General features: G+C 46.0%; 114 protein-coding genes across 114 annotated transcripts; 61 read left to right on the top strand and 53 right to left on the bottom strand.

The window, feature by feature from the left end:
* Positions 1-18,714: 18,714 nt before the first annotated feature.
* N7539_003341 (uncharacterized protein) lies at positions 18,715-19,938 on the top strand (the record flags this gene model as incomplete). Its single annotated transcript, XM_056932943.1, has 2 exons — positions 18,715-18,826; positions 18,905-19,938. The coding sequence occupies 2 exons, from the start codon at positions 18,715-18,717 to the stop codon at positions 19,936-19,938; spliced, it is 1,146 nt and encodes a 381-aa protein (XP_056792902.1).
* Positions 19,939-20,949: 1,011 nt separating this feature from the next.
* Positions 20,950-22,206, bottom strand: N7539_003340 (RTA1 domain-containing protein; the record flags this gene model as incomplete). The annotated part of the gene is made up of 4 exons (XM_056932942.1): positions 20,950-21,312; positions 21,412-21,652; positions 21,724-22,102; positions 22,185-22,206. 4 exons carry the CDS (start codon positions 22,204-22,206, stop codon positions 20,950-20,952), a joined length of 1,005 nt encoding a protein of 334 aa, XP_056792901.1.
* A 719-nt stretch (positions 22,207-22,925) lies between these two features.
* N7539_003339 (uncharacterized protein) lies at positions 22,926-23,345 on the top strand (the record flags this gene model as incomplete). Its single annotated transcript, XM_056932941.1, has 2 exons — positions 22,926-22,950; positions 23,023-23,345. The coding sequence occupies 2 exons, from the start codon at positions 22,926-22,928 to the stop codon at positions 23,343-23,345; spliced, it is 348 nt and encodes a 115-aa protein (XP_056792900.1).
* Positions 23,346-23,444: 99 nt separating this feature from the next.
* Positions 23,445-30,509, top strand: N7539_003338 (Fatty acid synthase subunit beta; the record flags this gene model as incomplete). The annotated part of the gene is made up of 5 exons (XM_056932940.1): positions 23,445-23,566; positions 23,680-29,714; positions 29,788-29,903; positions 29,971-30,363; positions 30,429-30,509. 5 exons carry the CDS (start codon positions 23,445-23,447, stop codon positions 30,507-30,509), a joined length of 6,747 nt encoding a protein of 2,248 aa, XP_056792899.1.
* Positions 30,510-30,991: 482 nt separating this feature from the next.
* N7539_003337 (thioesterase family protein) lies at positions 30,992-31,940 on the top strand (the record flags this gene model as incomplete). The annotated part of the gene is made up of 2 exons (XM_056932939.1): positions 30,992-31,081; positions 31,161-31,940. The coding sequence occupies 2 exons, from the start codon at positions 30,992-30,994 to the stop codon at positions 31,938-31,940; spliced, it is 870 nt and encodes a 289-aa protein (XP_056792898.1).
* Positions 31,941-32,922: 982 nt separating this feature from the next.
* On the top strand, positions 32,923-38,276 carry N7539_003336 (ABC transporter atnG; the record flags this gene model as incomplete). The annotated part of the gene is made up of 14 exons (XM_056932938.1): positions 32,923-33,162; positions 33,215-34,045; positions 34,099-34,378; positions 34,435-34,668; positions 34,728-35,539; positions 35,603-35,765; positions 35,833-36,192; positions 36,242-36,365; positions 36,429-36,500; positions 36,555-36,605; positions 36,676-37,359; positions 37,437-37,520; positions 37,588-37,968; positions 38,033-38,276. The coding sequence occupies 14 exons, from the start codon at positions 32,923-32,925 to the stop codon at positions 38,274-38,276; spliced, it is 4,560 nt and encodes a 1,519-aa protein (XP_056792897.1).
* A 1,709-nt stretch (positions 38,277-39,985) lies between these two features.
* Positions 39,986-41,085, bottom strand: N7539_003335 (NAD(P)-binding protein; the record flags this gene model as incomplete). Its single annotated transcript, XM_056932937.1, has 3 exons — positions 39,986-40,441; positions 40,509-40,868; positions 41,047-41,085. 3 exons carry the CDS (start codon positions 41,083-41,085, stop codon positions 39,986-39,988), a joined length of 855 nt encoding a protein of 284 aa, XP_056792896.1.
* A 701-nt stretch (positions 41,086-41,786) lies between these two features.
* Positions 41,787-46,972, bottom strand: N7539_003334 (Fatty acid synthase subunit alpha; the record flags this gene model as incomplete). Its single annotated transcript, XM_056932936.1, has 5 exons — positions 41,787-42,397; positions 42,492-46,202; positions 46,260-46,744; positions 46,806-46,832; positions 46,917-46,972. The coding sequence occupies 5 exons, from the start codon at positions 46,970-46,972 to the stop codon at positions 41,787-41,789; spliced, it is 4,890 nt and encodes a 1,629-aa protein (XP_056792895.1).
* Positions 46,973-47,247: 275 nt separating this feature from the next.
* Positions 47,248-47,581, bottom strand: N7539_003333 (uncharacterized protein; the record flags this gene model as incomplete). The annotated part of the gene is given in 3 exon segments (XM_056932935.1): positions 47,248-47,409; positions 47,426-47,536; positions 47,573-47,581. The coding sequence occupies 3 exon segments, from the start codon at positions 47,579-47,581 to the stop codon at positions 47,248-47,250; spliced, it is 282 nt and encodes a 93-aa protein (XP_056792894.1).
* A 127-nt stretch (positions 47,582-47,708) lies between these two features.
* N7539_003332 (cytochrome P450) lies at positions 47,709-49,606 on the top strand (the record flags this gene model as incomplete). Its single annotated transcript, XM_056932934.1, has 6 exons — positions 47,709-47,786; positions 47,849-47,999; positions 48,061-48,120; positions 48,186-48,443; positions 48,537-48,902; positions 48,972-49,606. 6 exons carry the CDS (start codon positions 47,709-47,711, stop codon positions 49,604-49,606), a joined length of 1,548 nt encoding a protein of 515 aa, XP_056792893.1.
* Positions 49,607-50,254: 648 nt separating this feature from the next.
* N7539_003331 (branched-chain amino acid aminotransferase) lies at positions 50,255-51,776 on the bottom strand (the record flags this gene model as incomplete). Its single annotated transcript, XM_056932933.1, has 5 exons — positions 50,255-50,491; positions 50,573-51,207; positions 51,385-51,525; positions 51,630-51,665; positions 51,743-51,776. 5 exons carry the CDS (start codon positions 51,774-51,776, stop codon positions 50,255-50,257), a joined length of 1,083 nt encoding a protein of 360 aa, XP_056792892.1.
* Positions 51,777-52,929: 1,153 nt separating this feature from the next.
* N7539_003330 (ankyrin repeat domain-containing protein) lies at positions 52,930-53,742 on the top strand (the record flags this gene model as incomplete). The annotated part of the gene is made up of 2 exons (XM_056932932.1): positions 52,930-53,056; positions 53,321-53,742. The coding sequence occupies 2 exons, from the start codon at positions 52,930-52,932 to the stop codon at positions 53,740-53,742; spliced, it is 549 nt and encodes a 182-aa protein (XP_056792891.1).
* Positions 53,743-55,670: 1,928 nt separating this feature from the next.
* Positions 55,671-57,089, bottom strand: N7539_003329 (uncharacterized protein; the record flags this gene model as incomplete). The annotated part of the gene is made up of 1 exon (XM_056932931.1): positions 55,671-57,089. The coding sequence occupies one exon, from the start codon at positions 57,087-57,089 to the stop codon at positions 55,671-55,673; it is 1,419 nt and encodes a 472-aa protein (XP_056792890.1).
* A 903-nt stretch (positions 57,090-57,992) lies between these two features.
* On the top strand, positions 57,993-80,097 carry N7539_003328 (uncharacterized protein; the record flags this gene model as incomplete). The annotated part of the gene is made up of 6 exons (XM_056932930.1): positions 57,993-58,062; positions 58,105-58,538; positions 58,607-59,687; positions 59,755-61,967; positions 62,026-69,852; positions 69,931-80,097. The coding sequence occupies 6 exons, from the start codon at positions 57,993-57,995 to the stop codon at positions 80,095-80,097; spliced, it is 21,792 nt and encodes a 7,263-aa protein (XP_056792889.1).
* An 887-nt stretch (positions 80,098-80,984) lies between these two features.
* N7539_003327 (General amino acid permease AGP2) lies at positions 80,985-83,255 on the bottom strand (the record flags this gene model as incomplete). The annotated part of the gene is made up of 5 exons (XM_056932929.1): positions 80,985-81,463; positions 81,522-81,760; positions 81,824-82,339; positions 82,587-82,715; positions 82,861-83,255. The coding sequence occupies 5 exons, from the start codon at positions 83,253-83,255 to the stop codon at positions 80,985-80,987; spliced, it is 1,758 nt and encodes a 585-aa protein (XP_056792888.1).
* Positions 83,256-90,234: 6,979 nt separating this feature from the next.
* Positions 90,235-92,583, bottom strand: N7539_003326 (putative alpha-amylase; the record flags this gene model as incomplete). The annotated part of the gene is made up of 9 exons (XM_056932928.1): positions 90,235-90,912; positions 90,975-91,215; positions 91,277-91,423; positions 91,475-91,637; positions 91,700-91,928; positions 91,994-92,102; positions 92,154-92,269; positions 92,330-92,368; positions 92,428-92,583. 9 exons carry the CDS (start codon positions 92,581-92,583, stop codon positions 90,235-90,237), a joined length of 1,878 nt encoding a protein of 625 aa, XP_056792887.1.
* An 837-nt stretch (positions 92,584-93,420) lies between these two features.
* Positions 93,421-93,829, bottom strand: N7539_003325 (uncharacterized protein; the record flags this gene model as incomplete). The annotated part of the gene is made up of 2 exons (XM_056932927.1): positions 93,421-93,459; positions 93,515-93,829. The coding sequence occupies 2 exons, from the start codon at positions 93,827-93,829 to the stop codon at positions 93,421-93,423; spliced, it is 354 nt and encodes a 117-aa protein (XP_056792886.1).
* A 1,260-nt stretch (positions 93,830-95,089) lies between these two features.
* On the bottom strand, positions 95,090-96,644 carry N7539_003324 (NAD(P)/FAD-dependent oxidoreductase; the record flags this gene model as incomplete). Its single annotated transcript, XM_056932926.1, has 6 exons — positions 95,090-95,171; positions 95,248-95,321; positions 95,395-96,288; positions 96,353-96,400; positions 96,475-96,519; positions 96,588-96,644. 6 exons carry the CDS (start codon positions 96,642-96,644, stop codon positions 95,090-95,092), a joined length of 1,200 nt encoding a protein of 399 aa, XP_056792885.1.
* An 828-nt stretch (positions 96,645-97,472) lies between these two features.
* Positions 97,473-98,750, bottom strand: N7539_003323 (CaiB/BaiF CoA transferase family protein; the record flags this gene model as incomplete). Its single annotated transcript, XM_056932925.1, has 1 exon — positions 97,473-98,750. One exon carries the CDS (start codon positions 98,748-98,750, stop codon positions 97,473-97,475), a length of 1,278 nt encoding a protein of 425 aa, XP_056792884.1.
* A 387-nt stretch (positions 98,751-99,137) lies between these two features.
* Positions 99,138-100,502, top strand: N7539_003322 (acyl-CoA dehydrogenase family protein; the record flags this gene model as incomplete). The annotated part of the gene is made up of 3 exons (XM_056932924.1): positions 99,138-99,221; positions 99,263-99,437; positions 99,505-100,502. 3 exons carry the CDS (start codon positions 99,138-99,140, stop codon positions 100,500-100,502), a joined length of 1,257 nt encoding a protein of 418 aa, XP_056792883.1.
* A 2,629-nt stretch (positions 100,503-103,131) lies between these two features.
* N7539_003321 (DUF2406 domain-containing protein) lies at positions 103,132-103,638 on the top strand (the record flags this gene model as incomplete). The annotated part of the gene is made up of 3 exons (XM_056932923.1): positions 103,132-103,249; positions 103,370-103,453; positions 103,529-103,638. 3 exons carry the CDS (start codon positions 103,132-103,134, stop codon positions 103,636-103,638), a joined length of 312 nt encoding a protein of 103 aa, XP_056792882.1.
* Positions 103,639-104,796: 1,158 nt separating this feature from the next.
* N7539_003320 (uncharacterized protein) lies at positions 104,797-105,516 on the bottom strand (the record flags this gene model as incomplete). Its single annotated transcript, XM_056932922.1, has 3 exons — positions 104,797-105,046; positions 105,128-105,253; positions 105,338-105,516. The coding sequence occupies 3 exons, from the start codon at positions 105,514-105,516 to the stop codon at positions 104,797-104,799; spliced, it is 555 nt and encodes a 184-aa protein (XP_056792881.1).
* A 554-nt stretch (positions 105,517-106,070) lies between these two features.
* On the bottom strand, positions 106,071-106,543 carry N7539_003319 (uncharacterized protein; the record flags this gene model as incomplete). The annotated part of the gene is made up of 4 exons (XM_056932921.1): positions 106,071-106,131; positions 106,193-106,279; positions 106,359-106,420; positions 106,484-106,543. The coding sequence occupies 4 exons, from the start codon at positions 106,541-106,543 to the stop codon at positions 106,071-106,073; spliced, it is 270 nt and encodes an 89-aa protein (XP_056792880.1).
* A 1,338-nt stretch (positions 106,544-107,881) lies between these two features.
* On the bottom strand, positions 107,882-109,039 carry N7539_003318 (NAD(P)-dependent alcohol dehydrogenase; the record flags this gene model as incomplete). The annotated part of the gene is made up of 2 exons (XM_056932920.1): positions 107,882-108,787; positions 108,863-109,039. The coding sequence occupies 2 exons, from the start codon at positions 109,037-109,039 to the stop codon at positions 107,882-107,884; spliced, it is 1,083 nt and encodes a 360-aa protein (XP_056792879.1).
* A 2,870-nt stretch (positions 109,040-111,909) lies between these two features.
* Positions 111,910-112,574, bottom strand: N7539_003317 (uncharacterized protein; the record flags this gene model as incomplete). The annotated part of the gene is made up of 2 exons (XM_056932919.1): positions 111,910-112,045; positions 112,102-112,574. The coding sequence occupies 2 exons, from the start codon at positions 112,572-112,574 to the stop codon at positions 111,910-111,912; spliced, it is 609 nt and encodes a 202-aa protein (XP_056792878.1).
* Positions 112,575-113,743: 1,169 nt separating this feature from the next.
* N7539_003316 (putative extracellular lipase) lies at positions 113,744-115,444 on the top strand (the record flags this gene model as incomplete). The annotated part of the gene is made up of 1 exon (XM_056932918.1): positions 113,744-115,444. One exon carries the CDS (start codon positions 113,744-113,746, stop codon positions 115,442-115,444), a length of 1,701 nt encoding a protein of 566 aa, XP_056792877.1.
* A 724-nt stretch (positions 115,445-116,168) lies between these two features.
* On the bottom strand, positions 116,169-117,429 carry N7539_003315 (uncharacterized protein; the record flags this gene model as incomplete). The annotated part of the gene is made up of 4 exons (XM_056932917.1): positions 116,169-116,556; positions 116,625-116,633; positions 116,708-117,189; positions 117,250-117,429. The coding sequence occupies 4 exons, from the start codon at positions 117,427-117,429 to the stop codon at positions 116,169-116,171; spliced, it is 1,059 nt and encodes a 352-aa protein (XP_056792876.1).
* A 1,277-nt stretch (positions 117,430-118,706) lies between these two features.
* N7539_003314 (cytochrome P450) lies at positions 118,707-120,506 on the top strand (the record flags this gene model as incomplete). Its single annotated transcript, XM_056932916.1, has 6 exons — positions 118,707-118,929; positions 118,983-119,071; positions 119,140-119,901; positions 119,963-120,064; positions 120,125-120,253; positions 120,309-120,506. The coding sequence occupies 6 exons, from the start codon at positions 118,707-118,709 to the stop codon at positions 120,504-120,506; spliced, it is 1,503 nt and encodes a 500-aa protein (XP_056792875.1).
* A 661-nt stretch (positions 120,507-121,167) lies between these two features.
* Positions 121,168-122,721, bottom strand: N7539_003313 (FPP/GGPP synthase family protein; the record flags this gene model as incomplete). The annotated part of the gene is made up of 1 exon (XM_056932915.1): positions 121,168-122,721. One exon carries the CDS (start codon positions 122,719-122,721, stop codon positions 121,168-121,170), a length of 1,554 nt encoding a protein of 517 aa, XP_056792874.1.
* A 3,449-nt stretch (positions 122,722-126,170) lies between these two features.
* Positions 126,171-127,206, top strand: N7539_003312 (uncharacterized protein; the record flags this gene model as incomplete). Its single annotated transcript, XM_056932914.1, has 2 exons — positions 126,171-126,285; positions 126,356-127,206. 2 exons carry the CDS (start codon positions 126,171-126,173, stop codon positions 127,204-127,206), a joined length of 966 nt encoding a protein of 321 aa, XP_056792873.1.
* Positions 127,207-148,817: 21,611 nt separating this feature from the next.
* N7539_003311 (uncharacterized protein) lies at positions 148,818-149,708 on the top strand (the record flags this gene model as incomplete). Its single annotated transcript, XM_056932913.1, has 1 exon — positions 148,818-149,708. The coding sequence occupies one exon, from the start codon at positions 148,818-148,820 to the stop codon at positions 149,706-149,708; it is 891 nt and encodes a 296-aa protein (XP_056792872.1).
* A 6,393-nt stretch (positions 149,709-156,101) lies between these two features.
* On the bottom strand, positions 156,102-156,338 carry N7539_003310 (uncharacterized protein; the record flags this gene model as incomplete). The annotated part of the gene is made up of 1 exon (XM_056932912.1): positions 156,102-156,338. The coding sequence occupies one exon, from the start codon at positions 156,336-156,338 to the stop codon at positions 156,102-156,104; it is 237 nt and encodes a 78-aa protein (XP_056792871.1).
* A 3,033-nt stretch (positions 156,339-159,371) lies between these two features.
* N7539_003309 (uncharacterized protein) lies at positions 159,372-159,962 on the top strand (the record flags this gene model as incomplete). Its single annotated transcript, XM_056932911.1, has 1 exon — positions 159,372-159,962. One exon carries the CDS (start codon positions 159,372-159,374, stop codon positions 159,960-159,962), a length of 591 nt encoding a protein of 196 aa, XP_056792870.1.
* Positions 159,963-162,635: 2,673 nt separating this feature from the next.
* N7539_003308 (uncharacterized protein) lies at positions 162,636-163,053 on the bottom strand (the record flags this gene model as incomplete). Its single annotated transcript, XM_056932910.1, has 2 exons — positions 162,636-162,888; positions 163,031-163,053. The coding sequence occupies 2 exons, from the start codon at positions 163,051-163,053 to the stop codon at positions 162,636-162,638; spliced, it is 276 nt and encodes a 91-aa protein (XP_056792869.1).
* Positions 163,054-163,202: 149 nt separating this feature from the next.
* mirC (siderochrome-iron transporter MirC) lies at positions 163,203-165,392 on the top strand (the record flags this gene model as incomplete). The annotated part of the gene is made up of 5 exons (XM_056932909.1): positions 163,203-163,429; positions 163,519-163,649; positions 163,762-164,499; positions 164,557-165,218; positions 165,297-165,392. The coding sequence occupies 5 exons, from the start codon at positions 163,203-163,205 to the stop codon at positions 165,390-165,392; spliced, it is 1,854 nt and encodes a 617-aa protein (XP_056792868.1).
* Positions 165,393-167,051: 1,659 nt separating this feature from the next.
* On the bottom strand, positions 167,052-167,339 carry N7539_003306 (uncharacterized protein; the record flags this gene model as incomplete). The annotated part of the gene is made up of 1 exon (XM_056932908.1): positions 167,052-167,339. One exon carries the CDS (start codon positions 167,337-167,339, stop codon positions 167,052-167,054), a length of 288 nt encoding a protein of 95 aa, XP_056792867.1.
* Positions 167,340-168,791: 1,452 nt separating this feature from the next.
* On the top strand, positions 168,792-169,950 carry cdc42 (Rho family GTPase CDC42; the record flags this gene model as incomplete). Its single annotated transcript, XM_056932907.1, has 4 exons — positions 168,792-168,811; positions 169,034-169,153; positions 169,325-169,703; positions 169,888-169,950. The coding sequence occupies 4 exons, from the start codon at positions 168,792-168,794 to the stop codon at positions 169,948-169,950; spliced, it is 582 nt and encodes a 193-aa protein (XP_056792866.1).
* A 1,976-nt stretch (positions 169,951-171,926) lies between these two features.
* Positions 171,927-173,284, bottom strand: N7539_003304 (agmatinase; the record flags this gene model as incomplete). Its single annotated transcript, XM_056932906.1, has 2 exons — positions 171,927-173,069; positions 173,153-173,284. The coding sequence occupies 2 exons, from the start codon at positions 173,282-173,284 to the stop codon at positions 171,927-171,929; spliced, it is 1,275 nt and encodes a 424-aa protein (XP_056792865.1).
* A 744-nt stretch (positions 173,285-174,028) lies between these two features.
* N7539_003303 (putative beta-ketoacyl synthase (Cem1)) lies at positions 174,029-176,257 on the top strand (the record flags this gene model as incomplete). The annotated part of the gene is made up of 8 exons (XM_056932905.1): positions 174,029-174,080; positions 174,516-174,682; positions 174,833-174,940; positions 174,994-175,065; positions 175,128-175,214; positions 175,302-175,568; positions 175,659-176,027; positions 176,093-176,257. 8 exons carry the CDS (start codon positions 174,029-174,031, stop codon positions 176,255-176,257), a joined length of 1,287 nt encoding a protein of 428 aa, XP_056792864.1.
* Positions 176,258-176,895: 638 nt separating this feature from the next.
* N7539_003302 (deubiquitination module subunit SGF73) lies at positions 176,896-178,388 on the top strand (the record flags this gene model as incomplete). Its single annotated transcript, XM_056932904.1, has 4 exons — positions 176,896-176,923; positions 177,079-177,192; positions 177,269-177,898; positions 177,979-178,388. 4 exons carry the CDS (start codon positions 176,896-176,898, stop codon positions 178,386-178,388), a joined length of 1,182 nt encoding a protein of 393 aa, XP_056792863.1.
* A 2,814-nt stretch (positions 178,389-181,202) lies between these two features.
* N7539_003301 (mRNA guanylyltransferase) lies at positions 181,203-182,417 on the top strand (the record flags this gene model as incomplete). The annotated part of the gene is made up of 1 exon (XM_056932903.1): positions 181,203-182,417. One exon carries the CDS (start codon positions 181,203-181,205, stop codon positions 182,415-182,417), a length of 1,215 nt encoding a protein of 404 aa, XP_056792862.1.
* A 420-nt stretch (positions 182,418-182,837) lies between these two features.
* Positions 182,838-184,883, bottom strand: N7539_003300 (uncharacterized protein; the record flags this gene model as incomplete). Its single annotated transcript, XM_056932902.1, has 7 exons — positions 182,838-183,169; positions 183,244-183,462; positions 183,540-183,837; positions 183,923-184,038; positions 184,108-184,422; positions 184,493-184,577; positions 184,662-184,883. The coding sequence occupies 7 exons, from the start codon at positions 184,881-184,883 to the stop codon at positions 182,838-182,840; spliced, it is 1,587 nt and encodes a 528-aa protein (XP_056792861.1).
* A 1,792-nt stretch (positions 184,884-186,675) lies between these two features.
* N7539_003299 (uncharacterized protein) lies at positions 186,676-188,148 on the bottom strand (the record flags this gene model as incomplete). Its single annotated transcript, XM_056932901.1, has 1 exon — positions 186,676-188,148. The coding sequence occupies one exon, from the start codon at positions 188,146-188,148 to the stop codon at positions 186,676-186,678; it is 1,473 nt and encodes a 490-aa protein (XP_056792860.1).
* Positions 188,149-189,282: 1,134 nt separating this feature from the next.
* N7539_003298 (NADP-dependent oxidoreductase) lies at positions 189,283-190,302 on the bottom strand (the record flags this gene model as incomplete). The annotated part of the gene is made up of 1 exon (XM_056932900.1): positions 189,283-190,302. The coding sequence occupies one exon, from the start codon at positions 190,300-190,302 to the stop codon at positions 189,283-189,285; it is 1,020 nt and encodes a 339-aa protein (XP_056792859.1).
* A 349-nt stretch (positions 190,303-190,651) lies between these two features.
* N7539_003297 (cupin domain-containing protein) lies at positions 190,652-191,161 on the bottom strand (the record flags this gene model as incomplete). Its single annotated transcript, XM_056932899.1, has 2 exons — positions 190,652-191,051; positions 191,133-191,161. The coding sequence occupies 2 exons, from the start codon at positions 191,159-191,161 to the stop codon at positions 190,652-190,654; spliced, it is 429 nt and encodes a 142-aa protein (XP_056792858.1).
* A 531-nt stretch (positions 191,162-191,692) lies between these two features.
* N7539_003296 (uncharacterized protein) lies at positions 191,693-192,204 on the bottom strand (the record flags this gene model as incomplete). The annotated part of the gene is made up of 2 exons (XM_056932898.1): positions 191,693-191,935; positions 192,010-192,204. 2 exons carry the CDS (start codon positions 192,202-192,204, stop codon positions 191,693-191,695), a joined length of 438 nt encoding a protein of 145 aa, XP_056792857.1.
* A 355-nt stretch (positions 192,205-192,559) lies between these two features.
* On the top strand, positions 192,560-194,045 carry N7539_003295 (putative Snf1 kinase complex beta-subunit Gal83; the record flags this gene model as incomplete). Its single annotated transcript, XM_056932897.1, has 3 exons — positions 192,560-193,296; positions 193,370-193,937; positions 193,998-194,045. 3 exons carry the CDS (start codon positions 192,560-192,562, stop codon positions 194,043-194,045), a joined length of 1,353 nt encoding a protein of 450 aa, XP_056792856.1.
* Positions 194,046-194,712: 667 nt separating this feature from the next.
* On the bottom strand, positions 194,713-195,925 carry kae1 (O-sialoglycoprotein endopeptidase; the record flags this gene model as incomplete). The annotated part of the gene is made up of 2 exons (XM_056932896.1): positions 194,713-195,461; positions 195,574-195,925. The coding sequence occupies 2 exons, from the start codon at positions 195,923-195,925 to the stop codon at positions 194,713-194,715; spliced, it is 1,101 nt and encodes a 366-aa protein (XP_056792855.1).
* A 496-nt stretch (positions 195,926-196,421) lies between these two features.
* On the top strand, positions 196,422-198,120 carry N7539_003293 (ribosomal lysine N-methyltransferase; the record flags this gene model as incomplete). Its single annotated transcript, XM_056932895.1, has 4 exons — positions 196,422-196,572; positions 196,701-197,299; positions 197,360-197,587; positions 197,650-198,120. The coding sequence occupies 4 exons, from the start codon at positions 196,422-196,424 to the stop codon at positions 198,118-198,120; spliced, it is 1,449 nt and encodes a 482-aa protein (XP_056792854.1).
* Positions 198,121-198,890: 770 nt separating this feature from the next.
* On the bottom strand, positions 198,891-200,858 carry N7539_003292 (uncharacterized protein; the record flags this gene model as incomplete). Its single annotated transcript, XM_056932894.1, has 5 exons — positions 198,891-199,553; positions 199,636-199,650; positions 199,711-200,007; positions 200,101-200,583; positions 200,700-200,858. The coding sequence occupies 5 exons, from the start codon at positions 200,856-200,858 to the stop codon at positions 198,891-198,893; spliced, it is 1,617 nt and encodes a 538-aa protein (XP_056792853.1).
* A 147-nt stretch (positions 200,859-201,005) lies between these two features.
* On the bottom strand, positions 201,006-201,279 carry N7539_003291 (uncharacterized protein; the record flags this gene model as incomplete). Its single annotated transcript, XM_056932893.1, has 2 exons — positions 201,006-201,153; positions 201,194-201,279. The coding sequence occupies 2 exons, from the start codon at positions 201,277-201,279 to the stop codon at positions 201,006-201,008; spliced, it is 234 nt and encodes a 77-aa protein (XP_056792852.1).
* Positions 201,280-201,597: 318 nt separating this feature from the next.
* On the top strand, positions 201,598-202,546 carry cnaB (calcineurin regulatory subunit B; the record flags this gene model as incomplete). Its single annotated transcript, XM_056932892.1, has 5 exons — positions 201,598-201,706; positions 201,783-201,835; positions 201,933-202,006; positions 202,112-202,446; positions 202,536-202,546. The coding sequence occupies 5 exons, from the start codon at positions 201,598-201,600 to the stop codon at positions 202,544-202,546; spliced, it is 582 nt and encodes a 193-aa protein (XP_056792851.1).
* Positions 202,547-205,524: 2,978 nt separating this feature from the next.
* Positions 205,525-205,839, bottom strand: N7539_003289 (uncharacterized protein; the record flags this gene model as incomplete). The annotated part of the gene is made up of 2 exons (XM_056932891.1): positions 205,525-205,758; positions 205,810-205,839. The coding sequence occupies 2 exons, from the start codon at positions 205,837-205,839 to the stop codon at positions 205,525-205,527; spliced, it is 264 nt and encodes an 87-aa protein (XP_056792850.1).
* A 3,960-nt stretch (positions 205,840-209,799) lies between these two features.
* On the top strand, positions 209,800-211,544 carry N7539_003288 (uncharacterized protein; the record flags this gene model as incomplete). Its single annotated transcript, XM_056932890.1, has 3 exons — positions 209,800-210,838; positions 211,037-211,307; positions 211,358-211,544. The coding sequence occupies 3 exons, from the start codon at positions 209,800-209,802 to the stop codon at positions 211,542-211,544; spliced, it is 1,497 nt and encodes a 498-aa protein (XP_056792849.1).
* Positions 211,545-213,816: 2,272 nt separating this feature from the next.
* Positions 213,817-214,855, bottom strand: N7539_003287 (mitochondrial 37S ribosomal protein uS9m; the record flags this gene model as incomplete). The annotated part of the gene is made up of 2 exons (XM_056932889.1): positions 213,817-213,908; positions 213,988-214,855. 2 exons carry the CDS (start codon positions 214,853-214,855, stop codon positions 213,817-213,819), a joined length of 960 nt encoding a protein of 319 aa, XP_056792848.1.
* A 239-nt stretch (positions 214,856-215,094) lies between these two features.
* Positions 215,095-216,836, top strand: N7539_003286 (putative translation elongation factor eEF-1 subunit gamma; the record flags this gene model as incomplete). The annotated part of the gene is made up of 3 exons (XM_056932888.1): positions 215,095-215,124; positions 215,189-215,384; positions 215,830-216,836. 3 exons carry the CDS (start codon positions 215,095-215,097, stop codon positions 216,834-216,836), a joined length of 1,233 nt encoding a protein of 410 aa, XP_056792847.1.
* Positions 216,837-217,955: 1,119 nt separating this feature from the next.
* On the bottom strand, positions 217,956-220,845 carry N7539_003285 (NIF domain protein; the record flags this gene model as incomplete). Its single annotated transcript, XM_056932887.1, has 2 exons — positions 217,956-220,387; positions 220,812-220,845. 2 exons carry the CDS (start codon positions 220,843-220,845, stop codon positions 217,956-217,958), a joined length of 2,466 nt encoding a protein of 821 aa, XP_056792846.1.
* rrp36 (putative pre-rRNA processing protein) lies at positions 220,838-222,064 on the top strand (the record flags this gene model as incomplete). Its single annotated transcript, XM_056932886.1, is given in 3 exon segments — positions 220,838-220,993; positions 221,076-221,426; positions 221,444-222,064. 3 exon segments carry the CDS (start codon positions 220,838-220,840, stop codon positions 222,062-222,064), a joined length of 1,128 nt encoding a protein of 375 aa, XP_056792845.1.
* A 957-nt stretch (positions 222,065-223,021) lies between these two features.
* Positions 223,022-224,539, bottom strand: N7539_003283 (uncharacterized protein; the record flags this gene model as incomplete). The annotated part of the gene is made up of 2 exons (XM_056932885.1): positions 223,022-224,243; positions 224,340-224,539. 2 exons carry the CDS (start codon positions 224,537-224,539, stop codon positions 223,022-223,024), a joined length of 1,422 nt encoding a protein of 473 aa, XP_056792844.1.
* A 5,313-nt stretch (positions 224,540-229,852) lies between these two features.
* On the top strand, positions 229,853-230,539 carry N7539_003282 (DNA-directed RNA polymerase core subunit RPC19; the record flags this gene model as incomplete). The annotated part of the gene is made up of 4 exons (XM_056932884.1): positions 229,853-229,966; positions 230,050-230,141; positions 230,235-230,311; positions 230,406-230,539. 4 exons carry the CDS (start codon positions 229,853-229,855, stop codon positions 230,537-230,539), a joined length of 417 nt encoding a protein of 138 aa, XP_056792843.1.
* A 2,738-nt stretch (positions 230,540-233,277) lies between these two features.
* N7539_003281 (uncharacterized protein) lies at positions 233,278-233,623 on the top strand (the record flags this gene model as incomplete). Its single annotated transcript, XM_056932883.1, has 2 exons — positions 233,278-233,493; positions 233,567-233,623. 2 exons carry the CDS (start codon positions 233,278-233,280, stop codon positions 233,621-233,623), a joined length of 273 nt encoding a protein of 90 aa, XP_056792842.1.
* Positions 233,624-234,147: 524 nt separating this feature from the next.
* Positions 234,148-234,547, bottom strand: N7539_003280 (uncharacterized protein; the record flags this gene model as incomplete). The annotated part of the gene is made up of 2 exons (XM_056932882.1): positions 234,148-234,233; positions 234,325-234,547. 2 exons carry the CDS (start codon positions 234,545-234,547, stop codon positions 234,148-234,150), a joined length of 309 nt encoding a protein of 102 aa, XP_056792841.1.
* Positions 234,548-235,088: 541 nt separating this feature from the next.
* N7539_003279 (uncharacterized protein) lies at positions 235,089-235,459 on the top strand (the record flags this gene model as incomplete). The annotated part of the gene is made up of 2 exons (XM_056932881.1): positions 235,089-235,340; positions 235,403-235,459. 2 exons carry the CDS (start codon positions 235,089-235,091, stop codon positions 235,457-235,459), a joined length of 309 nt encoding a protein of 102 aa, XP_056792840.1.
* A 1,819-nt stretch (positions 235,460-237,278) lies between these two features.
* On the top strand, positions 237,279-238,139 carry N7539_003278 (uncharacterized protein; the record flags this gene model as incomplete). The annotated part of the gene is made up of 1 exon (XM_056932880.1): positions 237,279-238,139. One exon carries the CDS (start codon positions 237,279-237,281, stop codon positions 238,137-238,139), a length of 861 nt encoding a protein of 286 aa, XP_056792839.1.
* A 1,034-nt stretch (positions 238,140-239,173) lies between these two features.
* Positions 239,174-240,872, top strand: N7539_003277 (succinate--CoA ligase subunit beta; the record flags this gene model as incomplete). Its single annotated transcript, XM_056932879.1, has 6 exons — positions 239,174-239,215; positions 239,280-239,354; positions 239,417-239,489; positions 239,567-239,663; positions 239,724-240,478; positions 240,562-240,872. 6 exons carry the CDS (start codon positions 239,174-239,176, stop codon positions 240,870-240,872), a joined length of 1,353 nt encoding a protein of 450 aa, XP_056792838.1.
* A 1,153-nt stretch (positions 240,873-242,025) lies between these two features.
* N7539_003276 (uncharacterized protein) lies at positions 242,026-243,303 on the top strand (the record flags this gene model as incomplete). Its single annotated transcript, XM_056932878.1, has 4 exons — positions 242,026-242,108; positions 242,196-242,658; positions 242,716-242,910; positions 242,986-243,303. The coding sequence occupies 4 exons, from the start codon at positions 242,026-242,028 to the stop codon at positions 243,301-243,303; spliced, it is 1,059 nt and encodes a 352-aa protein (XP_056792837.1).
* A 435-nt stretch (positions 243,304-243,738) lies between these two features.
* N7539_003275 (NADH dehydrogenase [ubiquinone] 1 alpha subcomplex subunit 6) lies at positions 243,739-244,412 on the bottom strand (the record flags this gene model as incomplete). The annotated part of the gene is made up of 3 exons (XM_056932877.1): positions 243,739-244,005; positions 244,183-244,244; positions 244,370-244,412. The coding sequence occupies 3 exons, from the start codon at positions 244,410-244,412 to the stop codon at positions 243,739-243,741; spliced, it is 372 nt and encodes a 123-aa protein (XP_056792836.1).
* A 379-nt stretch (positions 244,413-244,791) lies between these two features.
* loc1 lies at positions 244,792-245,496 on the top strand (the record flags this gene model as incomplete). The annotated part of the gene is made up of 2 exons (XM_056932876.1): positions 244,792-245,112; positions 245,206-245,496. 2 exons carry the CDS (start codon positions 244,792-244,794, stop codon positions 245,494-245,496), a joined length of 612 nt encoding a protein of 203 aa, XP_056792835.1.
* Positions 245,497-245,984: 488 nt separating this feature from the next.
* Positions 245,985-247,688, bottom strand: N7539_003273 (putative hydrolase, alpha/beta fold family; the record flags this gene model as incomplete). Its single annotated transcript, XM_056932875.1, has 6 exons — positions 245,985-246,170; positions 246,239-246,367; positions 246,429-246,552; positions 246,621-246,701; positions 246,757-246,917; positions 246,981-247,688. 6 exons carry the CDS (start codon positions 247,686-247,688, stop codon positions 245,985-245,987), a joined length of 1,389 nt encoding a protein of 462 aa, XP_056792834.1.
* A 2,387-nt stretch (positions 247,689-250,075) lies between these two features.
* N7539_003272 (uncharacterized protein) lies at positions 250,076-251,206 on the top strand (the record flags this gene model as incomplete). Its single annotated transcript, XM_056932874.1, has 1 exon — positions 250,076-251,206. One exon carries the CDS (start codon positions 250,076-250,078, stop codon positions 251,204-251,206), a length of 1,131 nt encoding a protein of 376 aa, XP_056792833.1.
* An 850-nt stretch (positions 251,207-252,056) lies between these two features.
* Positions 252,057-256,302, top strand: N7539_003271 (uncharacterized protein; the record flags this gene model as incomplete). Its single annotated transcript, XM_056932873.1, has 6 exons — positions 252,057-254,264; positions 254,326-254,436; positions 254,496-254,513; positions 254,568-254,683; positions 254,739-255,391; positions 255,458-256,302. The coding sequence occupies 6 exons, from the start codon at positions 252,057-252,059 to the stop codon at positions 256,300-256,302; spliced, it is 3,951 nt and encodes a 1,316-aa protein (XP_056792832.1).
* A 955-nt stretch (positions 256,303-257,257) lies between these two features.
* Positions 257,258-257,841, bottom strand: N7539_003270 (histone H3 family protein; the record flags this gene model as incomplete). The annotated part of the gene is made up of 2 exons (XM_056932872.1): positions 257,258-257,604; positions 257,700-257,841. The coding sequence occupies 2 exons, from the start codon at positions 257,839-257,841 to the stop codon at positions 257,258-257,260; spliced, it is 489 nt and encodes a 162-aa protein (XP_056792831.1).
* A 778-nt stretch (positions 257,842-258,619) lies between these two features.
* On the top strand, positions 258,620-259,369 carry derA (putative ER-associated proteolytic system protein Der1; the record flags this gene model as incomplete). The annotated part of the gene is made up of 1 exon (XM_056932871.1): positions 258,620-259,369. The coding sequence occupies one exon, from the start codon at positions 258,620-258,622 to the stop codon at positions 259,367-259,369; it is 750 nt and encodes a 249-aa protein (XP_056792830.1).
* A 7,785-nt stretch (positions 259,370-267,154) lies between these two features.
* On the top strand, positions 267,155-268,479 carry N7539_003268 (glycosyltransferase family 32 protein; the record flags this gene model as incomplete). Its single annotated transcript, XM_056932870.1, has 4 exons — positions 267,155-267,433; positions 267,546-267,701; positions 267,760-268,119; positions 268,195-268,479. The coding sequence occupies 4 exons, from the start codon at positions 267,155-267,157 to the stop codon at positions 268,477-268,479; spliced, it is 1,080 nt and encodes a 359-aa protein (XP_056792829.1).
* Positions 268,480-270,307: 1,828 nt separating this feature from the next.
* Positions 270,308-271,037, top strand: N7539_003267 (uncharacterized protein; the record flags this gene model as incomplete). The annotated part of the gene is made up of 2 exons (XM_056932869.1): positions 270,308-270,668; positions 270,730-271,037. 2 exons carry the CDS (start codon positions 270,308-270,310, stop codon positions 271,035-271,037), a joined length of 669 nt encoding a protein of 222 aa, XP_056792828.1.
* A 460-nt stretch (positions 271,038-271,497) lies between these two features.
* Positions 271,498-271,758, bottom strand: N7539_003266 (uncharacterized protein; the record flags this gene model as incomplete). Its single annotated transcript, XM_056932868.1, has 2 exons — positions 271,498-271,667; positions 271,734-271,758. The coding sequence occupies 2 exons, from the start codon at positions 271,756-271,758 to the stop codon at positions 271,498-271,500; spliced, it is 195 nt and encodes a 64-aa protein (XP_056792827.1).
* Positions 271,759-272,698: 940 nt separating this feature from the next.
* On the bottom strand, positions 272,699-273,558 carry his3 (imidazoleglycerol-phosphate dehydratase HIS3; the record flags this gene model as incomplete). Its single annotated transcript, XM_056932867.1, has 2 exons — positions 272,699-273,114; positions 273,240-273,558. 2 exons carry the CDS (start codon positions 273,556-273,558, stop codon positions 272,699-272,701), a joined length of 735 nt encoding a protein of 244 aa, XP_056792826.1.
* A 495-nt stretch (positions 273,559-274,053) lies between these two features.
* On the top strand, positions 274,054-274,575 carry N7539_003264 (uncharacterized protein; the record flags this gene model as incomplete). Its single annotated transcript, XM_056932866.1, has 2 exons — positions 274,054-274,146; positions 274,207-274,575. 2 exons carry the CDS (start codon positions 274,054-274,056, stop codon positions 274,573-274,575), a joined length of 462 nt encoding a protein of 153 aa, XP_056792825.1.
* A 4,307-nt stretch (positions 274,576-278,882) lies between these two features.
* On the top strand, positions 278,883-282,821 carry N7539_003263 (uncharacterized protein; the record flags this gene model as incomplete). Its single annotated transcript, XM_056932865.1, has 1 exon — positions 278,883-282,821. One exon carries the CDS (start codon positions 278,883-278,885, stop codon positions 282,819-282,821), a length of 3,939 nt encoding a protein of 1,312 aa, XP_056792824.1.
* Positions 282,822-284,558: 1,737 nt separating this feature from the next.
* Positions 284,559-285,518, top strand: fmaE (monooxygenase fmaE; the record flags this gene model as incomplete). Its single annotated transcript, XM_056932864.1, has 1 exon — positions 284,559-285,518. One exon carries the CDS (start codon positions 284,559-284,561, stop codon positions 285,516-285,518), a length of 960 nt encoding a protein of 319 aa, XP_056792823.1.
* A 783-nt stretch (positions 285,519-286,301) lies between these two features.
* N7539_003261 (MDR family MFS transporter) lies at positions 286,302-288,013 on the top strand (the record flags this gene model as incomplete). Its single annotated transcript, XM_056932863.1, has 2 exons — positions 286,302-286,475; positions 286,559-288,013. The coding sequence occupies 2 exons, from the start codon at positions 286,302-286,304 to the stop codon at positions 288,011-288,013; spliced, it is 1,629 nt and encodes a 542-aa protein (XP_056792822.1).
* A 2,963-nt stretch (positions 288,014-290,976) lies between these two features.
* On the bottom strand, positions 290,977-293,380 carry N7539_003260 (Pet127 family protein; the record flags this gene model as incomplete). The annotated part of the gene is made up of 4 exons (XM_056932862.1): positions 290,977-292,531; positions 292,592-292,655; positions 292,714-293,083; positions 293,159-293,380. The coding sequence occupies 4 exons, from the start codon at positions 293,378-293,380 to the stop codon at positions 290,977-290,979; spliced, it is 2,211 nt and encodes a 736-aa protein (XP_056792821.1).
* Positions 293,381-294,468: 1,088 nt separating this feature from the next.
* On the top strand, positions 294,469-297,023 carry ade1 (bifunctional aminoimidazole ribotide synthase/glycinamide ribotide synthase; the record flags this gene model as incomplete). Its single annotated transcript, XM_056932861.1, has 3 exons — positions 294,469-294,748; positions 294,832-295,359; positions 295,420-297,023. The coding sequence occupies 3 exons, from the start codon at positions 294,469-294,471 to the stop codon at positions 297,021-297,023; spliced, it is 2,412 nt and encodes an 803-aa protein (XP_056792820.1).
* Positions 297,024-298,688: 1,665 nt separating this feature from the next.
* On the bottom strand, positions 298,689-301,033 carry act1 (actin ACT1; the record flags this gene model as incomplete). The annotated part of the gene is made up of 6 exons (XM_056932860.1): positions 298,689-298,919; positions 299,050-299,821; positions 300,092-300,122; positions 300,434-300,489; positions 300,758-300,788; positions 301,027-301,033. 6 exons carry the CDS (start codon positions 301,031-301,033, stop codon positions 298,689-298,691), a joined length of 1,128 nt encoding a protein of 375 aa, XP_056792819.1.
* Positions 301,034-303,302: 2,269 nt separating this feature from the next.
* Positions 303,303-304,035, top strand: fes1 (Hsp70 nucleotide exchange factor FES1; the record flags this gene model as incomplete). Its single annotated transcript, XM_056932859.1, has 2 exons — positions 303,303-303,704; positions 303,793-304,035. 2 exons carry the CDS (start codon positions 303,303-303,305, stop codon positions 304,033-304,035), a joined length of 645 nt encoding a protein of 214 aa, XP_056792818.1.
* A 1,544-nt stretch (positions 304,036-305,579) lies between these two features.
* Positions 305,580-306,578, top strand: N7539_003256 (UPF0220 family protein; the record flags this gene model as incomplete). Its single annotated transcript, XM_056932858.1, has 4 exons — positions 305,580-305,678; positions 305,965-306,225; positions 306,314-306,411; positions 306,515-306,578. 4 exons carry the CDS (start codon positions 305,580-305,582, stop codon positions 306,576-306,578), a joined length of 522 nt encoding a protein of 173 aa, XP_056792817.1.
* Positions 306,579-307,321: 743 nt separating this feature from the next.
* Positions 307,322-308,860, bottom strand: N7539_003255 (uncharacterized protein; the record flags this gene model as incomplete). Its single annotated transcript, XM_056932857.1, has 2 exons — positions 307,322-308,742; positions 308,809-308,860. The coding sequence occupies 2 exons, from the start codon at positions 308,858-308,860 to the stop codon at positions 307,322-307,324; spliced, it is 1,473 nt and encodes a 490-aa protein (XP_056792816.1).
* A 703-nt stretch (positions 308,861-309,563) lies between these two features.
* On the bottom strand, positions 309,564-310,181 carry N7539_003254 (Vps55 family protein; the record flags this gene model as incomplete). Its single annotated transcript, XM_056932856.1, has 3 exons — positions 309,564-309,697; positions 309,862-310,075; positions 310,143-310,181. The coding sequence occupies 3 exons, from the start codon at positions 310,179-310,181 to the stop codon at positions 309,564-309,566; spliced, it is 387 nt and encodes a 128-aa protein (XP_056792815.1).
* A 405-nt stretch (positions 310,182-310,586) lies between these two features.
* On the top strand, positions 310,587-311,538 carry pre5 (proteasome core particle subunit alpha 6; the record flags this gene model as incomplete). The annotated part of the gene is made up of 3 exons (XM_056932855.1): positions 310,587-310,624; positions 310,705-310,816; positions 310,900-311,538. The coding sequence occupies 3 exons, from the start codon at positions 310,587-310,589 to the stop codon at positions 311,536-311,538; spliced, it is 789 nt and encodes a 262-aa protein (XP_056792814.1).
* A 294-nt stretch (positions 311,539-311,832) lies between these two features.
* On the bottom strand, positions 311,833-312,722 carry N7539_003252 (LOG family protein; the record flags this gene model as incomplete). Its single annotated transcript, XM_056932854.1, has 2 exons — positions 311,833-312,532; positions 312,688-312,722. The coding sequence occupies 2 exons, from the start codon at positions 312,720-312,722 to the stop codon at positions 311,833-311,835; spliced, it is 735 nt and encodes a 244-aa protein (XP_056792813.1).
* A 1,173-nt stretch (positions 312,723-313,895) lies between these two features.
* Positions 313,896-315,073, bottom strand: med6 (mediator complex subunit MED6; the record flags this gene model as incomplete). Its single annotated transcript, XM_056932853.1, has 3 exons — positions 313,896-314,462; positions 314,556-314,920; positions 314,983-315,073. The coding sequence occupies 3 exons, from the start codon at positions 315,071-315,073 to the stop codon at positions 313,896-313,898; spliced, it is 1,023 nt and encodes a 340-aa protein (XP_056792812.1).
* A 1,297-nt stretch (positions 315,074-316,370) lies between these two features.
* On the top strand, positions 316,371-318,791 carry N7539_003250 (phosphoenolpyruvate synthase; the record flags this gene model as incomplete). The annotated part of the gene is made up of 1 exon (XM_056932852.1): positions 316,371-318,791. One exon carries the CDS (start codon positions 316,371-316,373, stop codon positions 318,789-318,791), a length of 2,421 nt encoding a protein of 806 aa, XP_056792811.1.
* Positions 318,792-319,419: 628 nt separating this feature from the next.
* N7539_003249 (GNAT family N-acetyltransferase) lies at positions 319,420-321,317 on the bottom strand (the record flags this gene model as incomplete). Its single annotated transcript, XM_056932851.1, has 6 exons — positions 319,420-319,722; positions 320,038-320,198; positions 320,248-320,449; positions 320,492-320,621; positions 320,673-321,245; positions 321,310-321,317. 6 exons carry the CDS (start codon positions 321,315-321,317, stop codon positions 319,420-319,422), a joined length of 1,377 nt encoding a protein of 458 aa, XP_056792810.1.
* Positions 321,318-321,896: 579 nt separating this feature from the next.
* Positions 321,897-322,721, top strand: N7539_003248 (uncharacterized protein; the record flags this gene model as incomplete). Its single annotated transcript, XM_056932850.1, has 1 exon — positions 321,897-322,721. The coding sequence occupies one exon, from the start codon at positions 321,897-321,899 to the stop codon at positions 322,719-322,721; it is 825 nt and encodes a 274-aa protein (XP_056792809.1).
* A 1,185-nt stretch (positions 322,722-323,906) lies between these two features.
* On the top strand, positions 323,907-325,159 carry N7539_003247 (phosphotransferase family protein; the record flags this gene model as incomplete). The annotated part of the gene is made up of 2 exons (XM_056932849.1): positions 323,907-324,410; positions 324,476-325,159. 2 exons carry the CDS (start codon positions 323,907-323,909, stop codon positions 325,157-325,159), a joined length of 1,188 nt encoding a protein of 395 aa, XP_056792808.1.
* Positions 325,160-328,388: 3,229 nt separating this feature from the next.
* N7539_003246 (uncharacterized protein) lies at positions 328,389-329,101 on the top strand (the record flags this gene model as incomplete). Its single annotated transcript, XM_056932848.1, has 2 exons — positions 328,389-328,415; positions 328,523-329,101. The coding sequence occupies 2 exons, from the start codon at positions 328,389-328,391 to the stop codon at positions 329,099-329,101; spliced, it is 606 nt and encodes a 201-aa protein (XP_056792807.1).
* A 1,088-nt stretch (positions 329,102-330,189) lies between these two features.
* fdh (formate dehydrogenase (NAD+) FDH1) lies at positions 330,190-331,650 on the bottom strand (the record flags this gene model as incomplete). Its single annotated transcript, XM_056932847.1, has 3 exons — positions 330,190-331,075; positions 331,203-331,378; positions 331,486-331,650. The coding sequence occupies 3 exons, from the start codon at positions 331,648-331,650 to the stop codon at positions 330,190-330,192; spliced, it is 1,227 nt and encodes a 408-aa protein (XP_056792806.1).
* A 5,051-nt stretch (positions 331,651-336,701) lies between these two features.
* Positions 336,702-337,944, top strand: N7539_003244 (uncharacterized protein; the record flags this gene model as incomplete). The annotated part of the gene is made up of 3 exons (XM_056932846.1): positions 336,702-337,023; positions 337,113-337,360; positions 337,435-337,944. The coding sequence occupies 3 exons, from the start codon at positions 336,702-336,704 to the stop codon at positions 337,942-337,944; spliced, it is 1,080 nt and encodes a 359-aa protein (XP_056792805.1).
* A 774-nt stretch (positions 337,945-338,718) lies between these two features.
* On the bottom strand, positions 338,719-339,082 carry N7539_003243 (uncharacterized protein; the record flags this gene model as incomplete). Its single annotated transcript, XM_056932845.1, has 2 exons — positions 338,719-338,927; positions 339,031-339,082. The coding sequence occupies 2 exons, from the start codon at positions 339,080-339,082 to the stop codon at positions 338,719-338,721; spliced, it is 261 nt and encodes an 86-aa protein (XP_056792804.1).
* A 460-nt stretch (positions 339,083-339,542) lies between these two features.
* N7539_003242 (uncharacterized protein) lies at positions 339,543-340,778 on the top strand (the record flags this gene model as incomplete). The annotated part of the gene is made up of 1 exon (XM_056932844.1): positions 339,543-340,778. One exon carries the CDS (start codon positions 339,543-339,545, stop codon positions 340,776-340,778), a length of 1,236 nt encoding a protein of 411 aa, XP_056792803.1.
* Positions 340,779-341,449: 671 nt separating this feature from the next.
* Positions 341,450-342,781, top strand: N7539_003241 (HNH endonuclease signature motif containing protein; the record flags this gene model as incomplete). Its single annotated transcript, XM_056932843.1, has 1 exon — positions 341,450-342,781. The coding sequence occupies one exon, from the start codon at positions 341,450-341,452 to the stop codon at positions 342,779-342,781; it is 1,332 nt and encodes a 443-aa protein (XP_056792802.1).
* A 689-nt stretch (positions 342,782-343,470) lies between these two features.
* N7539_003240 (formin sepA) lies at positions 343,471-349,146 on the top strand (the record flags this gene model as incomplete). The annotated part of the gene is made up of 3 exons (XM_056932842.1): positions 343,471-344,657; positions 344,746-348,280; positions 348,343-349,146. 3 exons carry the CDS (start codon positions 343,471-343,473, stop codon positions 349,144-349,146), a joined length of 5,526 nt encoding a protein of 1,841 aa, XP_056792801.1.
* Positions 349,147-350,892: 1,746 nt separating this feature from the next.
* On the top strand, positions 350,893-351,957 carry N7539_003239 (uncharacterized protein; the record flags this gene model as incomplete). Its single annotated transcript, XM_056932841.1, has 2 exons — positions 350,893-350,971; positions 351,815-351,957. 2 exons carry the CDS (start codon positions 350,893-350,895, stop codon positions 351,955-351,957), a joined length of 222 nt encoding a protein of 73 aa, XP_056792800.1.
* Positions 351,958-352,528: 571 nt separating this feature from the next.
* N7539_003238 (uncharacterized protein) lies at positions 352,529-353,301 on the top strand (the record flags this gene model as incomplete). Its single annotated transcript, XM_056932840.1, has 3 exons — positions 352,529-352,552; positions 352,918-352,992; positions 353,047-353,301. The coding sequence occupies 3 exons, from the start codon at positions 352,529-352,531 to the stop codon at positions 353,299-353,301; spliced, it is 354 nt and encodes a 117-aa protein (XP_056792799.1).
* A 2,816-nt stretch (positions 353,302-356,117) lies between these two features.
* On the top strand, positions 356,118-356,536 carry N7539_003237 (uncharacterized protein; the record flags this gene model as incomplete). The annotated part of the gene is made up of 2 exons (XM_056932839.1): positions 356,118-356,371; positions 356,422-356,536. The coding sequence occupies 2 exons, from the start codon at positions 356,118-356,120 to the stop codon at positions 356,534-356,536; spliced, it is 369 nt and encodes a 122-aa protein (XP_056792798.1).
* A 916-nt stretch (positions 356,537-357,452) lies between these two features.
* On the bottom strand, positions 357,453-358,133 carry N7539_003236 (uncharacterized protein; the record flags this gene model as incomplete). Its single annotated transcript, XM_056932838.1, has 1 exon — positions 357,453-358,133. The coding sequence occupies one exon, from the start codon at positions 358,131-358,133 to the stop codon at positions 357,453-357,455; it is 681 nt and encodes a 226-aa protein (XP_056792797.1).
* Positions 358,134-360,488: 2,355 nt separating this feature from the next.
* On the bottom strand, positions 360,489-361,943 carry N7539_003235 (uncharacterized protein; the record flags this gene model as incomplete). The annotated part of the gene is made up of 5 exons (XM_056932837.1): positions 360,489-360,644; positions 360,759-361,256; positions 361,296-361,488; positions 361,543-361,653; positions 361,774-361,943. Coding segments are annotated over 5 exons (1,128 nt in total), but the record flags the coding sequence as incomplete, so codon positions are not given.
* Positions 361,944-364,800: 2,857 nt separating this feature from the next.
* Positions 364,801-365,106, top strand: N7539_003234 (uncharacterized protein; the record flags this gene model as incomplete). Its single annotated transcript, XM_056932836.1, has 2 exons — positions 364,801-364,938; positions 364,987-365,106. 2 exons carry the CDS (start codon positions 364,801-364,803, stop codon positions 365,104-365,106), a joined length of 258 nt encoding a protein of 85 aa, XP_056792795.1.
* Positions 365,107-369,519: 4,413 nt separating this feature from the next.
* On the bottom strand, positions 369,520-371,489 carry N7539_003233 (uncharacterized protein; the record flags this gene model as incomplete). The annotated part of the gene is made up of 5 exons (XM_056932835.1): positions 369,520-369,741; positions 370,237-370,335; positions 370,426-370,633; positions 370,680-370,776; positions 371,417-371,489. The coding sequence occupies 5 exons, from the start codon at positions 371,487-371,489 to the stop codon at positions 369,520-369,522; spliced, it is 699 nt and encodes a 232-aa protein (XP_056792794.1).
* A 1,648-nt stretch (positions 371,490-373,137) lies between these two features.
* On the top strand, positions 373,138-376,013 carry N7539_003232 (uncharacterized protein; the record flags this gene model as incomplete). Its single annotated transcript, XM_056932834.1, has 13 exons — positions 373,138-373,302; positions 373,366-373,542; positions 373,595-373,836; positions 373,888-373,984; positions 374,044-374,248; positions 374,300-374,521; positions 374,574-374,770; positions 374,826-375,003; positions 375,051-375,227; positions 375,289-375,366; positions 375,575-375,649; positions 375,704-375,738; positions 375,969-376,013. 13 exons carry the CDS (start codon positions 373,138-373,140, stop codon positions 376,011-376,013), a joined length of 1,893 nt encoding a protein of 630 aa, XP_056792793.1.
* A 43,691-nt stretch (positions 376,014-419,704) lies between these two features.
* On the top strand, positions 419,705-420,186 carry N7539_003231 (uncharacterized protein; the record flags this gene model as incomplete). The annotated part of the gene is made up of 2 exons (XM_056932833.1): positions 419,705-419,726; positions 419,948-420,186. The coding sequence occupies 2 exons, from the start codon at positions 419,705-419,707 to the stop codon at positions 420,184-420,186; spliced, it is 261 nt and encodes an 86-aa protein (XP_056792792.1).
* A 12,650-nt stretch (positions 420,187-432,836) lies between these two features.
* Positions 432,837-434,419, top strand: N7539_003230 (uncharacterized protein; the record flags this gene model as incomplete). The annotated part of the gene is made up of 9 exons (XM_056932832.1): positions 432,837-432,934; positions 432,993-433,040; positions 433,116-433,245; positions 433,297-433,340; positions 433,393-433,492; positions 433,544-433,900; positions 433,960-434,038; positions 434,088-434,271; positions 434,335-434,419. 9 exons carry the CDS (start codon positions 432,837-432,839, stop codon positions 434,417-434,419), a joined length of 1,125 nt encoding a protein of 374 aa, XP_056792791.1.
* Positions 434,420-450,007: 15,588 nt separating this feature from the next.
* Positions 450,008-453,020, bottom strand: N7539_003229 (uncharacterized protein; the record flags this gene model as incomplete). The annotated part of the gene is made up of 2 exons (XM_056932831.1): positions 450,008-450,013; positions 452,805-453,020. 2 exons carry the CDS (start codon positions 453,018-453,020, stop codon positions 450,008-450,010), a joined length of 222 nt encoding a protein of 73 aa, XP_056792790.1.
* Positions 453,021-464,894: 11,874 nt separating this feature from the next.
* Positions 464,895-466,731, bottom strand: N7539_003228 (aminoglycoside phosphotransferase family protein; the record flags this gene model as incomplete). Its single annotated transcript, XM_056932830.1, has 3 exons — positions 464,895-465,817; positions 465,904-466,502; positions 466,553-466,731. 3 exons carry the CDS (start codon positions 466,729-466,731, stop codon positions 464,895-464,897), a joined length of 1,701 nt encoding a protein of 566 aa, XP_056792789.1.
* Positions 466,732-482,907: the final 16,176 nt, after the last annotated feature.

Genomic DNA, 482,907 nt, shown 5'->3' with positions numbered 1-482,907 from the left:
ACCCTAAAACCCTAAACCCTAAAAACCCTAAACCCTAAAACCCTAAACCCTAAACCCTAAACCCCCTAAACCCTAACCCTAACCCTAAATAACCCTAAAAGACCCTAAACCCTAAAGAAATAAGGAAGGTAAAGTACTACCTTAAATACCTATCGTAGGCGGGGCTATAATAAGGTAGTAGAATCCTTATAGAAAGTCCCGGATAGAAGGTTCCTCTACAGAAGTAAACCGAAAGGTAAATAATCCTTAGGCTCTAGTATATATATATATATAAGGCTTCTATTATTAATACGTAGGTAAATATCTAATCTTATAAATATAAATATCGATTATATAATCTCCTCCTTAACTCCCTAAGTCTATATCTATTAACTAGCTAACTAATCTACTAGTTAATACTAACTCGCTAGTCGGCTAACTAACTAGTTAGTAAACTTACTAGTTTATAGTAACTAACTAACTCTATACTCTAAGTCTATTCACAAACTAGTTAACCGACTAGCTAGTTAACTATTAACTTATTACCTATACGTTATACTTATACTCTATTACGATCTTCTAGTTTTCCTAAGTTATTTCCTTTCTATCAGTAAGTAGAGATAGATCGGGGATCTTAAATTTATATATAGCATATATAGAATCGGAACAGCCTATTATAGTAGTATCTATAGTAGCTTTACGCTACTTACGTTAGTTAGTAGGAGATATAGGATAGCTTATTTCGATTCGATCAGCGGAGGTATAGATCTACTAGAGGATTATCTATAAAAGCTTAATAGTAGTAGCGTTAAGATTAGTACTATAACGCATAGATAACAAGTTAATAGTTAACTAGCTAGTCGGTTAACTAGTTCGTGAATAAGACTTAGAGTATAGAGTTAGTTAGATAAGTTAACTAGTTAGTTACCGTAAACTAGTAAGTTTACTAACTAGTTAGTTAGCCGACTAGCGAGTTAGTATTCACTAGTAGGTTAGTTAGCTAGTTAATAGATATAGACTTAGGAAGTTAAGAAGGAGATTATATAATCGATATTTACGTTTATAAGATTAGATATTTACCTATATATTATTAATAGAAACCTCACGCGTATATATACACTAGAGCCTAAGGATTATTTACCTTTCGGTTTACTTCTATAGAGGAATCTTCTATCTAGGACTTTCTATAAGGATTCTACTATCTTACTATAGTCCCGCCTACGATAGATATTTAAGATAGTACTTTATCTTCCTTATTTCTTCCTTTCCTTTTTTCCCTTCGTCTTAGTTTTCTTCGTTATATAGGATATAGTTACTTTACCTTCTTCCTTCTATATATAGGTTCTTATAGCTATACTATCTAGGAGTTATATAAAAACTAAGATCTTTAATATTCTTTTTACCTTTATATAATAGACCGGTACTTACCACGAGTTATTAAGTCTTTATATATTACCTTCCCTTATTTTTCTCTTTTCCCTTTAAACGATCGATATAGTAGTACCTATTAATATAGTACGCCTAGGTATTAATAAAGAACCCGGTTAGGAAGAGTCGTATAGTATATATCGATAGAGCTCCTTAGCTAGATCTAACGATCTTCCCCGTAAAGACTACGATATATATTTTATTTAGGTTACGCCTTAGCCAGATAATTTACTCGAGTATTTACGCGATAGAAAACTTAGCCGTAAGAATTTCATCGACTTAGTATATAATAAACCTAGGTTTATATTTAACTTAATATAGGATATATAGCGAGCGACGGTCGACTACTTATATTATCTCGATAACGAAGTAGAGGAATAGCGCGGATAGCTCGCTATAGCTATCGCTAAGGTAGTTAAACTAATAAACTAGAAGATAATAAATAATAAGCTCCTCCGTAAGTCTAAGGAACGTACCGATCTTAACACTACTACTATTAAGCTTTTATAGATAATCCTCTAGTAGATCTATACCTCCGCCGATCGAATTAAAACGAGCTACCCTATACCTCCTACTAACTAACGTAAGTAGCGTAAAGCTACTATAGATACTACTATAATAGGCCGTTCCGATTCTATATACGCTATATATAAATTTAAGATCCCCGATCTACTCCTACTTACCGATAGAAAGGAAATAACTTAGGAAAACTAGAAGATCGCGATAGAGCGTAAGCTATATAGTATAGGACTAGACCTTACCGATCCCTTAGCTTTAGACTATATTTACTCTCGATATAGAGATATAGCTAAATAGAATATTAATTAATATATAATAGATATAGCCTCCGAGCGATACTAGAACTATAATAACCTTTTTAAGTATCTTAGATCTATCTTTAGCGACTATAATAAAGCTATATACTCTAAATAGGATTTCTAGAACTTAGAGATATAGGGTAGCTAGTTATTTAGCGACTTCCTATCTTAGTTCTTTTATCTCTTCGATACCGGCGAACTTATTATAGGCGAGCGCTAGAAGAAGTACGCTCTCTAGAACCGCTTAACTCCCCGACTTCGGGAGATTATCGATATCGACTTAATCGATAAGCCTCTTATATCCTTTACTAAGTTTAGCTATAAGATTAGAAAGAAGTATAACGCTCTTTACCTAAGTAGCTAGATCTCCGCTTAGTAATACGGCTAGACTACTAATAATAAAAGTACCGATCCGTCTAGAGCGTCGAAGGCGTATTTCTCTAAGAAGTCTAATAATAAGACTACTACTATAACTCCGGTATTATCTAGTACTACGCCTCGCGAGATAAAGATAATCCTAGTATCTAATACTAAGAGTCTAGATAGGGAGACCTATACCCGCTATATAAAGGAAGAACGATACTTTAGATATAGATAGACCGGATATATATCTTCTAAGTATCCTAGTAAGGAACGCGCTACTTTAGTAGCTAAGATATTAGTACCTAATCCTAGTTATATAGAAGAGATCTCTAAACCCTCCGAGATAGGAAAAGCCTAAGCCTAGAATAAGTCTCCCTTCTAGATATAAGTATTACGAAAGTAGTTATACCTTTAGATTTATATACGGTATTAGGAAATAATAAATAATTTACTTTTCTAATTATACTTATATCTAATAGTTAGTTAACCTATATAACTACTTTACTCGATACTAGAGTAATACCCTATATAGCTATCGATAAAGGATTAGCCTATACTATCCGAGATATTTAGAATATTCTATAGATATCTTTATCCTAGTTAGTAAAGATAGAGGGATATAATAGGAAAGGTAGAAACGCTATTATCTATATAATCGTTCTAACTCTCTAGATTAACGGACGATAGTTTTATTAGATATTATTCCTTATTACCGGTTTAGGTTATTACTATATAATTATCGGATAAGCCTAGTTCGTATATTATTAAGTATTATTAGATTATATAAATTACCGAATCTAGTAGCCTACTAAAGTTACCCTAGTAGATAAGATAGCTAGGAAACTAACTCTAGAGATTCCCCTACTAGTATTAATATATCTACGGGTTATAAATTAGAAATATTAGGTATATACCGAAGCCTATAACCGGGAAATAGAGCGACTAATCGAGTAGGAGCGGATCGATAGATCTCGGGTTATTTTAACTACGTATAACGCCGAATATCGATTTCCTAAAGAGTTCTTAAGTAATTATATATAAGCCTACGAGGTATTTAGCTATATAATAGCTAGGGATAGAGAACCGGTAGTCCTAGCTTCTTAACCGTCTCGCGTAGAATTAAATACTATATTTCTAAGTCCTACTCGAGCTTTTATTAGTCGAGTAGGATTTAAATACTATATATAGGCTAAGGATACCGAAGTATTTATTACTACTCTTAATAAGATCGACGTAGTAATTACGGAACTAGCTCCTAGAAATAAAGTAGTTACAGAGAAGGAGTCTATTTAATAGTAAATTCCTAAGGTATACTATAATCTATAGGAGTTCTTCTTATAATATAAGTCCGACGTTCTACTACTATATCGGGGCCTATTCGACTATAAGATCCTCCTTAACGGAGAGTAGAGACTAGGCTATTACCCCCTCTATAAGATAAACTAGGAGGAGCTTAAAGTAGTTCGAAAGTACCTTTTTAAGAACTTATAAAAGGACTTTATTATTCCGTCGAGATATCCCTTCGCTTCTCTAATCCTAATAGTAAAGAAGATAGATAGTAGACTACGCTTCTATATAGACTACTAATAACTAAACGTAGTTATAGAAAAAGATATCTATCTATTACTACTTATTAATAAGATAATAGACCGGTTAGTCCGCGTAAGATACTTTACTAAACTCGATATACGGTAGGGATTCTATTAACTTAGAATAGTAGCGGACTTAGAGGATCTAACGACGTTTATAACTCGATATAGGACCTTTAAGTATAAGGTTATACCGTTTAGGTTATATAGTAGACCTATCTTCTTCTAACGGTATATTAACTAGGTACTTAGGGATCTCTTAGATATAGTTACTATTATATTCGTAGATAATATCCTAATCTTTAGTAAGGATCCTAAGAAATATATTAAATATATTCGGGCCGTAATCTAACGATTATAAGCTATAGGACTTTAGGTAGTAATCTATAAGTATAAGTTCGACTAAACCGAGACTAAGTTCTTAGGTTTTATTATAGGAGTAGATAGAGTAAGGACTAACCCTAAGAAGATTAAGGCTATTTATAAGTAGTAAACTCCTATAATAGTTAAAGGAGTTTAGTTCTTTCTTAGGTTCTATAACTTCTATCGTCGTTTTATTACCGCCTATAGTCGTATCGTAAAGCTACTCTACTAACTTATAAAAAAGGACTATATATTTATATAGAGCGAGGACTATATAAATACCTTCTAGTAACTAAAAACTACTCTTTCTTCGGCGCCTATCTTAGTATACTACTATCCGGAGAGGAAGATAAGACTAGAAACGGATATCTTAAAGGATATTATCGCGGGAGTACTATCCTAGAAGTAGAACGGGTTATAGTACCCTATTAGGTTCTTCTCTAAGACTATATTACCTAGGAAGCGGAAGTAGGATATCTATAACTAGGAGATACTAGCGATTATAGAGAGTATAGATAATTAGCGGACTAAGCTATTAGGACTATAATATAAAGAAAGATTCGAGATCCTAATAGATTACTAGGTATTAGAGTACTTTATATTATTAAAACTTCTAAACGCTCGTTAAGCTTACTAGGGTTTAAAACTTTCCTAGTATTATTTCGTTATCCGCTACCGACTAGGATAATAAAATACTCTTACGGATATATTATCCTACTTCTAGGTTAAATAATAAGGGGAACCGGAGAGCTAGACGTTACTACTAGAATCCTATTTAGACCCCTAGATCGTAAATAAGTATAAGACCGTTCGAATTAACCGACTCTATATTAGTAGTAACTTAATTAAATAGTTACTCTAAGTAAACCGGGATAACCTAGAGCTAGAAGTATAGTATTAGGAAGCCGAATAGGAGAATTCCTTAAGTAGATTCGACTTACAAGAAGGAGTACTAATCTATAATAAGAAGCTCGTAGTCCTAGTATATAGATAGCTACGAACCCGGTTAATCTCCGAAGCCTATAATTAACTATCTTTAGTCTACCTAAGTACTAAGAAGCTTTAGAAGTTCCTAGTAAGCCGTTTTTAGTAGGAGACTCTCCGCTAGGATATTATTCGGTTTTCGGATAACTATATAATATATAAGTATACTAAAACCTAGCGAATAAAGACTCCGGGACTCCTAAACCTATTACCGGTACCGGATAGACCCTAATAATATATCTCTATAGACTTTATATATCTACTAAAAGACCGATACAGATATAATAACGCCTTAATAGTAGTCTATAGATTAATAAAGCGGATAGTTTATATATCCTTATTTAAGGATACTATAGCTAGAGATCTAGTAAAGTTATAGTTAATATACTATTATAGGTAGATAGGACTTCCGGACTTAATTATATCGGATAGAGGACTATAGTTTATTATATTATTCTAGAAGACCCTATATAAGTTAATAGGAATTAAGCGGAAGTTATCTACTCTATATTACCCTTAAATAGATAGATAGTCGGAAAATACGATCTAGTTACTATCTTAGCGACTATATACCTTTGTAGATAAGTTCGCCGAAAACTAGTCTAGCCTACTACTAATAATAGACTTTACTTAGGCGATTTTGTCTTATAAGTCGACTAGGATCTTACTATACTATACTAAATATAGATATAAGCTAAGAATAATAGTTAATTAGTAACTTAGTAGTAGCGGACAGGATCTCTATAGACTAGACCGAGAGGTAGCTCGAGACTAGATAGATAAAATTCGCTAAGTTTATAAGTTCGTACGGGATAATATAGCTAAAGCGTAGGAACGTTAGCGTATCTAGGCGAATCGATATCGTAGGGAGCTAAACTTCGACGTTAGGGATCTTATTATAATTATAATAAAGGATAATCGGCAGATCGTAGAAGAGCCGTTAGGTAAACTCTGTCCGAAAGTAGAGGGGCCTTTCCGGATTATCGAGAAGATAGAGTACGCTTTTCGACTATAACTACTAGAAGGGTCGTTACGATATAATATCTTTAATCTAGAGAAGTTACGCTATATAATAAGTATAGATCTACTTCTAGGATAGTCTATCCCTAAACCGGCGATATAGGTTATACTAGAGCCGGAGTACGATATAAAGATAATCCTTACTTCGCGAATTAACCGGTTAAAGCTTTAGTATCGAGTAAAGTAGGTAGGATTCGAGAATAATATAATATAGTATAATACTAGTAATTTCCGGACTACGGCTTCGAAACTCCGGGAATATTATAAAACCTACCTATCCTACCCTAGATCTCCGGTAAATCTTAACCGTTAGTTAGAGTACGAGGCTCTTAATAAGGAGCTACTAGTATATCTAGACGATAATATACCGTAACGTTACTACGCCTAAGGATAGTCGCGAGTCTGAACGGGGAGTAATATAACGTATAGGTAATAAGTTAATAGTTAACTAGCTAGTTAGTTAACTAGTTCGTGAATAAGACTTAGAGTATAGAGTTAGTTAGATAAGTTAACTAGTTAGTTACCGTAAACTAGTAAGTTTACTAACTAGTTAGTTAGCCGATTAGCGAGTTAGTATTAACTAGTAGATTAGTTAGCTAGTTAATAGATATAGACTTAGGGAGTTAAGGAGGAGATTATATAATCGATATTTACGTTTATAAGATCAGATATTTACCTACGCGTTATTAATAGAAACCTTACGCGTATATATATACTAGAGCCTAAGGATTATTTACCTTTCGGTTTACTTCTATAGAGGAACCTTCTATCTAGGACTTTCTATAAGGATTCTACCGCCTTACTATAGCCCCGTCTACGATAGATATTTAAGGTAGTACTTTACCTTCCTTATTTCTTCCTTTCCTTTTTCCCCTTTATCTTAGTTTTCTTTATTATATAGGATATAGTTACTTCACCTTCTTCCTTCTATATATAGGTTCTCGTAGCTATACTACCTAGGAGTTATAAGTACGTTCCTCGGACTTATAGAGGAGCTCGTCGTTTATTATCTTCTAGTTTATTAGTTTAACTATCTTAGTAGTAGCTATAGTAAGCTATCCGCGTTATTCCTCTACTTTATTATCGAGATAATATAAGTAGTCGACTATCGCTCGCTATATATCCTATATTAAGTCGAATATAAACCTAGGTTCGTCGCGTACTAAGTCGATAAAATTCTTACGGCTAAGTTTTCTATCGCGTAAATACTCGAGTAGATTATCTAGCTAAGACGTAATCTAAATAAAACGTATATTATAGTCTTTATAGGGAAGATTATTAGGTCTAGCTAAGGAGCTCTATCGACGTATACTACGCGACTCTCTCTAACTAGGTTCTTTATTAATATCTAGGTATACTATATTAATAGATACTACTATATTAATTATTTAAAGGGAAAAGAGAAAAATAAGGGAAGGTAATATATAAAGACTTAATAACTTATAGTAAGCGCCGGTCTATTATATAAAGATAAAAAGAATATTAAAAGTCTTAGTTTTTATATAACTCCTAGATAGTATAGCTATAATAATCTATATATAGAAGAAGGAAGATAAAGTAACTATATCCTATATAATAAAGAAAACTAAGACGAAGGGGAAAAAGGAAAGAAAGAAATAAGGAAGATAAAGTACTACCTTAAATATCTATTATAGGCGGGGCTATAGTAAGGTAGCAGAATCCTTATAGAAAGTCCTAGATAGAAGGTTCCTCTACAGAAGTAAACCGAAAGATAAATAATCCTTAGGCTCTAGCGTATATATATATATAAGGCTTCTATTAATAACGCGTAGATAAATATCTAATCTTATAAATATAAATATCGATTATATAATCTCCTCCTTAACTCCCTAAGTCTATATCTATTAACTAGCTAACTAATCTACTAGTTAATACTAACTCGGTAGTCGGCTAACTAACTAGTCAGTAAACTCACTAGTTCACGGTAACTAACTAGTTAACTTATCTAACTAACTCTATACTCTAAGTCTGTTCACGAACTAGTTAACCGACTAGCTAGTTAACTATTAACTTATTACCTATATATTACAAAATACTTACTATCGCGTATTCCTACTTACTAGACCCCCTCTTTAGATTCGTTAATATAGATTAGGCTAGTAAATATACGGATAGTAGTATATTAACCTCCGGCTTCCTTTTTAAGCTTACGAATAGTATAATTACTTAGGCTTATAAAAAGTAAATATACGTTACTCTTTCCTCTATAGAAAGTAAGTATATAGCTATATCTTTAGCTATATAAGAGGTATTATAGCTATAGCTTTTCCTTAAGGAACTTAATATAGAGTCCCTTTTATAACTTCCTACTATAATCTACGAGGATAACTAAGGCGCTATTTACCTTACTAAAAGCTATGATTTATACTAACGAACGAAGTATATTAACGTTAAATACTATTATATTAGAGACTAAGTCTCTAGGGGGATATATAAATTCGTTAAAATCTCTACTACAGAGTAGGCCGTAGATAGCTTTACTAAGCCGCTATAGCGAGTCTAATTCGAGAGGTTTCTATACCTTTTAGGTATAAAAAAGCTCTGATTTAATAGCCTTTCTAGCGAGCTTAATTCTAAGGGTTTAAATATCTTTTTAAGCTCAAAAAGCTATATTAAGGCGTTATTAATATATTTATATAATCACTTTTTATATTTTTCGTATTTTGAGTAAGATTAGTAGATCGAGGTCTAGGGGGGTATTAAGATAGCTTAGTAGTTTAGCGCGTCTTACTAACGTGATACGCGCCTACGTATACTACCTTCGTAGCTTAGATAGATACCTCTTACTAGATATAATCTTATTATTCCTTTCTCCCCTCTTTTAGGTCTACTACGTTCTCCTAGTAGCCTCTAATAGTCTTATTATAGTTAGCGCGAAGACTAGTATAAGCTTCTTCTATATACTAGATTTCCGGAGTCTATTCTATAGTATTTAGAGACTTTAATATCTCGTTTTCCTCGGTTAACTATTCGATCTACTTAGTAAAATATTCGTTCTTTTCCGCCTCCTACTTTAAGGCTTAAAAGGCTACTCGAGTATTACTAGAAATCTACTTAAGTAGCTATTCCGGGGTTTCGAGTTTATATTTGGCGTCTTCGTAGCTAAAATTTAAAGAGGTTCTATAAGGAGTTCGTTCTATAGAGGAGGTTTACTCGCGTAATTATACTATCGTAGCTTCGGTACTAGTTATATCGGTTTAGTATTAGTAAAGTTATTAGGATAGCTAGAAGATATAGTACCTCGCTATCCGACTAATACTTTAAAAAGAAAAAAGATTATAAAAGAAGAGGAGAGCCTTTAAGATAATATTATACGCGAGAATAGAAAAGCTTTAGAAGGACTTAGAAACTTTTATTTAACTTAGCTACGTGGTATTAAGAATCTCAAAGGCTAAAGAGGAGAAAAAGAAAAGGGAAGAGGCTATAGTCTATCCTAAGTTTTAAGATAGTACGCGTGGCATACGTGGTAGGCGTGGCTTACGCCCTCTATCCTCCTATATCCTATCCTTATCCTAAGTTAGTCCTACTATACTTACAATATTATAGATACTAGGGAAGCTAGAGTACTAGTATACTTCTTTATAGTAGTTCTTAGATATAGAATATACTAGGAGAGCTAAATCGATAATAGTATCTATATAGCTAATAGTCTTAGCTATACTATAGGAGTAGTCTTCCGAACTCTAATAGTAGCTATCTTTCTTACTATCTTTTTTACGCTACTAATAGTAATCTTCCTTAGTACTATCTTCTTTATAGCTACTTTTCTTAGTACTATCTTTCGCGCTATACTATCTATTAGAGAAGAAATAGCTATCTATATAGTTATATACTTAGATTAAGTTATAATAGTAGTCCTAGCTAGTACTCTCGGAGCTATAGGGGATAGTAATAAGGAGAAGTAAGAAAGAAGAGGAAAGAGAAATCGAGGGAGTATATAGGAGAAAAATCTCTATCTCTCCTATAGTAGTCTCTATAGGCTATCTATTAGATAAGAATAAAGAAAATCTAGTCTTTATAGATCCGGTCTATCTACTAGGATCTAGTATCCCTAGAGAAGAGAATAGTTATAAGAAGACTTCCTTTATTAAAGTATCTTATTAGATAATCTATAGTCTAGTAATTATTAGATAACCCGTAACCTACAATCCTAGCCTAGCTATATAATAATTAGGTATTAGGCTCTTCTATAGCTTCTAGAAAGCTAGGCTCCTAGGCCTCCTCTACCTAATCTCGGACCCCTATTATCCTATATATTCTAACCTAAAGGATCGTAATCTCTATAGTAGCTCTATCCTATCTCTTTAGGTAGCTAATTAATCGATTGATCGATAGAAGAGGGAGTTAAGAGTAATCCCCTCGAGAGTATAGAGAGAGAGGACTATAAGATAGATACTAGAGAAGGGACTAGTAGGGATTTCTAAGAATTAGTCTTTATACTAATCTAACTACTATAAGCTATCTCTTCGGCTGTTTATACTTCCCAGACAATAAGAAGTTGTTTAGCCCGGTCGCAGCCCGAAGAACTTCGAGGCCGCATGATGTTTAAGCTGGTCCAAACCTCATTGCGGATCTAGCGAGACCGCCGTCGGTCTGCAAGGTTGCGGTCTTTTCCCCGTGTAATGACCTCTTTGAGCTTACTTCTATGACTCCAAGGTTTTCAAAAGTCTGCCTACTCAATTTACATGATTCGTTCCACACAGCAGAACATGTAACCTCCACTGGGCAGGTGTGCAAAAGGGTCGGTTTCCATGTTGTCCGACTCTCAACGATGACTGGAGCTACGCGAACCAATTGAGGTGACAGAAAGTAGCAGTGCCTAGACTAGGTACACGGAAAATCCCGAACTTACTGCATTGTATGGTTTGTTTTTAAGCCACGTGCAAGTTTAGTATTACTCGTCTAATGATGAAACAGCCTTGCGATTAGGCAGCAACTTTAATTCCCACGATATGTAAGGTAAGCTTATCAAAATATGTAGTCAGACCGTAAGCTCTCTTACTCGGTCCGCAAGTAGTAGAGCACATCGATCTCTTGGCGTATCCTTCAGCGGCTCAGGTACGAGGTATGTGCTCGGTTGTCAACTTGGTTTGATTCTGATGGCATGCCACCGTAACATGAAGCCTATACCCGTGCCTTTGGTACTATGGATAATTGGCGCAGCCCACGGTGAGCCAAGAGGTAGTAGGGGAAACCCATAGTGATAACATGTGGAAGTATCAGACTTGCACAGTAAGAGAATAGATGTCCACGACCTCCATTTGTTGAAGTTGAGTTGTTTCTTATGTCATCGACCAATAACCAAATTCGGATTAGTGCCCAGTGCACATTAACCTAACCGTGAACCCACAGTGCACAGCCCACAGTGCCAAGCCTTCCGGTTTCTTTTGCAGGTCCCATCACAATTCTTACTGGTAGCCGCACAGTTCGGAGGTCTGAGTCCGAGCGCATGTCCGGACACGAAGTGGTTCTGATACTTGTCCGAGTCGAAGACTTGACAAAATGTGGTCAAGATAAGACACCAGGGGAATCATCACTGCGAAAGTCTTCAGAGCGATTTTTAACAGCTGGTAGGTCCGCCATTTGCAAAGACGGGGGTTGGAAGTATCATTCCAGACAAGGATCTCTAATCAAGGTCATAAACCTCGGGTAGTTATTTACTCACAGGTCGAGATCAGCAAGTATATTTTATCAGAAGGGTAGGCCGACACCTACTTTAGGTAGTCTCCTGGTCTTGCCTCGAGGGACAAAAATGCGCCCAAAAAACTCGTCTTCCGTGAATACAGAGCTGGGTGAATACAGAGTTGGGGCGCGGAGTCCGGCGTCATGGTCAAACTGATAGCCCTTGTGCTGAATCCAAGTTTGAAAAGTCGCGGTACGCAAGTAAGAGAAAAGCGTTCCAGCTGTACTGGGCGAAGGCGATACATGCTGATGTCTGGTTGGGACGACTTTAGGAATCGGGTGGGCGAGTGTACTTAACGAGGAGATTTTGATCTAACAGGAAGGAGCTTTGATATAAGGGTTGGATTTGGGGTTTCCTTCAGGACAGGGACCCAAATTCTCTAGAATAATATCGACATGGCCCACCAGGTTGTGCCCTTCTGACATTCGGTGAATTCACATCTGTTATTTTCCACTGCAAGGTCTGCATTCGCCTCCGGACAAGAGTGGATGCAAAGACCAGAGACAAGGCTATCCGACAGGACTGGAAGCTTTAGAACAATCCGATCAACCACCCGCCGCTTGACTGCAGTTCCCTGAGGCACGCGGCATCGTTGAGTATGCAGCAACACTCTTCGGTGGGGCGATAAATTGTCGGAAGGCGGCGTTCCCTACCGAGTCCGTTGCGAAGTACTACTGATCTGGCCATGCAATCAAATGCTTAGTTCGTGGTCCGTTTGTCGTTTGGTCCTAGCGCTGATAAATTCCTTCAAGCTTCAATATTGACTGCCACCAGAAGCCCAGATCTAGCGAATAAGGACAGGACGTGAGACAGGCAGACTGCCATGACCAATGCAGGCTCGGCAGTGAGTTGGAAAGCAACAGGAAGTTTGGGATAATCCTACAACAAGGATCCAAATCTACTCCGGAAAAAGCAGGGCTGGAAATCTCCACTCTGCAGTCCAAGCCCGTCCCACCACGTGTGACATGGGCCGATCACACCAGTACACTGGTCCGGTCAGCCCATGTGGTAACAATTGGGAGGTAGGTGTTAGCTCGAGATTGCCTTCAGACCAGCAGGGGAATGGCCTCATTTGCAGCATTAGTGGAGGTAGCTCGCCGGCATCAACAGGCAGGCAGCCCATGCGTGGAGAGAGAGGCAGGGTCTCATTTCGAGATGCAGACACGGACACTGCAACCTCTCAGAATTGTACATACGCAATAGTGGTGCGTGAGGCCGGGACTCCGGGAGATCAAGTTCCACCAGTCCAGAGTACCACCTTTCTTCGCTGACTTCATTCGGGGTTTCAATAGATCCCGATGGAGATGTTGCCCCTCATCTTGGCAGGTTTCGTCAAGGGTTTTTAGATAGCCCCATATCTCAAGCTATCTCACAGAAAGTCGTCATACAACAAGTCCTCATATATCTCGAAGATTGCCTTCACCCATGTACAGTACCAAGGTACCTTACCTACTTTGGGAGGTGGCTAAGTCAACGCGACTCCTTCACCGCGTGACAGGTAATAGCTGCAGAACTCGGTCACCTGATTCGGAGAAAGCATCCCTTGGTGGACACCTCCGCTTCAGCTTAAGCACGACCATCCAATCAACAAACCAACCAAGTTATGTCTCACGGCGATCTTCTTGCAACCCACTCTGTGAAGTACAGTAAAGTAGTACACTAACCACCTGCATAATTTCGAATGTTTTACCTTCGGGATCAGGGAGGCTCTGTCACACCATCTTGTAATTCAAATTGCGTTTGATCATCGAGGTTTCAAATATCCATCAGTAAGTGACCCAATCACGCCCGGTCAAGCCGTGATCACGCTCCGGCTTTGGGAGCAGGTAGTCATAAGGCCTCTCATGCGCGTAATCGGTGGCTTTATTCTTTTTTTGTTTCTTGTCGCGACTGGTCGGTCATAGTTGTGCCGAAGAGGAACCTAGATGGTGGCCTGCCCTGCCTTTGAAGAGCTGGCTGCGGGTAATCCCTCCAGCCATACACACAGACTTTGCGCCTCGCTGCTCCCTCGGCGTCACGACGTGGGAGTTGTGAAAGTTAAAACGGTATGTAAAAATTTACCATACGCTAAGAAGCAATAATAAAAGTGAGACCCAGGCAACCAGCCCATTCAAGGCATACGGACGGGAAGGCCACTTCGGTGGGGTCTTCAAATACCGCCTGGTGGGGGTTTGCTCTAAGCTGAATAGATTAGTACGCATATCTCTCACCTTCGACTCGATAAATAAAACGTGAACAATTTTATACAAGATCCATTAATGTGGAATTAGGAACCCTCATTGTAGCAAGACAACACCTCATGATTCGAGAGCCTCAATCTCAGCTGCCAAGATGCCCACTCGTCCGTACCTCGATTTGGCGAGGCGGAACAACGATGTCTTGTGGTAGCCATAATCCAAGAATAAGTGATGTTCCACCTGCATCTACAATTCGTGTTTACCCACAAACACTGGGGTGCACTGCACCTCAGCACTTCGCGCTGTGGCCAGTCCAATTTCACGAGTCTCACGAGACCGCCTACGACGTTCAGGTGTTTATTTGACACCCCTATCTATTGAACACACACTCATGCTTGGGCGTTGGTGCACAGTCATAATACCCCAGAAATCAGCTTGAATCTTTGAGTAATTCGCGCAACGCCCTACTAGTACCAAGTGGCCATTCCATTTAGCCCCCCACATGGACTAAATATCGCCCTCTGCCATTCCCCGATCGGAATTGTAGATCCCGACCGGATCGTAGCCCTAGATTGCGATTGACGTTCTCATTCAGATCCTGCTGGATGCGCAGGATCTCTTCAAGCCCCCCCCCCCCCCCCGCCTCAACGGCGACATGGGCCAGTACTCGACACCACGGGGCGGATTGAGTTAGAAAAGCCTTCACGATCCTGCGGTCGCCAGAAGGAGCGAAGCCAAGACACTAGGTCTCACGCATTCTATTCGGCTACCGTAGGTGTGAAACCTTGTTTGTGGGTGCCAGATTCCTTCAGAGGTATGGAATGACGAACAAAGTCGCCATGAGATGCTAGTACTAGTAATAGACCAGTGTATTCAATTTCTTGTCCCAGTGTACAATGTACTTACCTACCTCTCTTCGGCCGTTTCTCAAGTCCGGGGCTGGACGAAGGGAGTCAACCTATGAACCTGGATCTCTGTAGCCAGCTGGAAACGCTCTGAAAAAAGGGCTGCTCCGCCAAGGTGTCTGATTTACAGCCTCCCGCCTAGTAGCTGTTGTGGGTGTGAGTAACTCCACTCCTGGTCTCTTGCGTTAGAGAGCCTACTGGTACCCTGTCGTCCCCCGCAATACTGGACTTTTTCCGCAGCAGTGCTATCAATCAGTGGTACCGAGTACCGAGCCTACCGAGTAAACATGGGGAGTACGGATTCAGCCTCGACCCCTTCCACGCCCCACAAGCCGGACGCCAAGCCCGGCTAAGGCGGAGGTTACTCAGCTTACCCGTGGAGATCCGTCCAGCGTTGTCGACGACTCGACATGAGCGGCTGCAGTATTAGTGCAGGAATTGCAGGAGGTGCAGGACAGGGTCTCGCGGCCATTGGACCCGTTCTCCTTCTCGTTCAGGACGCCAGTGGAAGTTTGTTGGCAGAGACGGGGGGCCAAATGGTCGGAGATGCTTCTGAATTGGCTTCTGGTTGGTCGAATTGACGGATGCCTACACTGGCAGGGATGCTGGTCCATCTGGTCACTTTGGTGCATGGCGACTCGGGACCGCAAGAAGGGACGATGGGTTTTAGGCTGCTATCCTTACCGGCTCTTTTGGCGCCTTATTCCATCGCTCGGAATGGTGTCCTGCGGTGTGATGTTAGAGGTCCCGCCAGAATTTGAAGGAGTTGGAATATTTGAATCGTATTCGTCTGACATCGATCTTTCGCTGACTCTGGCCGGTGATCAGCCGCAGGATATCGAATTGATCCGCTATCTTTGAGCAGCTCGAACTTTGATGAATTTTCATTTCCGTTTTTCCTTGTTATTTCTTTTGATTCTCCTTTTGAGGGTGATTACTCATCCTCGTGCTGCCCGCCCTGGATTCTCAGCCACCAGAATACGAGGTATGCCGGTTTTCCGCAGCGGGACGCGAACAGACAGCATTTTATCTTGCCGGTGGGGTCCCATGAGACCAGAAACCCCGACCCTTGAGCGGGCGCTTCCGCAACCTCGTTGATGGTCGAATCGGGTAATATCGGTGGACACGCTGAGACAGAAGTCCAGCAGCACTAGTCAAGAACGCAAGACCGATGGTCGCGGTGGCAGATGGGAGATGTTTGCCGACGAATTTGTGGTTGGGCTCCAAGAGTTCAAGTTCAATCAACCACCGCCATGGAGGGACCAAGTGCATTAGCGCGATCGCATCGCTTCGGTGGCAACCCTGCGGCCAAGCATTATTACGTGAAGATCCTGGAAAGCACTGGTCTGAGGTCTCGAGCCGGGTAGCGAGGACTGTTTGTGTTGGAACTTCGAAGTAAGTTACTGCCGTTCTCCTCCATGAGTGGGACTTGGAAACCGGTCGCGCGTGGCATTCTGACCGTCCGGGCCTGGCAGGAACCCCCAACCTGGAAGAGGAGAGGCCGGATGGCCAGACCGGTCAGTCGGCTCCACCCACCAAAGGCCCACTGCAGCTCGATTGGCCTCCTCCAGAGAGATCGTTGAGGCAGATCCCACCGTCGTTGAAGATTCCTTTTCCACCTTCCGGGGAGCTCAGTGGACCAGGAAATCCACGTAGATGAGATGAGAGTCTCAGGCTCCCGTCCACCGCCAGCGATCGAGGCCGACCATTTCTTCATCAAAGGGCTCGTCAGACCCCAATCAAAAGACGAAACTTCTTCCGTGGAATGATCGGCGGGGACGCCGTCAGAAGTGGCTGCCAAAATCAGAATTGTGAGGCGCTAGAGGACTAGGGCTGACTGAAAGCGACTGCCACCTCCTCACGGGAGCAGCCAAGGACTCGGCAACGGCGGCGATGGCGAGCGCGACGAGGCTTGCAGAAGTGACCAAGTGAGACAGACGGCATCGCGTCAGCCAAGGGTCTCTCGTCATGGAGTCGATAGCAATTCATCCTATATTGGTAGGCGGACTTTCGGTCTCGACCACGAATGTAGTCAACACTCAACAGAGATGCACGAGAGCCAATGGCGGCGGACGGTCGTAGGAGCAATAAGCGATGAAGATGTTGCAATGATCGTCGGGTTCTGTTCCGTCCCAAGTAGAATGTTCGAAAGTGCGAGGGATGATGTCAAGCCATTCAACGATCCAGCCTCCGAGGGTTCTTTTGGCTGCGAAATGGTAACGCACCTGGTCTGGTTTCCCCGAGGGTGCCATCACTATCGCCAAGATCGATCTCGCTAGGTCGGTCCCTCCATAGCCCATACTATGGCCTGCGGTCCAATTCCTTTCTAAACGGGGTGCCGGGGTGCCTCGAGCAGCAATTGGGAATCAACCGGTTCATCAAACACAACTCTTGGCTAACAGTCCAGGATTTGAACGAGAGCTAGAACCAGCCGGAGAACACTGGTACTCGACGCATGGATGCAACCATGCAGAGCGCTTCTCGTCGCTGATTGTCCACTCCCCCAAGGAGTCTTTCTGCTTTTGAATTTAGGTGGAATGAAACACTAAATCCTCCCCCGGCTCGACTGACTGGGGACCACTTTCCCCTTCGGCCATTGGGGCTGTTCCTTTTCTCGAGGGGATTTTTCCAGCTCCATTTTTCTCTTTGGCCGGACGTCGACACCAAATCGTGTCGACGGAGAAGAAAAGAAACCCCCCCCCCCCCCCCCCCCAAAAAACCTCTCACTCGAGCCCCATTGGGATTTGACACACTCATCCACCTCACTCTAGCCTTCATTTGAGATATCCGGCGAAGGATTCATGCATCCAACTACTCGGTACATTACTAGTCGGGACAGAGTCACAACAGCGCCTCCATCGGTACCGCAGTACCCGACTTCAGAAAAGGAAATCTCCATATTCAGCAATACTTGGCCAGATGCGGATGAAGCAGCCCCTCTCTCACACTTCTTCCTCCATCCCCACCCGGCGTCGAGACAGCTGGATCGGGCTGGTCCTGCAAAGTCGGTTGCTCGTCAGCCGGGCCTTTTATAAAAGAGGTCGGACAAGCCTGCCACATGGACAATGCAGATTGTGAGAATATCGCGCATCATCTTCCATCGCAACCAGCCCGTAACCGAACGCTTCCAGAAAAGCATCTTGCAAAAGTTTATCCAGGAGAGGGATCTTCAAAAAGGACACACAGAGTCGAGCTTCTTTCTCCGTGGCCCTGCATGGCGATGCTTGGTGAGCCCGGATGCATTGTGATCACGTCGGTCTTGCCCCTCCCCCGTGCTTCTGTGATCCTCGTTGAGCCTCTTCTTCCACTTTGCCCTCTTGCCGCTCCAATCGATACCCATACCCGCTCCACTCAGAATGAAGTTGCCTAAAGGCTAATGTGGACATGTTTGACACGAACAGAGCCCCTGTCCTTGGCGAGAATTGGGCCAATATCAGCGATCCAGTGGAGCGACGACGAGCTCAGAATCGGATCGCTCAACGGGGTTACCGAAAACGTGAGTAGCCACCCGGATAATCAAGCAGTCGAGTGACTGAGACCTTACGTGGACGTGGACTGCTCAAGTGACTGACAGAGAAGCAAGGTCTTCGACAAGGAGCCAAGGCGAGCGCAGAAGAAAAAACCGAGAAAGGTGGACGAGCAAAGGAATCGGCTGCATCCACAACAGCCACCAAGGCTCCTTCTGCTACCAGCAAGATTGGGAAAACAAGGACCAAAAGGTCGTCCTCCCCGCCTGACCACAAGGCAGACCCATCTCAAACACTTTCACCGCAGGTCTCCATCGTGGGACCACCAACGCCGCCGGGGTCCGCCTGGAGCTTGTCCCAAGGAACCCACTATCCCTTTCATCAACACCAGCAACAGCGAACTCCCCCACCGTTACCGACGGACTTCAATCCCTTCCACGCTCAATTGGAACACCCATCCTTTCTTGGGCGATCCTGGACTGCTCCACCCCCGGAGGAAACCCGGAATCAGGGTCGCTTCCCCCTGTCGACTCCCATCGACGAGCAGCCACTCTGTCTGACCCCGGACGAGTTGCATCCCCCGCCGTTTGTTTCCTCTTCGGCGGATGCAGCCGCGTTCCTGGGATTCCTAGGCCGAGATGGTGGGAGTCTGGTCCCATCAAAGAACGAAGGCTCGATTCCCCGTGGCCACACGGCCTTACATCGTGCCGCGTTGCATGGCCACGGGCAGGTCTTATCCGTGCTGCTTCGCGCCGGTGCCGATCCCACCATCCCTGACAACACCGGACTGACCCCTCTGCATTTCGCCGCTCAAAACGGCCATGTCGGTCTGGCGCAGCAGCTCCTCGCCAGCACACCCTCGAATCGGGATCTCGTGCGCCAGGCCACTCGCATGGGGGAGACCGCCCTCCATCTGGCCGTGCAAGCGCGGCAAACGACCATGGTCCAGGTTCTGCTGGAGCATGCTCCCCATGTGGTCAACGATCAAGATCTGCAGGGCCGCACGGCGCTCCACTTGGCCTGTGAATCGAATCAACAGGAACTGGTCGATCTGCTGGTCCGCGCGGGAGCTCAGCTCGATATTCGAGACTTTACGGGTCAGACGCTACTCCACAGTGCTTGCATGGGTGCCAATCTATGAGCGTGTTGGCTCTCTGAGCACTTGAAATTCTCCCATCGTGCACTGATTTAAATCGAGGATCATGTCGTTTCGCCCGTAAGCATGCCAGCCGGGCAATGCCACTGGTTGGATGGTTCTTCCGCCGCGGCCAGTTGGCGCCTACCATGCTTAAGGGCAGACCGTGAATCCCCCATTGGCTGTGGGAATCCTTCTGCCTAAATTTTGATGACCAGCCTTCTCGTGGCCAGGCACAAGGTTCGGTGTTCACTCGTCAATGATTGACCATTCCCCATTTTTCATTTTTGTCTTTCTTCTGCTTCTTTTTTGATGCACTCAAAAGAACTTGATATCGGAGCATTCAATGCCAATCGCATTTTATCAATGTGGGATTGTTTTAGCACCGGCGTTGGGACGTGGATGTTGAGAATGGCGCGGGTTTCGCCGTTCGCGCAACCCTACGGAGTTCTTGGCGTTGTTTTCTCTTTGCACATTTTGTTCTTCATTTTCGACGGCATACATATGTGAGATTCGTCTTCGTCACTCCACCTGATCATAGGATTTATTCCTAAAGATATGAGGGCATTCTCATGGAATTCACTTGCGTTTTGAAGAGTAGGCCTTGGAAACCTTCAGTATGCCTCAAAGTCTAGTAGAGTATTTGATCAAATGACTACATCCACTATAGTAGCACAGGATTCATTAGGTCGACGGTGAGACGGCCAAACCTGGGGTTATATAAGGCAGTAGCCCGTAGCACCACCACGAGGTCGCTATGCATGGGTACTGGTCTGTATTAACCATAAGAATTGATCCACTTACTCCGTCCCCTCTCCGTGCACAGCTTTTGGTGTATGAATCTTTCCATTGGCCAACATGCACATTTTCCAACTTCAAGTAGCTCAGGGGGATTCTCAATATGATAAGCTGCCAAACCCAACGCAGATGCAATATGACTGGCGGTCAAAGATCGAATACAAATAGAAAATAAATGAAAAAGATGTATCAGCATGACAATGACAATCTGCTATCAATCTATCGTTGGCGACCATGCATGGGATAGGCGTCCTCGTACGTCCCTTCATCGGCAGATGTCAGGTGGTACTCAGAGTCCCGCTTGCCCCTCCGACTCGACGAGCGCTTCCGGCCCTGGCGCTTCAGGTCTTTCGCCTCTTGCTTTTGACGCTTCTTATCCTTGCGTGAGACCTTGATCTTTTTGGGGAACTCGCTCTCCTCGCCCTGGAGGTAGCGGCCGGGATGCCAGATGTTCCAAATAATCATTGCCGCGAACATCGGGACGCACTCCAGGCAGTAGAAGGGGGCCTCGTGCACCGTCAGGGGACTCTTACCAGCGGTGTCGGTGTTGGCAAATTCAATGAGACGGTAAACGATTCGAATCTGTGTCGGGATTTAGACTCATACTTCAAAAATTTCACGTTGTGGCTCAATTTGTTTGTGGAGAGTATGAGAAACAGAGCTCTAGAGCGAGATTCTTACTGTAATGCAGGCCAACGTCCCATACATCGCAATCACCAAAGTGTGCCAGTGCGGACCACGCGAGTAGTCTCCGGCTCCCTCGCGCATTCGCCGATGAAAAGCGTAGATCAGCGCACAAAATATCACGATGAAGAGCTGCTGCACCGCGATTCCTGCCGTATAGATATGAAGACCGATCTTGTTCATCTCGGGACTGAAGTCGGAGTCCATAATACCGCCCGTCGCTTGAACGATGAAGGAGCTACAAGGATGTTCAGAAGTCAGTCATCGGAATCGTTCAAATCGCTGAGCGAGATATTCTCAATTTCTCACCTCACATCAAGCCAGATAAAGACTTTCGCCAGTGACTCCGCGCGAATGCCAAACACTCGTTTCTCCGGCAGGTAATAGTACACCATGCGACCGAAGATCATATACACAAAGGCATTCACCCACAGCGGAGCCAACAGGACCAACAATTGGCCCGCCGAAGCCGTGTTGGCTTGGGTCTGGTCGATTGTGGAATAGGTTCGCATCACCAACCCGATGCATTCCCATAATGTGCCCACGACCATGACCCAGCAGAACTTTTTCCGGTACATCACGGCCTGGACCAGATGTGCGATCCAGGTCAATCCAAACAGGACAGAGAAGAAGACAGCCACTGGCCCATTAGCGCAGTAGGCATACTGGGCATCCGCGCTGGATAAATCTAGAAATAATGGGTCAGTACGCCATCGGCGGAAGAACACTGCTATAGTGGTGAGGATTCGACAGGGTGTAAGTGTACGTACCGCAACGCGTGGGCCAACCCATGATGGCGATGTGTATGGAATTCTTAGAACGACCTGGATAGAGGTAGACTCAGGGGCGCTACCGTCGTGAAAATGATGATAAGTGGCCACGCAATCGTGATGAATCGACGCAAGCTCAATGAAGTAAACACAAAGTTTTGATGCGCGCAATGGAGCCCACAAGCGACCAGCCTGACCCAGGGTATCACCAACTTGAAGAGAGCAGCAGCGATGTCTGGCTCGTTTTGCGTGACTGGAAGAATAAGAACTGATGCGAGGGCTGAAATTAAGGTACGAGATCAGATCGGGTAAGCAAGGTGGAAAGAGAAAATAGAGTGAGTTGGGACGACTACAGTGGTACTTGCCGACTGGCGTTCAAACTGTTTAATATTCTAGTCCGTCCGCCGGCCTAGGGGCGACCAAAATCATCAGTACTTTCCCGATACTGTGGCCATACTGGGAGTACTTTCCAGCGTGTTAGTTCCGGTTTTTTGGAGTGACTGCCTAACGGAGGGAGTGCAGTGCATCGCCTCCAACGTCCTTCTTGGACCAGTCCACCCCGAGCGGGTGATCGACAGCCTACCCACGGCCCAGCGCCAAGAACCTTCTTTAAAAAAAGAAACAGTCAGAAATGATGACACAGTCTTTTTTCTTCGGGGGTTTTTTTTTCTTTTCTTTCAAACGAGCAACGAACACTCAGGGTGAGATTTGGGTTATAATGGTATCTGCCTGATCGGTTCCATGGGCGCCTGCCAGTTCTCAGGAGGTATGTGCACCTTCATTAAGTTACAGCCCTGCTACATTGGTAGTAATAAGTCACAAAGTGGTAACTTAATAGGAAACGGTGTCATGGACTTGGTGCTTCCGGCGGTGATGGACAAGCTTGACGGCCAGCCCCGTCCAGCGTCAGTCCCGTCCCGATTTCCGCGTGGGGAGACACGACCACCTGACTTGACACCTGACTTGACACCGGAATTCGACGCCAAGGTGCGCTGCGTCGATGAAACTACGGCAGGAATCACCTGCAACGAGAGAGAGACACTCTCCGACATTCTTACACTCCTTTTGATCTCCCACCAGATCACACAAATACGACCAATTGACTCACGCCCTGAATTTGAGCCTTTTGCGCCAACCAGCCTTGCCAGAGAGTTCCCCTGAGGACTTCCACTTGGGTAGTCTACGGTCTGCACCTCATGTCCAATGCAGACCAAAGTGAATCACCCTTTTTCTCTCGGTCAGGATTCAGGCCGAGACCAAATGCCAAACAAAGAAGTACGGGACCCACCGGGAATGCGGGCTCAGCTAGCGTGGCTGCACGGTGAGATTCAAGTTCAAGGGCTGGGCGAGATTCGCTCGGGGTCTCTGCCCGCAAAGTTCAGGTCCGCCATAATGTACAGTCAGTTCAGCATGGCGAGATCCATCTCATCAGGCAGTTGAGAGTAAGATCAAGTCATCCATCGGTGATGGTGACAATGGTGCCTCAAATATATAGGACCGTGAGCGATGACGGATGCCGCCCATACTTGACCACGAGATATACCCGTCGAGCTCAGGGCAAGAAGTGTGTCAAAACACGGTCACTCATTGCGCGATATATTGATCTCGAAATCGAAGAGCGACCGACCAAAAGAGGCAGAACTTCCCCAAAAGGCAAAAGCCCCCCCCCCCCCCCTGCGAGACAGGAATGTCGTAGCCTAAACGAGGCGCCTGCATTACTCATCATGATTGTTATGACCGACCATGCGGATCGTCAATTGTTGATGTCCCGTCCAGCAGATGCGAGTACTCTCGCAGCCGAAGTTTCATCCTCCAGCTCCTCGACATGGTCGTTGCCTGATCACCCGTCAACATCATCCTCCTCAGCCAATCTCTCCGCGAGTCAGATCCTGACCATCTCGGATGGTACATTCGCGCATACTCTCTGCGTAACAACCACCTCCTTCCCCGTCGCGCTCCAATTGCGAGATGACTTTCTCCAACATCTGAAATCGGCGGTCGGTGGGGCCGTCGAGGTCACCTCTTTGGTGGAGCTTTGGGCCCGTTTCCTCGGCTTCACCGTCGATCGCCTGGAACATTCCCCGGCCGCCTTGGCAGATGATCTACGTCACTTGCTCACCATCGCGTTGGTCACCTTTGACCAAGACATTCTTCAGCAACGCGAAATTCATGGCGTGGTGTACGCTCTGGAGATCACTGCCGAGGTGCAGTCGGTGATCTTGGCGGCCTACGTGCGTGCACGGCAAACGCTGCGCAGGGTCGGTTCCAAGCACACCGCGTCCTCTGTCCTCTTGACAGCCGCGCAAGAGCGAAAAGCGAAGCTCTACGCGGTCTTTGGCGGACAGGGAAATGACGAAGATTATTTCGAGGAGCTTCGATCACTATGGCAGACCTATCGCCCGTTGGTCGAGGATTTGATCCTCTCCGCCTCGACCACTCTGCAACGGGAAATACTGGAAGATGGCATCAGCCGTTTCTATCATAGTGGTCTCGACATTGTCACTTGGCTCGAGAATCCAGACCGCACTCCATCCTCTGCCTACCTGATCGGAGCTCCCATCAGTATGCCCCTGATTGGGCTTCTGCAACTGGCATGGTATCGCGTCGTCGGGCGACTGGTGGGTGCCACGCCCGCTCAGCTGCAATCGGCGTTTATGGGAGCAACTGGTCACTCACAGGGCATTGTGGTGGCTACAGTGATCGCAGTCGCTCAGTCCTGGAGACAGTTCGATGCTCTGGCACTCAGTGCGCTGCGACTACTCTTGACAATCGGTACCTGCAGCCAGGACCAATTCGCCGTCGCCCAGTTGCCCCCCGCGATTGTGAACGATGCTGAAGCCCATGGAGAAGGCTTCCCCGGCCCCATGCTCAGTGTAGCAGACTGCCCAATCGACCAATTGCGTGGCTACATGGCGGCAGTCAACGAGTACTTGCCATCTGACGCCCGCATTGAGATCGCGTTGATCAACGGACCAAGGCACGTAGTGTTAGCGGGTCCGCCCTTGTCGCTGCATGGCTTCAACGTCTGGATTCGAAACGTGAAAGCCCCTGCAAAGGGAGTTCAAAATCGAATTCCATTCAGCCAGCGGAAGCCTGAAATCCACAACCGCTTCTTGCCCATTACCACCGCGTTTCACAGCAGCTACCTCGCTGATGTGGCCCCCGTTGTCCTTGAACGGATCAGCGATTTCACCATCACGGGCGAGCAGCTAAGGATTCCTGTCTATTGCACCCATACCGGATCAGATCTACGAAAATATGGGTCAGCGAATCTCCTTCCGAAGCTGGTATCAATGATTACCACGCAAGAAGTCGCTTGGCCCCGCGCTGTAAAGTTCTCCGGCGCGACGCACATTCTGGCATTCGGTCCTGATGGTGCATCGGGAATTGGAACGCTTACGAACAGATTGAAGGAAGGCACTGGGGTCCGTACAATTCTCGCCACCGGCAATTACAATCCTCGCTCAGAGCTCGGTAATCGGAGCGACTTCCTTGATTGGAATTCAGCCGTCGTGTTTGGTCCCGTGTGGCGAGATGAGCATCGACCTCGGCTGGTGCACATCGCCGGTGGGGGTGTGCTCGTCGACACGAAGCTCAGTCGCCTGTTAGGTCTACCGCCGGTCATAGTGGCTGGAATGACACCTACCACTGCCGCTTGGGACTTCTGCGCCGCGATCATGCGCGCTGGCTATCACGTCGAGCTTGCCCTGGGAGGCTTCTACAACGCCGCTCAGCTGGAAACGGCGATCTACAAGCTTCTCGATTCCGTTCCTGCGGGTCGCGGAGTGACTTGCAACATGATCTACGCTGCCCCTCATGCAGTGAAATGGCAAGTTCCACTGCTGGCCAAGCTGAGAGCCGCCGGTGTTCCAATCGAAGGTCTTACTATTGGAGCCGGTGTGCCGTCGCTGGACGTTGCCACACGATACATCAAAGATCTTGGCCTCAGGCATATAGGTCTAAAGCCCGGTACGTTGCCTGCAATCCACCAGGTCCTCGAGATTGCTCGGGCGCATCCCACTTTTCCCATCATTCTGCAGTGGACCGGCGGTCGTGGTGGAGGACATCACTCCTTCGAAGACTTCCACCAACCAATATTGCAAGCGTACGATGCCATCCGTCGTTGTCCAAATGTTATTCTTGTTGCTGGGAGTGGCTTTGGCGGTGCCGCTGACACGTTCCCGTACCTGACTGGTGAATGGGCGTCTTGGTATAGCCGGCCCCTTATGCCATTCGACGGAATTCTCCTGGGAAGTCGCATGATGACAGCTAAGGAAGCGCACACTAGTCCGGCTGCGAAACAAGCGATTGTCGCCGCCCCTGGTCTCGAGGAGGAGGCTCAATGGGAACAAAGTTATACACGATCAGCGGGTGGTATCATCACCGTCACCTCGGAAATGGGTGAACCGATTCATAAACTTGCTACCCGTGGTGTGAAACTCTGGGCCGAATTTGACCGCACGATCTTCAAGCTTGATTGTGCCAAGCGTCTTGAGTACTTGCAGAAGCACCGCGATTCCATCATCAGTCGACTGAATGCTGATGCCGCCAAGGTGTGGTTTGGCCGCGACGGTCAGGGCAATGTCGTGGACTTAGAGGAAATGACATACGAGGAGGTTCTGCGTCGCTTCCTTGCCTTGACTTACGTGGCCAGTGAGAAGCGCTGGATTGATCAGTCTTATCGTGATTTTCTCTCGGCCTTCCTTCTTCGTGTTGAGGCTCGTCTTGGTCGTCACAATGCAGCGACGGGCGAACAGTATGTCATCAGCAAGCATACTTTTTCTGAAGCCGAGAGCGATCTCCAGTCTTTCATCGAGAGACTCCCTGCGACTCAAGACCAGCTTATCGGCACTCAGGATGCGCATTATTTCATTCACTTGTGCCAGCGACGTGGTACCAAGCCAGTTCCCTTCATTCCTGCTCTGGACGAAAATTTCGAGACCTACTTCAAGAAAGACTCTCTTTGGCAATCTGAGGATTTGGCTGCTGTGGTCGATGGTGACGTTGAACGCGTTTGTATCCTGCAAGGACCAGTCGCAGCACGGTACTCAACCGAAGTTGACACTCCCGCCGGCGACATTCTTGAGGCTATTCACCGGGGCCATGTGGAACGTTTGCAAAAGACTGACCCTGACTATGAGCAAGATGGTATCCCGATCGTTGACTGCCTCAGCCCGAATCTTGCACTCAAAGTAACTCAGCTGAGTGAGATCGGTATCAACTCGATGTCAATGGGTAGCACTGGGTCTGTGCTATTTGAGGTGATGCACTCAAATGGTGCGACTGGACCTGTTCCAACCCCATCTCTGACCGAGTGGCTCTCTGTTCTTGGAGGTACCGAGGGCGGTTGGCGTCAGGCTTTCTTCCGTGCCGAGACTATCGTACAGGGTCGCCACATCTGCGAGAATCCGCTCCGGCGTCTTTTCCAGCCTACCGGAAACTCGTATGTGATGGTCCAGCAGGCCAACTCAAACCACAAGGCCGAACCGATAATCACTCTGTTCGAACATCAAGCTCACTCTGAGCCGCTAAGAGTGGTCGAGGTGCGGATGGACGCTCCTGGTATCATCACTTTGGAAATCATCAACCATCGCAATGCCGGCGGCGATGCGGTGGGCCTTGAGCTGAAATTCCAGTTCCGACGTGAAGCTGTCTACGCCCCCATCCACGAGATAATGGAAGGTCGCAACGAGCGTGTCAAGTCCTTCTACTATCGTGTCTGGTTCACCGGTGATGTCCCTGAAACATGGCCCTCGGTGCATGATACTTTCACAGAGACAATGTTCGATGTCACGGCCGATGATATTGCTGAGTTTGCCCACTGTGTTCAAAATGCCAGTGATGCAGCGAGCAAACGCCGAGGTAAGCAAATGCTGGCCCCACTGGACTTTGGTGTGGTCATCGGCTGGGAGGCTTTGATGAAACCGCTGTTCTCGAGAGAGCTGGATGTCGACCTTCTGACCCTTGTTCACCTGACCAACGGGTTCCGAATCCCGGCGGATGCGGAACCGATCCAAGCTGGCTATGCACTGGAGACCAAGTCACGGATCAAGGCAATCACCATCGAGGATGCGGGTAAGATGGTGGAAGTTCGCGCTGATGTTTACCATGGCAACAAGGTTGTCTTGGAACTCAGCAGTCAATTCTTATACCGTGGCTCTCACAATGATTGGGAGAAAATGTTCCGCAAAGTTGACGAGGAAGAGATGGAGTTGTGTCCTCTGAATCCAATGGAAGTGGCAATGTTGAAATCGAAGTCATGGTTCCATCCAATCGACGGATGCCTTGATTTGCAAGGGCAAACATTGGTCTTTGTGCTTCGATCCACTTACCGGTACGCTAGCAAGGAAACGTTCAAAACGGTCACAACAGTGGGTGAAGTGCGGTTAAATTCTTCTCTCCCTGGTGGTTCACGCCCTATTGCGACCGTGGACTACCGAGCAGTCAACTGTCGCGGTAACCCGGTCATGGACTATCTGCAGAGACATGGCAGTCCTGTGCAGAAGCGTGCCATGTTTGAACAGCCCAGTGCAATGACCAGCGAGGGATCGTCATTGATTCTCAAGATGCCCCCATCGAACGAAGCATACGCACACGTATCTTGGGACTTTAACCCGATTCACTGCTCAGCATCACTTTCACAGTATGCTGACCTCCCAGGTTTGATCACCCATGGCATGTATACTTCGGCTCGAGTTCGTGGTCTCGTTGAACACTATACCTGCGCTTCCGATATTGGCGCTTTCCGCAGTTTCCAATGCTCCTTCACAAGCATGGTTCTTCCCGGGGACGAGATTGAAGTCATTTTCCAACACGTTGGTATGCTCGCTGGGCGGAAGATTGTTTCCGTTGAGGCTCGGCATGTCGGTCGCGGTGAGACTGTTTTGCGTGGTGAGGCTGAGATTGAGCCGGAGGAGACAGCATTTGTCTTCACAGGCCAGGGTAGTCAGCAGAAAGGAATGGGTATGCAGCTTTACGAGCAAAGCAAAGCCGCACAGCAAGTCTGGGACTACGCTGATACCTACTTCTCTGACAACTACGGGTTCCGCATTACAGATATTGTCCGAAACGATCCCAAAGAACTTACCATCTACTTTGGTGGGCCTCAAGGTCGCTTCATTCGTGACAAGTATCGCAGTATGACCCGCGAAAGCATCGCAGAGGACGGCAGCGTCCAATTACTGCCTCTGTTCCCACACATTGACGAGGATACCGAGTTTCACTCGTACTCCTCACCTGAGGGACTGCTCTCGGCTACCCAGTTCACACAGCCTGCTCTCACCCTCATGGAGCTGGCTATATTTGCCGATCTGCAATCTCGTGGACTGATCTCAGAGCGCAGCTCCTACGCCGGTCACTCGCTGGGCGAGTATTCCGCTTTGGGGGCTGTGGGCAAGATCTTCAATGTAGAATCACTTGTGCAGATTGTGTTCTATCGTGGTCTCTTGATGCACTTTGCCGTCCCTCGCGATGAGCGTGGAAACTCAGACTACCGCATGTGCGCAGTTGATCCTAGTCGTGTGGCTCGTGGTACGACTTGGTTCCTACGCTCCACATGTTCTTTTCTCGTTGCGCGTGCATACTAATGTTTCTTCTTTGATAGGATTCGGCCAGGAAGCTCTTGAGCTGGTTGTCAAACAGATTGCTCACAAAACACAACTTCTGCTCGAAATTGTCAACTTCAATGTGTTGGGCGTGCAGTATGTGTGCGCTGGCCAGGTAAGATATCATAGTCTATGTCATTTTTCAGTCGCATCGGCTAATATTGATGTGGTCAAAATAACAGCTTCATGCCCTGCATTGTCTTACGTTGGTTCTGGATCATCTGCACGGTCTTTCAGAGATCCCTAAGGTACTGGCGGACCTCGATGCATTAGTTGACAGCAAACTCGCGGACTTCATGCGAACGAAGACCCCCACCGTTCTGACCCGCGGCTGTGCGACGATTCCGCTCCGAGGCATTGACGTTCCTTTCCACTCGTCGTCTCTACTTCCCGGTGTTGCCGGGTTCAGACGCTGTCTGATGGATTTGATTGACAGTCATGCTCTGGATCTCAAGTGTCTCGTCGGTCGGTACATTCCGAATTTGACAGCGCGACCGTTCGAATTGAGTAAAGAATACTTTGAGCTTGTGCACGGGTTGACGGGCTCGAAGGCCCTTGAGAGCGTTCTTATTGGGGTGAGTTTTCTGCATTTTCTCCCCATCGTGGCTTCTTCCCAATCTTGACTAACACTCTCCATCAGTGGGATGACTACCATGGTTCCGAAAACTCTACAGGCCTACAGAAGATCGAGAAGGCGATTCAGGCTATGAAGGCGTATTGATAAATCTTACTGAAATTTGAATTCCTTGAATGACGGTCTTTAGAAATGAACTAGCTTCTGCATGTATTGAAAATGTCGCAGTCTCCTCTTTAGTATCATTTTCACTCGAAGTAAGGTGTTATATAGACTACTGCACCTCTTCCACGCATACTGGCGATGTTGTAATTGTTTCAATTTCGTCCTGGTTCACTGAATTCTGACTCTCAACTCGAATGGATACCAAACTTAACTCTTCGGGGAAAGTCTAATCACAGGCCTGATGATCTCTCAATAGATACGAGCACAAATGGTTCCTTCCAATTGATTGGGGTAATGAAATTTCCCGTCCATCTCCAACGGATCAGACACTATAAAGTCTAGCCGTCAGCTCCGGCTTGCTGCCACTCACAGGGATTCTCACTTCTTTCCGCGCCCTCTCAGTCCATATACTCCAGTCACTTAGGTAACGGCTCGCTGTTTTCAGTTTTCGCGTTCAATCAACCATGTTTGGGCTATCTGCCATCGTGGGATTGTTGGGTGTCGCCGTCGCCTTCTCATTCTTTGACCCAAAAGCGATACCTGGAATCTGGCATGTTCGTCTTCCCTTATCAATTTCCTTCGATGAATCCATCTACCATCAGATTGTCCCACTGACACTCCACCGCTGTTCAGATGCGAATGGTGAACATACTCTTTCGACATTTACTCTGGCATAAAGAGCGCACCCTCACGGCGTTCCCATCTCGCGCTCCTGCGGCCCCATCCACCATTTTTCGGAGCCACCACACTCGTACCTACTGCTCAACCGTAGAGATTGATGTGAACATTCACAAATCCAACAGCACTTTCTACGCTGATCTTGATCTCAGCCGACTTGAACTCCTGATGACCCTTTTCAAGGACGCTCTGACACCGCTGAGCCCGCGCGCTACGCTGGCGGCTGAGCATGCCTACAGCCGTCGCAACCGACTGCGCCCGCTGATCGCCGCTCTTGGGGGCGTTGCATGTCTTTTTCGACGAGAGATTAAACCTTACCAACGCTACGATGTCATTACACGGGTGTTGACCTGGGATGACAAGTGGTTGTACATGGTGAGCTATTTTGTCAAGCCGGGCAGCGCAAAGGGATCGCAAATTGCCGAGGACCATATCTTTGCATCTGCCATCTCGCGATACGTCTTCAAGAAGGGACGACAGACTGTCACTCCCGCAGAGGTGATGCGCCACTCCGGACTTCTGAGCGATGAAACGTGGCCCAGCGATGTGGACATCGCCGCTCGTCAGCGCGATCGCCCTGCTCTTCCCTACCGAGATCTCACCCGCGACATAGCTGTTGTCGACGGAAAAGAGGATTCATGGACCTGGCTCGATGTGGAAATGGAGCGCCAGGGTGGCTTGTCCTTCGCTCACAACTTTAGCGGGCTGAATGACCTACAGAGTATGAGCGTCTAGAATGACCCCTCATGTTTAGGCAGGAACTGAGGATGAGAGACGGTGATGAAGGTCATCGATCAGATCTCGTGTGAGACTTCATCACTGAATCCTACTAGACGCAGGATGAGGTGCGATCGCGTCGAATTGGACTGGGCTCTATGGGGTCTGAGAGCAATTCATGCAGAATCAGATATACTTTATTGTGTCGAGATATGTTCTCAGACAGAGAGGGGTTTACATCCTCGTTGGGGATCATGCATGCCTGTTCATTTTAGGTGGCGAAATTTCCTTGCATTGGATTCAATCGTGGAATCTGTCAAGCGGCTCTATTGCCTGCAGCACGTGGCGGAAGTAATCGCTTGTAATGTTGAGTGCATCCCATTTCGTGCTTTAATTGACATTGGATTCTACCATCGATGGCACTGACATAAAAATTGCACTCTTTCAGTCGACTGACCCTCTTGACTGGTCAGTCTACCCCATTTCTTGCCCTAATGCTCACCCTGCAGCGGCCAACTGCACGCTAAGCGGAGGGGCGTAGCGCCTCCACCTCCGCCCCTGATCGGCCACCACCCACTCGAAGTAGAGTCATCCAATTCAATAGACTTGCCATCTCACATCATCGCTTACCCCCAATCTGATAGAGCACCAAAGGAACACCCAATTTAATTTCGGCGCTTTCTTCGTGGAGCCTGGGAGCCCATGTTCTAGAAGGTAGCTGACGGAGTCTGTTGATGGATTACTTGGAGACTACATGCACTGCCTTCATCTCATACCACGTTGTGTCAGCCCCACGCATCTGGTTCACTTTACCTTACATCTCCCAGCTGATGCCATTTCTTCATCAAGCGAAACATCTACTCAGGACACAAAAAAACATCGAAGGCAAAAAGAGAACAGAAGCAAAAGAAAGGCGATGTGCGAGGAAGAGATCTGCAGTCTCAACACAATTTCACTCACGCAATCTTGGCATCCTTCCCGGTGTGCGCAGTTTTGAGTGATGGCAGCATCATGGATGCGACCTCGGACGATCGTCTGCTCAACCGACGTGGAAGATCACTTTGGACCCATCGTCAGTGAAGTATGCGCTTCTGGGTTCGACTTCACATGGTATTTTGAATCGGTGATCCTGTCCCTTCCGGTCACAGCCGTCTTTCTCGTATGGGCTCTCCCGAGATTGTTCAATTTGCGAAAGCAATCTATCAAAACTCAAGGGGGATATTGGGCGACGGTCAAGCTGGTGAGCATTCAAGTAGTTTATGATGAAAGTTTCTGGTTGACATTCGGGATAGGTTCTGTATGTCTTTCTTGCAATTATCCAGGTCGCGCTACTCGGTCTTTGGGCCTCCTCACTGGCACAGAGAACCCGTGCAACGATCGGAACCGCCGTGGTTACACTGGCTGCCTACGTTGTGCTGGGAGTGCTGTCACAATATGAACATTCACGGTCGATTCGACCATCGACTGTTAACGCCGGGTATCTTTTCCTCTCGGTCGTGTTGTCGCTGCCAGAAGCCCGCACATTGTACTTCATCAACACAACACGGGCCATCCCCATTCTGTACACAGTGAATCTGTGTCTGAGAGTGATCACCCTGATTGTTGAGTCGATTCCGAAAACCTCGATTCTCAAGCGCGCCTACCAGAACCCGCCACCAGAGTCGGCTACCGGTGTGCTCGGCCTGAGCTTCTTCACATGGATCAACCCACTGCTACTGCTGGGCAACAAGACAGATTTAACTGTGGAGCTTCTACCTGCCCTTGATGACTCGTTCTGTGCAAAGGGGGTCACCCCAAATGGACTCGAGAGGCTCTGGCGAAAGAGTAGGTTTTCCATTTCCATCTCTTGGAAGAAAGCCGCGAGTGTTTCTGACATCGTCATTTGTTGGACAGGCGGCAACATTAATTCACCCCACAGCTTGCTGTGGGCATCGACCAGATACTTTGCAGGAACATTCCTTGTCGGAATCTTGCCACGGCTTCTGCAAATTGGCTTCGTTTTTGCGCAACCATTCTTGGTCGACACAACCGTGAGCTGGGTCGATGAAACGACCACAGAGAACACGATGAATCGAGGCTATTCGTTGGTTGGCGCGTTCGCCATCACGTATACGGGTATTGCGGTGCGTACTAAGCTCGGAGCTTTCTACTGCAAGATCCGGCCTGACAGTATTAGATCTCGACGGCACTTGCTCAGCACCAAGCTTATCGGTTGGTGTCCATGATGCGAGCAAGTTTGGTTGACATGATCTTCCGACACATGACCGTTATGCGGGAGAGCGACATCGATTCCAATGCGCCTGTAACCCTCATGAACGCAGACATTGAGCGCATCGCCAGTGGCTTGCGATATGTTCACGACGTCTGGGCATGTATTGTCGAGATCCCAATTGCATTATACCTGCTATGGAGGCAACTCGGAATCGCAAGCATTGCTCCCATCGTCGTCGTCATTGGTATAATACTTTTCCCATTGAAGGCTTTCTCAATCTCATACTGATCTATTCTGCAGTCTGCATGCTGATGTGTGTGCTGATCTCTGCTCTGGCTGGTCCGCGTCAAAAGCTTTGGCTGGAGGCAATTGAGCACCGTGTGGACATCACCTCCCAGGTACTCGGATCTGTCAAGGGTGTCCGCATGGCTGGACTGACTGATAATCTGTACAACATCATTCAAACTATGCGGGCCCACGAAGTTCGCATGTCCGAGCGATTCCGTCGTCTTTTGATCTTGGTGGTCGCCGTTGGTAAGAGTGAGCAACTTTCTTGATATTTTCCACGAACTGATGAGTTCCTTGTATTACAGCATACAGTAATCAATCTGTATCCCCTTTAGCAGCTTTCTTGATCTATTCTCTCAATGCCCGGTCCTCCGGCGACGGCACGCTGACACCAGCCCGGGCTTTCACCTCCTTGACACTGTTCACTCTTCTCTCAACTCCACTCTCCAATCTTGTCGAGGCAGTAACAGGTATTGCGACAGCCGTTGGGTCAATCAAGCGCATTAACTTGTTCTTGCAGAGCTCTCCCCGTGATGACGGTATGTCAATCGAACCCGAGGACGACGCATCAACCTCTCACAGCACTCTCACCGTTAATTCTGAAGTCCAGCTTCAGACTCTGGCACCAGATATGAAGGAGAAGCAAGGCGTCGACTATCCCCGAGTCTCAGTTGGCGAAACTTTCCCTGGTTCCGATTCATATCCACAATTGGACTTTGTAGCAGAGAACCGCAGCACTGGCTGGGATGAAGAGAAGCCAAATGTTATCAAAGATGCTTCCTTCAATATCCAACGGGGAACTCTCAATATCATAGTGGGTCCTGTGGGCTGCGGCAAATCAACCTTTGTCCGCATGTTACTGCGAGAAACACCTATAGTGACAGGAACACTTCATGTCAAGGCTGGCGCAATCGCTTATTGTGCGCAAGTCCCATGGTTGACGAACCACAGTATGCAAGACAACATTCTTGGAGAGTCTCTTTTTGATCTTGCTTGGTACAACACGGTTATCCAAGCTTGTGTGTTAGAGAAGGACATTCTTGATCTTCCAAATCGGGACCAGGGTCTTCTGGGATCTGGGGGTGCAACACTCAGTGGTGGGCAAAAGCAGCGTGTGGTACGTCCCGCTACTGTGACTTTCTGCCATGGATTAACTCGAGACTAAAGATTTGGACACTAGGCCATTGCGCGTGCAGTTTACTCGCGAGCGGAGACAATCATCCTCGACGATGCGCTTAGCGGCCTTGATCGTACGACGGAGGAGACCATCTTCAATAATCTCTTTGCTCCCGGAGGCCTGCTTCGCAGAATGGGAACAACAATTATCATGACTAGTAACAGTGGTAGGTCTCTGCAAATTGGTAGTCCACGAAACCCTTCAAACTGTCTCGACTGATTCTTGGTTTCCAGTTTCTCGTCTTCCCGTCGCAGATCACGTTATTGCACTGTCCAAGACAGGCAGCATTGCTGAGCAAGGCTCTTACAAAGAGTTGATGGACCGACCAGAGAGCTACATTCAGACGCTTTCGGTTCCTGAAGGCAGCAAGCAGGTGGCAGATGATGATATGGAAATCACAGCCGCTCCAGAGACTAAGATGCACCGTCCACTGAGTCTTGCCAGTCTGAATCTCGAAGCTCCACCGCTCACAGATGGACGACGAACAGGTGATATGTCCATCTACTGGTATTATATGAATATTCTGGGAATCTGGCGATCTCTTATTTTCGTCTTGCTAATCTGCTGCTACGTGGTGGGCATTGCTTTCCCAAGTACGTTTCTTCCACGTCAATCTCATCTTAATCATACTGACTCGTGCAGCGATCTGGGTGCAATGGTGGACGGCCGACAACTTGAAATATCCCAATGATAACCTTGGCTACTGGCTTGGAATCTATGGCTGGATTGCAGTTATGGCTGTTTCCACGCTCGTCTTGGCCTGTTGGTGGGTTTGATCCCTACAATCAGTACCCTCTCGATTTTTCTCTTCTAATACGGCAGTCTATAGGCATCTGATGTCCAATCTGGTTGCTCGTGCCGCCCGTTCTATGCATGGCCTGCTCCTGAAAAAGGTCTTGGAGTAAGTCCTTGCGCGCGGGGATCTTCTGGCCTTCAGCTAAGCTATTTCTCGCAGTTCTCCCATGTCGTTCTTCCACACAACGGACGTCGGTCAGACAACCAATCGGTAAGGTTCCACGAAATCGAGCTTGTATGATATTGGAAAATCTAAAAGAAGATGAGCTAACCTTCTACAGATTCAGTCAAGACCTTCAGCTGATCGACATGGAGCTTCCACTCGCCGTCCTCAACACCATCCTAACTTTCTTCACATGCGTCGCCCAGATGGTGGTGGTCTGTATCTCTACTAGCTACATTGCTGCCACTATTCCGGCCTGCTTGTTTGCATTCTGGTGTGTGCAGAGATTTTACCTGCGAACATCTCGACAGATTCGATACCTCGACATCGAGGCCAAGGCCCCGTTGATTTCACACTTCCTTGACACGCTCAATGGCCTGACCACCGTTCGCAGCTTCAAGTGGGAATCGCAGTACCGTAAGAAAAACGCAGAACTGATCAACTCTAGCCAAAAACCATTCTACTTGCTGTTTGCCATCCAACGCTGGTTGGAATTGGTGATTGCTTTGTGTGTTGCCGGGTTCGCAGTTGTGCTTGTAGGCATTGCTGTTGCCACACGCGGCAGCTTGAGTGCTGGTTTCCTGGGCGTTGCTCTCCTAAACATCGTCACGTTCACTGAAAATTTGCAAGGGCTCATCATGCAATGGACAGTGCTGGAGACATCTATTGGTGCTGTTGCCCGTATCCGGCACTTCCATCGCACGGTCGACTCGGAGCATCAAGAAGCCGAGACGGTGGACCCGCCGGCCTCTTGGCCTGAACATGGCGAGATTCAGATCACTGATCTCGTGGCTTCTTACAAGTAGGATGAGCCCTTTGAGGATTTTGATCGCTTTCATGAAAGAGGTATGTGTGCTCATGATGATTGTCTGCCACTAGGGATAGTGCCAATCGTGCCATCGACAACGTCTCGTTATCGATCCGACCGGGTAGCAAGGTGGGTATTTGCGGCCGAAGTGGAAGGTGAGTCAAGAATTTGCCGTTCATGGTGTCAATCTATCAAAGCTAAAACTCATTGATACTCGTTTAGTGGGAAATCAACTTTTGTCTCCTCGCTGTTCCGGCTCATTGAACCCTCAAGCGGTTTCATCATCATCGATGGGCTTGATATATTTACCGTGCAACGACACCCGCTCCGCGCCCGATTGAACTGTATTCCTCAAGAACCTTTCCTCCTTCCTTCGTGCTCGATTCGTGTCAACATGAATCCAGGCGGCGGTGTGGATGACGAGCTCCTGATTGACGCACTGAAAAAAGTGCAACTGTGGGAAGTTGTTGAGAGCCTTGGCGGTCTCGATGCTGACATTAATCCGGAAACATTCTCGCCTGGTCAGAAACAGCTTTTGTGTTTCGCACGCGCCATGGTGAGAGTCGAAGGCAAGATTCTGATTCTAGATGAGGCAACAAGCAGGTACGTGATCAGGCTTCAGGAGATCTACTCAAAGCCAGCAATTCTGACGTTTTGTAACCTACAGTATCGATATGAAAACCGACGAACTCATGCAATCCTTGATTCGTACCGAGTTTGCCTCGCATACCGTCATCGCAATTGCCCACCGTCTGGAAACAATCGTCGATTTTGACGAGGTCATTGTCATGGAGAACGGCCGGGTCAAGGAGCAGGGCCCACCCAGAGAACTGTTGGAACAGAAGGGCGCATTCTCGGAACTCTATTGGGATTTGGGTCGTGGATCTACTCGTACACCTATGGCCATCTAGTATAGCTGTAGTGGTAGATTTATGGTGTTGTGGTTATGTTTTTGCAAATGACTTTAATGTGTTCGAATCATCCAGGGTTCGCACTTTTTTGCGTACGAAGACCTCCAGCTGCGAACACTACACATTACAAGTGTTCGTGGACAATCACACGGGGGATATGGATGTCTCCGATCGATTGCTCCAACGATATGTTCCAACTTCCTCCCGAGTGAAAGCAAACTGCCGGTCTCTACCTATTGTGACGTAGACCTGACAACACGAATTTGTTCTTAGGTTGATTTGAAAAAGATAGGCAGTCATAGTTCCAGACCTTGTAGAATAGCCGAGGGCTGCCTCCACAGCGGTGATCTTGCGCTACTAGGCAGATTACTCATTACATGTACGTTTGTACCAGGAGAGTCACATTTGACATCCATCTTCTATTCCAGGAGGAGACCTTCTCGGCAGTCTTCAGAACTTACCAAAGCTAAGGTTGGTATATCGCAAATGTGTTTGAAATGGCAGTCACTCACCACGCGTCGTGTGTACAATCGTACATACATTGCATCAAATGAACATAATCTTAAAACCCAAAGTATCCAAGACGCAGGCGGCCTCAGACTCCGTGAACTTCCAGAAATTTGACGCCGCGAAGTTCTTCTACTTGTGTCGGGTCCTCAGAAAAGGTAGCGCCAAACTCTTTCACAATCTCAATCATTCCATCCATCGCAAAACTCAATCCGCCGAAATCTCTGGGCCGATATAAAGCGCTCTCATATCTCAAGGCCCACACACCTACTCCATCTACCAGCCAGCCATAATAAATAGTTTTCTTTTCTTCCAGTGTCGACTGCCGCAGTGGCGTAATAGCTGAACTATACCTCGTGGCTCGGCCAAAGCTCCGCCCCAACGTGTTACATGAAATTGCAGAATTCATCATCTTCTTCTTCGGCACTGGGCGAGCGCTCTGATGGGAAGAAGAGTGGAGCCGATAGGAAACGCAACTCGACAAGACTCCGATCGTCTTTAATCAGAATTCCGCTAGTAGATTGGTAGCCGTAAACCATGCATCCTCTGCGGTTGAAGATAACTCATTCAGTAACCGTCGATTAGATAAGGTTCATTGAATTTGCATTCGTCAAGCGCACCGCGCAAAACGCTTGATCTTCCGAGGGGCGAGAGGGGGTCTTGGTGGGAAGAAACCAGGCCATAACTGGCTGATAGGGAGCGGATGGAAAGCTGGAGATGATGGCGACGACCATGATGCCTGACCTTATGACGTTTTAAAAATCTTTCAAATAGGATACGAATGATTTCTTTTTTCAATCACGTGAGTCTGTTTATTTGAAAATCAGAACGCAGGAAATTATTGTCAAAGATACTTGATATCCTCGTACTGAAGGAGCATGAAAATTTATGGGCTCGAAATTCAGGTCAGGAGGGGACCTACCAGGTAGGAGATGCTCCAGCGGTCACCTACGGTAATTCGAAGCATGTAGACCGAATGCTTGCCTACCTTTACTAGCTTGATAAAGTACCTCAGATATAGAATTGTAGAATTTGATCTCGAGTAATCATTGCATAGACAGCTGCCCAGTTGGGCAACGCCGCCATGGTCAAGCCCCAAGCTTTCATCTTCATCTTTGATTCAGTCAAATGATCCATAACGATCCTCAAGCGTTTGTATGGCCAGATTATAAGCCATCCCAGAGCAGCCGACTGCACATAATTCAACTCTGTAGCACTTTGGCCACCACCCCTTCGGCAGTCTCATTTTCGACTCCCAGAAGTGGTGCATCGGACTCCTCCCACGAAGGCGCCACAACACATCGGGCTTGTCCTTCATCATACATCTGCGCAACGACCATTTCAAGTGCCCAACCACCCAGTCCAGCCTGAAACTTCTGTCGACCCTTCTGAGCAACATCTTGGACGGAGGCGTGCCGCACCGACCATTCTTGACCTGTGCTGCGTTGGAAAGCCTCTAGAAGTTCGTTCTGGTTGGTTTTGATCGACAGGACTTTGACGAATCGGTTTGACGTTTCACTGGGGTGCTGCAGGACACCCACAACCGACTGCCCGATACCTGCGAGGGTTGTGCCAGTGAAATTCTCGGTTCCTGTATCGTAGATTGTGGCGGAGGATTGGGCAATGTCGAAGCCCATCAGGGGAAATTTCTTGATAGCCTGTTGAACATGAGTAAATGTTGGAATGCGCCCGAGAACAAAGTTTAGAATCAAATCAAAAACTCACCCAGTCGATAGGGTTCCCAGAAGTGATACCAGTAAAAGTAAAGTTAGGATTGGTCTCGGCCTTGGCTCGCGCACAGTCCCAGCCCGCACGGCGACGGAGATGAGGCGCTCGAAACTCGGGCAGACTGCGGTAATCTGGACCCCAGCCAAAGTCATTCACGATGAATCGTTTCACACCGGCCGCCTCAGCAGCCTCAATCATCGTGACTTGCGAGTCAACCCCGCCAGGGCCGACCGCGCAGATAGCGGCATCCTGGCCGGCAAGCGCGGTGGTGAGATCCTCAAGCGTATAGCGGATGCGAATGACGGGAAGTCCCCGGGGGAAAGTAGAAGTGGACTCGGCGCGAGTAATTATGGTGACCTGAAATCCGGCGTGGCGGAGGGCGGCGGTGATGGGAGCGCCAAAATTTCCGGATGCCAGTGAGTAGGTTAGTCGCGAGAACAGAGGATGTTGAGCATGTCTAGGTGCACGATATGTCGATACTTGGTAGTTTAAACAGTCAAGTCATCGGCCTCCCGGTCATGATTACGAAACGTACTCCGAAAATGGCGACTTTGTTGATTGTTGGATTAGACATGATCGTTGAGTCTCCAGTGAGATAGTGACGGGATGGAGAAATTGCAGAATAGGTATGGATTGGATACTTGGGGTCGGGGTTGAGATGGAGGTCGATGAGGGCGCGGTGCTGCGGTCCAGAGGAAGCCTTACCACCAAGTATGATTTCACACTCGGGCCTTGTGCCGCTTAAATAGTCATCCTGGTGAAGGTACCGTGATAAAACCTAATATACTGTCGTACCTAGTACCTTACCACACTCATCAAATCATTTGTCATCATAGGTTGTTTTGAGTGATGGAAGAACATGGATGAAAACCTGGCGAGAGGGCTAATTGAAATGAATGGCTTTGCGGCTCTTACATGTCCTAATCGAGTTGTCGGAGGAAGGAAAAATGGACCGCACGTAAGCACTAAGGTATCTTCCCATTTACGGGCCCCCTAACAAGCAGATGAGAACGGCAAATTCAGCCCCGCCTCGACTGGGAATGTTTGATCACCACTGCTGGCCGGTGAATAAACGGTGGACATTACGTGCGATAATGCGATCAGTCAATAGTTAATATATTCGCTAGCCTTCCAGTCACATATACGCCAATGCCGAAAATAAAAAATCAAAAGAACTTCTCTCTCATATTTCAGTTTGCGGGTGAGGAAGAGCAATGCGGGAAACAAAGTACAATATAATTGAATATATGCAACCAAACCTCAGCACCAGATTGTTTACGAACCAAACGCATACTGAATCGCGGAGCCCGTCGAGGCGGCTGCGCGGGCGGTGGGATTCAGCAGAACCGCATTCTGCTGGGCGGGCGAATACGGCGCCTCCGTCTTGGGCACAAACATTGCGTTGGTCATGAGCCCGCGGTGGAAGAAGCGGAACGCTTTCCGGTACCGCGTCAGCCGCCGAGCGCGGTACCTTTCATACTCCTGCGCCTCCACCATGGCATACAGATATCGCGGGTGCACCACAATTGCCTGGGCTCCCTTCTGGCCAAACCCAAAGGATGTCAGAGAGAACGCTTTGAGACCCCCGGTCTGAATGCTGTGGTTGGGATAAACAATGTACTCATTCTTCTCGAGTTGATCGTCCACACTGTCGAGGTTACGGTTCCCAGGGATCAGGCCACTGTCCAGCACCTGCAGACCCCCGTTGAGCATCCACGCACCGGCAGCACCCTTGGGATGGCCTGTTAGGTACTTTTGCGAGATAGCAAACAGGGGATTGCCCGGTGTCCGACCGAGATGTCTCATCTGCGATTCGAGAACCGCAGGTTCATTCTTGTCGTTCATGACGGTGCTGGTGCCATGCAAGGTGACAAAGTCCAGATCATCTGCCAAAATCATAATCAAAGTTAGCGACAGGCTCCACTCGGAGAGACATTGCTCGTCTCTAACAGGGGGAAAGAAAAGAACAAGGCGACTAACCCACGTTGAGGCCAAAGACCGCGAGAGCGCCTCGAATAGGCGAGATTGAGTCCTGATTCTTCCAGAAGTCATTGCCAAACAGATTTAAGGCCTCTTTGCGTTGGCGTTCAGCTTCTTGACGAACGAAGCTCAGATGATGCTCGTATTCCTCTCGGTGAGTATCGGGGATGGCGCCAGCCTCATCGCTGAGCTCTGTGCTCATACTCTGAACCTCCAGGTCAATCGACTCTTGGATCTGAGCAAAGCGAGCCGCCAGACGACGTTTGCGGTATCGCACGTCGAGAAGGGGTGAGGGGAATCGACCGCCCGGCTGCTCGCGAGCATTGGTCAAAATGCCCTGACCAGGGGCCGGCACCGACCGGCCGATCTTGTCACTGGCGGTACCTACCCAAGCGACAATGCCCTGAATCGGCAATCCAAGGTCTAGCGCCAACTGCGCCGACGCGATCACTTGAATGCCGCTTCCTTGCGCTTCGACAAACCCACTGCGGCTCTCCGCCGAAGGGCGGGACATCTCGTGGGGGAGTCGGCCTTTCTTGGCTTCCCCAGCGGCATCAGTGGTGGCTTTCATGTTTGCAAATTCTTCGGCAATAGTCTGCGTCATATCATCATACCCTCCCACGAGACAGATCTTAGCGCGGCCGGTGGCAATGGTCTCGTATCCTGTTTCCAAGGATTCGACTGAGGTCGCGCAGGCACCAACTGCCGTGCGAATGGGGCCAGATGAGGAGAGCAGCAGCATGTTGACCCAAGCGGCGGTCGTATTGATGAATGTTTCCTGAAGGATATCCTTCTGAACTTCTTTGTCCAGGTATCGATCTTGGAACATCATCTTCAACGACTGCATACCGCCGACGCCAGATCCAATACAGTTTCCGAATTCGGAGACATGGATATACTGATATAGTTCGTACGGGTCGGTGATACCAGAGGCAATCAAGGCTTCAATCGTGCTCACTAGAGTGAACAAAGTTCCTCGGTCGACTTGGCTGACAATGTCGTCAGGAATGCCGTATGTGCGTGCATCCCATCCTGTTGGGACCAACCCTGCCACTGCATGTCCATAGTTCAAAGCCTTAGGGACCATCAAAACAGCACCCCTTTTAAGGCTCACCACGCATCGATCGCCTTGCGGCAAGAAGTCAACGCGAGTTTCTCCATGCTCGTGAAGAAGTTGCTGCGCCACTTCATGCGAGACTTCGAAGCGCGGCAAGTCCTCCTCTAGCACAATCTCTTGCAAAAGAGGTCGCTTGCTGGGCTCGTGGGAATCGAGGCTTGTGTCGATCAAGCGGATACCGGTATGCGCGAGGATATGTTCCTCATAACGAGCCTTGACATCGAGGTCTTGCACAGGTTTCTGGGTCTTGGTGTCGATCCAGCCAGTGTAGTGCTTACCGTCCAACAGGCCGTTGTGGTGCTTGATAAGACCCATCATCCAAGCCATCTCCACGCATCCTTCCAAGGAGAGACGGCCGGTAGCCTCCATTTGCCATCGAGTCCGGGCGTTACCAAATGGTCCAACCTCAGAGAAGCCAGTCACGACAACAACACGGTCCAGGTTCGCCATCCCAAGCAGTGTCTCTCTCAACGGCTTAATCTCGGCGTCTTCATTCGGGAGCTTGGGGAAAGTGAAGTGGATATTTGCGAGGGGTGGTCCAGCTGTCTCATCCTTCTTGGCAGACTGTCCCAAAACCCCCAGCTTCTCCTCGGCCTCTCTCTCCTTGGCGAGGTTCCGACGCAGGGTGCTCTGATCTAGTATATCCCGTCGGATTTGATCCAAAGTGGCTTTGAGATGGTCCATAGTATTGAGTCCTCCAGTCAAATCAGCATACAAAGGTCGAATGTTGCATTGACTGGCGAACTTCCGCGTGAGCAATACGAGGATGTACGCTGCCATCTCGGTTGTTGAAAATGTCTGCACCCCATGACATTCGATGCCCGCAGCGACGATATTATTATCCGCCATGAGACCAGTGCCGCGAGTCCAGCCAATGACCGCACCGCAGATCGAAAGATATGCAGACCAACTTTCGGAATGCCACTTGTCGAACAGAGTCTCAAGAGCAACCTTTGACTCGCCGTATAAGCCGTCATTACCGAATGCGCCATGATTGGGAGAAAGAGGAAGAATGACTTGAGTAGGACGAGTGCGGTATCCACGAGCCTGCTTCTTCTTTTTGATTGCACCCAGCAGACGCAAGGTGTTAGTGAGCATGATGCGATGAGCAAGCTCTGACCGGGAGTCGATGCCATCGATCTCACGGCCTACTTCCGAGATCGCGGCGAAAGGGATGACGTGGTCTAGATCCCATCCAAGTCCAGCGTCAGAGAATACGAATTCCACAAGACCATCCAAATCTTGTTGGCTGCCTTGGTTGAACGGTGCAACGATCAATTCAGACCCCCGCGCTCCGCACTCGACATAAAGATTCTGATAGAAGCGTGAAGTGGCCGAGGAGTAGCTACTGGTCGTGACGACAACCTTTGCGCCACCACTCAGCAGACCCTTCAGGACGTCGGCATTGATCGATCCGGGGCTGACGCCTGTCATCAAGACATACTTGTTCCGGAAGGTAACGCCCTCCGTCCACGACGACTGAACCTGATCTTTGTACATTGTGGTCAGCGGTTGATCGATCTTCCAGGAGGCCTGGGCGCGAGTTGCAATTTTGATCGGTGCAATGGTAGGTGTATCTCCGCGAGGAACCTCGGAGTATTTGATGTTTCCATCGTCGTCCACCTCTGTACTGGGCCCGTTGATGAAGGCATCGAAGTTGGCAGCCAAGGGCTCGAAGATGGGCTCGCGGGCTGTCTCGCACCGGACCAAGAGGCGGTGCATGGCGGCCTTGGCTTCGGACACGCGGGGTCCCCAGATCAGGGATTCACTGTTCGCCAGATATTTCATCATGCTGAGAAGACGAGGACTGGATCTGTTTGCGACGGCGTTGCCATACTTTGCGAGGTTGGCGTCGGGGAGGTCATTGCGCAATACGCGATGGAAGAGGTCAAGGGCATCTTGCAAAACCCAATTCCAGCTTGAATGGAAACGTCGAACTTTCGCTGCTGACCAGAGGGGGCGGATTCCTGCTAGGAAGAAGTCGCCCACCTCGGCGGTGATGTCGTCGAGTTGGCTTTGAAGTTCAGCAGTTGCCAGGTGCGCTTTCAATGCTTCCTGGGCATCTTGACGTAGATTCTTGCCCAATAGCCGTGCGTAAAGTTCCATCAAGGATCTCTTCAAATCATCCTGATCTTTGACGACTGCTCCCAATGCCGCGCTATCGAACGGTGACGCAACGGCGACTGCGGTTGTCGCACCTTGAGAAGCAGCCGAAAGATCGATTCCGTTATCTTTCGTGTACTGCTGGACAACTTCATCGAAGAACGCCTCCGCCTCCTTTGTTCCCCCGAGTCGCGACGAGCTTTGCGTGGTGCTTGCTCTAAGAAGAACAGCATTCTGACGGCCTTCGCCAAGACCCCATCGAGTCTGAATATAGTTGCGAACCTCTCCACTCGCGAATCCTGCTGGCAGCTTTTGGGCAAAGAATTTTGAGATCAAGCCATTCGATACTTTTCGCAGCTGGCCAGAGAATGACGGTGCCGATTCCAGCATGCCCCCCAGTTGCTCGAGAGCAATATCCTCAGGCTTCTCTGGGAGACTACCGAATTCCGCATCAAGGTCACCAACGATCTCATTCTCCATCGTTGATCGACCTGGAAGATGAGGTTAGTATCACAACACCCGTGTGTGTGAACAGGAAAGGAACATACCACTCGCCAAAGCCTTGATACTCTGCTGTGCTGGGACTTCGCTGTGATGCTTTCGTAACTTGCTGCCGACAATGGCTAGAAGAATTTCGCCAGCGGGGGTCGGTGCATCTGAGATTGGGGCGACATTGGTCACTTGCGCTGAGACCCTCACTGTCGCTGCGGCTTCTGGTGCAACCACGCTTGCAGTTGCCTGTGTGATTGAAGCCGGTCCAGCCGCGGGCTTCGTTGATACCACAGGGCTTGTGCTTTTTTGACTTCTGTGGGTCTCACTGGGAGTCGTTGGTGCCGATGAAAGCAGATAGTGGATTTCTTGTGCATTTTGCGCGTACGATAGGAATCGCCGCGTCATATGACGAGCCGCATCATGAGACTTGAAGTGAAGAGACACTGTCTTCTTCAGCATTCCTGTGAGGGTGTCGGCTGGGCCAATCTCAATGAATCTCTCGACATTGAAGTCTTTGAGAAGGATGTCTTGTGTTTTGATCCTATGACGACCTATAAGTTACCTGGTACTTGTGCCATATTCTGAAGCCAAAGAGAACTCACCATTGGACCGGCGATGCGAATTGATGTCTACATTTGGACCACGAAAATTAGCACACGTACGAAATTCGATTGATGAACTTGGGGTAGATTTTGCGGTCACATAGAACTTACGCCAACAACTCGACCAGGAGCAGATATGCTAGCTGCTGCTCGATCTGGGGCTGCATTGTGACCGATACCATATTGGAGAGAAAAGTCAAACCTCCGTGGGCATTACCGGATTCAATAAATTAAAGCAATGACCGATACTTCCATCATCTATATCCCTCTCCCACTCTCTGATCCTAAATGCCATATTACGTGAGTATGCTCGCGACCGATGAGTTCCTGCAGCGACCCACCATAATCCGCTGCAGCTGAGAGCGACCATGTGGTAATTCGCCGAGGCCTAGCCCCCACGTGGATTGAAGAAATAACCGAAATATTATCATACGTTGTTGGCTTAAGCATCTGTTTGGAATGAAAAAGCGAGGAATTGGATTAGCGGCTGACCCTGCATGATGATGCGACATACATCGGCGGGTGCGAGGCTGACGGTGACGGGCACACGGTCGGAGCCACGATCGGGGTGTGTGCTGACGAGTTCGATGGACTCATCTTTTCTCTCGATCGGGACATACCTGTAGAATCAGCCAGCCTAGAGTAGCGACATGGCTTGAAATACGAATGTCGGCAGATGATGATGGAAGTTGTAGCAACATGCTGCGCTGCACCTTGAGATTTCGTGGGTTCTGGAACGATGAAGCTCACTTAGTGATCGAACGTACCACTCCCATTATTGTGTCTTTTGTGGTTCTTCTTCCGGGGCATCCTTGTTCTGTCGAACAATAAAATCAGGAAGTTCTTTAGCAAATCGGGATTGAGGCCTCTAGTTTCTCGAGACCCTGCCTCAGTTCCTCTGCGATGGACGCAATTCAGCGGATTCGCGGACAATGGGTCCTAACGCTCGTCGAGAGTGTTGGACTGGCAGCCTTCATCTATGTGAGCCAATGTACACACAGATGCTTGCTTTGGGATGGAATCATTGACTCGTGGTGGTACAGGTTCTGAGTATCGTGGTGTACCGTGTATGGTTTCATCCTCTTGCAGGATTACCTGGGCCCGTTCTGGCAAAGGTTACGAATCTTTATGGTGGTTACCATGCTTGGACGGGTGATCTGCATTTGAACATGCTGCAATGCCACGAGAAATATGGTTCGCGAATTCCGGTCTTTGATCCATCCCCCCAGCACATTTATTGACTATGTTCTCACAGGAAATTTTGTGCGTTACGCACCAAATCGTGTCTTGGTTAACACGAACACTGGTTTGAAAGGTTTGTGACAGGTTCAACTGAAGAGAGTCCTGGCATCTGATCTAACCTTATTTCCTCTCTCACAGACGTCTATGCTTTCACTAAGCAATTTCAGAAATCCACCGTCTACCAGGCGATGGTACACCGGGCCCCAAATACTCTCACTTTGATCGATAAGAAGCAACATGGACGCAAACGTCGCACCATTGGTCAAGGGTTTGGAGACAATGCTTTGCGGGGATTTCAAGATGCCATCATGGAGCTTGTCAAGATTTTCTGTGACGCGCTGATCCAAGACACTCCTGCGGGCAACTGGTCCCAGCCGCAGAACATGGGCAAATGGTGTATGTCAAGTATTCCACGGCTTTTGAGCCTCGTCAATGGCTTCGGCAACAATGCCTGGCCGACTTGATTGACGCTGACAATTTTTTCTTTAGCGAACTATTTGACATTTGATATCATGTCGAAGCTCGTCTTTGGGGAGAGCTTCGACTTGCTCGGTAGCCCCGATAATAGAGATATTGTCCAGTGTATCGAAGATTCAAATGTCAGGACCGGGGTTCTGATACAAGCTAGCGAGCTTTCTACGCGTCGCTTGGACAGGAAGCTGTTCCCTCAAGCTATCAAGGGGCGCAACAAGTTCATTCGTTTTGTCACGGATCTTCTGAAGCAGAGAATGGCCGCAAAACCTTTGAAAAGAAAGGATGTTTTCTCTTTCCTTCTCGACGCTAAGGATACGGAGACCAATCAAGGCTTCACCCCGGCCGAGATTGGAGCCGAGAGTACAACTTTGATCGTTGCGGGTATGGACATTTCGAAGCTGGGGCGCCTCACTCATGAGTTCTTTTCTTACGGCTGACGGGATATAACAGGATCCGATACAACATCGACTGCAATCGCCTCCATGTTCTTCTACCTTGGTCACTATCCCGACGTCTACGAGCGATTGAAGAACGAGATTCGAGCTGCATTTGCCAGCGCTGACGAAGTCACCCTTGGATCAAAACTGACAGACTGTGTTTACCTACGAGCCTGCATCGACGAAAGCCTGCGCATGTCACCTCCGGCCGGCGGCTCATTATGGCGAGAGGTTGCCCAGGATGGAGTTGTCGTTGATGGCCATGTTATTCCTCGAGGCTACGATATCGGTACGTGCATCTACGCCATCCACCATAATCCCGAATATTACCCTGAGCCATTTGAATACCGCCCGGATCGCTGGCTCGGGAAGCCTGAAGAGATTCAGGCTGCTCGATCGGCGTTCACGCCATTCTCAATCGGGCCCAGAAGCTGCCTCGGAAAGGGCCTGGCCTTGACTGAGCTTAGTCTGACTATGGCTTACCTCCTCACCAAGTATGACTTCCGTCTTGCTCCGGGCTCGGGGAAATTAGGCGGTGGCTCAGCTTCGGATGGACCTGGGCGCGATCGTGAACTGGAATATCAACTCAGAGATCATGTCACGGCTGCGAAGAATGGACCGCTTGTTCAGCTTCGTCTGCGGCAGTGAGGTGGTTGTGGTGGTTGGTAAGGTCCGTCTCTACGGCTGCCAACTCAAACAGCACGTGGCGGGATTGGGGAGAAGTGCGGTTAGAAGCTCTCGGGGATTTTCTAATTGAATACACCAATCTGAGTTAAATTTACTGCACTGATCAGGTTCAAGTCCGCGGCATACGCTGCTTTGAAATCTCGTTTCATCCAAACTAGAAATATCCATCGGGTCTAACGATCGTGGGGTTTTGGGGGACTGAATTCAGTACTGTGCAGCCTTGAGATACTAAGGAAGGACTAGGAAGAACTTACCACAGGTTACACCTGCTCATTGGGTGTTTTGAAGAACTATCGTCGAAAAAAGACGTGTTAGGTAGGAGTGTCCAATGAATTTTGGATTATGTGTTATATTCTTCACGTGCGGATGGCCCGAAGGCTCCGCAGAAAAGGGAGGTATGTACGTAGTACATACATTTATGGTGCCTGAACAGGGAATTCTCGAGTCCATAAAAGAGTCCCAGGGCTGCTTCCGCATGGGTAGTACGCCGAATTTAATTCAAGAGCAAAAAACTACGGGCTAACCATCTTCATTGGGAGGACATGTAGAGTTTGCGAATTATAATTGCGCTGAGAGCCATGTACGTTCTGCAGTCATCTGAATATCAGCCTAGACATAAGCTTGCTGCACCTCGAAACTCCATTCCGGAAATTCCTCGCTATCACCGCGCTGAACGCTTGTCAACTCTGCATACAACTTTTGGCAGATTGGACCTGCAGTCTTTTCTTTCGTATACTGGAAGTAATCATCGTGCGAACGATGTGTGATGGACGAGATCGGCACCAAACAGGCAGCCGTCCCTACCGCCATGACCTCGCTAAAGGTTGACAGTTCCCAGTATTTCACCTAGGCAGATGACGATTTTGTGTTAGCTTTATCCGAAGCTTTAAGAAGAGATGGACGTGGAGGGTGTATGGGGTGGCATACTGATCGGTTTTCCACCTGATATCCCAAGGCTCTACCAATCTCCATCAGACTGTTGGACGTGACACTGTTGATGATGTTGTCACTCTTGGGCACGACGAGGACGACTCGTTCAAGCTGGTCGGCCGTTTCCTCCGATCGCACTCCGATGAAGCCCGAAGTGGAGAACTCGTCGATCTCTTCGCCCGTTTTGCTGTCCAAGTGCAAGGTCATGGGGAATCCAGCCTTGGAGGCTTCTTGCGACCACTTCATCACGGGCGCATAGTTGCCACCGATCTTGGCATGACCAGCGCCCTTGGGAGCAGCACGATCAAACTCCTCCATCACCACCGCCGGCAATGGTGCGACTCCATGGTAACTACTGAAAGGGTGGACATACACGCAGAGTGTGTACTCATTTGGTGGCGTCAAGGCTAGATGTCCACTGGAGCCAAACAAAACCGGGCGGATATACAGTGCCGCACCACTCTCGTACGGGGGCACCCATTCTGCGTTGCGTGCCACCGCCGCATTGATCACTGTCATAAAGTGATCGATGGGTACCGAAGGGATCGACACCACTGCGGCCGAATGCTGCATACGTGCAGCATGATATTCGGGCCGAAAGATCTGGATCTTACCGTTTCGAGTGCGGTAAGCTTCAGAGTTTGTTAGTGCGACAGGGTCTATTTTTTCGACCTTTCAATTGCTGATTCCTCCGAGTGCGAACGATTTCGGTCTCCACTATTGTTGCAAGTGCTGCTGGTGCCAGAGGGATTCCCCAACGGCGCCCAGATCTTTGAAAGGGAACGACCTGAGATGCATCTTTGACGTACCTTTGAGACCTTCATACACCTGCTGACCGTAATTCAGCCCCGGCGCCAAGCCATGCACGCGAATGAATGGGTCAACCACGAGTCGGGGAGCTGACCATTCGCCTGTTTCAACCGAATACGTCGATTGCACATGGCCATTGACTAAGGATGATCGGCGCCACCGTCAGCCTCTCTATTCTGAAACATCATGAAGACTGCGTGAGTCTGATAAATTGAATTAGGATCTTGCAGGATTCTTTCCCTACCCATGTCCGTGACGGCGAGGCCGAGCTTGGTCCAATCTGCTCTGTCAGGTCAAAATCGTGCTTCAACGTTGAATCTCCAAGGGAATCAATGTCTAGTGTGGGTGTTTACTGACCAACATCGGGCGCGGGCGCTGGAGGGAAAGTCATGCTGCAGACGATGGAGGGTGTGGTATGAATGCACGAAGCGTTCGTAGCTGAACCTTGTGTTGATAAAGGGCTCAGTGCGAGGTGTGTTGTTCTTATCCTAAGTTATACGACTCTTCGACTCCTTTTTCCCAGGAACTCTCCTAGCATGACATCGAATCGGATGGGGAAAATGATCGCTTTGTCGGACTTGGTCTGATCTTCCCGACTGAGGATTGTCCAGGATGATTGTTTAGCTTTCTGTCGGGTACTAAGCTGATCCTCAACCTGGTGGGTCAGCAATCTTCATTCTCCAGCTCAGAAGGTCCTTCGCACACATGAACTGCATGGACTCAGTCATCCTGCAGGAACAGAACAATTTATGGTCCGCTGACGATGCATCCTCGCTTCTGCACGTCAAGGCGGAGTCGAAACGGGGGTTACTTCAAAATGCATGGCTAGACTGGCTTCGACCCCGTTGTAACCTTATGCAGCATCAGCACCCGCCCTATTATGGAATATAATTCCAAAGAAGAGAGACCCCCATGGAGAAGACACGTAGGGAGACAGGGAGTATTTTTGATTGTCCTGGGGAAAAAATTGAACGATGTGCTTTTCTCCCCCATGATCTCCATTATGCATGTAAATGAAGGATGATGATCTGAAGGTCTTCGTATGCACGCCGCATGCGCATGCATGACTTGGGAGGTCATCACGAAATCCCCTCGAGGCACTCTAATGCATGCTTAGGCAAACATGCCATTTGTCGGACACATTTCCGCTGTGCGACTAATGTAGTAAGATTCTAGATTTTTGAGAAATCATTACGAGAACCTTGTGCTGGGCTACTGGCAATCAGGGTCTTCGTTCCACGTTGTCAGTTGTCGTAGCTTCTCACTTGAGGATCGACGCTAGTTGAATCATCTTTCACTCGTACCAGACAACCATATCAATTGATTTTATCCGTACATGTACCGAACAAACGAACACTCTCCGACCGGACCTTTTTGAACAAGAAACAATAAGACTGGGAAGCTAGACAACTCATCGCGCTCAAATTCCTCTCGTTCGCCGGCGTTTTGGAATCTATCTCGGTGTTCGATCACATCAATCTCCAGTCTCCCTTCGAAGTGTGGTGGTAAATTTAGCCGATCGACTTCACGGTAGTGATTTCACAATGCATCCTACTGAGGGAGATCCGATGCTGGTGTTCACCCAGTGGCACGACGATGATCTGGGCATGACCGACAGCTGGACAGGCAGCAACGATCACTCTCTCCCCCGAGCTCGATCTACTCATGACCGTTTCGGGTCAACTCCAAGATGACTCTCTCTCACATCCGGGCACTTTCTTCATGGTATGTTCGGAGTTGCTTTCGAGAGTCGCATATACAGTTGCCCATGCGCACTCACTATCTCTTTGATCTGTCCTCTCATTGCCCGATCTTGACGACGTTGTGTCCGTCCTCTCCTCTGTTCCTAATCGGACGCAGCAGCGTTGGCCACAGTGATCACTTCGCGACAAACAAGATCTAACGATGTCGATTAGGATGAATTTGCAATGACAGTGCCAGCCGATACGGCTCTTCCTACGGTCCTCGCGGGCAATGCATCCAACCAAGTCAACTCTCCTCCATCATCACTACCGCCTCAAACACGACCAAATTCCATCCCCGACCAACCTAGCCAGCCGGGCCCCAATTCCTCATGCTGTTCGGCTCATGAGCGCATCGTCCATCTCTTGCTCTCCAATGGAGCCAATGTCAATGTACAGAATGCAAACGGACAGACGCCTCTTCATATTGCGGCTCAACATGGTCACCTCGGCATCGTTCGACTTTTATTGGCTTCCAAATTTATCGATGTGAATATTCAAGACCATCGTGGAGCGACGCCCTTGCACCTTGCAAGCGAGAATGGACACGCGATGGTGGTGACTCTCCTGGTGGAGCACGACGCGAGGTTGGATGTGAGGACGACAAGTGTATGAGATGATATAATGCTTTTGGGTCTTTATTTCCAGTTTCCCTTCCCTTCTTCTTTTCATTTTTCATCAAGCGAACATTTTCCTGCACGTCCCCAAGATCGCATGGAGACTCGGTGATGAGACTCCCTTGGAAAAAGCTGTCGAGTTCCCACATCTCGTCTCTGATTTATATAGAAGCCTCATATTCAGGACTCCATTAATAGCGCCATCATCCACATCGAATGATATGTCACGGCTCTGATATTTAAGTTCCCCCTTCGCTGATCTTGGTTCTCAACTCAAGCCCAAACTTTCGGGAATTTATGTGGCACTACGGCCCATTCCGTCAAGGGATCGCGGGCGGGCCCGCCAAGCAAGCTTTGGTGTTGACCCAAACTTCGGACTAGCCCGTTCCAGACTCTGGTTGATGACGCCGTCGATTACGCTCAGGTCCAACCCTACTACCCTCAGGATTCTCTTCGACAGCAAAACATTAGAGCCTCGTCGTCCTTCATCCTAAATTCAAGTTAGTATCTGTCCCAAAAATGGCCAACTGAGTCTCAGGCGGTGTGATGTGACTGATCACCGGAAGAACTTGACTTCATTGCAGTGGAATTGGAGGTGAATTCGGTTTCCACCTCGTCACGCTCACGTGGCCTTCCAGTCCCAAAGAGAAAAGTACTTCAAGCACGGTAGTAGGTGCCTGGCGACACCCATTACCTCAGACCTACCGTATATCTTCAGGTTGGGTAGGTACCTACGTCCTACTGGAGGTACAGGGAATCAAAACAAAACAGCTTCATGGAATGTAAAGTAATACCTGGTATTCATAAGGTGGGGTGGTGTAATCCAGGGTTCCAGAGGTAGGCGGGGGCCATGGATGGATGTAGCTTGTAGGTATGGACTACGGTGTAGACGTAGACCCGGATCGAACATTGTGGAAATATATTTTGTGTCGAGTACCTAGGTAACCTTGGTATGCTCACTCAGCGTGTTCGATCACCTGACAGGGCATACGTATCGGGCTGAAAGCACTTCAACCTTAATGGAAGCTCTTCATTGCTTCGGTAGTTTCTTGTCAAATGCTGTAAATAACCCTACCATGGACCGGAATTAAAGTACAGACATGGATCCCTCAATTCATGAAGCCACCAATGCGCAGACCTTCCTATACATCCGGCGGATTGGAGATCGTTGGGCAATCGCAACATCCGCCCGGATCTTATCGTGCCTCAGGGAACGTGCCCAGATAAAGATAAGTAAATGCCCCACCAATCACATGATGTTCCTCCATCCTAGGTAGGTCTGGACCAAATACGCGCGAAAAAGGCGCGTAGGGGCAGTACTGACATCCGTGTCTTGAGTCTCTTGACTGTCTTCATCTGATTAATTAGCAACGATGCCGATTAACAAGGGACAGATCCCTTACTCCTCGACCGAACTGATCTTCTGAAACATTTGTAGCCACCCACCTGACTACTGTTAAACTCAAACTATTTATCTACAGCGCATCACACATCATCTTCGAAGTTGGCTTGTAATTTCCTCCATTTGAGCCATCCATGTTTGACTGATACATCAACGGGCTGACATTACAATAGATAACCACACAGCAATATATCCAACAGATTCGACTTTCTTCATATCTGGCTTCGGTGCGCACACACGTGTGTTTCCTGGTGCGCCTGAGACCTTGGTAACTTCCCCTAGGTGGTGTGGCCAAACAAGGATCTGGGCAAGTGTGCATCATCACCTGCCCCCCACGAAAGGGTCGCACATTTCAAACTGAACACAATACCCTACTGCCCAGTTTCTCAAACACCAGTCACCCACTGCATACTTTAGCTGGACAGTTGTTACTGCGCAGCGGGGGTGCTCATCTCTATAGACGACAGTCACGGCAGTACCTAAAATCCCGAGCTGAGAATCCCACGAGACAAAGTCGCGCGATCTCATGCGATCTTCCCATGCCACAGGAATACCTTATCATCTGGCCGTCGCCTGAAAGAGCCAGTTGATCGAGCACGCCACCAAGAAAGACTGGGATCTGTCTCTTCCAGGGAGCCCCAAAGTGCGCCGTAGTCTGCTCGAATTCGTTGCCAGAATTTGTCGGCTACGCCCTGACGCCAGTCAGCCCGAGACACTGCGAACACGGCGAGTTCTGGAGTGACCTCAATCCCACTATGGTGGCTCCGCTTGCCATGGAGTTCATTGGAATTGGAGTCCGGTAGGATGAGACTGGGTGTCTGCCAAGGAAAGGCATTCTGCGGAAACACAAAGGCCAGATTTCGAATTGTCTCCTCAGGAAAGGACGCCGTGAAGTCGTAATCATAATAGGCTGTGAAGTCTTCCCTTTCGAGTCGGGACAAGAAATGGTCCAGGTTGTTGCCCACTGTAGGGTCGGGATGGCGCTCGAGCGCCCTTCGAAGGGCGTCCTCTGACGGAAAATCCTTGAAGGAGGATACAGACTCTACAGAGTGCGACCCTTGTCTTGATCTGTGTGATGACGCAGTGTTGAATACGGCTTGACCCAGCTCTGCAGCGGTTTTGATCACGATGTTCGAGCCGGTGGAAACCTCTTTCGTAAGGACGCTCGATGCCGCGAGCCTACCAGTGCTTGTCACAGGTGGGCTATCCGGGTGCACAAGAATACTGCGCGATGGCTGAAGCTCACGTGTTAAGCTGATCGCGGTATCCATCAGATTCAGTGCGTGCAGTCGAGAGTCCGCGAAAGAAATGCCAAGCGTGGCTATGATCGGCACGCAATCAGCACGGATGGCTGATCTAATGCTCTTTATTTCAAGGTCGGCAATTGCCATGGACGGATCAGACATCTGACAGTTACGCTCTCTCGAATCAGGTTCTGCGACTGCAGCGAAGACACTACACGGAAGAGGGCGAGTCTCAACATCGCGTTGCTCGAGGAGTGTGCTGATCTGGAGGTTGGTCGTGCGAATGCGACGTATGAGCCTTGAGGGTTCTGATTGTCTGTCATATTCCAGCTCTGGCGTGTCAGGCGCCCTGACAATCAATTCTCCATGTACGACGACAGGAAATAGTCCGACACGGCGTAAGAAAACCAGAGAATCGATGAGTCGCTCGAGCTGAAGACCAGTGCTGGAAAAACGACTTGGTGGCAGGAGTGCATTCGGATCGATTGCAATTACAGCCAGTGGAGGGCCTGCTGTTGATTGAATTTCGTCGAGGTACTCTCGGATCTGGTGTTCCGAATCAACGAGACGAAGCAGTCGGGTAATCACTTCGCGATTTGTCTGGGTGTGTGAGGATTGTACTGTCGCGAAAGTTGCAGTACGAAAACCGACATACGCGGGCCGCTCACGCAATCTGGACCAGCGGCGTAAAGCCTGCATGATGAATCGGCCATTGGCTTTACCCCAAGCTGTACTACCTCTACCTCATCCGTGAAGACCGTTTCATCGTACCGGGAAAGTCGCGATGTTATGGGCTGAGTAACTCGCCGTGGGCACTCTTCAGTTCTCCATTGGTAACCGTCAACTACTCGGTCGCTCATAGTTTCTGTTCTCATGTTTTCGCCAAAACGAGAGGATCATCGCTGCATGGTGAGCTCAGCATGATCTGTGGGGCGACTTGTTATTGGCGTCACGCTAATGCACGATCATCCGTCGTGTACCTCCTGCAGCATCGCCCCCACGTCAGATCATCATGCAATTCAGTGGTCCACAACCGCGGACGCACACCTGTCTACATGCTGCCTGTACTCACAACGTGGCGTCCATGCGATTCTGGCCGGCCCGCTGAACAATCTTCTCGATCGTTGCGGGTCGATGCGCCCTTGAGACTATTGGTCACTCGACAGACTGCCATACTAACAATTGAAGAAACGTCTCAATCAGGTAATTGAATTGCTCCATGTCAGCCGCGAGCCATCTTGCGCCAACCGGTGGCAGCTGTGAGCAACACTTTCAATGATCAATGGTCATTGGTCGAGATGCATACTGTTGCTCATGGGAGATGATGGTCGCATCATGCAGTCGTTACGAGAGTCAATATGAAATGAACTATATGGATTCCGCAGCACCATTCTTTTCCCTCTCTTCTTCTTCAACGAGTTAAAGGCGCAGAACACTATTAGATTCTCCCTCAGGGTGTCTCGTGCTTTGGCCATCTTGACGCAACCGTACATCGCCGTTCGTGAACTCTGATCGAACCCTTCCTGCTTGTCGAGGCAGCATTGTCCAATCTTTCTGTATACTCCTGATTCCAACCAAATCAAAAAACTAATTTTCTTCATTATGGGTGACTACGGCGAGAACACGCCCGCCGGTCCTGACGCTGTTCAGTCGACCTTTGCGCAAAAAGCAGGTGCGTCCTTATTTCCGTTTTTGACTGACGGTGTTCTTTTAGATGAGACCAAACACGCCGACCAGCGATCGGCGAGCAATTTCGAGCAGACCAAAATTATTCTCAATCTGCGACCCGAGACCTCGATGGCGAATCTCACAGCCTTTTGTGCGCGCCACCAGTGCACATTACTCGGCTTATTGAACGTGGCGTGGGCCCTGGTACTCTCCGCTTACACGGACAGCGAGCTCGCGCAGGTTTTGTTTCTACGCTACAAGAATGGGATACCTTACACTGGCCTGTCAGAGATCGCGATCGATGACGGAGTGACGGTCGAGCAAGCACTGGCACTGGTCGAGCAGCACTTAGCTAAGGGCATGCCTGTTCCTTCAGAGACCAGTGTCACTGACCTGCAAAACTGGACCGCGGCCGATGGGCACCAAATATTCAACAGCGTGGTCGTCTTTTCAGACAGCACCACGCTTGAGAGAACAGAGGTGCGAGAAACAATATGGTTGGAAAGTGAGACTTTGATGGAGTGGCTATTAATGTGATTGAGAACCAGGCTGGCGATTACATCTCTATACACGCCAGAGCGACGGGTGATCGACTTGTCATTAGCGTCCAAGCCCCGAATCATTTACTTCCCATGCGACAGGCTCAGAACTGCGCTGCCACATTGAGCCACGTTCTTGGCGAGATCGTGCAAAATTCCGATCTCTCCATGACCGAGATCAACCTCATGAGCCCTCAAGGGCTGGACCAGATTTCGAAATGGAATCACATTCCGCCGGCCGTGGTCTCTCGTTGCGTCCATGAACTAGTTGACGAGGTCGCGAAAACTCAGTCTCATACGATTGCCATCGATGGAGCCGATGGCGCTATGTCGTACGGCGAGCTTCAGTCGTATTCCAACCGCCTCGCACACTACCTCAAGGAGCGGGGCGTTGGCCCCGAGTTCACAGTCCCTCTCTTTTTTGAGAAGTCCAAATGGGCGATTGTGGCTATGCTGGGAGTGGTGAAGGCCGGCGGAACCATTGTCAATTTGGATTCCAAACAGCCAAAGGAGCGTCTACGGGGATTGCTTGCTCAGCTCCAAGCCACTCTCGTGTTGACCTCTGTACAGAATGGCGGTCTCTGGACCGATGAGCTCTCTGTTCTGGTCATTTCAGAAGGATTTCTGAATAAGCTCCCAGCGATGACACAGGAACCATCTGTCGCGGTCACGCCACGTAATTCCCTATACATCATTTTCACATCAGGAAGCACAGGCACGCCCAAGGGCTGTGTGGTGGAGCATGAATCGTTCCTGACAGCGGCTGCGGAACACGTCAAGGCTGGAAAAATTCTTCCATCAAGCAGAGTTCTGCAGATGACTCCGTATACGTTCGACGTCAGCATGCTGGAGATTTTCACCACCCTTACAACTGGAGCCTGCATTTGCTTCTGCAACGATAGTGAGGCTGCTCGTGGTGTTGCTCATATCATTAACCATCTCCAAATCTCTTGGACTTTCATGACCCCTTCTCTTGTGCGCTTGGTCGATCCGTCTTCCGTTCCAACTTTGAAGACTCTTGCCCTCGGTGGTGAGGGCCTTGCCCGAATTGATGTGACCACCTGGGCTGAAAGGTTACACTTGATCAACGGTATGTTCAATTATCCTACCTTTTGTGTGCTCTTCATTCGCTGATTATTGATGCTTCCGAACTCAAGGCTACGGACCCAGCGAGTGTTCAGTGGCAGCCACAATTCATGGACCTTTGTCTCTTAACTCGGATCCTGCCAACATTGGTCTTGGAACCGGCGCTGTATGCTGGGTGGTTGATCGCAACGACCACGATCGACTTGTTCCTATCGGAGCCGTTGGTGAGCTTGTCATCCAAGGTCCAATTGTCGCCCGTGGCTACCTCAATGAGCCTGGGAAAACTGCGGCCGTGTTTCTTGAAAATTTACCTGCCTTCGCAGCCTCGATGCCGCGACCACCACCGGCCTTCCGCCTCTACAAGACCGGGGATCTTGTTCGCCAGAACAGCGATGGTACACTTACATTCATCGGGCGCAAGGATCGTCAGGTCAAGCTGAATGGACAGCGGCTGGAACTGGGCGAAATCGAGCAGAGGTTGTCGGAGAACTCATTGATCCGACATGCTTTGGTTCTATTACCCAAGCAAGGTCCTTGCAAGGGGCGGCTCGTGGCAGTTTTGTCGTTGCAGGACTACTTGTACACCGGTGAGCCTGACGCCAACATTCACGAACTCCCCGCGGAGGAATACCAACCTGCACGAGCTCTTCTTCCTGCTATCGGTGCTCAATTGGCCACACAGGTTCCTGGGTACATGGTCCCAACTTTTTGGGTCATCCTAGCAGCGCTCCCTTTTACTACATCTGGGAAAGTGCACGGTGTTGCTATGACACAGTGGCTTCATGCGATGTCTGAAGAAACTTACAACGAGATTGCAGACGTCAGCGACGAAGCGCCTGCGGTCACGTTGTCAAGTAAAGCTGAGTTGCAGCTGCAACAGATTCTAGCACAGGAGATGGGGATCGCAGTCGAGGATTTGAAAATGAATCGCTCCTTCATCGCTCTTGGAGGAGATTCACTGAAAGCAATGAAAATTGTCGCTCGCTACAGGCAGCAGGAACTGAAGATCTCTGTTGCAGACGTTCTTCGCGCTCCCAGTCTCATTGGACTTGCCGAGCGCGTTGAGCAAGCTTCTTTCGAATCTAACCGCCCTGAGGGTGAAAAAGACCAAAAGAAGAAACGCGCATCGCCGGAGGAACGTGTCGCGGCGCTTGATGAGGCTCTTATCACAACAACCGGCCTTGCGAGAGATCAGGTCGAGGACGCCTACAGGTGCACGCCTATGCAAGACGGCATCCTGCTCAGTCAAGTCAAGTTCCCGGGAACCTACGAGATTCGTCGTGTATTGCACGTGCAATCAACTCGCGATGCAGAGACCACGACATCCCGCTTGAAGGCCGGGTGGCAGACAGTTGTCAACCGGCATCAAGCACTGCGGACTGTCTTCGTTGAAGTGGCTGGCCAATTCCAACAACTGGTCCTCAAGAATGTCTCCGCATACGTTCAAATCTGCGAGTGCTTGGAGTTAAAGGATCACTCTGCCATTGCAGCCCACCTCCAATCTTTGCCGCCACCCACTTTCGAGTCTTCCCAGCCACAGCACCGCCTGACCATCTGCCGCGCAGGAAACGACGAAATCTTTTTGAAATTTGAGATCAGTCATGCACTGATCGATGGCGGTTCCACCGAAGTGATCTTGCGTGAACTTTCCACTGCCTTTGAAGAACAAACCTTCGCAGGGGAACCTGCCCGCTTCAGCGACTACATGCAATTCATTTCCGCATCACAAGCCGCTGAGACCTCCATGAACTACTGGGCTGAGTATCTCAATGGCATGCAACCAACAATTGTGCCAATGTATCCCATGGAGAATCGGGAAAAGCGAAGTCGCTCTGTCCCGGTACCTTTTACGGACACAGCAGCGCTGATTGAATTCTCGGAGACACATGGTGTCACGCTTGCCAACGTTCTTCAGACTGCTTGGGCACTGGTCCTTCGCACTTACACAGATACTAATGATGTTTGTTTCGGCTACGTCGCGGCTGGCCGTGATGTACCTGTTGAAGGAATTGACCAGGCCGTTGGTGCTTTCATCAATATGCTTGTATGCCGCGTGCGTTTCGAAGAAAGCCCTACTGGCCTTGATGCCGTTCTCGGTATGCAGAACCAGTACTTTGATGCTCTGCCACATCAGCACACTTCCCTCGCTCAGATCCAGCATCGATTGGATTTGTCAGGAATGCCGCTGTTCAACAGTATTATCTCTGTGCAGAAGGACGTGTCGGACCAACCATACGGCGACTCACTTGCTTTCAAGCCCGTCGAGGAAGACGACCCCACAGACGTGAGTGATTGACTTTTCCACTGCCTTGTATTTACTCATGTCTAACAACCGGCTGCAGTTTGATCTTGGTGTTGCAATTCACGTCGGCAAAGACAGCGTCAGAATTGACATTGGATACTGGTCATCGCTTCTCACGGAAGGAGATGCATCGAATCTTGCGAACACATACAGCAGTGCGATCTCTCGTATCATCAAAGAGTTTTCTGCCCCTGTTGTTTCGCTTGATCTATTCAGCGAGCACGACCGAACTCAGATTCTGGCATGGAATCAGGACGAGCCGAAAGCCAAGCCTGGAGTTGTCCACGACTACATCTATGCCAAGGCACGCCAGCAACCCGAAGCCCAGGCTGTCTGTGCGTGGGACGGACAGTACACTTACAAAGAGCTCGATCACTTGTCAGAGAAATTGGCACATCACTTGGCCGAGCTTGGTGCTGGACCTGAGGTCCTTATTCCCCATTGCTTCCCAAAATCAAAACTGGCAGCCGTTGTCATGCTTGCCATAATGAAGTCTGGCAGTGCGGGAGTCGGCCTGAGCTCCAGTCATCCACGCACGCGAGTTCAAGATATCGTCGAGAACTGTGCGGCAAAAATCTCAGTTGTGTCAGCGCAAAATGTATCTTTTGTGGATGGTCTTGTCGACCGGGTTGTTGTTGTGGATGAGGAGTTCCTTGAGAATCTACCCGCGCCAACCTCGGACACTCCACTGCCCCGTGCTGAGCCCCATAATCCTGCCTTTGTTTCATTCACATCAGGAAGTACTGGCAAGCCCAAGGGTATTGTGCTTGAACACCGATCCTTGATCACCAGTATCCTTGCCCACGGGCCAGAGTGGGGAGTGGATAACACAGCCCGAGTGCTCCAATTCTCAGCTTATGCTTTCGATGCAAGTGTGTCGGACACATTCACTACGCTTGTTGGGGGTGGAACAGTCTGCATACCTCACGAGAAAGACCGCGTTGACGACCTTGTCGGTGCCATTCACCGATTGAATGTCAATTGGGCATTCTTGACCCCGCGTGTGCTAAGTCTTCTTACTCCTGAGCTTGTACCAACCTTGAAGACAGTCGTCCTCGGAGGTGAAGCCATCTCCAAAGAAGATATTGCCCGCTGGACGGACACCACCTGCATTCGAGTCGTCTACGGTCCGACCGAGTGTACCATCTACAGCATGGGTACAATGCCACTTGATGCTCGAAGCGATCCTTTGTGTCTCGGTCACGCTGTTGGCACTCGTCTATGGGTCACACATCCCGATGACGTTAATAAGCTCATGCCTGTGGGGTGTGCCGGTGAGCTGATAATCGAAGGTCCATTAGTCACTCGAGGTTATCTTAATGAGCCAGTCAAGACAGCGGCAGCTTACTTTGAAGATCCTGTGTGGCTTCCCAGAGAGGAGAACGGCGAACCTAGACGCTTCTACAAGACCAGTGACTTGGTGCGATACTATCCTGACGGCCAACTGAGATTCATCGGACGCAAGGATACTCAAATCAAGATTCGCGGTCAGCGAGTTGAACTTGGTGAAATCGAGCACGCAATTCTTGAGAGCCTGCCAAGTGCTTCGCACATCACCGTTGATTCGGTTGTGCTGCCACCTCAAACTCTCGTCGCTTTCTTATATGTCGAAGGCTTGCCGAACGATGAAGGCTCGCTCTTTTTGACGCTCGATTCTGAAATGACCGAGAAGCTGCGCACATTGGAGAGAAGCTTAGTGGAAAAACTCCCTAGCTATATGGTTCCAAGTTTATTCATTCCCATTTCTCATATTCCCATGACCATTTCCGGCAAGGTTGACCGAATCACGTTGCGCAGGGTTGTTCTGTCTTTGACCGAGCGCCAGCTCAAGATGTACGCATTGGCAGAGGAGGTGAAAGAAGCCCCACAGGGAGAACAAGAGCATCGCCTTCGGGACCTCTGGGCTTCGGTGCTCAGGAAGGAGGCCAGTGCCATTGGACGCCAGGATAGCTTCTTCCGCCTCGGAGGAGATTCCATTGGGGCAATGAAGCTGGTAGCAGCTGCACGACGGGCGGGCTACTCTCTAAGTGTCGCTGACATCTTCCGCCGTCCCGAGCTGACAGAGATGGCTCAGCGCCTTGATATCACTGATGGAGCCAAGGCTGCTGCCTATGCGCCCTTCTCGTTACTTCCCGCAGAACAAACTCAGCGCAAAGCTATTCTCAGCGAAACCGCGAAGCAGTGCATTGTCTCCGAAGATGCGATCCAGGATGTCTATTATGCAACCCCCCTCCAAGAAGGTGTCTTCCTGATGTCGACGACACATGACGGTGCATATGTTGCACCCACCGCATTTAATCTGCCCTCTACATTCAACGTTGAGCGATTCCAGCACAGCTGGCAGGAGCTGGTCAACGCACACCCAATCCTGCGCACACGAATTGTCACCTTCGATGCCGTCTCTTACCAAGTTGTTCTGACAGCCAACGCCTCCTCTATTTACTGGGAAACTGCAGACTCACTCAGCGAGTACGTCGATCGTACTCGGGCTGCCCCGGTAGCTGCCGGCAGGCCTCTCTCAAGATTTGCATTGATCCCAAACGAACAATCCACTGTATTTGTTTGGACAGCCCATCATGCCCTGTTTGACGGATGGTCCATGGGCCTTCTTTTCGATCAGCTTGCGCAACTCTACAAAAATGGTACCAGTCCCACAAAGGCAACGTCTTTTGCTGAATTTGTGCAATTCACGAGACAAATTGATCAAAAGGCATCTCAGAGTTTCTGGGCAGCGCATTGCCCGCAAGAGCCACCAGCAGTTTTCCCCCGTCTACCCTCGGCAGCATATCATCCAACCGCCAACACCTCTTGCTACCGCACTATTTCTGTCAGTATTCCAAAAGAATCCGACTTCACTATGGCAATTGTTCTTCGAGCTGCTTGGGCAATCGTACTTGCTCGCTACACAGATGCCGAGGATATCTTATACGGATTGACCCTCTCTGGGCGCGACTTGCCAGTCTTGGGAATCGACAAAGTGATGGGACCGACGATCACAACGGTACCCATGAACGTCCATCTCGATGGAGGGATGTCCATACGAGAATTCCTACAACGACAGAATGATGAGAATGTTGAGATGATGCGTCACCAACATATGGGACTGCAAGCTATTCGGCGTATCAGTCAGAAGGCCGCAGCTGCGACAGAGTTTACCAACTTGTTTGTGGTGCAGCCTCAATCGACTCAGCTCGGCGGTCTCACGGAGCTGGCTCAGATCCCCACCGACATGACGCGCTTTGACCCGTACGCGCTTATAGTTGAGTGCAATCTCGGCGAAGGTGAGATTGTTTTGGAAGCTCGCTTTGACAATGCGATTCTGAGCATGGACCAAACAATGCACCTGCTCGGCCACTTCGAGCATGTTCTGAAACAACTTGCAAATCCTCAACTTGGGCGCCGAATTGAAGATATTGATGCGTTCAGTCCGGAGGATGAGCGGCAGATATGGGAATGGAACGCCTTGGAGGCAGAGTCGGAAAACCAATGCGTTCATGAGTTAATTGCTACCCAGGCCCGTCAAAATCCGCACGATTTGGCCATTGATGCATGGGATGGATCCTTCACGTATGAGGAGCTTGATGATCTATCCACCAGACTAGCCCATCACCTGATTGCCAATATTGGTCTCACCCCAGAGTCTCTGGTTCCCCTGTGCTTTGACAAGTCGCGCTGGACAATCGTTGCCATGCTCGCTGTTGTGAAAAGTGGCGGTGGCTGTGTGATGCTCAATCCCGACCACCCCATCACTCGCCTAGCAGGTGTGATAGCCGACACAGGCTCGTCTGTGGTGCTCGCCTCTCCAGAAAGAGTTGAGCTGTTCAATTCTGTTGCAGCCAATAAAGTTGTGATCAGCGAGGCCCTAGTCAACAGTCTTGAACAGCCGGCTCAATCCTGCATCACCTTGCCAACAATTCATCATACGAATCCGGTATTCGTGATCTTTACCTCGGGTAGCAGTGGTAAGCCAAAGGGTATCGTCGTGCAGCATAATAGCGTCTGCACGGTCGCTATCCAGCACGGGTCCGGACTCGGATTCGAGGGACCGGGACTTCGCGTGTTACAATTTGCTTCATTCAGTTTCGATGTCAGCATGGGAGAGGTTTTCATCACACTGGCCAAAGGTGGTACTTTGTGCATTCCTACTGAGCATGATCGTCTGAATAATCTGGCAACAACTATCAATCGGATGCAGATCACATGGACCTTCATGGCTCCCACTGTCGCAGCTCTACTCGATCCGCGCGATGTTCCGAACCTGAAGACTCTCGTCTTGGGTGGTGAGGCTGTCTCGCAGAGTCTTGTTGATCAATGGTCTAACAGTGTCAACCTCATTGACTCTTATGGTCCGGCAGAGTGCACTATCTGGGCTTCTCACGCTATCGCCAGCTCAACAGTATCTCCAGCAAACATTGGGCATGGAGTGGGCTGCCGGTATTGGATCGTTGATCCTCAGGATTACAACCGACTCACTCCCATCGGCTGTGTGGGTGAGCTCCTCATCGAAGGCCCGAATGTCTCTCGTGGCTACTTGAATGAGCCAGAGAAGACGAAAGCCGTCTTTGTGGAGAATCCCAGATGGTGTCAAGGAAAGAGAAAGTCGCCCTACAGATTCTACTGTACTGGTGATTTGGTCAAATATAACTCCGATGGGTCTCTCAACATCGCTGGTCGCAAGGACAGTCAAGTCAAGTTCAACGGCCAGCGAATTGAACTCAGCGAAATCGAGTTCCACTTGCGTGCTCACTCAGAAATCGAGGCAGGTATGGTTGTTCTGCCAAAAGAGGGGCCATGCAAAGGCAAGCTCGTCGCTGTAGTCGCTCTCACAGGCCTGCAGCCCGCTGCGCTTGAAGGAGACCACATTGAACTCGTTCCCAGTGCACAGAAGAATGACGCGCAGCATCGGGTCCGACAGGTACAGGGCAGGCTTGGTGAGATTCTTCCGCTTTACATGGTTCCTTCAATATGGGTTACTCTGCACTCCATTCCTCTGACTGCGTCTCGCAAAATCAATCGACTGCCAATTTCCCGCTGGGTGCAGAGGATGTCCGACGAAGTCTACCGTGACGTGGTTGATGTCACCGTCGCAACTACACATCAACCCACTACTCAGCTTGAGAAACAACTTGCCCATGTTTGGAGCCACGTTCTCAATTTGTCGGTGGACGCCATCGGCTTAGATAGGTCTTTTTTGAGCCTGGGTGGGGATTCAATCACCGCCATGCAGGTCGTCTCACGTTGTCGATCCTTGGATATACAAGTCAGTGTCCAGGACATCCTCCAACCTAAATCATTGGCTGGAGTTGTCGCTCGCGCTTTGGCCACAAAACCTAACGCTGTTCACCGGGAAGAACAGTACGACGTTCCTTTTGAACTGTCACCAATTCAGCAGCTCTATTTCGACGATGTGGTACGCGGCAATGGTGAAGACATGCACCACTACAACCAAAGCGTCTTACTGCGCATTCTGCGTCCAGTCACGTCAGTCCAACTGTCTGAAGCAATTGAGCGTGTGGTAGCAAACAACGCCATGCTGCGTGCTCGCTTCCACAAAGAAGTTGACGGTTCCTGGACCCAAGTGGTAAAGCAGTCTCTTCAAGGGCTGGCTTCCGTCGCTTCACACATCGTCCAGAACCGCGCCGAGGTCTTTGACATTGTGAATGCTGCCCAGCGAAGTCTCGACATTGAGAGTGGTCCGGTATTTGCTGCTCAGTATTTTGAAGTTCTGGATGATGATCTTCGCCTGCTTTCATTGATTGCTCATCACTTGGTCATTGATGCTGTGTCGTGGCATATCATCATCACCCAATTGGAGCAGGTCCTGGAGTCGCCGAAAATCCAGCTCAGTCAAAGCCGCATGCCCTTCCAAAGTTGGATCAAAGAGCAGCGAGGGTTTGCCAAGAATCTCCTTGAGACTCAGATTCAACATGGCTATTTTCCGGCTGCGAATCTTGAGTACTGGGGGCTTACGGAGCTTCCTCTCTGGGGTGATGGCGAAGAGATCGCATTCACACTCAATCAGCAAAGTACTGCTCTTCTGCTCAAAGACGCAAACGATCCATTGCGCACGGAGCCAGTGGACATTTTGCTTGCGGCTCTTCAATTGTCATTTGCAGAATCTTTCTCCGATCGTGAGATGCCCGCATTCTTTGTTGAGGGACACGGTCGCGAACCCTGGGAGTCTTCGATTGACCTTTCCGAAACAATTGGATGGTTTACCACATTCCATCCGGTTCACTGCCGAGTGAGAAAGAATGAGTCTGTGAAAACAACCATCAAGCGTACCAAGGATGCTCGCCAGTCATGGAGCGACAATGGTTTTGCGTACTTTGCTCAACGGCATTTCAATGCTGAGACACGGGAAAAGGTCAAACATCATCGCAACATGGAAATTTGCTTCAACTACTTGGGTCAGTCTCAGCATGCCGAGCGCGAGGATGCTATTCTTCAAGAAGAGGCACTTCATTCAGGAGAGGTCCTGGATAACCTCGGCGATTCTATGGGCCGCCTCGCTGTGTTTGATATCGTCGCTGCGGTCTCTCACGGACGGCTTGAAGTTTCTTTCTTCTTCCAACGAGAAATTCATCGACAAGACAAGATTCGCCAATGGGTTCAGCGCTGCCAGGAGACTCTTCAATTGGCAGTCAATGAGCTTTATGTCAGCGGAACAGAGTTCTGCCTTAGTGACTTCCCGCTGCTTGAGATCACCTACCAGGACCTGGCCACCCTTACCACTGCGGTTTTGCCTAGCATCGGTGTCTCACCTGATGTTATCGAAGATCTCTATCCTTGCTCGCCCATTCAGGAAGGTATCCTGATTAGCCAGGCCCGACAGCCAGGCACTTATGAAGTTCGGCAACTCTTTAAGGTTGTTCCGCGTCAAGATCAACCCATCGTGGACGTGTCTCGCTTGGTGGCCGCGTGGCAGCGAACAGTGGACCGTCATGCTTTGCTTCGCACAGTCTTCATCGAGGCAATCAACGGATCTGGTGTCTATAATCAATTGGTCTTGCGCTCACATCAAGCAAATGTCAGACGATTAAATTTGAAGGATGACAGTGGAGACGACAGTGTCGCTACATTTGTCACCAGCCAAGGGGGCCCTGACTATCGTCAGCCGGTTCCTGCACACCGGATGACTGTGTGCGAAGCGTCAAACTCGATTTATTGCCAGTTGGAAGTCAGCCATGCACTCATTGACGGCACGTCGATGGCACTTCTTGTCCGCGATCTCGTAGCTGCTTACGAGGGTTTGCTTCCGACGACTCCAGGTCCACTCTATAGCACTTACATGAACTACCTATCGCAACAGTCCGATGCAGACGCCCTTTCATATTGGTGTTCCCAGCTAATAGGCGTCGAGGCTTGCCGTTTCCCCTCTCTGAATTTGAAGTCTTTGTCTGCTACGGGTTTCCAGTCAAAGACTATCGAAATCGACTCAGCTGGAGAGCTCAAGAGGTTCTGTGAAGCCAATAATTTAACCATGAGTAACCTTTTCCAGGTCGGGTGGGGTCTAGTTCTACGTGCTTACACGGGGAGTTCAGACGTCTGCTTTGGATACATGGCCGCAGGGCGTGAAATCCCTGTCGAGGACATTTACGATGCCATCGGACCATTCATTAACCTTTTGGTCTGTCGGATGCGACTTGACGATGCACAGTCAGCTCTTCAAGTTCTACAGGCAGTACAGTCGGACTATCTCAACAGTCTTCCGCATCAACACGTGTCCCTTGCCGCAATTCAGCATTCGCTCGGACAAAGTGATGCGGCGCTCTTCAACACCATCATGTCTCTTCAGCGCAAGCCCTCGCCAGGTGTCCCTCCGAAGATCGACCTTGAAATTGTCACCGAGAACGATCCCACAGAAGTAAAACCCCTATTTTTCCCCTTCTGTTGCGCTCCCCTGTTGTGCCATTTGAAGATGCGTTGCTGACTTGTACAATAGTACGATGTCGACCTCAATATCACGACTGGAGATGACTCAGGCGTTGAAATTCACATCACTTACAAAACCTCCGTCCTGGCTGATGACCAAGCGGATAGCTTGTTGCGAAACTTTACTAGCATTCTTTTCGCACTTGCCACTCGCGCTGATAAGCCTCTTGCGCAGCTGGACTTGGCCGAAGCGGCCATGGGACTTAATGCTCAGACTGTATCTCGCGATGACCCTGTAATGACCGAAGCTTCTATCCCTGCCCTGATTGATGAAAAGACACACTCGATTCCAACAGCAGTGGCTATACAGTCCATGGGTGATGATACTCTACTCACGTACCATGAACTTGATAGCTTGACTCACTCGCTCGCGAGCTATCTGTTGCATTTGGGGGTTCACCCAGGTGACAAGGTGCTCCTCAAATTTTCTCGTTCAAAATGGGCTCTGATCGGTATGCTGTCTGTGCTGAAGATTGGCGCCATCTCGTTAGCATTCACTTCTCTTCATGATCTGGAGCGACTGCAAGAGATTCTTTCACCACAAGCACCCATGCTTGTTCTCTCCAACGAGGAGCTTCCTGCAGAATTTGGCAACGCTTGCCTCACCAATGTGATTCTGGATGCGGCTTCGATGTCTAAGATTGATAGCCTTGCTCTGCCGCAGAAGTTCCCGCTCAGTCCTTCTCCAACTGAAGTGTCCCTGGCAGTGAAGGATGGCAATGATTGGGCTCTCCTGGCTCACCAAACCATCACCACCACGGCGAAGCACCTTGGATCAAAAGCCGGGTTATGTTCTGGGACCCGAGTCTTGCAGCTCAGCGCCGTCGATTCACCCCTCTACTTGGTGGAAACGCTGTTCACTCTCATTTGTGGTGGCACAATCATTGTGCCTCCTCCTGGTTCGGACGTTGAACAATCTATCTGTCAATCTCGGGCCAACTGGGCTATGTTAAGTCAAGACGAGGCCACGCTAGTTAGCGTCTCTCAGGCCCCAGATTTGCGAACACTGGTGCTTACCGGCAGCGACATCCCCACCTCCCTACTGAAGAAGTGGCAGGATGTCAATTTGGTGCACCCTCACCAACTTCAACGGATTCCCGTTTGGATTTCCTTGATGGCTGCGCCTGCTGGCCAGAACACCCTGCAGACTTGCTCTTCGCCGGCAATTTCTCGAGCCTGGGTGCGATCTCCTTTCAGTCAGAATTCACTCGCGCCTTCAGAATGCAAGGGCGAGGTTCTGATCGACGGCCCAGTCGTTCCACGATCCTATATGCAAGGCGGCTCAGTACATCTTCTGGAGAACCCTTCATGGCTGCCGAGCGCTGTGCTAGTTCGGACAGGTGTCTGGGGTCGCTGGAACGGCGACGGAATCGAACTCGATGACAGTTCGCTCTCGTCTGACAATGGCGGAGACGCAAACTTGAGGAGGCTGCAAGAGTTGATGCAAAGTACTCTGCGGCCCACTGAGCAAGCGATAATCAGTTCGATTACCGTTGATTCCCAGAGTCATCGAGCCATTTACTTCGCCAGCTCGCATCGTCCGGATCAGACTGTGGAACTGCTGCCCTTGACTGATGCCTTGCGACAACGCTTCTCTCAAATTCGACTCTCATTGCACTCACAAATGCCGGAAGACTTGACGCCGAGTTTCTTCATCCCGGTCACTGCGATGCCTCTTTCTGAGGGGCGTCAATTCAACAGGTCTCTGCTTAACCGAATGGTGTCGCAATTAGGCAGTGAGAACTTGACCTCCTACCAAGTGCAGTCGCAAAATGCGACCGTGCGCCTCACATCAAATGAAAGTCTCGTTGCTGATCTTTGGTCGAGCGTCCTGCATCTCCCTGACAGAACGAAGCTTGATCCAAGCGAGAGTTTCTTCCGCCTTGGGGGAGACTCGATTGGCGCAATGCGAATTATTGCAGAGGCGCGCAGTCAGGGTCTGGTTCTGACCATGAACGGCATTTTCCAACAACCGACGCTTGCCGGTATGGCAAAGGAGATCAGACTTCTTGCTCCGCATGAGGATAGGCCAGTTGAGTCATTTTCGCTACTACCGCCCGTCGTAGACTCCGAGATCTTGCTGTCCGAGGCTGCTGACAAGTGCTGCGTTGATCCCTCGGTCATTGAGGATCTCTACCCCTGTACTCCACTCCAAGAAGGCTTCATGGTCCTCAACAGTCAGGACTCTGCGGCATATCATGTGCAAGAGATTTTCAACATGCCTGACTCGGTGGATATCGCGCGGTTCCGTGCAGCATGGGTCGCTGTTTTGTCTCGGAGTACCATTCTGCGCACTCGAATCATCTCTACTGTCGACGGGTTCTTCCAGGTTCTGCTCAGGGAATCCGTGCGTTGGGAGTCTGGTTCCGATCTCGAAACGTACCTGCGAGAAGACATGATGAAGCCCATGACCTATGGCCAGCCACTGTCCCGTTTTGCGATTTTGGATACTCCGGGCCAACGCTACTTTGTTTGGACCGCGCATCACGCCGTTTATGATGGCCTCACCTTGGCCACCTTGGCAAAGCAAGTTTCCGCAGAATACAACCGAGAGATGGCACTCCCTGAGATTCCGTATAACCGATTCATTGACTACATTCAGGGTGTCAGTCCCGCAGCTGCTACTGAATTCTGGACTGCACAGTGTGCTGTTCATGCGACATCCTTCCCTACACTACCTGCCCGTCATCACCAGCCTTTCCCTGACCATTTCATGTCCTACTCCATCCCGGTCAAAGCGAAGCCGTCCACCATCACACTCTCAACAGTACTGCGGGCCGCGTGGGCCATGGTTCTTGCCCAGCTGACAGACTCCGAGCATGTCAACTTTGGAGTCACTCTGTCCGGACGAAACGCCTCGATGGTTGGTATCAATCAGGTACTTGGCCCTACCATTGCTACCGTTCCGATTCAGGTCAATGTTCCGCACTCCGTCTCTCCTCAGCAATTCCTGCATGCCGTTCACAAGCAAGCCATTGAGATGATACCCTTCGAGCACACTGGTCTGCAAAATATTCGAAGAATGGGAGAGCAGTGCCGCGAAGCGGTCAGCTTCCAGAATCTGCTAATCATTCAGCCGGGCACCTCGCCTGTTGATGATAGCGACTTTTTGGGCTTGACTCCAGTGCCACAGAAGGGTGACCAACGTGACCCATACCCTTTGACCATGGAGTGTAACCTGCTGGCAGATCGTGTCGAGGTCAAAGCTCAATTTGACCGTCGTTCAATTCCTTCAAACGAGATGTCGCGCATTTTGAAACAATACGCACGCACTGTTGAACGCCTCCAGAATGTCGAGGAGACTGCGTCTCAGGACGGTGACGAAGAAATTCTTCATGCGTCAAGCGGCCTCAGTGATGAGGATGTTGAGCAAATTCTGGAATGGAACTCCGATCGCCCTGTGTTGATTGAGAAATGCATTCATGAAATGTTTGAGGAGCAGGCGCGCCTGCATCCTGGCACTCCAGCCGTCTCGTCTTACGACGTGGAGTTGACCTACGGGGAGCTGAGTGACCTCATTACTCGTTTGGCCGCCCAACTCCAGGATCTCGGCATCAAACCGGAAATGAAGATCCCCCTCTGCTTCAGAAAATCCTCATGGACTATCGTGGCTATGTTCGCGGTCTTCAAAGTCGGAGGTGTCTCATGCATGTTGAATCCCGAACATCCCAGCAGCCGTATTCAGCTTCTTCTTCAAGACTTGGAAGCCGAATTTGCATTGTGCGACGAGGACTCTCTTCCAATGATCTCCTCATTGCTTCCACCATCAAGTGTTCTCTCTGTTGATGGGACGTATCTCGATTCACTTCCCTCGGCGCCGGCGCTTTCTTCCCAAGTTCGCCCTGAGAACGCGGCGCTTGTGGTGTACACATCTGGAAGTACAGGCAAGCCCAAGGGAAGTATTCTTGAACATCGTTCCCTGGTCACCGGTCTCATGGCTCATTGCACTGCCATGGGCATGGGTCCAGATTCTCGTGTCTTCCAGTTTGCTGCCTATACGTTCGATGTCTGCTTCGAGGAGATTTTCGGTGCTTTGATGCTTGGTGGATGCATCTGTGTGCCAAGCGACGATGAGCGAATGAACAGCCTTGCCGATTCGATGGCAAGATACAAAGTCACATGGACAGAACTCACTCCCACTGTCGCAAGCTTGCTTCTTCCGAGCAGCATTCCGTCGCTGAAGAGCCTTGCCCTTAGCGGAGAATCAGTCACCAAAGAAGTTGTTCAGCGATGGGGGGATTCTGTTCAACTCATCAACACGTATGGACCTAGCGAATGTTGCGTGTCGAGTACCTGCAATGCTGAGACTGCGATTGTTCGTGATCCAAGCAACATTGGACGTGGACTTGGCTGCACGACGTGGATCGTTAATCCCGACGATGTCAATATTCTAGCTCCAATCGGCGCTACCGGTGAGTTGCTCATCGAGGGCCCTATTGTTGCTCGAGGCTACTTGAACGAGCCTGAAAAGACTGCTGCTGCCTTTATATCCGCCCCTGCATGGTGGCCCCAGACTTGGTCTTGCGGGCGAATCTATCGTACCGGAGATCTCGTCAAGTACAATGCAGATGGTACGATCCAATTCATTGGACGCAGAGACACGCAAGTCAAACTACACGGCCAGCGTATTGAGCTGGGTGAAATTGAGCATCGCATTCGTGGCGCCTTCATAGATCCCTCTCACCAAGTTGCTGTTGAGGTTCTCTCTCCAAAAACTCGCGGCGGTATCAAGATCCTGACAGCATTCATCTGCGAGAGCAGTCAAGTATCTGAAGAAACCGAGCAACTTCTACTGCAGCTGAGTGGTGACATGTCTCACCGATTCCTCGAGCTACAGGCCCGCCTGGTGGGTGAGCTACCTCGCCATATGATTCCGCAGCTCTACATTCCCATCAAGCATATGCCGCTGTCTCCGTCTCGCAAAATTGAAAGGAAGGTCTTGCGGTCTCTGGGCAATGACCTTCAATCGGAGGAGCTTTCTGCATATGCCCTGACGCAAACAGCGAGGTCTGCCCCGAGCACGTCTACTGAAAAGGCCCTGTTCGGGATCTGGGCTGAGGTTCTTGGAACTAGCCCAACTGGAACTGAAGATCATTTCTTCCACTTGGGTGGAGATTCAATTGCCGCAATGAAAGCCGTCGCGGCCGCGAGTAAGATCGGTATTTCGTTGAGCGTTGCTGAGATCATGCAGTTCCCTACTCTACGAGCCATGTCTGCTGCTATTGACTTAGCCAGTGAGAATAGCGACACGGACTCTGAAGTGCTTGAGCCTTTCTGTCTGATTCCCGCTCCTAGCGTATCCGATGTCATTGAGGAAGCCATAGCACAGTGTGGCGTTGAAGAAGAGGTCATTGAGGACATCTATCCATGTACCCCTTCGCAGGAGGCTCTCATGGCTCTCACCGCGCGGGACGAGGCGGCGTATGTGTCGCGTGCGGTGTATCGACTGCCGCAAGACGTGGACGTTGATCGTTATCGTGCTGCGTGGGAAATGGTCGCGCAGCGTCAGTCAATCATGCGCACTCGTATCATCTACTCCAGTGCTGCTGCAAGATCCTTCCAAGTGGTGGTGCAAGGAAATCTCATCTGGCACACCAACGAGACAGTTTCGGCCTATCTCGCCGCTGACAAACTGACTCCCATGCGGCACGGCGATCCGCTTATGCGGTTCGCCCTTCTTCAGGGTACACTAGAGGACCCTCGGCCAAGCCTAGCTTATACTGCTCATCACGCCGTCTACGATGGATGGAGTGAAGCTTCCATGTTCGAGGAGGTCGAAATCATTTATCGCCAAGGCTTGAGTGCTCTTCCAGACGCTGTGCCGTATAAGAATTTCATCAGATATTTGTCTACAGTTGACAATGCTGCGAGCGACACTTTCTGGCGTTCGCAGCTCGAAGGCGATCTGCCTGCCCCCTTCCCTCCCAGTACCTCTGACAGAGCTGCGTCGCTTCTGACTTCCCACCCCAATCGTTCCCAGACCCATGAGATTCACTTCCCTGACTCTCGCTCCCTCCCCTATGCCTTGCCCACTGTGCTCAAAGCCGCTTGGACCCTGCTCATCAGCAGATATGCCGCTTCTGAAGATGTCATCTTCGGACACGTTCTTTCCGGACGTACGGTGCCACTACGCGGAGTGGCCGATATGATGGGCCCTACCATTGCAACGGTGCCAGTCCGCGTGCGAGTTAATCCAGATGAGACTGTTGAGGCATTCATGCGCCGCATTCAGACCCAGGCGCAGGATATGGTGCCTTTTGAGCAGGTTGGTATGCAAAACATTCGCCGACTGCTCGCTAGCCCAGATGCCGTCGACGTTGGCCATCTCTTCTTCATTCAGCCCCCCATGGAAGCTGAATCTACAGGCCTCGCTTTAGAGCCTGTCACGGACGCGGACTTTGACTTCGACACTTACCCGTTGATTGTGGAGTGCCAGCTTACCACTGGCAATGGTGCCACAATCTCGGTCAAATACAACGACATTCGTATCTCTGAGACGTCAATGACCTGGCTTCTTCTGCACTTCGAAAACCTGGTTGGTCAGTTGTACCAGACACCACGCACCGCGGCTATTTCTACTCTTGAGCTTGCGGGGCCTTCTGACATTCAGACCTTGCGTCAATGGGTTGGTCCTCCAGTCACAACCGTGCAAAGAACTGTGCATGACGAGTTCCGATCCCGCGCATTCGCCCATCCTGAGCGTTGTGCTGTTGAAGCTTGGGACGGCGCCCTCAGCTACCGCGATCTTGATGTTCTTTCTTCAAGATTCGCGCGGGAGCTTGTTCAGCTTGGCGTTGAAGTGGGTCAAGCAGTCGGTTTGATCTTTGATAAATCATGCTGGACTGCGGTCGCCATGATGGCTGTGCTTAAGGCAGGAGGTTGTTGTGTGCAACTTGACTCTAAGCATCCATCTGTTCGATTGGTCGAGATCATTGAAGATACAGGCATGAAGCATCTTCTTGCCGCGTCCTCGCACATGATTCTGGCAAAATCACTGCCAGTTGATCAAGTCATCGAAGTGACTGTCACCACGGCCTCTAAATTACAGATTTCTTCGCCAGATGCTGGACGCCAACCAGTCGTCGACGTCATGTCGCCAGCCTACATGACCTTCACCTCCGGTAGTACCGGCAAGCCCAAGTCCGTGGTCATTGACCACCAAGCCATCCACACAAGTATCTCCGCTTTCAGTTCTGCTCTTCACATTACCTTCAAATCCAGGGTGTTGCAGTTCGCTGCCTACACTTTCGATATCAGTTATGCGGAGACTTTTGCACCACTGACGCTCGGTGCCACTCTGTGTGTGCTCTCTGAGCAGGATCGTCTCAATGATTTGGCTGGTGCGATTGCTCGCCTCGGAGCAAATTGGGCATGTTTAACACCCACCGTGGCTAGTCTCGTGGAGCCTGCAAGTGTCAAGGGGCACCTCAAAACCCTGGTTCTCAGTGGCGAAGCTCCCACGGAGGAGAACCTCAGAGTTTGGTGTGGAAAAGTGCCCAACTTGATCAACGCATATGGCCCAAGTGAAGCTTCGGTATGGTGTGCCGCTGGGCCCTTCACAAAGCCAGATGACAGTTGCACAAATATAGGACGGCCCGTCGGCTGCAACCTCGTGATTGTGGAGCCTCACGACATCAATCGCCTAACACCAGTGGGATGTACTGGTGAGCTCATTGTGTGTGGACCAATCTTGTCGAGCGGATACTTGAATAACGACAAGGCCAACAACACTGCTTTCCACGGAGACCTTGCATGGCGTGAGAGGCTGGGACTTCACCCAGATTGCTCGCGCGTCTATCGCACGGGTGATCTTGCAAGATACCTCCCAGACGGCAGTATCGAGTATCTTGGGCGTGCTGATACCCAAGTCAAGATCTACGGTCGCCGTATCGAGCCACGTGAGATCGAACATCACATCCGCCTCCACCTTTCCAACTACCTGAACATGGTCGACAGCGTGACTCTGGCCAGCCGTAAGAACCAGAAGATCCTGGTGGCCTTTATCTACCAAGAATCTGCTTTCGTGCCCAACCTTGATCTCGCCACGCTTGCGCGTGAATTCGATCCCGTTGTCCAGTCCACACTAAGCAGCCTACAAGCCGCGCTTCGTGCCAGACTACCCAGCTGGATGGTGCCCACACTCTTCGTTCCCCTCCGCTTCATGCCTACCAATGCAGCTGGCAAAACTGACAGAAAGCTCCTCGCTCGCGCTGTCAATTCTCTTACAGAAGAGCAGCTCCGCGATTTCGCTCTTTCTGGTCGGGCCGCGAAGAAGCCGTTGTCAACTTATCTACAACAGCAACTTGCGGGGCTCTGGGCCGATGTCCTCGCACTCGATGTACAGACCATTGGTGCTGACGATACCTTCTTCACACTAGGTGGTGACTCAATGTTTGCCATGAAACTAGCCAGTCGCGCCCGCAGTGCACAGATCAGTCTGAGTGTCGCTGACATCTTCAACTACCCAGTCTTGGCCGATTTGGCTTCCCACCTACAGGTCCAGATGCCGCTCACTCCTGGCACAGAAACACCTCCATTCATTCTCCAGTCCAAGTTGCAGGTAGCTCCTGCAATGGAAATGGATCTTGTCGAGGCCCTGGCACTGAAGGCGAATGTCGATGCTGAGCTTGTTGAGGCTGTCGAGCATACCACGGATTTCCAGGACCTTGCTCTGGTGGGTCACCTAAGCAAGTCGCGTTGGATGCTGAATTGGTTCTTCTTTGACGGAGCTCGGAGCGCAGATTTGGAGCGTCTGCGAAAGGGGTGCCATGGTTTGGTTCAGCAATTCGGCATTCTTCGCACTGTGTTCGCAGCATATGAAGGCCGATTCTGGCAGATCGTTCTGAGAGAAATGCAGCCGTCGTTCCGAGTGGAGACAACCGCCGACTTTGATGGCTTCACACAAGAACTATACAAGGAGGGCGTCTCTAGAGAGTTGAACCTGTCCATGCCTTTCGTGGAGTTTGTGCTCGCGCTTCACCCCGACGGTAACTCTCATCGGCTGCTCGTGCGCCTGTCCCATGCTCAATACGACGGAGTTTCTCTTCCCACCCTGTGGGACTGCCTCCAACGTGCTTGTCGGGGTGAGGCACTTCCATCCATCTCATCTTTCACGCAGTTCATCAAGGCAATTGCCCCCGTCGATCCCGAAGCAACGCGCTCGTACTGGCGATCTCTCTTGGACGGGGCAAAGGAGACGCGATTCGTCGAGCATTCCAAGCCCGCCCTTCGCAATGAGCTTCACGATCGTGTGCTTCACGTCACGCGCCGTCAAGTTCCAGTCGTCTCTCTACGCCAGCACGGAGTCACCGCCGCGACTGTGCTTCGATCGGCCTGGGCTGTCCTACTGGCGCGCATATCTGCATCTCACGACGTGACATTCGGTCAAACCGTCGCGAATCGTTCCGGTGCGACTCTACCCGACATTGAGAACATCGTTGGACCGTGCCTCAATGTAGTTCCTGTCCGTGCTGCTTTGCAGCCCGGTCAGACTATTTTGGAGTTTTTGCTTGCACAACAACAACAGGAAGTCTCCGGTCTTGCTCACGAGTCCTTGGGCTTCCGACAAATCATCCGAGAGTGCACCAACTGGCCAAGCTGGACCCACTTCAGCAGCGTCATCCAGCATCAGAACATTGAACCCGATCGCGAAGTTTCGCTGGGCTCCAACGATGCCGACATGTACAAGCCCGGCTTCCTCGGCGCCGATCTCGACCTGACTGATGTTTCCGTGTTGTCAACCCCCGTGAACGACGACTGTGTTGACATTGATCTGCTCACATCTTCCAAGATTATGTCATCATTTGCAGCTGAGCTGCTCATCGACCAACTGAGCGATCTCTTGCACCTATGGGCCATGGTACCCGTTGACAAAGTTCCAGTCAACGAGAGAAAGACGTCCACCGCACTTATCCCTCTCGTCTCCGAGAAGCAAAGCTCTGGTCTTGGGGTGAAGGACAACCGTCGCGTGGCCGTCCAAGATGCTTGGCGAGCCTGTCTGCCTGCGGGCTGTGACCTGGAGAATGGAAAGGTGGATTTCTTCCACCAGGGTGGTGACTTGGTGCAGATGGCACAACTAGTGAGCGAATTGCACGAGAAGGGAATTGGTTCAGGTATCTCGCTTGAGACCCTTGTTCAGCATTCTACTCTGGATGCCATGGTTGAGGTTCTTTCGTAGGGGATGATCGACATGTCAGATTTTCTTGTTTCGATTTAGCAACCGTTGTTATTTATTTCATTTTATTACCTGTATTTGGTGTTTTTATTCGTTATCAACTCTTCTGATTCATCTCATCCACTACTGTCCCCTTTGAAATACTTCTTCTTTCCTGGGGCTTCACAGAATTGTAGCCGAATACTTCGTGGCACTAACCTGGGCTCTAGTTAGCAGCTACCAGCTTACTCCCAGTAGAGTGTGAATCCAAATCCCATTCACATATGGCACGTACTCATAGCTCCATCCACTGATCATGGAATGCGCAGATCCCACCAATCAGTCCCGTAGCATACTGCGTCCGTCAGGAACTGACCCTCTTCAAGCCGTGTGTCTTTCTCCACTCACGTCAAGAATATTGCTCTATTTCCAACGTTCCACAGAGAATGGCCATTCACGTGGCAATATTCGCACGAGCAAACAAGACACCCGATCATGAGGATTATGGGTTTGCTCAGGTAGCTAACTTCTGACGACTAGAATGCGGTGCTTGAAATGTTGAAGGTCATCAATTGAAGGCTAAATAGGTATCTCAGTCATCACTCCTCCAGGGTCAAGAGAGCCTGTGGGAGGGACACGTTTCGCACATCCTTCATCAATCACACTAGCATGCAATGCAAAGGTCTTCATCATTCGGGTATAACACAAGCATCCAAAGTCATAACCCTCCAGTCCTGGCGGGACGAGAGCACTCATAGGTAAGTATACACACGGCCACGCATAAATCGTTTAAACCACTTTAATAGGATTCCCTACGGACCACCCCTTTTGTTATTTTTCCCACAAGTGGAGAGTAAAATGCTTCATGTGAGGGGGGATTCCTCTCATCATTTTCTATTGCGCCGTTCCACTCAAGCAACAACCTCATCTGAGGCGTCATCTGGCATAGGCCGATGCACCGAAGCCCTCCGTTGATCGTTTCCGCCCTGGACACGACGGAATCCAAACAACTGGCCGAACTCCCTCCAGAATCCGACTGGCGGATCCAAGAAACTCGCCTCGTAGGCATCGATCAAAGGGCGTTCCCAGACGAGATCCACCTCATGAGGCTTCAGCCACTTGGTCTTCTTGAGGAGCTTCCAGACCAGGAAGAGAGGGGGGATGACGATCTGCATGGTGTAATCCGACCAGAAGGTTGAGACATTCCAGGGCTTGTAGGCCGGGTAGCCGTAGAGGATGGTGACGAGGATCATCCAGACGAGGGCGGCGTAGGCACAGAAGGGTTGGAGACGCGCGAAGTAGGAGAAGGTGCGGCGGTCAAGACCCTGGGCTTTGCAGGCGCGGTGGAAACAGATGTAGGTTATTGAGATGACGATGTAGTTGATTAGACCTGTTGAGATGATTGTGAGTATAGAGCATCATCCCAGTCCAGAGGAATGAAAGCTTACCTCCGGCAGTGACCAGGTTGGCGAACCAGGTGATCACGATAGAAGAGCTGTTGGATACCTGCAGGAAGGACAGGATCGGGAAGATCATGACAAAGGCAAAGCAGTAGATGGGCACACCACTCTTGGTGGTCTTGGTAAGCACACGTGGGGCACGTCCCTCAAGCGCCAGACCATACAGGGTTCGAATGGCACAGTAGGTGTAGGTGTTGCCCGCTGAGAAGATGGAGGTCAAGAGGAGACTAATGATCCTTGTCAGCTTCGAGCACATCACAAAAGCACAAATAGATGGGGATATTTCTTACGCATTCACGATTGATGGGAAGATGGCGATTCCCATGTTTCGCATGCCAATGACATATGGCGAGGCCGCCGCGGACGAACCGCCCGTTTTTCCCGTCACCACGTTGGTCAACTGTGGATCGCGTGCAGAGCAGACGATGCCCACGGCCAAGGCGCCACCAATGAAGAAGATACCGAATCGGATATAGACGGTCTTGAAGGCGTTCTTGATGTACACACGAGGACGTCTCGCCTCGGCCGCGACCATGGAGATGTACTCTGGCCCAACCACGGCAAAGGCCGCCGACCACAGAGATCCGAGGAAACCTTCGAAGCGTCCCAGAGCCCCGGTGTCGAGGTACTCCATGAAGGAGCCTGGGTTGTTCCAATTTCGGAAACCATAGGCATCATGCTGCGGGTTTCCCCCAACCATGGTGATGAACGTGAAGAAGAAGAGAGAGAAGATGAGAATGACCTTGCCGCCGGAGAGCCAGAACTCGGCTTCACCGTAGGCTTTGACCGCCAAAATGTTTAATGAACTGGAGTGACACTTTGATTAGCTCTGAAACATTCATCAAAGTGGAAACGAAGTGTGCGAGCAGCAAGGAACTCCAAAAACCATAAAGGATTGTTGATGCTCCACCATAGTTGAGTGGTGGTCGATCCGACCCGCTGTCACCGGTGGAGCGGAGTCCACAGGTGTGGGGAAGAACACCAAGTAAGGGACCAAGTAATCGGGATCACGTCACGACAAAAATGGGCACGTGGAGGGTGAAGTTTGCTTACCCGTAGCACAAGATCACGGCAGCACAGATGCCGGCCACTGGGCCAGGCTCGGTGACTTTCTCACTCCAGAAGGAAAGGACCAAGGTAAAAGCAGAGATTTCAAACGGAATCAGCAGAGCCTCGTAGAAACTATATATCCTCAAAATTAGCATGGCAAAATCATCGGCCTCGTGGGGGAGTCCCTCTGCAACTCCCGGACATGGGTGCATCTCTCTCGTTGGAGTATCGATGCGATGTCACTTGGGGTGGATAGGGGGATAGGGTTGAGACGAACAAGAAATTCCAGCCGACCATAAATCCTAGGGCGTCGTCCACCCATTTCCCCGCCAACCGAATGAAACCACCACTGACTGGGAAGGCTGTGGTCATCTCCGCGAGACAGTTGTTGATCATGGCCAGGAAGATGGATTGAATGGTAAAGGCCAAGAAGAGACTACCGGGACCACCATGGTATAGACCTGATCCAATACTGACGAAGAGAGCGGTTCCAATGGAGCCACCGATGGCAATCAGCTGAATCTGACGATTGCCCAGATGACGCTGCAGGGCATCGGCATTATCGGCAAATACACCTTCTTGGACATCCCCGGGACCCTCTGATTTACCCATGGGGGTGTCAACCACGGAGGGTGGGACGTGACTTTTATCCTTGGGATCCATCACAGCCATGGTGGATGTGACTGGACGTGAATGATTGAATCGATCAATCGGAGGTTTCCTTCGTTGGAATGATGAGACACTGGTGGGTGTCGAAAATGGAATCAAAGTGAATGGAAGCAAATCACACGGCGCACCACAAAGGATGGGCAATGGTTAGCGTAGTAGGGACGTCAGCAAGAAGAAGCTTTGGGAGATGTCTAGGTCGCAAGGGCACGCAGGGGTGGACGATCGTGCTTTATGGTTGCATGGGTCCAGATCCGTCAGGGCAACTAGAGAGTCAAGGCAGATGCGGTCGGTCCGTATGAATCCTGAGGCGCAATGGACGGTCGAATCGATTTGTACCTTGGGGCCGAATAGTGGACTTCGACAATAGATCTGGTTGCAATGGGAGAATTCCTTTTCTTTGGAGAGTTTCAAAAGGGTCGATTGTCGCTTGGGGGAAGCAAAGACTCTTTCAGTCTGTCACGAAGATCCGGCGAGAGAAAAAAAAAAAAAAGGGCAACGCCTGTGGGCAGTGATGGGCGTTCGACAGACTGGGTCCGAAGTGAAGCTATCACGGGTCGAGACAATAAGCACGCTTTTCACTCGCACGCGTGAGCCACAGAAGAGATGAAGCTCTCACTGGAGAGGTGGGTGAATCAGATCAACGTAAGGTTGACAATGTTAATGGATCAGATACACGATTGACACAGGCACCAGGAGGAGGATGGCAATCCTGTGAGATGAGATGTGGATCGGAGAAGAGTGTATGAGGGGGGGGGATAGGTAGAGAGGGAAGAAGAAGGGAAGGGAAGAGGACAATCTGGGATGTCCTGTCGAGGGTTGAGAAGGATTGAAGCAGATGATACTCTCTGTCTTCGTCTTCTGAATTTTTTTTGGCCTGTCGAACGACTGGAAAGCGCGGGTTGGCCGGGGAGAGGTGGGATTTTAAACAAATCGAGGCCGAGACGAATGAGCTGACCACCACAGCACAGCACTCGGTACACTACTACTACTCACGCAGCTCATCCATCTCTTTCGTCTGTTCCGAAAAGATTCAGACAATAATAGGGAAAAGAAGGAAGCCAAAAAAGAGAGAAAAAAAAAAAAAAAAAAAAAAAAGCTCGCAGCTCGTGGCGCCGCACTCTAAAGTGACTACTGCTGGTGCCCACTGCCCAGTGTCAATGCCAGTACCGGTAGTGGTCAGTGCCCCCAGTGGACTGTGCACTTGCCCAAGAGGTACCATTTGGGTAAGAATCCGGTTCGAGGCGACTTCCACTGTCCAGTGACCTTGACTTCGAGTCGGTACGGCCAGGGACTCGTTGTAGGGTCGGTGCGGTACTCTAGTCCACTTACTGCGGAGGGGCAATAAGAGGTACCTTGGTAGCCTCGATCAATGTACCGGTGCAGGCGTCCCGGATTGGATTCGACTTTTCAAGTGGGGGCACATCAACACGGGCCTGAGGGGGGAATTGCGGGTGGATCCACGATAGAGACCCTCCAATCCAAAGGCGTCCTCAAGAAGGCAGGTCATCTGCAGGGTCCCACTGCGACTGAACCCACTTGTCCAGGTTAGACCAACCTATCCATGGACAAAGAGAAGAATCCAATCAACACTGTGAACCGGACAGAGACGAGCTGTTTCAGGACTAGCGCCCGAACAGTGGGATGGAAAGGGGGGAAGAGGGGCAGAGGGGCAGCGGAGGAGGAGGAATCGCCATCGACGGACAGAGGGCACGTCGGTCTGATTGGACCGAGATATGGAGACATGACCTGAAGAGGAACCCGGGTCATTGGGACGGTAGGAGAGCACGGTGCCCTCGGACGTCTCCCTTGATTGAAGAGCCCGCGAAAACGCCATACTCCATACGGCATACCCTACTACGACTGCCACCCTCGTAGTAGTCGTGGTGGAAGTCAAAGAGACACACAAAGGATTCAACTTCTGTCGCACTAGTCCATTAGCGTGGTCGGCTAGTGTCAGTGCCATCTGGGCAGGTACGGGAAGTGCACTGTAGAACTAGAATGGACATCCTCTGATCCGACTCCTAGTAGGCTCCTACAGTATGAGGCTACGAGCATCTCGTCTGGGGCTCGGTCAATCGGGCGTACGGCGTGACCGCCCGCGGGTCTGTTGCGGACGATCTTTCCGTGGTTGCCTCGTGGAGGGGATATATACCTTTTCATGTCCACATCCATCTCTGCCGTGGCTCGCTCATGTCACTTGTTGAACATGACTGATCTTTCCCCCTCCCCCCATGGGGAGAGCCCGATCCTTCTCGAGCAAAAGATGGGATAGACAAATCTCGATCGTTAGATCATATCATCATACACAGGTGCCTAATCCGAGTCTCGTCGCGGTCCTCACGCGACAAGTGCCTCTGGTAGGGCGTTATGCAGTCCAATAATGGCATTGCTTTTGTTCCTGCGGGGACAACCCCCGGGTTGAGCCAAGAGTCAACTTTCCTATCAGAGGATGAGCAGGGAATGATCATGGTCAATCAGCTAAGTTAGTAAGGTAGTAACTACTATTCAGTACCTAGTAGTGACTAGTTCGTAGTAACTACTACATACCTAGTAGGCTGGTACTCCTAAAGTACTACACTAAGAGTGACGGGAGTTCTCACTAGTACATTACTTCTTGGTAAAGTTGGAACTCCGTTCAGCCACTCGATCCCCATGTGGACAGGCCGGTCCTTTTTTGACAGTACTGCCCCAGGGCCCCTCGGCACAGGCGTGATTCCCGCGACTCTATCGGAATGATGAATCATCTCCAGGGTCAAACTTCCGTGTCGAGGGTCCTTTTTGCTTTGTCTTTGATCGCGATAGAGGCAGCATACTACATAGTACATACTCTTAGTACGCATTTCCGTCAACGCTCAGTAGTACTGAGTCGTCCTAGTACTACTGGAAAAACATACTCGCATGATAGTAGTGCACACTGCACCAGACAAACTGCCCAGTCAGCTGGAGCGGATGGCCATTGACGTCACCCGCAGCGTGGCTGACCACGAGGACGCCCCCGGACTGAGGCTGGGCGCTTGACTCTTCTTTTTCCGAAGATGGATTGTGCACTCTGCAGTCTGCAGTCAGCCCAGCTATGCAGCTACGAGAGTCGTGACCTTTCGTGACCTTGACTTATCTCGCTTACCCACCATTTGTTGTTTTATTTTGTTTTGTTTTTTGTTTTCTTTTTTTAAACTCACTCGCATCTTGATTCCCTTCTTTTCTGCTGTTTTGTTTCTCATCTTCCTTTTACATTTTCGCTTTTGCTTTTGCTTTTTTGCTTTTGCTTTTTTGCTTTTTGCTTTTTGCTTTTTGCTTTGCCTGTGCGAATGGATGCGCCTGAGACAAAGAGCTCATTCGCCAACCGATATTCGCAATTGAGCACCAAAGCAAGCCACACACGGCCACCAACGGAGGAGGAGCCGAGGGCCACAAGCCGGGCACGACCGCAATGCTGTTCCCGTAGAATTGGACCCGTAGAGTTAGTAGCAACACAGCGATATGAGATTCGGTGAATAGGCGCGAATGAGGAGAAGAAAATATGAGAGCCACGAGGCCAATCACACAACCTCTTTCTCTCCGCTTAACTTTCCCCCCCCCTCCTCCTTGGAGAAAAGCCTATGTATCAGACACCACACGTTCTACCGGAAGTGCAGTACTGTAACTACCACCACCACCCTTTGTACAGTAGTATCATAGTATCACTACAGTACTACAAGTACAATCAGTATCTGGTAGTATCCACTGTATCCAGTAGAACTCAAACTCAATTGGTCTTTTTCAAAAACGCACCGGTCATCTGGGCGCCTTCCCCTCGGACCCTCATCCAGATGCCCCACTGCCTCCTCAGCCATTGGGGAACGAGGAGTGGCAGGCTGTTCGGGACGGGTCAACTCGCAATTTTACCGCAGTCTCACAGTGGACGACGCACGGGGATACGGGTGAGTTCTGATTTGACCTCAACCGATCTGGGCCACTTGTCCTCGTTTGGGAAGTTATCATCTCTGGGACGGACGGAAGCGGAGTTGTTGAACCGTGTTCTTCGGCTCGGGGGACGGTCAGAACGAGAACGGTCAGAGTCGGGACGCGGAGAAGAGGCAGGAAATGAGGAGAAGAGAGGGCGGAGGAGGAGTACTGTCGATCAGAGTCCGAATCCTAATCCTCGTGAGGGGACATGGAGATAAGGATACTCGAGAGATAAGACTGAAGTACTACTCCTGATGAGTCTGATCATCTGATGTCGAATGTGTCCATCACGGAAATCTTGACTACCATGACCACGTCCACCACGTAGATTGTCTCTCAGCGACGTGAGAAGATGAGGGGAACTCAAAAAAAAAAACTCTCTCTCCAACGTCCCCAGTCTCCAGTCTCCGCATGGGGCAGTCGCATTTCCTCAATCACCCAGGCCTCCTCCTCCTCTACTACTGTAGGTGACAGGTGTACCCATGTACAAGACTACAGTTCGTGTTAACGGTACAGGTGGTACAGTAAGACTCAAATCTGAAGCCCAGGTGAAATAGTTCAAGGCCAGGATTCTGCCCCCATATCGACGTCAGGGGCGTAACGCCTCAGCCATTCCGCGCCTCGCTAAAAGACACCCGAGCCGCCCTGACTCGGAGAGCCTCGGACGCAGAAAAAAAAATGCAGTAGTTGGTTCCCGAACGGGAATCCGTGTGGCGGAAGTGAGAACAACAACCTGAACCCTCCCATTCATCCTATCTCCTCTCATGGCGGATTTACGACTGGGGCGGACGCTGGGGCTGTCCGGACGGAAATGACATCTCCGCTTGCAGCCGGAGGGAGGGGGGCGGAATTGGCCTGGATGCCTGATGCCTGATGCCTGACGCCTGAACGGTTGAGAGTTGAGACACGCGGCCCCGCATAACCTGACCACAGCGCAGTGACTGTAGCGGACTAGCGGTAGCCTGTAGGACCCGAGGTACTACCGTAAGTGGGCTTGGCACGTCAATCTGCAGGGTCAGCAGTCAGCATTTATCGAGTCAATCATGCTAGATGGATCGATTTCATGGTTCTCGGGAGAGTGGAAAGACGCTCGTCAAGAGCTGGACCCTTTTCCCAGACCATTTCTCCTGCTGTCTGGAGTGTGTTCAACCAGACAAAATCACATATCATCCCGATTGAACCCTCCACCGGGCAAGCGGCAGAGTGGAAATGTTTTCTTTTTTTTTTTTTTCTTGGTTTCCACACAGGCCATCCCGCATTTTGGTGGAGTATTTGGGGGGAAGGAAACGCGGAGGTACTACTACCCGCGAGAGGGCTCTGTTTTGTTTTTTTTTTGGGGGTGGATCGGTGTCTCCGTCCGCGGAGCTCGGTGAAAAGCTGAAATATGGCATCCCATCGAGGTGTGTATCTCGATCCAATTGGACCCGTCGCGTATGTCGCTATGGTCATGAACAGAGACCTCTTTCAATTCTTCACTATCCACTATCACCCACGAGTGGAATCGAGGATGGTCCTTCCTTGTTCCAAATAGGCAGAAGACAAGAGCGACAGCCGCCGCACGACATCAAGAACGAAGGGACAACGGGATGGGAAAAGTCGGTCAACCCGCAGTTAAAACTTAAGAAGTAAGACTAAGTAAGTAGTAAGAAGTTAAGAACTAAGAACTGTCCGTGAAATGGCATCTGATCCCATCATCCCCTCTGAATCGGGCCGCCTGAGCGCGCGATTCAATCATTTCAGACTTGGTCGCCCCCCTTCCCCCAAGGAGGAAAGTATGCCGCGCAGACAATTTCGTCCTCTCCCCATGGCCACTCCCAGTGCCCACACGTGGGCTGAGTTTTCATTCTAGCCAGAGCTCACTCGCAATATGCGCTGCATACGAATCTACGCAATGCTCATGTGCACTGTTCAACCACGTGCAGGCCCACGTCCAAGCTGTGCATCATTCGAAACGCGCGGGAAGTCGAGATGCACGCCGCATATGTCAGGGTTCATTACCCTGGACAGACCAATGAAATTGGACTACCTCCCTCGACACTTCTGACTCGATCAAGATGCCCAAGATCGACAGGGACGGGACACTCTGCATCACCCGGTAGAGGTGCAGGAACCGAGATCGATCAGGGGTATATCGTGCATGTTGAGTGTCGATCAAAGTGATCCAAGGTAGGTACCTAAGTTAGGTACTGTCGGTACTCGGTACTCTTAATAATCAAGGAAGATCCTACTACTTAACTTAACTAGTGGCAGAAGCCCGAAGGAGCGTTCTCGACCAGTCAGTCCACCGTGGGAAGGTTTTCTTTCCGAGTGTTGAGGGGGTCCAATCGGGCCGGTCCCGTCAACTGGTGTGCCGTCGTGCCCTTACGGACCTGGGTAGTTGCGATAAAGGTAGCTACATGTATCATGTAGGTACTGGTAGCATGCCATTTGCTAGTAGGTACAGTAGTAGGCTGTGAGGCATATCATTCCTGACATCTACAAGGAAGCTACGGTCAGACTTGGGATTCCATCCAACCTAGGAAGCTAGTAACACGACTAGATCCTGCAAGAACGTGAATATCGGCAGTCCCCCGAGCGAGAAAGCATACGACCCCCCAACAATGTCTATTTGAGAAAATCAATCTTGAAAGCTCCAGTCTGAATTCGTCGATCCCTCTTCTATGTCAATTCACGAGATGTACCTGCCAATACCTGGTCCTGGGAGGCTCTTCTGTTACTATAGACCGCAACTCAAATTCAGTTGAAGTAGTACTTTATGCTTTACATCTCCAGTAGGTCAAGATGTAGCAGAGAGTGACTTGATGGGATCACACAGTCGCAGGCATAAACATCGGCTGCCTTCCACCTAGCCACCCCCTACTACGAGTACGTATCCAGAACCCCGACCGGAGCTGCGGTTCGGAGATCTCGTCCGATATCGCGAGTCGAGCCAGTGTAAAAGAGGCAGAGGACGTTGAAAAAAAAAAGTAATGAATCAATGGGAGTACGAATTCCACAAGAGATTGCCCACAAAAAGAAAACATATGCATAATGCTCACTATCTCCATGTAGCCGTGACCGTCGCTGTAGAGCCCACACATCCCGTGGGAACCGTATACGACCGATTCGGATCACTTTCCCAGGTCAAAGAGCTGGAGCCACTCGTCTCCTTGACGAATTTGTATTGGAACGTCGCGCCCACGGGCAGTGTCACCGTCGTGTACCACAGAGGATTGGAAGACGTATATTTATCCGCTGACAACGCAACAGCATTCGCAGTGTTCCAGCTACCGAGCTGACTGATCGAGCCGACGAGGTAGACGTTCTGTCCATAGGAAGTGGTCACTATCTCCTGGAACAAGACGGGCAGCGCAGTGGCCTGCGTGCAGCTGGTCCCCGTCGCCGTCGCCGTCGCCGTCGTCGTGGTAGTCTTGAGCGTGGTCGCACTGGTCGAGCACGCGGAGCTGCAGAGGGAGCATGCAGAGGTCGCCAGCATAAAGACCCGGGGCAGTCCCGAGGTCATGGATACTGGGATGTTGCCGCTTGAGTCCACGGTGACCGCTGTGCAAGTGTACATTTCCACGAGCTTGGTGCCCGCGGCGTAACCGCTTCCACCGAGGCTCAGGGTGTACGAGCTACCCGAGGCGCCGCGGTTCGAGAGGACGGTGACCACTTGGGAGCCGGCAGATCCCTTTTTCATCGCGATGGTATTGCTATCGGTGTAAAAAGCGTTGTTCTGTATCAAACACGTCAGCTTGAAATCGGCGCACCTGGACAAGCGTTGCATCATCAACGTACCTTTGCAGTGATGTAACCTGTATCCTTGGAGATGGCAAGACTGCGGAGCTTGTTGGTGGAAGAGATAAATTGATACAACTGAGCATTGGTGGAGTATCCGGACAACCAGGTTGCTTCACGATTGGCAGGGTCATTGCCGCCGCTGTAGTGCTGTTCCTGTCCCGCGTACACAATCGGAATGCCGTCAGACAGGAAGATGAACGAAATAACGTTCTTGGCCTGTGAGTAGTCGCCCGTGTACCTTTGATTTGTGCACATGTCAGCTACATTCAGGAAATCCGAACTAAAAGAGAGAGACGCACGAAGCAAACCGCGGGTTGTCATGATTCTCGATAAAGTTACCAAGCAAGGTTGGATCCGCGCAGTCAGATGCAACGGAATTGATCATGCTGGAAAGACTGCTGATACTCCCACTCGATGACTTGAAAGCATTGAGTAGCGGATAGTAACTGGAATTGGTCAGTTCGATTCGGTGGTGAAGATCCGAAGAAGCGGCATACATTGGATAGTTCAAGACACCGTCAAGGTAATTTTGGTAGGGGCAAGTATAAGCTGGGTCCCCACTGAAGACCTCACCAACGCAGTAGACGCCGGCTGCGCTCTGATATCCGGGCCAGAATGATTTTTGGACGTGCTTGACAGTGTCAATGCGAAGACCGTCGACTATTAGATACTCTGTGAGCCTCTTTGCGGAGCGAAGCGATATTGCTCATTGGGCCACCCACTGGAATAATTTGAGACTAGGCTATGCACCCAGTCGTACCATATCGTCTGTACCGAAGACTGAGTTGTATCGAGATCGGGTAGTGAGACTGTGGTATCTCCAAGCCAGCAGTCCTCCACATTTGTTTGATTCGAGTAATCGCTGATTAGACAGTACGGGTGGAAGTATGAGGAGGAGCTGAATGGCTGAAAGACACTATAGTCCACGGTGTTCCCGGCTCCAGCATAGCCCTGCGATTTTTGGAAGAAAGTAAGCATGACCTATTCTGACTGATCTCGCCAGAGGTGTCTCTCACCATGTGGTTTGCTACCACGTCGACCATCAGGTACATGCCCCGGCTGTGAAGGGCCTTTGAAAGTGCCTGAAGATCGGCAGCAGTGCCGTAGTTGGTGTTAACGTTGTATCTGTATAGCCATGTCAGATAAAGCCTTGGCAGGTTGCGAAGAAACATTTACATTTCCTGCTGCCAGTACCCATGGTATGCTTCGCCGTCTCCCGTGTCTTGGGGGAGCTGCTCAGTGACAGGGGTGATCCAGATGGCAGTGAATCCCATCCCCTGGATATAGTCCAGCTTTATTTCACGTCAGTAAGCAGGTGGGCTTGTCCTGAACAGGGGATTTGACAAGCGTACATGGTTTATAATCCCTTGCCAGCTTCCACCACAATACACCTTGAAAACAGCGTTAGCACAAGCGAGCTGAAACGAGGAAGCACTTAAAGAAGGCTTACCCGGTCATTTGTGTTGCAAGAAGCTGTCACCGAATTGTCGGTTCGTCCAAATCGATCTGTCATGAGAAAATAGATCGACTGGCTGCGCCATTGTGCAGCCGTCAGACCAGCAACGGTCTGCGCAAGGAACAGAACTGCCAATCCGAACGCCTTCATTCTCGAGTCTGGGGATTACTTGGATAACGCAGGATAGGTTGCTGTTCCCTATGTTCTTTGGCTACTGTCAATGGCCGAGGAGACGACCGCGTGGTGGTTATATACGCGCGAGGCCCCTTCAAAGATTGTGGTTGACAGGGATTCCCCATACATATGCAAGCCACCCCTTACGGCGCGGACCAGAATTTTCCCCAAAGTGTCCTGTGCAGTTTGGATCTTTCCCCGGCCAGGATGGCCGCCCGCTGCTGAAGACTGCCTATCGGAAATTGTGACCAATCATTGGGAAATTCGTACATGGCAGCCCGATCGCACGGAGAATTATTCCAAGGATTTGGGAGGCACACTTGTTCACTCGCAATGGATCAGAGCGTCGATCCCGCAAGCTCTCGGAGAATGAGGTGGAGTTTGGGGTCATGTCACGCTAGTCAACATGGCCATGCAACCTGTATTGCCGAAAGGTTGATTTTCTATCGCGGTCTATACCCAAGTAAGCATAACGACACGCCGCGAAGCCAGTCCGAGTGGAGGGCCATTGTCTTGATGAACAAGTGTCTGAAATGGCAGCACATGGCAAGCAGCGTATTGACCATGCTGAATCTGTCATGTTTAGCACCTCTCTCACAGCAATGACCCCGCAGTGAAATGAGTTGTGAGCCTTTGCTTCTTCTCTCGAAGAAGGTGAAGGTCGGACCTTAATCTTCTAGTGTCCAGCCACTCGCTCAGGTGACTCGCAAGGGGCGCCTGCAGCATCAACTGGTGCAGAACTGTGGATCGGGTGCGGCTGCCCGAGTACGCAATGCGACGCCCGTGACCCGACACGCTGCCGTCAGCTGCAGATTACCCGGCATTGGAAGGGATCATATTGAAGACTGCCCTCTGTCTGTGCCGCTGAATGGCCGGATGTGCATTTGAATGGTTCAATGCAACACACGTGTTTGCTTTGATGCATACTTTCGCGGGCTGAATACTCTTCCGCCTCCTCGTGTTCAATCGTGGGGAATGAGACCTCATACTCGAACTTTGCGAAATCCTCCACGTGCCTTGACTCCTTGTTTTGGCGTCGGCTTTGAGGGGTTTGACGAATCCCTGTCCAGGGCGTCACTTCCTTGTTCCTTCGTCTCAGGTAGAGCGAGGTTACATCCTCATTCTCTCCAGATCTCGTGGAGATTTGAAGATGATCAGACCTCTGCTTTGCAACCCACATCTTCTCACCGAATTTCGTCAGATTATGTTGAGTTGAGAACATTCTCCGGGTCGTACCTACACTAGAGATTGAACCAAGCTAGAAGCGGCACTTGCTCCGGGGTAGTGCGGGGAAAGACTCTAAAGTTCTGCAGAATGTTCCATTTTGTGGATGCCGCATGTCGGTTGTTGACAATCTGAGTTTGAAAGTACGCCATGATCGGGCTGAAAGGCATGGAAGCTTTGGAAGCGACGACAGAAGCTCATCATAGAGTTTGCTCGGGCTTTCCTCGCCCCATATGCTGTGCTCGGATCAGCGCAGTCGTCACGCGGTCGTAGCAAGGGTCAAGGGCCTGAGGCCGAAGAGCAACAAAGCGTGATGAACGCGTCGGCCGTCAAAGGCCTCATCGAATCATCCCACACACCGAGCAAGATCGGCAGGCCGGACAGGGGACGGGAATTCTGCGGGGCTCCGCGGAATTCAAGAACCACATGTGTTGCACCGAGACTGGGGCCATCTCGGGTAAAAGATTGGGGAATCTATCGCTAACCCTCGGGGGGTGGGGTCGGTGATGCTTAGCAAAGATGAGTTTCATGGCGGGGTAGAATCCGTCTTGAATCGTGAGTGCGCGGGTCCGGCAATTAGGTAGCCACGTCTATCCCTCGCAACCTCAGCAGAGCGAAACTTCCCTTTTAGGAACCGTACTTCATTGATTTCCAGTGCAAATCAGAGTCGCACCGATACGCTGACTAAATACTTTACCGAGCCCTGGCCTGATGGACTAAAATTCTATGGACTGGTGAGTTACTCCCTTCTACAACGGATTGCTAAACGTGACCGGCCAAGACTGGAGAAGACCTACGATCAGATAAACCAGAGGACTGGAGTGTGCCGGCACCACTGCGCAATACTTACTTTGTCATCCCCGTGTTCGGGAGGAGTGGACTCGGATGGGTAATCTGGGATAGCTCCAGTCCTCTAGGGGATACATAAATCTTCATCTCTGCTCAACGAACTGGTATAGTTCATGTGTCATTCTGTGGGTAGTATCAGGTACTGACTCATTAGAGTTTCTACGTTGATGCTGATTCATTATGCTGTTTACGCTGATGCTAATTCGGATAGTCTGCTAAGCTTCCAATCAGCTCTGACGGCTCTGACGGGGGAATTACGCTTGCCCTCTGTGCGCCTACCGGCCGCCGTGGGTAAAGTCAATCCAGGCGTGTGCTCGACGACAGGCTTAAAAGCAAGATATTCGATCCTTTTATGTTCGAGAATAGTCCTTCCTCAATTGTCTTAATCTCATGCACTACCTAGGAAGGATCACAAATGGTATTGTCGCGGATTGTCGACGGTGATTCCCATACGTTGCCACATGCTCTCAACATTCATGTCCTCGCGACCACTGAAGAGGCAAATTGGGTTAGTGTATGATTTCAAACCTTGCCAGGTGTGTCCTGATTGTCCCAACTATCACTCACTCATTCTTTTCCATGATGACAGGGTCGATCTGGCTGTCTGCGGGATTCGGATTGCGGAATATTATGTTGTGTTGCTGCAAAGATCCTATCAGTCAGCGCTGGTTGATCCCAGGGCCTTGGTTTCGTATGAATTGGGCAAACTCTCACCATTCCCAGTGTAATATGGATGGCACCGGGCCCCTTCGCAAACTTCTCTTGCGGTGTTTGTCCCTCGATCAGTGACTGGATGTTCTTAGCAACGACTGCAGCTTGTGCGGCACCAGGTCTCGCTGCTTTTTGCGCCCTCGTGTCGGCGATATCCCCAACAGCAAACATGTTGCCATACTTTTCATCCAAAAATTGCATCGTTGGTCGAACCCGAATAAAGCCATTATCCGGGTTGATCACCGATAGAGACTCAGGTGTGGACGGCTTCAGATCGGCCACCAATTGGTTATTGGGGGTTTGCCCCGTGGCCAGGATGACAAAGTCTGCCGCCACTTTCGAGCCATTGGTAAGTTCCACGTCAAAGGGAGTCCCATCACTGCGGAACCCATCCGCGGGAACTTTCACCCTTGACCCCGTGATGAGTCGAATGCCAAGCTCGTCGAAACGCGCCTGAATTATCTCGTGAAGCCGAGGATGGAATCCTGGCATGACACGGTCTCGCGATTGTATGACCGTCACCTCTTTGTCTGGATAGTACTCTTTCAGATCCGTGGCCATCTGAACGCCCACTGCACCACCTCCAACGATGAGAATAGATTTTGATCGCCTCACTTGATCCTGATGGGACTGCAGATATTCGACAGATGACAGTTTGTCGTCTTTGTCCATGGCAGCGGGCTTTGAGAGTCGCGTTCCGGTAGCAACTACCACGTAGTCGAATGGAACACGCGTGGTTCCCTGCCATTCACGATCCAATTGGATGTATTCAGATCGAACAGATGTGACACGCGCTTGGATGACCGCATGGGCGGTCGGATCCGTTGCGCCCGCAAACAAGCCACTGTATGGAATGAAAGCTTTGTGTTCGTGTTCCGGGACAATGGCGAATCGAGGCTACAAGTCGCGTCAGTGTGGTCCAAATCTTTCAAATTGCTGGTCAGCAGCGGTAGAGACTCACGAATGTGAAAAGATGATGGAAGTGACTGTGTGTCTCTGCCAGAAGGATCTGTTGATGTCGTCAGCGACAGAATGTCTCAGCAGATGTACATGTGTGCAGATGAGAAGCGAGTGTCAGCGTACACGATGTGTTGGTGGGACGATCTTCGCGAGCTCCTGGACGGTGGCCTAATGAGATTTTGTCAGCAACCCGGTCGAGTCTGGTAGCTTGTCAGTCTGGGAATGTTTGAACTCACTCGTCCCACAAAGGAACCGCCGATAACAATGATGTTTCGAAGCGACGAAGCAGGCATTATGCGAGTATAAAGGCCAAAAGCTGGATGAAATCAAAGTCGTTAATCTTCCCTGGCCGGGCTCAGGACACAGGTTCTCCCTTTATAAGAAACGACTAGCACTAGGAATCTCACTCGGTGAGTCGGAATTGACGGGAAGCCGTTATTCCTAAGGTCTGGATACATCCGCTGGTTCGCTAAGTGGGGCCTTGTCCAAAGTCTGGGGCTTATCTGATTAACTCCGAGGCGCTGCTTGCCGAGTTTGGGTAAATGCCGACGACCGGAGAAGTTCACATCCGCCACGGGTTAAACCGACGCTCGACACAAGCCGACTGGACAATGTGCTAGCAATGGAAGTGTCTGCGCGTTACAAACTCGGGTAGGCAATGATTGAAATAGAGCATGACAAAGCCACCACGTCTTACCAAAAAATAAGCTGAATCAACAATTCTGGAATTAATATCGCAATTGATGCTCGCTCACGCTCTACATTGCCCATCTTGGAGTTCGCATTTTGGTCTGTGGTCTGAATATGCAGCTGGTCCAAGCCTCTTCATCTAGATGGCCTTCGGCATCTCGGAAAGTGGGCAGAATGTGCTAGTCCGAGTGGACAACTAGAGGCAACACATACTTCCAGCATGCTCGATCTGAGGTGGAACAGTCCACCTCTCCGAGGTGTAAATACCCCCCGGAAGTCATTCCACCATCATAATTATTACTGAGAACAAGCAAGATCGTCTCCGGTTAATATCTCTCCAAGCGTAACTATCAATTTCGCGTAGAGATGTTTCAAGATTCATCAAGTGACATGACTGCAAGTCAATTATGGTGCATATGCTGTCTGACAAGTCACTCGGCCAATCCAAGTTCAGCCAGAATAGCCTCATTGTGTTGTCCAACCCGCGGCACAGGGCCCATCTGAGGTGCGAATCCGCCTTGTGTTGCTGCTTTTGTCAAGCCTGGTGGTAAAAGTGCCGGAACCACACCAGCAGGAGTGTCGACGTCGACCCAGCGATCACGAGCCTTTAGTTGCGAGTGATTCCACACGCCCTGCAAATCATTGAGGTTTGCGTTCGCGATCGACGCAGCCTCCAAACGTGAGATTGTCTCCGACGCAGTCAGCTTGGAAAACACTTCGCAAATGATTTCCTTCAAAGCATCTCTGTTCTCAGTACGTAGTGTGTTGCTCGAGAATCGAGGATCCGCCGACAGATTATCTTGACGCAGGACATCATGACAGAATGTGATCCACTCCCGCTCATTCTGTATCCCGAGCATAACCTGGCCATCTTTTGTCTCAAAAGGGCCGTAAGGATAGATAGATGCGTGTGAGGCACCCGAGCGCTTTGGACCTGGAGCTCCATCAAAGGTGTAGTACAGTGGAAAGCCCATCCACTCGACCATACTCTCCAGCATTGAAATATCGATGCGGCGTCCCTGTCCGTCCTTTCCTCGTTGGATAATCGCAGATAGAATGTTGCTAAAGGCGTACATTCCTGCGGCAATATCTGCAATCGAAATGGCCACCTTCACCTGCTCTGTACTAGTCCCGGTGACGGACAGCAAGCCCGCTTCACTTTGGATGAGAAGATCGTAAGCCTTTTTGTCACGATATGGCCCATCCTGTCCATAACCCGATATGTCGCAGACAATAATAGAAGAATTTCTTTCCTTCAGCGCTTCGTACGATAGGCCCAGTCGTGCACTGGCACCCGGGGCAAGATTCTGCACGAGCACATCCGCTCGCTCCATAAGCTTCATGAGAACTGCATGATCTTTCTCATCCTTCAAGTCCAATGCCAAACTTTCTTTGGAACGATTCGTCCATACGAAATGTGACGAGAGTCCATTGACGCGAGTGTCGTATTGACGCGCGAAATCGCCCTGTCCGGGTCTTTCAACTTTTATCACACGAGCTCCAAGATCCGCCAGCTGGCGCGTACAAAATGGTGCAGCGATAGCTTGTTCCAAGCTGACAACAGTGATGCCAGCAAGTGGTGGTGCTCTGTTAGGCAGGGTAGAAGTTGCGTTGGAGCGTTGATGAAGCGTGTTGACTCTCCGCGCGGGGCGAGCCAAACACGACGGTCCCGGTCGCCACGGCTGGCTGCGAAGGAATGACGCTTTCATAATGCAATAACTGCTATCAACACCTTCAACGTTATTTATGTGCAGGACAGGTCTCAGTGCAGCCTCGTTGAATGCACAATACCACTCGCGACTTATTTCAATGGCTGGACGGAGTACACGAGTACTTAATGTCGTCCCCTCATCCCCCGCACGGGCCGTCTTGAAGCTCATATTCGGCCATCTTCACAAATCACCGAACATGCGGGGAAGTCGGCTAATCGGTAAGATCCGTTGCCTCGCCGAGGACGTCAAAAGACGAGGAGTTCAAGGACTATCCGCTCGCGTTCGCCATTCTTTTTGTGCGATTATTTCATACCTGCTGTGTACCACCGAGACGTGCGAATCGACCATGTTCCGTCAACCTCTCAGACAATTCTCACGATTACAATGGACGTCCTTTCCCAGCAGAGTATCTCTAGCTGCCGGCAGTCAAGTCTCGACGTTCGAGCCGCGCACCTCAAGCTTTTCAACGTCACGACGACGAGGTATAATGGAAATGACGGGATTCACAGACGAACAGCTTACGGTTCATGAAGCGATCAAACAAATATGTTCGAATTTCCCAAACACATATTGGCAAGAGCGCGACCAGCAAGAAAAAGGATCCAAAGGAATTCCATGCGGCTTTGGCTAGGGATGGGTGGCTGGGAATAGCTCTGCCCGAGGAACTCGGGGGTGCTGGTCTTGGTTGGTCATCACTGGAAGCTGAGGCGGAGTACTTCGGTACAGACGGAGCGCTAACCCATTCTCGCAGGAATTTCTGAAGCAACTATGATGATGCAAACCATCACGCAGTCGGGGGCTGGAATGGCTGGCGCGCAGGCAATCCACGCCAACGTGTACGCGACACAACCCCTTGCGAAATTTGGCACCAAGGAGCAATTGGAAACGACCATACCGAACATTATCAATGGCACATGGAGGACCTGTTTCGGGGTCACAGAACCCAACACGGGGCTCGAAACTCTCAAGTTGAAGACAGTCGCCACCAGAACGGAAAACGGCTATTCAATATCAGGTCAGAAGATCTGGATCACTTGCGCGCAGGTCGCTTCGAAAATGATTCTTCTGGCCAGGACTACACCACTCGAGGAAGTGAAAAAGTCCAGTGAAGGGTTATCGCTGTTCTGCATTGATCTTGAACGCAATCAGCCGGGTCTGGAAATGCGCAAAATCAAGAAAATGGGTGGCCGGGCAGTTGACGCTAACGAAGTGTTCTTCGATAACTACACAATTCCCGCTGAAACACTTATAGGCGAAGAAAGTCAGGGCTTCAAAATCATTCTGCATGGAATGAATGCTGAGCGCTGTCTATTGGCGGGAGAGGCCCTTGGTCTGGGTTATGCAGCTCTCGAAAAGGCAGCACAGTATGCCAAAGAACGTATCGTCTTTGGCCGGCCGATCGGACAGAATCAAGGCGTTGCCCATCCGCTTGCAGACGCTTACATGAAGCTGGAGGCAGCCAAGCTCGCTACTTACCATGCAGCTCGCCTGTACGATTCCAACGACGACTCAGTACCCTTCCATGCAGTTGGGGTTGCTTGCAACAGCGCCAAGTATCTAGCTGCCGAAGCTGCATTCACTGCATGTGAGCGTGCCGTCTTGACGCATGGAGGCATGGGGTACGCGATGGAGTATGATGTGGAACGATATTTGCGTGAATGTTTCGTTCCCAGAATTGCCCCGGTCAGCCGAGAGATGATTCTCAATTACGTGAGTGAAAAGGTACTTGAGTTGCCTCGGAGTTATTAAGGAAGCCAGGCGATGCAGTCTTTCGAGTTAATACTGCAGCCATGGCCCTGGGGCGTTCAACTGTTGCAGCAGCTTGACATTTACACTGTGCCCAAATCAATTCTTTCTCGATGAAGAAGGAAGCTCCCATGGTCACATTTGGCATGCAGACTTGATTGTCGTCGGTGCAGATAACCGAAACCGTAGATCAGCCTTAATGATGTGACGACTGACGACAGAGTGAGGTTCAATCTTAGGAACTTTGCCTTTCGAGGATAATTTGGTGTGTGATCTCCCCAATATATGAGCGTGCATCACAAATTATAAATCGATGGAAGGCTTCTTCGATCCCCATTCTGCCAGCATGTTAGAATATGACAGATTGCATTGGTCTTCAGAGGCTATGATTTGGCGCTGCTTCGCGACATAGACCTTCATCAGATCAATAATATCTGCCCGTCGACCTATAGACTCCCAAACACGTGCGAGATGGACCAGACTCCCTAGTGTAGAAGGGTGATCTTCGCAGAGCCTGACCTTGCGGAACTTCATCACCTTTGTTGCAAGCTTCTCGGCTCAAACCGTCGTTCTGAGCGCTTGTGCATCGACTCGATAATGGACATGCCCGTGAGCACATCCGCATCAGGGTGACTCTCGCCGAGCCTGAAGTTGATATCATTCATCGCTAGCTTTCTATCGGCCACCTGCAGTCGCCTACTAGTGACTGGACGCTCATTGACTCGACCTTGATAGGACTCTACATGTACCGACCAAATACCGTCGTAAAATGGCACATGAATCTCCATACCATATACCTAGGTCTGACTTTCCAGTCGAAAGTTTTGACTTAGTAGAGTTTTCATGATCATGTTGAAAAATGTTGACCTGTCAAACCGCTTTAGATGGATTACGGGTGTATCCGTAGACGGTCATCGCTCAATGCGGCGTTATGCGTCAGGAATTTCCATCTATCCCTTGCGAGCTGGAGCTTTCCTCTGACTGATCGGTTAGACTCGCGCCACAAGATCGCGTCCTTTACTCATGCTTCTTCATGATGACTACCCTGATCTTAAGTGAATGGTAAACTCACGGAGAGATACTGTACTGAAAGCAAACCTGACGTTGACCTAGGTACACAAGCGGCTTCGTCCGGATATCACATATCGAGGAGGTCCGGTACAATGCATTCTTTTCAAAGACTCCTAACTCAGTGCGATGTTCAAACATACAGCCAGGCCACCAGCTATGTTCTAAATGAAGTCATCCTCCTCATATGATAGGTCCATACCCATTCCAACCCGAAACGCCACACAAGTTTGCGTGCAGAAGAGCCACTGTGCTGGGCTGTGAGGATTGCACAGAGCCACAGACTAGGGGATCAAAAAAGCCCTTCGAAGGTCAACCATGGGTAGATTTATTCAGCAGTGCAAGAGCACTGTGGGCGCAGTCGACTCTCCCACCTCGAGACCAGGGTGAATGACCGGAAAGGGATACGATGATAGTACTATGATTGTGTGCCGGTAGGTACCAGGTCCATTGCTGACGGCGCTGCATGTGATCGGACGAAACCGACATCCGTGTCGGGCTCGTTTGTGCTGCAGGTGGGAAAAGGGATGACTCATCCACGTCACCGTCACGCGGGCATAGTAATCTCACTGTGGCAGGGCAAGCAGCTAGGTACCCGGTGCAGCCGCGGACTTCTTCGTTCTTGAGTCAAAGGCGACAATGCTGTACACTAGACAGTACTGGTACGAAGCCTCATATGCAACATTTTCACTTCACGTTCTGTCTGATGCCAGAATTCAATGGATCAGGAACTGTGCATGTACCAGATTAGGCTGCCGGGATTTGGTCGCCTCCCGTTGGTTGCATCTGCGAGTGGTACCTGACGGAAGCATCGCCCTTCAGCCACCAGGCATTGCGCGTCGGAAAGCTTCTGATTGGGATCATCCCTCGTTCAGCAGGTCTCCTCCTTAGGAAGGAGTGATGCTGGTTGACCAGTCGGATCGTGGTATCTGTAGCCTTCAGCGTCATATGTAGGAGCTGACCGAGGTAAGGTTTAAGTCATCGCGGACCTGGGCTCAGGCACGCTGGTCGCGATCGGCCTAATGCGTGGTTATAGACTGGTCGAGGGCCCGCTAACGGGGGTCTTTGCCACAATCTCATTGATCATCGAATTGGACTTGGGCCTATTGCGTACTTGGACAGTCTTGCGATTTTGACTTTACTTTTCTGAGGGACCCAGGATCCATTTTTAGAAAGAAAGCTCGGCGATCGTCTTACTAGGCGAGCTTGTCCTGCATACCCTGCAGGCCTACACTCTACACCCTGCACACTAGTGACTTTACAGTGAATGGATGTACCGGGTACATTGTACACTCCTAAAATCATGCAATGGAATGATATCCCAAATCGGCGAGCCAACGCTTTGGAGATTCTCCTTATAAGACAACCTGGGGCGCCTGGAGGGTCCCATAGCCCTTGCTCTTCACGATTCATCGCATGCCCTACCGCATACCTCACGGCTCACCATTTTCATTATCACTGAGAGATATTCAAATAAGCAGGATCAATAGACATCAACCATCTGCTTCTCACAAGAGGTCGATTGTATAAGCCTCGTACCCTACTATCCAACACGCCACTCATCATGCCTTCCTCAAGTTCCGCCAGTTCTCGCAGTGGCTCCCTGCAGTCATCGGCAGGCTCCAACAATGTCATCCAGAGCAAAGCCGATCCCAATGCGGCTTTGTATGAGGCACAGCCTAGTGAGTGTCCCCAGGTATCCAGAAGAAATAAGCAAAAAGTCTCCTGGTGCATCCATTCTCACCTACTATGCATCACACTTTACCGCTTTGGGAATGCGACTAATACTTCGACCTCTATAGTGGCTGTCAGCGCAGACATGGGCAACCGTGACGTCTTTTCTTTAAGAAGCATGCAACACAAGGATCGTGAGGGGAAAGTCATCGGTTCGTTCTGTGTCCAAACTCCAATGGTCTCATGCTAGAAGAGAGGATGCGAACAATATACTAACACGTCTATAGCCGACCCCGATCTCTCCAACCCAACTCGTCCCCGCTTCGAGCGCCCATTAGACACTATCCGAGGATTCGAAGCCGCGATCGAGTCAACACGGAAGCAAAATCGCATGTGAGACGGTTTGCACCAGTCCAGACTCCTAACTGGATTCGTACGACAGAAAGAGATACGATAGAAAGACAACGATAGCGATTTGAAATTTCCTTGGTCCTTTTTGGGTGTTCTCAGGTAACAATATGGGACGATTGGTGTGTACGTTAATGCTATTTGCCTAGTTCGCCGACGACGTACGAGGAATATGGACAACATTAGCCTTCTAGAGCCCTCAGTCCCAGGTATTTGTGTGTGTAGAGACTTCTATCAGTTCCCATCGCCCGGGCACTAATTCTAGATCTTTCCTGACCCACATACGCAGGGTCCTCGAGCCATCGCACATAATCTGGAAGCTTGGCACGTTTAATCATCTCGACGCGACCTGAATCTTCAGGGCCAAATGCGCATAGCAGATGATGACAGGTTGCAAAGCCGACCGGGCCGACCGTGTGACACATGGACATTCACATCATAGTAGTCGGTCCGCAGAGAGCTAATTTTGTTGAGACTCACTTTCTGGTTCGTACACTGCACAGTGCACGCCACAGTGCAAGTAGGCCGCAAGAGGCCGGAACTGAAGATTCTCCGAGTACTTCCCGAGTAAGGCCGCTGCTTGCCGATGTACAGGACGCTTAGATGATCATGGGCCCCATCTAACGCGTCAGCTCCCACGCGTTGAATCGATGTACTCTGGCGATCGGCTCTTGTCCATGTATCTTGAATGTCGATGACAATTTTCATGCAACAGACTTATGTCCACCGAATCATCGCCTCTTTTCAAATCTAAGGTTCTCAAGCGTGACATCACAGGAGCCTCAGGTGTAGCGCGTCCTCGATAGGTACCGGCATATGCAGCACGAGGACTCTTTCCGAAAACGCTCAAATCGCAAGTCTCAGCACGTTGACATACCGTCTTTGCCAACTTTAGCTTGGCCAGAACCCCCTCAAGAACCAAATTCAACAATTGAGCAAGATGACTCTCAACCAAGACATGTAGACATGGCCACTTCTCGCGTCGCATTCAAATCCCGTTGGAGACTGACAATCTTGTCTGTCCTCCAGTGCAGACACACAGTCAGCGCCCAGAGGTAATCGGAGATACCCATGGCCATCTTCGACCGCCATGAATATCACTTTCGCAGCCTTTTCGGGATCACCCCTGACCGTGTCGAGAAACTTTTCACTCTTTGACCGACATATCAACCATCTGCTGGACACTGGTTCCTTGATAGTCTTCACTGTAACCTCCGCTCTTCTGATACTTGGAAAGGATGACAATTCGGGACGCAAAAGATGTGCCAAATGCACCCGGCGCCACGATCAATACTCGAATTCCAAACTTTTGGACCTCATGGGATAGTGATTCATGAATCGCTTCGATTGCAAATTTGCTGGCTGAGTAGGTACCTCGACCTGGTCTTGCGATGAACCTATTGTTTGAAGCAAATAAAAAAAAATTTGGAAATATATTATCGCAGGTCGATCAACATGCCGGACCGAGTGATGCTTACCCAGCGTCACTACTGATAAGCACAACTTCCCCTGCTCGCCTCTGGCGCATTTGAGGAAGAATGGTCCGAACGACACGGAGGGGTGCGTAAACATTGACCTCCTTTTGAGAGCGCACTTCCTCCTCGCTAGGCATAGTTAGGAAAGCCCCCCGAATGAGGTCTCACGCGTTTGTCCAGTCAGATTTAGACTGTGTGCTTTGCAAGAATCACCTTGTATCTTCTACGCCCCCGATGAATGCAAAGCCTGCGTTATTCACCAAGACATCGACTCCAGTTCTCTGCGCTAGCTGCAGCGCCCCGTCATAAGCGTCGGGCTGCCCGGGATCCAGTGTGATCCAAATACCGCCGCTCTGCTCAAAGCCAGGAAATCGCTGTCTAGCCCTCCCCATCCCACGAGTTGTGCCAAGGACCGAATGGCCTTGTTTCAAGACGTGGCTGGCGAGAGACTTGCTTATGTCCTGTAAATTCTTCGGAAAGGCTAGATAAATATTCAGAGAGACTCCTTCGAGACGGAAATTGAGCTGTGTTTGTCAAAACGCCATGAGGGTCGCGTTGATAATCAGATGAAGGTGGTTAAAGCCGTGAGACGGACTCAAGAGTGTTATACCCGTCTCAGATCCGGCAATCGTAGGCCTGAATGTCTCAAAACATGAGTTCGTCACCTGACTAAGTGGATAGATCAATCTCATCTTCATTGCGACTTGTCATTCAGTATCTTAACAAGCAAGTAAGGCATCGATTCGTATCTGCTGCATAACATAAGCTCGATGGAAAGCACCCAGCTGACAGAAGATCCATGAATGAATTCCTTCGCCGGCCAGGATCAAAGCACAAAAAGCACATCTTCCTCGTCCCCAGTTACGGCTTACAGGCGCAACTAGTCGAGACGGTCAATCTTGATCAGTAACTCGCCGGTGGAAGCAAATCTGCCTTGGCTGCACCTTTAGTTCTTGCTATTGCCGCTGTCATCGTCTCCGTTGTTGGAGTAGTAGTAGGTATTGTCACTAAGGTAGGCCGTATCAGCATAAACTCCAAGTTGGCAGTGTGCAGGGACTTGAGACTCACGAGTTGGCGGGAGTGTACCAGGCTTCGCCCTTGCCATTGTTGTAGTAAGTGCTTTCGTCAGAGTTCTTGTAGTAGTACGATCCATTCCTGGTTGTAAGTGAAGTGAGCATGATCTGGCGTCGTCTCCGAGTATAATCCAAACAACCAGCAAAAGGACGATACGCACTGGTTGGAATAGTGATAGCCACTCTGACCAGAGTCGTAATCACGGCTACAATAGTGGTTACCCTGACAGGTAGAAAAATGTCAGCTCCGAGATTGCGGCGGTCATAGTTGCTTGCGTGGTCCCACCTGGCTGTTGGTGCCCGAGTTCTTGTAGGTGTATCTGTTGCGCTTGTTGTCGGTTGGCATCGTGTCTAGAGGTGGGTTGTTTTTAAAAGACGTGAACAAATGCTGCTCGTGAATTCTGGAGACGAGAAAGTGCGCTGGGGCTCTGTGGTACGTCGAAAATTGAGTTGATCTGGGGGAGGGAAATTTGGGGAGCAGAAGAGGAGGTGAGCACAGAGTGGCGAGGATCACGCGTTCGGAAGTTTCCGTCAAGACACGAACGTCACGATGAACCGTTCTGTCTCATCCGAGTTGGTCTACTAGACCAATTTTGGCCTCATGCCTTATGTTCGTCTTTTGAGGCCGAGCGTGGTGGACCACTCTCACAACAACTAGAGGTAACGCAGTTGGCATTTCCACTACTGCACACAAGTGATTTTCGCGCTGATAATTCTACAGGGTGCCTTTACAGACATTTCCCACTACACCTTCATGTACGGTCCCTCGATATCTGCATCCATTGACGGCTGGACACTCTACACTCGACCGTCAGTAGAGTCACGGATTTCTGTAGCATTCGATTTTGGAACGGAGACCAGGCTCTTGTATACAAGAGGAAGTGTTCATGATTATTTATTTCGCCCATGAATGACAACTTGAGTCACCGGCATTGCAACATGATCAAATCTGAGGCGTCCGAGTTCAGCGGGTGCACCTCTTGCTGGTGCGTCCTTTGACACTTTTCGACATTCGGTGTCGGCGCCATGACAAGAGACGTATTCGAGGATCCGGATAGGTCTATTGAGCTGGGCCCAGCAATATTTTGTGAAACAACCTTCGTGGGGTATGCGAAATTCGGCCGCTATGGGACTCAGCATCACGCCTTCTTGAGGTGTGCACTTCCGAAATCGTGGGCTTCACGCCAGCATCACCGATATTTGAACTCCAGGGCACATTCTCTCTCATCAGACGCGCGAAGAATTTCAAGGATGAGAAAGAACTCAGTCATGCAATTATTAACCGGCAGCCTGCCCAGAGAGCGTGCAGAAAAGGCCACCAAAACTAATATTGAAGCTATGAGCCAATATTTACCTGGGTGGAAGCAAGCTGCAAGCTTGTTTTATACCTGCGCCAAGACTACGCAAAGAATGGCTATCTTCCGTTCAATTGGACCGCATTCATCTTCCACGAAGGCTTCTAAGGTCATAATAGCCACGACATGGGCGTGTGCTGAGTGATAAAATGGTATGAGTTTGGAAGGCATCCATTCTACATAGGTAAGCGTGTTCGTATGTAGGGATTTAAATTGATTCACATTGTTTCACATTGTACACGGTCTATTTACAAGTAGTCTAGTATAATCATAGCTTCGTCGAAACTTCCTGGCCAGCATCTGATAGTTCCGTTGCGGTATGTGTCATTTTAGTGGTCGTTGACCAGAACGTAGCGGAAGCGAGCCTTGCCAGCGTCCATATCCTGAATGGCCTTGTTAGCGTCCTTCATGGGACGCTCCTCGATCCAGGGGTGAACATTCTTAGCAACGACCAGGTCAAGCATCTCACGGATCTCATCGGGGCTACCGATCAAGGAACCTCCAAGCTTGATGCCCTTCACGATGAGGGCGAAGGCGGGAAGCTGGAAAGGACCATCCTCAGGGGCACCCAGCTGAATGAAAGTACCACGAGGACGCAGGAGCTGGCAGTAGCCAAGCAGCGGCATCTTGGAAGAGGAGGCGGTGGAGACAATCAAGTCCAATGAGCTTGCGTGCTTCTTCTCCCAGTCCTCGTCCTCACCGGTAGCGATGTAAGCGTCAGCACCGAGCTTGAGTGCATCCTCCTTCTTGTCAGACTTGCGGGAGATGGCAACAACGTGGTCGGCACCCAGAGCCTTGGCGAAGAGGATACCAAAGTGGCCCAGACCGCCGACACCGACGATACCAACCTTCTTGCCGGGACCGCAGCCGTTCTGGCGGAGAGGAGAGTAGGTGGTGATACCACCGCAAAGCATGGGCGCTGCCTCGGCGGAGGGAATGGCATCGGGAATCTTGATCACGAAGTGGGAGGGAGAGCGGTTGTACAAAGCGTACCCGCCGTAGGACTTGCCGCCGTTGGCGTAGGTTCCGTTGTAGGTACCGACCATGCGAGCGCAGTGCTGCTCCAGGCCGTTGGCGCAAGGCTCACAGTCGCCGTTGACATTTTGGCAGGAGCCGCTCTGGGCACCGACACCGACACGGTCGCCAACCTTGATATTGCCCTCAGCCTTGGAGCCGACACGGACGGCGACACCGACAATTTCGTGGCCGACACAGCAAGGGTACTGTGTGGGACCCTGTACAAACATATCTATTAGCACTACTCTTTCGAAGAAATGCTTGGAAGGGAGTCAAAGAGGTGTATCGCATACCCAGCCGCTGGCGAGAGTGTGCATGTCAGAGCCGCAAATACCGCAGTGAGTGACCTTGATGTCAACATCGGTCTCTTCCCAGGGCTTGGGCTCAAATTGTTGCCAGACCATCTTGCCCTTGGCGGCCTCCTTATCGAGACCCATCCATCCTTCGAACTTGTAGTCGGTAGAGCCCATGGTGAATAGATGTAGTGCAATGTATTGAATAGATTTGTTGCTTCAAAAATCGACGAGTCGGGCGGATTCCAAGATTCTTATATCTGGACAGAGAGGGCCCTTCGAGCTGTGGTGCGTCATTGCTCTGACAAACTGTGGATCGATGGATACGGTGGAGGATTCGGTCTAAGTGGCAGCACCGGACTCGGTGGACTGGGCGATTCGTCTCGAAGTCCGAAGCGGGATCTTGCACAGCTTCCGTGTTTCATCGCGAAAGGCAGATAGCCAAGATCGCCTTCGAACCTCTCATATGGACTCATCGGACCCACAAGGTCCGTCGATGGGCTGTTGTCATCAACGGGGTTAACCACCATCCCATCTGTATGTCCGCGAAGGGTGCGGTCGAAAAGCTTGACACCTGGTGGTGGCGACCACGACGTCCCAGCCCGCTCGAGCGGTTGATGAGCGCCATGTGTACATGCCAACCGCACTCATGGACGCTGTCATCACCAATCGTTTCTGTGGGAATGACCCGGCGCAAGGATTTAAGTTTTTGAGTTCTGATGACTTTCGTCATCCCGGTCAATATTTCTCATGCCTCAGGCCACCACATCCTTGCCGTTCCGCCACAATCCGAACTTGCCTGTATCTGACATTTCTGTTCAAGATTCTAGAATGACCAGGAAGGAAAAAGAACCGATGTGCCGATGGAGCCGCCATTTCCCCCTATTCTGAGGAGTTTACCGGTGGCCACCACGATGGTATGTTTGAATAAGTCGTAGGCACCGATAGTCCAGACCTGCAATCACCAAAGCACTCTTGCTCACCACGACTACTTCGAACTTCGAAGTATATCTTCACTGACCGAGGCTCGGATCATAAGTCCAACGGCTAGCCGACCGCGAGTACTCGGTGGCCGGATATAATGATCGGGCGGAGATAGAACAACGGGTGATACGATGAGGGCCTTAGACGATTGGCCGTGAAACAAATTGAGACCCAATCCTTCGAAATTCAGCCGACCCCGACGGTCCCTATTAGCCAAAGTCTCCGAATCAGCGGATGACGTCGGATAGATACTCATTAGTGCAGGATTTGCTGCAGATATGCTGAAGCATTGGAACTAGCCATTGGCATGTGTGTCCGAGTAGCGCTCAAGCCCGACATGTTGTTGAACACCGTAGATAGTTAGATACACAAAGTACGAGGATTGATCGGTGAGCGAACTATGGAGCGTGACTCGGCTGACAGCGAACGACGCTCGAAGGAATTCTTCATGCCATCGTTCATTATGAAATCCATGAAGACTCTGAACCAACCGCGGTTTGTTGAGATCCAGAGGGTTAGTGATTAGCATTTGCTGTCTGCCATATGGAAGCCCAATGACCGAACTAAAAGAAGCCCGCCTCTAGCTTCCTTATATTAACCATCATTCATGGATGTTTCTCCATTCTCGGCCAGCCCGATCTCGGCGAAAGTTGAAACAATGGAGGTGAATATCAGCCTGCTAAACTAGTCATCAGCCTTCTTAATTCACAGATAACCAGATGTGGCTTTAAATCCACGCGGGATAGTTTGAAGTGTGTGGGAATATGCGGTGTTGCTGTTGCCAGGGGGGCTTCCGTGCCGTAGCTGGGTCTGCCCTCCTCCATGAATCATGAAGATGCGACCGGAGGACGTTATTGACCACCGGGTTCCCGGATGAGTATGCTTATTTGATTTTTCTTTGCCGTTGCAATTAGTGTTGTAATGAAAAAAAAAGTAACAAGAAAAGGGGAGGTAGAGGCCCTAGCCGCGAATCGAACGCGGGTCACATCCATGCATAGACCGATTTGCGATCTGGGTTTGAGCCCGAAGGATGTATGATACCACTATACTACCAGGGCGTTTTTTAGATGACATAATCCTTTTTTATAGTCCTATATTCCAAGCAAAGAGCCCGAGTCAACCAAATTGTCTTAATCTTGCCACCATGTGAGGCTACGTTAAGGATGCGGTAGTAGTACTAGTGGATATGAAATAATAGCAACGGAGCACCTCCCCTCAACGAAGAGGAATTCAAGCTCCGCCCACTTGAGTCCATTTGAAGGCCAAGCACTATGCTTATAAATATTCACGGAAGGGTAAATTCTCGGGGTTTGTAGTTTTTGAGGTGTCTCAACTAGGACACATGCTATCCATACGAGCTTCCAATTATATTTCCAGCCAGTCAGAAAGAACTTGTAAGATCTGTTTTGGGTTTACAATCAATTGAGATAGTGAGGCTCACCTGACATGCGGGCGGGTACGACTAGAGCCTCGCCCTACATTCAACCTAGGTACCTTACCTACCTACCTAGGTAGGTCACCTTGCTGCACGGTCGAGTATTGGGCCTGAGCATGTCGATTTAACAGTTGAAAACTTGCGATGGTGGTATTTTGGGTCAATTATGGACGGTAGTGGCTCAGAAGAGTGTCTTACACTTTGACTGTGATAGTTTTAGCAGATCGGAGGGGAGGGCTCCCAAAGATACTAAACTTTCAAACCAAACTAGCGTGGGCCATGGAACAGCCATAGAGAAGACAAGAGTAGATCTGGTATGCTACAACCTTGCTCCTTCATGTGGTAAGGATTGTCATTAAAAGGGAGTTTTAGTGGGGGATGTGATAGCATATAAATGAATGATAGAATTCCGACAGAAAAACTCTTGCTAGCCACTGTTTCATAGATCGCGAAAGACCATTGTGCCGAAATGCAAAAGATCAAAGCAAAGCGCGCTTCTGATGTTATTCATTTGGACGCTGCCGAAGATCAAGCATTATCATCAATTTAATCACGCTAGCACATACGTAGTTGCATTAAGAAGCCGGGGAGCAAGTTACTTGCCGTTCTCGAGCGCATCAACCACCTCCTACTGGTTCAATATTCGCGCATACACCACGACTGTGCGACCTTTTGCATCTAAGATATTCAAGTTCGAACCTTTTCTGACCGAGTAGCGAGACACGTCCGCTTTACCGAGTTCAGCCGCTTTTTGCAGAGGCGTTCTGAGGCCTATAATAGAAAACTGCGCCAAGACGGATATTAGTACTCAACGACTTACCCTGATATAGATTCAAGTTCGCTTATAGGCTTGTTGATGATATCCCACCTATTCTTATGGAATACCTCTAGGGCCTCCTTTGCCTTCGTATTAAGAGCTTGTAGACCATAGAGCGGATCTATAGCCACAACGTGACCAAGAAGCTCTTGAATAAATTGTGAGTCATTTCGTTTGATAGCTTCGGTCATTATCCTACAAAGCTGGAGGTCGCATATGTCAAAGCTCTCCGACGAAGAATCTTGCGATCCTGTAATCTCGCAAGAACTCTGGACGCCACCATTAACGCAACATGTATACAATACTTCAAGGGTCGCTTGTGGGGGTCCGAAATAGAATTTGAGGGTAATCACTCGATTTAATCGGAGGGTAATCAGCGGCGGTAAGACATCCATAGCGGGAGCAATGAGCGAGCTTTGCGACTTCTTGGCCAACAAGTACTTGAGGTTGAATGAAGCGGAAAATACTAGTTGCATATTAAGTGGCGAGGGGGACACACTCAATTTGAATGAAGTCCCCGGACGTCGAGTCCGCATTCACCGTGCCGCCGTGCGCAGCGTTGGCCAATTGGTCATGTGCACATCAGTCGCCGTCTCGAAGATTCTTGAATACATCTTCTACTCTTCTGTCTATCACCACCCTTGGGTAAGACTATATGGATGAATATCACAAATTCCATGGGAAAATCGAGCCTATGTGTCCAGATAGTACACCGATATCTCTGGAAAAAGCCTTATACATCATTGGTAGTGTTCAGTACCATTCATTGTTTGTCGGAACCTCGTGTTGGATGGATAGTTCCGGATTGTTGCTGATCTTCTGCTCCGGATATGCACGTGCATGAAGAATGCGAGAATATAGATAGGTGAGCGCGCCGACTAGTGAGCCTTATGCGCGTTGTTCCTTCCCCGCGTTTTCCCCGCTATTCATGTCTGCACAGCGGCGTCATAGCGCTAAATGCTACATCAGTTACAGCCTCCCACGCGAGTCGAACTTCCAAAATTGCTGACATGCCTTGACTCTGGGACTACTATAGGATACGGGTCTAGGTGGAAGGTTTGCTATGCTCCCACAATGTCTGTAGACAAGGGCATCTTCCATATCTACATTGGCTAATACATGTGCAACAACTTGCTCTCATTACTTATTTCTGGCGTGAGAAAATCAAAGCTGTGAAAAGGTAAATTTGCGAAAATCTTCACAGCGCGGAGAAATAAACCTGCCGCCGTGTCTTGAGTGAGAAGTATGGGCTATTTCGCGCTGCAACCCGAACCTCTCAGTATGGTAGTCGCTGGCGTTGTCTTATGACCTTCGAGACGGCGCAGGTTCCTTTTTTAGCTCGGAAAGTGTCTTTACCGAGCCCTTGCTATCTCGAAGCGGGGTCCGCAGGGAAAACCAAGAATTTGTATGATCACGGTCTTTGATCTTAACTTCAACCGAGGAAAAACACATGTCGATGTCTTGATTTCCAGGCTAGTGAGCACTTCGCTCTCATACGAGCTGTGCTTATATGGTGCTCTGCAACCCCCAGTTGATTTTGTTATTCTGATCAGCGGTACCTGCTGGGCGCAGTCTCTATATTGGCGGAACACTTGCCTATCAACCATCATCTAGAGCATAGGTTCCTGGAAAAGACCCTTTCAGAATGCTGCCCGCTCTCATTGTGCCAATCATCCTGGCCCTTCCCGCCGTCTTTGCAGCACCTGATCGCGTGAAGCGAGCTGGTGTACCAACAGTGATCATCACACATCCGCAAGCTACAGTCGTCGGTAAAGCTGGAGTACTCGGTGTGGAAAGCTTTAATGGTATCCCCTTTGCAAAGCCACCCACGGGTCAGCTTCGTCTGAAACCTCCGCAACCCATACAGACCCCACTCGGTATTGTCCAAGCCACAAGCCCAGCCAAGGCTTGTCCTCAGTTCTTCTTCTCTACCGATAACTCTGACTTCCCTCTTTCTGTCATTGGAGAATTAGCCAACATTCCACTTTTCCAAACAATCAGCAATGCGGGCGAAGACTGCTTGACGGTCAGTATCCAGCGTCCTGCTGGGACGGAAGCGAGCACAAAACTGCCGGTCTTGGTGTGGATATATGGCGGTGGGTTTGAGCTCGGATCTAGCGCGATGTATGATGGGTCGAGTCTCATATCTGCCTCAATGCAATTGGGAATGCCCATTGTGTTTGTTGCAATCAACTACCGCGTGGGTGGGTTTGGCTTCATGCCTGGCTCAGAAATCCTGAAAGACAACTCTGCCAATCTGGGTCTTCTCGACCAACGGCTTGCTTTACAGTGGGTTGCCGACAATATCGAGTCGTTTGGTGGAGATTCAAGTAAGGTGACGATCTGGGGCGAGTCTGCAGGGTCAATCTCTGTGCTAGATCAGATGGCACTCTATGACGGGGATCACACCTACAACGGGAAGCCCCTTTTCCGAGGTGCAATCATGAACTCGGGCAGTATCGTCCCTGCCGATCGAGTGGACGGTGTCAAGGGCCAGGCTGTCTATGATACGGTTGTCCGGTCTGCCGGTTGTTCAAGCGCCTCGGACACTCTAGCCTGCTTGCGCAAACTGGACTACACCACGTTCCTGAATGCAGCGAATTCTGTTCCTGGTATTCTCTCATATAACTCTGTTGCTCTTTCATACCTCCCTCGGCCGGATGGCAGTGCCCTCACAGACTCTCCCGATGTCTTGATAGCGAACGGAAAGTATGCCTCTGTCCCGTTCATTATCGGCGACCAAGAAGATGAGGGGACTATCTTTGCACTCTTCCAAGCAAATATCACTACAACTGAGCAGATAGTAGACTATCTGAAAGAGCTCTTCTTCAAAGACGCGTCACGAGCACAGCTTCAGGCTCTAGTGGCCACTTACCCCGACGTCACAACCGATGGATCCCCATTCCGCACCGGTATATTCAACAACTGGTACCCCCAATACAAGCGCATCGCGGCCATCCTGGGCGATCTCACCTTCACCATCACTCGACGAGCCTTCTTGACGTTTGCGCATGCTGCGAAACCCAATGTGCCATTCTGGTCATATCTCTCTTCTTATGATTATGGAACGCCTATTGTGGGCACCTTTCATGGTTCTGACATTCTTCAAGTGTTCGATGGGATTCTGCCCAATTACGCGTCTCGGTCATTTCACTCCTACTATCTTTCTTTCGTCTATGATTTGGATCCGAATTCAAGATCGGCTGGCTTTATGACATGGCCGCAGTGGGCGGACAAGCAAATGCTGATGCAATTCTTCCGAGACCGGGGTGCTCTTTTGCCGGATAACTTTCGACAAGACACTTTTGAGTTCATTTGGAACAATGTGGCATCTTTCCATATTTGAGTTTCATACGAGGGTCAAGACTACCCCTCGCTGGGGTTTCCATGCCATGGGAGTGGATGTCGACTGTGAATAAGGTCATATTGTGTCTGCCAGCACCAGTTCCTGATAATGATTATTTTCGGCATACTCAGAAACATCGTTTCTGAATGGTGATTTGTCTTGGGATTCTCTATCTATCAGATCATGTGGCGTGAAGACTAGGAAACAATGCACTTTGAGATTTTGCCTCAAACTCTTGGGGGCCAAGACGCGTTTACTGTCTCTTGAAGAAAAGATTTTCCAGCAGTATTCATGACCTCGCCCACCGTGGAGTAAGACCATAACTCTGGTTTAAACATCAAACAGAATCGGTCAATACTACACCGCGTCCAATGGCTTTGAAGGCTCTCTAGCAACGAAACAGAAAGAAAAAAGAGTGTTCCATGGTCCACTTATTTTGGTGAAGCGGAATGAGGAAGCGCCAAAGTTGATGCTCGGAAGAACGCGGGCTGCCACGGACTAGAAAGCACATTACATGAATTGATTTGCGAGTCTAGGGACTCTTGAATGGGTCATAGCACGACGTATTATGTTGATTTTGGCTTCTTGACACCATGAAAAATCACACCTATGTTCACCACTCCGTCTCAGAAAGACTGGGCCATGGTTCCGTATGCCAGCACACAGGAACACGTGCCAGACTTTAGTCTTACAGCACTCCATGGCCGAGCATGTCAGTCAGCAATTATCCGCGAACATCCACTCTCACGGTATCCGTGACACGAATCTTTTGGTTGTTGTCCTGATTCCAAAGAACCTCCTGGCTTGCACTCCGTTCACCGTCAATCTCCGTCATATGCTCGTAGGTGTTGTTTCCATGAAAGACTCTGTTCTTCTTCTTTTTGGAGACCGAGTCAAGACTGATGGGCTCAGAGCTGTTGGAGTAGCTGGCGTTCTTGGAGCGATGTTCCTTCAAGAATCCGAAGATCGCTCGGAGAGCAGGGAGGGAGAGGGCGATGATGGCGGCGCTGATCTCGGCACAGGTCCATGCAATCACGGGGGAGAAGTACCAAGTGGCGTCATCCGGGTGTTGCACAGAGACAATCATGGCAATCAGACGGAGTACGGAAGCACTGATTTCAATATTCACATTAGTCTGAGTTGTTGCGTGTTGGTAGAAAAATTGACTCGAAGAGCTTACACCACGGCACTAAAGAGCAGTCAGGGGTTAGCAAATTACATTCGTCAAGGACTCCAGCGAGACGAATCAAAATTGATACTCACAAGATACCAAAGCAAAGCACGAGCAGCAATGCTAATTTTCGGGCCATCTTGGCCTGAAGGCCCATCACAATTTTCACCGGCAAGAGGAGAATCAACGAATCGCAAGCAATTGTGAGAGCGCCCGTGGAAATGAAGACCACCTTTGAGCCCATGCATTTCCCGGTGCCTTCTCCCCACAGAGCTGACAACGGAATGCATTGCAAAGCGATAATCATGGTCTGTGCAATATACACCGCGGTGATGAAGGCGAAGGAGAGGCGAAGATATAGGATGAATTGCGGCATGGGATTGAGTCGGGCATAGAAAGCAAGGCCGGAGACTCGACAGAGCCACAAGTTGAACATGTACACGACCTGCGTGGCGACCAGCCATTTGTACATCTTGACAAGTTCTTCTGGCTTACTGACAAGAGCGAGAAGATGTTTTCCGGAGCCGTAATGAAGGATCATGATGCAAAGGCCCATGGTCGCCCAGCTCGTGAGCTTGACATTGAAAAGTCTCAGTCTTGTGTTCATGAATTCAGCCGTGGGCAATGAACTTACCTGCGCCATGAGAATGAAGTAGTCATCCCATCCCAGTTCGCGGATGAAGAATTTGCGAACGTAGAGTCGGATCATCACTACGATGAACGAGAGAGTCGTTACGAAGATGATCCCGATCAAGGCAGGCTGCCTACGATCCTCAGCCAAAAAGGCTGGCGTGACACCTGGTGGCAGTTCCATCTTTCTTCGTATAGCTCGCTGCGTACTTGTCTCTTCAACTCACCGATCCGTGGGAGGCACACTCTGGCATCATGACTATAAGTAAATAGGCTGACCCATGGCGGGAAGGTCCTTCAAGGTTGAAGATTGACGTCCCACAAATGCGGGCCGTGACCGTTGACCTGTCATGTCGACTCCACCACCCGGTAGCTAGAGGCTATCCAACTTGGTAGCTCAAACGTGCCGCTTCTGATCCTGTCACTGTGCAGATCACGCTAACACGACGCTAGCTGACGAGAAGCGAATTAACACGGAGCAAACTCTTCCTCGGCCATCGCCACTGAAGAAACGGACTTTTGACCCCGTTCTCAGGCGCGGAAGGATTTTCCCATCCCGTGGAAAGGTTTGAATTCAACCCCAAAAGAGGCCCATGTAGGGATGATCCCACGGTCTCGCTAAAGCCTCTCCTGAATACGAATGCTTTTAATTAGAATATGATGATGATGATGATCGCCATGAGTTTTGCATTGACACGCTCTCGCCAAAAAATACCCCCGACAATGGACATTGAGCTGCGGGAACGAAAAAGTGACCTGTCGTGAGCGCGAAAGTACTTTCGAAAACAAACAATCAGGTTTTCAGGGTCCCAAGAGGTAAGGGCTCGCTCTCCCCCAAAAATCGTTCCCCTGAATGCTTTGATTTCTCTTGCAATATTCTTCTTCCGTTGCCATATGGTTGTGGAACGGTTCGGCTTGACTCCTATACCACTTCGCCCACCTGAGGATACTAACAGTCCATGATTCAAGACCACATCTTCATGACCCTTCTACAGCGGAACGTGAAGAGCCAGACCGAGACACGGCACATTTGGTCAACGCTAGACAAGGTTCTAGTCCATCCCCGACGGCCGATCGGTACTTTTGGCACGAAATTCTCCGTAAACCAGCAGCCCCGTGCGAGCCGGCATGGACTCCACTTGGTGAGGGTTTGCGACACCCGGTCTCCAATTCCACGCCAATCTCACGGCCCTCCCCAAAGACATTCTGTATACTGCATACTGCATAGTACTAGTGCAGTAGTGTAGCACTGCCGTGGAATGGCTCTGAACGAAAGGTTGAGCAGGTCGCCCATGCTGGATCGGTTCAGGTTTCGGATTTTTGTCCCCTCTCCTTTAATCTGGGCCCCTCTTTCTCGATTGACAGCTCTCAATCGTTTCATCCTCCGATTCCTCCAGGAACCTCCCATCTCTCTTGCCAAGTGAGCAGCGACGCTCGATACGTCCACCTGTGAGACCAACAATGACAATCAGCATGCAGGACCTTGTCTTGAACTGGAGTGTCTCGCATCTCGTAGCTTGTGTGGCTGGGGTGATTGTGATACGTGTGCTATTCAGAAAGTACGCAACAGCAATCAGGGACGTCCCCGGCCCATTTTGGGCATCTTTTTCCAGTCTCTGGCGCGTATATCGCACGTGCAAGGGTCACATTGAAAATGATATCCTCGATTTACATCGAAGACATGGTATGATCTCTTCCACCCGTTGGGGCCATGAGTCGTGCAACTAAGTACTCGAGAAGGCTTCTTTGTTCGAATTGCAGACAACGAAGTGAGCGTGTCTCACCCGGACGCAGTCAAACAGCTTCTCCATACGAACTTGGAAAAGGTACGTCGACGACGGACACTCGGATCCGACGGCCGTCAAGATGAAGATTAGGGCTGATTGATCTCCAGGGCACCTTCTACTCGATTTTTAGTCTGCCGGATTATCGCTACGTCAATCAGATGTCAGAGCTAGATCCCACACGACACATCCACAAAAAGCGTAGCCTGGCAGCAGGATTCTCGATCACGAATATTGCAAAGGCTGAGCCGTATATTGACAATGTCCTGAGTCTTCTCAGGACACGATTCGACGAGCTCTGCAAATCTGGAGCCCCGGTGGAGTTCCAGAACTGGTTCAGCTACTATGCCTTTGACGTTCTCGGAGAAGTCACATTTTCCAAATCCTTTGGATTTGTCGAGTCTGGAAGCGACATTCGTAATGCAATTGCCAACACAGGGGCGTTGGTCTATTACATCGCTCTCATGGGCAATTACATTTGGTTCCATAATTTGACCCTGGGTAACCCATTATTCAGCTGGCTGGGTCTCCAGCCAAACTCTCACATCTTCGACACCTGCTTGATTGCGGTAGATGATCGAAAGAACAATCCCAAAGTTCGCCATGACATGATGCAGCGCTGGCTCGATACCCGTGCAGCATATCCTAATCGCCTGTCGGAACGAGACGTGTTTGCAGCCGCCGTTGCGAATATCGGAGCCGGCGCCGAGACTGTCAGCACAGCTGCACAAACAGTGCTGTACAACTTACTGCGCAACCCGCATCTTTTGAAACGCGCTCGACAAGAGATCGACGAAGCTCAGTCTCGGGGCGAGCTCTCGTCCCTGATACAGTACAACGAGGCATCACAATTGCCCTTCTTGCAGGCCTGCGTATGTTGACAACATCTATGTGCCCTTTCTCCTACTCAAACAATTACTCATACACTCCCAGTTAAAAGAGGCCTACCGAACACACCCCGGTGTCGCCTATAATCTTCCCCGCATCTCACCAAAGGGTGGTATTACCATCGCCGGAAGATATTTCCCTGCAGGGGTGAGTAATCTCCTTCCGCTACATTCCCGCATTATCAAGAAGGCTAATCACCATTTGCAGGTGATCCTGAGTGTCAATCCGTGGGTGATCCACCGCAATGCCGAGATTTTCGGAGCCGACGCCGAGACCTACAATCCCGATCGCTGGCTTCGAGAGGATACGAAAACCATGGACGCATATTTGATTCACGTAAGTCAACTTGTACACGTATGCATTGAACTATACTTACTGACGCTTGATGTAGTGGGGAGCAGGATACAATTCATGTCCCGGTCGGAATCTCGCCCAATTCGAGCTTCTCAAGGTTCTCGCAACGGTATTGCGAGACTACGAGGTTGAATTGTTGGAGTCGCATAAAGATTGGGAATACAAGACACGTTTCCTCGCTGTTCCTTATGGGTGGCCATGCAGGATCCGCCGCCGTCAGACGAAGACGGCATGAATTGCCCCAGAGAGGCAGGCGTCCAAGTTGGCTTGGATAACTGGTTGATGTTAAAGCACTCTTTTTCTCATGCTCCTACGTATCCTCTCCGAATATTGCCACAAATTTTATGACCGTTCTGTCACAGTCATGACAGCCCACCTGCAGTAACCCACAACCTGTAGAATACTGGAAAAGTAGTCTTATACTAAGAAGTGTTGAATTCGCCCAGGGAAGACCGACTAGTGTAAAACAGATTGAATTAATCATAACCAAATAAATTTAAGCACGGTGGAATACAGTGCCAACGTTCAATTACAGCAAATTCAGTCAACCCCGGTCTGTACTGACTGTATGCTACTCGAGCATCATCTCGGGCAAGCTCGGCCCAAAATGGGCGGTCATGGAGTCGTTGCATACGGCCTATATCTAATGCTCTCATGTATTTAAAGATTCTTCCTCGGGATTTTATCGGTTCTGCGTAACCAAACCACGTACGCGGACTAAATAGCTACATAGCCGGAGGGTAAACAGGGAACAGCAAACAATATTATTAAGTGACAAAAGTTGACCAGGCGATACACTATTGACAATCAATAGAACAACGTCCTTTGGACCTGTGCAGCAGTGGCTGAATTGGGCACCGCCACCAATTCCACAGATCGACAACCAGCGTGATGCTTCAATCATCCGTCCGTTTCACGCTCAGATCAATCACGAGCAACCGCAATGTGGCGTTTCTCTTGCCAGTAATATCTTCCAATTTTGAGATCTCTTCCTGTAGATCTTTGGCCAGCTTCTGGACAAGAGCAAACGTGTCTCTCAGAGTGCCAGTGTCATGGAAGATATCTCGCAGTTTGACTTTCATTTCGTAAGATAATCTTGGCCCTTGACTGATGCCCACAGGAAGTTGACGAAAGATTCCGGTCACATAATCTCGATACTGTGGGTGATGGCAGAGAAGATGGACAATCGGGAATGAATACTTTCCCTCGTCGAAATCCTCACAGAACCCTTTTTGGTCGGAGTACTTGGCTGATTTGAGATTCATGTAATCGTCTCGAATTTGGAAAAACCGGCCAAAGAGGAGAGTCAACTTGTCGAAATTTACCTCTGAGGAACTCTCGAAATCTGAACCTGCTTCGCTTTCCGCTTGTAAGAGCCGGGCGATCATTCTGAACATACTTCCGGTCTTGTTATCCACCATGTGAAGATATTCTTCTTTCGAAGGACATCTCAAGTTGTGCTTCCAATAGAGATCCCAGCTTTGGCCAAGATAGAGCCTCTGCAAGGTATCGAGCAGGATATCCATTGACAACTCGTTCTTGAATCTTCTCGCCTCTTCGACGGCTTCTGTGAACATGAACAGCCCACTGTTGACTGTCTGAGGCATTCCGAAGATTGTGTGCGCGGCTGGATTTCCACGCCTCATTTTGGAATCGTCTTGAACATCGTCTATCAGGAGCGAAGCGTCATGCAAAATGCGAATGATGTCGGTCAGGGTCGTTGTCGAGTCAGTAGAAGCGCCGATCCATGTGTTGAAAGCTCCAATAAGCCCAGAGCGCGTACCCTTGGACGGCGAGCTGAAAATGAAATTCGACGGAGCTCTAATAGCAGCCTCACTTGGCTTTCTCCACATATCCACCTCCTCTTCCGTATCACAGCTTCTGCACATCCTCTTCGAACAATCATTCTCTCCTTCTCCGCGAGGCTTGATCGCTTTTGAAACTTCAATATTGTCCCCACAAGGTTGTGATTGCTCTTGAGACGAATCGATCTGGCTACCTTGCAAGGAAGTGTGGACTTGCGCTGTCTCTGTCATCGAAGCTGCGATATCGGCAGCCAAGAGAGGATTTTTCTTCCAATCCTGATACCGAGGCGAGAACATAGCCCAGTAATTGAAGCCCCCGAGTGTGAGGCCCATAGATTCAATATCAGACCGAAGAGCATCAGACACTGAGGGATTGACCGTGAAAAATCTACCGATCTGCTCATAGAACTCCTCTTGCGCTTCAATAATCTTGGCTTTGACCTTCTCCTTTGCCGCTCCAAAGGTGATACCGTCAGTCTTGCTCAAGAACTCGACAACGTTCAGCACTCTCGTGCCGTTGTGTTTCCAGTCTAGGTATTCCTTTTCCCAGCTCCAATAGTCTTGACTCAGGAGCGACACTTTGTTAGCCGTCAGTCTAATATGATCGCTCATTTGCAATTCTGCCTCTGACAGCACGATACCCATAGCAAGACGATTAGTGGCCCAAAACGGACTTCTTAGAGTTAGTATTTGTTCACTTTGGACTTAAATCAAGCCGGTGGCAACAGTCTTACTGACCCTATTCCAACATCTATCATTCGAAAAGCAATAAACTGTTCGAGATCCTTGCCGTCGAACTCGTGGCAAATGTCCTTAGACCAATTCCGATTGGCATCCAGGACAGCGATCCCAGCAGGTTCATCGATGGCTATCAATTGTAGGATGCCCTCCGAAAGAATCTCTCTGAACCCGTGTTCCTTCGTAGACATACGCGCTTCGCCCGGGGGGGGGGATTCCAAGGATGGCTCAAGCATGTTGTAGTGCAAGTGCTTGGTATCACCTGTTGAGACCTCTCCAACGTCTACCAAGGCTTAGTGGACCATGTGATGACGCTTGAGATTATCGGAAGGAGACATACCATCAAGAATTATTATCGCTTCACCCAAGTATGTATGCGCGCCGATTCTTTCTGGTAGACCGTTGGGTGTGCAGTATGCGAACAGGTTCCCCACTGGGCCGACGCTTGGGGGCGCCTCGAACATAGATTGGGGCATGTCCTGACTCAGGTGTTTCTTCGCATCTTCCAATACCCTTGAGCAGGCTTCGTCGCACAGATGCCCGTATTTGCTGACTCGTACCGGCAGATCCAAAAAGTATCCCGCTTCGCGCAATGTTTCAATGTCCACCGGGTCGGAGTGCGGACTGTCAGAAAACTTGATTCTCATCTCGGCCAGTCGTCCTTATCTGTATTCGATTACAATAAGAAGAAGAGAGCCACCTAGGTCAGGGGGTGGGAGGCAGAGGCTGAAGGTTCGAAAGCGACCAGGCTTGAATCTAGTTTCCAAATGTCGGCCAAGTTGTACCTTTTAAGAATTCGCAGTTCAACGCGTCGCTGACAAACATCCATGCATTGTAAGCATTTCCTCGTTCCTTAACTCATCATTGATTGAAAGGAATCATCAGTCCGGCGAAGTACAGAACAATTGCGGGAGAGTGGGGTTGACACCCATCTTTTCTGCATTCAATGTGCATAGATGTCCAATGGGTCTGCCATGCGGAAGCTCCCAACTTGACAGCTGTATATATCCGTTCGATCGCTAGCAGGCTATTTGCTGGAATCATTCAACTACATGGCATGGATACAGATATGATTTGTCCATAAAATCACCTGAGGTCTAGGTTGTGGGTCGTCGCTGAAGGAGTCTCGTTCGTGGTTGCATATCTTATCACATTTGACACGTCTCGAATATGCCTTGCGTTTCCAGGATAATTCAATTAGATCCAGTGCTTCCTCAGAATCCATGGGTGGTTTGTGCATATGATCCAACTCCGTATGAATGCACCGAAAGACACGTCAGTTTCAAGCTATAATTGTCAACAGCCATGCACATTCTGTGCAACTGACGCTGTGTCGACTGTCGACCATTTTTGGCTACACCGCTTCTTTCATAGCTCATTCATGAGCACACTTCAAGTGGAGAATGGGTGGCATATGCCGTGAAATGGCATGTTTCCATTCTCACATCGCACAAGCTGCCACAAGAGCCCGAGTGTCCACGAATGGTTGGGAGGTGATTCAAAATATGTTTCATGAAAGTCGTTGAGCTATAGAAACAAATTGCATCCACCGACAAGGGGCCAAAGATGAAATTCATCAAGGATCCATAATGGATCGATTGAGACGTCCTACAACCAGACGACTGGGTCGGTTGGTTCTATCAATAGTAGTAGTAGTATCTCCTGCTCCTACTTCTGCCAAGTAAGGATGTGTCAACTTACCTGTGGAGACCTGACTAGATGACAGCTATTCATCGTACGCATAGACTAGAAGACTGGAGGCTTCTCACCCATAGCTATCTGACCATCTTCTCCCACCACTCTTTTGGTAGTCTACCATGGACAGTGTCAAGCTGACGTCAAAGAATAGTGACTCGTGGATAATCCAACTGTAAAGCTTCGTACCAAATTAAGCCCCCAGGTTGCGTCTAGTCACCTGGTCGCCGCCCTCGCAACATCCTACAGTCTCACCACACGAGTCTCGATTCTGCAGTGATGGGTGCCGGAAACCTATTAGGTGGACTTTCTTTGATTAACCTCCCTAGTCACCATAAGATAGCTGTTGATCCTCAGACATAGTAACTCTTGAGGCTGGCACGAGTTTCAATTCGAATGAGCTCTAGAGGGCGAACTCGAATCAGGCAGCTCTCGTGACGCCATGACAACTAAACATCTTATGAACCATGAGATTGGAAGGAGTGAAGAGCGATTAGAGGTCTTTCTTCAAGCGGCCGCTCATTCGACACCAATGCTACTTTAAGTATCCTCATGATTAGTTATGTGTGGCGCGCAGAAACTCATTACTTGGTAGGCAGGTGGAAGGAGAGCGACTTTATGAAGTTAGTTATAAGGCACCGGGCGAGCACAAGGAGGGGGCGAGGCACGCGCATCGCGGCCCCAATGTATTTATTTACCTTAGGGTTTCCCCCGTCCACCTGCACCACTCTCTTCGAGTACCTTATTCTACCATCCTCAAATCTACTTCTTTCACTGAGTCGCACGAATCATACTGGTTTTTTCTGATAACAACTCTCAAGCAGTTGCGATACATCATCCACGATCAAAGTACGGTCGGTGTCTGTCTATCCCAGCACTCATTAACTCGAAGCCTTGATTACCAGGGAAGCCACCGGAGACGTCCAACATTACCACGGCGCGTGGGACAAAGTTGCAATCAATATAATGTCAGCTACGTTAATGTTTAACATCACACAGCCCCACTGGCGCAATGGTAGCGCGCTTGACTTCTAATCAAGAGGCTGCCGGTTCGAGCCCGGCGTGGGGCTCTATTTTTGGTTTCGCGTGGGCATCTTCCCGCGAATCTTTGCGAGTTCTTGTCACCATACAGAAGACACCTAGCAGGGTACACAAACTGCACTGAGGGCTCATGCAGAATATTAAGCGTCCACTCTTGTTACCTTTTGAATATGAGTCTTTAAAACACTAAACAATACTTTCCTGTTCGCCATGCTGTAGAGCAGTCGCACGGGGCGAGACAAATCCCAGTCCTGGTTGCATTGATGCCACATTATTTAGGCATGCAAAGAGTTTCATCTCCAAATCACATGTCAGGAGTCGGTCGGCACGATGCGATCCGCTCAAGCTTTCAGGGTTGGCCGAGTCTCTCTCTTGAAGGGCTCTGTGAGTCCAAGCCATTACCTGATTTACTACTTATCGTAAATGCTGCAGTGCTTTGTTACATCAGTCTTTGTCCTACCTCTGAAGCGGAAAGTGGTTGCCCTGGGGAACGCAAGGGGTGGTGATGCCGGTAGAAGCCCCCATTCAGTAGGTACATAACCGGGCTTTAATAAGCGCGTGTATCCAGTCGACGTTGCTAATGCTGGTCGCACAAAGGTCACCTTTTCGCCTTCCTAATCATGGCCGCGTTCATCGCCGCTAATTTGAATCCATTCAACTATTTTGGAGGTGTAAGATTTCGGCCAGAAACTGATATCCCCGATCTGAGCGGAAAAGTCATTCTCATAACAGGCGGTACGTACAATCAACAGACAACGACTTGACCTAACGCTTGTCGGATTGAAGGGACTGATTCAGACTCGAGGCAACACCGGTCTCGGCAAGGAGACTGTTCTTCAACTAGCCCGGCACAACCCGCGCAAAATCTATCTAGGAGCTCGGACTGAGTCCAAAGCCGTCGATGCTATCAAATCTATCAAAGAGGCTACCTCGAGCGAAGTGGATATTGTCTGGCTACCATTGGACCTGACATCCACCAATTCAATCCGCAATGCTGCCGAAAAGTTTCAAGCCGAGACCGACAGATTGGATCGACTCATTCTGAATGCCGGTGTCATGGCTCTTCCTCCAGGAGAAACAGAGTTGGGCCATGAGATTCAGCTTGGGACCAACCATACAGGGCATTTTATGCTCACCAAGTTGCTCATGCCGACCCTGCTCAAGACAGCCGAGGCGTCGGACTCAGACGTGCGAATAGTATCGCTCTCATCAGTCGCGCATAATCTCGCTCCCTCTTTTGAGACCATCCTTGATCAGGGGAAGTTGAAGAAGGTCAACACAAATTCGCGCTATGGAGCATCGAAGGCTGCAAATATACTCCTCGCAGCCGAGCTCAGCCGCCGATATCCATCAATCACTTCGGTGTCCGTTCATCCCGGTGTGATCTTGACGGATCTGTATGAATCAATGAATAGCCGCTCCGTCCTGTTGAAGTGGGGCCTGAAATTGCTGCGATTTTTTGGCTCCTCGATTCCACAAGGTGCCTTGAACTCGCTTTGGGCCGCCGCCGGCGCGAAAAAGGATGACCTGCGCAATGGAGCATATTATGTTCCGGTCGGCAATTGCAAGCCACGCGACAGATATGTTCGAAAGACGGATATGGCTAAGCGTCTGTGGGACTGGTCTGAAAGCGAGGCCAGAAAGGCAGGGTTATGAGCCTGGGCGAGTCCGCCGTTTTCTTATGTATATAATGACATGAACGGCCGCTGTGCCGATAAGATGTGAAGATTTCAAAAAGATATAACACATGTATTCGGGAGGACACTGCTTGTGCCATTTGGCTGGGCTTTTCTTCGGACTCACAACGTTTTACGCCTGTGGCCGTAGAGTAGTAGCCAACTGGAGATACACATTCATCGCAGAGCGATGGACATATGGAGAACTTACCGATGATGGCGGCGGACGGAGCTCACCTTTAGAGATCTACGGCTTGTTTGAGACTTCGCTGCTGCTCACATTGAAACAGTGACCAGATGCAGATCAAGTGAGCCGTCATGAACAGTAAGTGGCTCACTGTTGCCAGACATTAGTCGGCAAGGAGCGCCAGATATGCTCGCCAAGTAAGCCTGCTGTTCCACTCCGATACTGACACAGGTGAACTGTCTCGATTTCGCTGTGGTCTCTTTGTTGTGACGACCGTCTTCAAGTCTCAATGGCTTTATCCACTCCAAGCATGGACTATATCAATCTGACTTCAGCCAAGGATCGGTCGATAAGACTTTCGCCGATGCTCAGTTCTTTGGTTGGGATTGGAACATTTTCCGCGAGAACTTCTATTTGTGCCCTGCAAATTACTCTCCAGCTTCTCCAAGGATGTGGGAGGCATTTAGACATAGCCAATCCGTTGACCTGCTTAGAACCATTCATTGCCGGAATGCCAATAGGAGAACGGGGACATGAAATCCTACCGTCACGACCAAGGAACTTGATCACGTACTCGTTTTGTTGAAGAATCTCTCTTGGCCGCACGCCCAATATAGCTATCGTGCTTGAGAGTTGATGCCTGCTGTCTGAGAATTTCTCCGTTGGATCCACCACGTAGACGAGAAGCTTCTGCTCGAAAAATTTCCAGACCCAATATAATATTAGTATCCAGCCAATTTGGACCTGTCTTGCGGTCGTCACATACAAAAAATTCCATGCTCCAAGTACCAATCCTCTCATTCCACGGCATGCATAATACTGCCCGCCTCTGGAGCCCGGTAAGGGGAAGACTGAACGTCCTTCCACTATTTACCCAAAGTCTAGGACGCCATTGCACCTTTGAAATGCCTAAGCACCGGGAGGAATAGATCATTCGATCGTCAATAATCTTACAAGAGCGTGGGCTGATATTGTCTGCTTTCTCGACATCGACCAAAATCGACTCATCTTCCACACTTTGCATAATGTTGGTCTCTTGTACATCTGCAAGAACCCAGTCAACATGGATGGGATTTCGGGTACTTCGGCGCTAATGTGAGATCGAGAGTCACATACCAGTATACACAATTTTTGCTTTCGAGTGGAGGAAGTTCATCGTAAGCAGATGAAACAAGACTGCTTGACCAAGTCTTCTCAGGGACCCTATCCGAGGTGCGCTGATATAGTTTGTATAGAATCAGAGCCGAAGTCGGATGCATGAGGAACCGATAGGAGTCGTCTTTTTCGGCAGAGCTAATTTGAGAGTCGTCGGTGGTGCATCGTAAAAGTATTCAGTCTGTATGGCTATACTTGAAGTTTCCGGGATAGCTGTAAGCCTCCTTTTCTCTCCCAATCTCTAGGGTCGTGCTGCTGCATTTCCCATGTGACACAGGCCTGCTTTCTGCACGGCGTCAGTCTTGAGTCCCTGAATTTGAAAGACGTTGGCAGTACAACATACTGTATATCTCTGCAGAGCCACACCGTCAATAAGCTCCATAACTGACCCAATAACCTGGTACTTCAAGCAAAATACATCAGCGGTACATGAGGTAGAGCTGCTCGGGCGAATACTCTCGTAGATTCTCCTCCTCTAGTTTGTTACTTGGGTCGAGATGACTGCCCGAAGAAGAGATTTTCTACGCGTACAAGGCAATCACCCAAAAAAGAGCGCTTCAGCCGCTTCGTCAGGTTTTGTGTCATTTCTGGGCTAAGCTTGCACGGGCAGGCATTGGGATAGTCACTTAGGAGCAGTGACCTAGCCGGACAGTCGCCTGGATTGACATGATTCATGTGCTTTGCAGGAAATGTACGACTCTGGTATATCACGACTTCTGAAAGACTGGCTCATGTTGTTCCGGATGTGGCCCCCGGCTTATATGATCTTCTTGATGATGTGCAACCTTGCCTTCGGTCAAAGTAATTCAATACGTGATGCCGTCCATTCACTGCATCACGTATTAGTGAATCAAGTGCTTTCCGACTATAGCTCGTGTGGAGCATCAATAAAAATCGTACCTGGTCATATTTAGAGAAACAAACTCGCGACTCCAGTCTTGTGTTCTCTGGGATCACTCCGTGCCCTCGGAAATTTGAGCATCTTCATTTACCATGGCTCAGGTATGGCTGAGTGGACAACAACCCATATTCTTCATATCCAGCATGGTTGCGTGCGATGATAAGATCTGCCAGCTAGTCTGAGGAACAGAAGTTTAGTCGCATGGAGAATTCAAGTCTTGAACATCAATTCTGCCATCGGCGCTCTCCCTCACGGGTCTATCACGAAGATGATAGTTTCCTTTTGAAAGGACACAAATTCTTACCGCCCGCAAAATCTACTCGCAAACATGACATTTGCCTCAACGTTCTCGCCCGCATCACTTATACCTGATAACCTACAGCTACAGTAGTAGATGCAGCCGCAGAATATGTGAGAGGAATGAGGTGTGAGATTGTTATGGGGAAGAGATTCTACCCAAGCTATGGACTGTGGTGAGCAGCAGAATCGCATGCGGCATGCCATACAAACAATACCTATCAGGAACAACCACTTGATCTCAGTCTTTCCCGTAAATCAGTAAGGAAGGCTTCCAACAGGCACAAGAACCTAGATGTTCTGGGTTGCGCCCACCAGGCCGTGAGAAATACTCGAACAGACTGGACCACGGGTGTACTTGGTGTTGCACCAGTGTCGCGATGGGCGCTCGAGTGACATCGTTTGATCCGAGTCTCTCACAACAACATCGTGTGAGCCTACAAGGCGTCCTGCGCACGCCCGGGGCAGGCAGTTTGCCACGTCAGGCCGCGGGGCCAGTTCTCTCCAGTAAACATCCAGATGGAGTGCTGAGGATTTTGTCGATGCTAACATTTCGCTCCTCTGACATTCGGCTCGCAAATTGACGAATTCTACCGATATATTGATCGCATTTGTTCCAGAAGAAAGATACAAACATATCGTTCACTGGGCTAGGAGGCCTCCGCAAATGTGGTCACTGTGCGAAATCGGCCATGCGGGACAAAGTCCCGGGACACAAGTAAGCTCAACAGGAGACACAGATGCCTTGTCGAAGACAGAAAGGGCTTGAGTGAAGTGACCCAGTTTGAAGACTCGCCTCATAAAGGCGCTCACCGTGTCGGGCGTTCAGCTGCTCCTCAAGAGCACAAGACTGGCACTCCTCTCTGACCGTTCTCCTTCTCCGCATCAAAGACGGATTGGACATCGCCACCATTCCTCGGCATGGTTATTTATTTATTGAGGCATTCTCATTTGCTAGTCCTTGCTGGTTATGATCGGCTGACGAAAAACCAACAAAGGCATTGCGTGTCGAGTTGTCCATTATCGAGTTGCAGAACTCACAGGAGCCGTGGCAGTACGCCTGATATTTTCCAAAACTGGCAGGCACCGAAGCGCAAATTGCACCTCTGGGCTTTGATAAGACCCAAACCTAAAAGTGGCGGGGAGGTACCGCAATCAGGTGCTTGTAGATATGGTGAATCGTCACAGAGCTTTGAGATTGTCCGTCATCACCCTGGCCTAGTCTGGCAGGTGCTCCGTGACAACTAATAGGATGAGAAAATCATACGTTGCTGTCAACTCTATGCTACGACTTGGCTCAGCAAGCTTCCAATAAAACATCTCACGAACGGCCGGGGGTTTCCCTCAAATTCAACCGTGTTCATGTCCAGCTTACATGCACATTACAGCTTGGACCGCCGCATGAGGCCTGGGCAGACTATTGCTGATGTCGAGTCCCTTTCGATCCGACTTATTATGTAAGATGAACCCTGAATTCGTCTTGGCTTCCTATCGTGGTATAGTCATGGTGCTCCTTTGAGGAGCATATGTCGTAAGATTCACGCTGCAGATCGACGACGATCAATCAACCCGTGTGGTCATCTTGACTACAGTACATGTCGCTGGCGAGACTGCGGAGGTTACCCTTCCCAGTTGCACGATTCCTGCTTGGCTCTTCAAGTCCTGTGCTTCCAGTCGATCTATATTTGTCATCACCTATGCACAATAATAATGAGCTGTCAACGTCGCATCAATCAGAGCTATGGTCGCAACCGAAAGAAACGCACAGGTGGCTTCAAATCAAAGTCAAACCTGTGGCTGTAATTTGAAAGTTAAGCCGAAATAGGCGGGTGCATGCAAAACGAAAGAAATGGCGACTATCTCGGTGTTGGTTTCACTATCAATGGGATGTTGGCTCGTTTTCGAAGAGGATACGAAATTTTTGTTTCTGTATGTTGTTCCTGACCTTGTGATTTTCATCAGCTAATCTCCCTCGCAGGTCTACCCTCATTCTTGCAGATGAAAATCTTCTTGCGCACATGGGAAGAACTACTGAAACAGCACCTACCGACAATCACTCACTTTATTCAGAAAGAAGCTACTTCTTGAGATCCGCCCAGTTTAAGATTCTGAGGGACGTTTGATCCTCTCATCATATTCGACTTCCCATGCAGCGCGTCTGAAGATCCATGTCTTTGGCACCACGTTATAACGCTCTGATCTTCTCCCCGTTTCAATCCTTGCGCATGCGCATCTCCATTGAACGAATCAACAGACAGCGCGGCGAAAAAAGAAAGACATTTTCTGGCGATATGACTCGCTATATGCATCCTTTAGCTCGAAGCTAGCAACCCAACAGACTGGCGCACGGTGTCATGACAGAGGCATCAGACCTCACATTCAAGAAAGCTCAACGACATGGCCATGGTCGCGAATAGACTGATTGGCTAGCCGCACACAGGCGGGAGAATCAAGGCAAATTTTCGAAAGAGGCCAGAAAGCGAATGGAAAGGAAAATCGCAGTCATCGATAGAATCAAACCTGATTCCGGCAAAGCAGATGCAATCCTGCACGGATAAATTGCCCGAAGACTGAGGTCATGAATCACCAGGTTCGATCAATATGGCTCGGTCGCTTACGCCTTACAGATATCGCGCGTGGTCACTTGCGCAAGGGGTGAACCCTCTCGATAGCGCGCCCGCCAGCCTCAAAACAAGATTCTAGTCAGGCGCAACGAGGACCAGTATCATGATCTTTTTCCGAGGGTAGAACAAAATAGGTTCAGATTCAAGGTCTCCATAATCCTTCACTCGTTAATTCTTCCTTCCCAACCATCGAGCTTCTCTCGTCATCCACACTTTCTTTCCGTATTTACAAGCAGCAGCGCTCTGACATCCCAATTCGGCCCTGTGGCCCCAATTTCGAGATTAAGTCGACTTTTGTAGCAGTCCGCCCAACAGATGATTATCATCCAAATCAGGTCTCTGCCTCAACGACCTCGGATCTATGCACCTTCAAGACTTACTTTTCACCTATTTGGGCCTGGTTTGGGCGCGGCCCCGCCTCAGGATTCGAGGTTCCGAGGTGCCACCCCCAAAGTCGGCACCATGGGCGTCGTAAATGTCAGCGCTAGTTGATGATTATCCACGTCCGAAACCCGATGGGCACGTCTGATCTTTGCTGAATCTTCAAGCGAGCGCGGGTGGCCAACCCGGGCACATTATGACAGGTTCCATACAATGTGGACACCAAATGGCGCATTGCGAAGCGTATGCCGCGATCGGGGGAATCGATTTCTGCAGAACGACGGACACATTTGACATGTAGGGTCCGAGCAGCTTCATTTGTGGATATCGGCTTTTGATAGGGTTCACGGCTTGCAGTAGGTGATCCTTTGCGCGCAGTCACACAACCGCGAATGGCCAATCCTGGAAGCGTCTGTACTCTGTACTTTTACTTACGGGTTGTTTCTCTTCTCCTCCTTCAAAGGAGGGGCGCTGGGCGCCCAGCCTCAAATCTGAGGGATGCATTGGTAAGATAAAGATTGATGGTGTCTTCGAGAGTCAGCACTAATCAGCAAGCGCCATTCAAATTTTGAATCATTTGAAGAATCGGCAGATCGTGGTTCGTCCGGGGCGGAAAGAGCGGAGAAATCATTAATATTAAGTATCGTTTGTTTGGGGAAGTAATAGACGAAGACAAGAGACGCCTGACCTTTTGATATTCTGCTTATTCGCATTTTATTCGCCATCCTTCTTTTCCCGGGGCCTGGTTCCATTAGAGACCCAGAGTCGGCCCCCACGCAACCAAGCACCGGAATCTCAGACGTCTGAATCCAGTTAGGAGTGCGAGACGTTTCGAAAGTTTACGACCAAAGGAATTTTCCCGAAGGTTTAGTACAATGCTCAACTCAGACAATCATCATTCATTTTGACTGCGCAATGCTGTTCCACTTCTGACAGTCACCTTTACATTCGCGACAGTTTCGCTCCGAAACGGGATTTTGGTTAGACTAAACCAAGATTGTCATCACCAGGGCTTGAGATACTTTATATGCCGACGTTCGTTTACGGACTCGGGAACGCGATCAAGAAATGATATACATGAGTTGCTAGTGTACAAACTACAGACTAGCTGCGTCCATTTGCCGAAAACCACGTGTGCGGCAGACATGGCATGTCGTCACCATGTTGATCCTGAAAGTCTAATAGTTAACTTATAGTTTGCCTCACTGAAGACTTCTTCCACCGGGACTTTTCGGCAATCCGACATGAACCCTGAAGAAGCTTTCAAAAGAAAGGGAATTGAAAAAGAGATCGGTGTTCGTATCTCATATATGTGGTGACTGCTGATCAACTGGGAAGGTCGAAAAGGTGAGAATGTAAGTACCGAACTGTTGTCCTCAAATCCTGGAGCCTTTCGGGCCTCATACACTGACAGTGTACTGTACCTATGTAGTCCCGGTATGCGGATAAGTACGCGAGGCCAGGTGATCGATGAAGAACCATTTAGACTTTCTATCAAAAGTTACATTTCATCCTACATGATTTTTGAGCCAGTAGAGGAGAGTCGAGCAAGTACTTGAGGACGGGAACAATTTTACCGAATATTTACCGACAGTGCTAAACTACTTTGCCCATTTTTCGACCGACTTTCACCTGGAATGCTCGCGAATATGCAGCCAAATACACTTTGCGCCATCCACACCTGCCATTCTGAAAATCGGGCAGAGTAAACACTAACTGCATGCATGTCCTCGACGAGTAAAATCTCTCGGGTGGTCAGCAAGCTGCGCGGGTTGGAGATGAGATAGGTTTGTGTGTCAGCAGCACTGACGACCTCAGCACCCGACCCGAGGTCAAAGCCTTCTCGAATGATGGCGATAGAAATGCCAAACCCGACAGTACAACATTGTAGTATCATCTCAACACGTCGCTACCTTCACGGAGGGATTCTGATGTAACGTTCTGCCTGTCAATACCTGGTCGGTAGACACTAGACTCTAGACGAATATTCACACGGGGAGCACCCGCAGAGTTCTTCAGTAATCCGAGGGTGGGCAAGATCCACACGACACGAGGAGGCTGAAAGCTCAAATGGAGAAATAATCCAGCCCATGGGTGCAATCTGCAGCAAGTCTCCACTCTCCATCCACTCTACTGGCTGCGTGTCCTGCCGCACGGTAGTAAGTCACTGAAGATTCAAATGCTCGATATGAATGATACTGCTGCGTCAAACATGGGATTGTTTACCACCACTTTCATCTCAAAATCCTTGAGCGGTGGGGTGTCATTGACTCTAGGTAAGACTCTGAGGTCAGAGCACCCGAGGTTTACATTGTGGAAAGCGCAAACGTTCTATAGAGCCTCAGATCTGCCTAATGCCCATTGCCTATAGACTATACTGATAGTGTGGAAGATAAGATAATTTTGACGATTTGGGATCTATTTCGAACAGGGTCCGTATACATACATAAACCATTCCTCCCGGCAATGGAAAACCCAGTACCGACCTCAACAGCTTCTTCTTATGTAAAAGCAATCCAACAAGGTTTCCGTCAAAAGTCAAAGTCTAGGTAAGATGAGAGTCGTCAGCAAAATATTGACCCCCCAACCTGCCGAGCCGAAACACCTTCACTAGAGCGACCGTGCGTTTTCGTCAGGCCGGCAATTAGTGGAGACCTGAGCGTACACTCAAGCTACGCTATCCCGTGCGTCTTCTTGTATTGGAAGAGTAAAATCCGATGAAATCCGATAGTTCGGCAATCTCCCTCCAGTAGGGATCGATGCATCATTCAATATTATTGTTTTGCTTCTTCCTACTAGACTCGAGCGCAATACCAATATAGTTCAAAGTGAAGGTCACTGGCAGTGTCTGATACGCTGGCTCGGCTGACGAAGTCTGATTTTCCGAGTCAAAAGTTTTTTTTTTCTTGTCAAGAGACGCCCGGGACTGTTGAGTTGCTGACTGGTCTGAAAGCTTATCGTCCTACACATGGTCACGCTGCGTAACTACGGTCATACAGTGATATTCTAATTCCTTAAGTCTTGACCCGTAGCCCCAGTTTTATTATTCTGCCAGTCAGAAACCCACGCTCAATTCGTGGAGGGCTTTCAGTTGTGCGCTTGATTGGCTCATGAGGGCAGTCAAGAGAATGGTGGGGCAGGGGGCTCCAAGCCCTCAAAATGATAGAATGTCACTGCCAGTACAGATGCAGTACTGAGTATAGTGTATAGTAGTGTATACACTTGTAGAACTAGAACTAAAACTAGAAGGATAATTAGTTTCAACTTATCAAGTACTGAAGTAGTAGTACTATCGGTATATCATAATCATCGTCACAAGTAGATGAGACACAGAAAGGTTTAATTTGGACTTTGTCGAGAAGACGCAACTCTTTTTTGATGCTTAAGCCCCTAGTGAGTTCTTTTCTGATCCCCTGATAGACACCCAAAATTAAAACTACTATTTGTGGCGTCAAGTCCGCTGATTCACCGTCATTCGGACATGATGTACCTTCGCTATGGAGAATATGAGACAAACACGACGGATCCACCGCAACCGAGCGGTGCCAGGTATTTGTTCTGCCGATGCGCAGGCCGCAGAGTCTTGGAGCGGTGTTACCAAGGGTCACGCTTAACATTGTAAAAGCCGATCTGGTTCTTCACGTTGGGCTTGCAAAACCCGAGCACGGGATTCGATCAAGATTGGGTTAATTTCCTGACTGCAATCTTGCAGCGGTAAACTCTCTCGTGGACCAGAAAGTATATATTCAACATGGTACCTAGGCTATGCGATGGTACAAGTATTTTTGGCCAAGGAACCGGCCGCTTCAAGGCCGGTAATAGAAATTTGATATCAACCGACTCACCCAGTATATATTGTACAATGATCGCCGATGTAAATGTTGCATCCATGTTTATAGAGGCCACCCAAAGGCAAGAGTTTACACCCAATGCCTGTAACGAAATCGCACTAATCACATTCACCATGCCATTGCTTAAATTAGACTTTACGGCGAAATGTATTTCCTGCCGTGGTTTCTGCCCAAACACATGGTCATGATGGATGATGTTTCTTCATTTTCAAGTGAGCTGTGGGGGTGCCTTTTTCTTTGTTTAATCCTACCAGCTGTCTTTTTCTTCCGCCATGACCTCCTCATGCTACCATGGTCCCAAATGTCAAAATTCGGCTAGTGCCATCAGAGCCTGATTTTGCGACGGAATCCCCGATCCCAGAATTGATTGATAACCCCTTCTGTAAGCGCAAAGGTATCCACGGGATATCGAGGGTCTGACGATGATGTGTGCACGACACCAATTTCTTATTCGGGAAGGAAAGGGGGGGGAAGTAGTTCCCGGATTTGACAGGTTCTTCCATGGGTCTCGGATGGACGGCTTGGATCTCTTTCGACTTCGTCATTCGGTTGCGGCTGACGCGTACTGCAAGATGGTATCGTATTTCATGTAATTACAGTGCCGGCGTACAATACTGAACATGTATTGTATGACGTTCATACTCATAGAGTTGCTAGTTGCTAGCTGCTACAGTTGAGTCGTTGACTGCTATCGTTTTTGAAGCTTCTCAAGAATAGAATTATGGGTCTCAGTGTGTCATCCGATGAGTCTCATCATTAAATACGAAGATCGAATCATCTCAAGTAAGTTGGGTTGATAAGGAGATAAACTTCCACAACAGCGCCTCCACAGCTCTTGCAAATTGCAACTGGTGTGAAGTTGTGAACCAATGCACTCGGCAATAGATGAACGTAAAAGACCTGCCAGCTCACGCTTGGAGTCCTCCACGGCGATTATACAGCTTACTGCGCACTCGATAGGATTCGAGCTAGCTGAGGTCACTTTGAACCAGATCATGAACAAGGCCAGAGCCAGAGTATGTACGTGTCCTTCTTCAAATGAAGATGGCCACTGCACGGCGCACAGTCGTCAAACACCACCGCGGCCCAGCTGAAGGCCATAGCTTTCATTGTGTATTCATTCGGATCCGAAAAGGATCAAGTTCGGCGCCGGGCCAGGTCGCTCATGTTCACAACTTCACTGTACACAATCTCAATACTGAGGGCTCAATACTGAGGGCTCAATACTGAGGGCTCAGTGATCACATTTGGAGATAGAGCCGAGGGAGTTCACTTCAGCACGAATTGGCCGAATAGATGATCTTTCTGCACCTTGTATTGTGGTCAGTGTCACTAGTACTCACTACTGTGTAGTATGTACGGCAGCCTGGAGGCGAGGTGTCTCGACTCTGGACAGACATGACTAATTGTTGTACCATCGAACAGCTTGTGGGTGTTGAGATATGGTATTTCATGCAACAAATCAAGGCAACATGGCAGATTTTTGGTATATAGCACGGCTCACTGCTAAGTGCTCACTGCTCAGGAAAGTATTGTGCGTTTGATGACTTTGTCCATAGTCTGGCGTACTACTGTGGCCGCCTCTATGAACCAAATCCGACCGATAACCGAGGGCCAATGACAACCAAAGTCGCCGTATCAACCCAACCAGACGCCTTTTTGCCTACAACAAAAAAAACCCACAAAATACGACCCTGCAATTCTGTAGAATAGCAGCAGTCTCTTTCATAAGTAAGATCAGATGCTATTCCTTCAACACATACCGTCATCGTTCTCGAGTCGCTCAGGTGGGATCACCTAAAGTGCTGATTGCATTAGCCAACCATCCGCCGTCGACGGCACGTACCTATGCAACAGGGTCATGTGCCAGGGTGCAGAGCCAGTGACGATGTCGAATGTCTCTCATCTGCGCTGCAAAGGTGGTGCCATCTGCTGCGTAGATGAAAAGATTAGAATGGCCGCCTCCGAGAGGGCCGACGACTCTACAGCAGTACAGCCTATGTCTACACTTGGGATGGTGGCATGGCTGTCTCCGGTGGGCGATGACTTCAGCTTCTGGTTGTTTGCATTGTGCATTGTGCATGCTGTTTCCCCCGCCCCCTCTCCCCCCTTTTCACCGGTTCATTTGGACCATACAAAATCGATGATGAGATCATTGATTTGACTGCGATTCGAGATCATCCCTACTTGCATTTTTGGGGAGAACTGCATTGCATGGTTTGCATTTGAATTGCTAGGGTCCCATGGCCAATTGTGCTTCTCCCCTTCCAAGGTGCGTGACTGAGGGGTGAAGCCAGGCTAGTAGTACCCAACACTTTTTGAGGTAATAGGTGAAGGGCAGCCATCCAAAGTTGGATGAATCGCCTGCGGGACTCACGGCCACCTGGTCACCTTGATCGATGACCCGTGAGAAAGTGGCCTCTGCAGAAGCCGTGGTGGAGGGCAGGAAGAGGCCCAAAGCCATGCAGCCAGTTCGTGGACCCGATGGGGAGAATTGGAGCACTGCGGATGTTGCGGCTTCTGCATCGTCGCTGCGCTAGCTGCATTTGACGTGCCTTCACCCCTAACCGCCATATATCTCATTTGTCGTGGTCATTAGATAGGTTTCTCTGGACTGGCGACATTGACTTGGTCGTCGGGGCTTCTTCCTGGCAAAGCGCCCGCGTATTGCACACAATAATATAGCACTGGTGTGCCGGATCTGAAAAACAATCATTCTGGTTTGGCTATAATGCAGCTTGGGATTCGACAGCTTTCTCAGCTCGAAATCGCAAGCGACCGCTGATCCCTTCGAGTAAGTGTCCAGAAGAGAGACATCCCCCTTTCTCGATCAGGCATGAAGCCGTGCCCAGCCTAATTTGGAGACCCGATGAAGGATAGTACTGTAGTATTAGCCCCATGGCCGGTGTCATACTAAGTTATGGTGGTAGCGATTAGTTTCATGGTTGTGTGTCGTTGTGGGTAGTGCCACTAGTGCTGTAGTACTGTAGCAGTACTATCCAAAGTAGGTCCTCCTTGCTCTGCAATGCTCCATTCTCGGACAGCGTTTGCACTCGTAGCCAGCAAAGTCCGGCACTAATCCATGCTAGGAGGAGGCCGCCACGCCAACGTCACATCGTCCCATTGAGCCACTCAATTTGAAATGAACTGCGTGCTGTGGCATGTTCGAGCGCTGTTGGACAAGGTGTTGGTAGCAACTTGCAGGAGGGCGGCTATCGCTAGAAAAGTGGGGAGAAGGGAGGGGCGGGCTTTCGCGAAAGAGATTAAAATGGCGTCTTTTAGCACCCGACTAGAAACCATCCGACCGGGGGGTCCGAGGAGAAGTGGCTTCCCACTTGTATTCTCAGTGTAGAATTTGCAATCAAATCACTTTGTCGTCCGTGCCGGCGCTTTGACATGTTCGTCACTGGCTCGATGAGCGATCATTAATTTCCGCTATTCCAGATTCAGGCTTGCCGGACTAACACCGATCGTGACATGTATTTCGAGGGAGGTGCTGTCGTCGCCAAGGCAGTCATATACAAGCATCATGTTTCCCCCCACCCCTCCAATGACCAGGTCACAAGTCGAGAATCCAGGGAGTAAGGACAGGGAAGACAACCTGGAAACAAAGAAATAAGGACCGGAAAAAGATGATGATCAACGCGAGAAGCGGCGTGTATGCTGTAAGGTCGATAAGCGTTAAGCATTGCCATTCAAGCCCAATAATGTGCTCCCTGGCTAGTGTGAAAAGCTCGGGTCTGTTGGTTCGGTCGACTGTCCCTGTTCGTCATGGTCCAGAATGAGCTCGACCCATCACAGAAATGCACGCCGACCAGCTCCACTGATTGGATATCGGATCGGCAACATCACAGGCAATCAGGGCCACGTTCCACCCTACAGAAGCTGTGATCGGTGACCGAGTCCCCTGTCTGTTAAGACATCTGCTTGGATCGGGTGAATGCAATATGCACGACATGACTCGCAACCGACCACTAGAATGCGACCGTGAGCAGATATCTGCTGCTAGGCATAGGCTGGCTTACCCTCTGGGGTGATCCTTCCAGCCTTCCACTCCACCATCCGCCGCCATCAGTTGCCCTGGATGGAGCACATGGAGACGGTCTTGACCACCAATCCGTCACGGGTGGAGTAACTACTAGACTAGTAGGTCGAGGATGGTGCAAGAATGCATGATCTTGAACCAGACCAAGGAGGAGGGGGTCTGGGCTACAAGACGAGCTTGGAACGGAGTCGGGGATTCATGAAGATACGCAAGAGCATTCCATGGGGCACTTTTGAAGGCGTACTCCGGTATTCTATTTCCAATCTTGTTGACATGCTGAACGATACAGGTCATCAAGATGAACAGATGTCAGGACTCAGGAGGCCTCAGGTCGATCATGACGAACGCTTTCCAGAGTGGAACGCGTTCCAGATTCATTGTGCTTCTGTAGCTCGGAACTGGCCGCAGGGCGTTTCCTCACGTGACCAGACCGAGCTGCGGCTACGCGACTAACAGCGTGGACTAGTCTCCATATCCAAGGGGAGACATTCATGAGTGGAGCCCGCTGGTTTGTGCTCCGCGAGTTTGTCCACGAAGAGGACTGTGACAAAGCAAGACTCAGCGGGGGCGCGTCGTAGTTTGCCTACCCAAAAAGGGCCAAATATCCGTCTTTAGCCCCCGGGGAGTGTGACAGAGAGGGGCCACGAAGATCTGATCTGCACGGAACCGGGAGCGCTCCTCCGCCATAAGTTATTGGGCCTTTGGATTATTTGATGCTCAAAGGATCACTGGGAAGCAAAAATGATAATAATGAATATGGCATAGTAGTAATATACAATACATAAGAAGATACATAATTAGCGCTAGCGTTCACCTTACATTGTCGCAACCGTACTGTATGTCCTTTGTGTTCCCTCTCTATGCGGAAGATACCGATTCGGACGAACAGGACGGGACTTACAGAGTACTATTAGGTAAGCACACCCGGACTGCCAGGGGATACAGTATGGTTCCGTAGTAAAACGTCAACCAAGCTCAGTGGAACAGGCTTGGAGAAACAGGATCAGAATGATGATTGAGATAGGCAGCATACCGCCCTATGAATCTCACATGCCAGTCAACGCCTTTTAGAAGGCAGTTCCAGACACACTTATAAATCCTTGCTAATGTAGCAACTACCATGAATCTCTGAGCTGTCAAGGACCTCACCGTACACCAGACATCCAAGACATGAACAAATAGATATGGTATTTCGATACATGTCTGTCACACTGCCATCTGTAAGCTCGTCTATACTTTATAGTAACAGACTTATAGACTGACACGGTCAAGTCTTACCCATACGAGACCATTTTGCGGGATTCCAATATTTCTGGAATAAAAAGCACGGCGATTACCGTTAAGCGTCAAAGCTTGCGAGCTTTGAGTTTGCTAGACTCGGAGTTTATCACCTGAAGCATATGATTAGTAAAGTCCGACTTGACTACTAGTAACTTACTACTTGGGCACTGGAGTATGCTTGACGCGTGCTTCGGCTGGTACATAACTCCGGATCCACTGAAGTATGGCTTCCATCTCTGTAAGATATATGTACATATCTTACTGTGCTGTAAGAAATACAATGTATGATTGCTCTCGAGTTTCCAGCCTCCACAGCTCCTCTGTTCGAAATCTACAAGATGCTAGTGAATGTATCTAGTATCTACTATCAGTATCTACTATCTAGAAATCTACTGACTTATCTAATATGATATGAATCGTACCGCACTACTCCATGATTTCTTCAAATGCGGTCGACTCGCACTGGCCGGGAGTCGGGCGACAGTGTCCTCCTGGTATGTAACCCCACATCACACTGCAATCTGCATGACTGCATTTATGTTATTCACTACCAAAGATTGTAATCTGTATGTATATTTTCATATACTGTACCTTACGCCTCCAGATCATATCGTATACTTACACCACAGTAACAGGACTGAGTACGGGCCATCACTTGTGGACTTGGCAAATGGATACGCTGCAGCCTGCATGTCGTAAGCAAATGATCGGCCGAAGTGATCGGCCGATGCTCACACACCGTTGGAAGTCAGGTTTCCGCCCTGAAGAAGATCGCCTGCACAAAACCGGCTGGCGCTTGAACAGGTGGGTGCGAGTGAGCGAGCCTACCTCAACTTGGCGCAATCCACGATGGTTGCAGTGTCGGCCTTGCGCTACGAATTGGGTGTTGGATGCAATAGACGCTGTTTCAATGACGCGCCGATCTCAAATCATCAGATTAGGTCGAAGACCACATCGAGCAAGTTCCGCATCGAACAAAAACACACCGTGACTGCAACAAGAGTGTAATCCCAATCAAATAGCCACTGTTGGGTTGTTTCTGCAGAGACATGTCTATGCAAATGGTCATGCGTTATGAAATAGTGCTGAATATGGGAAACTATTGACAACCAGTCCATTATTCTTAGGTTCCTCACGGCTGGTTAAGCGGGTTCAGCCGATGATTCAGTCTATTTGACTCGGGTAATTGAGCCCTTAGGAGATTGCAAGATTGATGCAGCAATCTGTGGTCTGTACTCTGTGAGCCTAGTAATTAACTTTCCTGGAGGCAAAGTCCAGTTTGACTGCATGTTGAAATCTATGGCCACTCGGCTGAATGACTTTGCGAACCAGAATCTACCGAAGAAGAACGGAAGACTGCATGCTTGCCAAAAGAAAAAGACAAAAATCAAAATCTGCATGATGCCTCTTGCGGTGGGAACCATGTTGTGGAATTTTTGACTGTGCTCCCGGGTGTTACCGATAAATCGAGGATTTCAGGCTTCGATCGCGGCAAGGAGGGCTAGATTTCAAGCCAAGAGCACAGGCGCCCAACATCACCACTCCACGATCTGCTCACCCCCGAATATCTCCACTATGGTACAGGACTGTTAGCACTAAGTTGGTGAGGTAGGGAAAGCTGCGCTTATGGAGCTTTTGATTGAAACTGCTGATTTAGGATAAAGGTGAATTTTCACAATTGCCAAATTTCACAGCATCTCTCTTCATAACTCTACGGGGACAGGAAAGGTGACTTTTGATTGATTGGAGATGTGGATGCAGTAGTCTGTATTTTCACTCAGTACTGCAGGCTGGAAGTGGTCCGATAATAGCGATTCCACCATTCCTTTGGGGCGTTGGCGCGTTTACCAAATCATAGGCGCTGGCTAAAAGCCCTTGACTATGAGCGTGGGAGAACCATGGTTCGCTCTTGTTCGGAGGTGAAGAACTCCCACATTTATCCCTTCTGCCTGAGCATGATTCATGACCATCAATGATCAATCTGGTCGCGGGTAATGTATGGCCAGAATACAGAGTTAAATGCCGAATGTCTAGCTCCGCGACCCAACAGGCATATGTTGGCGATGTGCTGAAGATGGCCTGAAATGCCCCTCTTGGCCCCCTGTTGGAGACACTGGAGACATATGATCCAGGGATCTTCGTCCAAAGAGACACGGAGATCACGAGCACTGAAGGAGCGCAAGTTTTGTTCCGGATTCAACAGTCGGAAGATTGGTCTAGTCCGTCGGTCTTTCTTTTGTTTCTCCTTCTTAGAAAACCGTATGACTTCGGGGTGGGCTAGATACAGAGAAACAAAGCATCGAATTGTATGGCTATCAATCTTGACGTTTTTTTTTTCTTTGGAAAAAAAAATCATCATTCCATCGGAAGGCCTCTTGCCTCTGTTCGGCAGAACATCATGTTCGCCACATGCAACAGTACATTTTGTATAACCGGTAGTCATCCACATCCTCGAAGAGTGTCACCGAGTACCCATGAAGTAGCAACACACACAAATTCATTCAAGGGCGCCTCGCAGGTGGTGGCTACTGGCCAGTGCAGTCCAGCAGTCATCATCATGTATTACTCGTCTCTGCAAAAGCTCGCCTTTCTTCCGTGTCGGAAATAAGGAATTCGCACCCCCCAAAAAAGAGAATCAAGAGGGAAAATTCCACAAGTGAAACCCCCCGAAAAGCAACAAGAGGTGCCAATGCGCTGGCAACCCACAAAGCCCCCACCCACTGCATCTGAGGCCTAATTGAGCCTGCATTAGCCCGTCCTCCTCATTCGTTCTTCATTACCAGTGCCACGGCCGGCCTCGTCACAGGTGACGATTGTGTAGTCCAATAGACGCGGCGCGTTTATGTTGGTTTTTTTTAACTTTCTGGCGGCATGACATTCTTCTTAGCTGTTCCTCTCCTTGATATGGTTTTGCAGGACTGATCGTGTCGGATATTCAGAACTGGGAGATCCTTCCACATTCGAGACCCACTCGGAAAGACAAGCAGGGCAGTCCTATGGATGCACATACTACATAGTACGTACTGACACTGAGCACGACCAGAGGTCAAAAGAGAAATTTTGGGAAAACACCAGACCGAAAGGAAAGACTGACGAACACGGGAGAGGATGACCTTCCCGAGGTGCGGATGATTTCCGGCGGGGAAAGGGGGCTTCACTTCCTTTTTGCTTCAGGGGTCAAAGCGTCTGCCCGAGTTCCACTTGACCTTTGAACCAAAGGTTTCATCAGATGGATGTGATGCTGAGTGGGTAGGAAAGCAAGCATTCGACAAGGGGAAGAAAAGACGGAGAGGTTCAGGGACAAGCAAGATATGCTCAGAAAAGATAGGAATATCTACTACAACTCAAGTGTAATTTACGGAAATCTAAACCGTTGAAAGAAAAGTAAAAAAAATAAAATAAAAGAACGGCGTCTAACTCACGCCTTCGAGGCTTCTTGCATATCATCGCGTGCATAGCAGACCCCGGTTTCGGCGCTCTAGTCCTTGCCCTATCCCTGATCCAGGTCGCTCGATTTGGTGCAGAAGACGCATGAGGATTGCGGTAGTGGTGCTACATAGGAGTTGGAGGGGTTGGATGCACGTACGAGGAGCCCTTGAGCGATGTACATCTCGAGGAGCCAGACACTGCTGTTCAACGACTCAGAAACAACTTAACCTTCGCCAGTTTTTAATCATCGCGGCAGCCGAAGCAACCGGACAAAAGCATAGTGGCGGATATCAAATGACTTCGCTCATGGATTTATCGTCTGTCTTTGGCCGAAGTACGTGAGATGATCTTGATAATCAATCAAGCCCACGCAAAGTGCGCTCGCAAGGAGAGTACTCATAGTAGGCAGACAGCACCCAATTCACCAGTACTGAACTACTGATTAGCGGCCCATTAAGGTTGACTGCTGTTACTGCTGTTACTGCTGTCACGCTGTGCAGTGTGCACTGTGCAGTTGCACTACTGTGACTGTACAGTACTAATGCTAATTGTGATCTAATAGAATTAGACCAAGCTTGTATGCTTCTTATCGTATGTATGTATCATTGTACATCTTTAGCTTAGATACTGTAATTCATTGTGAGGTGTATTGATAACAATGTGGATAATGTATGGGGTACATACAATTGTCAGTAATGATCTTCGGTTTACACCGTTATTCAATATCCGCGGTCTCCACATTAGATCTCATTTGTCATGGATTACTCGCCTAGAGAGTCGAGTCATCCTGAATGTCAAAAAGGCAAAAAGACAAGAGACGCGGCTGTAACTCCAGGTCTGGCATTTAGCAACATACAAATAGGGACATCTCCACTATGTGAGCGCTCATCACTGCCTAGCTTTGAATCTGGGCAGTCTGGGAGAAACAGAAAAGCCGACTTGAAACTGTATACGCGCCATCCACGAGGGAAGAATGGCAGGGCACGGAGAGACAAGAGAGATTGAGTCTAAGCAATTGAATTTTACAGACTTTAAATCTGTCACAGATAGAGAAATAGTTTCGGGCTTCGTGGGCGATCGGCGTTTCGTTGATCGTACTGGAAGGTTCTAATGGGACATAGATTATGTATATTTTGTTGCTGGTGAAAGGAACAATTGCCGCGGCGCTTCTTGCTCGAGAACACAACGAGGTTAGATAGGTACGTTTGGAGAAAATGAAGTAGAACAGCAGACCACATAATATGGAAAAACAATTTTAATTGCCACGGAGTGAACGAATCGCGAGTCAGCCAGCTTCCAGGGAAAAAAAAAAGGATCAGAACTTGTATTGTCACGGTACATTACTGTCAACGGTAGCCGAACATGACCGACAAGGAGCCAGACATTCATCCTAGTCCTACTACCCGACCCGCAGAATTATTCTTCGTGGTTAGATGGAGCCTTTCCACGGTCCAGTGCGTCCTCGACTAAAGCTGCAGACTTCTGCATCTCTATCAGTTTCCCCCATCTTCCCCCATTTCCCCCCATTTTCCCCCATTCTGTTCCCCCTGCCCCTCCCCCTTGCCCCGACTACGAGCATTTAGCGGACACGAATACGCTGGGAGTCAATGTCTTGTGGTATGAAAACGGACTTGCAAGTTGCCACATCCCAGACTGAGAGAGACACCTTTGTCACGATGCCGTAAGTTCTACTTTCAAAACTTGTGAGAAAGAGTGGCGTAACGTGATATTACCTATGAGCGATCCATCTCTCATACTTTATAACCTCATTCTCGGTGTTTCCCGTCAATAGGTCTTGGGTATTAGGCACACTATGCTCTATACCAGTCTATGTATGTATAAGCCTGTAAGGTTGTTTTGTATTGGAATTATATACAGTATGTAACTATGTATTGTGATAGTCCCTTCACTAACCGCTATCGTATACCTCAATGCAATAAAGACTGACCTGACGAATCTCGGAATTCTGATCGTCTCGCTTCACCGGTGTCCTTTGCCTTCGATCCACTTGTCTGGGGGTGGATCCTGAAGTGAAGCTCGAGTCGACCGTTTAGGGAGGGGGAAGAGGTGGGCTTCTGTCGATTGCTCCATCAATAATGTGATGGTGATTACTGCTGTACTGCTGTCGTTGCAAGACATGCCTGGGCAAGTAATGTACTAGAGTAAGTTAGTAGTCAAACCCCGACTCCTTGCCCTCTTTTGAGTCTTGACCTCGAGGGATCCTCGACCTGCATCTCTAGGCTGTAAGTCTAGATAGGCAGGCATTACCGTCATGATGGCCGGAGTACAGTATCCAAGTAGTGAGACCACACACGAGGAGAGTAGTGGCTGGTTACGGTATAAGCGTCTCATACCTCTGGACAACTACCCGCTTCGGGTGAATCATTGCCTCTGCGAGGCTGCCCACAGCCCTGGCCCTAGCAGGTCTGCCCCGTTGGTCGCGCGGTCTATCCGCGGTACCACCGCCGTTGAGTTCGAACTTAACGGGGGCCAAAGGGCACGCCCAGCCTGAGTCGGGTGGTTGAGCGCACCCAACCGCGAATCTGACTGAGCTCTGGCCTATTTTTGATTTTTCTGGAATTTTGGCCGTGCGAATTTCAGCAGCTGCCATGCCGATACATCATGAATTATGAATTTTCCTTTTCTCAGTCTCAAATCCTCAGGGATCGGAGTACAAAATCGAACAATTATCTGATTCCCATCTTGGTTATTCGAATTTTTGAATATTGTTCTTTTTCATCTCGCTTTTTTGGGGTTTTTTTTCTTTCTTTCTTTTCGTTTTCACTTTCGACTCCGCCTTCATCGCAGTGTGTTGGTAATGCTGTGATTTAACATGGCTACCATCTCCCTCATTTAAGCCCCGTGTCTCCAAGTGATCGACCATAAATGTAAAATTTTGTTTCGATCGACAAAAACTTGCACTCCCTCTTGACTTTCACTCTTCAACTGGAGCGGATTCGAGTTTGATATTTGTCTCTTTCGGAACCTCCCTTCTTCAACTGTCAAATTGACACAACGGCTTCCCGTGACTAGCTTGGGATCGTCACTGTCAAGAAAAAAAAAGAACGAAAGACATCCACCGCTCTCGCACAGGCGATAAAATAACTAATACATCACCTGCACGTCAATTTGGAATATCTCTTTCGGCCTTTTTGAATACACCCTCACCCACAACACGAATAAGGCCCCGCAGGACGCCAAATCTGAAGAGCCTTTCGATCATCTAGCAAGCATACAAGAAGTGCTTGCTCTATCTATCTCACCCAAGGGCATTTTATGAAGGCACCATACTAGCCGAGTCCGACGACAAAAGGAGACTTAATTTCCTAGTACGGATCCCTTTACTACTGTGGCTTCCATTCCGTCGACCAAGTGACTTGTGGAAGACCGGAGCTCCCACCCACAATCCAATCCAACGGGTACTACCCTCACCGGCCATCATGGATTCTCTCACGGAAACCTACAAACGTCGTTCCTCAGATGTGCCTCCAGCACGTCAAGGCAGGATGAAAATCGACTCTCTACTGAACCCCTCGGGCAATGACAGCCGTGATGAACGGAGTAGCAGGGCAGGGTCCCCTTACAGCCAGCACGCGGCAATGTCATCTTCGTCACACAGCGGCGGCTACATACATTCACCGAGCTACCCACCATCTCCGAATCAGTATTGGTACGGACGATATCACGATTACCACGACACCAGCCCGGGCGGCGCATCATCGGCTACCACCCGCACCAGCGGTGGCAGCAGCATCAGTAGCAGCAGTTCCCACCACCACCACCATCATCATCATCACCACCACCACCAACAACACAACCAGCACTCGGGGATGGGTCAACACCACCACCACCACATGTTCCTGTCCTACCGTCCCTCGAATGAATCCACGCACTCGTCACCGGACCCGTATCACCCACGTGAGCGGTGCGACTCTGTCTCCTCGAGCTCCAGCAACAACGGTGACCGGCGACGTCCGCCTCGACCCAAGTACGAAGAAGAGGAGATGTACTTCATCTGGTACCACCGTGTCGATTTGTGCCAGGAATGGAAAGAAGTGCGCGAAAGTTTCAACCGTCAGTTCCCCAGCCGGCAACGACGGGGGTTCCAAGGAATCCAGTGCAAGTTCTACCGCTTCATCAAGGAGAAGAAATGTCCCACCCTACGGGAACAAAGACGCATGCGTGACGGCGAGTTCCTGCGCGATGGTGCCTCGATGGGTGTTGAGTCTGGCGCACCCAAATTTGGGGTCCGTGAATGGGCCAATGTGTGGTACCCGTGGATGCGAGAGGACGCCGAAGTGAAACCGAGTCAGTCACGCATGTCGACATGATGATCATTAGTCAAGACTCTTTACAACTCACAATGAAGGGAACCTTGGGAGATTATCTACCACAGCATGTATCCCGTGAAACCCTTCTTCTTTTCCCTTGTTTTCATTTCTTCTCTTCTTTGATTAATATCTTTTTCATTCGTTTTGGCTCTCGGTCATTTATATTTGACCTTTCGCTCCGTTCTGTTTTCTACTAACGCAAGATCATGCTGGGATACCAGGAGGCTATTTCAAGTTTTTATCATTTCGACCCCATTTTTGCGCGCCCATGATACCTGGCGGGAGTCTTTCATTCTATTGCTTTTGTGCAGCTTCACTTGGCAATTGTTTCTTACTATGGGTGGATCCTGTCATTCGCGTTGTTTCGCTGCCTTGCAATACTTACCCTGGGAAGGTTGTCTGATTTAATTTTGCTACTATGTTGACACTTGACAAGACCTACTATCGTCTCAAGCGCGGTGTGAGCACACAACACTACAAAGTTGGAATTTTGAAACAAGAAAACTCTCTATTCATGCGTAACCGTCTCAGTTGTGGGACTTGTTCTCCCGAGACTGACGATCCTCATCACTGCTTGTTTTGACACGTGACGGGACTTGCTCATGTGCTGTCTGCGATGGAGACAGCATGACTTGCTACCCTTGCAACGTATTATCTTCAGGTGGTGTTTCGCATCGCTGCGTCCATGCTTTATTTTTCTCTTCTTGATTTCCTATCGTCAGCTCAAACCCGCCAGCCGAATCCAGAAAGACAGACGAACACGGAAGAAATCTCACCAACCAGGAGCCTGCGCACGTACAAGCTTATCGACGACCGATCACTGGGTGACCTTAGCAGTAATGCAGCACCGGGATTTATTTACACGATTCGTCTTGCCTATTTGGCCGGAGTTGCATACATAGTGCCGGAACTCGCCAATTAGGATGCTTGCATCCCGCCGCCCGGGCCTTTGGTGGCTGTCAACTGCCCTACGAGCAGTCGAGCACTACAGTAGAGGCGCATTGACCACCTCCCTTCTCCATCCTATGGACTGGACAAGCATGCATGCTGCATGGCCATCAACAATCTATCTATCCGTCGATGTTAAGGAGAGGTGAGTAGCCTCGATCTCACCTTTGACAATAGACTTACGTCCAGATCTCAGCATATCGTGTGAGAAAACCAGGCTTCCCCGCACCCAGAGACGGAAATCTGTTTGATGAGCGAATGGTTGAAACATAAGGCCCCCTCATCCAGTAGATCCATGGCCTCCTCTTTAAGGGGAAGAAAAAAGGCCAAGCCCCTGGTTACTCCAGATTTCTCCAAGATCTTTTTCAACAGTCTGACTGTGTTCGACTCCTTCAAATGACCCGGCAAATCAGCGGCACATGTTCACGGTCCTGCCTGAGCTCGGTGGATGGGGCCACCTTCTCCCGTTGGAGGATTTTGTTTCCTAGACTTATGGCGCGAGGATTCCTTCAGCGAGATTTGGAAGCAAAGAGACAACAGGAATCTTCGACACAGTCAGACGTCGACCGTGAAGATTGCTGTGCAAGACCTTACCGTCCGTGCTCTGCGCAGACAACTGGACTCTTGAGTTTGTGGCACTGACAATGGAAGCTTCCGCCCGTACCTCTCCGGGCCGAGGCCTGTCTGGCACGAGTTTGATTGCGGGTGCAGGGGGCGGAACGCTTCGGGCTTGGACTCAGGCTCGGGGCTAGCTGACGCTGGGAAAAAGTCCAATGGCCATGCCCGATTCGACACATAAAGGCGTGGTTTGACTCGGTATCAGCGACCAACCTGAACAATAATGAATGAGTTTAAAGTGCATTGCAACATCTGCGCGAATGACCACACAGTCATACACAGAGCGACACTGATGACGAACGTTACTGTCCTTCCAATCCCACTGGCGGTGAGTCATTCATATCCGAATCAAAGATCCGGAGACTTGATTGCTGTCCCCCGTATGAGTCTCCGGCTTGCTCACAATCAGAAACGGTTGTCGAAACCGGCATGACGAGAATGGCGGTGCAGTGCACTCACTACTGAACTGTGGGGATGTTTGATCGACGAGCCTTCCGAATGGGGGTAGTTTCTGGAGGCCGGGCACTCGAGGCTGCGCCCAGCCCACACAGTCTTCACCACATCAGCAACCAGATTGCGTATTCCCACATTTGGTGGAATCTTCACGATGAGCTTCACGATGAGCTTCCATTCATTTGTGATGAAGACAGTCAATGTCGTGAGATGGGCCAAGCATGGTCGCCTCGAAAGGTCACGTCTTTTCCCCCAAAACACCATGGACCAGCCAAGCGAACAGTGTCCGCAAACCCGAAACTCGACGGATGATCAACTGGTCAACCGAACGTAAAAGTTGATCCAGTGCGAGACTTTCCTGCTTCGTGTTTACTTGCTCTGACAGTCCCACAAGCATGATCAAGAGAGCCTCATGGGGAAAAGAGTTCACTAGAACATCCGAACGACCCTATCGCGTGACGGGCTATTCACAAGTCCGCCCCATACCCAAGAGCCGTAGCGCAATAGCCGAATGTTCTTCAAGTAAGCTACAATCTAAGCGAGATGACCTTCTCCCCCAAAGGCATGCTTTCAATGTGCGCTCAGAGTCTTGTGGAGATAATCACATCGCATTACGGTCAGGAGATCGATGAGGAGGTGACTGAATCGCACAAAGCCCGTGGTGCATCATCCCAAGAAGTGCTCTTTGGTACTGTTGAAACATCCACAAGAAATTCCCAACTTCATATCCAATACAGTCATAAAGCTACTCTTCAAAATCCTGCTCCGGACCACAATGTCACCCGCCCGAGTATCCATCACGGGTTTTCAACCCCCACTGAGGGTGTTTGAGTTGGAATTCCTGCTTCATTACTTCTACGATCCATGATGACCGGCGATAATGTCCTGGCCTGCGGAGAATCCTGAATGCACAGTACAAGTGTGCACGTGCACGTGCATCGCATCGCATCGACTGCGACCATCAAGGCCCCCTTATGTACTAGGTCGGCGTCAAACCCGCATTTCCGACAGTCCTAGGTTCAGCTCGGTGCAGGTGCTTCTGCCCCTACGGAGATGGGCTATTCTAGGCCAGAGGGTTCCCGTGTTGCAAAAGTGCTGGGATGGAAGATCCTGCAGTAGCTGTGGAGGACATGGTCTACGGAATACAATCCTCGAACGAATCCTTCCAGTGTGCTTGTCCTCTGTCGGGTGTTCGTCGAGTGAGAAGCGACTGACGAATCCGTGGTGGGGGCCATTACTGCGAATTCGTGCCGTGGAGAACAATTTGCGGACATCATCTACCAGGCCCAGGTTCGACAAAGTGTCTGTTTGGAGTTAGGACAAGCGTGACAAGCCATTGGTCTATCGTAGCACACTTACGAGTCAGTGGTTATGAAGAATGTGCAGAGTGATCGAGGAGACTGGTCAATCATTTGGCCGACACAATGTCGGCTGAACAAGCTCTCAGCTTCCCACGTCTGTATGGGATTTAACAATGACAGGGCCTTCCCTCCCAATAAGGTAGGCTCACGAGGTGGTTCATTTTTCCATTGCTCTATGCCTTATTCAGTCAATGCTCATGACCGGGGGATTGTCGGCAGTCGATTGGGGGTGCACAGTCATAAATGCTGATTACAGGTACATACCCTAAGCATCTGTCCGACCGCCAACGTGAAGCTTGCTTGTGGCGTACGCTGAGAGCAGCTCTGTCAGGCCATCGCAGCCTCAACCCGAAACCATCCATATTGTGATTGTCAGAGCATTGATCAAAGCAACGACAGCTAACAAAACAGACGTCGCTCGGCATTCACATGAACAAAAAAAAAAAAAAAAAAAAAAAAAAAACAAGAAAGCTGCGGTCGCTCGGCTCGCAAGCTTCTCAGAAAGACAAGTAAAACAGACGCGGCCGAGACGCAACGGACAGCCTGGACCAGCCTGGACCATGCACGATTAATCTAATGATTCACATCTTACCCATACGTGCAGTAGTCCCTCGCACTAGGCGTCCAGACGAGGAAGAATATTTGATGAGCGTGGTGTAACACAGACATGCGCTAAGTCAACCCACGGGCGACGGGAGCACCCCTTGGAGATAACAGCTGAAGCTCCTGGTCCGTGAGATCCCTGTCATTGCATTTCGATCTCGGAGCATCCTCAAATGTGCAAGCGCATGGGTCTGAACAATCTCCGAGCTCCTGATGAGGCCGAACTGACATCCACTTTTAAGGTGGTAGAGACTAGAGAATAGAGATGACTCGGTAGACTATACAGTACTACAGTCACAGTGTACAATTGTACACTGTTCTGTATTGGACATCAATTATTTAAGGATTTACTAATCGGTAATTATTGCTGCGGATCTTTTGACCCGAGTCTAGTTCCTTCTCTCTTGTTCCGCAACGCGCAATCTGGATGAAGCTCCGTTGCAGATTCTCGTAGTGCACAGCCCAAAGTGCTACTACTGAAAAATCATTATTAACCTTACTAGTTAGCGAGGTGGACAGTTTAAGGACACCCTTGGAAAATCCAGAATAACTAAAAGGTCCATGTCCGTGTCCAGAGCCCGGCCTCGGAGTAAAGTACCGCAATCAAAATAGCCCGCGTCGATAAATTCATCCAGTCATCGAATGATCTCTAGTCTCTAGCTAATAACATGAATCGATCGACCAGGCTCACAGACTTCCGCCAAGCACCCACGCAAAAGAAGCCCCGAGGGCGCCACACGTCTCGATTGTTCCGAACTCGACAACCGGCCACGGCGAGCATTCGAGCATCTGGGCAAGTTCCGCAGGTCTATAATCTGATCGCGCCGAGCCTTGAATCAGGGTTGAAGAGTCGTGCCCCATCGAGATGCACAAGGGAAAGAAAAGCGAATTCAAGAGAAACTCACTTAGTAGTGCACCAAAGTCATCAATGACTGGTCGTCTACCGCCTAGCGAGCGAGACCCTTGACCTGTTCTCCGCTCTCGAGTCTCCAGCCACCGCCCCATACCAGTACCTCCGTGAAAAGCATCCACTTTTGATAAACGCGACGGCGTTCATCGCCATTTTAGTGCTTCAGGGAGTTTAGTTACACACTACTGCTCCAGACTGGCAGTAGTTCAAGTTTCACTGTAGTACTGTACTGCTCGCGCTTGTAAAGTACAGGTATTGCTGTCAACTGTGAATGGTAAACTGTAATTGGTTTAATGGCGTAATCCGTGAAATATCATGCGCCAGTACAGCTGGCTTGTTTTACCCGGTGCCAAGACTTCACGGGCGTCCCGGAAGAATATCCGGGCAAATAGTGTTGACCCAAATAAGCCTGCTTCACATTAAGGCCCCCCCCTTCTCTTGTGCTCCATCGGAAGTAACTGAGGGTGAGTCTCAGGAGAGCTCTAAGACAGATGAGTTGGTTTGTACTGCACTATCTTGATGACTCAGGTATCAGCCAAAGCCCTGATGGGATATCTGGGATACTTCCGTCGACTTTGCTGTCTAGGTGGGAAGATGACTTGTCAAACGTGGCAAGGACGGATGATCAGCGTGACGAGGGTAGCTCGCATGGCGGACTAACCTTCCATTTGGGCTCTTTTCAAAGCAGATGAGGTTGCTTGGAAATGAACCAGACGATGCCGAACGGCCCGATGACGACAGCTCGGAGATCGTCAACGGATCATCACAGTTTGAAAATCACTGGCCATTCTTGCGGGCCCATCGACTAGTGACGGATCATGGCAGAGGTTTTGGATTTTGATGAATGTGTGGAATGAGCGTTCCTGCCAGTTAACGATTGAGGTGTATCACCGTTATCTCAAGATGCCAGTGCATATATCAAAAAAAGATTACTGATTTCAAGCCACTCGCCACGCGAGAGGAAAATCGAGCTCATCGAGCCCATGATTTTTTTTGGAAAGCGTAGGGAACGCCATCTCACTTTGTCATAATATCGTGGATGTGCCAGATCCTTGCCAAGCTGGTCCTTGTTGGTAATAATGAGTCGTGAACAAGCTTAAGAGCTGAGGACAACCACTGAAGCACAGTTCCTTTTAGGATGTACTTGAGAACCTCGGATGATAGTCTTGTCACTGTCTACGTCAGATGAATCTCATTTTATGGAAAAAGGGAGAGCAGCTGACCGCCGAAGAATTGATGCAATGTACGGTAGTAAGATCGGCGACGGTCCTGACACATATATCCGCAATCCACTGGATGTTGATGGAGATGTGTAGAGAAGCTTCACCGAGGCTCTTAGCAAGTACCTGCCATCGCAGGTGGAGAGTCTTTATTGCGAGTTAAGTTGTCTTGATTTGCCGCGAGATTCACGACGTGAGGTTCTCCTATCATGAAATCCTAGCTTCTGTCTGTACTCGCTTTGTTCTCTTGAAAATTGCCTCTTGCACGCGTGTTTCGAGATTACTTTCGTTTTCCATGGGTTGAGCAGCTGAAGTCAATGAACAGGTGAGGGCAATGGTAGACAATTTGAATGAGCAGTGGATGTTGATCGGTGCCGCGAACCAAGGCGTCCAGCTTTTGATTGACTAGCTTAGTTACTTGATCCTCCTCTGCAGTCGGCTGCGACTCGATAACCTTGAGATGGCCGGGGAAGGTTGATTTGGCACGCTCTTCAGCAGCCTTTGTATAAGAGCGCATATCGATATATTGTCCGGCGCGGGTACTTTTCGGGTCAAGATACTGTCTTTCAGGGCCCGGGACTTGGACTGCCGGGCCAGCATCTGATTGACCTCTTCCATAAAAGCTTTTTAATTTTTTGAGATGTATTCTTGTTCTTCCTCCGTAAAATCGGGGATAGGCCGTGGCCCGGACCACTTGGGCGCCATTGCAGTTTTGTAGACTTGTGCTGATTGTGTATGTGGCGATCAATAATGACTAGGTCGCAGTCAGGACTCGAAAAGAATATGATGGGAGACTTGAAGTTGTGAGTGTATTCTGAAGGAGAGAGAAATGAAAGAAGAGAAATGTGGAGCGGCAGAATGATCAAATTCATGGGTGAGCTTCATCTGAATTCGAAGGCTCCACGAGATAGCTTGAAGGCTGAATTCCGCGTAGCAAAAATCTGGTGTTCTGCGTGTTTGTGCGCGTAAAGAGAGCCCGATGACCTCTCTCGTGGCGCAGAGACACTGGGACCGATAGTCGCACCTTGGAAGTGATAACTCCTGATGTTTTATAAAATTCCGCATGGCGTAACACACAGTAACACGCCAGATTAGCAGATATTGCTGAGAGAGCTGCACGACAGCAAGAAGAAGCGGGAAAAATGAGACTAATGAGAAAACCTGACCGCTCAATAGATAAGGTCTTACGACTTATCAGCGTCAACCTAGATACTCTCATGTCAGTTAACGTATTTCGAACACTGATTTTAGGCGATTGCAGATATTTCTGTATGTGGCACCAACGGGTATACAACGAGAGGAGGATAGATAGCTCTCACAGCGGGTCATGATCCGGACCAATCGACTAGCCCTTCGTTCTGCCCATTTCAAAGCAGGTGATTATGCTTAGAAAAGAAGCAGACGATGCCGAACAAAACGATAATGATAGCTCGACGTTGAGAACTGCAGTGGGAATTGCAGCAATAGGGCTAGCTTGATGAGATGCTCTTTGCGGATTCATCCTCCTCTCTTAAAGAGTCGCCATGCTGACTTGGCCCCGTTTCGGGGAAGGTTTTTGGGTTGGCTTCTTTGCTCGAGGCCTGTTCAATTGATGCCAGACATGTCATCAAGAAAGAACGAAAGTCTCTCAGTACAATGACAAGAGCGGTGTGAAAGGAAATAAAAGGCCTTGAAGCTCGAAGTAGGAGAAGGGATGTTGACGGACTGGATTGGACGCTTGGATTTAGGACAGTGTGTTTTGAAGGAGAGAGAAAAGCAAGAGGAGAGAGAAGAGCGGCAGAAATGACCCAATTCACAGGTGAGCACCATCTAAACTCAAAGGCTTCCATAGAGAGCTAAAAGCCCCAAGGATAGCAAGCTTCAAATGGTGTGCGTAGAGGTGCATGACTGACATGGAATGCGCTAGGTCCAACTGAGTTCCGTAGATGTCAAATATTTTTACACAACATTTCTCGTGATGTTATACCGTGGGTAAAATTCGCTTTGGGCAAACATGTCTGCCGAGAAGAAAGTAGTCTCAGAAGCGCATGGTTTCTTCTAAGATGGTGGAGAGTCCTTCACGGTTCTTGTTTTCTTTGATCACAGTATTGAAGCTTGTGCGGAATCAATTTGGATTTATAATCACGGGGCTTACTCCAAAAGACTACGAGGTAATGTGCCAACTGCTATTGGTTTCACTGAATAAATATGTGTGCGGAAGTTTCCAACTTGGCTGGAAGCAGTGGTTCTCTTACAAGACTTGCATCAGTGTTCATTTTTTACTGATTTCCCAGAGCCATCCGAGAGCCAGATGTATTCAATAAACTCGATCAGCTCTGCGGGAAGGCAAGATTGTTTAGGGGAATTAGGGCACGGACTGATATTCGAGACTTTGAAACCCCCAGGATGAAGTGAAAGGAAGCCCTTCTGCGTAATTTCAAGCAAGAAGAACATCATTCGTGTCTTCAAGTCTTGTATCTTCCAATATCAAGGGATATGAGTCCTTCCAGCAGGGATGTTTCTATCGAGTAGGCGTGGTTCCTATAGTAAGTTAGTAGTGCTTCTCGGAACAAAACCTCTGCGCTCGAATCTCATCACAATTGACACACTGTCGTTTCTGCCATAATATTACATTTGAACACCCTCAACGCAACATGGCGGTGAACGAGTTCATACCAAGATAAGACAGTCACCGATGACGTTTTTCTTCGAATCATCTCCCCACTTGTAGGTCTTCTATCGAGCCATTGAGCTTTGCTTAGCTACCGCGCACGTGAGACGGAAGTCTAACAGAAGGGCCGCACGAGAAGCATCGTGCCTGGTCTTGTTGAAAATTGACCATGGACAGGAGGATCCGAGAGCCACGTCTACTTGGCCTGGTTGTTTCAAACACTCTCAAGCGTGCAGACCCGAGATCCGTGGGACAGCAATTCACGCCGAGAATTAGCGATTATGCGGGAGCCGAGAGAATCTACTCACTACTATGGAAGACAGCATCCGAGCGTGTCCGTTCTCTTTTCGGTCTTAGTAATTTCGTGTCCGAGATTTGTCCTCGCCCGGCTGCCCGCTGCCTCAACACATCAGCATGGTGAAATACAACATCGTGACACCATGTGCACCACTCGAATGAGCAGCTTCGAAATGATTTGCGAGAACTGCCCCGCGATGGGTCGTGTATCTTTGTTCGCCCCCAGAGGATGGATAAGTGGGGGTTCCGGGATGGTAGTGACGTAGCCCAGTCCAGAAAGACTATTAAGTCGAGACGGAACCTCTGGTCATCTTTTTGACACAAGATTCATCAGTATTGATTCAAACTAAAATCTTACCCTTGGCAAAATTCAAAAAAAAGGTCGGACCATTCGATACCTATTACTTTCGCTTCTGACCAGTTGTCCTTTTGCTGGATTGCTTGGAAATCGCAAATCTCTGCTGTCGTGGCCTCAATTGCATACATCCCCGCGCTGACGATTGCCCACCTATAAAACTCTCCTCCCTTCATCTGTTCAGAGGTCCTCAAAACATACCATTCCCGGATTATCGTCGAATCCAACCAAAGTCCCTACATCTCATCATGACTGAGTACAAATTTATCAACTCGGACGCCGAGAACCCCGGTGCAGGCGGTTCAATTGCACCCTTCTTCTCCATCACGACCCCACCATCAACGGACATTTGGGAAAAGCCTCCCTCAACCAGCCGCTTCTCGGCACCGATCCTTTACCAATCCATGCCACTGGGCTCCTTCAAGCGTGTTCGCGTTGCCATCAATGCCCAGTGGAAGCAGCTCTACGATCAAGGCGGGCTCATCCTCGTCCTGCGCAAGTCCGACGGAACCCAGAAGTGGGTGAAGGCCGGCATTGAAATCACGCACGGCAGACCTCACTTGGGCGTTGTGGCCAAGGACCGCTGGGCGGACTGGAGCTTGTTGCCTGTGCCTTCTGGAGGTGGCGCCGCCACGATCGAGATGGTTCGCGAAGACGACGGTAGTCTGTGGATTTATCTCGTTGAGGGAGTACAAAAGTCTCCGATTCGGGAGGTCACATGGCTCTTCCAGGAGGAGGACGTCAGTGAGCTGTGGGTTGGTACCTATGCTGCGCGACCTGGAAAGGAAGGAGGTGAGCTGTCGGTTGAGTTTGGTCATTTGAATGTGGAAACCGTTTAGATTCGGTGTAAGGTCATCAGTAAATAAGTTCAAGGCAAGGCGTACGGTCATGATACGAATACAATGTTGGCAAAAGCCAATAGATTCTGTTTTATTCGACCAAGGGATTTCCTCTGGTGCAACGGTTATGGTGTTTGCTGTGATAGCTCACAATCAAGTCACGAAGCGTCTTGATCGCCAATCGACGCTTCTGCAAGTTCTCTTTGATCGAAAAGTATCGAAGGGTCATTGCCTGGTCCAAACTCCAATGATGTGGGCTCGGTCGTGAAGGACCATGAGCGAGAGAAGGTGAACATGCCGGGGACGGTGTGGAGGGTGAACGCATAAAGACCGCGCGAAACCGGTCACCTGATCGCCTGCCCGAGACAATGGCTTGATGTCAGGATACTGTGGACTCAGTGCGCTTTGAAATCAGTGCTCTGGGGAGCGTGGATGAATCATCTAAATCGTCCGACTGCCTCTGAATTCCTCCTCTGAATTATCTCCAACTCCTCCAGAACTCGATCATACGTACCCCACTCTCCCGTTCTGGTATACGCCCCGTACACATAGGCTATAGCCTGACTTCTCTTGCTACTGAGGTCAGATGAAAGCAGGTTACCTTCCCGCTCCACCGATTTTACCAGCTTCATGTACTCGTCTCGCTCACGCCAGGCTTCTGGTAGTTTCTCATCCAATTGTTGACCATCTTGGCCATACTTGTTAGGCAGATCAAATGGGACGGGTACGGCTGTCAGGAAATCGGTGAAAGCGATCATCTCACGTTGCTACTATGGAGGAAGTCATCCTGGTCTAGAGGGAATGGCGCTTCGTTGCACAGGGACAGTCGGCCGGTCAGCGCCTTGACCAGTGATGGGACATTGTCGATAATGGCGATCATTCTTTCCGCCGAAATCGGAGCAATTCGAGGATTCTGGTAACCTTGTTGAGTCCACTCGTGACCAAGTCTAAGGCTATGATATGCACTCCAACTGGTCAGCAAGATCTGATGCAATTTGACGGAATCAATCAGCGGTTTGGCTGTCACTTTCTTGCAGGGACACCTGAACGGGTATGCCGGAGCTTGACTCGGTAGACATGATGAATGATAAGATGTAGGTCTCCAAAAACTACGTGGTCTTGGAGGAGTATATGCTCGGTCGGAGTAAAACACTTGGGTGAGGGCTGTGGGGGGTTGTTATTTTTAAGGCTAATCCAGTCGATCAGCCACCTTAGCAAAGAGCTGCAGTCAGTGCACGGAAGGGGTGAGATGCACTACACATTTCTATTCTAGTATCTGCCTAGGTACCTACCGTGATTATATCATTTTACGACCTCCTGCTTCTACTTCATCCCTGTGTAAGTCAGTGGTGGATTCCTGTGTGCCACGACTATGAGTATGAACCGGTCATCTGCACGCAATCACCCACCGCCTTCCAAGTGACGAATCACGGCGGTTGCCATCATCTTATCGATCAAATCCAATCTGATACTAGGCTGATTCGGTCTTGGCGTCACGTCGTCCACTAGTACTCTAACGCCTTCTTAGATTCGAATCGGATTGAACCAAAAGTAAGCGCATTGATCAACGAGGCCTGGTATTTGTAACTCTCGGAATATGGCTTCGGGCACCAGGCCCAGAGTCCTGTGATTCACGGTCAAAGTGTGCCATTAGGTACCCATTTTTCCTTCTCTGCACTCAGGTGCCCTTCGGGCCGCACGCTTGTCCGTCGCCACATTCGACAGTGCCTCCACGTCAGTGACCAACCTTCATGTCAGAATGACTTTGCCTTGGGAAGCGCGCGATTGACTCGTTGTGTTCCACGATCCAAATGTACATACGAATGCTCTCACCTTCTTGACATCTCTCATGAGCTACCACACTAGACTGCGACGCTCACGACACTTCCCGAATCCCTCAAAGGTCCCTCGGCAAACAACTTCTTTGACACCCTGCGTCATCCGTTAGGCACGATCACAAGTACCCGTCTGCCGTCCCGAGCCTCGCCGGCTGACTCACCTAATCTGATCGTGGGGCAACTGCTGATCGAGATTCCGGGTACAGACTCCCAACCGGACCGTGCCTGATACCCTTTCCAGGGTGCTCCTCTTCCATCCCTCCGCTCTTTTTACGTGACAAATCTGTTGCCCTGCAGATAATTGTGACTGGCGCCTGGAACCTGGAACAGGTTGTGGTAACCAGTTTTGCGCAGCGGTGACTGTTCCTCACTAGACGCTTTGCTTCAGAATCCACGAGTGAACGAATCAGGCCGTATCATTCCGAATCAGACCATCGTGCTCGGCAGGCCGCCGCGCAGTGGTGAGAGCCTGTAAGGTACTGCGCACTCCACCGCCCCCTCGTGGTCCGAGGAGAGGAGTACTACTTATACATCTTCTACGAGTCTACGACTACACTCACTCCTCACTTACTCAGTACACTCAACACTGTCATACTGATACTGTCCTCTTCGCATCATCATATTTCAGGATCGCATGTCACGGCTCACCGCTCAGCGTTGCCCCTCCACTTCCCCCCAACCCCACTGCCGAGACGGGCTGCTCCTGTCCATTTCAGGCCAACCTGCATGCCTTTTTTATTGATTCCCGCGTCTGCCCTGGTTCCCTGGTTAAGGTCCTACCTTATTACTCCGGACAACACCCCTGCTTAATCGACCCTCTTACTACTTCCTGTCGTCAACTATCTTCTCGGCACACCTCGGTCTTGTCTCTCCCGAAGACCTGTCTCAGTGTCAGTGTCATATCCAGCTCCTCCGTGCAGGGTGCAGCTGCTGCATTCCCGCGTCCCGACTTTTGATTTGGTGTGGCGATCCTCGGCGGGTCACGGGCTTGGACGCGGCTTCCGACGGATTTGTCCACTCGGCAAAAGGCTGCTCCACGCCGTCCAAATAGTGTCGCCTGTCGATGAGCACCCTGGAAGCTCTTCCATCTGATAAGAAATCAGGACTATTCCCGACCGGGGTGTAGTCGCATGAAGTTCAGCCGGAAACTTCGACTGCCAGATCACACTTTCTGGACACCTCACCTTCCAATAGAGTTGAAATAGAGGTGACGGACAACTTTCAACATACACTGCCTCGATCAGTCGATCCATCTTGCGTGGCGCGCATGCTAGGGCCTTATTGCATACACCGACTTCCCTGAGCTGGTCTTCTCTGCCTCTGACTAGTCACCTTGTCAGTCGTGTGGAATTCAGACGGCCTTCTCCGTCTGCGCATATGGGCAGCACTGCACGAATCGGAAATGCCCCTTCTCGACCATCGTTCCGGGCCGTCGTACGGTGCGATTGAGAACAACGACAAGTACGGCGCTATGGACGAGGAACGCGATCAGCTCCTCCAACATGGGGATGCTACCGACGATGAGACCGCCAGTCTCGACCCCATGGGCGAGGCGCAAGAAGGCGTCTTGAAGATTGAGGCAATTAACATGACGTGGACGACGCGCTCATTGACCATCGCATACATTAGGTAAGTGCTGCAAAATGAAGAAGTGTGTACACTGTGCAAAGCGTACCATACATGTCAACCCGTTTCGACAATTCTGACTTTTGGCGAAGCATCTTTCTCATGGCTTTCTGTACCTCCTTGGAAGGCCAGACGGTCATGTCACTATCAGCATACGCAACGAGTGCTTTCAGCAAGCATGCATTGATATCGACAGTCCTAGTAATACAGAATGTGGTCAATGGTGAGTGTTCCGTTCATAGCAAACACGAATGGCTGGATCGGGGTGTCCACATACGAAAGGGAACCCTCGATCTGCCCTTGTAAGCGAAATATCACTGACTCACTCATGAAAGCGGTGATCAAACCACCAATGGCAAAAGTCGCCGACGTCTTTGGTCGCTTCGAAGCCTTTTGCGTCAGCATTCTCATCTATGTGTTGGGGTACGTACAAATGGCCGGTTCGACCAACGTCCAGACCTATGCGTCCGCTCAGATCTTCTACTCGGCCGGATCAACGGGCTTGCAGATTCTCCAGCAAGTCTTCATTGCGGACAGCAGTGATTTACTCAATCGAGCCTTCTTGGCGCTTTTGCCAGAGTTCCCCTTCTTGGTGACTGTCTGGCTCGGCCCGACCATCGCCGACTCGGTCCTTCGTTCGTCTTCCTGGCGATGGGGATACGGCATGTGGGCTATCATCTTGCCGGCTGCATTCCTGCCGCTTGCCTTGTCCCTTTTGCTCAACCAACGCAAAGCTCGTCGGTTGAATTTGATCAAACGGCCGAGGCACAGACGCCAGCAAAGTCTTCTGCAGGTCGTGAAACGAACCTGGTATGATCTGGATGTTGGTGGACTAGGACTCCTGTCTGCCGCGGTCACCCTGATTTTGGTTCCCTTGACTCTGGCATCAAATTCACAACATGGGTGGGGAAGCAGCCGTATCATCAGCATGATCGTCATTGGTGTGATCTGTCTATGCATACTACCATTCTGGGAGGGATCGAAGAAACTGGCACCGAAGCCGTTGCTCTCGCTGCACCTTCTTCGGCAACGAACCGCCCTCGCCGGTTGCGCATTGGCGTTTTGGTATTTCAGTAAGTTCCTCGCTCAAGCTGGTTCGGGTCGAACTATTGGCTAACCCTCTGTGCCAGTGGCTTTCTATTTTTCTGTTCAGCCATACCTTTATTCCTACCTTCAGGTTGTTCAAGGTTACGATGTGGCCACTGCCGGCCGCGTCACCCAGACCTTTGCCTTCACGTCGACCATTGCGGCATTCTCTGTCTCTCTTCTCATCAAGTACTCCGGACGATATCGAATTTACGTCACCATCGGCAGTGTCATATACATGATGGGACTCGCTTTCATGCTCCTGTGTCGGGGTGAAGGCGCCTCTCATGCGCAGGTTCTCGGCGCTCAGATCATGGTAGGTTGTGGCGGCGGCCTGCTGAACGTCCCTGTTCAACTCGGAGTGCAGGCCTCTGCGAGTCATCAAGAAGTTGCCGCTGCGACCGCCATGTTCCTCACATCCATGGAGATGGGTGGCGCTGTGGGAGCTGCTATCTCGGGTGCCATCTGGACTTCTCTCATACCCAAGAAGCTCATGAAATATCTGCCGGACGAGACCAAGTCCGAGGCCGGAGAGATCTTTGGTAAACTGACCAAAGCGCTTTCTTATCCGCCGGGGTCGCCCACTCGCGACGCGATCAACCTCGCGTATCAGGAAACCATGCATCGACTTCTCAAGTTGGCTCTTTTGGTGACGCTACCGCTCATTCCACTGAGCTTGCTTATGGAGAACTACGCACTTGATAAGGTAAGCCATACTTGCGCGAGGGACTATTTGATCTTTCAACATCAAAGAAGCCTGTACACTAATTTTGTGTCATCCTAGATGACTTCGAGAGCTCACGCAAATAATGAACGCGACGATACACCTCCCGTCGAGACCGACCCCGTTGTTGATGACCCACGATACAAGCAGACCTGAAGTACATGCACAACCCCCCCCCCCCCCCCCCCTACACCCATATCCACCTACCTTCAAGATTTCTAGACTTTACGACCGCTGCACATGATTGCCACGATATCACGAACTACATAGGGAATGCCCGCTACACTCGTCATTTATCACCTTTTCTTTTGCTCTTGCTGGACAATGATCTCATGCGAACTTTCAATGGACTGAATGTTGTGCATCCCGGGGCGCAATTCGCTTCCTTCTGACACTGTACTTTTGTTTAAATTTGACATACCTACTCATAGACTGTTCTCATTGATTCCTCGTTATGTCTGTCGGGTGAAATTTTGGTCTTTGACCTGAGCTACATTCTCAATCTGAGTCTCCTTCTGCTTGATCACACAATCTTCACATTTCCAAGGTTGCTACCGATCACTACACCTCTGCGATTCCAAATCTCACCAGACGTACCAGGGGTAAGCGGTCGCATTGAGACATTATGCTCAATCAAGTGCGTACCTGCGTGAGCATCCGCTTACACAGCATCGGGTCACTTTGATCTATCAAGATTCCTGGTGACACAGGCTATTCTAAGACTTGACCAGTCTTGGCGTGCTGTGTACCCCAGCCAGGGTATTGCAGGAATGGGCACTCCTACAGATCACCGTTATCTTCAACTTGATTTAATAGCCAACATTCAAATGTCGGTTCCAATGTGTCGAACATATGATCAGCACGTATAATTCAATCGGTTTCCAGTTGCCACACAAATTCACAAAAATTACTGTGTACTTGTATAGTGTATACTTCTTGCCTCGTAGGCAAGGTACCTAGGCTCACTGATGGCGTGCAAAATTCGAGATTCTTCATTACCGAGGCACACTAATTATCGCACTGTTCATCTCAAGATTTGATATCCGACCCTCGCACCCCTTCCGCATCCTTCCCCTGAATGGCCCCCATCTCCGTCTTTCCTTATCCACTCAATCCCTCCAGATCCAGGGGTAAGTCCCATCTGGGGTGGAAAAAAAAAAGTGCGCAAGGTCCATGGTGTCGTTCGCGCCCGAGTGTCAGTGTGACTGCTCGAACCCAGATCAGTCAGCGTAACTGAAACAGGTCCATTTCCGCTCGTGGGCATTCTATCCCCATTCCCTACTGCATGCCCATGGCCATTCTGAAAGACGACTGTGAGGGGACGGGGACCGGGGGGTTCACACTTCACCAGTTCACGGTGAGAGGGCGCTCGAGCCTGAAAGCGGAAGGTGCTTCAATTTTGGGGAGAAGTCGATCTGATACGTCGTGTGGGAAACGATTTGCGCTAAGGAGGTATCTCTGTAAATTACTGCATATTGAAGGCGGATCTTGCTGTGGGCGAGAACTTTAGGGCACTGTTTGAGGCTCGTTTCACCTTTGAAGCAGACTACTCAGTACTCACTAATCAGTACCTACTCCTAGTACCTACTACCTATGGTAGAAGAAGCAACTGTGTCTCTGTCTGTGATTGAGGGGGTTAATTTCAATGCAGTGGCTGCGCACTGAGTCTCGTCCAGCAATTGTCACAATAACATCGTTTCCTACCTGTGGAATTGCTATTGTCCCATACTCCAATGAAGTCTCATACATCCATGACAATAGCCTAGTAGCCTAAGCCTACAGGATAATGGACCGATTATGATTGAGAACGTGCTGTTACTCGCGAGCGGAGCCAAATCTGCCCCATTGGAGACAAGTGACGAAACAGATGATGATTGGCTGTTTCAGAACCGCTCGAGATTTGAGCTTTTTCTCACTTTCAAGCCCACGGCGCAAAAAGGTAGGTTTACAAACCTCCTCGCGCTTAGGGGGGTTAGCTCGTAGGAAAATCGCGGACTGTGGAGGCTGTCTTGAGATACCGTCGACGTGAATGGTGACGGAGACGTCAATTTGAGGAGCCCGGGGCTGGACTTTGACACGTCTTTTGCCGCAGAGCTCGGCCATATCTCAATCTCCTAGCCGCTGGTTCAATGTTCCAGCTAGAGATTGCTCTCGGTCAGTCACATTCCTCTGTGCAGGTGGACCAGACTGGACGTTCAAAAGTAGATAGGTTGGTAGTAGGTGTGAGCAACATGGTCCGGGTGGATCACCTAAAAGCCATCGAGGATTAGACCCCAATGATGTGAGAATTGAAGTAGGTGAGGACATCGGATCGACTTGTGAGCTTTTAACTCGTCCTTCTCTGTGGAGGAGGGACTTGGAAAGTGCTAATAAGTCAAGGTCAAGAAGGTAGTGGTACTCTTATAAGCGTGTCCTGCAGGTGGTCGATCTACTGCACCCGCGCACGCAGGGATCGTCTTCCAGCTGGCGGGTAGAAGCTGTTCAGTCCATGATTCTTCCCATCGTGAGTGAACATGGAGCGGCGATCTTCCGACCGTTGAAACATCGAGGCTGAATCGTCTCACAAGGCATCCATCATCGTCTCGTTCGTGCACACTTGGTGGCCAATCCTTCGGCACACATCACGTGTCCACAAGCTCAATCGGTATCATGATCACTCGCCCGCCGAATGCCGAGTCGCTGACTTACTACGACAGTACGACTTGGTTACTACGAACGAGACGACTACTCGTGCTTCTACTACAGTCAAAATCCACGCCGTTCTGGGTGAAGCAGATGGTTTATTTCAACTTCCCCATCCAGTGCTCCTTTCAACTGTCCGGACTCCAGACTCTAGACTGTCCCGGATCCGAGGTCCGGCCCTAGTCTCTTTTTTTCTTCCCTCAAAGGCCCATTACCCACCTCAACTCACCCCCTAAAAGTTGACTGGCTGATTCAACTGGCGCTTGAGTCGCGTTCTCCCACAACAAATGCGACCGGTGCAGGCTGCAGTACTTTTCCCAACTACGAGTCAAGCGCAGAGATCTTTGTACCTCGCTGTGGGATCCCATCACGCATAGTAGACTTCCCAAAGCTTATACAAGAAAGATATGGGGATCCCAAATGGCTGAAATACTGTAGAATTGTAGATACATAGTCGACACCGGTAAATCACCCTGTCCATCTCGAAACATTCCGTTGCTGTCGAGAGATTCTTATCGTCTCCTATCCTGACCCTTCCGTCGTCGTAGGCGCATTGGAATTTCGCGGGCTGCTCACCGTAAAAGAATGCATTCATCCCCCCCCCCCCCCCCCCCCCCGTTGCGCCGTCCAGCACTACTAAACTAGTAAACGCCCTCCATTATTGTTGTTCTCGGCCCACCTTTTTCCTCCACCGCTGCCGCTGCCGCTGCACCTCCAACCTTCTCTCCAACCTAGTCTGCTCTGTCCTTTCGCACCTCGCCCTTACACCTCTCCCTGGACCTCTGTCTCGTTCGCCCATTCCACACATTGAGAAATTCGCTTCTGTCACTCTGAACCCTTCCATCTGGCTCTGTATTGCGGCAAGCGAAGAAAATGGTCGTCGCTACTATCAAGTATGCAATCTAAAATGCCCATGAGCAACACACTTTCCTCCCTTCCCCTCTCCCCCCTCCCCCCTCTTTTGCGCCCTGTTGGCTATAATCGCATCGACGACTCGTTCTCTGGACCGGGAATGATGAGTTTTGCAAGGCTGGACAGGCTGGTTTCTTTAACACTACTCGCCCTGCGCGGATCGATTTGGTACGGGAGGCTGACCCTAGATCTCCTTTTTCTAGGTGTGTGGTGGTCGGTGACGGTGCCGTGGGTAAAACATGCTTGCTCATCTCCTACACGACCAACAAGTTTCCCTCTGAATATGTGCCTACCGTCTTTGACAACTATGCTGTGACGGTCATGTGAGTTCAAGTTCCCTGCCACTTCCGCCCCCACAGTTCGAGCGCAGGACTGCAAAAGCTTTCTCCTCACGGACGTTTCGACCATGGAGAGATAGCTCGCAAGCTGCCTGCAATCATCTTCGGCCCATGTCCACCTCATTGACTTTTGCTTCCCCGCGGGAAAAATCACAGGATCGGCGATGAACCCTATACTTTGGGGCTGTTCGATACTGCCGGTCAGGAGGATTATGATCGTCTCCGTCCCTTGTCGTACCCTCAGACCGACGTCTTCCTCGTCTGCTTCTCCGTCACCTCACCCGCCTCATTTGAGAACGTACGGGAAAAATGGTTCCCCGAGGTGCATCACCATTGTCCCGGTGTGCCGTGCTTGATCGTGGGTACCCAGACCGATTTGCGGGATGATGCTAGTGTTCGCGAGAAGCTGGCCCGCCAGAAGATGCAGCCCATTCGGAAGGAGGACGGTGATCGGATGGCGAAGGAACTGGGTGCGGTGAAATATGTCGAGTGCTCTGCTCTGACGCAGTACAAGTTGAAAGACGTCTTCGACGAGGTAGGTGGTCCTTTTGAGAATCAGTCTCCTGGTTCTCAATTTTTGCCCATGATTTGCGATCGCCTCATGGCGACGTGTGCCTCTCCGGCATGACGCCAATGCGGAACTTCTTCCTGAAGCCTCTCCCGCTCCACCTTCAAAATGCAGGATTCACAGCTAACTTTGTGGTTTCCCTTTCTATCAGGCCATCGTTGCTGCCCTCGAGCCGGCGCCCAAGAAGAAGTCCAGAGGCTGCCGCCTGCTGTAATCCACTTCTACCATCTCTTTCTCCCTTTCTTTTAATTTTCTTTCACAGGTCAGTCCGATTACGCTCCCTCTCTCTATGACTCGGCTCACTTTGCAGTCCTAGTCTGGAGAACGGTCTGGTGGTTTAACTATCTTACAATGGTACTTTGACTGACTTGGGATATTTTGGCTCCATTTCTAGATACGACGGAATGAATATTTGTTTTGTTTTTTTCTGCTCTTTGATATCTGCCATGATTTGAGGTGGCAACCCCCCCCCCCCCCCCCCCCCCCCCTCTGGCTGGACTACATCTCCTGGGATTTTCGAGAGACGGAAGAGGAGCAAGGACGTCAAAAGGATAGGAGGCATGGTCTCGTCAAATTGACGAGCAAGCAGAATCACATCGGGAGAGGGCCGGCTATTATCACTAAGGGTCGCTTGCCATGGATGCCATGACGGCCGGTCCGGTGCTCGTCGGCAAGTTCCACTACGCTCGCTTCTCATTTCCTGCTGATTCTGCTTTCGCCTGAGCTTCCACTGCTTATCAGAGCAGCCGCATTTTCCCTGTTGGCCTCGGTGCATATGTTCTGGTTTAATTGACCTCAGCTAGCGTCTAAGCCACTGATTCCCCTTTTCTTCCTCCTGCCCTCGACAAGACTCTCCACCGTGAGGGAGCACTCACCCACGTGCCTTCTCACGGTTTATTATTCTCGATCCCTACACCGCGGTCATTCTTTGCCAGATTCTTTTTCCCGGCATCCTCTCATCCCTTCATCCCTCCTCTATCACCGTTTGTGCAGTCACTCCTTCGGAGCGAGAATGACTGCAAGAGACGCGACCTCTTGTCGCACCCTTCTCCAATATGCTTTCTCCCTCCCTTTTCGCTCCCCTCGCGCTCCTCAGACCCTCTTTGATGTGGCAGTCTGTCTTGATTTTCAAACATCTTCCCCCCCCCCCCCCCCCCCCCCCGGTCCTGCTCACAGCTCGATTCCCTCTCGTTGTTCTGCTTTTACTCTCTCCAGTCACCTCATATCTTTTCCTCTCCCTCGAAGTTTCGTTCACTTCATTCCCTCCCGTCTCACTCGGCGTTGGACGTCAGGGCGTCGTGTTTTTGAGCTGATTGGCTGATGACAATTTACAAGTTTTCGTTTTGTTTGGTTGGACCATCAATCGACTATTTATCTTTGTTCTTTTGAATTGATTGACTTATATGCTTGGGATCCAGTCCTCTGCCGATTTTCTGTTCTGCTGCGTGCTTTTTCACTACTGTGAGTCACTCATGTCGAGTCTTTGTGTGAGACTTTGCCAAGTTTGCGTCGCCTGTGCGATCGTGGTGCGTAGGACAGACTTTGGCCACTATGGGGAATATTCACCCCTCGACTGAAGTGGCGGCAGCTTGGTTGAAGCTAGGTCCGGCTATCTCAGCCTTGTAAAGATCTGGGTTGTGCGTCAGCTTGTACAGCTACCTACGCCCCGGCAAAGTCCTTCCGAGCGGGAAAATCTACCGCGGAGCTATAGTCAGAGAAGGTCTCTCTTGTATGATAATCGATGGTGAGAGTTTAATTCCATCATGCAGGGAATGTATTCCAGCTTCTTTTGGTCGAGGTCGTTCCATGATTTCGGATCAATGTCAATGTCAATGGCCGTAAAAGAGTCTCGAGGTCACGCGCGCCAGGCTCGTGACAAGCAGGTATTACTCGGTGATAGCGATCAATTTAACGAACGATACTTTTTCTGCAAAGTCTTCCCTCTCAATGAGGGGACAACACGTCAATTGTCTTATTTGATTGTTGAGCGGGCCAGAGGTGGCTTTCGATCCCAATGAGTCTTTGCTCAAGCTAGCATTCCCTCATGCATCTGCGGTGTTCTGTGAGTCTGGATTCAATATTGAAATCCTTCCAATTCTCTATTCCTGATCTCGTGAGCTCATATATACATGCATCTTCCTGTTGGGTTCATCGTCACCCCTTCCAATATAACCGCTCTTTTTGTGGACCTCACAGCTCATCCTTGCCAGCAGTCGCGGGAGCCTCCTCGACAACACCCACGCCTCCAGATCCATCCTCACGACGTCCGTACCATCCACCCAACTGCGCATCGACGCCAGATTTCACCATACTGGTGATAATCTCAAAGACGACCTGCGCCGCAGCCAAGGCAGTCGTCTCGCCCTTGTTGTCGTACGCGGGCGAGACCTCCACGATATCCGCACCGACCAGATTCAACTTTTCCAAGCCACGCAGGATGCGAATGAACTCACGGGTCGTCCAGCCACCAGGCTCGGGGGTACCTGTTCCCGGTGCTGTGGATGGATCCAACACATCGATATCAACGGACAGGTAGACCGGCTGCTCCGGGTCCAGCCCGATGCGGCTCATGATCTTCTCCACGACGCCCATGGGACCCAACTCGTCAATGTCGTCCGCGTGGATGCGGATGAAGCCTTGCTCGGGGCCGGGGGTGGTGTAGTCCCCATCATCGACGCCCGTCAAGCGAGTGCGAAGTCCCGCGTGCGCGGAGGTCGAATTGCAGATCAGACCCTCGCGGCTGGCTTTGTGGAAGAAACTTCCGTGGTTGAATTGGGTTTGCTCGCTCTGCCAGTAGGCCGAGTACCGCACGGGGTTCCAGGTGTCCAGATGAGCATCGAAGTGCAGCACCGTGATGGGCTTTTGGTAGATCTTGTACAGTGCTCGGAGGGCGGGCAGAGCGACGCTGTGATCTCCACCCAAAGTCACGAGTTTGGGGTGACGCGCGCCGATGCTGACATCCTTCTTGTTCTTCGACTTGGTGGACGGCGCGGCATTGACGATCTTGCGCGATCCCAGTTCCAGGAACGCCTCGTACATCTGTCGCTCCGCAAGGCCATTGTCAAATGGCGTGATGGGAATGTCGCCGCAGTCGGTGATCTTGGCCCATGAATTGTAGGGATTGATTCCGGCACGGGTGTTGTAGCTGGTTCCGCTCATTTGACGAGCGCTGGCGGCGCGAATGGCGCGGGGTCCGAAGCGAGCACCAGGTCGGTAACTGACCGCAGTATCGAAGGGAGCGCCAATGACGGCGATGTCGTAGTTTTCACTGGGTTCAACGAGACATTTCACGGTGCGGAGATGCGCGAAGCTGGCGATTCCGGAAAAGGACCACTAGAGCGCAGACGAACCCGTTGTTCTGGTCAGCCATGGGAATAAGGTGGTGTGTGATTATTCCATACTATCAGTTCACGCACCTCTTGATCCCATTTCTTCAGCAGCTCTTCGCGCTCATGCTCAGGCACCACCTCGTTGTCTCCGTGGTGGGCGCAGGAAACTGCTGTGCTGGCCAGCGCCAGCACGCTTACAAGAGACTTCCATGCAGGCATGGCCGATATGATTCACTTTTCAAGTGCTGGATCGAGAAAAGACGAATGCGCTGGGGGGGGGGGGGGGTTCTGGAAGATCCAACCTTTTATAGATTTATACACGTTCCACAGCACCCTAGTCGACTGTTTCACCGATTTCTACTCGGGTCTACAGGACAAGAGCTCCGAATAGCTTTCGCCTCGGTCGTCGAGAGCTTCTCCAACGGGACCAAAAGTTGGAGACTCGATGTGGTCGATGTGGATGGAGACATCCATTGCCATTGGTGGACCACGACTGGGTATCATGCATCATTGCACATTATTGTAACTCGCATCGATGTAAAGGGAAAGACGAACAGATCAGAAAAAAAAAAAGAAGAAAAGAAAAGAAAACAAAGAAGGTCTTGGCTGATCAGACTGTTTCACTTTTCATACGGAATCAACTGGATCCAGTAGGTTCACGCGAAGTGAGTAGGCGGACTACCTACTCTGATCTTGACTTGACGATATACTTCTCCAGCCCACTGCGCATCGTGCAGACTTTCCCTTCTTGGTCACCCTTTTCCACTTTTAGTTTTTTGGGGTCGGTTTTCCACCCCTTCTCTTATTCTTGCGGCGCGAACACGGAACGTTCAAGATCCATTACTCTCCGTGCCCGTTGAGCTTATCAGTCGGTCGGACTTTGACAGGCGAGGCACCTTGAGTCGCTGACCAGTCGTGGTTCAGCCTTACGCAAGCAATTGTTATTGTCTGTCGTGCAATGCCATGCGTCGCGTTGTCGTAACGGGTCTCGGCGCGGTCACACCTCTCGGCGTTGGTAAGTCTGTCCATGTTCGCTATGCACACACATTCACCATTGCAAAATAAGTCGGCCCAACACCACCATGCCCAAAGGGAGTCAATGCTGCCCCCGTGAACCAGCCTGGCTTAGCCCAGACTCACACCGACCGTCGGCTTCACGGGCGGCACTTTTGGGATCGGCGGGGACTCTCCACCTCTGCAGAGATGCCGGAAGAGGGAAGTCGTGACAGCCAATGACGGCATCCGGGAACTATTCACGATGGGGCTGCTTGGTCCCGTGGGGAGAGAGTATACATGGGTATATCGACCTGATTTTGGTTCTGATGGGAAGAGCATATGACTGATAGGGGTGGTGGTTCTGACTGTTGCCTTTCAGGCACAGTCATTGTGAGGTGCCATTTCCACCCGTTCGACAGCCAGACTGACTGAATATCTCGCCGTTGTCGTTTAGGAGTCCGACGGACGTGGAAGCGTTTATTAGAGGGTCACTGTGGCATTGTCAACGTGGTTTCTCGGGATGAGCGCTTCAGGGAGATTCCAGCACAGATTGCAGCAGTCGTGCCGAAGGGAAAAAAGGAAGATGGAGGCTGGACGGTATCAGAATGGATGAATCGAGGTGTAAGTCAACGGCTGTTTTATGATTCAATCCAGGGGAGAGACCATTGCAAGTATTGGATCATCCTCGCCGGACTCAAACTTGTTTTTTCATGAAATCTGTCTTGCTTCAACGTCGATCTCATGTTCGTCTGACACTGCTCACAATACCAGGATGAGCGCGTTATGGCCAAATTCGCACAGTTCGCAATGGCTGCCGCGGAAGAAGCCCTGAGCGATGCTCGGTGGAAGCCCACGACGCCAGAGGAACAGCACGCTACGGTATGGAAAGCCCTCCTCAGAGTCAAGTGAGGGTGGCTGATACCCCTGAATAGGGAGTTTGTCTTGGTTCGGGCATTGGCAATTTCGATGAGATTTATGATACTGTCGTTGCGTACGAGCAGGGGGTGAGTCTATATTTGATCTACTATTTTTGGAAGAAAGTGGAACGCTGACTCGAGTGGGACAGGGGTATAAAAAAGTCAGCCCGTTGTTCGTCCCTAAACTGTTGATCAATCTTGGTGCTGGGCATATCTCCATGCGATATGGATTCATGGTACGTCAAACTTACCAATGAACCTTACCTTTTACGCTTCCACGCAATGGTAGACGCTTACGACCATTCTCCTCTTTTTACCGTCAGGGTCCGAACCATGCCGCAACAACGGCGTGTACAACAGGTGCGCATTCTATCGGCGATGCGGCCCGATTTATTGCCTGTGGTGATGCCGATGTCATGGTCGCAGGCGGCGGCGAGTCATGTATTCATCCTCTCGCAATTGGCGGATTTGCTCGCGCTCGCAGCTTAGCTACAGATTTTAATGACGACCCTGAACATGCTTCAAGACCGTTTGACGCAGATCGAAAAGGGTTTGTGGTTGGCGAAGGAGCAGCCATGTTAGTCCTCGAGGTGCGTTTACAAAATCTGACACCCGCAGAATCAATGAACAATTCTTTGGTCATTGGCCTCGTGCTTACACAAAGACTGACGCCGTTGCAGGAACTCGATCACGCCCGTGGTCGAGGAGTTCCCATCTACGCGGAATTGAAAGGATACGGATGCTCCGCGGATTCGCACCACATCACCGCGCCAAAAGAGAACGGGGAGGGTGCTTACATGGCCATGAAAAAGGCCCTGAAGCAAGCCCAAGTCCAACCGGCGGCGGTCGACTATATCAACGCTCATGCGACATCCACTATTGTTGGCGATGCGGCAGAAAATGCAGCAATCAAAACACTTCTTCTTGGATCGGAGGGCAAGAACCGCGCCATCGACGTGAACGTCAGTAGTACCAAGGGAGCTGTTGGACATTTGCTCGGTGGTGCTGGTGCAGTCGAGGCTTTGTTCACCGTCATGGCTATTCGTGATGTAAGTTTATGTCCTCATCACTCATCCCTCTATACCGTCAATCTTCATGCTGATTCAGAAGCTAGGATATGATGCCGCCTACAATCAACTTGACCCGTCTGGCAGACGGCTTTGATTGCAATTATGCACCGAATGAAGCGCAGCCAAGGAATATCGATATTGCCTTGACCAACAGCTTTGGATTTGGAGGGACGAATAGTAGTCTTTGCTTTGCTAGATTCAAGGACTGATCTCTCCCGCATATAAAACTGAGTTTAATTCTCATGTACCCTACCATTCGGCCCTTTCGTCACTTCAAACATGCTGCAGAGTGGACACCCAGGGAATCACACTCACATGAGCCGCCAAGGCATACGCTTCCTATCGCTTCTGGATGTCCTTACCGGGTGCGTTTAGTATACACTTAAGGTAGTTTGGTAGTGTCTCATCGGACACCCAGTGACTACGGCAGAAGGGTTAAGCTCATTCAGAACAAAGGCCTGCCCGCCTGGCACCCTGCTAGTGCTTTCTCTGAGTTGCAGACATTCCTTACTTTGCATATAGCTCGTATTCAGACTTCATTCTCACTCTTGGATGATTCAAATGAGTCATTGCAAATTACGTACAATTATCAGCAAAGAATCACTGTCATGGCCTCTGAATGAGACGGGCTATCGTGCCTTGGTCGAATGTCCGTACTTTCCATCCCATTCATATACGCACGTGACTCGCGCCCCGATGCGGAGCCCCGTCCCTTCCAATATCGAGACTCAACGGGACTACAATACCCCATTCATCATATTTCTCTTTTGGATCAAATTGCTCGTTACACTCGTTGCAGGGACTGCATACTTATCTCAAGGGGATAGCAACACATTGTGCGCCCGCCATGGCGACCAACGGTAGTGCTGGCCGAGGTAAGCTCATGGCTCTTATTCTCGTACTGGGCCAGGAATCCGCGACCGACGGTCCCACGCGCGCGTGTGGTCACCGTCGCCGAACGGCAATCTAATATCACTATTATCTCTACAAGGAAGATGCTAATGATCGTTCTTTTTTTCGTTTCATCTAGCATACGGCAGCCTGGTTGATGCGTCTGGCTATAAATTCAGCGATAAAGATACCAAACCCGGCAAGATGAAAGTCAGGAAAACGGCCAAAGCCTCGACCAAGAAGAAAGCTGATGGTACGACATGCACATTTCCTCCACCCTGATACCTACGCGTGATCCGATCCTTACAAGTGGGATGTCCGGGCTTTAGATACTAAAGACGGTCCGGCCGACTCTTCACCTACCTCCTCACCACTCCCCAAATTGGACGGCAAGGTCGCCGCCTCGTTTCCAACGGGTAAACCTCGAGAGGAGGATCTTCTCGAAACGGTCATCTGCAAGCACTGCAAGCGTCCGATCTTGAAATCTACCGCGACAGAGCATATCCGAGGCTGTCTGAAAGCCAAGCAAGAAAAGGCCCGCCGAAAGAAAGAGGCCCGCGACGCCGCCAACCGCGCCAAAAACGGGGAGGACGACGATCTTCGAGACAGACTTGATGGCGATGATTCGCTCACGGGCCAGAAAGGTGCGAAGAAGAGCGCCGCAAAGGGCATGATGGATGACACGAAGAAGGGCAAGAAGCGCAAAGCCGATGAGGATGACAAGGAACCCAAGAAGAAGAAGAAAAAGGACGAGCCCAAGGCGAAGACCGCCAAGCCTAAGGGTCCCGTGGATGTCGAGAAGCAGTGTGGTGTGACACTTCCGAATGGGGCTCAATGTGCACGCTCCTTGACTTGTAAGAGTCATTCTATGGGTGCTAAGCGAGCTGTGCCTGGGCGATCGCTGCCATATGATATGTTGTTGCAGCAGTATCAGAAAAAGAACCAGGCCAAGCAGCAAAGTAAGTCATTGTTTTGCAGGAGTTCAACCCGAGCTCTACGCGCAGTCTGACGCATGCTTATTTCTTTCTTTCTTTTTCAGGAGCCGCGATCGATGCAAACGCCCCTCTACCAGACGATGTCGAAACCAATGGACCGGTGGACTCGGACGAAGAACGCGATCTGGTCATGGCGTCTATTGCCCGTTCTGCACCCAAGCCACTCGTCGAACATACGCTTATCCGCACAAAATCAAAATATCGAATCGTCCGTATCAAGGAGCAGATGCTTCATGCGATGGGCGGTCGAAGCGGCAATGGACTCTTTTCGACTGGCGAAAGCCAACCACTTTTTGGCGGAAACCTCTTCCAACCCATGAACTTGGATGTGGACAAGACCACATCGCCCGTTTTGCCAGTTAGTGAATCGGGCGAGGCTGTTGCTAACGCAGACGGGTCTAGGACCACGCCTGTACCGAGTTCTCGCAAGACTCCCGTGGCAGCGGCCTCATGAGAGAGAGGAGGGGGGGTAATAGAGAGACCGTGTATGTGCTTGTGTTACACTTACTCTGTACAGGTGATCTCTCGCGATTCGGCTATAGGGTACAAAGCCTGCACGTCTCGACGATTTTCACGATCATTCATCGGCGTTCTGCGTTGTCTGCCATCCATTCATCATTCATTCATATTTTTCTCTTGTCGCCTATACTTGTGCTGTCGCACTTGGGGAACAAGGTTTTGCATCACTGGCGTTGCGGGTACACTTCCTCGGCTGAGGACTAGGTCTTCCTTTGTTTCTTGACTTTATGCGGTTTTTTGCTGGCATGGTGAGGTCAAGTCAACTCCATTTTCCAAAGTTTGTCCACTGTGTCGCAGGCATCGGCGACTCGTGATTGTTTCTATTGTTTTTTGTTTTCATGACGAGATACCCCACAGTCCTACTACAAATGTTATTCTACCTAGCCATAACTACCGCTTCACATTCGCTTGTGACGCATTTCCCTTGACGTGGAACACCTACAATACGACATTGTTTTCTATCGCCTAGATCGTTCCCTCGCTGAATTTCCATAATTAGTAGGTTCATTCCAAGGTGTATGATTCTTCGCTGAGTCGGTAACACTTCTGGGTATCTTCAACTCTCACTCGAGCCATGTGTTCTTGCATGAAATAGCGGGTTCAAGGATCCGCTTTGATCAGGCACGACTCGCTTCCAGTTTCCATACCGGGCCTACCATTATCATGGGATCAAACTGTGACGATGTTGCCTTCATTATACAGGCATTGAGTATTTTACTTGATAACGTCAAATCCATCAGGGACCTTTATCTTCCAGCTCGCTTAGCTCAGTTGGTAGAGCGCGTGACTAGTAATCACGAGGTCGCTAGTTCAAATCTGGCAGTGAGCAGAGCTTGTTTCTTTTTGGCTTTTCGCATTCGTTCACTTGTGGGGTTAATCCTCAAATTCTACCTACTTCCTGAAGGTGGTGGTGGGTACCGCCGCTAAGTTGTTTGTTGCGGCAGGGGATATTGGGCCACGAGCTGCCCGGAGGAGGCTCGTACCTACACGAGGACCCTATCGAATCACGATGCGAGTAGGATTGTTTTTTTTCTTTCATTCTTCCATTTATAATCTGTATCAAATGCATTGTTCTGCTTGATTGACATGTATATTTATAGAAATGGCTAAGTGGGCGGAGTACATCCATTGCAATTCTAGTGATCAATCGTGTCCGTGGGCGAGTAAGGTACTGAACTTTATATTTCAGTATAAAGCATTCCTAGTCTCCGCATAGAACAAAAGTAGTCGATCCCACCAGATTGAGTCGGAGACGAAAAGGGAGGTTAACGGACACAGGCATTACTACAATCTGATATCACAGTAATGTCGCCGAGCTTCATCCAAGGACAAAAGTTGCAGTAGTTCAATTCGCAATGTCAATGACATTGATGAGATGTTTAACATGCAGCGGAAACCTTGACTCGGAATTCCTCTGAATTCCATGCAATTGACACACCGAAAGGCGACATACTGCGGTATTGCAGACTGGACCCAGCTACATGTGCGTACAGAGGGACCTTCACTCGCCTCCATCCTTGTTTCGCGTGAGCATAGCAGACTACTTCGAGGGAAGCCGCAATTCGGTAGGCACAACAGAAAGTACACGACCTGATAGGTGGCATAAAGGACCATTACAGACCATACACTGTATGCTTAGAATGAATTGATATCGCGTGCCGTGTAGACTGTGCCGGTTGTCCGAGGCGGATCTGCATCAGATGGGTAATTGAAAGTTACTCGTGAAAACATATGACGAGAATGTCTTCGCTTAATCTCGTCCTGTCGGGTTTGTAGACAGATGTAGATAGAAATAGTAACAAAATCAAAAACATACAGCTCTGCTCACTGCCAGATTTGAACTAGCGACCTCGTGATTACTAGTCACGCGCTCTACCAACTGAGCTAAGCGAGCTGGAAGATATGTAAGGTAAGAAAATTTTGTAGTATTAAGCATTTGTGAAGCCCACATACGCACTACAGAACGGAAAATCCACGTAATCCACATTGTTGCATGGTGTACATAAAATATTTCGAGAAAAATATAGCAACACCCCCCCTAATCTATTCATTCACCTTCGTCGGCTTCATGTATACTCGAGCAAATGAATAAAGGCCAAAAAGAAACAAGCTCTGCTCACTGCCAGATTTGAACTAGCGACCTCGTGATTACTAGTCACGCGCTCTACCAACTGAGCTAAGCGAGCTAGTTCATATCATCGCTACGAGTGTACGGTTCTATGATCCACACAGCATGACTCTTCGGGAAACCAACACTTCAACATGCTGTATTCCTGTATCATAGCGAGGCGCATCCACGAAAGCTGATGGCAAAATATCAGCTGAACGTAACTCATATGATCAGATTGATATGTACGGATTTCTCAACATATTCCCTTACCAGAACGCCTCCCGCTGTCGTGCTTCATTCCACATGGAGAGACAAACCTTATCGTCATGTGACCCTATCAAAGCACCCGATACCATGACCGTGGGAGCTTCTGGATGCTCCAAGCTCCCTCACCTTTCAAAGACACATTTTCACGTCCTAGCCCACTGCTTCATGAAAAGCTCCGTGGAGCGGCGTGCGCTCGCAAATTAGAACGACTGCGCGTCGCAATTCCCAATACCTCAATCAAGCACGAACAACTCCTATTCGGCTACCCCATCAACAAGTTTCGCGATTAACGACCACTCCCAAATTCAAGTCATTAACTGTCTTCAATCGCGCTCGATATCTATATTTTCATAACCTCCTACCCTGATAACAATGAGCCACGCTGTTCCAGATCTTGATGCTATCGGCGTCAAGGCTGAGGCCGACCTCGCCGAATCATTCCGTCGCGAAGTTGCCAATCTTCTCGGCCGCAACAACCTCAACTTCCCTGGTGCGCAACCAGTCAGTTTCTCGGCCAAGCACCTCGTCGAGCTACAAAAAGAAGATTACTTCGTTTGCGAAAAGACAGACGGCATCCGTTGCTTAATGTACTTTGCGCGTGGAGAGAGTCCCGAGGTGCCGGAGATCCATTACCTCATTGATCGCAAGAACGACTACCGCTATGTGCCAGGCCTACATTTTCCTCTCCCAGATGACGAGACATTTCAGTCGTTCCATGTAGACACACTGATCGATGGCGAGTTGGTGAATGACACGTACGAGGACGGCACCACACAACTGAAGTATCTCGTTTTCGATTGTCTAGTCCTCGATGGACAAAGCTTGATGCATCGCACACTCGACAAGCGCCTCGCATATTTCAAGGAGAAGGTCTTGAAACCATACAATGCCATGTATCGGAAATTTCCACAAGAGAAGGAACATCGTGCATTTGCCGTGGAGGACAAATCAACACAATTCAGTTACGGAATCGAAATGATGTTCCGCGATATCATCCCGAAAGTGAAGCGTATTCATGGAAACGATGGTCTCATTTTCACATGCCGCAGCACGCCCTACCGAATCGGCACGGACGAGCATATTTTGAAATGGAAGCCTCCTGCGGAAAACACCATTGATTTCCGAATGCGCCTGGAATTCCCAGTCTTGGAGCCGGACACCGATGATGAAGCCGACGGTATCACCGCACCATACCCTGACTACGATGCGATCCCAATTTGCCATCTGTTTACGATGCTCAACAGCAACGAGTATCGGCATTTCGGCGAGATGTATGTCACTCCAGAGGAATGGGAGAATTTAAAAGCAATGCAGGTCCCGCTCGACGACTCCATTGTTGAATGCTATAAGGATCCAGAGCAGCGCTGGCGATTCTACCGGCTGAGAGATGACAAGGCAGATGCGAATCACATTTCCACCGTGGAAAAGGTCCTCGAAAGTATCGAGGATCGGGTCACCGAGGAGGATCTCATTCGAATTGCACCCGCTATCAAGTCAGCCTGGAAGAAACGACAGGCCGAGGGAAAGCCTCGAAGTGCAGGACCTCCTGTCGGAACAAACGGTGTGAAGCGGAAGTATGAGGAATGATCGGTCAAATGGTGCATTTTCATTTTCCTCTTTGCTTGCATGTCACGAGGCGTTTGGGAGTTTAATCGTGCTCTCTATCATGAGGTTTCTTTTTTTTCTTTCAAAGCAATATTTGCAAGGCCGCATAGGCATGGGATGGTGGAGACTGGAGAGTCATCTGGCATTTTTTCCCCCTCAAAATTCAATTCACGGTCATATCATGGTAGTTATCAATTGGCCACAAACTTTCAGTTATTCAAAATCTCGCGGACTGCTCATGAACATTGATGCGACTGCCTCTTCAATGCGACATTTATAGTACTCACGCCAATCATCACACGCTGACAATCGCGTGGTCTGATTTTCATTATCAAGTCAGCGCCGTAATACATCGACTGACGGAGAGGTTCATTTCTCGTTGGCCGTCAATTCTGACATCGTTCAGCCATTCACACGGAAAGGCACAGTAGTATCGTAACAAGCTCCATCTAAGTATCTCCCAGTGATATTCTTCGCAGGAACGTCTTTCCCAAACTCAACAATAAGACCGCCGTCTGGGCTGTTTGGATCGAAAAGTGGCCAACCAACTGTTTCTGGAACGGTGGGGGGATTCTTGATGAATGCGAGCATATAATCTTGCATGGTCTCTGATGTCTCAATCTCCAGTTGCGAAATCTCTCCGACGTCTTTCACGTATGTCCCGAATATCATCAGCAGATCTGAAAAGTGATATGCTCCTAGCCACGGCACTGGGCTGATGTTTGTGAAATTGCCTATTCAAGAGTCAGACTACTTCCTCTCGATGAATGGAATCTCTTGTGTTCGGAAGAAATCGCCTAGAGCTTACCTCCCCAGAAGTAGCGGAAAGTATCAAGACCCAGTGAGAATCTCTCTTTGGTATCCAGAGCTGCGAGGCAGTCCCATTGTCGAGCCTCTGCCTGTGAATCTGTAATGTTATTGTCTACTGACATCTCGCGTGCTGCAAAGGAGCGTATGGCTGAACCCTTGGCCACCTTGCCTGCATGGTAGCGAAGACTCTCGTTAGAGAAAATGTATCTTTCGTCGGCTGCAGGAGATGAAATTCAGTCTCAGCTAAAGTGTCTAAACTCAAATCAGATAATTGGGGGTGGACGTGTCACGTACGAACGTATTGCATAAATGATATTTTGGGTTCGCCTTTGTAGCGGTTGACGAATTCCTCAATTTGAACCCATGAACGTGTGCGCATGCAATTTAGCTCCGCAACGGCATCATCCCCGTAATTGCAGCCCAAAGACTTGGCTACAATATCAAAGTCCAAGTATGGGTCTGTCACTTTTGTCGTGTTCAAAGTGGTGCCAGGTTGTTGAGAGATGATTCCGTAACTGGCAACTAAGGGATCATCTGGAAAAGCGAGTGTGTATAGATGGGTCAGCGCGCCACCTTGCGATTGCCCCCAAAGCTGCAAGGTAGAGTATCAGCAGATGAAAAATGTGAAGCATGAACCCCTCGACGATTAGACTGGAGGGAATTCCGTGCTCACTGACAAAAATGTTCTGCGGATCTCCGCCAAAGGCCTCAATGTTTTCGTGGACCCATTCAACCGCTGCCCTGACATCCAGCAGGCTGAGAGAGGTTTCGTTGAGGGCTCTTGATCTGGGATCTGCACCGGGCACATTCAAGTCAGTGCTGGACTCAGTTTGTCAGGAATGCTTATTCAAGATCTACCTACTTCCGAAGATATTCACTCGGTAGTTCATGGTAATTGCAATGTGTTCCTGGGATCGCGACACCCACTGCGCTGGTATATGAGCCGGAATGGGAACACCACCTTCTATACCGGCTCCACCCGTGAGGAAAAGCGTGACTGGAAGTTTCGAGGATTTGTCGGTCGAAGCAGGTGTCCATATTGCCATTGACAGGCAATCCTCCGCTGAAGACCATGCCACTGAGCCTTGCGTGAGGTTCTCACCGAGGTTGAAGACAAAACTCAAAGGTGCATGGTCCTTCCAGAAAGAGTCTCGTCGTTCGACATACTGCGGGCATGCTGGATTCGACAGGAATTTGGCGTCAGATTTGACATCAAAGTTTCTACACACCATTCGGGTTTCACATACCGGGACCGAAGATAGTCGAGTCATATCTTCGGCTTGTAGAATCAAGTTTTTGAGGAGGCATCCAGCGGAGATCTCCAACTGGTGGCTTTGAGGATTCAAAATCCGGTCAGTTCGCGCTGTAGCATTGAACGAAACTAGTCACGCTTCTTGCATCGTCGAAAGGACATACCTTTGCAAACGGAATGCGCAAAAATTGGCGCACGTCGGGAAATGTGTCATTGAGCATGCCAACGAATGTCCCAGTTCTTGTCTCGACTGTCAGGTTGGCCCAATTTGACAGACTTCTGGGAGCTTGCCATTCGAGATCCTCAAAATAAGGTGGATAAGACTTGTCGGCTTCAACGACAACAGCTACTGAGTAAATTAGCAGGAAGAGTAAACTTGTCCGCATCTTGTTTTACAAGTGGCAGGTGTGGACGGATGGACAAAATTTGTTCAAATAAACGCGAACATATAGCAATTCTCAAATTCGGCAGTACTTTATAGAGGCTATCCGCGTCTGAACGTGGAATGAGATTTGTGCCTGTCGTACCACACTCTCATCGAGATCTCGGAAAGCCGGGATAACCAACGATCATCCCTGATCAGCTGAAATCTGAAATTGTCAGCATGAAGCTGACCGCTTAAAGACACCTCAGACATTGTATACTGAAGAACTACACGGGAATATCTCCCGAGAAAATAAGATCTAAGAAGTATTATGAGCAAAAAATGTCGCTGACTCTTACCGGCCTCGTTCGATCAGCCCTGGAAAAGATTCATCTCGCATACAGGGATCGGAATTATCGTCAAGACGATAAGCATTTCGATCAGAACTAGATGATATCGTGGAACATCCTTGCGAGAAGCAAGGTCACGGCAATAAACTCTGTCAACTTGCAGGTGGACAGCGTTGGGTCAATTGTCGTAGATGCTAAGCTGTCCTGCAAATACAATCAGCAGTTGATGTCCCCAATTCGAACGTGTGATAGCCATCCAGAGAAGTTTTTGTGAGTCATAGGTGGGAAGAACAGCCTAGAATACATGGTAGAGGAGCTGAGGGAGGATGTAGATGATGAGATTGCCAAGGATGAAAGGCTCTCCTCAAGCCACTGGCTGGCCCAGTATCAGGTGATGATAAGGTTAGTACCTAGGTATCAGGTATTCTCTCTTTGATACGTGCCCTATTCAGGCTTGTGAGAGTCTGATGGGGATAATCTCGTAGACATGGGACTGAAGTACTTCCAGAACAGCTTGGGTTGAAATTCCTGAGAACACGGGAAAGGAGATTGAAGGTACATTGTGTCTGGCAAACCTAGGAGGTCAAGAGTACTATGACGTCCGGGCGGAAATTCCTCGTGCATGCCATCCATCTACAACATCAGGGACATAATTTCAGCACCATGACCTGATCTACAACTAAGAGCCGACTTCCTGAATGAAGCAGAGATCTCATCCGAGCGTCAATTTTGAAGGTCCTTCAATTTCACAGACATTTCACACATACATCTTTCCGAGCGACTTGAACGCCAGCGTCACGAGGTAATCAGTGGTATAAATGCCCGAGAGGCTTATGGTGTGGAAAATTTGCCTTTTCACTTTCGAGCCGCGGATCTATCGTAGCAACTGAGCGATATCGATGTCATCAATATCAGAGCTCTTATGGCGTAAAGAAGGATGAAGTATCAAGATGCAGCAAGCCACAAGCCTGATACAGAAAGACGATGAGGTTCCGCAGTCAAGAAGGAAACTTTCAAATGTCCCCGTGTCTATTGGCAAGTGCATCCTGCATCGCATTCCAGGATTGAGGGTGCGCGTGTTAGACCTCCCCTAAGCACGAGCAACAGGTTAGCTCGTTTCGGAGCATCTATTAAGCTCGACCTGTCAGAACGAATTCTTGACTGCGATGCCCACTGGATGACCCAACATGTTCGTGTGAGTGAATCTTGAGTGGGTAACTGTGTCTGTAGCTTTCGCGAGGCAGCTTCGAGTCACAGTAGCAAAGTTTATCGCCAAGGCAATCAATTTTGTCAACTATTCAACTTCTCCTCAACGAATCCACCTGGTCATCCGACCGGCGATCAAGAAATCAAGAATGTGATTCTAGATCCTTGAGCACATACGCATGTCCCACTCCACGGAACCCTCTCACGACCGTCCATGGAAACATGATCCAGGGATGACCTTTGCAAGAAGACCGATAATCATGGAACAGCCATGAAAGGTGGCCCGCTCTCAATCAGATCGAAGATGGACCCCTTATATCCCTCCCATCTTTGCTGCCAATAATATTTGTGGAATGCAAAGAACTGCTCTGCGCAAGCGGGGCAGTAGGAAAGTTTCGTCAGGCTTTTCCAGAGGGCTTCAGGTCGCAGCGGAATTTCCAGCAGGGCCAAGAAAAACGCAAAACAGCCAAATTGTAGCTTGATGTCAGGTCCGCCGTGAAGAAGTATCTTATCCTTTTCCTCCATGATGTCGTTGGCATAAGAGACAGCAATCCCATCCTGACTGCCAAGTGGATACTTGATTCGATGGATGAGGAGAAGTGCAGCAGAGCGATATATACTCGCCTGAGCTCGAAGAAGCATCATTTCGGAGTCTGTGAATCCTGATTCGCTTATGGATGCCTCGTCAGGTTTCCAAGATAGCACGTGCCTTTCAACGGTTTGAAGCTCAGGACTCTCATTTTGGGGACGTAATCTCAAATTGTGGCTCACTTCGCACAAGTCGTACAGCATCGGCATCAAGGAGACGCATGCACCAAATAGTCGATCGACTACTTGAGGTCGATGGATCAAAGGCCGGATGATTGGAACTTCTCGCTTGAGTAAGCATTCCAGAATTTCCCAGCATATTGGAGTCACGGTGACCGAGTCTAGAAACTCGTTTTGAGCCAGCTCTGGATACCAAGGTTTTGCCAGGTAGAGCGTGTGACGCAGAATGAGCATCGACCCAGCGGAAACAAGAAATGTATCTAGAGCTGCTAGACTTTGGCCGAGAACGAGGAATGCCAGGGCGTCGTTGCTGCTGGAAACCTCCGTGACCTGGGATTTGCGCAATAAATCTGCTACCTGGGCAATTTCACCGTGAGCCGGCACGGGAATCTTGGGCTTGTTGGTAGTGGTCATGTATCGAATCATCACTGAGAACATGTCTTTGAGAATGTGAGTTGCCGTCAGATATGAATAGTTGAGTGCCTTGCGAAAACTTCTGGTGAAACTGGGGCCGATCATGAAGATGTCATTTAATTGGTAAAATTCCTCGTCCGTGGGTTCTGGCGCTACATTGTCTCGAAAATACGCCGAGCCCAATTCTTGCAGAATATCTGGCAATTTCACCAGCTGGGACTCAGATGCACCCGGCTCGACGGTGTCATTTCGTCTTCGAGCCGACTCGGGCGAAACCCTCTGCAGTGTTGGGGAGATGGTCTGTTCCCGTGGAGTTTGAGAAGACGAGGACTCTAACGTCGGCGACAGATCTTGTGATGTCCATACTTGAACCTCGGCCGCCGGTCCCAGGGCCTTTGCTCGGGCTGGCCGTCCCGGAGGGCGTGAGTGCCGAACGGTCGAGCAGCTCAAGGCCAAGTGAGTACATCGGACGCACTTGGCAAGGTCGATTTGTCGTTGACATTTCTTTTTCTTGGAATAGCACTGGTCGCACGTTCGTATGGGCGGCATGGTGCAGTCCTCTGTCGGAACTTTTATGCCAGATTGATTCGTATCTTGACATCCAAGGGGGAGGGTCCCACGGCTTGAGGCACCGACTGGGCCTGGTGCTTTTGACAATTGACCACTGGTGAGACACAGTGCTCACCTGTGTGGCTCGCTGATAATTTTTTCTGATCAAACAATGTTAATTTTTCCTTGTCAGATACCTGGTAGGATCAGGTATGGCGAGGATCAATCATCGACCATCTCGTGCCCGAGTGATGTGGTTTCTTGGTATTTCACATGGCCTTCGCAAGCACCGCTGTTAGTCTGGGGTTTCCAAGTCGCAGATAACACGGGCGTTGTGATACGGGGCCCGCCGGCGTAACTTGTTTACATAAGCTCAAGACTGGAGGCTGAGTGGCTGCAAAGTGAGACCTCGAGATATACTCATGAGTTGTCATCCAGCCATCACAGAGATTGACTGGTGAAGCTTGAGTAGCGTACTACTGTACTACACCAGTAGCGTCAAGTGTTGTTCCTCACTGAACTCACGACATGATTCGGAGAACACCAGTGAACAATCCGGTCCGGAGCGATCCATCGGAGCGTTCTTTCCAGTTCGGGTCAGGTTTCATCTAATGAACGTGAGGTGATTGCAAGATGGATTCACTACCTAAGTTAATTACGACTTATGATCAAACTGACTGAGCAGAAAGGTTTCCCAAGATTGCACTGTACTCAAGCAAAGCCATCTCCATCGAAATTCTGAAAAGGGTGGCTTCTCGTTGGCTTCTTGTTATTCCCCTTTCCCCGTTAGCTGGCGGATCCACAATACGCATAATGTGGGATAGAAGCTCCAACGAAGTGATCCATTCAAGTTTAACTGATGTGAACGGGTTGCTTGTCTGGTAAAGTACCCGGCCAGGTACCCGTCACTCTCGCCGCGCATACGAAGCATACAATAACACTGCACGACGGATGTACACAAAGTACGTGTGGCACCTGTGAGTTGTAGATTCTAAGAGGTAGTGATACACATCTACAGAACACCCCCACGATGAATGCAGAGTCCAGCGGTTCGCAGGCCGGATACAGTTTGTTGCAAGGGGATTGCCATATGTCCGATGACAGACTGCAGAGGATGGCAACTGCATCCCCACGTCAAAAAGTAAGAATCACCCTTCCACGCGCACTCATCTTCGAATTCGCATGATCATAGGCCTCGCGTACACGAGCCATTGGGAGGATCTCTGCGACGAAAGACCCAACAGCCCCCGCATCAACCATCTCAGCAATGCAACGTAATGCCTCTGGGCTACCCTTGACGATGAAAAATCGAGCGTCTACCCCCATCTTGCGTAATCCCCGCTTCTCATGTTCCTTGACAAAGTTGAAACTGGCTGAATCCACTGTGATGAGCCTCCCCGTCTCTGCGACGTAATCCCAGCACTTGGCTAGCACTTCCCCGCCAACTACATCAATGATGACATCGAATCGCCCCGCATAGTCGTCTAGCATCTTGTACTCGACAACCTCGTCGGCTCCAAGGCCGCGCAAGAACTCCTCATTGCGCACATTCGAACTACTCGCGGCGACAACATGCACATTCGCGGCCGACGCAAATGGAACCAAATACACACCTACCGCCCCTGCAGCACCGGTGATGAGCACGCGCTGTTCTTTCACCTTCGCATCAGACTCGGCAACCAGCCCTTTGCGATTGGAAATGGGGATACGCGCATGCTCAAAAAGCGCCTCATAAGCCGTTTGTGCACTGAGAGGTAATGCCGCAGCTTGAGCAAAGGTCAAAGTTGCCGGTTTACGAGTCACTTCATCTTCCTTCATGATAGTATATTCAGCCCAAGTCGCTGCACGGTCGGTATTTGCCATGCCGAACACCTCGTCTCCGGGCTTGAATTCACTCTTCTCGGAGTAGACTTCTGTCACGATCCCGGCGACGTCCCAGCCTGGGATGGCGTACTGGTGCGAGTAGACTTCGGGCCAGCTGAGCATATCGCGGATGACTGTGGAGGCTTTGACACGAACGAGAAGCTCTCCCGGGGCGGAGAGTGATGGAACAGGAATGTCATAATCCAGTCGAAGGGCAGAGGATGGTGCTGGGTTGGATGGTGAGTAAGAAATAGCTCCAGATGGAGCAGGATGAAGGCGGATGGCTTGCATTGTGGATGGCGGGGATGGTGGGGAGTGGGAGGAGAGACAAACCGAGAGAGTGGAATGGGTCGACGGAGGCTCAGGTGTATGGGATTGCGTGATCAGGGCGAGAGGATCATAGAATCTCACAAATGCCCAAAAGGCCTGGAGCTTCCATCTCGCATTATCACATTATTGCAATACCCGGCCTTAACCTTATAGGACCACGCAATCAAAGTAACTTGCTAATCTACGAGCTCTATATATAATGGTAGGTAATGAGAATGATTCTAGTCATAGTGGTGAAGAGTAAGTATCGCTGTCTTCAGTTTCAAATTAGTGCCTAGGTAGTCTCTCGCAGATGTAGCGCATACATCCTTCACTTCAAACCCTGCATCTTTCGCGCCACAATGTCTTTGTACTCCTCATCATACTGCAACAGCACAGACACACCCTCCCTCCCCAACTTGTCTGTTTCAATCACTATGGTGACAAAAAACGAGGCGGCTTCAGTCTGACTAGCATTGGCACTGATACGATGGTGACAGCCTGGAGGCTCATGCCACAAGTCGCCTTGCTCGATTAGCTCTATCGGATCTTCGTTCATTTTGTTCAGAATAGCGCCCCGAAGAACATAGGCAGACACGGCGGCGCCTCCATGGCGATGAGGTGGTGTGGCGCCATTTGGAGGGTATTCGATGATCAAGCCCACAACAGTCATGCCCGCACAATTCTCTAGCTTGTGTTTGTAGCAGATTGTGAGCTTCCCCAAGGGGGACCTGGAAAGGACGGTTAGATATGGTGAGTTCTCAAATGTACTACACATTGGAAAAGAAGACAGCGCGGGCGGAGGTACTCACTCCGGATTGTAAGTAGGTTCCTCGTGCATAATGAAGTGAAAGGGGCTGTCAGTGGTATATAGTATGGAGCTGGGTATGAGGATGAAGAAAAATGGATGGAAGCCAAGCTAGATTCTACCCAGCTTGTAGACATTTATGGCAAACTATCAATGAGTGTCACCTGGATGTGTTACAGTCTCAATTCAAAGATTGGTAAAGTTGATTGTTCTGGTGAAGCACATCCATTTCAGGGCACGACCGCTGGTGTTAGTATGTACGTCCCCCGACCTTGAGCATCTCAAAAAGCTGCTATTCTTAGGCAATACCTAGGCGACGGGACAGAAGTCATATATGTACGACTCGCCCCTTCACGACGGTCTGGCGCTGAATGATGGGCTTGTGCAACATCCTGGCGATGTTCTTCACATAGCACGTTTTCTCGTTGGGATCATTACTAAACTTGAATATGTGGATGGTGCTTGGTAGCTCCGATCATAGTAGTTTTTGATATACTATAGACCTCACGATTTTGATTATCTGATCTTTTTGAATGAAAACATCTTGACTGAGGTTTGAGGCCGTCAGTCCCTGGAATCTTGGCTAGTCTCTTCTTCCTCCAAAATTGTCGATGACATGTACATCTTCGACTCCCAGTCAAAGCTTGTGGAAGAGTCTTCAAGCTTCATCGACCTGGACATCAATGGCTCTTCTAATTCTGGCGAATGTAGTAGGAGGACCCTGGACAAGAAGTCTCCAGCCAGGTAGAGGCAGAGGCCGACGGTAGCCCCAACAATCGCTGCGCCCAGCACAAACGTCAAGAATGCCTATGGATGTATGAGTGAAATGATGATAAATCCACAAGATCGGCATAAAATTGTGCTGAATTCTTCTTGCTCACCTCGAACTTGAGAAGCACTCGCAAGGGAAATAGCGCGACAGAGAGTAAACCACGGCCGACGGAGAGCACGGGCCAAGCGATGACATAAAGCAGAGAGTACAGGAGGGACCAGGTATATCTGACTATCACCACCAGCACACCAAAGGTCCAACCCGATATGGATGCTAGGATTGTCAAGACATTGGAATCGTCCATTGAAGCATGGACTAGGATGGGACAATGACGGGACTGGTTAAGATGTGTACTTCGCGTCGACTATCCGGACATGGCAACAGCCCCCAAACTTGGCAAGGAGGCAGAATCCGGGGAAACCGAGTTATCACCGCCTATAGACCCTAAGCCCTATCCTAATTGGACCGGTGAGCGTCATCTTCTTGACCTTCACCTCTTCAGACCGCGGTCTTCGCATGATCTACAATTTTCTGCGCCAAGAGCTTATGCTCCCAAAATCATTGTTTGGCTTTTGATCCTCTTCTAGCAGACCCGCGCTCGGAAAAGACTGCCTTCCTGAACCCCTGATACTTGCACCCAGGCTGCTACCCCGCCTTCGATGGGCAACAATCCTTCCAAAGGCCCCTCCGGCGATGGACCGGACGGCCACTTCCACCATGGGGCAGCGGAGCGCAAGGTAGCGCGTCGTACCTCTTTGAACGCGATAAGACACCAGAAAGCGACCGCAGCCGATCCGTCAGCGACAAGAGAGACTGCGGCAGGACACTCAGCAAATTACCAAGGCTCCCCGTCGCATCGTCGGCATTCACGCAATCCTCCCCAATCGCCTAGCAGAAGCACGAGCAAGCCTTCGAGACAAGATGGGAAACGACAAGAGGATGCGCCAAGCAAGGGTGCGATTCCTGCGGATTATTCGAATCCGATGCAGGTGCCCAGCGCACGCCAGGTTGCAGGTCGTGATCCTGTGGCGCCATCGGGCCCGCCGCCGAGCTCGTACTATAGCGCATCACAACACTTGCAACGACCGCCGCGCATGCCTTTGCCCATCGGAGATGCGACGACCACGCCTGGTTCTCCGATCAGTGGGCCCGAGGATTCGCATATCCAATCCATGCCGGCTGATCAGCTACTGAAGGAGCAGATGGAGCAGGGAGTGTCCAATCTGAGCAGCGCAACGTTGGATGGGGAAGAGATTGTCGATGAGCTTCAGACATACGCTTCCAGTGGCGTGGGAAAAGCCGTACCGGCCTACATTGAGTGGTCGGGTCCCGGACAGAAAGTTTATGTGACAGGTACCTTTGTGAATTGGGAGAAGAAGTTCAAGCTACACAGAGGGTATGAGTCTTCTTGCTTATGCGAAGATAGCTAAAGATCTATATGGATAGCTCAATTGCTAACATTAAAACAGGGAGGGCGAAGGTGCCACCATGTCGACGACACTCAATCTCCGACCTGGTACACATCACCTGAAGTTCATTGTCGACGGAGAGATGCGAGCTTCCGACACCCTGCCTACCGCTGTCGATTTCACAAATCATCTCGTCAATTACATTGAGATCAGCGCCGACGACAGATTCGATAGTATTACGCCAGGAATCCAAGCGTCCCAGACCGTCTCAGACAATGTAAAGGATGGGAATAATGACGAATCGACTGATGAGCCGCAAAACAAGGAGATCGAGGAGGAGGTTCCGCCCGGAAACTTTGGTAGAGCCATCCCTCAATTCCTCGCCGATCTCGATAAGGACGAGGAAAGTACTGCCTACATTCAGGCGGCGAATGTTATCAGCGATACTCCCACACCGCCAAGCCTGCCATTGTTTTTGGGCAAGTCCATCCTCAACAGCAATACGCCCACCAAAGATGACAGCAGTGTGCTCAACTATCCCAACCACACTGTGTTGAATCATTTGGCAACAAGCAGCATCAAGAACGGAGTGTTAGCAACGAGCGTGACGACTCGATACAAGCGCAAGGTAAGTGACCATTGAAAGCTGTCTTTCCCCGAGGACCTCGTTCGCTGACCGGCTTTCTAGTATGTCACATCAATTCTCTATAAACCGACGGGAGATATCACAGGTTAAGGGACGGACCTGGGCAATCTTATTATACTCCAGTCGAAGACCAAGATGATGGTCCTATCGCAGACTTATGAGAGTTTTCACAGAGCGCTCTTTGAGCAAGTTGAAGCACTGTTCCCTCAAACAAATGTTGCTACAGAGTCAACGGACTCGAGGGCAAGGTGAACTAAAAGCCCGGGTGCTTGCAGTCGAAGACTCGAAAACAAAGTGTCTTCACACAATAGAGGAACTCATTCCTTTTATGAGTAAGGAAGGTATTTGGATCAATATCCAGCAGCATGCAAAGTTTACGGCGTTTCCCCTTATAATTACCGAGAGGTGTTTGGCCGTGATATTGGGAGAGGGGAGGAGAGGAATTTATCCCATTAAAGCTCACTTCTATGGGGGCGTTTGTCCTTGAGCAAGTGCAGTGTCGGCCCAATTTAACAGAGTTGAGGATCACCGGAGCATACCTCAGCAATGAATTACGATTACCTTGCCCCGCGTCACGTTTCGACTCAAACTGGAATCGTACTCGAGTATATGTTCAAAGGAGCTCGATGCCCAACAAAGCTAGACTGCAAAAGGGCTTAGAGCAATTATGCTCAAACTAAGGTGAGCAGAACTCGTGTCTCGTGATCATGCATTGTCATTAGTATCCTCATAGCATACATAGGATCCGTAAGCCGACTCAGTCTTCCCGCCATTCGACAAACACTTCGTCTGTTCGGAATCGTTGAGTGCAGGTGGATTCCTTCAGAGGGGTCTGGAATCCCGTCTGATATGCCAGCATACCAGCCTGGGCAATCATAATGCCATTATCAATGCAGAACCGCTCGTCAGTAGCATAGACGCTACCGCCCCGATCGCGCGCCATGACTCCCATCATCTCTTGCAATCGTTCATTCGAGCCTACACCGCCCACGATTAAGACTTGCTTGGACCCAACATGCGCCATTGCGCGCTCGGTAATCTCTACCAGCATGGCGAACACTGTTTCTTGCAGCGAGAAGCATAGATCTGCCCGCGTGGGCTTGCCATCAGTCTGCGGGATATGGACGGCATCACTCTGAGGATCTTGCGCCCTCAAGTCTTCGTTCGCCGCATCCTCGCCCCCTAGGTCCCATTGCGCCGCGAGACCATCGATTGCAGCCAAGAGTCCCGAGAAGGAGACATCCATGCCTTTAACCACGTACGGTAGATCCACAAGCTGTTTGCCTTGCTTGGCCAATTGCTCGATATTGTATCCGGGGGCGGGGTCATTCGAGATATGCAGGGTGCGCGCGAATCGATCCAAACAATTGCCAACAGCGATATCCAGGGTTTCGCCAAAGATCCGATATCTTTGAGAGCTGTAAGCGATGACTTGTGTATTTCCACCTGAGACGTAGAGAACAACGGGGTTGGTGGCGCCGGTGATTAGTCGGCCCATTTCGATGTCTAGTGAGGTGAGGCGCACGCCGCATTAGTTACAAACCACGACTGGGAGTTAGACTGTGTCACGGAGTTCGTGTGTGTAGACAGCAAGAGCTCCGAATGAACATATACTTACGTCCAACGCAATGGTTGACACCGACCAAAGGTTTATTCCAAAGCAAGCTGAGCATCCGCGCAGCCACCACGACGCTCTGAAGCGGGGCACCCATTCCGGGACCCTTGGTGAAGCAAATGCAATCCACATCTGCTACTGAGACCTGGGCTTCCTTCAAGGACTTTTTGACCAGTTTGACTACCCACGCTCGATGATGGCGCGCTGTATCCTTGGGCAAGAATCCTTCGCCCGGTGGTGATACATATGTATGGCGAATGTTGGCGAGGACTCGCGGTGGGCTGCCGTCCTCGGGATGCAGCATGATGCCAACACCAAGCTTGTTGGCGGAGCCCTCCATCCCAATAGCAATCATGATGACGGTGTCGCTTGAAACTCGTTATCTCAATGAAGAGAAAATCGGAATCAAAGTCGAGAGACTGATTAGCCTGGATTCACAGCCAGCAACTAAAAATTTACAAATGAAGAGAGGAGGCTCCCCTCCTCGGCTTTTTTCCACCTTCGTTATCAACCTTATCAGGCTATCAAGCCGATCAGGCGGTCAGGCATTGAGCCGGTCGGGAGTCAGGCCCGCTCAAAAAAAGCGGTCCTCCCGTTTCTCCGACCCAAAAAGTCACTTGCCCGTTCCAGTCGGGAAGTACACGAGGTACTGCACCTGAACCCCATTACCCTTCTGACTTCTTTTTTCTCCTCCCTTACACACCTGTCCGGTCGTCCTTTTGCTGTCTTCCATACCTTGTGTTGTTTTCAGCAGGGTTTGTATTATATTGGTCTTTCTTACCTCTTGCGCAGACGGTCTTCACTCCTTGCCCTAATCTCGTGTGCCTCCCTAAGAAGCGGGCCTCAGTACAATGTCCTCCTCCACCCACTTCGCAGACCCCTCAAGCTTCCAACAACAGTCTAATGACTTTGTGAGATGGCTTGAAACATGCCCGGGCGTCAAAATCAACCCAAATATCTATCTGGCAGATCTCAGGTCTACAGGTTCCGGCCGTGGAGTTGGTGAGTACCCTACAATGACAAAATATCAGCGGCGCCCCCCACCACGCAAACTCCTCATTTTTCGCCGAAGAGCGACACTATTTATGTGCGAATGTTTCCCGTGTCGCTCATACATATACTCTCTATAGTGGCTCGCTCCAATATTCCCGAGGGCAAGGAACTTTTCTCAATCCCACGAAATCTCATTCTCGCGGTGCAAAACTCGGAGTTGAAGAACTTGCTCGGACAGGAACTTGAAGCGCTCGGGCCATGGCTGTCACTGATGTTGGTCATGCTTCATGAATATTCAAAGGGTGCCAATTCCACATGGGCGGCCTATTTCCGAGTTTTGCCCACGCGGTTCGACACGTTGATGTTCTGGTCGCCGGAAGAACTGCGAGAGTTGCAAGCGAGCGCCATTGTGGACAAGATTGGGAAGCAAGGTGCGGATGAGTCAATTTTGGAATCAATTGTCCCAATTGTTCGAGCCAACTGCACTCTGTTCCCTCCTATTCATGGCGTTTCTTCCTACGAGAGTGACGAGGGTGCTGCGGCTCTTCTTGAACTGGCCCACGTCATGGGCTCGCTGATTATGGCGTACGCTTTTGACATCGAGAAAGCTGAGACCGAGGATGACGACGCCGAAGACAACGATGAGAGCTACATGACTGATGATGAGGATGAGCAATTACCCAAGGGTATGGTTCCGTTAGCTGACATGCTGAACGCCGACGCAGACCGAAACAATGTGTGTGCTTCCACCTGCTACTTTTGCAATGATTATGTGTTTACTAACATGTTTTTGCAGGCTCGTCTTTTCCAAGAAGAAGAGTTCCTTGTTATGAAAGCAATCAAGCCAATTCAGGAGGGTCAAGAAATCTTTAATGACTATGGAGAGATCCCTCGCGCGGATTTGCTTCGTCGGTACGGTTACGTGACCGAGAACTATTCGCAGTATGACGTTATCGAGCTGCCTCTCAGCGATATCTGTCAAGTGGCTGGTCTGTCTGATAGTGATGTGGAATCTCAGCCAAGGGTATTTTTTGCTTTCACCACCTGATAAGATGATTCGTGTCATTTTACTAACTGAACTTCCAGCTCGAGCTTCTTGATGCCAACGACGTGCTCGATGATGGCTATGTGATTCCTAGGCCCGCGCCAAATGCTTCTCTTGAGGACATTCTCCCCGCCGAGCTTGTCATACTTCTCAGCACACTGTGCCTGACGCCTGAGGACTTTGAACAGCGCCGTTCAAAGAACAAGCCTCCCAAGCCAGTCATGGAAAGCAGCCAGGCCAGCCTTCTCTACAAGATCTTACAAGCCAAGCAATCTCAGTACGGCAGCTCTCTGTCAGATGACTCGCAGCTCCTGGGCAATCTTCAACAGTCAAACGTCGCCCTGGAAGGATCTGACCGCCGCAAGATGATGGCCTTGCAGGTACGCATCGGCGAGAAGGAGGTTCTCCAAGCTGTCCTCGCCATGCTTGAGCCCCTCCTCTCCAACGGATCCCTCAAACGCGGCGCCAATGCCGATGCCGATGTCAGACAATTCAAATCTGCGCGAGTCTGAAATTCACCATGAAAGCGTTGCTGGGATTATGTCGGATCGGACGTCTGATTTCGACCCAGCCGACTCATTAACACCAACCATCTACAATCAACCGGACTATCAAAAAGTTTCAATTTTTTTTTTCTCTCCATGAATGATCACAAGTCTGTTAAAATGGTCGATGTGTTGATATTTTTCCTTTTCTCAACTGCTCCTCGTCATCGTTGGCTTCATGATCTTCGAAGATTCATCTTGAGAAAAGAAGAATTCAGATGTCGCGGGCTCCCGCTCATTTGCCCAGGAAAAGATGAAACGGAAAAGAAGTGAACAAGTACTATATACACTGACAGCGCAGACGATCTTGCGATACAGGCAACACCTCAGAAGACTGGAAAAGAGCCCGTCCATCTCTGCATACTGCACCATATCAGAAGTCTGCCGTTTGCGGGAAGAGCATGAGGTGTGAAGGGAAGGATGGCAAGTAAAAGCGGGAAAATAAGCGGCGAGGATAGGTGGGTGACACTCAAACAGGAGAAGACAGAAACCGGGCCCATGGGATCCCTTCGTCGCGCGCACGTGTCATCAGAACATGAAGAGGTGGTGATAATAAAACTACAGGTGTGGTAAAAAGAACATGGAGAGGAATAAAACAACCTGCGACGAAGGGAATCATACCACCGAGAAGAACGCCCGCCAAATGCTAATGAGAACAACAGAAAGTGAACAAACCGTCGACAAAACCTCGACAAAATTAAACATAATGCAGGGAGTGATCAGCGCCGGGTCACGCATCACGTCTCTGAAGGTGCAGTCGGTGCAGTTGGGGCGGGATTCGCTACTTGAGCATTTCCCGCTTGCTCGGCCTGCAACCGGCGCTGCTGGGCTGCCTGTGCCTGCGCCTGCGCATGAGCTTGGGCAGCCACTGCGGCTTGTTCGCGCGCCTTGGCCATGGTGATGGCACGATGTTGCATGATCTGGATGCTATACGCATCTGTCGAATAGCAAGGCTCCTCGTCAGAGTCCTCCTGATCATACTTGTATCGATCTGCCTTCAATGGGTCAAGATCGGCTCTACATCGCGCCACGAGATTCCGTCGATCAATGAAGAGACGACCACCACGACCAACGCGGCGTCTGAACGACGGCATTCGATGAGACCCATCGTGCAATTCCAAGGCCCGTGAAGCGAGTCTTTCTTTGGAGAAGAGTGGGCTTGTCACATCTAATGACGAGTCTACCGCATCGCCCGATGATTCTGACGAGGGTGGTGTGGGTAATTGCGCAGTGAGCGCAGGACGGAATGCTGTTGCATCGAAGGTCCTGTCGGGAGATGGAGAAAGAGGCGCCCGAGTGTGATCCACGAAGCCTTCGTTCCATTTGATATGCTTGGCAATGTTTGCCTTGATATCGCGAAGAATCTCGTTCTCCTTCTCGGCCTGGACGTCTTCCAGGAGCTGCAAATCCTCTGCGCCTTGCACACCAGGTTTTGATGGCAAGCGTAGTTGAGGGGGGTGGCTGCCGAGGAGGCATCTCGACCGCCTTCTTCTTGGGCTGAAGCAACTTGTCAGCATGGGTTGTCACAACACGGACGGAGCATTCGCAAAATCTTACCTTTTGGTTGATGAGGTCCTCATCATCGTCCTTGATGTTGAGTTTACGCTTCATCTCCTTGACCTCATTGCGCTGCATGAAGAGGGTGCGCTCCATGAGAAGCATCTCTCTGCGTGCGACTTCACGCTGTCGCACAAGTGCGACCAATTGACGAGCATCTTCCAACTCTTTACGAAGGCGACGCAGCTTCTCGGCGCTTTGCGCATCGCGTCCACGGGTCTTGCGAATTTGGCGCACCTCGCGACGACGGAAGCAGACGAATGGATCACTATCGTCCGTTTCTTGGCCGGTTTCGAACTTTCAAAAGTCGAGTCAGCACAGAACCTGCGGGTGCGGAAACAATGCAATGCGCCGAGGAAGGAATTTTTCAAGATGGAAGGCACTGCTTACCTTCAATGATGGTTCCAAGGATCGATTTTCCGTCGCTATGCGACGGGCCTTCCAGTGCTCGAAGACATCCTTGGCAAAACGTTTTACACAATGTTCTACGGCTGCGTCCATTGACTCCGCCATGTCGGCAAAGGAGAGGACGGGGGGACTATCCACCGCGGCAAATGGCTGCTTTGCCTGCGCAGTTTCCTCAAAGAAGTTCATTGTGGCTTCAAAGTCATCCTCTGAGCACTGGCTGGAGGCATCACGTTTGGAGTTGTAATTCTTGAGCCAGACATCATCCTCATCGTTCATGTTGTACGGACATCCGCAACAATCCTCCACCGTGGAGGAGAAGCGGATGTACGTCGCCGGTTGCGAGAAAACCGGGGGATACAATTTGGCATATTGAATATCGCTGAGGATGACTTCTCGAGTGGGAATGTGTGCGTCCTTATCTTTACCTTGGGCGGCAGCATTGATGGCAACTTGCAGGTGAAACTCCTGTGGGCGGCGCGTCTCGTGGTTAGCATCGTGAAAATTTCGTGTCCATTTGACGATACAGTCACGTGATCACATGCATGTGGATGGGGCTAAAAATAATGTGGCTCGTTACTCACCGATTCTTCGGCCTTTTCAACGCCGGTTTCGATCTGTTGTAAAGCAGATTGTATCTCATCCTCTATGATATCGATCTCGTGTTCGCGGACGATAGGGATGGATGCCTTCGAGGTGAGTTTCTTCGGGCGCGTCCGGCCCAAGCCCCCGTACCGAGTCATAGCGACGGGACGCGCAAACAGGCAACGACCATGGGCGGGGGGTGGGTGAAATGGGGATCACTCGATAGGTCTGGTCATGCGCTTTCTCGTAGTCGTATTTTTATGATGGAAATTGATGGTTGAGGGGGTGGTATCAACGACGTAAGATCAGGCGTTTTTGGGCCAGCTGATGGGTTGACGTTGTAATGTCACCCAGCGACGGCCTGTTTTGCCCGCGCGCACGGCCTCAGGGGCTCGCTTGCCTGTCTCAATCGGGTTAGTGCGGGGCTGGGCATTATCAGAATCATGTTGATGCCTGACTAGGGTGATATTTGTGCCATAAACAACAGGCATACAATATCATCTCGGGCCCCTGACTGTATGCCTCAGGCTTGAAACTTGGAGCTCCATCTCCGCTCTCCGGCGCGCTCACACCTTCCATTTCTGGATCTGTTTGAGGTCGTCACTCTGCTTTCCTCCTCGTAAGGTACCCCAAATCTTATTTCTGCATCCATCGAGTGAACCACCTCACTTCATTATCTTCCCCGCTTATCTGATCCTCACTGGAGTCTTTTTCATCATTCTGAGCGCTTTGCTGTTTTCCACTTCTGGAGTTCTCCCACACCTATGCTCCGCTCCACCCGCTTAAAATAGACTCGCCTCCCTGAGCTCAATTTAAGATTCCCCTTTCGCACTCGCCTCTTTATCTTCCCCCACTTCAGATCTCCCCCTCTCCAACTCTTATTTTCGTCACTCAAAAATGGATCAACCCGCACAACCCAACACAGCGGCGATGCACAGCGTGCAGCGCCGCCGAGGCTCTGTTGGCACGACTCAGCTTTTTGACAACATTGTATCCACATCCAACTGTACGTCTCCGATCGCAGTGGCACGCCGATACGCCAGTGCGCAGCCCTATGTTTTGGTGCTAACGCCTTGGCACAGTCGACCGTGATGAAGTGGACCGCTTGCGCAAACGCTTTATGAAGCTCGACAAGGTAGGTACATTGTTGATTTGTGAGCAGGATATGAAAGGGACAGAGACGGCTTCTGCTTTGTTTGGTACGCAAAGCTGAGACTCTGGGTTCTACACAGGATGCGTCAGGCACAATTGATCGCGAAGAGTTCCTTTCCCTTCCGCAGATCTCATCGAATCCTTTAGCCACCAGGTTCGTTCTATTCAGGTCGACCACTCGACTGCAGTCCCCGCTCACTGGGGGCATATGAGATCGTGAATGACCAGTCTGTTAATATTGCGATGTTTGCGTGCACAGAATGATTGCTATTTTCGACGAGGATGGTGGCGGTGACGTCGATTTCCAAGAATTTGTCACTGGGCTTTCGGCTTTCAGCGCCCGGGGCAACAAAGAGGAAAAGCTGCGCTTTGCGTTCCGGGTCTACGATATCGATCGCGACGGATACATTTCCAACGGCGAGCTCTTCATTGTCTTGAAGATGATGGTCGGCAACAACTTGAAGGATATCCAGCTACAACAGATCGTGGACAAGACGATCATGGAAGCCGACAAGGATGGTGACGGCAAGATCAGCTTCGAGGAGTTTACGCAGATGGTGGAGAGCACGGACGTGAATCTGAGCATGACCCTGAGTACGTATCCATCATGGCTGGCACACTCTCTTCACGAATCCCTGGGGGTTTTTTTTCATGGCGGGCTGAATGCTAACATTCTACGATAGACTCAATATAACTTCGCTTGGGCGCATTGGCGCTGAAAGGCTCGGTTCGCATCTTCCGTGGTGCCTTGTTTGACCCATATTGTTTTCTCCTTTGCCTATCACGTTTCAATCGCACCCGGATGCTACACCCGCGAATATTCGCCAACCTCGGGCTGCTTGATGATATGACCCTCGATGATATATGATGCCTGCTTATGTAATTCTTTTGCGGTTATCGTTCAATTTTACTGGAAGTCGGTGAAAGCGCCTCTTACGATGCATGACTAGGTGCATCTCGCGGAACCACTGACTGAAGATTGATTCTCTCACAGACTATCGGATCGGGCAGTAGTTAAAAGCTTGTGGCATGAGGTCATTTGAGTACTCTGTGGAGACCCGTAATAACCTTGTTCTACCGAGGACACAATCAGGCCTTGCCGGGTCATCATGCTGATAGCTCTCACTGTATATCTCATGACAGCTGTTATGGACGTTTGTTGATACAACCTTAGTCACAATCAAGGAAGACCCCTAACGTAGCCCGGCTCGGAAGAGCACGCCAGAATCATTCCATGAGCTGTCATCTTCTCTCGGGGAGATAGACAACAAAGCCGAATTGACCTGACTCGAGTTCATGGAAATAGCATCTGTGCTTCACGGTCAATCCTCGGCACGCTCTAACCGTCCAACGACCGTCGCCGACCCTGAAACCTCCCCTTTGCTTCGGGCTAACCTCTCGCCGGCCGAGCAGCCAAATATGCATAAAAAGGGTTCGAGGCTTCTCTGTGGCACCCGCGGTGTCAGATCGGAAGGGCGGACATGCTGTGTGAGTCTAATTTGCAAGGTTGGAGTCATATCAGTGAGTTGAGCTTTGCGTGGCTTGACGTTGGACGAAAACTTAAGAGTTCTGACTGGACGGGAGTGGTCACTGCCAGTGGTAATAGTGAAAGATACAGGCAGTGGGCCAAATTTGTATCTGGGTGGTCTTGATGGAACACGTTGATTTATTGATGTCGCTGTAAATTGGGAAATGAAAACTTATTGCTGAGCTTTTTGAGGCTACCTGTATCAAATTTTGCCCGTTGAGATTAAGCTTACTCGACCCTCATTCCTTTCGAGACTCACAGACACCTGAGTAGAATGCTATATGTACTTCGTTTGCCGGTTGATAGAACTGGCCGTGGGGCCTTCTAATGCTATGAAGTCACAATTTGCATACTTGTCCAATGTAGATAGATGGTCTTTTCCCCGCACTCCACTATTCGCGAATGATCGGTGTCATCCTCCATAACAAGGTTAATCTAACTATAATAAAGGGATGAGCTCAAGATGGCTAAAACCTGTCCACGAGCCCTGCAATTTGATATATACAACTCCAAAAAACCCATCAGTTGAAGCTGTCAAAATTAAAACTGGAAGGGGTCGAAGTTTGAGTGTGCTGTGGGGAGGACATCAGCTTGCGACATATCTATATGACGAGTGAGTCATTGACGAGCGTAGGGGCCCTACCTGGGTTGGCAGGATTTCGAATGTAATTAGGGTAGTATCGCAAGGATAAATCACAATATATTTTGATGAAAATTGGAAGAAAACATGGCAAGTTTGGTAGTAAGGGCAAAGGTAGAAGCTGTGTCTATGGAAGCAAGTGTTTCAAAGTTTGCTGACAGCCCTGCATTGCCATGCCATGTAGTGATACCCTTGTGCATTGAACAGGCCGAAGTTTACCACCAGATAGCGATTCATCATGAGAAGAGTCTGTAGTCTTATGGTTGACCACAACATGAACTGCACGTAGAACATTATAGATCCTAGGTACGAGACCTTTGCTCAGTGACACGAAGCTCCTGGGTGGAATCAGCTTCAAAATGTTCCAGGAAAATGTGAATATGATGGCTTACAATCGAGACATCTCAACATTGGAAACAAACTGGAATTCTCTCGCATTTCCTGGTCTAAAAGAGTAGCGTGAGATTTGCGGGATATCGCGCATGTGCAGACAATTTCTTCGACCTTCCTTTCTCCGATTCTCCGACTGACTCTCACTTGCATGGTGCAACTCGTTGTCCAAGTTCCATTCGTCGTCGCTTCACAGGTTCTCGGGCTGCAGTTGAAACCTATATATCCTACGTATACCGCTGTGCATGACACATGCCACACATGGGCCTGTTGTCGGGGTCGGTCGTGCAGATTGCCTTTTACTTTTGTCAGTTGGATCCGACAGCGATTCTTAGAGTAGGTATCAAAGTGAAGGCAGAAATGGAACGATGGACTGAGAGGGGTTGATAGCGTTTATCAGTCTGCTTGGTTTGATGAGCGATGCGAACTACTATAGACGTGAGTGAGGTAGGGTAAAACGTGGCAGCAGTAGCAGTGAGCTGAATTCAACATCAACATCGCAGAGACATACTAGTAGAGGTTTCAATTTTTGGCTATTGATGAGTCAGTGTCTAAGTTCAAGTGGAGAGAAGGGGCATTCACTTTTACTGATCGCTCACGTCCTTTTTCTTTCTACATTGTCAAAGACGAAACCCGAGTTCGTATCCCGGGTGTAACCGTGTTTGACGAAGCTGAGATGGTTCAATGCTGTGACACAAGACAACAGCCGTGCAAGACTCGTTTCATGTGAATATGCAATTCACTTGTCTCACCCACGGGTGAACCCAACGTAGGTCATGAGTCGGTCGTCACAGCCGCATTGCAAGGTAGGTTGTCAGCTCCCTGACGCGTATTGTCCTCGGAGCCAGGAGGGATGAGCGCAAGTCAGAGACAATCCCATCATTAGAATATAGCGTTTGGGCAACGAGTTCTGTACCATGTGGCCAATTCAGGCTGATACATCCATCCATCGTGGTTACTCGGCGCCGTGCTGAGGTGATCCTCCTCTCGCCCTTGAATGATTTGAAACTACAGGCCAACCCGAGAGTCGCCACCTGCCTCACTTTGAGATTGCATGTCTCAGATGTCACAGGGGGGGGGGGGGGGGGGGGGGGGATGTTAATTGTCCGCGTGGTCAATGGAACTCAAACAGGCGCAAATGCAATGATCGGACTTGGTGGTGGTGGTGGTGGTAGTAGTAGTAGTAGTAGTAGTAGTAGTAGTAGTCGTAGTAGTAGTCGTAGTAGTAGTAGTAGTAGTAGTAGTAGTAGTAGTAGTAGTAGTAGTAGTAGTAGTAGTAGTAGTAGTCGTAGTAGTCGTAGTAGTAGTAGTAGTAGTAGTAGTGCTGGGTCTGTCGGCGATATGATCGCTACCCAATAAAAGCATACGGAGTATACCTGGTGTCCAGCGTTTGCCCTACTTGTCTTGCAATTGTGGCTGAAATTCTCATCAACTTGTGGGATAGACAGCTATCTATTTGAACACCGACCTATCCAGCGTGTTGTAAAATCTAGTACTGTAGGTCCTTCCATCCACACAGCCCCCGCTCAAGTCTGCAAAATACTCTGCATCGAAACTTCTACTGTAGATCCATCATGGATTCTCCGATCAAGCGGCCTGGAGAGACTGTTTAGTGTTTCCTATTCACCGGGACCGGGTCCAAAACTCCCCGTCTGATCGCCCGAAGCCCCGAATGAACACATCCAATTTCTTTCAGATCAAATCCAATCTCGGCAGCGCCCCATGCCAACCACACCACCGGATCAGATGAGAGCCAATCGTGGCCCGATCAATCGAAAATGACAGCTTCCATCCCATGGGGCTGTCATGCGAAAGCTTTCCTCGTGAGAGGTAGTTAACCTAACTTGTCAAGTGATCGTCGCCGTCTGTATTAGTCTGTAGTTAGTCACTTGGTGTGTAGTAGTAGTAGTTAACTAATGTAACGACTACTTTAGTTTAGTACAGTACTTCACTACTGACTACTCTGTCCTCAGGTACTGTCCTTTCTTCTGCGCCCGAGGGGCACAACTAGTCAGTACCTTTGAACTGGATTGCTTGGCTGCTGATAGATCGATGATCCATTTCCGCAACTCCGTAATTCAACAGACTCACCAATTCTCGCGTCGATCGGGACATTGGAGTGCAAGCTGTCTCGTCTGATCACCCTTTCTCTCCAATTCACTTGCCGCAGATCGGCTTCACCTTTCCTCTGAGCTCGAGCTTGAAGAAAGCGGCTCGACCAGAAAGGGGTTCCCGCCAAAGACGCGCCCAGCAAGCAGCTGGCCGAGTAACCGAGTGGGCAGCATGGTGTCTGAGACAGTTTGTGGGACGCAGTCTTCCAGATGCATGAAGAAGAGCCTTGCCTCGAGGGGAGAAACGCGAGCCGGTCGGTCCTCTTATCCCTGGGGTTTGCCGGGGGACCGAATGACCCTGACAAATCAGTCGGATGAACACTGCACTGTGTAGACGGTAGACTACGAAACGGAAAATCCAAATCAAAGCCAAAGGGTGCTAGCTTTTGTCGAGGGTTTGCGTAAGAAGTCATTGGGACGCTGGAGTCAATACGAATGTGAAAAAAAGAAGGAGAAAAAAAGAAGGAAAAAAAGAAGGAAAAAAAGAAGGAAAAAAAGAAGGAAAAAAAGAAGGAAAAAAAGAAGGAAAAAAAGAAGGAAAAAAAGAAGGAAAAAAAGAAGGAAAAAAAAAGAAAGGCTGACGGCGACGGCGACCACCAGATGCGAGCCTCACGCAAGTGAAGATCCCATTGATGCAGCACACTCTTCGGCCGATCGCCGCCCCCCTTCCCTGGACTTGACGTGCAGTTTTCCATCCAGGGAGAAGGTCTTGATTGCGTGTTTCCATTGTCCTTGGCATGCATCTGCTTGCCAGTGCCGATCCCACGCCAGCCCGAGTAAGGAGATCTTGCTGCCCTGCCGAGGCTGGTGTTGTGACGGGACGGGCAAAGGGGGAATACAGTCGAGACTCGGAACATCGACCGTAGAGTGATAGGACTCACAGTCCAAGTGTACGGAGAGACTCTCTTCTTGACACAGATCACCCCAGGTCCACATTTGAAGAAAGCCACGACCGAAAGGTTGTCATTCACCTGGCCGGCCTCATCTGCCGAGTCAATTGGAGGCATGCCAGGGCCCGAGTCCAAGCTCTAGGGTTTGCTTTTGCTCCGGGATTCCCGCTTGGTTGCCAGTGAGCGACGAAGGTCCATCTGGCCGTCACTAGCCTGTCTGCCCAAGCGCAGCACACCTCCTTGTCGTGGACAGAAATGTGGGTGAGAGGAACCAGGGGAAGTCCCCCCAAAGAAATTGGGCATTAATGAGGTTGGCTGATCCCCTTTTGTTCCATGATGAACACCGAGCCTCTGGATGGGTCCCGGCAGCATCCTTCGGGCACCGCCACGGCGTCCGTGGATCGTCAGCCCCAGACGTCCAGGTTACACGCGACGCAGAGGATGAGGGCCGGGACGTGAACTTCTGGAGATCCCCCGATCACTCTTCCCGGAAATGGACAATGGATCATCACCACGATCAATCAAGTGCGGATGGTGATACCGTGGATCGCTTGCAGCTCTGGGGTCGACGGTAGACAGAAGAGTCAGTTGACAAAACACCCTTGCTGCCATAGCTGAATCGCTGATGCGAGCTGAGACTCTGGCTCTTCAACCTGAACGTGCGCCTGAGCCGACGCTGGCAGAAACAGCCATTCTTCACCCAAACAATCGGGTTCTTGTTTTTCATCTGCCCGCCGCGGGTATTTGGAATACTGTGCATGACAATTGTTACCTTCATGCCGTAGTTGGGACTGTCGCCTGTGAAAGGCGTGACCTACCAAGTCCGTGAGTTCTTGACTGCTGAGTATATTGCTCCTGAATTCCTTTTTTTTTTGGGGGGTTTGGTTTTGTCATGGATCAGAAGAGTAGTCGGCCCAGATTGCAGCTGCGGATTTGTTTGACCCTGTTTCCAGGTTGAAGGGTATTTTTCCTTTTTAGTTCCCTGATAGCTCTCGACTCCTGTCATCATACACATGGATCCTCCAGGTGTTGTGGATCCTCTATTCCACTCCATCATCCCTAGCGTCCAACCTTTCGGACTGATTTGACTTTTCTTTTTGGGTTCCTTGTCCCGGGAATCCACCAAGGGAACCACCACACTGGGTTCCCGGGCGATCATCGACGTACGGAGCCTTAATGAGCGGAAAGTCGATTTGATGGTCGATCACCGCGATCCCAGCTTCACGAGCCGACACGCCTAGTGGGCTCTCTGTGCCCTCATCCACTTCACAGCTGCACGCCGCTGAGCTTGACAGTAAAAGTTGGAAGCCCAGTTGACCATTTGGTCATTTGGTTCCCGCACGAATCGACCACCAATTCCTTGTGGAGTACCAATCTTGACTACCTACCGTACGTACTTCTTAGGTTTGGATGGTTCCTTTTCTTTTGGTTTGTTGCCCTCTCCTTTGCCTTCAAGGAGTCTACCCGAGTAGCCGGGCTCCCACGAGCCTGACAAAAGGAAATTACAAAAAAAAGGAAAACGCAAGCCAGAAGGATCGAGATTGTGCTTTTTACGCGGGTCTCTCTCACCTCGTCGGTACGTTTGGATTTGATTGTCCCATTCACGGCCCCGTCCATCCCCCCATGAGCGATGCCGTCCTCGGACCGAATCTCTCACATTCCTTCCTGCTGGCTTCTTGTCCTGCTTTTCCCAAAGCTGCCTTTGCACGGGTTGGTGTCTCATTTCCTCATTCAGGCTAGTTGGTCCCTCATCATCTCGAGTGGATCGATCTGACGCCTTCGGAAGCGTTCCCACTCTCCCCCCAAGCCGCCGCGGAAGGATCCAGACCCTACAACTTCTCTTCACTAGCGTCATATAGTGTGGCCCTAACCTTGGGTGGACGTCCCTCTCATCACGAACACGAGATCTCCAATCAGATTCGTCATATATCTGCGGACCAAAAAGAACCCATTCCGAGGATCCGCCGTCTACCCATCGACCCGCGTGGAGAATGCTTTGATAACTCGGTGACGAATCGCTCGTCTCGACAGAGGAACCTTGTGCGGGTCTTGTATATGTATGTCGGGTCCGCTGGACTTGGAACGACAGACCCGGTTGACTTCTATATCAGCACAGCTCGGCACAGACACCGAGAGGGCTTCGATTGATCCATCAACTGTTTCCACCGCATCAAAACACATCCAGAAACCTTCTGTTGAGATTCTGAGACCAAGGAAGGTTGAAAAAGGCAAATCGACAAACCGTCGATTCAGGCAGGAGAAAAGAACAAGCACTCCCATCGAGGAAATTACCTGTCCTTCTTCAAGCTGGCATCCTACGCAAGTCCGCCGCTGTCCCCAAACCTCTGGGCCGATCTTGATCCACGCAGGCCCGTGTGGGACAGCTTGATGGATGGCGATCGCCGCATCAAGCAGCTGCAGCAGTTGATGGCCCAATCAAACAATGCGCCAGATCGAGGTCGCGGATTGAATCGCTTCGAACAGGCCATGCGCACACGTGGAGATCTCACGGGAATCTCACAGGCGCCAGAGCGCACGACCATGTCTTACGATTATGGCTACACAGGGAATGCCTTTTCCGGGGGCTCATTACAGCCCAGCGACATGCAAGCCTTTGCGTCGGAATATATGCGACCACGTCATGCTCCTTTCATGAATCAACTCTCCCAGCGATCTGTACAAGCTCAATTTGCCCAGCAACAGCAGCAGCAGCAGCAGCAGCAGCAGCAGCATCAAAATCAACATCATCATCACCACCACCACCACCAGCAAGCCCATCAACAACACCAACATCAGCATCAGCATCAGCATCAATCGCAAAATGTCTCCTCACAACTCCATCAAACGAGCCCAAATTCAACTCACCATTTTAATCGACGACGCGCCGCTGCTGAATCCATTCCATTGGTTCCATACGATTCAGCCATGCTGTACAGCTTCAGCCACCAACAAAGTTCAACTCACGGATCCTTTGACGAGGTTCCACAGTTCTCGACACGGCAGTCGACAAGGATGGACGCCCTATCACATCAGATCGCCATCCCACAGTACTTTTCAGACGAGAGCGCTGGAACCGGGATTCCAGGCCTTTCCCCATACCTGAATGCTATTTCATATAATGAACCCGATTCCATGGCGCGATCCAGTGCCGGGCAATCCTTCCCAACTGTTTTGGCCGAATATACGCCGATGGAAGGTGAACCTTCGACGCACTCGGACCCGCAGCCTGTTCAATCGTCAACACTGGAGCAGTCGCAAGCGCAGATTGATCCCCATGCGAAATCGTCAGATGATCAGTTCGAGCATCCGGAGTATCAACGAGCTTTGTGCAGTACTTTGGATCAGATACGTGCTGGAAGTTTAGTGCATGCGAGTCGATCAATACTGGAGATTTCCGAATGGCTTGTTACGAATGCACTGGATCTTGGTAAGTCTAAATGTTTCTCCAGGGCCTTGCATGGCGTTCCTTTTCATGCATTCTTCCCTCGTTCCCGCCTCTGGTGATCTTTGGTCTTTCCACATTTACTCCGGAACCATCAAAGCGGGGAGGTTCCAAAGCATTGGACAAGCACCCAGCACCATCCACAGAAAATAAAAAGTCTAATCTCGTTCTTGTGACACGTAGGACTTTTGAGTGACAACCACAAGCAACACTCCCGGCGCCTCCAGTTCTGGAATGACTTCAACATCTGCTGGCTTGCCCTCTGTCAGAAGCAGAAGAATCTTACTCAAGACATCATCACCACCGGTCACCAGCCATCCTCCACGACTCTGCTCAGCCGCGATCGCATGGAAGAGATCGGCAAAGATTTGATTCATTTCTGCGACCAGTTGGAGCAGCACGGACTGGTTGATTATCAGATGGGTATTTGGGAGGAGGAAATTCTTTCCGGTATGTAGGCTGATTTACAGTCCAAGCTTCGCGCCATGCAATTGATGTCCTTAGCAAGCGAGGTTTCCGATCTACGGGTCTGCGTCTTGTTACGGGGCTTTACCGTGGTCGGGACTATGCTAATATTGTACGTCTTGACTCGATAGTCCTCGGCCAGTGTCTCGATTTAATAGTGGATAAGCCTGAGCTGCTCCGCATCCCAGCGACCCCGGAACCTGCTTTGGCAACGCAGCGATCATGAGAACAACCACTTGAAATCCTAGACGCCAAGTGGCTGAGTGTCTCTTCAAATGAGAAAGGCAACCCGTCTCATGATCGTTCCCAAGAACTTACATCTCCTGGTTTATCTCCGCTTCATCCTTCCCGACGGGAACCAAGAAAGCCCAAGTGCCATGGAACTGAATTAATCTTACTCGTCCTGCTTGACACGCTCAGATCAGCTGCCGATAGGTTTACATCCACCACCGGGCACTATCGGGGATCTCACTAGTACTCGATCAAGTATCTCCAAAATCCTCATACCTCACTTGCGAGGGAAACTCATAGGCCCCAAAAAACCATACAGCCATGACAAACCCAGCGCAATGGGATGGATCCATGCGGGGGGGGGGGGGGGGGGGCGCACCCGAGATGTCGGAACACGCGGGAATCCTCCCGAGAGCAAAAACATGACAGAGAAGATCATCACAAGCCACGATGATTTCACATGATTGGAGTGCCAGATCTTCTGAATCTTGCTTCACTTTGATTTTGGACCCCCCGACCCGACGATCGGACTTTTGCAATGACAGCCACGCGAAGAGGCTATTGCTCACTAGCGCGGCGCTAATCGGAGGATTCGTGATAGGCGATCTCCCTCGATTACATTGCATGTCGAACGGATCGCAATCGCTAGTTTTGAGAAAGCGACGGGACGGTCGGGAATCGTGGACACCTGGTAGGCTCGTTGCCGATGAGGAGAGTCACACGGGTCATATTACAAGCTCACATGCTGCCATACAGAATATTAAACGTTCTAGTCAAGTGCGCGGTGTTCATTGTTCATTCTACACCTGTTTCGCACACAGTTTATAGTCGGCCGCGATGCAAAAGTACCTATACGAGCGGTCCAAGCGACAAGACCGAGTCTAACTGTACTTCGGAACTTGTGGTCACGGTGGATTAGAACCTGACCACCAGAAGAAGCAATAACATAACAAGTCTCAGAAAACGATGCCAGGAACTATCCTCCCTTGGAACCCCGAGAAATGTTCGAGAGGCCCAGCTTCACAAAAAATCAAGTTACTCGACGTATTCTCGTGCTCATGGGCAGTGTACTTGTAGTCCTGTAGTCGCATCTGAGTTCTTTTGCGCTTTCCTTGTCCCGCCATACCCGCTTCCTCTTGTCTCTACTTACGATCGAGCGTTGTGATCTGTCGGTATTCCACATGCAGTATTACTGTCCCATATCCAGTCTCCAGTCTCCACTCATTGCAAGCCCGTACCCTTCCCCGGCCCGGCTTATTCTCGATGTCGGACCTGCATCTATCGGATTCGGACCTGCATGATCGATCTAAAGCTGAATGTCCAGATTCAGATCCACATACATTGGCACTTTGCCGCGAAAATTGAACGCCACGTCATTGTGCTGTACGTCTATACGACATACATCATTGTGTCTTGCAGACAGAACTGCCACCACACTGGCCAACAGACCAAGGCATGTTTATCGACTATCGCGCCATTTAGATTTTTGGAGGTCTGAAGTCTGAATAGATCTATCTTTGGAGGAGACCGGACTTTTTCGTACACAGAAGATGGTGATAACAGACTAAGTGGCTTGGCATTTTTCTCGTTAGATGATCCATTTGGAGGTTCGCGTGAGCTTTGGATAGCGTGAATCAAGCCAAGCCATACTGAATTTAACTCTTCTTCAAATCTCATGGACCTCTTAGACCTTTCCAGGATCCACCTTGTTACACAGAATCAAGATGGGAAGGACAAGAAACTGCACTTGTCGTCCATAGCTCTACCCGTGCAGGTGAGCCAGTTGTACCACTCAGTTGGAATCCTGCAAACTTGGATGTGTCACTACGTGTGCATCCTCGTCATCGGCTCACTCGGAGGACATCTACCGTGTCGTGCCTAAGGGCTACCTAGCTTACTTGGTATTTAAGTTTCCTACTCTGTCGATTCCCTGGTTTGCCCGTAGCTGACATTTAAGTCTACCGCGTCCACTTCGCCTGAGGAGCAAGCCTCCCGTCTGCACCATCCTCGTGGCATAACAACGCCCTGTGATGTTCTGAAGCAGCATGCGTCTCGTTAATGGAACTAATAACTTCTTTGTCACATCACATCCCCTGGACAGCACTCCAGCCGAGTCAAGGTTCAATCAAAGCTCCATTTGCATTGTACAGGATATAAAACGGGACTGATGGAGCCCAGATAGCCAGGCGGGTAGAAATAATACATGGTCGGGCAGAATGAAAAGAAAAGTCTCGCTTGATAAAAGAAAATGTCTCCCTCCACGCCTGTTAACGCTTGACCCAGGTAGGCATCTTGCGGGCCTTGACATGACCGGGCTTCTTTCTCTCGACACGACGGGCATCCACACTGATGACACCAGCTAGACGGGGAAAAGAGGCAAATGTTAGCTGTGATGGCGGCAGGTTTATAAAGCTTGTAGCAATGAGCGTGGTACATACCCTTTCGCAGCACAGGTTTCAAACCTGGCTCATGCATCATCAAAGCTCGGCCAATGGCCAAGGTGATCGCCTCGGCTTGGCCGGTGATACCTCCGCCTCGCACCGTGACCCACGCGTTGTACTTGTCCAGACGTTGAGTGCATCGAAGTGCCCACAGAGCGCTTTCTCGATCATGTACTCGCTGGAAAACCTCGACGAGTGATTTGCCATTCACAATAACCTCACCCTCGCCCTCAACTAGCTGCACCACAGCCGTCGATTCCTTACGCTTGCCCTTTGCACGAGCACGGCCATTCTCATCAACCGTTCGTGAGATGTGTTCGACCGCGAAGGGATTTCCGGGACGCAGGAACGACTTGAGCGTGGTCTTGACCTCCTCGGGAACCATGTCTGGTTGGATACGGTTCAACCGCTGCAAGATCTTCACCAAGATCTTGTACTTCTTCATGGGGACGGGCTCGCCAACGTAGTCACGGAATTGAGCGAGCTTGAACCAGGCCATCCGGGGAGCCTCACTGGCTGCGACGGTTGGTAGCGAGGCATATTTAGCTTGCAGGTTTTCCAATTCCAAGACGTGGTCGATGAAGCGAGGGCTGCCGGAGAAGTATGAGGGTGATGCAGGAACAATTCGCGCCGGGCGACTGAGGAAATTTCCAAACTCGATTTTGGGCGCTGCTGGGGCCAGCTCGGTCGGTGGCAGTTCGCTCGGGGTCGGTGTTGATGATTGCTGTGCTGCCGCTTCCACTTCGATCGCGTAGGTCCGCCTTTGTTGAGCCAGAGATCGAATTACAGGACGAGCTGGGAGTGTTGATCGAATCTGTAGGGCCTGCAAGGCCTGTGCAAGACCATTGGTCGTCGGTCGGGCCATTTTCAAGGGTTGTGCAGGACTTGTATTAGACCCTTCGTTTTCGACACCGCACGGCATCTCCGACATACTCGCTCGCAAGTCACAGCTGTTTTTCCCGACACGTGACTTGTGCAAGAACTATTCCTCCGGAACCCGACGGGGTGGGATCCGCACAAAATTTCATCTTGCCCCTCTTCACGTTCCGCTCTTCTCTTCCTTTCTCTTCTTCTTTTCCTCATCACACATCCCTTGCTTTCAAAATGTCTTTCGGAAAGCTCTACGGCCAAGCTGTATGTGATTTCTCATCGGGAAACCTGCGATTAATTGCACATTCATGCTGACATTTCTCTTCAGGAGAACCCCCGCACCATTGCGGTGCAGGTCGCTGCTAAGCACAATGACCTCGACCTCGAGCTGGTCAACACTGTGCCCCGTTCCGAGGCCACCACCTCTGCTGAGTACCTGAAGCTCCAGCCCCTCGGCAAGATCCCTGCCTTCCAGGGTGCCAACGGCTTCAACCTCTCCGAGGTCATTGCCATTGCCATCTACGGTACGTTTTTGCAACCTGTCCTCTGTTGCCCCTGACTCTTCTTGCCCTCATATGACCGATGTCATTACCACGGGCTACCCCCGTTCGTTTTCATGATGAGTTATCATTTAGTTATCCCTGTCAGAAACTATAACTATAATGTTGAGATTAAACACACTCTGAAAAAAACACCATCACGCACCATTGGGGGAGAAACCAGTACCCCGCCATTTGAGCATTGGGAAAAATTTCTTCACACCATGGGAGAGGGACAGGGCCTCTGTGACAGACCTTGGTGATGTGTCCTTGTTGTCACGAACCCAAGCTGCCTTGGATGGTCCTGTTCCTCTCGGAGCACATCGCCCTGCAGTCAAGACACCTATTGCATTGCATCATTATCACCATCTTCGGATTCACATCAAAGTATTTTGGTTGACGATGTCGGCTAATTCTATTTGCAATACAGTCACCTCCCAGAACGAGAAGACCACCCTTCTCGGCAAGACCAAGCAAGACTATGCTTCCATCGTCAGCTGGATGTCCTTCGCCAACAGCGAGCTGCTTACCTCTTTCGGTGCCTGGTACCGCCCCCTCCTCGGCCTCGACGCCTACAACAAGAAGACCGTCGATGAGGTCTCCAAGGTTGCCCTGAAGGCCATCGCCGTTCTTGAGAAGCACCTCACCGCCAACACCTACCTGGTCGGCGAGCGTATCACCCTGGCTGATATCTTCTCTGCCTCCCTCCTTCTCCGCGCCTTCGCGAACGTCTTGGACAAGAAATTCCGCTCCGAGAACCCTGCTGTCACTCGCTGGTTCAACACCATTGTTGCCCAGCCCGCCTTCAAGGCCGTTGTCCCTTCCCCCGTCCTCGCCGAGGAGATCGTCAAGTACACTGCCCCCAAGAAGGAGGAGAAGCCCAAGGCTGCCCCCGCCGCTGCCGCCGCCGCTGCTCCCGCTGCTGAGGAGGCCCCCGCTGCCCCCAAGGCCAAGCACCCTCTTGAGGCCCTTGGCAAGCCCACCCTCATCCTCGATGAGTGGAAGCGTCAGTACTCCAACGAGGACACCCGCTCCGTCGCCATGCCCTGGTTCTGGGAGCACTACAAGCCCGAGGAGTACTCTCTCTGGAAGGTCGACTACAAGTACAACGACGAGCTCAAGCTCACCTTCATGGCCAACAACCTGATCGGTGGTTTCCACGCCCGTCTTGAGGGCTCCCGCAAGTACCTCTTCGGTTGCCAGGCCGTCTTCGGTGCCAACTACGCCTGTGTCATCAAGGGTGTCTTCATGGTCCGTGGCCAGGAGGCTATGCCCGCCTTCGATGTTGCTCCCGACTGGGAGTCCTACACTTTCGAGAAGCTCGACCCCACCTCCGAGGCTGACCGCAAGTACGTTGAGGACATCTGGGCCTGGGACACCCCCGTCACCGTCGATGGCAAGACCCTCGAGATGGCTGATGGCCACGTCTTCAAATAAGCGTGTGCGCTCCCATATTTAAAAACATGCAACGTTTCTTTTATTTTTTTTCCTCTACCCCTCTTCCCACCCTTGACCCTCTTGAATACCCCACTACCTTGGAGAGCGTTACTTGATATCTTTTTGACAATCTTATCATGCTCATCCATTGTATCTTCCATCTGTTCCTTTTCTCGTCCACTTGAGCCTGGTCGTGGATGCTAAAATTATTCCCCCGCTCCCCATTTCTCTTACCCATCGTCCCTTTTACTCTTACCGATGTGGTACATGTTCACGGTTATGATATGTTGTGATGTGAGACGAGATAGTGACTTCGTACGTTCGAGGTGCTTGATGCCCTCATTGTATCTTAGTCCATTCCTAGGTTACTGCGCCTAGACCTTCAATTCAAGCTATCTGGACCCTGTCCAGACTGATTCTGTTGAAATCTTTTAACAGCTCGTGTAGATCTGTAATTCCTCTCGCAGTGTATCTCACTCGCCAGTCCAAGAGCCGCAATGACCTTGGGCCATCTTGGACGTTTGAAACGCCCACCTGCATGCAACGTGCCTTGAGCCGTTCTCATTCTGTCTATCATTGACGCAACAGGCAACAGGTTCAGCTTGAGTCTTCCAATCACCATCCTATTCTCCCGTAGCAAATAGACTAGCACTTGGCACTTTGTCAGCTCCCGGTCTATCTAATACAATCTGCTGACGATAAATAAAATGAATCCTTGAACACGCTCAGGTCCGCGCACCGAGCTTATAGAAGTAGGTCAGTAGGTGAAGAATGACTTCTCCACGAGACGCGGCACCGCGAGCTTGGCCAGGTGAAGAGAACAAAGCGCGATAGAGATTTAAGCTCGAGGAGCATATAAGATCATTCCTTTATCTACCGCATTCCTTTATCTACCGAGTAGGCTAGTGCTAATGGATGATGGAGGTTGAATGCTTCAATTGTCTCTTGGACCATGCAGAATAAACGGGTAGTTATGAATAACAAATATCCCTCAAGGAATTGTCAGGGGGGGGGGGGGGGGGGGGTGATGAGTACTTTATTGAGTACATTATAAAAGACAGTAGCCGAAAAAGTGAGCGCGCTTTTCATCAATTCTTGCGTCGAATGTGATTGTCGAGATCACTTTTTCCAGATCCCGAGACCCTCTTCTAATCGGTCCAGGAGCGAGTTTCTCGACACTGTGGACCCGTTTGGAGAGCCGGGGACGGATTCGTCATCTGTGACTGGTGAAACGGGACGACGAGCATGGGGCTTGGGAGTGGTGTTTGACAGAGTGGTAGCTGTGGTGGTGGTGGGGTGTGGTTCGGATGCAGAGGTCTCCTCTGGGGTTCGTCTACACTTGGGGGATGCAATCCCGTCAGATTGAGTCGTGGATCTGTTGTTGGCAGGTGGGACAGTTGAGCTCGGTTGATTATCCCGCTGAGCGGAGGGCTCGGATGAGTGTGAGTCTTGAGATTGAGCTTGTATGCTGGCATTCCGCTTTTTGTTGCGTTTCGAGGCTGAGTTGCTGGGGACTTCAACGTGCGCCTTCGGGTCATGTTTCTGCTTTGCAGCAGCAGCAGCAGCAGCAGCTTCTTGCTGGGCCAGACGGGCCTTGGCCTTTTTGTTTAGCTTGACCTTCTGGTTTGGAGCGGTGATTGGTGCCGCAGCGGTAGAAGGCGGCTTTGTATGAGGGGTTGCCGTGCGAGATGGTTCAGGGTACTGCGCGGAACGAGCAGAGCGTTTGGAACCCTTATTACCAAATTGATTACTCGGAGTTGATGTAGTCATGCCGTCGTTGGAAACCGCAGTCGCGCCGGCAGCCTCTGCAGCCTCCGCGGCCTTTCTCTCCTGCTTGCGAATTTTTGCACGCTGTCTCTTAGCGCGTGCTCTTTCGCGCCGCGAGGCTTCGTCATCTGCGGGAAGATCAGTTCGACCTCGTTTGGCCCCGGTGGAATCTTGAATGGGCTCAGGCCGCAGCTCAGGTTGAGCGGCAGAGCCATGGTCCTGGCCGGTCTTGAGGCTTGTGCCGCCATCTTCCTCGTGATCATGATCTGAGTTTGAGTCTCGACCTTCGTTGGAATCCTCAATCTCAAGATCTAGGATCGCGGCCTCGCCGGCATCCACACGCTCGTTCCATGACCGCAGAACTTTGCTGACATCGTCGTAGTGTGACAAAGCGTCAAGCTTATCGAGAACCTTTTTGAACAAATCTGTCTCATCGACTTCGGAATCATTGGTGAATTCCGGAATCTCAAGGATGTTGTATGGCTCGCTGAGCGCTTTCAATCTGCTGTCATCGATCAGGACGGTATTCGATTGGTCCCATCGATGACCAGGGACGGGGGCGTTGGCTTGAGCTTGAGCCTGAGTCTGCATGAGAGTCTTCTTCTGCTTTTTGTTCAGCTTCCTTCCATTCTTGTTGGGTTGAGAGGTCGTTCCGTTCTTGTCCGGAAAGGTAGCTCGAATCTCAGGACTCGCCCAAACCTTTCTAAGCTCCTTGTAGACCTGCAGTTTGGAGTTGTACTGTTTGTAGCTTAGGCCGAATTTATCACGACCCCACAGCGCCACCAGTTTCCTGCGTTTCTCAGGCGTGAAGAGCTGGTCACAAATGGCATGTAGAGTGGGCGGCTTGGAACTCGTCCAGATCATGACCGCGTATTGGCTTGTCAGAATATCCAAGAACTCATCAAGACCGTGGCGGCGGGCAAAGACTGGCGGGAGTCTGCGATGTTTTCGATAGATCAAAGTACCGTTCAAATCAAGGATGACTAGCAAAGGCCGCTTGGTGGGACTTTTCCTTGGGGGCTTTGACGCCTGAGTCAGGTATGTTTTGGAAGGCGATGGCACTTTCATGGGTGGAGTCAATGACCGAGCTCTTCGTATCTGATCATCGTTTGAGACCGGGGCTGATGGACCTGCGAATGTGCTCATACTCTGCGTTTGGACCGGCAACATCGGGTTGAATGGCGGCATGGTTTGCAAGAATGGCACGTGTCCTGTGGTCGACGGAGTCGAAAATCCAGAGGGGAAGAATGAGAGCTGATTTAGCGTTGGCCAGGTAGGTGTTCCTTGGCCAGTCGTTTGCATTGTACTCCACGATGGGACATGGATGGTGTTTGGTGGGAGAGCGGGTGGGGCCTGATTCGACACTCGCCCCGACAGTTGCGCTGTCTGGCCAAAGGAGAGATTATTGTACAAACTATTTTGAGTAAAGGTACCGTTGGCGGTAAATTGATTGTGCCAATTCGCATTCGACGCAGAAGACGGAATCGGATTTGCCTGACTGGTTTCAATTTCAGTCCCCGGCTGCGACTGCGGGGCTGTGGAGTAGCTCTGATGCCTTTCTTGCTCCGATAGCTGGCCTAATCCTGGCAAGGGAAGGGCATTTATGGCTTGGGCCTGACTATAAATCGGTGAGTCCTGATCTTGCCTGCCACTGCCCATGCCTCCCGCTATAAAACCCGGGGCATATGCATTGTGCGAGGACTGGGAGTCTGGTCTTAGCTCCGAGGGCGCATGCGCGAGCTTCTGCCTCTTGCGCGTGTCTTCCTCTGGGTACGCCACTTCGACTGATTGGGGACAATTACTCGTGAAAAGTGCGATAGTTGGCGAACGACCGCTAAGAATATTTCGAGATAATTGCGTAGTGAAGGATGTTGGCTAAGTGATGGAGACTCGATGTCAGTAATGAGGAAGAAGTTTGAAAACGTCCTCAGAGAAAAACAATTCCAGACTCACAAACCGGATAGCGAGGCGCAAATTATATGATCGACTAATGAAAGAGGTTTCAAAGCTGCTTCGCGATCGCACAAAGCCGCTAAGGCGTAACATGGACAGACTGCACACGCGCGAATGTTGATGGGCGGTTCCGCGGGACGGGGAAAAAAAGTGTCATATCTTATCGGGGCATTCACCGCCCAAACGCCCGCCGTTTGGCAATATCGGATATTTTTTTCTTATCTGTAGAGATCGTCCTGGACTCGATTTGCGTACCGAAGCTCGTGAAGATCCAGACCGCCATGGCCATTGCTGATATACTTAACCGCCGGGTGCGGGCGCGTCCAGACGAGGACGATGAAGCCTTTTCCGAGCAATCTAGTGGTGGTGAAGAAGTACCACAGGATGAGGATGAGGAAGGTGACGACTCCAATATCGAAGATCTGGACTCGGATAACGTAGGTCCAAGCCGATATTTCCCTTGAGAGCTCAAAGGTCTCGAAGAATCACAGTCACTCACAAAATACTGCCATCCTTCAGTCTCAAAATGAGTCGGACGACAACACAGACAATTCAGCCTCCGCTTCCGGCTCCGAAGCAGACGACAGCGACAACAGCTCCGATCAGACCCTCTCAGCCTCGGACTCAGACCCCAATGAAGATATCAAAGAATCTCTCAGCAATATTTCATTTGGCGCTCTCGCCAAAGCCCAAGCATCCATGGGTCCTAAAAAGCGCAAAGACAAGACCTCAACCTCCCTCGAATCAGAAGACACCTCAACAGCCTCCCCCTCGACGACATTCGCGCAAAGATTCGAGCTGCTCGCGAACAAAAGCGCGAGGCTGCCGCCAAAGCGCTTGGAACCTCCACATCTGGCAACGGAAGTAGCAGTACTTCACGGGAAAAGAAAGCCCGATCTTCCAAACACGCACCCATGGTGCAGTCGTCCAAATACGCCGTCTCCCGCAAACGTGTCATTGTTGAACCATCTGCCACCCCCAAAGCGCGCGATCCCCGCTTCGATGCGGCTGTCATGGGCCACAGCGGAAAGGGTACGAATACGCAAGCCTCTGAGAAGGCCTACTCCTTCTTGGAGGATTACCGCGCCTCTGAGCTCCGTGATTTGAAGCGACAGATGGCCCAGACCAAGAACCCGGAAGCGAAGGAAGCGCTGAAGCGACAGATTCGCTCGGCGACAGACCAGCAAAAGGCGCGGGAGAACAAGAAGCGCGAGGAGGCTGTGATTGCAGAGCACAAGAAGAAGGAGAAAGAAGCGATTCGGGATGGAAAGAAGAGTACACCATACTTCTTGAAAAAGTCTGATTTGAAGAAGCAGGTCATGCAGAAGAAGTACGAGGAAATGGGATCACGAGACCGAGCCAAGGCTTTGGAACGACGGAGAAAGAAGTTGGCATCGAAGGAGAGGAAGGAGATGCCGATGGAGAGACGTGGGTTCGAAGGTATGGACGGTGGACCGCCTTCTCGTGGCGGGGGTGGTGGAGGCGGAAAGAGAAGAAGGTTGGAGTAGATATCGGATATCTATTTTGAGCGGTGAATCTTTAATATCTACATCCTCTGTCTATACCTACACATATATCACGACAATGTATTCCTTCGATTCACGACTGTTCCTTTCGCTATACTGGGACAATTTCTCACACAACCCAGACAAAGTAGAATGCCGGAGCAGTCTTATATTTCAGGGCTGCATATCAATCAGCAACGGCCTATGTGAATTTCATGTTGCACGATTGAAACCACGATCACTCGAGAGAAAATCCGTATAGATCAAAATCAAATACTTGAATTGAAAAAAAAAAACTGAGACATCGCCTATATGATGTAGGTAGACAAGTCCTAGGTATATGGTTGAATCCCCAAGAAGGAAAATGACATCCTCAAAACGCCATTGGATAATGCGAGAACAATGCAGAGTCGCTCGGTTGCAGCCCAAACTACCTCCTAAAGTAGTACTTGAACCACAGGATGATGTAAAGGTGTCAACAACGCTGAGTGATAAAATGAACAAAACCTATCCTTCCATTTTTCCATATTAGCCTCCGCAGAGGCTCGGCACAAGCCCTATCGTACCATAGGTAGAGGTGAAGTGTGGTATAGACATCAAAATCGTGGGGAAGAAGAACAATCAGAGAAAAAGAATTGACAAACGAGAGATGGAAACTCAGAAGTGCAAATGACAATCATCGAGATCGCATACAAGCAGGAAAATCGGAATAAGAGATTCAAAAGGGAAGAATGGTCAGGCTTCATTATCAGAGCATGTCAAAGATTGCTGACGATGGAAAATGTATAGAGGAGTGGCAGCTTAGATATAGTCCAGCTCAGGGAGCGAATAAGTCAGGAATTGGCGAGTGAGGCTCAAAGACACGCGTGCTGACTCAACCAGCGGAAGAGATATAGAGCCGTCCTGCGGTAGGGTATGCGGAGTAGACTGATGAGGTCAAAATCATATCAAGCAGCCAATTTAGGAGTGGAACAAGTCCCAAGCCCGAGCGCAGAGACCCAGAAACTCTTCCTTCTTTCTTCTCTGCGTCTCTGGAGAATCTCGGCCTGCACCAAAGGGACCCGGGAATGTGGAGCTTGGCCCCATGGTTGCGGCCGGGTTGGGCCGACTGTGGGGGTCAGGGCCGTGGCCGAGAGGTGGGCTTCCATTATCGGATTCATATTCACTCCTCGGACGGCGGCGCGCAGTACCTTCGGGCATGAACATCGGGGGCGCATGAGGTGCGCTGGGCGCAGGCGGCTCGCTGATCTGGGGCGCAGGTTTTACGGGCCCCTGACCATGGTGAGGAGATGGTGGGGTAGGTGGTTGATGACCGCCGTAGTGTACGATCCGCGGAAGCAGGTCCTCTCGTCCGCCAGACATCTCCTGGACGGCTTCCTCCGCCGAGCGATATTCTCTTGGTCGTCCGGGCGTTTGAGATGATGTTCCCGGCAGCCCAGGGGACGGTAGGGGCGCCAGGTTTGATTGAGAGGAGTTGGAGCTGGAGGCGTGGGCGTACATGGTGGGACGCTCACGATCGCGGTGATCGCGGTCTCGGTCCCGACCACCCAACGTCTCCGATCCAAATACATCCGCGAGGGGAGGGAGACGGTTGTTGGTTTGAGTGGCAGGGACGTGATGCATGTGTGATGTTGAGCCCAGGGTTGGGCTTTGGTTGACAATGTGACGGGTCAAGGGTTGCGGTTGGTATCGGCCTGTGAATGTCTGGTTGAGAGGGGCGGATTGGATGACTCTCTCATTGGCGAAATGAGAAGCGGAAGGCGGCACGATGGACAAGCCGGGAGGGGGACGTCGTTTGGAGCTTGACTTGGGTGGTACAGCCATGAACTTGGACTCGGAGGGTTTGACCCCTTCGGGACCGTCATCCTTGGCAGATTTGTGTAGCCGCGCCTCGATGATGGATCGCTGCTGCTCTCGTACCGACATGCTGCGCTGCAATTGCTCTCGCATGACGGGGTCATGAGTCTGAAAGCCCGGGGACAGACATGCGAGGCCCACATTCTGCATTGTGATACCTTCTCTAGCGGTCATCGGACCTCCGGGATTGCGCACTTGGAGGCCACTGGATGAAGGCAAACTGGTGGACAGATCTAGCTTTCGGGGCCGCGGGCGGCTCTGGATGCGCGGCGATGAAGGTGGTTCTTTCTTGACAAGAATGCGAGGACCAGTGCTGCTCTGAGATCTATGGGAGGTACAGAGTGTGAGTAATCGATCCAACAGCGATTGCTGTTTCGAGGTTGACGCCTGTCGCGCGGATGGAAGGAAACATCCAACTTACTGTGGAGATGGGTTGCGGTGCTCCGGCGTGCCCTTAGCGGGAGCATCTTGAGACGTAGTCGACATGCGTGAAGGCGAAGAGTTTGCCGGCGCCGCGGCGGTAGACCCGACCATTGCGGTGGTGTTTTTGGGACTGGGATCTCGCGTCGTATGAGGTGTGGACATGGAAGCTGGCGTCATCGATGCAACAGCGGTTGACATGTTGTAGTAAAAAAAGATAGAAAATAGAAAGTGTACTAGTTGACGGAAAGTCACGAAATGGATGAATCGCAAAAAAGATAGAGCACCAATTGCAGTCACTAGCCGACGTGACGGAGACGGTTGAGACAATTGAAGACTCTTGTCAAATGGCGACTCGGAACGATGGCTGCGGAGAGATGGTCGCCGCGAATCCACTAGCACGGGGTAGCCTCGATCGGAATGTTGCTAGCTGAAGTAACCACGACCGAGGAAGTTGAGGCCCACTGAGACCGGTCGTAGGGGCTGAGTTGGAGGCTGGTATTGGAGGCTGAATGAGGCTGAATCTTGAACGGTGGGAGGTCCAGGTGGAAAGCACCTTTGTGAAGGTTATAGGGAAGGCGGCTAGAGGCGACCCAGGCGCACACAGAACAGAGCGAGGGAAGATGTGTCGCAAGGCTTGGACGAACGAGACCGGGTGATTTCTGTTCTCGATCACGACGAAGAAGACGAACCCTGAGCAGAGCGACCCGAGGAGGCGGCAGATCGGCGGCAAAGCAAACGCGACTTGCAGAAGACCAGCGTCAAAGACAGTCCAGAGCTATAAGCGAGAGAAATGGACCGCGCGACAGGTACACGCGAAGAGGCGGTTGGAATGCGGACAACGAGACCGGGGGAAGAGAACGGGAGTTGTCCAAGGCACCCTGAGTGGTCTAGAGGAAGAGAAAAGAAGCGGAAAAGCGATGAGGGGAGCGAGGAACGACGGACAGGAATCGCGAGAGAGGAAAGTGTAGGGAGAGGACAAGGACGGTCTGGGCCCTGCAGAAGAGGAAGAGAGAAGAGAGAGAGAGGGAGGGGGGGGGGGAGGAAGGGGCAAGAGAAGAGGAGAAGAGGAGAAGAAATGATCAAGAATTGTTCAATCGACCGATGAGGGAGAATAATGACTAGCGAGCAGTGTTCTGTTCACCCTGGAGGGGAGGAGAGGATGAGAAGTGGAGAGCAGAGGGGAAGGTTTGATCGAGAGTGCCAAATTCCAGATTAGACGGCTGAGGCAAGCACTGCGGATGATACAAGAACCATGGTCAATTAATTTCGTGCACTGATCGCAGCGTGGAATAGGTGCAATCGTTCGCCTGGGCAAGTGTAGTGTGCGCACTGCAATAGCAAGTCAGAGAGCCCGAGAAGAGAGGCAAGACCGGAATCCCAAACTCCCCAACCCACGAGACCAGCGAGTTCAGACGGGAGTGGATTGCGCAGATGGAGGCGAGGTCGAATTCAGGGACAATCTGGGAACGATTGCAGCACGATTTGGGGGATTTTTGGGAGAATGGAGACTCCCCCGTGGAAGTGGAGGAATTACGGCCCCGAACCAGGGGGCTGCATCGCATACGCCAGAGGTACCGAGTACCTCGTTCCGTCCGTACTGGGCCCCCCAGAGTGGTCTACCGTCCCTCCGTGGAGGTACTGTGACTTCCTGGATCTCAGACAGGTGGGCCAGTGCTCAAACATCTGGTGCACCCACTGGCGTGACTAGCGTATCAGGTTTCTCTGGCTGAGACACGATGTGTTTCTGGTCTCTTTTCTCGTTTTTGAGGGGGGAATGGGCCTGTGCTCGGTCGGGTCGACCAAGTTGAAGGATGGCAGTACACTAGTACAGCACTTGGCAAGTTGGCACAGAGATGATAGTAAAGTAGTGTGCTCGGTCTGGCCAAAGTGCAATGATCATCTCATTTGAAGGAAATGCAACTGACCCGACTGAAGTGCTTCCTTTTCGAAGGTAGGATAGATGTTGAAGCAGATCAAAGAAGCGAGCCATGGAGGTAAATTAGCAGGTCGTGAGGGTACTATCACTATAAGATCATTAAGATGATGTACTACCATGATCATTGAGGGAACCTAGACGGTACCTACCCCCGTGGTGCAAATGACCTACACAGTTCTTGTAATAGTTCGGTAGTCCGTAGACTAAGGAGTAGGGACTGTGGACTCAGTAGTACCATAGGCATATAGTAGTACCGGGAAAGCCTGCCCTTGCCCAAGTCGGCAAGGTTCGGCGGCTGTCCGAAACTGTCTCATCCATGAATCAGGAACATTTAGTTGCATGTAGCCGTGTATTCACTCTATAATCTATGCACTCCGTCAAGAGATCTCTTGTACTTGCTCTTCTGCGTATCCCGTCAAAAGGTCGTCAGAATAAGAAGCTAGTAAAAGGTCCAAGTGGCCACGACTGCAAGTTGCGCAATACATAATCAAATGAATGACACTCAGATCTTGATTGAGTCATTGGTGCTTTCGGCCCATCGACAATACAAAGTCTACTGACTCTACTGAGTGAATCGGGAAAATTAATCATCCGCCGGGGGTTTTGTCAAGCGGATCTGCGACCGCCGGCGTTCCAGTTATCGATAGTTTCATCTTTCTCAAGCCTTCCGTTCCCGTAGGTCGCTGACCACTGCACAATTGGTCTATCAGCTGTCCTTCTCCACGCGACAATTTCAATGGAATTGGCCCAATCTTTTCACATGACAGGTCTGAAGTAGCCACTTCCAAGCTTAGACCATCTGAACTGGGAAGCTTTGTTTCCAATGGACCTCTGAATCAACTGAATCAACTGAATCTGTCTCGGAAGATCAGCTCCAATGTCTCAAGATCCCTCGTCAGAGTCCAGCCATTGTGTCGTGACTCGTGAGACCCGATCCAGACTAACCTGTCTCGGCTCTAGGGCGACTCTACTTCCTGGAAGGTGCTGTCCGACTCGCCTGTAAGAGCCACTGGAACTTTCAAAACGATGACCAACAGATGACTGGTGAGAGAGTCTATGGCGATTGGCTCGTCGCATCAACTCACTTGCTGGCCACTCTGGAGTGAACCAATGGCCCGACCGCATTGAAGGAAAAAGGAGAAGCCACAATTAAAAGCCCGGTCAATAATCTCCACAAATCATTCAGCTAGGTAGACCGCGGTGTCCACTACCTCGGTAAAGTCTTCTCTGCGCTACCAGTGTTGTTCAAGTTCTTCGTCAAGCTTTGGGGGTGACTGAAACAGAATGATCTTCTGTATATGGACCGTGTCGACCCGATTGATGGTGCTGATGTCTACACGGACAATCACCTATTTAGGACTAAAAGTACAGGGTAAACAAAGTTCTACATATACACGATTGTTTCTTGACAAGGCAGGTACTCTGGGTGTGGTCCGTGCTACACAAGGTATGCTCCTTAACCTCTGCGAGAAATTGTCACTACCAATAATGCCATCGGCTCTGAGGGGGTAATGGACCAATTATTAAGCTCCATAGTTGTAATCAATCTGACATTTCCATAGATGTAATAAGAAATCCTAAGAAACTGGGCCAAGAAGCGATGTTCCTTTCAGAAAGGGTGAGATCAAGGCCGCTCTAAGGGAACTTAGTCCATGCATATGAATCCAATTCGTCATTTCTAGACTACTCTTTAAAGTTGATTCCAGGCAACTAGAAATCTTATGCCCCATGCTACCCGAACTGGTCTCAAATATGGACATCATGTACACTGCCCTAGTCCAATCATGCGCCTATACATAGATGAGTAGGTTTTGTAAGACAGCCGGCCCGTGGAAGACTTTCCTCATATGGCCCTTTATTGTACAAAGTACATACTACGTTCTAGATAGTACATGCCTACTATCTCTAGGATGTACCATTACTGTACCTTTTTGACCGAGACGTGTACTGCCGGTCCACAACCTAAAGGGCTCACTTTGATCCCACCGTGCATATCAGGCAGCTGCAGCAAATCAAAAGTAAGCCCAGCGCATCCACGAATCAGCAGGGTTGCCCAATAAAGTGGGCACCCAAAACGAGGCAATGGATCTCTAGATCGTACGTTCAGCCCGAAGAAAAGATAGACAGAAATTTAGGAAAGCAAACTTCATGCAAATCCCCGGCTTCCAAGTCTTCGCCTATACAGCACCTAGCCCAGAATCTGTTTTCGGGTTCAGAGGTAAGGATTGATCAGGAAGCAGCCGGAGCCATTGAATGATCTTCACAACGCCACAGTGGACATGACTCAAGCCACAATCGACCCAGCCGCACCCCCGACTAAAATTAGGACGGGCATTGCGAACAGGCCAACCTTCACGGTCATAAGTCTAGTTTATATCGATGATAATAGAATTTTGCAATCATGTCAGATGAACGGTGGAGTAAGTCTTCTCTGACGTTTGACAGGGGTTGACGGTATTATATGGTATATACAGCATTCAGTATGCACTCACTTAACATATTCGAATAAAAACATTGTAATTAGACCGTAGAGTATAGACGACATCCTGTGCGGATAATTGGGTAGAACTTCGGGTATGCACGACCAACACGATCCCAGGAACGCCAGAACGCCCCGGGCGCTTATCGATGGGTCAGGAACGACTGGTCGCAGAAAATCGGAGCTGCATGATACTGTAAATCGCTGAATTCGCTAGTCCCTTTGCCGCTGGCCCATTCAAGTGGTCAGAGTATATAGATATTGTAGAGGGGAATGCTCAAGGCAGTCTGATCTCACCAGACAGGTCGAGTCATAGAGGAACCAAACCACAACCACCAGCACGCACGTCCAGAGATCTCCCAGCCCGACCGTACAACAGTTGTCAAGGGGCACAAGTGAAGATCAAAAAGAGTGTGTCATTGCAATGCAAAGAATCCGACTGTAAAGACCGTCCTGAATCCTCGATTCCCTTCTCCGATGGATCTCCCGGATCCCATGAACTTGTTCGATTTCCTTGGTGGTCAAGTTGATTGACCCCCTCTCGTAATGCCCAAATAGCCTCTCCCGACTATAAGGCCACCATCAGGCACACGTACCTCTGCAAACCATCTGCTCTAGGTACATGTAACCGGATTCCCTACTACAATATCTAGTCTCAGCTTTTATATTTTAAAAGATCTATATATCCTTGGATTAAGTAAAGCCTATGAAAAGCCTGTAGGCTTTAAGTCGGGCCCGAGCGGGAGCCCTTTCTTAGCAGCCCGCGGGCCGGGCTCAGGCTTTGATCGGCGGCCCGTCACGGGCTTTTGTAATATCTAAAATAAAGTGGCCGAGGGAGTGGCCGAGGGAGAGCTTTCTCCCAAAAGTGGAAGGCGGTGAGACAGCCGTTATCGATAACCCGCTTTTTTTTCTGTTGGAGTTGCAAGTATTGTCGACGAAGTCCTTGCAACCACAGACAAGACCGCAACATTCTCCAGACAGAGCTAAAGTTCTTGACTGGACTTGATTAAATCGTCTCATACTCGCAATCAATACCGCAAAATCATCAATTGCAGCCGTAATCGCCGCAAAAACACCCTCCGCTATCTCTGACAACATGCCCGCCTCTGTTCACTCCGAAGAGGCGCACGAGAATGACCAGTCCATGATGGACGCCGAAATGGAGGAGCCGGTCAACCCCATCTTGCTGGATGAGAAGCGTGTCATTATTGTAAGTTGTGTCCCATTGGCAGTTGAAGTTCTACAAGGACATGACCTGTGACATGTCTCTGACGCTCGAATCTTGCCAACTAGCTGCCCGGCTCTACCGACACTGCTGCCTCGTTCCAATTCGAAGGCGAAGGTCACACTCTGGGTAATGCGCTGCGATACACCATCATGAAGAAGTAAGTTCTTCCAGACAGTACCATGTGCTGTGATATCCCGATGACAGCAATAGTGACGGTTGACCGAGCGTCTTACTGACCATGTCTGAACAGCCCCGCGGTGGAATTCTGCGGTTACACCATCCCTCACCCGTCCGACGCCAAGATGCACGTTCGCATTCAAACCGACAGTATGTCAGCAAGCGGCTGCTATCCCAATAGAACAGAATACCAATGTGGATTTGCATTGAACATTGATATACTGACTGTCATTGCCCCATAAAGATACAACCACCGCCCTCGAAGCCCTCGAGAAGGGATTTGATGATTTGATGGACCTTTGCGACGTTGTCACGGAGAAGTTCACTGTTGCTCGTGATCAATACAAGGATGACGCTGCCTACGCTATGGAGGGGTAGACCATCGCAGCGGGGCAGTGTTTTTTGACAGCAGTCTGTTTTGCATTTGCATGTAGTATTGCAGGGGGGATCTCTTTTTAGTGCTATTTCTGGCGTTTTGGGAAAAAAGCTAAAAGCTTGACAGCAGCAATGACGATACTTCTTTTTATGATCTCTTAGTCGTTGCTTTTGGCTCCCGACTCCTTCACGCGTGGAGGCTCATGTTCCAGTGCAATGGAGAAACAATTCCTCCTGTGACGATCTACGGTCCGATTGCAGGAGTGAAAGCACATTTCCGGCAGATCCAAATGATTGAGGTAGGGGGTCGGTACAATCATTCCAGTCGGCAGTCTTGATGAACGTCGTCTGCCGACCACAATAAGCCCCGGAGTTTTCATGACATGTGACGAAATGCACAATACTAAACTTTAATGTCCGAACAGAGGAGACTCGAAAGAACTCAATCACGAGATCACATCGATCCTTTTCGTTGAGCTCATCCATAGAAGGGCCTGGATCGACCATGTCCACCATTATAGTTCGCTCCGGTGGATCTTGCCTTCATGCACTGTTTCATGTTGGAATGCTTGAGGTGCTGACCATGAGACTTGGTAGATCGATCGCATGTGGCAGGGCAGAGAGGTATTTTTCCTGAATCGTGGCGATCACAGGCCCATTGAGAGCTTTTTTTTGTCTTCACAGTTATGTCAAGGCCTGAATCTCGCAAAGAGATCGGCGTTCTCACGAGCATCAAATCGAGACGTGTAGGCAGCTCCACGATATCGGTAGATTGGGGGCCAACTGGCCCTCCTACTTCTAGTAGAGCACGAGAGTAGTGTTTATCGTGGCACTCCCCTACGATGAATACAGAGCATGCCTAGATTGGAATACGTTCAAAGTCAAATGCCTATCAGGAGAGATAATACTAGGAGGAAGCCCCACGGATGTAAGTACCTAGTCAGTTCAAGGTACCTCTGGGAGTAGGATATCTCGGAGGACCACAAAGTAGCGTGTCATTTGTCCAAAAATAGTAGGGCCATGCGCTTTCGTCCATGATCTGGGATCTTTCAGCTATGCCTTTCTGTCACAGACCCAAAGTATGTAGCCTCTCCATAGCCAAGACCGCTGAGTCCCGTCATCACTCCACATGAGTCAATAGTACTTCGAGACTCACAAGCTTACTTCAATGGATGATCTGTTCCAGATCGACCAATGACATGTCCATGATCATCCCCTTTCTTATTTCTCCTCACCTTTCCTAATAATAGTCTCACCGTCTCAATATTCAACAGCCCAGTCATAGAAGCGAGCTACAGCTCAGATGGTAGGCGGTCAATGAAAACAGAAGACGAAGACGATGCCGATACCACTGTCGTTCGGTCTAAGCCCCCCCCTCGAAGGTGGAGACCGCTCACGTTGAGTCAATCAACCTGAAGAACCAAATAAGGAGATGCGCGGGAGCGCTGCTACCACTCTTTCGAGTCATGTTCTGTGGCACATTCCAACTGAGGACGAACCTGCTTTTTGGAGCACCAGCCCAGAGGCTGAGGAGTTTCCGAAAACGTACGACGTGCCATCAAGCCCTTGATGGAACCTAAAGTACTCATTCTCCGCAAAGTGGAGCTTCCCAGGAGCTTTAGCTCCCGGGATTGACACTACCCTAATAGGTTTGCATTCACAAAGCGTGAGGTCGAAAGTCAAAGTTAATCGACAATGGTGTTCATCAGGAAATTGTGCATATCAATGTACTGTAATTTTTCTTGGGATGCTGCTGAGGCCTATCGTGATAGTACCATGACGACCCGGGTAAGCGGAGGATTTTACCAAGATCTAGCCGCGATCGCATTCTTCTTCACAGAACATGGCACCCTTGGGACCGGAGACTTTTGCCGTGGGTCTCTTACTTTGACATATCTCCTCATGTGCAATCCGGTCGGTACCTTCTTGGGAAAGAGCGCATATGTGGGGCGAATCCATTGTACATTACTTGCCTTCTCTGAAGCCGCGAGTTCCATCACCGTGGACGTCCTCCGCAAACGAAAACTGCAGGCCACGTTGCTGCTCAACCAACAAGGCAAACCTTCCCAAACCAGTGCTCGAAGAGCTTGTGAGGTTCCATTTGAACTGAAGTGGAAGGCAGACACTCGATGCGACTTTCTCTCTTGAATCTAGTTCGTCTGCCCTGCTGGGCCCGGGAGAATTCACGTTTTCTGAGCAAGGGGTGGACATTTGCAGACAAGCCTCACTCGTGGACATGATCCACTATGTCGTCCCTGAGGGCCATCACGATTGCAACGCTGATAGCCTTGGTTCTGCCGAGTCGATCTTGACTTCTTTGGGACCGATGGAGGCTCCTGCAGATCATGAGCTTCAAGAATGCACGCGGCAAGCTTTGGCTTTCTACAGCTCTAGTCCATACGCACCACACCACTCATGTGTTGACCATGTCTATGGGTCATGGCACTGACGTTTTCACAAAGACGCGCATCCAAGACACCGTCGCATTGATGGAGCAAATCTCGATTATTTAAAGACTCGGGCCGAGGCCTAAAAGTGTTTATGACTTACCTTCATCAAGCTCCAACAAGTCCATCCATTTGCTATCAAACCAAGTCTATCATTCTCCCAGTTCCCTTCAGAACCTGTACGCTTTTCAAATTCCCATATCTACACTCATACCTCCACGAAAAGACAACTCATCGCCCTGATTGACCTGAAGACATGCTAACAATCAATGGTACCCGCTAGAATCAGCAAACATGTTCGCCAAGTCCATCCTCGCTACCGTCAGCCTTGCTGGCCTCGCCCTCGCCGGTGCCACCCCCAAGGCCGTCTGTGCCAGCAACCAGCAGATTGTCTGCTCTGGTAACGGAAACGGAGGTCTGATTACTCTTGGCAACGTCCTTCCCGGAGCTCTTGGTGACTCTTGCTCTGGCGGCGACGTCTACTGCTGCGACTCTTCCGCTATCAACCAGGTACGGCCATCCCACTAGCATGTTCCTTTGGAGAACTCTGCAGAGAGCATTGTGCTGACTCTTCACATTCTAGGTCGGCCTCGTCAACCTCGACGTCAACGCCCAGTGCTCCCTCAACCACCTTCTGTAAATATAATGCGTTTTCTTCTCTTATCCTCTGAAATATGAACGAGAGAGTTGATCCTGCTGGGTTGAACTTGGCACTGATCAGTTTTGGACTTGGATTTGATGTGCTCTTGGAAGGTCTGCTGATTGACCGTTGGAACCTTGGTGTTTTAGCATTAGTCTCCAACTAATGAGTATGGATTAGTTTACACTGGAATACTGGATCTCACTTACGTTTAGGTCTTCCTTAAATGTAGCACTCGATCGAGTAAATCAACCCTGAAGGCGGACGTGTCGTCTATTCCGCTTACGCGCTGATGCTAAATCTCAAACTGGATCATGCCTTAATAGATACGTTGACTCGATTTTGTCATAGGCTGCCTAGTGCTAATAGCAGGATTCAAGTTTGCCTTAGAACATACTGTTGTCTCCTGAATGCAACCGACGAGTTCTGGCTCTGTTCACTCAATTCAAGTCGGCCGATTATTTCTGCTAAAAAATCTAGCATCACAATAACAGCGAACCTTGCAGAATACCTACGCATCCCATCTACAACACATATTTCTGGCTTTGCAGAACCGGTGAGCCCCTCCCGTCCAAAAGTGGAACCCAGTCCCAAAAAGCGACGGCGCATTCTAAAAAAGTGAATACAATCATACCCTGGGAAATTATGATCTCACTATATCTGACCTTTCATATCGAGGTAGTCGATTAGCTCTAGCTTACTTCTCATCATCGGGGAACCTTGGCTGAGCTCCAGCTGCTCATCGCCCGAAATAATGTTGAACCACCACCATGAAAAGGATGAGGTACTGTGAAGCGGAGACGCCCGGCATGTGCAGTCCAGATCGAAATCGAGGAGTAATACTTCTTTCAAATCCTTGAATTGTGCCTTAATCTTCACAGAGAACCAGCTATTCACGAGACCTGGACCTTCAAGACCACCCATGATTTAAGCTGTAACATTGAGCCTCGCTGGGTCCATTATCCAAGGCCTTGGATCTTTCTGACGTGGTTGAAGCGCGGCTGGACGCCGCATTCGGAAAGAGGAAGCTCTCGAACGGGATCGTCGCTGTCACTGAAAATCTTCAGACTCCACAATGAGAGACGGCTCATGTAACACTGTCTGATAAGGTACAAACTTTATTTGAAGTTTGTTGACGTCAAGAGCTACAAGACGAGCTGATTCAACGTGTCATCTATATCTTGGGATAGAGAAGAGTTTCTAGGTGGCGCGTTATGTTCACTGAGACGGGAGGTATATAGGTCAAAGGAAATTTCCTCTCTAGGGTTTCGTTTTGCAGATTATTCCGACTCACGTTGCTTCTATCTTCAGCCCTCCAGCATCTCAGACTGTGAGTATTGCCCGACCTCCGCTTGCACGACAACACGGCCGATAAGCATCACACGCAACGACACAAAAAAAAGTATCAAGCTGACCCGTCAGCTTCAACGTATCTAGTCCACCGCTCGTTCTCCATCAATTCACAATGAAGCACTTTGTGGCCCTTTCTCTCCTGGCTGCCTCGGCCATTGCTCTACCCACAGAGGCTGGCGGCAAGATGTCTCAAGGCAAGAAGCCCAGCAATGAGCAGCCTGCTTGTGGCAGCCAACAGACTGTCGTTTGCAGTGGCAACGGCAACGGCGGCCTGCTCTCCCTCGGTAACATCCTCACCGGTCTTCTCGGCGAGAACTGCTCTGGAGGCGACGTCTACTGTTGCTCCGAGGAGGCAGTGAACCAGGTGAGCTTTCCTGCTGCACCACCTACAGGCATCAAATTTCTTCTAACGCTCGGGATCAATAGGTCGGCCTTATCAACTTGGACCTCAATCTGCAATGCAGCTTGAACCACCTGCTCTAAGCGAGAGGAGGTTGAAATAGTAGCAACAGATGGAAGAATCAACGGGCGGACGAAGATGTATCTACATTCACTATACTATTAATTACGAGTGTTCCTAGGGCGACACTTCGTCCCTCTCGGAAGGAGGTGCGGAGTGAAGCAATTGCTATAATTAATCCTTTTGCCACCGGCGCAATTCTTCATGTTCTACACCGACCGTAATACTTTGATGAAAGCAAAAGCAAACTGTACTTCAACATTGGAGCTCACGTGTTTTGGACAGGGAGACCGCCCAGTGGACTAATCGGACAGTAAAGATTCTACCAGAAGTGAGGACTGGGCCCCATTATTATAGCGTCACTTCGCTCCGCAATAATTTCTGATGGCTATCCCGCCGCGGTCACAAATGTTGTGGTTCTGGCAACACATACTTACCAGGTCTTCATAAGCTGAGATGTTCCATACGTGACTCAGCGTAAAAAATATCTTGAGCTAATGATTCTTGATTATCACCTGATGAAGGTGTAGCCAATAAGTTGTGCAGGAGAACTCCTCCATGATATGATGCGACGTAAAATTTACGTGTAAAACATATAAAAGTATAAGATATGTAGAATTAAGACCTTGTATATCGTGGTTTGGGTGCCACTCTTCCACGTTTCTTGCCCGGCCAGCTCGATCAAATCACATGATTATCAGTAGGTGTTTTCTCTCTGCTGGCTCACTCCTCTATAACACCCCCTCATGAGGATGTACCTCCTCTCCTGCCCTATTCCATCTAGCCTCGTATCTGCTTCCAGTGCCCCGTATAACCCCCATCTATCAGCACTGTCCAGTTCTGTGTGAACCTTCTTGCGTAAATGAAACGGTTTCAATGTCTTATCACATACTCTCTCAATGAGCAAGTATCATAATGTAGATTATGTTGTAGCCACCTCGATTTGATCAAGCATTTCCGACGAGACCACAACATCTGGCCCTCAACTTCTATACATGATATCAAAATGGCTGCCCGAGCAATATTGTGCAAATACAATTTGTTACTCTCATTGATCAGGCGTATCAACGGACCCCGTCAACACCAAGCTGGCTTGTCAGCGCCACTAAAATGACCACTCTGCACCCACTTACCACGGCGGATATAGACAAAGGCATCAACACCGTGTCTTTCTCCACCGCCACCGGTAAGCCTTGCATCGTCGCTTTGGAGAATTTTCCACGAAGCTGCTCAACAGGCTCAAGTTTCAGACATGAATTTGGCTTGCGTCGTAAGGTAGATGGTAACGAGAAGTTCAACGGTTCTGTCAGGAAACTTCCGAAAAGCAGTTGTTAGAGTGTCGGAGGATACTATCAAAACGACATCGCCTTTGCGATGATGAGGTATTGTCTGTGGCATTCTGGGACACTTTGTTCCATGCGAACGTTGCGATAACATGTCCGCTACCTTGCGGAGCCCTGGTTTCTACCAGGTAGATCGCGATATAAATCAGAGGGAAATCCCACCGTCAACTTTCTCTGATCGGAAGATCTTCCAACATTCATTCCTCCCTCATTCTGGTTGCTACAACTCCCTTTGGTCTTCTAAGCAAATTTCATCATTCGATGTATCGGTCCGGCTTGAGCATCTTCTTGCTTTGAAAACAGCAGTCAACGCTCCTTCTTTACCAAAGACAGGCTCCGTGGTTATCAAGGTCAGAAGTACAATTATCGTCTTGAGGATTCACGTCCTCCCTGGTCGATTCTCATTTCATTCGACTTGACAGCCCTTTACGTCCTGCCTTTTCAACTGTCAGCTCGACAACCTTCATTTGGCTTAGCTCTTGTTCCATAAGCATCCAAGATGTCCATCTCAGAGCGTTCCGGAGAAACCGAGCAGTCCTTCACCCAAGACTCCAACCCTACCGTCGGGCTTATGTCTCTGCCTCCAGAGCTGCAGATCGCGGTCTTTCAAAGCCTCGACTCTCTTGAGGATATTGCTTGTCTGAGTGGTACTTGCAAGCAGCTGCATGGGGTTCTCAATGCCCATATTCCGTTGATCTGTGAAACCGTTGCGGCTCGAACACTTCCCTGCTACAATGAGATGCGTGCCGTCGTAGCTGAACAGGGCTTACTTGCCACTGATCACCCAATCACTGAAATGAGTCTGATCGCTCACTTTGCTTCGATGTCCCACAACATGGATAAGCTGATCACCTACTACCACACTTTCTGGGTCAATAACAGCCACAACGACCCCCGAATTTCCCAGCAGCTGTCCCCGACTGAACAAACCCGCTTCATCAAGGCGCACTACCAGCTCTGGGCCATGATGCTGGTCAGCCAGGACCAGCGCGCCCAGAAAATCTCCGAGTTGGATCTAGAGCAATCGATCCTGCTCTCGGATTTTCTCTGCATCTTCAGCCCTGAGATCATTAATGATGCGGCGGTCCAGAAGTTGGTGCGGCAGGTCCCTCGCTTTGGCAGGGTACTTCAGCGTGCCATCCGGGGCCATCGCAATCGGCAGTTCGCCCTCCAGCTCGGTGTTGAATATCACCCCATCAGTTGGACGCCCTACCAGCCGCCTTATCGGTTCGCGTGGTGGTGTGACAAGCAACAAGACCTGTTGCACCGAATGCTTTCGGGAGCCTTGTTTGAGCAAGGAGGATCGGCGCACCATCCCATCGAAATCATCGATGACCTTGAAGATGCCCAGGAATGGTGAGACCACAGGGAGTGAGGACTGGGAGAAGCGGGTGCCCCATAGTATGGATGGCACGGAGGGCGGAGCATGGAACATCGACCATGAGTTCTGGGGGGGAAGGTTGAGTGTGTCGCCCGTGGGAGAGGGACGATGACAGAGGGAGAGCGCACTCACATGGGATTTTCTTTCGAATTGACATCCCTGCTATTAGTTCAGCGGCGATTTAGGGATGAAAACTGAGCATTTGGAGAGAGCATGAAACGTGATTAGCTTGCAAGAATTTATACCAATTTGAATTTCGCTTAGGCAGTTCCTTTCACGATTCTGGGGGACAGTGTGAAGAATGGATTTTCGTTCTAGGAGTACGCAGAAGGTGAAGCTTTCTTCCCTATTTTGCCTTACCGTTAGTCGTTAATAGGCACTGCACTGCACTGCAATCTTAAATAAGTAAGAGATGGGATCAAAAGCCCATGCATCCATGATCATGTAGCAGATGGCCTCTTGTGACCTGAGCTACTGTATTCTGTGCAGGTATCAGTGCTACACTTTCTTCGAGCACATTGGCCACGCACTGAATGAACTGCATCAGTCTCCGGAAGATTGCGGCGATAGCTTCACAATAACCTTACGCGTTTCCAATCACAGAGCCACATAGAACGATAGCTTTTAATGCTAAGCTTCGAGATACCCCATTTCACGGCTCACTGTCATTGGCTTCCACCTGGGTTCAATCCCTCCGCAACAGGTCCGCTGGTTATGGTTGTCATTTAAACTTAGATTTCCCCGCGTTCAACCCAGCAATAGCGTTTCACGTCAAATGATTCAGGAGTGGTCAATGAGAAATGGTGTAACGTATGGATGAGCTTAGTGTTGATGTCATTTCATGGACTCGGTCGCTCATAAAGAAATCCGCATCTCTCTGTGTGTCTGGAGTCGGGGATTAAAAAACATCCCGCGGCCTTTTAACTCTCTCTTGAAACTGTTTTCCACGACTATTGCGGACCAACAAGTGCAGTGATAGTTCTATATCGAGGCCTGAAGCGTTTGAACTCAAAATGCCCGGGGCTCTACGCAGTATCTTCAAAGTGTCACAAGTGGTGAGTTTCGCTAGAGCTCGACATTTTCACGATGAATGTACCTTTCAAGCTGATCATCGATTAGCGTGGCCGTCTATTCAAAGCTCAAGTGCGACGGCTGAGTCTTCTTGAATATCATTCGCACAAATTACTCAAAGATGTCAGTGGATTGCTGTTGTTCGGTCGTAATAAAGTACTACCTCCTGTGCTGAATGCTGCCAGTTTGATATTCCGGTACCTCGCGGCTTCGTGGTCGAGACACCCGAGGAAGCCAGGGAAGTGGTCGCCAAGATCAGTGGGCACACCTCGATCATGTTTCCTGATGATATGTGGACAGGAAGGTCTGAACTGACTCGGTTGGCTTTCTGAAAGATGCGCCCTCTGTGGTAAAAGCTCAGGTCCTGGCTGGGGGCCGCGGAAAAGGCAAGTATGAAAGCGATGGGAAAGGGGGAGTGCGCATCATGAGCTCGTACGTCCCTCGATGGCCGACCCAGCATGGTCACAATCTTTCTCTAATGCGACATCTCAGAGGGATCGAGGCGTTTGAGAACGCATCCAGAATGATCGGGTACTACCTCGAAACGAAACAGACTCCGCCAGGCGGTCTCCTCGTCAAGAAACTGTACATTTACAAAGCGGTCGATGTCGCACAGGAGTACTACGTCGCTTTGACGTTTGACCGCGACCGGTCCATGCCAGTTCTGTTGATCTCCAACGTGGGAGGAGTCGACATCGAATCCAACGCGGATAAATTGGAGCACTATTGGTTCGACATGACTCACGGTATCACGGATGAAATTGTCGCGTATATCCAAGCGCAGCTTGGCTTTTCGGATCAAGAGATGGGCGTGATTAGCCACATTCTCCGTCAGATGGTGAAACTTTTCCGCGAAAAGGATGCGACTCTGCTCGAGTTGAACCCACTGGTGCGAACCTGTGAAGGACAGTTTGTCTGCCTGGATGCCAAGTTCACCTTCGACAATTCTGCTCGATTCCGACAAGCAGAGATCTTCGGCCTTGAAGAGCACCTGCCAGACGAAGAGGATGAATACGAGGCGTCCCAGGCGGGCCTCTCCTACGTTCGACTCAACGGAGACATTGGGAACCTTGTCAACGGGGCTGGCCTGGCGATGGCGACAAATGACTTGGTGAGCTTGTACGGAGGAAAGTGTGCGAACTTCCTCGATGTCGGCGGTGGTGCGACCCGGCAGACCTTACTGAAGGCGTTTGAGATTTTGAATCGCGACACGAGGATTCGTGGCATATTGATCAACATCTACGGCGGTACCATTTCCCTTTCCCTCGGAGTGACTGTCCATGACGTCCATTGGGGTCCAGGTTGTGATGGTCGCTGACGGGGGCTGTAGGCATTGTGCGATGTGATATGATTGCCGAATCCATCGTGGCCGCCGCGAAACAATTAAAAGGGTTCAAAGTTCCGGTGGTGATTCGACTGCAGGGCACCAACAGCGACCAGGGTCTCGAGCTGGTACCACACCTCTTTTCCCCACTGACCATCTATTCAAGCGTCATGAGATGGAATATTGAGACGGTGATACTGATCTCCGGACGCCAGATTGCAAAATCCGCGCTAGACAATGTGATCGTCGAGCCGGACTTTGAGCTCGCCGCCGAGAAGATCGTCAACGCCACGAAACATTCACCCCAGCGTGGATGATGATCGATGTGGACCCTGCGAAGCCGGAGGTGAGTTCGTTGCAGCAGAAGTTCGGAGATCGCCTTCGGAAGGTCTTGGCAAAGTCGGCATGTCCCTGATGATCATTTGGAACATGGAACAGATAAGTTCTACGAGTGACAGCACTGGTAGTGTTGGGGGGGGGGGGGGGGGGGGGGGGCACCGCCGGCTGTGGCAATTAAGTGACAGCGCGACGATAGTGGTAGCCTTGGTAGCTCATTTCATGTCTCCTACACTTTTCATCTTTTGAGGTTGCGTTCCCCCTGTTTCCGTCTCTCCAGAATGGGACAATGTGATATGTGCAATTGTGCACCAGTCGAGAGCCGAGGATGAGTAGAAAGGGAAAGACAATCCCGATCGAGCTCCATCGAAATCGACAGCCTTTATTGTCATTGCTCTATGTGAGGTGATGTACTGTAGTGATGTAGTTAGCTCATCGCTCATACGAACGTACTAGTTTATCTCTTGTCGTTATGCTTCAGCTCGCGACGCCACCTGCGTGTTCGTCGAGCACAAATCTGAGCAAGCCACGTGATTCGACACGATCGACCTCCAGGAATCGCCGCAAGAATGATGAACAACCGCGATTATTGGGTTCATTACGATGCTCCGCTTCTATTTAAGGCTGGCGCGGACGATGATTGATGCGCCATGGCCGAAGGCTCCACTATCAGGTCTCACTTCTCAGCCGGATGAGCGCCGATACTTGCTAAAGGTGGACTCGCTCCCGTTGGGAAGAGAGAGAGAGAGAAGAGAGGGAGTGGCAGTGGATGTCCAACCTGGATGGAGATGCAAGAGAAAGACAATGGGTGGTGGACTGGTTTGCCTATGTGAAGGAGAACTTTGATCCGGAAAAATCGGTGGTTCTGGTCCATGGGAAATAGACAAAGTCTGGTCCATACCCGTTCGTGAGCAGGCACGGCTCCCCTCTCTTATTGAAACTTCATAGGGGGTCGGCTGCGCTCGTGACTGACCGACTGCGAAATTCGATTTTGACTACTCTGCTTCAGTGCCTCCTCCTGGTCCAAGACTCGGCCCGGTGTCAGGCTGATTGGCGTCCTGGACTTGCATCCCCGGCAGTCTCTCGGTGCGCGCGCGATCCTCGCTCCTGTGGACTTCTTCCCTGTCTCATAAAATGTTCGGCCCGTCCACGAGGAATGAATGGCTGTTCTGTGGGCCCTTACTCCTCCAGGCCTTGATCGTTCCGGCTCTACAGATGTAAGCTAACAATCCCGGCGGATTGCACCCGATTGAAGGCTATATTATCGGACCTATCAGGGCAGAGTCACGCTAACACCACTCGAGTTACACGCTGGTGGAATGGCAAGAATGGGTGAATCCCAACATCACGCAAGTGTCAGTTGGATACGTTGTCCCCATCAATCTGGTCATCTTCGTCTTTACATGTCTCTATCTTGTGGTTCTGGCGTTTGATGCCGTACACCACAAGAACAATCTGCTCCTCTTCGCCATTTGCGCGAGCAATGTCTGCATCACGGTCTTTTCGGGCCTCCAGCCCCGATCGATGAAGGAAGCGATCGCAACTTTGCCAGAAGCGCGTGATGCGAACCTGCAGCCATTGGTGAATGTGCACTTCGACTTTATAGGCCGGGTGTATCCCGCTCTGGTTGCCTGTCCGGTCGTGTTTGGCATTTGCACGGCCTTGGTCTGGCCGTTTGCCTATCGACTCCATAAGGATTATGCCTGGGCCATTTATCGGACAATTCATGGGAACACCAGTATCAAAATTCGTTACATCGCATATGAGGTAAGACTCAACCCCAAACCCCAGATCTGAGATGCACAAACTGACCGAGTCTGGCAGGTCTATCTGGTCCTCATCAAATCCAAGTTTTATTTCATCACCGTCTTCATCATCCAGTACGACCTGATTGACGTGCACTTCCAGCAACCCGAGTTTGCACTCACACTGGCCATTCTACCCGCTTCGTTCATCATGATGGCCCTTGCTATCTGGGCCGTCCGCAAGGAGTGGACCTTGGCCATGATCTTTGCAATTGTAAGTCTAAGCGCGGTCGTCAATCCCCGCGGTTCGTAACACACAAACATAGAAACTAACTCGTCAACCGCGCAGCTCTCCCACGGTGCCCTCGCAGCCTACTTTGTCAGCCGCATTGTCGTTTTGAATGGTAACGGAGAACTCGCGAATACCGCAGACAAGGCCATGATGCTGCTGTTCGCCTACGTCTCCTTGGTCCTGATGATTGGCACACTGTTCTGCGCCGCGGTATGCGTATACAACTTCAATCATGGTCTGAAAGATCTATTTGGAGGACTGAGCCTCGAGCGCGATCATGTTGACTTTGAGGCTCTGCCTCGTCGGTCTGAGCAAACACACTCGCAGTACTCGAGGCTGTCTCTCGGGAAAAAAAATGGGAGGGATGAATGGTGAGCTGAGCCGAGAGGGAAAGGAGAACGCAGACGTTGTACATAACAAATATCCCGCTTAACCGTTCCATGTAATGATCGATCCAAGTCAGACTTTGCGCACATCGCGGCGTACCGGTATGCTCACTCATTGGCCCGATCATGGGCCTTATACAGGCTTCGTTTGAGTAGGAGCATAAGCCACATGAATGGCCCCCTGTTTCGTAAATGGGACAACTTTCAGATCTATCAAATACTCCAATGAAAGCAAAGAATGATATCAGAACGATTTGGCGGTCTAGTCAGACAATATATACACACGTCATGTCGTGGTCGATGACACAGCTCCTTCGCCGGTTCATCCCACATGTTCGCAAAACAAAAGAAAAAAAGAAGACAAGGAGGAAGAGACAATGAAGCACAAGTGGTAGTAGATGAGGATATCGAGAATGAAGCTTTTTCAATTGCGACCCTCCAAGAAGCCAGAAACAAAGTTGCGGGGCAGACGCGCGCCGGGGTCCTCCTCGGGACGGAAGTACTTCATGACGTGCGACAATTGCTTCCAGTAGTTGAGGGTTTCCTGGAACTCGGCGTGGCTCTGGAAGAGAAGGACGTCAATGACGCTGAGTTGGCTCACGTAGCGGTGCTTTTCGAATTCCTGGCGGATCTTTGTGCGGATGGCGGATACGGGCATGCCCAGGGAGTACATTGTTTGGATCTCGGGGGACTGTACGGGTATTGAGATGTTAGCTGAGCTCGATCCTTATACATCGCGCAAGTTCCGTAATTGAATGGTGGCTCTTGATATTCGTGGACAGCGCAGCTTCGTAGAGACAAGTTTGAAGAATGAGAGGTTGGCGCCGGAGCAAGGGCGGCGCTCCTATGGGATATGGGAGGAACTGACCGCGCGGAGCCACTCTCGGTAGGACTTGAGAACACGGGCTTTGGCATCGGCAAGGTTGACAGCTAAACAACATGTGGGAGTCAGTCAATCACTCCCCAAAGCTCGATTGTCGTCTCAATTGAGGAGCTCGCATGGCGGGTAGTCCGAAGGTTTCGGGACTCAGATGGCGGAGGATTGAGGAACGTACAGGAACGCGTCCGTTGCGCGAGGTAGGTAGGGTTGATAGTCATTGTGTCGAGTGGGATTGTATCCGCTCAGCCCAGTCCGAATCGATCTCACAGAAGCAGCGCGCGGGGAAGGATCGGGATGCTGATGAGCTCTCGGATGGTGGAGGTTTCATCGAGGTTCGGTGGGTGGAATCGGGGAGTGTCACCGCCTTCCTGTTTCAAAAATTTCTCTTGCAGTTTTGATGGCCGGCTTTGAGTCGCATGCTTTTGAATTTCTGTAATTATTTCTTTAAATATTGCAGTTACGTGAATTTTCAGGACACCTGGGACTCTTGATCGTCCTCTTCTCGGATTTTTGCTCCACCAACGAGACCATCCTGGTGAATTACTTCCAACTCTTCGCAGTTCGCCCCAAAACCACAACTTTCGCCAAATATTCAAAATGGCGCCCACCAAAGGGTCGTCCAAGGGCCCCTCCTCCGGGGGTGCTTCCAAGGGAGCCAAGAGCCCCAAGGGCTCCAAGCCAGCCGGCATGTCTTCCTCGTCCCGCGTGAGCAAACCCAGCGGCAAAAAGGGTGCGAAGCGACCCCCTCCTCAAGAAGTCAAGTCCAAGGCCCGCACGGCTCCCGAGATGCTGGCAAAGAAGAAGAAGCGAGTCTACACAGAGGCGGAGCTCGATCTGCCCAAACTCAACCAGATCACACCCGTCGGAGTTGTGAAGCCCAAGGGAAAGAAGAAGGGCAAGGTTTTCGTTGACGATCAGGTTAGTTTTCGCTTTGCGACGGAGAAAATAAAAAAACTGGATTGACATATCGGGTTTTTGAGACTAACCATTGTTCCTTCGTGATGTCAATAGGAGGGTATGATGACCATTCTGGCAATGGTGAACGCCGAGAAAGAGGGACAAATCGAGTCTAAGATGATGAAAGCCCGCCAACTCGAGGAGATCCGCGAAGCGAAGAGGGCTGAGGCCGAGGCACGTATGAACGAAAAGAAGTCCAAGCTGGATGCCGTGAAGGATTCCATTCGCAATAAGAAGAAGAACAAGGGTGGCAAGGACAAGGCGTCAGAGAGCTCCTCGGCTTCAAGATCAACAAGCGACAGCAAGCCCGTGAAGAGCAAGCGCAAGAGTGTCTCTTTCGCTTAGACAAGTGATTTGAGCTCGGCAAATGGAAGAAAAAACAAAAGGTGAAAGCCGCAGGAGAGCGGCCATTATCTATACCATATCATGTACTTAGATCCGGGGTTTGGCGTTCGTGTGGGGTTTGTGATTCCCTCGGATTCAAAGTTTTGTGAATAGCGTCTTGCCTCTACAATAGTCATAAATCATTTCCCAGGCCCCTGATGTGTCTGCCGCTAGGCTTTGGGTGTGCTCACTAGACATTGTTTGGAATACCGTGAGCCTAGGTCAGAGCTCCATTGAAGTTGGGCAATAAACCGCTTGCAAGGAATTGAATGGTGAGTGAGAGTCAGATGTGATTGTGCTATTGACTAATGACGGTTTTTTGATATATTCAGATCCTGTGTAAGAATTCACTCGCTCGAAATAACAGGCAAAAAAAAAACGTCTAAGTTACAATTGCAGGTATCTGAGCAACAGAACGGCCATGCGATGACATGGATGCGAAAAAAGTTTTACATCGGAAGCTTCATATCCAGTTTACGATTCACCGGAAGAAACTCGGGCTTTGGTGAGACGTCATCGTCCTTCTCGGGTCCAAAATGGCTGATGATCCGTCCTGGGAGTCTGTCAGGATTTTCAACGACTCCAGGAATATCGGTGTCGATCTCTTTGGCCATTTTATTCAGGAAATTTGTCACCTGTAAAGAGAGATTAGTCCGGTTATCTCGCCGACAACCTGAGGTGTTTCCGCAATTCGTTTGCTTACCGGCTTAACGAACCAACGCTCTCCGCCAAGTTCGAACCAGCCCAGATGCCCTCCCCAGGAGGTAGTCATCATGACACCATAGGGAGTTTGAGTCATCTCTTGGAAGGGCAATGCATTACGCGAGGCAATCTAGGCCGACTTGTTAGCAAAGAGGCAAAACGACAAAGAGACCGAGCAAAGAATAACATACAGGATCATCCTCAGCCTGAACGGTAAAAAATGGAATGCGGATCTGAAGCATGGCGTCTGTGGAGGCAGCGTCGCGGTAATATGCACCTTCTGTAGGGTAACCCCATGTTGGACATTGCAAAGCCCTTGAGAAAGACGTTGTTAAGATCAAATCAAGGCCGTATGATCAGGGGATTTGAAGAAAGAGACCTACCGATCGAATTCGTGCAAGTAGGTGATGCTTCTGATCGCTTCGACGTCGATCCGTGGGTTCTTCGATACTTGATCGACATGTCTATCGTGCAATCAGTCTTAGTCTGGGGACTCAAAACAAGACATGGTAGACTCACGCTTCGAATAGTCGTTTCATGCTAGACCCCATGGTCTTGCTGTAAACCTCCTTGCCGAGCCATGAGCTCACCAAGTTTACGGAGCTGACATCCAAGTTCCAAGGACTAGCACAAAGTACTGCTGCTTTGAGCTGACAGTGGTCGCCTTCTTCTCCAAGATACTGTTCCGTGACATTAGTTCAAGTCACCGGTCTTCGAACTTCAGTCCATTTCCATCAACTTACATTTGCAAGAATATTGGCTCCGAGTGAGAATCCGATACCAAAAAGAGGTCGGTTTGGGAAAGTCTTTCTTAGCCACTTCACAGATTGTCGCACATCCCAAGTGGCTCGGGCATTATACAAAACCCCGGTGCTGATCTTGGTTTGGGAGCAGCCTCGCGAGTTGACCACACATGCCTCCCAGGTGCCATCCGCGATGAGCGGGAACAGCACGTGTCGCAGATAGACTTCATGAGAACCACCACTCAGACCATGAAGGACGACCAGCATGGGTTTCGTGTCATCTGAAGTAATTCCCGCAAATTCTTCCTCGGAATAGAAGGATGTGCGCGGTGGCAGCCCCGACGGTTGAGTATACTTCCTCGCTTGATCAGTCAATTCCCCCTCAGGTGGCATGTCATACGGCTTGACAACGAAGTCAATTGCATAAGTGCCCGTGAACATGGGACTATCGGCTTCGAACATCTTGCGCTTGTAGTATACGGGGACATTGTCGTGCTTGAGAACCGTATACATCGTTTGCAAATGACCATTGAACAACATCGGGTTCAAATGGCATGAGTCGGGAGTCGCATCACGACATATATCGACCAAGGTCGTCTGCTGTTTGGTACCAGTCTTGCTTTCTTTCTTCGTCAAGACAAGCTTGTTGTCTTTGGCGTGGAAAAATGAGATTCGTCCGCTGGGACGCACCCAGGAAAGAAGACCCATGGCGACGAGAGCTGATAAGAGAAGCGATAGGGGGAATGATTTGATCAGCGCTGACACGAACTCCGACATGAGTTGAGACGGCAGAAAAAATACACAAGCAAAGCAATCTATGAATCTAATGAGTGGAAAAAAGAAATGTCACGAAAAGAATGGCGCCCTTCGGAGGCAAGATCAATCGAATTTTTGTTTGCCAAGTTCTTCAATCAACCAAAAAGGGCCTCGATAACAGGTCAGCCTCGGTCCTTCCCGATCGGACCGGCTTGACTAAGCCCCGATTTCCGATGACACGGGTTCGAACTTTTCAACTTTTAGTAGGCTTTCACGGTCGTCGAGATGCCGATGGGCTATCGTCACGTGCAAAAGTCGGGCCAGGTACATGTTATCAATCTATCGAGACCTGAGTTACTGAGCCGCACCAAGCATGTCCGTGAACTCGGATACACATTCATAAGAAAAGGGCCTGAGACTGCTACCCCTCTGCCGACTGATCCATGAGTCCATGAGTCATTATCCACCAAGTTATGTAAGCGAGGATGTACTAACATCAGTTATTCAACTTAGGTAGTAGGTAGGTAGGTTACTAGGAAGCTAGCGGCTACAACATAACGCGCCTCTACATGAGTGACATGAGTGATTAGACTACTACTAGTAGGTAACTTTGTCCGAGGAAGTAACGGAAGCCACGATCGGCAGTGAACCACGCTCTGCGGAACTTCTGGCGATTTGAGCCAGATAGAATGACTATACAGTATACACAGTCTATGAGATCACCGCTGCGGAAGTCATTGTGTCTGAAGTCGAAGGCATTCTTGCTAATCATATTGTGATCAATAAAGTATGGAACCGAGGACGCATTCGAAGGAACTCACCGATGCTTGGGGTGGCACAGTGACAACAGGCAGTCGAATATTCACGTGCTCATTGGTGTCAGTTGCAATAAAAGATCTCCAGGTTTCAATTTGTATCACGAGGTGATTAGCGAGGTGTTCTGATAAGGACAGCCTGCTATCGTGCAGCAGCCTTTTAACTCTGCGCCCGACTCCCGAGTATCGACTTAGGCAGTGTTCGGAACAGCCTACCGAGGAGACCCCTTCTGCAAGGAGGGACTGTCAGCCTCAAGTCAGGAACTCGCCTCCGCAGCACCCAAAGTGTGGGGCAGCACACTGGAAAACTGCTAGAATTTCAGACCATACCTCATTCTATGCTGCAGTGACCACTGACTAGTACTACAGTCAGTACACTGACAGTGACTTGAACTTCACTGCAGTGACTGCAGTGCAGTCACACACAGTGGGTTCTTGGATGCACGAGGCAGCAGACTGTCTAGGCCGGGGCCTTATTCCAGGTCGTAGTCATCTGTACCGTCAGGCCGCCTACCTACTCCGCCGTGGAACTGGACGGTCGGCAGATCAGATGGGAGGCCTAAGGCTCCCACTCTGCTCTCACGGAAGCATAGAGTCATAGGACTGCCACAAACTCACGATCCTTCCTCACCAGACGACAAGTGGATGTCAGTTGATCAAGTCATCCACATGGACATGTGGCTGGGTTTTCTCCTGCATGCTTAAATCTTGGCAGATGGGGCCCAACGTGGCCTTGATGGGAAAGGTGAATCTGACGGATCGTGGGAGTGATGATGCAATCATGCGACTCGATGCGGCCAAGCAGATTGCCGCATGCGGAACAGCCCTTGGTAGCATCCGGCGCCCAATCTTGTTCTACACCTGACTTCTATCTGATCGGATTCCGATTAGACGTAAATTTGGCTGCGAGATGCCTCATGCAAGACTGCTTTGAGATCAAAGAAGGGATGAATAACGCGGGCGCACAAAGCCTCTTTAGACGTCCGTTTTCGCGGCGAGGACCGAGCTAGAACTATACAGCCCATACTAGGTTGGTGACAGCTCGTAGATCACCAACCATGTGTAATGCTGATAGCATTGACAGCTCGACCGTGACTTGATCCCATGGTCCGTTTTCGTGCAACTCTTGCAAAAGCCCAAGCATTACTTCAAGGCCAACAGATCCCCCCCCCCCGGCTTGGATAAAAGTGGTCGCTTCTTCTTGATCTTTCATGAGATTCACAAACACCACTTCATTGACCATTGTCCACGGTCTCATTCCTCGTGCAGCAACAGTATGACAATAATGGTCGCTCAGTACTAACTAGCTATTATCGCACCAACTTCTGTGATCTCGTGAGATCTCCCATCCTATCAGATATCGCCGATCCTCGCGCATGCGGGCTGGTCATCAAACAACCGTTGAAAGTCCTTTATTTGTCATTTAAAAACACAAACCCGCCCCTCTGTTCTATGACCTTAAAGACGTCCACTTCCGGCATTTCCGAACGCCTTCGTCGAGCGGGTAAGAAATTTCGCTTCACCATGAGAATGAAATCATGGTCACCGTCCCGCTACCGTAAACAGCACAAGGATGGAGCGGGCCGCTGCTATCTCCTGGAGCTTCCAGCGGAGCTGTTGCTGGAAATCATCTCCCACTTGACTTTGGTTCCAGAGGCAGCGCTTGCGCTGACCTGCAAGCGCATGCTCGCGATTTCGAGTGGGATTCTCACGTCACAATCGCTCCGGTTTAGCCGGGACTTTGCGCCGCTTTTCCACCACTATCGCAACGGTCACAACTTTGTCTCGTCCCGATGGCAATTCATCAACCTTCTGGAGGATGGGCGATGGTTTGCGTGCTCGAAATGCTTGAAATTACATCCTCGTGCAGCGTTCAGCAGTCGCGAACTACGACGGAAATCAGACCATCGGTCATGCAACCTGGGCGACCTTGCGGGGATTGTCGACCTTTGTCCCTGTAAGAAGCTTACTTTCAGGGACAAATTGGACCTGGTAGACCATCTTCGTGTTCGGAGGGTTTCCGTGGAAGCTTTGCGAACACACTTTGGGGACAAAGTTGGAGATCGATACTGCTGGCACTCCTGTACCGAGACCTACGGACCAACACAGTTGAAAATCTCGATTTACCCAGAGCTGGATGAGACCGATCAGTTGCGGGTGCGAATTGAGTACGAAATGACCACCGAGGCAGGTCAAGTGGGTAAAGAGGAGTATATGACACCTCGATTTGGGTGCGCACATCGATCAGTCGATCTCTGGCTTTCGAGCGTCCATCAGACCAGCGTCTGTCGCCTTTTCGACGCTTACTGCACATCTTGTCGCCGGATCTCTGTCTGCGGTGCCTGCAACACAACCCTCAAGTGCCCGCGAAAACAACCATATAACTCTGGCGAGATCGGTCGAGACACCTTCTACTTTATGACACAGCGCAACCTTGGTGGTTCTAAGCTCATCCCGGATGACAAGTGGGCATCACAGCGTATTCATCCAGCCGAGCCTATAATTGGCGTGGAGAACTGCAACGAGCTGTGTCCCTGGACGGTTCGGGAACATCCCCCATTGACTTTTTCTCCCGCCATCGAAGAGGAGATCATTGACCCGGCGGTCAATCCTCAACCGCTGAGCACTCTTTATTCATCGATTCGCATGCTCTGAAGGCGTTGGAAATAGGTTAGGAACTCGTCACGTCTACTTTCCTCCCTATCTTCTTGCGACACACACCCCTGGAGCGATTGGAGTGAACAGGAGTTCGATTGTTTCAGTTCTGGGAGGTTTGAAAGGCGTTTGGATGGGCATTCATCGAATGGCGTTTTCATGGGAGACATGATGCCTGAGTCCGCTGGAATAGGGGTTTGAGGCTAGGCTAAGAATATTACACTGCATTCCATTATATTTCTTGTTTTCGCATGTCAGACGGTGATCATATCTTGAGTTGATACTTCGCTCTCGTGCTCAATGTACCCTACACATTGGTACGAAGTGGCCACTTATCCATTTTAATAGAAAGAATCTGCAAGTGAGCACGTAGTTTGAGATGCCCAAAGACTCCCGACTCACCTTGTATATTTCATACTCCGGTAGTCACTTACCTGAAGGTAGGTACTCCGGTTGGTAATAATGTCCAATTTTTTGACAACGGATCGAACATTACAAGCTTGTGATAGTTAAAAAAAGAAACCATGACACGAATTAGAACCTGTAATCAAATGTTCGACGGCTTTCACACGTTGACCTTGTGTAAAAGCGATATCGCTCATCCGTTTGGAAGCTCTCAGGAGTCAGGACGCTAGTGATTTAACTCCGTGAGAAACATTCCGTCACTCCGCATTCTGGACCAAGCTTGACGCTTATCGGATTGCTATTGCCGTCCTTATCGTGTAATCAGCTGACTCCGCGAGTTTCTCCGCCCCGACGCGGAAGCCATCAGATGCGCTCGGGATGGAAAGTCAACGAGTCGCCGAGGACCATTTGTGAACATATCTACTGAGTGGTATACGTCGGGGCGATGAGCTACCCACCGCCAAACTCCGGTCAATATCCGCAGTATGTTCAACAGACACAATATCAGACTGGACAGGTTGCCCCTCAGCCGCAGTATCCATTCAATCATGTCGCGCCCCCTGCGCAGTCACCGTACGGCTACGGCAAAGCAATCGGATATCCAATGGGGATGATGCAACAACAGTCCTGGAATCAATATGGCCAGCAATTCTCTCAGACTATGCCATCACAGGCTCAATCATTGCCATCACAGCAGCAGCAGCAGCAGCAACAACAACAACCACCGGCTCTTCAACCGGCGCCTTTGATTCACGCTCAACAGCTGGTGCAACCTCAATACCCTGCCTTCTCCCAACCATCGCCGATGTCAATATCGCAACGGCAACATGCACCTATCTCACAAGCCCGGCAATCTCCTGTCCTACAACAGCAACCTCAGATCAATATTCACCAACAGCAGCAGCAGTCTCCACATCTCCAACTGCAACAATCTCCTCGACCCCAGCTGCAACACCAGCAGTCACCAAGACCCCAGTTCCAACAGCAATCACCCCGTTTGAATGCTCAACAACAATCTCCCAGAGTACAATACCAGCAGCATTCTTCCCCAAGATCGCAGTTCCAGCAGTCCCCTCAAGTCCAATTACAACAATTGCAGCACCTGTCTGCCATAGTTCCGTCCCAACAGCAATCCCCCAGGCTGCAGGTCTTACAACCTTCACCCAGGTCCCAGCCAAGTCCTCAGCCCACGCTTCAGACCCAGACGTTGCAGAACAGACAGCCGCCACATCAGCAGTCGCAGACTTATTTGATAGAGAATCAGTATAAGCAGCCTCAACGCCAGCAGCCGCAATTAAAGCCGCCCCAGTCACAACCATCACATCCTCGACAACCACTTCTCCAACCGCCAAATCTGCAGACAGCACCTTCTCAACAGCCTGTGCACCAACTATCTGAACCTTTGAATCAGCATGCAGAACATCAGCCGAAAAGCCCTCCACAACCCCCACCTGAAACACAGCAAGCTCAGCAGCCTCGATATCAAGAACCTTCTTTCCAGCCGATCCGGCAAGAAGGTTTGCAACCGTCTAATTCACCCTCTGCTCCGAAGCCGGAGCCCATTCACACTCAACAACTACAACCTCCGCCTGTCCCTCCTGTCCCTCCTGTTCCCCTTCCCTCTTTACCTATCGAGCAACCACAACATCAATTTATCAATCCTGCCGAGCTTTTTGTTCAATCTCCGCTCCCCACTGCCCCGCGCTCACGGTATGGCTCTCTAAGCCATTTGCTTGATAAGAGTGAACTGTCAAGTTCCCTCGAACTCCCGCCTATACCTACCTCTGTCCCTCCAACGGCCCCATCGTCCCAGGCAAATGACTTCCATGTCCCAGAACCCCAGAGCAAAGAGGCTGAAACGCAAAAAATTCCTTTGTCAAGTGTTCTATCCCAGCCGGAAGAACCTGCGTCTGCTCCTGAAGTGCAGCCCATAGAGCAGCCCATAGCTCAGGAGACGACCCCGCCTCCGCCCAAGCCGGCTGCTGAAGCAGAGCCGTCCATTGCAAAGAGTGCGGTCAAGAAAGAACCGAAGCAGCCGGCGTCGACACCAAGAAAGGAGCCAAGGAAGGAGTCCAAGAAGCCTAAAGCAGACACTAAAGTGTCGAAGCCAAAGTCGAAAGCTGCATCAAAGCCAACGCCTCCAAAAGTGGGCCCATCAAAAGCTTCCCCGCCCAAAGCACCACCCCCATCACTGCCATCAGTGCCATCAGTGCCATCAGTGCCGTCGGTGCCATCGGTGCCATCGGTGCCATCGGTGCCATCCGTGCAACCTCTCAACCCGTCGCCGCCAGAGGCAGTCGCACCAAAGGTGGATATCTCAAGTCAAGTTCAGCCCACTCCATCGCCTCCAAAGCAAGTTGTTCCGCAGGTCATGATTCCAGCACCTTCGGACCTGCCTGTCGGTGGTTTGTCGCAGACGCAAAATGTCCCTGTTCCTAGAAAGCTGTCGACACAAGCGAGCCCGGACAGAGTCACGAAGGTCACCAAGCCGCCCGTGGACTATCAAGTTTTGTTGCTGTCACTCGCAGATGAGTATCTGAATGCTGCTCATCGCCACGGCACTAGAACTGCTCTGGGAACAAGCCAGGCCGATGTCGAGGAATATTACAAGCTTGTCTCGACTGGTCTGGGGTGCTTAGAGGCTGTCTTGAAGGTAAGAATTGCTTACCAGTACCCATGACTCGCATATCCTAACCGCAACTATCAATTTCCAGAATTGGCGCTTGCAGCCTCGGAAAGAAGCTCTCGTACGATTGCGTTACGCGCGTACCCTTTATGAGGAGACGGAAAATGATCTGGAAGCTGAAACAGCGCTTAGCAAGGGTGTACGTACTCATCTTGTTGCTTCATTTCGATGTCCCTGTGTACTGACTTGACTCGCCAGATTGATCTTTGTGAACGGGTCAGCATTCTTCCTTTAAATATGTTCCAATGCGGAGACTGACTAGAAAAGCAGAACCGCATGCTCGACTTGAAGTACAGCATGCAGCATCTTCTTGCGCGAATGCTTCACAAGTCCAATCCCAAGGCATCTTTGAAGGCTGTCGACGGAATGATTCAAGATGTAGAGGCGTATGTGCTATATCCCGCGATCTTGATCAAATTTCCAATGCTAACCTGGCCTCAGTTATCGTCATACTGCCTGGGAATATACTTTTCGATTCCTTCGGGTCACACTTTCACTTTCGTCTTCATCTCATCCAGACTCTGTCCAGGCTCTTCAGCATCTTACCAAGATCTCTACCATGGCTAGTCGCAACGGCGACAAAGCAGTGGCTGCAATGGCGGCTGTCATTGAAGCATTGGCACATTTGCAGCAAGGAACCGGTTCAGATGCCATTGAACAAGCTCAGCGCGCGCTGGCCGCCGCTCGCAGCCATCAACTGAATGAAGAATTCAAGCACATCCCACAGCTCGTGACCCTGACTCAGATGGTTGACATCTGCTGCAGTCTGTTGGAATACGATGTTCCACAGGCATCGCAGAAGCTCAAGGCATTACAAACTCTAGCAGATGAGACCTTGAACGACCCCAATTGGCGAGCTGACGGCTCATTCTCTGTTCCCCTGAGTGGCAAATCGGCTGGTCCTTCATCAATTGATACGGGCGATATACTTCAGGTGCAAAATGGGACCTTGCTCCTCAGCTTCAACTGGCTGCCGCAACATGATCTTTACGCGCTTTCGTACTTCCTCAGCTCAATTACGCTCAGTGCCAAAAATTCCTACGATGGTCGCAAGGCGGAGCAATTTTTGGATGAAGGGCTCCGTATGATTCAAGGTTCGTCCACTGCTCCACATTCACACTCATGCTGCTAGGACAATTACTGATTACCCGGAACTCTAGGAAGCTTCACCGCGCCCCAAGAGATTTCCGAGTCGATGGTGAACGCCACGAAACGTGTTGAATGGCGCCGCTCTCTTTGCTGCAACTTCCTTCTACAACGTGTATTCCTCGCTTGCGCTCGGACTGATTGGGAATTTGCCGCGCAGTCCTTGCAGGAGCTTCGACAGTTCGCACAAGAGTGTGGGCCAAATTTGCCCACGTCCATCCAGTGTTTGATGGAGTATGCCGCTGGCACCATTGCGCAAGCAACTGGTGACCTCGCTCAGGCGCTGAGCATCTTCCAATCTCCGTTGCTGTCGCTCTCGCAGTCTGCTAGTAAAACGGCCCGAAACGATCCTTGTCGAGACACTTGCATTCTTGCCGCTCTGAATACCATCCTCATCATTCGTGACCCTTCTCATCCCGCTCATCCCCACCTCCCTGCAGTGCAAGCAACTATCGAACCCTTTTGTCAGAACGGGCCGAACAAGTACATCCAAGCAGCATACTATCTCGTCTGTGCCACTGTACAGACGGAGTCGACCATCCAAACCAAGACTTTCCTGCAACATGCTCTTCAGTCCGCTACCGCGATCAGCAACTCTCAAATCACATGCATGACGCTGACCTTCATGAGCTGGAAGTATTTCCGCGGTGTTGTCGGTGAACAAGCCGAGAAAAGTGTCCGAGCCGGTCGGGCCATGGCTAAAAGAGCCAACGACCGGCTGTGGGCCAGCGTTACGGATGAAATGCTAGCGGAAACACTTGAGCGACACGGAAAAGGGGAAGAGGCTCGTGGCGTGAGAGAGGAAGGCCAGCGTTTGATCACAGGTCTTCCCCCTAGCCTGAAACGACCAGCTTCATAGTTTTCTCCCTTCCCCCAGAGTGAAGCTGGGCCTTCAATTGATCCCCTAAACCCACATATTATGTCATGTCTAAAGCCCTTCGCGAATAATGCCCGCGAAGGCCGTCGGATTCAGCGCCCTGTTTAAGATACCATCTATAGCTTACATTGAGTTGGAGTTTCCAAGTTGAATCATTTTCCTCATATCTCCGGTCCTGTTCAAAATTTGTCTCTGCACGCGGTGGGTATGTTCCAAACATCTTATTCCCCGCTGAATAAGGTAGCAATATCTGCATCCCGTCCTTTCAAAACTCATATGAAAGCGATTTACAGTCCGCAAAGGATTCATGGCTCAAACATGTGGATCTAGCTAACGTACAATGACAAGACATGCCCGATACGAAATGAACATGAAGACCCTTGGTACAATTAAAGATCCATATCAATTTCCGTCTGATCACTCTCCGTTATCCTTTGAAAAGATCAAGGTTTGAGCGTCGATCAGATCGTTTGCTGCACAATCTCAATATAAGAAATGTACGTCGAACCCACTCCATAGCCATGCTATTGTACATATAACCACCATGGTATAAATCAGACCCTGGCTCCAAATTCTCAGGTTCAGAACGACAAAAATCAGGGAAAGAATAGAAGTAGAAATCCAAAAATATGAAGGCGGCAAGACTTCACTAAGCAAAGCAGAACCCTCGTAACACCGAAACGCACATAAACGCCCATGGCTCCTAGATTGGCTGGTTGAGAATCCCTCGTTCTGATTAAGAGAGACAGCAGGACGATGGCGAAGAAAACCTCCCTTGAATGACTCCCTCTGCGGTTGAACGTACGACTGTAATCGCTGTCCGATCTCGACACGCAGAAATGCACAAAGTTTGAAAAGACTTGCCGGGGGGGGGGGGGAAGGGGGGGGGCTTGGATTAATGAACCGCTTTGAGCATTCAAATTCATCTCCTATGATCTCAGCCCAGACCGCCCCAAACACCACGAATTCTCCTCGCTAGTTGGATATCTTTCTGCATGATGGTCACACGTTTGGCGTGGATGGCACATAGATTGGTATCCTCGAATAAGTGCACCATAAAAGCCTCTGCAGCTTCTTGCAAGGCCTGGATGGCATGTGATTGCCAACGCAGCTCTGCGCCCACATCGGCGGGGAGTAAATCCAGTGCGACTTCACGGACGAGACGAGCGAAGGGGAGTTTTGCAATCAGAAGGTCATATGATCGTTGGTAACGACGAATTTCTTTCAAGGCGACAGTGCCGGGTTTGTAACGACGTCTCTTCCCCGTTGGTGTTGGGTCGCCGGCTATTGGGAGAGAAAGACTCGTTAGATTGATTCTCAATTGGCTGAAGATTTGTCTACAAGGACTTCGAATCCGAGTAAAATTTCCCGAGACATACGTTGTACATTTGCAGCTTTTTTCCCTGCCGGCCTCTTTCCTGCAGCTGTTGATTTGCGCGCCGAAGGGCCGGCAGCTGCGCCGCCCGCTAACGTTGAAGCTTTGGCGCCTCCAGTTTTCTTGGCTTTCGGAGATGGTGCCATTATGTGCTGTGTATGTATGACCGGAGATTATCGGTGAGATTCGTTCGCGATCAGTATGCGAGGTCGCCTTCGTTGACTTTCGTGGTTGTGTGAGGATGAGGTTTGTGTTTTGCTTTTGCTTTGCTGCCCGTCTCTTCGGAAGCTATCTGCGAAGGTGTGTCGAAAAGGTGCTTGCGCGACAGCTGGCAAGGTCGTTGTAGACACGAGTAATACTCCTAACGAAGACTTTTCAAAGAAAGGATGCGGGGAACGACAACGAGCTTGCCAACATCTGACAGCTGGATCAATCCAAGCGAGTTGTCAGGCGAAACAGCCCAAAAGGGTAAAATGGAAGGGGCTGGGAAAAGGTCAATTATGAGCTCTTTCGTCCTTAGCGCCCGCGCGACCGTTCCACTCAGTCACTCACCACACACGACTCACTCCTACTAACTTTCGGGTGCGCGTGACTCCCGCGACGAGGACTTCGACGCGTCCGAGGCACGTGACATGCGTTATCGATAACGTGGCATTTGCAGAAACGGCCTAGCTTACTCCACGAACTTACGTTGGCCCTACTTTTAACTTCAGTTGCCTGTTATTGCTCTTATCGCTCTTATCGGTGCCAGCCAGCTCTATCGGGCTAATCGGTCTATCTGGTCTCTCCAACGAAGGCATCTACCATTGACATCGGCCAACACTTCCTCTCTCTCTCTCTCTTTTCTCTCTGTTTCACTTGTGACGTTTCAGCTCGGCCCGGAGTCATTGATTGTAGACTTCAGCTTCTCCCTCGTTCTGTGCGATGGCTGATGCTTGGGGAAACAATGGCCAGATGGGCCAGCTAGGCCAGTTCCCTTTGGAGCAATGGTTCTATGAAATGCCGCCAGTGACTCGATGGTGGACGGTAGCCACCGTGGCGACCTCCGTGCTTGTGCATTGCAATATCGTCAATGAGCTTCAGCTCTTCTACAGTTTCCGCGCAGTCTACGCCAAATCACAATACTGGCGCCTCTTCACAACCTTCCTCTACTTTGGCCGACTAGACCTCGACCTCATCTTCCACGTGTTCTTTCTCCAACGATACTCACGCCTCGTGGAGGAATCCTCCGGCCGGTCGCCAGCACGATTCGCCTGGCTGATCTTCTACGCGACCAGTCTTCTACTGATCATCTCGCCTTTCCTCTCCCTGCCCTACCTGGGTTCCGCATTGAGCTCATGCCTGGTTTATATCTGGGCGCGACGTAACCCCGACACTCGCTTGAGTTTTCTGGGACTGATGGTGTTTCCAGCACCCTACTTGCCCTGGGTGTTGATGGCGTTCAGCCTCCTTCTTCACAAGATCGTGCCCAAGGATGAGATGCTCGGGGTGGCGGTCGGTCATGTCTGGTACTTCTTCAATGACGTGTACCCCCCCTTACACGGCGGACATCGGCCTTTGGATCCTCCTTCGTGGTGGCGTCGGCTTTTCGAGACCCAGTCAACTAGGGCACAGGGCCGTCCTGTTGACAATCATCGGGAAGGACATGATGTTCCTGCTGCAATTGCACAATGATCGAATTGATTGCGATCGAACTTGAATTTTTATTTTGTTTGGTATTGAAGCGATCCTTATTGCGACAAGCTGCGTCCAGACCTTGACGTGTTGGGACGAGGAGACTCTGTTCTCGAGTTATCGGCGTGATGTATGAATACCCAGATGGATCGGCTTGATATGTCTGTCAGCAATGGTCTTGTTGTTGAGGCGGGCCCGGTGTGGCTTGGCATCTGGCGGGTGCATTACTCTCCATCAGAAAGCTTAACCCTCTTCACAAGCGTCTGTGGACACACGACTCGGCCAAGCAAACGCTCCAAATGCACCCCACCAACACAAAACATCCCAGACAATGGCACGCACGTTTAGTTCCAAATCATATCGAAGATACCCTGTGAGATTTGCAGATCACATCATTGATATTATTCGTTCTTAGCCCCAGAATAGCAAAGACTTTTTGACATGGGCAGGCCGTTTCATGTACACTTGAGTGAACCTGCGTACGCTGTTTACATGGTCTATTGGAGCGAGATCGGCAAGTCCGAGTCGCTCCTCAGACTTGGACGACGACAATGACCCTTTTGAATCACATGCGTGCTGAGCAAGTTCTCATTTAAGGTTCATGCTCCCGCCATGATCGTAGCCAGATGATGTCGCAAACCCCTTCAGTATCCATGGTAGAGGGGGATCGAGCCGGACCACCTATGGTATAATCAAGAATATGTGATTTGGCCAAGGCTCGGACTCTGCCTACTACCTAGTACTACTCAGCAGTCAGCACTGGTAGAATGGTATCAATGTAGCCAAGAAAGGCCAGAAACCTGCCGGAGCATCTTACTGATTGTCCGTATCGATATCATTCGGGCAGCAGGTCCTCTGGTTGTGAAGTATCTTACCACACAAGCGCTCGTGGACCTTTTGCCACCATACAAAACAACAATAGTAAGGTACTGTCCTTACTTTTACTATTATTCAAGACCCCCACCCAATGAGCTCATCTTGTCTCGACATAGAGATCAGACCCAGTTTGGAGAAAGAAAGAAGGAAAAAGGGCGCCAAAGCCACGTGCACCAAGCACATCGACCATCGAAGCAGTCCAAATGACCGACAGCACACGGGACCGTTCTCCAGCAGATTAACCTGGGCACTGATGTTTCAATATGCAGTTTGATGCATGGCCGCGTCTGCCCTGCCCGCTGCCGCCCGGCTCAAGCTTAAGCCACCTAAGCTTTGTCCCCGCGGGTCAACACCCACACGTCAGGGGCGGTTTATGCCTGCGCCGATCTCGTGCCAGGACAAAGATCTAGGAGAGGGGGCGCTGGGAACCGGGGAGAGGTCCATGAAAGCGGGGAGAAGACTGGCATGTCACTCGTCGAGGAGCATGGGAGATCGGTGCATTGATGCATGCACCTACGTTGCACGTAGCCATATACACTCGAGTTGGTATTTGGTACTGTGTGTAAGCGAGGCGCATCGCTGAAATGCGCAAAAATGAGGTCAAGTCGAAATATCCACACTCCACAGTCCACTGGCACACTCCACGGTGACCGGTAGTTTGCTTAGAGCTTAACTGCTTACTACCTTAGTAGTGGTCAGTGGTCACTACCTAAGAACCTATCGTGCTTGTGCTGGTGAAACGGTACAGCTTTGCCACCGATTATCGAGGCAGGAACTTTGCTAGGAGCTGGAGAATGGCGCGGATAAATATGCAGTATCTGTATCGTAGGGTAGAGTCTGATTACTGTAGACGGATCCTCATACGTTTGGAGGTGGGATCATGACGTATAGTTTGACCGTTATTTGGGAGTGCTTCAAATTGAGATCACTCTAGGTATTGAGAGTTTAAGAGTCCCGCCTCGAAATGGGTACAGCCCTGAGCCATGTTCTCCAGTCACCGTCTTTACACTTTTGCAGAGACCATCCATTTCAACTTACAAGTGTGTCTGGAGGTCACTCAGCTCCACATGTAGTACTTTGCTTGTTGCTTTGAGTGGTCATTTGGCCTTTTTTACAGGCCACTAGAATAAAGTCATGCAAAGTTGGCTATCTCCAACCCCATTCCAAATTGCGAGCGATTCAAGACCACAATTCCATGCGTGTCCAAAAGGCACAAAACTGTTGTGGTGGTGGGATATTCGTTCCCGTCGGTACAAGATATCCACCACTCGGATCCGACTTTGATGGATTCGTCCATGATTCTTGTGCTCGTACCTCTGCACCATTAAACCGTATCCGCTTCTGTGGAAGACCCGAGGTCATCTTACACACACAGTACGAAAGTAGTCAGAAGTTGGAACTTGGAACCATTTTCTCATTAAAAAAAAAAAGTCACATTCTGAACCAAAATAGACCATAAACTGGAAACATCGCAGGTGGATATCGACCTCTTCTTGATCCGACGTATAATCGATGATAGATTGCGATCAGAGTTTTAGAGTGTGGGGATGAACAAGAGTTCAAGAACGCGTGAAACGGTGGATCAAGGGAGTCAAACCCGTGCGACAGCCATCAATGTGGCAGGTATGTCGCTACACACGTGTGCACGAACTCTCCGTCAGTTCGTCAGTTCGAACTCGGACAAGCAGACACGAAAAACGCATCAGGGTCGAGACCACTCGTTACATGATACGCCGAGAGATGAGATCGTAATCTCTCTCCGCGGAAACTACTATAGCATAATTATCTCCGCGGTATTCTATTCTCACTCGGTAGTTGAATGGGTGGGACCCTGGGGCGCAATGCAAGATTGAGACCTAATCAATTATCCAGATTTTCAGACGTTGATAGATCGGCTGTTCTAAGGGCCAATGATCATATTTACTGTACTCCATCCATAGGTTGCGGGGACTGTTCTTTCAATTTGGTCCATCATGATTGATCCTCGCAAAATAGGGGAGGAGTGAATGCATTCTGTAAATTGTCCACGACAGAAGAGCACAACGCCAAAATGCGTGTCACCGTCTACTGTCTATTCTCCTGTCCCACTGTCCAACTGTCCAGTGTCCACAGCTGAACGGAAACCCCAAGCGAAGCTAGGCTAGTCCAGTTCGGCGACTGCAGAACCAAATGCGAATGTATTTGCAGATGGATCAAGTGCTGCGAAGTACGAAGTGTTATCTGATCAAAGTCAACCTTATAGTGTAGCTGGGTACAAGCGGGTTACTGGAGACGCCGATAGGCCAACCCGCCCGGTCGCCGACTCGTCGCGAATTTCAAGCGCGGATTTCATAGCGAGCAACCGCTCTGGAGCGACGCTCGACCGATGCCCTGTTTCTGACGCTCTTGAGTCTTGACACTCAAATCGGGAAAATGCGCTTGGAATGATCTTGACCATGATACGAGTACGTCTGAAGATTCGTACACGTTTGTTGGGACATGGCTCAGCCCCAGTGGGGTTTTGAAGCTGAGAAATGAGGGCGGACTGGAATTGGGGCCGTTGAGTTTTTGAAATGCCGGTGGAGATCTTGAGTGTTTTGTGGTGCTGTATCGTGTATTCACTGTACCATTGTTCAGTACATTATGTACTTTTACATCAGATACAGTACTCAGGTACTGTCAGTGTCTGTAAGAGTGTGGTCTCCAAATCCAAAGTCCGACGTCCGAGAATAAAATCGTTTCCAAGGAGGAAGTGGATGATTATGCAGGTACGGACTTGTCGGATTGTTTATTAACTTGTATAGCTCTATCTAGTATCAACCTGACTCCTTGCATAAAGCATGTATCTTTCGAAGTTTCAACAACTGAAAGCATTATTACCGTAGTCCATGTATCCATTTCATGCAGGTGCAGAATGGGTCTCTCGGGGATAAATCGCAACGAGGGCAAAATCTCCAGTCCCTCAAAGTTGGTCCAGGTCCAGCAGAGTACCGCATGGGGAGATTATCCCCGAATGATGCTGTACTGTTCGGCCGAGGCTCAAAGCTGATCTAGGCTGACGATTTTCGGCAGGTTTGGGATTCGGATCGTAATACTAGCCTTCGGTGTTGATATAAGTGATTCGCTCGGTGCCGATGTAACAGTCGGTGACTCGGGAGTCGGTAGTGCATGTGTAAGTCCGCACAAAAAGATCCACTAGGCCCGAACATAGATCTTAATACCTTAGTCAACAATGATTGAGATCTATTCATAGTACTAGGTAGGTCAAATATACGGTTGATACTAGATGTCAAGGGTTTCAATCTATACGGTTTACATTTGAGGGCTATGCAACTCGTACTCGTGATGCTGCTCTTCACCGTTGTCTTCGCACCCTCATAAGTATGGAACTATGGATGCAGTTACTAGTCAGTGGTCAGCCATCAAATGGATGTCACCCGATCGGCACGACAGGCTCCGCGAGTCAGCGCCCGCGACTAATCTTAACCCCCAAGTTTTGCGCGAGAAAAAAAATCATACGGGAACGCGCGTCAAATTTCAGACCAAGCCACAACCACCTGGACTTTGGTACACGCATAGCGGTGAATCCGTGATAGCCGAACGTATCTGGTGCTGTTGGTGCTAAGGTCACGTGGTGCTTATTGCGCAAACCTTGACGGGCGCGAGTGGTATCCACTATCCACAAAGACGAGGGAATCGGAAGTTGCAAGTCCGTGTCCATGATCCAGTCGATGTACTAATAACTTGACAAGCTTTGATCCAGTGGATACGACGTATTGACGTGCAACCTTCCTGTACTCCAAATACGGTTTGTCGCAAATATAGTCATCTTATGCATGGGTTTCGGCCGGCCACCCGTACTGTTTACAAACATCCATCAACGATGGACAATTTCTGTCCGAGAGGAGGATACAATTGTGAAAATGCCTCGGCTTGTCCGGGATTTACTACAAGACCGCCGTTGGCGTATCTAGTCCCATGGATTGTAATCTTGTATAACTAGGGCCCTCGCAGAACGCGTACTCTCAGAATCTAGGTACCGCCTGAGGTGTCCATTCAAAATCACGATGCTCGATGAAACGGAAATAAGAAGCCGAGATTCCAGCCCATCAAACCTCGACTAGCTGCCAAATCGAGATGTTGTTCTCGTGGATTGCTGTGACTTCGTAAATTATGTACTAGAATATAGCAGTAAGTTACAGTACAGTATATGTACGATCATCTGATTTTATGTTGATCACCCTGTATACAGCTTCAGAGCATTTACAAAGTGAATCATAGGCCAGTGTAAAGTGAAAACTGTAAAGGCGCACTAAGAGGGTCTCAAGGGCCGCAAGGGCCGCGTGGCTTTCACAGGGCTACCCGACGCGGCACCCCCTGCACTGTGGCTTAAACGCCGAGCGATCATTGATTCGCGACCACGCCTACGTCGCCTAGTAACCTAATAGGTAACCCCAAGTACTGTAGCTAAGTTCATCTCACAGGGTGACGGAGCTTAGACAGGCTAGAGTCGCCTTTCAGGTTCTCTCCTTCTCTCGACAAGTTGACCGAGCCATGACACGGTGGTGGCTGGGTGACGTAATTTGATGCCGGCGTAGAGAGTCATAGCTCCCTGAATTTCAGAATCTCTGGGTCTACTAGGACTCGTGAGGTAACAGGCCATGACCGAATTGATGTCGCATGGCAAGATACCATACCAACAGTGTGAGATCATTTGGTATTGCAGGAGGCGTTGCTCAGGGCTCATAGGTCATTGACATTGACAAATACCACGTGATCATTGTGTATCTGTCTATGCCCAGTTCTTCGGCGATTCGATAAGCTCATGTCCGTGTCATGAGTGCGATTGTAACCGTGTGACTATGTTCAAATGATGACTCTTCAAAGTCGAAGTGCAGTGCCTCTAGAGGATAGGCCGAGTCCGCCAGACAGCTCTTTAGCCACCGTGCCACCACAGTCACCCGTTTTGAGGACGTCAATCTTACAGAATTGCTTATTTCTTGCAGTATTACCAAGCTGTACTGAAATCTAATACACCCGGTGACCAGACCCAGTCCTCTGTGAGCTCCGAACTGGAGTATGCTCCACAGAATAAGGCCACAGACCCAATCAGCGCCGCCAAGGATGAAGCACTCCGTGAGGCCCCCGCTACGGGGGCTTCACAAGTTCACAGCCTTCTCGCCAAAGTATGGGTCCTCTCACTCCTCTCACCATAGCGGCATAGCCCCCAAGCCGAGAGCAACGACGGCTTAGGGGACACCGTTAATTTTCCTATTGAGTCTGTTGACGGCGCATGGTTTACCCTTTTGAGCCCTTGGCACCCAGAGACCGGCCCTTGGCGACGGGATACGTTCTGAGAGTGTCCCGTATCCGTACTTGTAAGCGCAGCAGTGTATTCGTAAATGTATCCATCAGGTCAGAGCCAGGTGGTCATCCCCAGACCCGATGGAATCAGGGGAGCTCACCAAGGTGGAAGTATCTAAGTATACTGTACCTTAGGACACAGTTAGAAGTTGGGCGCCTCACGAAGGTAAGTTTCCTAACTTCCCATCGAGAGTCTATCGGCTAGTCCACGACCCCACGACTCCACGTACTCTTGGTGGAGCATTCCTTTTTATAAGTCCATTAGGCACAATGTTACAATTGGCTCAATATGAGGAAACTACATAGTATATACAGTTGGAACTTGGAAGTATGTACAGTACTGTAGGATTAGGACGTAGGTACGTAAGTGCATATGTACCGTATGTAAGGCTGCGGCTTGAACCTGACAGATACGGGTGATGATCCTACGCTTCTGCATGTAGTCCAACTACGCTCGAGTCCACATGAGCTCGATGTATGGCCATTGAGACACATCGGAGATACTAGTAACCTGTCAGCATCATTGACTGTTGGACGGTGTAACGGTTGAACTTGCGCATCTATCATGATATTACATGTATGCATACACCGATCCATGTCGCCTGAAAATTGCAGCCGGGCGAGTCGTACTCTATGGCTAGCGCCGAGCCAATACCAGACTAAGCCGAGTCGGGCAAGTCAGGCAAGTCGTTGACCCCACTTTCGTATTCTCTCCGCGCCCAAACGTAAAAATGCCGTAAATCGCCCTGAGTGTATCCGTTCAATTTGATTGTCTGGTCAAAGTGGCTCTCCCCCGCCTCTGGCCACTCACGCCTCGCCTCCCCGGGCGTATCTTTTTCGCTTTGCCCGCTTTGCCCGCTTCGCTGCTCCTGCCTCTTTTTGGTTGCTCCTCAGCGCCTGCGCCGAACCTAAACACTTCAATCCCCAACGCTCCTTGCCTTTCTTGGGACTAAGCTTGGTCCCCACTTGTCGCTCCTTCTTATTGTTCACCAGCCCTCCTGCTCGCCGGTGTACTTGCTCACAGTCCTTTCTCGTCCACCTGTCTCTCCTTTCTTCATCCCGTTGCTTGTGGCTTGACTTCATCGTTTATTCGAACGCCGAGCATCCTGGTCAACGATACCGAGTTTTATCTTCGCCCTATCGCGCTCCAGATCTGCCCAGTGCGACAGATCGCTCAATTTCAGACGGACTTGCTCCGGCTATCGCCCTTTCCTCGCAGGTCCAAGACGCGCGACTCGAACTGGCTGTCACCCTGTGAAGCAGCTTCGTGTCTGCACAAGTCCTGTCCGGAGCATCACAACCACTCCTACAGTGGGAAAAAGAATCCCCTCCGAGTCGCAACTCCTTCCATCCAGTGGCCCCTTGGTGGTCCCCTCGAGTCTTTGACGCTAAACAACAGTCGCAAATCGGCTCCCTGACTTCAAGACGCTTCGCATCCTCCCCCAGATCCACTGCGCCATCTCGATTTGCACCGTCTGCGATCCCCGATTTCCCCAATCCCAGCATTGTGCCCTCTCAAAACACGGCAGTTCTTTATTCCTCAGATACCTACAAACTTCTTCCACAATGCGACGCGGTCTCTTGATCTTCGTTGTGGTGAATCTGCTCATCCTCACATTGCTCGTCCGCAGCGTGTCGACGTTGCTTTCGCTCTTGGTCGAAGATGCGGCGGCCGACGCCATCCACCGTGCGGAATTGCCATCCCCCAACTCGAGTCTGATTGAAACGAGACCGCAGATCATTCCGAAGATCATTCACCAGACCTACAAAAACGAAACGATTCCGGAAGTGTGGAGAGAAGCGCAGCAGAGTTGCATTGATTTACATCCGGATTATGAGTATATTGTACGTTCCATCTTTCTGATCCCTCGCAGAGATTGGCGAATGACCTTGAGAGAAGAAACGGATCGAAATTCCACACAGGATTTATTCCACAGGATTGCTAACGTTTGCTTAGCTGTGGACAAATGAGAAGTCGCGCGAGTTTATCGCTGCCGAATACCCGTGGTTCCTGGATACGTTTGACGGCTACAAGTACCCGATCCAGCGCGCGGACACGATACGATACTTTGTTCTAGCGCATTATGGTGGTACCTACATCGACCTAGACGACGTGAGTCGCATGCCCGCCAAATTCCCCCACGTTCGACAGATGCTGATTGAATCTACAGGGCTGCAATCGCCGTCTCGACCCCCTCCTTGCTTACCCGGCCTGGGTCCGTCGCACCGTCCCCACTGGCATCTCCAACGACGCCATGGGGTCTGTTCCTCAGCACCCGTTCTTCCTGCGCGTGATTGAGCTGTTGCAAAAGTTTGACCGCAAGTGGGTTCTGCCATATATCACAGTCATGTATTCGACGGGTCCGCTGTTCCTCTCGGTGATCTGGAAAGAATATATGCAGGACAAGCCCAGTGAATCCGCTCGGGTACGAATCTTGATGCAGGACGAATACAATCGATTCTCGTGGAGCTTCTTCACGCACCACAAGGGCAACAGTTGGCACGGCAAGGACGCGCACTTGATCTTCTGGGTAAGCATTCTTGATTTCGTCTTTTATCTTTCACCAGAGACCGACAAATGACTCGAAACTGACATTCTTCACTAGATGGGTCAACATTGGATGTTCCTCACGTTCTGCGGATTTGTGCTCGCAGGTGTTTTGGGCATATGCTTGTGGTGGACATATGGTCGCATCATGCTTCTTGGCTCCAAGTATCGGTATCGATATTCCAAGGTGCCGACCATCTTCAGCCCACGACTTTCGTCCTCACCCACGCGGCGCGCCCGCGGCCTCGTACCGACAATACTGCGGAGTGTCAGTTTCAAGGAGGATGAGGAACTGGGTGGTGTCACCGAAACATCTTACGAACTTGGTCGTCGTGATGATTAAAGGCCGCCTTGTCATACATCCTGCTTCGTCCTCGGATCATCTTTCCCTTTTCTCGACTGGCGTGCCATTGATCATGGCCGTGTCGTGTCCATCAATCTTGCCCCACTCGCCTCCCCCTGATTAACGGCCGAACTCTATAATTCTCGCCCTCCCGACGCCCTTCTCTTTCGACCCCTCTGATTATGATCAGCATCGCAACATTACGACATTGGAAATACGTTGTACACCTTGCTTCGTCCCTCTGGATGCTCTTTTCATCGACCTGTCTGCCTGGCGTGGACCTCGATTTTTGACCTCGGCTAGGGGGTTGAAAGTCGTCGAGTACTGCTTCTGCAACCTCGACACCCGATTCCCTCATGTCGGGGGAAAATCTTTCTGTTTTACAGCGAATGCATGGTGCTCTTTTGCTCTCTGTTTGGGAGGATTGAATTGCTCTTGTTCCCCGCGGCCGGATCCGGGATAAACACCAAGCATGCACCTGGAGCAAATGGTTTTCTTCTTCTTTCTAATGAACATTGTTTCTTCAAACGATACATTGCAAATCAGTAGCTTCGTATACTGTAGATTCTGGGCACTGGTAGACGTACACTGGGCTCGGTCTGCCAAATCTCTCACCTTGATCAATCTAGACGCTGAGGACTTCGTTGCGCAGATCACCATTTCTATGCTGACTAGGGCATCTATGGCTGCGCTATGCCGGAATCGTTTCACTTGACTGCACTGGGATTGCCGGTCAAGGGACACTGGTTCTCACATGCATGTTCTCGTTTGAGGTCGAGAAGCCGAAACAAGCCATCCTTTTGCCTGGCTAGACCCTCGAATGACGGAGTCTTCGGGGGGATCATGACCCATCAGCCTGATATCAAAACACATTTCATCAGAGCAAGCCACTTATGAGATGACGTCCTGGCAAGACTGAAACGTTCCGTCGGGTGTAACCTTCAAGGTTGAATGGTCGTGCTATGCTCATCTGCCACGTGGAAACAGATACGGCCGAGAGGAAGTCTGTGATGCGTAGCATAATTCATGAGAATTGAAGAGGCAACCTTGACAGCCATTGACAGTGCGATGATGATCCCTGCCTTTGTACTCGGACCCAGTATCTATGGAAATGTGCGAGGATTCCATCACGTAGAGAAATAGCAGAGACCTCCTTTGTGCATCACCACAGCCCACGGCCTCGTTTGATCTGAGCTGTTACATTCCTGATGGCGGGTAGACAAGTCAGTAATTTAGTATTGTATCCTGCGCAAGTGTACAATACTGTACACTCCGACACTGAGTGCCTTCGTCCACCATCTCGCCAACCGCCTCCAAGAACCCTTCCCTTGCCTTGCCTTTCCCATCCCTTCATTCATTCGACATTCGGCCCGCCTTTGCCGAGCATGTCACTTCTGGTTTCTTTGTGGTTTCAAGCAATGCGTTCACGGTCTTCTGTTGAAAGAGTGACGTGTGATCGACAATGGGACATTGGGGACAAGGGGCTTTGTTTCGTAGTATGCCCCGTACGTTGCATTTTCTTTTTCTGCTTGGGTGGGTATGTACTACGGCCTCCATCTGATGCTGGAGAATTCGTTATAAGGAGCTTGGTATGGATTCTTGGAATCCTCTATATAAGAGGTGTGTCCCTTGTCCATGTCTCCCTCCTTTCCTGCTCACCCCCTGCAAAAAGTACTTGGACATCCATCGCCCAACTCTTTCTATAATTTCGATCACCCACTGAACACACGACACCTTGACATCGTCAGGACAATCCATATAGATAACCACAGACCAACGCCGAACCACCAAGTCTACCCTGTTTACAACAACTCCACAGCCCAGCACCATGCACATCCCAACTGGACCTCTCTCCGTCCCAATCACCCTCCTCCTAATGCTCAGCATCGGATCTCTAACAACCGCCCAACCCACCCACAAACCCGTCACCGATCCAACCCCCGCCCAATCCTCCCTCACAGAGGCACAAATCCTCACCATCTCCCCCAAAGCAAATACATGCGACAATGCCCCTGCCGAAGGCGAATGCGCCACGGCTGCCACGGCCGCCAAGTACACGGCCCAGTCCTTCGATCAGTACAAAGTGACGAGCAAGGCGGAGCAGGCTGCTCTCGTCAGTTTGATGGCGTTTGAGAGTGGCGATTTCAAGTATAATAAGAATCATTTCCCGGGTGTTGCGGGACAGGGAAGTACGTGACCTCTACCTGCCTCCCTGCCTGGTAGAATTTGAAGGGCTGATTTGAATTTTAGCTCGCAACATGCAATCGCCAACCTTCAATAAGAAGTATGCCTCTTCTATCCCCGCGCTCGCTGATCAACTTCCCTCGGTCTCGGATTCCCCCGCCGATCTCCTGGATCTTCTGCGTGGCAACGAGACCTACGACTTTGGGTCCGGGGCGTGGTTCCTCACGACGCAGTGCACGAGTGATGTGCGGAGTGCGTTGCAGAAGGGTGATGAGGCCGGGTGGAAGAGGTATATTAGTGAGTGTGTGGGGACGACGGTGACGGATGATCGCAAGGCGTATTGGTCAAGGGCTGTTGATGCACTTGGGGTTTAACGTGGGGGAGGGGTGCTCTTTTGATGATTTTTCTAGCGTTGGAAGGCTACTGGGTGTTGTTCGGTTCTCTTTCGTGGGCACGGCCCATGGCCCGTTCTAAGGATCGAGGTCAGGTCTAGCTTGAGAGTCGATGATTCATGGCACTGGAAGGAATTGGTTTCAACAGTCGGGAGATACCCGGGGGGATGCGTGCATTGATCAATAATCACTATTGCACGCCATTGCACATTTGCCTTTGGAAAGTAATCCTGCATCTCTCTTGCAAATACCGTGGAGTGGCAAATCTTCCCCCTATCGCAGCACACCACAAAGCCCTCTCCCGTACTGGGCTGTCTTGGGTAGAGCGCACAGGCATGTCACGAGACCATCCGCAATGTCAGCCACTCGCAATGGAAAGATCGTAACGACTTGAAAGACAGACGATATGCCCAGACCCACTACACAGCTCCAACCGCCTCACTCATTCGTCATCACCATCATCATCATCATCCTCCAGAAGCGCCTTCAGGATACGAAGTCCCTCTTCGGCGTCCTCGTCGTTCCAGGGCTTCAGTCCGAAACTGCGGAGGAACATGGACCAGCCCCCATAGGACTTGACGATGCTGCGCTGGGCAGGGGTGAGAGGGGGCTCTGCAGATGTATGTCAGTTGTTGATAAGAGCGAGGCTGGCACGTTTGCACTTGGAAGGGATCGTACGTAGACAGTCGGTGCTCTCCGGCATTTTTGCTCAGAACACCTTGGGGGGGGGGGGTGTTGTGGGAGTGTGGTTTGGGAATGGGTTTTCTAATTTCAAGGTCGTTGATGACTTGATGTAGAGTTGAAGAGCTCTTGAATCAGAGCCTTGTGTTGATGGAACGTGGAATTTGGAGCTGCTGAGGAAGAGGTTCTGGGAGAAAGAAGGATGAGGAAATGAGGGAATCATGGCTCATCACATGATTCCTGGTGCGTGAGTGCCAGGTAGAGGAAGTTTCCTTACTCTGGTGTGTGGTAGGTCAGACCATGCCCTCTACGCTTGGAATCGGCGTTGGCGCTATGTGCACACTGTGCAGTGTGCACAACCGAGGATCAGATCCTCGGGCAGTTCAATTCTATGATCTTTTTCTAGTGCAACTGTTGGCTGATGATCAGCAATTGAAGGTCTATGATACTCTTCCGTGCATCAAAAACAAGTCAGGTATGTTAAACCTGATTTGTTCAATCATTCTAGTTTGGAGCTTAGCACCATTGTCGGATACTATTCGAGTAGTAGCATGGCTACATGATCGTATCATAGATCCATCGTGGTGCATAGAGCAGTAGTGGACTTGATCCCCACATTGTGGAAGTGGGGTCACGGACACTGCACTGTGCCTGTCACCTGACATGGCCAATGCCGGATGTTTGATTAAAAAAGTACGCATCTATCATATCCGCCAACTCAAATCTATTGGGCAGGAATTTCTGAAGCCCTGACTCACCTCTTCCAAGAGGTACAGTTCGCCGATATTCCATATTCAAAACAACTCAAGGATCAACTCTTGACGAGGAATCTATTTGTGCAAGGACCATCACCCATGTGAAAGCTCCGAAACAATAATTAGCGAGATCCTGGTATATCAGATCAATCGCTGGATTTTAGTCTATCATCAGCATACATTCACAGATTGTCCAACACCACCTGTCTATAGCACACCCTTGGTACTGACAACATCACCAGCACCAACCTCACCCTCCACCCGGCGTGCAGTCGCAGCCCGAATGGCAACAGCCAAAGCTTTGATCGCACTTTCTGCCCGGTGGTGGTCATTGTCACCATAGGAGCAGCCCATGTGAAGTGTGACGTCTGCAGCTTGGGCGAAACTCTGAAGACCATGGGTGATCATCTCGGTGCTCAGCGCACCAATCTTCTCACGCTTGAAGCCCAGGTTGATCACAGCGTAGGGTCGGCTGGACAGATCGATGACGGCCCAAGAGAGAGCCTCGTCGAGGGGTGCATCGCCGCGACCGAATCGGGCGAGGGACTGGCGAGCGCCGAGGGCTTTTGTGAAGGCTGACCCGAGGGCGAGGAAGGTATCTTCCGTTGTGTGGTGGTCGTCAACTGGCAAGAGGAACGGTGTAAGTAGAACGTAAGGTAAGACAGTCCGGTAGGCACAGAGAATGATGGTAAGCTCGTTCCGGGCCATTGATATGTCTCTCGTCGGTTTGTAATCGATGTTAACTCACTGTACAAATCGCCCTTTGCCCGCACCGCCAAACTCCAACCGCCATGCTTGGCAAGCGCGTGCAGCATGTGATCCAAGAAGCCAATGCCCGTGCTGATTGTGATCTGTTGAGTAGGAGTGAATTGAGTAGCATGTTCGGCGCCCTTGATAGGCACAACACCCTTCTTCTCGGCCTCGGCCTCGGCGGGGTCACTTGAAGACGGGAAATGCGAAATCGGCTCGAAAGGTGGGAGGACACCGCCATCCAAGGACAAGGAAACTTGGATCTTGGTCTCGTTGGTGGACCGGGAGACGGTCGCTGTACGGGCTGAAAGTGGCATGATGGTGTGTATAATGGATGGCGCAAGATTTGTTTTCTTGGTGGATTGAAAACGAAGCTAATGGCTCCGATGTCACGGTCGGCGTTGGCGTGTACCTAAATCGACCTCTTCGGCCCTTTATCGGGGTTGCGTATCGGGAACATCATTGATCCGGTGGTCTATCGGTGACCTCGGGATTTGATACAGACATTAGTCCATCCACGCATTTTGAGAGGAATCGAGCCTGGCTGGTCCAGAGAGTTTGTTATATGCTCTTTTTCGAGGCATTTCAGTAATAAAGAAGCTCTGGCTAGCTTGGAGATACCTTATTCAGATATTTTATTGAGTATCGTTAGCTGCCGAGCCTTATCATTCATCTCCGCACTGTGCCGGCTCTCTACTCCGCAGGAGCAACCACTTGGGCCGACTTCAAGTTCACAGTTTCCTGCTCAATCTTCAAAAGGCCTCTAGTCGCACACACTTCATTGTCAGCTCAATTCTGATCCTACACCCAGAATGCCACCACCTCCCAGCCAACGGGCCGACATTGAGCCTCCGGAGGAGCTCACCACCGAAGCTGTCAAGGGCTTTATGACAGGCGTGTTCCGCGTGAGTCTTCACAAGCCATCAATCCTACAAATCTCTCTTGCTAATCTTTTCCAACTTCAGTTTGGATCAGTGTCTATCCTCGCCCACCTAATTATGGAGCTTCCCCATCCCTTCACCTTCAACTCATCCACAACACCAACCACCACAGCAGACGCTCCGGCTCGGCCGCGTCCGTCACCATTCTCCCGCAAAGCCATGCGATCACGTCTCTTCCATCGGCCCCTGGAAGGCTTCTCCGAATGGGTCTCTCCAGCTTCTCGTGTGTACCGAGGCTTAACACCCCAATTCAAGGTGTTTCTTCAGATTGCGGCCATGACGCTGGGAGGCTGCATTTGGGCGGAGAGACGGGTCAATGAGTACATTGAATTGGTGAGAAGGATCAAGCGGGCGGAGCGACTTCAGGCTCAATGGGAACAGGGCCGACGTTAGCCCGAGGCCTTCGTCCTCTCACCACTGGTCCTGGTCCTGGTCCTACGGGGTTATGAGTCAACGGGAGAATAAGTGATGGCCTCCGCCTCATATCATTCATGGATGCCGACATGTTGGCGCGCTGATCATCCTTTCTCTCTTGAAAAGCAATGCAATGCAGTGACGTCAATTACCGTACTTTTCACCGCAAATGAACGTGCTCGACAGTCATAGGAAAAGTCTTCCTCTCTGAGAAGGTGTGATTCATTGTATATTTTACTTTATTTGTTCTTTTGTCATACGACAAGATATACGATGATTTATTAAGATCTTCTGTCGTGGGTCCTCAGACGTCAGTATGTGGTTATTTCTCCACGATCTGAGCATCCTGTTGCGGTGCGCTAGTTGTCGATCTTCTGAAGGAGGGGTAGACACGGCCCCTCCGTATTTTGGAGAAACCTACTAGTGGTGTAGTTCTCATCCATTCAGGTGGTCGTTCAAGATAGGCAAGGGTAGGCAGATCCTACTTCAACTAATATCAAGAGATCTTCCAATTTTTTATGTGATGTAGTGGCACCTCCTCGGCTTTACTCGGGTGATACGAAGTCGCAAGCAATTTAAAAGGGTAATCTATACAATCGGGATTTGACCCTGGTTCATCTACGCAAGAATCGGTACGGTACCCTAATGCTGTAGTTCAGCCTAACATGAAGGCTCGACTGCGGCACACATGGACAGGATGTACTTATTCAATCTATTTGACTTTGTTTCGTCTTCACCGACACCGTTCCGTCATAACAGTTTGATATGCGGGTGGACATATGTACATGTACCTGTCATGCTGCACGTTCGACTGGTTGATCGGTTGATGTAAGCGGCCACTGTAGCCCCAGAAGCGGAGTGGCTCAGATGTAAAGATTCAAATGGAGTTCAAAAGCAGAACCTAGATCTTATATTATATCACGTTCAAGTGTTTGACAGGCTTGTCCTGCAGCCTAACCAGTAGGAATGCTTGTCTTTGTGCCGACCGCTAGTCACTAAGGTTTGAATCCTGTTGGCCTTTACTCAAGATGTTAACCTTGAAAACGATATGTTTACATTCGTTGGAGCTGTTTGTTGACTAAGACGTATAGTTGGCCGTATACCACCAACCTGAGCAGTGCGCGATGTATGCCACAGCTTTATCGATAAGAGATGGGTAAGTTACAAAACTTCCACCGCGTGCATGTGCCTTTGTAGGGTGATTTTATGTAGAGTAGGCCTACAAAAAGCTTCTATGAGTTACATGATCACAAGACACGTACAGCATCTCCGCTGAGACTATGAACAGTCCGAGCTCCAATGTACAGATCCCAGGCGGACAACGCCACCAATAGATGTGTTTGGCTGAACAAGACGCATAATTACTTACATGCAGACCGCATTCGATATGCCGCGAACGCATGTCTTGGGATCTAGCGGTCGGGACGGAGGGAGGTTTCACGTGGATCACCCTAAGGCTGGGTCCCGGGCTGGAACAAAACAGACGGGCAGACCTCATTAGGGGGACTCGAGGCGAGAAGACGGGCAGTCTGTCCATGTCCACTTGCCAGTCTCTTTCAGGTCCAGGCTGGACTGCCTTAGGGGATCCACCTGGCGATTCTGGAGGGCTGGGTCACTTGGCGAGAGCTTAACAAATGCACTCAGTACTCACAGATCTAGATCATTGTATTTCGGTTGGCAGGACATCACATCACTTCACTATTCACTAGATGGTGATTGCATATCTTGACGTGGCATCCAAGGATCAAAGTTGGAAGTAGTTGACACTTGACAGGACAAGAGTTCGTCATGTATCCATTGCTATTCCATAGCATTTGACTAAGAATAGTAGACGATTCTTCGGAGGTGTCTGCGGGAGTCGTGCGGGTGGTCGGGACCCACCCGGTGTAAAGTGTCTCCTGTATGGAGTACGGACCAGAGCCGAGCCTGTGATGCTATTATTGGTGCCGCCCCGATGGTGTTCCGACTGTGCCTGCGCATGATTCACGTTGTCGGCCACGCTCCATTTCCATCTTCAAGTGCCTCTGAGTGAGGGCAGTAGTACCCCAGAGATCCAGTCAGCATGTGCCATGCCATAATGCCTAATGGACCAATGCCATGGAGTAATGAATGTACTGTACTTGGCATAGCTACAGTATCGTTGTAGCAACTGAAATTGATGTCCAGGACTTGTTCAATAGTCGTGGTAGATCGACACAATGGTCAGTTAGGGCTTACATTATACAATCATCCAGCAACCTTACATTCTCGACTCCCTATCAAGTTCCCATAAGGCTATCCAGTCATACAGTATATGAGTGTTCAGTGTACAATATAGATCTACTCATGTCCATCGTGACATGTTGCATGAGGCTATGAACTATTTTCATCACTCTGTTTATCCATCTCCCTTATCGTGGGTCAGCCACCGATTTGGTTCATGCGAATAGCACCGAAGGCGATCGAATCTGAAACACGATGGAGAAGGGCCATCATGGGTCCTTCTAATCAGCGCTCTTCGAGTCCATTGGAAGTGAAAGTCTCGAAGCGCAATGCATGTTTAAGCACTGCATCCGTTGATTCTTCTTCACCTCCTTTTCCACTGCATGTCTACGCTTTCCTTCTGACCTTTCGCTTCTACAGTACTGGCTGGACCGATACTCGAGATTTGAGACCCTTCAATTGGACTTCCACACAGTATCCCTCCGACCGGTCGGAAGCGCTGCTGCCGCCCCTCTCCTCCTCGAAACTCTGCTGCCGCCCCTCTCCTCCTCGAAACTCTGCTTGCGAGACGCTGCGATACACCTTGCAGGGTCGGCCATTCGGTACCATAACTGTCCTCGACCTGGTCCGATCGACGGGCCGCTCGTCAAATATTGTGCGGACGATTCACGCCTCCCCTCATTGCGCGCCGTATACACTATACACGATAGTTATACAGCCCATCGTTCCTCCGTTCCAAGGGCTTTCCAGACTCGGCCGACCGATGGGTCGTATCTAGAAGTTTGGAAAAGCACCAATTCTAGTATACCAACGTCACATCTTAGCCCAAGCACGAAGCCTCCTCCAAGTCTCCTCCACAAAAGTACTAGACGGCGTTCGCATCTCCCGGAAGACTTTCCTATTCGATCCGATACAAGTTCGCGATCGGCAAACTGCACATACGCTGGACGTTCTGACCTCATCGTGGAGGTCCATCGCCAACCATTTTTAACTTTGGAAAACCATCACAGCTTGACGCAGGCCAACAAGGAACAGCTGCATTGGACTGATCCACTTGGGACCAAACTCACGGTCCCCCGAAAACAGTTCACGCTTCAAACGGTGCTTTACACCTCGTACCTCCTCGTCATCTTTGTCACGTTGTAACTCTCTCTCTCTCTCTCATCCGTGGAGGTGCAAACGTGACTGTCCGCGGTTCATATGAGCCTTGTTGCCCTGATCATCTGTCCAGTCGTCGTCGATATCATTTCATAGTCGTCGGCCCCGTTTTGTTCACCTCGATTTCTCGGCCCCCTCACCCACCACCCACAGACTGCCAATTCCGGCCAGACCGTTTGGACTTGGTGGACGCCTTCCCCCTCTAATTCCGGCGCAACCAGATATCCTCTTCCATCCAACTCTGTTCCATCTCGATTCCCGCAATTGTACCACACCTCATTGACAGGCTCCCTGACCGTTCGCAGTCGAAGGATCTAAGCTCCATTCATCGGCTTGGGTGGCACTCTCGTCTCCCCTTTTTCACCGTCACCATTCGTCTATCTCCAACTTGCCCTGAAGCCCCGTCGGAGCTCATTTCCGCCGCCTCTCAAAACGTAACTTCTCCCACTCGTCATCCAATATCGCATTTCACTGCGGATCTTGAGTCGCTTTCCATGGCGGCATAAGAGCGGTCGGAAAAGGTATGTCTCTCGTTACATTGATTGTCTCACCAGAGGTTATTTGGCCCATCCATTTCCCCGCTTTTTCTCATCACCATCACGTTTCCCACCACCCCCATGTCTTTCGCTCGTCCGCCGCCGTCGGGTCCGCGTCTGCTCAAGAAGTGGGTTTTAATCCCCCCAAGACTGACTGTCTGACTTTCCTCCCGAGCAGAGACAACATTAGGATTTGTGCATGAGATTATCGCCTGTTGCAAATCACCTTCCTCACTGCACCGCCGATCGTCTTCGGCCACCCACGCTCGTTTCATCAACCCCCCGTCGGCCATCGGCCATTGGGGACTCATTTGTCAATCTTCCTTCGTTGACACACTCGTCACTCTTCGTTAATCTCCTTGTCATCACTCAAACAGCTCTTCCGTCGTCATGGCCGAGCTCATCATCAACAAAAAGGAAAGAAGGAAAAGCCTGAGTGTGTTTAGCTCCGCTCCCCATAATGCAACCGCCTTACACCGACAGGGCGTGCATGACCGCTCACCCTCCGACGATGTGATGCCTCCTCGAGGAAAAAAGCTTCGTCGCAACTCCGGCTTCTTTGGCCGATCACAAAGTCCCAATCGGTGGGCGAGTGGGGGGAATGTCCTTCGGCGGCCGGGAACGGCGGGCTCGGACTCGGCAAGTCGGTCGCCAGTCATCTCAACCGGCACGCCACCTCTCGATACAACGGCACGGCCGCGGCGCAAATCACTTCAGAAGAAACGCAATTCGGTCTTTGGGTCTTTGAAACCTCTGACGACCGGTGAGGATGGGGACTCGGCCGCTGCGCTCTGGGGAGAAGATCCGCAGACCGCGGTCCACCCACGCCATGGGATCAGCTCTTCCGCAATTCTTCACCACGGAGAGGTACAGATGGTGGGAGGAATGTGGAAACGGAAGAGCCAATACCTCGTGCTCACCGACACATACCTGATTCGATTCAAGAGCCAAGCCAAGGCGGCCGATGCCTTCCCGTCTATTCCGGCATCCTACAACGCTCGCGCCCCAGCCTCACATCGCCAATCCGTCGCCTCGGTCAGTTCACTGCAGGACTCACAGTTGATTATCACCACGGACGCCACCGCGGGAATTCCACTGAACAGCATCATTGCGGTGTACATGCTGGAGGATGGACGAGTCTCACCAACGGTCGAGGTGGCGTATCTGGACGAACGCACGCACAAGGCCGCGTTGGTACAGATGCAGGCGGCCGACCCGCAAGAATTGAATCTGTGGATGGTCGGGATCCGCCAAGCGGCCCAAATGGCTCGCGCCAATGAGCCTCTACCCTTCGATCGTGGCGCCGTCGAGTATGTGACGAGGATGCTCGAACATGAGCGAGACTACGACCCGGACATGTTCCAGATGTACCGGGTCATTCAAATCGCCTCCAGCAAATCGCCAACGACTCGATCTTCCTCGGATGATTTGACCAAACTGTCACCCACGGGTTGCTACCTGGCCATTGGTTTGCACAAGGTCCATCTTATCCCTATGCAGAAAACCACCCAGCGGTCATCCGTGGTTTCCCTGTCTGACTGGGAGACGGGCGCCTCTTTTGGTCTCATGAATCTGGTGGGTCTTTCCATGGAGTACGGCGACGACAGTCTGCACCTCACTTTTCGCATGCCTCTCCGCAAATCGTTCAACGTCTTCTTGGCTTCGGTTCACTCGGTCGAGGTGGCCTGTTGGATTCGACAGCACACTGGATTCCTGCGCCCGCTTTGGACGAGACAACCTTACGATTTCGTGGTGCCACGCGAATTGCAACACGGTGACTTTCCCCCTGCTGCCCTGGACGAGGACTATGGCTGCTTTGACCGCACTCTCGTCGCCTATTCGGCGAGCTATGACGTGGACACATCCAACATCCGGTACACGATCGATTTGGAATGCGAGGATGCTCCATGCTTCCGTCTCCTTCGACCGGCATCCAAGACCAATTCACGATACAGCGCGCTAGAATTGATCGCGGTTATGCGAGCTTTACGGTACAACGAGTCTTTCCGGTCCATCTCGTTTCGTGGAATCAACCTGGACGCCCTGCAAGGCGTGCGAGACTCTCATGAAGCCGATAAGGATGTGCACCTCGACAAGTCGGGCGCTCACGTGAATATCCCGGGATCGGCCAATTTGACGGTCTTGTCGCAGGAGGTTCGCGCTCTGGCTCTGAAGAGTAAGCGGTTGCACCGACTCGATTTCGCACACTGTCTCACTCGCACTCCGACCATGGATAAAGGTAGTCGTGATCCTGGCTGCGGGATCCCCGAGGCACTTTTCCCCGTCTGTCGCCGCGGTCTCACTAGCGTTGACTGGGTCGTGCTGAATGGCATCAAGCTTGGTGAGTCGGATTTGGATTACCTGGTGGATGCCGCGTCTCAGAAGAAGAGCCACCTACGCGCCCTGGAAGTTGGCGATTGCGGTCTATCAGTACATGACTTGAACGTTCTGCTGTCCACCCTTGTAGCCCAGGAGAAAACCCTTGAAGTGATCAACATTTCAGGAGTGCAAGGTCGGCTGAGTCCAGATGTGTTCCAGCAGTACATTGGCTACTTCAGCCGTCTCCGCAAGATCAATCTGTCGCGTATCTCGCGCACCTCGGGGCCCGAGCCGCTTATCCCAGCAGAGACGTTGTTCAATTGGGAGCTTGAAGAGCTGGTGCTTAGCCGTACTGCCCTGAATCGCGAGACGGTCGACTCCATTGCAACCTACCTGGCTAGTGAACGCTCACGCAATCTGCGGATGCTTCGTCTTGATCAGTGCGCCCTGAGCGGAGAAGATGTCGCGATGTTTATGCACTCGATGGCTTTGAATGGCTCGGAGTCGCCTCGCAGTTTGCACTTGCATGTCAACGAAAATCGTCTGGACATCGGATGCCCCTTTTTGTTTGATGCCATTCGCAAGGACATGACTCCTTCGCATCTCTCCATGCAAATGATCGATTTCAAGAAAGAGGACCACTTCCGTCACCTGGTTGATGCCGTGCGAAAGAACCGCACTCTACGATATCTCGACATTTCCAAAGCTTCGTTGCCGTACGATGCCAGCCCAGAGACTTGCCGTGCGCTGCAGGTGATGTTTGAAGAGAACGAGACTTTGGAGGCCCTCGATATCAGTGGAGAGAACGCGCATCTCGATGTGGCTCGATTTGGAATTGGACTCAACCTTGCTTTGACCGGGTTGAAAAAGAACAAGTCCCTCAAGGTGTTGCGAATCGAACACCAGAAATTGGGGCTCCAGGGAGCGAACACATTGGCTTCGGTTCTTGAGGAGAATGCATCGCTACGGGAGGTTCATTGCGAGAACAATGATATCAACTTGCAGTCCTTTACTGTTCTGGTGAATGGCTTGCAATGCAACCGTACGCTCCTCAGTCTGTCATGCATGGAACGTGATCGAATCGTCTCGCTTGACAAGGTTCGTCGAGAAGTTGACCACATTCGGTGGGACACCAGCAACGCACCTACGTCGACGACCAACTCCATTCGACGTTCCCTACATGCTGCAATGACCGTCCGTCCTGCAGCTCATCATCGGCTTGTCAAGCAAATGCCGCCAAATGCCACCCACAATGCGTCTCCCGATGCCGTTGCCCTCGGCTCCCAAAATGTTGAGTTGATGCTGCGATCCCTGCAGCAGAAGTGGGATATGGAAGTAGCACGACTGCAGCGCTATCTCCTCCGCAATTATAACATTGCGAATGGCATCCCGGACGACTTGGCCGATGAGACTACGGATGACAGCCGTCCGGGCACAGCGGCCAGTCTTGGAACCATGCTTGAGAATCTCAAGCTGGACAAGCTAGACGTCGCGGTGTCCGCAGACGAGATTCGCGCTTCGCCCCCCGAGGCCCACTGTCCTCTCCAACTTAGTCGAACACACTCTCGAGACGTTCGACCGGTCCAAATCAACGTCCAGGCTAAGGTGGATAAGAGTTCGGGCATGTCCACGCAGCCTCCTCGGACAGCCCCGCAGCCGACACGGACCGCTCAGATCATGCATCCAGAGCTTGCTTCGTCCGGTTCCGAGCCCACGCGCCTGGCTCTTCCCGTCCCTGCGGTCCCCGCTGTAGTCAAAAAGACTAGCAGTGTCCGCAGCGCCCGAAGTTCCAGCACTGTGTCGACCGGAACGAACAGCGGCCGAAGCACCTATGGGACGGCCTCGTCTGCGCTCAGAGGATTCCTGACAGGGAATGCTCTGAAGGACAAACGGAGAGTGGAGGCAGTTCGGCCTGTGTATGTTGCGTCGACACCGGCCCGGGTGTCAAATGACAAGCCGCCGCAGCTAGACTGGAGTCCTCCGAAACTGGACTTGCAGGAATTGCAGTAGCCTCCTGCAAAGTCTACCTGCCCAGTTTATGCCATCGCGGCATAAGAGGCGACCTGTCGCGATGAGGTCAGATTTGACTGATTCGCTTCAGCTGTTTTGATTAAAATTTTGTTTCATCCTTACCTTTGTCTCGCCTCACTTCCCACGCAAACTCGACCGTTCGATCCCTCACTTTGCAGATCGAAAAACAAATGATACCCAGCAAACTGGCCCGACTTGATACCCCCTGCATTGGCGTTTTCGTTTGCTTCTTTTTGATATGCATCTTTTCTAATTTCTGGGCATTGACCACGGCGTACTTGGTTTGGGGACCGTGGGAGTTGGGGGGGGGGGGGGGGGGGGAAACCTCATGTACTATTATGGTTGTTTACCTTGGGCGGTGGGTTTCACGTATGGATACTTCCCTGTTTGATGTACCACTATACAAGTGTTCAATTGTCTCGGGTAGGTAAATGGGTCCATCTCATGTACGGATAGTGTTGCCCGGCCCAGTCCAATTAATGTTTGTCTTTCTGTGCACATATTTAGTGATACACCGTGTCAATCAACTCTGTTGAATCCTTGAAGCTGTTTTATACTGAGCAATTCCTCCAGCGTAGACATCAGCTTGGAGTATGTAACTCCTGGGTACCCTCGCGTCAGCTGATGAGTAGGATGACATAAGGCTTTGTTGACGATCTGGTCTAACCTTACTACTCTCGATGAATGTCTCCATCCACCATGGACGGGAACTTTTCTGGAATGTGGTTGAATCAGGTGCCTGAGATGTGAAATAGATGTCTGTATCGATGGCTTTTCGCGACACCTTCTTTCAGTTCTAATTCCTCTGTCAATCTCGTCACATCACTCTCGCATCCACCTATATCCACGTCAACTACGATCTGAACGACTCATTTCGAAGAGTCCAGTTGAGGTCAGATCAAGTCTGTTCCATGATTGATAGTGAATGATATTCTTCCATTCACTTCAAAGTGCCCCTCTTCTCGTTACATCTTGTCTCTCTTCCAGATCTGTTCTGTTCTGACTGCATCAACTGCATCACCGTCAAAATGATGCTGGCATCCTCCCTTACCATTGAGTGAAGCTCTTTGCACTCTTTGGGGGGACTTTGGGAAGTAGTCATGACAAAGAGCATAGACCGCTAGATCCTCTCCACATCACTACCGAGTAGTGAGTACTAGTACCTAGTAGGTACCTTAGTATCTACTAATACGTACAGGTACCCTGGTAAGTACCTCACCCCCGAATACGGGGTCTGGAATAGAGTTAGCGATTCAATGCATAGCCTCGTCTGTAGCCAAGCCTTTCTCTGTTTCTCAACATGATGTCCGGTTTTTTTCTCTGCCTGGTCCTATTTTTGTTCGCTTACTCTCTCCTCCTTCTGCTGTACGCTGTCGCCTGAACGGCTGAGTTTCTCGGTTGGCGGGCGGAAAGCGTTTCGCCATGTGATGCGCCCAGATCTTATCATCGAAGCGTCGTTCCAGTCATTCCAGCCTTCCCGTCAGCTCCAGCCCTGTAGAGTGTAGTGTACGACGGTGGAAAAACACTCCATCCATTAGGCTCGGCTCCCAGTCTGTCCGATCGGGCTCCATCATGTTCATCCGATCACCGTCTTACAAGCACAGAGGACTATAATTGTCCGAAATCTCTCGACCTCTTGACCCCCGCTCTTCTCACAGATCAAACAAAGGCTCAGCCCAGTGCCCACATTTCCGTTCTCCAGCGGAGTAAATCGCGATGACTTCCTCGTTCAACCCACTCCTCCCACCACATATTGTTCCTCCCAGCGAGCCAGATCAGCGAGGGACTCCGATCCCGTTTCCTCGCAAGAATGGATCTTTTACCCCCGTCATCCGGGACGCCATGTCCCTGACCAGCTGGCTCCTCCTAGGCGCCGTAATTCAAGGCCTGGCATGTCTACTCTTCGGCTCTCGCGCAACCATTCCCGCCCTTCTCATCCTCATCTACCGAGTCACCGACCATCTCCTCATGACCCTCAACATCACCCGCAACCGCTACCTCGACCATGTCCTCTTTGCCAAAGCAAGTCCTCAAATCCCCCCCCCAAACGGCACATTCGGCACCGAGCCGTCCCGCGACAAGATCGTAGTCTTCCACCTCGGCGTCCGCAGCCACCACCCGCTCGGCTTTCTCGCCCCAGGCATGAAGGGAATCGCCGACGAGTTCACGGCCATGGTGAGCGAGATGCAGGCGGACCCGGAGAAAGTGGGCCTTTTGGGAATGTCCCAGTTCTTGAAGCAGGAGAGTGTTGCCGGGAATGAGATCCTGACGATCTTCTACCTGCGCGATTACGAGTCTTTGCACCGGTTTGCGTATGGGAAGTCGCATATGAAGGGGGTGCGGTACTTTGCCGATATCACCAAGAAGTGTCCGCATATTGGGATCTTTCATGAGACATTTGTGGTGCCCAAGGGACATTGGGAGGCCATTTATATCAATATTGAGCCGACGGGGTTGGGAGATACGTGGTTCTTGGTGAATCAGACAGAGCAAAGTGACCATGAAACTACGGCAAAGGAGAGGGTGAAGAAAGAGGAGAAGGGAAGTGGCGCGCAGGCTTTCATTCGACCGCTGGTAGATGCTCGCTCGGGTGTTTTGAGATCAAAGACTGGGCGCTTGTCAATGAAGAAAATGGAGGAGGCCAGGCAGTATGATCAAGTATTCGGCGAGACCTGAGGCTGACGGGAGCCTAAATGATTCAACTACTTAATGGATGGTGATAGCGGAAATCTGCTACCACTGCAGGTGGTCGACCTGTAAATCAGTCAATTTCGCGCAGGAATTCGAATGTTAATAATGCTTGTATGCGGTGGTACCACGAAGATTCGAAATAGATCTTTCCCATTCCTTTGCCAGTTATAACTCGAAAGGGTGGGAGGATCTTAGCCAAAGCCAACCACAGACACACATGTGGCATGCTTGGACGATGCTCGAGCTCCATGGGTAAACATTCAACCAACCTTCTATTGACGGAGCTTTCTCCTGACAAGCGAGGCATAGATTGAAGGTTCCGGGCTGGACTCTCAGCTAGACCATGAGCAGGCTGTCAATTCCCCGTTCACATGTCAATCAAAACATACTGCGTTTGTAAATCTCAATCACATACTCGTTGATTTACAGCGGACTCGAAGGAGAGACGTAATAGTACGGAAATGATGCTTCGGCGCCGAAGCATACACCTGATATGTGGGGGGTTTGCGGATAATCCGTAGTCCTGATTGGCTTGCTTCCCTGCGGCTGTATTACATCTGTAACAAATGAAAAACGCATCTCGTATTCGGCGCCGAGACCCTCGGAGGATGCTGCTAGCGGGCGACAAGCATCACATCAACCATCAATGGTGAAGATGTTATATAAACACTACGCTCTCTCGGTATAAGGGCAACTTGTTACAAGAATGCCTTTAGACCGGATCACACAGCCCTTTCATTCTTGTTTCAAGTCGCAAGATCATCCTAAATGTCAAACTCAAAGCCTCAAGAAGCCTACCTCCTCAACGAGCAATCTCGCCCATCTATAGAGAGCAAAGAGGCGGCTACGGATTCTCCAGAAGATGATGCGCAGTACCCAACAGGAATGAAGCTGAAAGTCATTTTCACTTCCATTATCATGGCCATGTTCCTGGTTGCTTTGGTGCGAACCCTCTTCCAATGTTTTGGGAATATTTGACCACCAGGATTGAATTAGTCAACTGACATCCCCGTGCATCAACATAGGATCGGACAATCATCGCGACAGCCGTCCCCCAGATCGCCAATCAGTTCAACGCTCTCTCAGACATCAGCTGGTATGCCAGCGCATATCTGCTCACAAGCTGTGCAACCCAATTGCTCTGGGGCAAAATCTACACGCTCTACTCGACAAAAACGATATTCTTAATCGCGATCCTCATCTTCGAAGTCGGATCCGCTCTATGCGGCGGTGCACCATCTTCCAAAGCCTTCATAGTTGGACGAGCGATTGCCGGAATGGGCTCTGCAGGTATATTCTCAGGATCGTCGATCATTGTTGCACAGATTGTCCCACTGGCCAAACGGCCCATGTACGTTGGCTTGATGGGATCAACATTTGGCATCTCGTCGATTGTTGGGCCATTGATGGGTGGTGCTTTCACGGATAAGGTCACCTGGCGATGGTGTTTTTATATCAATCTTCCCATTGGGGGATTCACTATGATCGTGCTGTTCTTCTTGCTGAGAGTTCCAGCACCTCGCGTCCTTCAATCGAGTGGGTGGAAGCAACAACTTCTGGGTCTCGATCCACTCGGCACTGTATTGTTTCTACCCTCAATCATCTGCTTCTTGCTTGCTTTGCAGTGGGGTGGCTCAACTTACGCCTGGGACAACGGGCGCATCATCGCACTCCTTGTGCTGTCCGGTCTTTTGATGATTCTGTTCGTGCTCGTCCAAATCCAACTAAAAGACACCGCTACCGTTCCTTCGGCAATCCTCAAACAGCGCAGTATTCTTAGTGGAGTTGTCTTTGTGGCGTGCGTCGGAGGCGGACTCATCTCGATCCTCTACACACTTCCACTCTGGTTCCAAGCCGTACGAAGCACATCGGCCGTCAAATCCGGCGTCGATACAATTCCCCTCGTCCTCTCACTCGTAATCGGGGCAATCCTTTCCGGAGGAATCATCACCGCGACAGGATACTATGTCCCGTGGATGTTCGTGGCCGCCATCTTCATGTCCACCGGGGCGGGCCTAATGACAACTTTCCAACTCGACACCGACCATGCTGCCTGGATCGGATACCAAGTTTTATTCGGGTTGGGAATCGGCTTCGGAATGCAACAATCATCACTTGCAGCGCAAACTGTCTTGAAACAAGATCAAGTCCCCGTTGGCATCTCGCTCATGTTCTTCGCGCAGTCTCTAGGTGGTGCAATCTTCATCGCTGTCGCCCAGGCACTCTTCCAAAATTATCTCAGCGCTAAAATACCTCTCATCGATGGTATCGATGCGGCGAAAGTTCTGGCTGCCGGTGCGACTAGCTTGTCAAAGGTCGTTCCTATGGGGAAGCTCCATGATATTTTGCTGGTCTATAATGAGGCGCTGCGACGTTCTTTCATCGTGACTGTAGCTGTATCTTGCTGCATGGTCTTGCCCTGTCTAACGATGGAATGGAAGACGATCAAGAAGGACAAGAAAGCTATGCCAAATGCTTAGGGTCAAGGGGTAGTCTCATTCTTTTATGAACTGGGGCGATGCGTCCAGAAATGAAGACTTGGGGCCCAGTACATGGTCCTCGAATGTGACTTTTCTGTTGATTGGGTATCAAGCGAACTATAGGGTTTTGCGCAGACATAAACAGCTCAGACGACGGGATGTAGACTTGTTGAAGCGGTCCAGGAAGACCTAATGAGAACTGGAAAGGGGAAGGCCTGCAGAACGCAAGAAGCCCATGCGGGCTCTAGCCCAGATACTTATGTCCATCTACCAGTTCTAGCCGGCAGACTAATTCAAGCTCTCAAAGTTTACTTAGTCTTAGATAGACCTAGTCCAGTCTGTCACCCGAATTCCACTGCTCTATCATTTTCTATACACTCTGAATTATCATTCTTAGCCCAATCTCGATTCTGGCAATGTGTCAATACATCACCCTGTAGGGCGCGTTTCATTCTTCCTACGGCTTACATTCGATTGACTTACTCCCTTCAAGACCATCGGTGTTTGAGCCGGGCTTCCCGACAAAGTATACCACCCAAAGATGGATCCGCTTTCATTCCTCAGTCATCGATCTGGAAAAAAGATCGAGTTGTCGAACAGAATCTATGGCACGAGTTAATACAGAAAATCATCGTATCCCCAGAAACGAAAAATAGATCTTTTCTATAGTCAGAATGAAGAAACACAATATCTTCACCACCTTCTCGGACCTGGTTGCAAGAAGCGTAAATATTTTGTTGTGAGGGATCATTTACCCCGGCATGTTCCAAGACACCACGATCTAAGACGAGGCTAGTCTTAGAAGATGAAAGATGTCTGGGTCTAAAGAAAAGTCTCGAACGGATGGATGGAGCATGCGAATGGGCCGGGTATCAGCGGGCACATCCAACAATGGATTCAAATGGCAGTGTCCACAACCAGGCCTTGAATGAGCAAGGAGACATTCTCATCCTTGTCGCATTCATCTATCGCGTCAACCAAGATGTGAACTCCAGGTGGATTTCCACTCATTTTCAGTCGTCTCAGTGGCTCAATGATCAGCTCATGCCACTGTTCGTACAATGCTCGATTGTGGACTCGCCTGTTGGCAGCGATCGCATCATTCACGAGTGTTCGGACATCCGGGAAAGCGTCAGCAAGTTGAGAGGCGACCGAGGTAGCAATTTTCTTAGCAGATCTGAGATCATCTCCATTTCGAGAAAAGAAACCACTCGCTCCAAGGTGCCCGAGTTTGTCATACTTGCAGGCTCGGGTCCGAGCAACGGTGATTTTTCTGATGCCAGCTTTTCCCTCGAGCCAGTAACTTCGTTTCTTGGGCCCACTGTCAACCTATTTCTCGGTATTTCCGAGGAAATCTCGACGTGTGTTTCCTAGATATGAAGACGAACGCTCTTTGCTCGCTGTATAGAAGGTAGCTTCTCTGGAAGATCGTCGAAACTGGGCGGTAGATTGTCGTATGCGTGTGGACTGAGTTGTTAGGTACGGCCTATGTGACTTTCGATCGACGGAATGATAGAATCGCGAATCTCGTTGAAAACGACTCACAACTCTACTTGAACATCCATATATGGGTGGGTTGCCCGGGAAGGAGAAAGTACCGTGGGTATCTTCCGAATTCCCTGAGTTTTGAACAAGCTGCTCTGTCCGGGGCTCCATGACTTATGACCCTCTTTGGTGCCGTAACGACGCAGACCCCAACCGACAGCGCTTGACCCATCTGTTTGAAGCTGAATTGTTGATCAAGGCACTGCGTGAACACACTTGGCCAGAAGAAAGCCACTTGCAAATGGATCCAGTTGTACCCAGTCTTCGCTGCGGCCCGGCGGAAGGAAAGATCTCATTCAGCGGGCTTCCGTGGTGGAACTTCTTGGCACTTGCCCCCCAGCAAAATAGTTGGCTGTTTCTGCATGTTTTTCCAATTTCTCAGTTTGCGCCGCCACCTGATGCTTCACCGTAGTCGTACAGAGCAAAGCTACGATATCACATCTCCATGTCTTAACTGAGTAATAGGCTCGACGAATCCCCTCACGAATATCCCGATATTGGGACATGCGCCGAGCCCGCTTGATAATCGACTAGGCCAAAAGATTGACCACCATGCCAAGCTTCCTGTCTAGCTCCGTCAGCTCGAGGCGGCATTCTATCTCCGAACAAAATCTTTGCATAGATCCAAAGGCCTCATATGTTTCCAAGACAGACTTTTGTGACATATAAGGTATTGAGGTACGAGACTGTGAAGGATTGCCCAGGGATTATGGGAGAATAAGTTCGGCGATGACTCTGGATGAAAGAATCCAGGTAATGATAGAGTTTGGCGCTACCTTTCATGAAGATGCCACGCAGGTGAAGGAGTCTCGCAGTGTCGAGATCTGATCGAGAGCTGAAACTACCTGGCCGTGTTAGGCGGGAACCACCACCTGGGTCTTTAAATAAGCAAGGCATTCATTCGATGCTGTATGTGTACAAACACCTCAATACCTGCGGGTTGGTGACCACCTCCGCGGCATACTAGGCCTGACCGCCTGAGGATGTTCATAGACAGCCCTGTCTGTAGAGTAGTAGACTCAGGACTGGGGCAGAACACGTCAAACAGGGGCTCGGTGATACGGAGATGATCAATCCACCGAGCTGAATATAGACGCTATGGAGGAAGCTCTCGTCGAATCTTTACAAACTCCAGAGCAGTGAGTGCTCCCTTCTTCGACCCAATCCAAAGCAAAACAACTTCTTCTCCAAAACGCCGGACATTGCCATGTAGATGTTGCGAACAAACCCGTGCCGCCAGTGGCCCTTGAAAGAAGATACAGAACGGGGAATCATATCTAGTAATATACATGTAAAAGCGGAAACCTTCGATGGAAGACAAGAAGTGGCAAGCAAGACGTTCTAAGAGAAGTCATGCTACGCCATCCACGATCCAATTGATTTTCGGGAACTCGGGGAGTTTTCTGCGCACAGGAGTCTCACTTGGAGCTCTTGTCCTTCACACCCTCATCCAACACGACCACGCCAAGCTCCTTATCGAGCTGATTCTCACGCTCGCGATGTTTGCGTCCCTCCTTGCTGATCTGACGAAGCCGGCGAATATACACATTGCTAGCGACTTCGAGTTCGTCCTCGCCTCGACCTTCGAGACCTCTCATCCGACGAGTCTTGCACATCTTGTAAAGGGAGTGCCCTTGGGCGGGCGAAAGGTCACTGATCTCGTACTCAACTTCCCACTTGTCGCTGGCACTGAAGCTTTCAGTGGGTCGATCAACGACCTCTCCATTGACCTTGTTACGGATGGTCAGGGCCATGGCAAGAAGCTCGCCCTTCGGGGCAGAGTCTTCGGTCTCTGTCTCCGGCGCCGGCGTCACGGGTGTCTCTTCGACCGGGGCAACGTCGAGGTCGCTGTCGTCTTCACTGGGTTTGAGGTTGAGAAGACGCTGCTGATAAGCATCGATTTCAGCCTTCTTGGAGGTTTGGATGGCTTGAATCTCCTCGCTCGTGACAGGCTCACAAAAGATATACATGAAAGGGGTTGCCGCGTCCCGAGTCTCAAAGTGGAATCGAAGTGATTGCTCGGGGTATTTCGCCGTTGCTTTGTTCAAAATCTCATTCCACAAGCCCAGACTCAGCTCGAACTCCTTGTCTCCGAGAGCAGTGTTTGATGTTCCGTGCAGAGTCTGGTCCATCTCAGGGAGACTGATGTATTGGAATCCAAAGATACGCTCAACATTGTGGAAGGCCACGAAGATACCATCCATACGTCCGATGCGAACTTGAAGAGAATACTTCAAGAAAGCGGCACGGATCATATCGTAGAACTCACGCTCGTAGGATTCAAAGTCTCCGAAGCGTGTCTTAATCTCATAACCCAGACCATGCTCGAAATTCTTGGCATCCATGCGGATGGAAACGACAGCGCGAGTCTTCAGGTCAAACATGCCAGTACCCGGGAGACGGGGGTCATACGCGTCCAACTGTGAGCGCATTATGAAGTCTTTGTAGGTCGAATAGTGGTACGACTCCGGGATTGCTTGCTCCTCCTCAGGTGAGATTTTGTTATCGCTTGACCGTCGGTACCGCTCAAAATCCTCCTTTGGCATAGTCAGAAGCTTTTCCATCGACTTGCCCAGGTTCATGAGGATGTTGGCCGAGTCAAACTCCTTGTCTGCATCAATGGCGTACACACCGTCTTGGTAATGTAGGAACATCGCCGCTGGGGATCGGAGAAGACGAGTGAATGAACGGAGTTTGTCTGGGAATCCCTGAGACAAGGTGCGAGTGTCAATGCCCCGCCACGCAGAAAGAAGATAGTGGAACTGGGAGAGAACAGATGTCATGCTGGAAGATGAGCCGCTGTATTTCTTCTTCTCTTTGATCGCATGGCTCCGTAGAGTATCATCTTTGGACGATGTGATGTATTCCTTCAATGCGTTGAAGTCGAACTCGGTGACGGGCATAATCTGGCCCAGGTATGGGTCAAAGTTGTAGACTCGCGATCGAGGGTCTCGCAGCTGATAGACACCCGGGCTATAGATGGGCTGTCAGATCAAAAGGCCATGCAGATGGGGGTGCATCGGGGTTTCTCACTTGAAAAGAACTCGGTCGAGGCCAAAGGATAGACCTGGCACAGGAGCCATGGGGACATCCAAAGCTTGTTGAACTTAGTTACCATCCCCAGACTATTTTGCTCATTTCGACTCATATCTCACCTTTTAATTTGTCCTTTTCCGCGTCAATCACTCCAGTGTGCTTTTCGCTGATGAAGTTGGCCACATGAGAGAGCTTGCCTTTGGGCCCTCGAGGTCCCTTCTTGGGTGCGGCCTTCTCGTCCAATATTTGGTTGACTTTCTCGATGGCCGCTTTGCGTTTACTTGCGGGACTCGGTCCCTGTTTGGCATCTTTATCACCGGCCTCGTCATTCTCTTTCGTTCGTTGCTGGTCCCGCTGTCTAGCTGCTCGCCTCGCTCTCCTCGCCACCGCTTGAGGGTGTGGGGATGACCCATTTTCGGCTGAGGGTTTTCTGGATCGGTCCTTGTTATTTGCAGCGTCTCCTGAAGCTTCGCCTTGTTGAGAGATGTGCTAATGACGAGATACCTTAGCATCACTGCACAAGCTGTAGCGGGGACACAATGCTGAACAAGGATGTCAACTCACCTTTGGAAGATCTTCCGGCTCCGGTGCTGTCGCCGTCGATGCCTCCTGGGCATTTGCGGAGAGAAGCTTGCCATGCCTAGTGCCAAACTGGGCTCGGTGCAGAGGAACAGGTTGGAATCGGCGCAGACCTGTCGGCGCGGCAAAACGCCGCCGCGCTAAACAAGACCAACAGACATTATCACGAAGAGGGTCTGATACAGACCGAAGAGATGCCCGAAACATACGGAACAAGAAATGGCCCACGGAATGCAGGGGAGTAATTTGAACAATGCCCGGAAGTAATAAGATTCGACGGGACTTTGACCTGTGACCGGCCTCAAGGCTGTTAGATTCGCGCGCCGACCAGATGTTTTTTCTGCTTCGCGTCACCGCCCGGATACTGTCTGACCGCCTCAGGCATAATCTTCCCCATTGGGAAGTTTTCCATCTCTCCAAGTTCCAAATGTGAAGCATAAGTTGGATATGCTTTTGCTTCTTGCCATGAAGAATGACAGGATTTGCAGAGTGTCGGACTAGCCAGATGTTTGGCCATAGCCAGTGACGCTTTCTATTGATGTTAACAATCCAGTTTCTTGTTCGGATTGTTGTCACTGAGAACGGTAGAAACCTTTTGCAATTTGACGACCAAGCAAGCCAAAAAAAGTTACCTTTCAACGCTAGTCACTAGGTAGTTACTAGCTAGTAGGTAGCTAGTAGCTGGTGGAGATGAAGTATCGAGTACCAAAAATCTCTCATAACCGAATTCCATACTCGTAGGGATCTCACGTTACGCCGTCCACGACGCCGTTGCTTCACCAGCAATCAAACCAGTGGATGCCAGTGCACCAACATTTTGCTCGTCGGCCTCCAGATTGCCCACCCTGATGGCTGACCCACCGTCCCTCCGGGCGCACAGTCACCCGAACGTCCAAGCAGAGAGAACCGTCTCCATCTTCGCCCGCCTTTCCTCGCGGAACTGGAGGAATGGAGGAGGAGGAGTCATAACGGGTACCCGACGCCGGAGAAAATCCCGCCCGCCGGCAGAAAAAAAAGTGTGAGCGATTAAGCTTCAAACTCACAACCCACTTTCTACTTTTTTCCGCAGTTGTTCCTCAGATTTGTTTCGGCGAGGTAAGCACTTCTTGAAATTTAGCATTTTCCTGTTGACGTGGACGTCTCTGCATTGAGAATCCCCAATCAATTGCAATGATCTTGGTCTTATCCGTCAACCTTTGAGGGGCATTGATACCCCGCGGTGGACTCCAACATTGAAACATATCTCAATCGCTAACCTCACAACTCCCCAGTCGTTCGAGACACTGCACCTCATAATGGCCCAGGAACAAGTGCGCGTTCTCATTGTTGGCAACGGTGGCCGTGAGCATGCGTTGGCCTGGAAGCTCAGCCAGTCGCCTCTCGTCGACCAGGTCTATGTCGCTCCCGGCAACGGAGGCACTGGTCTGGGCGCTTCCAGCAAGATCGCCAACGCCAATGTCAAGGGAGATGACTACCCTGGCCTCGTGGCTTTCGCGCAGAAGAATGGCGTGAACCTCGTCGTTCCCGGTCCCGAGGCGCCTCTTGTCGATGGTATCCAAGGATACTTCCAGGCCGGTAAGATTCTACCCAGCTTGTCACCCACATGACTCGTACAGAACTCATTGACTGACATTGTTTCGCTCCTGTTCGCTTCATAGTTGGCATTCGCTGCTTTGGTCCATCCAAGGCTGCTGCCCGCATGGAAGGCTCCAAGACCTTTTCCAAGGACTTCATGCAGCGCCACAACATCCCGACTGCCGCCTTTGGTAACTTCTCCGACTATGAGTCCGCCCGCCGCTACCTCGACTCTGTTTCCCACAATGTTGTGATCAAGGCCAGTGGTCTGGCTGCTGGCAAGGGTGTGATCATTCCGGCAACCAAGGACGAGGCACACAAGGCCTTGAAGGAGATGATGGTTGATCACCAGTTCGGCAGTGCTGGTGATGAGGTCGTCATCGAGGAGTGCTTGGAGGGCGATGAATTGAGCATCCTCACTTTCAGTGACGGTTACACGATCTACTCTCTTCCCCCTGCTCAGGATCACAAGCGCATCTTTGACGGGGATCAGGGCCCCAACACTGGTGGTATGGGCTGCTACGCTCCTACCCGCATTGCTCCCAAGGAGGTGCGTGATGAGATCGATCGCACAATCATCCAGCCTTCAATTGATGGCATGCGACGAGACGGTATGTTCTCGAATAGTCTCCCAAATTAAAAACGAAGTACATCATTCTGATACATGGCAGGGTTCCCCTTTGTCGGAATCCTCTTCACCGGACTGATGATGACCAAGAACGGTCCCAAGGTGCTGGAGTATAACGTTCGTGGAGGAGACCCTGAGACTCAGACTCTCCTACCTCTTCTCAGCGCGGACACCGACTTGGCTCAAATCATGATTGCCTGTACCGAGCACTGGCTGGACGGTGTCACCATCAAGGTCGAGCCTAACTACTCTACCACCGTTGTTGCTGTCGCCGGTGGCTACCCCGGTTCTTACGCCAAGGGAACCCCCATCACCTTGGACCCTACGCCCGCTGGATCGTTGATCTTCCATGCCGGCACGGCTCTGGCTGGTAACGAGCTGCAGACCTCTGGCGGTCGTGTCATTGCTGCCACCGCTACTGCGGCTACTCTGGAGGAAGCTGTCGCCAAGAGTTACGAGGGTATTGCCACTATTCACTTTGATGGCATGTTCTTCCGCAAGGACATTGCTCACCGTGCCTTCCGTCAATCTGCCGATACTTCTTTGACCTACGCGGCCGCCGGTGTCTCCATCGATGCCGGCAATGACCTTGTCAACCAGATCAAGTCCTGTGTTGGCCGTACCAAGCGACCCGGTACCGACGCCGTCATCGGTGGCTTTGGCGGTCTCTTCTCTCTGGCTGCGGCCAACCCAGAGTACCACGCCGACTCACCGACACTGATTGGTGCTATCGATGGTGTTGGTACTAAGCTGAAGATCGCTCACACTGTGGGTATTCATGATACTGTCGGTATTGATTTGGTTGCCATGAACGTCAACGACTTGGTTGTGCAGGGTGCTGAGCCCCTATTCTTCCTCGATTGCTACTCATGTGGCCACCTGGATGTTCCCACTGCCACCGCATTCGTCACTGGTGTGGCCAATGGCTGTGTGCAAGCTGGTTGCGCTTTGATCGGTGGTGAAACTGCCGAGATGCCTGGTCTGTTCATCGACGACACTTACGATGCGGTTGGTGCGGCTGTTGGTGCCATCAACACCAGCGGTCCCTATGCTCGTACCATCCTGCCCGATACCAACGCCATGCGCTCCGGTGATGTGCTTTTGGCCCTGGCTTCATCTGGCCCTCACTCCAACGGCTACTCGCTCGTGCGCAAGATCGTCGAGCGTACCGGTCTGGACTTCGCGGCTCCCGCCCCCTTCACCATGCCCGGACAGACTGAAGAGCTCTCTTTGGGTCGTGCCCTTCTCACCCCTACCCGGATCTACGTCAAGCCCATCCTGGCTGCCCTCAAGGCCCACTCCACCGCCATCAAGGGTCTGGCTCACATCACCGGCGGCGGTCTGGTCGAGAACATTCCCCGTATGTTGCCTTCCACTCTCACCGCGGCCGTTGATGTCAGCATGTGGCCGCAACCCCCCGTCTTCCAGTGGTTGCAGCGTTCCGGTAACGTCTCCCCGGCGGAGATGGCCCGCGCGTTCAACTGCGGTGTCGGCATGGTGATTGCCGTTGATCCCGCCTCCGAGGCTGCCGTTCGTCAGAACTTTGAGGCTGCTGGTGAGACGGTTTACCGTGTTGGTGAGCTCCGTGCTCGTGTCGAGGGTGAGGAGGGCTGCGTTCTCAGCGGCCTGGAGTCGTGGAGCGCATGAACATCGCCTTGAAAGGCATTCTCAGAGCTGTTGTTCTTTCTTTCCTCTTCTCAATTATAACGTTTTGATCTGAGAAAATGGTACTTTCTGTTGTATATTCCGTGTTGCGATACTCATTCTGAGTCGGTGTTTACGAGATGTTTTTTTTTGGTTCTTACATACTGGAAGGTTGGTTGTTGTTACGTTTGATGCCGGTCATGGTGACCGTGAAAACTGAAAGGCTTGTGATGGCCTCGAGATGAATGATACTAGGATTTTTCCCTAAGAAACTGAGCCCGATATCAAAGTAGGCAAAAATAAGTGCATCATCCTCTTACAACCAAATCTACTCACCTTACAGCGTTCCTGATTCAACTGCCAACTGCCGACCGTCACCTGCAGGTATTGTTGACTCGTCCTGCTGCGCCCATCTCGAGCAACCTAGGGCTCACGTGTGAGACATACACCACTGACCACGCAGTTGGAGATACCACCTGAAAATGGATACCAAGTTCCACCTGGTCCCCATCCATATATGGACCTGACTACTGTATCCGAAGATCAATCGGATCCTACATACCTTGGTAGTTACCCAAGTGCGCGCCCAAGGTATACCAGCCCATATCAAAAACACACCTCGCGTGGGTCTGATTCCTCCATGAACTCGGCCCTTACCCAGGTCCGAGCCAGCACCTCCAGCTAGAACTCGCACCTTTCAGCTGCAGCCAAGAGCCGCGAATCACTTCACAAATACATTACACTCATATCTAAGCTACACTTACCGTCTATCCGACAAAGCAAGGACCACTGACCTCCAGCCTTTTAAGAGCGAGATACACGCCGAGAGACCTATCGGTGGCTTGGAGACATGGAGGAGTACGTACTACGCAGTACGCACGTAAGCGTGAGGAAGGTAGTATGTACCTAGGACCTACATATCTGCCAATTTAGCGACATACATGCTTCGTGGCGAATCTCGAGTCTTGAGCTTCGAAGCTAGTAAAGATTAAGGAGAGCATGAACCTAGTACTCACTACTCAGTACTTAGTAAGTACCATGTCAAATGACTCACCAGACGACGGGATACTTGGGATGGTGCATTCTGAGCAGGGTTCAAGAATGTGTACATGTCAAGGATCGTCAAGACCGCGAGACAGAACTCGTTCTATAGGAATAAAGACTTGGTGGTTTTGAAGTCAGAGATGAGGGGTTTGCGTTGGTAAGGTTGGGAGTAGCTACGTAGGTGGCAGTTCGGTGAGTTAGGTGGTTGGAATGGCTAGGTAGTTGAGTGATTAAAGGTGATTTCTAGGTAGTGGGGGATGCTAGTAGAGGATGGGGAGGAAGTTAGGAACCGGCCGAGTCCAAGAGAGAACAAAGAGTCAAGGACAGGACCGTCGATCAAAAGGAACCTGGATGCCAAACGTCACTTCACTGAGGGAGGAAATCGAGTCATGCACAATGATTAAAGGCTTCCAATCACTACACTGGGATCAAACTTCAAAGAAGGTGAAAACTGTGATAAAAAAAAATTGAAAAAAATAGTTTCCATTTTCAGGCTATCCGCTTGATAATGCGAGTCCAACAACGCTTGCGATCCACCAATATCTCCATCCTGCCTTTTGATACACCAGGAAAGTATGAGCGACCACAATCAAAGCTTCGAAGAGGAAAAAACAGTGAAGCAGCTTAGAAGCACTTGCGGTGAACGATCGAAGGACCGCTCTCGTCGTACTCCTGCTTGGAGATCCACATCTGCTGGAAGGTGGAGAGGGAGGCGAGAATGGAACCACCGATCCAGACGGAGTACTTGCGCTCGGGGGGAGCAATGATCTTGACCTTCATGGAAGAAGGAGCAAGAGCAGTGATCTCCTTCTGCATACGGTCGGAGATACCGGGGTACATAGTGGTACCACCAGACTAGAAGAGAGGGAAAGCATTTAGGTTAGTCTTTACCCAGCCCGCCCAAAAAAATCAAATGAAAAAAAAAGAGCGCAATGACTGAGGAAACGTGATATAATGCGAGAGAGAGAGAGAGAGAGAGGCTTACCATGACAATGTTGCCATACAGATCCTTACGGACATCAACATCACACTTCATGATAGAGTTGAAGGTGGTGACATGGATACCGCCAGACTCCAGACCCAGAACGTTGGGCTGGAAGAGGGCCTCGGGAGCACGGAAGCGCTCGTTACCGATGGTGATGACCTGTCCGTCGGGCAGTTCGTAGGACTTCTCCAGGCTGGAGGACTGGGAAGCGGTCTGAATCTCCTGCTCAAAGTCGAGGGCGACGTAGCAAAGCTTCTCCTTGATGTCACGGACGATTTCACGCTCGGCGGTGGTGGAGAAAGTGTAACCGCGCTCAGCGAGGATCTTCATGAGGTAGTCGGTCAAGTCACGACCAGCCATATCGATACGGGAGATAGCGTGGGGCAGAGAGAAACCCTCGTAGATGGGGACAACGTGAGTGACACCATCACCAGAGTCCAGAACGATACCGGTGGTACGACCGGAAGCATACAGGGACAGAACAGCCTGGATGGAGACGTAGAAGGCGGGGGCGTTGAAGGTCTCGAAGACGATCTGGGTCATCTTCTCACGGTTGGACTTGGGGTTGATGGGAGCCTCAGTCAAGAGGATGGGGTGCTCCTCGGGAGCCACGCGGAGCTCGTTGTAGAAAGTGTGGTGCCAGATCTTCTCCATGTCGTCCCAGTTGGTGACAACACCGTGCTCAATGGGGTAGCGGAGGGTCAGGATACCACGCTTGGACTGTGCCTCATCACCGACATAGGAGTCCTTCTGACCCATACCAATCATGATACTGAGAAATGAAAGACGAGATTAGCCAGAAGTCCCCCCTCAAACAGTCAGAAACAAAGAGGGTGGCATTTTTTCACTCCGCAAAGTCCTGGTCAATCATGAATACGTAGCACTTGCGATCGAATGCACTGTAATTGCAGACGACCTTGGACCCAGGAGCATTGAAAAGAGAGAGAGAGAGAGAGAGAGAGGCAGAGACGGAGGGTGGGGGTGATCAAATCACACCCAACCCCCCCAAAAAAACCAAGCAAACGGTGAGGGGGAAATTTACCCATGGTGACGGGGACGACCGACAATGGAGGCTGCAGATTATGAGTCAATATGTGAAATATGATGAGGAATCGAAATGGATTCAGTGTTTGATGGTTTGTCTCTCCCCGATGTCTGCATATCATTTGGGTGGCCCTCGAGACTCGAGGACCCTGCCCAACTGGCGAACCGTGTTTGGACCATCCCACACTTGCCGACACGAGCCGACGCAAGGGTGATAGTGGGATGGTCGATCCACGAGGGGAACACGGTCATTATAATCAAGGACCTCGTGGGGGATCCCAGATTGAAGACATCGAGGGAAGACAACCAGAGAAAGGCACTGAAGGGGGAAATCACTTACGGAAAACAGCTCGAGGGGCGTCATCACCGGCGAAACCGGCCTTACACATACCCGAGCTATCGAGACATCAGTAACTGAACCCATTGCATTGCGACGAGCAGGCAATTGGAGGGAGCGTGAGATGAGACTGCCAGAGCATGGTCATGGGCTACCATTGAAGTACTCATGGACCATCGGTGACCAATTCAGTCATGGTGGTGTGGGTGGATGAGGTCGGGACCGCGACCGGGGCGGCTTGACGAAAGAGAGAGAGAGCGAGCCAAACACCCGTCCCGACCAGCTCTGGCAGGCGACCATCCCACGCCATCGACGTTCATCACATACCCATTGTCAATGACGAGAGCAGCAACTTCCTCTGTATGAGACCACTATGTATTAGCATTTGACCTTTGTATTTCACCATCTTGGTCGGCTGGAGGGGGGTTTGGTGCAGGGCATTGGACGTCACGTCAGCTTTGTCCAGCCGGTGGCCCCCCGAGAGCTCTGGAGGGGCGGCTCGGGGGAACGGTGAGGTGGCCACAATGGAGGCTGAGGCGGAGGAGGAATTGCCACTGATGGATAACAGCATGAGAAGCTGGATGGCGATAACGTACCTTCCATTGTGAATGAGATGTAGGACTAGAGTAGAAAGGGTGGATGGATGAGCTCAAGGGCGAGGGGGGAAGAGGGGGGAAAGATGGGAAGAAGGGTATATGGGAGAGAGGAAGAGAGGGTCCGGGTTTGGAGTTTGGGTAAGGGGGGGGGGGGGGGTCCGGGAGAGAGAGAGAGGGAGAGAAAGGAAGCAGAGCGAAGAGTGGAGAGGGGCGGGTTTTTTTTCTGGTTTGGTTGGTTTGTGACTTTGTGCTGGTCCCCGTTTGGGCGTGACTGGGTTGCCAGGCGTGGGAATCGCTCGATTGGGTCCGGTGGTGACTGGCAATAACAGACTTAGCAGTGACTGGGTCTCTGCGTCCACTTGGGGGAAGTGACTACGATCACAGTGCTGGAGCACATTGCTTGGAACGTACTATAAGTGAATAGTCAATACTCAATAGTATAGGCTATACAGTATACACTGTTTGCACGAATAAACAAGTACTGTAGAGGATGGTCCAGTCCAGTCGGTCTGGCTGCGGTGGGTATTTGTTTGTTGTTTCGGTCTCTCTCGTTCAGACTCTTGCTGGATTCCAGATTCCAGACTTTCACAGGCAGCGTTGCTCCTCGGCATTTATAGTCGATTCATGCTCATCACTTACTCCAGATCGAATTTGTCTATTCACCATGAACGCCTATCCCCTTCCATGTCGGCAATGGTGCGTGCATCACGGAGCTACAGATGCTATCGTCAAGAGGGTTCGTCACTTCCAAGGCAGACACATCAAGTAGTCGATCGATCACTGATTGGTCTACTCTCGAGGCAGAGGCTGATTCAGATCACGTTCTGACGCTCCTCGTTGCGTATACACTCGGAGAGTGACACGGCGCAAGGGGACAACTACTGCCATCGTGGACACGAGCCTCTGGCAAGAATGATACTGCCTACCAGGCAGATCAAATATCATCAAATATGGTTCATGTCAGGGTGCGGCTCTGCTCCATGACATTTTTGCCTCTGCCACTTTCTCACACTCTCCCCCTCTGCCTCTCTCAAAGGTCAACCACCCAAGGTCATCCATCAGCCATGATGATGGATGGGCTGTGTCCCTACGTAAGCGACCATCAAGCCGGGATCCGAGCCCAACTGGTCCAGAACTCCAGACTCTATTCCTCTTTGGTCCAAGTTCTCCTCCAGAGAGATAGTGGTGAACTGAGAACAGGCTCCCGACAATCCCGTTCCCGTTCTCAACCTGGAATCTCGGAATCTCGCGTGGGTGGCAGGGGCGGGGGGAAATACCAACCCAGCACGAGTACCCAAAGGGGGGGCTGGTCGCTCACGATTGAGTTCTGCCGGTGGCCTTGACGTGGAAGGCAGCCCCCCATAAAAAAGGGGGGGAAGGTCACTGCTAAGTATAGAAGCGCGAGCCCGATCGCAGGATGGCACACTGCGTGGTAGTTACTGGCAGAGTCGAGCACTGCCTCAAGAGCCCCCTCCGACCCTAGCAAGGTACTTGAATGGTACAGACGATCCTGGGTCCTGGACCTTGGTGAGGACCCAGGCTCAAGACTGGCGTCATAGGCGACAGCCTCATGGCCCTTGCAGGCTTGCAGGCTTGTACGAGTGTCCACAGGATGATCCGAGGACTGCGTAAAGGCCTCCCACGTTCCCGCCACCATGCCGTGAAGCCATCAAGTTAGTGGTGTACCGCTTCACCTAAGTGACAAGGTGACTTGGCAGTCGACAGGGCCAGGCTCCAAAGAGGCAAGAGAAGACGTCTAGTGTCCCGAGTCCAGAGTCCATGGTCCACAGAGGCGAAACGACACAGCATCCACGCAAGCCATCCCCCTCCAGACCATCACCAAAGAAACATGGTTCGGGTGTGGCCCCAGCGTGGCCCCAACCAGTTTACCGCCATTTCCCCGTAAGCCCGGAGGAGGCTGGTCAGGTCACGTGGGGAGAGAGAGATGCACGTGACACACGTGATGCCCTCACCATACGAAACTTTACGAATACGCGCAAAAGGTCACATGACAGTCCCATGTCGCCTGTCGAATACGCTGGGTCACCCACGAAGCATCTGGTGCATTCCGAAAGCCCCACCATCGCAGATTAGATAAGCGCTGGCTGGGAGCTTCATATGGTCAAAACCGACGATCTTGCAAGACCGACAGCGCATCTGCAAAAATCACGACGGTGACCCATCTTTCAGAAAAAACGAGTCTCAAACACAGCGCGTCAAGACTTGCCCAAGGAGTAAGGAGTGAAGCAGCCTTTCTCACCTGACACCCTCACGCCATGGATCCCACAATGAACAAGCTCCTCAAATGGAGCGTCCAAAACTCTCAACAGCAAAATGCCGACGGCAGCGTCACGGCCCCTCCCAGCGCCGCCGAAGCCTCGCGCAATCTCACCCCGGACATGATCAATGCGCTGATGGGCGGGCCCTCGGATGCTGACCTGATGAAAGCCGCCATGGAAGTGCTGCACTCGGACGAGTCTGACCTGGAGAACAAGCTTATTGCTTTTGACAACTTTGAACAACTCATCGAGGGCATCGATAATGCCAACAACCTCGAGCCTTTGGGCCTGTGGACTCCCCTGGTTCGGTTGCTCAAGCATGAAGAGGCTGAGATGCGCCGTATGGCCGCGTGGTGTATTGGGACCGCGGTGCAAAATAATGAAAAGGCTCAGGACAAGGTATGTGTCTATCACAAGTGAATCTCCGTTATGCATCTCGTTGATTCCATCCGACCGCCACTGACCTTTGACGTATTTTCTTCACCAGCTCGTCGTATTGAATGCGATCCCAGATCTGGTCTCCATGGCCACCGCGGACCCCAACGCCGCGGCTCGGAAGAAGTCTGTTTACGCGCTTTCATCTGCTGTGCGCAATTACCAGCCCGCCATGAACGAACTCGTCAAGTCTCTGCCGGAGGGCTACCCTACAGAGAAGACCGATGCTGGTGACATGGAAGCTGTCGATACCATCATGGACAAGCTTCGATCTCACCCTGTCGAGTCTGCTTGAGCTGCGCAATTTGTCGGGAGTCCATTAATCTTGCGCTCTCAAATTACCTCCAACGACGTCAGACTACTGTCTCTGGCGGGGGTAACGTATGCAGAGCCGCTCGTTCTCGGTGAACGATTGCGCGGCAACCCCGGATATCAATTGCACCAAAAGTGCAATACTGAGTACACAACCAGCTGGCCATGCTTGGCGTCGATGCTTGATCAGCGTCTGTTCCGAGCCGACGAGACACTTGCAGGTGGTCGTGTCCACAGCCGCGGATCGCCAACCTCGTTCCTTCGAGGTCTGGTTGTATGTCACCTGCTTCGGCAAGATATCGGCACCGACACAAAAGTGTTCTGTTGTTTGTCTCATCTCGCCCCCCTTTTTTCCTGTCTCATTTTTGTGACGAACTTGTGATGTATATACCCGGGCCACCTACATACCCTAGAGGATGTCCCAAATTGATGACTTTCATTGGAGACCTACACCTAAAGCGGACAGATAGTACACGACATAGATGACACCTGCTCTCCGAACTCCACGAGGGTACTTGGAAATACATGCGGGCGGTCACTTCACATTAATCCTCTTCGGATTCAACAAGGTAATGGCAAACAACTAGCAGCGACTCGTGTACAGCGATACTTTGTATTCACGGGGGACAAGGTTGCTCCTTACAGGTAGATGTACTAAGGCTTGACTCAATGTATCACTTGCGTCGCTAGGTGCGCATTCGAGATTGGAAGAAGCCCAGAGCATGGATTTTGTCCCACGAGAAACAGACTAAATCCATTTAGGTATTCTTGGTATTCATACCATTGCACTCCCGACCCGACCTTCCAATTGACCCGTCCTGCATCCAACCATGGATGATGCCCGGCTGAGATAACCTAAGGTTGACTACCGGGAACCTACCCTAGGCTGGTGGGACGGTACCTAGCTGCTCGCCGAATTCAACATTCACGGGCGGAGTTATTGGAGCAATCTTACCACTGGTTTACCATGCCTCGAGGTTGGCAAATCCATCCATGTACCTGGTGGATGCCCGTTTGGCCTGTTTTGGTCAATGATTTCTCGGCGACGTCTCCACTGTATCCATGGTGAAGCCTACAGTTCAGAACCCGAGAAAGATACAACTATATACAACGGGCACTATTGGATCCACTCTTGTATTTGACAAGCCTTCGATCAAGGCTAACGTATCCACAGAGCCTGGTCTGTATCTCGAATCTTGAATTGAAGTGACACTTGCAAATAGCAGGGTTCGATAAATTCGCTGTTGCCTCGATATGTATCTCTTGTGTAGGAGGTGAGTCCGTAAGTCAGTAATGCATCACTAGCACATCCAGCGGCCCGACATTTCTCCGCCATTTCTCGGGCACGGACAGCACTGGGGCACGGCAAGTCGTCATCCCAATTCAGGCATCCAAACCGGAGCCGATCACGTATCACGTACCCCCAGCGGAGCTCAAGCTTATCGCGCTCTCACTGTCTCTTGTCCTCCGCTTCCAATACGCTTCCCACGGCACCGTACACCGCACTTGACGACCGAATCTTTCAAAATGGACGTCTCTAGTAACCGTCTCTTCCGGTTTTCCAAGCCTGAATGGCTGAATAATTCCGCCGTGCGAAACGCGGGTGTTTATGCGTCTGGCGCATTGGTATGTTGATAACTCCGAGAGGACTATGTCTATCTCAATTTTGAGCTTGTCTCAAGGCGCGACGGAATAGAGCGCTGTTCTACATGGACTGCTGGATATTCTCTACAATTCCATGAGAGGAGATGCGCAGAGCTACCATGCACGAACTATCCACCCTCACCCTCCAATCCATCCACCTGCCTCATCTCCACGAGTTCCAACTACCCTACCTCTAGAGATAATCGGTTACCCTCACTGCAAATGCTCTCCAACTCCATGCTAACAAGGTATCTTCCCGAGAATCCAGTTCGCCGCCGGCTTCTTCTTCCTCATCGACGTCGCATCATTTTCGCACAGCGCCCGCAATGGCTCAGACGTGCACATCAAATTCGTCGACTGGATCCCCGGTATCTGTTCGGCGCTCGGCATGCTGGTGATCAACTCGATTGAGAAGTCCCGGCTGCAGGCCGATAGCTTCAGTTATAGCGGAGGCGGAGTTGCTTGGAAGGCGCGGTTCGTGCTGTTCTTGGGCTTTGCGCTGTTGGCGGGTGGTTTGGCGGGGAGTGTGGTGAGTCTTGTGTCCTTTTTTGCCTTGGAATCATCGTTTGTATAAAGGGAGGATCCGGCTGACATTGCCTGCCCCCGGGCGGCTACAGACGGTCATGGTGCTCAAGTATCTTGTCAAGGAGTATCCGATTCAAACGCTTTACTTTGGAATTGCGAACGTGGTTGCCAACGGTCTTGTTATGCTGAGGTATGGTCTCTAATTTCCCCCGACAAAAGACCAAGCTCAATGGACTCCGGGTCTGGTTCCCGAGCGGTTCCAGAATAAGTTTGCTGACTTTTGATCTGGACAGCTCCGTCGTCCTCTGGGTCTCGCAAAACATGGAGGACGACTACACCTATAATCTGGCTCTTTAAGGAGTTCCAAATGATGGACGTGACAAGGAGCTTTCGCTCCGAGTCTATGTGAGATAGAATTCAGTGTCATCTGCCTGGTCCACTGATCAAATGATTGACTGGACCTTCCAATTCTAGATGGGATGATTATGAATCGAGCTGTGCTTGCGTTGTTTGATATGGCTTTTCTTCCAATTGTATCTTGTCAGTTGGACCCTTTGTATTTTATTCGTGAAATCTGAACAGAATGACGGGATGCTCCAGATTCGAGGCATTGGTTCCCACTAGCTGTAGGTCCGGGTCCGGCCGATAGAAGCCGGATGAAAGATTCATCTCCTTCATAGGTACCTATATCCATGTAGGCTCATTGCAATCGAGACATGAGATAGACATCGGAATGAGGAGGATCTGAATAGGCCTGGCTCGTGCTGTTCATATGCAAGCTCTACTCGTGTTCATACCACTTGTGGTGTCTGTCTGATTCCATCGAACCTGTCTACAGTTCTACACTCGTAAGCTTTCCAAATTGTTAGGTTCCATGCACCCCACGTCGTCGTCTTACTCCTTATAAGAAATGACAAAGATCTGCACATACTGTATGATGAATGTGAATTGAAGCCTGATATCCCATAACTTCCAGTTAATAAACGCCTAAGCCCAACTCGTACCCCAAATAATGCATGTCATAATCTTCGTGAGAACGCGATGCGCTGAACTCCAATGTCAAAAGTAGAAAAATGTCCCAAACAAGAGCACGGCCAAGCCTAATGATCCTCGCAGAAAATGCGCAACAGCTCATCGATGCACGTCATTGCTTTGCTTTTCTCCAACAAGAGAGGCGTTGCGCCATTCTCTACATCTTTCAAATATTTTCGCAGTGCAAATGCTGACGCTTTGTACGTGGCATGATACATGGATTTAAAGTTATCGTCATCCGCGTTGACTCCAGGACCAGAGGCGGGTGTTTCTGCGCGAAGGATTTCTGATCCCGCGGGCGTGGCGTTGGACTGATTGGGTCCGGTGGGTTCAGCGCAGAGATCCTTCTGCATGACAGATGAAGAGGATGGGCGGGGATTCGATCGGTGGAATCCATATAGTCGCATGCAGGTGAGGATTGTCCGCGTGATGAGGCTTTTGTTCTCGGCAATGATGCCTTCTGTAGTTTTGGGTGGGGATGGGGGCGGTTCAAGATGATTGTCAGACGCCGTACCTGCGGTTTGAAACAAAGACGCTTGGCTTTGGATCGAGGGCCGACGTGACGCAGAGTCAAGGAACGGATTGGGTGTGCTTGTGCGTTTCTTAGGGTCAACCGTATTGACTGCCGCTAAGTTTGAGGTGGAAAAAGGTGTTGCTGATCCGCGCATACCAAATCTGCTGGAGGAGGGTCTTTGAGCGCCAGGCCCAATAGAAACTGATCGAGATCTATGCGCGACCAAGCGGTCCAAGGTCGGTAGACCTGGATGGTCATCCTCGGGCTCACGCTTGACTCGCAGGGTTTGAAGATTTTGCGAGGAGGAAGATGGCCGAGACGATGCCATCAACTGAGACACTGCCTCGCCCCCGCGCTGTCGCACACGGCGGTGATGCTGAGCCGCAACTTCGAACAGAGTCGCGACTCGTTTGCGCTTGGGGCTGGGCGAGTGGAGATCGGGCAGAAACTCGGCCGGCGTGGAGCCGCGTTCTTCGTCTATGCTGGGTGGTGGCGAGGATAACGCCTGCGCTTGCGCGATGAGGGCCTTGGACAGAGGAGCAGCGTATATTCGTAGTTCGTACGATTTGACTGCTGCCGGACAATGTTGCTCGGGAACGTCAGACGGAGACGAATGCGGCGGGGTGGGCGGACGCGAGCATGATCGCGACACTGATAGCACACCGTAGATCAAGAGATCTGTGGTCGTCACGCTAGAAACACGCGCTGGGGCCCCAGTCACGCTGACCAGCAGGCCGACAGGGCACTGTATGCATTGATTTGGTTCTTCCAGCTCGGGGTTGAGACAAAGGGCGCCCGCGATCTTCTTCTGCAGCCATTGCGAGGTCTCCGCTGTCGTGGTGTGTAGCTCGAGACTAGGGCCAGATCGAGCATGTAGAGGAATTAAAGACGGATTGACAAAGCTGCGGAGACCGAGCTGCGCGGTTTTCGATATGTCGCATTGCCAGTGGGAGGTCGGATCAATGAGGCGGATCCCTGAAAGCTAGTGTTAGCCAAGGACGTGCAGAAAGACGAGGCATTCGAGTCTCGGGTAGTGCTCACCTTCAAGCTGACGGTCTGCTCCCAGGATGATTGACCCTGACCAGACGTTCATTTTGTGTTTGGTTCACTTGCTGAACGTCCCCATGGCAGTTTTCGTGGTCTTGACTGAGTGGGGAAACCGGTTGTCCTCCTGTCTTGATACACCCTAGGACTTGGTAATGGTATGCCCTGCAGAACGCGCTATGACGCGCGACATCACGTGAAGAAGCATGCATCGGAAATCAATTTAATTTTGAAGCCTATAGTCTGCCTTCTCAAAGGATGTTCGTCACCCAATGTTTACCCTCGATGAACAATCAATTACAAAATGACACCGGCTCAATGACTGCTATATGTGAACCACTCGAGAAGTATGTGATCATGAGACAATCCGGAGCCGATTGCCCGAGCTGTCCGTCTTCAGACGACAATTTGCTCCGAGACACGTAGCACAATTTGAGAGCACGCGCTCGTCGTCAGGAAGCCAGACTGGAACCAAAAAAGCAAATTTCATGACAGAATCTCTATATACATGCGACGCGATAACACGTCCAAATCGCCAAGAGAAACGGCTCAAGGCTGCGCACGCGAGCAAAAATTCGCAATTCAAAGACGCCGCGAGCGCAGAGCCTTGGCCCCGTAATGAGACAGAAGAAAGGTGCGCTCGTCGCGCGAGCGACACAAAGAATTAGGAAAACATAAGCCCAGATGCTGGCTATCGCTCCCAATTGTAACGGCCCTGAGCAGCCTGCTTGCATGGCCTTCACATTGTCACATCAGAACTCCTCCTGCTCCTGGAAAAACATCGAGAAGCTGATGATGGTGCCGTAAATCAACAAGCCACCAATAATTGACATGATCATCGCCGGGATCTCGATCGCTCCGCTGTGTGCAAGGACTACGGGGAGGGCTGTAGAAATGGCGCGATGTCAGTTGGTTCTCGACTAAACAAACTTCTGGCTCTGGCAGCGCGGCTGATGGATTTCCAGGGAGAATCTCCCTTCTCCTCAAGAGTGCTGAGGAGAACCATCACCTAAAACACGCAGCAAGCGACTCCGGGAGCTGACCACCTACCAATTCCAGTAAGGACCAAGAAGCCAGTCATGAACCGCCCAAAATCCATCGCAGAGCTGCTCGAGCTGTCCATAAAGTCATCCGGGTTTGCGCACCGAGCGCAGATCCAATTGGGGAGTGGTGCGACCACATAGATAGCGACAACCAGCAAGGGCCAGTACTTATGCCATAGGGCGGACGAGAGAATCACGAGGAGGAAACCGATCGCGAGCACCTGTCATTGTAATCAGCAACCTGTCTGGGTCCAGCCAAGCTATTCCCCGAGCAGTCAAAGTACTTACAAACGAGAGCGCGATGATGGTCTTGAGTCCGGCTGCCATGATTGCGGAGTTTCGTGTGATGCCTCCGTTTGACGTTGATTAGAGAGTCGTGGTCAAGGATAAATTATAGCGCAATTCACATGAGGCGATCAATGAGTACTTGAGAATTGCAGCCCCATTGACAGCGTGACAGGGATTCAGTGAGCTTCGTCAACCGCTTGGGATATGAGGAATGGCCAAGTGACGTTGGCGCCTGGAGAGTCAGTGGTAGTTTCTGCCTCAGGCCCGAAGAGCTCATGCTTCACACCGCGTCACCCTAACTGCCTGCCATCAACGTCTCCGACTCCACCCCCAAGCTCTGCTCGCTCCGTCTATTGTCCTTCTTTGCATTAATTGCCGCATTTTGGGCTGAGGAATCGAGCTCGTCAAAATCATCCGAGTCATCTGTGGTCCTTGTCCGCCATCATGTTCCGAAACAACTACGATAACGATGCAGTCACCTTGTAAGAGTGGCCCTCCGGCAGTGGCAGGTCCTCAATGCTAGAAGCGGACAAACAATACTAATCAATCGTCTGGTGGCCAGCTCTCCACAGGGTCGGATATTCCAGGTGGAATACGCACAGGAAGCTGTGAAGCAAGGATCTGTGGTTGTAGGATTGGTGAACAAGACACATGCCGTCCTTGTCGGCCTCAAGGTTCGCTAGGCCCCAAGATACACCTAGCTACTACATCGCGCCGGACATCCGAAGCTAACAGTATCCTTGCAAACCAAATCTAGCGAAATGCCGAAGAACTATCCTCCTACCAGAAGAAACTCATCGAGATTGACTCGCACATGGCGATCGCCATTGCCGGGTTGGCCTCAGACGCCCGCGTTCTGTCCAATTTCATGAAGCAGCAATCGCTCGGCTCAAAGATGACCTACGGTCGTCCGATCCCTGTGGAACGTGTCGTCAACCAAATCGCAGATCGAGCGCAGACCAACACCCAACACTACGGCAAGCGGCCATACGGTGTGGGTCTGCTCGTGGCCGGTGTCGATGATGCTGGCCCTCATCTGTTCGAGTTCCAGCCTTCCGGTATGATCCAGGAGATGGTGGCTTGTGCCATTGGCGCTCGCTCGCAGATGGCGCGCACATACTTGGAGCGAAACCTCGACCAGTTTGCCGACTGCAGCCGGGACCAGTTGATCAACCATGGTCTGCGAGCATTGAAGGAGACATTGTCGCAGGATAAGGAGCTGACAGTGGATAATACATCTGTCGGCGTTGTTGGATTGGCACCTGAGGGCTCCAAGGCTCGCATTGAGAGCTTTAAGCTGTACGAGGGTCAGGAGACTCTGCCGCTCTTGGAGGCTTTGGAGCGGTCCGAATCATCTGGCACGATGGAGGAAGAGTCCATGGAAGTTGATTCATAAGTTGCTCTCCCACTTAACGACTCCACATAGAAATGAATCGCTGCTTGTGCCATGCAGATATTGATTCCCGTAAACGCTTTATGAACTACTTCGGTATTGAATAGATATTGCAAGCTTTGGCGACTGCGTAGTCTGCGGGTGACTTCGGAACTTGTTCTCTTGGAGAGACTCTGGGAACGGTGTCTATGCGTCTGTAGTACGTGGATATGTGTGTCTAAGTTACATTCGGTCAGAGTCCATCGACCTGTAAGACTCGAGGTGAGACTGTGTTGTGACCTTGGCACTTCGAAGCGCCTATTCCTCGCCCCAGTTCAAGGCAAAGCGATCAGCACTGCACTGATACTGCAACAACTTGGGCACCACTTCCTCGACCGTCCGCGCCTCTGCCAGGATGGCTCCATTCTCTGCCGAGATGAACCCATTCTCCACGGCATTACGCACCCACGCCAGCAAACCATCCCAATACGCATTGATGTTCAATAATACCACGCCAACCCGGTGAATGCCCAACTGGTTCCAAGTAGTCATTTCCATGACTTCCTCGATCGTACCAAATCCACCCGCCAGCGACACAAATCCAGAACCAGGTCCACCTTGCAAGACCAGCTCGGCCATCATCCGTTTGCGCGTATGCATATCCCGAACAATAGTCGTGACTCCGTATTCAGACTCTGGAATCTCCTCACCCTCCAGAGCTTCGGAGACCTCCCGTTCCGCCGCCTTTCCTCCTGTGGGAGACACACCATTGCCATTGGCTTTGCTGTGGTCTGCGGGATTCCCAACACCCTTGACGGCGACTTTGACCAATGCGCGAGGAATTACGCCGTGAACGGCCTTGGGGCCACTCAGAGAGACGAGTGTTTTGGCGACTTCGCCCATCAAGCCGGTGGTACCGCCGCCATATACTAGACGGATGTTGTGTTTGTGAAACTCGTAGGCAAGCGCGCGAGCTGCTCCCATGTGAACGGGGTCCTTGCCTGACGTTGCGCCACAGCTGTTCGAGTCGCAAAGGAATCAGCCAGTTCATCCTCAGTCATGTGGCGAATTTTTGCTTCCACATCTCCAGGGTCCCCAGCTTTCATGGCTTTTTATCGACCGAGGACAGCTTTGCAAAAAATCAGAGAGAGTGAAGTTCGAACAATGACTCACAAGACGCAGACGACCGCAGGCTTATTCTCAGCCATGTTGTATATGTGCCTCTACTTTGCAGGCGGACTTTCCGTATCGTGTATGGTCTTGAGTATTTGACAGCGTATCTGCTCCAAGTCATATACCGACGAGAAGGAGAAAGAGCAGGAAATAAATATCAACGTGGCAAGGGACAAAGAAACCAAGACACAACATCAGATCTGTGGAGAGCCATCAGAGGCCAGGCCAGGATCCACTACGATAAGATAAAAGCCAGGCCAGCCCAGCGTGGAAAGGCCACTTCTTGCCCGTCTTTTGCCCATGCAGCTTGCTGCATCCTGTGATTTGTTCTCGGATCAGGAAAGGATGGATCCATGACTCACCCCGCGGAAGCCTGGTCAAAGGGCTACTATGATGGTCAGGAGAACCAAGCCCGTAGTGAGCGGTCACGAGCTATCTGACTCACGGCGAAATGAACATATACGCGATAGTGGATAATGGGGTCTAGAGAGCGAACTTCCATTCTACACTTGTCGAGTGCTTAGATGTGGTAGAAGTTCAACTGACATCAGTTGATCTCGATAGACCTGTAGACTGCAGGAAGTTGGATAAGCAGTGACTCGTAACGTCGAAGGCAATAGATTCCAAAAGTGCTAGTGAGTAGAGCTAGGTAGTCGTGTAGCTACTGGTCTCCGAAAAGCCAGGATTGCAGGACTGAGGGCCTTATTAGGCTTCTGCGAGAATATCATCCAAGATTGGAGGCTGACTTGAGCACGGTCCAGAGATTGTCACTTTAATTGCGCGGGCGATCATAGAATTTGTACCTGGAACGAAAGTTTTCTGACTGTGGCTTTACTTTTGCTCCTCGGAGCCCTCATTTCAGAACCCGGTTGATCTGATTTGCCAGAAGCGATGCGATCGCGGACCACTGCATCTTTTTTGTTGGTCAGGGGCATTGACACTGCCAAAGCTTATTTACCTCGGACCGTTGCAGCTCAGTGGGAAGAAGCTCGTTCAAAGAGGAGCATCGCAGCTAGCAGAGCTTAAAGAGGGGGAAAGAAAGGATGAGAAAGAGAAGATGACTTGCGCAACATTACGCGGATCGCATTCGTCTAGAGAATCTCTGGACAACCTGCTCTTGAGATGATGATCTCTCAGACAATCCAAAGTATTTGTATTTGCTTGTGCTACGCCCCCTATAGCACGGGTATCACTTCAATCGAGGCAATTTAACTCACTACACGACCTTTTTTCCTCTTCAATTTGTTTTCGCCAGAACTGGGAGGGGTGTTTCCCTTGTCCTGGGCTTTTCCGGGTGTATCAACTCGGACTTGAGGAGTGGTCGATCGGGCTCGCAATCCAGCGGGAGTGTTCGCCCCCGTACCAAGGGTAGCTTTAGAAGCGACTTTTGCCGCAGCACCGACTGGACGATCTGTCTCACCCGCACGCGATAGAATGAACGAGCCGGGTTCGCCAGTCAAGGGATGTTCGTCCATGAACTCATCCCCATATCGCTTGAACAAGTTAAAGGCCTCGGCCAAGTTCCGCGTGTCCTGGTAGCTGGAGCTACCTGCCGAGACCCCAAGATTGGCCTTGGTCGATGTTTGTGTCTCGGCCCCGGACGGTTGTGTGGCGTCAGGCATTGGCGTATTTTCCTTGCTTTGTTGAGCGGGCTGCTGACCAGGTTCATTGGCGCGCGCTGTTGGTGGGAGATATGTATGGCCGGTGGTGGGAGTGAAGATCGGTAGGGTCGAGGCTGTCTTCATGAGTCGAGAGATGGATGTGACCGCAGTGAGCTGGAAGCAATGTGTGAAATCAGCGGTCAAGATCTAAGTAGAGTCTCTTAAAGCTCCCCGGCGAAAGTTTGGAGAAAGAAAATGGTAACCCACAATGCGATTTCCAACAATGCTAGCCACAGAAGGAGCCATATAGATCGTGTCCCCAACCACGAAATATGTCGCAAGTAGAGTAACATCGTCCTCCATTCCATTTCGCTTCCGCCGTTCCTGCTTGCGAATCACCCAGATATTGTTGGGCTCGGTCTCGAAGCGATTCGGATTTGTTCGCGCTGCAGCTTCGAGGGGGTCATAGGATACGATGAATTCGAGTCCCTGCATTTGCTTCAATTTGCCCTCGAATGTCGCGCGCGTCTCGACCACGTGCCGAAGGGACTCATTGTAGGTTGCCTGTGTCGCAAGAATACCGTTGTTGGATTGGGGATCAAAGAAAGCAGACTCGGCGAAGTAGAAGAGAACTGTGAGAGTTGCAAAGCAATAAGTACGATGATTATCGCAAGCTTTTCGGTCACGGACGTACTGTTGTTGGAATGGAGGTAACCCCCCATCATCTGCACATGTTGTGGTGACCTCCAGATGATCTCCTCCATTGGGGCCGCCTGGTTTGCCATGATGGCATCAGTAGAGGGATGTGAAGGATTCTGGGACAGAGGAAACCGCTGGCGGCCACAATGCGTGGTTCTGTCTGGTAGACACTGTCTACCGGGGGTGATAACTTGGTGCGACCAACAATTGAATGGTGAGAGCCTCGATAATCCGTCATCGAAGCTACCGAGGCGGGCGCCGCGAAGGAGAAGTTTAGCTTGTTTGCACCGGCTGGAACTGGGGTTGCTATTTTCGGTGTGAAGATCAACCACCGGGACAGGCGGTAAGGCTCCATCTGCACCTTGCACTGACTAAATAGTCAATAAAGCATAGCAACTTGTCGATGATCCATGTATTAGTGAGAGTCCTCGACAAATTGATACATTAGACGGCAAAGGGTAAGTCTCACCCGAAAAAGCACAGAAACTCAAAACCCTCGTATGTGTTTCCTCAGCTTGACTTGAGCTTTCCAAAGCCTCTCATCACCTCGGATGGCCTTCGTTTCAGTTCAAAAGTCAACATGAAGCCCTGGGGTTGTAATGCACCTGCTATCAGATGAAGTCAAGAAAGAAGCCAATGACTACGCCTAGGCCCAGAGTCGCCTCACCTTCTGTGCTGTAAACTCGATCTCAAATACCGTACCTTTGCAGGCGAGATCGAATAAGCATATCCGAGCAACGGGGAACATGTAAGATGGGTACCAATTCAATAAGATGGCTCGTTACACAGTTGCAAACGTTGACATAAACCAGCTCTTTGGGGATTTTGACGTCGTGGTTTGAAGTATTAGCCAATAGCTTGCCATACGTCCTCTTGCACACCCCTTTGAGCCTTACACATCCCAGTCATGGAAAGTCTCCCTCGTCTGGGCCGCGAGGCCAACGTTCTTGACTAGTTACGGAGATCCTCGCTATCTCTAATCACAGTAACCGATGTACACTCCGCGACTCACTTCCGCACCCTGTTTGTGTGCAAGGGAAAATGTGAAAGAGCTTGGGTCATAGTTGCTATTGCATGGAACTCACCCGATCGTCGTCATGATATTGTCACTTTTCATTGGTTCGGGTTCTTCTATCGAATACTCTACCATCGGGCTCAAGATCCGGGCTGGATGAATGCCCATAAGTTGTATTGATTGCCACTAAACGGAACACCTGTCTAGGTTATTGGAGCAACGAAAAGATTTCTTTAAGTTACTTCATCCTTGAAGAGGTGTAATTTTCCAAGAACGCGACAACAGGTTCAATATCATCAAGACTGTCCAGCTACGTACCTGAAATTGCCCAGTAACTCATCTTCCTGGGTCACTTGAAGCTTCAGAACATGGCAATGGCAAAGACAACCAAAAATGATATTGACGGCCACGTCGACCGTCTCACAATCCCATTCGAGCATCTGAGACGAAAAGATGTCGCACTAGTAGGCGGCAAGAATGCCTCACTCGGCGAAATGATTGGAACTCTTGCAGCTGAAGGGATCTCCGTCCCTCCAGGATTTGCGACAACTTCACAAGCGTACTGGCAGTTTGTCAAGTACAATGGCATTCAGGACAAAATTGCTTCATTGATTGCGGAATGGCAATCCGGCCGAGCTCGTTTGGACTACACGGGGCACTCAATTCGAGACTTATTTCTGCGAGGTCATTGGCCGAGTGGTATCGCGGATGAGATCAAGAGAGGGTATAGCGACATGCAGGCCCAACTTGGAGTTGAGGGCTTGAGCGTCGCGGTTCGGTCAAGTGCCACGGCGGAGGATTTGCCCGATGCTAGTTTCGCAGGGCAACAAGAATCTTACTTGAACATCTCTGGAGTGGACAAATTGCTTCATGCTTGCAAGAGCTGCTACGCTTCACTTTTCACCGATCGTGCACTGGGATATCGTCAGGCTAAAGGGTTTGATCATCTGCGTATTGCACTCTCCATTGGTGTGCAGCGGATGGTTCGCTCTGATACCAGTGGCTCTGGTATCATGTTCTCCATTGATACAGAGAGTGGCTTTGATAAAATTGTGCTCATCAATGCATCTTGGGGCCTTGGAGAGAATATTGTGCAAGGAATTGTCAATCCAGACGAGTATCGCGTCTTCAAGCCGCTTCTGCACGATGACTCGTTCGAGCCGATCATTGAGAAGAAGCGAGGGGATAAGTCGACCAAACTCATATATGGCAATGGGGATTCTGCGACTCGCAATGTACCGACCTCTAAGGCGGAGCAAGCGGCTTTCACCTTGTCGGATCGAGAGATCCTCCAATTGAGCCGATGGGCGTGCACGATTGAGAAGCACTACGGCTGTCCTATGGATATCGAGTGGGCCAAAGACGGCCTGACGAATGAATTGTTCATTGTTCAGGCACGTCCAGAGACAGTCCAATCAACCCGAGACATGTGCGGAGAGTTCAAAACCTATGAAGTCACCAACAAAGGTCGAGTCTTGACGTCCGGGTTGTCTATTGGAGATGCAGCCGTATCTGGTCAACTCTGCCTTATCGAAGGGAAACACGATCTCGACAAGTTTGTGACCGGGTCAGTTCTTGTAGCGAAAGTGACTGACCCAGACTGGGTCCCCCTCATGAAACGGGCTGTTGCTATTGTCACGGATCAGGGTGGACGGACTTCACACGCAGCCATTGTCAGTCGCGAGCTCGGACTTCCAGCAATTGTCGGAACAGGAGATGCCACTTATACTCTCCATTCTGATCAGAATGTGACGGTGTCTTGTGCCGAGGGCGAGCATGGCTTTGTCTACGAGGGCAAATCTGAGATCGTGACCCGAACACTAGATATAAGCAGCTTGCCTCCAGTGAACACAAAAATCATGATCAATCTCGCGAATCCAGGAGCGGCAAGCCGCTGGTGGCGACTTCCCGTGGATGGGATCGGTCTTGCGCGAATGGAATTTGTGATCAGTAACGCGATTCGTATCCACCCGATGGCTCTTGTCCACTATGAGCGATTGAAAGATGACAAGGCCAAGAATCAGATCGCCAAGTTGACCTCGGGATATGGCCACAAGCCCGACTATTTCGTCGAACAGCTCTCACGTGGCTTTGCGGCGCTATGTTCCACTGTCTATCCCAAGCCAGCTATTCTCCGCCTCAGTGATTTCAAAACCAATGAATATTCAGATCTTATCGGAGGATCTGAATTTGAGCCAAAAGAGGAGAATCCCATGTTAGGTTTCCGCGGTGCCTCCCGGTATTACTCGTCCCATTACAGGGACGGATTTGCCTTGGAGTGTCGAGCGATCAAACGGCTTCGAGAAAAGATGGGCTTCACCAACGCAATCGTCATGGTGCCGTTCTGCCGCACGGTGCACGAAGCAAAGGAAGTGCTCAAAGTGATGGCAGAAAACGGACTCGTCCGTGGCGAGAAAGGTCTGCAGGTGTACGTTATGTGCGAAATCCCTTCCAACGTGATTTTGGCTGCTCAGTTTGCCCGTTACTTTGATGGCTTTTCAATCGGTTCCAACGACCTGACGCAATTGACTCTTGGGGTGGACCGTGATTCAGCCGAGCTTGGAGATCTGTTCGATGAGCAGGACGAAGCTGTGAAATGGATGATCGATCGAGTGATTCGCGTGGCCCATGAAAACGATTGCAAGGTTGGAATCTGTGGCCAGGCCCCAAGTGACCATCCTGAGTTTGCCGCTTTCCTGGTCAATTCCGGTATTGACTCGATATCCGTGAGTCCAGATAGTTATGTTCCAGTGAGAAATGCCATGGCAGGTGTTCAATCAAGGAAATAGCAATAATGAATAAAACGAAGAGGACTCTTTGAACTTTCATATCTCGCGCGGCTATCATTACCATGATTTCGAATATAGAGGCGGCTGCCCCGCGTGCGAGACTAGGCATCGTGAGGAAGAGAATTCGAAGGGCTGGCGAATAGTCACAGCGTCTTGACAGATAGTTCTGGTACGTTTTCAATGCGCCTGGTGGAAAGTCCTTGATGACGACGAAACGATCCTGGACTGTATAATCGGGGTGAAGGTTCCCCAGATCATGCTGCGAACCAGTATGCTCAACGGGCGTATAAGAATGGAGGTTATCGGGAACTGGATCCAGGTTTTTTTATTTTTGAAATAGAATACCCTCACTGCAATACACAGGAGACCCGTTCTTTCGATGGCCATTGGGCGATCTGTCGGCGGACTTGAGTTTACGAGGAGGTGGAGAGGATAGAACGTTTCGATCGATCGTGATGCGCGATTCTGTTTTACACTCGGGACCGGAATGTCACTATACCAATTCATGGGTTGCCAACGCGTTGACGTTGGCAACTAATGATCCGGAACCCAGATCGTCAATGATAACACAGAATCATAAAAAAACCCTCAATGACCTGACTTGGTCATCGCAACTGCTTGCACATTATTAAATCCTGGCCTTTCTCCTGCCCTCATGCTCATTCTGATCTGGAACAACAAAAAATCCATGACGCAGGTGAAGTTTGACATCCTGGACATTATCCAAAGCCACATCTAGCTTGAGCTGGGTTACATCAGCCTCCACAGCCCATTCCTCCACAGTAATGATCAATGCATCCCCGACTGCGCGACATCGTGTGGACGGTGCCACCCAGACAGACACTACTTCTGCAACTCCCGGTTCATCGGCAAGAATGCCCCCTGCTATTCCCCCCGCTTCGTGACCAATGAAGGCTAGTATTTGATACGCCTTGTGAATGCTAAGTCAGTCGCACCAGCGTTCCTCTGGCACGTCCTTTGAGTCTGCGAGCTTTGAGTGGAGTGCAGAGTGTGCCTCTTTGAGCGTGGCAGGTCTTAGCGTTTTCCAGGATTCTCACTCGTCAGGGCCGATGGTTTTTCCTTTGGATCATCGTTCTGGGCTATGAGCATCGAAACAAGACAGCTGATCCGTGCTCACGGGTAGTGCATGGAAGAAAAGAACTGGAATAGCGCCTTTCAAAGTCGGGAGGTGTCCCTAGCTCGCTTTTGCTCCCAGCATTGGAGGCAGGTGGTAGATCAAGCGTACCGGTATCCTTGACCTTCCCGGTTGAACACGGTCTTGGCTTGCAGAGGAGCTCGTGAAGGTGTGGTTCGTACTCTTCAGGTAGGTCGGCCTGCTGTAGGCTGTTTGTCCATGCACAAGTGCTAAAGCTCCGGCCAGACGGACAGCAGAGGGCGCTTTCGAATCTATTATGGAGAGGGCTTCTCGCGGTCCCAATCCACGGGCGAGGCATACGCGTCTGAACACCAAGGCTTCCAATGCAATTTGTCCCAGCTGAAGGCTTGATAGTCAGTGTTTGCCGGACATTCGCCGTGAGTTTATGGAAAAAGAGCTCCTCGGCATCCAGTCCAGAGGCAGTCCGAGAACAAAGCCGCCGAATCAGAAACGCGGCAGCGAGCTTCTGTGAAGCATTGCCCTCCACCCTTGGCGTCGATAGCTGTCACTTGATTGAGCTTGAGTTGGGTACCTCCACATTTACCCTCGCAACCAAAGGCGCTGCGCTCTGGAGCTCCCGTCCACTTGCAATTTTGGGGCATGGCATCCTCGGAACAACAGATATGGCGGTACCATCCCTCTCCACCGTCTCCATTTGATGGCTTGTTTCCTCCCTGGAGGGCGTTGTGCGCTACCTGGATAGACAGATAGGCTGCAGGACACACTTGATCCGGGTGTTTAAAAGATCCATCCGAGCGGTGAGATGTTTCGAAACAGTTTCGCACTCTGTAAATGCAGCAAACACATCGGCGAGGACATTTGCTGCATCCACATCGATACCACACTTCATTTGCCGAGGCAAGAGGTTCTCACCAAGCAGACCCGCAAAAGCGTCAAATTTACCAGTACCTTGGTCTGTTGCCCATATTATCCTTGACAAGAAGGACTTTTCTCCGTCATACGAGATCCACTGAGTCCCCCCATAGATGTTGTATATGATCGCGGTTTCTGAGTCACAGAGCTTATACACGTTACATGAGTCGCTTCTCGGGTTAATCTCCGCATACGTGAGGATCAATGTTGTCTCAGAGCAGGAACCCGGCTTGCCCCCGTCACTGAATTCGCACTGGCCGTTGGGCTGGTGGCAATTGAGGTCACGCATAGTAAATGAGCAACCGCAAAAGGTAAGACCGAAGACCACGTTGGCAGGAGCAATGTTGTTACGCCTCGAGAAATCCAGACCGAGGTCGACCTGCGTGATATCGGTATGACCCTGCAGGTCGGGACCAGTCCTTTTGCTATCCCGATTACACACAAATGCTGTGGAGGTCGCAACTCATCAGATTACAGTAGTCGACATACCTTTGCATGCGTTCAACATCGAATTCTCGCAGATGTCAATAGCTGGTTGGTAGGGTGGCAGGACTTTCTCAACCGGGATTGTGACTGTCAAAGACCTCACACAGCTCTACGAGCAATGTCACGTAGTTCGCGGCGTCTTGCGATGGCCCGCCACGGTCTGACGCTGATGGATACTTCCAATCGAGGTCGATACCATCTAGATTGTAATTGAGGCAAGTGAGGTAGGTGTGCCTTGAAAGCCCGCCAAGTCGGGCAAGTCGCTGCTTCCTTCCCGTGTCCTCGTCCTCTGTTTTCCTTTATGTTTACTTCCCATTCTGCTGCAATGTGCTTTCGACCCTGCATGATCTCTTCTGCAGTTTGTCAGACTTCACCAAGCTGTTTATTTTTATTCTGATGGACAACGACAGATTTACGACGTTTGAGGTAAGTATGACTCTTTGACCAAGGATGACTGACGAAATTTCATTGGTCCGACAAAGACTGACGTGATAGCCCGAGACCAGATCAAAATGGCCGCAAGCAACACCTGGGGGCTTGCATTTTTTGACCCCCTCCGCCTCGTGCATGTAACAAAAGTCGATCCCGCCATGGAAGAACCCGAATTCGACTGTTTCGACGTTGAATGTGAGAGGGAAGCGACCGGATCATCGATCAAAGCAATACGAGCGATACTCGACACGATTCGGGCCAAGCCTGGTCTGGTGACTGCCTACGTGAAGTTCACCAATGTCCCACCGGACATCGCCAAGCAAAAGTTCAGAAAGGGGTGCCGACAATTATACGACGCCGTAACCCAGCTCCTTATTGTTACTGTACCGGGGCTCGCTCACGACACTGCTGTTGGAAAATTCACCTGGTTCTTTACTACGTGTTGCCAAAGAGCTGGAATAGAGCTTGTCATCCCAACTTCATCGGCAAGGGTATATGAAGGACAAAGCTGTAAAGAGCCAGACTGCTCATGGTACCCAGAAGATACTCCTGTCGATCGAAACACTACTTGGCCATCGGTCATCCTCGAAGTGGGCTTATCAGAATCGACAAGAAAACTCCGTGCCGACGCTGCTTGGTGGCTAGCCAAATCCGCAGGTCAAGTCAATGTGGTCATCCTCATCTCTATCAACTGTGCTGTGGCGGAGATAACATTCGAGTCCGTTGTCCTCGAGCAGCCACCCATTTACCTACGCGGGGGTCGTCGACAGTACCGGCTTCAAACCAGGCAGTCAATCACGGTCACTCGGCCACCAGGCGGTGCCAGTCAACCCGTCACCACAGTGCCAAGCACGTTGCCCTTCACTATCACCTTCGAGGAGATCATGCGCCGTTCGCCAATTCCACCCGAAGCAGATATGGCGATCCCGATTGCGGCCTTGGAGGGCATTGCGAGGAATGTCTGGAAAGCTCAGGGACTTTAAGTTTTTCTCATCCTTCTCCTGCACTCAGTTTTTCTTGGCTTTCTCTTCTTTCCTTTTCTTGCTGGATGACTATTAGTTTGATTAGTGGTATGCAGAATTGTATTGTTAAGTTTGCTCCCTGGGATACATGGTTGTCGGCAGCCGTAGGCACTAGGCACTGTAGGCAGTCTCCTTAGGATGCAAAGGTGAGGTACGAGATGCTGGCTCTTGAGACTAACGTAGTTGTTAGACTCTGGGTTCATCTACTGTATGTCATCAACCCAAAGATCAAAAGTTAGCTTGAAATTGAGAATCCTCGAGATGAGACTCCCAATTCCGCTCAACTGGGAGCAATATCCTAGCAAAAGTGGTCATTGATGAATTACACAAGGAGAGTTGAATTACACACGGAGGAAGTATATTAAGTTTCCAATACCCAGTGGAGATAACGAACAATTGAATACGCATTGGCGCAAAAATGACTCCGGATCGATTGCCAAGAGTTGTTCAGACTCATTCCATTCCTGCGATTCCGCTATAGCAGCCTCTCTTTCTTCATCGCTAAACACAACCGGACAAACTACCGAGGAAATTTTTCTCGATACCGATAGTATCGTAATACCTACCAACGCAGTACGTAGGTCAATTACGTCTGTATCCCAGGGATACCCTATCTAGCGAAGGAGATACTAGTATATTCCGAAATAAGGAGTTTTCAACATATTTATATATTTATTATTATATACACCTATCGCAGCTATATAGTAGAGGTTGGCCTCTCCTAAGCGAAATATAGCTCTAGATTATCTCTGTTCATCGATACCTATCTTATCGAAATCCTCGGGGAGGCCCGTAGACTGTAAAGTGTAGACACATATATTTGCATCTTGAAGGACTTGAGGCGGGTACCGCACATGCATGTCTTTGTAGTAATACCACTTAAGCTTGGTGATACTCCGGTAGGGTTTCACTGCTTGAGTACAGTGAGACTGTCCCTTGGACCTAGAACCCCGGTCATACAGTATGTATATACCCAATAGGTTCCTGCCGATGAACCACACCGCTAGTTCTCAGGTTTGGTTGGATTTAAGCCCCCTTCCTGTCTCCCTCCCTTTGCGTAGAATTCTAGAGAAAAGCTACCTCTCAAGAATTCAATTCTCACTGAAAGGCCAAGTCTACTTTGATATCAACCCCCAGTCCGTCATCATGTCTACCGAGTCAAGCTCTTGGACTACCGTCCAGGATTTCCTACGCGATAGTGACAGCCAAACCGCTCATTGTTTCCGTCAAACTCGATGGGATGAGCTGTGTCGAATTGCTTCAGGTCTTGCTGGCCATTTGGACTGCATAGCCTTAGACCAGGTTACGAGCGGGCTCAACAATATTGTCAGGATGCTTGAATTTTCCGACCAGACTCGCTGGGTTGCTCGGGTTCATATTAGAAGGAGCAACTCCCCCCTTACCGATTGGACCAAGCTCAATACCGAGATTTCAACAATGCAGTTCATCAAGGAAAACTCCGACATACCAGTGCCTCGGGTTTTTGCATATAAAGCTGACGAGAACCATTCGGTAAATGCCGCGTTCATGCTAATAGAGCTACTCCCCGGTATTGTCGCTATGGATGCCCTCGGCGGCTACAAGGTCCATCGAGGTGTTATACCTAGGGACCGCCGACAAAACTTCTACCGCTCCGTCGCAAAGTCCCATGTTCGTCTCCTCTCCTGGCCTATAGGTCTCATACAAAGATATTTACCTTGCTCCTTAATGTATAGGTCCAGTTGACTTCCCTACGACTCCCGAAAATTGGAACGATTGTGAAAAACAATAAGGGCGGATATGAGTGTGGTCCCTTACCAGGAATTGGGGGTCCGTTTGATACAGCAGCTGCATTCTTCGAGGCGTGGGCCAATAACGTCAAGTTCAAGTGGGATAAAGAAACAATTACACGCATGATGCAGGGAGGTCCGATCCTGGCAGAAAGGATGATCGCCATTATCGACAACTTCCCGTCACAGATCAAAGCGATGGCTAGCCAGCTGTCCTTGTGCAACGAAGGGCCATTCCCTCTGAACCATGATGACTTCCTTCATAGTAACATCATAGTAGATGAGAAAAGCTTTGATGTAACTGGAATCATCGACTGGGAAGGAGCATGTACGGTTCCCTGGGAGCTCATCGCGTTTCCCGATTTCCTTAGAGCTATGCCCATCTCCTTTGACCTGCCTCAGAATTACGGCCAAGACGGTCAACCGTTGGATGAGGAATTACAAGAAACCTGGCGCGAGCGAGAGGAGTATATCGAAATGGCAAAATCGGCCGAGCTTGAGGATAATCTGCTCTCATCCTACCTCAGTAGCAAGAGGAGCCAGGCTATATCCTATTTGTACGGGGCGTATACTAGTGTTGGAAAATTGGGTACATATGATCGAGTTTTGGAGGAGTTAGAGCTGATCTAGGAGAAGTCGGAACAAATCTTGATGTGTACCGAAACTGAGTCTTCCGAGGCTTAATTCATTCTTGATGTTGCGCCCAGGCCGTGAGTGGGCAAGTTGTGGAGTTCTCCGGAGGGCTGAATGGGCACGGCAATTTAGCGGCTTGACATTGCGACCCAACGAAGCCTTCGAGTTGCTTCAGCTTTTTTGACATCAAGCTTGTTGCTAATTACTGTGTACAATGCAGAATTCAATCAAGCCATAAAGCCCCGGGGAAAATCTTCTCAATTAAAGTAAATGAACAAAGTAGACTCAATATATCTCACACTTTGCACCCCTACTCTAGCATTTCAACAAGGTTAAAGACGTGGTTTGACGTGAAGGCTGTGTAAATAGTGACACCATGGATTAGTGTTCGTTCTTGGTGTAGTGGCTATCCTAGCTCTTATGCACTGCCTCATTCTTATTGGGGTCAGAATTCCACTGCAAATTTGAATCTTGTAATGTTAGCTTGTTAGTTTGATTCCTCTCCAAGTCAGAGATTCAACAACGTCAGTGCTCAGCTTAACTGTATCAGCCCATCCTTCTAAGTCACACCTTCCATGTCCTTTATAAATGCTTACAACCCCTTCTTCCCCCTAAGGGGTCACTTACTGATCAAAAATAGAACATTCATGTTGTCTTCTCGCGCTCTAAAAAGAAATAACGAAACAACTACCTTTCTTAAGTTTATTATAGCAATCTGGAGCTATACAGAATGTAAGTGGTGTACGATGATGGAGCAGTCAAGGCAGGTACCGTCACAGTTGGAGTCTGTAGGTTGGACTGTATAAAGGCAAGTATTATCAAGCCTGATAAAACAACAAATAAACCTATTGAGCAAATGGATGCCGCGCACAAGGCTCGTTGGTGCCTAACATCTGTGACGCATGGACAGCGTAAGAATGATATGAACGTATTGGGTTGGATATTCCGCGGACTCATGCACTTGACCCAAGCTCTTATCATTTGAGTGTGAACGAAGCAGAGACCAGACATGGCGATAACCATGAAGGAAGAAAATAATGCGATACGGTGCTCCTTTTTTTTTTTGCTCAGAGGAGTGCACACAGTAAGGTTGGGTGACTAATTGGAGCGCACCGAGAAACACATAGAAAGTGATAAAATGGCAACTGTTCCCATAAAAAACAAGGCTAATACCGTATGCGTTAACCATGATTGCAAAGTAGAAATACATAGATACTGACAGAGATCAGTGGGTGTTCTTCTTTTCTCTCACAACTCTTACCTCATTCAAAATAAGCAAAATAAGAACACTGCTCACTTCCGGTTGCAGTATCTTCTGGGACGTATCTGAGATATGGTTAGCAAGGAAATCGAGACTAGCGAAATAAGTGACCTGCCGTCCTTCCGGTTTGGCTGTGCTTTCCAAAATGCTAGCAGAATGGAAGCGATTGACCTCAGGAAGGCGAGACAGTCTATTACAGCTTGACTGGCAATGAGCGGTTCCTCGCTCAGCCTTTCAAAGTTTCTAGCGTTGATTGATAGGAGCAAGAAAACAAGACTTCCTGCCCAGCGAAGTGATGCTAATATCGACACCGTCAGTTGAAATATCAGCGCAGAATCCATCTTTTGAAGATTGCTAACCTTTTCATTCTCGGACGTTACTTCATCGGGGTCCGTCAAAGACGATGTAGGGGTCGTACGCCTAGAGCTATACTACGACAGCTGGCTTTGGTTATCCAAATGACTAGCATCCTCTTCATCACGCGAGATATCGAAGACTGAATGTTCTGCGCGAGCATCTGGGAGAGACTCCGAAGAATGACGCGTCCTACTCGGTGACCGATGGTCATGTTCGAGGCCAACAGAGCTTCGCTTTCGCTTCCGAGTGTTGTCATGGACATCATCAAAAAACTCCTCGTTCGATGACATTGACAAATTGTTAGCCAGGTCGATTGAGCCGGATGACACAGAGGGTCGGTGTCGTTATTCGCCGGTCAGAGTGCTGTCCGCGGGGTGGCCGTTGATGTGGCGAGGTGCTGGCCCAGTTGACATCGCTGCAATCCTGGAGTTTCAAGACATCATATCTCGGATCGAGCCCATTTCCATATCATCAAAGCTGTCATCTTCAGCCATTAAGCTTTTTGGGTCAAAATACCCCTTGGTAGTGGCTGATTGATTGTTCGGTATCGGCATCTTTTGTTATGAATAATATGGTCCAGCAGGACTGTATGCTTACCATCAGTATGAGCGTTCGGAATCCGAACCACTGGCTGGGGACTTTGCCCCGAAGGGATTCTTGGTGGGCCACGCATGATTGTTTGCTGGTACTGACGCGTTTCGCAGACTTTGTTTAGGCGTGGGATAAGAAATGTTTTTGTCATTACTTGGAGTACTTGCAGGGACCTCCCCAGGTTGTACAGGGCTTTGACGGGAAATCTTGTCAGCGCCTCCCGTGGGCCGTACAGATTTCTTCTGACCTTGATATTTCCCCTTCGTCAACATTACCTGGAGTGGCAAAAACGGCACTGCCCCGGGTCTGAAGTTGAGCTTGGGAATCTTGATCAGCTGCGGTTCAATCAACGAAATGATTATACGATGCTGTCCCATGCTACAGGGGTCGTGACAAACCCCTTAGACGGCTTCAGAATAAGCTCCAAGATTCAAGACAAATACTATTAATAAGAGGCGTACGGTAGAGCTAGCAGACGAAGGGTTCCCAGGAGTATATAGAATAACTAATAGCGTGATTAGCCAATAGGCTTCATTGTGATACAATGAATAGCAGCAAGCGTCCAGGGGACTTGTTGATGCTGGCGCTTTCCTGACTTTGTAGATACGACTAGCGTGTTCACGTTTTATTGAGGTGCAATTCAGACCACGTGCTCAGTAAGTGGATCAGACCTGCTCAGTGAGCTGATCAGGGCGCTTACGTGATGCACTCTAATCAGATCAAGTCGCTCAGAGACGTGCTCAGATCTATACAGTGAGCAAAAGCGGCGAGCGTCTGAGCACCGATCCGGAAGGAGAAAGCCAAGACCATAGGAAACCCGGTCGGTAGGCACCGAAATTCAAGCAGATACTCTTCTCCGCCCGCAAGTGCTCAGGCAGGCGATCTCGACCTCGACCTGGACCTCGACCTCGACCTGGACCTGCAATACTATCTACCAACCTACCCGACTATTCAAACTCCGCCGCGTCTGGTAGAACACACGGCTTAGCATCCAGACAGGGCTGGCGATCCCAGAAGATGGGATCCTCAACGAAGTTTGCCAAGGTACGCACCGTCGACCACCAACCCATCAACCCTTATCCATCAGCCCTCCATCTCCGTATCCACGAAATCCACCAAACTAACATCTCCTCTCTCGCTCTCTCCCACAGACAATCCTCATCCCCGCCTGCATCGCCCTCACAATCTACATCCTCTTCTCCTGCCTCATCATCCCCTTCTTCCGCCGCTACCACCAACGCTACTCGCAATATCTGCCCCTGAACACCCTGTCCGCGCACACGGTCTCCCTGCGCGACCGCCTCGCCGACTCCATCATGCACCTCTTTCTGCGCTCGACGTGGCGGCGCAGTCCCACCACGCACGCCGGGTACGGCAACGAGCACGAGCACGAGCACGAGCACGAGCACGACAACGTCAGCATCGACGAGGAACAGGGTGAGATGATGGTTGGCATGGGCGAGGGTGATCGCGCGGCGACCGCAGCGAGACGGAGAGAAGCGCTGGAGAGATCGCGGAGGAGGATGGCGGCGGGGAGGTTTCAGTTTGGTGAGGATGCGGATCCAGATCGGCAGGATCGGTTGAGTAGGGATTTGGAGGAGGGGTTCATGGATGATAGTGAGGATGAGGGCGAGGATGGGAATGGGAATGGACCGGCAGGTGGACGTGAGCGGCAGCAGGGGGAGGAGACTGTTGTTAGAGGGGTCATGGGGACGTGGAGTCGCAGGTGACCATGACCATAACCATTCACATTATCATCATCGTGTACGATGTACAACGTACTCGAAGGATGCACCAACCCAGCCCTAGTCCTACTAGTAGTAGCTGGAGGTGCACACACAACCAGAAGCTAAGGCTGCATGCTGGTCCCCGATCAACCCATGCATATTCATCCAGGGTTTGACATGCCGAGTCGACCCCAATCCCATCACACTCATAGACCATGAATACCTCCAACACATCGCAGATCTGCAAAGACCTCCAAATCCATGGGTTAAAAAAAACCCACCGAGGCCCCAATCACCCACTCTAGACCCTCTGACCCCCCTACAAACAACCCTATGACTACACTGTTCATCCGCATCTGGGTACTGGGTACCACGCACGTAACATGACAGAAACGTTGATCGCATTCTCTCCGAAGGAAGGTGGCTTTCAACGTAATCAAGATACACAGTCGAACCGTTCAATTGTGAAAATATCCGTATGATCAACACTACATCATGCGTTATCTCCGGGTCTCAGCCGCCCGAATGATGACCGTTTTTTCCCCCCCCCCGTTATCCGGATGGCGGCGGCCCCACTCGGAGCTTGAGCTTGAGTCTGCGCTTGACCGGGGCTGTAAGTTTAGTAGGTGAGCATACTTTTTTATTCCATGAGAGATGGGGAATGGGAATGGGGGAATATGATCAGCAATGGATGTCAAGCTTTCATTATCACAGCATTGAAACCGTGTAGGCAATGGTGGGAGTCCTGGAGTTCCGACTCGATGCAGGTGCTCGCCTCCGGCTGGACATAGAGGGCCGCAGTGTGATGTATAAAATGGAGCAAGTTATTTGGATCAAGTCAATTTCATTGGTATCGTAACTGCTACATTCTTTCAAACATAGCCGTCCCAGTAGTTCACAACATGAAAACAGTCCTGAGATGTTGAAATATAGACAATCAAAGAAATACAACGGTAAAACAAACGACAACGCTAGTGAGCAATCCAATCTACCGTAAAAACATAGCCCATCGCCATCCGAAAAAAATACAACCGATCAGGCAAAGCGGCTGTGGTTGCTTTTTTTTTCTGTTCATCGACTTGGCGTGCTTTTTACTTGCGCTGGCCATAAGCCTTGGTGGCATACTCACCCTTGTGAACAATCAAGTCCTGAGGGCGGTAGTCCTCACGTCCGGAGAAGTAAGAGTCCAGAATCTGCTTGGTACCTTCGGCGTAACGGATCTGAGCGTCGATGGAGGTACCCGACATGTGGGGGACCATGGCGTTACCACCGCCCCAGGGATGCTCGGCGGTACGGAGAGGGTGATCCTTGGGAGCGGGCTGGGGGAACCAAACATCACCACCGTATCCGCGGAGGTGGCCAGACTTGAGAGCCTCGGCAACATCCTCCTTGACGACGATGGCACCACGGGCGGTGTTGACGAGCCATGAGCCGGGCTTCATCTTGGAAATGAGGTCCTTGTTGAAGAGACCGCGGGTCTTCTCGTGCAAGGGGCAGTTGATGGTGACGACGTCGCACTGGGCGAGCATGTCCTCGAGGTTGTCGACACGACGGCAGCCAATCTCCTTCTCGACCTCGGGGGACAGAGGCTGGTAGTCGTAGTAGAGGAGCTCCTTGCAGTCGAAGGGCTTCAGACGGCGCAGCACCCGCTCGCCAATGCGGCCGACGGCAACGGTACCGACAACCTTGCCCTCGAGATCGAACTCATTCTTGGCGACAGCGGCGACGTTCCAGTCACCGTTACGGACCTGGTCGTGAGCGGGGACGAAGTTGCGGACCAGCAGGAGGATGGTCATGACCACGTGCTCGGCAACGGAGACAACGTTGGAGCCAGTCACTTCGGCAACGGTGATACCACCGTTGGTCTGGTTGGCGGCATTCAGGTCGACGTGATCAGAGCCAATACCGGCAGTGACGGCGAGCTTCAGCTTCTTGGCCTTGGCCAAGCGCTCAGCGGTGAGGTAACCGGGGTGGAAGCTATTTGCGAGGAATGCGAATGAGCCCAGGCGGTTCACACAAGTGCGGGGGAGGGGGGGCAAAGCGATCCGGCACAATCCCTAGTTCCCGGCAATTAAGTTTGCGTAAGTGGGGATGTGACACTTACGGAGTAGTGATGATGACTTCAGCGTCCACAAGCTCCTTGTCAAAGGTAGAGTTCTCCCCTTCCTTGTCAGAGGTGGTGACCAGGGTGTGGCCATTGTCCTCGAGCCACTTGCGAATGCCGAGCTCGTTCTCGGTAGCACCGAGCATGCGGGGCTGCTGGGCAGCATGCTCACCACCCTAGATGACGGATGAGTATTTGTAAGTGCGACTCCCCAAGGACATATCATGAGGAAATCAAGATGCTGATGGGGAATTGATCACGTCTCAAAATGTTGGACACTTACATCGTACAAGACCATAAGAACTTTGCCCTGATTGTTGGCGGTCGCGGTTAGCGTACGGGCTTGGGAGAAAGCGCCCAACACAGGTTTGCGCGCAAAGGCGCTGCCGGAGAGCACTTGAGAGGCAGGGCGTCGCAATTGACGAGAAAGGGAACGAATAAATACCATTTTGACGGTAATTGTGATAGACAAGAGATATGAGAAGATGGGTGTGGTGAATGAAAAAATCAAGTCGAACAAATGGCGAGCAGGAAGCTATTTAGCAAGAACACCAGGTCTAGTTAGCGGTGCATGTTCGCTTTCGTTATACGTCAGAGCTGGCCCCCGCGAGGTGACAAGCTCTGGCATGTCTTGGATCGGAAGCATCGGTTGATGACCTCAAGTCAATCTCGAGGACTTCTCCCGAAGCGGCCATCTCCCAAAACTGGGAACTACAGGGCTCGCCGGAGGTCCGAGTGGAGACCCCATTCTGCAGGCAACGACGCAAGCATGGCCTGGGCGGGGAGGTCTTGAAGAAGAGTGGAGGAGGGTCTGTATCGTACCTTATCGAGACACACGGAGGAAAGTGAGTCTGGGTGGAATAGAGAGTTGATGATGAGAAGATCACAATGAAGTCCAAGCAGATTTCGCTGGGAACGGCGACACGATGGGTCTATATATGCCATTGCCTGATCCGCGACTCACTTTTGCATGGGGCGACCATCCCAGTGGCAGCCCGCCTTTCCTCCCCTCATCGGGTTGGAAAAGGTCTCGGGTCAACTTCCAGCCTGCAGGGGAAGGGGGAGAGGGGGAAGAGTACATCCTCATCCAGATTGGGGCGGTTGTGACGGATACGAGTCCACCCCCTCAGGGGACTCGACGGGAAACTCGCTCGAGGAGATCAGAGAGATGAGGTCCACCAGGGCCGGGAGACTCGGGGCGGACACTGCGACCCAGAACCACTACTGCTCCTACTCGATGGTCTCCGCACGACATCTCCAAGAGGAGGGGCCAAAGGGACCGACCTGCAGTGAGCCCGACAAAGTCACCCTCGTGCTACCTCCATGGTTCGTGTCCCAAGAGGAGGGGCCAAATTCCCATGGACGTGGCCAGTTCGGGTCACGGCCCCAAGTCGGGTCACAGTTGACCGGACCGATGGAAGGTGAGATGGGCGTTGCGGAGGATTGTTCACTTGGGTGCTCATGCAATCGTGAGATGCTCTGGCAGGCGGACTCCATGGAGGAAACGTCGGTAGCTCGTGCGGGGAAGAAGGTACATGCTCACTGTATGCCCACGGCCTACTGTGTTTGAGTACCTTGGCACCGGACCTCGCAAGCCGCATGTAGCATGCTGCCCCTCCACTGACTATGACTGACAAAAGGTGGACGGCAATGTACTGTATGCGTTCTGGTATTCCAGGTTGAGGTTCCATGCCAGAAGTGACTCTTCGTCTCTTACGAGTACTGTACTACAGCGCTAGGGTCAGAGTCAAGGATTGTAGATAGTTGGAACTATTTCCAACTATACACAAGGACACAATCCACCATACTCAGACCCGCAGGTACCTCTCCCAATCCCCTCAGCCCACCTCTCCAAAACCCAGCCTCACCAACACCCCATAATCCATAGTCCATAGTCCATAGTCCATAGTCCATAGTCCATACTATGGACTATGGACTACCTAGTCCCTACTATGGACTGAGTTCATCCCCGACCCTCTTCCAGGGTGACGTGGACCAGTCCCGGCCATCGATTCCCTATTATGATTGGAGTAATCAGGGGCCATCCGTTTACTGTTCCGGTATAGCTCTCCGCAGCGGGGAAGGGGGTTTGACGTAATGAGGGGAAAGGTCAGTTCGAAACTCTACCACCCTGCGACTGCGCTGGATACAGTCATACACTGATATAGTAGTAGAAGTACTACCTCCTTGGTAGGTAATTTCTGTTCGTCTGTTAGTGCAACTGTACAGTGTACACTACTACAGTTACTACAGGATCGTAGTGCTAAACTACCTATACTAACAAAGTAGGTAATTATGTATTCATGATCGCCGCCGGAAGCCCCCAATGGGTTCCTCTGGCGCCCGTCGTGACGGTTCAGACCAGGATACAACGCTCCACAACCGTCACTCGTTGCAGATCGCTGTTCGAGGTCCGGGTTCGCGGTGCCGGGCGTGGATGATAAGGACGACTTACTTCCGAGTCTTGACCGAGCTACGATCGTCTGGATGACCGGGGGGTAGGCGCTGCGAGCAGTGGCTGGCTAGATTGAATTGCAGTTACTGAACAGCGTCAATCAGCAATGACTGGCTGAGTGGAATCCTGGAACAGCATCAACGCAGATTTACATACGGTAGCGAGTCGAGCGACGCGAAACCATAAAGGTTGGGATGCGATGGAAAGAAACATTGGGTAAGACCGCAATGCCTAAGTGCTGAGGTGCTCCGCGCCTAGGTACATACTGTACCTACGATTTGGGGATGTCGCTTGTCATGCGTGCTTCGAATTGGACGCGGGAGTACGGATTCTAATTTCTCAATATGCTACGACTACTGCCAGTGACAAGAGGACTTGATGGTAAACGTTGGTTCGAACAAATTGATTAAATTGCTGCTATGGTCACACAACGCTAAATCTTCGATTGAACCCTGATACTATTGCAAGCCGGCAGTGAGCTTGAGCAAGACGCGCCCACAAAGTCGAGTCACAGACGAGGAGCCTTCCGAGCGGACGATCCCAACTGTGAACCTGACCACGAACACGGTCGCCCTCCGTCAGACCAGCGAAACGAGGAGCATTGGAGCAACGGGAAAACTTCTATTTGGACAGAGTCAGTGAAGCTGTCCAAAACGAAGATCAGACAACGAGATGGATTGCAAACATGCAAGTGTAAAAATGGGCAGTTGATCAGTCAGAAGGAAGGCAACGGAAAATCTCGACACGGTTTTGCGCATTCCGAACAGGTCTGTGAGTTTACATCCGAAATATTTCATCATCTGATCAATTGGCAAATTCGCGACGGGGCGAATGCAGCATTGTGATAAAGAGGGCCGAAGAGGAGGGGGGTTGCAAAGAATTCTTGAGGTCCAGGGCAAGAGCACAAGAACGAGGCAGAAGACAACTTACCACATGATGTGATCCGAGGTTGGATCGCGTCAGCTCGACGCGATCCTGTCAGATTGGCGATCTCGACATTGGACTTGCCAGACGGCCGTGCGACGAGTTGAGCCGGCGACGGACAGATGCCAGCTCCAAGCCTCAGTCTGCGTCTCCCATCCACAACCCCAAGCGAAAGTTGTCACGGCCCCATGTCCAGCACAAGACCATTCTATGCGATCGCGATCGGAGGATGAGAAAGTTGCATCAGACTGGCCCAGAACACCACAAAGGTCATGTCACGGTTGCGACGACAGCATCAAGTCGCCACACTGGAGACAAAGACCAGTGATGGAGCTGTGGTCAAGAGCAGGAGAGAAAGAAACGCAAGCTGAAGATAAAGGGAGCAGCAGAAGTTAGGCGAAAGAATTTTCGATGTGGGGCCCAACCCTAACCGGCAACGCGGTCGCACCAACGGGAGGTTTTGATTGGCAGTCCAAAATGGATTCCAGGCGCCCGCCAGCTATCCAAGTGATAAGCTTGTCAGGCAGCAAGGCAGAAAGGCATCAAAAAAAAGAAACAGGCATCAAGGGGGGACTCAGTTCCGGCATGACCGCAAAGCCACTAACACCGCCATTGTTCATTCTCGAGATGACTTTGCACGAGTGCCATACAGTCGATGGCTCTGGGGTCTCGTCCGTGGTGGTACTGAATAGCCGACGAGTCTCTTCAAGACCTTCTCATCGTGAAGTTCGAGTGAGGGGGAGGGCCACCTCCTATTGTTAAGCCTGCCGCCTTCTTCACTCCCGTCCCTGCAGCCAGGCGAGGTACCTTTTGGAGAACCAGCCTCGCACTCGGCGTTATCCCGGCATTCGTTCGGAGGACTCTTCTTTCTCCTCATGATGGATGTGACTGCGCAACGCCCCCTCAAGCGGTCCACATAGCTCGGCTTCTGCCGGTTGCTCAGACGAATCAATATGATGCATGAACAACATCATAGTGATGAGGGGATAGTAGTTCACTACTGTCAGTAACTTGGTACAGAAGCATTGTACGTTGTCAGCACTTTAATCACAAGGTAAGCATGAGTCCGGCAATCAGTCATCTCGGACTTTATGCCAGACGATCTACTCCCCATTCCCAATCGCATGTGAGGGGAACGACTTAACCGATAGCTCGAGACTATCCCTCAAGCTCAGGGGATGATGATTTAATTGCATCTCTTGCTCGCGCGTAAACATTGTTCCCCACAAGCAGTGCACTACTACAGTACATGCAGTACTGGAAGACCATCTGTTCTTGCTGCGATTCAAGAGAGACCTCCTCCACTCCAGTTGGGCACGCGATGATCTACAGCGACAGGTGGGTGACTCGTTCGAGCCTTTCACTGAGTGAGTCGTACAATTGGAAAGCGGACACCTTGCCTGTCTGAGACTGGCGATTCTCGGTCATTTCGTGCTGAATGGAAATGATGGGTCCCTATATCATCACCGCTCTTTGAAGAAGAGGAGCGTCGATAGTGAGAATGCCCACAAATGGCCCTGGGTGCAACTGTGTCTCTCTTAATGCGGCCGTCACAGCCTAGTGGTCTATCGATTAGGTGGTATTGCTCGTCCTGTCCACTACATGATGTATCTAGAATGAAATCCAGGCTGTGTTTGGAGGCGAGATGTACCTCCGCTACGAAAGTCACCGCCTCGTCTTCATTCAAGACCAGCTTCTTGTCATGCTCACTACAGTCGACTACATTAAACCTTCCATTGCCAAAGGACAACGATCCCTTCTGGTACCGTCCCGGCAGTTGAGAAATCCAAAAGTGTCGCTCAAGGATTCCAGCGTAGAACATTGTCTGTAACTTCCAGAATCACGTCAACATTAGGGCATCGCTGTAATTACGTTGTAACGTTGGATGCACTCGGGAATTCATCCCTAGGTTCCAATTCTGTGCCGCGTTGGTCGTTGAATCACGAGGAGTAATTCATCTCAAAATGTTGAGCTCCAGCACCAACTTGAGGAGCGTACCATTCTCTGACGTTGTCGATCCTGTCTTTTCATTCTGCACCTCAATACCTAGACGGATAAAAGCAAGAATCACTCCCACCAATCCATCACGTCTCTACAGTCGCATTCCTTCCAAACTCGTCATGTCGCAGCAATCCAAAGTCATCATCCTGAAACCTCCCCATCCAGAGCCAATCCACAATGGAAGCTCAAAGCCCCATCGCATCGCAATCATAGGTGTCGGGGATGTGGGCGCCGCAGTGGCCAATGCACTCATCCTCCGCTCAGTCGCAGACGAACTCCTCATCAACGACACAGATTCGATGCTGCGAGAAGCTCAGATCTGCGATCTCTCTGATGTGAGTTATGTCTGTGGAAGCCGGACTCGTGTGCAAGCTGCGACACACCGCGAGGCCGGACAGGCTGATATTGTGGTCATCACCATTGGTTCGAGACATTTTCGAGGTGAGATAATTTGATCGGGTGGGCTGAAGAAGTAGAGATCCCACAGACTGACGATGCATTTTCCGACGTACTTGTTTCTGCTGGGAAAGGAGAGACAAATATGCAGCATACCTTTCGGAAGCTGTCGACTATCCGCAGCGTCATCGGTTCTATGAAGCCGTTTGGAAAGGAAACAATCCTGGTCGTCGTGGCCAATCCCGTCGACATCTTCACCTCCTTCGTGTACAAATTGTCGGGTCTCCCAGCAACACGGGTGATGGGGTCTGGGACCTGGCTTGACTCGATTCGAATGTCTAACGTTTTGGCTGAAAAGACAAAGGTGAGTAAGTCTCATGCTGTGGAACAAGCCTTGACCGGTACGATCTCGCCGATCAATCTTGATTCTCTCTGACATGTCCTTCCGTGTGACAGACCGAGCCCAACTCCATCAGTCTCCCTATATTGGGGGTGAGCGGGAAATCGCAACTAGTAGCATGGTCAACAACCTCAGTGGGAAACATGCCCGCCAGCACCGACGGGCTCGAAGCACGAACACAGCCATCGCCATCGCCATCACCTTCATCATCACCGTCATCAACCCCACCACCAGTCACGCCGAACCCTACTGACCGAGAAGCAACCGATAAAGAGTGCAACTACAGAAAAGACAGAATGCTCCACGGAAAGGGCAAAATCCCACTTGGCATTGGATCTTTGGCCGCCAGGATATGCGAGTCCATTCTATCGGACCAAGGCCAGGTCTGTCTTATCAGCCAGTACCAGCCCAAATGGGACTGCTGTTTCAGTTCGCCCGCGGCGTTGGGGAGGACGGGAATCGTCAAGACGGTGGAGATTTCTTTGCTTCCGGCTGAGTGGCAGGATTTGGAGGAAACGGCCAAGGAATTGAAGGAAAAACTTGATTTGATTCACGAGGGTCAATGAATTTTTGAGAATAGGTTTGATAGCCTACCCTGTAGGTGCCAAGGTGGTGGTATTGATTATATTGAGGTGACATTTCATTGCCACGAGTGGAAGTACGTTTTGACCCATTTCAATCACACCCCCGGGGCCCATTGTCATGATCAGATTCATTACCTCGAGAAATCATACTCAACAGATAAGGTAAACGTTGAGATCCTAGACTCAAAGACCAAATTAGAAGAAAGTCGTCCAAAAGACTAGATGTCATACCAAAACATGAAGAAGATACAACGACCAGGATTCGCATGTGGTCACCCACCATACTACTAACTGGCCGGCGTGTGGTTTAAGTACGGCTGAGCGGACGAGAAGCCCTGTTTTCCACACCCTATGATCGTATGTGGTCCTGGGTTTTGCGAAAAAAAAAATATCGCGGCTCAAGTTAGCCTTGCATTGTACCAGTCCAGATCACTATGTGATCTTAGGTGATTGATCGTCAGGCCTTGCCCTCGCATTCGCAAGTTTTGGAAAGCAATACCCGGGATGAAAGATTGCTTGGCAGATTTGTCGCAACGAACCTCATGCTGTCAAAGTACAGACTTCCGGTTAGCAAATCCCTATTTAAGATGAATGAATCGTAATCGTGACTCACCATGTCTCAATACAGTAAACATTTCTCGTCACGCATAGATGGATTGGCCTATCCACCATTTATCTCCAGGATTCGGTAGACAAATCTGATGAATGTACACCTAGAAGCTATGATAAAAGCAAAGGCGAATGCATTAAAATACCTCACTCCGTCATGTTTCCAGTGTAGTCACGGCGTCCCCAAGAGGCCGGACTGATACTGCGCGCCAAACCCCCACTAGGTAAGTACAAGCTTACCAGAACTGCGAAAAGATATAGCACAACAACTTGGAAGGTAATTCCAGCCATCATGGAATCATTTCTTATCTCAAGCTGACCACCTCTAGTTCCCTGCAAAACCAGATAGACCACGTCTCCAGTGATAAAGAGTGTTTGTATAGTAATCCGGCACTAGCGTGGAAAATCCGGAAGCGAACTGATTGACAAGATGTTTCTGGATGATTTATATCGCCGTACTGTTGACAGCCGGTGCGATGATCAGGAGGATAATCTGGACCTGGAATGGCATGCCTAGACCTTGCTAAAGCCCGCGAGCTAAGAACGCCCGGCCCGAGAGCCCAAAACTACTCGGGAGCGGGAGCCTAAAAGTCCGGCCCACTCGGCTCGTTGGCAGGGGTCTAGTCACAAGTCTCCAGTCACGGTAACGTACTAAGCATTTTTGAGCTTTACCATCGGACGTCACACATGCGTTATATGTTTTCTCCCCCATCTTGACACCGCCGCTGATTAAGGGAATTGAGTCACAAACGTCTGGTTTCGGCAGTGAGCTAGGCTTGTTTAGGCTTGGTACGTGGAAGTGCCGCTCTATATCCAATCCTTTTAAACATGTCCAGCTGATTGTGAAAAACCTACCAACTTCTAACCTTCAAATTTCTATTCTCCTATATTCACTGATCGGCTACGGCCCTGATCTTCACTAGACGACAACTTTTCCAAGAGAAACAAGTCAAGCATATCTCCATTTCAGGATGGATTCTCGGCGCAACCCTTCTTTGGTCGTGGGGGACTCGCAGGAGTCTCCGAGGGGAGGAGACATCACGGCTTTGACGGTGCAAAGATGCTCCGCGGAGTATTCTGGGGATGAGGATCAAGGGTATGCAACCTTCGACCACTTCTTGTGGCACGAATCTGCAGAGACCGAAGAACTCCAACTGATGAAACGAAGCAGCGATCGGCATACACCAACCGCTTCTTCAAATATTCCGAAAGAGGACTGGGTTCAGACTCCCGAGGCCCAAGAAACCTTCGAAGTAACAAAAGCCACCGAGGCGTTTGAGCGTATCACCGCCAAGCAGGATGACGAGCAGTGGGAATCCTATCTTTACCCGTCTTTTGGTAAACCATCACAGATAAAATTCCGCAAAGCTGTGATAGATGCCTACGATAGTTTCACCTGCACTGACGGTTTGTGGCCGGAACTATGGTGTCCAGTGCTTGGGAAATATCTCCAGGATAAAAAGGTTATCGCCAGTTATCTCTTTAGTTGGAGGTATGGTCAAGAGACAATGGACGCTATCTTTGGCGAGGCGGCCAAATCCGAACTCTTCTCGCCGCACAATGGAATTCTCATGTCCTATGCGGTCAAGGCTGCTTTTGACATCGGAAAACTTGCTATTGTTCCTTGTGACCTAAAAGAGACCGGCTGGACTACTATCCAAGGGATTCGAAACTGGCTTTCGCGCGGACCCGATGAATACCAGGTTAAAATTCTGGACCAGAAGTGGGATGGTCTTGACGAAGAACTCGAAGGTCACCCTTCTCTCACTTTCCGAGACCTTGATGGCCGCAAGTTGCAATTCCGAAATTCTTTCCGTCCAGCAGCGCGGTATATGTACTTCCACTACTGTATACAGGTAGTGCGGTACGCCTGGCAACACAATGAGGTAAATGGTCCAGCCGAGGCCGCCGAGATGCTCCGGAACGAGCATGGCCAGTCCTACTGGGGTACATCTGGGAAATATCTTCCAAAGAACATGCTTCAATCGGTCATTCAAGAGATTGGCCATGAGTATAAGTCTCTTTTGGATAGAGCCTGCCCTTCGACTGGAAACTCCGACCTGCTGCTGGAACTTGCAGCGGTACAAGTTATCACCCTGCATGTCTTGGACCCCCGGCCTCTCGAAGACGCATGGTTAACCCTTCGTAGAAGAGTTCCAACCTTGGAAAATATCGACGAGTTTACAACCGACTCGGAGGATGAGTAGAGTGATAGCGTGTCTTGAAGTGGAGGGATTTTTCAAACGATGATCATTGCTAGACATTGCCAGACATTGCTAATACAATTCATGAACAAAAATCCGTATCGTCCCCCCAGTCATTTTTCTCTGTGCCTGGTGTGGTGAGAGTTGCAACGTACAAGGTCGACTCACACGTGAGCCCGATCTTCAAGCCATGCTTGATCTTGTAGTGATCCACACCACCGCCCGCGTTGGGCCGGATGGTTGAAAGTGGAGATGAGCTTCGGGACTGGAAGATAGCACAGTAAATTGAGAAGCCCAGATTTTGGTCTTGTCAGACACGAAGATGATGACCTTGAACCAGGTAGGAACGGGAGCGCTGAAGGCTGCATCAGGGGTCCGGCAGGAAAGTGCGTCTCCTCGAGCTCTACTGGAATGAGCCAATGGGCTAGTGAGGACATATTTTCTTCCTTTGAAGTAGGAACCAAATAATCTTTCGGGGACCTGAATTGCGCGTAAACATTGTGTTCCGCCTGGCTCTTTCCAAATTAGCTCCTGCCGATTGTAATAAGTTCTCGACTTCCCGGCCCCCGGTGAAGAAGGTGTTGTTTCCCTTCTTCATTGACCGATTGCTTTTCACGGACGACAAACTGAAGTTCGGAAAACTGCAACCTCACCTTGATATGCCTGCCCTCACAATGACGAAGAAGACTCTCCGGCGGTCGGCCAAGGTCGAAGACCGTAAGGCGACTCCCAAAGCGCGCAAGCGCAAGCCAAGTCAGGGCGGGATCGAAGAACAAGAGAAGAAGAAAGCAAGAGCCCACGGGTCTTTCGACACAGAGTGGTGGTTGAATCGCGAGGTGGTCGAAGCCACAAAGGAGAGGGAAAGCGCTGAGAAGCGTGAGGCTGCATGCACATCTTCCCAGTTGTCTGAACAACAATTTCTGCAGACACCACCAGGAAAGAAGATTTTCGCTGAAGAACTGGCGGCGAGAGAGAGAAGGCAGCATTGCGCGGAGCGCGCGAAGCTGCCCGCAGATGACCCCAATTCTCCGAAGCCCCATATGCGCAAGTCCTTCATGAAGCTCCACACCACGTCGAAGATGGGCCTCGGGATAATGACAACAGGTGCTGGACCGAGAAATTCGGCAGAGCAGAGGCAATTCCGCGCAGATTTGATCAAGGCCCACGGTGCCAAGGTCGGCAAAGAGCTCTGGTGCCCAATCCTCGGGCAGTTTTTTCCTCACGACGAAATCGTTGCTGGTCATCTCTTCCCATATGGGCACAGTAAAGCGAACATGGATGGCATATTTGGCAAGGACGCCAGTCTCGATATGTTCTCGGCACGCAATGGGATTCTCCTTCACGAGAATATTGAGGCTGTCTTCGATATCGGCAAGCTTGCCCTTATACCTCATATCCCTGGCAAACCTGACTGGACCTCCGAGGCGATTCACGAGTGGCTTTCAAGCGAACCGCGTGAATACCAAGTCAAGATTCTCGACCCAAAATGGACTTCTCTCAAGAAGTCAGTCATCGATGGAAGTACTCTTACCTTCGGGGACCTTGATGGCCGCCAGTTGCAGTTCCGAACACCCTTCCGCCCAGCAGCGCGGTATGTGTATTATCACTTTTGCGAGCAGGTACTGCGGTCCGCCTGGCCACACAATGAGACCCGGAGCCCAGCCGAAGCCGCCGAAGTTCTCGAGAAAGAGTACGGCAAACCTTACTGGGGTACACCCGGGAAGTACGTTACCGAGAACATGCTTCTGGCTTTCGTCGAAGAAATAGGGCATAATCCTAAGCCTCTTCTGAATGACGATGACTCGCCGCTGGAATCGGCTGACCTTTCGACTCCGCCTGGAGAGGACGACGACGAGGAGGATGACGATGACAATGACTCGCCGCTGAGATCAGCAGCGCAACGCGTCAAGGGCCGGAATCGCCGCGCCGCCCCACCATCCATCCTCGATGTGGAAATGCGCCCGCAAAAGGTTGCAGAAGCCCCTGACTCGGAGCCTGGAAAATGAATTAATCCCGATTCCGAGCTGGATGCCCAGGACGATGCTTCGTCGAAGTCTACAGCAGTGGTGTAGATGAAGAACATGTCTGGCTGACGAGCGACGGCCCGTCGCTCCTTTTGTGATTATCTGCGTTGTGAGTTGCGTGACTGCGCATGTTGCCCCAGCCGGGCAAGAAGGCTTTCGCCTTGTAGCCCGCTTCCCATACCCCCTCTTATCACGCGCTTATCCGAGCTCCGATGGAGTCAGCAAAAAAGCGGGTATGCTAATTTGACTTGGAGCCAGGTAGGGGGGAAAAGCATATACACATTCCACGTTACTCGACAGGCTCCCATACGAAATTACCTCGTCAATATCACACACTCTCTCCACTCTCGATCCACACCCTTTTGGAACATCCCGTTAGATTCAGAGTCCTAGACGGCCCGCGATCACAGACAATCCCCGGTGACACAGACTACGCTATATGCAGGAGTTTCGATCTCCTCCCCAAGCGCGACAACCAACAGGACGGTGGCTTCTCTGATGCTGCATTTGGTGGGGATCTGAAGAGGAGAGCCCATACACACATCCACGTGTGAGAGAAAGTCGGGACAAACAACCAAAGACGGCGTGTGCATGTGCATGTGAGGTACAAAAGCACATAGGGAGAAACCACAAGCACACACAAGGGAGAAGAAGGTCAACTCCTCGCCAAGATGCCCACGGGGCCACCCGCCGACAAGTCCAGGCAAACGTCCGCTGGAAAGTCCTTTTTCGGCAGGAAATTGTACAAGGAGAGACCGACGGATGATCGCGCCTCGGAGGGGTATGGAGGCTCCTATGATAGTCTGGCGCCGCCGGGCAGTGCGCCGGGGTCCCGATCATCCCGATACTCAAAGCGCTCCTCAATACAATCGGTGGACACGCATGGCGATCCAGACTCGTCTTCGTTCCCGTCCATGTTCGCTGGCGGAATCACCTCGATGCCCTACGACAGTATGCCCTCCGACACGAGAACGCCGATTCCAATCGACAACTATCCCCGTCCCGAGTCGTCCAGCTCCCGACTTGAACCCTCCTCCGGCAGTTATGGCAAGCCCGGCGGTGACTTTCACTACCATCACCCGACGTGGACCTCATCTTCCTCTGCGCCCAACGCGCCCCCTAACGGCTACAACCCTTCACATCCCCCTTCAGGGCCCCGCCCCCCTCCTCATTCCTCGGGCATGACCATGACCAGCAGTTCATCTGGAGACCGCGGCACACGATACCAACAATGGGGCCGGCCTGGTAGCTCCGCCGCCAATCACTCCATCGATTCTTCATCCAACTCGCGCACTTCCCTCGACCAGACCAGTCTGTACTCCTCACAGTCATCCAATACTCGGAGCTCGACATATTTATCCTCCTCCGACGGCTCCTCCCGCACCCTCACCCCGTCCCACTCGGGTGACCGTGTCACCATGTTCCCCGGTAGCAACAGCTCCGGGAGGCTGTCCAGCGCTGCCTCAATTCATTCCAGTATCCCCGCGGCGGTGCCCCGCCCTGACAATTTCTTGACTCGACCCCGAGATGATCGGGTGGTCGACCAGCTGTTTCTAGAACTCATGCAGAAGCGCGGTTGGCAAAATCTACCTGAACAGGCCAAACGACAGATGCTATCATACCCAGCTTCGAAAAAGTGGACCTTGGTGCACCAGGATCGTTTGACGGAGTTGCAGGGCGAGCAGAAGCGCCGCCAAAATGCCCGCCAAACCCATGGCCATGATGGACTCTCGGGTTTACTGGAGCGTGCCGATGAGGAAGGTAGTCCGGAGTGGTATGTCAAAAAGGTCATGGATGATACAATCACCTCCAAACAGCTGGCAAGTCTCAGCGTTAGTCTTCGGACGCAACCAATCAGGTATGTGCAAAACGTTTCCTCCTGGAGTCTTCTGAGACCCCCCCCCCCCCCCCCCCTTCCGAAGATGATATACTCATATCATATTTAGCTGGGTGAAAGCCTTCGTAGAGGCGCAGGGTCAGGTGGCTCTTACCAATGTTCTTCAGAAGATCAATCGTCGCAAGGCCTCGGGTCCCATGCCAGCTCCGCCCACGGGCGACAAGGACCTTGACCGGGAGTATGACATTGCAAAATGTTTGAAGGGTCTGATGAACAACAAGTACGGTGCCGATGATGCGCTTGAGCACCAAGGTGTTCTTGTCGCCCTGGTCAATTCGCTCTCCTCCCCACGGCTCAATACTCGGAAACTGGTGAGCGAAGTCCTCACCTTCCTGTGTCACTGGGCCGAAGGCAGAGGCCACCAAAAGGTCCTCCAGGCTATGGACAAAGTCAAGCATGATCATAACGAGACTGGTCGCTTTGATGCGTGGATGCGCATCACCGAAGTCACCATCGATGGCCGTGGCAAGATGGGCAGTCTGGTTGGTGCGAGTGAAGAGTATCGTAGTGGAGGTATTGGCATGGAGAATGCTCTCATGGAGTATGCGGTCTCAACGATGATCCTCATCAATATGCTGGTCGACGGCGCTGAAAACGACCTGGAATTGCGATGCCACATCCGTGCTCAGTTTATCTCATGCGGTGTCAAGCGGCTGCTTACCAAGATGGAGGGCTTCCAATATGAAGTCATTGACAAACAGATTGAGCGCTTCCGGGAGAATGAGGCTATTGACTACGAGGATCTGCTCCAGCGGGAGGGAAGTAGCATGAAAGACAGTGTCGAGGGCGAAGTCAAAGATATGAGCGATCCGCTTCAAATCGCCGACGCCATTTCCACCAAGATCAATGGGACTCGTTCTCATGACTACTTCCTTTCGGCGATGCAGCACATGCTGCTAATCCGGGAGAATTCTGGGGAAGAGGGGTTACGGATGTTCCAGCTCGTGGATGCGATGATGAGCTACGTTGCAATGGATCGCAGGTTGCCCGACATGGATCTCCGCCAGGGGTTGAACTTCACCGTGCAGAGTCTGCTCGACCGGCTCCATACAGATGCCGAGGCCAGGCAAGTCTACGATGAAGCACTGGAGGCACGCCAGATCGCCGAAGCCGCTATCGCGGAGCGCGATGAGATGAAATCCCAGGTGGAGATGGGCGCAGAGGGCCTTGTCAGGAAACTTCAGAAACAAATCGACGAACAAGCTGGGATCATTGACCTCCAAAGTCGCCAGATGGAATCCCTCAAAGCCGAGGTCGCTGAAGTACAACGTCTGCGCGCCCAGGAACTGCAGCGTAACGAGCTCGAGACCCGCGAGCTCTACCTGATGCTTCGAGATGCTCAGGATATTGCTGCCTCGAATGCTCGAAAGCAAGCCAATGCGTCCGAACCTGGGCCTGCCGACCCATCGCAATTACCTGGAATCATGGATCGCGAGCGTCTCATGGAACGTCTCGAACGTCAACTGGAGCGAACCAAGACGCAATTCAAACTCGAGGGCAAGGTCTGGGGTCAGCATGGACCTTCTGATCGTCTGCGCGAGCTACGCGAGAGGATGGAGGGCGATGGCGACGAGAGCGAGGACTTTGTCGAGTCGACTCGTCGCAATCTGGACCCTAGCTCCCTCGGGTCTGTTTATCGGAAGCGCAGCCATGTCCCTGACGTGGAGAATGGCCCTGGGGACCTCCCCATGTCTCCGCTGGACGAGGAGGAAGAGGCCGTGTTCGAAAAACCCCGCTTGATTCAGTACCAGCGCCCACGGTTGAATCCAGCCCAGGCGAATGGCCTTTTAGGCGAGATTACGTCCAAGGTGCCCAAATTTGATGGTGACGAAGAGGATGTGGCTTCGGATGCTGGTGTCGCTGCAGTTCCGACTCTCGTCGAAGGTGCCGCGGCCGAATCCACTGGTGCTCCAGGTATCGAAGCTGCGTCGAAGGCCCTGCCACTACCTCCCCCTCCGCCACCACCACCACCACCTGCTCCAGGCGGCGCAAAGCTTGTTGTTCCTCCCCCTCCTCCCCCTCCTCCTCCAGGCGGAGCGCAGTCAACTCCTCCCCTTCCACCACCTCCACCCCCTCCCCCAGGCGGCAACCTTGCAGTTCCACCTCCGCCTCCCCCTCCCGGCGGTGCCAAGGTTGCTGGTCTTCCTCCTCCACCACCACCACCTCCCGGTGGAAAGGTTGGTATTCCACCTCCGCCGCCGCCTCCTGGTGGTGGCATTGGAACTCTTCCACCACCTCCTCCCCCCGGTGGTGGTGTTGGACTGCCTCCCCCACCACCTCCTGGAGCTGGTGGCTTCCCCCCACCTCCACCACCTCCCAGTGCTCCATTGGGTGCTGGCTGGCGGCCTACATATATGGTCCAAGATGGCATGTCACCTACGATCACCGGTATGCCATCCATTCGGCCTAAGAAGAAGCTCAAGGCTTTGCATTGGGATAAGGTGGACACACCACAGGTCACGGTCTGGGCTGCTCACGCTCCCACTCAACAAGAAAAAGAGCAAAAATACACGGACCTCGCCAAGAAGGGCGTCCTGGATGAAGTCGAGCGTCTCTTCATGGCCAAGGAAACGAAGATTTTCGGAGCGGGCGCCACCTCGAAGACGCGCAAGGACAAGAAACAGATCATTTCTAACGATCTATCCAAAAACTTCCAGATCGCCTTGTCTAAGTTTTCCCAGCTACCGGTTGACGATGTTACCCGCATGATTATTCACTGTGACAAAGACATTCTAGACAACATGGTTGTAATGGATTTCTTACAGCGCGACGAGATGTGCTCTATCCCTGAGAATGTGGGCAAGCTTTTGGCCCCATATAGTCGGGATTGGACGGTTCCCGGTGCCGCCAGCTCTGAGCGGGAGCAAGATCCGACTGAACTCACACGTGAAGATCAAATTTACCTCGCAACTGCATTCGAACTAAACCATTACTGGAAGGCGCGTATGAGAGCCCTCTCGCTGACCCGGTCGTACGAGCACGAATACGAGGATATCTCGACCAAGTTGCAAGAAGTGGTCCGAGTGAGCGAGACTCTCCGCGATTCGGTGTCTTTGATGAATGTCCTCGGGTTGATCCTGGATATTGGTAACTTTATGAACGACGCGAATAAGCAAGCGCAGGGTTTCAAGCTCAGTTCGCTTGCACGTCTCGGCATGGTCAAGGACGACAAAAACGAGACAACCTTTGCTGATCTAGTCGAACGAATCGTTCGCAACCAGTACCCTGAATGGGAGGGCTTTAGTGAGGAGATCAGCGGTGTGGTCGGACTGCAGAAAGTCAGTGTCGATCAGCTGCGCTCAGATTCAATCAAATACATCAGCAACATCAAAAACGTGCAGGCAAGCCTGGATGCCGGCAATCTGAGCGATCCGAAGAAATTCCATCCTCAAGACCGGGTCAGCCAGGTTGTCCAGCGCAGCATGAAAGACGCTCGTCGCAAGGCTGAGCAGCTGCAGCTGTACCTGGATGCGATGAATAAATCCTACGATGACATTATGGTGTTCTACGGAGAGGACAGCGCCGACGAGAACGCAAGACGTGACTTTTTCGCGAAGCTGGCTTCATTCTTGATGGAATGGAAGGTAAGTAAACAGCACTCGGATCTCATTGATGCACGGATTTGTGCTGACTTGTTTCTGTTTAGAAATCTCGGGAGAAGAATATCGGCTTGGAAGAGTCAAGGAAACGCACCGAGGCTTCTTTGGCTCGTAAGCGGATCAATGTCAACCTTGCCAACGGCGCTGGCACCGAGTCACCCAATTCGCCTGCCACGAGTGGAGCAATGGATTCATTGCTCGAGAAGCTGCGAGCCGCCGCGCCCCAGACTAAGGACGTGCGAGACCGTCGTCGCCGCGCCCGTCTGAAGGAGCGTCATCAAATTCGTGTCGCCTCTGGTCAGAAAGTGCCCGATTTCGCTAGCATCGATGCCAGAGGCGAGGGGTCAGAAGCACCTGCCGACTCATCTGCCCAAACAGACGAGAATGGTCTACTGAGCCCACCCTTGCCTGATGAACCCACCGATAGCAGCAAAGAAACGCAAGTCTCAGAAGGCGAGGATGTCGCTGATCGTGCAGCCAGCATGCTCCTTGGCTTGAGAAGTAACTCTGACGCAAATGGCGAGCGTCCACGTCGCAGGAGGGAAAGTGCCGAGGAGGAGCGTCGGCAACGTCGGTTAAGGAGAAGGAATGGCGGTACAAGCGTTAGCAAGGACAGCGCAGACGGTGCGGCGCCTGGTCTTGCAACTGTCAAGGAGCCAGCGTCGCCCACTTTGACGGATCACACCGGCGGCGCGGAGGAGCACTCCTTGCTGAGTCCCCAGCAAGAAGAATTCAAGCTCTCCGGTACGCCGGAGATTGTTGTCTCTGACCAGAATGACGACGCTGTTCCGGAGAAGGACTCACGACCTGATGGATCCTCATCAACCCTGGCGATCGAAGTGTCGGATTGAAAGACGATTTTGTGATACCCTAATGTTCCTTTCAATCTCGGCGCTCTCACGGTCCCTCTTATTTTATACTTCCCTTCTTTACTTAGTGTTGATAGCAACTCATGCTGTGATGTTTTCTTCCTGCTTTTCAATGCAATTTCTTTTTGTACAATAGCACTTTATTCGACTCCTTTCCCCGTCATTGTCGAATCTCGATCCCTGTCCGCTTCGGCCTACGTTAACCATGCACTGCCCGACAGTGGACAGTGGACACTACTTAAGCGCTCCCTTAAATCGGCGTTTGGCCGTTCACTCTATCTGGCACTTCCTTATTCGCTGTGATTCTTATGCAGTCATCATCCCGTCCATGTCGTTTTTATAGTGAGCGAAGCATGGTCTCACGATATACTTGGATGTTGCCTCTGGTTTTTAAATTATCTTGTCTGGTCCGTTGAATCGCGTTGTTCCGAGATCCTCTCGGCATCGCTCATTTTCGAGTCTCCATTGATTGACTCCTGATCTTCTGTAACCTTGATGCTCTTTGAGATGCTTCGTCCGCTCAATGAATCCTCCAGCCCAGACTTTCGAAATTTTAAATAACTCTCTGTACTTTGTTCTGCCTAAGTATCGTTAGACTGACTGAGTCTAGTTTGGAAAGTGTATATACGGAAATAGATATTGTAGTAGGGAATCCGGTTGCATGTACATAGAGCAGATAGTCTGTTGAGATGCATGTGCCTGATGGTGGCCTTACGGTCGGGAGAGGCTGTTTGGACATAAGGAGAGGGAGTCAATCAACTTGACAACCATGATGCGGCGGACAACCATGCGGACAACCATGCGGATGCGAAGGACATGATGTAACCATCGGATTGAACGGCTTTAAGAGAGTTTAGTATAGTCTTTATAGTCGGATTCTTTTGTATTACAATAACACACTCTTTTTGATCTTCCTCTTTACATTCGGATATCCTACGGATAGGTGTTGTACGGTCGGGCTAGGAGATCTCTGGATATACGTGCTAGTAGTTATGGTTTAGTTCCTCTATAACTCGACCTATCTAGTGAGATTAGACTACCTTAAGTATTCCCCTCTATATTAGTAACCGACGTAGGGGCTTTATAAAAAGGTAGCTAAGATAGAAGACTATATTATTCCTATAATATAATTATAAGAGGATCTAATAATAAGATTAATACTACAATAAACTAGCAGACGGCAAAAGGACTGCCCGAAACGGCCGCAAGTGAGGCCGTTTTAAGCTGTCAATCTGCCAAAATTCCCGCCACGCACCTCGCCATCCGCCCACGCCCACCCATTTGCCCCCCTGGGGCTGTCGCCTGCGATCCTTTCCGAAGGCCCCAGTGCCCGCTGAGTCTGCCGCCCGTGCATCCTCGTCTCCACCCACCGCAGCCAGCCCGCAGGCTGCGGCCTCAGGGAGCGTGCGACATGGTTAATCCTGATTCCCACGCCTACTCTCTGGCGAGCATTTCCATTCTGGCTCGGAGATATGCTTTCCGGAAGAATGATTTAAATGGATGTTGATTCCCCGGCCTCCGTTATTAAACCACGCTGGCTCCCAACCTAGGTTTTTCTCTTCTACTCGCACCTCCTCAAATAATTCTCTCCATTCTACTGCAATATGGCCCGCTCTCGACGATAGGCTAGGTCCGAGTCGTCTGACAATGATTCAGAGACTGGAGAAGATAGCTCCAATAACAGCAGCAACGAGTAGTACGATACCGACCCGCTAGAGCCTGATTTCGATGAGGATTAGCTCAAAGATCCTAGTGATATTACGCAACTTTTTGCAGACAATAAGCACTCTCCCGAGTATTACCTATAGTAACTCGTAGAGTTTGACGAGTCTGTGTATATATAGGAGGATTATAGTAAAGGTACTACTACCCTTCTTAACTAGGTCGAGGCTTATTAGAAATAGTATATCTTATTCCTCCTTAGAGCTCTTCCCTCTTTTTATTATTTATCTAAGCCTTATTAGATTTTATATATATCTCCGTAAAGATCCTAAACTAGAATTCCGGAAGCTATCTATTACTATCTTATATATATTTCTCGACTAGGCCTTGAATTTACGACGGGGTAAAAATAGAAGGCGGTTACCTAGAATTAAACGTAAAAGCTTACTAGAGACGTTTTAGAAGGTTTTTCGGCTAGTCTTCGAAAGAGTAACCTCAGAAAAGATCGGAAAATAGATAAATCGATAGATACGCTAGGTAAGAAACGAAGTTACCTCTTAGCCCTAGGGCTTCTCTTACTCTATATTATAGATAGTTCTAATTAATATTATAGGTAATCCGTAAGTTAGCTTAAAAGTATAATTTGTCTTAGAAAGGCCGCGAAAAGTCTACTATATTTATAGAAGACTTAACTATAGTCGTAGAAACGGTTATAAGTATAACGAAGAAAAAATTCGGATATGGTCGGTATCGTATCGAGTTATACCTTTTCTTATAATTAGCTAGTCTTACTACTAATCGCCCTTAAGTAGTACTAAGCTTACTTTATTACTATATCCGAGTTAGTCTACTCCGAGATCTATAGGGTAGCCCTTACAGAATCTTAATCGAATTTAAATTTAAATATATAAAGGGATTTCTTAGCGCGAAGGACGAGTAAGATCTAGATAGGTTTTAATTATTCTTACTATCGCTCGCTAACTATTAGATAGAAATATATATATCCTACCGGAGATTATATTTAATCTATCGCTTATTCTTAGTCCCTATATCTTCTTACTAGGGCTGCTTTTTGCAGACCGTGCCTTTAAGAGAGTTAAAGGAGAGGAGGTCCTAATATCCGTAGAATAGCTTCCTCGCTTATATATCCGGGATAGTTATAATAAGCTTCTATTACTACTTAATCTAGCCCTAGATAATATACTAGTTTTCCGGTAGACCGAGCGAATATTATAAGGAATCGGGATTTCGGTCGATAAATATTTACCTTACTCGACTCTTCTTCTCTAGGTTAAAAGTATTAGTACTATTACTAGCTTCCGATAAGTTACTCGTCCTTATAGCCTTCGATACGGGGCTAGGAAGGCGTTAGATAATAGCAGTAATCATCTTCCTATATAATTATTATCGAGTAATTTCTAGTAACTAACTACCTATACCTTAGGAGCCGTAAGCGACTTACTTCGTAACCTAATTATATACTACGCCGATACTCGTACCTTTCTAAAGTACTACCTCGACTAACAGATTAATAAGAACCTTCCCGCTATTATCCGAGGTCTGAATCTAGATAATAATATTATATATATAGCTTATCGAATAAGCCGGACTATTAACCCCGACCGCCCCTAAGAATTAACAACTACCTAATCTATCTTAGTTAATAAATAGCCTAAAATTTCCGTCCTTATCTAGCGTCGCGATGAACTTGGCTAATAGCTTAGCTGTCCGCTTTTATAGTACCGGGGAAGCGCGGAATACTAAAGCTATTAAAAGCTAAATCAAGAGCTTAGTAGCGTAAGAGAACGGGCTAGAAATACGTTACTATCGTAGCTTTAGCAGAAATATAATAAAGAGTAGCCTATATTGGAAGTATAGCGGTAGCTATCGGAGACTAAACTAGTCGAATCAGTAACGATAAAGCTTCGGTAGACGGAGGAGCTACCTAAGCCTTAGAAACGGTTAATTAAGCGTCTTCTAACTCTACTATCCCCGATATTAGACTAAGAAATATACTAGCGTACCGAAGCTATTGATACTATCGCCGCTTACTATTAATTCGAGGAAGGTATTACGTATCGTTTACTATAGAATAAACAGGTTGAAAGCTATATAGTCGAGCGCGGTTATTTCGAAGATCAGAAGCCGGAAAGTAAAGTAGCTAAGGTCTAGAGTAGACTAGCGAGCCCACTCGAAAATGCTATTTAATTAGTCAGAAAGGACCATCGACCCTTGTTCTGCTTTATTTGCGTGGGACAGGAAAACCTAGCCCTCAAGAAGCGTGTACAACGATTCTCATCGCATGGTGATGTTTCGAAGCATATCAAGCGAAAGCATCTACGGAACCTCGTATCAAGCTCTGCAATTGCATGCAATGTTTGCGATAAAACATTTGCTGAAGTCATGAACTTTCAGCGACATGCTAGTGATTCTCACTCGACTGTGACGGGACTACTATGGAGCACAGTGTCCTAGCGTGGACTTGTCTTTGTTGGTTTTTGTGCATAAAATTTGTTAGAGCTTTGAATTCAAATATCTGGATATGATAAGCCTCCGTACGACCGGGTTCAAATGTAATGAAGCAGCAGCAGCAGCAAAAGAAGGTCTGAGGGATGGCTAGCCACATATATTTATTTTTGAATCTTAGCGCAGTTCTACCACGTCCCGCGGCGTCGTGGAGAGAGGAGAATAAAGAATATTCTCCTGATCAAGAATTCCAGCCTCAGACCAAGAGTTCTACCTGTCTGGCAACGGAGAAGTATGTTCTTGCTCAGCTGATTGGGCAATTAAGGTAGCAATTGACCGGACAACCTCTGTACAAATCCAGCCACGGCCTCGGGGTCCACAGCCTACAGGTTTACACAGAATCACCCAGTAAGAGGCCACTGCGTCAGTGGATCATCAAATATGATCCACTCTTAAGACAGTAGGCCAATGTGACAGCAGCGAGATTGTGCACCATTGAGTACGCCTCCGCTGCGGTCATGTTCTGGCTATTTATGTGTCTCGTGACGAAGGCAGGCCTAGAATTCACCTGCCACCCACCACAGAACCAAGGGTACAAAGGACGAGGAAATGAATTCACCCCTATTGGCAGATGGATACTGCGTGCACCTATAGATCCCACTTAAGCTAAACCATGCCAAGTCTAGCGCCGCAGTGTAGCTCAGTCACAGCACTGCAGTGAGTTAGTGACTGAGCACGAAAGCTGTCCTATCCTAGACTGTAGGCAGCTTCGCCATCTTATAAATAGGCACTCCGCCATGGCTGATCCCTACTTTTTACTATATGGAAAATTTTTGTTCCTGCCTTTATCTAAGAGCATTGTTCTCTCTCCGTCTGTCCCCAATATAACGGCCCTCCCAACACGATAATCATCTCGAGGATGACCCCGGAATACCACAGGTACAACTATTTCTTTTTCAAAAAGATACAGTCTGCTTACGTTTACTTAGATTGATGCAATCCGATATCGTTGAGTTCGTTATTGGAAAACAACAGAAGCGCTTTTCAGTTCATGCATTATTGACGAACTCCTTGCCACATGAGATTCGTAACGCTCCAGTAATCGAGAAAGTCGACGAGGTTGTATTTGGTCGCTGCTGCGATTTCTTATACTCTGGAAGTTATTCTGTCCCGCCACCCCTTTTTGATCCATTAGCGAGCAGACTTGAAAACTGCTTGAACGGATATGTGGGAAGATGGGATCCTTCATTCCTTACACGGAATACTTTCCATCCAACAACACTTCCTCGTGTTTGTGAGGATCTGCACGCACACATCCGCTCAGCTAGGAACCATGCTAGCTATGAGGAAGTGGCCACCAACCCGAAGGATGACTACTCAGGGGTTTTTCTTTGTCATGCAGAAATCTATTCTTTCGCATACAGTATGAACTGGACTTCTCTATGTCATTTGTCGCTCTACCGGCTGATACGATTGCTCGCAAACTTCACCCTTGTGCCTAGACGTACTGGTGACATTGTCAAGTTGCTCCAATTTGTTTTCAGAGGAAGTGACGAAGTTATGGAGGACATGAAAACCATGTTGCGAGATTACGTTTTGTGGAATGCAGAAGTCATGACGCAAGATGCCGGCTTTTTTGACCTTCTTGATGAAGTCCCATACTTGGAAATGGTTCTATTCCGCTCTATGTGGGCATAAACAATCGACCTGGTATACATTTCTTGATATCCCTCTAGAGCATGGACTCGAAATTTGCCGTAATGTCGCCAATATACGCTTGGGGTTGGGCTGAAAAAGTTAAAATAACTAGAAGCGACTTTGATATGTAATAGTATCGTAGCGTATACAAGGGCGCTCCATCTTGGTTAAGCCCTACGTTTTACTGCATGTGAAGTTTTCTTCGAGCCCTTCATCTAAGAGCCGAAATTATTCGACGTTCTCTTTCTACACCGCTGCAAGCTGAGCCCTGAGATCAGGCCGAGCCCATCTTCAATAAACTAGTGAATGGTTTGATATTCTGCAAGCAGGAAACCACTATGCTGTTTCAGTTCAAATAATCCTCATCCTCTGCAACAACGCCTTTGCATTCACATAAAGTATAGGGAAATCTAATTATATCTCAGTCCTATTGAATTCTCCGAACGGGTAAATTGGGTACAGTGGCGACCGTTATTGCCTTCCATGTCCGGAAACATAGAGCTCTTCTATCAAACCCTAATCACATGATACACTACGCCTAATATAGATTAAGCGTAAATTACAAGTTTTGTATGTTCATCGTAATAATACTTGTCTACTCTGCGCACCAGTAGCCTCACATGTTTTTTTCGCCTAGATTTTCGGGCATCAAAATATTTGGACAAAGATGACCAATATTATTAGTAATCTCATCACGTGGCGAGGGGAACTTAGTTCGGTTCCGTGGACTCTTCGAACCTCACTGTACTTGAACAGCTGCTGTTGCTCACCGGACTCTGCCAGTAAGCATGCGTTTCGGCCCTAATCAACCACGACTATAAGGATTCCCACAGGATAGCCGCGGGATTAGAATTCACCCTATGGGGCCTCCTCATACCTCGGCCGGGACACACTGGATCAAGAAGCGAAGGCGCAGAAGGTATGCAGCTTTCAGTGGAGTTTTACTGCGATTCTTCGTAGTCTGACCATTCTCCAAGAATGCCGATCGACTTGCTCGCGTGCGTGAGAACCAGCGCAAAAGCCGTGCTCGCAAACAAGATTACGTCCGGGAGCTAGAGCAACGAGTGGCTGCGTTTCAGCGGGAAAACCGGCAGATGGACATCATCAATCGAATCGCCTTGCAAAAAATGGAAACAGAAAACCACCTCATCAAGAGCCTCATCATTTCGCTCGGCTTTTCCGCCGACTCAGTTAAGCGTTACCTGCAGTTGGCCGACCAAAATACAGTTGCGGATCGTAAGGTGGCCATTCCGGCCGCGATGGGGCGCCCACTTAGGGCGCCCGCGGTAGCCTCCAACCGATCTCCTTGCTCAACATCATCGTCGCAAGTGACACCTAGCGTCCCTGTTGAGGGAAAAGACTCGGTTAAACAGCCCTTGTTGTATGACAATCCGCATTCAATGAGCACGATCCCAACACAGCAACCTATAGAGGAGCAACCAATGTGTACTTCGGCCATTCCGGCAGCAAAGGGGTGGCTAGTCGAGGCGCCCTCGGTGACCTCCTGCCAATCTCCGTGCTCAACATCGTCGCAGGTGACATCTAGCGTCCCTGTTGAGGGAAAATACTTGGTTGGACAGCCCTTGATAAATGACTATGCGCAATCAACGAACACAATTCCAACACAGCAATATATGGAGGAGGATCAAAAGTGTCCTATCTCACCCTCATGCAGGAAGAGCACGACAGAGCAGCACGCTTTAGACCCTCAACCTTATCAGCCAAATACGCTCAATACAACCCTATGTGTCGCCGCTGAGGAGCTTCTTGATCAAAATAATGCTCAAGGGATACATATGGATTATCTTCGCCGCAGAATATGCCCAGGAGTTGATGAGAGTGATCTTGGTTGCTGCCGAGTACAGAATGACGTATTATTCGAAATCTTAGATGAAATCAGCAATATAACATTGCACTGAACCGTTGACGAGTTGCAAGTTGGCACTGCCCATGTCGTAGGTACCCGTCTGGCTATGGTGGTATCTGTCACAACTGCCGGCCGAAATAGGTCATGCATATGACAACACTAGCATCGCTGGCACCTGCGTGACAGACCTAAATAGATTTGAGGGCCTCAGCGAACGAATTGGCACGATTTAGGATACTTGCACGAAGCCTGGCTTATTCTGTACGTTTCCAATACATAGAAATTGACTATGCTAGCCACTTATGCCATCTCTATAGTTATATCTGCATGTCGGAAATGGCCTTTCGCGCTCTCCTGTTTTGCTCCAACATCATGAACACACCGCCGGAGGAAGGCATGAAACCCTTGGCCTGGATTCTCTTCGTATGTTGACAAGCTTTCTTGATATGAGCCTTCAGCTCGGCGAAGAACTCTTCGATGGGGTTGAAATCCGGAGAGTAAGGGGGTAGGTACAGTAGTTTAACTCCCGCGTCAGCGCATAACTGCTTGATTCGGACCGAATGATGGAAGATGCGTTATCCATAACAAGAACGGATTATGGCTCCAGCCACCTTCCGCAGTGCTGAAGAAGCTGCTCAATAAACGATTCGAAGAACGTAGCATCAGTTGAACCTTTGAAAATACGGGACAGAATGATACCATCTTGCGTATACGCCAGCAGTATCTGGTAGCGTTGGCCTCGATGAAATTTCGACACCTGGACCGGTGTCACGCCGAGTGGTGACCAGCCAGTCCGCCTATATCCTACCCTTTTATCGCATCCGGATTCATCAACAAACACCAGATGACACGACCGAAACTCAGATAGTTTATGCTGGTAGAAATCTCGTAGTTGAGGGTTCTTTTCTTTTGCTTTCTGTTGGGCTTTCTTAGTCCAGCCAGCCTGGGAAAGAGCACGCTTGATGCTGGATGATGATGGTAATATGTTGAACTCATCCCACAAGAAGATAGCCATCACTTCGACATATAGGCCGGGCTTTTCGGTGAGATGATCACAGAGGGCGTCCAGCATGACAGGGGCGATGCTTGGTTGTCGACCGACCGGGACTAGGGGAGACCTGGCATCACCGAACAACCGCATGTTCTTGCGTATATTAGTGACGGAACGCTCACTACACTTCGCGACCTTGGCCATTTGTGACGTGGTGAATCTGTTCTTGCTGAGTATCATATAGGCGATCGTCTTACGCTGCCAAGGATCAATATATTGTGCCATTTTGTAAGGGGTTGGGGTGTTTGCTGGTGCTTGAGTTGGGACGAAAATGGGTTAGGAAAGCATCAGTGGACATTGTTATTTTTGGGACTGTACCAATACGAGACAATACTGCTTACTCACGTTCTGTATGTTTTATCGGATCGTGGGATATCCGTACAGGCTAGTACTGAGGGAACCAATTGAACCAGTTGATTGAAGAGCTATCTAGCAGAACGCTGTTGAAGGCGTTCTTAGCCTCAGGGGCTAGTATAGCGTGTTACAACGCGAGTATTCCGAACTGACCCGGTTTACCATACAAGAACATACGGAGGAGTGGGTAGTCGCTGAATCAGCCAACCTTTAGTGGTAAAATACCACCTCTCAGCTCGACATGTTTTGCTCGAATATTATTTCAATTCGGAACAAAAACTTGAAATACGGAGGTAGCCATATTAGGATAAGTGTATCATGTGATTAGGGTTTGAAAGAATATGTCTCTATGTCCCAACATAGAAGGCAATAACGGTCGTCACTGTACAGAGAGACCGCAATATGAGGGATAAGTGGCTAGCAGAGAAACGACCTCTGCAAGTTTAGCATTGGAATGCCCGATAACCGCTTAAGGGCTCGAATTGCCTTCTCTCCTAATGTGTGCCTTGCTTTCATTTGATCTTCATTCAGGTTGTCTTCATCCTCACTGGCAAGCCACTTTTATAAAAAAAACCTCTTAGTTATTTTTCTCGGAATGTGTAATCGAGACCGAACTTACCACGTTATTCTGCCAGTGTCGAAGCATGGAACTCAAGTCATGTGGGTTATCCAACGCTTGTCTACTGGAGTCAAGGTATTTGATTGAATAAATTCCACTCCGATTTGTCTGTATGCATGACTCTGAAATCTTTGCACCCGAGAAGCCATTGAAACTCTCCAAGTCCTCCAGAATCTTGCCTCCGTTGCCTCGGATGAATTCTTTGATCCTGCCAAAAGATAGTTAGTTCGTAATTTTAGTCTGCTGGGTCGGAAGGCGTACTGAATGACGTTTTCAGGCGGAACGCCTTCGTAGCATTCAACCTGTTGGTAAATTGAACAGATTCAATGAGTTGAAAGGACATGGTTATGAAGGTACGCAGCTACTTACAAGATAATAAGGCATTGTGGTTAGTGCGAACGTAGAACAAGGTTGTCAAACGTCGCGTGGGAAGGCTGCATGTTTCATAGCTTGATTAGGTGGAGAAAGACCAACTCTTAAATCACGTCTTCGCTGCGGCCCGCCCCTAGCGCAGCCACAGTCAGTGTCCGCAGGGGAGTCTTGCCACACAAGGACAAACGAATAGGAGGCCACTGCGGTACTGACTCAGATCACTCTCGTTCGTGACCCACTTTAGCAGGCAAAGGCTTCGATTGGCCAATGGAGTGTCTCCTCACTTGGAGGGGTACCAAGCCCGTGAACTCTCCTCAACAAGGGTTATGCACTGCCAGGCTGCTAGTCTTCGTCCGCAGGTAATCTGTCTTGGCAGGCATCGTCGAATACAAAGGCCACTGCGGTCGGCGGCGGTCGGTGGGTCACCTCACTGCGGCAGTGACCCACTTCCGCAGCAGGCAACGAACACAGCAGACCAGCGGACACGGAGCCCTCTTCCATATTGCCGCCCCAAGTATTTTGTGAATGCTATCTTACTCCGGGGAAGACAGCAAATCAAGAATGAGAAGATAACGAAACAAATGGACTGACCCATTCCACCAGAGGAGCACGTCACTGGTAATTCACCTCGTACAAAGCCTCGTAAAATAGAAGTATCTCCACCAGCAGTGGACTACCTGTCATCAACTATGCGTTACGTCAATGCTGGGCTTGGTAGCCTTGTACCTTTTCATGACCAGGCTAGGACTAGGACGACCGTTATAGGAAGGGTACAGTACGAAGAGGGGCTTCATATGACGTTGTCTCTCTTGTCTGGTATTTGCTCTTTGGCTGGACCTCACAGGACTAAATTCCTCTCAAGAGGATTCCCTTAGGAGGATAAGCCTCTCAGAATAAAGGTTTTATTCCGGGGTTTCCAAGTACCATGTCTTTCCAAGAAAACCTACCCAAGAAGATATTTCCATCTATGTCTTCCTACGACCAGGCCTATAAGAAGCGCTGCATAGTTCAAAGATAGATACAAGACATACTGCTTATTTCATTAAATCTTCCAAGAGCTTTCTCCTAGGGAGGCATCGCTCATGTCTGTAATGGCCTCTTGTTCTAGGCTATATAGGACCTATATCTACTTGAAATGGTTATTATGATTGTCTCGGCCTCCTAAAACGACCCGGCGTGATTGAACCGGTTTCCTCTTCTATCCTATCTAGCGCTCGGGAAGCCATTGCGAGCAGTTACCTCTCCTTGGTGAGTCGCCCTGCCGCGATAAGTTCCTGCTCTTTATGCTTAGAAATCATGAAGATGGTATTCCTGCCATCTGTGGTGGCCGCACGGAAATATTGAGCCGGTCTGAGACTTTGAAGACGTAAATCGTATAGTGAATAGCCTTTCTATAAATACTTTCGCGTAAGTCGCTCTAGCGGCGATGGATCTGACGGGTTTACGAGGAGACGATCTGACTGCCTCCACTGTTCTCGTTTAAATGCCTAGAAATGGATCTTAACGGGCCCTTGATATGGTTGAGGCGGCGCTGCTACTGTAGGCCTAGAATCATCGGCGGAAGAGGTGTGACTGGAGGGCTTTCTAATAATATCCCGGGAAACCGGTGTTCTCTTATTATTGTTCTCTACTGTGGATTCAGGCTGACCGTTATGGAGGGGAACGGGCGGTAGATCGGGACTGGTGATATTTATAGTAGGAGTTGTAAGCTCTCTCTCTGCCTGTACTGGTACCGCTGGCTTATTATTAGAGGCCAGTGGTGAGTTTTGTCGGTCCTCTACTCGGGGTGGATCCCTTGAATGTAGCTGTGCCTGGTTAGACAGACCAAGTTCTTTATTAAGCCTGTCACGCTCTAATTCCTTGTCTAGTCGCTCCTGCTCTTCCTGGGCTCTCTGTAAGTGGGTAAGGTAGGTATCAAACGCTTGCTGCCCGGGGGTACTACTAGTATATGATGAATGAGTAGGATCGGATTCTGGGGACGCCGGTAGGAGTGCGTTATTAACCTTCGTCGGATTATAGAGAGCATCTTCTTAGTCGGGTACTATGATCGATCCTCCTTCGCCCGGATCTTGTGTAGGCTTATTTGTTTTAATAGAGATCCTTATATAATCACTGGTAGTATCTGTATCTCCTATACTAGTAGAACCGTGGGTATTATATATAGTAGACGGTACGGAATCGACGGGTATAGGTTCGATAGTCGATTCTAGAAGGGAAAGGTCTTTATTGTGAGGACTGCTTTGGTCGGATATTTTATGATCCTGAGTTTCTATGTTTAATAACTCCTACTCTATAGGTTCTTCTTGTTCCTCTTCCCTCTCTGTCGCTAGGCGTGAACTAAGTCCGTATATACGAACCTTCCGCCTTTGACGCTTTAAATAATCCCGTGTATTTCTCCTTCTTAATAGTTACTAGCGTGCTATACTTAGTCGCGCCTTACTTAGGCCGGCCCTATCCCCTTATGACTTCTCTTACCGATCGTGAGTTGGCCCGCTTAATAGAGCTATATATACCGTTTACTTATAGCTATCCGATAGCTCTTCCTCTTCGATAAATAGCGGTAACGGAGGTATATCCCCTATAGGTTGATCTCTATCGGGAATCTGTCTGTGTAGTATAGGCTTCCCGAAAAATATAAAATAAATACTACGGCGAATAAAGAAACTAGTAATAGTGTCGGTAATCTTAACTTCTATATATAAATAGTCTAGGAATAGTAAAGTATTATCTTACTTCTGTATACGCGTTTATAGTACCCCGGAACGGACCCGGGGCTTTATAGTACTATCCGCGAGAAGTTCTTGTGACCGGTCGGGCTAGTTAGGAACTATATATATAAAATAACTAATAATCTAATTAATTAGGAGATCGAACTGATCGCGGTTATATCGGTACCGATCCGGCTTTCGGGCCTATAAGAGAGCTAATCGTACGATCTGATAATCGGGAGAACTATTAATTAATCCCTCGATCTCCGGAGACTTAAAACCGAGGCGGCGAGTAAGTTCGGCTATCTTATAGATAGTTCTCTAATCGGGCTTCGTACGAGCTGGTTTTACTAAGAGATTGTCCTCTTTTTTCGGGTCTAGGGGTATTAGTATATAGTACTATATAGTATAGAGCTAAACCTATAAGTAGCTAGTCTCGAGGTGCTCTATATTAGTTACTCGTTAATACCGAAAAGTAGACTCTAAAGTTTAAATAATACCTTCTTCTGCCTCGGTATAATCGTCTTCCGAATCGGACAGGGGAATAAATATTAAGCTTATAGTTTACTAAATCGAGGTTGACGGGCTATAAAGTCGCTTAACGTAATAAGCGTAGCTCTCTAAGTATTTAAAATCTTTAAAAAAGGTATATAGAGATAGAATAAGTCTATCGAAGTCTTTTATACGGGTCTATATACTATATCTCTCGTTATCGCTAAATTTCCCGAATACGTGACTACCTAGGATAAGTCTATAAGCTATTTTAGCCTTAGTATATAACTTACTAGGTATAAGTAACTAGAGAGCTTTAATAGTATCCTAATTAATCTTCTTTATTATAGGACGATTTAAGGCGACTAAGGAAGACTAGAAGTTCTAGATATACTCTAAATAGGTTATAATCTCCTATAGAATAGATAGGTATATAGTTAGCAGAGCGAAAAGAAATATAATTACTAAACTTATCTCGAGATAGCCCGAGGCTATTAACTAATAAAGAATACTTATCCTTATTCCGCTAGCCTAAAGACTAGGAATAGCTAATAACTAGTTAAATATATACCGGAGACGGCGGTTTCGTTTATTATCTAACTAATCTAATTTCTCTTAATTACTAGACGATAATCTTACGAACTACCGCTCCCGAAATACCTTGTTATCTTCGCCCTTATACTATCTAATCTTACGATAGATTTCTCTATCCGTCGGCTTCTTCTGATTCGTATATTCCTCTACTAAGGAGGCCCTTAGTTCCTCTCGATATCTTCGTTAATAGTTAGTACGGAAATATAAGAACGATAGTAGATATACCGTCTAAGTAGAGGTTAACTGCCTACTAGCGATCAGCCGGAGGAAGTACCTCGGCTCCTACCTATATACGGTAACGGCTATATAAACCCTAAAGCTACCTAGCCCGAAATACGAGACGGGGAATTTGATAAGTATTATTCGTTAGTAGTAATTACGGTAGAATATTTACCTTCTGTAATATATCCGTGAGGTTATATTAAGATATAATCGTAGGGATATAATTATCGATATCTAGGCGGCGATAACGGTTCTTACGGAAGATACCACGGAGTTATTCTAAGTTCTTTATATCTAAGTCACGGGGTAAAGGAGGGTCGAATTGAATCTGACTAATACTAACCTTAGCTATTCTAATATATTTTAAACGCCGCTCCGTGGCTAGCTATACCTCTTAATCGGTAAAAAAGGATCGACTTATGGAGGGATGATAAGAGTGCAGAAAGTCGGAAAACAATAGGCGGAAGGAGCTATATCTATTTATATAGCTGAGTCTATATCCCGCTACGGTACTACTGCGGTATTCTGCCTAAGACCTACCGTAGTGTCCCGTACGCCCTATAGTAATTAGCTAGAGGAGAACGGTTTAAAACTATAGTATCCTCTTATGTATATGTCCTGCTACTTACTTTGCTATAGTTAGTTCAAGACCTATTAGCCCTATTATGTGCCTACTCGATGAGAAACGAGCGACAAAAATTCAGGTTGATTAGGTTCCCCTTCTATAGTAGCCTATATATAAAAATGATATAGATAGGTTGCTAATAACTAAGCCTAAGCTCACGCTAGGCCCCCTCTAACCAAGCTCCCGCCTAAAGAAAAGGTCTATAACGCCATCTTACGCCGAGCCCCCTAGTAAGGTTATCTAAGGCTAGTCTGGGAATTTGGCTCTCTAGGGGACTAGCTGTTTAGATAGTATCGGTACGGGTGGATTTGTACGAGATGAATCACCCTAGGATACGTTTAAGCTATACTACGAATATAATCTAGCGGGTACTGTTACTGTTTGTATTCGGTCCTCTGGTAGTCGCGCCGTACGGGCGATCCATTAATACCCTATTCAAGATACTGATAGGATTATAGGGATTCTCCGTTCTCTATCTTATAAGAATATGGTTTCTATTTGGGAATGTTTTCGTACCTCTGATTCCCTATATACTCTAAGTAAGTTTAATCCTCTTACGCTAGATCATATTATCGCCTATAAAGCCTTTCTAGAGCTAGTAGAACTAGCTGCGATTATGTCCTAGGTTTGTTCTTTGGTTATTCTTATAAATGGATTTAAGGTTGCTAATTATGCTAGTTTCTCGACGGACTATCGTACCTAGCTACCCAAAATTTCTATTACCTATCTCTGAATTATTCTAGCGTTCTGATAAGCCTTGAGGGGGATATAAGGATTGGTAAGTCCGTTAACGTACCTTAGGGGGTTACCTGTATCTAACTAGAATCTATAGCACGTATTAACTACTGTGTTATCCGATAGGTAGGTAGGCTTTAACTAAGTGATTTTGCTCCTGTCTCGATAATTATGATGGAATTGATGCAGAATTATGCTAAAGAAGGGATAGTTGGAATTGCTAATCCTGACCGCTGGGAAATTTGCCCAGCCGCTATTGAGTTTGTCTCTGCTACTATCTCGGCTAGCTCGTTTGAGGAACTGAAAAAAGTATGCGACCTGTGGGTTTGATTTGGAACTGCGCTCATTGGTTTTTAGCATTGCTTCTTAACAGAAACCCGATGGTGTCTAGGCGATCTAATCGGCCTTATATGGTTTGCGCTGATATCTGCTCGTACATTCTACTTATACACGCCGAGATCGGAGGCGAAAGGCTAGGTCAAGCTGTGATTGCTTACGTACTGAAAAGGGGAGTAAATAACCATGGATGCGATTAATTTAAGCAGGATGGGGAATCAAATATCTAAGTTCCGTTATATGATTCGCCTCGGTGGTCGTTCTACTGTCGACTATTGCATTTGTGAAGCCTTCTAAACGCAAATTAGAACCTGACGACGTTTCAATCTGAAGACAAACAACGGCTACTATGTTGACAACGAAAGCTTCTCGTTGTGTGCCGTGATTCATGAGTGACATATGGTCAACACTAATTAATTTCCTAAGAAAATTCTGCAAGCTCGAGGTTAGTATGCCCCATATACGACAGGCTTTTTGAGGGGTTCTCAGGAAGGTAAGCCGGACGGTTGTAGGGCTGGCTTCCCACTATTGCATCGTTTGGTAAAATTCCGATCCAGAAAGTGTCAGATCCAGCGAGGCCCACGATAACCAGTCAAATATTTCCAGAGAAGAACACGCGGTTAAATCTCATCTCTTGAAAAGGATGCTGTTTCTCTAGCGGTTTCAAGCGCATTATGAAAATACCAGATTACCTTTGCTGATCGCTATGATCAAGATCATGATGCGCCAATATTTTCAACCAAGGCAGCAGCTTTGACGGGGCCACGAAACTGTCGGAATAATAAATGACCGCATAGACTAAGAACGTTGCCCATGGTGAATTTTTACCCTAGCGGTATTGTGCCCCATCTGCGTTCGACAGAAACTTCCGAACCCCGAGATCGCGAAGTCACGTGTATTTCCTATCAGCTAGAAACCCCCAGACCTTTGCCCCGAAATCATTTCACCTACTCACTAAGCAGAGGGGGGAACCAAAAGGGAGCCGACGTATTCGTTTCTTGGCCACTCTTTGCGGTCTCCCTTCGCTTCCCCGCCAAAACCCCTCACCATCACCGCCCAGGTCCCCTCCTGTGTCTCTACAACTTGGCTCCAAGACCCTCACGCCAAGTTTGAAATGATTCAAGACATGATATCGAGCAAATTACTACCACCTCGCAAATGGCCAAAGCTGCTGGACGTAGTAAGCATTCAATCATCAATATCAGTAATATACGCAGTCTCGAAATAAAGAGATCAATCTACAACTACTAAAGGAGACGGGAAAACAAGACCAACGGAAGTTCGATTATTGCATTCTAGGTGTCGTAATTACGAAAGTTAGGGGCCATTGATGAATAATCAATAGACGCAAAAAAATCAGATAAGAAGGCTGAAACAAGACGAAGAAGCTTACGGACGACCGAAGTGTAGAGGGGATGATAGAGTTGCTGTTGAGTTAGTGCTACGTTACCAGCACGTTAGCTGAGGAGCTTAGTTAGTTTTTGACTCGTATCCTCCTTGATATTAGCTGGCTTCTAGGAATTTTCGGTCTAGTGGGAGGCCAGGGCTCTCTCGTCATCCTTGAGGATGGACACTATTTCCTCCGATCTGAGAAGGCCATTCTTCTTATCGAAAAGGACCTTACGCAGATCGCACGTGACCCGCCTAAATATAAGGAGTTTAACTATAGGCTCTATTGCCTAGAAGACGCGAATGGTGCCTGGCCGAGTCTTCTGGACGAAAGCGATAAAAACTTGGATCTGGGGCTCGGTAAAAGTATGAATATACCTAAGAAAGGTTAGCTAAGCCTCGCGAAGATTTAGCTGGTATATATATATAATATCGTGCGGAGAATTATCGCCTGCTAATAATATGCTAACTCCCTAGTTATCTGTAAGTATCTACTACTATTTGCCTCGTCGGATATAGTATATAGTAATCTTATTACAGCGAATCTTCTCGGGCTTAGCTATATATAGGTTGTCTGGGTAAGCTCTAAGGATATACTCTAGAACGTAGCTTGTAGGACGCTTCGATAGCGAAGTAGAGTAGTATTTTGTATAGTATCTATAAAGCTCCTTATAATTTAAGTAGAGTAATATAAACCTAATACGCTTCGTAATAGGGTTTAGATAAGGAGTTTTCGCGTCTGTATCTAGTACTTATAGGTAATCGACGGCTACTTATATACCTCTCTATTGTATAGGAAGCCCGAGTATATATAAATCGAGTGAGCTACTTTGATCCTAATAATCGAATAAGGGTCTAAGTATGCTATTAAGGTCCTGCGGTAGGAGATAAGCCTCCGCCTTAAGGATCTACCGGATTTTATTATTCCCGAGTACGACTTTATAAGATTATAATATTTTGAAGGCGGTAAGGTGTGAGCTATTTATAGCTTCCCCTATAGTTACTAGCATCCTTTAGCTACTAGTCAGTCCGTTTATATTACCTATATAGCTAGCTATAGTAGCTCCTAAGGCCTAGGGTAAGTACTACTCTCTTATTCGCGGAGTTTTAATACGAATAGTAGACAGGGTCGGATATCCTAGACTAGAGCTAGGTATAAAGGTAGGAAGGGACGACGCTCTTCCCGAGTATAGTTAAGAGGGTATAACCTAACTAGGGTCTGATAATAGGAGTACGATATCGTTAGGAGACTGATATATAGTAAGCGGTATCGGGTAATAAGAAGTACCTGCCTCGAGTCTAGGTATAGATATATTTCTAGGTAAAGTTATTCTAAAGTATGACTAGGTAGTACCTAGTTTCTTAGGGTTCTTAGAGGTATATAAAAGCTAGTCCGTCTGGTTACATTTGTTATTACCAGAACCGGCCTAACTATCTATCCATAACTTAAACCCGTCCTAGGTAGATCGTATATTATTAGTAGGTAGGCTATTATTTTCTAGAGGCGGTAGAGTGGACGGAGTAGGCTATAAGGTATCCGTATAATAGTTCTCTTTAAAAGTAGCGAATAGTTAGATAGGATAAGATTAAGAAGATCGGAATTTAAGTACTGTTTACCTGGCGATACTGCGGGATTATCCTGGATTAGTTCTGGTACCCTAAAGTCTTTCACAAATCCAGTACTAAAAAGTCTATATCTAACTTAATTTACTTAAGTCGGCGTGAGCTTCTAGAGCTATTCTAGGTCGTCCCCGAAAGCTCGAATAAACTATAGAGAGTAAGGACCTAGAACTAAACGTATAGTTATCGACTTACTAGTCCAAGGTTATCTATACTAGAGGGAAAAAGATTTATTACCGAGTTATGTTCCTGATAAACTTACTATTAGATATTATTGGTACCTAGAAAGAGTAACTTACCTGGAAATGGATAATAACAGAGAAAATATCCTAATTAAGATTCCGATATATTAAGGAAATAAGGTACTCTTAGGGTATAGCTAGTTCGTGCTATCGGATAAACCCGCCCCCTTATGCTTATATTAAAACATCTGTTATCTGAACTCTATCTATTCGCCTAATTAGTTCTAATTTTTTACTAATCCGGTTGACTAGCTATGCTAGAATTAGTATTATTCATAAAAAGGTATTAAGCGAAATAAAACTTATCTTAGAATACGTATCTTAGTCCTACTCTGGTCTATACTTTAGATAAAAATCCTTTAACTAGGATAAGTGCCTGTAACTTGCTTAGAAAAGACTGACTTACCTAGAGGCCGACCGTGAGGATGACCATGCTAGTAGGGCTAGCCCACGAAAATATATAGCGTGATAACGAAGGAATAAGGGTTAGTGGCTAGTGATGTGAATTTGGTAAACAAGAGGACGCCGTTTCGTAGGTAACAAATAATATTACGAACGCACTAGTTGGGAGAAATCCTAGTGGGAAGGAATTACTGCCCTTTTATAGGGAAATCGAGAGGGAGCTACTAGGGTAAAGGGGGGGCCCGGGGATCAAAATATGGCTAAATGTGGTCAGAAAACGGTGGGCTATTGTAAAGTGAGGGTCCCTGGAAAGAGATCGAACCGCTAGGACGAAAACACTGCTATAGGCCAGAGAGAAGGACAGAGGTATAACGCACCTGCCTCACTGATACCACTCACTATCTACACACCCAGAAACCTATCTAGGGTGGTCGAAAAGCGAGGGTCTTCTTACCTCCGGAGGGTGAGCGGAAGAAGAGTGAGGGTCTCCGTCCTCGAGAGCGAAGTGAAAAAGATCCTCGAGGAAATATTGCGGTCCTACCTACCGCCCCTGCCGGCCACTGTGGGTGCGCCTCGACTACTTGGGGTGACCAGAAGAAGGAAGGTTCTTACCCCAGAGGGTGAGAGAGTGAGAACGGTCGAGGTGAGAGAAAAGTTGGGGTTCCTGAAAGAGGCGGATGACGTATATGCCCCACCCGCCGCTACCTTTCTACACGCTAGAACTCTCCCCGGCAACCGCCCACCGCACTTGAAACGGAACAGGCTTATCAAAGGTTCAAAGTGAGAATTCATTTCTATTACCTACGGTCACTTCTAAGATAGCATCTAGACATACAACCACCGTTACGTATCTCTTGACGGGCTCTAAACTCTACCACTTCTATAGATTGCCGATCCGTCTCTACTTAGGTTGGTACTCTAGTTCTGCTAGCGTAACGCCCTGGTGGAGGTGGCTTCTGACGATCTCCCGCAGGTGATCTCTAAGGTGGTTTGATATGGACGCTGCACAAGATTTTAAGCACGTGATGCGAACAGAATTAGTCCCGAGCAACTTACCTATCACTAGGGTCTGGCCTTGCTCGTCCCGAATATTCGGTAGCCTCTCGATCTGGCTCCTAGACGCCTCGAGCGAGATAATGCTTTGATAGTCGGGTATACCTTAGTAGAAATATGCTCGCTTATGTTTGCCGAACGGTGTTTTATTATGGGTAAGACTATTCTTAATATAGACTGAAATGCTGAGGATCTAGATCCGAGTTTCGATTAGTATTAAGTATGATCTTTAGTTCGGGGAGGGTGATAAACGTAGCCTTTATCGATAATATCATCTTTAAGAAGGGTATTGAGTAGGCTTTGAGCTAGGGTTGTTATCTCTGCTTTATTAGCCGAAACTTATCTAGAGGTTATGAAGGATGTACTTACTAATCGATTCTATTTACTATACTAAGTATAACCGGCGAATCTGAAGAGTATAGGTATTATAGCTATATATTATCTTCTTGAGGTATAGAATTACTGTAGTAATTCTAAATCCGCTCGTAATTATTAAAGTAGTTTTATATTAACCGATATCTACGCTTTTCCTATATAGTCTAGTGAAAAGGGCGAAGAGAGATACTGAGCTATCTAGAGCGACTGTGGTATAACGGAGAAGATTGGAAGTTATGCTACGTCGTGGCTGTATAAGAAGCTCTATAGTGTTCTGCTTATCCCGTGACTAGGATATAACTATAAAAGGATGTATCTGTGCCTACGACTATAAACCGACCGATAGTAGCTAGAGATTGATATACTAGCCGGGCTTAACCTTTATAGGACGAGGTGAGACGACTCGAATATAGGCTGCTATAACTATATTACCGTTCTCCTGAGATTTCCCTAGGGTAAACGATATAAGAGCTCGAGGAGCCCTACGGCCCGAAAAGAGCCCGTTTCGATAATATATAGTTACTAGCTCTAAATATATCGTAAGCCCTAAGATACCTAAAGTAATATAGATATATAGTTTTAGCGTGCTGTTATAGGCTAGAAGATACTGCTAAGTACTGTAGAGGAAGATACTAGCTAGGACCTGATAGGCTCGGAGAAAGATCTCGTAGGATAGTTAACGAAAGTATAGGATAGAAAATAAAGTAAGGACCCCGAGTAAGGTAATACCCTATAACTATTAGCTATATTGATATAATACTAAGAGGGAAACGTACGATTATAGTGAATAAATTATATATATCACCGAGCGTAAAGCTAAAGCTCTAGCTCTGGGCCTCGGTAATTACGTGAAATAATAGTAAAGTAATAACTATCTAGCTAGTTATATAGTGGATTTTGCGACTAGTTCGCTATATAATACTAAGAAGGTTAGCTAGATAGCCTAGGTGAAAAGCTGATAGAGGAAAGATTAGATTAATAAGGGCTAGCTCTCCTACGCGGCGGCTAGCTTTAATTAATGAATTAGTTTTAAAGAAAATAAGCGTGATGTTAATAGTGATATATATTACGTGAATGAGGACGCTGGATCGAGTCTATGGACCCTAGATCCGATACCTATAAACGAGGATAGGGAGAGTAAGATGTCGAAAGAGTAGAACCGAAAAGGATTCCGTCTAGTCGATGAAGATAGAGCGAGCCTAGATCAGAAAGAGGGCTAAAAAAATGCCGCTAGCGGTAATTGTATAAATGGCTAGGACTTCTATGCTCTGTATAGGATATTTCTGCGGTATAAGTTAATAGTGTAAATCATGAGAAGGAAGTGATGGGTAAAGAACTCGCGGGAATCAAGATATCTATAAAGAACATACGGTAACTGAGGATGGCTTCGCTGCGGTACGGCTCCCTAAGGTAGTAGCTACCGTAGCCATCCTCAGGGACCATGTTTAAGGTATTTAACAGGTTGAGCTACCTCAAGTTTATAGGAGAACTTTTGACTACCCAGTCTCTGTGGTAACTACATCATGTCCAAGAAATACTCATATCTGAAGAAGCGCCAGTCGGGGACTGCTCGTGCAAAAGAACAACAGCGCAACAGACGTAAAAAGACCCTATTCAAAAAGGCAAAAGAATTCGTTCTTCAGTGTGAATCGGATGTCTTCGTGGCTGTCCGATGTCGAAAGGACCGGCAACTGTATATATTTGATTCATCCACGCAGAACCAATGGCTCAAAGACTTGTCTAATTATCCTACATTTATGGTTGTCCCGTCATTTAACTTGCCGCAATAGGAATCATGCTATCCTCGTCCGATCCGAGAGCCAGTGGAAGACATACTTGGTGTGCAAGCTCCTCGAGCATAGCACTGTGGTGATCCTTCCCAAGCTCACTGCAGCCAACTGGCGCGCGTTATTTGGTCTTTGGACCCAAGCGCCGCAGGGACCCACTCTGAACCTATTGAGAGAGAGTCGCCTGAGTAGACGCAGAGGGATCAGTGTTTGGGTAGATAGCGATATCCGATAATGCAGAGCCTTATGTACGGTCCTTTATTTTCAAGCTACCCATGTAAGTCATCCAGAATCAGGACAACTTACTTTAGCCATCCTGGTGCCATTGCGGAGCGACTGCCGGAGGGGGCCACATATGTTCGTCAGTATTGCTAGGAATGCTAGGAATGCAAGTATATCATAGGATTGGAATTAAATGGCCACACTGAGCCATTTTGGTAGCCACAGAGAAACAGGGGTTATAGGGTATTTAACGTATAATTATTTCGCGTTGAGGATGACAGCTAGAATTGCAGTCATAGAGCAAAGATGCCACTCGTTGGCGATTTGCAGTGTCAAAACGTGGTCTTGGGGGAACCCATGCAGGGACCATTATGTAAGCTGACTTGATCAAGGCAGCTTACATAATGGTCCCCACTCTGGAGGCAGCGGACGAGTTTGAAGAGTGCCTCCAGCCTCCAGGAACAGTGGTTTTCAAGTGTCTAAGGTACAACAGTGTCTTAATATGGTGGGCTAGACAGAATGTTCTCAACTTGTTTTTCTCTCCGTGGAAGGATAGATAGATAACATTTAGATCGTATAGTAGTTACAATAGTGACTGCAATTACTTTAGGGGATTGCTAGAGCTACCCCCCTGTGACGGTTCACATGTGGTGATGCTTGATGCCTGGTGTTGATGCCTGCTACCGCAGGCATCCATCATGTATTTAGATCGTCCCTCGTTCTCTCACTTCTCTCCTTCTTCCTTTCCCTATGCTTAGTTGTCTCGTCGAATGCTACCATGTTGGTTTCTTGTATCTTCATGCCTGAGCGTAACACCCCCTTGGTCATTCCGACCCCCACTTGCCAGAACACAGGTCAACCGACCTCGCCAGACACCTCAGCATACTGGGCTCCGCATTTTCACGTGATTTTGGTCAATGCTCAGCTAACTGGGCTCCACTATTCCGCTTATTAATCGTATTTTGGAATGTGAATGGGGGGTAACGTACTGAATTCCATCCCTGTTTTCTTTCCGTCTGGTTTTGTTTACTAATTACCAACTACTTTCTTCTTTTCTCCTAAGCAAAAACCCATGCAACAGGATGGAAGACGAGTATTGGAAGCTATTTCGAGACAGGCAGATCAATGATCTGCTTGATCTAAACGATACTCCAGCAGAAGAGAGCTCTGAATGGCGGGAGATAGCTAATCAGCAGGACCTCGATATATTACATGAGACATGCACAGCTACTGATGGGCAACATGAGGTAAATATATATCACCACTACTGTTTTACCACCACGTAACTCATAACTTGCTAATTTTTTTAGCATCAAAATCATCTTCCAATTCCACTCACGAATGGCTTGCCAGAGCCTGTTTCAGCTACAGTTATTGAACATGTGGCTATGTTGCCAGAATACCCTCAAACCCATGATGCTGGTTATGCATACGTGGTAAATCTCGAAGGGCTATCAACTAAACAGGCAAAAGCGGCAGTCACATCGGTATATCCCTCGTTTAACTGGTATTCAACTAGTTAATCTAACATATTACTAGTTCCAATACTCCTACCGGCGGTCGGGTAGTCCATCACCAGTTTTCAACGCATTTCTAGGCTGCCAAACGATCAAAACTGCATATCGATGTAGTGGTGTCAAGGCATGCCAGTCTTTAGAGCCCAGTTTGTCTCTAAAACATCATCACCATGCAGATGAGGAACTTTTCTGCTCAATGGCAACCGCGCGGAGAATGGTGCATCAGTCGGATAGCTTCAGACTACCGCAACAGAACTCTACTGCGTAAGTTAACTAGTAGAGAACTAATTTTCATCAGCTAATAATTATCAATAGGCTATACCATGCAGCAAAGGAAAAATTCCTACACCAGAAGGCGTGCCGTCAACAGAATGAGAGCTGCCGTCTCGTATATGGAATTTATGATCACCCAGTGAGCTATTTATCTATACTATACTCCTTATCCTAACTGCTTCCTAATGAGTAATATAGAATATCGCTGGTGTTCGGAGCCATTATCTTGCCTGCTATAACTCAAAAAGTAGTGAACCTGGTAATCACTATCATCATAGCTTAGTTGGCAAGGATTCTTCACTTGATATCCATCTTTTGAAGCATCTAATCGACCACGATAAACCAACAATCTTCCAAGAATGTGGTGTGATCAAACAGCAATCATCTCGGCAGCCAAAATGCGGTAAGTCTTAGATTAACTAATACTTAACTATTTATTAACTAGGATTACTAGGTGTAATTCATCCACAAGGACAAGGTAAAATGCAGACGCACGACTGTAGTGTTTACTTCTGTACCTATATGCCATTGGATATCCGAACCCACCCGTATGCCATTTTTTACTCTCGTGGTTGTCACACACATCCGCCTCCACCACCAAATCGTCCACCATGGCTAATTATGGATGATATACTGGACTTGATTTGCCGCATGCAAACACCAGATCTGACACTTAGTGAGTATTGTAACTATAAAAATAGTATTCTACTAGTTCTAACTAGTTTTAGGCGTCTTCTTAAGGAGTCCTGCTCTCCGGGAGTTTTGCCGGAAGTACAACTGCAAGACACTCTCTCAGATCCACCATAGCTTCGTGAATTCAGACCGATTCTCGGCAATCATCCTAAAGCAACGAGCTTTAGCCTATCCTTGCGGAAGACAGCTAGCCGGTATTAAGCATGAACTACGACGCGATCCGAGTCTAAGAGTAAGTTATCTTCTACTAGTTATCTTAGTAGTGTAATACTAATTCCGACCTTTAGCTCTATATACGGGAAATCTCTGATACCGAACATGGAACCTTCATCTTCTGTGCTTTTGATGAACAAATCAAGCACCTAGCCTCTTTGCCCTCATTTGAAGTTGATATGTCCTATAAAAGGGTTAAAGGCCCTTTCAATGAGGTGATTTTTGCGGTGTTTCTTCCCTCCCATGGCAAGAGTAGGTTTTATCCAAAAACTACTAACACTAGACTAATTATGAACTAGTTATGACCCTGCTTCGTGTGTTTACCGATCAAGAAACACCAGAAGGCTATCAATTTCTCTTCCAGAAGGTTTTCTCATTGGTTTCTGATGTGGCTAATCAGCCATTTGAATTTCACTACCTTCACGGTCGTGGCTTAAAGGCAATTGTGTCTGATATGTGTCCGCGTCAGATGACAGGTACGGTAAATAAGACCTTACACATAGTAAATGAGTTACTAACTAGTACTTCGGACTAAAGTTCTTGGAAAATATCTTCAAACTGTTGATCCTCAGAAGCGAGAGTGGCAGTTTCAGCTACAGAATATTATTGTATTCTGTAAGGTGCATTTCATGAGAACTGTTAACAAAATCTATCCGGAAAAAAAGGATAAATCACACCATGAAGATCGTTCGATCTTAATGAGCTTGCTCAGTTGCCAAACGAAGGATGATTACCACAGACTGCTTGATTTAATTGTCGGTAAGTTTACATACATCCTTTATGTAGAACTAGTATTTAGCTACCCGCTAACTAGTTAAGATAGGTCATAACCCACATCTAAAGCGATGGGCGGAGCACAAGAAACACCGTGTGATTGCAGCTGGTTTATGTAAAGCTTGTTCGTTGATGAATCCTATTTTTTATGACGAAACTAGGAATCACACGAACGCAGTGGAGCAAAGCCACTACAAATCCTACTTCCTCGGGGTATACGACTCTCTCTTAGGAGCAGTAACGAAGTATGTGAATAGGTCTACTAGTTATATACTACCTTTTGACTAATAACCTTAGGTCTCGCCTTCTTGATCAGCGTGATATAGATCAATTCTTTGCTCGAGAGACATTCGGAATACACTCATCCTATCATTCAAGTGACATACAGACTCGCTACGCTAATATTCTTCAACGTCAAAGTAAGTCTACTAATTAATAACTAGTTTGTTACGGACCTCAAGAAGGTGTGGGGGGCCGCAGCTATTTAAGGGCAAATAAGGACCAATCATTCTACGGACGCTAGATATTAGCGTTATCACGTGCGTCTTAGTATACCTAGGCACGCCCCGGAGGGTCCTAAGAAAGAACATTTAGATAAGAAAGCCAGATTCGGCCTATACCTAACCGTTACGACCTATACGGACTTAACCTATAGGACGGTTAGCGCGACGTAGGGAACGGCTACTATATATATAATCTAGGGTATATAGTTAGGTATACTATATAGACTACGGGAACGACTAGTCCGGTATACTATTAATTATTCCTAACTATAGACTATAATCGAGAAGGACTAGATATATAAGGATATTCGTTTAGTATTATATATTTTGTTACGGCGTAGCCGAACAAGTTGCGATACCATACTATATATACCGGACTCTGGGTAGTATCTGTAACTGCGGATATTAGTGATCTTTTATGGTCTTGTTGGTTAGTGTCCGCCCAGAACGCTTCCGTAACAAAATATCCGTAGTTGCCGGTCTAAGGTCTTAGGTTCGAATCGCGGATGATTCGAGTCTGCGACCGGGGGGCTGATAAGAAATACTAAGGACGGCTAGGTTACCTACCCGTTCCCTGGTTTACGCTTAGGGGTCTACGGTATTGCGTATGGCTGATACCCGCAGAGTGCGGATACCGCGAGTTATGCGAAGGGGTTTTCGGTATACCCAAAAACCGGGGTCCTACGTTGAAACTAGAGATCGAAAGGATCCTAGGCGTAAGGGCATACCTCAGGGAAAGAGGAGTATAGTTATTACGGCGTAGCCGAATAAGTTACGATACTATACTATATATACCGGACTCTGGGTAGTATCTGTAACTGCGGATATTAGTGATCTTTTATGGTCTTGTTAGTTAGTGTCCGCCCAGAACGCTTCCGTAACAAAATATCCGTAGTTACCGGTCTAAGGTCTTAGGTTCGAATCGCGGATGATTCGAGTCTGCGACCGGGGGGCTAATAAGAAATACTAAGGACGGCTAGGTTACCTACCCGTTCCCTGGTTTACGCTTAGGGGTCTACGGTATTGCGTATGGCTGATACCCGCAGAGTGCGGATGCCGCGAGTTATGCGAAGGGGTTTTCGGTATACCCAAAAACCGGGGTCCCACGTTGAAACTAGAGATCGAAAGGATCCTAGGCGTGAGGGCACACCTCAGGGAAAGAGGAGTATAGTTGTTACGGCGTAGCCGAACAAGTTGCGATACCATACTATATATACCGGACTCTGGGCAGTATCTGTAACTGCGGATATTAGTGATCTTTTATGGTCTTGTTGGTTAGTATCCGCCCAGAACGCTTCCGTAATAACTTCTTTATCGAGTAGTAACTATTAAAGTTACTATTAGATTTACTAAATCTTTTTAGAGATATTCCCTTCGATAGTAGGACTTCCGATATATAGCTCGAATAGTTAGTCGATAATATCGTAAGCTCTAGCGATCTTTTTATATATCGCTTAAGTTCTGTTTATAATTTCCTAGAGTTTATTACTAAGATATCGACTTTCGATTATCTTAGGGTTCTTATAAGGCTATTTAGGTTCGGCTATTCCTAGGAGCGTAGATAGAGTTTCTAGGATCTCTAGTATTCCTAGTACTTTAACTAGTATTTCTAGGATTGTTTTACCTATATTTTAGGATCTATCCGATAGTTCCTAGGAGTTAATAGTATTCTAGGGACTATACTAGATCTATCCTTAACTCTCGATATTCTCCTAATTAATCTCTAGGAATTCTTCTATCGTATACTCTATATTATTTAGGCTACGGTATTCGATATTATCTACGAAGGTATTTATAGTTTTATCTTTTATAATCTTCTATATAGTCTCTACTCGGTCTTTATAGGCTAACTAAATCTAGTCTTAGCTTAGGCCTATCTATAGCGTCTAGCTTTCTTTAGGGCTATCTTATATATATTTCTCCTAAGTAGCTTATAGCTACTAGGATCGGATCTTATTACTTTAGATTACTTATAATTATTATAGTTTTAGCTTATCTATCTATCTTATCTATTTTATATTATTATACTTTCCTCTATACTTATATATCTAATATCCTATTTTTCTATAATTAAAGTATAGATTATTATCTTTTCTCTGTTTTTACTCTTTAGCTAGAAGTCTTACTATATTAAGCTCTATTATTTATAGTCTATAGGGATTACTATATAACTCTCTTAGCTAGTTTTGTTACTATTCTTATCTATCCTTATAGCGGCGATATTAGTAAGATACTAAACTCTAGCTATCTCTATATTATTACTCTTATTATTAGAGCTTTCTCTTATAGAGTCTATTATCGATCTTAACCGCGAGCTTAATTATTTTAGAGAGCTTCTCTAGTCGATTATATTATATAAGCTTATCCTTAATATCTTCCTTAAGTTCTTACTTAAATCGCTAAATATAGATATCCTTATCGAAGTCTAGATATAAGATAATCTACTAGAATTTAGCGATATATATACTTACTAAACCGGTCTATTATAGTTATTTAAGTTATCGTTCTATAGTTCTAATAGCGTTAATATCCCTAAAGGTTTATTTAAGCTTCTTCTTAAAGATTCTATAGGAGATAAAGATTTCCTTAGTAATATTATCTTAATCCTTCTAGGATTTCTTATTAAATTCTCTAATATAGGATTTAAACTAATCGAATATATCTCCTCGGAGATAAGTCGAAGCGTAAATAACCTTATCTACTTCTTCGATATAGTTAATAATACAGAGTTATATATCTATCTAAGTTATAAAGGTACGAAGCTTAGTTCGGTCGCTATAAAAGAACTTAGGTTTCGGTAGTTTAACTAAGATAGTATACTAGTTACTCTAAGCCTAAACTAGCTATTCCTAAAGCTAAGATATTATTTCTATAAGTTATATATTTATAGGTAGTAGGACTTAGCCTATACTACGCTATAATAGATTACTACTACTATTATTATCTACTATAATAACTTTACTTTACGGTTTAAAGATAGGGTAATTAATATATTATATAGTATCTACTAGTTACTATAAGTAGAGCTACCTTAGGATTATACTTATCTAGTTCTACTATAGATCCTAAGAGTATCTCGTAACTATACTATTACTATACTAAGTCTTATATAGGCTTAGGTCCTATTAAGTATCTTATAGGACGTACTAGTAGTATATACTAAGTAAGTTAGTCGCTTAGTATAGAATACTAAGTAAGCTTCCCTACTTATAGATTAGGTTATCTTAAAGATAAACTATAAAGTATAAAGTACTACTAGTAATAACTAAGTAATAATATATAATTAATCGCGAAGAACTAAATATATAATAGCTAAATAAGTATCCTTATATATCTAGTCCTTCCTACTCCCGGATCTACTCCCTAGGAGTAGATCTAGAGTCGCTATATACTCCTATATATACTCTCTAGAGTTATACTTAGAGTATACTCTAGTTATATACTAGATTACCGTTACTCGCCTTATAGGCGTAATCTTAGTACCGGTAGATTAGTAGCCGATTCCCGCGTTCCGCTAACTATTAGCTCTATTAATAGAGTATATATTAGTATAGTTAGTTATAGGCCGAATCTGGCTTCCTTTCTAAAATACTTTTCTTAGAGCCCCTTAGGGTCTAGCTAAGTATACTAAAACGTACGTGACTTTACTAGCGTAGTACTACCTATAGAATAGTTAGTTCTCGGCTATCCCTCTATCTACTATAGTCCTTAGGTATCTAAGGTCCGTAATACTTAGCCCCTCTAGGACCTCTTCGCCCTACTCCTAGGTCTCGTCGGATAGTTCCTAGGAGTCGTTAGTAGTATTCTAGGGACCGTACTAGGTCTACCCTTAACTCTTAATATTTTCCTAGTCGATCTCGGGAAAACCTTCCGTCGCGTACTCTACGCTAATTAGGTCGCGGTATTCTATATTATCTACGTAAGTCTTAAAGATATTTCCTTCCGTGACTCGCTATACTACTTTTACTTATTCGTTATATACGGTTTAGACTTCTTTGTCTGTTAGTTTCTATCCGGTATAGTATATAGTAATTTATACTTTCTTACTATCGCTAGTTACTCGTAATTATTATAGCCGAACCTATTTATCTTAGGTTACCCTAATCTATTATAGCCTTATATTATTATATCTCTCGTAACGCTTACGCGCCTATAGCTTTATATAGTTATACTTTTTCTTATACTTACGCGCCCTATATCCTACTTTTCTATATTTAAAGTATAAGTTATTATCTCTACGCCGTTTTTCTTCGTCGGCTAGGAGCCTCGCTATATCGAGCTCTATTGGCTTTAGTCTATAGGGATCGCTATCCCTTATAGGTCTATTAGATCGCTTATTATAGCGGTAGTATAATAGTCGGCTAGTATCTCGGTACTATCCTTTAATTTCTCTTTTTTCTATTTATCGATTATATAGGCGATTATCGATTCGTACTACTATATCGATAAGTTTTTCTATAGTATCTAGTCGATTAATCTATACGAGTTTATCCTTAATATAGGATTTAAGTCTATAATCGTAGTATAGAATTAAAGTATAGTCCTCCTATTATAGTATCGCTATAAGTTATATAAACTTAGCTATATAGACGGATACTAATCTAGTTTATCGAATTCGTTTTAATTTACGTTCGGCTATCTTTTTTATATTAATATTACCGAAGGTTTATTCTAGGTATTATCGAAATATAGCGTAGCTACTAAAGATTAACTACGTAGTTATATTCTATTTACTACTATCCTTTTTATAATATTCGCGAATATATAGTTCGAGCTAGTCCTATACCTATCCTCGTAGATAGGCTAATACGAAGATAATCTTACTATCTTCGTTAACGAGGTATCCCTTATTAACGTCGATATAGATATCTATCTATATTAGGAATCCTCGGAACTTCTATCTATTACTATCGAAGGTCTTAGCCTTTAGGAGCTTAGGTACTCTAATAGTAGTTACTAGTACTAAAGCTACGACTTAAGTATAGAGTTACTCTAAGTAGTCCTTTATACTAGTTAAGTAAATATTATAGTTCGTGCCTAACTAATCGAGGTATTCTCGAAGTTAGCTAATATAACTCCTAGGTAGTATAGCTACGATAACCTACGTATAGAAGAAGGAAGGTAAAGTAACTATATCCTATATAACGAAGAAAACTAAGACGAAGAGGAAAAAGGAAAGGAAGAAATAAGGAAGGTAAAGTACTACCTTAAATACCTATCGTAGGCGGGGCTATAGTAAGGTAGCTGAATCCTTATAGAAAGTCCCGGATAGAAGGTTCCTCTACAGAAGTAAACCGAAAGGTAAATAATCCTTAGGCTCTAGTATATATATACGCGTAAGACTTCTATTAATAACGTATAGGTAAATATCTAATCTTATAAACGTAAATATCGATTATATAATCTCCTCCTTAACTCCCTAAGTCTATATCTATTAACTAGCTAACTAATCTACTAGTTAATACTAACTTACTAGTCGGCTAACTAACTAGTTAGTAAACTTACTAGTTTACGGTAACTATCTAGTTAACTTATCTAACTAACTCTATACTCTAAGTCTATTCACGAACTAGTTAACCGACTAGCTAGTTAACTATTAACTTATTATCTATATATTATATTACCCCCCGTTCAGACTCGCGACTATCCTTAGGCGCGGTAACGTTATAGTATATTATCGTCTAGGCGTATTAGTAGCTTTTTATTAAGAGCCTCGTACTCTAACTAATAGTTAAGATTTACTAGAGGTCTAGGACGGAATAGATAGATTTTATAATATTCCCGGAGTTTCGAAGCTATAGTCCGGAAATTATTAGTATTATACTATATTATATTATTCTCGAATCCTATCTACTTTACTTAATACTAAAGCTTCGACCGGTTAATTCGCGAAGTAAGGATTATCTCTATATCGTACTCCGGCTCTAGTATAACCTATATCGCCGGTTTAGGGATAGGCTATCCTAGAAGTAGATCTATACTTATTATACAGTATAACTTCTCCGGGTTAAAGATATTATATTATAACGATCCTTCTAGTAGTTATAGTCGAAAAGCGTAATCTACCTTCTCGATAATCCGGAAAGGTCCCTCTGCTTTCGGATAGAGTTTACCTAATAGCCCTTCTACGATCTACCGATTATCCTTTATTATAATTATAATAAGATCCCTAATATCGAAGTTTAGCTTCCTACGATATTAATTTACCTAGGTATACTAATGTTCCTATACTTTAGCTATATTATCCTATATAAACTTATAAACTTAGCGAATTTTGTCTATCTAGTCTTAAGCTATCTCCCGGTCTAGCCTATAGAGGTCCTATCCGCTATTACTAAGTTACTAATTAACTATTATTCTTAGCTTATACCCGCGTTTAGTATAGTATAGTAAGACCCTAGTTAACTTATAAGGTAAAATCGCCTAAGTAAAGTCTATTATTAGTAGTAGACTAGACTAGTTATTAGCGAACTTATCTATAAAGATATATAGTTATTAAGATAGTAACTAGATTATATTTTCCGACTATCTATCTATTTAAGGGTAATATAGAGTAGATAACTTCCGCTTAATCCCTATTAACTTATATAGGGTCTTCTAGAATAATATAATAAACTATAATCCTCTATCCGATATAATTAAGTCCGGAAGTCCTATCTACCTATAATAGTATATTAACTATAACTTCGCTAGATCCCTAGCTATAATATCCTTAAATAAGGATATATAAACTATCCGCTTCGTTAATCTATAGACTACTATTAAGACGTTATTATATCTGTATCGGTCTTTTAGTAGATATATAAAGTCTATAGAGATATACTACTAGGATCTATCCGATACCGGTAATAGGTTTAGGAGTCCCGGAGTCTTTATTCGCTAGGTTTTAGTATACTTATATATTATATAGTTATCCGAAAACTGAATAATATCCTAGCGGAGAGTCTCCTACTAAAAACGGCTTACTAGGAACTTCTAAAGCTTCTTAGCGCTTAGGTAGGCTAAAGATAGTTAATTATAGACTTCGGAGATTAACCGGATTTATAGCTATCTATATACTAGGATTATAAGCTTCTTATTATAGATTAGTACCCCTTCTCGTAAGTCGAATCTACTTAAGGAATTCTTCTATTCGGCTTTCTAACGCTATACTTCTAGCTCTAGGTTATCCCGGTTTACTAGGAGTAACTATTTAATTAAGTTACTACTAATATAGAGTCGGTTAATTTAAATAGTCTTATACTCGTTTATAATCTAGGGGTCTAAGTAGGATTCTAGTAGTAATATCTAGCTCTCCGGTTCCTCTTATTATTTAACCTAGAAGCGGGATAATATATCTATAAGAGTATTTTATTATCCTAGTTAGTAGTAGATAACAAAATAGTACTAGGAAAGTTTTAAACCCTAGTAAGCTTAACGAGTATTTAGAAGTTTTAATAATATAAAGTACTCTAATACCTAGTAATCTATTAGGACCTCGAATCTTTCTTTACGTTATAGTCCTAATAGCTTAGCCCGCTAATTATCTATACTCTCTATAATCGCTAGTATCTCCCGGTCGTAGATATCCTACTTCCGCTCCCTAGGTAATATAGTCTTAGAGAAGAATCTAATAGGGTACTATAATCTATTCTACTTTTAGGATAGTACTTCCGCGATAATATCCTTCGAGATATCCGTTTCTAGTCTTATCTCCCTCTCCGGATAGTAGTATACTAAGATAGACGCTAAGGAAAGAGTAGTTTTTAGTTACTAGAAGATATTTATATAGCCCTCGCTCTATATAAATATATAGTCCTTTTTTATAAATTAGTAGAGTAGCTTCGCGATATAACTATAGGTAGTAATAAAATAATAATAGAAGTTACAGAATCTAAGAAAGGACTAAACTCCTTTAACTATTATAGGAGTTTACTACTTATAAATAGCCTTAATCTTCTTAGGATTAGTCCTTACTCTATCTACTCCTATAATAAAACCTAAGAACTTAGTCTTAGTTCGGTCGAACTTATACTTATAGATTACTACCTAAAGTCCTATAGCTTATAATTATTAGATTATAGCCCGAATATATTTAATATACTTTTTAGGGTCCTCGCTAAAGATTAGGATATTATCTATAAATATAATAGTAACTATATCTAAGAGATCCCTAAGTACCTAGTTAATATACTATTAGAAGGAGATAGATCTACTATATAACCTAAATAGTATAATCTTATACTTAAAGATCCTATATTAAGTTATAAATATCGTTAGATCCTCTAAGTCCGCCGCTATTCTAAGTCGATAGAATCCCTACTATATATCGAGTTTAGTAAAGCGTCTTATATAGGCTAACTAGTCTATTATCTTATTAATAAGTAGTAATAAGTAGATATCTTTTTCTATAACTATATTTAGTTATCGGTAGTCTATATAGAAGTATAGTCTGCTATCTATCTTCTTCGCTATTAGGATTAGAGAAGCGAAGAGATACCTTAACGGGATAATAAAGCCCTTTTATAAGTTCTCGAAAAGGTACTTTCGAACTACTTTAAGCTCCTCCTAGTTTATCTTATAGAGGAGATAATAGTCTAGTCTTTACTCTCTATTAAGAAGGATCTTATAGTTAAATAGACCCTAATATAGTAGTAGAACATCGGACTTATATTATAAGAAGAACTCCTATAGATTATAGTATATCTTAGGAATTTACTATTAAATAGACTCCTTCTCTATAACTACTTCGTTCCTAGGAGCTAGTTCTATAATTATCGCGTCGATCTTATTAAGAGTAGTAATAAATACTTTAGTATCCTTAGCCTATATATAGCGTTTAAACCCTACTCGACTAATAAAAGCTCGAGCGGGACTTAGAAATATAGTATTTAATTCTATATAAGATAGTTAAGGAGCTAGGACTACCGGTTCTCTATCCCTAGCTATTATATAGCTAAATATCTTATAGGCTTATATATAATTACTTAAGAACTCTTTAGGAAGTCGATATTCGGTATTATATATAGTTAAAGTAACCCGAGATCTATTAATCCGCTCCTACTCGATTAGTCGCTCTATTTCCCGATTATAGACTTCGGTATATATCTAATATTTCTAATTTATAACCCGTAGATATATTAATACCGATAGGGGGATCTCTAGAGTTAGTTTCCTAGCTACCTTATCTACTAGGATAACTTTAGTAGACTACTAGATTTAGTAATTCGTATAATCTAATAATACTTAATAATACGCGAACTAGGCTTATCCGATAATTATATAGTAATAATCTAAACCGGTAATAAGGAACGGTATCTAATAAAACTATTATCTATTAATCTAGAGAGTTAGAATAATTATATAGATAATAGCGTTTCTACCTTTTCTATTATATCCCTCTATCTTTACTAACTAAGATAAAGATATCTATAGAATATTCTAAATATCTTAGATAGTATAGGCTAATCCTTTATCGATAGCTATATAGGATATTACTCTAGTATCGAGTAAAGTAGTTATATAGGTTAACTAACTATTAGATATAAGTATAATTAGAAAAGTAAATTATTCGTTATTTCCTAATACTATATATAAATCTAAAGATATAACTACTTTCGTAATACTTATACCTAGAAGGGAGACTTATTCTAGGCTTAGGCTTTTCCCGCCTCGGAGGGTTCAGAGATCTCTTCTATATAACTAGGGTTAGGTACTAATACCTTAGCTACTAAAGTAGCGCGTTTCTTACTAGGATACTTAGAAGATATATATCTAGTCTATCTGTATCTAAAGTATCGTTCTTCCTTTATATAGTAGGTATAGGTCTCCCTATCTAGACTCTTAGCGTTAGGTACTAGGATTACCTTTATCTTATAAGATATAGTACTAGACGATACCGAAGTTATAGTAGTTTTATTATTAGACTTCTTAGAGAAACGTATCTTCGATACTCTAAATAGATTAGTACTTTTATTATTAGTAGTCTAGCTACGTCGCTAAGCAGAGATCTAGCTATTTAGGTAAAGAGCGTCGTACTTCTTTCTAACCTTATAGCTAAACTTAGTAAAGGATATAAGGGGCTTATCGATTAAGTTAATATTAATAATCTCCTGAAGTCGGGGAGTTAAGCGGTTCTAGAGGATATACTTCTTCTAGCGCTCGTCTATAATAAGTTCGCCGGCGTTAAAGAGATAAGAGAACTAAGATAGGAAGTTACTAAATAACTAGCTACCCTATATCTCTAAGTTCTAGAAATCCTATTTAGAGCGTATAGCTTTATTATAGTCGTTAAAGATAGATCTAAGATACTTAAAGAGATTATTATAGTTCTAGTATCGCTTAGAGGCTATACCTATTATATATTAATTAATATTCCGTTCGGCTATATCTCTATATCGAGAGTAAGCGTAGTCTAAAGCTAAGGGATCGGTAAGGTCTAGTCCTATACTATATAGCTTACGCTCTATCGCGATCTTCTAGTTTTCCTAAGTTATTTCCTTTCTATCGGTAAGTAGGAGTAGATCGGGGATCTTAAATTTACGTATAGCGTATATAGAATCGGAATAGTCCGTTATAGTAGTATCTATAGTAGCTTTATACTACTCGCGTTAGTTAGTAGGAGATATAAGACGGCTTATTTCGATTCGATCGGCGGAGATATAGATCTACTAGAGGATTATCTATAAAAGCTTAATAGTAGTAGTATTAAGATCGGTACGTTCCTCGGACTTACGAAGGAGCTTATCGTTTATTATCTTCTAGTTTATTAGTTTAACTATCTTAGCGGTAGCTATAGCGAGCTATCCGCGTTATTCCTCTACTTCGTTATCGAGATAATATAAGTAGTTAACCGTCGCTTACTATATATCCTATATTAAGTTAAAGATAAACCTAGGTTTATTATATACTAAGTCGATAAAATTCTTACGGCTAAGTTTTCTATCGCGTAAATACTCGAGTAGATTATCTAGCTAAGGCGTAACCTAAATGAAATATATATTATAGTCTTTATAGGGAAGATCGTTAGGTCTAGCTAAGGAGCTCTATCGATATATACTACACGACTCTCCCTAACCGGGTTCTTTATTAATACCTAGGTATACTATATTAATAGATACTACTATATTAATCGTTTAAAGGGAAAAGAGAAAATATAAGGGAAGATAATATATAAAGACTTAATAACTCGTGATAAGCGCCGGTCTATTATATAAAGATAAAAAGAATATTAAAGGTCTTAGTTTTTATATAACTCCTAGGTAGTATAGCTACGATAATCTACGTATAGAAGAAGGAAGATAAAGTAACTATATCCTATATAATAAAGAAAACTAAGACGAAGAGGAAAAAGGAAAGGAAGAAATAAGGAAGGTAAAGTACTACCTTAAATATCTATTATAGGCGGGGCTATAGTAAGATAGCCGAATCCTTATAGAAAGTCCCGGATAGAAGGTTCCTCTATAGAAATAAACCGAAAGATAAATAATCCTTAGGCTCTAGCGTATATATACGCGTAAGGCTTCTATTAATAATATATAGGTAAATATCTAATCTTATAAACGTAAATATCGATTATATAATCTCCTCCTTAACTCCCTAAGTCTATATCTATTAACTAGCTAACTAATCTACTAGTTAATACTAACTCGCTAGTCGGCTAACTAACTAGTTAGTAAACTTACTAGTTTATAGTAACTATCTAGTTAACTTATCTAACTAACTCTATACTCTAAGTCTATTTACGAACTAGTTAACCGACTAGCTAGTTAACTATTAACTTATTACCTATATATTATAGCTAATAATAGTTTTAAGGTTTTAAATTTCTATATCCCGCTCGTTATCTGAGTCGAGTTTAGTTATTATAGTTCGTACGGGAGTCTTTCCCTTTAGTATACTATTATTACCTACTATAATAACTTTACTTTATAGTTTAAAGATAGGGTAATTAATATATTATATATAGCCGACTAGTTACTATAAAGTTAGGATACTATATAGGTTATACTTATCTAATCCTAACTTTCGATTCTAAGAGTATCTCTTAATTATACTATTACGTTATAATACCTTACTATAGGCTAGATCCTATTAAGTATCTTATAGAATATACTAGAAGTATACGCCGAGTAAGTTAATTACTAAGTATTACTACCTAGTAAATCCCCTACTTATAGGTTAGGTTATCTTAAGGTTAAACTATAAAGTATATAAAGTACTCTAGTAGTAACTAAGTAATAATATATAATTATACTATCCTAGTAATAGGAGTAATTAATCGCGAAGAACTAAATATATTAGGGGGTCTATATCGTAGGATAGAGAACCTATTAGCTAGGTAGAGAGTCTAAGTCTATGGTTATAATTTTTAAAGACTAAATCTTAGGGTATAATAGACTTTACTAGTTTATATAATATATATATAGGGGTTCCGTATACCGAGTCCCTATAGTCCTATATAGAGTCTTTAGGGTTATTATCCTAAGATAATATAGGGTCGATTCGATCGTGAATTATCCTAAGTTACTATGTATAACTACGCTATAATAACTATTATCTTCTTCTATACTAGTCGTCCCGACTAAGGATATTCTTATCTAGGGAATACTATAGTCCGGACTTTATCGTGATACTAAGGGAAGGAATCGTAGATATATCGTATACGGAATACTATATCCTTAAATTTAGGAGATATAGGTATAAATAAAGGATTACTATATTATATAGCTATAACCTTCTACTACTATCGGCGATACTATTTAAAAGAAATCGCGGTAGGGCGCTTAATCCCTATTTACCTAATTAATATCGGTCGGGGAGCTAGGAACCTATCCGCGATAGGGTATTTTGTTAACGATTTATCCCCGAAGATTTATAGAATTAATTTTCCCTATAGATAAGGAGATTTTTAATTTTAACCTACTTCTCTTATTTAAGCTTAGTTCTAGAATACTCTATCGTTATCGTAATCGTCGTCGCTATAAGGCTACTAGCGGAATAGGCTATATATCTCTTACGCTAAACTTCGTAACTATAAACCCCGATTTTCTCTAGTATCTAAAGTATTTCGGTAGGACTAAGATAGAGTATAACTATCTAGTTACGATAGTCCTCTTCGCTATAGAGTACGAGTTTAATTACTTAGGGTCGGTATTCTATAATAGCTATAAGGGTAACTATAATATATATAAGACTATAAGTTTTCTACTCTTTTCCGAAATACTTCCGAATTACTAACGGGTCGTAAGACTCCTATATTAATAATCTAGGATATATAGGTATTCTATTTTCTTTTAAAGATCTAGTAGGTAATCTTTAATAGTACCTAGGAGATTACTATAGCGCCTAGGCTATCGTATATTCCGGTTTAGCCGGTCGGTATTTATTCCGATCTATTCTAGATAAGTAAGGACCTTACTATAACTTTCTTAGGGGTTATATAGGCCTATAAGAAAGAGTATATATTCGAAGGTCTAAAGTATATATAAAAGATACAGATCGCCTATAATTCCTTAACGATTTGTTCTAATAAATTCTCTTTATAGAGATATCATTGTTTCTATTTAGAAAAGATAGTATTATATCGCTAGAACCTAATTATAGCTTTCGGTCCTCTCTTAATATATATAGACTAGTATCTCGGTCTTAAAGAAGGGGATACTAGGTTTATATTATAGTAGACTAGACTAGTTAACTTTACTAAGTACTTAGAGACTATAATAACTATAAATAGTATACTTAGGGTAGAAGCGACCGTAATAAAGAATATAGTATTAGAGTTTATAGAGTATTTCTAAGATAAATTATAGCGGGTTCGGTCTAGTTTTATCTTATATATTTCTATATATTTTTAAACTTCGCGATAGATTATTTTATATTTTATATATTCTCTTTAGATATCTATTTATTATATTTAGAGGACTAGTCCTTCTATTTAACTAGGAAATAAAGTTATTCGTTAATCTTTATCTTCTCTTTAACTTCTTCGACTTTATATTCTTAGTTATCTTTAATAAGGTTAAGAAGCGGGAGTATTCTAGGAGTACTTCGCGATAGATTATTATACTATTTTTCTAGAAGGAAGACGTAGAAAATATTATAGAGACGTATATACTTTTAGGATAGTACTAGTCTATATACCTAAGTTCCGATTACTTATAGGATTCGGAATAGGCTAATTCTCCTAGGAGCGAGCTTCCTAGACTCTTTAATTCGTAAGTTTTATATAGAAAGTATTATAAGATCGTTACGCTTAAATATAATAGGGGTTCTTTTTATATTATAGTATTTTATTATTAATTCGTTAGCCTTTCGCTAGTAAGTTATTAACTTCTTATATAAACTCTATAGTTTCTTAATCCTAGCTTATATTTCTAGTAGTCTTTCTTCTTCTATAGTAGCCTTATTACGTATATAGAAGGATATATTATATCCGAATAGTACTTCGTAGGGGCTAAATTTTATTATATTATTTTAGTATAGATTATAATAGAATTCTACTATTTATAGTAAAGTTAGCTATACGGTTTATTCTTCTCCTATAAAGTATCTTAGGTAATATTTAAGGATTTAGTTTATTTATTCTATTTAGCTATCGGTTTATAGGTAAAATACGGTTAAAAACCTAAGCTTTATTTTTAAGGTATTAAATAGTAAAAGCTAGAATTTACTAGTAAATACCGGATCCTAGTCGGATATAATTCCTTCTTATAGTCCGTAGACTAATTCGATCTTATTATAATATAGCTTAGCTAGTTATATAGTATTAATTATTATATATACTAGGAAAAATTTTATAAATTTAGTAAATCTATCTATAATAACTAGGATCGAGTCGACCTTGTTTCCCTTATAAATCGTAGGTAGGAGGCCTATAATAAAGTCTATCGAGGTTTCTTACTAGGGTTAGATTAGAATTAGAAGAGGCTTTAATAAGCCATACTTCTTATATCTCGGTAGTATAGCTCTTTAGTATATAGGATAGAACTTTATATATTCGTCTACTCGTTTATAGAGATTTTTCTAGTAGAATTTTCGACTAATCGATTTAATCGTTCGTAACTAGCTAAAATAGCCTCCTATTACTAGATTATTATAATATAGCTTTATTAGCTCTTACTTTAGTTTCTTATTAGTTAGAATATATAGTTATTCTTTAAACTATACTAATTTATCGGGATCGACTAACTAGTACCCTAATATTAGGATATTCTAGTTAATTAATAAACGAATCTTCCCTATATCGGGGTTATCTCGCTAGGCCTCGAGGATTATACTTTATAGGTTACTAGTTATATTCGAGATATAGATATATTACCTAAGATAATAAGCTACTACTTTTTTATAGTAGAAGTAATAGGCGTAATCTAGCTCTTACCTCTAGGTATCTAAGATACTATCTAGCTCTTAAACCCCTAAATCCGGTAATAATTCCTTTTTAAATTAATATAGGTTAGTTAGTACTAATTATACTATCGCCTAGCTCTATTTCGGTATCTCTTTAGTTACTATTTAGGCCTATAATAGATTTAATAAAGTAGTATTTAAGATATCCCTCGAAGCTAACTCTATTATTCTTAAGAATATATCCACTAGGTTTTTCTTTCCTATATAGTATAAAATTATAAAATTAAATATAGAGAGGATTATATACTATTATACTTAATATCCTTATAATCGCGGGTTTTATATAAAGGATCTTAAGTTATTATAGTCCGAAAAGACTTCGATTCGGTACCGAGATCCTTTAAGATAATACTACTAAATCTTAAAACTATATATAATCGTATATAGCTCTTAATCTCTAGTAGTATAGTAGGATTTAGTATTAGAGAACTTACGAGACTAAAATATAACTAGGTACTAGATTCCTTCGTTATTAGGTTAGGATAGTATCCTAGCTATTTCCTATTATAAGACGTTTGTTTCTAGTTAGATAGTATAATCGGGATCGAAATATCGTAGAATCGGTACCGACTCGAAAATATAGAGTAAATTATAAAAAGCCTAGGTTATATAGGTACTAAGTTTAATCCTATCTAGTCGTTTTCCTTTTCCGAGGCCTTTTATAAGATCTATAAGGGGTTTTACGATAGTCGAGTAGTTATAGATAAAGCGGCGGTAGAAGTTATAAAATCTAAGGAAGGATTAGATCTCCTTAATCATAGATAGTAGTAGCTATTCTCGGATTAACTTAACCTGTAAAGAGTCTATCGATATTCTAGTAGTAGTAATAATATAGCTAAGGAATTCTACCTAGTCTTAGTAGAAGAAGTATTTATCGGGATTAACGTAGAGTTTATATTACCGGAGTCTTTCGAGGATAAGTCGGATATATTTTATATATAATTCGATATCCTCCGAGAAGATTAGAATATTATCTAGATAGACTATACAGAAAAGATCTAGGTATCTTTATAGTATAATATAGATATAGTTCTAGAATATAGCTAGGATATTAGTAAGACTAAAAGGTATAACTATATATTTATAGTAGCTATATTATATTCGGAATATAGTCTTCTACTCGTCGTTCTTCTTAATACTAATACGGTAATAAGCCTCTCGGATATCGATCTTAGAGAACTTCTTAGCGCGTAAGAGGTAATCGAGGATTTCGGAGATAAGTAGAAGAGGATAGCGATTCTTTACCGAAACACGATTAAGTTCCTAGTAGTCTATATAGAGTTATAACCCGCTATCCTTTTTAGGTATAAAAAGAATAGGTATACTTATAGGACTCTTCGATAGATAGATTTAGCTATTCTCTATATTTACGTAAATATACTTCCTAAGTTCCTAAAGCTTAGCGCGAGAGAGAGGATAGATAGGCCTATAGGATAGAGTAGCTCCTAGGATAAGATTAATTATATAATTAGTCTTCTTATACTAGAGTAAGATCCTTACCTTCTCTACCGAGTATAAATCTTCGAAGTTATAAAGTTTTTTAGGCTAACTAGTAATTCCGGTATAATTCGTAGTTCTTTTAGGGTTCCTTCGGATATTAATAGGTAGAAGCGAACTATCGAAGAGCGGATTATCGAGAGTATCGAGGTCTATTTCTAGGTTAATCTAATAGGATACTACTATAAAGATATATATCTTATTATATATATATTTCGCGAATTAATAGGGGATAAGTAGATCGAGGTTTTAATAGTTAATCCCGAAGTACTAATAATATATACCTATATCGATAATAATTCCTTATATATATAATCCGGGTATTCCTAGTAGTATAGGGGGCCCTATCTTCCGGTTAATAGTATAGTACTCTACTATCTAGGTCTTTATAATTCCTCGTTAATCGGTTACTATAATTAGGACGCAGAAAGTATCCTTAGCGTTACTATATTAATCCTAGAAGTTATAGAGCTTAGGTATTTAGAGAGTAGCTTATTATAGTTTATAAGATCTTATAAGTTTATAGTTAATAATACTTATACTTATACCTATATCTAGGCTAATTTTAATAGTAGTATCCTTAATATATATAATAGTTTTAATTATCGGGAGGATCTCTATAAGTAGCTACTAAGTTAGGGCTATAGAGTTTACTCCGACTTACTAGCGTTTCCCTATTCTTTTACGGCTTTATTATCGGCGATAATTTCGTTAATATATATATTTAGACGTTCTTAGCTAGATCTTATCCGGGAATAGTTAGAAGTATAATACCCCTTTTTTCTATATATATAATAGATAACCGAAGTTAGATTCCTATTTCTATAGAACTAATAATAGGATAAGATAGGAGTATTTCGATTAGGATTTATAGTCTCTTATCTATAGAAAGAGGATTAGTACTTCTTAGTATTTTCCTATTATCCCTTTTAGTCCTAGTCTTCCCGGTATCGCTTCTTCGGATTTATTCTAGGTAGAGAGGGATTCCGATATCCTATACCTCGACTATCCTATATATAGATCGCGGCCGAAACTATATCGGTATAATTCTCCGGGAGATTATTCTAGTATAGTACTTTAAGTTTATTTTTAAGGACTAGGTATAGTTTTATATAGTAGCTAAGAGTACGCTCTTTCTCCTAAATATTTATATAATTTTCGATAGATTAGAGGTAGTTATAGAATATATATAGGTCTTAGTCCTTAAGCTAGTAAGCACTATAGTATTTTTCCGTAATATTAGCCTCCGTAAATCGATCTTCTCGGATAAATTCGAGTATCTAATTAATAAAATTATTCTAGATAGGCTATTAGACTATAAACTTAGTCTTTTTATAATTCGTCTACTAGGCCTATTAGATTAGTTCTAATATAAAGAATCTAATAGGAATCTTATATAAATTACTTATATATCGGTCGGGACTAGTTTCGAAGATATATTCTAATTTATTAAGCTACTAGATATATTACTCTAGGATTAAGGTAGAGCTTAAGTAGTATAAGATATTATTAATTTTAATCTCTATATCTTAGGATTGATAGGAAAGAGGAGACACGGATTAAGGTTCGGGGGTATCTTATCGCCGAATCGTAGCTTTATATTCGAGTTACTAGATCTACGCTAGGAGACGATCGAGGGTATTTTATTCGTTTAACTCGGCCTATTCGGGAGATCGTATCTCGAAACTAGATCTATCTTCTAGGTCCCGAGAGGTTAGGCTAAGTTTACTTAAGGGTTACCTAAGCCCCTTACTAACTTATCGGGATCGTTCCGCTACCGTAAGATAGGCGGATCGTTAACGTATCGTCGGTATAGATATTTCTTCTCTAGGTAGCTAAATAGGAAGATTTAGTAATTATTAGGGGGTCTGTATCGTAGGATAGAGAACCTATTAGCTAGGTAGAGAGTCTAAGTCTATAGTTATGATTTTTAAAGACTAAATCTTAGGGTATAGTAGACTTCACTAGTTTATATAATATATATATAGGGGTTCCGTATACCGAGTCCCTATAGCCCTATACAGAGCCTTTAGGGTTATTACCCTAAGGCGACGCGGGGTCGATTCGATCGTGAATCGTCCTAAGTCACCACGTATGACTACGCCGTGATAGAAGTACTACCGGATAAAGAAGAATAATATCTTCTTAGATAACTCTATAATATTTACTATAAAGAAATAAGACTCTAACGATAATAGGATAATAAGTAGTATCTATATAAGAGTATATAATATTTATATTAAGAATATATATAATACTCTAATTATAGCCTTAGAGCTATAGCTAGATATTATAATAACGACTATATAATCTACTACTAAGGAAAGCTTAACTATAGCCTAGAGCTAAAGCTACTATAATAGGAAAAGAAACCTAACTAGAAACTAGAATATATAGGACTCTAGTATAGAAACTAGAGGATAAATAGCTAATACCTTATAGCGACGGTATAGGAACGATATTTAAGGATTACTACTAATATTATACTTCGACTAACCTTAGTAATAATCGACTTAGGAGTAGTAGGAAACTTTATAAGCCTACGTTATCGAAACTACTACTCTATTATAAGCGTAGCGAAGGAATAACTATAGCTAATTATCGGTCTTAATAGAGAGAGACTTAGACTAGGAATTATATATAAGAGCGGACTCTTACTAATAGTTATCGGAGACTACTTCGAGGTTATTAACTTTAATATTACGAACCTTAGAGAGTATAATATAGTACTAGGAGTACTATAGTTATACAAGTATAACGTAAGTATCGACTAGTAAGTAGGAAATATAGTCTTCGATAGATACTTATATTAATAGATAAGTAAGAGATAGACCGGAAGAAGCGAGCTAAAAATACTAAAAAGACCTAGCTCCGGGGAAGTAGATATTTATAGAAATCCTTATAAAGACGAACTTAAGAGGAGTTTTCGGCTAGGAGATAGGCCTAATAATAAGAAGAATATAGTCGATATTAGCGTTATTACTACTATAGAATAACAAGTAGATATAATAGATAACGAACTAAGAGATTATATCCTTATCGACTATAATAAGAAGACCCTCTATATAATAGGGATATTAGAGGAAGAATATAAGATTTCTAAGAAATATACTAAATTCTAGGATATATTTACGCTACTACTAGATAGTAAGCTACTAGAATATAATCTATTTAACTATAAGATTAAGATTAAGGAAGGAGAGGAACCGAAGTTTATATCTATTTACTAACTATTATAAAAAGAGTTAGTAATACTATAAGAATATATTAAGGAAAACCTTAAGAAAGGAAATATTAGAAAATTAATATTACTAGTAGAATACCTAATCCTATTTATACCTAAGAAGGGAGGAGAACTTCGAATATATATAGACTATCGATAACTTAACTCTATTACTATTAAGGATTAATATCCGTTACTATTAATTAACGAGATTTAAGATATTATTTAAGAAGTAAAGTGTTATAAATATAATAGGACTAACTAGACTTAGGATAGGAGGGAGGATAGGATATAGGAGGATAGGAGACGCGAGAGCCACGCCTACTACGTATACCACGCGTATAATACGTACTATCTTAAAACCTAGGATAAACTATAGTCCCTTCTCTTTTCTTTTTCTTCTCTTTAGCCTTTAAGATCCTCGAATACCACGTAGATAGTTAAATAAAAGTTTATAAGTCCTTCTAAAGCTTTTCTATTCTAGCGTATAATATTATCTTAAAGGCTCTCCTCTTCTATAACCTTTTTCCGAAGTATTAGTTAGGTAGTAAGATACTATATCCTCTAGCTACCCTAATATCTTTATATATATATAAACTAAACTAAAACGAACCGTACCGAAGCTACGATAGTATAATTACGCGAGCGAACCTCCTCTATAGAACGAACTCCTCGTAGAACCTCCTTAAATTTTAGCTACGAAGATACTAAATATAAACTCGAAACCCTAGAATAGCTACTTAAGTAGATTTCTAGTAATACTCGAGTAGCCTTCTAAGCCTTAAAGCGAGAGGCAGAAAAGAACGAATATCTTACTAAGTAGGTCGAATAGTTAACTAAGGAAAATAAGATATTAAAGTCTCTAAATACTATAGAATATAGAATAGACTCCGGAAATCTAGTATATAGAAGAAGCTTACACTAGTCTTTATACTAACTATAATAAGACTACTAAAGAATATGATATACTAGTAACTATAATATAATTTATATAGGTAGATTATAATACTAGTAGAGGAATTAGTTTAAGTTATACTATATCTAAGTCTAAAGGACTCTACCGTAAATTAACTAAGATTCCTAATCCTCTAATACTTAGCGATAGTAAGAAAGTTAAGTTTAAAGATTAGGAATCGAATATCCTTAAAAAACTTAAACTAAATTATAATTACTATCCGACTAAGAAGTACTATATTATATATACTAAGAGTTAATATAAAGGAAAAGTACTAAAATATATTAATCCTTATATATATATAAATACTACTAACTAGTATAAGAAGCTTAAAGAGATATTAAAGTATCTAGGAAGTATCTTTAATAACCTAGACCGTAAGAGACTCGTATATAATAAGTATATAAATCTAAAGATAGATATTAAGACTAATTTTACTAATTTCCTAGTAGACTTTAACCGACTAATAGAGGAAGCTAGTTAACCTATAGATCTACGAAAGTAGGATCTATATTAAAAGATTCCCCTACTAATATAAAACTAGGTAATAATAGATATTAATAATAATAAGATATCTCTTAACTAATTCGTACGCTAATACTAGAAAGCCACCGGAAGAATCTCTTAGTAGATCGTAGCTCGTAGTCTACGCGAGTTACGCCTAAGTATAGGCTTATATAATAGCCGTACTCCGAGTAATACTATAGCTCGAAATACTACCTTAAACTCGAATATAACTAGAGCCCCTTCGATCTTTATTAAAGACCCGGCTAAGAAAGTATAACTTATAAAGGAAGGAAAGTATTTTATCTACGAGGAAAAAGGTTACCTCTCCTATAACTATCCTAAGAAGAAATTAGCTACTATTATAGTAACTACTACTAGATCGTTAGTTAAGGAAGCCGATAAAGTAAATCTCGTCGAACTCGAGGAATCTAACTCCGACTTAAATATAGGAAAAGTCTAACCCTAGGAAAAGTCTCTATCCCGGGAGACGTATCTAAGCTAAACTTATATAAATTACTATTACCTATAAGTAGTATAACTATTAATACTTAGATAGCTATTAATAGAAGAACGGTTTAAATTAAATATTTAGCGGATACTAGAGTAGATAGATATCTCTATATTTATTCGAATATAGTTAGACTACTAGTATCTCTTAGGGTAAAGACCCTTAAGCTCCTAACCGCTTATCCGGTTATAGGTTATAATAGTAGATTAAGAGAACCTATTACCTATATAACTAAGCTAACCCTTATAATCGATAGCTATATATAGCTTAAGTAACTAATACTAATTACCGAGCTTAGTAGAAATAATATAATCTTAGGAAAAGTATAGTTTATAGAGTATAATATCTTACTAGACTATAAGAATTAGAGATTAGTATAGCTAGATTAGCCTATCCTAAAAGAGGAAGTTTAATAAGCTATATAGAAGGAGGTCCCTTATATTATTCTATAAAGACTAAAGATTATAGATACTTTATAGTATTAGAAGGATATAGAATAGAGAGACTAATACTTCGAGAAATAGGAAGAGAAGACTAAGAAGGTTTTAAGTTATAAACCCTAAATTAATAAATATAGGAAGAAGATAAAGTAGAATATTTCGGACTCTAGTCTTAATATTACTACTATTAGCGGGCTAGGATTCTACCGCTATATATAATTAGTAGGAATATAATCCTTCGTTATATCGCTAGCTTAAATCGATAAGATTATTAATTCTAAAGTAATAGAAGTAACTATATCTAAAGTACTAGATATTAAGAAAATTATACTAAAGGAATACTATAAGTTTATAGATATATTCTCTAAGATCGCCTTAGATATACTATTACTATTAAGAGGAATACCGGACTACTAGATCGAGCTTAAAAATAATTCCTTTAAGTAGTTTAACTATCTACTTTATAAAATAACAGAAGAGGAGCTACGCTTCGTAAAGTAGTATATACTATAGAATCTAGCGAAAGGTTTTATCGTACCCTCTTTAGTACTATATATATAACTAATTTTAATAGCGGTTAAGCTAGATAGTAGACTAAGATTCTACGTTAATTACCGTAAGTTAAATACTTTAATAAAGAAGGACCGATATCCCTTATCTTTAATCGATAAACTACTCTAACGGATTAGTAAGGCTAAGTAGTTTACTAAACTTAATATCTAATAAGGATTCTACAGAATTCGTATATATCCTAACTCAGAGGACCTTATAACCTTTAAATTAAGATATAGGTTATATAAATATAAGGTCTTACTATTCGGATTAACTAATAGACTAGCTACGTTCTAGTATTATATTAACTATATATTAGGAGATTATCTTAATAATTTCTATACTATATTTATAGATAATATCCTAATCTATACTAAGAGCGACTTAAAGTAGTACTAAGTATATATAAAGATAGTATTATAATAGTTAAGGGAAGTAGGCTTATAAGTAGTCTTATATAAATACGAATTTTATATATAAGAGACTAAATTCCTTAGCTTTATTATTAGCGTATAGGGAATTAGAGTTAATCTAGTAAAGGTAGATATAATTATAGTATAGATAGCCCTAGAGACTATTAGAGGAGTATAATCTTTCTTAGGTATATATAACTTCTACCGGAGATTTATTAGAGATTATAGTCGTATCGTAAAATTACTCTACTATCTTACTAGGAAAGAAACGCCTTTTATATAGGACTAGGACTACTAATCTACGTTCGAAATATTAAAAATAAGTTTAAGCTCTGCTCTAGTACTAAATTACTATAATCCGAATATAACTATATACCTAGAGATAGATACTTCCGATAGTTATTTAGGTATAGTACTATCCTAGGAAACTAATAGGATATAGTATCCGATAGCTTTCTTTTCGAAGACTATAGACTAAGATTAACGGAAATATAATATATATAATAAGGAAATACTAGCTATTATTAAAGTACTCGAGAAGTAGTAGGCGGAACTAGAAGGTTTATAACGAGCCTAACCCTTCGAAATCTAGATAGACTATTACTTCCTATAATACTTTATAATAGGTAAGAAGCTTAATACTTATAAAGTATAGTAGGCCGAGATACTATCGCGATACTATTTTATTATTAAATATCGTAATAGTAGGAGTAACGTAATTATAGATATACTATTAAGGAAAGAAAAGATACTAAAGATAAAGGACTAGCCCGAATAGATTATAATTCTAAGAGAGAAACTCGAGAGAGGAGTCTATCCTATAGTCTTATTAGTTAATATAATTTAAAACGATATTATCGAGCGAACCCTTTAAGCGAATAAGAATTATAAAACCCTTAAATAATATCAGAAGGAAGTAAAAGATAATTTAAGTAAATAGTCGTTAAGATAAGATTATCTCCTCTAGGAAAGAACTCGACTTATAGTTCCTAATAATAGTAATTTATATATAAGACTCCTCGATAAGATCTACCGTTAACTATTAACTACCTATCTAGGCTAAGATAAAATATATCGAATAACCGCTTTATAATACTACTAGCCGGAACTCTATTAGGATATAAGGCGATATATTAATAACTACTAATTATATAAGAGGACTAAAGTATAGAAGGATAAGATATCCGGCGAGTTAAAACTACTTCCGATCCCTAGCTAACTATAGTAATATATTACTATAGATTACCGTTTCTTCCCGAAAGATAAGTATAGTTATAATATAGTCGTAGTCTTCGTTAATCGACTTACTAAGTAACTAATCTTAATTCCTTATAATAAGGATATCGATATAAAGAAAACTATATAAATCTTTATTAACTACGTTTATCGTTAGACTAGGATACTAGATTCGATTATATTAGATCGTAGCGGCTAGTTTATATCCGAATTTTAGATAGAATTCTATAGAGCTCTCGATATTAAGAAGAAACTATTAATAGTATACTATCTATAAACCGACGGTTAAAGTAAGATCGCGAATTAGTATATAGCTTAATATCTATAGCCCTTTATAAGTTATTATTAAGACGACTAGTTAGACTACCTCGCGATAGTAGATTTCGCTACTATAGTACTACTATAGGGGATAACTAGGGTCTCGCCCTTTTATATAGAAAGAGGTTATAAACCTAGAGTATTATTTAACTAGGAGACGCTAAAGAAGCTTAGTTAGTAGTAATATATTTAACCTCGACTTCGCTAAGAGGTCTCTTTAGAGGAAGTTTAAGTAGCATAAGATTATACTAGTACCCTAAAGGAGATCTAGGAGCGAGTCTAATAGGAGATAACTATAGCTTAAGAACGCTATAAAGAGTACGCTAACCGATATCGTAGATCTAAAGATTTCGGTATTAGAGATATAGTCTATATAACCTTAAAAAATTAGAAGACTATATAACCTAGTCGTAAACTCGTATACTAAGCTTATAGACTATTTAAAATTCTAGAAAAAGTAGGAAATATATATAAAATTAAGCTACCGGACTCTATAAAGGTATATCTAATATTTTTACTAGATAAACTACGGAAAGCTTTAAAGTCTAAACTATTATAAGATTAACTACTAGATCCGGAACTACTAATTAAGATCGTTAAAGGAGAATAGGAATAAGAGATTAAAAAGATCCTTATAGTCCGACTATAGCGCCGAAAATTATAGTATTAAGTTAAGTAGAAGGATTATAAATATAACAATAACTAGTATCCTATAAGGAACTTTAAGAATTTACTAGAGAGAGTTATAGAATTCTATAGGGAATACCCTAATTAGCCGGGGCTACCGAAAAGACTATAAGATTAGGCTAACGCGGTACTAAAGGATAAAGTTAATAAGGACTATAAGGATAACGATAAACTAGTTAATTAAGAACGATATAATACTAACGCTACTAGTACTAGAATTAAAAGACCTAGGGGCTAGGTCCTTTAAAGAAGGGGGTAATATTATAAATATAATAGGACTAACTAGACTTAGGATAGGAGGGAGGATAGGATATAGAAGGATAGGAGATATAAGAGCTACGTCTACTATATATACCACGCGTATAATATATACTATCTTAAAACCTAGAATAAACTATAGTCCCTTCTCTTTTTTTTTTTCTCTTTAGCCTTTAAGATCCTCGAATACTATATAGATAGTTAAATAAAAGTTTATAAGTCCTTCTAAAGCTTTTCTATTCTAGCGTATAATATAAAGTTCTTTACTAAATATAATATTACTAATATATATAACCGACTCTATATTAAGAAGGGAGACGAATAGAAAATAGTATTTAGGATAAAGTATAGATACTTCGAGTACTTAGTTATACCGTTCGGACTTACTAATATACCGGTATTATTTTAATAATTTATATTTACTATTTTAGAGGGATATCTCGATATTTTTATTATTATATATCTCGACGATATTCTTATATTCTCTAAAACCGAAGCCGAGTATATTAAGTATAATAAGAAAGTATTATAGAAGCTAAGAGAAGCTAAGATTACTTTTAAACTTAAGAAATATAAGTTCTATATTTAGGAAATAAGCTTCCTCGGATATACTATTAGCCTAGATAGATTAGGTATAGAGAATAATAAAGTTAAGACTATCCTTGACTAGCTAACGCCTATATATATTAAGGATATTTAGAGTTATCTCGGATTAGCTAATTATTATTATAAACTCGTTCTGTAATATTTAAAGTATATATCTAGACTCTATTAGTTTATAAAGAAAGAAGTACCGTTTAAATAGGATAATAAAGTAGAATAAGTATTCTAAGGACTTAAGGATCTATATTAATAATAGTTAGGAAAGTTAATCCTAGCGATCTTTAACTATAACGTACTAATTATTATAGAAACCGATATATTAGACTTCGCGCTTAGAGTATAACTTATATAACTAGGAGAAGATAGTAAGCTTAGACCTATTATCTTCTAGTCTCGAAAAATAATCCTAGTAGAGCTTAACTATAATATTTATAATAAGAAATTACTAGCTATAGTATTAGTATTCTAAGTCTAGCGAGCTTACCTAGAAGAAGTAAAATATACTATAACTATTAGAATAGATTACTATAATCTTACTTATTTTACTATAATAAAGAAACTTACTCGATAATAAGCTAGATAGACAGAAACCCTAGCTTAGTATAACTTTAAGATTATCTACTATAAAGGAATAGAAAATATAGTCGCGGATATACTTAGTAGATAACTAGATTACGAAATCGGAACTAAGGAAGTAGTATCTATTATCCTAACTATAAATAGCGAAGGGGATATTATTTATAACTACTAAATCCTTATAGTAACTAGCGAATTATAGGATAACGAATAGCTCGAAAGGATCCGAGAAGCTACTAATAATAAATAGTCGATCTAGAATATCTTAGGTAATAATACTACGCTTACCCGGAATAGCTTAGTCCTAATCTATAGCCTAGTATATATTCCTAGGAATCTTTAGAACGAAATTATTAAACTATATTATAACAAACCGATATAAGGATATTTCGGAATTAAGAAAATAATAGAAAAAATATCATAGAACTACTATATTCTAAGTATATATAGAAAAGTCAAAAACTATATTTAATAATATAACTTATACTAATAAAATAAACTAGTATAATATATACTATATAGAGAATTAAGAATATTAGAAATACTAACTTAACTATAGAAATAGATTATAATAGATTTTATCACGAAACTACTAGTTTTAGAAGATAACGATATAATTATAGTAGTCGTCGACTAACTTACTAAATATATATATATAATCCTAATAATAGAAAAGATTAATACTAGAGCTATAGTAAACCTATTACTTAGATATATATTTACGAACTATAGAATACCGAGTAAGATTATCTCGGATAGAGATAAGCTATTTATATCTAATATATAGTAGTTATTTATAGACCTAATAGGTATTAAGTATAGACTCTCTACTATCTACTATCTATAGACTAATAGATAAATAGAGCGAGTTAACTAGACTCTAGAATAGTATCTATAATACTATATAAACTTTTAGTAGAACGACTAGATAGAACTATTACTAATTACGTAATTTATATATAATAATATAATATATATAATAACTAAGGAAATACTATTCTTCGCGAACTATAGGCTTAATCCTACAATTATCGGAGAACCGATTAGCGAATACTTAGTAGTAGAATTATCTAGACTACTAGCTAACGGATTAAAATAGCTATATCTTTAGCTATCGAGAGATATTAAGTTTCTTAATATATATATAAAGTTCTACTATAACTAATTACGCTAGGAGGCGCCGGACTTTATAACGTATAGGTAATAAGTTAATAGTTAACTAGCTAGTCGGTTAACTAGTTCGTGAATAGACTTAGAGTATAGAGTTAGTTAGATAAGTTAACTAGTTAGTTACCGTAAACTAGTGAGTTTACTAACTAGTTAGTTAGCCGACTAGCGAGTTAGTATTAACTAGTAGATTAGTTAGCTAGTTAATAGATATAGACTTAGGGAGTTAAGGAGGAGATTATATAATCGATATTTACGTTTATAAGATTAGATATTTACCTACGCGTTATTAATAGAAGCCTTACGCGTATATATACGCTAGAGCCTAAGAATTATTTATCTTTCGGTTTACTTCTATAGAGGAACCTTCTATCCGGGACTTTCTATAAGGATTCTACTATCTTACTATAGCCCCGCCTATAATAGATATTTAAGATAGTACTTTATCTTCCTTATTTCTTTCTTTCCTTTTTCCCCTTTATCTTAGTTTTCTTTATTATATAGGATATAGTTACTTTATCTTTCTTCTTCTATACGTAGATTATTATAACTATACTACCTAGGAGTTATATAAAAACTAAAACCTTTAATATTCTTTTTACCTTTATATAATAGACCGGCGCTTATTACGAGTTATTAAGTCTTTATATATTATCTTTCCTTATTTTTCTCTTTTTCCTTTAAATAATTAATACGGTAGTATCTATTAATATAGTATACCTAGATATTAATAAAGAACCTAGTTAGGAAGAGTTATATAGTATATATCGATAGAGCTCCTTAGCTAGACCTAATAATCTTCCCCGTAAAGACTACGATATATATTTTATTTAGGTTACGTCTTAGCTAGATAATCTACTCGAGTATTTACGCGATAGAAAACTTAGCTATAAGAATTTTATTAACTTAGTATATAATAAACCTAGATTTATATTCGACTTAATATAGGATATATAGTAAGCGACGGTCGACTACTTATATTATCTTAATAATAAAGTAGAGGAATAACGCGGATAGCTTACTATAGCTACTACTAAGATAGTTAAACTAATAAACTAGAAGATAACGAATAACGAGCTCCTCTATAAGTCCGAGGAACGTACCGATCTTAACGCTACTACTATTAAGCTTTTATAATTAATCCTCTAGTAGATCTATATCTTCGCTAATCGAATTAAAACGAGCTATCCTATATCTTCTACTAACTAATATAAGTAGCGTAAAGCTATTATAGATACTATTATAATAGGCTATTCCGATTCTATATATACTATATATAAATTTAAGATCCCCGATCTATCCCTATTTACCGATAGAAAGGAAATAACTTAGGAAAACTAGAAGATTACGATAGAGCGTAAGCTACGTAGTATAGGACTAGATCTTACCGATTCCTTAGCTTTAGACTACGCTTACTCTCGATATAGAGATATAGCCGAATAGAATATTAATTAATATATAATAGATATAGCCTCCGAGTAATACTAGAACTATAATAACCTTTTTAAGTATCTTAGATCTATCTTCGGCGATTATAATAAAGCTATACGCTCTAAATAGGATTTCTAGAACTTAGAGATATAGGATAGCTAGTTATTTAGCGACTTCCTATCTTAGTTCTCTTACCTCTTCGACGCTAGCGAACTTATTATAGGTAAGTACTAGAAGAAGTACGCTCTCTAGAACCGCTTAACTCCCCGACTTCGGGAGATTATCGATATCGACTTAATTAATAAGCCTCTTATATCCTTTACTAAGTTTAGCTATAAGATTAGAAAGAAGTATAACGCTCTTTACCTAAGTAGCTAGATCTCCGCTTAGCGACGCGGCTAGACTACTAATAATAAAAGTACTAATCTATCTAGAGTATTAAAGGCGTATTTCTCTAAGAAGTCTAATAATAAAACTACTACTATAACTTCGGTATTATCTAGTACTATATCTCACGAGATAAAAATAATCCTAGTATCTAATACTAAGAGTCTAGATAGAAAGACCTATACCCGCTATATAAAAAAAGGATAATATTTTAGATATAGATAGACTAGATATATATCTTCTAAGTATCCTAGTAAGGAATATACTACTTTAGTAGCTAAGATATTAGTACCTAACCCTAGTTATATAGAAGAGATCTCTAAATCCTCTAAGGCGGGAAAAGCCTAAGCCTAGAATAAGTCTTTCTTCTAGATATAAGTATTATAAAAGTAGTTATATCTTTAGATTTATATATAGTATTAGGAAATAATAAATAATTTACTTTTCTAATTATACTTATATCTAATAGTTAGTTAATCTATATAACTACTTTACTCGATACTAGAGTAATACCCTATATAGCTATTAACGAAGGATTAGCCTATACTATCCGAGATATTTAGAATATTCTATAGATATCTTTATCCTAGTTAGTAAAGATAGAGGGATATAATAGGAAAGATAGAAACGCTATTACCTATATAATTATTCTAACTCTCTAGATCGATAGATAACGGTTTTATTAGATACTATTTCTTATTACTAGTTTAGGTTATTACTATATAATTATCAGATAAGCCTAGTTCGCGTATTATTAAGTATTATTAGATTATATAAATTACCGAATCTAGTAGTCTACTAAAGTTATCCTAGTAGATAAGATAGCCGGGAAACTAACTCTAGAGATCCCCCTACTAGTATTAATATATCCGCGGGTTATAAATTAGAAATATTAGATATATACTAAAGCCTATAACTAGGAAATAGAGCGACTAATCGAGTAGGAGCGGATCGATAGATCTCGGGTTACTTTAACTATATATAACGTTAAATATCGACTTCCTAAAGAGTTCTTAAGTAATTATATATAAGCCTATAAGATATTTAGCTATATAATAGCTAGGGATAGAGAATCGATAGTCCTAGCTCCTTAACCGTCTCGCGTAGAATTAAATACTATATTTCTAAGTCCCGCTCGAGCTTTTATTAGTTAAGTAGGATTTAAATACTATATATAAGCTAAGAATACCGAAGTATTTATTACTACTCTTAATAAGATCGACGTAGTAATTATAGAACTAGCTCCTAGGAATAAAGTAGTTATAGAGAAGAAGTCTATTTAATAGTAAATTCCTAAGATATACTATAATCTATAGAAGTTCTTCTCGTAATATAAGTCTAATATTCTACTATTATATTAGGGTCTATTCGACTATAAGATCCTTCTTAATAGAGAGTAGAGACTAGGCTATTATCCTCTCTATAAGATAAACTAGGAGAAGCTTAAAGTAGTTCGAAAGTACCTTTTCAAGAACTTATAAAAGGGCTTTATTATTCTATCGAGATATCCCTTTATTTCTCTAATCCTAATAGTAAAGAAGGTAGATAGCGGACTATACTTCTATATAGACTACTAATAACTAAATATAGTTACAGAAAAAGATATCTATCTATTACTATTTATTAATAAGATAATAGACCGGTTAGCCTATATAAGACGCTTTACTAAACTTAATATATAGTAGGAATTCTATCGACTTAGAATAGCGGCGGACTTAGAGGATCTAATGATATTTATAACTCGATATAGGATCTTTAAGTATAAGATTATACTATTTAGATTATATAATAGATCTATCTCCTTCTAATAATATATTAACTAGATATTTAGGGATCTCTTAGATATAGTTACTATCGTATTTATAGATAATATCCTAATCTTTAGTAAGGATCCTAAGAAGTATATTAAATATATTCGGGCTATAATCTAATAATTATAAGCTATAGGACTTTAGATAGTAATCTATAAGTATAAGTTCGACTAAACTAAGACTAAGTTCTTAGGTTTTATTATAGAAGTAGATAGAGTAAGAACTAACCCTAAGAAGATTAAGGCTATTTATAAGTAGTAAACTCCTATAATAGTTAAAGAAGTTTAGTCCTTCCTTAGGTTCTATAACTTCTATCGTCGTTTTATCGCCGCCTATAGTTATATCGCGAAGCTACTCTACTAACTTATAAAAAAGGACTATATATTTATATAAAGTAAGAACTATATAAATATCTTCTAGTAACTAAAAACTACTCTTTCTTCGGTATCTATCTTAGTATACTACTATCCGGAGAGGGAGATAAGACTAGAAATAGATACCTCGAAGGATATTATCGTAGGAGTACTATCCTAGAAGTAGGATAGATTATAGTATCCTATTAGATTCTTCTCTAAGACTATATTATCTAGGAAGCGGAAGTAGGATATCTATAACTAGGAGATACTAGCGATTATAGAGAGTATAGATAATTAGCAGACTAAGCTATTAGAACTATAATATAAAGAAAGATTCGAGGTTCTAACGGATTACTAGGTATTAGAGTACTTTATATTATTAAAACTTCTAAACGCTTATTAAGCTCGCTAGGATTTAAAACTTTCCTAGTACTATTTTATTATCCGCTACCGACTAGGATAATAAAATACTCTTATAGATATATTATCCCGCTTCTAGGTTAAATAATAAGAGGAACCGGAGAGCTAGATATTACTACCGGAATTCTACTTAGACTCCTAGATTATAAATAAGCGTAAGACCGTTCGAATTAACCGACTCTATATTAGTAGTAACTTAATTAAGTAGTTACTCTTAGTAAACCGGGATAATCTAGAGCTAGAAGTATAGCGTTAGGAAGCTAAATAGGAGAATTCCTTAAGTAGATTCGACTTACGAGAAGAGATACTAATCCGTAATAAGAAGCTCGTAGTCCTAGTATATAGATAGCTACGAACCCGGTTAATCTCCGAAGCCTATAATTAACTATCTTTAGCCTACCTAAGCGCTAAAAAGCTTTAGAAGTTCCTAGTAAGCTATTTTTAGTAGAAGACTCTCCGCTAGAATATTATTCAGTTTTCGGATAACTATATAATATATAAGTATATTAAAACCTAGTAAATAAAGACTCTAGGACTCCTAAACCTATTACTAGTACTAGATAGATCCTAGTAGTATATCTCTATAGACTTTATATATCTACTAAAAAACTGATATAGATATAATAACGCCTTAATAGTAGTCTATAGATTAATAAAGTAGATAGTTTATATATCCTTATTTAAGGATACTATAGCTAGAGATCTAGTAAAGTTATAGTTAATATACTATTATAGATAGATAGGACTTCCGGACTTAATTATATCGGATAGAGGACTATAGTTTATTATATTATTCTAGAAGACCCTATATAAGTTAATAGGAATTAAACAGAAGTTATCTACTCTATATTACCCTTAAATAGATAGGTAGTCGGAAAATACGATCTAGTTACTATCTTAATAACTATATATCTTCGTAGATAAGTTCGCTAATAACTAGTCTAGTCTACTACTAATAATAGACTTTACTTAGGCGATTTTATCTTATAAGTCGACTAGGATCTTACTATACTATACCGAACGCGGGTATAAGCTAAGAATAATAGTTAATTAGTAACTTAGTAGTAGCGGATAGGATCTCTATAGGCTAGACCGGAAGATAGCTCGAGACTAGGTAGACAAAATTCGCTAAGTTTATAAGTTTATATAGGATAATATAGCTAAAGTATAGGAATATTAGTATATCTAGGCGAATCGATATTATAGGAAGCTAAACTTCGATATTAGGAATCTTATTATAATTATAATAAAGGATAATCGGTAGATCGTAGAAGGACTATTAGGTAAACTCCGTCCGAAAGTAGAGGGGCCTTTCCGGATTATCGAGAAGGTAGGATACGCTTTTCGACTATAACTACTAGAAGGGTTATTATAATATAATATCTTTAACCTAGAGAAGTTACGCTATATAATAAATATAGATCTACTTCTAGGATAGCTTATCCCTAAACTAGCGATATAGGTTATACTAGAGCCGGAGTATAATATAGAGATAATCCTTACTTTATAAATTAACTAGTCGAAGCTTTAGTATTAAGTAAAGTAGGTAGGATTCGAGAATAATATAATATAGTATAATACTAGTAATTTCCGGACTATAGCTTCGAAACTCCGGGAATATTATAAAATCTATCTATCCTATCCTAGATCTCCGGTAAACCTTAACCGTTAGTTAGAGTATAAGGCTCTTAATAAGGAGCTACTAGTATAACTAGATAATAATATATTATAATATTACTACGCCTAAGAATAGTCGTAAGTCTAAATAAGAGATAATATAATATATAGGTAATAAGTTAATAGTTAACTAGCTAGTCGGTTAACTAGTTTATAAATAGACTTAGAGTATAGAGTTAGTTAGATAAGTTAACTAGTTAGTTACTATAAACTAGTAAGTTTACTAACTAGTTAGTTAGCCGACTAGCGAGTTAGTATTAACTAGTAGATTAGTTAGCTAGTTAATAGATATAGACTTAGGGAGTTAAGAAGGAGATTATATAATCGATATTTATATTTATAAGATTAGATATTTACCTACGCGTTATTAATAGAAGCCTTACGTATATATATACGCTAGAGCCTAAGGATTATTTATCTTTCGGTTTACTTCTATAGAGGAACCTTCTATCCGGGACTTTCTATAAGGATTCTGCCGCCTTACTATAGCCCCGCCTACGATAGATATTTAAGGTAGCACTTTACCTTCCTTATTTCTTCCTTTCCTTTTTCCCCTTCGTCTTAGTTTTCTTTATTATATAGGATATAGTTACTTTACCTTCCTTCTTCTATACGTAGGTTATCGTAGCTATACTACCTAGGAGTTATAGACTTTAAAAAGGAGGAGAAAGTTTACCTTTTACGACGTAATATTTATACTAGACGATCTAGCGTAAAACTTAATTACCTAAAACTCGGATTATTCGAAATCGAAGAAAAATTAGGACTAGTTAATTATCGCTTAAAACTACTAGATAGTATACGATATATCTATATAATATTTTATATCTTATTACTCGAAAAAGTATCTAAGAACGCCAAAATTACTACTAATATCGAAATCGAAGAAGAAATAGAAGATAAATATAAGATTAAAGTAATTCTAATAACGAATAAAGTTAGCGGAAAATCTTACTATCTTATAAAATAAAAAGAATACGATATCTTAGAAAATATATAGAAGCCTATCGAGAACCTAATAGGCTACTACTAGCTAGTTCGATAGTTCTACTAGTAGGAGAAGGAGAATCTCCTAAACCGGAGAAGTCTATACTATTCTAGAAGAAAGATAACTCCGGATTTATCCCCGCTAGTATCTAGGTTAGAGTAAGATCCTCTAATATAGTAGTAAATATATAAGTATCCTCTATATTAGCTAGATAATCTAGCTCTATAAGATCCTTAGTACTAAGAGGATCCTTAGTATCTAACTACTCTATTATATTTATATCATAATCTAATATCTAATTATTCTATAACCGTAAGAACTACTATTATTTATAAAGATAAATTATTTTTATTATTATTTCTATTTACTATTACTCCGCCTAGATAAGCTTATTATCGATCTTCTTCTACTCTTATAAGATCTTCTACTATTTAGCCTTACTATAAAACTTTTTAGTATACTTACGACCGCGACGGATATACTTAGTATAGTTATAGTACTTAGGATCTATTATATAATTTATATCGCGAGAAGAGTAGTATTTATAGGAAGACTCCGAAACAGAATTATTAGTAAAGATAGATTAATACTAAATAAATCTATTCTATTTCTATATTTTATTATTAATAGATATATTATAACGGGTATATAGCTAATAAGAGGAATTAAGAAAACGAGAAAAACTATATAGACTATATTTATCTAAGAAGAGATAGGCGGTTAAAGTACTTTCGAGGATAAAAGCTCGGAGAGGGAAGGATAATATTATAGATCTTAGATACCTAAGGACTATAGTAGATAGAGGAGTAGCTAAGAACTAACTATTCTATAGATAGTACTATACTAGTAAAGTTATATATATTTCGGTATACTTAGCTAAATCCTAAGAAGCTCTAAGAAAAGTATTTTAGAAAGAAAGCTAGATTCGGCCTATAACTAACTATACTAATATATACTCTATTAGTAGAGCTAATAGTTAGCGGGATATAGAAATTAGCTACTAATCTACTAGTACTAAGATTATACCTATAAAGTAAGTAACGGTAATCTAGTATATAACTAGGATATACTCTAAGTATAACTCTAGAGAGTATACGTAGGAGTATATAGCGACTCTAGATCTACTCCTAGGGGATAGATCCGGGAGTAGGAAGGACTAGATATATAAGAATACTTATTTAGCTATTATATATTTAGTTCTTCGCGATTAATTATATATTATTATTTAGTTATTACTAGTAGTACTTTATACTTTATAGTTTACCTTTAAGATAACCTAATCTATAAATAGGAGAGCTTACTTAGTATTCTATACTAAGTAACTAACTTACTTAGCGTATATTACTAGTACGTCCTATAAGATACTTAATAGGATCCGAGCCTATATAAGGCTTAGTATAGTAATAGTATAGTTACGAGATACTTTTAGGATCTATAGTAGAACTAGGTAAGTATAACCCTAAGATAGCTCTACTTATAGTAACTAGTAGGTACCGCGTAATACCGAGTATAGTACTAGGAACCCCGGAGATCTTAGAAACTCTATCTATACCTAAAGGGATAGATATAACCGAATAGCCTTAAGAGAAAGAATCCTAAGAAAAAGAGTAATATCTGTATAATAGCCCGAGATATATATATAAAGGATACTTACGATATCTATAGTATAACCTAAGAGCTATAATAGCCTATTACGATAATAGATACTAGGTATATATATTAGGGAAGATCGAGAGAAGCCTCGAACCTAGACTCCTATAATAGGAAAAGAAACCTAACTAGAAACTAGAGTATATAGAAGTCTAGTTTAGAAAGAGAAAACTACGCGACGAATAGTAATAACTTATAGTAACTATATAGGGATGATATATAAGGATTACGGCTAATATTATACTTAGAACGACTACGGTAATAATCGACTCTAGGATAGCCGGTAACTTTATAAGCCTAGAGTATAAGAACTACTATCGAATTTAGGGATAAGAGAAACCCTAGATCGTACTAATTATTAGACTTAACGGAGAGAGTCTTAGACTAGGGATTATCTATAAGAGCAGACTACTACTAATAGTTATTAGGAACTACTTCGAGATTATTAACTTCGACGTAATCTTACTTAGATAATATAATATAGTATTAGGTATTCCTTAGCTAAGGAAATATAACCCCGATATCGACTAGTAAATAAATAATATACTCTTTAGATATAACTATCGAGTTACTAGTAAGAAATAGATAGGAAGAAATTAGAATATACTAACGATACTTAGCTAAGAGATAGTAGATACTTATAGAAACCCTTATAAAGATAAACTTAAGGGGAGTTTCCGGCTAGGAGATAGACCTAATAGAAATATAATTAATATATAAGATATCGCGACGGTTAAGTAGGAAAGTAATATAACCGATAAGGAACTAGAGAAGTATATCCTCGTTTACGACGTAGTAATAGCGCTATATACTATAGAAGAACTAAATAAAGAATATAAGATCCCGACGGAATATACGGAATTCTAGGATATATTTACGCTACTAAGGGATAGTAAGCTACCGGAGTATAGTCTATTCGACTACGAGATTAAGATTAAAGAAGGCGAGGAACTAAAGTTTATACTAATCTATCTACTATCGTAGAAAGAGTTAGCGATACTCGAAGAATATATTAAGGATAATCTTAAGAAGGGATATATCTAATACTCGAAGTCCTTAGTAGGATACCCGATCCTATTTATATCTAAGAAGGAAGAGGAACTTAGGATATATATTAATTATAGATAGCTTAATAATATTACTATTAAAGACTAGTATCTATTACTACTAATTAACGAGATCTAAGATATTATCTAAGAAGTAAAGTACTTTAGTAAATATAATATTACTAACGCGTATAATTAACTTAGGATTAAGAAGGGAGACGAGTAGAAAACGGTATTTAGGACTAAGTATAGATACTATAAATATAAGGTTATACTATTCGGTCTTACTAATATACTAGTGTTATTTTAATAATTTATCTTCTATATTCTATAGGGATATCTTAATAAGTTCGTTATTATATACCTTAACGATATCTTAGTATTCTTAAAGACTAAGAAGGAGTATATCGAGTATAATAAGAAAGTATTATAGCGACTTAGGAAGATAAAGGTTATACTTAAGCTTAAGAAGTATAAATTTTATATTTAGTAAATAAGCTTTCTCGGATATATAATTAGTTCTAACGGACTAGGGATAGAATAAGATAAAGTTAAGAGTATACTCGAATAGCTAATACTAATATATATTAAAGACGTATAGAGTTTTCTTAGACTAGCAAACTATTATTAAAAGCTAATACTATAATACTCGAAATACGCTATAGGACTCTACCGATTTACTAAGAAGGGAGTACTATTTTAATAGGATAAAGAAGCGGAAAAATTATTTAATATACTTAAAGGAATATATAATAAGAAGATAGGAAAGGCTATCCTAGCTATCTTTAACTACGATATACTAATTATTATAGAAACTAATATATTAGATTTTACGCTTAGGATATAACTTATATAGCTAGGATAAGATAGTAAGCTTAGACCTATTACTTTCTAGTTATATAAAATAATACTAATAGAAATTAACTATAATATTTACGATAAGGAATTACTAGCTATAGTATTAGTATTTTAGATATAGAGAGTATACTTAGAAGAAGCTAAGTATATAGTAATTATTCGAATAGATTACTATAATCTTATATACTTTACTACTATAAAGAAATTTATATAACGATAAGTAAGATAGGTAGAAATCTTAGCCTAATACGACTTTAAGATTATATATTATAAGAGAACCGAGAATATAGTCGCGGATATACTTAGTCGATAATCCGACTATAAACTTAGAACTAAGGAAGTAGTACTAGCTATTTTAGTCAAGGATAACGAAGGAAATATTATTTATAACTACTAGACGCTCGTAGTAACTAGCGAGGTCTAGAACGACGAATAGATCGAAAAAATTCGAGAAGGAATATAAACCGACGAATTATTATAAAAAGTCTTAGGTAATAATACTACTATAATAACTAATAGCTTAGTCTATATTTATAGATTAGTATATATATCTAAGAACCTCTAAAAGTAGATTATCTAGTTATACTACGATAAACCTATAGAAGGATATCTAGGCGTAGAAAAAACTATCGAGAAAATTATATAGAACTACTATATCCTAGCGCTATATAGAAAAGTTAGAAAATATATTTAATAATACGACTTATACTAATATAATAAGTTATTACGATATATACTATACGGAGAAATAGAACTAGCGGAAGTACTAAAACGACTATAGGAATAGATTACAATAGACTTTATTATAAAGTTACCTATATTAGAAGTAAACGATATAATTATAGTAGTTATCGATCGACTAACTAAATATATATATATAATCCTAATAATAGAGACTATCGATATATAATAAATAGCTAATCTACTACTTAGATATATATTTACTAATTATAGGATACTAAGTTAGATTACCTCGGATAGAGATAAGCTATTTATATCTAATATATAGTAATTACTAGCGGATTAACTCGGTATTAAGTATAGACTCTCTACTATATACTACTTATAGACTAATAGATAAATAGAATAAGTTAACTAGATCTTAGAATAATATCTTCGATACTATATAAATTTCTAGTAGGATAACTAGATAGGATTATTACTAATAGTATAATTTACGTATAATAATATAATATATATAACTATAAAAGAAATATTATTCTTTATAAATTATAGGTTTAATCCTACTATTATTAGAGAACTAATAGGAAAATAACTACTTATAGAGTTATCTCGACTACTAGTAACTAGATTAAAATAACTTTATCTATAACTATTAAGAGATATCGAGTTCCTTAATATATATATAAAATCCTATTATAATTAGTTACGCTAGGAGGCGCTAAATTTTTAAAGGGGGGAGAAAGTTTACCTCTTACGATATAATATTCGTACTAAACGATCTAGTATAAAACTCGACTACCTTAAACTAGGACTATTCGAAATCGAAGAGAGAATAGGACTACTTAACTATCGCTTAAAACTACCTAATAGTATATAATATATTTATATAATATTTTATATCTTATTATTAGAGAAAGTACCTAAGAATGCTAAAACTACTATTAATATAGAAATAGAGGAAGAAACCGAAAATAAATATAAAGTAGAAAAAATACTAGACATAAATAAAATTAGTAGGAAATCTTACTATCTAGTAAAATAGAAGAAATATAATATCTCGGAAAATATATAGGAATCTATCGAGAATCTAATAGGCTACTACTAGCTAGTTTAATAGTACTATTAGTAAGGAGGGAACTCCTAAGTAAAGTATTATCCTAGATATCCTAAAAAGATAAAGAGAACTAATCTAGAGACGCTATAAACTAATTTAAACTAGTATTATCAGACGAAGTAGCTAACTATTAGATCTTCTACTAAGTAGTAAGATAGTCGAACTTAATAAACTCCGTTATAGTTAGAGGGTTATTCTTATTAAGACGGTTAGCGACTACTTAGTTGTAATCTAATATCTAACTACTATAATCTTTTAAGAATTTTTAATACTTCTGTAAACGAAGTATCTTTACTATTACCTTATTTATTTTTTAAGAATATTAAAGAAATTATTTTTAAGTCTTCTTAAGCTCCTAGACTAGTTTTTACTTCTTATACTAAAGATCCTCTTACTCCTTATTAGAATAGAAACTATATTTATAAGTCTAGCTATAGTAGGCGTAAGTTAAGTATTTTCTACTATTAGCGTATAAGCTTATAATATAAGACTTCTCTCGAATAAAGTAATAGTTATAAGGAGATAAGATTAGAGAACTAGACTACTTAATTTTATTAGCTAAATAGTTATTATTAGTATACTTATTATATTTAGGCTTAACTATAGTACTACGAGATATAATAGGCTATAGAGAAGGGAAGATAGAAAATACGAAGAAGAAGAATAATATATATATTAAAGAGAGGAATAATATTTAAATCCTTTAAGAATAAAGAATAGGAAAAGAGGGGATAATATTATAGATCTTAAGAAGATATAGGGGACTATAGCTATTTAAGGGTAAATAAGGACTAATTATTTTATAGATACTAGATATTAGCGTTATTACGTATATCTTAGTATACCTAGATACGCTCCGGAGGGTCCTAAGAAAGAATATTTAGATAAGAAAGCTAGATTCGGCCTATACCTAACTATTATAATCTATATAGACTTAACCTATAGGACGGTTAGTACGACGTAGGAAATAGCTACTATATATATAATCTAGGATATATAGTTAGGTATACTATATAGACTATAGGAACGACTAGTCCGGTATACTATTAATTATTCCTAACTATAGACTATAATCGAGAAGGACTAGATATATAAGGATATTCGTTTAGTATTATATATTTAGTTCTTCGCGATTAATTACTCCTATTACTAGGATAGTATAATTATATATTATTACTTAGTTACTACCAGAGTACTTTATATACTTTATAGTTCAACCTTAAGATAACCCAACCTATAAGTAGGGGATTCACTAGGTAGTAATACTTAGTAATTAACTTACTCGGCGCGTATTTCTGGCACGTTCTGCAAGATACTCAACAGGATCTAGCCCGCAGTAAGGCGTTGCGACGCAACGGTACGATTGAGAGATACTCTTGGAATCGAAAGTCAGGATCAGGCAAGTATAACCCGTGTGGCATCCTAACTTTACAGTGACCAGTCGGCTACGCGTAACATAGTTCAATATACTAACGCTTGATAGACACAAAGAAACGGCGTGCGCGGGAAGCTCTCGAAGACATCTCGAATTCAATTGAATCTGAAGATCAGATACTATATGAATTCAGCTCATCAGGCCACACGATTCAGCCTAAGCGATCGAAGAGTCAACGGGAACGACGTCAAAGCAGAGGATCTCAATCAATATCAAGATCACCTAGTATACAACAATCACCGAGTCGTTCAATGTAAGTTTACTAGGATATTACGAGTTAACGACGTACTAATATTAAAGTAGCACGCCGGCTTCCTCTCAGGCAGATTCCACGCAGTGTATCAACCTTCGGCGCACTGCATCTTCTAATCTTTATACTCAAAATCAGGTCAAAATGGCTAAAACAGAAGAACAGGTTTTAATCGAGAGGGAAGAACTAGTTAACGAGCGAATGCGGCTTGAGAATGATACAATGAAAGTTAAGCTAGAGCTCTTACGCCGGCAAATGGAGGTTTCAAATGCGGATGACCGTCAAATACAGTCACAGTTAGAAGCAGAGCTTAATTCGAGGTTAAACTAAATAATAGTCTTTAAAACTGAAAAATCTCTGAAGCAAGATACCACTAGAAGGCAGCCTATAGGAAACGCCCCAAAATCAGCCTCAAGACATCGGAAAACCCTCACTTCTGGGCCAAATATCCCTAGAAAATCGCTAGAACACTCACAGACTTTACCTGCGCCATGCTGGCTGAAATACCGTTGTACGAAACAGGTAAGAGTGTCGTTTTGGTGCCAAGAGAGACGTGTATTGGTAAGTATGGGGCGGTGAGGCGTAAGAGTTCACCAGAGGGGGGTGGGGCGTTGTAGCCTAAGGCAGATAACACCAGGGTCGGCTGAGGTGTCAGGCGAGGTCGGTTGACCTGTAGTCACCCCACTTGCTACTGCTACCCCCCATGCCTGAATTTTCAAACAGACGTTCCTATTTGGGTTTAGCTTAAGGCAAAAACAAATTCCACAGGCATTAAAATACACCACTTTTCTGACCGCTTACCGGACCACCTTATTAATAGATAGATTAGTACGATTTCAATGTAGATTTCTATGTCAAAAACGTGTATTTTATGCGGTAGGTTGTATGGCTGATTTACTATGCAAATCAGAAAGGGACATACATGGCCGAGGACAAGGTGGCAGAAAAGTGGCAGAAAAGGGGCGGTCAGAGTGGGCCTGGCAGAATTCCGGCAGAAAATTCAAGCTAAACCCAAATAGGAATGTCTGCTTGAAAATTCAGGCATTGGGGGGTAGCAGTAGCCAAGTGGGGGTCGGAATGACCAAGGGGGGTAGCTCTTAGCAATCCCCTTACTTATCCCCTTACTTTAAGGTGGTAGCGGAAGGCATCTCTGAATTTTTGCGTCCCTTTGCCGTTCATAGTATTATGTATTAATGTTGCAAAGAAATAAGTTTCACTAGGACTTTTGCTGCAGCATTATAAATGACGTATGTGGCTGCCACGGGTAGGACTGCAATTCTAGCTAGCCACCGAAAACGTGGGCGGAGATGCTCAGGATAAAGCTTCACACTATCACACTTTCTTCCATTCAAGCTGCCTGTCCCTAAACCACCAATCTTAATAGTTCATACACGATCAATAACACCTATCTATGGGTCAAGCTCCAGGTATTGTTGATTCATGCTATCCTTCTGTTTCCTGTGTTTTATCTGACTATTACTCTAGATCGAACGACAATTGGGGGCGAAGGCGAGGTACCCGGTGATCAACTTCAACATCTACAGCAGGAAGTGCAGCATGAAGCGCAGCACGAAGCGCAGCAATACCGTCGTGCTATATACGCTTTGATTGAAAAGATACGTCACTGCGGTGATGAGGAGCTCCAAGAGTTACTGAGATCCATCAGAAACGCGGATAGCCTGGCTGAGGCCACAGAGAAAGCGGTTGCTCTTAAGTATTGTTGATGGACGGCTGAGCAACGCTACAAGTTGGAGAACTAGAAAGTCTGGGAGTGCTCTTTGAAAAACCGAGACACGTCATCGATCTGTTGATAACGCAACAGTCTTAAGAATATTCAATGTCAATAGTAGGTTAGGAGAGTAAACGGAATAATGCCTTACGGCACACTGTACTCCGAATAGCTACGAGCAATAGGTGGGGGCCAACCGATCGAAAAACAAGGGTGATTGTCAACTCCGACGTGATGATTCGGTTTCAAACATTGGGTATGTACGAGTACTCCGTATGGTCGGAGTGCATTTCTGCCAACGCCGGAACCCGTAACCAGAACTTATGATTATAGGTACTTTGATGAGCTACAGTGGATTTCAAAAACAGAATGCTTCCCAGACGCGGACGCTTTCTTTCCCAGTGCCCCGCTCCGATTGCGCTAAGCTTTATTGGCTATGAAAGGCGTTGCGGTTGGCTATAAGGGAGATCTAAAACTGGGCGATCTGGACCCGGCTCTTTCTCGTGGGCTACACTACTGGAAAGAAAGCGTGTGCCTGTGGGTAGTCTCTTTTCGGAATCCACCGTACAAAAAATATACTCCGTACATTAAAAGGGAATAGAGGAAATATTGGCTGACCGAATCAAGTTTAGCGCGTGCAGATCGGGGTAGGAAAAGGCGCCTCTTTGCCACCTGGTCAGCTCCGATCATTTGCCTCTCCTGGAGTGGCATTGGTCGAATGTGCATTTTCAGAAAGGACATTCCTGGCCTCGAGTGAAGACCAAAGCCGTCCCTGCCTGGCAAGCTCGGGGAGGAGTGACGAGGAGCAAATCTTGCAATATAGCTATCAAATTGAGCCAAGCGTGTTGAGCGGACACCGGGATCGGAGGTATGTATAGCACGACAATAAAAGGAGCAACGCTATTGGAAGGCCTTTTCGGGGGTCGGCACGAATACATGTTCGTAGGGCTTTGAAATAATCGCATTCGTATTCGTAGTTTTGCAGTCTATGAATAGTCTTATTTGTCCAGCTGAGAGATGGTATTTTATCACGAAGAACTGGCTGATTCAGCGACTCCCTAAACTAACTAACTAATGTGATTGTTACGGGCGGACTTGGGACTGTGAGGCATGTGACGGAGGAGGGGCACGTGACAATAAGGGAAGGGCACGTGCTGCGTATCAGATAGGATATCAGCGCGTCCTTGCGGAGATGTTTTCCTTCCTTTCTTCTCTCCTCATGCTTAGTTGCTTCGTTTAATGCCACTACGTTGGTTGATTGCCTATCTCCTCGTAACTGGGTGTAACAGTGATTCCCCGTTGCCATTAGCAGTTGATGTTAGGTGATGTTGGTTGGCCAGCTACCGTATATTAGGGCTGTACTTGATCTTCTCTGTGAACTCTTTTATCTTGTGCCGGATGAATTAGGCAGCAGTTGAAGGGTGTCTTCATTTAATCCAAGGATGAGCTTTATCCGCGCCGTGCTATTGAGGTCGTTTTCAATGCTGGGCTGATTACAGCTAGAGACGATCCATTTCACGTGGAAATAAGCTGACGATTAACAACAACACAAAGCCGTCGGCCCGAGTTTGTAGTGCTCAAGATTGGCAAGGATTAAGCAGAGTAAGATGTCGAAAGAGTAGAACCGAAAAGGATTCCGTCCAGTCGATGAAGACAGAGCGAGCCTGGATCAGAAAAGGGCCAAAAAAATGCCGCCAGCGGCAATTGCATAAATGGCTGGTACTTCCATGCTCTGTGTGGGATACTGCGGTATATGTTAATAGTGTAAATCATGAGAAGGGAGTGACGAGTGAAGAACTCGCGGGAATTGAGACACTTTAAGGGACATACGGTCACTGAGGATGGCTTCGCTGCGGTGCGGCTCCCTGAGGCAGCAACCACCGCAGCCATCCTCAGGGACCAGGCTTAGGATATTTAACGGGTGAAGAGTTCGTTGAATTAAGACACTTTTAAGGTACGTACGGTCACTGAAGATGGCCTCGCTGCGGTGCGGCTCCCTAAGGCAGAACACACCATCGCTCCACAGCGAGCACAGCCATCCTCAGCGACTAGGCTTAGGGTATTTAACAGGGCGAGTCACCCCGGATCATAAGAGGACTTTCAATTATCTGGTCTTTGTGTTAACTACATCATATCGAAGAAATGCACATGGGTGAAGAAGCGCCAGTCGGAGAGTGCTCGTGCAAAAGCACAACAACGCAACAGACGTAGACATACCCTATTCAAAAAGGCGAAAGAACTTGTTTTCGAGTGTGAATCCGATATCTTCGTGGCTGTCCGATGTCGAAAAAACGGGCAAATATATATATTTGATTCATCCATACGGAATCAATGGCTCAAAGTCTTGTCCAATCTGGTATATTGTGCTGTATCCCTGGTTAGTCCCGTTGGCCAACCTACATTAATAGGAATTATGCTACCCTCGTCCGATCCGAGAGCCAGTGGAATATATACCTCAGCTATAGGGTCGGGAAGAAGGAGCAGCTTCTTCCGGAAACCATGAATGACGAGGTCAATTAGAACAATAATTGTCGATTTAGTATTCCCTATACAGTCGGAGTCGAAAACAGATTCCCCTTTGTGCACTCACGAATAGTTTCCCAGACCCTACTTCAAAGCGGCCTAATCTGTAATAGGTTACTCTCGAAATAATCCCTGTTTACTTGTTGTGTATCAAGCTGGTTCGCCGAATACGTTATTGTAAGGTACTGTAATTCTCCATGGAATCGAGGAGAACATTCCTAACAAAAGTACTCCTAGAAGATCTGGAGACGTGGAAAGTTCCTCTCTTTCTCATTCTTCCTTCAGCATCGCCCGAAGCCTTCGTCCACTCGTTTCACTGTCACTCATTTAAGGTCATTCATTTTACTGTATATCAAATAAAGTTGCATGCTACTGTGGAGGGCTAACTTTGGTAGGGGAACATGCGTCTTGTTTATTCTCATAGCTGCTCTCCTCCAACTGTCATTTGTTTAATAGCGTTCGTGGAAAGCTAACAACCTCACATAGGCTGACAGTATCTTCCAGAGTTTTATTGTATTGCGAGTAGATATGACTGGAAGTCCGTACTATAACGATAATATCTCTCAACCTGATAAGCTCGAACTATGGGAACCGAACTAGCAGTATACCCCAACCCCAGGATACCTCCGCAGCCCGTATAGCACTCGATCCACGTGTAGCCCCGACCGTTCTAGTATACCTAAGAATAGATCCGAGACGGCAAGCCAACTACAGATAGATAACCTTAAACTGCTTCAGCTCTCTAAGTAGGAAGAGGGGAGAGACTACTATTATATACGAGAATAGAAAAGCTTCAGAAGGACTTATAAACTTTTATTCTAACTTGACTACGTGGTATTAAGAATCTTAAAGGCTAGAGAGGAGAAAAAGAAAAGAGAAGAGACTATAGTTCATCCTAAGTTTTAAGACGGTATATATAATATATATAGTAGGCGTGGTATATATATCCCCTATCCTCCCTTCTTATCCTAAGTCAGTCCTGTTATACTTATAATATTACCTCCTTCTTTAAAGAACCTAGCCCTCTAGGTCTTTAAACTCTAGTACTAGTAGCGTTAGTCCTATATCGTTTAATTAGCCTATTTATTATCGTCCTCGTGGTCGTTATTAATTTTATCCTTTAGCGCCGCCTCGGCCTAATTTTATAGCCTTTTCGGTAGTCCTAGCTAATTAGGATACTTCTATAGAATTCTATAATCCTTTCTAGTAAATTTTTGAAATTCCTCGCGGGATACTAGATATTATTATATTTATACCCTTTCTACTTTACTTAATACTATAACTTTTAGTACCGTAGCTATACTACGAGGATCTTCTCGACTTCCTATTCCTACTCGTCTTTAATAATCTCTAGTAGTAGTTCCGGATCTAGTAGTTAGCCTTATAGCGGTTCCGATTTTAATACTTTTCGTAGTTTATCTAGTAAGAATATCGGATATATCTTTATAGAGTCCGGTAGTTCGATCTTATATATATTTCCTATCTTCTCGAGAATCTTAAAGGGTCTATATATCTAGTAAGCTAATTTACGGCTAGGTTAAGGAGTTTTCTAATTTTTCGAAGTTATATAGACTATATCTCTAATACCGAAATCTTTAGGTCTACGAGATCGATTAGCGTATTTCTTATACCGTCTCTAAGCTATAGTTATTTATTATTAGACTTATTCCTAAATCTCTTCTAGGTTACTTATATAGTCTTATACTACTTAAACTTCCTCCGAAGGATCTCTTTAACGAAGTCGAGATCGAATATATTATTACTAATTAAGTTTCTTTAGCGTCTCCTAGTCGAATAATACTCTAGGTTTATATCCTTATTCTATATAAAAGGACGAGATACTAGTTATCTCCTATAGTAGTACTATAGTAGCGAAATCTACTATTATAAGATAGTCGGACTAGTTATCTTAATAATAACTTATAAAGGGCTATAGATATTAAGCTATATATTAATTCGTAATCTTACTTTAACTATCGGTTTATAGATAGTATACTATTAATAGTTTCTTCTTAATATCGAGGATTCTATAGAATTCTGTCTAAAATTCGGATACGAACTAGCCTCTATAGTCTAAGATAATCGAATCTAGTATCCTAGTCTAATAATAAATATAGTTAATAAAGATCTATATAGTCCTTTTTATATCGATATTCTTATAGTAGAAGATAGAGATTAGTCGCTTTATTAGTTAATTAATAAAGACTATAACTATATTATAGCTATACTTATCTCGGGGGAAGGAGCGGTAATCTATAGTAATATACTACTATAGTCGGCTAGGGATCGGAAGTAGTTTTAACTCGCTAGGTATCTTATCCTTCTATACTTTAGTTCGCTTATATAATTAATAGTTATTAATATACTATCTTATATCCTAGCAGAGCTCCGGCTAATAGTATTATAAAGCGGCTATTCGATATATCTTATCTTATCCTAGATAAGCTATTAATAGTTAATAGTAAATCTTATCGAGGAGTCTTATATATAAATTACTATTCTTAGGAACTATAAATTAAGTTCTCTTCTAGAGGAGATAGCCTTATCTTAACGACTACTTACTTAAATTATCTTTTATATCCTTCCGATACTATTCGAGGCTTTTATAATTCTTATTCGCTTAAAGAATTTATTCGATAATATTATTTTAGACTATATTAACTAATAAGACTATAGGATAGACTTCTCTCTCGAGTTTCTTCCTTAGGAATATAATTTATTTAGGCTAGTCCTTTATCTTTAATATCTTCTCTTTTCTTAATAGTATATCTATAACTATATTACTTCTACTATTATAATATTTAATAATAAAATAATATCGCGATAGTATCTCGGTCTAATATACTTAATAAGTATTAAGCTTCTTATCTATTATAAAGTATTATAAAGAGTAATAATCTATCTAGATTTCGAAGGATTAAACTTATTATAGACCCTCTAGTTCCGCCCGCTATTTTTTAAGTACTTTAATAATAGCTAATATCTCCTTATTATATATATCGTATTTTTATTAATCTTAATCTATAGTCTTCGAAAAGAAAGCTACTAGATACTATATCCTATTAGTTTCCTAGGATAGGACTATATCTAAGTAACTATCGGAGATATCTATCTCTAGACGTATAGATATATTCGGATTATAGTAGTTTAATACTAGAGTAGAACTTAAACTTACTTTTAACGTTTCGAATATAGATTAGTAGTCCTAGTTCTATATAAAAGGCGTTTCTTTCCTAGTAAGATAGTAGAGTAGTTTCGTAATACGGCTATAATCTCTAATAAATCTCCGGTAGAAGTTATATATACCTAAGAGGATTATACTCCTCTAATAGTCTCCGGAGCTATCTATACTATAATTATATCTATCTTTACTAGATTAACTCTAATCCCCTATACGCTAATAATAAAGCTAAGGAATTTAGTCTCTTATATATAAAATTCGTATTTATATAGTACTACTTATAAGCCTACTTTACGTAACTATTATAATACTATCTTTATATATACTTAGTACTACCTTAAGTTACTCTTAGTATAGATTAGAATATTATCTATAAATATAGTATAGAAATTATTAAGATAATCTCCTAAAGCCTAGTTAATATAATATTAGAATATAGCCGGTCCGTTAGTTAATCTAAATAGTAAGATCTTATATTTATATAACCTATATCTTAACTTAAAGATCGTAAGGTCCTTTAAGTCTAGATATATATAAATCCTATAAAATCCTTATTAAATATTAAGTTTAGTAAACTACTTAGCCTTACTAGTCCGTTAAAGTAGTTTATCGATTAAAGATAAGGGGTATCGGTCCTTCTTTATTAAAGTATTTAACTTATAGTAATTAATATAGAATCTTAGTCTACTACTAGGCTTAACCACTATTAAAATTAGTAACGTGTATAGTACTAAAGAGGATATAATAAAATCTTTTACTAGATTCTATAGTATATACTACTTTACGAAGTATAGCTCCTCTTCTATTATTTTATAAAGTAGATAGTTAAGCTACTTAAAGAAATTATTTTTAAGCTCGATCCGGTAGTCCGGTATTCCTCTTAATAGTAATAGTATATCCGAGGCGATCTTAGAGAATATATCTATAAACTTATAATATTCCTTCGGTATAATTTTCTTTATATCTAGTATCTTAGATATAGTTACTTTTATTATTTTAGAGTTAATAATCTTATCGACTTAAGCTAGCGATATAATAAAGGATTATATTCCTACCGATTATATATAGCGGTAGAATCCTAGTCTACTAATAGTAGTAATATTAAGACTAAAGTCCGAAGTTTTCTGCTCTATCTTCTTATATTTATTAATTTAAGATTCGTGACTTAAAATCTTCTTAGTCTTCTCTTCCTATTTCTCGAAGCGTTAATCTCTCTATTCTATATCCTTCTAATATTATAAGATATCCGTAATCTTCGGTCTTTATAGGATAATACAAGGGACCTCCTTCTACATAGCTTATTAAACTTCCTTTCTTAGGATAGACTAATCTAGCTATACTAATCTCTAATTCTTATAGTCTAGTAAGATATTATACTCTATAAACTATACTCTTCCTAAGATTATATTATTTCTACTAAGCTTAGTAATTAGTATTAGTTACTTAAGCTATATATAGCTATCGATTATAAGGGTTAACTTAGTTATATAGATAATAGATTCTCTTAATCCGCTATCGTAACCTATAACTAGATAAGCGGTTAGGAGCTTAAGGATCTTTATCCTAAGAGGTACTAGTAGTCCTATTATATTCGAATAAATATAGAGATATCCGTCTACTCTAGTATCCGCTAAATATTTAAATTAAACTATTCTTCTATTAATAGCTATCTAAGCGTTAATAGTTATACTACTTATAGGCGATAGTAATTTATATAAGTTTAGCTTAGATATATCTCCCGGGATAGAGACTTTTCCTAGGATTAGGCTTTTCCCGTATTTAAATCGGAGTTAGATCCCTCGAGTTCGACGAGATTTACTTTATTAGCTTCCTTAACTAATAATCTAGTAGTAGTTACTACGACGGTAGCTAATTTCTTCTTAGGATAGTTATAGGAGAGATAACCTTTTTCCTTATAGATAAAGTACTTTCCTTCCTTTATAAGTTATACTTTCTTAGCTAGGTCTTTAACGAAGATCGAAGGGGCTCTAGTTATATTCGAGTTTAAGATAGTATTTCGAGCTATAGTATTACTCTAAGCGCGACTATTATATAAATCTATACTTAGGCGTAACTTACGTAAGCTATATACTACGATCTACTAAGAGATTCTCCTAGCGGCTTTCTAGTATTAGCGTACGAATTAATCGAGAGATACTTTATTATTATCTATATCTATTATTACTTAGTTTTATATTAGTAGTAGGATCTTCTAATATAGATCCTATTTTTGTAGATCTATAGATTAACTAGCCTCTTCTACTAGCTAGTTAAAGTCTACTAGGAAATCGGTAAAATTAGTCTTAATATCTATCTTTAGATTCGTATACTTATTATATACGAGTCTCTTACGGTCTAGGTTATTAAAGACGCTTCCTAGATACTTTAGTATCTCTTTAAGCTTCTTATACTAGTTAGTAGTATCTATATATATATAAGGATTAATATATATTAGTACTTTTCCTTTATATTAACTCTTAGTATATATAATATAGTACTTCTTAGTTAGATAGTAATTATAATTTAGTTTAAGTTTTTTAAGGATATTCGATTCCTAATCTTTAAACTTAACTTTCTTACTATCGCTAAGTATTAGAGGATTAGAGATCTTAGTTAATTTATAGTAGAGTCCTTTAGTCTTAGATATAGTATAGCTTAAACTAATTCCTCTACTAGTATTATAATCTATCTATATAAATCGTATTATAGTTACTAGTATATCGCGTTCTTTAGTAGTCTTATTATAGTCGGCGCGAAGACTAGCGTAAGCTTCTTCTATATACTAAATTTCCGGAGTCTATTCTATAGTATTTAGAGACTTTAATATCTTATTTTCCTCGGTTAACTATTCGATCTACTTAGTAAGATATTCGTTCTTTTCCGCCTCCTACTTTAAGACTTAGAAGGCTACTCGAGTATTACTAGAAATCTACTTAAGTAGCTATTCTAGGGTTTCGAGTTCGTATTTAGTATCTTTGTAGCTAAAATTTAAGGAGGTTCTATAAGGAGTTTATTCTATAGGGGAGATTCGCTTACGTAATCGTACTATCGTGGCTTCGGTACTAGTTATATCGGTTCGGTCTTAGTAAAGTTATTAGGATAGCTAGAGGATATAGTATCTTACTACCTAGCTAATACTTTAAAAAAGGTTATAAAAAGAAAAAAAGGGAGAGCCTTTAAGATAATATTATACGCGAGAATAGAAAAGCTTCAGAAGGACTTATAAACTTTTATTCTAACTTAACTATATGGTATTAAGAATCTTAAAGGCTAGAGAGGAGAAAAAGAAAAGAGAAGAGACTATAATTTATCCTAAGTTTTAAGACGGTACGCGTAGTACACATAGTAGGCGTGGTATATATATCCCCTATCCTCCCTTCTTATCCTGAGTCAGTCCTGTTATACTCACAATAACTACGACGAAAACCCCCTAACTTGTATCTACTACTTAATAGAGTAGCGAGTCACAGTCAATAATAAGGTTGTCGCAAAAGACACGGAAGAGGATATGGTTCTGGCCCTAAATAATTTCTAGGAAGTGACCTTAAAAGGGAAACTAGAGAATGTCCTCCGAGGAAAGGTCTCCACCGACCGAAGGGTCAGAGCTAATAACACTGCAATTATTGTGTCTGTAAATGATCGCTCCTAGCGTGACCTCACCAAGCGATTCGACAAACTAAATATTAATTAGACTGCTATCAAAAAAAAGCTCTATATATGGGCTGGTCTGTTTTACTATGGAAAGAAACTCAGACTAAATATCTGTTTTAACTATATAGAGGATCGCTCGTCACTAAGCACTAGTCGGCGAGGAGAGAAGAGAGGAAAGTCTTCCGTTACAACGAGAATACTTAATGATCGGGATATATAGCTCGATACTAAAGAAAATGCCTCTGGGTAGTAATCGATTTAGCTTTGCGTCTATAATCTGATAAGATATACCTCGGCTTCTTGCTATCTTAGTCCTTACTACTGGCTGGACCCGATGGGGAAAAAGTATTATCAACTCCGCACACATCATCTCAGAAGGTTGGTAACCTACGTCGAAAAGGGTGGCGTTCTGGAGACACACAGAGACGTCCCAGATAACGTTAGGGAAGAGCTATACATGGAAGAGTAGCAGAGGCTAGAGAAAGAAAAGCGTAAAGGAGGAAACATCCTTACGGCTAGGGCACCCTATCCTCCTATCAATATTAATGTTCTGCTATCGCAGTCTCATCGCTCTAGAACGGATATTACGGCTCCCGAAGTAGCCGTTAAGCCCGTACGCTTGAAGGATATAGGGCCACTCTACATACCCGGTTTCAGAGACGTAGCTGTCAAGGAATTCGGTGAGTGACTTGCCTCGAGTGTCGAGGACGACAACCTTAAAGCATCGTTTCGACAAGCCTGCGACATAACACTGTCAGATGGCTTTGACCTTGAGCACATCTTCAGGGACCAAAACCCAGAATTCTTTGTTGGCAAGGGGATCAAACCCGGAATTGCCCGAACTTTTGTGGAGAATATTCGTGACTGGGTTAAGAACGTCAAGAAAACTGCGCACGTTGTTGAAATGATATAGAGCGCACGTTGTTGAAGTGATGTAGAACCAATTCTGTCGGCGCTGGGAGTGGCTCTTGGCGTTACTTGACTTGTGAGGGATACGTTGTGATGATTAACAGTATTTACAGTTCTTAAACTACTATATTCGATGTTCTGACTACCTGATAAAAGTGACGTATCATTTATGATCACACTCGCCGCGAAGGCAACCCTAGATAATCACCACATCACCGTTTTAATTTTGCTTCGTGGGCCGATTGTCTCCAGTCCTCCTTTCTTTGGCCATACAGGCTTAAAGTATCATTTCCAGGTCGCTGATGAAACCTACCGCAGCGAGAAGTGCCTCTTATACCCAGACCTTACATTTGACAGCGCAATATTCAGTATAGTGGGAGACGAAAAGAACTTCTTCTCTGGATAGGGGTCTTTCATTCCCAGCCTATCCGAAGCTGCGCTAGTCCGTATCTGCAAAAAGGTTAAGCAATTGTTTGCCAAATACATGGTTGTTCAAAGTCCCATAACGACCGCATCTCGAATAAGTCTGTAGTGCTTCGTCCAAGCTTCTGCAGCACCAGTCTAGCCAAACTGCGTAACCTCTTGCACAATCGAGCAACGCGGGTACAACAACCAAGCTAGTCTTCACTCCCGATCCTTTTAAAGTAGTTGTGACTCATCCCCTCAAGTAGCTGACGAGCTATTTGAAGAGAGCAGACAATCGAAGAAATTCACAATGCGAAAGGAGCCGAGATTATGCAACAAGAATACAACAGGCGGTTAGCTCGCAGGGCGACCTCATGCTACCAAATACCTCGTATAGTACGAAGAAGCAGACTGAGACAAGCCCGTGCTTCTTAGGTACTTCTTAGGTCGCGGCGCCGCTCAAAACCCAGCCTTCATCAGCTGTACTTAAGTCTAAAGCTTCCTGTATAGCTTCAGACAAGGTTTTTGGCTTCCGAATCGACTCAAATAGTTCTTGTATATCGGCCTCATCGCTTCGGCGTATCATGTCAATCAAGTGATGGGTAGCACGGCGGTATTTTTGTAATTCATGGTACTCGGAGATACGGTCCTGCTAAGGAGGCATTTGGCCCCTGGTCTGATCGTTTTCGCTAGTCAGGGGCACTTGTTGTACTAGTTAGGGTCAAGAGTATTAGTTGGGGTCAGAGCAGGTGCAACAAATATTGATTGAAGGTCTATCTCGTACTCAATGATTCCGCCATCAGATCGCGCTACTACGAAAGGACACTTGTTGAAGCGGGCGTGTTAACGTAACGACGGATATGGGTTAGTTGCAATAGCGGTCAGTGTTGTCTAGAATTACAGCCTCGGAGGGTGTGGAAATGACATCATACGTTTTCCAGAAAATCACTCTTAGCGTCGGGCAAAAACCAGCTGGGCGCTTGATTTGTCGACCTTTTACGGAGTAGAGGAGCCAGCATTCTTGGGATCCCCAAACTCTAGACGCCCCAAACCAGTTGAGCATGCGGATTGTGGCAATCTCCATATCAGCCGCCAGCTTTCAAGAATGAGTCAGGACTTAGGACCACATGGAATAAGCTCCTCGTGGCGAAGCTCGTCGTGACCTACCTCGGGGAGTAAACATCCGACCCGTGGAAGGAGCAATATCTATGGACGAGTTTACTATTCCCTCAGAGCCGGAGGATGTCTCAATAACTCCACCAGTTTATGATCAGGATCATTGCGGAAGATTAACGAGCTACTTGATAAGTTGGTGATCTTGCCACCTGTGGCGGTGCAAACTACCCGAAGTACCACTCTTCACCGCCTCCTGCTTGAGGAAACACTGCCTCTAACTGTAGCTTACGAGTGGTGTGGGCCACCATTTGTCAGCAGACTAACAAACGTAACTAATACCTCGGGTAGCCTGTGACATTTGCGACACCGCTGTAGATGTGACAACGACGGATTCGTTTTAAGTTAACCCGTACCGCTTGAGGGGAGCCCACTTGTTACCACTCATACGCTGGGGGGTAGTTGATATTCTCCTGAACGCAGATCAGCCTGTCACATCCTCCGGATTAGGTTTCCCTATCAATCCCACGGATCCTGGCTGTTTATGGGACGTCATGGATGGCTGTCCTGGAATGCACCATATCTCAGAGATATTGATTCGCTGCACGGTTGCTATGGGCCAGTGCGGTACTGAGGTAACCCTTACAGTTATGGGTTATGGCGGAAGCCACTGATGCTACTACCCAGTGACGTTGCCACCAGACACGGGAAGAATCAGAGTAAGAGAAAGATAGATAAGAAGGATAAGCCAAATTGCATTGATGCTACGGTAGATTGCGGCACTGTGTTGGATGCTCATGCGGCAACATCCCAAACATCGCAACAAGAACCTGGTTCGGTTGGAAAAACCTCCAGTATCAATCATGTCTAAATCAGTGGGCCACACCCCCATAGCCGTGAAGGAAATGGCGCAGTTCACAGAGAGGAACGTTATGGGTGTATTATTCGAAACGACAACAAGGTATATCAGTATATCACAACGGATGGCTTGTCCGAGCGGGGACTAAGTTGGATGATAGATACCAACAGCTGGAGCTTGTGGGCGTCGGTATCTCGGGACTTGTTTGGTACGTCGCCTGCCCGGAATAGCGTGTTAGCTCATTATTTGAGCAAAGCTGAGTCGACTTGCTTATTTTCCTTAGCTCCGCAAGAGACCGGCTTACACACAAAACTGTTGCGATCAAGAAACTTGCCGAGCCATTTAAGACTGCCAGCATCGCCAAATATGTCTTCCGAGAAGTGAAGCTAATGAAACAGCTTGACCACGAGAATGTTTGTCACCAACCTACTACGTACAAACCGTGAATGCTAACCTTGATCCAGATTGTCCGTTTAACTGACGTTTTTATCTCACCGTCCGAAGACATGTATATGTTCGCCCCATTTGATTCCAGGGGTAGCTTTCTGATATCCGCAAAGCTATCTAGTGACGGATCTTATGGCCACTGATCTCGATACTCTTTTGAAATCGAAAAAGATCGACGAAAAGTTCAGTCAGTACTTCATGTATCAAATAATGGTGAAAGGGATAATGACCCCCCGTGAAGGGTAATTGCTAACCTATAACTAGCGCGGCCTAAAATACGTCCATTCGGCCGGTGTACTTCATCGTGATCTAAAACCGAGTAATATTCTGGTTAATGAAAACTGCGATCTCAAAATCTGCGACTTTGGCCTGGCTCGAGTCCAAGAGATACAGATGACCGGCTACGTTTCCACCCGATACTACAGAGCCCCAGAAGTTATGCTTAACTGGGGGCGATACAATGAAAAAGTCGATATCTGGAGTGCTGGCTGTATCTTCGCGGAGATGATCCTAGGGCGACCCATTTTTCCAGGGAAGAATCATATAGACCAGTTCTGTGTGATCGTCCAACTACTAGGCACTCCGCCGGATAACGTCACGGCTAATGTGACGAATCAAAGTGTTAGCATGCTCCCAGGTTGCTATCAAGCTTTCGATCCTTATTAATAAGTTCATTTTAGACTTTGAGTTTTATCAGGTCGATCCCCACCCGACCTCGCAAACCTCTAGCAGAGCTTCTGCCCATCACCGACAGGGATTGTATTAACGCCATTCTGCATTCAAGCAGTTCGAGTGCTAACATCTGCAGCTATTGGTCTACTGGAGGAGTTGCTTCAGTTCGACCCGGAGAAGCGATGTTCCGCGGCTAAGGCACTCGAGGCCCGATATCTCGCCCTGTATCATGACCCAGGTGACGAGCCTGTTGCTGCCGAGAGATTTGACATATCTTTCCTGGAAGCAAACCTAACGGCTGATGTGTGGAAAAATATTACGTATGTTTGTTTTCCTGACTTAGAGACGGCTGAGAGGAGAATACTGATACGATGTTATCCAAGGTATGGTGAAATTCTAGGTTACCATGAGCAAGCCGTAGGGTCGACAGAGGTAACACCGTATCTCAGCCGGATGGATCTCGGTTAAGTTATTTTCTGACGTTCGTTTCCGAGCACAACTTTCACGTCTACCTCAGCTCATTTTGCGGGCCCTTTTATATTAGCTCCAATATGATCCGGTTGATATGTTCACCAGAAAAATGCTTAAAACATATCTTAGTCATCCTAGCAGTATCTCTGCGCCACTGCTGCTAGCAGCTAGTCGGGGGATTTGGTAGGTCTTCTTATCGACCTAAAACCATTCAATTGTGCGCTGTTTTTTAGGCAGTAAAAAAACGAAGCTAACCAACGGAAGGAAGTAACTATCCTCAGCCCCATCATCAGAGGATTTGTGCGGCACTAGGTACAGACTCCAACTTTAGCCCGGAGCAAGTTAAATATATCAGAATTTAGATGAACCGTTCAGTATTTTCAGCCTTTTTCCTATTACTATTTAACCATTCTATTACGGACCTCAAGAAGGTACGGGGGGCCGTAGCTATTTAAGGGCAAACAAGGACTAATCATTCCGCGGACGCTAGATATTAGCGTTATCACGTACGTCTTAGTATACATAGGCACGCCCCGGAGGGTCCTGAAAAAGAATATTTAGACAAGAAAGCCAGATTCGGCCTATACCTAACCGTTACGACCTATACGGACTTAACCTATAGGATAGTTAGCGCGACGTAGGGAATAGCTACTACGTATATAATCTAGGGTATATAGTTAGGTATACTGTATAGACTATAGGAACGACTAGTCCGGTATACTATTAATTATTCCTAACTATAGACTATAATTAAGAAGGACTAGATATATAAGGATATTCGTTTAGTATTATATATTTAGTTCTTCGCGATTAATTACTCCTATTACTAGAATAGTATAATTATATATTATTACTTAGTTACTACTAGAGTACTTTATATACTTTATAGTTTAATCTTAAGATAATCTAACCTACGAGTAGGGGATTTACTTAGTAGTAATACTAGATAATTAACTTACTCGGCGTATATCTCTAGTATATTCTATAAGATACTTAACAGAATCTAGCCCGTAGTAAGGCGTTATAATATAATAGTACGATTAAGAGATACTCTTAGAATCTAAAGTTAGGATTAGGTAAGTATAACCCGTAAAGTATCCTAACTTTATAGTAACTAGTCGGTACCGCGTAATATATTAATCGCCCTATCTTTAAACCGTAAAGTAAAGTTATTATAGTAGATAATAATAGTATACTAAAGGGAAAGACTCCTATACGAACTATAATAACTAAACCCGACTCGGATAACGAGCGGGATATAGAAATTTAAAACCTTAAGACTATTATTAACTAACTTCGAGAATATCTCGATTAGTTAGGCGCGAACTATAATATTTACTTAACTAGCGTAAAGGACTACTTAGAGTAACTCTATACTTAAGTCGTCGCTTTAGTACTAGTAACTACTATTAGAGTACCTAAGCTCCCGAAGGCTAAGATCTTCGATAGTAATAGATAGAAGTTATAAGGATTCCTAACGTAGATAGATATTTATATCGATATTAATAAGGGATACCTCGTTAATAAAGATAGTAAAGTTATCTTTATATTAGCCTATCTATAAGGATAGGCGTAGGACTAGCTCGAATTATATATTCGTAAATATTACGAAAAGGATAGTAGTAAATAGAATATAACTACGTAGTTAATCTTTAGTAGCTATACTATATTTCGATAATACCTAGAACGAATCTTCGGCGATATTAATACTAAGAAGATAGCTAAACGTAAACTAAAATAAATTCGATAAACTAGATTAATATCTATCTATATAGCTAAGTTTATATAACTTATAGCGATACTATAATAGAAGGACTACGCTTTAATTCCGTACTACGATTACGGACTTAAATCCTATATTAAGGATAAACTTATATAGATTAATTAATTAGATACTATAGAAAAACTTATCGATATAGTAGTATAAATCGATAATTACCTATACGATTAATAAATAGAAAAAAGAGAAATTAAAGGATAGCGCTAAGGTACTAGCTAACTATCCTACTATCGCTACGATAAACGACTAAATAGACCCGTAAGAGATAGCGATCCCTATAGACCGAAACCGATAGAGCTTAATATAGTAAGGCTCCTAGCCGACGAAGAAAAATAGCGTAGAGATAATAACTTATACTTTAAATATAGAAAAGTAGGATATAGGATATATAAGTATAAGGAAAAGCGTAATAATATAAAGCTATAGATACGTAAGCGTTATAAGAGATATAATAACGTAAGGCTATAATAGATTAGGGTAACCTAAGACGAATAGATTCGGCTATAATAATTACGAGTAACTAGCGACGGTAAAAAAGTACGAATTACTATACGCTATACCGGATAGAAACTAATAGACGAAGAAGTCTAAACCGTATACAACGAACGAGTAAAAGTAGTATAGTAAGTTATAGAAGGAAATATATTCGAGACTTACGTAGATAATATAGACTACCGCGACCTAATTAGCGTAGAGTACGGGATAGAAGATTTTCCCGAGATTAACTAGAAAAATATCGAGAGTTAAGGATAGACCTAGTATAGTCCCTAGAATACTACCTATAACATATAGGTAATAAGTTAATAGTTAACTAGCTAGTCGGTTAACTAGTTCGTGAATAGACTTAGAGTATAGAGTTAGTTAGATAAGTTAACTAGTTAGTTACCGTAAACTAGTAAGTTTACTAACTAGTTAGTTAGCCGACTAGCGAGTTAGTATTAACTAGTAGGTTAGTTAGCTAGTTAATAGATATAGACTTAGGGAGTTAAGGAGGAGATTATATAATTAATATTTATATTTATAAGATTAGATATTTACCTATATATTATTAATAGAAGCCTTACGCGTATATATACGCTAGAGCCTAAGGATTATTTATCTTTCGGTTTACTTCTATAGAGGAACCTTCTATCCGGGACTTTCTATAAGGATTCTACTACCTTACTATAGCCCCGCCTATAATAGATATTTAAGATAGTACTTTATCTTCCTTATTTCTTTCTTTCCTTTTTCCCCTTTATCTTAGTTTTCTTTATTATATAGGATATAGTTACTTTATCTTTCTTCTTCTATACGTAGATTATTATAACTATACTACCTAGGAGTTATATAAAAACTAAGACCTTTAATATTCTTTTTACCTTTATATAATAGACCGGCGCTTATTACGAGTTATTAAGTCTTTATATATTATCTTTCCTTATTTTTCTCTTTTTCCTTTAAATAATTAATACGGTAGTATCTATTAATATAGTACGCCTAGATATTAATAAAGAACCTAGTTAGGAAGAGTTATATAGTATATATCGATAGAGCTCCTTAGCTAGACCTAATAATCTTCCCTATAAAGACTATAATATATATTTTATTTAGGTTACGCCTTAGCTAGATAATCTACTCGAGTATTTACGCGATAGAAAACTTAGCCGTAAGAATTTTATCGACTTAGTACGCGACGAACCTAGGTTTATATTCGACTTAATATAGGATATATAGCGAGCGACGGTCGACTATTTATATTATCTCGATAATAAAGTAGAGGAATAACGCGGATAGCTTACTATAGCTACTGCTAAGATAGTTAAACTAATAAACTAGAAGATAATAAACGATAAGCTCTTCTATAAATCCGAGGAATATACTAATCTTAATATAACTACTATTAAGCTTTTATAGATAATCCTCTAGTAGATCTATATCTCCGCCGATCGAATCGAAATAAGCTATCCTATATCTTCTACTAACTAACGCGAGTAGTATAAAGCTATTATAGATACTACTATAATAGGCTATTCCGATTCTATATATACTATATATAAATTTAAGATTCCTAATCTATCCCTACTTACTAATAGAAAGGAAATAACTTAGGAAAACTAGAAGATTATAATAGAGCGTAAGCTATATAGTATAGGACTAGATCTTACTAATCCCTTAGCTTTAGACTACGCTTACTCTCGATATAGAGATATAGCCGAATAGAATATTAATTAATATATAATAGATATAGCCTCCGAGTAATACTAGAACTATAACGACCTCTTTAAGTATCTTAGATCTATCTTTAGCGATTATAATAAAGCTATACGCTCTAAATAGGATTTCTAGAACTTAGAGATATAGGATAGCTAGTTATTTAGCGACTTCCTATCTTAGTTCTCTTATCTCTTCGACGCTAGCGAACTTATTATAGATAAGCGCTAGAAGAAGTACGCTCTCTAGAACCGCTTAACTCCCCGACTTCGGGAGATTATCGATATTAACTTAATCGATAAGTTCCTTATATTCTTTACTAAGTTTAGCTATAAGATTAGAAAGAAGTATAATACTCTTTACCTAAGTAGCTAGATCTCCGCTTAGTAATATAGCTAGACTACTAATAATAAAAGTACTAATCTATCTAGAGCGTCGAAAGCGTGTTTCTCTAAGAAGTCTAATAATAAAACTACTACTATAACTTCGATATTATCTAGTACTATACCTTATAAGATAAAGATAATCCTAGTACCTAACGCTAAGAGTCTAGATAGGGAGATCTATACCCGCTATATAAAGGAAGGATAATACTTTAGATATAGATAGACTAGATATATATCTTCTAAGTATCCTAGTAAAGAATATACTATTTTAGTAGCTAAGATATTAGTACCTAACCCTAGTTATATAGAAGAGATCTCTAAACCCTCTAAGGCGGGAAAAGCCTAAGCCTAGAATAAGTCTTCCTTCTAGATATAAGTATTATAAAAGTAGTTATATCTTTAGATTTATATATAGTATTAGGAAATAATAAATAATTTACTTTTCTAATTATACTTATATCTAATAGTTAGTTAACCTATATAACTACTTTACTTAATACTAGAGTAATACCCTATATAACTATTAATAAAGGATTAGCCTATATTATCTGAGATATTTAGAATATTCTATAAATATCTTTACCCTAGTAAGTAAAGATAGAGGGATATAATAGAAAAGATAGAAACGCTATTATCTATATAATCGTTCTAACTCTCTAGATTAATAGATAATAGTTTTATTAGATACTATTTCTTATTACCGGTTTAGGTTATTACTATATAATTATTAGATAAGCCTAGTTCGTATATTATTAAGTATTATTAGATTATATAAATTACCGAATCTAGTAGCCTACTAAAGTTATCCTAGTAGATAAGATAGTCGGGAAACTAACTCTAGAGATCCTTCTACCGGTATTAACGTATCTATAGATTATAAATTAGAAATATTAGATATATACCGAAGCCTATAACCGGGAAATAGAGTGACTAATCGAGTAGGAGCGGATTAATAGATCTTAGGTTACTTTAATTATATATAATACCGAATATTAACTTCCTAAAGAGTTCTTAAGTAATTATATATAAGCCTATAAGATATTTAGCTATATAATAGCTAGGGATAGAGAACCGGTAGTCCTAGCTTCTTAACCGTCTTATATAGAATTAAATACCGTATTTCTAAGTCCCGCTCGAGCTTTTATTAGTTAAGTAGGATTTAAACGCTATATATAGACTAAGGATACCGAAGTATTTATTACTACTCTTAATAAGATCGATATAGTAATTATAGAACTAGCTCCTAGAAATAAAGTAGTTATAGAGAAGGAGTCTATTTAATAGTAAATTCCTAAGATATACTATAATCTATAGAAGTTCTTCTCGTAATATAAGTCCGATATTCTACTACTATATTAGGACCTATTTAACTATAAGATTCTCCTTAACGGAGAGTAGAGACTAGGCTATTACCTCCTCTATAAGATAAACTAGGAGAAGCTTAAAGTAGTTCGAAAGTATCTTTTCGAGAACTTATAAAAGAGCTTTATCGTTTTATCGAGGTATCCCTTTACTTCTCTAATTTATAGTAAAGAAGGCTAATAGTAGACTATACTTCTATATAGACTACTAATAACTAAATATAGTTACGGAAAAAGATATCTACCTATTACTACTTATTAATAAGATAATAGACTAGTTAGCCTATATAAGACGCTTTACTAAACTTAATATATAGTAGGGATTCTATCGACTTAGAATAGTAGTAGACTTAGAGGATCTATAATATATAGGTAATAAGTTAATAGTTAACTAGCTAGTCGGTTAACTAGTTCGTGAATAGACTTAGAGTATAGAGTTAGTTAGATAAGTTAACTAGTTAGTTACCGTGAACTAGTAAGTTTACTAACTAATTAGTTAGCCGACTAGCGAGTTAGTATTAACTAGTAGGTTAGTTAGCTAGTTAATAGATATAGACTTAGGAAGTTAAGGAGGAGATTATATAATCGATATTTACGTTTATAAGATTAGATATTTACCTATACGTTATTAATAGAAGCCTTACGCGTATATATACGCTAGAGCCTAAGGATTATTTACCTTTCGGTTTACTTCTATAGAGGAACCTTCTATCCGGGACTTTCTATAAGGATTCTACTACCTTACTATAGCCCTATCTATAATAGGTATTTAAGGTAGTACTTTACCTTCCTTATTTCTTTCTTTTCTTTTTCCTCTTCGTCTTAGTTTTCTTTATTATATAGGATATAGTTACTTTACCTTTCTTCTTCTATATATAGATTATTATAGCTATACTACCTAGGAGTTATATAAAAACTAAGATCTTTAATATTCTTTTTACCTTTATATAATAGACTAGCGCTTACTACGAGTTATTAAGTCTTTATATATTACCTTCCCTTATTTTTCTCTTTTCCCTTTAAATAATCGATATAGTAGTACCTATTAATATAGTATACCTAGATATTAATAAAGAACCCGGTTAGGAAGAGTCGCGTAGTATATATTAATAGAGCTCCTTAGCTAGACCTAATAATCTTCCCTATAAAGACTATAATATATATTTTATTTAGGTTATACCTTAGCTAGATAATCTACTCGAGTATTTACGCGATAGAAAACTTAGCTATAAGAATTTTATCGACTTAGTACACGACGAACCTAGGTTTATATTCGACTTAATATAGGATATATAGCGAGCGATAGTCGACTACTTATATTATCTTAATAACGAAGGAGAGGAATAACGCGGATAGCTTACTATAGCTATCGCTAAGATAGTTAAACTAATAAACTAGAAGATAACGAATAACGAGCTCCTCTATAAGTCCGATAAGCTTCTCTATAAGTCTAAGGAATATACTAATCTTAATACTACTACTATTAAGCTTTTATAGATAATCCTCTAGTAGATCTATATCTCCGCTAATCGAACCGAAATAAGCTATCCTATATCTTCTACTAACTAACGCGAGTAGTATAAAGCTACCGTAGATACTACTATAATAGGCTATTCTAATTCTATATACGCTATATATAAATTTAAGATCCCCGATCTATCCCTATTTACTAATAGAAAGAAAATAACTTAGGAAAACTAGAAGATCGCGATAGAGCGTAAGCTATATAGTATAGGACTAGATCTTACCGATCTCTTAGCTTTAGACTACGCTTACTCTCGATATAGAGATATAGCCGAACGGAATATTAATTAATATATAATAGATATAGCCTCCGAGCGATACTAGAACTATAATAACCTCTTTAAGTATCTTAGATCTATCTTCGGCGACTATAATAAAGCTATATACTCTAAATAGGATTTCTAGAACTTAGAGATATAGGATAGCTAGTTATTTAGCGACTTCCTATCTTAGTTCTCTTACCTCTTCGACGCCGGCGAACTTATTATAGGCGAGTACTAGAAGAAGTATACCCTCTAGAACCGCTTAACTCCCCGACTTCGGGAGATTATCGATATCGACTTAATCGATAAGTCTCTTATATCCTTTACCGAGTTTAGCTATAAAATTAGAAAGAAGTACGACGCTCTTTACCTAAATAGCTAGATCTCCGCTTAGCGATACAGCTAGACTACTAATAATAAAAGTACCGATCCGTCTAGAGCGTCGAAGATATATTTCTCTAAGAAGTCTAATAATAAAACTACTACTATAACTTCGGTATTATCTAGTACTATATCTTACGAGATAAAGATAATCCTAGTACCTAATACTAAGAGTCTAGATAGGAAGACCTATATCTACTATATAAAGGAAGGATAATACTTTAGATATAGATAGACCGGATATATATCTTCTAAGTATCCTAGTAAGGAATACGCTACTTTAGTAGCTAAGATATTAGTACCTAACCCTAGTTATATAGAAGAGATCTCTAAATCCTCTAAGACGGGAAAAGCCTAAGTCTAGAATAAGTCTCTCTTCTAGATATAAGTATTACGAAAGTAGTTATATCTTTAGATTTATATATAGTATTAGGAAATAACGAATAATTTACTTTTCTAATTATACTTATATCTAATAGTTAGTTAATCTATATAACTACTTTACTTAATACTAGAGTAATACCCTATATAGCTATCGATAAAGGATTAGCCTATACTATCCGAGATATTTAGAATATTCTATAGATATCTTTACCCTAGTTAGTAAAGATAGAGGGATATAATAGGAAAGATAGAAATACTATTACCTATATAATCGTTCTAACTCTCTAGATTAATAGATAATAGTTTTATTAGATACTATTTCTTATTACCGGTTTAGGTTATTACTACGTAATTATTAGATAGACCTAGTTCGCGTATTATTAAGTATTATTAGATTATATAAATTACCGAATCTAGTAGCCTACTAAAATTATCCTAGTAGATAAGATAGCTAGGAAACTAACTCTAGAGATCCCTCTACCGGTATTAACGTATTCGTAGATTATAAATTAGAAATATTAGGTATATATCGAAGCCTATAACCGGGAAATAGAGTAACTAATCGAGTAGGAGTAGATCGATAGATCTCGGATTACTTTAACTATATATAATACCGAATATCGACTTCCTAAAGAGTTCTTAAGTAATTATATATAAGCCTATAAGATATTTAGCTATATAATAGCTAGGGATAGAGAACTAGTAGTCCTAGCTCCTTAACTATCTCGCGTAGAATTAAATACTATATTTCTAAGTCCTACTTAAGCTTTTATTAGTCGAGTAGGATTTAAACGCTATATATAGGCTAAGAATACCGAAGTATTTATTACTACTCTTAATAAGATCGACGCGGTAATTACGGAACTAGCTCCTAGGAATAAAGTAGTTATAGAGAAGAAGTCTATTTAATAGTAAATTCCTAAGATATACTATAATCTATAGGAGTTCTTCTCGTAATATAAGTCCGATATTCTACTACTATATCGGGGCCTATTCGACTATAAGATCCTTCTTAATAGAGAGTAGAGACTAGGCTATTACCCCCTCTATAAGATAAACTAGGAAGAGCTTAAAGTAGTTCGAAAGTACCTTTTCGAGAATTTATAAAAGGGCTTTATCGTTCCGTCGAGGTACCCCTTCGCTTCTCTAATCCTAATAGTAAAGAAGATAGATAGTAGACTATACTTCTATATAGACTACCGACGACTAAATATAGTTATAGAAAAAGATATCTACCTATTACTACTTATTAATAAGATAATAGACCGGTTAGTCTATATAAGATACTTTACTAAACTCGATATATAGTAGGAATTCTATCGACTTAGAATAGCGATAGACTTAGAGGATCTAATAATATTTATAACTTAATATAGGATCTTTAAGTATAAGATTATACTATTTAGGTTATATAGTAGACCTATCTTCTTCTAATAGTATATTAACTAGGTACTTAGGAATCTCTTAGATATAGTTACTATTATATTCGTAGATAATATCCTAATCTTTAGCGAGGACCCCGAGAAGTACGTTAAATATATTCGGGCTATAATCTAACGATTATAAGCTATAGGATTTTAGGTAGTAATCTATAAGTATAAGTTCGACCGAACCGAGACTAAGTTCTTAGGTTTTATTATAGGAGTAGATAGAGTAAGGACTAACCCTAAGAAGATTAAGGCTATTTATAAGTAGTAAACTCCTATAATAGTTAAAGGAGTTTAGTTCTTTCTTAGGTTCTATAACTTCTATTATTATTTTATTACCGCCTATAGTCGTATCACAAAGCTACTCTACTAACTTATAAAAAAGGACTATATATTTATATAGAGTAAGGACTATATAAATATCTTCTAGTAACTAAAAACTACTCTTTCTTTAGTATCTATCTTAGTATACTATTATCTAGAGAGAGAGATAAGACTAGAAATAGACGCCTTAAAGAATATTATTACAGGAGTACTATCCTAGAAGTAGGATAGATTATAGTATTCTATTAGATTCTTCTCTAAGACTATATTACCTAGGAAGTAGAAGTAGGATATCTACGACCGGGAGATACTAGCGATTATAGAGAGTATAGATAATTAGCGGGCTAAGCTATTAGGACTATAATATAAAGAAAGATTCGAGGTCCTAATAGATTACTAGGCGTTAGAGTACTTTATATTATTAAAACTTCTAAATACTCGTTAAGCTTACTAGGATTTAAAACTTTCCTAGTACTATTTCGTTATCCGCTACTAACTAGGATAATAAAATACTCTTATAGATATATTATCCCGCTTCTAGGTTAAATAATAAGAGGAACCGGAGAGCTAGATATTACTACTAGAATCCTACTTAGACTCCTAAATTATAGATAAGTATAAGACTATTCGAATTAACTAACTCTATATTAGTAGTAACTTAATTAAATAGTTACTCTTAGTAAACCGGGATAATCTAGAGCTAGAAGTATAATATTAGGAAGCCGAATAGGAGAATTCCTTAAGTAGATTTAACTTATAAGAAAGGATATTAATCCGTGATAAGAAGCTTATAGTCCTAGTATATAGATAGCTACGAATCTAGTTAATCTCCGAAGCCTATAATTAACTATCTTTAGCCTATCTAAGCGCTAAGAAGCTTTAGAAGTTCCTAGTAAGCTATTTTTAGTAGGAGACTCTCTACTAGAATATTATTCGGTTTTCGGATAACTATATAATATATAAGTATACTAAAACCTAGCGAATAAAGACTCCGGGACTCCTAAACCTATTACTAGTACTAGATAGATCTTAGTAGTATATCTCTATAGACTTTATATATCTACTAAAAGACTAATATAGATATAATAATATCTTAATAGTAGTCTATAGATTAACGAAGCGGATAGTTTATATATCCTTATTTAAGGATACTATAGCTAGGGATCTAGTAAAGTTATAGTTAATATACTATTATAGATAGATAGGACTTCCGGACTTAATTATATCGGATAGAGGACTATAATTTATTATATTATTCTAGAAGACCCTATATAAGTTAATAGGGATTAAGCGGAAGTTATCTACTCTGTATTATCCTTAAACGGATAGATAGTCGGAAAATATAATCTAGTTACTATCTTAACGACTATATATCTTTATAGATAAATTCGCTAATAACTAGTCTAGTCTACTACTAATAATAGACTTTACTTAGGCGATTTTATCTTATAAGTCGACTAGGGTCTTACTATACTACGCTAAACGCGGGTATAAGCTAAGAATAATAGTTAATTAGTAACTTAGTAGTAGCGGATAGAATCTCTATAGGCTAGACTAGAAGATAGCTTAAGACTAGATAGATAAAATTCGCTAAGTTTATAAGTTTATATAGGATAATATAGCTAAAGTATAGGAATATTAGTATATCTAGGTAAATCGATATTATAGGGAGCTAAACTTCGACGTTAGGAATCTTATTATAATTATAATAAAGGATAATTAGTAGATCGTAGAAGGGCTATTAGATAAACTCTATCCGAAAGTAGAGGGATCTTTCCGGATTATCGAGAAGATAGGATATACTTTTTAACTATAACTACTAGAAGGATTATTACGATATAATATCTTTAACCCGGAGAAGTTATACTATATAATAAGTATAGATCTACTTCTAGAATAGCCTATCCCTAAACCGGCGATATAGGTTATACTAGAGCCGGAGTATAATATAGAGATAAACCTTACTTCGCGAATTAACTAGTCGAAGCTTTAGTATTAAGTAAAGTAGATAGGATTCGAGAATAATATAATATAGTATAATATTAGTAATTTCTAGACTATAGCTTCGAAACTCCGTGAATATTATAAAATCTACCTATCCTACCCTAGACCTCTAGTAAACCTTAACTATTAGTTAGAGTATAAGACTCTTAATAAGAAGCTACTAGTACGCCTAGATAATAATATACTATAACGTTACTACGCCTAAGGATAGTCGCGAGTCTAAATAGAGGGTAATATAATATATAGGTAATAAGTTAATAGTTAACTAGCTAGTCGGTTAACTAGTTCGTAAATAGACTTAGAGTATAGAGTTAGTTAGATAAGTTAACTAGTTAGTTACCGTAAACTAGTAAGTTTACTAACTAGTTAGTTAGCCGACTAGCGAGTTAGTATTAACTAGTAGATTAGTTAGCTAGTTAATAGATATAGACTTAGGAAGTTAAGGAGGAGATTATATAATCGATATTTATATTTATAAGATTAGATATTTACCTACGTATTATTAATAGAAGCCTTACGCGTATATATACGCTAGAGCCTAAGGATTATTTACCTTTCGGTTTACTTTTATAGAGGAATCTTCTATCCGGGACTTTCTATAAGGATTCTACCGTCTTACTATAGCCCCGCCTACGATAGGTATTTAAGGTAGTACTTTACCTTCCTTATTTATTCCTTTCCTTTTTCCCCTTCGTCTTAGTTTTCTTTATTATATAGGATATAGTTACTTTACCTTCCTTCTTCTATACGTAGGTTATCGTAGCTATACTACCTAGGAGTTATACTACCGACGACTCCTAGGAACTATCCGACGAGACCTAGAAGTAGGGCTATAAGGTCCTAGAAGGGCTAAGTACGATACTAGGAACCCCGGAGATCTTAGAAACTCTATCTATACCTAAAGGAATAGATACGACTAAATAGTCTTAAGAGAAAGAACCCTAAGAAAGAATAAAGTAATATCCGTATAATAGCCCGAGATATATATATAAAGGATACGTAAGATACCTATAGTACGACCTAAGAGCTATATTAGCCTATTATAATAATAGATATATAGTATATATATTAGGTAAGATCGAGAGAAGCCTCGAACCTAAGCTACTACGATAGGAAAAGAAACCTAATTAGAAACCTAAGTATATAGGACTCTAGTTTAGTAACCGAAAAATAAATAATAAATAATATCTTATAGTAACTATATAGAAACGATATATAAGAATTATAGCTAATATTATACTTAGAGCGACTATAGTAATAATCGACTCTAGAGTAGCTAGTAATTTTATAAGCCTAGAGTATAAGAGCCGCTATCGAATTTAGGGATAAGAGAAACCCTAGATTATACTAATCGTCAGACTTAATAGGGAGAGTCTTAGACTAGGGATTACTTATAAGAGTAGACTACTACTAATAGTTATCGGAGATTACTTCGAAATTATTAACTTCGATATAACCCTACTAGGATAATATAATATAGTATTAGGTATTCCTTAGCTAAGGAAATATAATCCCGATATTAACTAGTAAATAAATAATATACTCTTTAGATATAACTATAGAGCTACTAGCGAGAAATAGACTAGAAGAAATTAGAATACGCTAACGATACTTAGCTAAGGGATAGTAGATACTTATAGAAACCTTTACGAAGGAGAACTTAAGAGGAGTTTCCGGCTAGGAGATAGGCCTAATAGAAATATAATCGATATATAAGATATCGCGATAGTTAAGTAGGAAAGTAATATAACCGATAAGGAACTAGAGGAGTATATCCTCGTTTATAATATAGTAATAGCGCTATACGCTATAGAAGAACTAAATAAAGAATATAAGATCCCGACGGAATATATAGAATTCTAGGATATATTTATACTACCGAAGGATAGTAAACTACCGGAGTATAGTCTATTCGACTACGAAATTAAGATTAAAGAAGATAAGGAACTAAAGTTTATACTAATCTATCTACTATCGTAAAAGGAGTTAGCGATACTTAAAGAATATATTAAGGATAATCTTAAGAGAGGATATATTTAATACTCGAAATCCTTAGTAAGATATCCGATCCTATTTATATCTAAGAAGGAAGAGGAGCTTAGGATATATATTAATTATAGATAACTTAATAATATTACTATTAAAGACCGATATCTATTACTACTAATTAATAAGATCTAAGATATTATCTAAGAAGCGAAGTACTTTAGTAAATATAATATTACTAACGCGTATAATCGGCTTAGGATTAAAAAGGGAGATAAATAGAAAACGGCTTTTAGGACTAAATATAGATACTATAAATATAAGATTATACTATTCGGTCTTACTAACGTACTAGTATTATTTTAGAGATTTATCTTCTATATACTATAGGAATACCTTAATAAGTTTATTATTATATATCTCGACGATATCTTAGTATTCTCTAAGACCGAAGAAGAGTATATCGTATATAATAAAAAAGTATTATAGTAACTTAGGAAAGTAAAGGTTATACTTAAGCTTAAGAAGTATAAATTTTATATTTAGTAAATAAGCTTTCTCGGATATATAATTAGTCCTAACAGACTAGGGATAGAGTAAGATAAAGTTAAAAGTATACTTAAATAGCTAATACTAATATATATTAAAGATATATAGAGTTTTCTTAGACTAGCGAACTACTATTAAAAGCTAATACTATAATACTCGAAATATACTATAGGACTCTACTAATTTACTAAGAAGGGAGTACTATTTTAATAGGATAAAGAAGCGGAAAAATTATTTAATATATTAAAGGGAATATATAATAAGAAGATAGGAGAAGCTATCCTAGCTATCTTTAACTATAATATACTAATTATTATAGAGACCGATATATTAGATTTTACGCTCGGGATATAACTTATATAGCTAGGATAAGATAGTAAGCTTAGACCTATCGCTTTCTAGTTATATAAAATAATACTAGCGGAAATTAACTATAATATTTACGATAAGGAATTACTAGCTATAGTATTAGTATTTTAGATATAAAGAGTATACTTAGAAGAAGCTAAGTATATAGTAATCGTTCGGATAGATTACTATAATCTTATATATTTTACTACTATAAAGAAACTTACGCGACGATAAGTAAGATAGATAGAAACCTTAGTCTAGTATAACTTTAAGATTATATACTATAAAGGAACTAAGAATATAGTCGCGGACGCGCTAAGTTAACGACCTAACTATAAACTTAGAACTAAGGAAGTAGTACTAGCTATTTTAGCGAAAGATAATAAAGGAAATATTATTTATAACTACTAGATATTTATAGTAACTAGCGAAGTCTAGAATAATAGATAGATCGAAAGGATTCGAGATAGAATACGAACCGATAAATTATTATAAAAGATCTTAGATAATAATACTACTATAATAACTAATAGCTTAGTCTATATTTATAGATTAGTATATATACCTAAGAACCTCTAAGAGTAGATTATCTAGTTATACTATAATAAGCCTACGGAAGGATATCTAGATATAGAAAAAACTATCGAGAAAATTATATAGAACTACTATATCCTAGCGCTATATAGAAAAGTTAGAAAATATATTTAATAATACGACTTATATCGGCGTAATAAATTATCGCGATATATACTATACGGAGAAATAGAACTAGTAGAAGTACTAAAACGACTATAGGAATAGATTACGATAGACTTTATTATAAAGTTACCTATATTAGAAGAAAACGATATAATTATAGTAGTTATCGATTAACTAACTAAATATATATATATAATCCTAATAATAGAGACTATCGATATATAATAAATAGCTAATCTACTATTTAGATATATATTTACTAATTATAGGATACTAAGTAAGATTACCTTAGATAGAGATAAGCTATTTATATCTAATATATAGTAATTACTAGCGGATTAACTCGGTATTAAGTATAAACTCTCTACTATATACTATCTATAGACTAACGAATAAATAGAATAAGTTAACTAGATCTTAGAATAATATCTTCGATACTATATAAATTTCTAGTAGAATAACTAGATAGGATTATTACTAATAGCGTAATTCGCGTATAATAATATAATATATATAACTACGAAAGAAATACTATTTTTCGTAAATTATAGGTTTAATCCTACTATTATCGGAGAACTAATAGGAAAATAACTACTCGTAGAGTTATCTCGATTACTAGCGACTAGATTAAAATAACTTTACCTATAACTATTAAGAGATATCGAGTTCCTTAATATATATATAAAATCCTACTACGATTAGTCGCGCTAGGAGATACCGAATTTTTAAAAGGGGGAGAAAGTTTACCTCTTATAATATAATATTTATACTAAATAACCTAGTACGAAACTTAACTATCTTAAACTAGGACTATTCGAAATCGAAGAGAGAATAGGACTACTTAACTATCGCTTAAAACTATCTAATAGTATATAATATATTTATATAATATTTTATATCTTATTATTAGAGAAAGTATCTAAAAACGCCGAAACCGCTACTAATATAGAAATAAAGAAAGAAACCGAAAATAAATATAAAGTAGAAAAAATACTAGATATAAATAAAATTAGTAGAAAACCTTACTATCTAGTAAAATAGAAAGGATATAATATCTTAAAAAATATATAGGAATCTATCGAGAACCTAATAGGCTACTACTAGCTAGTCTAATAGTACTACTAGTAAGAAGGGAACTCCTAAGTAAAGCGTTATCCTAGATATTCTAAAAAGATAGAGGGAACTAATCTAGAGATACTATAAACCGATTTAAACTAGTATTATTAGATAAAGTAGCTAACTATTAGATCTTCTACTAAGTAGTAAGATAGTCGAATTTAATAAACTCCGCTATAGTCGGAGGGTTATTCTTATTAAGATAGTCGGCGACTACTTAGTCGTAATCTAATATCCGATTACTATAATCTTTTAAGAATTTTTAATACTTCTATAAATAAAGTATCTTTACTATTACCTTATTTATTTTTTAAGAATATTAAAGAAATTATTTTTAAGTCTCTTTAAGCTCCTAGACTAATTTTTACTCCTCGCGCTAAAGATCCTTCTACTTCTTATTAGAATAGAAACTATATTTATAAGTCTAGCTACGGCGAGCGTAAATCGAGTACTTTCTATTATTAGTATATAAGCTTATAATATAAGACTTTCCTCGAATAAAGTAATAGTTATAAGGAGATAAGATTAGAGAACTAGACTACTCGATTCTATTAGCTAAATAGTTATTATTAGTATACTTATCGCGTTTAGGCTTAACTATAGTACTATAAGGTATAATAGGCTATAGGAAAAGGAAGATAGGAAATATAAAGAAAAAGAATAATATATATATTAGAGGAAGAAATAAACGTTTAAATCCTTTAAGGATAAAGGATAGGAAAAGAGGGGATAATATTATAGATCTTAAGAAGATATAGGAGGCTATAGCTATTTAAGAGTAAATAAGGACTAATTATTCCGCGGACGCTAGATATTAGCGTTATTATATATATCTTAGTATATATAGGTATACCCTAGAGGATCCTAAAAAAGAATATTTAGATAAGAAAGCTAGATTCGGCCTATATCTAACTGTTATAATCTATATAGACTTAACCTATAGGATAGTTAGCGCGATATAGGGAATAGCTACTACGTACGTAATCTAGGATATATAGTTAGGTATACTATATAGACTACGGGAATAACTAGTCCGGTATACTATTAATTATTCCTAACTATAGACCGTAATCGAGAAGGACTAGATATATAAGGATATTCGTTTAGTATTATATATTTAGTTCTTCGCGATTAATTACTCCTATTACTAGGATAGTATAATTATATATTATTACTTAGTTACTACTAGAGTACTTTATATACTTTATAGTTTAACCTTAAGATAACCTAACCTACGAGTAGGGGATTTACTTAGTAGTAATACTAGGTAATTAACTTACTCGGCGCGTACCTCTAGCACGTTCTGCAAGATACTTAATAGGATCTAGCCCGTAGTAAGGCGTTACGACGTAACGGTACGATTAAGAGATACTCTTGGAATCTGAAGTTAGGATCAGGTAAGTATAACCCGTGAAGCATCCTAACTTTATAGTGACTAGTCGGCACCGCGTAATATATTCATTAACAGCAAACATATACAGGCCAAAGGCTATTTTACTCTCCGTTCTTTTGCTGGAAATCCCCCGAATTAGGCAAGTAAATCTAGTAAAGTTTATTTTCGACCCCAAAATGACTAGAGAATCTACTGCTCCTCTTCTACCGTTAATCCCGCGTGCCGGAAATGGCCTCTAGCGCTCGATTCTTTTGTACTAACCATATCAATGCACCATTGGAGAAAAGAGTTAAATTCTCGATCAGGATCGTCTTCGAAGTAGCTCCAGTTCCGTCTGATGAATCCCTTGAGTTCGGCGAAGAACTCTTCAATAGGGTTCAGGTCAGGCAAGTAAGGTGGCAGATAAACCAGTTTTACTCCCGCAGCTGCACACAGTTGCCCAATCCGCTCAGTATGGTGGAAGGACGCATTGTCCATGACCAGGACAGATTTTGGCTCTGGCCATCTTCCACAATGATGAAGAAGCTCATTGACAAAATCCTCGAACAAAGCTGCATCCGTAGCGCCACGAAAGATTCGAGAGAGGACAATCCCATCTTGGGCATATACAGGCAATATCTGATACCGTTCGTCGCGGTGAAATTGAGAGACTTGCACAGGGGCCACGCCAAGTGGTGACCAGCCAGTCCGTCTGAACCCGATTCGTTTATCGCACCCAGATTCATCAACAAAAACAAGGTGATATGACTGAAAGTCCGACAGATTATGAAGATATAACTCTCGCAAATCGGCACTTTGCTTCGGCCAACTTGCTAGGTGGAATCCGCTAATCACGTATGGAAGCACCCATTCACAAAGCGACTTTTATGGAATTTGCTTGCGCCGTGGACCTCTGACTTGCTTGAAATTCGAACTGGAACGAAAAGATGAGAGCCACGCATAGGAGTTCGACTATGTAAACTTCGGTCGGCAATCGAGCTAGTCTCAGTCCTACCATATGGATGGAACCAAGCGATAACCAATTAGTTAACTAACACAGGACGAGAATCACTAGTTATGTAAGCTGTCTTGATCAAGACAGCTTACATAATTATGGGCTGCCCTGGAGCCTGCGGTCGTGCTTGGGAGAGGTGCTCTGATAGGCTAGTCCAAAAAGGCATTTCCTGAGTCTGTTAGACATAAACCCCCTCCTCAAATGATATTCTCTAGGCGGAAGAATGACTACATAGAAGTATCCTGTTCGTCATCGTTTCTTTCGTATTGTAGTAGTTACAGTACAGTAAATAGTTGCCTCCAGTAATCAGAAGCCTAGGGAACTTGGCCGCATATTTACTTAACGAAGGCGGTAGGGAAGACATCTTCTAAATTTTTACTGTTATTGTGGTTGATTGCATCTCTTTGTCAATCGTAGTATAAGCCAATGGTGCAAGTATCTATAGTAGCAAAACTAGTAATAAGGCGAAGCAACCAATGAGCGATCTAACCAACTCCGATGAGTTCAAGGCATGTTCCTCGAAACAGTATTACGCGGTACCGACTGGTTACTGTGAGTTAGAACGTCCTGGGCCGATACTTGCCTGCTATCCTAACTTCCAATCTTAAGATCTGGTCTCTCAATCGTACCGTTACTTCGTAAAGCCTTACTACGGGTTAGATCCTATTAAGTATCTTATAAGACGTACTAGAAGTACGCGCTAAGTAGGTTAATTACTAAGTATTACTACTAAGTAAATCCCCTATCTATAGATTAGGTTTATCTTAGAGTTAAACTATAGAGTATAAAGTACTTTAAGATAGTAACTAAGTAATAATATATAATTAATCGCGAAGAACTAAATATATAATACTAGAAAGAGTATCCTTATATATCTAGTCCTTCCTATTACTTAATAAGTCTCGGCTTATTAGTCGATATATTAGAGCTTATTACCCGATAAGTCTATCCTACTAGCCGGTAGGATCTAGTTATATAATAAGTTACTAGTTACTCTTACTTATAGCGTAATTTCGGTACCGGTAAAATAGTAGCCGTTTCCTACGTCGCGCTAACCGTTCCCTAGAGTAAGAGGGTATCGTTTATATTAGTTAGCCGCGGGCTGCTTCTAGTGCCTATCCTGGATATCCCCTCCTCGGATCTCTTAGGGCACGCCTAAGTATACCGAAACGCACGTGATAACGCTAGTCCCTAGTATCCGTAGAATGATTGGTCCTTAGTCGTTACTTAAATAACTACGGCCCCCGCGCTTCTTTAAGGTCCGTAATAAACAGATATAGACGGGCCTGTAGACTCAGTCTAATTAAATTCACACACGAATCCCTTCACGCGTGTATCCAATCTTTTGTCTTATAAGAAACATCATCCTACTTAGAGAGGGAATCTGATCCTCGAAATGCTGATTAAGTAAGGGGCTGACTTTTTGGGTGAGCAAAGTGTAGAGTTTGACTAGATTATTCGTTGCCCTATAAAGCGTAGGATACGCTGACTAACACGGTTTGACAGGGAGTTGTTAAACCCCCTCATTTTCTTTTTCACCGTTTTCACCGTTTAAACCATCTTCTGCTCACCGTCCTGGATCAACCGCCTTAACCAACAAGATCAAATGCACGGTACCCTTCGTAAGTAGCATTGCTTTTCATCTTTAACGAAGATACTCCCGCCATATCGCCTGGGATTGGACGTAATGCCGCTATTATCGAGGATCATAATCATTTCCGCGCCGGTGAATATTAACCAAGTAGTGAGCAAAAGGGGCGAGAGGCTAAATCCTGGATCATGACGCTAGCCTATCATCGATCGGCTGCCACTTTGGTCCCTATCGCCGGCTTAACTGTCTTTGCCCTTCTAACTCCCTAGCTATAACAACCACCCCACCACTATCTTTAGACTGTTGAGCTCTATTCCTCTATATCAACTTATGCATGAAAATGATTAGCGTCACATTCTTAGTTAAGGTGAGTTTGATAGTAATACAAGTTACTACTTTACTCACCTACCCGTTCAGAAGAAACAGGATAGAGAATCTCTCGAATACCTACGTTCTCGACAGATAGATAATATAGTACGTTATACCAAGCTCGTTAGTAAAGCTCCCTTAAGCGTATCTAATATATCTATAGTTCCTACAGGTCTTTACGTTCTATCACGATATACTGTCGACCCTTTCCTATAACAAGGTCGCCCAGCTCTATAAGCGAGTTCGAGTCTTTACGCTTTGCCTCGATAACGTCGCTATTAGAGATAATTCCTTTCGTGAAAGAGTAACTATATCGGTTACTCCTAATTAAATAAGTAGGATACGCCTTCGTTTACTTTCCTAGACGATATCCTGCTAATAAGTCTAGAATATTCTAGGTCACTATAAAGTTAGTATAAGAGATTCGGGCTCGAACCTACTATCCACGACGCTATATTTAGACCGAACTAGGATACCGTACTTACCTAGTATTAAAGAAGGATCAGACTATTCGCTCTCGCTACCAGAGACTAATATAGACAGATAGAGAATCCACGATTTATCAGATAAGTAAGCGTAAGCTCCCGGTGTAATTCGTTAACCTCTCGATAAACTAGATAACCTAGATAACGGTATAGATACTTCGATATAATCTAGTAATTATATACCGGACAATTTTGACTTCGCGCTCTTATTATACTAAGTAATAGAATATAGTAATATAAGTTTACTTCTAGAGACTCTACCTATTAATTATACGACTATACGTAAAGGCTCTACTAGGGTTAAAATTTCTACGGAAGCTAGGTCTACTCTAGTAGCTTCGGGTCCTACTACTAGCTCCGATAAGTTAGACCTAATTATACCGGATTTATATATTAACGCGACTAATATAGATAGGATTAGAAGATAACTTTATATTAGCATAGATAATCAATAAGCCGTTCCCTAAATAGCGGTCCCTAGTATTAAAGTCTTAGATATTAGCTCCTATCTCTCTAACGAGGGTCCTTCCTCCGGTATCGTTAGCTAAATAGTATCTAGGCCGTCCTCTAAAGATAGCCCTAAATCGTCGGATATCAGTATATCGACTACTACTTTACCTTATAATATTCCTATAGGTACTATATCGGTATAGTTAGATAAAATAGAGATAGACGGGGTTATAGAAGTATATATAGATAACAATAAATCTTAGAATAAATCTCTACCTACGCGTAAAGAGACCCCTATTCTCCACCCTACTTATTCCTATCCTATACCCTAATCTAATCCGCTAGAAACGCCTATCCTAGCAAGAGAATGTATCGAATACTCCGCAACGTTTTCCCTAAGTAAGATAACCTAGCCTAAAGTTCTTTCACCGTACTCCTTAGCGTTACCTATAGATAGTTCTACTTACGTAAATATAGGAAGTACTTCCGATATATCGAAATCGGCCTCTACTAGACTAAATCATCCTTCTTTTAAAGACTACTTAAATAGCTCGCGCCTCCAAAATTTTTATCCCGATCCCGAGCGTGACTATAATCTAGTATTTATAGCTAAAGATGACCTAGGGGATAAAGAAATAAAGTCTATTTTAGAAGATACCTATAAATTTTTATAGGACTCTTCCGATATACTAAATATAAACTCGGAAATTTAGCCCAGAGCCCTAGTAGGTATTAAAGAATCACCCGAAGATTCCTACTACCCCGGAGACGGCTATATAATAGATATAGCAGATTTAGAGATAGTACTTATATCTGGTTTACCTCCCTCCTATCCTGATAATATTCTTTCTCCTATATCTCGTTAGATAGATAATAATATAGGGGTTAGTAGGTATAGTAAGAGTCGTAAACGAAAGTATACCCTAGAAATTAATAATTTAGTAGTAAGAAGAGTAAGTCATAGTTCTACCTTACCTACTAGCGGTATATAAGTAGCGTCCTAATCTTTCTTACGCGCTAATAACGAAGACCTAGCTGTTTATAATGATTTATCTTTATTTAGTTCGAGTTCTAAAAGTCCTCTTCACGAGCCTACGGACCATAGTCTAATATATAAACCTAGCCCCCTAGACGTAACCTTTTTAATACTTACCGAAAGGGAGAGATCTTAAGTACGTAGTATAGGTAACTATCTTCTTATACCTAACTTTCTAATATTTTTAGAACGATATTCCTAGTATTAGTTCGCTTCTAGCTTCTAGAACGGGGCGACTTAGAATATTAACCAGACCTCGAGCACGAACTCGTCGCCTAATCGCGCCGGGCTTATAAGCTATCTAGTAACTTTGTAGAATAAAGACGAGATATAATACTTAAGGCTACTTATTTCGAGGGTTCTCCTCTTTCTATTATACGAAAGAGAAATTAAATATAAAAGAAGACGCGGTACCGTAGCGACGGCTCTTAAATAAACTACTACTAATAACTTATATAATATAAGTAGACTCTCGGGGCTAGATAAAAGGAAAATAAAGAAGTCCTTCTATAATAATAAATAGCTTAGAGAGTATTAGTAGTAGTATATCCGATTCTTTAGCCCTAGCTTTCTCCTACGATATAGTAGGGAAGTAGTAAAGAAAATATTAGTACCTTTATTTTAGAAAAGTAATTTACTATACGCTAACTAAGATCCAGAAATAATACCTACTTTTCCTTAGATATATTAATTACGTATATACTTAATAACTAACCTTATATAGTCAAACCCTACCCTATACTTAATATAGCAGTAGTCTACTTATTAATAACCGGCGAATTCCCTTAAGCTTTTACCCGGCAGACTATATAAAGGTAGGAAAAGTGTATAGCCATAGCGTCTTAACAGACTGCTCCCTATTAAGATAGCTTAGTAGTTAGGCGTGTCACTAGTATGATACGCGCCTACGCATACCACCTTCGTAGCTTAGATAGGTACCTCTTACCAGATTTAATCTCACTATTCCTTTCTCCCCTCTTTTAGGTCTACTACGTTCTCACAGTAGCAACTAATAGGTTATAAGCCCTACTTAGCGTATAAAAAGTAAGGTTATTTATATTTCCTTACTACCTAGGCACAACTTGTATAATAACCTCTTTTTCTATCGTTTTTCGGCGCCTTTTGCGCCTTCTACAGAGTGCAGACTTCGTACCTCCTTATAACTTAACGATCCCTTCGGCTACCGAAGCTATCGTATCGAATCGTCGCTAAAGTCCCTCCTTCGGCTTTAACGCTATTTAAAATATATAAAATCCTTCCGGCTTCTACGCTATTTTCAGAGCTCTTATACTCTTTACCTACGTAGCGGTACATCGCCGTAGTAGGCACGCCTATGTAGCGGCACTTCGCTGTAGTAGGCTTACTATATAATATATCTTAGTTATAGTAGATCTTATACCTTCCGGCTCTTACGCTATTTAGAGCTTCTACGCTCTATATTACCTATATAGCGGTACTTCGTCGTAGTAGGATTAATATATATAATAACTTCGTGTTATTTATATATATTTAATATGATTTCCGATCTCGAGGCTTATAAGGCGGCTAAAACCTTCGCCGAATTAGTCCCTATACTTAAGGGAAGAGCTAACTTCGAGAAATAGAAATAGGGGCTTTAATTTATTATAGATAGCCTAGACGAAGATCTATAATCTATTATTATAGGTAACCTAATATATCCTATTTAAGAGCCTTGTGATACTCCTATAGAGGAAGCTATCTAAAACGTCCTTTTCGCTTAACTTAGACGAGAACCTACCGAAGAGGAATTTAATAAGTAGATTAATAAAAATATAACTTAACTAAATAACCGATTTTACTAGTTTCGCCGGAAATATACGCTTACGAAATACCTAATCTATTATATACTTAGCGATTTAGCTCGTAGCTTTATACGCGATTATAAAGATTCTTATAAAATCTTCCTTTATATTAGTAATATATACGGTACTAGTAACTATACTACCTTAAGCTATAGGCTATTATCTTTAATTAAGCTTATATATACTAGTAGTAATCTATATAATTTTATTACTAAATAGTAAGCTACTTTAGACCTTAGGAATTTAGCTATTCTAAATACCCTATTACTACCTAAATAGGCTCTAGCTTATTTTAAGCTTATAATTAATAGCTACTAAAGCGTAAAAGGTTTCTTAAATATATATAAACCTCTAGCTAATCCGGATAGTATACTTAACTATATTTTCGGTAAATTTATTAAATATAAGTCGAATAAAAAGTCTATAAATATAGTAATCGTAGCCGTTTCTATCTTAAAAGATATAAAATCTACGTAAAATAACGATCGAGGTAGAGATAGAGGCAGAGGTCGAGGAGATAGAGGCCGCGGTAGAGGCTCTAGACGAGGTCGTAGCTAAAGTTAAAATAACTAGGATAATAATAATTAGCTATCGTATTATTATATCTACTATAAGCGTTTAATAGCTTATACTAGTAAGTAGTACTTCTTTAACCCTAAATCTAAGGATACCTCTTAAGGCGGAGTTAATATAGCTATAGCTAGTACTTCTAATTTAAAAAAGGACTTAAATTCGAAGGAGAAATCTAAAAAGAAGATCTTAGCGAGCTTCGCCGAAATAAGCTTATTAGTCGTTAATATTACGGCTATATTAATAGATAATAATAAATAGTATACTTAGATAGTAGATTCTAGCGTATTAGCGTATATAATACCTTATCGTATAAATTTTATTAATTTCACGCTACTTATTACCGATATAAAGCTTCTAAACGGTTATTAAGTATAGACTAAAGGATATAGCGATATTATCCTAAACTTTTTAAATAGAAATAATATTTCTAAGCTTAAGCTACTTAGAGTCTGGTATATTCCTTCTTTTAATATAAATCTTATTTCCTTATAGTAACTTACGAAGGATTCTGGTATTAAGACTTAATTTAATAAGATATACGGCTTCCTTGATAGGAGGGAAGAGCTTATCGTTACGGTAAAGTAGGAGAACGGTTAATATTAGGTTCGTACTTATAATAGTAATAGCCTTATTAATATACTTAGAGCTCTATCTATTTAACTATCCTACGTATTTAGTAATAGCTATATACCCGCCGTAGATTTAGCTATAGCTTCTTAAATCGGTAAGATTTAACCTATTTTAATAGACCTAGCTTATTATAGAGCCTATTACGTAGGCGAGTAGAAGGTAAAGTATATACCTAAATATACCGAAGGAATTAATATTAAAAAGGGAACTAGTATTAAGTATCCTTATCCTTCTTATATTCTTAGTAAAGGCTATATCTTATCTTTTAGACGAAGTAAGTATATTAAGACTATACTAGCGTAGAAGCTTTATATTAATATTTAGGATCCTATCTCTATCGCTAGCGTTAGAGGTAATCGTTATTTTATAATAGTTACCGATAATACTACTCGCTTCTATTAGGTCTTCCTATTAAAGACGAAAAGCGAAATTACTAATAAAATTCGTATATTAGTAACCTATTTTTTAACGTAATTTAACTATAAAGTTAAGATGATTTTAGGTGATAATACGTAAGAATACGTTAAAATCGCTACTTTTTACGAAGAAAATAGTATTATTTAGGATCCTATTCCCCCCTATATACCTTAGCTTAACGGTATTACGGAGATTAGGAATCGTTAGCTTATTAAGCCGCTAATCGCTATATTAGCTAAAAATTAGCTTCCTAAATATCTATAGGATAAACTACTTTTAGGTATTAATTATATAATAAACCGTCTCTAGTAGTCTACTATTAATATAACTCTATATAAAGCTTTCTATAGCAAAAAGCTAGATATTTTAAATCTACGCGTACTTAGCTACTAAGCCTAGTATCTAATTCTAAAGGAATATAGGGTAGATAAGCTTTCTCTATATATAGCCGAAGTAAGGTTAGTAGACTATAGTACTAATAGATATTAACTCTATAATATTTATTTAAAGAAGATCGTAGTCTCTCGTAATATAGTTTTTAATAAGAATATAATAAAGGATCTACCTAAGCCTATATACGATCTTAATACAGAGCTAAAGTTAGTTCCTATATAATCTATAGCTAATTAACGCTGTTATATACTATCAGATTTCCTACCGGCTAATAGCGATTAACTAATTTAGCTAGATTTAGCTAATAGCCCTAATAAGCTAGTATAGCTAGTAACTCTATCTTCTTATATTCTAATAGGAGACCTACTATTATCTAAGCGGTCTAATATACTACTTTCTTTATTTAAACGTAAAGTCTAACTTAAAAAGCTTCGTGAATAGATTAAGCAGAGATTCGCCTATAAATAGAATAAATATATCGACGATAGCCCTTAAACTATAGAGGATAGTTCCGAAACTATTAAGGGCAGTCCTAGAAATATCGACGATAATCTTTAAACTATAGAGGATAGTTCTGAAACTATCGATAGTAGTTCTTAAAATATACCTAAGATAGGTCTTCGGTGTTCCTTACGAGTCTATAAGAAGACTTAAGCGGCTATAGAGTTAGAGGAATATTTACGTTTTCTTAAGCGTTTAAATATAGCTCTGGCTAATTATATTAAATACGCTACTTTTTTAATTCGTAGTATAGCTATAGACTTATAACTACTTCTAAAGCTTTTATATTAAGCTTTAGCTTAGTTAATACTATATAAACCAGATAGCTAGTAGGATATAATATAAAATTATAGTAAGGATAAATAGACTAAATAGATTAAAGCTATAGATAAGGAAATATATAAGTAGCTAATAAACGGTACCTAGTATATATATGATCTTCCTACTAAGGGTACTCAAAAGACGCTTCTTCCGCTTTAATAGGTCTTTCGTATTAAGGATGATAGGACCTATAAAGCGCGTCTTATTATAAAAGGGTTTAAGTAACGCGAAGGAATCGATTATCTTAATATTTATATAAGTATAGCTAAAGCTTTAAGCTTCAAAATATTCTACGTAATCGCTACGTATTTCGGCTAGAAGATATATTATATTGACTTCGTTACGGCGTTTCTTAACGTAGAGCTTCTTAAAGAAATCTATATTTAACTTCCTAATAATTTTAAAGAGCCTAGAAAATACAGCCTTCTTTTAAAGACTTTATACGGTCTAAAATAGAGTCCTCGCGAATAGTATAATACTATCTATAGGGCTCTAATAGTAATTAGATTTATTCGCTTATAAGTAGACCATTCGGTATTCGTATATATAAAATATAAGCTCTATCTTCTTATATATATTAATAATATACTAATTATTACGCCTTTAGACGTATCTCTTATATAGCTTAAGGACTATATTCGAAAATCCTTCGATATTACTAATAACGGTACTACTACGCGATTCCTTACGATTAATATTATTTAATCTATAGATAGTAAAGTTATACTTTCTTAGCTCGTCTATATTCGTAAAGTCCTCGCGAAATTCAACCTATAAGATATATACATAGTCCCTACGCTATTTTATAATAAGGAGATCCTATAACCGTATAAGGATACTACTACTCCGGCGGAAGTTAAAGCTTACCGTAAGATAGTAGGCTTACTTATTTAGCTAATAGTTAATATATAACTAGATATTATATTCGTACTTATAAAGCTTATAAGATATATATATAACCCCTCCGCGAAGTATATAACTATATTAAAGCGTATCTTTCGATATCTTAAGGGTTCTAAAACGCTTACTATCGCGTATTCCTACTTACTAGACCCCCTCTTTGGATTCGTTAATACAGATTAGGCCGGTAAATATACGGATAGTAGTATATCAACCTCCGGCTTCCTTTTTAAGCTTACGAATAGTACGATTACTTAGGCTTATAAAAAGTAAATATACGTTGCTCTTTCCTCTATAGAAAGCGAGTATATAGCTATATCTTTAGCTATCTAAGAGGTATTATAGCTATAGCTCTTCCTTAAGGAACTTAATATAGAGTCCCTTTTATAACTTCCTACTATAATCTATAAGGATAACTAAGGCGCTATTTACCTTACTAAAAGCTATGATTTATACTAATAAACGAAGTATATTAACGTTAAATACTATTATATTAGAGACTAAGTCTCTAGGAGGGTATACAAATTCGTTAAAATCTCTACTATAGAGTAGGCCGTAGATAGCTTTACTAAGCCGCTATAGCGAGTCTAATTCGAGAGGTTTCTATACCTTTTAGGCATGAAAAAGCTCTGATTCAACGGCTTTTCAACGGTTTTTTAACAGCCTTTACAGCGAGCTTAATTCTAAGGGTTTAAACACCTTTTTGAGCTTAAAAAGCTATATTAAGGCGTTATTAATATATTTGTATAATCACTTTTCATGTTTTTCGTGTTTTGAGTGAGATTGGTGGATCGAGGTCCAGGGGGGTGTTGAGATAGCTTGGTGGTCAGGCGTGTCACCAGTGTGGTGCGCGCCCACGCACACCACCTTCGTAGCTTAGATAGGCACCTCTCACCAGATTCAATCTCACCATTCCTTTCTCCCCTCTTTTGGGTCTGCTACGTTCTCACAGTAGCAACCAATACTCCCCTTCAAGTTTAGTATACTTTTAGCACTAAGGCGGTATCCAGTGTAGCCTAAGGCCACCTTCAAGAATGGGTGGATATACCTAGAAATCGCCTGCTTACTTTTTGAAGCTTCTTTATTCTCTTATGTAGAGGCTCTTTCCCTTTAGCGTTGGGTTGGCGTAGACAGACATAATGTAGATATGATCAGCTTATGGCATTTGACTTAGTTAAATAGATAATATCGGCATCAATTATTCGCGCTTGAAGACCTGCGTGTAGTGCCTATATATGACAAATGTAGTCAACCAGCAGTGCCACTGCTAAATAAAACCTCTAGGTTAGTACGTAAACGTCCCTCATGGCAATTTCTAGGCAATGATGGTTACAGGTCCTATCAGTGAAGGCAGTTTAGTTTGCCTTAACACACCTCAAGGCGGCCATTTCGAGACTCAGGAACGATCGCTGTACGCGACCTGAAGACATTCCCAGGCAACATCGTCAGACCGCGTGCCAGCATCCATTATTCTCGACCTACACAGTTTTTCCAGCCGTCGTTCGCATTCAGGAGCTTTCCCAGCCCCTGTCGCCGACTGCGCCTTGTCGCCGAAACCCGTTGCCTTCATGATCGATTGGCAGAGAGGTTGAGATGGACTTGCATACTTATTAAGTCTGAGCTAGGTGCGACTTTGTCAGCCACACTAACCCTCCCAAGTCTAATTAATCCCTAAGTCCACTCCGTAACTATCATAAATTCCTCTTCCGAGCCACAACGAACCTATTTACAGCACCACTCCCTGTCTGTCCCAGAACAAAGAGAGCCCCTCGGTACACTCCTCAGCTATTAGGCAAACTTTTAGGACCACTTCGCAGATTCAGATAACCACTAGAATACATGGAACATGATGTTGCAGCGCATCATAATTATCTCTGAGGAGGCATGCTATTGTCCTCTTTATCCTGATACGGCCAATTACGCCAACAGATCTCCTGCTGGTCCGCCTCTGCTTGCCTAACCATTTCCATTCGAAACTGGCGGTTGCCCTCCACTGCCCTCTCAAAGTTGTCCGGCTCGGTCCCGCCTTCCAGATCGATATTGAGGTGTTCTCTAACGCGTGACAAGAGCTGTTCAGACTCGTTCCATTCCTGCGATTCCGCTATAGCAGCCTCTCTTTCTTCATCGCTGAACACAACCGGACAAACTGCCGAGGAAATTTTGCTCCATACCGATGGTGTCGTGATGCCTACTAACGCAGCACGTAGGTTAATTATGTCTGCATCCCAGGGATACCCTGTCTGGCGAAGGAGATACTGTTGCATTCCGAGATGAGGAGTTTTCAACACATTCATGTGTTCATCATTGTGTACACCTGTCGCGGCTGTGTAGTAGAGGTTGGCCTCTTCTAAGCGAAATATAGCTCTGGATTGTCTCTGTTCATCGATACCCATCTTATCGAAATCCTCGGGAAGGGATGGAATCTGCAGACTTTGAGGCTGAGAGGAGTCGTGCTCACAAAACGCGGGATAACCTGCTTGCATGAAGCGTGGGAATATCGCGGCATCCTGCCAATCAATGATACTGATGATTTTGGATGATCCAGGAGCTAATAAAATGTTGCTCAGGCTCAAATCGGGGTGTCTTAGCGTCGGAGCGCTGTAAGAACCCGGTCGGATTAAATGGGGCGCCAACTGTAGGAATCGCGAAAGTAACGAGGTGTGCTCAGAGGGATGAATGTTATAGTTAGTTGGTAGAAGGAATGTCCGCCGAGGCTGAGCTTTGGCGTGATGCTGGATGACAGCCATCTCTCGGCGAGCCGCGGAGGTAATACAGTCCACGGGCGAAAGCCCTACGGCAATGATCAGCCCAGGTCATGTCAGTTCTTTTTATAAGGAACCAAGAATAAAGGGGGAAGGGGGAAACGGGAAAACCTACAGGGCCCACGGTCAATTTCTGTTTTGCTTCGTTCGCCATGCCAAAACTGCCGGGTAGACACAGGGCCAATAACAAAATCTTCCACGATTGGTATCTGGGTTTCCCCGTCAAGGTCCTTCTTGTAATATAAGCTCCCGTACGCAGGAAAACGGAAGTCAAAAATTTTCCTCTCCATATCTGCGATTTGAGTCATGATGTCTTTCACCTCGTCGGTTGTGAGAGATAACCACCGTGAGGAAAGACTCTCCCCTTCAACCCGCTCCATCAGAATATACTCTGCTCCGACGGGATTGTCCGATGTTGTTGAGTATGCAAAGACCTCCGGTACCGGCAGTTTGAGAACAGCTCGCAAAAAGCCCATCGTCGCAACCTCGCTCGCGGTTGTGTAATGAGCAGGCCCGGCAATGGGCGTGGGAATTCGCGCAATCACTTCACGGCCATGCTTTGCTCGCAGAATAAACACTTTGTTGAAACCTCCCTCTGCCAGCTTAGTGATATCAGGGCAATGGTCTTGTTGCATTACTTCGCCGGCGATCCGTTGGAGCTCTGTTGGTCGAAACTTGACGTATCGTTCGTTTAAACGGTCGGTCTCGTCGAATCTGGTTAACAATCAGTAACCGAGGCAAAAGCCATAATAGACCTAACATACATCCATCGTCGTGAGGTATTTCGAAAGAATTCCTCGTTGAGAGCCTGTGGACTGGTGGATAAGTGATGGCGGGATGAAACAGACATGGCAGGCTGCTCGGAACAGAACCACGGTTTGCGGAAACAGGGCAAGGGTGATATGCTTCTAGCAATGGTGAGTCTCCGAAGAAAGTTCACCATTGTTCAAAGCATTAAGGGAGGCAAATCATCGAGCGCCCAAAGATGTTGACGGTGGTGGGTTCACTTGTAAGTTGACAACTGAAGGGGAGGGAGGCTACGTTTTCAAGGGTCGGACGCGAAGCGATGAGGTCAGCCTGGTAGACTGCCAAGCCCGCGGGCCCCAACCTTCACCACCCATCTGATGCCCATTACTGGTCGCAGTGATCTATTATTAGAAGCTTTATGAAATTGGCACATACTGAAGGCTAGATTTACTGACCTGGAGGGCCTTCAATTCCAGTCAGGCGACACGACATAAGGGGAAAGAAAGAATCAAGGAGAAAGGAAGGAATTGTTACGCTCAGGCACGAAGAGACAGTCATCAACCAACGTGGTAGCATTTGACGAAACAACTAAGCATGGGGAAGGAAAGCAGGAGAGAGTGAGAGAGGATGAGAGAGGCAGCAGGCATCAAGCCAGGCATCAAGCATCACCCAGAACTCACCTGAGCGCACCCCGCTCGTCCTTTCCCGCGGGTTGCGCTCAGCTATGTACACAGCATCACCACATGTGAACTGTAACAGGAATGCGGGAAATAATAAATAGATCACTCAACAGAGCCAGCGTGAAGTACATAGTACCATTTATTTTCAACACGTGATCGGCTAGGATGTCGTGATCGGGCCCACAACTATAGTTGACTATTGACACACGAGTACCTTGGGTACCTAAGGGAAAGAGGTACCTAGGAGTTTAGAGCTTTTTTGCTGCAGTTTTCAGGATTTCCTCGAACTCCTCCTTGGTGGCATCTACTGGGACCTCAAGTGTCTGGATCACTGCATGCGATCCATTCTTTTGGATCCAGTCCTTGATTGACTTTGACTCGGCTTGTGCAGCTGCTTGCCAGTGGAAAACATTGGTGGTTCGGGTAGCGCCTGGCTTCGCATTGGGTCTGGTGTCAGGCACTTGACGGGTGTGGTCTGCAAGATCGAAATGGAATCCGATATTTTTCAAGTCCCGTTGAGAAGTCGGGAATGTAGTTTTACCAGCTCCAACGGTAGGTCTGGTAAATTTCTGGAAAGCAACGTCGACCTTTTGCGGACTCAAGATGGCATCGACCGCCTTCTTTCCAGAAGCCCTTTATAAAAGCTTTAGCTATACTTATATAAATATTAAGATAATCGATTCCTTCGCGTTACTTAAACCCTTTTATAATAAGACGCGCTTTATAGGTCCTATTATTCTTAATATAAAAGATCTATCGAAGCGGAAGAAGCGTCTTTTTAGTACCCTTAGTAGAAAGATTATATATATACTAAGTACTATTTATTAGCTACTTCTATATTTCCTTATCTATAGCTTTAATCTATTTAGTCTATTTATTCTTACTATAATTTTATATTATATCCTACTAGCTATCTAGTTTATATAGTATTAACTAAGCTAAAGCTTAATATAAAAGCTTTAGAAGTAGTTATAAGTCTATAGTTATACTATAAATTAAAAAAGTAGCGTATTTAATATAATTAGCTAGAGCTATATTTTAAAGCTTAAGAGAATATAAATATTTCTCTAACTCTATAGCTACTTAAGTCTTCTTACGGACTTATAAGGAATACTAAAGGCCTATCTTAGGTATAGTTTAAGAACTACTCTCGATAGTTTTAGGATTAGCCTTAATAGTTTTAGAACTATCCTCTATAGCTTAAAGATTATCGTCGATATTTCTAGGACTACCCTTAATAGTTTCGGAACTATCCTCTATAGTTTAAGGGCTATCGTCGATATATTTATTCTATTTATAGGCGAATCTCTACTTAATCTATTTACGAAGCTTTTTAAGTTAGACTTTATATTTAAATAAAGAAAGTAGTATATTAGACTACTTAGATAATAGTAGATCTCCTATTAGAATATAAGAAGATAGAGTTACTAGCTATACTAGCTTATTAGGGCTATTAGCTAAATCTAGCTAAATTAGTTAATCGCTATTAGCCGATAGGAAATCTAATAGTATATAATAGTATTAATTAGCTATAGATTATATAGGAACTAACTTTAGCTCTATATCGAGATCGTATATAGGCTTAGGTAGATCCTTTATTATATTCTTATTAAAGACTATATTATAAGAGACTACAATCTTCTTTAAATAAATATTATAGAGTTAATATCTATTAGTACTATAGTCTACTAGTCTTACTTCGGCTATATATAGAGAAAGCTTATCTATCCTATATTTCTTTAGAATTAGATACTAAGCTTAGTAGCTAAGTATATATAGATTTAAAATATCTAGCTTTTTACTATAGAAAGCTTTATATAGAGTTATATTAATAGTAGACTACTAGAGACGGTTTATAGTATAATTAATACTTAAAAGTAGCTTATCCTATAGATATTTAGGAAGCTAATTTTTAGCTAATATAGCGATTAGCGGCTTAATAAGCTAATAATTCCTAATCTCTATTATACTATTAAGCTAAGGTATATAGGAGGGAATAGGATCCTAAATAATACCGTTTTCTTTATAAAAAGTAGTAATTTTAATATATTCTTATATATTATTACCTAAAATTACCTTAACTTTATAGTTAAATTACGTTAAAAAATATATTACTAATATATAAATTTTATTAGTAATTTCGCTCTTCGCCTTTAATAGGAAGACCTAATAGAAGCGAGTAGTATTATTAGTAACTATTATAAAATAATAATTACCTCTAATATCTACGATAGAGATAGGATCCTAAATATTAATATAAAGCTTCTATACTAGTATAGTCTTAATATACTTACTTTATCTAAAAGGTAAGATATAGTCTTTACTAAGAATATAAGGAGGATAAGGATACTTAATACTAGTTCCCTTTTTAATATTAATTCCTTTAGTATATTTAGATATACGCTTTACCTTCTACTCGTCTACGTAATAGGCTCTATAATAAGCTAGGTCTATTAAAATAGGTTAAATCTTACTAATTTAAGAAGCTATAGCTAAATCTATAGCGGATATATAGCTATTACTAAATATATAGGATAGTTAAATAGATAGAGCTCTAAGTATATTAATAAGGCTATTATTATTATAAGTACGAACCTAATATTAACTATTCTCCTACTTTACTATAATAATAAGCTCTTCCCTCCTATATAGGAAGCTATATATCTTATTAAATCGAGTCTTAATACTAGAATCCTTCGTAAGTTACTATAAGGAAATAAGATTTATATTAAAAGAAGAATATACTAGACTCTAAGTAGCTTAAGCTTAGAAATATTATTTCTATTTAAAAAGTTTAGGATAATATCGCTATATCCTTTAGTCTATACTTAATAACCGTTTAGAAGCTTTATATCGGTAATAAGTAGCGTGAAATTAATAAAATTTATATAATAAGGTATTATATATACTAATACGCTAGAGTCTACTATCTAAGTATACTATTCGTTATTATCTATTAATATAGCTATAATATTAACGGCTAATAAGCTTATTTCGGCGAAGCTCGTTAAAATCTTATTTTCGGATTTCTCCTTCGAATTTAAGTCCTTTTTTAAATTAGAAGTACTAGCTATAGCTATATTAACTCTATCTTAAGAGGTACTCTTAGATTTAGGATTAAAGAAGTACTACTTACTAGTATAAGCTATTAAATACTTATAGTAGATATAATAATATAATAGCTAATTATTATTATCCTAGTTATTTTGACTTTAGCTATAACCTTATCTAGAGTCTCTACTGTAGCCTCTATCTCCTCGGTCTCTATCTCTATCTCTACCTCGATTATTATTTTATATAGATTTCGTATCTTTTAAGGTAGAAATAGCTATAATTACTATATTTATAGACTTTTTATTCGACTTATATTTAATAAATTTACCGAAAATATAGTTAAGTATACTATCCGGATTAGCTAGAGGTTTATATATATTTAAGAAATCTTTTACGCTTTAGTAGCTATTAATTATAAGCTTAAAATAAGCTAGAGCCTATTTAGGTAGTAATAGGGTATTTAGAATAGCTAAATTTATAAGATCTAAAGTAGCTTACTATTTAGTAATAAAATTATATAGATTACTACTAATATATATAAGCTTAATTAAAGATAATAGCCTATAGCTTAAAGTAGTATAGTTACTAGTACTATATATATTACGAATATAAAGGAAGATTTTATAAGAATCTTTATAATCGTATATAAAGCTATAAGCTAAATCGCTAAGTATATAATAGATAAGGTATTTTATAAGCGTATATTTCCGGCGAAACTAGTAAAATTAGTTATTTAGTTAAGTTATATTCTTATTAATCTACTTATTAAATTCCTCTTCGGTAGGTTCTTATCTAAGTTAAGCGAAAAGAACGTTTTAGATAGCTTCCTCTATAGGAGTATTATAAGGCTCTTAAATAGGATATATTAGTTTATCTATAATAATAGACTATAGATCTTCGTCTAGGCTATCTATAATAAATTAAAGCCCCTATTTCTATTTCTCGAAGTTAGCTCTTCTCTTAAGTATAGGAACTAATTCGTCGAAGGTTTTAGCTACCTTATAAGCCTCGAGATCGGAAACTATATTAAATATATATAAATATATTAATCCTACTACGACGAAGTATTACTACGTAGGTAATATCCGCTATAATAATATACCGCTATATAGGTAATATCTACTATAGTAATATACTACTATATAGATAAAGAGTATTAGAGCTCTAAAAATAGTATAGAAGCCGGAAGAAGGGACTTTAGCGATAATTCGATACGATAGCTTCGGTAGCTATATTCGATACGTAGGGATTATTAAGTCGTAAAGAGGTACAAAGTCTATACTCTATAGAAGGCGTAAAACGCGCCGAAAAACGATAGAAAAAGAGGTTATTATATAAGTTATACCTAGGTAGTAAGGAAATATAAATAACCTTACTTTTTGTACGCTAAGTAGGGCTTATAACCTATTAGAGGCTACTAGGAGAACGTAGTAGACCTAAAAGAGGGGAGAAAGGAATAGTGAGATTATATCTAGTAAGAGGTACCTATCTAAGCTATAAAGGTAGTATATATAGGCGCGTACCACGCTAGTAAGACGCGCTAAACTACTAAGCTATCTTAATAATAGTCTATCTTAGTAGACTAATTAGAGTCTAGATTATAGTTATATTTCGGTTATAACTATCTAAGGTTATCTAATTATAACTAGAAAATAGATTAATAGCTAAAGATATCGCTATTTCTACGAATTCTTTAATAAATTCGTCTATATCTAGTAGTATATTTATATTATATATTATTACTTTATTAATATATATCGTAGCGTTAACTAATCTATACTTTCTATTTTTTTTACGTACTAGGAACTAAGGATTTCGGTAGGGAATATTATAATATTTAAGGACTTCTTTTTAAAGTCTCTCTTATAGTATCTCTTTAACTATTCCTTTTAGTATAAGCAGAATATAAAATCTAGGATATTACTATACTTTATATAGAATTATCTTAATATATTAAGACAGTATTACCTCCGAGAAGATTAAGGATATATAAGACTAATCCTATATAAAATATCCTTCCCTTTTAAATAGTATTTCGCGTAGTAACTCTTATTCTTTCGGTAAGAGTTCCTTACTAATTAATATCTTTTTCTCTCTTTCTAGCGTTAAACGAGCTCCTCTTATAATTATAGAGATCCGCGGAATTAGTAGATTATTAAACTCTATCTTAATATCAGGAGCGTGATACTTAGTAAAGTATCTCTTTTCGTAGATTTCTTTCTAATTTATATACCCTATAGATACCGAGCTGTTATTTTTAGTCTTATTTACTAGCTTAATTTTATCTATAACTCTTTTAAATAGAGTATAGACTAGTATACTTCTTATAGAGTAACTAAATCGCGGATTCGTAGCTAAGAGGTATCTCGGTTATAGATATTCCTCCGGAATATCTTAAGGCTACTAATAAGGTATTTTATAATAATAACTAAAACGATACTCTTTAATAGTTATAGATATTTTTATAAGTTTATTATTTTCGAATATTTTTAGTAATTTTAGTAGATATTTTAAAAATATAGTTAAAATATATAGTAAGTTATAGGGAAATTTCGGTATCTTAACTCTGGAAATATCGCCGATTATATTTCCTAATATCCTAAAAAATTTATCTTTATATCTATAGACTCTATAAAATCTTTAGGCTATAGCTAATATTCCTAGACTAAAGTCTTCTTACTTAGAGAGTAGACTTTAAATATTAGTTTTTGTGTTCGATCTTCTGAAAAGATAGCTATCTTAATAGATCTATTAGCTTTCTCTATAGTAGAGGCTATTATATTATATAGCTAGATTTATCTAAGAAGAAGTTTAGCTATATTATTAGGGGGTCTGTATCGTAGGATAGAGAACCTATTAGCTAGGCAGAGAGTCTAAGTCTATGGTTCTGATTTTCAAAGACTGAATCTTAGGGTGTGGTAGACTTCACCAGTTCCCATAATATATAAATAGGGGTTCCGCGTACCGAGTCCCCATAGCCCCACACAGAGCCTTTAGGGTTGTTACCCTAAGGCGACGCGGGGTCGATTCGATCGTGAATCGTCCTAAGTCACCACGAATAACTTACGCTGTGACATATATAGTCTTTTATAATTATATAGTAAGAATATATAGTAATATTACTAATTAAGATAGATAGATCCTCTATTACTCTATAAAATAGATATATTCGGCTATTAATAGGTACTATATAAAGCTTTAGATCTTTTCGAATACTAAGATCTAGTATTTAAGTAGTCTCTAAGGAAATAAGATTAACCGAGGATCCCTAATTAATTATAGCTTCTAATTTATAGTCTTATACGTATATCTTCGTATATAGTAGTCCTCTAGTATACTCCTTAGCTATATCTAAATTCTATAGCGCTATAACTCTTACTAATTTCCTAAGATCTAGTACTCGCGCGTTTACTTTATCTATCTTTATAATCTACTAAGTACTAGCGAAGTATATAGCTATAGTAGAATTTATTATAGTTATAGATACCGAAGGTTGAAAGGAATTCGTAAAATTTCTAACTTAACTATATAATTATAGGGATATAAATATTAAATCTCCTATAGTAATCGTAGGCGGTATAGGAATAGCTAGTAATTTTCTAGTAATTTCTTTCTTATATTAAGTAGTAGTATCTATAGAAGGTTTAGGATATTTCTAGATTATTACTATATTTCTAGGCCTAGGCTAGTAGATAGATATCGAAGATCTTATATCTTAACTATTTTTCTAGGTCTAGTTATTCTAGCTACGGATTTCTTCTATAGAAGAAATCGGCTAATTAACTAGTTAGTATTCCTATTCGCGATCGCGGATTTCTTCTATAGAAGAAATTCGGGAAGAGATCGCTCCTATATCTATTATTATATTATTATTATTAACTATTACTAGATAATATCTACTAGGTTATATACTATATATTTTTATATAATTTCTAGTTAGATTTAGCTACTTATAACTAGCTAGTTAACTATTAATAGTAAAAACTTCTTCTCGGTAGACTTTATCTTTACTTTCTTCTAATTCTTTAAAATCTATATCTTTTTCTAGTAAAATACCTATAAAATCTACTAGAGTATTATAGATTTATAGTATATAGTAGGAATAGGTATTAGAAGGGATTTAAGATAGGATAATAGCTAAGACTATATTAATATTTATATATTAGTTCTTTTATTATTAGTATTAGTCTAGAACTATATCTTTCTAAAATTAGTTATCTCTTTTACGTATATCTAGACTATTTTTACTAGTCCTACCGATTTTTACTTAATTTATCTTATTTCGATAATATAAACCTTTACTTTATATACTTAGGAAGATAGGGTACTCTTAGACTTAGTAATCTCTATTCCTATACTAGAAATATCTATCTTATAACTATCTAGTAGATATATAAGTAGGATTATTCTAGCTATTATTTTTTATAAGGAGATACTAAACTAGAACTTACTATTTATTAGTAGCCTTATACTAATCCTTTATAACTTTTAGTATATTTACCGAAAGACTATTAAAAATATTTATTAAGCTTTCTAAATCCTATCTTTCTCGAAGACTTATATTTCTAACTAGAGGATTACTAATTTACAGAGTATCTATTATTACTAGCTTTTTAGAAGATCTTTTACTAGATTTCGAATTTATATTAATATTAGTATAGACTTAAATTCCTTTATTAGATATAATATAGTCTATTATAAGATTATAATCCTTCCGATCTTAGTTAAGATCTCTAGTTACTTTTTCGATCTAGCTAAAAGAGATCTATCTCTTACTTTTCGAAGGATAATTAATATTAATCTTCTCTTTCTTAATTAACTTTAATTATAGCTTCTCCGGTAGTCCTTCGATAAACTAAGTATACCGCTCTAGTTCGCTAATATCTCCTCTTTTTACTAGATATAATAATATAGATAAAAAAGTAGTTAAGTATATATAGAAATTATCCTACTCGATATAGTTTCTATAGAATCTTTATAGCTAAGACTAGATATAGATAGTCTATAGGCTATCTATATCTTAGTACTATTCTTTAAAATCCTTAAAGAATACTTCTTTATTCTTTATTTACTAGTTAAGATTTTCTTCTATCTAGATATATTAAAGCTATTTATAGTAATCTAGAAGGATATCTAGAATCCTTATATTATCTTTTATATTATAGTACTTATATATCTATTTAAAACTATCTAAAAATTTAGAGATATTTCTTTCTTCGAACTACGATACTCTAGGAGTTCTAGACTTAGATATAGTTCTAATAATATATCTTAGTATTTATATCTCCGATCCTAGGCTATAGACTTAGATCGGTATCGGTATTAGTAAAGATACTAGTCTAGAAGAAGATAGTAGTAGTAATATAATTCTCTCCCTAAATACTTTAGATAAATCTTCTATAAACTCCGAGGGAGCTTAATTACTAGGATCCTAATAGACTTCGAATAAAGTTATATTTATAGATATTATATTCGTAGATATATCCGTAGATATTTTAGATTCTTTCGGTAGTTTAGATTTAGATTTAGATTTCGATTTCGGTTATCGCTTTAGCTTCGTAGGTTCTATTAAATTCGGATATTAATATTTTTAGGGTTTTTCGGTTATAATAGGATCTAGAGATATACTATAGGATTTATAATATTCGTAAGGTAATTAATTCTTTAAGTTTAAAGAGATCGTAGAATTAGTAGTTAATCTAGATAGTAGTATAACTTTTACTTCTTATTAATTCTTCTTCTCTCTTTCTTTAATTTCTATTCTTCTTTTAACTTTTACTTCTCGGATAGAGATTTCTTCTATAGAAGAAATCTATAGCTAATATCTTAAAGTAGTATTCTTGTCTAGTAGTATTTTTATAGTTATAGCCTATAGTAGTCGTTCTAAAGTAATATACTAATTCTATATAAAATTTAGGTATACCGAGGATATTATCTTATATAATTAGTCCGGAGTTATTTTTAGTAGTTAAATTAATATCTTCTGATCCTCTTAGTATTAATTAGCTAATAACCTACGAACTAGATAGATATATTAGTTAAATAAAGATATTCTCTTAGTAGTAGGATCCTCCGAGGGTATAGCCCCTTATATATAGCTAAAAGTTATATATTTAGCTATTTTTCTAAATTCTATTAGGATTAAATATATTATCTACTTTTTATAGTAAATCCGTAAAATTTTAGTTATAGTTATAGTCGTAGTTATAGTTATAGTCTTAATTATAGTTATTATAGTAGTAGGAATATTAGTAGTATTAATCTTATTATTAGTATTATAGTGTAAGTTATATATAGTAACTTAGGACGATTTACGATCGAATCGACCCTATATCGCCTTAGGGTAATAACCCTAAAGGCTCTATATAGGGCTATAGGGACTTAGTACGCGGAATCCCTATATATATATTATAGGAACTAGTAAAGTCTACTATATCCTAAGATTTAGTCTTTAAAAATTAGAACTATAGACTTAGACTCTCTGCCTAGCTAATAGATTCTCTATTCTACGATATAGATCTCCTAATAATTACTAAATCTTACTATTTAGCTACCTAGAGAAGAAATATCTATACCGATAATCTATTAATAATCTATCTATCTTATAGTAGCGGAATAATCCTAATAAGTTAGTAAGAAACTTAGATAACTCTTAAGTAAACTTAGTCTAATCCCTCGGGATCTAGAAGATAGATCTAGTTTCGAGATATAATCTTCTAAATAGGCTAAGTTAAATAAATAAAATACTCTCGATCGCCTCCTAGCGCGGATCTAGTAACTTAAATATAAAGCTATAATTCGGCGATAAGATATCCCCGAATCTTAATCTATATCTTCTTTTCCCTATTAATCCTAAGATATAGAGATTAAAATTAATAATATCTTATACCGCTTAAGCTCTATCTTAATCCTAGAGTAATATATCTAGTAGCTCGATAAATTAGAATATATCTTCGAAACTAGTCCTAACTAATATATAAGTAATTTATATAAGATTCCTATTAGATTCTTTATATTAGAACCGACCTAATAGGCCTAGTAGATAAATTATAAAAAGACCGAGTTTATAGTCTAATAGCCTATCTAGGATAATTTTATTAACTAGATACTCGAATTTATCTAAGGGGATTAATTTATAAAGACTAATATTACGGAAAAATACTATAGCGCTTACTAGCTTAAGGACTAAGACCTACGTATATTTTATAACTATCTCTAATCTATCGAAAACTATATAAATATTTAGGAGAAAGAGTGTACTCTTAGCTACTACGTAAAACTATACTTAGTCGTTAAAAATAAACTTAAAATACTATACTAGAATAATCTCCTAGAGAATCGTACTAATATAGTTTCGGCTATAATCTATATATAGGATAGTCGAGGTATAGGATATTAGAATCCCTCTCTACCTAGAATAAATCCGAAGAAGCGATACCGGGAAGATAAGGACTAAAAAGGATAATAGGAAAATACTAAGAAGTACTAATCTTCTTTCTATAGATAAGAGACTATAAACCCTAATCGAAATACTCCTATCTTATCCTATTATTAGTTCTATAGAAATAGGGACCTAACTTTAGTTACCTATTATATATATAGAAAAAAGGGATATTATATATCTAACTATTTCTAGATAAGATCTAGCTAAGGATACCTAAATATATATATTAACGAAATTATTACTAATAATAAAGCTATAAAAGAATAGGGAAATACTAGTAAGTTAGAGTAAACTCTATAATCCTAACTTAGTAGCTACTTATAGAGATCCTCCTAATAATTAAAACCGTTATATATATTAAGGATACTACTATTAAAATTAGCCTAGATATAGCTATAAGTATAAGTATTATTAACTATAAACTTATAAGATCTTATAAACTATAATAAGCTACTCTCTAAATACCTAAGCTCTATAACTTCTAGGATTAATATAGTAATACTAAAGACGCTTTCCGTGTCCTAATTATAGTAACTAATTAATAAGGAATTATAAAGACCTAGATAGTAGAGTACTATACTATTAACTAGAAGATAGGACCTCCTATACTACTAGGGATATCTAGATTATATATATAAGAAATCGTTATCGATATAGATATATATTATTAGTACTTTAGGGTTAACTATCGAAACCTCGATCTACTTATCCCTTATTAATTCACGAAATATATATATAATAAGATATATATCTTTATAGTAGTACCCTATTAGATTAATCTAGAAAAAGACCTCGATACTCTTAATAATCTATTCTTTAATAGTTTATTTCTATCTACTAATATCTAAAGAAATCCTAAAAGAACTACGAATTATACCGGAATCGCTAGTTAGCCTAAAGAACTTAATAACTTCGAAGATTTATACTTAGCGGAAAAGATAAGGATCTTACCCTAGTATAAAGAGACTAATTATATAATTAATCTTATCCTAGGAGCTACTCTATCCTATAAGTCTATCTATCCTCTCTCTCGCGCCGAGCTTTAGGAACTTAGGAAGTATATTCGTATAAATATAGAGAATAGCTAAATCTATCTATCAAAGAGTTCTATAGATATATCTATTCTTTTTATATCTAAAAAGAATAGTAGATTATAACTCTATATAGATTACTAGGGACTTAATTATATTTTAGTAAAGAATCGCTATCCTCTTCTACTTATCTCCGAAATCCTCGATTACCTCTTATACGCTAAGAAGTTCTCTAAGATCGATATCCGAGAGGCTTATTACTATATTAGTATTAAGAAGGATAATAAGTAGAAGACTATATTCTAAATATAATATAGCTACTATAAATATATAGTTATATCTTTTAGTCTTACTAATATCCTAGCTATATTCTAGAACTATATCTATATTATACTATAAGAATACCTAGATCTTTTCTATATAGCCTATCTAGATAGTATTCTAATCTTCTTAGAGGATATTAAATTATATATAAAATATATCTAACTCGTTCTTAAAAGACTCTAGTAATATAAACTCTATATTAATCCTAATAAATACTTCTTCTACTAAGACTAGATAGAATTCCTTAGCTATATTATTACTACTACTAGAATATCGATAGATCCTTTATAGATTAAGTTAATCCGAGAGTAGCTATTACTATCTATAATTAAAGAGATCTAATCCTTTCTTAGATTTTATAACTTCTACTACTACTTTATCTATAACTACTCGACTATCGTAAAACCTCTTATAGATCTTACGAAAGACCTCGAAAAAGGAAAATAACTAGATAGGATTAAACTTAGTATCTATATAATCTAGGCTCTTTATAATTTACTCTACGCTTTCGAGTTAGTACCGATTCTATAATATTTTAATCCTAATTATACTATCTAATTAGAAATAGATATCTTATAATAGGGAATAGCTAGGATACTATCCTAACCTAATAATAAAGGAATCTAGTATCTAGTTATATTTTAGTCTTATAAGTTCTTTAATACCGAATCCTACTATACTACTAGAGATTAAGAGCTATATATAATTATATATAGTTTAAAGATTTAGCGGTATTATCTTAAAGGATCTTAGTACCGAATCGAAGTCTTTTCGGACTATAATAACTTAAGATCCTTTATATAAAACCTATAACTATAAGGATATTAAGTATAATAGTATATAACCCTCTCTATATTTAATTTTATAATTTTATACTATATAGGAAAGAAAAACCTAGTGGATATATCCTTAAGAATAATAGAGCTAGCTTTAAGAAATATCTTAAATACTACTCTATTAAATCTATTATAGGCCTAAATAGTAACTAAAGAGATACTAGAACAGAGCTAGATAGTAGTATAGTTAGTACTAACCGATCTATATTAATTTAAAAAGGAATTATTACCGGATTCGGGGATTTAAGAGCTAGATAGTATCTTAGATATCTAAAGATAAGAGCTAGATTACGCCTATTACTCCTACTATAAAAAATAGTAGCTTATTATCTTAGATAATATATCTATATCTCGAATATAACTAGTAACCTATAAAGTATAATCCTTAAGACCTAGTAAGATAATCCTAATATAGGAGAGATTCGTTTATTAATTAACTAGAATATCCTAATATTAGGATACTAGTTAGTCGATCCTAATAAATTAGTATAATTTAAAGGATAACTATATATTCTAACTAATAAGAAACTAAAGTAAGAGCTAATAAAGCTATATTATAATAATCTAGTAATAGGGGGCTATTTTAGCTAGTTACGAATAATTAAATCGATTAGTTAAAAATTCTACTAGAAAAATCTCTATAAATAAATAGATAAATACGTAAAATTCTATCCTATATACTAAAGAGCTATACTACTAAGATATAAGAAGTATAGCTTATTAAAGCCTCTTCTAATTCTAACCTAATTATAGTAAGAAACCTCGATAGACTTTATTATAGGCCTTCTATCTATAATTTATAAGAGAAATAAAGTCGACTTAATCCTAGTTATTATAGATAGATTTACTAAATTTATAAAATTTTTCCTAGTATATATAAAAATTAATACTATATAACTAGCTAAGCTATATTATAATAAGATCGAATTAGTCTATAGACTATAAGAAGGAATCGTATCTAACTAGGATCTAGTATTTATTAGTAAATTCTAGCTTTCGCTATTTAATATCTTAAAAATAAAGCTTAGGTTTTTAATTATATTTTATCTATAAACCGATAGCTAAATAGAATAGATAAACTAAACCCTTAAATATTACCTAAGATACTTTATAGAGGAAGAATAAACTATATAGCTAAATTTATTATAAATAGTAGAATTCTATTATAATCTATACTAAAATAATATAATAAAATTTAGTTCCTATAAAGTACTATTTAGATATAATATATTCTTCTATATATATAATAAGGCTACTATAGAAAAAGAAGGGCTACTAGGAGTATAAGCTAGGATCGAGAAACTATAGAGTTTATATAAGAAGTTAATAACTTACTAGTAAAAGACTAATAAATCGATAATAAAATACTATAATATAAAAAGAATCCCTATAATATTTAAATATAATAATCTTATAATACTTTCTATATAAAACTTACGAATTAAAGAATCTAGGAAGCTTACTCCTAGAAGAATTAGCCTATTCTAAATCTTATAAGTAATTAGAACTTAGGTATATAGACTAGTACTATCCTAAAAGTATATATATCTCTATAATATTTTCTATATCTCTTTCCTAGAAAAATAGTATAATAATCTATCGCGAAGTACTCCTAAAATACTCCTACTTCCTAATCTTATCGAAGATAACTAAGAATATAAAGTCGAAGAAGTTAAAGAAAAGATAAAGATTAATAGATAACTTTATTTCCTAGTTAAATAGAAAGATTAGTCGTCTAAATATAATAAATAGATATCTAAAGAGAATATATAAAATATAAAATAATCTATCACGAAGTTTAAAAATATATAGAAATATATATAACGAAACTAGACTAAATCTACTATAATTTATCTTAGAAATACTCTATAAACTCTAATACTATATTCTTTATTATAGTTATTTCTATCCTAAGTATACTATTTATAGTTATTATAGTCTCTAAGTACTTAGTAAAGTTAACTAGCCTAGTCTACTATAATATAAATCTAGTATCTCCTTCTTTAAGACTAAGATACTAGTCTATATATATTAAGAGAGGACTAAAAGCTATAATTAGGTTCTAGTAATATAATACTATCTTTTCTAAATAGAAATAATAGTATCTCTATAAAAAGAATTTATTAGAATAAATTATTAAGGAATTATAGGCGATCTATATCTTTTATATATACTTTAGATCTTCGAAAATATACTCCTTCTTATAAACCTATATAACCCCTAAGAAAGTTATAGTAAGATCCTTATTTATCTAGAATAGATCGGAATAAATACTAACCGGCTAAACCGGAATATATAATAGCCTAGATACTATAGTAATCTCCTAGATACTATTAAAGATTATCTAGTAAATCTTTAAAAGAAAATAGAATATCTATATATCCTAGATTATTAATATAAGAGTCTTATAATCTATTAGTAATTCGGAAGTATTTCGGAAAAGAGTAGAAAACTTATAGTCTTATATATATTATAGTTACTCTTATAGCTATTATAGAGTACTAATCCTAAGTAATTAAACTTATACTCTATAGTAAAAGGGACTATCGTAACTAGATAGTTATACTCTATCTTAGCCCTACCGAAATATTTTAGATACTAAAGAAAATCGGGGCTTATAATTATAAAGTTTAGCGTAGGAGATATATAGCTTATTCCGCTAGTAGCCTTATAGTAATAATAATTCCGATAACGACGGGGTATTTTAGAACTAAGCTTAAATAAGGGAAGTAGATTAAAATTAAAAATCTCTTTATCCATAGAGAAAATCGATTCTATAAATCTTTAGGGATAAATCGTTAATAAAATATCCTATCGCGGATAGATTCCTAGCTCCCCGACCGATATTAATCTAGTAAATAGGAATTAAGTACCCTACCGCGATTTCTTTTAAATAGTATCGCTAATAGTAGTAGAAGATTATAGCTACGTAATATAGTAATCCTTTATTTATATCTATATCTCCTAAATTTAAGAATATAGTATTCTATATACGATATACCT

The sequence above is a fragment of the Penicillium diatomitis genome, assembly GCF_028827545.1.
Source record: "Penicillium diatomitis strain IBT 30728 chromosome Unknown utg000003l_segment0_segment0, whole genome shotgun sequence".
NCBI lineage: Eukaryota > Fungi > Ascomycota > Eurotiomycetes > Eurotiales > Aspergillaceae > Penicillium > Penicillium diatomitis.
The sequence above is the reverse complement of the archived record's forward strand: the minus strand, read 5'-3'. Positions and strand labels throughout refer to the sequence as shown.